Source organism: Acinonyx jubatus, chromosome A1, assembly GCF_027475565.1.
Source record: "Acinonyx jubatus isolate Ajub_Pintada_27869175 chromosome A1, VMU_Ajub_asm_v1.0, whole genome shotgun sequence".
NCBI lineage: Eukaryota > Metazoa > Chordata > Mammalia > Carnivora > Felidae > Acinonyx > Acinonyx jubatus.
Window position 1 is genome coordinate 143,980,641 of NC_069380.1, and position 528,035 is coordinate 144,508,675.

The 528,035-nt window shown below is 38.1% G+C and overlaps 1 long non-coding RNA gene, 1 other non-coding gene and 1 pseudogene across 2 annotated transcripts; 2 read left to right on the forward strand and 1 right to left on the reverse strand.

Annotated features, from left to right (window-relative positions):
• Positions 1-17,289: 17,289 nt before the first annotated feature.
• On the forward strand, positions 17,290-307,081 carry LOC128316057 (uncharacterized). Its single transcript, XR_008299478.1, has 5 exons — positions 17,290-18,264; positions 59,026-59,076; positions 154,780-154,973; positions 293,049-293,179; positions 306,902-307,081. It is a non-coding gene; the product is annotated as an uncharacterized LOC128316057 (long non-coding RNA).
• A 26,651-nt stretch (positions 307,082-333,732) lies between these two features.
• On the reverse strand, positions 333,733-334,359 carry LOC106977392 (GTP-binding nuclear protein Ran-like; annotated as a pseudogene).
• Positions 334,360-442,307: 107,948 nt separating this feature from the next.
• On the forward strand, positions 442,308-442,414 carry LOC113594976 (U6 spliceosomal RNA). Its single transcript, XR_003415456.2, has one exon. It is a non-coding gene; the product is annotated as a U6 spliceosomal RNA (small nuclear RNA).
• The last annotated feature ends 85,621 nt before the right edge of the window (positions 442,415-528,035 follow it).

Below are 528,035 nucleotides of genomic sequence, written 5' to 3' on the forward strand. Positions count from 1 at the left end.
ATATTTTGGATTCTAAACCTTTATTGGATATATCATTTGCAAATCTATTCTCCCATTCAGTAGGTTGTCTTTTGGTTTTGTTGCTTGTTTCCTTTGCTGTGCAGAGCTTTTTATTTTGATGCAGTCCCAGTAGTTTATTTTTGCTTTTGGTTCCCTTTCCTCAGGAGACATATCTAGAAAGATGTTATGGCCGATGTCAGAGAAATTACTGCTTGTGCTCTCTTACAAAACTTTTATGGTTTCAGGTCTCATATTTAGGTCCTTAATTCATTTTGAGTTTGTTTTTGTGTTTGGTGTAAGATAGTGATCCAGTTTCATTTTTTGCATGTAGCTGTCCAATTTTCTCAGCACCGTTTATTGAAGAGACCTGCCTCTTTCCCATTGCATATTCTTGTCTCCTTTGTTGAAGATTAATTGACCATATAATTGTAGGTTTATTTCTGGGCCTTCTATTCTGCTCCATTGATCTATATGGCTATTTTTGTGCAAGTTTCCGTGCTGTTTTGATTACTATAGCCTTGTAATATAACTTGAATTAATCTGGAATTGTGATGCCTCCAGTTTTGTTTTTTTCTTTTTCAAGATTACTTTGGCTATTCAGAGTCTTTTGTGGTTCCATACAAATTTTAGAATTTTTATTCTAGTTTTGTGAAAAATGCTGTTGGTATTTTGTTGCATTGAATATGTAGATTGCTTTGGATAGTGTAGACATTTTAATAATATTTGTTCTTCCAATCCATGAGCATGGAATATCTTTCCATTTCTTTGTGACATCCTTAATTTCTTTCATCAATGTTTTATAGTGTTTAGAGTACAAAGTCTTTCACCTCTGGTTAAGTTTATTAGTAGGTATTTTATTATTTTTGGTGCAGTTGTAAATGGGATTGTTTTCTTAATTTCTCTTTCCATTGCTTCATTAGTAGTATATAGAATTACAACAGATTTCTGAATATTGATTTTGCATCCTGCTGCCTTACTGAATTCATTTATCAATCCTAGTAGTTTTTTGGTGGAGTCTTTAGGGCTTTCTCTATATAGCATTTAGTATTTAGTTTCAGGTCTTATGTTTGAATTTCTAATCCATTTGACTCGATTTTTGTGTATTTGTGTATGGTGTGAGGTAAAGGTCCAGGTTTCATTCTTTTCCATACAGGTATCCATTTTTCCCACCACCATTTATTGGGTAAGGGCCTGAGATGCATCCACCTGTAGGCAGCTCATATCCTGTAGGATGGTACACCATTGGTCTTCACAGATGATCTTTCACATAGTTTGGACTCATTTGGACCATTTGGCTTGTCAGAAACATTTTTCCTCAGTGTTTTAGCATGTGCCCCGTATGGGAAATTTAATCCAGATGTGTTGAAGATTCATTTACACTTAAATCATTAAAGCATTGTTCACAGTTTTTGATGTCTCACAAGTCTTTTGACTTTTTCCAAATCATCCTAAATGCTTTGCCAAGGGCAAATCTAATGCCCAGCACCAGAAAATTCAGGTTTTTTTCTTGAGTCTAAAACACTTGCTTACATCTCAGGGAATTTATTTTTATTTTTATTTTTTAGCAGTCAGCATCTACCTGCTCCTGTTTCTAAGTGTCTCAGGGGAGTGGAGCTCTGGAAGGGTAAAATATGATTTGGCATGATTTATACATCTGGCCCCAATCTGGGCCTGTTTTCTAAGTTGGCAGGAGATACAGGATGTGTTTTACTTTCATCTACCTCTGCTTCATTGGAGACATTGTGTGATGCAAACCCCGGACGACTGTGAGTTCATCTGGTCAAGGAAATGGAAAGGAAGAAGTCTCTCTTCATTGTAAGGATTTGGGATAAACATATTAAAGACATGAATGTTCAGAGAAGTATTATGCTTCTGTTGTTTCCAAGACAAGAGCTAACCCGCCACTCATTGGGGGTTTCCTCATTGGGGGTTAGTGCTGGCCCTAGGGTAATGTAGTGATGCAGGGAAGGCTGCCACCAAAAGGAACATCTTTTAGCATCTTTCTCCTTCTTGTTGCCCTTTGGCATTTACCTTTAACTGTTTCCCTCTGCTCAGAAACTGGCCCAGGTCTAGGCCAGGTCTAGGAAAACTTGAGATAAATTAAATCCTATGAAGTTCCTACTGAGAACATGCCACTTCCCTAGGCCAGGTGACAACATGAGGTGACAGATGACAAATGTCTCTTTTATTGTTTTTGAGTGGAAGTCTTTCAACTACCCTCCAGTCACCCAGGGAGTATGGGAAATGTAGGAAATGTCCTACACTTGGGACAGAATGAGGCTGACCTTTCTTTGCTGATTGGCTTGCCTTTGTGCTGAAGCAGTGTGTATGGCCCCACTTGTTTCCTGTGTGATTCTGGTCTTTTATCCGTGGGTTGAAGTTCTCACCTCTGTAATGGGAAATTTAGACTAGTTCAGTCATTATATCTACACCTTTCATTTTATGTCACTTTTTCTGAGGATAGTCAGGCCTCAGAAATTATTCAGCTTCAGGTTTTTGGGAGAGGGATACAGTCTTTTTCTGGCCTACTTGCGTGTCTACTACATTTTTGGGAATTCATGTAAGTCAGGTTAGCCAATGACAATGTCAGACTTTTTTGGTGATTACTGGTCGCTTCCAACAGTTATAGGTAATTGGGAACTGGATAGCTCTTTCCCTCACCCTAGTTACCAGGTGTTAGGAATAGTGAAAGCAAGTCTCAGGCAGAATTCTACCATAATTTAACATTTATTAGCAAGCAGTTATGTAATTGGCCTGAGGAAGTCTTTGTCTTTCTAGGCACTCATGCCAAACACTTTGGATAAATATTCATTTCAAGGCAGATGAAACAGTATTCTTGAAAGGGAAAAAAAGCCGCCTAGTTTGAACAGACAAAAATGTCCTTCCTCAAGTGGTGGAACACTGGACCAGATCTAGGGTCTCACATTGAGGGGGAATATGACAAATTTTCACACTTTGTTCATGCAAAGTTTAAGGTGCCTGCATACAATTTCCATCTGACCATTATCTAGAACACCTGTTATTTCACCAATGAAAATATTATTTAACATATTTACATGGGTTATATCTTCTAGTGCAGATTTGGAAAGCCACATTGAAAGCTGCTTACAGTAGGCTTCTCAGAGAATGCCTGATTAAATGAACACCCTTTGAGGAGTTCACGTTAAAGTTCTCATACAAATCTATTGCCCTGTTTTTGTGCAAGGGGTTTAGAATAAATTAGACATTATAACATAGCATTGCAAACTGATAATTTTTAAGATCCTATCAATAAAGATGGGATTAGGCTCCTTCCATACATATGTAAAAGACTAAAATGATAAATTAAAACAGTTTTGAACCCTGGCTGGAAGATTTTTCATAGTTCCTTAACTTAACATCCAATAATATCTGGGGCACCGTGGTGGCTCAGTCGGTTAAGTGTCCAACTTTGGCTCAGATCATAATCTCACAGTTCGTGGGTTCGAGCCCCACATCAGGCTCTGTGCTGACAGCTCAGAGCCTGGAACCTGCTTTGGATTCCATATTTCCCTCTCTCTCTGCTCCTCTCCTGCTCACACTCTGTCTCTCTCTCTCTCAAAAATAAAATAAACATTAAAAAAAATCCAACAATATCACACTGATCTCAGGCATGTGCTGTTTGTTATGTGTTTATTTTATTTTGATTTAATTTTTGAAGTTTATTCATTTATTTTGTAAGAGAGGGAAAGCACACGCAAGCAGGAGAGGGGCAGAGAGAGAGGGAGAGAGAGAATCCCAAGCAGGCCCCACATTCCACATGCAGGGTTTGATCTCACAAACCATGAAATCATGACCTGAGCAGAAATCAAGAGTTGGATGCTTAACCAACTGAGCTACATAGGCACCCTAGATATTTTCAAAGTCTTAAAATGAAATATTTTTGACAAGTTATTTTGATGGTTTTTAAAATGATATAAAATGCCATCTTTGTGAAACCATGTATTTGTGTAAGGCAATGTGTTTTAGTCACAGCAGGGAAATTTCATCTAACTCATTCAAGCATGACTGTTACATTTGTTAAGAGAATGGTAATTCTATTTTCATAGTAGAAGATTCTTTTATTCTGTCATTATGTGATTTTTAGATACAAAACTAATTTCTGTCATATCTTGCCAAAAAAAATTGGCCACATTTCTAAGCAATCGCATTATTATTCATACTCTGAGCATTTTTTTCTATTATAAAAAGGTCTCTCCTTTGTCAGCCATGCGCAAATCCTGACTTCAGATTAGATAGATGTATAATGTGATGGTTAAATGTGGAGGCAGGATGACCTGCCTCATTCCTCTGTAATTCCCCCTGAGTGCCTACTATGTACCCGTTTTCTATGCCGAGCACAGGATTGGATGTGTGAATGTAGCAATAAGCCAACAGATGTGCCCTTAGTCTCCTGGGGTTACAGCCAAGTACCAAAGGAGAGATGTGCATTGGTTTAATGGGCCAGATGACACTGGCCCACTCTGAGTTCCATTGTGAGGTCAGAGGTTATCTTGCTAATTTTGTTGTCAACAGTGTTATGTGTGGGAGTGGGGGGGAAATGTGGCAGCAATTAATTCTGTGTGTAAAATACTGTGTACATATAATCACATATACAAAGACAGAATGAAACAATCTTCTATGTGCCAGGCACACGTAGAAGTCTCCCTGGGGGATTGCACACACACTTTTAAAGCTTTAAATGCTACCCTTATGCTGATGGTTCCAAAATATTAGTCTATAGTTCTCTTTTTTCAGACTTGTGCATGAAAATGCCTTCTGGGCCCTCCATGTAGGTATGGCTCAAGAACCTCAAATTTAAGGTGAACCAAGGTGTTGCCCATCTAGATGTGTGTGCCTCAGTTAATGGTAGACCCTGTCCTGAGGCAGAAACTTGGGAGCCATTCCAGTCTTTTTCCAGTCTTTTCAGGTCTATGTCCAATCCAGTATTAAATTCTACTGATTCTGGTTCCTAACTTGTGATCATTACCTCTTCTTTATCCCTATTATTTCTGTTTTAGTGCCATGCCTTTATTGTAGACCACCTTGAGAAATAAAAGAACCACCTGTCTGATCTGCATCCTTCCATTTATCATTCTCAAAGTCAAACTCCACATAGCCCAGAGGAGATTTATTACAAACACAAATACAACCAGGCTAATTTTTTGTGATGTCTCTTCATTGGCTCTACCCCAATTATGGCAGCAATGTTTATACCATGGGTGAGAACCCATCAGTGGGTTATGAAATCTATTTAGTCATTTGTGATCAGAGCTTTAAAGAAAGTTAAATAGGATACATTAGGATAGAATAGACTAGAAAACAATGATTCTCCCATAGAGAGGGTAAGTGATGCTTGCAAATCTTTTGTTGGAAATGTGTGTGTATATTACTGGATGACTTTGAAAAATGCACTTCATCTTTTCTTTTTAACTGGAAATCCTGATGTAACAAAAATGAAAGTTGTGGAGGCTCCTTTGTGGACAAGCAGAAAGGGAAAAGAGAGACTCTCACAAGGGGATATGGGGAGGGGGCTGGTAAATATGCGCAGGCCCAGGACCAGCAGAAACACCTCAGAGGAGGCTGCATGGTGTGTTGTTTATCACAAGGTCTCCAACCATGGCAAAGTCTGCTGATCCCCAAGAGAGGCCAGGAGGTGGCAGAGCTTCTGGCCTGATGGAATCATTTGGGCTGAGAAATGAAACATCTGAGCAGAATCCAGAGTGCCAGAGCAGGGCAAGTGTGGATGAAGAAGGTCTCCCAGTGTCCTGAAGCTATGTAAGGCTCAGCCCTGAGTGGTAGGGAGTCCAAAAGCAACTGTGTTACATTTACTGGGAGCTTGAGCTGTACTTAAATTGATTGATAGAAAATGGGAGAGGGGTGCCTGGGTGGCTCAGTTGGTTAAGCATCCAACTTCAGCTCAGGTCATGATCTCACAGTCCATGAGTTCAAGCCCCGCATCAGGTTCTGTGCTGACAGCTCAGAGCCTGGACCCTGCTTTGGTTTCTGTGTCTTCATCTCTCTCTGCCCCTCCCCTGCTCATGCTCTGTCTCTCTCTGTCTCAAAAATAAATAAAAACATTTTAAAAAAATTTTAAAATAATAGAAAAAAAGAAAATGGGAGAAGTGTCCCCTCTTACCCACCTAGGTTTGTAGACTGTTCTATGGCTGTCATATTATCTTTTTGTTGTTGTTTTATATTTGATATTTTTTTCTTATCTCATGAATAGCTGACATTTATATAAGTTAGTGCCCTTGTGTACATAAGGTTGACCCCCCAATGCCATTTTTATTTTACAAATGAGAAAATGGCAACCTAAAAAACCTGCCCTAAATTCTCGCTGAAGTGCTGGAATCTGGATTTAAACCCAAGCCAACTAGATTTGGAGCCCATGCACTCACCCCTACACCATCTTGCCTTACCTGTGCTGGGTCGCTTGTGGATGCCATCCCTTTGAGGACCATGCCTTGTGGTCCTGTCTTCTTTCCAGGGCTGACCTCAGTGAGGGCCATCAGAGGTGATCAACAAATATGAGTTGGCACTAATGGATGGCACTTACCTTCCCGTGGAAGGAGACCAGCTTCTCAGTCTTAGCCTCCACCTGACATTGTTTGGCCAGAGGAAAAAGGTGGTTCAAGATGAACTCTTTTCTATCTCAAGCCTCCCACTCTCCTGCCCTTTCTGCTGCCTGCACAGCCATGGGGAGAACGATAGCCAGGTTATCTGCAAGCTTGCTGTGTGTCCTTGTTATGGTTTTGGTCTTTGAGGTTCTGTGAGAGGGTGCCTCATGAAGAGCCAAGGGCATTCCAAAACTGAATCCTGCTCTTACTCTCCTTTCCCTGACACACTCTAGCATTACTCCCAGGAGTGTCCTTAGTGCTTGGGGACAGGAACTCAGCAGATCCCCAGATGAAGAGCAAGGAGGTTTGGGGGTATGATGGTCAAAGAAGGAATCCCTGAGATTCCTTATACTTAGAAGTCTCATACTTAGAAGTCTCTCCCAGTACAGAGAGATAAGGCCCCTCTCAAACAGTACAGAGAGATAAGCCAGATTCCCTCTCAAACTCACACTCTTGTTTCCTGGGGAAGAGGATGCATTCAGCTTTTATGACTTGATTTGAAACCATTGAAACTGAGTGTGCCATCAGGGTGGGAGCACTCTAGGCAGGAGCTGTCTGCATAGGAAGGGCCTTACTGCACACCATACCAGGGCCTAGCCAGGGGTGACAGAGGGGTGATTCAGGCCCATCCAGGGCCACTACTCTTCGCCAATCCAGGAGGAAGATGTGTGACTGAGGGCATTTGTAGCTCCAGGGCCAGAAAATGAAATATGAACCACTTCTGTTTTCTTGCCTTGTTATTGACAAAGCCAAGAAGTGGATTGAGCTGAAGTCTGGGAGATAGTAGAGCAAGCTGTTTCTGGAAGGTCCCCACAGGGCCATGGGACTTTTTCTGCTGACCACTGTCAGGCTCACTCCAACCTGTTCAGTGTCAGAAATGTCAACCTCTTTTCCAAATTAGAGCAACTCATCAAACATGACCACAGGCTGAATCAGCCTCTTCCTGAGGATTCAACCTTAGTTGTTTGGGATATTGAATTGGGTGGTTTCTGAAAAGTGCTCATACAGCTGCAGATGATGCCAGGGGTATCTATCATAGCTATGTGCTGAGCACTCGATTCTACAGCCGGTGTGCTGGCCATACCCTCAAGCAGGTTAAGGAGTATTATTAATATGAGGTTGTTTCTCTCCAAGGGTTGCTGGAGAGAGCTAGTCATGAGCCAGTCTTTTGGCCTTTGTTTTAAATTCCATATTTGTTTAGTTGTGCAAATCTACCCCCTACCTAAATCTGGTAAGAGGGCCCAAGAGAGTCTTTGTTTCTTTATGATAGCACCGCTTTTTTTTTTAAACTTGAGAATAGAGCTGCAAGCCCTCATTCATGTAGCCCCACTCTGTATTTGGAAGCCAGCCTTAAGATAAATTCCTACCTCTCAGGTGGCCTGTAGCAGGAGGATCCCAGGTTTGATGTTGTGTCCATTGGTCATTCCACTGCCCCCTACCTGGATGGATACAGGCTGACAGCCCCCTCCTTGGCTTGGTGCTGGGAAAGCCTTTGGGACCTGTGGATGGAGTGCTGGAGGAGACACACACTTACCTCTTCCCTCTTCTCCAGCATCAGACTCGACTGTGGCTGCTGTACAGCATGCATTTCTGCAGATGTGTCTTTGGCTCTCAAGATGCAGACTGTTGGCTGGACCAGTGCTGGGGGCTGCCAACAGGGGTGTCATGTGTTCTGTGTAGTGTGTGTGTGTGTGTGTGTGTGTGTGTGTGTGTGTGTGTGATTTTAATGTTCCCAGCTGGAGTTTTCATGCTGATTGCAATAAGGACTCTCTTCAGTATATGTTTAGCTTTTTTCTGTCTTGATGAAGGAAATAATTGGTTATAAAAGAACTGAATAAGGAAAGAAAGAAGAGCAGATGCTCTCTCACCTCCTTCCCCCACCAACCAACATGCCTTCTGCTGTGTTTTTCCTGGCAGGAACCAGCTCTGTTCTGAGCAGTCCAAGCCTGGGAAATGGCTGGCCACATCCGGGCTCTGTTTTGGAGTTCAGCTCTGGATACATGGGCAGAAAATCCCCCATAGGAGCATTGTGGTCTCCCATTGAGAACAGAGTAGGGGATAGTCTCTCTGAAGGGCAGAGAATGCCTTCACCAAAAATGATTTTGAACCCTGCCTCCTTCAGGGCATCTGCAGCTGAATTCCTAAATGATGCAATGGGAGAATGATGGGGGAAAAAGGAGACATATATGAGCTTGATTCTTCTGTAGTATGTCTTCTTCATTCCCCAGATGATGCGCTTGAGATGAGAGGTGGAGCTGAGCATCTAGCCCTCACTGCACACCACACCATTTTTATCCTCCTTTGGCGTGTATACATATCCACTTTGCAATCATGCCCTGGGCCACACTTGTAATCTCAAAGTTTTGTGAATTCTAACCACTGATCTGTGCCCTACTTCTGAATGTGATCTTCTTACCAAGGTTGATAGTAGCCACTCTCTTGTATGGATATTTCTTCTTATAGGTAAATCCTAGCTAATCATTTCCTCTTAACTTTTTGCTTAAAGGAGACCTGTAGGTATGATCTTTTGTCAGAGGTGATCTCTCCAGGCCTAAGTCTAAACCATTGACCGTCTCTCAGAGAATGAGGACTGGTTCTTCAGTTTCGGACACTTTGGAGGAGAGTAGGAGAATGGAAGGAGTGAACATCAAAGTGCTGTACTGAATGCGTTGGTGGTCTGACTTACTGAAGCCTGAGATGATTTCCTTCTCCTAGTACTAGGACGATTGGTCCAACTTGCCAAAAACCAATTTGCCAATTGTTGAACACCCAATTTGCTCAGTTTACCAAATTTACTAATTTATCAAATTGTGTTTATGTATTTTAAAGACTTGAACAATTGGCACAGGCTGGGTCTGCTGGGCCTGCAAAAGCTCTGGGGAGTCCAGGGCAATGGTCCCTGGAAACAGGCCTGCAGGTAGCACACAGGAGCCTCTAGGGAGCGCCCCTGGCGAGACTGTGATGTGCATTAGATAAATGGGTGGGGAATTATTCAAGCATTCACTGCTGAAATACAGAGCAGTTCTGACTATTCAACTCTTGTTTTTAAGCCACTTCTTACGTTTTCCCATTCTTGTGTTTAAAGGCTCACCAAGGTGTATTCTACACTGGCTACCTTGACTTAACACAGTTCCTGTCCTCCTACCATGTCATTTGTTTGGTTCTTCATCTCTTTTCCCCTCTCATTTTGGAGAAACACCAGATCTCTCTCATTTTCTCCTGCGGAGCACTAGCACAACAGTCTCTTTAGCTGTCTCTTTTATTGCTTTTGTTTCTGATGATCCTTGTACTTTCAGTCTACCTTCTACCACAAAATACTATCCAAAGGAAAAATTGTTTCTTCCCTAACAGCAATTATGGTACCAGTTCTTCAGGTAATAATAATTATAAATTTTCTACACATAAGCACACTCTTACAATTTGGGGAAAATTTTTTTTTTCAAATTTTTGCAAATCCAATGTGATAGCCTTCATATATTAAGCACTCAAATATGTCAGTAATTAACAAGGGGTTGTGTTTTGTAATGAAATAATGTGATAGTTCTCTACCCTCTTCCTTCTAAAGTCATAGCAGACTGCTTAACCTTGGCTTTACCCTAGCTCTTAGGCGAGGAAGAGAAAACTGAGCTCAGCAGATTGGGAGATAAGATTAGGGGACTGACACAGAAGCTCTTGTTAGTAAATAAGGATTTTTGTCTGGCCTTCCCTGACTTCTCAAAATCCTCAAGTGTGGCAATTGGGACTGGGGGGGCACCAGGCTATAAGTTCTTTGGACAGAAGATGAGAATATTAGATATCAGGGCTTATCTTGCAAATTTAAAATTATCTTGTGATATGTATAATTTATATATATTATTTATATATAAATATAAATAATAGGATTTGAAGGATTTACTTAGGTTTTGAGAGCAAAGACAAAATACCTAATAGTGAGAAAGTGCCTACATGGAGAGGGATCTAGATCAGTGTCTCTGGTCAGTGTCAATCAGGTCTTGGTGGGATTAACTTCTAGACTGGTGGTATGTGCATCGTGTATGCAATTGGCTATCTAGTCTGCTTGGACCATGACAAAATGCCATAGAATGGCTGTCTTAAAAAACAGAAATTAACTTTATCACAGTTCTGGAAGTCTGAGATAGGGTACCAATATGGCCAGTTTTTGGTGAAAACCATCTTTCTGATGATCACCTCCTTGCTGTGCCCTTACATGGAGGGGAGAGAGTGCAAACTGTCTGGTGTCTTTTCTCATATGGGCACTAATCCCTTTATGAGGATTCCATGCTCATGACCTCATCTAAGCTTCGTTATCTCCTAAGAGCTCCATCTTTAAATACCATCATCTTGGAGGGCAGGACTTCAATGCATGAAGTGGAGGAATAAAACACAGTCCATCACAATGGCTGAAAAACTAGCTTGCTTTTACACTAAGATTATCGTCTTGGATTTGAACTACACAATAAAGATATTACTAAGTATTATTCAGTTCTCTCTGCTATTTCCAATTTGGACTGATCTGAGGAAGCAAACCAAAGCAAAAGGCAATATGCTTTTTTACCCCCTCTCCTTGAGCCTTTGATTAAAAAGCTCTCTGATACCATACATACCTAGGACACAACTATCCATTAACTAGCCATTTGTAACTATGCATGTATTTATTTTATGGACCAGCCATTAATTTGATAGGTCTTCTGAGACGTCATATACTTCTATGATTAAGAGCAGATTGCCCAAATGGGGGTCCAAATTAAATAGTTCCTTCTGGACCTGCTGCTTCTATCACTGGCCTGACTCTCAGTTTCACATCTAGGTCACTCAGAATTAAATGGAAAGGGCTTCATCTGAAGTGGGGATTTTTAAAGATGAATTAAAGAAACCTGTTTGTGATCCTGGACTAGAACTTCAAGGTGAAGTGGGAGCTTAGATAAGATTTATAAATGATGTGCTTGCAGCCCTCACCTATTCCTATTGATGTGATTCACCTCTTTCTATGACTGAGGTGTGATTAGTTCAAAGCCGGGAGGAATTATAATATAATGCCAAAGAAATGTCCTAGTACAGTTTGGTGAGCATATATACTTAATATGTGATATATATCTAAGTAATTTTAGTAGTTGCATAAGAAAATTTTCAAGAGGAAAACAATTGCCAACTAAAATGTATAAATAATAAAGGTACATGTTAAAACAGGTACTATACTTATATTGCTTTTACTATAAATATGTGGAAATGATTTTTTTATTATTATTTTTGGGACATTGAGAGACAGAGTATGAGCAGGGGATGGGCAGAGAGAGAGAGGGGGAGATACAGAATCTGAAGCAGGCCCCAGGCTCCAAGCTGTCAGCACAGAACCCGATGTGGGGCTCAAACTCACGAACTGTGAGATCATGACCCAAGCTGAAGTCAGATGCTTAACCAACTCAGCCACCCAGGCACCCCTGTGGAAATGATTTTTTATTTGTTGGGAAGGGTCATCCCTAAATTTCCTGTGAATTTTGGCATTGTTTATTCTACTCTTTTAGAATCTTCCATATATATATGACTGTATTTCCTGAGCTCCACAATGAACAAACAAACTAGAGTAATTTGAATCCAGCCCTTAAAATTTTATCTCCTGGGATAGTCCATTTCAGAATAAGGGTGGAAATCTCAAGCAGCAGTAGCATATTCTTGTACTTACCTGAAAGTGTATGCTGGTATGAGAATCAGCTAACAAAAAACCAGGTGACTATCAGAATGAAACAAGATGTAGGAGACCTTGTAATGCATGGCAGAAATTCAGGCTTGATTGGATCCCTTGAAGGGCAAGGTGATTTTTGTTGTGTGGACAACCCAGGTAAAGTGAGGAAAATGGACGAGGGCCCAACAAGGACTAGTGCCCTCTAAAGCATTTAGGCCAAATGGGATTATAGCATAGAAAAAGAAGAAAAACGAGAAAGAAACAAAAGTATGAAAGTAAATGACTCAAATTTACCAATATTGAAAGTTTCAAATGTTTCTCTAATAAAGATAACCAAGTTATAGGTCTTAATTTTGTCCTGCCGTCTTTCCGTTCATTACAAAGATGAGTACCTGTTCTGACCACTTGGGGTCTCTAGAGAATCACTGATCAGTGTCTGAAGCCTGATAACCTTTTGGTTATCAGTTCCTGGAAGAGGTGGAGGTGTTTAGTTTTTCCAACAGGATTAGCCACAGGTGATCCAATGCCTGAATTGTGTATTCCTGAAGTTAAAAAACTGTATGTAGCTATTTCAGTGGGTAGCTACTTTCTGAATTCCAAGCTGGCACTGTCATCCTTCAAATATATTGATGATCAAGTATATTTGCTGTATTGATGGTAGAAATTGTACGATTTCACTATTATTTCTTGGAGTAACAATACTGCTTCCTATCACAAAGGCAAATACCATGGGGCACTAATTTATACAATCATTATAAGTTATTTATAACTTAGTACGACTTATTCTTTCATTGGAATTTCCCAGGGTGCTTATTAAGGACAGATCAGAGTCAGCTGGGGACAGTTAAGAGGTGAAGACAAATTTCATTCACTTCACACCATTGCAGAAGCCTGGCCGACTCAGGGTCCTCTTCCAACTTCCTGCCCATAGGAAAATACTAACCCTGGGGTCAAGAGAGCAAATTGCCCTCAGTTTCCTTAAGCCCTCCTGTTTGAGAGGATGATTTCCAGACTTTCCAGGGACATTGACAATATCACCTCCAGAGTCCTTATTATGACTCTTCCTGGTCACACAGACTGTAGCTATTTTGGACATGACCGGCATTTTTGATAGTGTTGGTGATGACAGGTATGCATTTTAACATTCTTTTAAATACTCCTGTAATTATTTGGAATGAATCAGTGCCAAAATCTAGGGAATAATGGAGTCCTTTGTCATCATCTTTGGATTATATGCTGTGGGAAATTTTATTTTGATGCTGTCTCATTTTTATCTCAAAATTTTGGATGTTTCCTGATGTATGTCCTCTGGTGCACACTAATTTCTCATACATTTTTCCAACTATTAAACATTTATTGAGAGTCTTTTACTTTCTACCTACCCTGAAAGCTCTATGGATATAAAGATGAATAAGCATGGGACAGGGCTCTTATGAAGTCTATCAACCAGTAGAAGAGACAGATGTGGAAAGGCAGTTAGAAAATGCATGATGAATAGAGAAGTACAAAGTGCTCTGGGACCAAGAAAAAAGAACTTTTAAAAAAGTAAAGTTCTTTTTCTCAGCTTGTTTGAAAGCAACCATCTGTTATTGTTGTTGTTACTATTATTTTTTTTTATCAGAGAACACTAGTCTAATGATAAACTTGATGCCTTTGATACATTTTTAAATTGCTCCAAGCTGTTTTAAAAGGCAGTGATCACAGCATGATAGGGGAGAGCGTATGAGAAGCAATCTAGCCAAGTCCTGCTGGTGTAACTCATTGAGCAGCAGTGACCTCTCATCTATTTTGAGGGGGACCAGTGACCAGTGGGGCTGCCCAGGCTTTCACAATAGATATCCTGCAAATCCTGGGTCAGTATTGCTGGAACACAGACAATCCTTACTGAAGGGAATGTTATAAAGTGCCTATGTTCTGCAATTTTTCAAGGAATGTGGCCATCTCTCAGTAACCTATCCTTTTGGAGACTTGCTTACAAAACAGACAATTAGGTGAGTGTCTGAGATTTGGAAGTGTGAATCTACAGAAGGGGAGAGAATAAACTCTGTCCTTTGAGCAGAGAGATGGGGTGGATGCTTATCACCACTCTGGGACCAGTCTTCTCAGTAGGCCGTCTCTGCTGCTAAAATCGTTTACTGAGATGTGGTGTGGACTTGTTTTATTTCTGAACTAAATAGCATTGTGTTCACCTCTCTTCATGTGAGAGCAAATTTCATGTCTTCTTTTTGATTTTTGTAAAAACACGTAGATACAATGAAGTAGTCCTTTTGACTTTTTACTTTTCGGTGGGCATGGACTTTTATTAATCCCAGACCGCCCTTTTTCCTTGGAGAATCACTTTTGTTCCTTTTAAAATTAAATAGATCCATCATTCTCTATTTTCTTTCCTGTGATTCTTTTCCTGGAAAAAATATATTTCCAAACCTCCAAACCACAAAGTGAAACAACAGGAAACAGCGTTCTTACAACTGGGAAGATTGTGTGTGTGTGTGTGTGTGTGTGTGTGTGTGTGTGTGTGTGTGTGTGTGCATGTGCGTGCGAGCGTGCGCCATGGGTGAGGGGAGAGGTGAGCAGTGGATAAATATAACCCTCATGTTCTGATGACATGTAGACCAGCCTATTAAAGAACTGAATGCATATGGAGACCTGAGTGGGTAACTCACCAACCAAGAATTAAAAAGGATTTCTGAATCTAAGCTTGAACTCATTTTCAACTGTAGGTCAGCTAACATTTACCACATGTACTATGCACTAGGCATTTTGAGACCATATTATGGAGAATGTGGGAATCTGAGATTAATAGTTGCCGAGTTATTGTTTTTATGTGCTGAACAGAGGAAGGGATGAGTTTGTCATGAGACCATTCACAGAAGGCCCGTGCATCATCTTCCCTATCTCGCTTTCATTATTAGCACAAGTTAGAAATTCCAGAGGCCTTTTCTTTGTCTTTCTGCTTCTGTGCTTCAGGGTACCTTGTGTCAGGTAATCATCACATTGATGTCCAATAAAGCTCTGAGTATGTAATTATATCTGCATCCTGTGGACATACATTTACATAAGCTGCTGTGATCATTTTAGTTTTTCCTACCCCAGTGCAACTTGAGAGACACTGGTTCTAAGACCACTCATCATCATCTTGGAGGAACTAATTCCCCTCTTTGATGTCTTTAGATGCTGGGGCCTTAGAACAAATCTGTTGTGTATGGAAATTAGAAAATCTAGAGGCAGGTGGGAGAAGAGAATGAGGCCACTGGGAGCTTGGTAACCAAAGAGCAGAGAAAGTTCTTTCAGGATAGGTTTTTCTTATATTGAATGTCACGTCAGTCCAAGTTTTAGAAAGACGGGCTCAGGGGCCAAATAAGGTCTGCACAGCCCTTGATTCAAGGTCTCTTATCCTGCCTGTCAGTTTCCCATACCTCTGATGTATCCAGGACCCAGAGTAATGGAGTTGAGTGCAGATCAACGTTTAAAGGACAGCCCTCACCCTATTCTTTGCTCAGATTTGCTCAGCTTTGTCACAGGGTTGGGAAGAGGGGATCATTGGACTTTAGCCTCACATTAATGATGGGCCTCAAAATTTGACTTCTGAAGCTCTAAAAGAAGGTGTACATATGGTTATTAAAATTAATCTTGGGTCAAAAACATTTACTTGCTAAATGTAAGTATATGAAACATATCCTAATTTTTGTTAACAGTGTTTTGGCATTTATTCATTTTTAAAAATATGTTAAGTTTCCAATTTTGGAATTGGCTGAGATTCTAAATTTACCAGAGGTTCTGAGTTTACCACCAAACAACAACCAACATTTGAGGTTCCCTGGACTTTTTTTCTGGGCCAAATAACCTAGCTTGTCCCTCTGTTAATAGATCCAAAGAGCAGATTAAATTCACTACACATCTTGATCTTTCTTTCTTTTTTAAAAAATGTTTATTTATTTTTGAGAGAAAGAGAACCCAAGTAGGGGAAGGGCAGAGAGAGAGGGGGAGAGAATCCTAAGCACTGACAGTGCAGAACCTAATGTGGGGCTTGAACTCACGAACCAACTGTGAGATCATGACCTGAGCCGAAATCAAGAGCTGGATGCTTAATCCACAGAGCCATCCAGGCTCCCCTTGATCTTTCTTATATGAGTATTTCAAAATGTTTTATTTTACATCAGCTTTTAAACTTTGCTCTGCATGCTTATAGGACACTAGCACCTTTTTCACTTATGAGAATTAATATTTTACCCAGTGAAACAGTGCCTCAGTTGGGGACATTTCTAACTATTGAAAGTGGCAGGAGGAAGGGGGGGATGAAATTCCCAGAGTGCACAAAAGTGAAATAGGGTCTGCCAATATCCATCTAGTACTCCATATGAACAAAGCAATGAAAATGAAACAGTGTTTGGTCTGTGTGTGAGAAGGAGTATGTGTGTGTATGTGCATCTGTCTGTGTGCTGGTCTGTGTATCTTTGTGCAACAGTTGTGTGGCTGAGGCTTTATTGATCCTCAAATGGAACTAGCTCAAGTGGTAGCCTCCAATTACAACAAATTTTTTGTTTTGCTTTTCTCTGGGCTGAAAGTACTGCCGATATTATCTGAGCAATGTCTGAGGCCCATTTCCATTTGGATTTGGAGATTGAGGTTTCTAAAAATTTCCAAAAGAAATTGGGCCAGTAGGGGAAGTCTGATGCAATCGTCCTATTCTTATTTATTCTTTAATTGCTGTTTCCTGTAGATACCTGTGTTTATATACTGTAAGACATATTTTGCTTCATTTCACTATATATGCATTTTTGTTTTAATTTTTCTGGTTATAAAATAATAATACATGCTTTTTGTAGAAAACTTGGAAAGTATAGAAATGTATAAAGAAGCTAAAAAATCATGCACAATCTCAGCACTGTTATTTTAAGCTGACTTAATTCTGAAATAAGTTTTATTAATTTTCACAGCACAATCATTTCAGTGAAAATGCTAACACACACATTTTTATGACTTTTATGGCTGACCATCTAAACCTATTTTTTGTGACCCTAAAATACTAAAGGGACCTGTTGAGATACCATCTAAAGTCCATGGGGCACCTGGATGGCTCAGTTGATTAAGCGTCAGACTCTTGAATTCGGCTCAGGTCATGACCGAGCCCCACCATGGGCTCTGCCTTGACAGTACGCAGCCTGCTAAGAATTGAATTCTCTTTCTCCCTCTCTCTCTGCCCCTCCCCCTGCTTGCACTCTCTCATTTTCTCTCTCCTCTCTCTCTCAAAATAAGTAAAGAAACAAACTTGAAAAAATAAAGTCCAAAGGTTATGTGACATGTCCTGAATCTTCCCCTTTTCTTTAAAATTGAAAAGTGATAGTTAATACTTATTCCTTACTCTGTACCAGCCACTGTACTAAATTCTTTACGTGGATTAAGTACTTTAATACTTACGACAACCTTATAATGAAAGTACTATTGGTAGATTTCTATTTTACAGGTGGAAAAGTAGAGTTGAGAGATACAGCAGTCCCCTCATCCGCAGTTTCGCTTTCCGCAGTTTCGGTGCCGGCCTTGTATCAACCGTAGTCTGAAAGCGGGTGATTCTCGTGACGAATCTTTGGAAGGTCAATAGTATCCTAACTCTACCTTACGTTGCCTAAGTCATTTACCCCGCCTCGTCTTACCGCGTAGGCTTTTTATCATCTCACATCCTCGCAAGGAGAAAGACAGTATAAGATACTTTGAGAAAGAGAGATACCTCGTTCACGTCACTCTTATTACATGAATTGTTACAATTGTTCTATTTTATTTTGTTTTAAGTTTATTTGAGAGAGAACGAGAGAGCACACGTGGGGGAGGGGCAGAGAGACCGGGAGAGAGAATCTCAAGCAGGCTGCGTGCTGTCAGTGAAGCCCGACACAGGGCTCCAACTGAGGAACCCTGAGATCATGACCTGAGCCGAAATGAAGAACTGGATGCTTAACCGACTGAGCCACCCAGGTGCCCCAATTTTTCTGTTTTATTATTTATTTTTGTTAATCTCTTACTGTGCCTAGTTTATAAAATAAACGTTGTCATAGATATGTATAGGAAAAAAAACACAGTATATACAGGGTTCAGTACTATCTGTCGCTTCAGGCATCCCCCGGAGGTCTCGGACCATCCCCTGCAGGTAAAGGGGGGCGGTCACTATTGTATTAAGTAATTTGACCAAGGTTACACACTAGTAAGTGGTAGGTGGGATTCTGAGCAGCACCTGTGTTCTGAAACCCTCAGCAACCTTCTCCTAAACTTGACAGTGCTTAGTTTCTTAAAGAGATAAGGTCCTAGCCATATCAGTAGGGCATTTTGAACACATGAAAGAGCAGCAAATCACATCCCTTCCCTTTGATTTCCACAGAAACATGTCCCCTGTATCAAGTGGTGACAAGTCACATGTGAGCTTTGCTCAGGCGACAGGCTGGAAATGCATGTGTGTGGCAGGCAGGCTTGTGAGATCACATCCGAAGGCTGGCTGGACTCCTTTCAGTCCTTTGGTGTGTTGATTTAGATGAGAGGGAGAGGACACAAAGCCCTCTTCTTTGGCTTAGAAGATTATGGAGCTGCAACTTCAAAAGCTGTTTGCAATTTTATATTTGCATCTCACTGCCAAGGTGCTTGTCTTATCTTAAGTCAGTTGGCTGAGGCTGCTCTGAGTAAGCTGGGCGGTTTCCTTTCTGCATTTGGAAGGGAGTTTCGGGGGCAGGAGGGGCAGGCTGTGGAGAGGTATTTGTGGCTGAGAGCATGTCAGAGTGGAAGAGAGGGAAATAGACTGAGAGGATGGCAGGAGGAACAGGAATGAGGGAGTTTGGGGGAGGGGAGGGGAGAGAAGAGGAGAGGCCTTCTCTAGTGTGTGCTGGTGTGAGATCCCTACACTGTAAGCAGAAAAAGCACAGAATTTAGAGTAAGACCTGGTTAGAGTTCTGCCTCTCCAGCTTTGTGACCTTGGCCAATTGATTAAATCTCTTGGGCCTTATGTATCCTTTTCTTCACCATTCACCCTATTGTCTCTTTCTTGCTAGGCTCAGGTAGTAATATTGCCCTTAACACCCCATGCCCAGCTTGATCTAGAAAGAAGAATGCTGGCTTGGGAGGCAAGAGATCAGGATTGATTTTTTTTTTTTTTTGTCATTATTCTTCATCAGCTCTGATCCTGGGTAAGAGAAAGCTTTGTGACATCCAGTTTCCTCACCTCTCAAATCTGTAATAGTACATGCCCATCTCACCTCATATGGTTTTTGGGAGGTTCAAAGGAAATCAGGTATTTGCAAAAGATTTTGTAAACCTAAAAGAATTTTCCGATGAGATGTTCTAGATGCTGGGCTAAAAGGTACAACTGAGCACAAAATGTGGGTGGGCTGCTTGACTCTCACTGGGGGATGGCAGACAGATTTCAGTTTGTGAGCCAACTTTCACTGACTGGTGGTAGCTACCTGGAGCTCCACACGGAGAACGATTCTGTGTCTTTGGCTAGGCTCAGTGGGAAGGAGCACTGGTATTGATTATTAATGTCTGCCTTGGATAGAGGAGTAAGATAATTGACTTCTGTGCCATATGTTTGCCTGGTGATTCATAAGTCTGGTTGTTCATTGGATTCATAGGGATAACTTGGTAAAATTTTCTCATGCTACAGATTTCTGACTTAGTAGGCCAAGGGTGAGACCTGGGAATCTTCATTTTTTAAAAAAGTTTTTCTTTCTGTGTTATTCTGATAGTTGTGTCAGTTTGGGCACCATCACTTATATCTCGAGTAGACAAGGGGCAGAGATTGACCTCTGAGACTTAAAAGAACACAGCACAGCATGCCTTTTCTAGGCATGGTCATAAGTTTTAAAAATGTAGATTAGGTCTGTGGTTTTTAGTAGGTTGCCTAACTTCTCCCCCATTATACAAATTGGTCGTATTGTCTTTTATGACAATTCTACCACTGGCTTCAGGCCAGATCCTTTTTCTTTGTGGTTCAGGCACCAGCTCCCAAAGGGCCAAATCCTGAGACCCATTACCCCCACACCTACCCCCTGCTTTGAATCTACATCAGTTTGAGACCAGTTGTTTTCATAAATGGGGGGGGAGGGGAAATATGAAATTAGCTTCTATGTTAACTAGATGTGCTTTGAAATTTCTGCTTTATCTTTAAATATTTTGATTTTAACTTTTATTGTGAAACAGACATTGCGTTTATACCCCCAAACGTGCTGAGGAAGCAGCTGATATTTCACCATATCAAAGCAGTTTGTGGGGTGCCTGGATGGCTCAGTTGGTTGAGTGTCTGACCTTGGCTCAGGTCATGATTTCCTGGTTCATGTGTTCAAGCCCCATGTCGGGCTCTCTGCTGACAGCTCAGAGCCTGGAGCCTGCTTCGGATCTGTGTCTCCCTCTCTCTCTGCCCCTCCCCACTTGTACTCTCTGTCTCTTTCTCTCTCTCTCAAAAATAAATAAACATTAAAAAATTTTTAAAAAAAGGTGGTTTGTGTCTACAAGTGGCAGAGGTGCAGGAGGGGGGCAGTAAGTAAAAGGGTATCTGTGTTCCATCTCTGTTAACCTGTCACCTGAGCCACTAGACAACCAGCATGTGAACTGAGAAAACCTTGGAGAAAGAAGAAAGTGTTAAACTTTAATTACAAACAAACAAACAAAAAAACAACCAAATTCCTTCTCATTCAAGAATCAAAAGAGGGAAGTTGTAACTTTGGAAGTTCTAGTGCTAGTATTAGCCATTTTGTCAGTAGACACAAATCGGACCTCCGAAGAGCCCGCCGTGGGGAGGCCCTTGTCCTAATCTGAGCCCTGCAGAGGAGCCCTGGGAAATGGTCATTGCCTTTGCTAAGAAGGAGTAACTATACCCCTGGCTGCTTAAGGATTAAGTAGGGAGAGCTGTGGTTCTGGCCGCTGGCATTGCTTCAGTGCTCAAAGAGTAGAGATGGGGGCAGAGTTTAAAGTTTTTGCTGCTGTGGGAATCCTGATTAATATTAAGGAATATAGGTGTAGGAGCTTGTTGTTGTTTTTTGTTTTGTTTTTGTTTTTAGCAGAAACTGAGGTTTCTGAGTCATGCCTGCATGAGCAAAATATAAACTGAGAGTCTATTATTTTTTCTGTTCTTTCTCCTTTAATCTAACTTTGTCTGAAAAAAATATCTACACGTGTCCATAGGGGAGAAAAGAGGAGTTTTAGTACTAGATGTGTGTGATGTGTGTGTGTGTATGTGTGTGTGTGTGTGCACCAAGCCAGGGGTTGCAAACTAACGGTCACTGCCGTGATTTGGTCCCTCAGGGGCACTTTGTTTGGTTAATGCATTGTAACTTTGGTCAGTACAGTGTTTCAGAATTTTTTGGAGAAAAACTGAGTGGGGACGCACACTCTGGTTTCCCATAGATCCTTATTTTCCTATAATCTATAATTCTGATCATTGAAGATGTTCAGTTTGGGGATCTGTGAATTAAACCTTTGTTTCTCTTGTACTTTCTGAGATCTTGTATGAGAATGAAAAACACCCCAAGCATTCTGATGTGGACCTTAGAGTGTTCATCTCTGAGTCAGTATAACATTTTAAACTTTGGATTTTCCTAGTAAGGGGTACATTTACTTGTAGCAAATGAATCTTCAAATTCCAGATATGCCGGGATGTGTACTGACTCAAACTTTGAGGGATTTTAGTTTTTTTGCTTTATTTTGTTTTGTTTTAAGGGTAGGAGTGAGAGGAAATTCAGGGGCGCACAAGAAGGCAAAAGGGCAGGAATGATTGATGGTCATAGAAAGTCCTGACAAATTTGTAGTCAATATTGTTTGTCTAGAGCAGCTTGTATGACAAAAGAAGTGTCAGCAGCCGCCTGAAGTCTCATTCTTCAGGCCCAGGCCTCTGAGTTAGAATAGGGGGCCTGAGTGAAATGCCTGTCATGGTTAATTGGAAAAATCACTTCAGATGAGTGAGGAAGGCTGACAGTTATGCATTACAGGGAAAATTTAGTGTGTCTTACAAGGTTGATACAGGCACCAAAAGTGACTGGATTTAGTTTTTTCCTAATTAGGAAGGCTACTGGAAGGATAAAACCAAAGAAAAGGAGCAATGTGTTATTTCAGATTTGTACATACATGTAGAAGACTTCCAGCCCTATTAGTTTCATTGCCACCCCTAATCTTTACCCCAGTTCCTTTCTTAGGCTTCTTTTCCTGTTCTTGCTTTCTCATGACTCCATGAAATAGGGACCAGGAACAATTCCAGTGAGCATATGATGAAGGAGGGGACATGATAGACTGTTGTTCTCCCCATTCCCTAGCTGGCTCTGAGTGTGTTTGCCTGGCGGTGTGGGGCTGGTCGGGGGCATCTCCAGACGTTGCTGTGGAGCGCAACAGGCTTGGTGCACTTGGTCATTTAGTACTTGGTTTATCTGTTGGCAGTTCTTGCCCTCAGACAGTGTGTCTTCTGAAAGAGTCATGGTTTCTCATCCATGTGAAGTATGAGAGCTTATGATTTTATGGACGTTGGATATTTTGGTGGATAACTGGTCCTCTGAGTTCCCGGAGACCTGTCATCTCAGGGCTGTCACCACTGACATTTGGACACATAGGTGCATATCAGTAATGAGGCTCTTCAGCTTAATTTTCCTTGTACATTATGGGTTCCAGCATTCTTCTCTGTAGCCCCATAGATTTTTGAGAAGTGGAGGGCAGCTTTGTGGCTTGAGGCTTCTGAGTCTGTTTCGCCTCCAAGACTGCAACCATCAAGCTGTAAAGTAGTGCCTCATTTGTGTTGCCCCTTGGTAATGGGTAGAGGCCCGTGGCCTTTAATGAAAAGGATGTGGCCCTGAAAACTTCACCTAATTCAAAACCTGCAATATTTAGGCAATAGCCTCAATTCAGTTTTACAATTCATTTGGCCTGCTGGCTTTGAAATGATGTTATCGTGAAAAGAACTTAAATTTGGGGGATTTACCTTACTTCAGATTTTGACCATGAAGAGATTTTATTAATTTTTTTTAGTATTACACCATTTCAAATTTGTGTAAAATGTAACCACATTGAGGTATTCTATTGGGGTTTATGTCTGGCACCCCTTTTAATTTTTTAATGTGTAATCTAATTTGTGAGGCCAAATATCCTAACTCCTGCTTACAGAAATACAAGTCTAAATATTTTGTAAGCAAGAGGGCAAGCTAATAGGACTTGGGAAGTATTTTGAGATTGATGTTGGGCTGTTATTACTACCTTTACATATGGCAGCTTGAAAATGTCTCAAAAAGAAATCAATTGAATTCAGTAAAGGTTTGTTTAGTACCTACCAAGGACCAGGCAGTGTAGCAGACATTGGGATCACGAGGTCAAATAAAGTCAATGAATTGAAACTAAATGATACAAGAATTTAAAACTAAAACTAGCCATGAGTTGCTTAATTTTTTTATTCTCTACCTTTTAATCTATTATTTTATGAAGATGAGTATAACCTTGCCACTTGATGTAAAGAGAAATATAAAAGTGATTAGGACATTTTTGGCAATGCTCAGAGAGGCAATGAAATGTCTGTGATTTTTTGTTTGTTTGAGTTTGGCAGCCTGTGGGTGCTCCTGGCCACTTCCTAGCTGTGTGTCATTGGTCAAGTCACTTAACCTCTCTGTGCCTTTGTTTTCCCTTCTGTTGAAATGAAGAAAATAAAAGTAACCATCATAAAGGGTTGTTGGTGTTATGGGGATTAAATGAGTTAACATTTGTCAAGCTCTCAGAACATGCCTAATATATTCCAAGTGCTATATTATTTTAATAAGTAATATACTTTTTAAACCATCTTCATCCAGTTTTTTGGTTTAAGGTATGTATGGCATGCTTACACAATGGAATCTTTGTCTATGATACAGAAATTTTTCAGTGCCAGGTCAACTTTCACTGTATCCAGAATGACAGTTCTAAAAGTACTAAATGTACTTTTAGTAGTAAGTGTGCTAAATGCAGATTTCAGCTCAAGTAGCGAATTGCTTTGGTGAGATTTCTCTCTCTGGTGGAGGTATGATGCAGAAAATGCTCTAACCCTGTTAAGGCAGTTGTAGTCAAAGTGTGAGTGTGGTTTGGAAATGTAGTATTTAAGTGGTGTTTTCACTCTCACCAGTGCCAAGTTCCATGATGATATTGATGGTCCTGAAAATACATTTTTATCAAGTGCTTTTTTAAAAATGAAACGAAAAATGTAGTTAAAATACTGATTCTTTATAATCTGTTTAAAATTCAGTTTCTTGGAGGAACTTCGTATTTTCTGAAATAAATATCCCACTTGAGCCTATTGGTACATATAAATATGGATTCACTAAATGTGGATTTGCTTAAAAACAAGATATGCCCAACTAACCTCATTTCCTTTTTTGATAGAGAGGAGAGACTGGTGGGGAGGGGAAATGCCACAGACAAAATGTGTCTGGATTTCAGGAAGACATTTGACAGAGTCTCTGTGACGTCCTTGTGGGAAAGATGAAGATATGTGAGCTGAGTGATAGTTAAGCTGGTAGGATTCATGGCTAGTTGATGGTGATATGGAAAGGGCACTCAGGAAGGAGTCTTCAGGCTCCATTTTTTTACCCTGCCTTTTCCACATCTTGATGTGAGGTTTGGATGATCTCAATAGAGAGGAAAATTTGGAAATGGGAACAAATAAGAATATGAAGTTTAAAATCCTCATTTCAGTGAAACACGCGGCATGCATTTATAGTCTGGGGGAGATCTCACTTTGTGTGAAGATTCTTGTTGACTCTGAGCTCTGTCTGATTGTCAATGTGACATAGCTGCTGTGTGAATTAAAGTGATCTTTGGCCGCCTTTAATTAGAAATGTGGTTTGAAAGCAAGTAAATAATAGTCTCACTCTGCTCTGCTATAGTAAGACCACTGAGAGTGGTTCAGCACTAGACAGTGTGTTTTCATTTTGTTGGGAGAGATGATGACAAGCTAGAGCAAACCCCGATAGTGAAAAGTCTGGGAAACTAGAAGGAGTTGGAGGATCTGGGGCTGTTTGGAGAAAAGAGGGCTGGGAGATGGGGCTAGTGACCTGACACCTGGTTTCAAGTATTTAAAGGAATATCAAGCAGAACAGGAATTGGCCTTCTGCATAGTTCTGGTAGAAAAGTGGAATAGGACCAAACGGTGCAAGACGTGGGACAACAGGACTTCTTTAAGCAATGAGAGCTGTTAGAGAATAGAATGATTTGCTCATGATTGGAGAAATTCAACAAGAAGGGACAGGATGGCTGCCTAGGAAGGTTGTACAGGCCGTATGTCAGGATGGCTAAAAATATGGGCTTGGGGGTTGACAAACTGGTTGATATGTGGTTCTGGTTTTGCTAGTGGCTGTGTGAAACTTGGGCAATTTCTTTAATATCTCCATGTCTCATCTGTATAATAGTAGTTCCTTTCTCCTATGTTTACTTGTTAAATAATCCATGTAAAGTCTGTACACTCTAGGTTACTGAGTACCTAGCAAATACTCAACAAGTGACAGTTACTGCTCTTACTAGTCCTGGTGTGAGGGACTGTTGAAAGAGATGCTCTGCTTTCCAAACCCAGCATTTTATAGTTCTGATCTGTATGCAGCTTAACAGGGACAAACGTATCTGGACCCTAGTCCTAGAAAACCTTTAATTGCATTTGAGTCTCTCTTCTTCCCATTTCTCCTACTCAGTGCTCCTTTCAGTTTCTTTAAGGGGTATATCCTGGAGCCCAAGTGTTGGTTTTCTTTTTCTCAAATATGTGTCACGAAAAAGTGGCAGTGGCCTTGAGAAGATGGGCTTCCTTTCTGAGGACCTATGGGTGGGCTTTTGCCCATTTGCTTGGGAAATGGCGATCATATTATACAGTAAACCAGGAAAGGATATGCCTAAATTAAAATTGTGTTAGAGATTTTTATGCCTACCAATTTGTTTCTATGCCTTGTATTAATATAATAGGAGTTGAGTAAGTATTGAAATGATTGTGCAATTAAAGAGAATTATAGTCACTGTTACAGAACAAAAGGCAAATGCAACAGAGGCGTAGCCCTGTATTTCGTTTTCACCCGACTTCCGCCACAGTTTGCTGACAGAACACCCACACCACATTTGTTGCGAGAGAAAACCGTTTCCAGGAGTCCAGCTTCTCTTCCTCCTCTCCCACAACCACCTCCTGTCTCTAAATTGCCTGAACAGGCAGCAGAAAGTCACTAGAGGGCATACTCTGACCATTTATTATCAAGGGACTACAGCTGGGAAGAACCAGACACTTCTCATTTAGGTCTCCTTTAGGATGAAGAGGCAGTTTCTAACTCACTCGGAAACACTCGGAGTCTGAAGACTGCCTTGCTAAATAAACCACTACCCAACCTTGGGGAATCAGCAGAGACATTTAACTGAGTGGCCATGTCTTCAGATCTTTCTGTTCCTGTACTGATACCAATGTTGTTCTCAGAAGCTGGGCAGGCAGAAAGACCCCTGGCCTGGAAACCCAGAGACATGTGGAATTTGGCTCCAGCTTTAACTGATTTCTGGAGTTTCAGCAAACTAAACTTCATGTCCTCAATCTTAGTTTTTGTCATTTGTAAAACAGAAGACTAGACAGATTAAGTTTTACCAGTAAGTGATTGAATTCCTTCCTTTGACCTATCTCCATCTCTCCTTTCCTTTTTTGATTAAACTAAAGGAGAAATGGGGATTTTACCAATACTGTGTTTGGAGTAGGTCTGTTAAGAGCTTGTAGTGCTGAAGAGACAGTGTGCAAAGCACACTACACATTGTAGAGTGGGAAGCTGAGCGCCTGTGGTTTGAGCGTAGACCTCCCCTACTTCTTTGTATAGGATTTCCAGACTGGGGCATGCCTACTCCTAGAGATGGAACAGCCATGGGACCAGTATAGCCCACTGTTTTGGAGCATTGATTCTACTTAAGAATTTAGGGGGAAACAAAGACATTTTTTATGTTAAACACAGATATTATGGTACATAATTTAAATTTTTGCATGCATTTTTTTATTGTGAAATATTTCAAAAATGTGGGGTTTATAGTTGGATGCTCTAAGTTATACTTCTAGATTTTCTGGGATTCACAGTATTTCTTCATTGCACTAGACCCCTAATGGAAGACTCCTTTGGAAGGAAAGTTTGGGGAAATTTAACTCTTGAGGTATGTTTTGAATGTGTCTTAGGTTAAATTCCCTAGAAGCAGAATTGGAGACAAGCATTCAGCTGCATGCAATTTACTGAGGGCGTGCTCTTTAAGGAAAACAAAAATGTTGCTAATAAGTGAGGGGAACTGGGTAGGAAAGGCAATGATGTGGTCTCAAGAAATAAGATGAATAAATTACATTATGTAGTTGACCCTCCTCCTTGGGGTAAGGTGGCTGGGAGTTTGTACCTCTATATCAGTTAGTCATCGTCTGTAGGCCCTTCCTGCACAAAGTCTGGGAGGTGACTCTCTTTAGTGGGAGTGGGAAGGAAAGAGGGGGGCAGTTCTCCAGAGAAAAAACAGTTGTGAATTGTGTGCATCAAGTGATGTGCTGGAGTCACAGCTCCTACAGTTCACAAGAGCTGACTGTGTGTATTGTGTCCCGACTCCCCACTAAGTGACTTCACCCTGATAGCTTTGATGAGAGCATTTGCACCTGGAAAATCAACAAAAGCCACAAATTGGGGGCTCTTATACCCCCACCAAGAGCCAGTTGTTAAACACTGACCAGCATCCCTCTGGGGTAACACTCGTGGCAGCTAAGAGGTGATGCCCTGGCTGGTGAAGGAGATCTGGGCAGGGCACCAATGGCATCTACTACTTTGGGGCTATAGAAGACCTACCCACAGATGATCTCCCATACTAACTTGTCACTTGGCAAGTAGGGTTTGCTTTTCCTAGCCTCTTTTAAAATGCACAATATTGGGAGGCAGAGAACTAATAATTCACAACCCAACAGTCAAAACAGCTGGTTATGTTTTTTAAGTGCAAAAGAAGGTCAGAGCAGAGGTGAGGAAAGAGCATGTAAATGGAACTACCTGCAGTAAGGGACAAGGAAGGACTCTGCTGTATTGCTTAGAAAAACTATGATTCTATAATGTTTTCTGGGAGATACTTTTTAGAACTTATTTAAAATATAGCACTTCACTAAGATGATGGAGGGTTAAACTTTTATTATGGAAAACTTATTAGGTAAAATTTCAAATATATATGTATATGTATATGTATATATACATACATATAAGTTGAGAGAATAGTATAATAAACTCTTGTACTCATCACTCAGAGTCAACAATTATTAAATTATGGCCAACCTTGTTTCATTTGCACCCCCATTCCCTTCCCCCTAGAGGTAGGGGAAGTTTTAAAGACTTAGTTAATTGGGTAAATGTTGAATGTGGCCTAGGAAACAAACAAACAAACAAATTCACCAGGGACTGGGGAAAAGGTTTCTGACATACGAAAGGCACAGCAGCTGTGACCACTTTCCCTAAGATGTTAGGAAATAGTAGGAGTCATTTGAAGACACATGAAATGCATTACATGGGATCTGTATTCTGATTAATCCCAAGATCTTTTTATCTCCAACTCCTAAAATGAAGAGCTGGTGATGGAACAAGAAGATGAGAAGTGTTACAGGTTTCCTATCAAAGGAGCTTAATATTCTTTGCTGCCTAAATACTTCTTATCCCCTGGGCTTTTTCTTTCTGTTCAGAGGTACAGGAACAAAAAATCAGGATAATTGTGGGTACAGATTCTAAATTATCTTCCAGACTAAGAGAAAGGCTTGTCACTACTCCAATAAAATCAGTCTTGACTCTTATTTGATGGGCAAAGAAACTTCCTTAAATAAGCTTAGGCCTTCTTATGATAGTTTTACTGTGTTTACAGTGATGGATTAACGGCCTATGCACTTTTTTTCTTTCTCCTTTTTTTTCCCTTTTACTGTCTTTAGGTATTTGGGATAAGTGATGGCCTCTGACCTTTTTCTGAGAATGGCAGGTTTCCTTCTCTCTACTTTCTAGCCATTGTGTGTTCCTTCTTACTGTTGTAATTCCAAAGATAATACAGATGTGAGGTCTTGACCACCTGGAGCTGAAAGAATAAGTAATGCAGCCCCAGGAAGACCATGTTTGGAAAATTAATAATTCAGGATGAATGAATAAGCCAGGAAAGACTCAGTTCAGTCATTATATATTTATCACTAGAAACTTCTACCAGGGTTAGTTGGAAGTAGACAAATAACTTGAAAAATTAGACCATTGGGAACTTCAGAAAGTCAGTGCTGAGGGAGGAGTAGATATAATAACAGAAGAGAAACAACTCTGTCTGGGTTATTGTCTAGCTATTTTATAATAAATTGGTTGCAGCTACTTTATTGGAACTGCCCATGATAAAGCCTGGTCCTTTATGCCTGTGGAGAGCCTGAGAAAGGAGCTGCTCTGAGGCTGTAGACAAGGGTTGTGAGCTGTTTATCAACAGAGGGTTTTCACTTGCTGGTTGCATGGAAGAGGTTGTTGACAGGTAGTAAGCCTGGGTCCATGTGGATCAAAGGCAGAAAATAAAAGAAAGTGTTCTTTGCTAAAGGATGGTTATAGCTGAAGATTGAAAAAGGCTGTGCAAGTATCAATTCCTACAACTCATCTCTTCAAGCCAGTAAATCTTGAAGATGTATTTGTTAAATTTAAAATTGACCATATGCTGGCTGAATTTGTTTAGGTTTCCCCACTGTTATTGGGAATCAGACTTAATTCTTTTAGTGGATTTCTTGGCTTTTTTTTTTTTGTATTGGAGCAGAATTTTCATTGTTTTCTTTTCATTGAAATGTTATGATGTCAATGTAAAAACAATCTGCAATCAATGTGCGTGAGTATTTCTGACATGTTATTAAAAAACGCAAGTTTTCTAGAACATGTTCCTATGTGTATATATATTAAGAGAAGTTTGATTTAATTTTTAAATGGAGTTTACTTTTTAGAGCAGTTTTAGATGCACAGAAATATTGATTGGAAGGTACAAAAATTTCTCATATAGCCCTTACCCCCCTATATGAACAGACTCCCCAACTGTCAACATCCTGTGTCAGAGTGGTACATTTGTTACAATCAATGAACTTACACTGATACATCATTATCACCCGAAGTCTATAATTTACATTAGGGTTCATTTTTGGCATTGTATATTCCGTGGGTTTTGACAAATGTGTAATGACATGTATTTACAATTATGGTATCATACAGGATAGTTGCAGGATTTCATTTTTAAAAACCTAAATTCTTGCATCAGTTTTATTCTATTAGGCTACCCCGATTTGTCTTCAAACCAAGCAGTGTTCGTGGTGATTGCATGTTACAATATGTACAGGAGTGCATTTTATAAAAAGTGCAGTTAGACTAAAAATTTTTGTTAGAGCATATGCTTAGTGAATAAGGAGGAAAAGAAGTTTGAAATGTAAAGCTGTTTTCCCAAACAATAAAATCCACTGACAGAATGAGGATATTGGTGTGTGTTCAGTCAAAGTAGAGGGCTCCTTAAATTCAAGACCATTATTGGTCTTAATTTTTGGTTATTGGTTATTGATCTGAATAGAGGCCACCAGGCAACAGCTTCAGAAATGCTTTTACAAGAATTTCTTAAGAGCTCCTTTTGAACTTTTGTCGCCCAGGCTCTTTCAAAACATATGTTGGAATGAGTTCCAGTCAATCTGATTCATATTAGTTTATGGTGGAACAAGCACCAGTACCTTTAATTTCTCCAAGTGGTGCTAGGATAATCTTAGGCAGCCTAATTGACCAAATGCTAAAAGTCTACTTGACAGTGGATACATGTTAGTCATCTTAGTTACCCTAAGATTCCAGCTGTGTAATGAATTGATGACCTAAAGGCCAAATTTGGGAAATCTAGACCCATTATGTATTTAATTTGTTGTGACAAAGATAAAGGGGAAATAGAGGATTCAGATTAAATGAAGGATAGAAAAATAATGATTAGGAAAGTGGTAGGACAATACATGCCACAAGTGAAGGGGAGGAAAAATAATTTTATCTCTACTCTTCATTGTTCTTGCTTGAGACTACTCTGCCCCTTGTAAAAATAGATTAGCAGGAGGAAAAAAAGTTAATTACATACATAAAGGAACCCCAAAAGATATAATATTTGAAAGACGGCCAGAAGATTGAGGCTCATATACAAGGAAAGGGATAGGAGTCTGAGCTTCAGAGTGGGGAAGGCAATTCCTGGCAAGGCAAGGAAAATCGTGGTGAGAAGAAGAAATGTTTGGTAAACAAAGGTTTCCCTGAATAGATTTTAAAAGTTCTTATCAGAAGAAAAAAAAAATTGTAACTATGTAAGGTGATGGGTGTTAACTACATAAATCGCTGTGACCATTTCACAATATAGACAAATATTGAATCATTATGTGGTACATGTGCAACTAGTGTCATATTATAAATCAATTATATCTCAGTATAAATAAACAAAAAACAAAAACAAATGTTGCCTTGCCATGCAGATAAATCTCTCAGGTGAAAAAGTGATTTCTGGTAATAGCTCTCTTTCTGGTACATGTCCTCTTTCTAAGGTAAACTTCCCTTATAAAGTGGTAAATTTTATTCTGTTTTAGAGCTTCTGTCCGTAACTCACAATAATCCTTATGCCAAAGACGCATATTTCGGGGTGGCATATTCTGCTACCCTTCAAAAACATATGCTTAAAGAGAAAATGTAACTGCTACTGAATGTATATGTCAGTTCTTCATCCTTGACATGAGTATTAGTGCTGACCACCAAAGGGCAGATGAAAGAAGAGCACTGGTTCTCAGGTACACAAAACTAGGTAGGTGCAGACTCCCCCATCTCCTGGGGTTACTGAGAGGATTGAAGGGATATTATCAGGTGAGAAAAGTACTTTGAAAGCTACAGAACTCTAGTTAGCGTAACATAACGATTGGCACTTGTTCCAAAAGATCTAATGACAAAACTAGCATGAATGAAGCAAAATGGCATGTAATTGAATTCTAAATTGGGTTATGTAGATGTCATTCATGTAGGGGCCCAGGGATGAGAAAAATCCAGGTAAAATGAAGTGTTAACTGAATGCTCTGTGAAAGAGAACAGTTCTGAGTTTGTTATTTAAAGTCAGGTAAAATAAACCATGAGAATGGTGGGTTTGGGGGCAAGTATTCCAGTAAGGGAGGACTTTAAGCTAAAATAGGTAGGAATAGGGAAGCGTATGCTGGGACCTGTGAAGACATCTAGAACAAACAGTATCCGTTCATTTGTTTAATTATCATATATGGAACTCCAGCTCAGTGCCAAGTACTGGAGATGACTAAGACAATAAACTGAGGGTTCTGGCCTCAAGGATTCAAGTCTGGAGCATCTGTGTTGAAAAGTGTTGGACAATACAGCACAGGTGGGGTTAGAGATATGCAGGAAAACTTCATTGATGAACAGTGGACTTGAGCTGAGTGATTATGATTAAGGAGCATGTGAGAAAAATTCGGAGATAGAAATAATATCAAGGTAAGAATTCACATTAGTTTCTTGACTGAGTCCAACTTTCGACTATTAGCAGGTCTTTGGATTTGTTGCGTAACTTCTCTGCTGCCCAGTTTCTTTAAATATAGGTGAGGATGATAGACAGTACGGGAAGTCTGTGTATCTTCACTTGATGTGAGGATTTGGGGTTCCTAGTGTCAAAGGGAAAGTGATTGGAAGGGGGTGGGTAAAGAATCAAGAGTATAAAGAAAGAAGTGTAGAAAACTGAGAAAAAGAGCAAAAACAGAGGCATGAAGCAAGCCACAAAACGATGATCTCAAAACGCATCGGAAGCACATTCAAATGAAAAGTGGAGAAAGGGAGAAAATGGGTCTCCAAATAGTGGGTGGCAACTGCAGTGGAATGGGAAGAACTGGATTTGGAGCTTGAATGCCAGCTCTCCTACTTGAAAATTTAATGACTTAAAGCAAGGCACAATCCTATCTTGTTGTTGGAAAGATTCATGGAGATAATGCAGCAAGAAACACCTGACACAGAGTAGGCACTCAGCAAATATTTAAATACATTTAATCTGGGAAGATATATTTTTGCTGTAAAGATATGCTTTTACTATAAAAAGTACTTAAAGAGATTAAGACTCGATAGTATACAAGTTGGACATAAGGGACTGTAAATAAGGCTGAGCAAATAGGAGACCGGGTGATGTAGCTGTGAGGCTAACAGTCGAGAATTTCAACATACCTTGGCTAAGTGTTATTCTTCTTTCTCCAAGGTAGTGATATTTACTGATGAGGTAAACCTAATGAGCATCTACTAGATTTTTCTGCCAGGAGCGCACTGACATTGCCCACCTGCTGTTTCTCCTCTGAGGTCACCTCATTAAGGAGTATTTTTTATATGACACCTCATTAGGCTCTTGATACCTCTGGGATGCCATATGCAGAAAGCCATTCAGCAGGAACCCTGGTACATCCCAAACCCTCTAGGGCTGCCTGGAATAAATGCTTCTGACCAAATAAGACCCTGCATTTAGCACCCCTTTGAAGGTGAGGTCTGTGTGGCCACAGGCCTGGTCCTTGGTCCAAGTTGCTGATCCTGTGGTTGTGCTTTGGGCTGAGGCATGAGAATCATGAAGAGATGTGGGTTTGAGGGACAGTAGATCATAAAGCACTGTGGCCACAGCAGTGATTTGGTAATGTGTGTCTGTGATGGAGCCAAAGGGGTGACAAAAGGAAGGGATAGCCTAGCACTTGATATCAGAGGGAACTGGAGGTCCATGCACCCTGTGGACTCTGAGAAGCAGGGCATTTTTATTTGTTGGTTTATTTGAATCTGAATTTTAATTAGATCATTTCAGCTGAAACTGGAAGTCAGAAATTGAATAAATATCTCCTAACTTAAGTAATATGAGAACCTATTCAACAGAGCTGTCTAGAAGACTTGGTCTCAAATTTTTTATTTTATTAACAACTTTATTCTCTGCTATTTGCCAAGCTTTGGTTCAGGCATTTTGCTGAGTTGAAAACTGTGGAAATTTGTTGTAATTGGAGGGGAAAGAATCACATGTGGTTTCTTCCAAACCTTTTTCCAATTTTTTTTTTCTGTTCTGAATTCCATGGGAAAATTACCCAGAAGGGTTATTTTCTCCTTTAATGATGCAACAATGCTTGGTTTGCTTTGCCTGTTTTTATTTTCTAGCTGCATTATAATTACATTTTCCCACACAACTTATTTTTTTTCCTTCCAAATTAGTAGATATAAAATTCTGATGGCTCTTTAGGGAGCTAATCTTCAGATATTCTCTCCTTGGGCTGTCCTTTGTGTGGGAATAGATGTTGCTGGACAGCCAGGCCCAGTCTGCAGGCTTTGTGGCAATCCATCACCCCAGGCCCTTTAATTAGCACTTGCAGGTGAATCACTAATTGGCCCCACATTTGCATACATAAGCCACAGGCTTGCAGGTTTACAGTTATAAATCTTAATCAATCAGACAGGGTATAAATGTTAGAATTCATCCCTCATTCCTTACAATTGCCTCATCAGCTGCTTGCAAAGAGTTGTCCTATAGTGGTAATTTTCAATTGGTGAAAATGACTTGCTATATTAATTTGTTAGAAAGGCATGGTATTTTGAATAGGAAAGGACTAAGAAAAAACAAAGCAAAAGCATTTACACAGGCCTCCTTGAGACAGCAGCAGGGGGACATGGTGCTTGAACAATGGCACATGGTTTAATTTTTTATTGCTTTGAGTTCTGTGGTGGCATTAACATGGTGAACACTAGCAAAGAAAAGCCTCAAAAGGATTTTATACTTTCCTAAGACAGGTCAGTGTAAGCAACAACAGTGAAAGTTCTTTACCCTGGGCCCATATTGATTCTGACCTTTCGGAACCTGAAAGAAATTCCGGCTTATCAACATTGGATCTGATCAAAGGGACAGTCTGTTCTCAGAACTCACCGTGACTCCTGATCAGTGAGGATGCTGTGGACCTTTAGGTGGCTACTTTGCTCGTCAAGGTTTCTGATCCTCCGTCTGTGTGGAGGCAGAGATGCTCCCAGCTTCCAGTCATTTCTAAGAACATTCTAATTGGTAATTCAGTTAAATAATAATCACCAACATCCCATACTAGTTATGAAAGGATCTCACGTGTTGAGAACTAGACTGCTTATGGGACAAAACCTATACTAGTCCTTGGCCACACAGCAGAATGGAAGCACAAAGGCAATTGATGTGACAAATGCATTGGCCTAGTTAATAGACAACAATTTCTTAATTATGTATTTAGTTGCATATGAGTTTCATATGAGAGATAATATCAACGTTTCATTTTAAGGCCATGACCATGGGCCACACAGGGTTCTCAGGCTAACACAGACTACAATCAGGTAGGTATGGACAGTAGTCAGAGACACCTCTTGTTTATGTTCCTGCCATCTAATTCCTCATACCAGGCCCTCAATGCCCCTTCTTCCTGAAAAGAAAGTAAGCTGAGGTGGCTTATATTTTTACTTGAGATGATAATAGTACTCCATCTAGACATTAGATGATATTGGCTGTGCCAAGTTTTTGTTGACTGCAGGTCTCACTGATGACCATGTTTGTTGTATCTCTGTCTTAGAGAGTGCCCTTTTAGATGTTGTGTGATGCCATTTTCCAGACTTTACCTAGGTAATACTTTTTCCTTATCCCAAACTAACCTTGTATTGCCCATTCCAATTTCTCTCTCCTATTTCCTCCTGAAAAAACAAAACAAAACAAAACAAAACAAAACAAAAAACAAAACATAGGGTGCTTGCTTACTGGGCATGGAGAAGAAGCAAGGAAAGTAGAAAAGCCACATTATGTATTAGCTTTTGCTGTAATATGTTGTATAACAAACAATACCAAACCTCAGGGTTCTACAAAATCAAACATTAATTTCTCACACACAGGTTTGTGGTCAGCTCTGATGGCTGTGTTCTAGCTTTCGGGTCAAATTCCTGTCTGTTCCATGTGTCTCTCATTTTGAGGCTACTTGGGGCTTTCTCTTCTCATGGCAGAAGGAAAACAGAAGTAAGCACAAGAGACCAAGTCAAACCATACAAGTACATTAAAAAAAAATTTTTTTTTAATGTTTATTTTTGAGAGAGAGACAGAACGCCAGCAGGGGAGGGACAGAGAGAGGAGACACAGAATCCGAAACAGGCTCCAGGCTCTCAGCTGTCAGCACAGAGCCTGGCATGGGCTCAAACTCACGAACCCGAGAGCATGACCTGAGCTGAAGGGAGAAGCCTAATGTACTGAGCTGCAGAGTCACCCCCCATACAAGTACATTCAAAGCTGCTGCTTGGTTGTGGCATGTAGGATACATTGTATCTGCTCTCATTCCATTAGTCAAAGCAAATCATAGGGCCAAGGCCCAATGTGAGTGGGATGGGGAAGTATACTCTTCCCACAGAGTAAGAGTCAGAAAGGAGAAAGTGGATCAAGAATGCAACCTAGCATCATGGCTGTGTTTCAGTAGAGAGTTTTAAAAAATTTAGTGATGCCTACTCTGGGAGTAGTTCTAGGCCCTAGAGAATTGGAAAAGAGGAGAAATAAAATGTAAAATTTGTTGGTGCCGTGTGCCTGGACGGCTCAGTCAGTTGAGAGTCCAACTCTTGATTTTGGCTCAGGTCATGATCTCACGGTTTGGGGGATTGAGCCCTGCCTACAGCTGTATACTCGCAGTGTGGAGCCTGCTTGGGATTCTCTCTCTTCCTCTTTCTCTCTACCCCTGCCCTGCTCATGCTCTCTATCTCTCTCAAAAATAAATGAATAACCTTTAAAATAAAATAAAATGTATCATTGCATATTATGAATGGAAATGCAAATAAATTATTTGAGTTACTTTTAAAATTACTTTTGGTATTTGGGTTTTATTTCCTTGAATATAATGTTACTCTAAGCTTGGACCACATAGGATTTCTGGATTTTTATGGATTACATATATATTCATTAAAATTTGGTGGCAGACCTGTGAAGGGTTTGAAGTGAATTAGTAGTAGTGTCATTAACCTGTTTGTCAGTCTTGTGATCTTGTCTGTCTGTTACAGTCTACTCTTCTGATATTGTGTATTCTTGGTAAATTACTTCATCTTGTCAGTTTCCCCTTCTGCAAAATGTTGGTAATAGTAGTAACTCTCTGACAAGGTTATTGTTTGTATTAAGTGAGGTTATAATCACAAATTAGTACAATGCCTTGCTCATAGTACATGCTCAAATGTTAGCTGCTAATGTTATTAGTAATAGTGTTATTGGTGCCATGGATATGTGAACCTGATAGACTGACATTTGAATCACTTAGAGGGGAGCTTTTGGTGGGGTTTTAAATCTTCCTTTTTCTTTGAATAAAAAAAAGATTGTTTTTGAAAAGCTTACACTTGATTTATATAATGTATAAGTGATAAAAGAGAAATGACAGTTATAACCTATTGAACATCATGCAATTTTTTTTTCTTTTGGTTGTACAAAATTTTAACAAGTACATTTTCTTTCTTTGTTGAAGTTATTGGGAAACCCAATCTGGGACTTATTAAGCATATAGAAATTGCAAATTTATGTCCTTTCCTTCTTCTTCTATTCTTATCCCTACCATTTAGACCAGCAGTTTTCAACTCTGGATGCACTTTAGTATCACCTGGGAGAAAATATTTGCAAATCATATGTATGATAAGGGGTTAATATCCAAACTATATGAGGAATTCATACAACTTAGTAGCAAAAGAAATCTGATTAAAAATGGAAGAGCTGAGTAGACATTTTTCCAAAAAAGACATACAGATGGCCAATAGGTGCCTGAAAACATTCTCATCATTACTAATCATTGGGGAAATGCAACTCAAAACCACAATGAGATATCATTTCACACCTTTTAGAATGGTTGTTATCAAAAAGACAATAAATAACAAGTATTGGTGAAGATGTAGAGAAAAGGGAACCCTTGTGCACTATTGGTGAGAATGTAAATTGGTGCAGCCACTATAGAAAACAGTATGGAGGATCCTCAAAAAATTAAAAATAGAACTATGATATAATCCAGCAATTTCAGTTTTGGGTATATATGTGAAGAGAACAAAAGCACTAACTTGAAAAGATATATGCACCCACATGTTCATAGCAACATTATGTACAACAGCCAAGATATGGAAAAAGCCTAAATGTCCATCAATGGATGCATGAATAAAGAAGATGTGGTATATATATATAGTGGAATATTATTCATCCATAAAAAGGATAAAACTTATCATTTGTGACAGCACAGATGGACCTTGAAGGCATTATGCTAAGTGAAATAAGTCAGAGAAAGACAAATATATGATCATACTTATATGTGGAATACGAAAAACAGGAGACAACTCCCACAACCATAACAAAACATGCTTATAGATAACAGAGAACAGGTTTGTGGTTGCCAGAAGTGAGGGGGAGAGGGATGAAATGGGTAAAGGGAGTCAAAAGATACAAACTTCCACTTATAAAATAAATAAGTCATGGGGATATCATGTACAGCATGGTGACTAAAGTTAATATTATAGTATTGCATATTTGAATATTGCTAAGAGAGTAAATCTTAAAAGTTCTTATTACAAGAAAAAAACTCTATAACTTTGTATGGTGACAGATGTTAACCAGACTTGCAGCAATCATTTCCCAATATATATAGATATTGAATCATTAAGGTGTACACCTGAAACTAATGTAATGTTATACATCAACTGTACTTCAATTTAAACATAAAATAATAAAGGGGTGCCTGGGTGGCTCAGTTGGTTGTGCGCCCGACTTCGGCTCAGATCATGATCTCACTGTTCATGAGTTTGAGCCCCGTGTTGGGCTCTGTGCTGACAGGTCAGAGCCTGGAACCTGCTTCAGATTCTGTGTCTCCCCTCTCCACCCCTCCCCCACTCACACTGTCACTCTCTCTCTCTCAAAAAATAAACATTAAAAAAATAGAAGTAAAATAATAAACATTCTAAAATAATAAAATCTGTGATACCTGAGCCCTACCCCCTGGATATTCATATTTATTTGATTTGTTGAGAATCTCTGGACTAAATCTCCTTTCTAGAAACCTCAACCCCTTTGTTCTCTCTTGTTTCTACTCCATAACCAATTAATCAATTCTTACCTCTCCTACCAAACTATCCCTGATTTCTCAGTTAGGAGAGCTGGAGTTCTACAGCGCCCAAGTCTCAGTGGCTGAAAAGAACAAAGGTTTATTTCTTTTGGCACTGTGTGTCATCCCACAGTATGCAGGGGACCCGCTCTCTGGCTTCTTCACTCCAGGATCTAGGTTGGCAGCTGTTCATCTCTCTGGAATGTGGCTGGTCATGGTGTTGGAGGAAGAGGGCACAAGGACAGCAAACACTGGCAATGACGTGCTGTAGCCCAGAAGTAACATAAGTCACATTTGCCTAAGACATTTTGCTTAAAACTGGCCACCTGGCTACACCTAACTTCAGGAAGAGGGAATATGCAAGCCTGTCTTCTGCCAGAAGGAAAAACAAAATATATGTGGGCAGCCCCAACATCTACCACATTTGGCAACACTTTGCCATACTTTTCTTCCCTTTCCTGAATTCCCATTGCACCCATCAATACCGAATAGAGATTTATCATTTGACTGCATGTTACTCTGAATTTGATATCTGGAAGAGACCTTAGAAATAATGTGGTTTAGCTTCCTTACAGATTTTGGTTCTTAAAACTAAGGGATTCTAATTTGTTTATTTTTAAACAAAATGATCAAAACAGCAAATGTTTTCAATTTTTCTTTTCAACGAAGGACAAAATAACCTATCGTTGGAATGGAGAGCTACTGGGAGGAAATGCATTTCTGCATCTAGCTGCTATTGAGTGCATTCCTCATTTAGAGGGGGCCCTGTGTTGTAGAATGGTTACTTCTTGTTTCCTATTGGCCTTGTGCCTACTGGAATTTTAGTGATATTAACAGTTACTAAGGAAATAAGACTTTTGGAGAAAGCTACATAATCTTGGTCATTCCAAAGTTTTATTAAATACATTTTTACCATGAAGTAGCCTCAAGAGATAGGCAGACTAATAAACTAGACACGGTAATCATATCACGTGTAGAGCAGAAATTATGCTTATTCCCCAGTGAAATAAGACTTCTCAGTCCTCAGTGGAGACAGATGAATTTATCATTCTGTAGCAGGAGGGTGGGTCATAGCCTGGATGGCAAATTATGTAAATACTAAGGGAGATTCCAAACTCTTCTGTGTATGCACTAATTTTGATGCCGTGTTAGCAGCTGAAGGTCAAGGCAAAAAAAAAAAAGAGAGAGAGAGAGAGAGAAAATGGTGCGGGTGGGACTTGGCTATCTTCTACTGTAAGGAATATCCCTCTATTTTTTTAAATTCTTTTTGTCTCTTTAGCATCTGTGGCCATCTTAAAACCTCTACATGATCCTAGAGCACACTTTATTCTGGAAATCCACTGATACTTTTGCCATAAGGTTATTTGACCTCTTTCTTTCTAATTTCACGTGTCAGTCTTGAACTGAATAATTTCAAACAGATTTCCCTCCCAAGAACCCTTTTCTTTGTGGAGCAAACCATGAAGAAATACTTGACTAGTGGGTGAAGTGACGAATACCCTCGACCTCACAAACTATTAGGAATCAATTTCTCAGCATCATATCTAATTATTCTCCCTCTCCCCATTTCAATCCAGGAATCTCAAGGTTAAGGGAAAGCAGCTGAAAAAACAGTATTCTTGGTTGATGTTCATGTAATGCCCATTTTTTGTTTTCTGTAACTTTAGGATAGGAAAGGGAGAGAACTTCCAAAATCTGACCCTATAAATGCCCAAAACGTCACGGAAAAACACACACACACACACAAAAACCTGTCCTATTTTGTAGAGATAATACTGTTTCGAGGAATATTAGAAGTTTTAGTGTCTAATGGTTCTCAAAATGTGGTCCTTATTGTGACACCAGGTATTCTGAGTTGGGAGGAACCTATGAAGGAATGGTTGGAGGTCCAGCTATGGGGATGCCCAGCTGGGCCAGGAGGGAAGAGGGGTTTGACTTGGTTGCTTTGAAAAAGTTAAACGTGGGGGCGCCTGGGTGGCTCAGTCTGTTAAGCGTCCGACTTCGGCTCAGGTCATGATCTCACGGTTCGTGGGTTCCAGCCCTGTGTCGGGCTCTGTGCTGACAGCTCAGAGCCTGGAGCCTGCTTCGAATTCTGTGTCTCCCTCTCTCTCTGCCCCTCCCCTGCTCATGCTGTCTCTCTCTGTCTCTCAAAAATAAATACATACATGTAAAAAAAAAAATTAAAAAAAAAAAGAAAAAGCTAAACGTGGTATGATTATCATGTATATTTGTGGTTGACACTAGAATGTGTTTTATGTGTGAAGGTGTAGAAGTAGCAGGATGACAATAAGTGAAAGGCATTTGGGATGAGAAAGTAGGAAGAGGAATTTTCATTGCTGAAGGGGATAGGTAGCCCTTGTATCATTACAGCAGTTCCAAAATTTGTAGAACAAGTGGGTTGAAAATCACTCATCTCCTGTAGGTGAAACAGGTAACATTCTGTGTCTGGGTGTTAGGTTATATAAGACAGTTGTTCCAGATAATTTAAGATTAGGATGGTTTCCACATTCATACTTTATAGCAAGTTTAGTGTTTGAGCTTCTTTAGAGTCAAAATTTATACATAAAATATTAGTCATATTCATCAGTGTAACTCTTGCTGAAGTCCAAAACCACTTCTGTTGTTAGGTGCTATGGAGATAGAGAACAATTGATAACATAACTAAGATTTGTTTTTGTTCCAAATGACAGAAGGCCAACTCCAACTAGCTTACCAAGAAGAGAATTTACTGGCAAATATAATCCAAGTATGGGAAGGGCAGGAGCATGGCTGATCCCTTTAGTTTCATGTAAACAACATCCAAGGACAGGACTACCATTGGCCCAGTTTGGGTCTGGAAGGAATGGATATTATGATTGGCAGCTCCAGTAGAACCTTATGTTAGAGCCAGGCAGAAGTTCCTCCCTTCAAAATAAGAATGTATTTTGTTACTGTCCATCCAACTAATGAAAATCTTCCTTTTCAATGCAAAGTGATCTGTTACATTTCAGTTTTCTAGAATAGTAATTTTAAGAATTAAATTGGAATAGATAATTTGATTAGAAACTCCTTGAAGGTAGGGATTACATTTTATAAGACTTCTGTATCCTCTGTTCTTGCAAGGAGAGTTTTAAAAATGTGCTATTGACTTGGTTTGATAAGTTGTGATGATAGATTCATAATATAATAATCAAGGATAATGTTGGGGTTACTTACAGGAAACCTTATGGGTTTGGTCTTCTCTAGCAGATTTAGTTTCATAATGTGCTCTGTATAAGAAAATATTAAGCATGGGGTAAGGTTGTGAGTGCGCTTTGTGGCTAGGGGAAAGTTAGTTTGCAGTTTTATTTATATGTTAGGAGTTATTTAATGGTTTGTCTGTTTTGTTTTTGTTTATTTGAGGTGGTGCTTTGAAAAAATTCTCTTAAGGAAACAAGAATCTTAGATTTGGAATAACATATTTTCCTGCATGATATACCTCACTTGAGATTTTCCAAGTAATTTTCAAAGTAATTCTTTATAATTTTTTATATCACATTGTAAGAATGGCCAGTGTCATTTTCAACACGATTAGCCATGCTTGAGACCTCCTCACAACCATAAATTGAGGTTGAATGTTGGTTGAAGCAAAGCTAGACAGAATCAACCTGTCACAAGCACTGATTTATAGTCTTGATACTCAGATTTCTTAACACACTGCTGCTTTCCCTCTTGTTGGCTCATACAACTTTGAGGTACACAGGGAACACTCTGACATGGTAGTTCCTATACCTAACTGATTCTGTCTATAGTATCTCCACTAGAAGTAATTGAGAACAGTATTTATTTTGCCAGTATGATTTATGTAAACATTTGTCCCATTCACAAGTAGCATATTTTAATGCCTAATTCTAGGAGGTGGGGAAGAGGAAAAACCTTCTCTGCCTGTCTAGACAGAGTCTTGTTAGTGTATGTCTGATCATACGTGTACTCATAGCAGTAATATTAATCAGTGGGAAGTGAGCCAAGGAAAGACAACCCTATCTACCAATTAAATTTACTGAGCTTACAGGGTGGTTTATAAAGTCAACATGCTGGGCAAGGTTTACATCTGACCAGGGAAATTGTTGTTTTCTGATCCCCAGTTGGCCGTCGTCCACCCCAAACACAAGACAGATGTTGGCTTTACTAGGGTCAGGGTTATCACAGGCTGGGATGAACAGTCATTGGCTCTGGAGTTTGCTACTTTTCCTTTGCTGGTGGATGAGAGCAAATAAAATAATTTCTGAATGCCTTGGGGGATGGGGGGGGTTAGTTTTGCAAAGCTGGATAGGGCCACCGAAAACCGACATCAGAGAGATGAATCTTCAGTGTCTCAGATGTTTCTTAGTTCAGTTTGTTTGATCTGAGGATGACTGATTCTGCTATCTCAAAGGGCAAAGGTTAATGTCTTCTCATAAAGATAACAATGATAAACACAACAAGGTATTCACCCTGATATATTGGTTTCTTATCCGAGGATCAAGGCAAAAATGTGGGAGAACCGAAAAAATAGAATTTGAAATAGCATCAAAGTAATTTGTTGGTTTTTGAAGTAGGACATTTTTTATTAATATGTTTCCTGCACATAGAATTGAGGTATGTGATAGCATGAAACTCAACAAAAATTATGAAACTGGGAGATATTTTCTATGTTTGATACGGTATCAAGTGTGTAAATCCTGCACATGTGAGTTCTACCCATTTGTATTTGTCTTTTGGGATGGTTTAGTTGCCATTAGTTGCCAAGAAAACTGGTCATGCAACTTTGACTTCCCAGGAAGAGTGTCAGACTGGAAAGAATCCTATCTGTGGGAAGGCACACTTGCAGTGGGGAGCAGAGTGATGAGCCCCTATGCTGGAGCTTTGGGATTCATTTTGGGGACTGCCCATCTAACACCGGACACCAAGGGAGAAGCAGGAGGCTGAAAGTTAGTAAAAAATTTGGTGTACTTCTGGAGGGATAAATACATATAGCCTTTCCTAAGGCTGCAAAAATATAGCTAGGTCAACATAATTTATTCTGGGAATTGCATGCCGAATTGTATTCCAGATACCAGGTTATATTTGGTGGTTGACTAGAAACTAGTATACTGTTTGTCTATTTAAGGCTAAAAATCTCCAACATTTCCTTTTAAGCCTACAATTGCCCATGAAAATAAATAGATTATTTCCCTACTTATTCAAACTGCTTTTCTCATCTGCTCATTCTGGAATGCTCTTATAAAAGTTATCTGCCTCTCTGACCACATTTATCTTTCAAATTCTTTTCTCATTCAATGGTATCTCTCTCTTTACCTCATCCACGTGATATTCCAGACTTTGACTCACTTTGGCTTCATACAAGACTTCTGTGCCAGGTCTTATTACCTCCTCCTGGCTCTGAGTGTGTGGTCACCCCCAAGCCAGCCTCCTTCCCTGAACTCCTTCTCGGTCTCCCTGAGAGTTTCTTCAAAGCTCCTGTGGTCTACCAAGCTGAGTACCGACCCCCTTCTCTTAGAAGATCACTTTGCTCCCACACACCCGGTGTTACCAAATCGAGAGCTCTTAACCTCTGACATTTTCCAGCTGGAGCCTTTCAACCTAACTGATGCCATCTAATGTACTTGCATGCCTATTGGGTGTTTTCTTATTATCTCCTCCTTTTATCAGTCATGTTTTGGGATCATTTTGGCTGTTTTTCTTGCTTTTTCTCAGCCTGCATTATGACTTCAGCATAAACATATTTACGAGATGCTGCCTGCACCAGATCTGAGGACCCAACATAGTAGCCTTCTGTAGATCATCCTTCTCATCCCAGGGCAGTGTGGACAAGCTCATCTGTTTGCATTGAAAATACTGGTTATGTTCTGGTGAAGCTATTTGGGAAATCATCATTTCAGGCAAGGCTCTGCCCTTCATGTGCTCCTTCAACAAAGTGCTTAAAACACTAGATCTGACAGTAAAATGATGAGTCATCAGGTTCATAGAGATGTTAGGCAGAAAAAATGGAGTTATGGAACCCCAAGGCACAACTTTTTCTTATTACTTTTTGCTTGTTCATTTTTTGATTCTGTGGCATTACTGCTATCTTATGGAAACATTTCTTTCAGGAAGTTGTTCAGCTGTGAGTCAGTTTCTTTGCCTGAGAACATTGTCTGGGACAGTAACACAGCTATCATTTTTTCTTTTGCCTCCTTTATTTATTTTTTTATTCCCAAAGGAAAAATGTGGCCAAACTATCTGACCTATGGATTAGATTTTGGGTTTATAGTTGGCTGAAGCTCTCCTGCCTGGGCGTGGAAAGCATAGGGGGAAAGGAGAGGGGGTGGATTGTGGTTGGGAAGCAGAGCCCCCCTACTGACCAGAGGGGCTATGGGTAGCTGTTCACCTCTCAGTGTTGCTGGGTTGGTGGTCAGCTTCATATACATGGGCTCTGAGCATTCTCTGTCTTGTTTCTTGGTGCTTGATGTAATAGTGAATATAGACTGTGAAGGGGCTGTTACCTGTTAAGAAAACCTCTATTTCTGTAGCATAATTAGACAACATGTGTTTGTAAAAAAAATAGTGCATTTTAATTTTAGCTCATAATTTTTTTTTTTTATTTTAGAGACAGCATGCAAGTTGGGGAGAGGGGACAGAGGGAGAAGAGAGAGAGAGAGAGAGAGAAAGAGAGAGTGAGTGAGTCCTAAGCAGGCTCCAAGCTGAGCATGGAGTGATGTGGGGCTCATCTCAAGCTCATGACCATGAGATCATGCATGGCCTGGGTGGAAATCAGGAGTCCCACGCTCAACCGACTGAGCCATCCACACATCCCTAGCTCTTAGTTTTTTCTAATAGGAATCCCAAATTCAGAGACATCAAGCATCCTGTCTTCAGGGAATGGTCTCTCACATTCTCCCTGTGGAGATAAGTCAAAGAGTTATATACACTCCAGAGTAAAAAAGAAGTGAAAGTAAGATATCGTAAATCTCATAAAGTCCAGAGATTTCCCATACTGTGCACTTCTGCCCGCCATTCATTTACACTTGACTTGTTTGAAATGACCTTGTTGTTAACCTTCAAAACCAAATTCTTTTTGGGACTTTTTTTCTTACATGATGCCATCTTTCTCTTAGGACTCACTCTGTGAAAAACTAATACTTCTGTGAAAAACTTGTATCATGTGATGAAAACTACATGACCCACAATTTTCCTTTCTGGCCATTGAGAGCTTCCTCTGGGGTCTAATAGTAACATCCTTACTGTAGGTTCTCTAGTACATTTATTTTCTACAAAGCTGTCTCCCTACTGTGTGACTTTTTTTTGTCTTTGTATTAATAATCCATTTGTATATTTATATTTTATTATAAGATAGTTCAAGTAATTTTAAAGAGGATTTCTGACTTACACAATATGATAGGATGATATAAAAGAAAGATAATTAAGATAGGGTAGAAATACATTTGTAAAATAGAAGTAAAATTCTGGAAAATAAACAAGCAAGAATAAGTAGCTTGTTTTTGATGAGGTGACAAGAATCTTGAGTATACTGAAAAGTATATAGCAACATATGTTGATTTTGTTGTGAGTTTTGTTCCTATGTATGAAATCTTTCTGTTAGAGTGAATTCAAATCAGCTATAAAATTATTTCCAGAAAAAATTATAGAAATATATTGAGAAGAGATTTCTCTATGATTTATTTTACAAACAAGCTTTAATTATTTGATAGACTAGTGACTGGAGGCTGATAATAACTTACATGGATCTAGAATTAATTATGGCATATATGCAAAACACATACATAGTATCAAAATGATGACATGTAATGTAACCTATTTAAAAGACTTATTTAAATACATTAAAATAATCAGCATATATATTAGTATATTGTTCTTCATTAATATAGCTTATGCTAATATAGCTGAAAATACTACATCATACTTTAAAATTATGTAATTAACATTGTTGGATATATTAGAATTCTAGTATTACTGATTATTTTGAATGAATGATAAATTTTCAATAAATCAAATATTTCTTAAGCTTTGTCATGTGCAAATAAAAAGGGGAGGTATTTAATAATTATTAAATTTAAGTAACAAGAAAAAAATTACAGTTGATGGGAACATTGCCAAAATCAGCAGATGGAAAGAGCATTGTAGGTTGAATGGTGTCATTTGGGTTTATAGGGAAACACTTGAACTGATTCATAAAGATCAGTGTGGTAGAGGGGAGGGTCACAGCATGCTTACCAGCTTGGCAGTCTGTGAATAGAATCTTTTGGCTTGAGGGGTGCCTGGGAGGCTCAGTCGGTAAGCATCCGACTTTGACTCAGGTCATGATCTCGCAGTTCGTGAGTTCGAGCCCTGCGTTGGGCGCTGTGCTGACAGCTCGGAGGCTGGAGCCTGCTTCGGATTCTGTGTCTCCCTCTCTTTATGCTCCTCCCCCACTCATACTCTGTCTCTCTCTCAAAAATAAATAAACATTAAAAAACAAAATGAAATAAAAGAATCTTTTGGCTTGAATCAAGATTCCTGTAGGAGGAGAGCAGGAAGCTAAGTTGGAGATACACTGTGGAGAACTTTGAATATTAGAGTAATGAACTGGAGCAGTGAAAATTTATCAAGGGTAACAATGGCCATTTCTCATCAGAAGGTTTATTACAAAGTACATTTATTGAGCATCAGCTATTTGTAAGAGGTGCTGTGCTAAGTGTTTTTAAGAAAGTAAGAAATGAACAATTATGAATTCTGCCCTCAAGCAGTTTATAGTCTATTATAGAGGAGAAAATACATGTACACAAATGGCTATTGACTAAGTCAGAATATGACAGAAGTTACAAGTAAGAGAAGTGTATATGAGTATAAAGATAAAACAGGGGAAGAGAAATTATTTCCAGCTGGGAGGATTAAGGAATATTTCAGGAGAGAGACCAATATTTCAATTGGTCCTTGAAAGATGGAGGAAATTTTGACAACACCTTCCCTCCATGAGGGGGAAATGCTTTTCAAATAGGAAAACCAAGGGCATAGGAGTAGGAAATTGCAGAACAAATTAAAGCCTAAAAAGTAGTTTAACTTGGCTAGAATCCAAAGAGCATAAGGAGGAGGAGTGAGAGGTAAGGGCAGAAATGTGGAATGAGGCCTGGACACGGAAGGGCTTTAATGCAAAGTTAAGAAGCTTGCTCTTTATTCTTTCCAGGGATTCCCTATGTTGCTTGGTTTGTTGTGTTGTTTTTTTTTTTTCATGCTTCCATACCATTTACATATGCAGCAACTTCATTGATAGCCTCTTATTTCTCCACCAGGAATGGTTGGGGAGAGGGTGGAGCTTAAAAAAGACCTCATCCCCCAGTTAAGTTTTCAGAAGTACCTCCAGGGGTTCATGTCCTGGTAGTTGATACATATGGTGAATGATAAGAACTGAACCTTGGGGGTAGGGGGGCATGCCTGGGTGGCTCAGTTACTTAAGCATCTGACTCTTGATTTCTGCTCAGGTCATGATCTCACAGTTCCTGGGATCGAGCCCTGCCTTGGGCTCTGTGCTGACTGTGCAGAGCCTGCTTGGGATTCTCTCTCTCTGTCTGTCTCTGTCTCTGTCTATCTCTTTCAAAAATAAATGAATAAACTTTTAAATGAGGGAAAGAAAAAAAGAACTGTACCTTGGGGAATTACTAGGTCAGGAGAAGGTTGGGTGGGTGAATTAGAAAGAGGAAGTTACAGAAGAGAAGAACACTTAGGAGCTGTCATGGTAGTGTAAGGGGGTGGTCTATGAGGGTCAGAACTAGTAAGTTCTTTTCTCCCCTCAGCTTTATTGAGATATAATTGAAGATAGCATTGTGTAAGTTTAAGATGATTTGATATATGTACATATTGCAAAATGATTGTTACAATAAGATTAGTTACCACATCCTTACCTTGCATAGTTCCTACTAAGTTCTTAATTAGCCTCTTATCAGTCTACAGTTCTTGCATGGGCAATGGGAATGTTTAATAGGAGATAGGTTTTAGACTTCTCACCAAGTGTAAGGATAGTCAGTTCAAGAACTGACCAGATATGGGGATCAAAGTTCAGGAGGAAGTAAGGATAATTTCACGATATAAGTCGTTGTTAACTAAAGGATAAGATCTTTCTTAAAACAAAGCAAAACATGGAGAAAGCAAAATAGGAAGAGTTATTCTGGTTGCTTGAAGTCTAGTATATTTGGGTCTGAGATTTCAAGAGAGCAAACCACACATGTTTACTTACCTGCCCCCTATCTCTAATTCCTCTGAGATCACAGCAAAGCATTTGGGCTAGAAATTCATAACAACCAGGAGAAAGGGATGCAGAGGTCATAAAAAGATAAGAGTTTAACAAATTTCTGGAAGATAGAACACAGAGAAGTGGGAAGAAGGAGATGGAATGGAGGAAATAGCTGACTGGTAGCCATGTGGGACATGAAAAGGAAGGAGTCTGGGCTCAGGCTGGCCTTCATGGACTGCAGAAAACTGAAGTGATGGTTCGAACGTTGGTCAATGCAATGCCAGAGGTCCAACCTCCCCTACCTCCACATGTAAAGCAGCTAGGAGGCCTAAGGGGTTACAGAGCAGCTAGACAGGCTGGTGCTCTCCAGCTGAGAGCAGTCCAAATACCCCAATAAAATTTTTTCCTCATATATTTGATGATGTGAGAGTTTAGCAAGTAGTGCTCTGCAGAACTGAAACTGTCTGGAGATAACTAAGGCTTCTAACACTGTCCTCACTCTGGTTCCCTTCCTGTCTACTCAACATTCAAAAACGTCACAGCCCTTGAACACATAGTTTGTGATCATTCTTCCCACTCAGGGGAAGAGCCATATGTGGAAATGGTGCAGAGGCAACCTCAGTCACTTATCTAGAATAATATACCCAGGTCTTCATTCTTAAATATGAATGGACATCCAAGATACCAGGCAGTAGAGGAAAAGGAGTGGTTTTGAAAAAAAAAATCAAGATAGCAAATATTTATAAAAATACATGTTAAATATATATAAAATATATAACAATATGTATTGGCCCTGGAGGAAATAAAGGTCATTTAGGGAACAGAAGAAAGCTTTTTTTTAAAAAAAATTGAAGTCTATTTACATACAATATTATATGAGTTTCAGGTGTGCAACATAGTGATTCAACATTTATGTAAATTACAAAGTGATCATCATAATCTAGTTAGTATCTGTCACCATACATGATTGTTACAATATTAACTACATTCCCTATGCTGTACTTTGCATTCCTGTGTCTTATTTATTTTATAAATGGAAGTGTACACCTTTTTTTTAATGTTTATTTATTTATTTTGAAGGAGGGGCAAAGAGAGAGGGAGAAAGAGAATCCTACGCAGGCTCCCTGCTCAGCGCAGAGCCCAATGCGGGCCTTGATCTTATGACAATAGAAAACAACTTAAAAATTAAAACTTAAAAATTAGAACTTAAAAACTTTAATATTAGATATTACATATTATGTATGTATATTACATATATCTAATTAGATATTATATTATATTATATTTTATATTATGGATGTAATATAGATATTACATCCATAAAACAAGCAGGATTCCATGAAAAAAAGAATAAGCAAAATGAGAAATGAGTCTTACAAATTATAAATGATTGGTGAAAAGTAAAACTCCAAGAACATCAGACAAAATCAGACAGAGCCACCAAAATATGAAAGAAAAGATATGATGAATCTGAAAGATCCCAAATCAGGTTAGTAGGAATACCAGAAATGGAAGGCAGAGGAAAGACAGAGGAAGAAATTAAGAGGAGCCAAAGAAAAATTCCCAAAGCTGAATATCAGATTAAGAGAATTCATCAAGTGCTTCAAAAGATGACTAAAAATATCCACATAGGTACATTCTTATGAAATTTCAGAACATTTGGGATTCAGACAAGATCCTAAGAAGTTTTAAAAAAGAAAAAAAAGCTCCCTGAAAAAGAATGGCAAATCACACTGGTATCAGACATCTGCTCAGTCACACGGGGTGTTTGAATATAATAGAGTTATGCTTTCAAAATTCTGAGGAAAAGTTATTGGCTATGACACCAAAGTTTCATAGCCAATCTATGAATCAAGTATTAAGGTAGAATAAAGACAATTTTAGACATGTAAGGATTCAGAAAATTTGGCTACCAGGTATATCTTTTTTGAAGGCATTTTTCTCAGTGAAAGCAAAATGAGGGAGAGAACCAAGAAAGAGGAGATGTTCTCAGCCACACGTTTAGTAAAGGAGAGTGAAGGGTGAGAGGCCTCCAAGTCATCAGGTCTATAGGAGAAGTGTCTCTTGGGAAAAGCAGATTTTGTTATACGGTTGAGAGTAAATTTCAGGATATGGTAGAGACATATATATCTTCTATTTACAAGGTGAAAATAAGACAATTAAAAATCTCCTCCTCTGTGTCCTCCAAACCAAATCAAATGCAAAAAAAGTACAAGAGAGTCATGTTCCAAATATGAAACAAACAGAAATGTGACAGGATTTAGGGCAGTCAAGGCCACATGATAAGGGAGTCCATTTGACAGTGATGCTGTCTTTGGAGTCACCCAACATAAGTGACAGAGGACTTGCTGAGAACTAAAGACAAGCTAGCATGTTTCTTGGCTTTGCAGTAAATAATATTTAGATAGTTACAATGAAATAAATACGGATTTTAATTTTTAGCATCTATACCCAAAACATTAAAGACAAGGATGGTCATATGGAATATAAATGACAAAATTAAAGGTTTAGATAACAGGATTTAGAAGAGAGCAGGAGGAGGGAAAAGTGAAGTAAATAGTAGGGGGCTAATATCTTCACCACTTGCTACAGTGAGAAGTTACTAGACCATGTCAGAAGTTGGCAGAATAAGAAACAGATTTAAAACTCTTTAACATTTCCAATGTGACCAGTAGAGTAATTAATAAATGGTAATAACAACAGCAACAACATGTAGGGAGGATGAGGGAATGGATGAAAGAAGTGAGCTCAATGCTCATTTTTCATAAGCTTATCTTTGATGAGTTAAAAAAGGAGGTAAACAACAGAGGGAATCAGACTGGTCAGAAGTGCTTACCTCTGGGGAAGAGATGATGTGGGACAGTTTAGTTAAAATAAGTATAGTTTAGTAAAACTAAACACCTAAAAATCAAAAGAGAGAAAATACCAGGAATATCCCCTGGTAGCTAAGTCTGAAAAATTTCTTATGAAAAAAAAATTGGTACATTTATTTATAAGACTGAAATCTGCCTGGTTACTAGGCAAGGAGTGAAGAAAAAAATAGTGCACAAAAATTTCTAGTAAATAAAATCCAGAGGTAAATTTCAAGAATCAGAAAATCGAGTTAGAATGTATATAAAAACTAAACTTCAAGGGAAGGACATTTTCAGGTAGTTTCCTGATTTGGGAAGTATTAAATTCTGTGGTAGTTTCTTAAGAATGTTGTAGGTCCCCGTTTAAAGACTTTAATTCTCTTTTCTTTTCCTGATTATAAAAGTAATAGATGTTCTCGTAGAAAATTAGAAAATTATAGAAAAGTATAAAGAAACTCCAACCTAATTAGTATGTGGCACCTTACCACCCCCACTAAATTTACTTCCTTCCTTAAGGTACCAAATAAAATAAACTCCCATCTTTACTACCACCACCAGGTAAAAGTCACTTACTAGCAGCTGGATAAAGATTGGTAGTCAAGAGGGGTAAAGCAGATTAACTTAGCTTGTTGATGGTATTCCTGAGCCGCCATCCAAACTTCCTGGATATGGAATATACCTCCTCCATCCCACCGTTGCTACTCTGGCTTTGGCAGGCGGCTGTCACCAGAGTTAACTGGTGTAGACTCAGGTGTTATTTTCCCAGTGGTGGCAGCGAGCAGGCAGGGGGTGAGAGTGAACCACTTCTCAAAATTTAGAGTACAAGTATCATCAGAGGTATTCAAAAAGTACTGATTTCCATAGCCTCCATTGTTCAGAGTGGAGCCTAGAGATCTGAATTTTTAAACAAGGACTTTAAGAACTTGCTACTCCAGTGTAGCCCATGGACCAGCAACATAGACACCACCTGAGAGCTTACTAGAAATGAAGACTCTCGGGCCCACCTCAGACCTCCTGAGTCTGAATACACATAGAGATGAGATCTCCAGGTGATTCAAGAATCACTGGGTTAGGTGATCTTATAATTGTTTCTGGGACCATTTTTTTTGGTAACACACCATCTAGCTGCTCTTAATTACAGCAATCCACTCAGAGCCAGTGGCGGTAGCTTCCCACTACCATCTCTTGTCCTTTCTTCTCTTCCTCCTTGGGGCTTTAATATTTTCACTGACATTCAGGAGGGTGTTCACCACTTTTTCAAGTTTAACTTGAGTTAGAATCTGAGGAAGGAGAGGGGTGCCTGGGTGGCTCAGTTGGTTAAACTTAAACTTCTGACTTCGGCTCAGGTCATGATCTCACAGTCTGGGAGTTTGAGTCCAGCATCAGGCTCTGTGCTGACAGCTGAGTCTGGAGCCTACTTTGGATTCTGTCTGTCTGTCTGTCTGTCTCTCTCTCTCTCTGCTCCTCCCTCACTCGTGCTCTGTATTCCTCCATCTCTCAAAAATAAATGAATGTTAAAAAATTAAAAAAAAATAGAATCAAAGGAAGGACGTCTTGCAGGATGATGGGTAAGCTGGGAGGAGTGAAGATGGATATTCATGGTGAGAGCAGCTGGCAGGGACCTGAGGGATCCTTTCTAGCTGGGTCCTCCCTAGTTCATTGCTGAGGAATACGTTAGATACTGGTCATAGTCAGATTTGTGAGTGTTTAGCAAGATCTGTGGCATTTTGTGGTGTTTCTATGCGTTGCATACAGCAAGCAAACCAATTAGGTAAATTAGCACTTATTTTTAAGTCTCAGTCCCATGAGAAAACAACCTGGAAACAAACACCATTCGAATTCACAGCTGAGGGATTTTTGGTAGCTGATATACCCTGAGACATCAAAGGCTTGACCTCTAGGACATTGATTATTATGGAATAGGTTCATTCAGGCCAGAAAATGTTTAAGTGGGACTAACATTTTTAAAACTATACAATAGAAACCCTTTGATCTAGTTATTTTGGGGGGGGGTGTGAAAATTTAAAATTGTGTTTTCTTTACATATTTTACTTCCTTTGAAATTTTATTGAAAACAGTCTGGGGTGTGTGTGTCAAAGCTGTATTCATTGTTGTCTTGTCTCTTGCCTCTGGGCAAGTGTATATGGGGTTCATCTACCCAACAGTATGAGATTTCTTCTTATTCTTGAAGGATTCTTCCTCAGAATGTAGACGTTATTGTAACATGCGATGATTCAGTTGCTTAGGACACAGTTCATTCCCTGACTGCTCTCGATATGGGTGCATTGTGCTTGCTTTGGGTCCCAGCCAAGTCTGAGCCACGTCTGTCTGCATGGGCTGGCCGGCTGTGCTCCGACTCTGGTCAGCACTAGCTGTTATTCTCCTAGTCATCTTTTTATCTTCCTGGGTAATCTTGGGCTTAATTTGGTTCCTGCCTTTAATACTCCCATCTGGCTTCTTTCTCTCTCTGTCCTTTTAAAACATCTGTCTGAAACTTATATAGTCATCCTCATGACGAGTTGGTTTTTTAGAGTAAGGTTTCTCTTCTTGTGTGGAACTGGAGTCTGTGATAACTACTTATATAGAACTACTTATATAGAAACTTATATACAAGTTTCTGTGACTTGTAGATGCTGCGAGAATGTTCAGGTCATTTTCTTCTTTGGTCTCTCTGGTTGGTACCGGTTCAAAGAAGTTACTCAGGGAACAGTTTGTCATTAGACCACTCCCCCACCTCAAAAAAATCTCTGTCTCCAAAGAGAATATCACTGTGTAGGCACTGATCAAACTGATACGGATAAAATTAAGATGTATTATATAAGTGAACTGTTCTATTACTTTTCTGGAGAAAGTTTATCTTTTTGAATCTGTGATTTTGTTGTTAAGCATCACCTCTTGATTTTTTTATCATTCATCTTGGGTACATTTATTGAAAGATTAATTTAAGAGATCACAACTCCAGGTAACAGCATTTGCCTTTAGCTTACTTGGTTTTAATACCAGTGGCTAAATTGATCAGTCTTAATGCTATCAACCTCAATACTTGCTTTAAAACATAATGGTAAATAAAAGGGACTTGTGGAACTTTGTGATGTGGGGAATGTGTTCTTTATTTTTTTGATTTTCTGGTGTTTTTTTTTAAATTTTATTTTTAATTTTTTAAAATTTACATCCAAATTAGCATATAGTGCAACAATGATTTCAGGAGTAGATTCCTTGGTGCCCCTTACCCATTTAGCCCATCCCCCCTTCCACAACCCCTCCCATAACCCTCAGTTTGTTCTCCATATTTATGAGTCTCTTCTCTTTTGTCTCTCTCCCTGTTTTTATATTATTTTTATTTCCCTTCTGTTCATCTGTTTTGTCTCTTAAAGTCCTCCTATGAGTGAAGTCATGTGTTTTTTGTCTTTCTCTGACTTACTAATTTCACTTAGCATAATACCCTCCAGTTCCATCTACGTAGTTGCAAATGGCAAGATTTCATTCTTTTTGATTGTCAAGTAATACTCCATTGTATATATCTATACCACATCTCCTTTATCCATTCATCAGTCTATGGACATTTGGGCTCTTTCCATACTTTGGCTATGGTTGATAGTGCTGCTATAAACATGGATGTGCATGCGTCCCTTCGAAACAGCACACCTGTATCCCGTGGATAAATGACTAGTAGTGCAATTGCTGGGTCGTAGGGTAGTTCTCTTTTTAGTTTTTTGAGGAACCTCCATACTGTTTTCCAGAGTGGCTGCACCAGCTTTCATTGCCACCAACAATGCAAAAGAGATCCTCTTTCTCCGCATCCTCGCCAACATCTGTTGTTGCCTGAGTTGTTAATGTTAGTCATTCTGAGAGGTGTAAGGTGGTATCTCATGGTAGTTTTGATTTGTATTTCCCTGATGATGAGTGATGTTGAGCCTTTTTTCATGTGTTGGTTGGCCATCTGGATGTCTTCTTTGGAGAAGTGTCTATTCATATCTTTTGCCCATTTCTTCACTGGATTATTTGTTTTTTGGGTGTGGAGTTTGATAAGTTCTTTGTAGATTTTGGATACTAACCCTTTATCTGACATGTCATTTGCAAATATCTTCTCCCATTCTGTCGGTTGCCTTTTAGTTTTGCTGATTGTTTCCTTCGCTGTGCAGAGGCTTTTTATTTTGATGAGGTCCCAGTAGTTCATTTTTGCTTTTGTTGAATAAGAAAGACATGTTGAATAAGAAGTATCTGCGACCAAGATCAAAGAGGGTTTTGCCTGCTTTCTCCTCGAGGATTTTGATGGTTTCCTATGTTACGTTGAGGTCTTTCATCCATTTTGAGTTTCTTATTGTGAATGGTGTAAGAAAGTAGTCCAGGTTCATTCTTCTGCATGTCGCTGTACAGTTTTCCCAGCACCACTTGCTGAAGAGACTGTCGTTATTCCACTGGATATTCTTTCCTGCTTTGTCAAAGATTAATTGGCCATACGTTTGTGCGTCCATTTATGGGTTCTGTATTCTGTTCCATGGATCTGAGTGTCTGTTCTGGTGCCAGTACCAAGCTGTCTTGATGGTTACAACTTTGTAGTATAGCTTGAAGTCTGGGATTGTGATGCCTCCTGCTTTGGTTTTCTTTTTCAGGATTGCTTTGGCTATTCGGGGTCTTTTCTGGTTCCATACAAATTTTAGGATTATTTGTTCTAGCTCTGTGAAGAATGCTGGTGCTATTTTGATAGGGATTGCATTGAATATGTATATTGCTTTGGGTAGTATTGACATTTTAACAATAATTGTTCTTCCTATCTAGGAGCATGGAATCTTTTTCCATTTTTTTGTGTCGTCTTCAATTTCTTTCATAAGCTTTCTATAGTTTTCAGCGTATAGATTTTTTACCTCTTTGGTTAGATTTATTCTAGGTATTTTATGTTTTTTTGTGCAACTATAAATGGGATTGATTCCTTGATTTCTGTTTCTGTTACTTCATTGTTGGTTTATAGGGGGAATGTGTACTTTATATTGATTGTGTTGTTGGTTACTCTACTATATGCATTCATCAAAACTCATCACATTGTACACCTAAAAACTGGTGAAACTTGTTGTATATAAATACCTCAATAAAAGTTATTAAAGAGAAGTGCAGTGTAAGTAAACATTATTCAAATCTGAGATTTTCCTACAGCATATTAACATTGTTTTCCTTTAGGTCACCCCAAATTGTCTTCTTCCTTTTGTTCCTTAGATATTGTCTTAGTTTAGGCTGCCAAAACAGAGTATCACAGACTAAGAGGCTTATAAAAAAGACAAAAATTGGTGCCAAGAAGTTGGGGCACTGCTGTAACAAATATCTAAAGATGTGGAAGCAGCTTTGGAGCTGGATGCTGGGTGGAGTTTGAGGCACATGCTGAAAAGGGCTAACATGGACACAGACTGACCTTTAAAAATGATTCTGCTGAGGGTTCAAAAAGAAAGGGGACAGCTGTAGAGAAAGGCCTCAGTCTTCTTAGACAATCCCTAAGTAATCCTGACTGGCATGGTGGCAGGAATGTGGAGGGTAAAGATCTGCTGAGGTGTTAGATGGAAGTGAGGAACAGGGTATTAGACAGTCGAGGAAAGGCCATCCTTATTATTGAGTGGCAAAGAATTTGGCTGAATTGTGTTAATCTTCTGGTGTTTTGTGTAAGGTAGAATTTGCAAGTGGTGAAAGTGGGTAATTTCTAAGCAAAGTGTTGAAGGGATGGCTTGACTCCTGACTTCTTCTAGTAAAATTCTAGAAGAGAGAAATGACTTAAAGATGAAAAAATTAAGCAAGAAGAAAACAGAACTTAAAAGATTTGAAAATTATCAGCTTATCCATATTGCAAAAAATGAGAACACTAAGGGTGTGACCAAGTGACCATTTGATAAGGAAGTTTTTTTTTTTTTTACGTTTATTTATTTTTGAGACAGAGAGAAACAGGGCATGAACGGGGGGAGGGTCAGAGAGAGAGGGAGACACAGAATCTGAAACAGGCTCCAGGCTCTGAGCTGTCAGCACAGAGCCCGATGTGGGGCTCGAACTCACGGACCGCGAGATCACGACCTGAGGTGAAGTCGGACACTTAACTGACTGAGCCACCCAGGTGCCCCTGATAAGGAAGTTAGTATGGATCAGTCATCTCAGCAGAAGCCAGGAGCTGTTCTCCAAGTCAGTGGAAAAATGACCCTGAAGTCACTGGGAGATAATCAGGACTGCCACTCCCATCACAGGCCCAGAGTGCAAAGACAAGGGATTGGGGCTGGGGAGGGGAGCAGGGCTGGGCAGCATAATTTTAAAGGAGGGGCTCCTGGCACATGCAAGAACTCATTGTGTGCTGAGATTTACATGGAGGCAGTCTGATCTGTGCCAAGGCTCTGCCCCACCACCCATACTGCATCCAGGGTCAGGTCTGCATCTGGCTGACAGGACAGTGAGCATGACCTTCATGAATGGACACTTAGGGAGGGGTGGCTGGTGTCCAATTCTGCACACTGACTGTTATTTATTAGTATTGTTGAAGTTGTATAAGATTATTTAAAATTTTGAACAGTATAACATAATTAGAAATACTTATTATTTTATTCCACATTTTGCAGGAAACCTCAACTTCTCTGCATCAATTCAGCATCAGAGAATTCAATTTAAAGGTAAAACTAACATCATGATAGATGATATTTGTGTATTCTTAGTTCTTTATTGAGTTTGAATAATCCATAGACATTTCATTGAAAACCTGCTCATGCTGGTGGTTGGAATCCAATTTGCAGTAAGTTGTTTGTTTATTGCCAAGGTTAACAGTTTCTAAGCTACTGAGAGATAAGGAAAGAATTTGTAGTCAATAAATTACTATTCTCCCCATTTTGAATACCATAATTCTGGCTTTCTACATTTCATTTATTAGCTCTGTGGGTGCTGTTGCCTGCTATCCTATAACTAGATTACTGTTCACTGTGGCCAACACCAAATATACTTACCATAGCATAGCACAGAAGTTTTTAGGGTTTTCTTTTTAATACTGAAATTTGGAGTGTTGAGCACTCATTTACTGCCCAGAGATGAGGAAAAGTAGAAACCATAGTGGTCAAGTGCATTTTTGGTATCAGATCATATTTCAGTTTCTGGCTGTGTAACCCAGGCCACATTATTTAACATATATGAGCTCAATTTGTTAATCTTTAAAGTGGTGGTAATAATACTTTCTATCTCATAGAATTGTGGTAATAATTCAATAAGATAGGAGATAAAGGTGTTTAATAGAGCATCTGGTAGGTGGTAAGCACTCAAAAAGCTAGCTCCTGTTTTTGTCATTGATGGCGATATTTGTTGCATTGTAGCCATCAGCATCCATTCTTTCTCTTTTGGTAGCACTACCCCAATTTCCATTTTATGAAAGACCTGTCTGCTATTGTGGGCAGTCTTGCTGGGATTGTAATTTAAGGTAATTTAACCTTCCCTAGCTAAGAGGTTAGTGTGTGTCCTAAAATAGTTTACTCTCTCTCTTCTGAAATCTTGATGCCTGAAGATTCAGGAACAGAGATTAAACTAACCAATGCCTGTAACAGATTCATTCTGTGGCAGCTTTGATGAGGTGGGAAAAGTCAGGCTCTGTTCTCTACCAGTCTTGAGCCTGGTTCTTTAGGCCTTTGGTTCTCTGAGGCACACCACATTTTTGCATTGAATTATCATTTGTTAAAATTACTCAGAGTAGGGTTTTTTTTTTTACAATCAAATAATGCAAAATAATATGAATATATATGAATAATATAAATATGATTAGGACCAATTTTTCAAGGCTAGAAAACTGTGGTGGGGTGTGGTATGCATTATTTTTTGGACCTGCTATCCTACCTACTATCAGGATCAGTGAGCAGCAACTATTTAGAGAACTTCCATTGTGGTAAGATCCTCACTCTTCTTCACTACTGTAACGTAGTAGAAGACCCCAGGCTCTATAAACATTTGCCAAATTAATGGCAGAGTATTCTCAGCCTGCCTTCTCTGTTTACATCATTTTGGAGTTACAATGGTGTTTTAATTCTTTTATGGGAAGTAGACCTTTATCATATACAGCTTCTTCAGAGTATAGAGTTAAGTGTTATGCTAGTACTTTAAGAGTATTGTTCAACTAATCCTTACAGTGATTTTCATTTGCATTTTAGATTAGTAAACTGTCAGAGAATTTAGGAAAACTGCCTAAGGTCACACACTTAGTAAGAGACAGAGCCAGTATTTGAACCCAGCTCTACCTGATTTCCAAAGGATGTATTTTTCAGTAGACTTTGGAAACCTCTAAAATATCGCCTGTATTTCATACCCTTTTTGATAGGAAAGGATAGAATAAAATAGAGAAGACATATTTTGGAACGATGCTGGGAGTGTCTGACCACACCAATCCCCCCCACCCCCCAGGTGTAAAGTTCCTCTTAAAAATGTAACAGACACCACCTACTCCCCCTCAGGTATCCCCGAGGAATTGGACAAAAGGCCTAACTAAAAATAAGTAGTAGACCATAAAACCTATGACCCACAAGGAACAGTTTGGCCATAGGCCACCCCTCATACAATGGAAACGAGCCAATCAGGAATGGACAATCCAGCACCTAAAGTTGTCCAGCCATTAAGGGTAGAACCTGAGAAGGAACAAGGAGGAAGGGAAGAGGGGGGGTGATCAGAACCTTATAAAACAAGGACCCCTTGTCTGTAGTCCTCTGGCATTTACTTTCAAGTGTCCCCCCTCTGTAAAGAGAGATTCCCTACTATTCTTTCTAATCTTATACTCTTAACAAACTTTTGCCTGCTGCTTATTTAGTGTCCATCTCTTCATTCTTTGAAGTGGTGAGACAACGAATCTTGGGTATTGTGGTAAAAAATCCTGCAACACTTTTGTTTCTTGTTCTTTTCATTCACAGAATAGTCAGGCATCCTATTTTTGTGCATTTCCCCTAGAGTGATACAAAGAATGATGTTATGGTTATTAAGTAATGAAACTGACATCTAAACAAGCATGTTCAAGCTTGCACGTCTACACTAGTGTTGTCCCTTTCAAAGTGTTGATCTTGTAAAGATGTGCTTTCTGTTACTCAGCATATTGTCTACAGGGCTGAGTCCCATTCTCTTGAATGCCTGTAATGCAGAAACTTTTTTGTTTTTTGAGAAAGTATTTGACTTTAAAGCAGCCAAAGGCATTTGTAGGCCAATTCAGTTAAGAAGATGGATAATCATGTTACGAAGGGCCATTGTCAATGAAAAATGAGATATGAGTGTAAGTGTTGAGACTGGTACATTGTGGCTTTTTAACTGTTCTGAAGACTGCTCTCCAGGTGGCATCCCTAGACACTTTTGTTTCATCCAACAAATGTTAGGACATGTGTCAATCACTGAATGTATGGTGACCAGAAAGACAGGCATGAGCTTGGTTCTTATGGAACTCTCAACCTTGCAGTGAACACAGATAGAACAAACAGGGTTTTTATTACATTTGTGAGACATGCAGTAGTGTGTAGGAGGCATCCAGGCTGGGATAAGTGCTGTGTCTTAGAGGAATCAGAAGTCTTTCCTGAGTAAATTGCCAAGTGGTAGGTGAAGAGAGCATGACGGTAGAGCAGGATTTCTCAGCCTCTGCACTACTGACATTTGAACCGGGTAATTCTTTGGTTTGGAGCTGTCCTGTGCATTAGAGGATATTTAGTACCATCTGAGATTTCTACCAGCTAAGTGCCAATGGTACCTTCTCTAGCTGTGACAACCATCATTGTCTTCAGATATTGCTAAATGTTCCCTGGGAGGCAAAATCACCTGAGTTAGAGCCACTGGTGAAGGTGAAAAAGGAATGGTATGTGCAAGGCCTCAAGATGGGAAGGAGGGAGGGAAGCATTCTGAAAGCATTGATAGAATGCTAGTGAATTACTGGGGAGACAGGCATAATGTTAGAATAGTTAGAATAGTCTCCCATAACGAAGTCAGTCATCCCTGGCCTAGTTTAAAAATAGTTTTGTTTCCTACTAGTTGTATCTATACTTAGTCTCTGCCCTCATCTTCCTTCTCTTCTTTCTTTCCTACTCCCGAATTCCTTCTGCGCACTGCCCTCCCCCCCTCCCCCCCCACCAGGTTTTGTAGAAGCTACTAGGCTTTTTGTCACCTAAGCCAGGTCAGTCACCTAATGCTTGGTCATTCTGAACTCATACACTGAATATCCAGGTAAATTTCTCTGTAGTAGCCTCCTCCTCAACTGGTTGGTGATCTTCTCATATTAAACTGAGCATGATTTGGATTAATTACAATTAAAACAAGGGCATAGTAATAACCTGCCAAAAATTCCTTTAGTGAGGGGAAGGGATATAAGCCAGAGGTCATAACAAGAAGCAAGGACTGTCCTATGCCTTGCAAGATGTTTATTTTAGCAGCATCCTTGGTCTCTACCATCTAGATGCCAAATGGGACTAGGGTATATGCAAATTTAACACAAACGAAACAACTTGTTGTTGTTGTGGAGTGGGGAAAATGGCCACCTTTGCAAGACTTTCTGGTTACAGTGAGGGAAACAGAAGGAAGCAGGCAACCAGGGTGTGGTGGGAAGCATGTAAATTATAGGTTGGAGCTGTTCCTCAGGGCACATAGGAGGGGCTGGGTAGTCAGAGCCTTCAGGCATTGCTTTTATTGGCAGTTTTGTCAGCTGACCTAAGTGAGCAGTATATAAATATGGTCATTATCACTATGTCCATGTGGTGAAAAAAGTTAGAAAACAGTGCTAGATAACCATACTTGCTAGAATAGTGTATAAAGCAGTATCAATCTATCATGAGTAAGTGGTCTGTTTGTAAAAGGTTTGCAATACAGGGCCATAATTTAGCAGCTCTTCTCAAATACAGTTATTCATATTTGAAGTACTGTCCATATTGGTGACAATTTCGTTGGTTGCTGTCATGGCCATAGCAGTGCTTTTGGCAAACTGCCTTTGATGTGGTCCATTGGTCTTCGTTGTTGGAAACCACTTTAGCACTCTCAGCTGCATGGCATCATTCCTTTCCATGGAAAAATCATCTACTGTAGCTTTCTTTCTTCCTACAGGGGCTGAATATAAGCCTCTGTCACTTCATTTTTGTTCTGTGAGCCCAACAGGCTGTGAATGTCCCTGTTTGAAGCCTGTTGTCCTCACCAGACTGTAAAGTGGGAACACTGCACCTGTTTTGTTCACATAACATCCCCCACTGCCCAAGAGGCATCTACTAGGCTCTTTGTAAGTATTTGTTATGATAGTAATTGATTTGGGAAAGAGGAGGAACCTAAGGGGAAAAGACTCCATAAAGGGTAAGCAGGGGGATGAGAGGAATTTGTTTGTTTGTTTGTTTATTTGTTTATTTTTGCTGGTCATAGGATAGATTTGGGGTCCTTTTTACTTACCCCTTAAAAGTTTGGCTGACTTCAGCTCATATCTGGCTTAAAATTTTCTTCTTAATTAATTCATTAATTACTGAAGAAGTACTCTACCACATTGTGAGAACATGAAATTCATGGCCTGATATCTCACATCAATATATTCATACCTGGCTCGCTTTAAGAAAGGCTGGGTCACCTCAGAAAAGGTAAGGAACTTTCTTTGCTTCAGTCAGCCTGAGCTGTTAAGGAGCTGAACTTCTTAGGGTGAAAGTTGTCCCCCACCCTGCATGAGGTGGGACTGGGGATAGGGAGCTGGAGGGTTCTTTCTGCTCTGCCCAAGTCACCTTAATCCCTTAACTGGTTTTCTTCTCATCATCTCTCACTGTCTTTCCACTCTCCACTTCAAAACATGCCCGAGTCAACAGAAAATCTTGGGGTGGCATTCTGAAAACAATACTAAAAAATCAGGCCAGGCCAATACTGAAAACAAGTTACCTTTAGCAGTAGCAATTTCGCATTTTGTGGACGTGAAAGGTTAACTTAGAAGTCATGGCTGTGAACTCAGAAGCTTTCCCACTGGAATGAATGTAGGTTGTATTGAGGAGAATGTTTTTCTAAATCATAAAAGCACATGCCACTGGTGGTTAGTGAATCATTCCCAGTTAAGATGCATGAACAAAACCCTCTACGTTGAGTGTAGCAGGATTTCAATTTAATTCAACAACCACTTGTTGAGTAAGACCTGCATTTCTTTTTGCCCTGCCCTGTATGTAGGAATTGCTCTTTATTATGTGTTGAGGTAGTGTGAGGAGTAAAGAAATTGTTTTTGACAAACATCACTGTTTGGAAATTGAACCTACTTGACCTAAGTATGTTTGGCTATTTTCTGAGAGTTCAGTGAGGTTGGAATATGAAGCAAATATAACTCAAAATATTTTGCCAACTCTTGCATCCATGTATATTTTCTGTACCTTTTTAATTTCCCCTAAATAAGATTTTAAACCATTTGTAGGGAGGAGACTGGGTTTAACAAGTGTTCCCAAGCACATATTATAGTCTAAGTACCTTAAAGACTCAGTAAATATTGACTGACTGAGGGGATGTGTATACTCCGGGGGTTGCATCCTCAGTGGTTGAGATTTTCCATAGAAACAAAACCAGTGTTGAAGCATAGTTCCTTTAGGTTGGGATGGTTTACTGAAAAGTTACAGCCAAATGACACTGATTAGCCGCCAGACTAATTGCTCTCTACCACCAACCTTGTTTCGTAGGCAAACTGTGCCCCAGGGTAAAATAACAGGCATGCTGAGGCAAAGTTTCCAACATGTGCTCCTAAACCTTCCCCCCTTGAATTGGGAAAGTGACCTTTTGGCAAACAAATGTTCTTTCACCTTCACTGTTTAGAAGTTGTTAACACTGGGCGGGCTGCATGATTGATGCAGGAACTTTCCTCTCTTCTGCAAGTAGGCTCTACTTTTTACCCCTCAGAGCTGTGAGGTTTTTATATTGTTTTCCCTTGATAAGGTGGCTGGGCTACCCATAAATTTGTGTTTTTTAATGACCTGGTGGCTGCTGAAAGAGTGTTATTCTGCTTTGTAGGCTTTTTGGCTTTTCTTCTACAGCTTACATTGCTGAAAAAGTTCACCTTTTGTGAATGTGTCCTTTTATTTGTAATCTGCTTGAAATAATTTTTTTTTTAAAGCTGGATTTCTTGCTTCTGCTTTAGTTTGATTATCTCAGGCAAATGAGAATATCTTTTTTGAGTCTTTTAAGGAGAACAGATCTTTTAAAGTCACTACTTTCAATAACCTTCAGTTTTCCAAGTGGAGGATGGAGAAGATGGAAAAGATGGAAAGCTGAGTGCCGATTTTCTTTAGTATTTTTTGATTTGGGGGCATGACGGTGGAGTGAGGATGGATACTTCCTCAAGGCCCATATTGCACATACTGACAAAGGGAGAGGTTGAGGGTATTCTAGGAGAGTGATGAAGAGTAAAGATTCCAGGAGGAAGTATATGACCTTGGGCAAATTACCTACCCCATCTGTGCCTCAGTTTCCTTGCCATTAAAATGGAAATAATAGTAACACTTACTTTGTAACATTGTTGTGAAGAGTAAATGGGTTGATAACACAAAGTGCTTAGGCTAGAGTGCATGGTACTTTGTTGGTGCTACCTGAATGTTAGCTGTTAGAGGGTTCCCAACAATTATACAATCCTAACAGCTTTTTAAAATTTTTTATTTTTAAACAAATTTATTTGATGTCAGAACTGAACCTAAGCTGGGGCGCCTGGGTGGCTCAGTCAGTTAAGCATCAGACTTCGACTCAGGTCATGATCTCATGATTCGTGAGTTCTAGCCTCGCGATGGGCTCTGAGCTGACAGCTCAGAGCCTAGAGCCTGCTTTGGATTCTGCGTCTCTGTCTTTCTCTGTCCCTCCCCTACTCATACTCTGATTCTCTCTCTCTGTCTCTCTGTCTCTCGAAAATAAACATTAAAAAAACAAAACAAACAAACACTGAACCTAAACTGATATGAGACTAGTTTTATCTTCATTTATGCCATTTAATGTGAATATTTGTAAGTTTTCCTGTGGAAGTATTAATATGTTTGATGTGGAGTGCTGCCCAGTCTATAGGATAGGTGACATACATATGGTGTAGGCACCATTACGTTTACAAAATCAGAAAATTTCTGAATTCTGAAACACATCTCATCCCAAGGATTTCAGATAAAGTACTGGGATGTATGCTGAGATAAGACAGTATATTGGCAAAAATACTGCTGTTTGATCTGTCCTGCTGCTTCTTGGTTTTATCTCTTGGCATTTTCTTATAGGAATTAAAATAGAAATTTCTCAGGCTACTCACTCATTTATTAAATATTTATTGAATACCTACTATGTGTCACACAGTCATGGTTCCTTCCTTTCAGGAGCTGATTGGCCAGTGGCAGTTGTACCTTATCAATGGCCTACTATGTGCAAAGTCCCAATCTAGGCATGTTATTAACATGGTGTTTGATTTTGCAGAATAGTTCTTATAAATGAAGGAATGGAGATTCAGAGATGCTAACTAGCCTGCTCAAATCTACAGAATGCTTGAGCTGGGACTTAAACCCTGGTCTGAATGGCTCCAGGGCCTCTGTTCTCATTGTGGGGCCTAATGGCTCTTAAAGAGGGTCTTTAGATTTTAATTTGTTTGTCACAGGCCCTGTGTTGTATTGGCCTTGCAAACAGGAAAGGCCCTGCCCTGGAGTGGGCTCACTGGTGCCGTTCCCTTTTACCTCCCTAGAAGGGTTGTATCACTGTGTGCAGGAGACATATGAGCAGCCATTGGGCAAGTCCTATAAGTTGCAAATGAAATTAGTGCAATGGGGTGTACATGAAATGTTGGAAAAGTGCAAAGTGACTTTTGTTTAAAAAATCTTTTTTAACATTTTTTTAATGCTTATTTATTTTTGAGAGAGCAGGGGAGCATGACCTGGGAAGGGGCAGAGAGAGAGGGAGAGATAGAATCCCAAGCAGGCTTTGTGCTATCAGCATAGAGCCTGATGTTGGGCTTGAGTCCAAGAACCTTGAGATCCTGACCTGAGCCAAAATGGCCAGTCAGATGCCTAACCTACTGAGCAACCCAGGGGCCCTTAAAAAGCTCTTTGTAACATTTAAATAGAAATAAAATTTGTATACAATAAAAATCAAAGATCTTAAATGCCTGATTCGATGAATTTTGACAAGAATTATGCACTACATACTTACCACCCTTACCACCTTCCTGTCAAACCTCATCCCATAGGCACCATTTTTCTCAGTTCTCTCTCCATAGTTTATTTAGTTTTGCTGGTTCTTGAGTGTCATAAAAATGGAATCAAACAGGATGCACTGTTGTCTGGCTTTTTTTGTACAGTGCACTGTTTTTGAGATGTATCTTTGCTGTTATGTTTATTAGTAATTCATTCTTTATTCTGTGTAGTATTACATTATCAGAATGCACCACAATTTATTATTCCATTCCTTTATTGTTGGACTTTGGGGATGCTTCCAGTTTGGAGTTATTGAATAGAGCTGCTCTAAACATTATTGCACAAGTCTTTTGTGGACAAAATTTTTCATGTCTCTCAAGTAAATACCTAGGATTGGAATTGCTAAGTCATGAGCTATGTTTAGTTTAAAAAGAAACTGCCAAATAGTTTTTTAAAATTGTTGTATATATTTCACATCGTGAATATCTGAGAGTTCTAGTTGTTCCGCATCCTTGCCATCAGCTGTTGGTTTTAGCTATTCCAGTGGGTGTGAATTGGTAGATCGCTGTGGTTTTAATTTGTACTTATTTGATAATTACTGGTGTTAGGTATATTAGTATGGGCTTATTGGCCTTAGTATATTTTCTTTTGTAAACTGACCATTGAAAGCTTTGTTAATTTTTTTAAATTGGGTTGTCTATTATTGATTGTAGAAGTTCTTCATATGTGAATCTTGCTCAACTTACAAGGAGGTTACATACCAATAAACCATTGAAAATGCATTTAATACACCTGACCTACTGAACATCATAGTTTAGCCCAGCCTGCTTTAAATGTGCTCAGAACACTTACTTAGCCTACAGTTGGGCAAAATCATCTAACACAAGCCTATTTTATAATAGAGTATTGGCTATCTTATGTAATTTATTGAATATTGTACTGAAAGTAAAAAACAGAATGGTTGTGTGGGTACGGAATGGTTGTAAGCAGATGAGTTGTTTACCCTCGTGATGGAATGGCTGACCAGAGTTGTGGCTTGTTGCTGTTGTCCAGCATCATGAAAGAGTATCGTATCACATATTGCTAGCCTGGGAAAAGATCAAAATTCAAAATTAGGAGTATGGTTTCTACTGAATGGATATTGCTTTTGCACCATGGTAAGGTCAGAAAAATCTTTACGTCAAACCATCATAAATTGGGAACTATCTGTGTTGAGACACAAGGATCTTCTTTCTCAGATGTATAGCATGTATAGCAGATATTTTTTTCCCCACTGTGTGGAAAACTACAAAGTCAGTTCATTAAAAGTAAAATTTCTTCAGGAGAGGAGTTCTGGTATCTGCCTCGTGCTAATTATAGTATTTGTTATAATGTCTTCCTCTTTCAAAAATGGCTATGTTTGCAATTGACAAGAGGAGGGACATTTACAGAATGAAGTTTACATTGCTTGTGGCCCCCAAATTATTCCCCTTATAGACACTCCTCTGAAGTTATAATTGGAACATGTGATTCACTCACCAAAAATTTATTTTACCCAGTTTAGGATCATACTTATTTAATTAGGAGAAGTAAAAATTACTGAGCAAATTAAAACAACAAAAACTGAAGACTATTTTTTTCCCCAGAAAGGAACTTTTAGAATGATGTAATTGTTTAAAAGTTTTCTTTCTAATTTTAAAAGTAAAACACATTTCATGCAAAGTAAGTTGGCAAATATTTTAAAGAGCACTGAAAGTTAAAATGGATAGTTAATTTAAAAAGCAAATAAAAAACCCCACAGATTTCTGACTTTTAGGATTAATGCCTATTTTACTTTAGTTAGACAAGCCATGCTGTATTTGTTTCTGAAGAGAAATGTGTTAACAATGCCAGAGATATCACTAGAATTGGCTCCTACCTATATAGCCAAACAATATCCTTTGAAAGCCTGAGAAGTAGAACTGGGCTTGTTAATATCCACCATCAGCACGGCTGGATGGACCTTCCTGTCTGAATTCTCAGCTAATTCAAGAGGATCAAATAACTTAAGGCCACAATTAGGGGAGGGAAACAGGAGTTTCAGCCAGTTTTATCCTCTCAAGTATAAACTACCTGTAACCATCAAGTATTTTTTTTCCCATTCAGAAGGTAGTAAAGTTGGACAGCTATTCTGAGCTTTCTCTTCCATCCTTTGGGTTTAGTCTCTTCAGGGACAGGGCACATAATGGTGGGTTTCTGCCCAGGTTGGTCTCACAGCTTCTTAGCCCTATTCCTATATGTATTTGAGTGGCTTCTTCTTAATTCATGCATCATTACTTCTTGTCTGGACTGAGCTATATCACCTCAGAATTCATTTGTTGAACCCTAACCACTTGCACCTCAGAATATGACTGTCCTTGGAAATAGGGTTTTTCGAGAAGTAATTAAGTTAAAATGAGATCATTAAGGTGGGCCCTCATAACTGGAGTTCTTACTAGAAGAGGAGTTTTGAACACACATAGGTGCAGAGAGAGAAAGAGAGAACTATGTGAAGACACAAGGAGAAGATGTCACATATAAGCCAAAGAGAGAGGCCTAAGATGAGACCAACTCTGCTAACACCTAGATCTCAAACTTCTAGCTACCAGGACTGTGAGGAAATACATTTCTGTTGTTTAAACCATTACATCTGTGGTTCTTTGTTATGGCAGCCCTAACCAACAAAATCAAGCCTTTAATGGATCATCACTCCAGCACTGTAAATATTAAGTTTATTAGGTTGTGGCAGAGACTGGGCTAAATGGTAGCGCATATATTACTCAAAGGCTCAGAACAGTTGTAACAGTCACTTCTCTTTTTTATCTTATTTAGTATTTTTTGAATAAAATAATTGTAGTTTATTTGATAGCTTTAAAATATGACATAAATTTGAACTAATATATATCTCTTGAATTCTACCTGATTTTTTGATTTTTAATGTTTATTTATTTTTGAGAGTGAGTGAGGGAGGGAGGGGCAGAAAGAGAGGGGGACGGAGGATCCAAGGGAGGCTCTGTGCTGACAGCAGACGGCTCACTATGGGGCTCAAACCCATGAACTGTGAGATTAGGACTAAGCTGAGGTCAGATGCTTAACGAAGTGAGCCACCCAGGTACTCCTACCTGATTTTCTCCAAAATAGGCTGTCATATAAAATGTATCAAATATATATATTGTTGAACTTTTAGAATGAAAGGAAAAATGTCTTCCTTTAGATATTTAGCAGAGAGAGGGAGACACAGAATCTGAAGCAGGCTCCAGGCTCTGAGCTGTCAGCACAGAACCTGACATGGGGCTCAAACTCACGGACTCTGAGATCATGACCTGAGCCGAAGTCGGATGTTCAACCGACTGAGCCACCCAGGTGCCCCATTACTTACAATAATCTTTACACATGAGTTTTATTTGATAAAATTTTTTGAGAAAATTATTGATTTTCTAAACATTTAGCAACTCACAAAAAATGTACACAACCCCCCCCCCCCACACACACACACACTCACACATGCATACTTTTTTCTTATATATTAGTGTCAATACCAGGGCAAAAGGAAATCTTTCAAGATATGAGTACCTACTCTCAGAAGTGGTGGTATATTTTTCATTCCTTGTTAGCATTCTGAATGGCTTGCTTTCAAGAGAGAACTTCTGATCCTTCAAAAAGATACAGGCCTTTCCACTGCTCTCCATCTGGACTCCATCACTGTAGGGAGAGGCAGGGACCACTCCTGGGGACTGACACTTGGTCCCTTTTTTTTTCTTTTTTGCCCCTTGTTTCCTGAAGTCTCCAGTTTATTAATGTGAAATTGAAGGAGGTCATTTTCCAAAGGGCAATAAAAGCTTGCTGGTCCCGGTTCTTCAAACATACATGGAAGCTTCCTCTACTCAGAAAATGAGTCCTCCTTCAGGAAATCCATTAGAGTTAGTAAGCTGTAAGGGAAAAATACCTCTTACCCACTGATACCTCTAAGCTTATTGGTAATCACATTTCTCCTCCTGATACTAAGCAGGAGGTATGTGGTATGTGAACTCAGGTACTTGAGGTAGGAAGGGCAGGCCTGAGCAGCAGGAAGATGCTAGAGACTACAGAAGGCTGTGGGGAAAGAGAAAGAGCCCTGAGAACTGGAAGGGAGTATTAAAAAAGGAACAGCAGGCTAGACTTATGCTGCATCAAGTATCATTCTGGGCTCTTGTTGCCGAAATGGGGACAGAGTTTCTCCATTCCCTGCCTCAGCCCTCCTTTCAACACACACATTACTTAGTTATGCGTGCAGGGCTAGCCTGAGTTACAGCACTAAGATAGATGAACGTTGCCCTCCTCAAGCCTCATATTTTATCCTTCACCCCTATTTCTTGCCCAGGCCTATAATCTCCTCAGTCCAGAATCTATTGCTTATTCTTTAACTGGCCAAGGTCAGGGCTTCCACTGATACCCCACATCAGGCATGTGTTCCCTCTTCTAGAAATGCTTAGCACATCTTCTTCACCCCTTCATCTATTTCTCCTTCAGCATCAACACAAATGTCTCTCACAAGGGAGGCCTGTCTCAGCCCTTGAATGTGGTTAGGCTTATGTATTAACATATCTCCTGGCAGTATAAACCTATACTTCCCAGTGCTTACCTCAGTTGGCAGTGGTCCATTTATTTGAACGAATGTTGACTAACGTCTGCATCCTATGCTGCACTGCAAACTGCTTGAGGGGGTTTGCATCTGTCTTTCTCGCCACTGTGTCCTCAGGCCAAGTACGATGTCTAGCATGAAGTAAACTCTTGATAAATATGAGGAGTTAACTAATGAATAAATGAGGGCCACTTGAAGCTTCCTGTGCTACCTGTGCTTCCTCTGCTTGATATCCAAAGAATAAAGCCATCTTTTCACCTTCTCATGAGACCAGGAGGTGAACATGAACTGGAGTAATTCAGAGGATGAGTCTAGGCAGTGTCAGAGCTCTGGCCCGGGTGGCTCCTATTCCCGTGCATCTTGGGAACATTTGATATGGACAGGTGTAGCATGGGTGGTGGGGTGCACTGGGGCTGGTTCTCTATAGGAGGTGCTTGCTGGTGGTTATGGAGAACAGAGTCATGATCTATGGGTTTATAAGATCCTCCTAGGGGAACAGAATTCATTAGAGGCAATTTGGTTCTTTCCCTTGTAATTTCAACTGTTGCTTTCTCTCACAGGGGAAGACTATAATAACAAAAGCCTTATTAGGGCTGGGTTTTGCAGTTGTTGACAAATAGTACAAATTTGCATTTCCTCTGGATTTTGCACAGTGCTGGTGTATTCATTGTATGGATGTAGCTCAAAGCCTTTAATAGAATGACTTAGTTCTCATTTTGGTGGTTAGTAAAAATAGAAAAACAAAGTCTCACTTAGTTTTGTAGTCTATTGTGGAATTTTGATGATTTGTTTGAAATAAAGCTCATTTTTTTTCACAACCATAAAACAATTGCCAAACCTCACTATGATGTATCAGATACATGAATTACAATGATGAGAACTGCTTACATCTCTGTTATCTACAAAACTTCTGTCTGTGAGCATTAAAAGGTACCAGTGAGTTTTAGAAACACTTGCAGTTATTTGGAATGTCTTTTCCATTTTCTGAGATTGGAAGCTAGACTGTTGAGTGTTGAGTGACAGTTTGTAAAGATGTGAACTGAATGGTGCACAGTCTGCTTATCTAATGTGCAGGGAGCAAAAATATAATTACATAACTGAGAACTAGAGACCTTATCTCCTGTTTGAATTGGATCTCATTCCACCAAAGATGTGAGCTTCATAGTCAATCTTACTACTTCATATTTAAAGAGGCCCTCTAGGTCAGTGGAAATGCACTGGGAAAGGCATTAGAAGACCAGTTCCAGGGGCACCTGGGTGGCTCAGTCACTTGAGTATCTGACTTCGGCTCAGTTCATAATCTTATGGTTCCTGAGTTCGGACCCCGCATCAGGCTTGCTGTTGTCAGCCTGTCAGCACAGAGCCTGCTTCAGATCCTCTGCCCTGCTCTCACTATCCCCTCCCCCACTTGCACTCTCTCTAAAATAAATAAATATTAAAAAAAAAAGGACCATTTGCTACTCTGCCACTTCCTACTTATGTGACACTGGCCAAGACATTTAATCCCTGATGTCTCACTTCCATCTGTAAAATGGAAATTGTAATAGCTGTCCTAACCTACCTCATAGGGCTTATGGTTATGACCAAATAAGACAATGTAGGTCAATTGCAAAGGATTGTACAAATGTAAGATATAATTTCATGACATCGTGTTATTTTCTGTTTTCATTTTTACATATGTAGTCCTATTTCCCCAACCTATTCTAAGGTTTAAAAAATTTGCCATACTAGGGGCATCTGGGTGGCTCAGTTGGTTAAGTGACCGACTTCAGCTCAGGCATGATCTCACAGTTCGTGGGTTTGAGCCCCATGTTGGGCTCTGTGCTGACAGCTCAGAGCCTGGATGGAGTCTGCCTCAGATTCTATGTCTCCCTCTCTCTCTGCCCCTCTCCCACTAGCACTCTGTCTCTCTCCCCCTCTCTCTGTCAAAAATAAATAAACATGAAATTTTTTTTTTAATTTGCTGTACTTACTAGTCACAGTTCAGTTAGACAAGCAGGACCACTAGGAGATATAATATGTGAGACTTGTCATTACAGGCATTTAACTTTTCACAGTTATAGTAGCTGGTTAAGCAGTAGTCTTTGTGTTGGATGCTGGAGCCCAAAGTCTCCAAGGTGGGCAGTCTAGGAGGGAAGATGGATATAGAGTGGAGAAAAGCAAGGACAAACAGGAAGCTTTAAGCGTATACTGGGGCTCATGTCAGTTCTTCATGTCTCCAGCTATGATGTGTATGTCATGTAGGAAAAGTGGTGTCTCTCATCATGGAGTCCAGAAAGTGGATATGATGAACGATAATTTAGGGGGAGGTGGAGCAGTAGGAAGCCCACCTGCTGCCACATGCTAATGTGTTGATGCCAGCTGGTCGAAGATAATGTACAAGAGCTACAAAAGCATCTGCTTCTATCTTTCAAAAGTGAAAATCATTGTGGCTGCTGCTTCTGTTCCATGCTCTGAATCTTGTGCCGCTATGTCTCTCATGGGGGTGGGGGACGATATGTCTCTCATGGTACATCCTTTTTATCATGTACATGAAATATACAGGCAGGGTCAGCTATAACATTTGTGGGGCAGTACAAACTGAAAATGTGCAGCCCCCTGTTCAAAAGAGCAAGAAAACTGATTTTTCCTTTCTTTCAAAGTCTTTTTTTGGTTATGTCATGGTGTTCATTATTTGCAATTTAATGCTGCATTCCCTAACTTATGGGATGCTCACTGGGTGTATACAGACTTCACAGGCACCCTGGGCCCTGTCCCATGACTTGGCATTCAGAGAGTGTATGCCTGCTTCCAAGCCTCCTTGTCCCATGCCCTGGACCCCACCAGGGGTAGCAGTAGTCTATATGGGAAGGTATTCCCAGGGAGGCAGAGAGGCAGTAAGAGGTGATAACACGTGTGAACCAAGGCTCCAAGGCTCTAGAACATGTTTCACTATCCCAGTGGACTTCACTTATAAAACACAAATTCAAAGATAAAACTAGTAAGAATTTCAACATGAAGCCTTAAACCCCAGCATCATTTCTCCTTCTGAACACATGTCTCTGTGTATTTGCACTGTTTGCATGTTCATCAAGCTTGTCCTGCTTACAGGAAAGGCAGTTCTGGGGAGTGTAGTTTAGCCTAGCCAAGGAGATATATTACAAATCCACTGCACCATTTACTCTGCCTACTTCCAGTACTTTTTTCCCAAAGAGCTATCATTATGTATTGAAACAAGATAGAAGGCTATAAACCTAGCCTTGTTATTTTTCTGACAGTCTGCCAGACACATGCACATACCTCACTATGGCACTGCCACCAGTATTTCTCAACTCCTATTTCCCCAAGGACCACAGCTTTTGATGTAACATTTTTGAAGACATACAACTGCTCACCTATGGCAGTCTTTTAGGATTGAGAGATCTAAAGTTTATAGTTGGGTTCCATAGGCTAATGAGGATATTTATATAATTCAATTTTCTAGCTCAACAATGTAGTCTTTGAGATTTTTCAGATGAGATGTTGGAAGGTGCATGCTCACTACCTTGTTGGGAGTCCTATATGAGCCCCTCCATTCTGAACCTACTTCAAGCCCCTGAGTGCTTTCTACCTGGGCTATTTCTCAAGGTTATATTTGCAGAGAGCAACTTGAAGAGAAGAGGCAATGTCTCCCTCTGGGGCGAATAGTAGGCATGCTATAAGTAGTGGATTCCTCCTTAGTGTTTGTCTTCATTTTCTAGGGCTGCCACAACAAGGTACCACAGCCTGGATGGGTTAAACAGAAATTTATTTTATCACAGTCCTGGAAGCTAGACGTTCAAGATCCAGCTTTCAGAAGGGTTGTTCTCCTTAGAAGCCTCTCTTTTTGGCTTGTAGATGGCCATCTTTTTCTGGTATCTTCACATCGTGTTCCCTGTGTCCAAAAGCATGCATATCTGTGTCCTAATCTCCTTTTCTTCTCTAAAGGCTCTAGTCAGATTAGCTCACCAACAACCCATGGGCCTCAGTTTAATTTACGTATCTCTTTAAAGATCTTATCTTCAAATACAGTCACAGTAACAATCTGAAATGACAAGCGAACTTAGAATTCATAACCTAGTCCAGGTGCCCTGTTCTGAGTATTAGATGAATGCAGTATTTGTCATCAGTCAGTCCTCTGTGGGCCCTTCATGTCAAAGGAAGGATGACTCTTGCTGTGACAGAGGCTGTCTAAGCAGACTGTTGGCAACATTTTCTTACAAGGTCCTATGTCAACATCACTAAGGTGACTATGTATCTCCAAGGGCATGCATGGCTACTCCTGGAGGACATCTGGGTTGTGAGCTAGATGGAACTACTTTGCTGAGAGGCCTCTGCCCTTCATAGTTAGGGGGTGGTGTAAAACCTTTTGCCAGGAAGGCTTGTAGAGAAGGCATTCTGAGCTCACAATTTAATCCTGTCCCTCACCCCCTCTTAAGGGCTGAATTGCATCCCCACTTAGTGTTGTGTGTTGAATTCCTAACTCCCAGTACCTCAGAATGTAACTGAATTTAGAGACAGGGTCTTCAAAGAGGTCATTATGTTAAAATAAAGTCACTGGGGTAAGCTCTAATTCCATATGATTTGTGTTCTTTTAAGAAGAAGAAATATGAACACAGACAGGTACAGAGGGAAGACCACACGAAGACACAGGGAAAAGATAGCATGTACAAGCCAAAGAGAGAAGCCTCAGAAGAACACTCTGTTAGGGGTGCTTGAGTGGCTGAGTCGGTTAAACACCCGACTTTGTTTCAGGTCAGAATCTCACAGTTTGTGGGTTTGAGCCCCATATTGGGCTCTGCTGACAGCTTGGAGCCTGGAGCCTGCTTCAGATTCTGTGTTTCCCTCACTCTGTGCCCCTCCCCAGTCACGCTCTTTCTCTCTCAACAATAAACAAACATTACAAAAAAATTAAAAAAAAAATTGTAACCCCCACATAACCTTCTCAGCATCTTCTCACCCTTTCATTTCTACCTTTTAATAAATAAATAAATAAATAAATAAATTTTTTAAAAAAGAGAGTGTCCTGCTAACACCTTGATCTTGAATTTCTAGCCCCTAATATTGTGAGAAAATAAATTTTTGTTGTTGAAGCCATTCATTCTGTGGTACTTTGTTATAGCAGCACTAGCTGACTAATACATCCCCCATTCACATATATATATCCAAACACATAAAATGACAAATAAAAATAGAACAGGGATAAACTGAAAATATTTAGCCATGTCTTAAAATTAGCCATCTCTTTAACATCCCAGTGGATGAGATTTGCAAAATAGTCTGAGGGACTAAAGCCATGTGTCTGCTGAACGTCAAGTTGGGTAGCAGGGAAGCCATGAATATATTTAAAGTGGTAACAGAATAAAAGTGCCTCTTACAACTTGCCCAGGCAGGACCAGAGCCACCTCAGTGCTTGAAACCAGGGTGAAAGTCATTCACCCACTCGTGAATGGAGACTGCTAATGGAAGCTGTTCCCAGGTATTGATTTGTGCTAATTACTGCATGTGCAGTGAGTGGGCGATGTAAGGATGTGGACACCATCTTGTGATTAGCAATTAAGCGAAAATGTTCTGATTAAATCTGTGAGATCTCTAATGTCTTTGAGGGACAAGAACTTCATTCAAAGCCTTAAGTCCTCAAGTTTCCTAGTTGTAGACTACGAGGTCTGAGGAGCTAGGTGGAGGCCAATGCAAGAGACGGGGGAGGAGGAAGAGACGGGAGAGAGAGAGAGAGACAGAGAGAGAGTTTTTATTTTTTAAAACATTTTATTTATTTTTGAGAGACAGAGACAGCGTGAGTGGGGAAGGAGTAGAGAGAGACACACACAGAGTCTGAAGCAGGCTCCAGGCTCTGAGCTGTTAGCATGGAGCCCAATGCAGGAGTCGAACCCATGAACCACGAGATCATGACCTGAGCCCAAGTTAGACTTCGGCTTAACCAAAGCCACCCAGGAGCTCCAAGAGAGAGTTTTTACCTTTCACTGAAGGTGAGTCTACAAACCAAAATTCCAAAGCATATAAAGAAAGCTAATCCTAAGCTAACAGCCTCCACATTCAAGAACTGAAAGAAAGATTCACTTAGGTCGTTTGCTGCCTCACAGTGGGTTTTTTTGCACACTAGTCTACCACTCACAATATCAACCTTGTATTCTGATAGCAAGGTGAGACCTGAAGGGGACTGCTTAAAGAGTGTCTCCCATTAGCCATCAGCTACTTACTGTTCTTGCAGGGAAAAGCATCTTATAAGACCTTATTTACAACTTATCTGTAGCATGCCTTTCAGGATGTTACTGTAGATACACAAAGAATCATTTCCTTGAAGGTACATTTGATGAGAGAAACCTTCTGACTCTGATTCTGTGGTTTTACTGCCTGAACATTAACCAGATGTATAAGATAACAGAAATAGACTGCACTAATTAGTAGAAGTGCTATACTGGTGTTAACAGCTTTGTCTGGGCCAACTGATATAGGGAAACAACTTCCTGTAGCTGACCAACTACTGCGTAGCTTAACTAAGGTGGCAGTGGTAGGAGTGTTATCCATGCTATTGGATTGAAAGGAATGATGTGACTTCTCAGTTGTTGTGATTGGCCACAAGACTGACAAAGTGGGAAGCAGTCCCGACCACCTCAATAAAGAGCTGGTTGTTGAATGTGTGCTTACCACCATTGCCTGCTTTAATGCTACCCACCTGTTAACTGAGTCTCTGAAGGAAGATATTTGACCAAGATTCTAAATCACCATTCCATCACCAGTCATTGTTTCTTTTTCCTAGGAGGCATGTACACAAAATGCTTTCCAGGTGCAATTTCTATACAGTGAGTTTTGTTCCAAGAGAGCTTTGTTCCCAGAAAATTCTAGGACCTGTTACACTGGGGTTCTAGGCAGGACCACATGTGGGTTGAGAGGATTCTTTTTGCCTCTGTTTAAAAAAAAATTTTTTTATTAGTTTTCTTTTATTTTTGAGAGGCAGAGAGAGACAGAGCATGAGTGGGGGAGGGGCAGAGAGAGAGGGAGACACAGATTCCGAAGCAGGCTCCAGGCTCTGAGCTGTCAGCACAGAGCCCGATGTGGGGCCTGAACTCAGGAACTCAGGAACAGTGAGATCATGACCTGAGCTGAAGTCAGACACTCAACCTACTGAGCCACCCAGGTGTCCCTCTTTTTGCCTCTCTTGACTAAGGTCTCTCCTTGGCCCATCTCATCTAGGTTCACTACTTATCTTAGCCCTGTGGACCTTACCTTTTTCAGGAAGAGGAAGTGTAGAAAGTGAGTTCACATAGAAAATTTCCCCATAAGGCCTAAAATAGAGGTGGATTAAGTGCTCTACTATATGATAATGAAGGGGTTTTTTTTTGTTAAGTTTTTAATTTTAATTCCAGTATTGTTAGCATACAGTGTTATATAGTTTCAGGAGTACAGTACAGTGATTCAGCAATTCCATACATTACCTGGTGCTCATCATGAGGTAAGTGCCCTCCTTAATCTCCATCACCTATTTTACCCATTGGCCCACCCACCTCCCCTCTGATAACCATCAGTTTGTTCTCGATAGGTAAGAGTCTGTTTCTTGATTTGTCTTTCTCTTTTTATAATAAAAATTTTAATGAAAAATTGACGTCAAAATTTTTACCTTCGCAAGATAGAAAAATATCATCTAAAAATTTATGAACATGTATGTCTCTTCAAGTACAGACTATAATTTATTTTCAAAGCAGCCTGACCTTTTGGTTTGGGCAAAGCAACTTGAGTTAGCCCTTTTATTCAGGCAAATACCTTTTTTCCTAATTTTTGGTCAAAACTCAAATGCCTTCATATAACCGAAAACAGATACTTCAGCCCTTATATGCTATGTTTATCATTTGGAAGAATTTCACTTCTGTAAAATTAGATATTTTTCCTCCTATATTTGGATTAAGACTACCCTATATTTGAAATTATAATTTGTATTGTGTGTGTGTGAGTTTGTATTACATTGTATATATACATTATTCAGCCACTTGCTTAAAAGAAATTGGAAGTAGGAAACTGATTATTACAAAGGTTACATAGAAACTTGATTTTCTTACCTCCTATTAAAGGTAAGATCAAGAGATTCACTAAGTGGTATGAGATGTACTGCACTAGATTGTCCCACATGGTCTTATCTTAGTTTGATTAAGCCACACTTTAAAAAATATGTTCTCCAACTTAAAGATTCTTGTTGAGTTTCTGGCCTAGTTTTTGGTGTCAGACCAAACACTTGGATTGATATACAACCCCAAGGGAATGTCTACTCCCAAAGCCAAACGCTCTAGGAAAACGTTACTTCTGGAATAAAAATGAGACAGCCTTAGATTGAGTGGGAAAGGATGCTGTTTTCTTTGTAAGGCCAGTGACAGGTTGGGCCCTAACTCTGAGGCATGGAGACTGATGTGTGTGGAGACAGGGCAGGAGCCAGATAGGGAACTGGCTTAGTAAGAGCGTCTGAGGTCCATACTCCTGGAGAAGCTAGTTTGAGCAAGAATTGTGAATCATCCTCTGTTATTCTTCTGTTATCTCCTAACCTTCAGTAAAGTATTATTAAAAGTTACAAGCTAATTTCTGGGACTGAGGATTCCTGATCCATTTTTCAAAAGGACTAACAAAAGGGAGAGCACTGTTTCCTCCACAAGGCCAGAATAGGACTTCTGGCTAAGGACACCGGCAAAGAACAGCTGAATCCAGTAGAGGAGCCTCTGAGGGTGATTAGGAAAGGCAGCAACTTTGCAAGCTGACCAGGAGTCTCCAGTGCAGGAAGCTGAGGACTTTTGCTAGGTCAGAAATTAGTGAGCATTCTTGGACACTGTTAAGTAGATCTAGGCCTAGGTTCCAGGAACTGGAATCATGGGAACTTATAGCATAGTGATTTGGGAATTAAAAGGCAGTGCAATCTCATTTCCTAGTCATGGGCTGGTAACCAATTATTAGGTTGCATCTATCTCTCGATTTGGAGTTTCCTCCTGGATTTCTTAGGTCTTCCAAGGGATGAGGGGCTCTCTTTTGTGGAAGGTGGCCTGGCCTAACCCTTCTTTTGGCTCTACCTGCATAGACAGGAGGAAAAATAACAGATTTCAAAAGGGAGGGAATGCACAGAGGAGAAAACACGTTAATATCTTATTTGCCTTCCACTGAAGTCTCTGTCTTCTAGCTCTGTGGAGCTATGATCACTGAGGATTCCACTAATTCTTAGACCCATTCCAGAACTCTTTCTCCATGGGTGTCATAATTTGGCTACTGTCAGACTTCATGGCTGCCACCAGCCACGTCTCCACTGTAGCTGCTCCCTGCCCCTCCAGCCCATCACCCACTTCTGCCTCATGGCCTATCTCATGCCACCTTCTTCCAGCCAGGGCTGTGAACCCATTGGGCACCTTGGGCACAGTATCAAGGACCTGGAGATTTTCACAGGCTTACAAGGAAATTAAGTGCTGAAAAAATTTTATTGTTTATAAAATATAACATATAAATAAATACCTTCAAAATTAAAATTAATAAATCTTGAATTGAATAATACATTCTTGAATAAATCTTGAATAAGACCTCTTTCATAGTTACATACAATGTGAAACATTAATGTGAAACATGGCTGAATTCTAAAACATTTGTTGTTATGTAGGTTGGGTGTGGTTTCCAAAGTTGAAAGTTCCTGGGGCCCATGAGGGTCATAAAGTAGAAGCTAGCTTTCACTGTCTACTCTCAACTATCCCCTGCCTCAAATCTTTCTCATATTATCCTGTCACCTACCCAGATTTCTTTAGTTATAGTTAATACCTGGGATATCATCCAGCAGGAAAAAAATATATAATAAAAGCCCAGTGAAGAAAGAAATGCATTTCCTTCCCAAGGCCAAGGTCCCTGGTGTTTAGACCACTCTACTACAGGATGCTGACTTGGAGAACTTGCCATCTGGCTTGAAGTGACACAGGTGTTCTGTTGAAAAGGAAATAACTCAGGCTAGAGAAAGAAGTGAGATGCTACATGGCTGATTTCTTCTCAGCCAGTCCCCAGTGAACAGGCTCCTTTTTCAGCCTGCATATGCACCTTCCATCCACCCAGAGCTGGGGTTGTCTGGGATTTGGAGCAACTGGTTGCCATTTTGTTTGGACCTTAGGGGTTGGATCTTGCCTGATGCCAAGAAGATTTTCCTTTTCCTGATCATGGAGGGGCTAATGCTAAATATGTCACTGGAGAAGGAGTTTTCTAGTTAGAAATAATGAACCTTTATCATTCTTTAAAGTTATGGTCACTATTTTAGATGTGTATGATACATGAAACAGATCCTGGAAATCTGTACTTCCTAATTAATGTGTCACTCTGCCCAGCTCCCAGGTTCAAGAAGTAGAATCTCAAAGCCCCTTCTTCCGATCACCATAGCTTTGAAATACTATGAGCTCTTGAATCTACAGAAGAGGAGACAAGGTGGTGTGAAATATGAACCATGGGCCAGGCCTGGCAGGGTGGCAGTTTCCAGCAGTGGAGCTTGAAGGCCAATAAGCTTAATCTGAAGCACAAGAACCATTGGGAATTGAAAAATGCATCCAGCACTGTATTAATACCATTGCTCCAAGTCAAATGTGTTGATGCCAAAGATGGTATCGTGGTCTCTCTGGATTAACTGGCTCCAGCCAGGGCTCGATTTTATTGCCCATTCTATCATGGGGGAGGGGTAATAATTTGATGGCTGTTGTCAGAATGCCCAAAGAACATTGGATTGGCACCTCAGGAGACTTGGATCATGGCCATTAATTAGTTGGAGGATTTCAGGAAAATCCCTTAATCCTTCTGTGCATAAATTTCCCATCTATAAAAAGTAAGCATAATAATAGTGCATGTCTTACAGAGTTGTGTGAGAATGAAAGGGGGTAAAATGTGTGAGGAGCATTGGAAGTAAATTTAGCAACTTCCTGGGTGAGGGAGCTGAGATCAAGTGGAGAAATAATGACTGACAAGCTCAAAAACTGGGGTTGTAGTCTGTTTTGCCACGTACTAACTGTTCGATCTTGGGCCTTTAGTCTAGCTGGGGATCTGATGCCTCAGGAGTGCATAATGATCGTTAAAGCCTCAGAAGTGTTGAACAGTTTAGGTGAGATACTGTATGAGGTTATCCACTATACGGTGCTATACAAATGTTATTTAAAATAGTGATTCATCTGGTGCCTTGCTATTCTCAAGCTGATTAACTGGCTTAGTTTTTGTTAATTAAAAAGTGTGGTTATTATCATCCTGATAAATCTCATATTTATTGGACATTAGACTCTCAAGACTCACCTCTAGCATTTTTCATCCACATTGGGCAGAGGAGAAAGCAGGTGGGACACCCCTGCAAGTCCCGTCTGCTCTTCGGCTCTCTGTATCAGAGCTGGGTAGGCCAGCACATTCCAAAACTGCCCCATTTCAGCAACTTGTACAACCAGAGGTTTGGAGTTGGGTTCTGAGAGGGTTGCCCAGCTGACAGTTAGAAACGATGCGATATTTGGCATCAACTGCTTGAGTTGAAGCTCTTCTGCTAGAGTAATTGGCCAAAGCCCCTTGGACCTTGCCTGATATCTGGATGGATGCAAAATAGAGAATCAGATTCAAAATGTCTGGAGAAACCTCAGAAAGTTGCATACGTGTGGGCTTCCATGTTTTTCCATCACCCCTGTGGAACACTTAACTTGGGAGTTCTGTGTGTGCCCTGAGAAGATACTGAGGCCTGCATGAGCAGTGAAGCACTGAGCAGGATCTTCTTGTTCCTCTGTTCCATGCCTCTTCTTCCCAGAATCACCCGAGGCTTCACTATTGATATCGTCAGTGAGCTGGGCAGAAAGCTCAAGATTGCTGCTCTTGCTGATTTTCCCTTTCACCTGTCTTGGCTGTTTTGGGATTTGAAGTATGCCGAATAGCAGTTCTAGCTTGTTAGGGCTGCAAATGGATAACCTTGCTTTCAGATATGAGAGGCAAAGTGCTGCAAGAAAACTGCCTGTTCCATCTTTCCATCTGTTTAGCCCCATAGAATTCCCAGAGGACGCAGCTCCAGCCAGTTAAAAAAACAAACCATTATTTGTCTACATGTTAAAATCTGAGAAGCTGCAGCAGTTTCAGGGGAGATATTCCCATTGCAGGGCCTCAAGACAACTGTTCATAAGCCAGTCATCATATTAATTGATTCATGGGCCATGCCCAAGTAAAAGAAAGTCAGAAATGCAGAAGCAGAAATGGACATTTCCCAAAGATAGATGGGAATAGAATACATTTATATGATTTCAAGTAGGAGAAAAATGAAAGTAGGTTCTCTTGTTCTCATATCATAGTGAAGGCTGGGATAAAAAATATCAGAATGATTGAGACTGAATTGGCTTTTGTGCTTACAGACTGTGCTATGAATTGTGCAGCCAGAATGAATAGTGTTTACAGGAAGCTGATCAATTGCCTGTAGTTGGTTATGTCTCTGGTATGATTTGCTTTCTAGTCAACTAAGTAAATACCTTGAATAATAAATGAAGAAAACAAACAAACAACAAAAAGTAATGGGAAGAAAGGCAGGAAGCAGGAGCTAAAAAATTTCAGGTTTATTGCAAATCCACAAAGGAACTTGAGGTAGTCACACCAAGATAGATTCTTCTTCCTCCTACGGAATGAATGTTCTTTCTTGATACATTTAGAAATGATTCTGTTGAAGAAATTTATTTGATCTTCTCTTTTAGCAGGAGACTTGGTCTTTGTTCTTCCCCTTGGCCTCCCTGCACTAAAGACTCTTCAGAGGGAATTTAAGTTTGAGGGTACTCAAGGCATGGGGAAGCTTGACTTATTGCCTCTGTCAACAGACTGCATATGTCACAGGGAGCTGTAATCACAGGCCCTGGGGTACTGTAGAGGAAAACTGATTTCCTCCATCCCTACTAGAGGGCTATTCTTGGAGCACAGAAAGGGAGTGGCAAGGGATTTAGATACTGAGAAGTATCTGCAGACTTTATGGCATGTCCCTATCTTCTTGTATTGACTGTGTTTCCTTCACAGAAGGCTGTGAATCAGAATAAGAGTTGGTGTCCATGCAGTTGTGACTCAAAGAGCCAACTTTCTCTGCTGACAAGAGATAGACACAGGAAAAGCTGACCAGAACCAGGAGCATTTCCCAAGGACAGCTTGTTCTTCCTAGATCTTCCTGCAAAAGAGAGAGAAATGGAAGATCATTTTTTTCTTCTTATAGAATGACCTAAATATAGGGATAAAAGCAGAGAAGTTTCAGGCACTGCTATTGGCAAAGGGACAGCATAGTACTCAGGACTGCTTGGTTTCTGTAGGGCAGAAGCTGTTAGCTGGCAAAGGGGCACAGTGGCAACTTCTGCTATCATAATATGACCTTCCTTCTCTTCAGTCAGGGGCAGAAGGCAGTGCCAAGTGCTGAACGGAGAAAGCATGAGAACGGGAGAACGAGTGGATTTGGTATAAAACACTCACACTAGTTGTATGTAAAGGAGGATGGTGTTGTTAGAAAGTATATTCCCAGCTTGTGTAGGACTACAGAATTCCATCTGGCTCCGAATAATTGGAAAGGAGTATGTTGGTGAGACTGAGACTACTTGTCAAATTATCATCATTAGCATTGTCATCATCATTACAATCAATCTTTGCAAAAATAACTATGATTGTTCTGTGACAAATACTGTCCTAAGTATTTTATAAGTATTACTTCACTTTTGAAAAATGTAGAAACTGAGGCATGGAAAATTTCAGTACAAAGTTATAGTTATATAGCTCATTTGTTGCAGTTAGAATTTGAACCCATGACCACTTGATGGCCAGGCTTGGGCTTTTAGCCACCATGATATTCTACCTCAAAAGCAAGACCGTATAATCTTAACTGAGGGAAGGAACTAAGAAGCTTCGTTTGGAATGGATCTTGGCCTTTTTCAAATCATTTGATTATATTTTATCTTAAGAAGTACTGAAGCATTGTTTAGTTCTATCTTTTGGATACTAACCCTTTATTGGATATTTCATTTGCAAATATCTTCTCCCATTCTGTAGGTTGGTTTTTAGTTTTGTTGGTTGTTTCCTTCACTGTGCAGAAGCTTTTGCTTTTTATGTAGTCCTAATTGTTTATTCTTGCTTTTGTTTTCCTTGCCTCAGGGGGACCTATCTAGAAACAATTTGCTATGGCTGATGTTAGAGAAGTTACTGACTCTGTTCTCTCCTAGGATTTTTATGGTTTCAAGTCTCACATTTAGGTTTTTAATCCATTTTGAATTTATTTTTGTGTATGGTGTAAGGAAGTGGTACAGTTTCATTCTTTTGCATGTAGCTTTCCGGTTTTTCCCAACATCATTTGTTGAAGAGACTGTCTTTTGCCCATTGGATATTCTTTCCTACTTTGTTGAAGAGTAATTGACCATGTAATTGTGGGTTTATTTCTGGATTTTCTATTCTGTTCCATTGATCTATGTGTCTACTTTTGGGCCTATACCATACTGTTTTGATCACTACAGCTTTGTAACATAACTTGAAGTTTGGAATTGTGATGCCTCCAACTTTGCTTTTCATTTTCTAAATTGCTTTGGCTATGTGAGGTCTTTTGTGGTTCCATACAAAGTTTAGGATTGTTTATTCTGGGTCTTTGGAAAATGATGTTGAAATTTTGATAGGGATTGCACTGAATGTGTAGTAGTACATTGGGTAGAAAAGACATTTTAACAATAATTGTTCTTCCAATCCATGAGCATGGAATGTCTTTCAGTTTCTGCGATGATTTTCTTTCATCGCAGAGGGGAAAAAAGAGAGAGAGACAAACTAAGAAACAGACTCTTAACTATAGAGAACAAATTTGTGGTTACCAGAGGGAAGGTGGGTGGGCTGATGGGTAAAATAGGTGATGGGGATTAAGGAGGGCACTTTTCGCGATGAGCACCAGGTAATGTATGGAATTGTGGAATTCACAAAATTCATACCACATATATTGCATACTATATATTAACTAACTGGAATTAAAACAAAGACTTAAGGGATACCTGAGTGGCTCAGTCAGTTAAGCATCTGACTCTTGATTTTGGCTCAGGTCATGATCCCAGGGTCATGAGATTGAGTCCCATGTCAAACTCCGCACTGAGCGTGGAGCCTACTTAAGATTCTCTCTCTGTCTCAGAGGTTAGAGTGGAGAGAGCCAAAGCATAAGAGACTCTTAAAAACTGAGAACAAACTGAGGGTTGATGGGGGGTGGGAGGGAGGGGAGGGTGGGTGATGGGTATTGAGGAGGGCACCTTTTGGGATGAGCACTGGGTGTTGTATTGAAACCAATTTGACAATAAATTTCATATATTGAAAAAACAGAGATTCTCTCTCTGTCTCTTTGTCTCTGTCTCTCTCTCTCTGCGCCCCTCCCCCATCATGCACACTCTTTCTCTTTCTAAAGTAAATAGATAGATAGATAGATAGATAGATAAAAGTTAAAACTGAAAAAAAAAAAAGAAAGAAGTACTGAAGCAGAGTCCCCCTGAGTGGAGACTACATCCCATAAATGAATCAGGTGCCTCATGGGACTATCTTGAGCTGCTGAAGGAATGTAATACCTACATTTGTGTCTGATTTATTGCCAGGGAGGAAGTGTGACACTGGGGAGATGGGAGACCTTTGTGTTCCAAGTTTCTTACTCCTGCCTCAGAACGCTAATAAAAAGAAAGGTTTGCTTTTTCACAGAGCCAGTGGAAGCTTGTCTTCGTGTGGTTCTTGGGTCGATACAGATGGATCTACATGATTCCCATGTTAAACTGTTTGGTTCTACACATTTGTATTCAGTCTTCTTGTGGTTAGACTAACCACTTTCCCTCAAGAATCTCAATGTTAGAATGTTTCAAACTCTATTATTAGCTGTGTGGCTATAACATCTGTATGAGTCTCACTGCTTTCTATAGTCTGAGACTATGTCACTGTGCATGTATGCTTAGAATTGTTATATCTGTTTGGTGTATGTTTCTTTTGTCATAATGTAAGAACCATCTTTACCGTGAACAGTAATTTTTTTTTTTAACTCAAACTCCGATTAGTTCAATATTACTGTAGCTATATCAGTTTTCTTTTGATTTGTATTTGCCTAGTACATTTTTCTTTAGCCTTTAATTTCAACATTTCTTTCTTCTAATGTTTTACATGTGTCTATTCTAAAGAGTATAAGGAACAATTTCACTCCTTCTCATTTTTAAATCTAGCCTAGAAATCCATTTTAATTGGCAAGTTTAGTCCACTTATTACAGATATATTTATGTATTTATTTTTGCCATTTTTGTTTTTGCTTTTTCCTGTATTTTCTGTGTTTTTTCTTCCTGTCATCCTTTATACCGATCAACTTATTATTTCTCTTAGCTTAGAAGTTACACATTATAGTCCTATTCTTTTTAATGGTTGAAAAAAAATCTAACTTGCATTCATGCAACAAAATCAAAAGTTGTTCAGTGTATCTACATTTCTGATGAATGTTACGCCACTGTATAACAATTTACCCCCAGTCTGGCCCTTCCTTATTGTAAGTTATTATTTTTTAGTAGTGTACTATAGTTTTCATATTAGTTGCTATAGTATTAGTTAGGGTTCTCCAGAGATATAGAGCCAACTGTGTGTGTGTGTGTGTGTGTGTGTGTGTGTGTGTGTGTGTGTGTGTGTGTATGTACGTACGTACGTATATAAATGAATATATACATGCATATACATATGGAATCTGCAGGTGGACTATTGGCAGAATTCCCTGTTCTGTAGAGGGGGGGGTCACTTTCTTCCTGTAAGGCCTTTAAGTGATTGGATAAGTCCCATTCACATTATGGAGGGCAGTTTGCTTTACTCACAGTGTACTGATTTAAATATTAATCACATCCAAAAAATACCTTAATCTCACCCAAAAAATACCATGTCTTCTGAGTGTATACAGGCTTCTGTGTGGTTTCCTGCCTTTGAAGCTAGGTGGCCTGAGACTCATTCCTCACTAAGACAATGTGGAAAAAGTGATACTGTATGATTTCCAAGGTTAAGGTTGTAAGAAGCCCCTCACGTGCCATTTCAGTTTCTTGGACTATGTGTTCTGGGAAAGAAGGCCACCAGTGAAAAAGTCTAACTGTCCTAAAACATCCATGCTACAGGAAGCTCAAGCTAGCCATGTAGAGAGAAAGAGATGTTCTCCCAGTCTCACCTGTTCCAGCCATTTGAATTAAGTTGTCATACATGTGATTGAAAACATCATCTTGGATGTGTAGTCCAGTTGAGACTTCAGGTGATTCTAGTCTCAGATTGTTACTTAAAATCACTACATTTGTGGGGCGCCAGTTAAGCGTCCGACTCTTGGTTTCGGCTCATGTCGTGATCTCATGGTTCATGAGTTCAGGCCCCATGTAGGGCTCTGTGCTGACAGTTTGGAGCCTCCTTGGGATTCTTTCTCTCCCTCTGTCTCTGCCCCTCTCCCTCTTGCTCTCTCTCTCAAAATAAATAAACTTAAAAAAATTTAAAAAAAATATGTGTTTTGGTGTTCTACAGTTTCATTATAATAAATCTACATAGGGACATTTCATTTATCAGTGTTTTAAACTCGTTATACTTGCTATATCCAAGGATTATATTTTTTTTATCAATTCTCAAAAATTCCGAAAACTTTCAGATGTTATTTCAATTGCTGTCTTTCCGCTGATTCTCTTCTGATGTGATTATTGGTTATGTTTAAACTTCTCTCTCTTCCCTTCATGATTCTTAGCCTCTCTTTCATGTTTTTTATCTCTCTATCCTTCTGTGCTGCAATTGGGATTAAGTCCTCACATCTTATTTTAGTTCACAAATTCTTTTTCTGGATACAGTTTGAACCAACAATTGGGCTTTTAATTTCAATGCCTTTACTTTTAAATTCTGTACATTTTAATTTTTTTTTCAAACCTACCCATTCCTTTTAGATATTGTTTTATATGTTTTTCTTGATTTTAATTTTTCTTTTATATTTCTATTTTTATATATCCTTTCAAAGGCATACTGATTCTGGGGTCACCTGGGTGGCTCAGTTGGTTGATTGTCTGATTTCAGCTCAGGTCACGATCTCACAGTTTGTGAGTTCAACCCCACATTGGGCTCTCTGCGGTTAGCACAGAGCCCTCTTTGGATCCTTTGTCCCCTTCTTTCTCTCTGACCATCCCCTGCTTGTGCGTGCTGATGTGCTCTCTCTCTCTCTCTTTCAAAAAAAAAATAAAAAAACATTAAAAAAATATTTAAAAACACACTGATTCTGTAGTTTCTTTCTAATAGTTCTGTGATCTGGAGTTTTTCATGTTTAGTAGTGATATTTCTTGTATCTGCTTCTCTAGTTCATTCTGAATAGTTTCTTGAGTGTGTCGTAATTTTGGATTGTAGTAAATCTTAAGCGGGGCTTCACTTAAAGACTTTTGTCTTCTCTGTGTTGGAAGTATGTCCCTCAGGAGTGGTTCTGTGTCTGTTTCTAGCCAGTTACCTCAGGGGTATCATTAACCTTGGGTCTAGGTTGTTTCTGACTTAGGGGATTCTGAACCCAACAGAAAGTATAAATTTGAACCCCAAATCCATGTGTGGCATGCTATGGTTACGCATTTCAGGGAAGACTGTTTCAACCACCCAGATCCTAGGCCCAAATAGACAAGCTTGCTTGTCATTTCCCTAGCTAGTAGAAGGGTTTTTTTTTTCTCTTGCAATGCAGGTGTAGATCTTTAAAGATTCTAACTTTATGTGAAGGTCTTAATTCTGTCTCCCTCCTGTTCCTGCATAGCTGTCAGAACATAAGCCCTTTGGGTTCCTGAGGCCAGCAAATCATTCCAAGGATTACCACTCTGATTTTTTACTTTCTCCTTCACTTTTGGCCCCTAGAGATTTCTGTTACATGTCTGTGAAATCAGATACACATTTAAAAGGGGAATGTGTGTGTGTGTGTGTGTGTGTGTGTGTGTGTGTGTTCTAAAGCAGGAAGTTTCTGTGGGTATTTAATTCATGATATTGCTAGAAACAAAATTATAAATTATTTTGTAAAGCTACTACCAAGACTTTTTATTGGGGGGCGCCTGGGTGGGTCAGCCGTTTAAGCATCCAACTTCGGCTCAGGTCATGATCTCACAGTCCGTGGGTTCGAGCCCCGTGCCTGGCTCAGTGCTTTGTGCCAATACCATGCTGTCTTGATGATGACAGCTTTGTAGTAGAGGCTAAAGTCTGGGATTGTGATGCCTCCTGCTTTGGTCTTCTTCTTCAAAATCACTTTGGCTATTCGGGGCCTTTTGTAATACAGGGATTTCAACCAGGAGATCAGAGTCTCCTAGTAGATCTTAAAGTTGATTTCTGCCATAGCAGCCTTTCTCCTGTTCTTAGTCTTTTCTGTGATTCCTAAAGGTAAGTCAAGTATAGTCCCTAGTAATGATCTGCCTCTAATTCCTAGAGGATAGTGACTACGCCCAATTTGGAGCCAGGTCAGTAAACAGCACATAGGGTACAAAGGAAATGCTTTCTGACATGGTTGTGATATTCAACAGTAAGAGAAAAAAAATGCGTATGTACTTTAGAAATCAAAGTTTAGGGTAGTTATTGCAAAATGTATTTTTCTGTGAAACTCAAGGTTTATTTTTAGGTAGTAAGTTGTTTCTTTTAGGATCATGCTGGTCAGAAACTGAGCAAGTACAGAAGCCATTGGGGAAATTAGTGAATTCCCTAGGTTTTGGCAGCATATGTAGTCTTGTTACGATCTTTACTTTTACTAAGTTAAGCCTCAGGAAACTACTTTGTATATGCTGAGCTCTTCTTCTGTCTGCCAACAGAAAAGTTTCACAAGCAGGGTAGATGCATATCTACTAAATTATAGCCCAGAGGTTAAAAAGTTCAGAGACTGTTATGTCTAAAGCTCATGTTTTACATTTGAGAGATAAGTTATCAGTTCCTATAAAATAAGGAGTATATTCAACATAGTCAAGTTCTGATTCTATTTTCTTCCTCCATTTCTCCATGAATTCTACAGTCACTTCTTCCTGTAATAGGTGATGGGAAACTTTGTTCAAAATATTTCTGGAATTAAGTGTTTGTAAACTTCTGTATTTGCTCCCTTAGTTTTTCTCACTATTTAAGTTACTCACTAGATATCCTCCAGCATATATTTTTTCTTCCTCCCCTCCTCCCTACTCTTTCTCCCCTTATTCTTGCTCTTCTTATTCTTCTTTATCTTCATCTTTTTTAATCTTCATCTTCTTCTTTTGGAATGAGAACCCCTGAGTTTACCTTGGCCTGTGGCCATAGAACTGGAGACTCCATTTCTCCCCTCTGCAGCTAGGTGTGGCTAATGGGATGTGAGCAACGGTGATGCAGGTACCTTCTGGTTCAGGATCTTGGGGTGGGAATAGGGGCTAGACAGCCACCTTGGTCTCTGTTTCATAAATCTGATCAGCCAAAGGTTACCCAAAGGTCTTGCAAGAAACCACAGGGAAAAAGAAGAAAGACTCATGGGCTATTGGAGAAAGAAAAGGGCTTTACAGTCTTTTATGTTTTATACTTTTAAATATTTTTATATACTTTAGATCGGATTTTCTTTTATATAATTCTATGTGAAAGAAGTTCTGTATAATTTTCATTTTCCATAAGTAGATGATTATAGTGTGATAAGGTCTATAATACAAGTATGAACAAGATTGTCCCCTATTCCTCCAAGGATAGGTCAATTATCTTACTTTGGTTTGAAAATAAATGAAGTCACGGTCTGCACATAATGTGATAATTTGCTGAATATGTTTTCTTTAAACAAGAAAGACTTTGAGGGTGTGAAAGGTGGACACTTTTTAGAATATTAGTTGGTGTTTCATGAGCAGTGATATTACTCTTATTTATTGAATGTCAGAATTTTATAAGGGAGCCGAGAACTCTGTTAGACAGATATAACCTGGGCCTGTTGCCAAATTGCTCTCTACAGTTAATATGAAAATCAATGAACAGGAATGTAGGATGTGCAGCATTAAGCAACAGAAATGTGTCCAGTGGTCATGCAAGTCTGCAAGTCTGGTCACTGGTCATGCAAGTCTATTGAGAGTATATTCAGGGAAAACTCTTTTTGTGATATGTCTGTGGTAGGAGTACAAGGTGAGTCAACAACATTTTTGGTGCATATTAGCTGTCATTAGTAAGGGAACACAAGTAAGGGAACACAATTGGATTTTTTTTTTTTCAGAAAAGGAAGTCCCTAGACTCAATTTTTAGCATGGCTTTGGTTGTTTTCTGAACATCTGCACTCAGGAGAAAGTTGAGTTGAATGATCACCCCTCTGTTTTTCACATAGCAAATCACAGACTGTTTTTATACACATGGACAACCTAAGAATGCCTACTCCCACCCCAGTATTATTCTGTAGTCAGCAGAGGAGAAGGGACCTTATAACTTAGGGATTTAGGTATGGCAAACTTAGGGCATTCAACAGGGGTGTGTAAGCTAGGCCTAGAGTCACAAATTGGCGATTTTAAAGGCCATTAGAAAGGGGAAAGTGGGGGCATCTGGATGGCTCAGTCAGTTAAGCGCCTGGCTTCATGATCTCACAGTTTGTGAGTTGAAGCCCCATGTCGGGCTCTGTGCTGGCAGCTTGGAGCCTGGAACCTGCTTCAGATTCTGTGTCTTCCTCTCTCTCTTCCCCTCCCCCACTTGCACTCTGTCTCTCACTCTCTCAAAAATAAATAAACATTAAAAAATTTTTTTTAAAAAAGGGAAAAGTGAGGGTACCTGGGTGGCTCAGTCAGTTAAGCATCTCACTCTTGATTTTGGCTCAGGTCATTATTTCAGAGTCATGGGATTGAGCCCTGCATTAGGTTCTGCACTGAACATGGAGCCTGCTTAAGATTCTGTCTCCCTCTGCCTCCCTCCCTCCCTCTCCCTCTTTCTCTCCCTCTGCTCCTCTCCCCTTCTAGTGTCCCCCATTTCAAATAAAAAAAAAGAAGGGGGAAAGTGATAACATATATTTGCAAAATGTCATAGTATTTATTGAGTAAAATAAAAGGACCCTATTTGTTCTCCATCAAACAGAAGAGGTGAATGCAGAATTGAAGACTGCAGAAGGGTCACAATATTTGTTCAAGAGAGTAAAATATTAGGGGTCCTTTTTTTTCTAGTTGAGGTATTAACTGAATATATGCTATGTAGTTCCATTGATTATAACTTGTGACAACTGTTTTTCTCTTTTGGGGGGCTTCCAAGTCATCAAATATTCCTGGAAGAGCTCCATGCTAATTTCTGGGGAAGTGCAACCCCAGATGCTTCATTTAGCACTGTGGCAACCCTCTTTAACCTGCTGGGTTCCAATAGATGTGGCCTCCAGATGTCTTAGGTATAACTTTTAGCTGTGAGTCCTTCCTATCAGTAATTTTCCTGGTAAATGGTATAGAGTTGGGAGAGCAGGAGGGGGTAGAGAAAGAAAACAGCTTTTCTTCAGGTTTATGTTCTTTTTGATACTTCTGTATGACCATCTTGAAAGAGAAGGTTGATTTGCTCATTTGTTTCAGGAGAACATTAGCTGTGTCCTCATTCAGGGCACAGAGGAAAGGAAATTTTCCTCCTACCACCTAGAGCTCATGGCTAATGTCCCTCCTCCAAGCAATGATTTTGGGTAAAACTAGATTTGTGAAATTTTTATTTTTGGAAGGGATTATTGATCAAATGGTACTTGGTGGCCACCCCATCACCACCACTCTCCTTGTCCCCATCATGATAATGATGGTCTTGCCATCATGAGGGCTTTGTCGCAGAGTTTTGTAGTGGTAACTGATTGGAGAGAGGATAGAGATAGACAGACATACAATATGCAAATATGTATGAATATATATCATTGAATAATGAAAACATATAAATGTGCCAGTAGTTGAACTGGTGGATGGGTGTACGCTGGAAAGTGAGTGACTTATGACAAGTTGGGAATTTGGAACAAGATTGGGGCTAGTCAAGCCCTGTGCCTCAGTGGCCCTAGACTTTGCATGGACTTTCTCCAGCTTTTCTGAGCACCTCTCTGGTGCTTGGAACAGCTAGAAATGTCAGTGCACCAAGGATGGGATCATCCCAAGAGGATCACTCTATTGCCTCTTTCCTTTTCCAGATTGTAACTGGGCCACCAGAGTGGTGCTGACAGCATGACTTTGGGTGACTCAAATTGTTTATAGAGACAGAGATTGGCAAAAAACATTTGCCCAGGTCCCAAATGCCCTAGGGGTGGCCCTTGCTAGAGACACAAATTTGGAAATAGTTTGTTATTAAAAGTCATGAAACTAGATGTGGTCATCTAGGAGTGAGTGTAGATAGAAAAGGAGCTCACACCAAAAGTCCTTGGGGGTTATGGAGTTGGCATGTTGACATTCTTGATTCTCTGTGTTGCATGCTTTCCAATAGAGATTTTCTCCAGCCATGATGGCAGACACCCCCCCCCCCTCCTTGTCTGATAGGGGTTTCCTTACCCAGATGGGCTGCAGTACAAAAACAAGGTCTTCATAACAAATACAGGCAGGCACAGAATGTCACCTTCATGTAGTTCCCTAGACAGATGGCTTTGAAGTTTAATTATTTTTCCTCTTCATTTAGCGTGGGTAGATAAAACCAATGTAAAAATGACTTATAGAAATAATTATTTAGGTAATCGCACTAAGATATTACTGTTGGGGTAAAGGAGAGAGGTTTTCTAGGGGAAAGAATAGACTGATGACTGCATGTACTTGGGAGGTAGGGTGTGGGTAGGGTGAGGCTGATTTTTTCAGCTTTTCCATTCACTTCTACTTATTTTGGTCCATTCTACTTGTATGGTTTCCTGGAGCCTGGATTTATTATCTGCATGAGCCAAAACAATTGAATAACTAACACTTTAGTTTTGGCTTTGTAGATATAGAACTGGCGTCTTTATCTGAATATTTTTTTTAACATTAAGCAGTTCCTCACTCTTCCTTCAATTGTCTGGAAGTTTTAGTTTTGGATCAGAATTATCAACACTTGTCTGAATTCTTTCCTTGACTATTTACATTAAATAAACACCTTCCCATCTTCCTGCAAGTATAGAGACTTGCACCAAGGGAGTCCTCAGGATTTACTGATGTTCCTTGAGACCATGGTTTGGTATAGATTAAACACATATTAGGAATTGAAGAATGGCAATTTTCTCAAATATATATATATATATATATATATATATATATATATATATATATATATTTATATATAAAAGCCAAAATCATTAAAATAATCACACACACCCCCTTCCATGAAGGCAGAGCCCCTTGAATTAAATAGGTAAAAAATATCTTCCTTGTAGTCAGTAGTTTTCTACAAGACACAGTTAATTGGAACAGTTTTGGCTTTAAACCCAGTGAATTTGGTGCTCTGGAACAATGCTTGAGGAGTTTCCATGTCAAATAAGCATTGGCTTCTCATGAACTTACCCTTGGCTTTCTGTGTCTGCTATATTCTAAGCTTTCCAAGATGACAACTTAGCACTTCGGTCAGGGAGATTTACTGTATGTGAATGAGTCCATGCAGAGTGTTGGGAAACATTAATCACTCCAGGACTTCCCTCACTGTCCATTGGCTGGCTCACACACACAAAGGATCTCATGGGCCACTCTGAGAAGAAAGATAGGCAGTAGAAGAGGAGTTTAATAACGCAGGGCCCTCTTCTGAGACAGGAGAGCAGCGGCTACTATTGATAGTATTTGGGGCATGATCACAGGCCACGGGGAGAGTTTGCTGCTCATTTATCTCCAAAGTCCAGAGGATCATGTTCCTGGACAAAAGGAACATGCTTGAAGATGGGAGGGTACAGGAGGGAGTAAACTTGGAGGAAGAAAAGGTTGCTGGGAGGATGGGATGATGGGGGACTGGGTCACAGTCACTGTCAGATTCCTTATATATTTTGGCTGTAGATTTGCGGCTTCTTTGATAGGTAAGCTGAACTCACCACTGTAGATGGCTAGAGGCTGAGCTAGTTATTGGCTTCCTGTGAGATGTGGTCTTTGCAGGGCTGATCTTTGCAGGGTGTAAATGGGTAACTCAGTGATCAGGAGCCCATCAGCTAGGCAGTGTATATCATATGATCTCATATAATTAAAAGTACATTCCTCACTCATCTGTCTGGTGCTGCTTTGTTGATGTGTGTGTGTGCACATGCGCATGCTTATAGGGGTATCTGGGTTTCCAGTCTATGAAGAGCCTGTAGGAGTTGCAAGCAGCATGAAGATACCCAGTATCTGAGGATAATAGAAGGAGGCTGTGGGTATTGGAAATGGGAGGTAGGGAAGGGAAGGGTACAATATAAGGGCAGAAAGAGTTTTTCTAATTTATAGTTTTGTCTGGGCTAGCTCTGACCATTGGGGGTCAGAGCTTCCTGAATGAGAAAGTAAAGTCCCAAGGCAAATAAGCCTGTATTGTTAAAGACATTTTTTCCCAAGTGGGCCTTTATTCATTTCTGGATTTTACTCTTGTCATTCTCCAACTAAATTCTTCTGAGTTGAGATATAAGGAAAGATGAGGTAGGAAATATCCAAGAGTGAGCTTGGGGAACAGTAGTTTTGCAACATATTAAAAAGGGGACTTCTGGGAATGTTGTTCTGTTGAAATAAATCCAACCATGTTTGCCTTTATGGAAAACAGAATCTTTTCTTCAACAGATTTTTCTCCCCAGCTGCTTAGAAGCCCTTAACTTCCCTTTCTTAGCCCTTTTAAGAGGGGGGAGTTTGTCAATTTGTCTTTGATTCCTGATTAGTCCTGGGAATCCTGATAGACATTCCACATGGAAAAAGTGTAATTTTTGAGCAGGGATTTGGGAACGTAGACACCTTTTTTCAGCCAAAGGATCACATCAAACCTGGCTCTGAAAAGCCCGAGACATAAAAACCTAAGAATGATCCCATTTCCTTTATGAGATCGCTAGTTCTGGAAAGGACACTTCTTCCCCGGCAGGTGATGTGGAGGAAAGCAAGTTTGTGGGCTGTGGATTACCATAGGCCTCATCTGAATCGTGGTCTGAGGAGCCCACTTGAGTGCCTCTCAGCCTCAGTTTGCTCATCTGTAAAATAAAGGTTATGATACCCTCTTAGCCATGTCATTGTGAGGGTTAAATAAGATAATGAGAGCAAGAGAGAGACTGGATAGTAAAGGGTTGGGGACAGGGACTCTGTCCTGACCCTATTACCTGCAAGCTGGGGAACCTCAGCCAAATCACCTATTCCTTTCCTGCCTCCCCTTTGCATCTGTAAAGTGCTGACAATAGTTCCTACTGCACAGACTTGTTACTAATAAATGAGATAATAGAAGCAGAGTACTTAGAAAACTGACTCATCGTAAGATGGGATTGTTATTAAAATGATTTTCACATAGGAGTGTTCAATACAGGATAGCTACTAGAATTATTTGTAGGCAGATATGTTGGGTAACTCTCTTTTTTCTCATTGGGGTCACAATGGACTTTTCACAAAGGCTTCCTTTTGCTCAGAATTTCCACCAGTTCAGTCATGGATTTTCCCTGTTCTTTGCTCCAGATCACTGCGTCTTGTGTTTGAATGACCTCATTCCCTCCTGCAGATGATTGGCAGTGGTCTCTGCCTTCCTTTCCAGGATCATAGAGCAATTGTCCTTGCAGTGTCCCACCTCTAAGCTTATAGGCAATAAACTCCATTCACCTATGAAGCCACACATTGTTGACTTGTATTCCTCCCCATCCTGTCCTTCCCCCTACTCTCCCTTTTTGTCCTCTTACCATTTTTACAATGCCCCAGCCTAATAAATGAGTTCAGAAGGCAGCCCTGCCAGTATTTCCAGAGCTCTATTTTGTAGGTAAAAGACAAAGATTATTTCCTATAGCACAATTAGAGTTAGGCTGGCAGATAAAATCCTCCACTCACTGATTGTGACTGATTAGTGGTCCTTAAGTGCCAACCATGTATTTTGGCACTTTTAACTGTTACTTCTTAAAACACTCTATTCTTTTGGGCGTATTGACTTTAGTGTATTAAGAATTACTTAGGCGGTTAGTGAGAGGCAACGGAGCCTTTCTTCCTGGAGTCAAAACCACCCAGAAGTATAATGGACCATTTTACCAAGGAAGGGTGATAGTCTGTGCCTCCCTCTCTTCCAGACAGATTCTAGAAATTCTAGTTCTTCAGAAGGAAAACCTGGGATGCAAAGGAGTTAATGTAGTAGATAACACTGGGTAAAGTGCATTTTTGAAAATGTGAGGTAGGGGATCTTCCCATTTCCTCACTTTGCTTTGGAAAACAATGAGAATGTCCAGAAAGGAAAATGTTCACATGTGAAAAATGAAAACACCTTACGTTTGTGAAGCATAGGTTACTCAGTGGGGGCTTAGGCAAATTACTCAATTCCTTTGAACTTTATTTTCCATTTGATAAAATGAGAATAATAATATCTACCCAGCTTATGTTTTGAGAATCAATATATACATATTACTTTATAGATATATAGACATTACATATCTATTTATCTATCTCTCCATCTACTTTAGATACTGTAAAGTCCCATTTAAGGAATTACATTTCTCAAAGTGTTCTCCCATACCTGACATGTTTTATTTTCTCTCATTTATTTATTCAACAAATACCTACTGGGAGATGGTCATGTACCAGGGACTGTGCATGGTATTTGGGACACTGACATGACCCTCTAAGAGCTCATGGCTTGGAGTTTTTAGGTGTGCATGTGTGAGGGGAGGGATACAGATGTGTAAAAGAACGCTGAAATACTAGGGAAATACAGAGTATTGGGTTTTTCTCAATTATCCCAATCTATAGGTTGAGAAAACTTGAGGCACTAGAGTTAAATTTGAGCAGATTCCATGGCTATTAGTATGTTTTATTATATTAGCTTGTGTTTCCTCATGAGTTTGAGACCTGCTGAAGACTCAGAAGGACAGTGGCTGGCTGCTATAGGTCTGTATTGGGTGAGGGCTGGGGGATGGAGTGTTTCTTTCATAAATATATTCAGGAGAGTTCTCCAGTGAGTCCCACAAAGAAAACAGCTGGGAAGTACTGAGCAACTTGATCTCCAGAGGGCACTTCCAGCCTGACCAGTATATGAAAACATTGTAAAATCTCTCCTTGTCTCCAGGTATAGTGACTCTCTACTAAGGTTGTTCTGAAGGGCCTAGGGGAAATGCCTCTCCAAGTGTCTTGAAGCAGATCCTCTGGGGATGCAGAGTTGGACTTTAAGCTATTTTTTGTTATAATTGTGTGTGTGTGTGTGTGTGTGTGTGTGTGTGTGTGTGTGTGTTACAGCTTTCTTCACCTGTAAAGTTGGCTCAGTAATTATTTGCCTCAAATTCTCATTATCTCATCCCAAAAACTGATTTTAAAACTAAGCCATTTATTTATATATCTATAATTGCATCATGATAGCATTCTTAAAACATTTATCACCATAGTAGACATTAGAAATATTGAGGCCAATCTAAACTACTCCCTTCCATTTATTGTTTAATAAACAAAACAAAGCATGTAATAAACTCACAGTTTAATTCCTGCAGTAAATTTCTTTGGCTTGACATCCATAGTGGCTTCCATTTTTCTGACTGTACTTTGAACTAAAACAGATCTTCAGACCCACAATAATGAAGTTTATACTCCTCTCCACCCCCCCCCCCGCCCCCGCCCCCGCCCAGCACCTTTTGCTTTCACTTATTGGAATTTCCCACCCAAGTCTTTTCAAGTCATTTGCTTGTCTATCCTTGGACCCTGTCCTCTGAACCTTGCTGTTAGTGGTAACATTTTACTGCTTATGGGACCCTAGCTTGGAGAGACGTTTGTTACATAGTTTGGCTAAGAATTCTCCTATGTTGTTTTTTCTTTTCTTTTTTTAAATTTTATTTTAGAGAGAGACAGAGAGAGAGAGAGAGTCGGGTGGGGGCAGAGAGAGAGAATTCCAAGCAGCCTCCACGCTCAGCATGGAGCCTGACATGGGACTTGATCCCATGACCCTGGGATCCTGACCTGAGCAGAAATAGAGTCAGATGCTCAACTGACTGAGCCACCCAAGTGCCCCTCTTTTCTCTTTTATTTTTCTCTCTTTTTTCCTCCCTCCTTTCCTTGCTTCCTTCCTTCCTCTTCTTCATAGATTCCTAATACTTGTGTCATTGTTCTGTCTCATATGCTTACATGCTTTACTTAGAATAAAGAATTTTCAGGCATTTTACCTGATTCCATGTGTCAGCTTGGACTAGAGGACTAAGTATACCTTAGTCTGCCCTTCCTAATCACTGATAGGGTAGGTAGAGAATAGCAGATTAAGTTCCCAAGTGGGACAGAAAACACAAATAATTTTAGGGAAAAAAAATCACCAGAAAATTAAAAAATAAAGTTTATCACATTTCCATTATGAAAGTATATATTATATATATATATATATATATATATGTATATATATATATATATATATATTAATAGGAGACAGGAAATGTAGAGAAATTTTTAAAAATCACTTAGAGACAGTAAATATTTCACATTTCTCATTATTTTTATGGTTTTGTATACATGTGTATTTTATATAATTATAATAAACTTTGTATATTGCTGTTTTCACTTAACATGACAACAGAATTGTTTATGTTTTTATGCATTAAGCATAATTTTATTTTTTTATTGTTATTAAATTTTTTTTAAGTTTATTTTTATTTTTATTATTATTATTTTTTTTTAGCGTTTATTTATTTTTGAGACAGAGAGAGACAAAGCATGAATGGGGGAGGGCCAGAGAGAGGGAGACACAGAATCTGAAACAGGCTCCAGGCTCTGAGCTGTCAGCACAGAGCCCGACACGGGGCTTGAACTCACGGACCACGAGATCATGACCTGTGCCGAAGTTGGCCGCTTAACCGACTGAGCCACCCAGGCGCCCCTAAAGTTTATTTTGAGAGAGAGAGAGACAGTGCAAGTGGGGCAGAGGCAGAGAGAGAAGGAGAGAGAGAATCCCAAGCAGGCTCCGTGCTGGCAGTGCACAGCCTGTTGTGGGGCTCAAATCCATGAAACCCCAAGATCTTGATCCAAGTTGAAACCGAGAGTCAGACACTTAACTGACTGAGCCACCCAGGCATCCCTAAACATAATTTTAAATGAATATAACTGGCCATTGAGATTTTGTGAGTGGCACTTTTTTTTAATTACCCCTTTTTATTAAACATTTAGTTTTTATAAAGTATCCACCATTATTATTAATATTATAATGAACATCTTAGGCTATAAAGAAGTTTTTATGTTTTGGATTATGTCTTTAGTTGTGGCTTCTGAGATGTGAATTACTGGCTTAAAGCATAGAACATTATGATCCAAGAAATGAAACTTGGAAAACAGAATGTGATTCATTCCTTTACATTTGCCCAACATGAGCCTATGTTAAAACATGTTGAATAGTGCTGAAGCCAGGCTGCCTGTGTCCTCATCCTGGCTCCATCCCTCTCTGTGTAACTTTGAGTAAGTTACTAACCTCCATGTCCCTCCGTTTCCTTATCTGTGAAACGCTTGTAAAATTATTATGACGTTTAAATGAGCTAATTTCTGTAATGTGCTTAGAATGTTGTCTGACACATAGTAAACACTATATAAATATTAGCCATTACTGTTATTAATAACATCAAATGGGAACTGTAAACAAGTTGTGAATTTCTCAGAGTGCCTGGTTCTGATAGATAAATCCAGGAAAGGACTACTAGAGCCATGGGAAGTGCAGAGGAAAACCTCTCAAATAACAAGATATGGGGATAGACTGATGGAGACAGAATCATAATATTTTGTATTTGTGAAGGGCTTCACAGTTTACAAAGTCCTTTGATATTGGTACTCAACCCCTTCCCACCGCCACACATTATGTCTGTGAGGCATAGGTCATGTTAGTTCTATCTGACAGATAAGAAAACTGAGGCTTAGAGTTAGGAAGTGGCTGAACAAGAATCCATAGTCACTAAGTGGAAGAGCTAGGTCTTGACTTAAGTCTTCTTTTTTTATTATAACAGTTGATTACAAGGGTGTCTGGGTGGCTCAGTCGATTAAGTATCTGACTTCGGCTCAGGTCATGATCTCACAGTTCATGAGTTTGAGCCCCGCATTGGGCTCTGTGCTGACAGCTCAGAGGCTGGAGCCTGTGTCAGATTCTGTGTCTCCCTCTCTCTCTGCCCCTTCCCTGCTCACGCTCAGTCGCTCACTCTCTCTCAAAAATAAATAAACATTAAAAAAATTTATAACAGTTGATTACAATACAGAATCAGAGTCTAGGTAAGCTGAATATGAGTGGATTTATACAAATTCTGGAATAATTGAATAAAAGGGAGAGGTAATTTTAGGATAAATAATAGGGAGTTTTACTATTTGCTTACCTATAAAAGTGGAAGGTGCTGAATTTATAAATAATTTCCTCAAAGGATAAATTCTGGAGTAAATACCACAAATGACATCAAAAACTTTGAGAGCAAAATTAATTCTCTTAAAATTTTTTGTTTGACAGCCATATCATGAGGTTAGATCCATAATAATTTCTTACCGCAAAAGTTGTTTCTCCTAACCCTTACACAAGTGTGAAGGATCATTCACATCTGAGGTGTCTTTTGTTAAATTAGATACAGACCAAAGAGCTCATATTAATTACTAAAACTTTGAAACTAAGCTTCTTTACATCTTTTTGGGAGGTTCAGCAAGAAGGAAAAGCATAATAGTAGTTTAATTCATTAGTTTGCTTCATCAACACTCAGCACTTTCTTGAGGGTGAGACACAGTGTCTAATGAAAGAACTAAAGGTGCTTAGTGATGAAATTTTCTGGGCAGTTAACCAGTTGCATCCTTCCAGATTATGAATAAGGAGCCTGTGGTAAGTAACACTATAGCAACTCTATACTTCCCTGTGCCTTTATGGAAGAACTTAAAAAACTGAGTTTTGGAGGTGAACACAAAGTTTTCATTTGGTTTCATTTTACTGAAACCAACATAATTCTAATGTGACCTTTCCAGTGCTGAAATGCTGCTCCCCTGCATGGCCTCAGAGTGGCACATTGTCCATCTGTGTTGTATTAGAAGGAAAGACCAACATTTTTTGGCTTCACATTCATGGTGGCTTAATTTTCAACAGAAAGGGAAGATTTAAACAAAAGATTTCTTGTAAGGAGAGCCTTTTTCTCCTTTATTGTTAAATATTGTAAAAATATAAGCTTTTCCTCAAGTTGGTATCATTGTACTACCACCCTTAATAAAAAGAAAACAGAATAGAAAACTAAATAGCCCTATGTCTATTAAAGAAATTGAATTTGTAATGAAAAACCTTCCCATAAAGAAAAGGAAACAGGACGCGACTTGATGAATTAACATTTTGCTTTCAGAAACTGGTTTGTGTATTTTGGCAGTTAAATCAAATTCTCCTCAACTCTGGAACAAAATGAAGGTCCATTTAATGGCAGCTATGGCAGCTAAATGGAGGTGTGGACACATAACTGGTGAGAGACACTGTGGCACCTTCGTAGAGGGTTCTCTTTCAGCCTTAGCTTTCAGATGGCTAGATGGTCACCTAAAGGTGTTTTCCTCTTTTTTGCCTTTTAAAAAAAATTACTGAATTGAATGGTCACTTTAGTGTGTGAAAATGCAGTTCACGTATCCCAAAAAAAAAAATGCATAACACAAAGACAAACAGTGAATGCAAAACTGACATCTTGAACTGTGTGTGACTAAGCCTGTGAATTCTGACCGTCAATGCACATGACCTTCATGAAGAGCTGAGTTCGCATGCACTGTCTTAGGGAAAGCCATTTTCAACACTTTTCACCCCAATTTCAACCTTTGTCACTGTCCTGAAGACGTCCAGATTTATAGTTACAGTCATTTCTTTAGTCTTTTTTATAGTTATAGTCATCTTTTAGTCTTTTTCTGAAGATTCATCTTCCTAGTGCATGTCTTTTATCTAGGTGTCACAACAGACTTTAAAATCAAGATGTCTGTATCAGATAAAGGGCTAGTACACAAAATCTATAAAGTAGTCACCAAACTCCACACCCAAAAACCAAATAATCCAGTGAAGAAATGGGCAGAAAACATGAATAGACACTTCTCTAAAGAAGACATCCAGATGGCCAGCAGGCACATGAAAAGATGCTCAGCGTCGCTCCTCATCAGGGAAATACAAATCAAACCCACACTGAGATACGATCTCACACCGGTCAGAGTGGCTAAAATGAACAAATCAGGAGACTATAGATGCTGGAGAGGATGTGGAGAAATGGACTGTTGGTGGGAATGCAAACTGGGGCAGCTGCTCTGGAAAACAGTGTGGAGGTTCCTCAAAAAATTAAAAATAGATCTATCCTATGACCCAGCAATAGCACTGCTAGGAATTTACCCAAGGGATACAAGAGTGCTGATGCATAGGGGCACTTATACCCCGGTGTTTATAGCAGCACTTTCAACAATAGCCAAATTATGGAAAGAGCCTAAATGTCCATCAACTGACGAATGGATAAAGAAGATGTGGTTTATATATATAACGGAATAGTACTTGGCAATGAGAAAGAATGAAATCTGGCCATTTGTAGCAATGTGGATGGAACTAGAGGGTACTATGCTAAGTGAAATAAGTCAGGCAGAGAAAGACAGATGTTTTCACTCTAATGTGGATGCTGAGAAACTTAACAGAAGACCATGGGGGAGGGGAAGTGGGGGAAGTTACAGAGAGGGAAGGAGGCAAACCATAAGAGACTCTTAAATACTGAGAACAAACTGAGGGTTGATGGGGGGTGGGGGAGAGGGGAAAGTGGGTGATGGGCATTGAGGAGGGCACCTGTTGGGATGAGCACTGCGTGTTGTATGGAAACAAACTTGACAATAAATTCTATTTAATATAAAAATAAAAAAAAATAAAGTTTTGAAACTTCCTATCGTTAAAAAAAAGGTCAAGATGTCTAAAACTGAAATTTCAATTTCCACCTACAAGTTTACGTCTTATTGGTAATTGCATCTTAATTATTCCAATAGCTCAGTTTGGAAATCTAGGCATTCGCCCAGCCATCTCCTTTTTGTCCAACTTCCAGCCAGTTGTTAGGAGAGTATGATGTACTGCACCTGCAGATAATTGACCTGTTTGGGATAGATTCCTTAGACTTCCATAACCTGTAAGTTTTCAAATACTCTTCAACTACAAATATTATTGTCCCATAAAATATAGACAAATTTAACTTTATGCTACTAAAGATGAGAAAATAAAAAGCTGCATCAGAGGGGAAAACATGGGCAGTCAGCTGGTCTCACTCACTGGCTAAACTACTCCTTCCAACAAAATGTGCATGTGTTAAGTTACCAACTCAGCAAGATGGTACATTACAGGGAACCCTTACAGATTTAACTTTCTGGGCTTGGCTAAGTACTATGGCCCTGAAGGTCCATGAAATTTATTAATTTTGCTAGGCCAGCAAGACAAAAACATTTCATGAAATGACTCCAGCCAGTACTCCAGCCAGCATACGAACTGGTCAACAAGGGAAGGATTAAACTTCAGTGCAAGTGGAAAAGACAGTTAACTTGTGGTGCAAGGATATGCATAGGAAACATAAATGGAAATGGGATGTGGAAAAATCCAGGAGTGCATACAGATATTTCTTTGAAGGGCTAATGGAGTCACTCCAGTTTTTTCATTTGTATCATAGTGCTTTTAGGGGAGAAATTCTATGCAAGAGGTGCATTGGTAAATATGGGATTCTTGAATGTCCAGGGATATATTCCTTGTGAATGGTAAGGGTCTATAGAACCCTGTCATGAATTTTTAAGGTTGCTTACAAATATTAAGATCTTTGATATTTCAAAATATGCATGTATATATCCATGCATACATTATATATGTATATACTTAACGTATATATGTATATATACAAACACACATGGATATACATATATACACGTAAATAAATGCATGTGAATTTCCTTGATTTTTTTTTTTGTACTCTTGTGTATTGTTGATGAAAAATCTCAGTCCGGCAATTTCTGTTATGTACCAATCCTGACAGGAAACAACTAAATTAATCCCTGGCCCCTGTCTAAGGCTCCCAACAATTGTAGTTGTTTATTTTTCCTGTTAGAAATTGAATTTAGCCCACCAGTATATTTCATAAAGATCTGCAGATTGTAATTGCTTTCTGGGTGAGTTGGGTTGGGTTTGAACCAATGACTTATGTGGTAAAAAGCTCTTTTTTCAGTCTCTTGATCTATCCATTTGCCTGGTTACAATCTCAAAGTTGAAAAAATGTCTTAAAAATAATTCTGTGGGTTGTCTTGATCATCACATTGGTATGTCCAAATACAAAATTAATTTATAAAACAATTCTGCTTGAAAGTGTCTTTTTACCCTTCATGTTTTAGAACATTTTTTAAACGCAAGTTTTAGGGTAGGAGTCAAGAAATTGGCAAGTATAACTTTCCAAATGTTATGTAAAGTGCCTTTTATTTGGTAGGAGGGATAGATTCTTTCGGTCTAGATATTTTATCCAAGTGCTGTTCTCCATAAACAATCACAAGTTTATTTTGCAGGGAACTAAGGTTCCCAAATGCAGCATGGAGTAGCTCTAAACAATAAAATTTACTGAGAATTTCAGGCCACTGTGAAATCTCAATGTCCTTTAAAAATTGAAATAAGGGAAAAATAGTATGATGGTGGTCTTTAAGCATTTACCCTTTGGTCTGAGCATTTCCCATAGGAATAAAGAAAAAACAAACACAGGAAGACTTATTTTCTATGGCTTGTCAATATGGATATCTGAAGCTTGATTGATTTTTGTGGGGATCAATGAGGTCATGCGTAAAAAGCTGATGGATTCCTAGACCTTGTTGCTTTAAGCATTATGTAAACTAGACCATATTCTTCCCCAGGAGCTGTAGTCTGGTTACAATTCAAGGTCTCTGTAATTAATTCATGACCCAACAGTCTTTCTGGTGGAAAATTGAGCTCTTCCTTTTTTTAGTGAGAAAGCATTCAGGAATTATTAACTTGGGTAGATACACTGAACAATAACTCTCCCCAATCTGGTCTGTCCTTCATGTGCTGCTACCACTGCTTGCTCACAGCTTCAATTGTGGCAGGGTTTCCTTTATGGCAGTGTTCCATCCAATTAGATTCATCCTTGAGTCTATTTTCTCTACTTCTCCCACTCTCAAGGACTCATCTCCCTCCAGTGGCCCTGCTATCCGATCCATCTGAAGTTCTATAGACTCTATCTCCAGTATGGATCCTGACTGGTTAATTATCTCTGTTTCCATTATCATCAGCCTTGTTCAGGCCACGATTTTCCCTCCCCTGAATCATTGCTAAGCTCCCTCACTGGAATTTCTGCTTCCATTCTTATCCTTTGCAATCTTTTCTTCATTTGGCGGTAGTCAACTTTTTAAAGAGTGTACATCAAATTGTGGCTCTCTTTTTTTTCCCCATCCCACTAAGGTTAAAATTCAAATTTCTTAATCCTGCATGATTTACATCTTATATCAACCTGTGCCCCTTTCCTCCTAGACCACTGTGCTGTAGGCACTCTGGTTTTTTGTTTTTGTTTTTGTTTTTGACTCCTCAAAAGCACTAAACTTAAGTCTAGACCTGTGTACTCAGCTTTCTCTGTGCCAAGGAATATCCCTTTACTTCCACCCCACTCCCCACCAGATATTGCATAGCTAGCCCCTTCTTGCCATTCAGATCTGTGTCAAATGATACATCTCAAATGTCTTCCTCTCTGACCATCCAATCTAAAGTAACCATCAGGTCACTCTCAGACAAATCATTCTATCCTAATCTTTTGAGTAGCAGTTAATACCACAATTTATTCTCTCTCTCTAATCTATCAGGAATCTACTTTTTGCCTTTCTTCCTCCACTGGAATGGATTGTAAGCTCCATGGTATCATGAATCTGTCTTTAAGTTTTAGTGCCTAGTACTATGAGCTTGGCACACAGTATGTGCTCAAGAAATGTTCGTTGAATAAATGAATAAACTTATAGCATCTAGGCTAGTTATTAGTCATCAAGGCTAGAAAAGATGAGTTTCCTCATTTTTCTGCCAGAACCACACAACCCTGTTATTGCTTAAAACAAAACAAGACAAAATAAAACTCCATTATCATCCTTTATTTTCTGTTCTCACTCTGTACTCTGATCCACCTCCTTGCCCCTTCCAGTCTAGGGCATGTCACCAGCCTCCTGCTTGGACTATATGACATTAAACTCTTAATCCTTCAATCAACCTTGCTTTCATTATATGTATTCCCTATGTAAAAAACTTTTAACATTCCCCAAGTCTTTAAGAAAAGAGAATTAAAATACTATTAAAAATGTTAAAACAACATTTTAAAAGAACTAAGAAAAGAAATCACACTTAACCAGGATCCTAATAGGGATTGTTTTTCCTTTCTCAACATTCATGTTCCTATCTAGTCACACATGGAATATTCTTACATGGCCATAATAAGTGTGCACACTTCTCTGTGTTATGCATTTTTATTTCATATTTCATAAACAGTTTCATGTTATTCCATAGTTTTCCTATTTTGTTTCTAATGGTCACATAATGTTCCATTGATTATGTGTTGTAATTAACTGTCCAATAACAGAAGAGTGGCTGGACTAGTTCCAGTTTTTTGTTAATGTAACAGCCACTAATATTATTGCAAAAATGACTTTTTTCAGTTATTTCTTTTGGAGAAATTTCAAATAATAGAATTAATGGGCCAAAGGTTATGATCAGTGTGTGTGTGTGTGTGTGCGTGTGTGTGTCTATGTGTGTTACTAAGTCCTAAATCCTCCTCTAAAAAGCTTATACAAATTTTCAATGCCATAAGCCATGTGTAAATATTATTTTTTTCTGAAATTTGCATGGATTAGGTTTCTTCTTTTGTAAATTTTTCATTAATTTAACCGTTTTCTTAGTGTTTTCATTTGAAGTTTTATTTCTTATTACAAGTTATAAGGTTTAATGTGTTTCCATATATTTGCTTCTTATTTGTATTTTCCCTTGTGTGAATTCAGTGTTCACACCTTTTGGGTATTTATTAATAAAGGTCTTGGTGTTTATATTTATATTAACCCCTTCTTGAACTCAGTTTTTGCCATATTTGTCTGCTTCTGTCTTTCCCCCATTGTGCCCCCACCTCACCTCTCAGCCCCATTGACAAAGACCCCTTACAACCACTCATCAGCTCAGCTTTGTTGACTCACTTTTATCAGGTGATGTGATGGACAGGTTGATGTTTATTCATACTGCTGTGACTTTTGCAATCTTGTTTCTTTTTTTAAAAATTTTTAATGCTTGTTTGTTTGTTTAGAGAGAGTGAGAGTGAGAGAAAGAGAGAAACAGAGCATGAATGGAGGAAGGGAAGAGAGAGATGGAGACACAGAATCTAAAGCAGGCTCCAGGCTCTGAGCTGTCAGCACAGAGCCTGACAAAGGGATGGAATTCACAAGACGTGAGATCATGACCTGTGCCGAAGTCGAATGCTTAACTGACTAAGCCACCCAGGCACCCCTGCAGTCTTATTTCAGTTATTTTTTTTAAAGTTTATTTATTTTTGACAAAGAGAGAGAAAAAGAGAGCACGAATGGGGGGTAGGAGCAGACAGAGAAAGAGGGACAGAGACAAGCCCAAGCAGGTTCCACACTGTCATCACAGAGTCCAAAGAGGGGCTCAGTGCCACCAACTGTGAGATCATGACCTGAGCCCAAATCAAGAGTCAGACACTTCACTGACTAAGCCATCCAGGCACTCCTTGTTTCACTTGATTTAAGTGAAGTAAATTCCTTCCTTTCTTTTCCAAGTCCTTTTATATCCATAAAGTCCTAGATAATGATGACTTACCCTGACTTCACTTTCCTGACTTCTCTCATCTCTTGCAATCACCTGGAGCAACATAGCACTTCCAGTGATAAAATGTTAGATTTGGGACTTAGAGAGGATCTCTAAAAAAGAGATGAATATTCTTAATTGATAACATTCTCACTTTCCACTTTAACACTCTAATGTTGGCTCACTCAAAACTTCTCTCCCAGAGCCTTGGGTTAACTAAAATGGGTAAGAGTGTGTGGAGGGGGTGACAGGTCATATGTGATCTATGCAGTAGTGTGTTTAGGTTTTATTGTTTTAAATTGTTATCTTTATGGCAAGTGTTATACACCCACTATGAGAGAACAAATAGGTTTGTCATCTGTGTTTCACAATTTATATAGCACATTTAACATAGTAACTATATTTCTAATAGATAAAAGAAAATTTTCTTCTCTGGAAAATGAATATTTTTCACTAGGATCTTATGGGAGCCAGTGTTGACATGTTGGTCTCATGTGTTACTTGTATCTCACACATTGGATTACACGCACTTTGATGATATTAAAACAGTGATGATGTTTCTCACATCCTCCTTCCTATTGTCCACAGGGTTGAGCACATATAAGGTGCTTGGTAAATACATCCTGATCACTTGCTAATTCCTTTGAAGCTGGTGGGAGATCTTTAAGAAACTGTTCTGAAAGGAGTGACCTAAGATGGCATGTTGCTCCCCCAATGTATGTGGTAACTTGAAAAAACATGGTCCTTGTTTTCCCAAGAGTAGAACAAGAAAGGAAGGAGAGTTAGAATGGAATTGAGGAGAAAGTCAAGTGAATGAAAATGAAACATTTTAAACATAGCCTTTGACTTTTGAATTTCAATTTTTTTTAATGTTTATTTTTGAGAGAGACAGAGACAGAATGCAAGTGGGCTAGGGGCAGAGAGAGAGGGAGGGAGACACAGGATCCGAATCAGGCTCCAGGCCCTAAGCTGTCAGCACAGAGACCGACATGGGCCTCGAACTCATGAGCTGTGATGTGAGATCATGACCTGAGCCGAAGTCGGACACTCAACCGACTGAGCCACCCAGGTGCCCCTGACTTTTGAATTTCAAAAACCAATCTATAAAAAATGACTAGGTGCATCTTAAAAAATAAAAATTGCCTGAAAGTGACCGACATCAACTTTACCCATGTAAAAGCCTCCTTTCTCCCAGTACATCCTATCATTTATAGCATAGCATGCCATTTATAGTTCTTTTACAAAGAGCACAGAGGAGAAAACATACAAAGATCTTTCCTGGAGCATTTTAGCAAAGGGAAAAAGTCAAATTATGAGATGCAAGTGGAAGATTTTTAGGTTAGTAAAACCTGAGGTCCTCTGGTCTAGCCCTGTCATTTAACAGTTGAGGAGTATGACACCCAGAGAAGTGCCTTGACATAGATCATAGAATTAGTGAGAAGAGCAGAAATAACATGGAATAAAAGGGTACTGATTTCCATGTAAGTGTTTTTATATTTAACACTACATTTTACTGTTTTTAATTTTTTAAACAAATTCTTATTTTACAAGAAGGAATGTATAGTTAATGGAAAACAATTTGAAATCCATTAATATCTCTTTGTTAATAATGTTCCAGCTATGAGTGCCAGGAAGACCTCAAGGCCATTTATCAGACCAAATTATTACTGTGTGTTGAGGGTCCCTAGGGTCACTTGACCTTCATCATTGTACCTCATGGGGTAGATAAAGCTGATACTAATGGTTTGTAAATACAGCGGCCATGCACGATTGCTAAATAATTTATTACCTTAATTATAAAGTGAATCTTCAATAAACTTTAATTGTAAATAGTGAATTGCTAGCTTTTTACAAGCTGGAGAGCACTCAGGTACAACTGGGTGAACCTTTAGAGAATAGTCATTTTATTTCATAGGGGTGTAGAAGTTGAAGCAAATGATTGTCATTTAGCCTGAGTTACTGGGTTTTCTTTTTCAGAACTTGATGACAGGCCTTTTCATCTTTCTATGGAATTGGCTTCCTCTTAGCTTTCAAAATACATTTCAGAATATAGATTAATCAGGTAAATTCTGGATGAATCCAGTAGAAGAAACCAAAAAAATATGACAGTGTTTGGCTCTTTGAGAGACTTTTCAGTCAGATGTGGTCGCTGTATATATATTATTTTCTCTATTTAGTTTCCAATGCCAATGCTGGGGATTTTCATTTTTTTCAATTAAAATTAAATTCATGAAGAACAAAAGAACTTCTTTTTAATAGATTTATTAATGGCTTTCAGCCTCTCTTTCTGGGTATCAGTTAGTGATTGAGGTGGTCTGACATTACTAGGAAGGGAGTAGTAGACTGGGCACAGTTTCTCATTCTGCTTACTGCCTAACCTTGTACTAGTTTCTAATCAATTAAATAGGGCAACAATACTGACATTCCAGGGTTCTCTGACTCATTGAAAGACCCAGCTCATTCCAGGAAGGCATGTAGGCAGGGTCTAGACCCCAAACATCTGGATGCTGTGATTCTGAGTCCTGGAGTATAGTAACCTGTGAATAGCTGGCATCCACATTTCCTGGGCCTTCCTGGGAAGGAGGATATTCTGATTCCATTGGTTCTTTGGAGAATGGCTTTCTCTGATATCTCAATTTCTTAGTCCTTAAGATGCCAAATAGTAGAAGTTGTCGTTGTCTTTTTACCCTTATATCCCCAAAAAGTAAATACATTTTCTTTTTTAGTTTAATCGTTGAGTTACATGATAGAGGTAGAAATATAAGTTGAACATGTTTTCCTATTCCCCAGGGTTATGATTAGGATTTTACATTATCCTCAAAAGTAAATTTTAAAGCTAAATTTAAGGGAAGAACAAGTTATTTTTTAACTGTGCATTTGTATTTTTCTCTCATTGTTTTTCCCATACCTAATGTCTCTTGTTGTTTTGGCTTCTTCTTTTCTCCAGGTGTAGTTTAGCAGACAGACAAACTTGGTGTCATAGCCCCCTGGTTTATACATTTCGTATTGTTAGAACTTAAATAACTATCACTGATAGTTGGAGAAAGAAGAGTGTTTTCAGGCATATTGTTAGCACTTAATTAGAACAGGTTTTGTTTTTAGTCTAAGAAAGGCCCTGGAAAGGTATTCTATAATTTTGATTTGAAGTTATGTATGTAGAAACTGCAACATTGCTCTAAAGCAGATGTTATTGGATGAAAACAGCTTTGCACAGCTTTTGAGTACATTCTGTCATTTCAGTTTCACTTCTAGGATGGCATTAAAAAGAATTCTATTTAAGCTATTTGTGCCTCCCTTTCCGAAGCTGGCATCTATTTCCTAACAGTAGCAGTCCAAATAAAGTCAGATATGCCTTGGGCAAGAGAGATATGGCGAGGTGATGGGGTAAATGTTAGAGTCCCAGGCCCAGAATGGATGGGTATGGCTTAAACAAGAGACATTGATTTTCTCGACGTTCTGCAGACTGGAAGTCCAAGATCATGGTCCTGGCATAGTGGTTTCTGGTGAGGCCTTTATTCCTGGCTTGCCTACAGATCCCTACTTGCTGTGTCCTCAGGTGGCCTTTTCTCTGTATATACACATTCCTGGTATGTCTCTCTCTTCATATATGGACATTAATCATATTGGATTGGAGCCCCACCTTTATGACCTCATTTAACTTTAATTACCTCCTTATAGGGTCTGTCTCCAAATAGAGTCATTCTGTGGATTAGGGTTTCCATCATATGGATTTGGGGGTGGGGCATAGTTCAGTCCCTAATGGAGATCTACACAGGCAACATTTCTTCACAGTTGCCATGGCTTTGTCAATCAATTGTAACCTGATTCAGGAGTAACAACTAGACTTTCTTATTGTGTTGAAAAACCAAGCCTTGGAGTATAATCTTACTTATCTGGGGGACTGAGGTCAGTCAGCCCCTGGAAGGTTCAGGGAAATCTTCAGGGCTGAAGAAATCCTGTTTGAATTAGAAATCCTTACTCATTTCCTGATACCTATAAGTCAGAGGGAAGACAGGGAATCTTACCAAGTAGCCATCTTGGTGGAGGTGAACATTCCACAGTGTGATAAACCATTCCTCCAGTTCATCATGGCTTCTCTCCTATTTGTCCTCAGCCAGGACATTTGTTAATATCAAATGAAGTCTTTCATTGACATCAAGTTTTGTGGGTGACTGATCACCTCATTGAGGATGAATTTAGGATTCAGTAGTTCATTTTAAAATAGGTGGTGGGAAATTAATGTCGTCTTTACAATTTGTGGCAGCTAATTTATTTGAATCATTATAGCCCACTGAGCATATACGTCAAGGTCTCCTACAGTCAAGATGTTAGATGCTGCTAATCAGTCTTTTGACATTTGAGAGATGAAGGCAGTAAATTTATATTTGATGATGATTACTTCAGGTTTAAGGCAGGGCTTTCGTGTTTTCATTTAGATTTTTAAAATATTCCTGAAATTAGGCTGTAAAATTGCCTCCTTTTGAAATAATAAAGCCCTGTGTATATGATATATACAGCATATTCCTTCAATGGCCTTCTGAAGCAAACCTAATTCTGGAGGTTCAACTTTTTTTTTTTTTTTAGGAAAAACACTATTTGAAATAAAATTTTGGTTAAGAATTCATTCTTTGATTTAACAAATATTTATTGAGTGCTTGCTCTTTGTCAGGCACTGTGCTTTTGAGAATTAGATAAATTGCTTACACTTGGAGCTTACATTCTCATGTAGGAATAAACATTGAACAAACAAATAGACAAAAGAAAGGTCCAATAACAGTGCTATGCAGATAATCAAAATAGGGTAATGTGAAAGGTGGCAAAGGGATGTCTATTCAATGAGGAAATGCTTAAGGTGCCAGCCAGGCACCCACCAGAGCAAAGGCATGGCAAACAAAGAGGCCAGCAGGTCAAAAGTTTCCACAGCTGAACAACAAGCTTAGTGTGCTGTAAGAACTGAAAGAAGGCCTTTATTGCTGGAGCACAGAGGGTGGAAGAGAGAGTGGTCTAAAATGAGAAGTTAAGTGGTATAGCTGGAATAAGATTTTCTAGGACTTTGGAGAAGTGAAGAGTTCAGCTCTGATGTAAGTGCTGTGGGAAATCTTCTCGAAGATTTTGAAATACCATTTTGGTTGCTCTATGGAGAATGGTTTGCAGGGAGCAAAAGCAGAAGCTAGAGACATGTAGAAGGTTTTTGTAATAGTCTAGTGGGGAGATGAGAATGAATTAGACTAGGGTAGTGCCACTGAAGTCTGAAAGGTCATGGATTTGGGTTACACTGGATTATGTTTGGGTGGCCAGTAGTATCTTTAAGCTGCAGAAGTCAAAGTGGGTAGGTTGAGGGAAAGAGGAGGAAGGAAGTGGAAATACGGGTTTATGTTTTTTGTTTGTTTTTACAGAAGATATTCTCCATATCCTGCCTTAAAGTTGAACATTTTTAAACATCGTGAACTTTCATTTTTAGAATTGTTCCTTATCAATTATTTTTAAAATAATTTAAGGGACACCTGGGTAGCTCACTCGGTTAAGCATCTGACTCTTTTGGGTTTGGCTTAGGTCATGATCTCGTGGTTCATGAGTTGAAGTCCTGCACCTAGCCCTGCACTGTCAGCACAGAGCCTGCTTGGGATTCTCTCTTTCTCCCTCTCTCTGTCCCTCCCCAGTCATGCTGTCTCTGTCTCTCTCAAAAATAAGTAAATAAACTTAAAAAATATTTTAAATGTATTGACTATTGTCAGATGTTTTATTCTTCCTATAAACTTTAAGATCATTTTATCCAACTACCTCTTGCTCCCTGCCCAACAACATGAAATGGCAACCTCCATTGAAAATCCAATTAGAGTGACAGTGAAGTTATTTTATTAATTGTGGAATGTTTAATCTTTTTAATATGTTGTCTTCTAATTCATGAATATGGTGTAACTTTCCATATGTTCTTAAAATTTTATAATTTACTTCATATAGGTCTTGAGCTTTTCTTGTTAAATTTATTGTTAAGTACTTTTATTATTTGATGCTATTTTAAGTGTCTTTCTGAATACCATTTCCTTTCTTTAGGTGACTTATAGCTAGAGTAGAGAAAAACTAGTGCTTTATTTGTATTTATATTGTATTCTACACCCTACCAAATTCTCTTATTAATGCTATTATATTTTTCCAAGAGCATCTTAGATTTTCTAGTCATTCAATTATTTCAACAAGAGACATTTTTATTTCTTCTGTTCTAATGCTTATATATTTATTTAATTTTCTTATATTAATAGAGGTTATGAAATAATTTTAAATAATAATTTGGTTATTTTAATGAAGGTTATTTTAGTGGCTTACCATTATGGATAATATTCTTGATTTTCAGTAAATATCTTGATTCTCATAAATTTTATTTTACTGAGTATTTTTTATCAAGAATGGTTGTTGAATTTTATCAAATATAGTTTCAACATTTATTGATATGACATTTTTTGTTTTGTTGGTATAATAGATTATGTTGATAACATTTCTGATTATGTTGATAATATAGATTATGTTGATAAAACATCTTGCTTTCCTAAAATCAGAATTTCTTAGTTGCAGTTTATTAATCTTTCAATATATTGCTGAATGCTACTTGCTAATACTGTATTAAGCATTTATATATAGTAGGACAAGGAAAATGGGACAAATATACATAAAGGCATATATGGAAATTAAAAATGAATAAGTATGTAAAGAACTTTTATATTTAAAAATTTTGAATATATCCTATAAGCTGTATGTAGAAAGAAACTTACAACCCTCAAACATAATACAAATTTTCATAAATACAACATGTGAACATTTATAAAAACTGATTGAAAATCTGGCTACAAATTCCAAAAGTCTACACTTTATAGGCAACTGTTTTACTTCATTAGATAATGAAATTAAAATAAATAATTAAGCATGACAAAAAGTTATCTATTTGGAAGATAAGAGTCACACTCCCAGACAACCCTTGATTGAATTGTCAAATCAAAACTTTCTGTGAAGCAAAGAAAAGGAGCAGTGCCTGGGTTGAGTGTCCGACCCTTGATTTCAGCTCAGGTCATGATCCTTAGGTGGTGATCCATGCCAGGCTCTGTGCCGAGCGTAGAGCCTGCTTAAGATTCATTCTCTCTCTCATTCTCAAGCTGCCCCTCTCCCCAGCTCACACATTCTCTCTTTCTCTATAAAAAAAAAAGGAAAGAAAAGGAAAACACTTTACACAAAAAAATCTGTGGGACACAGTGATAAATGGACTTGAGAAACATTTTAAGCTTTTATGTGCTTTCATCTTTAAAGAGATAAAAAATTTTAAAAACCCACAATGTACACCATAAGAAATTAGAAAAAGAGTACAGATTTCCAGGAGTTATGCTTTGTTTCCTCTTATTCTTTCCAGTTTCATCTTTTTGTATTTTTGTGCCATGCTTTAAAATCTGTCTTCCATATGCTCTTCCAGATCACTAATACGGGTCTCAAAAGTGACTAACTTCTCTTTCAATTCATCCACTGAGTAATTTTCATGATAGTTTTCTTTATTTCCAGAAAATGTTTGTGCTGTATTTAAGCTTGTTTAAGTCCTCATAAGGAGCTCTCTCAATTACTGTTTTCCTTTGCTGTACTTCAGCTACTTCCATGAATGGGAGTTCCATCCATTCTGACTGGCTCTTATTGCTTGTGGAGCCACCAAACAATCCTCTGACTCAGAAGAGATAGACAGATCACACTGGGTAGTGGGAATATATGAGTTGTGTTTGGGATGCCATTTTTTGAGAATCCTCTGATCTGATTTGACTTAAATTCATGTCATGTTAAGCATTCCAGCCTGTGATAACTATGGTAATAGTTACCAGCTAATTTTTACCTGTGGTGGAGGCCACAATGTTAAGGACGTATTAGAAAATAATTACGAATGGTGAAGAATGAGGATTGTGGTATACACAAAAAGTATTTGGAAAAGTTGGAAGACTAGTGCGTGTTGGATAGGAGGTGAAGCATCAGGGAAAATATGGAACTCAAGAGGGCAGGTTATGAATAAGGAAAGGAATAAAATTGATAGAGACAAATAGTATTATGCACAGTCTTTAGTTCTAGGATGAAGATGTTTTCTTGATCCTTTTCTTGATCCTGAATGCCAGAAAAAAATTTTTTTAAAGTTTTGATTACTCATTTGGTTAGACGTGAAATTGATAATTAACAGTATTGGTACTATGGACTGGAGTGAAGTGAGACTAAGATCAGCCCTTCTTTGGAGATGTGGAGAACTAACTCCAAGCTGACTCTGAGGATTGAAAGCCTGATATTTCATGGATCATGCTATTTATATCTTTTTCTCTATTGATAAATATCACATTTAATCTAATTAAATATTTTATATTATTAAAAATAGTTTTAGAACACAAGATGGCACAGAGGAGGACCCATAGCAAGCCACTGCTAACTGTTAACAGTGGTGGCCAGAACTGGGAGCCAGTGAATGGGCCTGGATCTTACTTTGTATGGGTAAGAAAACAGGTGTTTCTGAAGAGGGATTAAAAGGAGCCAAAGGGAGGGAATTCAAGAGCAGCCATTACAAATTCTAGAGATTTGAATTATTATTTTCCCAGCCTTAGGCCTGGTGTTGAGTTGATTCCTTGGCTGCAAACTCCTTTCTGAGTTCAGAAGATTTTTGTGAGAGGAGATGCTCTCTTTTGGAAAGAAATGCCCTTTCACATGTTCACTTCACAGAAAGAAGAGTAAAGTTTCCAAGTCGTAAGACATCCAAGAATCATCTTAATATTTTTCTTGCTCTATATTTTCCTTCATTTGAGAGGAAACAATGATAGTCTTCTAATATACCTATCAAAAAACATGATGAATTATTTTCTTGAAAGATTTTAATATAGTTAAAAAATTGGGTTGGATATTTTATTTTAAGTGGGTAATTTTGCAGACTTGGATACTGATTCGGACAAATTTATAACACATTTTTTCCCTAAATCCTTTGTGCTTTTTGGTGTTCAGAAATCATTTTTCTACTCCAAAATCAAAAAGATATTCTTACACACATTTTTACAGTATTGTTTTTCACATTTAGATTTTCAAAACACTTGAATTTTTTTTATTTTACATGTAGTATCATGTAGAAGTTTAATTTCACTTTTCTCCTGACACCATTTATTATAGGGCCCATCATTTTCCCCAGCGATTCAGATATGTCAACCATATACTACATGGAATGCATGGACCCATTTTCTGAGCTCTGTATTCTGTTCCACTGACTCATTTCCCATCACTCTGTCAATTCTACTTCATCCAAATTATTATAGTTTTATACTATCTTGTTATTTGGCAGGATAAGACCCTCATTTTGTTCTTTGTCTTCAAAATTGTGTTGTCTGTTTCATTTTTAAATTATATCTTCTAGTTTTTTCATGTAAATTAAAGGTTAATCATCCTGTCGTTATTGAAGCAAGCTGACTAAAATTGTTTGAAACTACTACTCATCACTTTTTTTAAACCTCTTTTTCTTTCTTTCTTTCTTTCTTTCTTTCTTTCTTTCTCTCTCTCTCTCTCTCTCTCTCTCTCTCTCTCTCTCTCTCTTTACTGACCTCTTTAAAATTTCTTATCTGTAAATGGGAAAAGTAAAAGTACCATCCCATATGATGGATACCAATGCAGTTAAAGTTTCTTGGAGCCCCTGGGTGGCTCACTCTGTTGAGCCTCTGACTCTTTGATTTCCGCTTGGGTTGTGATCCCATGACCCATCCCAGAGTCATGGGATCAAGCCCCATGTAGGGCTCTGCACTAAGCATGGATCTTGTTTGAGATTCTCTTTCTCCCTCTCTCTCTCTGCCTCTCACCTGCGTGCATGCACCCTCTCTCACTCTCTCAAATAAAAATAAATAAAGGGCTGAATTTAAAAATAAGTTTAAGTTTCTCAACCTTTTGAAACTTTTTCCTCATCTATAATGATACATTATTTATCAAGATTAAAGGAGCTAATATATCCGCTTAATACAGTACTAGCACATGAATAAATGTTAGTTTTTTTTTTTCAAGTCATGAACCAAAGCATGAAAGTTGGAAAACAAAAAGCACTTGTAGAGACTGTGTGTCGGTGACATAATATGGCAAAGAGTGTTGGTGCAGATAAATGGAAAGAGATAAATTAAGAAGATAGGGTCACATAGCAAAGCCAGTCTGAAGCCAGTCAATTTAGAGAAGTGTTTGGTATTTGCTCAGGGCTTTGCATCCTGTATTTACTGATTCCTTTTCCCACCCTGGTGAGGTAATCATGATCATACCCATTTTACACATGACATCAAGCAACTTACTCAAGTCATTCACATACGTATCCAAACAGATGTATGAACCTGGGTCTGATTCTAAAACCAATGCTTTCCCCTTCTATGTAAGGCTGAGGAGTTGGGAGTTTAGCTTAAACATTTTTAGGGAGAAGAAAAGGTAATGAAAAAAAATATTTCAGGAAGATTGGTTTGGCAGTATATGCAGATTGCCACATGCGGTGTAGCTGGAAGGTGACAGCGGGAGCTGGGGGAAGAAGGATCAGACTATGTCAGTCCTGCAGAGGTAAAGGGGTAAAGGGTTAGACAGGCAGTGGCAGTGGGGATGGCCAGTGGGGATGGCCTGTCAGACACCTGTCCTTTTGTGCCTGATATTACTTAACACTGGACTAATGTCACGTTGTGTACTTAGCAAATGCCTCTTCATTGATGAAGCGTTTTGTTTCAAACAAGATTTCTTTCAAACTGGACTTTGTTTAAAGTGTCTTTAAAAAATCTTCTTTTAACATACTAGAATCTAGTTGATACTACAAAAAGGAAAACTAATTAATGAAACGGTACTAAATATTAAAATATTACTAAAAATTGACAGTACTAAATTCTAAAAAAAATTTATTTCATGGAGTATGAGTCATTAAAAAATGCAAATTTGATTACTGAAATATCTTTTTTTTTTCTGAAATATCTTTAAAGTATTTTTAGATCCTTAGAGTATTTAGGGCCTTTTGTTGGTTCAGATATTCTAATATTTACTATTTGAATGAAAGAAACATACATTAAAAAAATTTTTTTAGCGTTTACTTATTATTGAGAGACAGAGACAGAGCATGAGTATGGGAGGGACAGAGAGAGAGAGGGCGACCTAGAATCCGAAGCAGGCTCCAGGCTCCGAGCTGTCAGCGCAGAGCCCAATGCAGGGCTCGAACTCACAAACTGCGAGATCGTGACCGAGCTGAAGTCAGGCGCTTAACCGACTGAGCCACCCTGGCACTCCAAAATAAAAATACATTTTAATGGAGAAATGAGTACTTCTGTGGTTTGTACCTCATTTTGCTGCGTATGGATTTGCAGAAACTTTGCACATGAAAAAAGAAAAGAAAACATAAGTTGTTGTGACTACATTCCTTATTGCCATAGACTAAAGCAAGGCAAATCTTACCAAACTAATTTTGGTTTTAAATAATAAACCTCATGCCTAATTGCAGATAATCAAAACTAAATCAAAATCAAAACCCAACACCTAAACTACATTAAATTTAAACAAAGATGCTAATGAAAGCATTTAAACTCTCAAACACTAGTTTAGTAGATTTTACACCACTTTTATTATTAGCCAATGAGTTGAATCACTTTCTGAAGTATTTATAGTGTTCAAACTTCTTAATGATTTTCATAGAGGCTAAAAGAAACCCTCAGCTTCAAAGGAGACCGGAAAAGGTTATAGGAACGAGAAGGCAAAGTAAGAATAAGAACTGCATTTCACTTCCTTTTAAAGAATATTATTGTCAAAGAAAAAAATGAAGAGTAGAGACCAGAGTTGAAGCTCTAAATAGGATATTCTTCTGCCAAATGGGGAGCCTGATGCAGCCCAGTTAGAGGCTGGCCCCTGGGAGGAGGCTGGGGAGCCTAATGCAGCCCAAGTACAGGCTGACCCCTGGGATAAGGCTGACGTAGGGAAATGGCAACAGGCCCTTCAAAGCCAAAAGACCACCCTTTCTCTCCCACAGTGGGACAGCAAGGCCTGAGAGTTTTGGTGACTGGTTGGAGCTACCTGGGCTTAGAGCCTGGCCAGCTTGAGTCAGCTGGAGGTGCTGCTGTGGAAGTGAGGAATACATCAGCATTACGGATTCCAGCTGCCTCTGCCAAGTATGTTAGGTGCTCAAGTTAGGCTAATGGCACCCAGTCTGGTCTGCTAGGTTGTCAGCAGGCTAGGCTGGTGGAAATTTGTCATTATCTTGATGTCTCATTCTAGACTTCTTTGTGGAGGAATAGTGAACTTTGGATAGTTTTCATTTTTTCTAATTTTTTTTAAGTTTATTTATATCTGAGAGAGATAAAGACAGAGTGCAAGCTGGGGGAGAGACAGGAAGGGGGAGACACAGAATCTGAAGTAGGCTCCAGGCTCCACAGAGCTGGATGTGGGGCTTGAACTCACAAACTGCGAGATCATGACCTGAGCCGAAGTCTGATGCTCAACCGACTGAGCCACCAGGTGCCCCTGCAAAGTTTTCAAATTTCAGTTTGTATCGGAGTACTACATATTCTCTCTGCCTTCATTTTTTTTTTTAAGTCAGGTAAATGATATCTTCATTAGCAATGTAAAAATCTATTGCTTCTACTATCTGTGGAATTCCCAAAACAATTTCACTTTCGTCAGATCATTTCAACCCAGATTCTTTCCCCTGCCCTTCCCCTCTCTGCCCGCCCCCCCCCCCCCCCCCCCCGCAATCCCTTCTCAGGGTATTTTATTGAAGCTGTCCTGGTTAACACTCTACCTTTCTATGTCACCATTTCCTGTACCTTCTTCTTTTGTTTTTCCAAACTCAACATCTCTTAAAATCTTTTCTCTGCCTTGTTCATTCAACCAAAAATATTTCCTCTGAGGATCAAAATCTAAGGACTAGATATATATAATGGGGAGCAAACTTTTTTCCACTTTCACTGAGATTCTGGGCTAACACACAACAAACAGGTAAACAGAGAGACAAATTCATAATTATAAGTTGTGGTAACTATTACAAAGGGAAAGAACTGAGGGCGTGGATCCTAAAGAAGGACAGTCTGAACAGAGAATCTGATGCAGGAAAATCTTGTGTCCTTGAGGAACTAAAAGAGAGTTTGAAGCAAGTAACTGAGACACAAAGTGCTATAAGGCAGGGCTAGAGGTTGATCACTCAAGGCCTTGCAGGTCAGATGATGAAGCCTGGAGATATGTGTGTATGTATATATGTATATGTGTGTGTGTGTGTGTGTGTGTGTGTATGTGTATATATATATACATATATATATTATTTATTAATTTTGAGAGAGAGAGAGAGGGAGAAAATCCCAAGCAGGCTCTGTGCTTTCAGTGCAGAGCCCGACGTGGGGGGCGAACACATAAACCATGAGATCATGACCTGAGCCAAAACCGAGACTTGGATGCTGAACTGACTGAGCCACTCAGAAGCCCCATGGATATGCCCGCACTGGGCTCTGTGCTGACAGCTCAGAGCCTGGGGCCTGCTTTGGATTTTGTGTCTCCCCTTCTCTCTGCCCCTCCTTTGCTTGTGCTCTCTCTCTCTGTCTCTCAAAAAAAATGAATAAATGTTAAAAAAAAAAAAAAAGAGATGGCTGCCTTATACCTAAGTGGCACTTCAAAAGGAAAACAGAGAAAACTACTAAGAGAAAATATGCAGAGATGCACCTGGTAATCTTTTTAAAATTGATGAAAGATGTGAGCCTACTAATTCAAGAAATGTAAAATGTCATATTCATCTAGACATTATTTAGTAAAGCTGAATAATAGACAAAGATCTCAAAAAATATGAAAGACGAATGACCTACATTGAGTATATAAAACAGTAATTTTAAGATTTAATTTGTGTAATTAAAAAATACTAGAAGCTGGAGGGAGGGATGGGCAAATGTCCCTCAAAATGAGAAGGTAATTTGAGACCAGAGAATGAAGCAGACTACTCCATAAAGTTTCCACGAAGGTTTATTCGGGGTAACTTACTGATAAAGGAATCAGGCAATAATGATACAGCTGCACAATTATTCTCTTTAAAGTCTGGACCTTGTTCCAGATTTTACTGAGTGAGGGGATGTGTAGGAGGGCCCTGTAGTAAGGTCGAAGGATTCCATGCAGCTAATTGGCAGCTAACCTTTAATTAGGTCTTGTGGTACGACCTGTACATCAGGAAGGGGTAAGGCTAGGTTATCTTTAACAGATACATGGGAGGCCAAAACAAGTCTCCTGCATCCCAGCCTTGGTAGGCATTTCTAAGGTAAGTATATTAATCTCCAAGGGGCCAAGAAGACATAGATCCAAGAGACATCATAGAAATAAAATGAATAAAGTGGAGTGCCAGAGATACAGTCAGTATTGTCAGCACCCCTACAACAAATGAGAGAGAAAATAGTAAAGAAAATAAGTCATGTAAACTAGGAGGAGGGAGTAGGTTTAAAACATACTAAATTTCTTGTATTATTTGGGAGAAAGGAAAAGTAATTTACTGCATTTAGATTATATTAAGTATGTATATTAAAATTTGCATGAATGTCAACTAAATGAATATAAATGATATATATTTTCTAAACAACAGGAAGAAAATATTTTTTTTTTAAAAAAGGCAAGAAACCAAGGCAGAAAGCCAAGAGAGAAGAGAAAAATGAATGTAGAAACATCACAACAATGGAACAAAAAACAACTAAATTGGTAGAAATAACTCTGAATATATCAACAACAACAACAACAATAATAGTGAATTACTGATCTCTCCAGTAAAAAGTATATGTCATTAAGACAGGATTAAAAAAATCCAACCATGTGCTGTTTACAAGATCACATCTAAAATATAAGGACCAGAAATGTTTTAAGTAAAACAATAGAGATGATGTACCAAGCAAATATAAACCAAAAGAAAGTTGGTATTTTTATAGTAGATAAAATAGACTTAAATTTAAGGGAAAAACATTACTAGAGTTATAGGGTCATTACATAATGAAGGAAGTTTTAAATCACTGGGAGGAAGATTGTGATGTGCTACATAGAGTCCTTTTCAGGATTTAAGGATTTATCACTTCGTCTGCTGAGAATGTCATCTGCATGTAACTCTCAGCCATCAGTGCACAAGGGAGATTGGAACCTCCTTAATCAAGTTCACACTTTCTTCCCCCAGCACCTCAAAACAAATGACCAACAAATGATAGACCAACAGGGGACACCCTGAAGGGTCAGTCCATCTTTGGAACTCCTCACATGGTCAGTTTAGACATTCCATTGAGACCACATCACATTTTGACTCCTCTCTCTGGCCAGTCCTGTTTCCTTCCCTTCCACAGGTGTTGAATGCAAAAGCACTTCCTAATAAATCTCCTACATACTCATTTCTGTCTCAGCATTGGTTCCTGGAAAACCCAGACTGCAACAAATGGTACCAGAAAGACCCAAGAAAAGCAAGTTCGGGGATGAGATTTGGGAGCAGTCTCACCCACCCTCAGTTTGTCCTGGAGATTCCAAACCTGATGGTAGGTGAAACAAAGATAGTCCTTGGCATACGATAGAAAGCAGTGCAATTGCTAGAACTTTCCCTGGAGGTGAATTGGAATGGCATACCACTGGAAGGAAATGTATTAGTCTGTGTGCTATTTCCAGCATTTGAAAACTATGGAAAAAATAGTAAGTGTAAGAACAATGGAATTGGATGGCCATTGTTAACCTCAAGTGATGCTCTGGAAAAACATGAGAAGCTATAAACATTTAACTGACAATTAAAAGCTAAATGTGAAAGCCAGAGGATGTCCTTGATAGCCTATGAAACAAAGCTCACCTCTTATAATGGAGGAGCAGGGAAAGCACAACACAGCCACAGAAGTGGTAGCACGCCAAAGTGGGTTAAGTGCACTGCTGAAGCTGATTTCCTTTGACAGGACCTCAAAACAACAGAGGCAGGGTGATAGTATATATTTTTGTGGGCTCATATTGTAATGAGTGGCACAGTTAGAGAGGCAGCTACAGGAGACCCATAGAAGACCTACAGAGAGTCCTTTAGACTCTCATGGTTAATAGAACATGGTGTCCCTAAAGGCTAAATCAAAGGGCAACCAAAAGGACATTACTGAATCTGTACCATCAAAGGAAACTAAGGATGGACAATCAGGAGTCTGATGTCAGTCACCCAAAAAAAAAATCATGATCCGTTGCCCAGCTTCTGCACATGAGCCAATTTTTGCACTCAAAACCCATTGGAAATTAATTTTGAAAAAGGCAAGAAAAGGTTTCTCCATGTTCAGTAGACTATAAAACTACTAGTTGAGGAACATGCCTTTCACTCTGATCAGAGCAGAAAAACCGTGTTCTTCATTTTTCTTCAATAGAGCAGTCAGCACATTCGGCATCATTTTTTTGCCCTTTGGGCAGCCCTAAAAGAATGTTTCTTTAGAAAACTGTTTCTGAGGCACAGTCTGTAGGTTTATTTTAGATGTGACCACCTGTGTGAGGTGTGAGGGTTATTTTAAAAGGAGCTCTTTATTTGTCTTTGTGGGAGAGAGGTTGCCCCAATCAAAATGACATCACATTTGTGGGGCACCTGTAAAACTATGCAGAAGTTGGCTCAAGTACAAAAGACTTTGTTTTCTTTCTTCTTTCCTATGGTAGTTAACTTGATTTCTTGTCTCCATAAATTCTCTAATTGGTTTACTAAAATACACAACAATCTGGGTGCCCTTTTCTATTAGTTACATTGTGAACACTTATGTGGTGAAGTTTAACCAAAGCAGAACAGCTAGAAAATAATTAAAAGAAGAGAAAAATTTTAAAGCAGTAGGGCTTTCTTTGATAATAATTCTCACAATCACATTAGTTGCTCTTAAATAGAATCTGCCCTGGCATTGTGTTGGCAATAAAGAAGGCATAATCCCTCGCTGTTTTTATTTCTGCAGCATGTGGAGTTTTACTAGTGGGGGTGTTAAGCTAATTTTTTAAAAGAGAAACAGGAGAAAAGATTTAGTATTAACTAATCACTCTGCCTTAAGGCTAATCAGACAGATGGGAATTGTCTCAAATTTATATAAAGTTGTAGCATTTTCCAGGAAAGGCTTAATTTTTTTTTTTTTTTTTTTTTTTTTTGTTTGAGAGAGGATTTCATGTGATGATAGAAGTAAGTCAGGAGTTTAGAATTTCAGATCGCCTGCATGGTCAGATTTGTCACTGAAATAAGTTTCAATTATTGTTCCTAGGTAAAATTTATCCCTTTCCTCTTTCCCTCCCTCTCTTCCATCCTTCCCTTCTTTCTCTCTCCTTTCCTCCCCATTCCTCCTCTCTCTCAATCTCTCCCCTTCCATTCCTCCCTCCCTTCTTTCACCTCCATCTGCACCTTTTCACTTTTTCAGAGTGTGATTTTTTGTATTTGATGCAAACTTTAAGACATTTCTATCTCTCAAAACCATTTCCTGAGCTAAGTCTCTTGGTCTCTAACTGTAGAGAAGAAAAAGGAATGGAATATAAGTATTCTGCTTGGAGAACGACAGTGAAGTCAGAAAGTAAACCTTGTCTTTATTTAAAGTTTGATTTGCAATTGCCTGCTACTTCATGACCTGAATCTGAGATTCCTAGAACAGCAGCCTTCTTTGAGATGGAAAATTGTTCCCACAAGCAATTAAATAGTCAAATCTAGGACACTGTTGACAAGAGACATATTTAACAGAAGCAGAAGTAAATTCTGATTTTTGGAATCTAAAGCTTTTATAATGTGGAACACATCTTTAAGAAAAAACAATTCAAAATTATAAATTCAAAATTAGATAAGAAAATTAATATTCATTTACAATGAAAAATAATAAAAGGCAGATTTTAAAAAGCTGAGAAGAAACCAAACATCAGATCCAATCTAGAAAAATAACATTTGGGGCGCCTGGGTGGCTCAGTGGGTTGGGCGTCTGACTTCGGCCCAGGTCATGTTCTCACCGTCTGTGAGTTAGAGCCCCGCATCGGGTTCTGTGCTGGAGCTTACTTCGGATTCTGTGTCTCCCCTTCTCTCTGCCCCCGCCCCCACCCCCCATGCTCATGCTCTGTCTCTCTCTGTCTCTCAATAATAAATAAATGTTAAAAAAATTAAAAAAAGAAAAAAAATAACATAGTTAACTGCCTATTATACTTGTATAAGAATTTTTTAATCTACATTTTTTTAACTCTATACACTTTGATCACATGTTCATATGACAAAATTTTGTATATAGAGAAGAGAAAGCTATCTCAGGTTCTAACATGGTTAGGTGAAATTTGTTTTTACTATTTATAGTTTAGGAAATTTTGTTCTGCCTTACAAATTGTGACTGGTAATGTCATGTAAATATTTTTAAATTAAGTAGTTTATGTACAGTGAAACATGCATATTATATATATATTTATATTAATGTTGAGAAATGTGTAAACTAATCAAATCAATATATCATCAAGATATAGAACATTTCCAACATTCCAGAAAGTTCCTTGTGCTCTTTCTCAGTCAATCATTAAGACCCTCCTTACTCCTCCCACAAAAGTAAAAGTCACCATTATTTGATGTCTTTCACCACAGACTATTTTTACCTGTTCTAGAAATTCCTGTAAGTGGAATCATAGGATATATATTCTGATGTGTCTGAATTCTTTTACTCAGCAGAATATTTAGAGATATTGTCCATATTACTGTGAGCAGCCGTAATTCATTTCCTTTTATTGTCGTGTATTATTCCATTGCATCAATATAGCACCATTTGTTTATTTGTTTTCCTGCTGACGGAGATTTGGGTTGTTTCTAGTTTGGAGTGTTGTTATAGGTACTGTGTGTGGCTGGACACACAACTTAATGGTTTGAAATAACAGCATTTGTTTTGCTCGTAAATCTGCAATTTGGGCAGAACTCAGTGGGGATGGCCCATCTGGCTCTACTCAGCATCGGCTGGAATGGCTCACCCTGGCACCTGAAGTCATCTGTATGCTTACGCACTCATGTGCCTGGGCCCTGACACTTGTCGGTTGAGTCCTTAGCCATCGTTGTCAACCAGGCAACCTATAGAGCCTCATGTAGCTTGGGATCTTTTCAACCTGGTGACTGGATTTCAAGTGCTGGTGTCCCAAGAAATAAAGCCAGGGACAAATCACTTTGCCTTTTGTGATCTATCCTTGAAAATCAAATAGCAGCACTTCCTAGAATATTTCAGTCACAAAGTGCTGCCTAGGGTCATGAAAGGGGAAATACTTTATTTTTTGGTGGGAGTGGCGAGGTTCTAGTAAGCACGTGAGTCCAGAAATCCTGTCGTAGCCATTTATGGAATAGATAATCTATTGCATCTGTGATGAGTGAAGATGCTCTGGCATTCTTCATGAGTCACTGACAGTAGGAAACTGGCTCCCATTATCCTTAAAACAATGAATTATTTGGTAAGTAATTCATTTCTTTGTATGTAACCTATCTCCCATTGTTATTGCTGCCCCCTGCCCTCTGTGTCACCCTCCTCTCCCTGCTGGCGCTCTAACACCTCATAATTGGCAGTCCTCCTGTATAGATCCCCTTCACCTTGCTCAGGCTCTGATTTTCTGCCTAGACACCTCTTACATAGATGCTCTTCTTTTTTAAAATATTTTTTTAAATGTTTATTTTTCAGAGACAGTGAGTGAATGGGAGAGGGGCAAGGGGGGGGATCCCAAGCAGACTTTGTGCTAACATGGGACTTACTCTCTCGAAACTGTGAGATCATGACCTGAGCTGAAATCAAGAGTTGGACACTCCACCGACTGAGCCACTCAGGCACCCCATGTGCATAGATGCCCTTCTACCCTGCTTGTGCTCTGACACCCTTACCAGGCTGTTCCTGCTCTGGGGAGCCCTTGCTTGGGTTTTGGCACTCCACACTGGGCTACAGTTAAAATAAGACAATGGTCTTAACTGGCTGCAGTTAAGATATCTTACTTTTGTGAATTACAGGGCACATGTAACCATTTGAATAAATTTGTAGGTTCCTTCCAGAACCCAGCAAGAGGTTGTACAAATAAAAGGTCCTTTCATCATAGAATTGTCTTTAGTATTATTCATATTACTGCTCAGTGCGAACACCAGTAGAGCAGAAGTGGCTGTGACCCATGCCTTCTGCTACTTCCATTATTCATTCATTTGTGGTACTTGATTCTGCATATAGTTAGGCCATTTATATACATGGCTACTGCTTCCAAATGTTCTGCTATCATAGATAGAAAACAAATAGCCCTGTGTCTAAGGTGTTTTCCAGTTTATCATTCGAATGTTTTATTTGACTTTTAATCCTATTATTAATTAATTCACATTTCACTGTGGATGAGCGCTGCTGTTAGGAACTATTGTCTTCATGGGGTACAGCCACTGCAAAGATCATGGTACTGAAGTAGAAAGAAAGTAGGGGAAGAAATATCCTGACATCTTTTTTCACTCACTGTCTGATATCCCAGAAGCCAGAAGACATGGGAACCTGCATGATTTAGTCATGGTGGTCAGCTCCTCATAGTACATAACAGTGTAGAGAATGTGGTATATGGCTCTTGGGGGTAGGTGGGCATATTTCCTTATTTCTATTCACCTTTTTTCTTATTTAGTTTCGGTAAACTAAAACACAGGTGCTGTAGCAAATTACTATAAACTTGGTGGCTTAGAGCAACATAACTTTATTACAGTTCTTGAGTTCAAAAATCTGAAATGAGTTTCACAGGACTAAATTCATGATGAGTCTGCTTTCCTTCTGCAGGCTCAAGGGGAGAAGCCATTTCCATGTCTTTTCCAACTTCTGGAGGCTGTCTGCATTCCCTGACTCATGACCTCTTCCCCCCTATCTTCAAAGCCAGCAATATCAGACTAAGTCCTTCTTACATGACCATATCCCTGGTTCTCACTCTTTTGTCTCCCTCTTCTACTTCTAAGGACTCTTGAGATTACATGGGATCCACCCAGATAGTCCAGGATAATTTGCCCACTGGAATGTCATTGGATTAACAGCTTTAATTCCCATTTACCATGTAGCCTAACACAGTCACGGATTCCTGGGGTTAAGTTGTGGACATCTTTGGGGAACCATTATTCTGTCTATCACATATTAGTTAGTTCAAAGAAATTTCTTAGGAATATTATGACTCTTGTTTTGCCTCAGAGTATAGGGGATGAAATAATGACCAAAAGTCCAACTAACTATACTTATAGGATTCTCGTGCATTCCCTCTCTTGGTATTTGTTACTGAATAAATCATGAAGATGTCACTAGTAGGGTATAAATTGTCACAGATATACAAGGATTCCATTTGAACACAGTTTTGAATTCAAATTTATCAACTGTTCCCTCATTGGAACTCCTTGTGATGTTTCAGGATGTCTCAGGTTCTGGCCTTGAGAAAAAAATCACGTAAGACAATTCTTTTCAATAGGTGTTTCAGTAAAAAGAAGACCAACCTATGTAGTGGGTCATGCATCTCTTTCTCAGTGAGGGAGGGAAATCATATTAGTGTTTTGTTCATTTGAGGACCAAAGAAAATGTCCATTTTCTCCCATTATCTGTATTACAGCTGACCTAAACTGATTTGGTTATGTTCAGTTCTTAACCTTTTTTGGATAGGTTATGGTAGCCAGTCACAGGTTTCTCTAAAACCTTGCTACCAGGTTATAATCAAAACAAGACTCTAAGTTTTGTTATAATGGATATTTATTATGTATAAATATCAATTATAAATATCCATGTATAAATTATATTTTGTGTAATGGATATTTATTATGTCAACATTCATTAATAAACTAGCATGATAAAATGGTAGGCCTGTGTTCTTCTAAGTGAAACACAGTGTAAGGACTGTTCGCTTAAGGTGGCTACAACAGCATTCTAGAGGCAAAATTCTTATCAGTCAGCGAGCCTGTTAAAATATCAAGCCCCAGGGTTCATTCTGAAGGGTGGAGACCATAAACTGGTGCTAGGTTCTTATATCTTGCTTTAAATTGTTTTAGTCAATTGACATATCTTGAATAACTTTAATTTCATCAAGGAAAAACTATTTCCAACATTTATTATGCTATCTGCCCCCCCCCCCCAAAAGGCCCTTTTTCATCAGGAGAAATTTTTTTCTTATATTCACTATGTTAATTATCAATGACAGAGGTATTGCTGAAGGTTGGATTGGCTGAAGCCCTTGTAGTAGCTACCTCTGAAGTCTAGCCTTTCCATATCTTCCTAGCTCACCATTTCTAGACTGTTTGTTCTCCTTCAGGGGAGCTGACTGCTTCAGAATGAAGCTCAACTAACTGGTACATGAATAGTATCATATTGTATATGTTGAAGTTTTTGACACTTCATGGCAGGCATCATAAAAGCCAGCAGTGAAAAAATTTTTTTTTAATTTTTTTAAGTGTATTTATTTATTTTTGAGAGAGGGAGAGAGAGAGAGGAAGAGAGAGGGAGAGAGAAGAAGAGAGAGAATGAGCGGGGGAGGGGCAGAGAGCGAGGGAAAGAGAGAATCTCAAGCAGGCTCCCCACTGTCAGCATGGAGCCTGATATGGGGTTTGAACTCACAAAATGTGAGATCATGACCTGAGCCAAAACCAAGAGCTGGATGCTTAACCGACTGAGCCACCAGGCGCCCAGTAGTGAAAATTTTAAAGCCCACTAAAGAAAATTGCAGAGTTTGCTTTTTTGTTGATCAAGAGAAAAGAATTTGTGGCCTGTGAAGTTTAATTTTTCTAGCTAGTGTAGGTATACTATACTATAATTATGGCATATATTAAATGGAAGCTGACCAGTATTTGCTGAATTTTAATTTGAGGCATAGTTCTTTTTTTATGTATGGCTTCATTGTAGGGACCATCCAAATCAGTGTTGAGAATTTTTAAAGTTTGTTTATTTAAAGTTTGTTTATTTATTTTTGAGGGAGAGGGAGAGGAAAAATCTCAAGCAAGCTCTGTGCTGTCAGTGCAGAGCCTGATTCAGGACTCAAACCCACAAATTATGAGATCATGACCTGAACCCAAATCAAGAGTCAAAAGCTTAACCAACTGAGCCACCTAGGCACCCCAGTGTCGGAAATTTTAAGAGACCCTGTAAAGAGTATACTTTGAACAAATTGAGAGTTAAGACAAAAAGGAAGGCAAATAGAAGACAAAAGAGTGTGACAAATGTGTCTCCTTTAGTACATATGATATATGGGATAGTGTTTATATCAAGGACTCCAGACACATGGACTGCATTTGAGTTCCAGGTCTGCCACTTCCTAGTGGTATAACCTAGGGAAAGTTGTTTATACTATCTCTGTTTCTTATTCTTAAATGTATATGATTTAAGAAAGTACTGAGGTAAAAAAAAGTACCTGAGACATAGTAATCATTGTCTAAGTATTAGCTATTATCATTGTTATTATTTCAAAGTGCCGATTGGAGGACATGGTTACCTTGGTAGAGGAGTGGGCCTACTGTTACTGAACTCTAGAATTAAGGATATTTTACACTTTCCCCCATGAGTCATGGTAGGTCTGGATCAGGTAGGTCTTACCAGTAGAGGCCTATTCAAGTAACACAGGCAGTAGAGAGGCTTGGAGGAGAATTTCCTCACTGCAGGTAGCTTGCCTCAAAGAAGACAAAAAAAGGTAGCTAAGCTCAGCTTGCCCCATTCACTCTTATCAGATTTACAAATGCAATGAGTTGATTTACATCCTCTGAGATGAAGTGAATAAAAGGCAGAGCTAGGAGCCAGGAGTATTTAGGGAAAACCCTCCCTCGTAGAAAACAAGGAGTATAGAGGTGTTCTTCACAATGGACTTTCTCATAGGACACTGTGACGGTTCTCCAATTGACAGTGACATCCGATGTTAGCATAAATATAAAACAGAATCTCAAACTCCTATAACTGAAATGAATTGAATGGAGCAGTCCTCAGGTGTGAAAGGTGTAGATATTTTTAAAACAACAATTATCTGCCTCTGTTTCTCATCCCTGATTGATTCTGTTCTGATTCAGATTCTTCTACTGCCCACAAATTCTCTCCATGTGGCAAAAAAAGCCACAAGCAGGCCTTGCTTCATACTGTGATGTCCCAATCCCCTCTCTTTTACCTTTCAACTGAAAACCATGAGGAGATGCTCTGATTGGTCATCTTGTCACATGCCTACCTCCCAACCAGTTCTTTGGCCGGAGGAATGGTCAGGCTGTGTCACCTACTGTCCCCTGCGGTTAGATATAGGGCTTTATAATAGGCAGCTCCATGTCATGGAGGTCCCTTATCTTTTTCCTGAGTTCCTAGGAGGATCCTAGGTTCTCTCTCATTTGCTTGCATAGCGGCTGGCACAATGTTGAATGAATAAATGAATGAATGATGAATGAATGAATGAATGAATGATTGAATTGGGCCATCTGTGACTTTCCCAGTAGTTTTGATATTTTAGGTAGCCTTTAAAATGTGTTTTAAGGGGCACCTGGGTGGCTCAGTTGGTTAAGCATATGACTTTGGCTCAGGTCATGATCTTCTGTGGTTCGGGTTGTGCAGATTGTTGTGTTAATCTTCCAATCGGTTTTCTAGGTGTGTAGGATGGTTTAGTGTTGGTCTGGCTGTATTTCATTGACGCGAGCCCCACAAAAAGCTTCCATGCTGTTCCGCCATCTTGGCTCCTCCTCAGAAATTCCAGGTCATGATCTTAAAGTTTGTGGGTTCAAGCCCTGAGTCAGGCTCTGTGCTGACAGCCTGAAACCTGCTTTGGATTGTGTTTCCCTCTCTCTGCCCCTCTCCCACTTGCACTGTTTCTCTCTCTCTCTCTCAAAAATAAATAAACATTAAAAAATTTTTAAATGTGTTTTAAATTCTATTTTTTCTGGGTCCTTAATAAATTATCATAATTGTATCTTTGGGGGCATTTGTAGAAAAAAACACAACAAGCTGCTTCTGATATGGCTTGTAGTAAATGATTAATAATTAGGAGCATCATTGGGTTCCTGGAAATCTCCTAAATCAGGGAGCAATTTGGCCAGATAAAAAGCCAGGAGAAACCAGTGTAATTTAGGAATAATGGAAAGAGTGTAGCAGTATAAGCATTAGTAATTAAGTGGAGACGATTAAAACAGTTACTCAGACTAGGAGGACTAAGAGACTTATAAAATGGAATGTGTTTTTGTTTTTCATGGACTTTTGAAATTGTTCATGTTTCAGTTCTGCCAGCTTCTCTATGTACTTCTTGTTCAATTATATTTTTTGTGGCATGGGATAAAATAGTGTTCAAACTATTATTTAGTAATCAATAGACTATAATATTTTATTGAATTCCTCCCTTACAAATGCAGAGGAAAGTTGTTCACCCTGATTTTAATACAAGAATAGAGCCTGAGATTAAGAATTGCAGAGCAGGTGGTTCATTTGGGAATGCAATCCTGGGGAACAGGAGTGTGGGGAAGGGGAAGTTAAATAGCAAATGAGGCAATTTTTTTATGAAGTTGGCCACTGCTACGAGTGGATCTCCCTTCTAGGGACCCTCATGAAATATGTCTGGAAGCCCATTTCCCACTGACCAAGGCTGGCCCGAGGGACATTAATTTTCTGTCACTTAAAAAAAAAGAATTTTAATGTTTGTTTATTTTTGAGGGGGGGGAGGGGCAGAGAGAAGGAGACACAATTCAAAGTAGGCCCCAGACACTGAGCACAGCATAGAGCCCGACACAGGGCTCGAACATAACCTGACTGAAGTTGGACACTTAACCCACTGAACCACCCAGGCGCCCCATAATTTTCTCTCACTTTTGACGTGGACATGCATGAGTTCTCAGTTGGTTTTCGATCTAAGCCCAATCTTAGATGTCCACTTTTAGAAACTGCAGGCAAGAAGGAGAGGTGTACTCTATGGGCGCAGGAAGTCTCTGTGCAGTTGTCCTGGTCGAAGCTGTCCAAAGGCTGTGCTGCCTTGTTCTTTATAGCAGCAGCTGGAGTAGGAAGTAAGGTGGATCAGGAAGACTTTGAAGTGGTGCTCAAGAGTGTGTGACATACCAGCTGTCTACTACTGTACATTTTTCTAATGAATTAACGTAAAGCCAACAACCTGCCTCCTGACATCGTTAGCAATCTCCCTCACTCTTTCACCTACAGTTGGTGTATTTGCCAGGAAGCATAGTCTGAGGGAGGGGTTATGCCTGGATCAGGTTCTCAGAACTTCTTTGCAGGCCCTTCCCTGGGATTCCCAGAATCTACTTAAGGTTATTAATTTGGTCTTGTCTCTTCCAGTCTATAATAGCTGTGATGATTAATTTTATGTGTCAACTTGTGTGGGCCATGGTACCCAGATATTTAGTCAAATATTATTTTGGATGTGTCTATGAGGGTGTTTTGGAAGAGATTTACATTTAAATCAGTGAACTTTGAGTAAATCAGGTTGCCCCCCATAATGTGGGTGTGCCTCATCTAATCATCTGAACATCTGAGTAGAACAAAAGGCTAACCTCTTTAATGAGCAAGAGGAAACTTTCCAGCAGATTGTTTACAGACTTCATCTGTGACATCTGCTCTTCCTGGTTCTATAGCAGACTGCTTTTGGACTCAGCCCTCCAGCCTCCCGCGTCAGATATTGGAGTTGCCAAGCCTCCACAGTTGCAATGAGCCAATTTCTTAAAATACATTTCTTCCTTTATAGATACACATCCTATTGGTTCTGTATCTCTGGAGAACCTGGTGGGTAGGGATCTCAAAGTGACTAGATAGGCTGTTGCCTAGAGGTCTTTGTTAGTACCTCATAATTATTGGTGGTAAAATGCCACTTAAACTGATCTATTTCATACAGAACCGGAGCTTCATAGAAGAGGTTAAAAAAAAAAAAAGTTTGGTTGACATTTACCCTAAAGAGAACTCATCTAAAATTATGAAAAATCAATTTTAATTATATGAAATAAAAATGAAATACAATTGCAACTGTGCGCTATTAGGACAAAGGACATATTGTGTTGAATTTTTTGCATAATACATCTGACTAAACTTGTAACAGAAATATGACAGACTTTATGTTGATTTTGGCAGCATGAAGATTAGTATAGACATTTTGGCAAAAACAACAACAACACAATCAACAAAAAAACTTTGACACTGTCATCAATTTTCTCAAAGAGCTTTTCAGTCTTTTAACATTCAAACCATTTTCTTTTGAAAACTTACATTGTTTTAACCCTTACTGATTTCCTGTGCTTCAATTGCTAACCAGTTTAATTGCCAGATCCTCATTTGTCAAGGTCTTGTGTAATATTTGAATGTTTCCCCAAGATCATGTTCAATGGCTTCATCCAACTTGTCTTTTAAAAGCTTTGCAGTTTTCTCTTAAAAACTGAGAACTGAGGGTTGATGGGGGGGGGGAGGGAGGAGAGGGTGGGTGATGGGTATTGAGGAGGGCACCTTTTGGGATGAGCACTGGGTATTGTATGGAAACCAATTTGGCAATAAATTTCATATATTGAAAAAAAAAATAAAAGCTTTGCAGTTTTACTTGGAGAATAATTTGCCATACTTGCATTGTGCACTAGGCTTTTGCACATATCCGCAATTAAAGACTGTCCAAGAAGGACTTTGGCATGATGGGCTGAGATCAGAACTGATGTCAGACAGGGGTGATGAAGGTAGGAAGATATGGATGGCACTGGTTCATCATTGGTCAGTTCCTTAGTGCTTTGACTACTTTTGCTCACCTCTAGAATGAGTTATAACTGTAGTGACTCAGAGAGTGACTGTAGTGACTCAGATAGAAAGATTAACAAGGACCCCTTCCAACCCAAGACCACTAGAGGACCTCAAATGTGGGTCTGTCCCTCTAGAGCTCTCCAAGACTGGCAGAGGTCTAATTCTAAATCATATGCTCTGCAGGTTGCTGACCCCTGCTTCATTTGTTAGCTTCCTAGAGACTTTTTATGGCTGTAGCTCCTATTCTGCATTAGCTTGCAATGAGTTGACTATATTTCAGATTTTAAAAGCTTGTCAAAAAAGTATGGGTCATGTTTCTTTTGGAACAGTTTACCAAGTTCTTCTATTTTATCTGGGATTTCCATAGAAATTCCTTCAGAGAGGGGCCTGTGTACTTGGTAATGTCTGTTGAGCAAGTTGATAGAGCTGATGAACTCAAGCTGCCACTTCAGACAGTCTTTGATTTTCTTTGTTTGGATACACGGTCACTTTCATCTAGAGCACACACACAGTTTTCAGGAGCTTAAGAGACTCCAATTTTAGCAAAATGGTATTTCAGCAAATAACTTTGAGAACCTGAGCTAATGTCCTATGACAAGATCTGAGGAAAAAATGCTGGTTGTTCTTTGTTGGGATTCAGCTCTCTTAGGAAGTAGCCATCTTTGCCCAAAGGTCTGTCTGGACAAAATTATCTGTGTATTTGGCCTTAGGGTTTGATACAGTGATTAAGTGTGGTAGCTTCAGAGCATAAGACTGGGTTTAAACCCTGGATCTAGCATTTAGACATTTTATAATCTCAGTGTAGTCCTGTTATTGCTCAAGTCCTCAGTTCCATATTTGTAAATTGGGAACATTAATAGTGTTTGACTCCTTAGGTTACTGTAAAGATTATAAAAGATAAAATATGTAAAGGGATAATACTAGATGTTCCCAAACTTTCTCAGTTTATAGGGTCCTCAGAGTTTCAGTAATTTTTCATGCTATCCACAGCCAAAAGAAACACCCAGTGGCACAGTAAGGATACACAAGGGTATCTCAGGTATGTCTTATTATGGAAGTACATGAGGAGAACCTTCCATTTATTAAGTAGTTAGGTCCAAATACCTTAATACATGTTTCTGTCCCAACAACTTAGTGGCTGCTTGAAAAGGTAATACACATACATTGAAATAAAAAGTGTTTTCATTCTTTACCAGAGTTTCCTACCAATGTGATGTATGTTCCTGTTGGGAACTGCTCAACTTCACACACTTTGAAATCAGATTAGACACTGCACTTTCATTTCCTGTTCTACTTTGTTTTTCCTGTGGTACTTGCTTTTTATCACAGTGCTTACAGAAAACCCAGCTTCACAAAGATTTAATGCCACTGAAAGGAATATATTGTGATTTCTTGTTGAGAGTATGAACCACTTCGAGTTAGTAGGTCTTGTGGTATTCTATACATGGAGAGTATCATGGTTTCCCTCATAATGCAAAATACGTCTTCCCCTACCGCCCAGCTCCTCTGAGTTTGCTGTGGTGCCCTGAAGCAGGACACCATTTGACAGCTTTCCTACCTTGGTTGCATGTGTCCTAAAAAGCTCTTCTGGTTGGTTTACACATATAACAGACCTTGCTGGGGAGGATGACACTTGAGTAAACACAATAACAGGAGTATGTTATCTGTCAAATCATCATCACTTAGAATTATCTCTGGGAGAACAGCTGGTGGCTGCTTTACACAACACCATTCTGAATTCCTATTTTGTATGTATGGCACTCCTGAGAACACAATGTGTGAATGATGTCCCTTTGAGTTTTCAAAGTAGAGACCCTGGGTAATGAGGTTACAGACATTGCTAAATACTTCATGTGGATTGTCTCATTAAATCCTTTAGTAAACCTGCAGTAGGTTTAGGAGATGTAGTAGGGCTGAATAATAAAGTTATTTTTGGAGGTGTAAAGTTTGTGTCAAAATCTTGGCTCTGTTACTTAACCAATAGTGTAATCTTTATAAAGTTGCTTAAACTCTAAGTGCCTCAGTTTCTTCATCTAAAAAAAATTGGGCTCGGGGTGCCTGGTTGGCTCAGTAGGTTAAGTGTCCGACTTTGGCTCGGGTCATGATCTCATGGTTCGTGGGTTTGAGCCCCGCATTGGGCTCTGTGCTGACCAGCTTAAAGCCTAAAGCCTGCTTTGGATTTTGTGTTTCCCTCCCTCTCTGCCCCTTCCATACTCATCTGTCTCTCAAAAATAAATAAACATTGAAAAAAATTAAAATAAAAATAAGATAAAAAAATAAAAATAATTGGGCTAATAATAGTCATCTACCTCACTGAATTATTATGAGGATAAATTACTCAATTCATATAAATTCCTTTGAACCATGCCTGATACCTCATAAATATTAACTTTTATTGTAACTGCCATTATTATCTTTATTTTATATAAATGCTACTACTTGAAATAGAATTGAGGCTTTAGAGATATTAAAAAGTTTGCATAAGTTTATAAGCCTAGTAAGCAGTGATGAAAGGAGTTGTCTTTCTCCAGTTACAGTACTCTGGGGAAAAATTTTATCTCCAATTTGAGAGGGCCAACTGTTACCTAATCTGGAAGAAAAGTTAAAAATCTCTGGACACTGATATACCCTTATAATTTAAACTCTTATGATTTATGAAATGTATGACCCATTTCCAACTTTGTTATCAGCTCTTTTTACACATAGCTCTCTAATTTTGTCAATCTGTGGCTCGATAGTAAATCAGTAGGACAGATTATATTGTAACATTTTGCCATGATCAGTTTGTTCATTATTTAAGGGAAGTCCAATGTCTACTCTTTCTTGTACTTTCCTCTCATGCAGCGAGACTACCAAGGCCAGAAAGGAAATTGTGGTGTATGGGTGTCCAAATTCTCTTGCGTGAACCCATGCCTTCATGTATTGGCGAATATCAAGGAATGGTTTCATCTTTCACAATATCTTTTAAGCACAGAGCTTAGTGAAGAAATGGTAACAAAATTTCAGACTTTTGAATGAGAGAAGGGAGATAGGAATATGCAAAGCCTGGGCCTTTTGGGGAATATCATGGAAAGGATGCCCTGCTGAAAGGTGGGACAGTAGGGAGTGAAGGAGGAAGGACAGGAGAAAAGGGAACATTTACATTTTCTTTCATGATTAGCTTGGTCTGGCATTGATGACAGTCATTTGAAGGGGAAAAAACAGAAGGAAAAGGTCACCTATATTTACTAATTTCCTGTGTCAGATATTGTGATACATATTTTCATATACTTAACCTTTTTTTTATTCTACAAAATAATACTGCAGTGTAAATACTATTAAACAGAAAATACTGTTGTGGAAATCTTGAAAGGTTAAGTAGGTTGCTAAGGGCACTCAAGTACTGAATCTGGGGTTGCACAGAATCTGCCTCCTCATGTATTATGGGATACTTGAGAGGACTATTAAAATTGTTCATATTCATAGCACTATAGTGCGCTAAGTTGCAGGGTTAATTATGATCATCTATTCCCAACTCTGAGTCAAGCCACCATGTTGATGGCTTGAAATTGTGAGAGTATTTATATTTCAGAAATTACCAAACATTGTTTGGTTTTCTGGAGTAATTTACCACCTTTCCTTGGAGGTGATGCATAATAGTAAAGCTTGGGATGGAGAGAGAGGTTTACCGTTATGTGGTAAAGAGAGAAAAAGGCATCTGTGAAAGGCAAAATGGAAAAGAAAAACACAGGTGAGCCCTCAGGCAAATCAATTTTAGAGAAAACATAAATGGAAGCTGAAGACCTGGAAATTGATTCCCATGAAATTATGGTCCAGATGCCTATATTTTTCTTGGACAATCTTTGTGTACTCTCAGTGGTATGTATAATCTAATTTGAAGAGCACGAATGGAAAGATACAGTATTAAACAGAATAATAACACTAGTCCCTTTAAGTGACCCACAGTGTAATAAGAGAAGATAGATAAGAAAGTCGAAAACTAGAATATGGTGTAAATCATGGTGTAGAGCCCAGTCAGTTTCCTTTGATGTGGGGTGAGAAGTTTGCAAGTCCAAGGGGGTATATTCATCCAAAGCATATGGCCCTCTCCCAGTAGACCACATGACCTTTCAGGATCACTGGGATTTAGAAATCCAGGGCTGCACAGCCTCTTCCCTGGGTTTGATACCCTGAGGACACTTGTGTGCATCTGCTAGGCCTGAGGGGTTGGTAAGGGGTAGCTATGTAAGAGAAATGTGGGCAGAAGTTGAGATTGTGGGGTGGAGTGTCTATGAGACACCTGCTATGCTAGCAGGAGCTAGGGATGAGACAAGAAGGGAGGTGGAAACTGGGTAGGGGGAAGGATCTTCCTGTGCAGGTTAAGTGCTGGCAGAGAAGTACAGATCTGAACCAGGCATTCCAAATTATGAAAGTATGTTTGTCAAGAAGAAAATAGAATATATTTAATAATTTGTTAGCTTGATTTATAGATTTCAAATAGTTAAGTATACAGTTTTCTTTGTTTAAAAATTTTTAATGTTTATTTTGGAGAAAGAGAGAGAGAGCGCAAACAGGGGAAGGGCAAAGAGAGAGACACAGAATCTGAAGTAACTTCAGGCTCTGAGTTCTCAGCACAGAGCCTGATGGAGGGCTTGAACTCACGGACCACGAGATTATGACCTGAGCTGAAATTGGATGCTTAACCTACTGAGTCACCCAGGCCCCCCAGTATGTAGTTTTCTACTCCTACAGGTCCTGAAAATGTTTGGATGGAAAGGTTAAGGGCTTGAAGATCAGATAGCAATGAGATTATCAAAGGGTAAGGTTGTAGGAAGGGAAGCAACAACAGGGAATCCAGATAAGAAATGCAAAGTCATTGATAATTCAATGATAATTGATTATCAGTGGGAATAAAAGGAAGGGTGGGTTAGAGAAATATTTAAAATGTGCAATCCACAGGGCTTATTTGTGACATTCAGATACATTAAGGAAGACATACAATTAACCAGTTTCATATTTGGGCCAGGATCTCAAGAAGGAAGTTGGGGCTGTCTATGAATTTGGAGGTTGTAGTTGTGTATAGGGATAGCTGAAGTCATGGTGGGGGATGAGGTCACTTGAGAGGTAAGTAGCATAATGTGAAAAGAGTCCTGACACTAAATGCCCAGGGAGCAGCATTTAAAATACAGGTAGAGAGCGGCACTTGGATGGCACAATTAGTTAAGTGACCCACTTCAGCTTAGGTCATGATCTCATGGTTTGTGAGTCCGAGCCCTGTGTTGGGCTCTGTGCTGACAACTCAGAGCCTGAAGCTACTTTGGTTTTTGTGTCTTCCTCTCTCTCTCTCTTCCCTTCCCTTCCCCTGCTCACACTTGCACTCTCTCTCTCTTTCTCTTTCTCAAAATTAAATAAGCATTGTTATTATTATTTTTAAATACAGGTAGAGAAAGGAGCTCTTGAAGGAGCCTGAGAATGAATGCTAGAGAGTGGGGGAGAAATCCTGAGCATATGGTGTCAAGGAAACCAAAAGGAAAGTATCTTTAGGGAAGAAAGGTCAACAGTGTCAAATGTTGCAGAATTATCAAATAAAATACTTACGGGATAGTGTCCATTGGATTTGGCAGTATTCCACATTGGTTTAAGCTGGTCAGTAAATATCCTTGAGTGACTATGTGTTGAACCTCAGGGATAAAGAAAATGTGTAAGGAAAGAAGTGACACAAAACTTATAGGATGTTACTCCAGCCATGCTTCTCTAAAATGTGAACTTAAATTGTGGTTATATTGTCAGGTATTTGTCACCAGCCAGCAGCCTGGCACAACTCTAGGTATGGTAGAGATGTTAATATCTGGTAGCTTACTGATTTCTAAAGAAAGGAGAACATGAAATCAAAACAGGCAAAATAAATTTCTGTCAAAATTTCAGGCAGAATTTTCTAAAATGTCAGTCAGTGTCATCTGCCCCCACATTTTTTTCCCGAGCTTCAGTTCTCCAGGAGATCCTGCCCTTCCTTCACAAGCAGTATAAACCCTATTTCTCCGGAATTTCTCCTTCAGGTTTGCCCACTGCTCATTTGGCCTTTTTCTCATATACTACTTTTGATGCCTTGTGAACCATTATCCCACGCTAGTAATATAGTTGCATTATCTAATTTCACCAGTAACATTTTAAGGGCCTTGTCATCTTATCTATTTCCCACAGTACCTAGTATTGTGGTTAGTAATATAAAATATATTTATATTTTTGAAGGATATATATAAAATATAAAATACATTTTGGAAAGATATTTTATTAGCACAGGGCAGTAAACATGCCAAAAGGGGCTACTTCTTTGTCTTAGAAACAAACAACCATAGAATTTTAGAGCTGGGAGGAGCCTAGTCAAACTCCAGGGCCCATTTATGACTTGAGTTAAATGTTCAGAGTGAACATGTGAGCAGGGATTCGCAGCATTATATGTTATGTGGAGTAAGTAGGTGGTAGCTTAGGAATGGTGACAGTCAGTCATTGGCTTTTGCCTTCACATTCATTCCTTGTCGTCTGTGAATGGTCAGGAGGCTGACCCAGTAGATTGTGTTTCCCAGGCTTCCAGCTAAGTTCAGCCAAGGAGAGGTCAATGAGGGATTGGAGAATGGGAGAAAAGAACCACAATATTTTGCCCTGGCTCTGCTTTGGCTAATGTTCTTAGCTGTGGCTCTATCTCCTCCATGCCCCCCTATCCTACTGGAAAGCCTGCTGTGGTTCCAGCTTTACTGATTTCTAAGCTTTTCCGTATCTACTTGTGGTGGTAGTGGTTTTCTGTGTTACTAATCTCTGGGTTGCCTCACCCATCTCTAGTTGGCTTTTAAACTATTTCATCACTGAATAAACCAGTTTCTTTTGTTACATTCCCCTTGTTTGAAATATGTGACATAAGGACAACCACAGAAATAAAGATATAAAGAAGGGGGGTTGCCGTTTGAAGAAGAAACGAAAAACAGAGAAAAATTAATATTCTAAGAAAGAAATACAGGAATGGGCTACTAAAAACAACACGTGCAAAAACACTGAAAATAAATGTGAGACCTCACCAGAATTACTAGCAGCAAAAAGATTTTATCATTGGAGTAATTTGAGAATCGATTTCTCTGACTGAACTCAGTGGAGCCAGAAAAGAGACAAAGGACAGCTTGTGGTCTGGTGGAGATGAGCTGGGAAAATTGACTTTGGCACTCTGGCCCATGGAAGGAAATGAACTGTACCTAAGTACAGGAGTAGTAAAAAGAGGAATAAGCCGCCACTTGGATGAGCCTCGATTTTAACCTGGTGTCACTGAAGGGTCTTTAACATCATGGCACAGTTTCTACCTACACCACATTGGCAAGCAGCAGAGCAGATAACTGTGGACAGTTACTAATGACAGAACAGAATTTCTAGATTAGCACCTCTTTGCTTTATTTGGGTATAAATCACCAGTGGATTCATTTCCCACCTAGAAAACCTCTTTCATCCAAAAATGGTCTTTAAACTCTGTAATTTTCCTGCTGTGGCCAATCTGAGTGTCGGTATTTATTTATTTTTAATGGTAGTAGGGGTTCATGTTCCTTGAACTAGAAAGATGAGACTGTCCCAAGGGCCCTAAGGACCATATTCCTGGAGGAAAGATAAAAATATTCTTATTTGAAAAACTCTAATTAATTGCTTTTTCTCACCAAATCCAGTTCAAGACTGCAGAAAATTAAAGCAAACTCCTGACCTGAAGAAGGATACATACATGGTAATTTTAAAAATGTAGCCAAAGATCAAACTATAAATAAATAAATAAATAAATAAATAAATAAATAAGAGATGAATGGGAAGTTAAGCAGGGAGAGAAAAGAATCACAGTAAGGTATAGAGAGAGAAGTAAAAGGTAGATCAGAGGAGTGAAAAGTAATAGAGGAAAGAACTTTCTATCAAATTCAGCTTTTATGTAACATGGCCAAGGCAATATGGAGAAATGGGTTTTTACTCTGTTACCTCCAGACTGGAGTGATCGAAGGTGGTTGGGACAGGTTCTGAGGTAGTGTCCTCTGATCTGGATTTTTATGAGATTGATGAGGTCATATAACAGCAATTATGTGTGAGTGCTATTTACTTATTTATTTATAATTATTTAAAAAGTAGCTTAAAACCAGAAGTTGAAATGTAGCTTTCTTGAAAATGTTCTAATTTTAATACAGTAATACTTTTAAATGTTTTAAAAAATTTTAAAAGTTTATTTTGTGTGTGTGTGTGTGTGTGTGTGTGAGAGAGAGAGAGAGAGAGAGAGAGAGAGAGAGAGAGAATGCACATGGGGGAGGGGCAGAGAGAGAGGGAGGGAGAGAATCCCAATCAGGTTCTTCACTCATAGCACAGAAACCCACGCAGGACTGGAACTCATGAACAGTAAGATCATGATAGAGCTGAAATCAAGAGTTGGTCGCTTAGCAAACTGAGCTACCCAGGATCTCTTAGTAATGCTTTTTTAATCTGGTAGTCAGGATATGTACTATTCTACAAAAATGAATTTTCCAGATAACCAAAGCTTATATCACCATCAAATGAAAAAATATAATTTTACTAAATTTGATGTACATTTCTGATAAATGTATGTATACCCTTAAATAAAAATACTGATCTTCATTTCACCTTTCCTTTATGACTCTGGATCATTATTATATAAGCAACATAGATTATGTTTTGCTGTAATGTAGTAATGTCTTCAGAAACCTGTTGAGGTTTATTATGTTATTTAACTCTAAACCAAGATGAAATATTCTAGATTTCTCTATTTTGAGCAAGCTCTCTGGTGTCTCTTCTCATGAGGCACTAATCCCATCATGAGAGCTTGACCCTTATAAACTCATCTAACCCTAATTACCTCCCCAAGGCTCCAGCTCTAAATACGACACACTGGGGTTAGGGACTTCCACATAGGACTTCTGGGGAGATACAGTTCAATCCATAGCACATACACATACATGTATTTTTATATAAATGGAACCATGCTACATTTATTCTTCTGCATCATGCCTTTTAATTTAAAAATATTTCTTTGAAGAAACATATTTGTGTGCTTCATTCTTTTTAGTAATGATGTGCTAATCTGTGTCTTAAATTGATTAAATTTTGTTCAACCATTTCCCTGGTGATGAACATTTCATCTTTTCCAGATTTTGCTTTATAAACAGTATTGCAACAAATGTCTTCATACGGACAAATTTTGTGCACACTGCATTTTAGTAAGACACATTTTTAGATGGCCAAATAATATTCTAATTTGAAGTTTGAGAAACAATTCCAAGTTGATCTGTGAAAAATTTATGCCAGTTTTGTCACATTAGCAGTGTATGTGTTTCTATTGTTATTTTTTTTACAATATTGAGCATACTGGATATTATCCTTTTTTATACTTGCCAATTTTAGAATATGAAAAAATAAATTTACTATTTATTTAATCTGTAGATATTTAGTTGTGGTTCAGGTTATAAATATTTTCATATGCTTATTAATCATCTAAATTTTTCCTTGATGAACTTCCAACTGTGTTCTTTGTCCATTTTTATAACAGGTTATCTTTTTTTGCTAACAGGGCTTTTGCTTGTAATTTGCACTGCGAATATTTCTGTACAGTTTGACTTTTGCTCTTTAACTTCCAATAAATTTAAATTTTCATAGAGTTGGATTATTTAATATTTTCTTTTGCATATTTTGGGTTTCATGTATTGCTTTAAAAGGCTGACAATAAAAAAAAAATGTAGCCAAAGAGATGAAATCTGGGAACAGGCTAGCTTTCAAAGTATTGAAAGCTTTTAATCTTTGCAGTTTTCCTAGGAAATGATGCCTAGACATTCATTGGCTTTTTCAAATGCTTTTGTTTTCTGGCTTTCCTGGGGTTGAAAGTAGTTTGCTTTGTAGGATTGGGATTATGCTGTGGCTTTTTGTGATATAAATGGAATGTTAATATTCTGCCAAGGGCAGCCTTTGCATTATTTGGTGACATTTCCACAGGATTCCTCAAAGAAGCCTGGGACCTGCAGGCTTCTACATTGTGTCAGAGTGGGACTGTTTTTTCAAATTTTGGAAAAATCACAGTCATTGCCTGTTAAGCCAGGGTTGTTCCGGTTTTGTGGATACTGATTAGTTAGGAATTTCTCAGAGATCAAATCTTATTTTGGTATTCTACTCCTGTCTTTTACTTTTAAAAAGAAAAAGAAAAGCACCATTCAAGTACTTTACAAACCTTACCTATGAACTGTTTTGACTTAACTTTTATATGAAAAAAAATATATAGCTATAGAATTTTTCTATATATGCCATAAATTCCTTTTTCTAGTTAATTTTCAACTTACAATATGATTTCAAGTATCAAAACAAGGCTCAAGACTTGAGTAGAGCACCAGATCTCGAATTTACTGGTTAGATTTTTCTTTATAACCTCTGAGATAGATTTCAGGAAAACAATTTTATAAATCCTAAAAGACCAGAGAACCTACAGCTACATATTAGTCAATACAAGTGGAAGTGCTGAGAACAGTTGTGGTTGTATTCTTTATTCTCTTAGTAGCTACTCGAAGACAGAGGGATTGTGCTAGACATTGGGATTCAGAGCTGAAGGTCTGAGTTCTCAAGAAGTTCATAAAGGAGACAAAATCTAAGAGATAAAATTTCATTTGTTTCTCTTCTTAATGTCTGAGTTTCCTCATTGGTCAAGTGGATCCTTGTGAGAACACAATAATATTAATAGCTAATATTGTGTGTTCGTCTGTACAGCGTTTTAAGCACATATCATGTGTTAATATATTAAATAATCCAAATAATCCTATGACACAGATCCTTTGGTCTTCCCACCCTCCCAAATTGCTTGAGTGCTTACTACCTCTCTGCAAAGTAACTCCATGTTCTCTTGGTTCTTGTGGAACCATTTTTTATTGTGGGCAGTGGCTTCTCGAATGCATGTAATTTTCTGAACCTTGCCACTAAGCTTGAGAAGAACCTCCACGTACTGGCAGAAAGCCCTCAAACATTATTTTTAAGGGACTTGGTGTCAAGAGAGGTAATGAAAATACTCGTGGATTTATCTGTATGGAAGTGTCTTGAGTACTACATCTGACAATAAATGGATATGAATTTTCAGCTCTATATCTTAGAAACCTACTCAAATTTAGTCTCTTTTCATATATTTCAGGAAGCTATTCCTTGAAAACTTAACACCCTATCCATGGCTAGCAAAATCTTGTAGCCCTCAAACTGGGTCTCTGCTGAACAGTAGGTTGAGTATAAGCTGACTCAGCACAAAGCCCTGCTTTCCACACTAACAGTGACTATTAGCCAGGCTCTCAATTACAGTATCAACTTTTTGGAGGAAGGCTAGGAAAGAATCACACTTCCCTTATTCCCAGATATATCTGAAACAAGACACAGTGGTAGTCATTAACAATAAAGATGAGGTTAATTTGCTTTCACTCTAAATCTGAATGCTAAAGTAACCATTTAAATAGTGCCAAACAGTGGAAATAAGCAGAAAACTGAATTTAACCTTAAATGTACAGACCTGTGTCACTTGGCAAAACTTAACAGTCAGCAGTATTGAAATAACAGCAATTAATGCTTATATGTAAAATGAACCACAGTATGGTATGGGGCCAACAGAGCAATTTATCAAATTGAACCAATGTGACCCTAGAGATAGGAATATGTCCTATTTGAAATGAGGGAATGTAATTCCATAACATTTCTTAGAAACTGTCTGAGTTCTTAAAACTCTTATAGCCTAAATCTCCTTCCTTGTTCCCCACATGCTGTCAGTCCTTGGAGTACTGATTGGTTGAGGAAACCCCCAGGGTGAACATGAACTGCCCAGTGGGGAAGAGTGGGAGAGGAAATGGTGAGGAGCCCTTTGGCTGTCCCGTGCTACTGCTGAGGAACAATGGGGCCATTCTTCTGGCTTGTGTGGTTTCTACACATTTTGTTAACCCTGAATTATACACTACTCCTCTTAATCCTATAAGGTAGAAATGGACAATGGTTTCTAGAGCATCTCTTTGGAAATAAATGAACTCTGTGCGAGTAAAACACAGCATTCTCATTAAGCTTCACTCATCTTATAGTGAGCAGGCACTATCGTTTTTGCCTCAGTCATGTGTTTGTGCAGCACACCATGTGCTCAGCCCTTAGCACTGGTGTGTCGTGCGGTGGGGTAAGTGTAGCTTGTAAGAGCCGTGGTGATGACATTTGGGCCAGTCCCTTGTAGGTTGTATATCCCCATGCGAATCATTTCATTGCAACTCAGTTTCATCATTTGTAAGATGGGTGTGGTGATCCTTACCTTGTAGGATTATTATGAGAAATAAGATTGTGTGTGTGTTTTTGTATTTTACCCTAAAATGGCTCTGCTATTAATTGTCTCTCAACAAATAATTACCCCACTATTCTTACTAAAGACCCCCTTACTAAAGTCTGTTGCCCCACAGACTTAAAGTCTGAGTAAGGAAATAGGATATTTATTCATGAAATAGTGCTTAAGCAGGCCTTCCTTTCCACTTTTTCAAGGTGGAAGTCATTTTTCTCTTCTCCATATCCCTGTGCCAGTTTTTTGTCATCGAAATGGATCGCTGGGGAGCCCACACAGGGCTCTTGTAGGCATAGGACTAGGAGTGGGAGATGGGGTTCTATTCCACACCTTCCCACTTCTCTGTTGGCTGCCTTTGATCAAGTTCCTTAACTCTTGGGAGTCTCCATTTCCTCATTTATAAAATGGGAATAGTACCATAATCCTCTCCCAGGACTTTTGTGAGGATCAAGGAGGTCATGAAAACCAGAGTCCTGAAATGTCTTATAAAACACAAAGCATTATTAATATTCTATTGTGGTTACTCATGAATATTCCTTATGCCTCAGACTAGGTAGATTCATAGCACAGTGATTTGAACAACCAGCTTTCAAAAGCTATGATCTAGGGAGGAAAACTTAATGTGAGAAATATGGTAAAGTAGCGATTAGATAAGAATTTCTAATACATCACTTCTTCTATTGAGACTTACTGCCTTTTTCTATATGAATTATTTTAATTTTTTTCCCAAGGAATAACCAATGAAGGGTAAAATGAACAGTTGGTATTATCAGGGAAGATTTTCAAGATCCAAGATCAGGGAAGGGAGATAATAATGGATAGTCAATCAGTAATAATGATTACTAATAATGATTAATAATAATAACAATAATAAGATACCTTTTGTTGTGGTGAGTTTGTGCTATTATGGTATATGTGGTGTATTTATCATCCATTTTCAGGACAGCCCCCCACCCTGCCCCTAACACACACACACACACACACACACACACACACACACACACACACACACACTCAAACCAAACTAAATAAATGGTGGGGAAAAAAACAACCAATCACCAAGAATCAGCCCACCAAGAATCAAGGCTCATCATCGTAAGAGCCAAAACAAATCACAAGTAGGTTTAAGTTGTGGCTCTCTAGATGGCACAGAATTAAAAAGATCTCTGTGATGCCTAGGTCAAAAGCCTTCAATTATGGACAGACACAGTCTGCGACTCTGACTGCATGTGTGTCCAGTGCTCTCATACTGGGCACCTGAAAGGAACCAGCAGTGCTTGATGAGGAACTACTGTATATTCCTTCAAAGGCTAGGGAGGAATGGGTCATTCTTTCTTATTATTACCTCTTTTGACTCTAACAGGGTCTTGATTTGGGGTAACCTCAATCCCAAAGTTGACTGGTTCTTTAAAGTGATGTTTTGATAGAATAGAATATGTTTGCCTCTAGCCACATCACTAAGGGAAGTTATTGTTAACCATTGTTAAACATACAGTTTGCCCATGTGCGAAGGCTCTTGATTACCAATTCTGAGAGACTGCTGCTTTTGACTTTCAATTGTGGCTTATATTTGAAACCACAGTCTTAAGATGTCTTCCAGTTAATAGACCTGCTGGACTCTGGTGGCCCAGTTTCAGCTGTTCTGGAAAACACGGAGTCACTCTTCTAAGCTCCCATCCTCAGGCCCTCCAAAGTGGATTTCTTAAATATTACGTAGCGTATAAGTCAGACCATCAGACATACTATTCACCTAGTAGTTTTCACATTATGTAATGACTCCATATTTATTTATGTAGCTTTCATGAGCAATATGAAACATAACAGTTGTGAAAGAGAATATCTGAAAGTTCAGTTGCAATATAAATGACATGATTGATTAATATGCAATAATGGGTAACTGAATGTTTACTATGTGCCCCAAAGCAGTGGTGGAGAATTTCACATTATTTTTAATTTTTTTTTAACGTTTATTTATTTTTGAGACAGAGAGAGATAGAGCATGAACGGGGTGGGTCAGAGAGAGAGGGAGACACAGAATCTGAAACAGGCTCCAGGCTCTGAGCTGTCAGCACAGAGCCCGACGCGGGGCTCAAACCCACGAACTGCGAGATCGTGACCTGAGCTGAAGTCGGACACTTAGCCGACTGAGCCACCCAGGCACCCCGAGAATTTCACATTTATACTTCATCTGTAATAATCCTGTAAGGGACCTATTATTATTTTTGCTTTATTAATAAGAAATATGAGGATCAAAGAAGTCAATTAATTTTTCCAGGGTCACATAGCTGCTCAGTAAAGCAGCCAAATTATTAAATCTAATCATGAATCTACTTTTTCTAGAGAGAACAATTTTTTTTGTTCTTTGTTTTTGTTTTGGCCTTTATATCTGTTTTCAGGAAACTAAAAAATTCTGTCCTGGCCTTTAAGCAATGTTTGAGGGACTTGCATTGTTCCAGGACACTGTAACCAGTGAAAGGCACATACAGAACTCTTTATACTACAGTGTGTTTTTTTCAATGGAACATAAACTTTGTGGCTACTTTTAATCTGTATTTTAGGGAACCATTTTTTTTCTATTTATTTGCCTTCCCTAGATCTCTGTATAATTCTGCAACAGAGCATATTTCTGTCAGAAAGGCAATCATAGATTAGTTTTTTAACTAATAAACTAAAAAAATGTATCTCCAGAAAAGGCTATCATAATTTAATTTTAGGTATAATCCAGTATTCCTAAATATAGGTGATTTGAAACTGTAATAAAAAAATACATATATATATTTGAGCACCTGTTTTTGGCTAACTGATTTTTCTGGATCAAATTTATCATTGTATAATGAAGGATTTACTTCAAAAAGATTATTTTCTTTAACAATTCTTTAACTTATACAGTGTTTAGCAAAAGTAGCATCATAGAATGGGATATTTAAAAAAATTAAAAGGTTCTTGAGGTATTTCCTGGAATACTTAATAAAATTTTGATTTGAAAACTAAGCCAGTACACTGTTTAGTTAAGGGTGTTTCCCTATGTTTTCATAATTTGAGACACTGCAAGAAAAATAGAATCTTTAAGTCTGGGAAGTAAATTATTTTCTCTTGAGCCAGGTCTTATATTGGTCAAAGTGCCGTCCTCATTTTCCTAGTGATTGATAGTAAGAGGTATGCCCCAGTGTCGCCACTCTGTGTCAGATAGTAAGGGTCAAATGTACGTGGATATAGAGTCAAAAGCCTCTGTCAATGTTTTAGCAAACTTCAGAGCCTTCCTATGGGCTAATTTATCATCATGTCTAGCAGTTGTTACCAAATGTGAGAACATGATGAATGGGGATGAGAATCAGACTGAAGTGTTGGACTGGTCTGCCCCAAATCGTGAATTTGGCCAAGTTTGTCCTGAATTCCTCTCCTCTTTTCTGCATTCCCTGCTCACTGTGACTAGTCTCTCGCTTCCTCAGTGTTGACCCGGTATTCCTCCACGTCATGTCTTGCCCCGGTAAACTAGTTAAAGCTCAACTCTTCCTTGTCTCCTTCTATACAAGATGGAAAGGATCTTACATCCTTCTCTGAGCCAGAAGCTTGACACGATTTGATTCTTTAAACAAACTGCAAGCAATATTAGACGATATTGTTTCCAGGTTACACACGAGGCTCACATATATCAGGCAAAACACCCAACTCACAGCACTAGTAATTAGTGGGAACTAGTGATATGAACCTGGGTCTGTTTAATTGACAGTCATGTGCTTACTACCATGACATGCTGCTTCCCAATCTAACTTAACTATTTCATTTTTTTACTTCTTCAGAGGCCAGCAGAGTGTCTGGTAAGATCAACAAATGAACCAGCTCCAAACAAGGCGTTAATGGCTGATGTCAAGTCAGTGAGAGCATGGAGAAGGGCTACCATTTGTCTGCCAGTGTTTCTTCTTTCTGAGATCTGCTGTCTTGGCTCTTGTGTGATCAGGGCCAGTGTCCAGAGCATAAGCCTTGATCTCAGAAGGTGAGCCTGTGACTCCTCATCCAGGGAGAAATTTCATTATTAACTCTAAAAGTTCTTATTTGGTAAGCATCCTACCTGAAAGTATTTTCCTCTTTGATGATATTTGTGTTTAAAAGCAGTCTCAGGGGCGCCTGGGTGGCTCAGTCGGTTAGGCGGCCGACTTCGGCTTAGGTCATGATCTCATGGTCTGTGAGTTGGAGCCCCGGGTCGGGCTCTGTGCTGACAGCTCAGAGCCTGGAGCCTGTTTCGGATTCTGTGTCTCCCTCTCTCTGACCCTCCCCCATTCATGCTCTGTCTCTCTCTGTCTCAAAAATAAATAAACGTTAAAAAAAAATTAAAAAAAAAAATAAAAGCTGTCTCAAGTGATGTCAGTGAGGTGACAGAATAGGAGTTTCCAGCCCTCATCCCTTCACAGAAACACTTATTTCACAATCATTCTTGTACAAAAATACATTTATGAGAGCTCTAGAATCCGGATGAGAGGTTGCAACACTAGTGGAACACAGAAATGAGAAAAGATACATTACAAAAATTGTATACATTAAGCATGTACAACTTTTTCCGTGTCAGTCATACCTTGATACAGTGGTTTTAACACATAAATGCAACCATAATGTAATAAATGCAACCCAAAGTATGGAGGTGACCATCTCCATCTCATAGAGGTGACCTCCTATGCCACCTACACCATACAGAGGGCCCTTGCATTATCCTTGAAGTTCCATCAAGCCTAATTTCACTCAGCATCAGTGAATAACCGTAGGAATGTGAATGTGGCAAAGACAGTTAGTACAAACTAAATATTTTCTGTGCTTTTCTAAATCTCTTCTCTTCCCTGGATTTAGGGCTATGTGAAAATTTAGGCCAATGAACTGTGAGTAGGAGTTAAAAGTCAGTGTTCTTCCTCTGTCTCTTGTTCTCTGCTTAAGGAAAGGGAGAGGAGACCTGGATCCCTGAGTTACTGAATGAAGGGATGCTGTCCTGGAAAACTTGTCCCATTCACATCAGACTTTACCTGAGAGACAAAAGAATTGTGGTTTTGTTAAGCCACTGAAATTTTAGTGTTTATTCATTATATAGCATAGTCTATTATATTCTGAAGAACATGGAGATTTTGTGCAAAATGCCCTCCTCATTCTCAGGATATATGCTCTTTGGACTTACCTTTTAGAAACAGGCTTGTTATTTGGAGTAAACTCCTGCCCAAGCCTCTGGAATTTATTTCAGCTTTATAATGACAGTCTTTGAGAACCTTCAAACAGAGGTCAAGTTTATATGAATACTTAGATGGTTGAGTATTGAGGATATTGAGTAATGAAGAACAAAGTTAGTTGTAGTTGTAGCTTATAGGTAATAACTGTGACTGTGTTATAAATGCTGTGATTTTCCCCATCCCTCCAAATCAACCAGTAAAGGCTGATGTTTTACATAGAAGCCAACTTTGCAAACATCGCTTCCCCACATTGAAATGGCTTGGATGACAGAGCTGCTATTTAACAAGAGATGCTACGATGGTCTATATTGGGTAGTTCTGGCTTTGGCACTGGCTTCTCTTCTTAGTAATTTTCAGGGTTAAAGGAAATGCTATTTTCAGTATTATTCTTACAAAAGGAAGAATAAAAAATTAGATCACAATAAAGGAAGGTTACACCTTTGATCCCAACTCTCCCTGGGCTACTTGGCCATGAAATTCCTATGTGTTTGACAGAAGGCGGTCTGCCTTGCAGCCTCCAAACTTCATGTCATGCTCCAAGGAATATGCAAATGGCAAGGATGCCAGTTGCAGTAACCACAGTTTTTCTGGGCTGAAGATTTGGGGTAAAATGCAAACGACATATCATGTGTTTTTTTTTCTTTCTCTCACTGAAGTTCTTCCTTAATACTTTCTGAGGCTTTCTCCTCCTTTCAAACTGAAACTTTTTACCCCTAGAATTTTTTCGTTAGGCATTTTGGGCTTTGTCTATAATAGTTTTTAGCCTCATCTCCCAAGAGATTTCTTTTCTGCCATGGTAAAGGTCTGTGCAGTCTGATCAGGCTAAGCTTTTGAATTCATTGCCTTGTTTGTGTTGAAACTTATTGTACCAACAACATTTACTGTCTCTCCTTCTCTTTTTAAATTTCTTGACGTTTCGGTTATGTCCACAAGGATCCAGATAAAGCTCCTCACACATGACTGTCCTGGCTGAATTGTAGAATCCATCCTGCTCACGTTCTCCTGAACTAAGTGAATTCTCAGGTTCCATCTGTTGTGTTTTTGGAGGGAGACAACAAAAGCAAATCCTAAGCAGACATGGTAGGGTCACTTCAGGATCCAGGTTCAGGAGAAGAGCCAGAAAATGGTTTTACTGCCTTTTGGAACCACCTAAATCCTTTCTCTTTTGAAGGCTATTTAGAAATGGCACTGATATGTTTTGAAAGCAGGGAATTCACAATACCTATGAAATGTTATAAAGCTACTCAGAGGGCTGAGTGGACTTGATACATTTCTTTCAATGAGGAGAAATTATGTCACCTCTAAATGTTTACTCATTGTCCTTTACCCACACTTCTGGACTTCTGTGGGGGCGGTGCTTAGACCCCAGAGTCACTAGGATTTTACAGGGTGATTCTGAGAAGGGAGAAGTGGTAGCTTGTCTGTTGTGATTGTTTTTATGTATTGCTTCATGACAACAGACTGTCATGGATGTCATGACAGGTCATGGACTACAATGATTTATCAAACCCTGGTCAAGAATGGACTGCAGTGGAGTCACACATTAGAGGGAGGATTACATTCCAAAGGTGGTGAGTCAGTGAGAATCACAGAGAGGCAGAGTAATTCTTGGAAAGCTTTAAGGAAGATGCTCCATTGGAAACTAAGATAGAGCCAGTTTTCCTTCTGGTTTTCAAGCAGATGAGCACCAGATGAAGAGGTTGGCTTATTTGGGGTGGGGGCATGCTCTTCCAAAAATATGTATTTTTAAATACTCCAATCATACTTAGGGGAAAGCAGATTTGCCTCAAACATCTCTGGGGCATTTTCTTATTGAAGGAAAGGCAAGCAGATTGCCCTCAATTGCAGTCTCCATTGCAAACTCAATTCCCACGTTCGTATGCCTAGATTTGTGTAATTACATGGACATGTGGTGTGGCTTCAAGACAGTTCCTAGAAGAAAGGTGGCCATTCCCCAGTTTTGAGAGATAGGAAGACGTCTGGAGTCTGCCCTGCTGGATGTCAGTATTGAGGACAGCACAAGTGTTGTAAACAAGGGATTAGGAAGTATATCTTCACTGAGGAATCAAAATCCCCATCTTCTGAATGAGCCTTTGTACAGAGGCTACTGAGATGTGCAGGGGCAATGAGGTTTCTGTGGAGAAAATCTCTAGTTAACTATATTGGAGCTGAAGGTCTAAGTGGATGCGCTGTTAATAATTGCCAGTTCAGGAGACACACTCAAGGGAACATTCTCCTAAAATGTAGAGAGGTTAGGTAGGGCTATGGGTGCCCTGAAACACTAAGACTCTTGATCCTTCAGTATCAGAGTTCTGAGCATATTATGTAGAAAAGCAACAATGGCAGGGAGAAGTATCTGCATTACGGTCCTTGGCGAGGAATACTCTCTTTCTTGGAATTTTAAAAGTTGTTTGGGAAAGCTACACTGAAAGGGCCCATTATTTTGTTACTGTAAGTAACTTTGATGATTTCCAATGCAACCAGTAGAATCTCTTTCTAATACTTTTCCTGTGCCAGAGTAGTTGCAGGTGGCATCATTGAGCTGCTAAGAAGAGACATTTCTACAGGTTTCTGGGTAGAATTTGAATGAAAGAAGTTTGGTTCTCTTGTCCAGGGACATCATGCTATAATCGGGGCTGGGGGACAGGATGTCTAGTGAATCATGTCCTCCAGACTTCATCCCCTAGAAGGTATACCTGTGAAGCTGCCTCACCAGCCACATTGGTGATGCTATTTTTTTGTGAGAAGGAAAATTTGAGACAGCCTAATAGTTTTGATTCTTTGACATATCAGTGGCATGGCTGCTATGTGGCCTCTGGCTCACACTTAACTAGTAATGCCAACGAGCAAGTTTGTATGTAATAATCCCATATTTTCATTTGTATTAAATCAAACATCATCAATTTAAATGAGAAACAAAAAAATTTTACTCATGTGTTGAGAGACCCCAGATTTGGTTCTGAATCGCTTCTAAACTTAGATGAATGAAGGAGGGAGAATCATAACAATTCAGAGGTTTTTTGTTTTTGTTTTTGTTTTTCCTTTATAAAATAAGGTAGTAGAGGGTGAGGTGATAGGTGGTGGGGTTTGGCTTGCCTAAGTTCTCTTCCTGGGCTAGCATTCTGCGGGTCTTTGATGAGCAGCTCTCCTTGCATAGAATACAGACGAAATGTGTTCTGAAGCATGTTTTTTACCAAATGGCTCTTGCTGGAAGATTTCTCTGTCGATAGCTATGGTTTTATATTTTAGACTTTAGTAAATGAAAAGATCCATGTACTCCTTAATAATTCCTATGCTAATAGGTTTCTGATGAGCAGTGTGGCTCCAGAGCCAGAGTTTGTGAACAACTCAGGGCAAATAGGTCTATTAGTTGGCTGATGCCAAGTTGTAAAAGAAGGTGAGTGATAATAACTGAGTACTGACTATGTGCCAGGCATTCTACTTCCTGCTCTACCTGCCTTGTTTTGTTAATGTTCACAATAATTTTATGAGTTCAGAATTATTTTGATCTCATTTCATAGATGGTTGTAATGAGGCTTAGAGAGTAACTTGCCCAAGCTCGCAGAGCAAGTAGGTGGCCGAGGCAGGATTTGAATGCAGGTTGCTTGTTGCCGGGAAGACTTTTAAACATAGTGTGATGGTCTGTTGACTTCTTATGTTTATTGCATTAAACTGTTTTCTGCAGTGCTTTGGGAAAATTGAAAATATCTTAAGAAGCTACATGTGATAAATGTTTTAAAATTCCCATCTAAAAACAAGCATGTAACTTAACCAACCTCTAAAAAATTTATATAAACTTACCGTACAATAAAATGTTGTACCAGTTTTAAATTAAACAGATTAAAATAAACATTCAGTTTAATTCCCAGAACTGTCAGCTACTCACTGTTCTGTCAGTTAGACACTATTAGCTATTTGTGTGTTCAGGAGTTTTATTAAGTTAACTACCAGCCCCTTCGTGTTTTGAATGTTACTATGGATGCTGCTACTTTGCTCTGCTTTGAGAAATGCTGTCAGAAAGAGACAAGCACACACAGCTGAACCGATGGTTTTTCCAATGAAATGCTGTTAAATGGAAGGTCAGCTTAGTGTTAATTACTGTTGATGAAGACTCTGCCCACAGTGAAACTGCCTCTAACAGTTTCACAAGTCACCCTTTCTTGCATGTGTATTTAAAAACGCCAAAGAAAAGCCAATGTCAACAACAGTATTTTCATGTAGGCTATTTCTTCTACAGACTGTCCAGATGCCTCTAATAGCTCAACGTTTTTCACAAATGAGTGCATCCATTTCCTAAGAATGCTGAGAAGCATTTAAGGGGGCAGATCGAGAAAAAGTATAAGTGAGGCTGTGAGGGAGAATGGCAATATCCTACATTTTTCTTTTCTTTCCCTCCCAAACAGATTTTGTTTATGGGGACCTCTTCTTTGGGCAATCATGGAATTTTTCTTAATTTTCATGGTATGGCAAGATACTTACCTTTTCTTACTACAGAGGAGGGAGAGTTGGCATAAAACACATGAAGGACATTTTTGTCTTTTGGCTGCACTAGAGTGATGCTCTCTCTTCCACATATCACAAAAGCTAAACCTTACCTCCGTGGATTTCAGAATATTACTTCTGTATCAGATGAAAGAGAGAGAGCACCTCTCACCATGAACATACTTCCTTATGGATCCACGAAAAGGTGGGCTTCTAGGAAGATAAGCTTTATGTTCTCAAACTTTATAAATGTTTTCCCCAGTCCTATTCTGTCTTTCTCATTGTTTCTGCTGGCATGGGGCCTCTGCTGTCTTTTTCTGGCTGCTCCTGCAGTTTTTTTTTTTTCTCACTGCACTGGATAGTTAGCCTGTTAAATATCGTGAGAATAAGCTGCTCCCTGTCCTGGCATTGCTTTTTGAAGGAAACATTTCCTTTCCTTGTGCAAAGCCAAGGAGTTACTTCCATGGGGAGAAAGTTGGAGGACTGATTGGAAACATGCATGATTGCTGGTTTAAATTTGGCTTATTTGCAACAGACAGAGGTTGCGAGAGATAGGAGAGAGGGGTTCTCCTGGTACTGAGGTGGTTCCCACATCTGCTTCTAATTAGGAACACTGTGGAGAAAAGATTTTGAAATTAACTTAGTTGTGGAATAATAAAGTAGGCCCCTTAATATGGGGGATTATAAATGATTACCCTAGAAAATGAAGGGACAACTTTTCATTCCCTAGGTCGTTTACTTTTTCCGAGGTGGTTTGGCACCAAATAGAAACTAGAGAGGTATTTTGTACCCTCTCTATCTTCAGTGGACAATGGTGCTGTTTTACTCCCTCTTCCTGAGAGTCTAGATTCAGGCTTTTAGAGCACAAAGTGTGCAGCCAGCCAAGAGCCATTTGTTCACATGTCCCTACTCCTCTGGGATCTACAGCAGCCAGGGGCATCTTAGTGACATATACAGATTTGTGTCTGTGGGGAAGAGGCTGGTCTGCTGGTCTTACCTGCCCTGGAGCTCTCAGGTGATGCTCTAGAAATAGGCACTGGGGCACAGGTCCTCAAACACAACACCACATCACACACACACACACACACACACACACACACACACACACACCCACGGCATATTTTAAAACTTTCTTGTCTGCCTTTCTCTTATTTCAGCCCCTGACCTCTTAAAAGGTCAACATCATAATCTGAAGAAGACATCCAGCCCTCATAAGTGTTATTCTCTACATATTTTCATGTATTCATTTGTTTGTTTTTTCTTTTTTTATCCACATGTTGAATGTAAGAGCTGTAATAGCAGAGATCTTACTATCTTACACCCGCTGTGCTCCGAGCAATGTTTGGAAAATTGTAAGAACTTCACAATCAACTGTTGACTGAGTGAATCAAGGAAGCAATGGAGGAAATTCTCTGCCCATAAAGGGTAATTCTGGATTCTGCCTTGAACCCTTGAGTTCTTAACTGATGAACTCTGCATTGGGACCAAAGCCCCAGAGTTGTCATAGATGAGTCTCACCCCTCTGAGGTCAACTTGACCTACATTTTGGGATTAGGCAGGAGGAAGCCTGAGCTATGGAAATGAGAAGGCAGATGACCTTCCGGACCACTTCCCAGACCACTTCAATTACCATGATTTGGGAAGCTTTTACACTCACTGGGAATACTCTCACCAGAGTGTTCTCAGAATAGGAACAACAGTCGTCCATTTTATATGGTGTAAGTTTGCAGGCAAAGGAAACAATTAGTTCTTTAATGACCATCTAAGTCCATGATTTTTCAATTTTCCCTCATTAAAGTACCCCTAGATTATTGATTTTAGAGTTACTTTAACTTGTCTCTTTTGGTTTTAAGTGTCTGATCAGAAAATCACTGATTGCCTCAGAAAATGGGAGTTTATAGTAAAGACAGTTTTTACATCTTGTCATGAAAATTTTTATATTGTTACTTTATAATTTCTCCTTGGAAGGTCACCTCTTCATGCTTCAAATGGGAGAGGAGAAGATAATGATTGAAATAATTTCTGTTGGTCATCTTGGGTCTGAAAGAGGAAGGCAGGTCATTCCAAATAAGAGAACCCATTTTAGGCCATGTCTAAGCTTGACTCTCCTAAGGTAGGGATGTGTTCAGTCTGTACTTAAACTTCTGAAATAGCCATTGAGGGAACTCTCACCACAAAGGACTGTGACTAATCACAAGCCTTGTGATGAATAACTCATTATTTTTCAATATTATCTTGAGTAAAAAAAACGTGGTGGGGGGCTTTTGAATTAATCTTCTAAAAATGTCTGTCTCAGAATTCCAAACCTTTTATTTGATAGCTAATTCCAAGAAGTCTAAGGTAGTACAAGTAAGGAAGAAAGACTTCCCTAATCTTTGGATAAAATTGTTTTAAATTTCTTGAGCTTCTTGTAATGAGTATACATCTCTAAATTAAATGAATACTTGAAATATTTTCTCCATATGCTTCAAATTTTCCAAGTATTCAGACATTCTTACCGGTCATGCTCTTTTAGCTGCAACAGGTCATAACCAGTGTCTGGATTCCTACCTGTGGACCAAGTGACCATTCAGTTACTGTCCACGTTGGGTTCCATGAGGCTGTGCCTGGAAAGCTCTAAACAGAGAATTTTCCCTCAGAAGGAGCCATGTATCTGGCAGTGATAAAAAACTTTGGCATGTTTGGGATAGAGTAGGATCAGAAACCTGGCTTGCTTAGGTCTGTCAGTTCTTTGAATGTCAACTCATTAAAGAACAACATAGACAAATTTAGCTTCCATTGAAGCTGAAAGCAGATAGTACATTGATGAATCCCATCATCATACAGATCGGAATTTCATGAACAAATAACCTGGCCAAAATCACAGAGGTAGTTAAAGGCAGAACAGAGAATTTAGAGAAATTCACTCAAGGAGTGATGAAATGATTCTGGCAGATTATCTCTAAAAGCTTTACTCCCCCACATCCTCCCTTCCTTCTATGTTCCTTGGTAAAGAACAGAGTTTAATTTCCAAACAAATATATTAAAATCAAAATTAAAAAATCAAGTCTGAGGGCAATAAATGATTCAATGTTCTGGTAGGTTTTAAAGTGTTTACCTCATCTAGCTTGTGAAATAGAAATAACTTTACCCAAATTTTGGTGATATTATTGACATTGTTTAGGCTGTTTGACTTTTCTTTATGGAAATTGATAATATACTTCTGACTACATCAATGGAAAAAAAGTGCATAAGTGTGTAGAAAATATTAATGTTAGTATTGCACCTAAAACTCTCATTTATTGAGAAAGAAACCCAAATTGGTAAAAAGAAACAATTTATAGAACAAGGAAGAACATTTATGGACTTCAAGTACATAAAACAAATATGCTGGGCCAACAATATATTTATCTAATAGTGTTCCTAAGGAGATGTACTATGATGATTACTTAGTATATTAACTTTTGTGTTCATAAATTGTGCTTTTTGAATGTATAAATTGTCCAGAAAGGGATATTACAAAACTAAACTTCATTCCAGACCTTCTAATGAATACTAATTCTTATTTAGAAGAGCTGAACTTAAAGGTTTACATAGTTTTGAATATTTTGGCTTTAAAAACATTTATTTCTGTCAGAGGTCTCAACATGCTTTGCCACAAATAGGTGAGCACAAATATTATCCATGGACTATATTTTGCTGATGGGCATTGGAATGTCAGGACTAATAGGGAATGGATAGGGTGGTTTCACTAAAAACTAATTCTTAGACTAATAATGTCTGCCTTAGGCAAGAGACCACACTCTACTGTTTCCATTTATTTTTTGTTTAATTCTTTAGGAGTTTAATATAGAAAAGTGAGAAATAAAATAGGGTAATGACCGTTTATCACTTGGATATAAATATGTTAAAGGGAAAAGAGCCCTTTATGTTCTTTGACCATATGACATGTTAAAAAGCAGGAAGAACGGTGCCCTTATAGATTGGTGTTAGGACCTGTATGATTTGTTTCTCTCCAGTTTACGATCAACTTAGTCTCTGCTGGTTTGGGTAAAGCTCTGGAAGACAACATGGCCAACTCAGTCACTTTTGTCCTGCTTGGGGATTGCTGACTTTTCATCTTTAGTCAGTCTTTTAGGAAAATTTAGCTTGGTTGGATTTGTTTTGGCAGGTTAGCATGATATAAGTGTATTTAAAAAAAAAAATCACAAGCAATTTAATTACAAGAAATGGAAGATAATTCCCTAAAGGCTGCTGCTGTTATAGAGGTAGTCATAACAGCTTTTTTTCACATTTTCAATTTTGTACCATTTCAAGCAGTCCAAAGAAGAAAGAATGAGAGGGCCTGCTGAGTGTACTGCCAGTGAGCTAGACACGGAGACAAAGAGTGTCAGGGACATGTCAGCTCTCCTGGGGAAATCCAGGCTGTTTTTTAAAAAAAAAAAAGTGAGCTTGAGAAACCTTGGTGAAACACTTGAGACAAAATCTTATCAATATTAAAGGACATTTTGAAATTCATTGGAGATATTTGTTTTACCCTGTTTCAAAAGACGTTATTGGTTTGGTTGTATTTTACGTGTAGAGTCAGTAAGACCTCTTTCATCCTCCCCTCCCCTGCCTCCTCCAAAAAACCCTCAGGACTGCCTACACATCAAATCACTACAGGACATAGCTACAGAATCTCAAAAAGAATAAAAGCACTACTATTGAATCATGCTGTAAGGTATATCACACCCTTCTCCACCCCCCCCACCCCCAGCTAACACATGCTCTTAACAAAGCATTCAGGGTCCTTTCTCAAACCATCTTTAGGACAAAGGGAAATAACATAACAGGTGATACTCCAAGAGCAGGTGTGGTTGCCAAAGAATTACTACTTCCTTCACTTTGTGGCTCTGTTGAGTCATTCGAAAGTACAAGTGAACAATAAAAGCCAGATAACTTTGTTCTATAGGAAATGACTCGTAAGTTTCTAATATGGTTAATAGGATGAAGGCTTTTGTAGACAAACGTCACTTATTTGTTCATTTATTCAAAAATATTACTAAGCACCAGTTTGTGCTAGCCATTATGATAAGTGGTACAATGGTGAGCAAAGCAATAGTAAGCTCTGTCTCACCCTCCCTCCCTTCAATTCTTTACCTACATGTATTATACTAAGTCCTATGCAAGCCACTCTATCTGTAATTACTCCCTCACACACATGCTTCTTACAACCCTTTTCTGCTTTTATTATCCTTGATACTTATTACTGTCTAATGTATGATATATATTATTTATTGCCTGTCTCTCCCACTATAATGTGGGGAAGTTTAAAGCCAGAAATTTCTTTTTTATGTGTTCATAGCTATATATACCTAGCACTTGACATAGCGCCTAGATTTGTGCTGACAATATGGAGCCTGCTTGGGATTCTCTCTTTCCCCGCTCTCTCTGCCCCTACCCTGCTCATCTGCGTGTGCTCTCTCTCTCTCTCTCTCTCTCAAAATGAATAAATAAACTTAAAAAATTATTTAAAAAACCACAGTGCCTAGAAATAGGCACTCAATAAATATTTGTTTAAGTAATCAACCAATTAATGAACAAAGCGAGGACATACCCACAGAATGGCCCTAGAGACCCCCTTCTGTTTTTCATTTATATCCATTCATCAGCACTTATTGCATTTGGTTTTTTAACTTCTTAGCCATTTAAGTGTTTGTTCTCTAAAAATGTCAGGAGTGAGTGTGTGAAAACTTGATGAAAACACAGTTAATTATATCTGTAATATTCCTCTGATCTCTACATCAAAAATACCTAGCAATAAAGGAGATCAGATTTGCCTGGAAAAAAGACTTGTTCTTGGTAAATTGATAACCATATGCTTGCAAAAGGGCTCAAAATTATCTGCTAACATTCATTAACTGGGTTGATAAAACTTAGTTTGTTGGGTTATCATTAAAAGTACGTGAGATAAAATAGTGAAAAACCTCGGAATCTGTATATTGTCTTTGGCTTATGGTAGAAGTAATGAAATTAATGTTTTATAATTTGATTAAGGATCAACACCCAAATCTCTGTTTTACAATGCCTACCACCAGAGGTCAGGGAGATGCAGAAGAATCATCAAAGGAGACTGTCTCTCAGCAGAGAGCTAGAAAAAACCAGGTCACAGTAGTATCCAAGACTAAGGGATAAACTCTGTTAGTCAGTTGATAGGTCAATGAAAATAGTGCATTAACAAGGTGGAGATTATGCATGATTTTCATAAAAGCAACTTCCGTGGAAGAGTGAGGGGAAAAGTTCATTATATTATAATAGATTTAAGATGTAATGTGAACAAATAAGTTGAGAACAACAGGTATAAATAATGCTTTCACAGACTTTTGCTATAAAGGAAAGGAGAGAAATGGGGTATGAGGTCCCAAGAGGTTTTTTGTATGCGTGTGTGTGTGTGTGTGTGTGTGTGTGTGTGTGTGTGTTTAATGATGCCCAGAATAATAGCCTCTTGATCTGTTGTGGGAATTATTCAGTAGAAAAGAAAGTAATTACTGATGTGATTTATATAAAGGCTAATTTGGGTGTCTAATGGGCATCTAGTGATAATTAGCCATGACCGAAACAGAAGTGTCAATGTTTTTGTCCATGCTTTGGAGGACGACATTAATAAATATTACAAATTTGATACAGATGATTGATATGCTAAGTAATTAAATTATAATTTAAAGTGTCTTTCACATGACAAAAATGTAATAGACTGTACCTTCAGTGAAACAATAAACTTAAAATTTTACTTTATGGAGGGAGATGTCAAGACAACCAGGGCAGTAGGGAAAGTGTTACCTCTGATGATTCATATCTAATGGCTTACCTCACCTGAGTTTAAAGTTTAAAGCCAGATAATACGTGCTATCAGAAAAAAAAAAAACTCCATTCTGAGGAACTATATTAACATAACCACAAATTAGTAGAACCTCCAGGCACCAGTCAGAAGGAAATGAACATTTTCTCTGGAGGAATCTGCTCTTTCCTCAACTCTCATAGAACTTCCATAGGTAAATTCTCATTGCATGAGTAATCACAATCAGAAATAACAAGCAATGTAATTACTATGAGGGAGAATCAGCAGAAATAACAAACAGCAGAACCAGACCCATAAAGCTTTGGTAGTAAAGTTGGTATTTGAACCTGAACAGTCTAACAGCAGAGCCCTGCTTCCAACCATTATGTTATACTTTTTGGTATTCTAGATACATATTTGGTATGTTTAAAGAAATGAAAGGTAGAATTTAATATGAAAAGAATAAAAAAGGAAGGAAGTGGAACCTCTAGAAGCTAACTAAATTAAAAAAAATAAGTGAATAAAATACTCATTGAAAGTGTAAATGGCAGATTAGGTATAGGGAGATTAGTAAATTGCAAAACAGAGATGAAAAAATTTCTCAGAATGTAACAGAAAAGCAAAGTGAGAGAAGACATGAAAAAAGGGTTAAAACAAAAGGGGAAAACCAAAATGTTTAATATATATCTAATTTGGAATATCAGAAAGACCTATTAAATAAGGTGAGGGAGATTAAATATGTGAAGATACAATGGCTGAGGACTTTCCAGAATTGAAAAAGGCATCAGTCAATAGCTTTAGGAATCCCCAAAAAAAGCCAAGCAAGATAAATAAAAGGAAATTTATACCCATACACATCACAGTCAAACTACAGAATATCAGAGACAAGAGAAGTTTTTAAAAAAGATTCTAAGTGGGCTGACAGCAGTCATTTTAAGTGCAACAGTAGAAGACAGAAGATGGTGGAATACTGTCTTCAAAATACTGACAGCAAATGCTCATTGTTTGTTAAAGTTATCTTTTAAGAACATATTCAGAAAAACAGAAACAGAGAGATTACACTATCGATAGAACACCACTAAAGGCATCTCTGAAGGTTGTATTTCCAGAAAGGAAATGTCATGGAAAGGGTGTCTGACATGCAAAATGAATGGGGAGAACAGAAAACTCCATGAAACACTGACTGTTTAAATCAACAATAATAATGCCTAATGGGGCGCCTGGGTGGCTCAGTCCGTTGGGTGTCTGACTTTGGCTCAGGTCATGATCTCACAGTTCATGAGTTCGAGCCCTGCGTCGGGCTCTGTGCTGACAGCTCAGAGCCTGGAGCCTGCTTCAGATTCTGTGTCTCCCTCTCTCTCTGTTCTTCCCTTGCTTGCACTCTGTCTCTCTCTCTGTCAAAAATAAATAAAGGTTAAAACAAAATTTTTTTAAAATAATAATGCCTAATATGTGGGCTTAAGAAAATATAGAACTGAAATACAGATAAAAGCATGATGCTTTGAAGGGAGATAGAGTTAAAATATTCCAACTTGTGTGGGTTTTTCAAGGTGGATAACACAGACTTCATTAATTATGAAAATCAAAAATTTTTAAGTGCAGTCACTAAAAGAAAGAAGAAAATGTTTAATCAGTCACTGTATTACAGAGAAGATACTATAATTACAAAAATAAAATACTTTGTCAACTAGAATACATCCAAAGAAGAACAACCAGGATGTCCAAAGGTCTTGAAACAGTGGCATAAAAATATTTAGTTTTACTAAGAAAAGACTTTCTCATTAGGGCAGTTAATGCTCTAATAATTTCTCCAATTTGATAGTCTTCAAATATTTTAAGAATTATCATAAAGGGAAGGGATTAAGTATATTATTTATTTAATGTTAGAGGACTGAATTAGGGTTATGGATATGAGTTACAGGGAGGTAGTTTGGAGGGTTATTATAAGGGAAATACTTCTATAAATGGAATGGCTACATTTGAGACACTGAGTTCTCCTTCACTGGAGGTTATAAGATCATCTGTCAGGAAATTTTTATGTGGGTAATTCCTGCCTTGGGTCAAAAGTTGGACTAAAAGAACTAAATGAGCTCTCTGCCAACTCTAAGAGTAATAGTAGTAATTTATTTAAAATGAGCTAACCACCATAAAGGCATTAATGTATTCCATTTTTGCAACACCACCATCAGTTAAGTTTTATCTCTGTTTTGCAGTTGAAGGTACTAAAGTTCAGAGAGCTTAAGTAACTTGATGAGAATGTGTAGTTTGTATGAAGTATAACAGATTTCACTCCAAAACTGCCTTATTAGAAAGTGGAAAACTTTAGATTATGCCTCACTGAATCCCAAGAATAGGACCATCAACTTAGCTCTGATTTTGCCAAATTCTCACAGAAAAAGCCTTCTCTGCCTCATAGTATTTTTGTCGGATATCATAAGCCAAAATTGGCAAAAGCAGACAGATACACACATGTGGGCATACATGAACACACATACACACACAGGTTAAATTCCTCATATAGGCATTAATGTCTTCTTCCTTTCTGAAATCTAATGTATTATAAGCAACAAAGAAAGCCTTCTTCATCCACGCAATAAAACATTTATCAAGGTGAATTTTGAGGGTACTTTTGTTGTAGAATTAATTTTCCCCAGTACATGAAATAAACCTTTGTTAGTTTTTATATAATTGTTTTCCTTTTGCACTTTATCTATAGACAGTTGCTTTTTGTATTCTTTTTTGTTTTTGATCCATTCAGGGATTTTTAATGAGGTTTGGTGGTGTTGGGTATTCTTGTACCGATTCTGATAGTAAATTTTAATTTTGAATTGTGTACTAATAGTAGAGGCATAGCTACAGATTCGCTACACTAGTACTGAATGAGAAGTTTAATTTGAAAAATTCCTCTCAAAAAATAAGCTGGCGTGTAGTGACATTTAAGAGGGAAATTGGGTAGAACATAAATGGATAGAAATTATTTTAGACAAAATAGAATAAAAATTGAGCATATCTCAAAACTGAATTTGCACTAACCTAAAACTCTACTAACTGCTGAGTATTGAAAATATCCATTATGGTCCTGAACTAGGATACACAGAAGGATATGTTCTGTTATCCTGATTAGAGATGCACTATTTCCAGGGTATTTTCCACAGATAGTTGAGCTAGACAAATCTTTCCTGGAAGCAGATTTTCTAGCTAGCCAGATTCGATGGCATTTGGTTGGATTAGATGGACTCAAAGTAAATATTCCAAATCTAAATCCTTCTCTGAACTGGCTGGTAAACCTGTTGGGATCATAGGTCATTGGTAAAAAATGTCTTTGTTTGAATGCATAGGTTTGCTAAAGCTTCTACTAGCTGTCTGTGGGCTAGGAAAAGGCATGGAAGAATCTGGCCCCAAAGGAAACTGAAAATGTGGAGTAGCAGTGTTGGGACCTTGCCATCTAAAGTTCTTCATGTGGAATGTGGGTCCACTGTGCCCTTCAGTTTCATAGAGGTTGAATTTCAAATTCCACAATTGACCGCTAGGTATAACATTTTCACTTTTCTCTTTAATCACCAATAGACCAAAATTAGTCTTACTGTTGAATTTTAGAATTCTACATTTCCCTGTAAGTACAGATATTATTGTGAGGAAAATAGGTATGGTTGCAGGGCTGCTTGTCACCTCTTCTCACTTGTTGAAGTAGGAAGGTGGAGTAGGAGGGAAGGGTAATCTTGTTGAGAATCACAGTTCACTGTGGCCTGCCCAGTTGTACAAGGGATTTCCTACTCATGTGCATGTGCACATGTGTGTCCGTGTGTGTGTGTGTGTGTGTGTGTGTGTGTGTGTGTGTGTAGGTGCGTGTGTTAGGGGCATTGATTTGCCACTCTCTTCTGAAGAGATATTGACGTAATCATGCTGAGCCTGTGCTTGATATTAGTTCCCTGAAGAGGTGTCCTGAAAGTGGCTTAGGTCCATTTGACTTACTCTAGTGGACCTATTGTTTTCAACTGGCAGCACTCCTTTCTTGGAAGAGGTATATTTTTCTTGCTTTGTGCAGTTGTGGAGGTGAAGCTAGGCTAAATTAAAGGAAGTTAAAACTGAATTATACCTCTCTCATTATATTCAGGTGGGCAGGGGAAGCTGATGCTAAGTTAGAAAATTTGGGGACTACATCTATCAGCAATCACCTTGCCTTCCCAAAGGAGAGAACCCACATGCAGAACAAAATTAAGCAAAGAGAACTGGATTTGAGATACCAAGAAATCTCTGTGTACAGTTTTGCCTAAATCCAGTTCTACTTGAGATCCCAGTTATATGAGCTGATAAATATTTTTGCCTAAGCTTGGTTTTACTTGCATTTTGTCGCTTGCAACAAAAAATGTGCTAACTGCCCCCAACCTCCCAAGATTTAGAGTAAGACAGAAACTGAGGTAATTATTTCATTTGAATGCTTGTGATGGCCGGAAATTATATTCATCCAGAGCTCTAAAATTGGCCCCACCAAACTGTCACTTAGCATTTTCAAGAAACCTCATCTTTGCATTCTTCACAGCAGATGGCAACTGACCTGAAGCTTTGCGAAACAGCAGATGCCCAGATATCCTCAAAGGTGCTGTCCTTGATAGCCCCTCAAAACGAACGCATGAACATCATATATTAATGAGGGTTATTGTTTGCCTTTGGCTGTTTTCCAGTCATTTTGCTTGAATGGGACATTTATTTACTTTTTCTTGACCTATTATTTCATGGCTCCTATGTATGATCAGATATTATACTTTATATATTGGTGAGTTTTTCCTGAATGCATTAATGCTTTTTCTGTAAAACTTTCCACCAGTCTACTTCTCCCACCCATTAGTTAGGATTTCTTAAGGAAAGATGCCCTTTAAATTTTCTATATTCTTAGAATATTATAAACATGGAATGCTAAGTTAAACTTGACATTCTTCCCCTTAGCTCACTGAGCTGTGCCCTTTTTATTACGGGTACATAAGTATGTCCTGTTATCTTTAATTGAATCTTCTGAGTTTTGTTTATGATTTAACCCTATTCCACGTTTGGAATTTTCACAAGATGAGTCCCATAGTTATCTTTACTAGATACGTGTTTATGCCCATGTTCATTCTCACCAACTTCTCTGCCAACATGGCAGGTTTTCATTTTGAGTACCATAAAAATGCATTTGTTTTAGTGGACAGAATTATAGAATTATTGTATGTTAATGATACTGTTTCCTTTGTTCAGTGTCCAGGCCATTGCTCTAATTTTCCAGTCCAGTCATGGCTAGACAAATTAAAATGTTTTAAGCAATATTTAGGATGGCTTGACTCCACTATGCAAAAAACATCCTGGTAATATCATAAATCCTTGTAATTCTGGAGATTTTTCTCAATGTGTAAATACAGAAGTATGGGATAAATTTTGCTTTGGGTGGTTTTGGAGGGGTGGCCATGCAAGAAATTGTTTTCAAAACAATCACTCCTACCATCTGTGCACCAGAAAACAGATTCATAGAGCTGATAGCAACACTTGGAGATAGCTAGCAGAAAAGAGCTCAGGAAACTACTGAGATCACCTACTCTTTGTGAGAAAATAATTGGGAAAAATTGCTTTATAGAACTGACTTTGCCTGGTGGAGGATATCTTAAGTTCCTGGGGATAGAAGTTATAACGTGATTTACTGGCAAAGTACTATCTTCCCTTCTGTTTTTAATGAAAGTTTCATATCTACACTATTAAGGGATTCTATAAAAGGTCCAACATGTTAAAAGAATACAGAAAAAAGATGAGTAAAGAGCATGGAAATGTTGAATTTCCAAAGATACACTGCTTTTCTTAGGCAAAAAATATCTGCCTAATTTCAAATCCTCTCCAGGGGCTAAGGAAAGCTTTAAATATCCATTCAAAATTCTTCACAGCCAGACATGTCTTTTAAAGGAATTAGGTTACATTAGTTGATGTAATGAACTCAGATAGTTTGGGTGATTCAAATCCCAAAGACAGCAGTACACCTGTGCAGCATACACATTTCTTCTCTGTGCGAAGGCGCCAGTGGTTTCGATTTGGGGTGTGTTTTGAGGGGGTTGAGGGAATGGGGGCAAGAGAATGAGCTGGTGAAAGGTAATATAGAGGAGAATCATTTGCTAAAAATCAGGAAATGCTACCTGATTTCCTTTTAAATCATTCTTTGAAAAAGAATTATCAGTTTGGAATCTGTTAGTGGTCACATATATTAAAATAGAACATCTCTTGTTTCGCTAGCTCAGTTATTCTTTACTCCCCTTTGAGCATCTGACAAGCAGTGTAGAGCTGGAGGGAGATGAATCTTTTAGGCAATCAGTGAACTGGAGAATGTACCATTTATTCACCCCCTTGCAGGAAGGAGCCCTAGAATCTGCTTTCAGAGCAAATCCAAATTATTTTATATTTCAATTCCATCTAACATAGAATCTTTAAGCCATAAAGATATAGTCGTGCTTAAATACTTCCATCTTCAGATGGCATTGCACCTGACCCAGTACATAGTTTTCTAATTGTTTTTTTATTGATAAAGAAATTTTTAAAATTTTATTAAGTTTTTAAGTTTTAATTCCAGTATAGTTAGCATAGTGTTACATTAGTTTCAGGTGTACGATATAGTGATTCAACGATTTTATACATTACTCGGTGCTCATCATGATAAATGTACTCTTAATCCCCTTCACCTATTTTACCCATCCCCCCACCCACCTCCTCTCTGGTAGCCATCAGGTTGTTCTCTGTAGTTAGGAGTCTGTTTCTCAGTCTCTCTCTCTCTCCTTCCTTTGTTCATTTGTTTTGTTTCTTAAATTCCACATATGAATGAAATCATAGGGTATTTGTCTTTCTCTGACTGACTTATAGCATTATACTCTAAGCTCCATCCACATCACTGCAAATAACATAGTTTTCTAATTCTTAAAGATATTCAGAGCAACAGATCATACCCTTTTGCATGATAATTACTAAAGCGTCATCTCCACAATAACTCACTCTCTTTCTTGACCAGATTCTTACTTACTACTTACTCTTAGTATCACATTAGCAACTGTGGAAAATAATCATTGCTGTCTTTCTAGATTAAATTCTTTTTTCTATTTCAAAACAATATTTCTTCCTGTGGTGAGAAGAGTTATAACAAGAGATGGAATATAATGTGCTCAGTTAATTAAGAACATGGTATATATATTTACAGATTTCTATTAACTATGACTAGATCACCAAAGTTTAAGTACATAATTTTTTCAAAAGAAAATCTTCTGTTCATATTTTATATAGCTTACCTCAGTGTAATATATTCATTTGTGGTAGAAAGACATATTAAGCAGAATAAACCATTCTGCATATATTTTTGTCTTTAAAATCAAGATTTTTTTTTTTTTTTTTTTTTGGTTTGGATACATTCTTCTGGAGCGAAAGGGTTTTGAAGTCACATTTTGTCGATATCCCTAAAAATGTTTGGTAAAAAAGATATCTGAGTCTTAGTCAAAGAATATAAAACTTAATAATTTCAATTATACTTGTAAGAAAAACTCCAGCCTGAGACTGACCATAGTATTGGAGGGGCTTAGGTGTTTTCAAATAAATGTCAGGACTTTGGCCCATTTGTCTAGAAATCACAAAGAAGCGTGCTTTTTCCTTCAACTTTAAGGCCAACCTGTATAATTCTGGTCAGCTTTTTTTCTGTCTTTTTTTCTCTAGTTTATATCCCTCCAGGGAATTTTCCTGATTGGTAATAGTACAAAAAATTTACTCTTATTCCTGGAGTTGTTCAATGTTAGAGTCACAAGGATCCTTAGGAATGATTGGCCAACTTCCTTTTTAGATAAAGATTCTGATCTCCAAAGAGGTGAAGCAACTTTCCCTATGCCATACCATGCATGAATCTTTGTCAGAACTGGACCTAAGACTCACTGCCCATGAGATTCTATATTCAGTCCCTGGAATCATCATTCTACAGATTGGTGGGCTTCCTTTCCACATATGGACCATTATGTATCTGTGTAAGATTTGGGACATTTGAAATATAGGAACTGAATCCTCTATGTGGTGGTAGCATGAAGGACACAGCTGATTCTGAGCTAGGAGACACAGTACTTAAATGTGACCAATCTTTAGTAACTGAGTGTTACTGTTTGTTAATTACTACAACTTCATGGAAATGATTCCAGTTGGACAAATTCAGTTATTTCATTTGGAATGTAGGAAATAAGAATTTCTACACAATGTATCTCTTTTTCTATATAAAGGCTTGAATCAATGACCATTTTACTTTGTTAACAGATGAATCAAATGTTTTCACCAGCAAAGTTCTTGGTCAAAGTGTTTCATTTAGTCTATATCATACATGTCATGTTTCATACATGTCTATCAGTGTGTTGACTTTTCTAGACCATCACTTAAAATGGAAGCTAGAACCATATGAACCATGATAGAAGGAATTCTCAGTAATTATCCTTTCTGTGTGTTAGTATCAGGAGTGTAGGGTGGGTTGAAGGATTGATTTTCCATGGTTTGAAATTGCTTCTCATAGGAAAGGGAGCAAGATTCTCTTGAAATACGTAGAAAGGGAATCTTATAATGAGCAAAATGTAGACTATACTTGTATGTACAGCATGCTGTGAATTTTTATAAAAGGTTATTCAAGTTTAACAATGTACTACAATTCTCTAAAAATTATCTTTGCAGGTTGCAGGTACTCATGACAAATACTTCCTGAATATTATTTTAGCAAATCACAACCCAATTTAGGTAATGACAATTAGTTAGACAAAGTGAATATAATATCAGTAAATGTTATTTTTAGTATATTCCTAATGGACTACATTTCTTCCCCCCCACATTTCTGTTTTCATCTAAGCCTCTTGATCAACAAATGCTGAAGGAGTTTAATCATCAAAACTACATTGTTCTCACTCTTCTAACAACTCTTCTACAGAGAAATTCCACATTTTATTTTTTAACAATCTTAAAAACGTGATAGCCATTCACATGGAATGTCACTCTAGCTCAAACAATGTTTTGCTGTTTGGTACACACAAATAGCCACCTGAAACCAGGTGATGAATGTCCTAATCAAGTATGATGTCTGCATTTCACCTACACTTTCTCCCTTAGTAATAACCCTAGAGGGGCCAAAGAAGTCTACTGAGCACAAGAGGAACTGTAGGGCAGTGAAGAAGCCAGCCAGCCTCCTCCCTCCACTGCAAGCTTCTGAGCTGTGGAGGGGGAAAAGTTTAAATTAGATAAGAGATTAAAGCTTTGAAATCAACTGGGTGGGGTCTTCTTAACAATGCAATGGTATTTCCTTTTTTTTTTTTTTAAAGTTTATTTATTTTGAGAGAGAGAGAGTGCAAGTACGGCATGTGGGGGAGGGGCAGAGAGAGAGAGGGAGAGAGAGAATCCCAAGTAGGTACTGTACTGACAGCGCAGAGCCCCTTGCTGGGCTCGAACCCACAAACTGTGAGATCAAGACCTGAGCTGAAACCAAGAGTTGGACGCTCAACCACCTGAGCCACCCAGGTGCCCCAGCAATGCAAAGGTATTTTCATGAGGCTTTATCCAGGAGTGGGAATAAAACAGTTGACAAAGCAGGTCAAAGGAGGAGATTTATGAGAAAGAATAAAATTACTGTGTTTGTATCCTATTCAAAGTAATCAACAATCTAATAATATTTAGAACATTTTCTCAGATAGGTAACTTACTAATTATTAAGGTATATCATTTTTACAGAATTTTGACATTTAAGAAGTCATTTTTTTATAACAGTCCCAAACTAAGCCTCCTATAGACTTTATAACTTTAGGGAAAGTTCATCTCTTTGAGTCCATCCAGAGTGAGATTAATATATGCAGTAACTCTTCTTTACCCTCCCCTTTCAATTCTAATATTTCTCTTATTTTAGGTAAAAAATATCTCTATTTTTTTTACCCTCCTGGGCTCTCAATATGTCCTATTAATGCATTAAGTGGTAGTGCTAGAATTCAGTGTAATGTCGCTGGGAAACCTTTGTTAATTGAATTTAAAAAGTCAAGAGCTTTAGGTCAAGATTTAACTTTTACAGTGAATTGTTGGTCTTTAGAGCCTATGATTTGGGAATAGCTCTGTTCCCTCACACCAGAAAGTAATCCTGCACAGGATGGGGGCTAAATTCTTGCAGAAACCCTCCCCCCGCTTTTTTCCCCACATATAATTCATTTCAGGGGTAGCAAAACAGGCAGTGTCATCCTTACTCCCTCAGTTTCATAGCCACTGCCATGTCACCGAATCCCCACTGCTCAGCAGTTGTGAACGATGAACCTATTATGAATTGGGCAGGCTAGCTGAGAAAAGTGAAAAATGCAATCCAGGCAGATGTGTATCTCACTTCAATTCTTTTCTTATTTCTCCAGGTTGCCATTTTACCCCTGACTTTCAACGAGTACTTAGCTTTAGCAGATGAACAGTATTTTGGCAGTGCCGCTTATTGAATGAAAATAGAGTAAGGATTAATTTTGGGGGTGTTTCCAAACCATAGAACTGTTGGCAGAATGCCGGCCCCCTGAATGCCTTTCTCAGCAGCTCAAATCAGCAAATCTTGGCTGTTACAGTCAAATGAACGTTGGAGTTTTCAGTGGTACCTGTTACATTAAATCACATATTGATGGGGAAAGAAAGCAGAAACATCATGCTATTATGTAGAAAAAAATGAGGTCCAGAAGTTTTTCTGCCAATAGAAGGCTTTTTTAATAAGTGACAAACAGTTTTGGGGGTTTTATGATACTCCTATTTATTTGGATAGAAACCAACAGAATTTTTCACATGTTAATGTGAGTTTCTGTGTTAGCTCTGAGGCCGTTTCCTCTCTGGCAGGAGACAGCCCTAGAAGTTGTGCTTTCTCCACTCCCTACGTGTAGAAAGCAAATAGGGGCATAAAGCAAAGCCCAGAATCCTAGTTAATGAATCAGTGAGCTGGCAGACAGATTATTAACAATAATGTTACCTTCAAATAAATCAGGAGGTTATCACCACCTCTTCAGAGATGTCTGAGACATAATGACACAGCCCAGACTTAACTTAGGTTGGGCGGTATGGACTCAGAGACCCACTTCACATTCCATTCTTTGAAACCATCTCCTAAGTAGTCAGTGTTCTCTGTTGGCCATTTTTTTATGGCCCCAATCACACTATTCTTATTTCTTCCAAAACATGGCTAGTGTTCCTGCAACCTGGAGAACACCAGTCCTTCTCCCCATTTCTCTTTGGTCTTTTTGGAACACTTGTCTTCACTTCATCATTTAGTCTCCTCCCATTCATTCCTCAGTCAACTCCAGTAGACTTGTTATTTCCACCACTTTATCACAACCACTCCTGCCCAGGACTCCAAACCTCAGTGGTCGTTTCCGAGGAACGGTGTTCATTTCCTTAGGTTTCCTCTCCCATCAGGCTACTGTTCTCCTTCTCACCATTACCTTCTCTATTTGGACTTTAGATATTTGAGTTCCTCAGGGATCCTCATTTTAACCATTTAAAAATATATATTGTGCAACCATTACTATTATCTGGTTCTAGAACATTTCATCACTGAAAAAGAACCCCATATTTACTAAGCAGTCACTCTGCATTCTCCCATCCCCTAGTCTGTGGCAGCCATTAATCTGCTCTCTGACTATATACATCTGCCTGTTCCGGGTATTTCATGTAAATAGAATCATGTAATATATGGCTTTTATGTTTGGCTTCTTTCACTTAGCATAGATTTTTGAGATTCATCCATGTTGTAGTATGTTCACATTTGTTACAACGACATTTAATGTTGTTCTTTTCCATGTTCTCCATGTCCCTATCATAATGGACTGCATTCAGTTTGTCCAACAGGCTGTGGGCACTCTCTCCTCCAAAATCCCCTGTTGCTGTTCCTCTTGCCTGAGGCACTCTTCCATACCTCTTCTCCTTCACCCAGTTAATGCCTACAATAACTTTATGGTCTCAGTTTAGAAATAATTTCCCCAGTAAAATCTTTCCTGACTCCCAGTAGGAGAAAATCCAGGTGTGTGAGGCTGCAGCTTGTATTTTGAAGGGCTCCTTTTAAGAAAAAGAAAAATCCAATTGCAAAAGTAGACACAAAATACAAGATTTTAAAGTAAGAACAGAAATTGAAACGCATAACTTCTATAAAAAGCTAATGTTTAACAAACATTACATAATCTGGAAAAATAATATATTTTCATTAGTGTACCGCCTGACACATTTACTTAATTTTCTCAAACATTTTTTGGCTTAATAGTTTTTTGTTTTTTTTGTTTTGTTTTGTTGAGGGGGAGTGCTGGAAAGAGGCAGAGAGAGAGAGAGAGAGAGAGGGAGAGAATTCTAGGCAGGCTCCACACTGCCAGTGCAAAGCCCGTCATGGGGCTGGAACCCATGAACCATGGGATCATGACCTGAGCCAAAATCAAGAGTCGGACTTAATCCACTGAGCCACCCAGATGTCCCTTGGCTTAATAGCTTTTAATCACTCTTTGATCATGATGAAATTTGTAGTATCACTGACCATAAGGAGAATAAAAATAAAATTCGGCCTTTCCTCTAGTGTATTTGATTCAAAAAGTTTGCTTTATAATTTACTCTTAATGTCATAAGATACTAATTTTAGAATTCTCATCCAATTTGGGAAAATCTGTATCCAATTTCTTTCATATTCTTTCATATACTATAAGACTTCTTGTGCAGTGGCTAATCTTAGACACTCTTTAAATTGGCAGTGTATACATTAACCTGTTTTTTTTTTAAATGTCCTGACTGTAGTAGCATGTTAGGAGTTTTATATTAAATATATTGGCATCAAATTTTGAGTCAAATCAGCACCAAATTTAAATACTTTTCCATGGGTGCCTGGGTGGCTCAGTTGGTTAAGTGTCCAACTTTTGGTTTCAGCTCAGGTCATGGCCTCACAGTTTTGTGGGTTCGAGTCCCACATCGAGCTCTGTGCTGACAGTGCAGAGCTTGTCTGGGATTCTTTCTCTTCTCTCTCTGCCCCTCACCTGCTCATGCTGTCTCTGTCTCTCTCAAAATAAATAAATAAATATTTAAAAGTAAATAAATAAATATTTTTTTCCAATGTGTTCATATGATACCCTTCTCTGTATTATTAATCTAAGAACCTACTCTTACTTTATTTGAAATTTTTATCTCCCTCTTAATGAATTGCTTTTAGTATGATTTGAATTTTTTAATTAGTATTTGCTTCTTGATAATTTATATTGATTTTTTTTGCTCATCTCTATCATTTTAGTTTCATATTCCATTATTTGTTTCAATATTCTTTCAATTATTTTTTTTAATGTTTATTTTTGAGAGGAAAGAGAGAGCATTTGCATGGATGCACTATTAGGGGGAGGAGAAGAGAGAGAGGGAGACAGAGGATCCTAAGTGGTCTTGAGCCCGATGTGGGGCAGAACCCATGAACTGGGAGATCATGACCTCAGCTGAAGTCAGATACGTAACTGACTGAGCCACCCAGGTTCCCCTCTTTTAACTCTTTTTTTAAAAAAAAAAATTGTTAATGTTTATTTGTTATTGAGAGACAGAGAGACACAGAGCATGAGCAGGGAAGGGGCCGAGAGATGGAGAGACACAGAATCTGAAGCAGGCTCCATGTTCAGATCTGGCACAGAGCCCGATGCAGGGCTCGAACTCACAAACTGCGAGATCATGACCTGAGCCGAAGTCGGGCACGCAACCGACTGAGCCACCCAGGCGCCCCATTAACTCTTTAATAAATGAAATTAAAGATTAAAAAATATAGTTCCCTTCACAAATATCTAAATCAGGAGTCTGGGATACATTGATTTCTTTCCAAGGCATTTTTTTTAACTACTATCTTATAGCACTCTGATGTGGAACTTAAGGGACGAGTTCACAAGTGAGGAAACTGAGTTTAAGAAACATTTCAGATCATATGTTTTGTCAGTGTAACTGAGAAAAGAGGTTGTATACTCAAGCTATTCTCTATTTTCATCCTTTCAAGGACAGACTGTCAGCGTGTTAACCACTGTCACTGTCTAGAAATTTTAAAATTAAAGCGCCTATCTTATGTCCTATGAGGCTGATCTAAGATCTGAGATGTTAACCAAAAAGTGTAAACTCTCACAGGTCATGACACAAGATGGTAAATGGGTCTAGAACAAGGTCTAGTTTTATAGTCTTCTTGTTTCATAGAAATGTATAACATGAAGATACTGCCTGAAAAAAGCCCCAATATATTACCCAGGACTAGGGAGAACCCTTCGAGATGGAACGAGACTTTTGAATATGTATTAACTAGGGGCACTTGGGTGGCTCAGTCAATTTAGCTTCCGACTTCAGCTCAGGTCATGATCTCATGGTTTGTGGGTTTGAGCCCCAAGTCAGGCTCTGTGCTGACAACTTGGAGCCAGGAGCCTGCTTCAGATTCTGTGTCTCACTCTCTCTCTGCTTCCCCCACCCCCCCCCCCCCCCGTTGCACTCTGTCTGTCTCTCTCTCTCAAAAATAAAGAAACATTAAAAAAATTAAAGAATATGTTTTAAGTAAAAAAAAATTTTGAAGTGGAAATCTGGAATTTTTTTTCATGATTTAGGTTTTTAATCTGCATTCAAAAATATCTTTAGGGCTAAATGAAAATTTGAGTTCTTTGATTTTTCTCAGTTAAAAGAATAATAAATTTTAGAAGAGAAAATCTTATTGAATAAAAACTAAAGAATAGTGAAAGTAAATATTACATGTGAATTTTTATTAAATATTATACATTTGTTATAATGTGGTTGGTTGATCAATGTAAAAATAGAATGAAACAGCAAAGGAGGAGAGAGAGAGAGAGAGACGAAATACCTTTATTCAACATGCACAGGTTTCTACTCAGACTGATACTATTGATCCTTGATGGATCCTTATGGGTTTAAAATAAATACTTTCAATTATTAAATTGTCTACTGGTATTTGGAGTAGATTTCCATAGAAAGTGTAGAAAGAGAAAGCATCATTGAAATCCTTAGTGTGTATTTTCTTTTCTTTTTCTTTTCTTTTTTTTAAGTTTATTTATTTTGAGAGAGACAGAGTGCAAGTGAGGGAGGGGCAGAGAGAGAGAATCTCAAGCAGCTTCACACTTCCAGAACAGAGCTCCTTGCAGGGCTTGAATTCACGAAGAAGCCGTGAGATCATGACCTGAGCCGAAACCAAGAGTCAGACACTCAACTGACTGAGCCACCCAGACTCCCCTCTTCATGTATATTTTCTGAGGGACTCTTTCAGCTCAAAGGAGCTCACTGGCAATTCCTCCAGGCAGCAAGTGGCTCATAGCAAGTTCCCCAATAAAGCTCAACGAATGGAAAAATACTGTATCTGTTCTGTGTTGACCCCAAGTGTTATTTTCAGGTATACCGGAACACACACACACACTCTCAGAGATACTTTGTGTGTACAACTCACTCTCCTTTTGATCAGATCGGTCTCCTTATCACATTTGCCAGTTGACCTTTGTTTGAAGCCTCTGGGATCAGAAATAGAAAATCTGATCTTTTTTACCCAATCAAATGTGAGAAGATAAATATTGTGGCCTCTTGGACACTTCTGTTCCTTTAACTGTATGATAATGACACTTCTGATGGTCTAAAGTTTAAAATCTTCACACACAAGAGTATCTTAATTATGTCAGAATAGGATAGATTTTTTTTCTGCTTCTTGAAAATAGCCAGAGGCAAACATACATACTGAAGGCTCTAAATCGTATGGAAACTCATTTTTCCTAATTTGCCATGGGAAGCCGAAGTACTATCACCACAATTTAAGGGCTTTTGTGGCTGTGGGAAATTATATCTTACTAACAACAGGAATTCTACATTCCTTCAATAAGGTCACATAATATTTTAATTGAAGACTGTGCACAGGTAGCTTATTTGAAGGCCATATGCCTCTGCTTAGTGTTTGTATTATTGTGAAACGATTTTGAGGTTCTCAGTCTGAAGAGATTTGGTCTGCATTGTAGAATGTTCTCAGACTTTAGAAAAGATTTGCATAAGTGTTCTGAACATTCGAAAGGACCCTGATGTAAATTGCCAATGAATTTATTTAGGTTACCATGAATGGCCAGTGAATAAAAGGGAGGCTGAGTTCCAATTCAGTTAAACTCATTAAGTCAAGAAATCATGCTGTCAGGTAATCACTAATTGTTTAGCAGTGGCCATTAGGTTAAAATAGAGCAATGTGTTTTTGTATGCTCATATGTGAACAGAATATTAGTCTCATGGAAGTGATCAGTCTGGTGAGGTATGTGCAAGAGGTGTCCCGGAAATGCCAGAAGTGTTGTGGACACGGACTAATATGTCTTTGAAGGATTGGTGGAAACTTCACAACGCTTGCCACTCTCCCGTAGGTAGAGTTACCTGTCACAAACATGCAAAAAGACCTCTCTTGCATGCTTACTTAGGGAAGTTCCTTCCTCTTTTCTAACCCTCGTTTAGGTGTGTAGCTTTACACACCTCCTGGCAATGTGGGACTTGGGTGAAAACATTTGGCCTGGGGGAGCCGGCTTTGTTCCCATCTGATGCCCTCAGTGAGTGCAGCAGAGGAAAGAAAGCCCTGTGTGCCATCTGTGGAAGAAGGTAGCCCCCTTTTCTGGTAGCTGTTCAACTTGAATAAAGCCTGACTTTTCTGTCCACAAATTGGCCAGAGTATTGAGGAGTTTATTTTTCCTTCACATCTGGGGGATGCTATGCTTCGTCTCTCACCTCCTTGCCCCCATAAAATCTAGCACTTTCCAACAGGAACCAGGATAAAATCCTCTCCCTAAGTCATTGTCATTCCAGGGTCATCAATGAATATGCATCCCCAGGAGCCTGTGGTCTAGGAGCTGCCCTTGTGGCTCTGGGGGCAAGTTACCCATGATTATGTTGGAAGATGATGGGTGGAGTGGATTGACCACAGGTAGTGTTTTGTGTTAATTCAGCAAGGAGACTCTGAGAGGCTTTACATGTATCTCACAATTACCCCAAAATGCTGCTCAATGTAATGATGTGTTGGGAAATGGAAAATGCTGAGGGGGGTGATTTAGCAATCATATCCTGATAGTGTTCTTTCAGCAGATTATAGGTTTCTCCCCCCCCCCCCCGCCCTTATAGTAATATATAGAAGTAAATATAACAACTTTTCACAGCAACAACAAATTCATATTCAGATGAAAACAGGCCTTTATCAACTTTTAAACAGCTAGGGAAATTATCTGAGAAGAGACCTCTTTGAAGTGTCTTGGATGTTTTTATGGATAGACTTCCCCAGGGGGGTGTAGATTCTGGCTATCTTCTTCTCACATACAGGTTTTGATCTTGTAAATTCACACAGGCATATATGCCTGAACCCATACTTGCTTCCATTATTTCATAATTACTTTGGAGAAGAGAAAAAGGATATAAACATGTGAATTTAATACATTTAATTTACTTTCAAGGCTGTGCATTTATATGAGAACTTACTTATCTGTTAAAGACTATCTCCATATCTGAATATCTGTAATGCTTAAGGAGGCCAAGCTGAAATCTTCACTTGTTTGAAAGTGAATGTCTTCCAAATTTTTTCTCAGCTTTTTTAAAAACAGAGGTTAATGTCAGAAAACTTTTTAAATGTTACATTTAAATTGCTGTACAGCTCCATTTTGTTATATATAAATTAATGATGCTTTTGAATTAACTTTTGCCTAAAAAATAAGTGTTATTACTATTGGACAAATAATTTTCTTATTTTTAATCACCAATATGAGATTAAATGTGTGGTCAGTTGCCTGTCTGGAATCTCTAATTCAATTTTCCTCTTACTTTGTTTAAATCTGTTTTTAAAACCTTAAGTCATGCCAAGTAGTTTTACTTTCTTTAAATATCATTTAAAAATGTTTTTCCATTTTTTGAAACTTGATCAAGTATACAGTAAAGGACTTTTAAATCTCTCTCTTCCTTGAAAGTTAGATAAAAGCTCTAGAGATTTCCTTCTACATTTGCTGTTGTAATTTTGTACTGAAATCCCACAAACCACAGTATTTACTAAATCACGTTCTCAGAATAATTCATTGTTTACCAAGGCATGTAAATATGGTTTCCACAGTTAATAAGTACTATTTACTGAAGGGAACCACCATTTATACAGTACAGCAGAGTTACAAGGGATACTTTACATCAAATGAAGAAAAGTTTCTCACTGGATTATTAGGTTTTTGTGATTTTTTTTTTTTTTTTCTGGATAGTGGATGGGGAGAATTAGTGGGCTGGAGAAAGATTATAAGTTCAATAGCTTAAATTGTGTGTAAATAGCCAAAACATACTGTTTGAGTTGCCAAACACCCATGGGAGATTGTATTAATTAAACTAAAAATTTGTCAGCTTTCTAAATGTAAAGTGACAACATTTCCAAATACATAGGTCATATTTAAACTTACTGATGTAAAGCTACATGGTAGAATGTTCAATTTGCTCATTTTTCCTTCTCTTCCTATTAGATGAGGATGATGATGATGACTGTCTACATTTATTAAACGGTTACTCTATGTCAGGTACTTGTCAAGGGCTCTAGTTGAATTATCAATTTAGTTATTCCTCTCCAACCTATTTTTAGTCCAATAGACAGGAGTTCTGACTTGGTTGCAATCTGCATAGAAAAGAAAAAAGTCTTCACATTCTCCCTGAATGTCTAGTATCTGTGTCCCTTACCTTTTATTTTCTCTGCCCATACATAGAGCATGTCCTAGAGTTTTGTTTGAAATATTCCCTGGTTTGCTATTTTTATTCCCTCCCAAAGTCTACTGACCAAGTAAATTGGATCACACAGGCCTGATTGCTGTTCTGCTCCTTTCCCTTCTCTCCCACCTCCCAAACCCAGCTTCACAGCAGTGCTGGCCCTTTTAACTGAACAAAACAGTTTTTTAATAGACTCAGCCATTAGTCAGCTTAACTTGATTGTTGTCCTAGGATAATGTTTTTCTAGTATTGTCACAGTTTGGATTTTTAAATAAGAGACTAGAAATCTCAGTTTTTTATGCAAAATCTGACATTGAAAGAATCATTCAAGAATTGAGAAAAAAAGTGAAAACCAAAAAAAAAAAAAAAAAAAAAATGCCCTTGAGCATATCTGGGCTATAAGTATAAAGTCTCCATTTCAAATCCAATCAGAGCTTAGTTCATTGCTTATGCTTGTAGGTGTTAAAACGTAACGGCTACTTTTATAATTAGAAAAACCTTCAATCCCATAAATTACAAACCTCAAAAATTTAAAGAAAAGCCACAAGGGATTACAAAAGCCACTTATTCCAATAATTAAAAAATTAATTTAAGAACAATATAGGTCTCTATTATAAGATTTTTTTGTTTTCTTACTCTGCTTCCTTAGCCATATTTCTTATTCTTTTAGTTCATTTAGGAATGGAGATTCTTTGGGAACAGCAAAGGGTTAGTTAAGAATGCAAGAGCACTAATTTTAAAGGAAAATGCAAAAAGAATTGCAGGTTCAGTAATTTTGATTCCATTTGCTATCTGGTCCACTCAGAGAAAAGATTAGAAGTAAAACTTAGCAATGCTCATAGGCATGACAGTTTGCCCCTGTGGCCTTCAGTGCCCCTTCTCTCAAATGAAGCTCTCCCCCAATCTTAGTGTCCTCTAATCTTTCTTTTGGTCAGAAGGCCTCAAAATAACAGGATGAAGTATATGTAGAAGGAGGCATTATTGATCTTTGTCAAGACTCTTACTAAGAGCCTGTTCTCTTGGAGCCTGTCATTCTTTCAGTGCCCATCTCTGACTGCAAAGACTAATGAGTGTTGAGGTTTACCTTCTGTCTTAGTCAGTTTGGGCTGCTATACCAGAATATCATACACTGGGTGGCTTGAACAGTAAACATTTATTTCTCACAGTTCTGTAAGCTTGAAGTCTGAGATCAGGATGCCAGCATGGCTGGGTTCTTGGCGAGAGTCCTCTTCCAGGTTTATAGACTGCTGCCTTCTTGCTATATATGTACATGTCAGAGAGAGCTATGGTCCCCTCATCCCCTTATAAGGGCATCAGTTCCATCATGTGGGCTCTACTCTCATGACCTTATCCGAACCTAATTACCTCCCAAAGACCCCACCTCCGAATACCATCACATTACTGGTTGGGGCTTCAGCGTATGGATTATGGTGGAAGACTCAAGGACTCCATCCATAGCACCTTCCATTGGAAAGGATTAGAGGGATGCCAGGGTGGCTCAGTCAGTTGAGAATCCGACTCTTCATGTTGGCTCAGGTCATGAGCTCACTGTTGTGGGATAAGGCCTCATTCAGGCTCTACACGCTGGGTGTGGAGCCTGCTAAAGATTCTCTCTCTCCCTCTGCCCCTCCCATAATCTCTCTCCCTCGCTCTCAAGAAAATAAAATATTAGAGACTTTAATTGTGTCGTGAATTTGGGGAAGTTTTTCAACTTCTCTGTATCTGTTTTCTCATCTTTAGAATGGGGGTAATGATATTACCTACCTTTATAGGGTTGTCTTGAGCACTGAAGAACTTAGTCCATTTAAGATGCCCTTAGAATAATAGGTGACACAGGTTAGTATTTAATAAGTGTTGGCTATTACCCACAAACCATAGGGAGAGAATACATTCATGCAACCAGGTATCACACATCAGAGATGGCATCTCTCTTCATCTTTTGTGTGTAGCCACGAGAGCCAGATAATTTAGGTCATGGCAAAATAATTTCTTTTGGTAGAAACCTCTAAATCACTGTTTGCAATCTGGGTGGGACTGAGAAAGTGTTGTGTGTTTCACTGGCCCATTTAAGTTTATATTCACATTTATAAGCCATTAGCTCTTTCTCACAGGCTCTTGTCCAAGTCTCTATGCAGAATAATTAGGCAGGTCTTCATTAAGAGTGGCTCACTCAGAGAGCATGCATTCCAGGGCAATCATGAGAGGAGGGTGGCATAACTCTCTGGGTTGCAAGGTGGATGGGTATCCAGGCTGCAACTTCAAGGCCTCAGTGCAAACAGACCTTCTTTGCATACCTAAGGAGAGGGAGGAAGAGGGAATGAGAGAAAGAGCTGGATGTTGGAGAACACATGCTTAGTATTTGTCACCAGAAGATTTTTCCCCAGTGAAAGAACCAACAAGGCAGCTATTCATAAGTTATTTAGACGGTCTCATTAGTACCTAGAAAAAAAATGGTACTACTGATCTTCAATATCTTTGATTTCTTTGGCAATTGGTTTTTGCCACTTATTATAACAGTTCTTTAATAAGTAAAGATTTCTTCTTTAAAGCTATAACACAAATGAAGTATATTTGAAGGGACATGGATATCACTCTTCTAAAAATTTCCTGAAGAGACTCTGAAAAATAATGACTTTCAGAAAAAGTGTTCCCTAAAACCTTAAACTTTTCAAGGACTATGCTAAATGATGCCATTCCTAATGAGGTCCAGTAAGTTCACAGATCCCATGCAATATGCTCATTATTTTTTATCTCTGGGATACTAAAGAATAGGATTGAGGAGTTTTTTGTTTTATTTCTCTCACTTTCAAATAGATGACATTGAGGAAAGTATAATCTATAATTGAAATCACATGTCTGACACAGTTTGAAATGACTGATTAAATTGTCTTAGGTTTGGAGAAAGGTTGAGGAGGGGAGACTTTGTTCTCCAATACATAGTCTGAGTTTATGAGGCCTGTAATGGAATAAGAATGCACTGCTATCAAAATGAAGGCTTAGGGGCTGTGGAAATGTTCCAGATTAAAGAAGTCTAGAGAGATAGAGCAGCTAAGGCAATGCTAGACTAGATCCTGTCGTGGAAGGAAAAGAATGCTATAAAGGACACGATCAGGTCAATTTTGAAACATGGAAAAAGGATAGTAGATTAGATAAAAGTTGTATCAATAATATATATTTATAGTTCAGTTTAAAGTGTACTATGATTATATAAGAACATACCCTTGTTCTTAGGAAATATACACCCAAGTGTTTAGAGGTAAGATTCATGGTGTATGTAATTTACATTCAAATGCTATTATAAAAATATTGTACTGTTTTTATACATAAATGTATATATACACATCATAAATAAATACACATACACGCATATAAATACAAACATACACACATATAGTCTTAGTTCATTCAGGTTACTATAACAAAAATACTATAAGCTGGGTGACTTATAAACAATAGAAATGTATTTTTCACAGCTCTGAAGGCTGAGCAGTCCAAGGTCATGACACCAGCAGATTTGGTGTCCAAGGAGAGCTGTCTTCTCACTCTAACTTCACATGGTGGAAAGGGCAGGAGAACTCTCTCAGACCTATTTTTTTAATGTTTATTTAATATTATTAATATTTTAAATGTTTATTATTTTGAGAGAGAGACAGAGCATGAGCAGGGGAGAAGCAGAGAGAGGAGACACAGAATCTGTGGCAGGCTTCAGGCTCTGAGCTGTCAGCACAGAGCCTGATGCGGGGCTCGAACTCACAGACCGCGAGATCATGACCTGAGCCGAAGTCAGAGGCTCAACCTTCTGAGCCACCCAGGTGCCCCTTAATGTTTATTTTTGAGAGAGCATAAGCCGAGAAAGGGTAGTTGGGGGGAGGGGGGGAAGAGCATCCGAAGTGAGCTCTGTGCTGATAGCAGGGAGTTTTCTTGGGCCCGTTTTTTAAGTGCACTAATCCTAATCACCTCCCAAAGGCCCACTTCCTAATACCTTTACTTTTGGGATTTGGGTTTCAACATATGAATTTTATGTAAACACAAATATTCAGAGTATAGGATGTATATACACACATCATATGTTCATATCTATATCTATATCTATATCTATATCTATATCTATATCTGAAAAGAATAAATGATAAAGCAAATGGTACAAAATTTTACCAATAAGTGAATTTGGCTAAAGGGTATGCAAGGGTTCTATGTACTCTTTTTATTCTTAGATCTTTTATGTAAGTATTAAAGTATTTCCAAACAAAAAGTAAAAAGAAATAATTAAAAATCCAGCATAAACCAAAAAAAAAAAAAAATTAAGGCTTTCTGTTATTCAGTATCCTATTACTTGGATGACCGTGGGGGTAGCACAATGCACTTCACTGTAAGCAAATTGTTTAAGAAATGCTACAGGTAGAAAGCAAACTTCAGTTAAGAGTGTAAAAGAGGGCCCTTTAAACAAGCAAATGCGCTTGGGGGGTGTTTACAAGTTGGCAAAAGCATCCTGTGGTGGAGAAGCTGATAGTCTTGAATGAGAACTGGTGTCTCCAGGCAGCAAGGCTGCCTGTGCAGTGACAGTGGTTCTTCTTAGATGTGTCTGGCAAGCCTGAGGCAAAGGCCAGGGAGACATGTAAAGGGACAGAAAGGAGAAGGGAAAGAAATCTGGAGAACACTTGGAAAAGAGGAGGGAATTGTAACATTAGCTAGTATCACTGAGCACTTACTATATCCTGGCTTTGTGCTTCGGTTCTTTTACCTCATTTTATCCCTTCCTCCTCTGAGTAAGCCTACAAAGTTAATATTACTATTTCTCTTTTATAGGTAAAAAGTCTGGGACTTAGAGAAGCTTCTGTATAAATTAGACAGTGGTAGAGCTGATATTTAAACTGAAGTCTCTATGACCTCAAAGTTATTAACGACTACATTATAGGGTCCCCCCAGTGGCTCTTGTGGGGAAGGAGAATCAGGGTGCCCCAACAGTTCAATAGGCAGCTCCTGTTGGCAGCTCCAGGGCTGGGCCCTTGGTGTCAAGATGTTAAGAACATCCATTGCGCCTTTGGCTGTTCCAGCAGTAAGATCGCTTGAAGTCAATAAACTGTTGGTGTGTCCCAGGGAGTAGTTTTAGATTGACTAGCACCTAATGCCAAGAGAAGCAATTCCATTTCTCATGTGGCCTCATGTCGTTCCAACTCCCTTTCCTTCCTTGCTATGCAGACACGCACTGTGGAGTGTAAAAAGTGATTTGGGGGCCAAACACTACAGTACAGATGGAAAACCCTTGCCTCATGTAGAAGAGCTGTGGAGTTCTTCATATTATTTTTTCTTCTCTGACTGTCTGTTACAGAAGCCAAGTGAAAATGTACTCTCCAGGATAATAGGCTGTTTGTTTAAAGAACTGCACACATCACGGAGGTATTGAGTTGTTCACTAGGTTTTTGGTAGGTGGGTAGTAGGTTTCCAGATACAGCTAATGACTTTCATTTATGAGTGGGGATCTTCAGCATTCAGGTTGTTTTTCTTACTCCTCATCACAAAACCAAATTATAGTTCAACTCTGCTTGAGAGTTCATTTCTCTTTTTCAAAGACCAGGGATGCTCAAGTTTATGTGCGTAATTACTTTTTAAAAACTGATGAGTCTGCCTTATTTCAAGTTTAAAGCAAAGCTCATCATGCCCAAAGTGCAGGCTGAAAAAGAGAATTGGCCAAACCGGCTATTATAGGGTACATAACGATTAAAACATTGTCTTGCTTACAAGAAGCAGTTAGAACTTCCTCAGTCTTTGGTTTTTCGTGCTTCTTTTCCATTGCTGGATTTTAGAAGCTTGTGTGTACATAATATATCTCGTGTATCTAAATGAAAAATTTCCCAGAGGACCCAAATGTTCATTATTCTTAATCCCCAGTATAGACAGATAAACTGCAATTAGTTTGTCTTTGGGCTTTTTGTCTGTTGGGTTTCTTTCCTTCCTCCCTTCCTTCCTTCCTTCCTTCCTTCCTTCCTTCCTTCCTTCCTTCCTTCCTTCCTTCCTTCCTTCCTTCCTCTTTCTTTCTGTATATATACATGTATGTTTATTGCTGTTAGTGGCAAGATTAAACAGTACTATGATTAATTAAGTAAGTAATGTATTGGGTATTTATTCTGGGTCAAATATAGTGACACCAAGACATTGTTCCTGCCCTCAAGATCCTCATAATACAAAGGGAGAAACAGGGACATAAACAGACAAACACCACACAGTAAAATAAGTAGTTATGGTCCCTGCCCTTGATGTTGGCTACTCTTTCTGTTTCATTTCAGTGAAACTGTCTACTTCACACAAAATGACATACCCAAAGGCAGCATCTCCCTGGGAAAGCATGCTTCTCATGGGAAAGGCAATTGAGAGGGGGTTTGGGGTTAAGAAGAGGAAACTGACCTGATGTGCAAGATGTTCTTCATGCTCCCAGTAAGCCATGGGCACAGGAGCCTGTGGTTAGAGGATGTCTTCCCCAGGACAGTCTTTCTGTCTGGAGTGGGAAAGTCGCTGGAGTGGTTGCAGTTAAAAGTGGCATGCAGGTGGAGTACTGTAACATCCATTTTAAGCCGATTAAGTAGGATGAGAAGGGTAAGGAACACCTCTGGGAGCTTTGTGATTGCGATTGTTCCTGTGTTTCTTAAGTGCAGAAAAAAAATGAGTGATGAAAGGAGAAATCGTTCTCAGGGCATAATTTTCATTTTCGGAGCAAAAGTAACTAATACAGAGAGGAGTGAAATATAGCCAATTGTGTCTCAAAAAAAATGCCTAACTAATTCAACCAAGGAAAGAATGATTTTCTACATGTTTAGTCCATGTGGGGAAGTATTATTTGGAGCACTTGCTAGAAGTTCTTTACATAGGTCTCTATTTTATACATATGCAGAAATGTGGTTTTCGATGTATGGTTCATAAGCCAAAAATAAGGTTGTATTTGGCTTTCCTAAAAGGTGGTCATGTGTGGAGCTGAGTGGAGGAAATTATAAGTCATATTTTTGGTTATTTTAAGTTTAATTGATAGAATCATGAGCTGAATTCAAAGACTGTGTAGGCCAACGTTTTCTCAGAAATCCACCAGATGTTATGTGGTTATATGTGAGCACACCTGAAAAGGATTTTGAACATTAAAGTCTGAATCCAGAGCTATTCTTCAACATTTTTAATTTTTGTTAAAAAAAAAAAAAACAACTCTTAAGACTGGGGCACCTGGATGGCTCAGTCGGTTGAGCGTTCGACTTGGGCTTGGGTCATGATCTCACAGCTCGTGAGTTCGAACCCTATGTCGGCTTCTGTGGTGAGAGCTCAGAGCCTGGAGCCTCTGTCAGATATTTTGTCTCCCTCTCTTTCTGCCCCTCCCCAACTCACGCTCTGTCTCTCTCTCTCTCTCTCAAAAATAAACAAACATTAAAAAAATTTTTTTTAAACTCTTATCACTGATGAATAAAAGTGTCTAGGAGGTGAGTTTACCAAGGCCCAATCAGTGATGCCAGATCTACATGAAGCCCCCAAATCAACTTCTGCCTCATGGGGTCTTAGAATTGTCTTAAATGAAAGGGAAAATTGCTCATAACTGCAAGTGTAAGTAGTCATTAAGACAGGCACAATCATCACCAAAATAGACCACTTTTTAATTTAAATTTGTTTCATCATTGGGCACTGTAATAAACCCAAACTCAACAATGAGGTCACTTAAATTTACCAGATAGTTCTCTCCTTGAGAAACTCCTTGTCTTCTTCTCCATTCTATCATACTTCCTTCCTAATGTGGGGGACATTGCAGAAAACAACGAAGGAAAACTCATCACTTCAGATTTGACCATATGTGGTTGCCAAAGCTTGCAGGTTTGTGATTACCATGAATATGCTTGTGCTGTCAGCTAGAGCCACCAGAATATCTTTGACTCTATGAGGGTGTAGGAGAGGAGAGACTTTTGCTTTTCAGCTGAGAGTATTTAACAAAAAGATTAATAGGAGAAAAAACAGTTTATTAATGCATGAAGTGCACATCACGTGGGAGAAACCTAAACCAAAAGTAACTAAAACTAGCAACTTTGAATTCTGGCTTATATTTATATAGCATATTCAATAAAGAACAATGTTAGTAGAGAAATGACAGATCAAAAGAAACAGTTTTTGGCTTTTCCAAGGGCAGCAAACTGTGGGAAGGTAAATATATGGGAGGAAACTAATGAAGTAAAGTGTGTTTGCAGATTCATCTGGAGGCATCTCTGGGCTGATAAGAGTCTTTCTCCATTCAAAGAATTTATATCCTGCCTTTAAGCAGAAGTGAGGTAGCTTTTTTCTGCATTTGTTGCCTCTTACTTGCCTATCATTTGAAATAATTTTTATGTCAAAGAGGGATATTTTAGGGTGACATATTCAGATTTCCTTCAAGGGCCACATAAGAAGAGCTGACTGGTGATCCTGTGACCAGGGTCTTCCCTGGCCAAAGTTTGTCTTTAGCACTCCTAAAAATGTCCTCTTTCTTCTGATGCCCTCCCTACTAGTAACCACTATCCTTTGCTACTGGAGTGTCAAGAATGGAAAATCATCCCATGCCTTTTTTGGGTCACTTTTTATTTTGAAATCATGTAATACTTACAGAAGATTTGCAAAGATAGCCATTGAGTCGGTTTGCCCCTAACCCCCTTCCCCTCATGTTAACCAGTGTCTGTATTGGTATCTTATTGTGGTTTGAATTTATGTTTCCGTAATGACTCCTGACGTTGTGCATCCTCTCATCTGCTTATTTACCATCCTTATGTCTGCTTTGGTGAGAAATCTGTTGAGAAATGTGTCTCATTTTAGAAATTGGGTTGTGTGTTTTCTTATTGTTGGGTTTTGAGAATTCTTTATAGAAGTTAATTATCAGATGGATGGCCTGCAGATATTTTCTCCCAGTCTTTAGTGCTCTTTATTTGCTTTTTCATGTCCAAGTTTCAGTCTGATATCCTTCTGCCTGATGAAATTCTTTTAAGATTTCTTGTCAAATAGATTTGTGGGCAGTGAATTCTGTTCATTTTTATGTATTCGAGAAAAACTTCCTTTTTTCATTTTCAGTTTTGAAAGTTATTTTCATAGACTGTAGAATTCTGGGTTGATGGCTTCCCCACAACCTCCACACAAGCCCATTGAAGATCTCTCTCATCATCTTCTGGTTTATATGGCTTCTGATAAGAAATCTGTTGTAATACTTAAACTTTCTTCTGCTGTATGTAATATTTGTTTTTCTGCTGGTTGTTTCAAAATTGTGTTTTTTTGTTTTCGGTAGTTTGAATACAGCATTTGAAGATGCATGTGTCTGTCTCAGTGTGTGTGTGTGTGTGTGTTAGTATTTATCCTGCTTACTTTCCTCTGAACATTCTGGCATCTGATATTAATTTGGGGGACTTCTTGGCCATTTTTTCTTCCAGTATTTCTTCTACATTATTCTCTCTCTCTGTTCTCTTGTTGGGATTCCTATGAATGTGTAAGTTATAAATGTTTGACATTGTCCCACAGGTATTTGTTTAGTTTTTGCCACGCTCACCTTTCCCCCCTCCCCCCACTATGTTTCAGTTTGGGTAATTTCTATTGCCTTATCTCCAGGTTCACTGATAATTTCAGTGGTAGAGTTCCTTGAGCTTGGCAGTGCCATCTCCTGGCTTTGTTACTGTGCTTTTTCACTTTCAGCATTTGTATTCGATTCATATTTCCCTGATCAGACTCTTCATCTGATCTTGCATGTTGCCTACTTTTTCGTTTGTAGCCTTTCACTGTTATTTTAAAATCTCCTGTCAGATAGTTCTGTATCTGGGTCATAACTAAGTCTGGTTCTAATGATTGCTCTTCTTTGTCTTTCTTTCGTTTTCACATACCTCATAATATTTTGTGAAAGCTGGATGCCTTATGTATGATAGAAGAGACTGCAGTAAATCGTTTTTAATGCCTGGAAGTGGACACACCTTTCCTTCTATTAGGTCTTCAGTGTGGGGATTGGAGGTAATGCTGTGAGCAGTTGGGCTGGGTTTCAGGTTTTTTGTTGCTATGGTTACCCTCAATGTTCCAAGGGCTTCATATTTCTTAGGGGGGCCTGGTGTTTAAGATGTGAGTTTGTTTGGAGAACAATGTCTATTTGGTCTTCTCTTTCTACTTTGCTTCAGAGAGTTTCTTTTTTGTCCGTTCTTGCTCCTCTGTTGTCCCTTTCTCCACAGTATTCTTGTTACTTGTTGGAACATTTTTCTTAGTTATAGAGGACAGTGGAATGGAATAGTCTCTAGTGTTATGATTAAATCTCAGTCTTATGTAGGATCTTGGGAGTATGGCTTTCTGAACTCTCCACTTGTTTCCCTGGCTGTAATTTTGGGCCCAGTGTGTATTCATGCCCCAACACAGGATGAAGCTTTCTTATTTTCTATTTTCCTTCTCCAGCTTCACAGAGTTTTCACTTGTGCCCTAAGGATGGTGTCATTGTCAGTCCTGCCACTTTCCCCAAAGATTAAGGCTTTTGTTCAGTAGGGGAGATGCGGGAAACAGATGAGGTGTGGTGCTTCCCCCACATGACTGCTATCCCCTCACCAGGTTTGCATCAACACTGATAGTTCTTAAGACCTTGCCTTTTGTGTGGGTGAGAGCATCTGGTGGTTTTTGTAGAGAAAAGGGAGCTGAAGGTGTGCACGTTCCCAATTTCTGTGTCTCTAAGGTTCTCTTACCTTGGAAAGATCTTACACAAAATTTTGGCTAAGGCAGAGAAGGAGGACTTCATTCTGTCTTCCCTGCCCTGCTTTGGCCTTCACCGATTCACCACTTATTCTGGCTGAATCTCACTTTTGTTGCTTTTAACCCAGGTAAGTGAATGCTTCCATCTCCTCTCTCCCAGTAGGTGCCTGTTTCCCCTCAAATTCTGAGCCAGTTATTTGTTCCACAACTTCAGTTCAGCCGTCATGTATTTGAAGCTACTTCAGCTTTTTTTCATTGGAAAGTTGGGAGTGACATTCCCTCCAGCTTTGCCAGATAAAATACAAGACATCTTGTGAAATTGGAACTTCAGATAAACAGTAATTTTTTAGTATATCTCATACAAAATTTAAATTTTAATGGGTGTTCGATACTTTTCTTTGCTAAAGGTAGCAACCCTACTTTGGCCTCCCTGATTCATGGTGCAGAAGTAGAAATTCCATCGTGTGTGTGTGTGTGTGTGTGTGTGTGTGTGTGTATGATGTTCTATCACAAGCGAGTTCCAAATATAAAGAACATTTTAAAACAAAAGATGTTTTAAAAATGGAGTTGAAGCAAAATGTAATCCTGAACACAAAGGAATCAAGTCATGGTGACATTTGAGGTTTCACTGGAGAGGACATTATTTACTTGGATTTTATTTTATTTTTTTACCTCCTTGCTGTCCTTCCAGTCATACCCTATAAACTGGACTAAAATTTAGGTTTAGTGAACAGTTTCATTTTTTTTTCATTTACTCATAAACAATGTGATTTTTCTTACTTGGGGATCACGGAGTTCTGTGAGAAGTTGTTGATAGTTATGGATACTCTCCTGAGAAAAATTTGTATAACATTCCTGAGAAACTTTGTATACACTTTTCACTTACGATTTTTGAGGTTCTCCTACATTGTAAAGATCTTACACAAAATTTTGGATAAGGCAGAGAGGGAGGAATTTTTGAATGTTACCTCAGCTTATTAATGTCATGTCAGACATACTGAACTGTGCTCTGTATTATGGAATGTATGATAGCACACTGATTACTGTGAGATGGGGACATTTTGGTCAAGGAGAGACTTATTTTAGAAATAGCCTTATTTAGCCATTGTCTGCATGAGTCAATGACCTATTTGCATTTTTATTTATTTCTGCATTTGGCACAACTATCCATTACACAGAATAGCATTTTTCTTGCACTTTCAAAGTACAGCAGACATACTGTGAAGCTGAACTTGGATCATCCATCAGTGTAGACAGCCCTTTATTATTTTCAGTTGTATTTCCTGTTCTGGAAGTTTTTCAAAATTATGTTCCAACTTCCATATGTACCAAAATATATCTCTCCTCTTTCCATATATTCTAATAAGCTAAAATATAGTGGTGAAATGGGACAAGAAGATGGCATAGAAACAGAAAGATATAACCTCACTCCATAGTTCTTTAAATTTCCTTTCCTAGACTATGGGTTGGAAAAAATATAGCTGGCAAGCTGGCCATGTTTTTATAATAAAGTTTTATTAGAACACAGCCATGCTCATTTCTTTATGTATTGTCTTTGGCTATTTTCACTCTACAAGGGGAGAGTTGAGCAGTTGTGACTGAGACTTTGTGGCCTATAAGCCATATTTAGTGTCTGGCCCTTTAAGAAAGAGTTGGCTGTTTTAGACAAAGGACAAAGATAAGAGAAGAACAAATTTATACATGACCACAAGCTGTTGTGTAACTCCTTTAGTTTCCACAGCAAGGTTGTTGCTATGTGAAAATTGCTTATTTATACTTAGATTCTTTAGAAGGCCCCAAGTTGCCCTGAAAGGCTCAGAGGTAATTTCAATAGCCTCTTTAGGCTACGTTGGAAAATCTCCCCAGTTCTCCCTTTTGCTTTCATCCCTCATTAGTCTTGGGATAAAAACCAAGTAGAGTTGAGAACCAATCAATTGGGTTTTGGGGATAAAAGAGTTATCCCAAAAGAGTTATCTTCCAGAGTTGAGAGAGAGAATTAGAAGTTTTATCTCAGCATGAGATCAGGAAGGGAAAGAGAGTGCTATGTAATCCAAAAATAAATGCATTTTATTTAGGAATCTCTTTTATCATTCTTAGAAATTTTGCCAATGATGTTAAATGAAAACTAATTTTCTTTCTAAATTAGGAAATGCTGAAGGAGACACTACGTTTTTCCCCTTAAAGAATAGATCTGTGGAATTTCTTGAAAGGGCATTTGTAAAATGCTCTCTCTCACACACACAGACACAGACAGCTTTTGCAAAAAAACATTATCTGGATTCTGGGGCAAAGACCATGGGGTTAGGATCTAGGATTTGACCTTCTTTCTGCAGAAAGCTGTCAGACATTATACAAGCTCTGTAGGAACCAGTGTTGTTTGGGATGTTATCTGAAATGGGCTGGAGATCTTGGAGTTTAGTTGCAGTGTGTGCTGGTATCTGATTCTAGCAGTAATCAGAGGTGTTCTTTTACTCACATTTCTGTAAAAATGACAGAAGAATTAACTGGGATCCAAATCCATACTGTGAAATTAGCTTTAAAAAAGTAGTTCCTGGGGGTTTCAGTGTACATGATAGGCTGATGCACTGCAAACATTTCAAGTCAGACGAATATATCTTGATCCAAGTGTACAGTGTATTTGAACTGGGACTGAGTATACATGCTGTTACGGCCATGTCTGTCAGAGAGAGTATTTGGCTAAACAGGTTTTGTGTCTGTGATGTGAGAAATGGTATGAATAAGAGGTAAGAGACAATGTGTAATAGTAGCCCAAGGAAAGAGTACGTATTTACTGGAATATGCTAGAAATTTGCTTCAATATATAAGAAACATAGAACATAAATATCTTAGTAATTGCTTGACCTGGTAACACTATGATAAAAGGAGACAAAGTAACTTAGCTTGGGTTCCAAGTCCCCAGCCAAAAGCAGAGCCCGGGATAAGGGCTTGAGTGCAGCGAGTTTATTGTGCAAAATAAATTTTCTCTGGAGAGACATTAACAGGTTGGAGGGCAAGCAAAGAAGGATGCATAACTGAGTTGGTCATTATTGCAAGCAACTGGTGCTTGATCATATCGGGGCCTTCTGAGGATCTGTGTAGACTATTAGCAGTGTCCATAGAGGAAAGATATTTCTACTGGCTCTTGTCTGTCCTTCACTGATCAACAAGTACCCCGCAAGGAGTAACTTCCTTGCACTTCCAAGAGAAGGGTAGCAGAATTTACCACCCAAAATATGCCTCTTTGGCATAAGGAATATGAAGTGATTACTTTGAGAAACTGCACACAGAAGAGAAACTCTGAAAATAGGAGTAGTAATTACCATTTTGTAAGAGAAATTTACATGAGAAAGGGGGGCATATCCCTGGAAGAGAGCTATTACCAGAGATAACTTTTTTACCTGAGAGACTTATCTGCATGGCTGGGCAACCTTTGTTTACCAAACGTTTCCTCTTTTCGCTTCCCCCACCTGAAGCCCCAGACTTATCCCTTTCCTTAGCTTAAGATGGTATATAAGCCTCAATCATCTGGCCACTTTTAGAATCTCATATCTTTGTGGGGTGTACATAATTACAATTATCTTTTTCTCCTGTTAATCTGTCTTTTACTACAAGGGAGTCTCAGCCACAGAACCTAGAAAGGTAGAGGAAAAATTATTTTTTCCTTCCCTATACAGATTTGCTTATGTGAAATTCTGAGTAACTTCTCAACAGGAGTCTTACACCTTACACAGTAGTGTCAGAAGATTCAAGGCACAAAGTAAGAAACAAACAGTACAGCTAAGGTAAGCTGCTATCAGTTCACACCTGTGAAAAGCTGGTTGCCATAGCAATAGCTGGAATGACAATGTACTATGAGAATATTGTGCAGGAAATAGAAGGATGTATTAGAGTTATATATTGTTTGTTACAAGTTACTCCAAAACTTAATGACTTGAAACAACAGTATTTATTATTGCCATGTGTGTAGATGAGGAAACAGGTAGGGTTTAGCTCACTCTTCTGCTTCTCTCACAAGCTGCAGTCAAGATCTAAGATATGGTCATCTAAAGGCTCAACTTGGGAGATACCCAGGTGCCTCATTTGGTTAGGCATCTGACTCTTGATCTGAGCTCAGATCTTGATCTCAGGGTTGTCAGTTCAAGCCCCACATTGGACTCAGTGCTAGGCATGAAGCCTACCTAGAAAGAGAGAGAGAGAGAGAGAGAGAGAAGAAAGAAAGATTCAACTATGAAAGATCTGCTTCCAAGCTCATCCACTTGGTAGAATTCAGTTCCTCCCAGGCTGCTGCTAGTCTATGGTATATGATATGGTATGGTGGAGCATTGGAAGGCACATCCTTATAAGAACAGAGTCTCTCATTTCATGTCCACTTTCTTAATCTCTTAATTTTTCAGTTCAGCTGTTGCTAAAAAGTAGTCTCAAAGACATTTCTATAATAAGTCATGATGAGGAAAAATGAGATCTAATCTCACTCTCTAAAAATAATATTATACCATTAATCTAAATATTGTCTCTTATATTGGAACTATAATGGATTTCTTTTCTCCATACTTACTTCTAATGCTTATTTATACTTCATTATTTACAATAAGTCCAGCCAGAGAATATTCTTTTTATTTTTATTTTATTAAGTAGAGTTGAAACATAATGTTACATTAGTTTCAGGTTTACAACTTAGCGATTTGACAAGTTTGTGCATTATGCTATGCTCACCACAAGTGTAACTACCATCTGTCCCATTACATTGCTATTACAATATCACTGACTGTATTCCTTACTCTGTCCCTTTTATTCCCATGACTTATTCATTCCATCATAACTGGAAGCTGATAACTTCCTTTCTCCTTCAGCCATTTTGTTCAGCCCTGCATCCCACTCCCCTCTGGCAAACCATCAGTTTGTTCTCTGTTTTTATAGGTCTGATTCTGCTTTTTGTTTGTGTATTCTTTTTTCTTTTTTAGATTCCACTTATGAATGGAATCATATGGCATTTGTCTTTCTTTCTGATTCATTTCACTTAGCATAATAACCTTTAGGTTCATCCGTCTCCCAAATGGCACTCTCTCATCCTCTTTATGGCCGTATGATATCCCATTATGTATATATATCACATGTTCTTTATCCATTCATTTATTGATAGACACTTAGGTTGCTTCCATATCTTGGCTATTATAAATAATGCAATAGAAGTACATGTATCTTTTTGAATTAGTATTTTCATTTTCTTTGGGTAAATATCTAATAGTGGAATTATTGGATCATATCACATTTTTATTTTTAATTTTTTGAGAAACCTCCACACTCTTTTCCACAGTGGCTGTACCAATTTATGTTCCACCAACAGCGAACGAGGGTTTCTTTTTCTCATGTCCTTGCTGACACTGGTTATTTCTTGTCATTTGGATTTTAGTCATTCTTACTGGTGTAAGATGTCCATTTGTGGTTTTGATTTGCATTTCCCTGATGATTAGCATTGTTGAGCATCTTTACATGTGTCCGTTGGCCATCTGTATGTCTTCTTTGAAAATATGTCTATTCAGGTCCTTAACCCATTTTTTTAACTGGATTGTTTATTTTCTTGGTGTTGAGTTATCTAAGTCCTTTAAATATTTTGGATTATTAACCTGTTTATTGGCTATATTGTTTGCAAATATCTTCTCATATTCAGTAGGTTGTCTTTGTGTTTTGTGATTATTTCCTGTGCTGTACAAAAGTTTCTATTTTGATGTAGTTCCAATAGTTTACTTTTGCTTCTTTCCCTTGCCTTAGGAGACATATCTAGAAAAATGATGCTATGACTGATATCAGAAAAATTACTGCCTATGTTCTCTTCTAGAATTTTTATGATTTCAGTTCTCATATTTAGGTCTTTAATCCATTTTGACTTTATTTTTGTGTGTGGTATAAGATAGTGGTCCAGTTTTATTCTTTTATGTGTAGGTGCACAGTTGTCCCAGTACCATTTTTTAAAAAGACTGTCTTTTCCACATTGTATAGTCTTGCCTCCTTTGTCATAGATTAATTGACCAGATAATTATGGGTTTATTTGGGGTCTCTCTTTTGTTTCATTGATCAATGTGTTTCTTTTTGTGCCAGCCAGTCCCATACGGTTTTGATTACTACAACTTTGTAAGGTATCTTGAAATCTGGGACTGTGATACTTCCAGCTTTGCCCTTCTTTCTTGTTCAGGATTTGTTTGGCTCTTCAGGGTTTTTTGTGGTTCCATACAAATTTTAGTATTACTGGTTCTAGTTTTGTGGAAAATGCTGTTGATATTTTGATAAGAATTGCATTGATTCTGTAGGTTGTTTTGGACATTTTAACAATATTAATTCTTCCAGTCTAGGAGCATGAAATATTTTTTCACTTATTTGTGTCCTCTTTAATTTCTCTCATCAGTGTTTTGTAGTTTTCGGAGTACAGGTCTTTCATTCTTGGGTTAAGTTTATTTCTATGTTTTTTGTTTTGTTTTGTTTTGGTTTTGGTGCAATAGTAAATGGTGTTGTTTTTAAATTTCACTTTCTGCTACTTTGTTATTAGTGTACAGAACACTAACAATTTCTGAATATTAATTTTGTATCCTGCCACTTTACTGAATTTGTTTATTACTTAAAGTAGTTTTGTGGTGGAGTCTTTAGGATTGTCTACGTATAGTATTATGTCATCTGCAAATAGTGACTGTTTACTTCTTTACCAATATGAACGTCCCCTTTCTTTTTCTTGTCTGACTGTTGTGGCTAGGACTTCCTGTACTACATTGCATAAAAGTGGCAAGAGCAGACATCCTTGTCTTGTTCCTGACCTTAGAGGGAAAGCTGTCAGTTTTCATGATTGAGTGTGGTGTTAACTATGGGTTTTTTATATATGGCCTTTATTATATTGAGATATATTCCCTGTAACTCTACTTTGTTGAGAGGTTTTTGTTTTTTTTTATCATGAATGGATGTTTATCATGAATCTTGTCAAATGCTTTTACTACATTTATTGAGATGATCATAAGATTTTTATCCTTTGTTTGTTGATATGGTATATTACATTGATTGGTTTGTGAATTTTGAACTATTCCGTATCCCTGGAATAAATCCTGTCTGATCATGGTGGATGTATTGGTGCAAGCAGATTGCTATTATATTGTTGAGAATTTTTGCATCTGTGTTCATCAGAGATGTTGGCCTGTAGGTTTTTTTTTGTTTTTTGTTTTTTGTTTTTTTGTTTTTTTGTTTTTTTGTGGTGTCTGTCTAGTTTGGTTATCAGGATAATGCTGATCTCATAAATGCATTTGGAAGTTTGCCTTCCACTTCTATTTTTGGAGTAGTTTGCTGAGGATACATATTAACCCTTGTTTAAATGTTTGGTGAAATTTGCCTGTGACTCCATCTGGTCCTGGACTTTTATTTTTTGGTAGTTTTTTGATTGCCAATTCAAATTCGTTACTTATATTTAGGCTGTTCAGATTTTCTGTTTTTTTTCCAGTTCAGTTTTGAAAGATTATGTTTCTAGGAATTTATCCATGTCTTCTAAGTTTTCCAGTTTGTTGGCATATAATTTTCTGTAGTATTCTCTTGTAATCATTTGTATTTCTATATTGTCAGTTTTTCCTTCTTCTCTCTCATTTCTGATTTTATTTATTTGGGTCCTCTTTTTCTTGATGAACCTAGCTAAAAGTTTGCCAATTTTGCCTATCATTTTAAAGAACCAGCTTTTGGTTTCATCTATTTTTTTCTACTTATTTATTTTTTAAATCTCTCTGTCATTTATTTCTTCTCTGATATTTATTACCTCCTTTCTTCTACTAACCTTGGGCTTTGTTTTTCGGGTTTTTTTTTTGTTTTCATTTTCTAGTTCCTTTAGGTGTAAAGTTTATATTGTTTATTTGATCATTTTCTTGTATTTTGAGGTAGGCCTGTATTACTGTCTACTTCCCTCTTAGAACTGCTTTCACTATGTCCCAAAGACTTTAGATCATTGTGTTTTCATTTTCATTTGTCTCCATGTATTTTTTTTATTTCTTTTTTTGATTGCTTCATTGAACCATTGGTTATTTAGTGTCATGTTCAATCTCCATGTGTTTGTGCTTTTTCCAGTTTTTTATTCTTGTGATTTATTGCTGGTTTCATATCACTGTGACCAGAAAAGATGTATGGTATGATTTCTGTCTTCTTAATTTTTTTGAGGCTTGTGTTATGGCCTAATATATGATCTGTTCTTAGCCAGAGATTGTTTGTGATATACCCAGCTTCTCTTTGGTTCTTGAGACAATGCCCATGGGTAAACAAAGACGCTAATCCAGATTGTCTCCAGGTATGTTTCTAGCAACAGGAACCCTATGCTGGCATTTGGTTCTACAAAAAGAATATCAGTCATTAGGGGTATAGAATATAGAGAGCTTAAAAACCACTGATAAGGCCAGATAGCTGAACAATATGCATTTGCTTGAATCCTTGCCTCCTACACCATCCATAATTTTACCTTTCCAAAGCATATGTGAGTATGCCACCTCCTTTCTAAGCAATTATTTTGAATGGAATTATATGGGCATTAAATTGAATATGTTTGATCTATATGTGCTCACATGGAAATATCTTCAAGATACAATGTTAGAGGGAGTACAAAAGGTGATCTTATTCATATTAAAATAAGCATTGAAAAACTCTGGATGTAAGCAGTGGAGGTTGTAGTAAGTGAATTTTCACCTTTTCCCTCAACTATTCTGAAACTTGAAATTTTTGCAGGTTCTTAATTGCTTATATAATCCGAATGAAGATATAATTGAAAAACATCACAGTTACCTAAACATTGTTTAACAGATAAGTCTCAACTTCTTCGGTCAGGCACAAAACACGCTTGTTGATCTGATTTCCACTGAACCCTGATCTTATCTCTCATAATAACCTCTCTGCAAAGGCCACATTCTAGGTAGCAGAACTATTTCTTGAAGATTACATTCCCTGTGTCTGGAATCCCTTTTCTCTCCTGTTTACTAAATGATCTCCTATTTATCCTTTAAAGCCCATCCCAAAGGGCATTACCTCTCTGAAGCCAACTTCTGATTCCCCAGACTTAATCCTCAAAACTCCTTGGAAATGTGGGGTTTTTTTATAGCCCTTACCCCCTGGTATTTTAACTCTTCAATTTCTCTTCTTCTGGCTTGTAAACATAGAAATTCTTATTTATCCTGACTGTCCTCTCTACAATTGGAGAACACAAAGTTTCATACGCTTGTATGTTTGTTTATATGTTTGTATGTGTTTCTGTGGTACTATATTAAAAGCCAGTTAGCTGTAGTGATACAAATAAGACTAAGGGAAAAAACTATAAATTAAAAAGTAAATATTTTTCTACACTTCTCAATTGTCTTTGTTGTTCAATTTGTTATCTGGAATTGGAATACATTTCTAGAAGTAAGTTTACACGAGAAGAGAGTAAAGGAAGGGAAAGATGGTAAAACAGGTCTAGTGTATGATCCAAAGGCAATGTTAAAGTCTTACTGTGCTCTGAAAATTCTTTTCATTTAACAATTCTGATACATATATGTAAATATATATAGTTTAAAGTTTAGTTAATTTTCTCATAAGAAACTGAAGGCATGGAAGAGAGAGCTGGATTCTGTTTCACTAAATCAAGCTGACAGGTTTGGTCTGATCCCAGAATCTTAAGGGCTGCAATGAGATAGAAAACAGCCCAACTTGCAGCTCAGACCATGAGTGACTTTGCCAAGCTGCATGTTAACAGCATGCTCCATTGGGTTTATAAACTGCCCAGACTTGGCACACACTGGGCTCAGTTTTATTCTCAGTCTGTTAACACTTCAATGTCATGTTTTAGAATAATCCAAAATATCATGCTTAATAAGAGCTATACAGTCTATATAGTGGTTCACTGGGTATGAGCATCTCACAAATGACATGGGTATGTCCATGTTTTAATTATCATTCTCCCATGGCATTATAAATGCTCCAGAGACTGCAAACAGAAATTCAGAACTAGTATCCACCCTAAATATTAAGTAGTTGTTCTCTTAGGCTAAATTCACTGTTGCTTCAACAACCTAAAAATCAGAATTGCTAACTTGTAGAACTTTGCAAAATGTGAGGATAGGGAGCAGTCTGCAGTTTCATATGCTAAGCTTTAACAGAGTGAAGAGAAGTGTCTAATTTGGCCAGTGGCTGCCATACCTACAGATACATCAATCAAGACAAAGCAAGAATTAGAGGGAAATGGAGCAATTCCTCATTAGCAGCTAAGTGCCAATAAAAATGAAAAATCAAAATGAAAATGAATCAAAAGGAAATTATCTGCCTATAAAAATTACTAGGGAAATACAGACTATCTGCTAAATCATAGTGTCATTTCTTTATACTCAGCTCTCCATTAGGAATGAAAAATAGTCCAATTATACTAAAAGTTGGCTTGGAAAATCTAAGTACCTATGTTGGTTATTTTTTGGATACCAGCCCCCTGCCTAAGTTAGATTCATTTTCTGCTGTTCTCTACTCTACTTTGGGCTACAAAACAATGACCCCTAAGCACTCTTGTTTCCTTGATAAATGGCCTTGACCAATGACAGGCACCAACAAGAGATAAGGCAACAAGAGAAAGGGTAGGGCATTTTTTCCTGGATTCTGCCTACTTTGGGCTTTTTTTTTTTCCTCCTGGTATTGGGAGCACTCCTCTACCACTAGAGGTCCTGCTAGATGGCCCTCCCTCTCTGGCTCTTTCTCTCACTGGACTTCTCAATGCTAATGTTTCTCCTGCCCCTTCAGGTCTATGCATGATAGTGGCTTCCTGTGTTGCTAGTTCCTGGGGGATTCCAACATCATTTGGGGCTTCTTAGTCCTGCCTGCATCTCTGTGAATGGATTTTATATGTATATAACATTATTCATTTTTTTGAGAGACAGAGGCAGAGTGTGAGTGGGGGAAGGCCAGAGAGAGAGAGGGAGACACAGAATTCAAAGCAGACTCCAAGCTCTGAGCTGTCAGCACAGAGCCCAATGTGGGGCTCGAACCTACAAACAGAGAGATAATGACCTGAGCTGAAGTTGGACGCTCAACTGACTGAGCCACCCAGGTGCCCCTGTGAATGTTTTTTTATTAAAGTCTATTCTATCATGTGAGTTGGATTTTATTTCCCCATAGGAATTCAGTGATATAATTCCTTTCTGAGCCCTGAGAAGTAGTTAAACTTACTACTGAATCATGAAGACACCTGATTTTATATCCTTAGCCCCCCTTTCTCATGTTCCTGCAAATTGGCATCAATTGTGGAAGAAAATGTGCTGTGGAAATACTCCATTGAAGTTCTGATAAGTTCTAGTTGGAGTGCTGCTTTGATCAGCAAACCACATGCCGGTTTTGCTCGGGGCTGATCTTATACACGGGATAGTTGGGCAATGGTCATCTCAGGGGCTTGGAAAGGGCACTGTTGGATATGTAGATAGAGCTTGTGTCAGGAGGTAGTATTAGGAGGGATGGTGACACACTGTCCAAGGTGAGAAAAGTGTGTGATGAAATTTTTCTCTAACTCACACTGATACTTGGAAATTTAAGTGACACCTCAGAGAGAGTACACAATCTTACTGCTGGAGGGAGTAGAATTCACGGATTTCACTTTATAGATAAGAAAACTGAAAGTCAGAGAAATTAAGTTACTTTCCTAAGGCTAAATAACTACTGAGTACAGAAGCAGGGCTAGAACTTCAACTCCAAGTCTGGACAGATCTCCTTGTGCTCACTATACTGTTCAGTTAGACCGTACTGTGATCTTATACACTTATGGGCTATGGAGCAGACAAAATAATGTGCCAAAGTTCGTAGAAAAATAATTTATATTGATCAAGAGAAAAATAATTAGGAATTGGTTTTTGTTTAAATCAGTCCTTGGATGCCAGAATTATTGGAGGATAGGAGATACAACCTCAGTTTTATAGTCTCACTGTATTTTAAGATGGCTTCTGTTGAGGAAAAGAGGGACAGAAGATAGGAAGGAAGATGATGGGGAGGGAGGGAAGGTACTAGTTTATTTAAGAGAAAACTTCCTAAGAAATAAAAAAATGCCTACATCTTACATATTAAATTATTTCCTCTGCCAAGTAGACATTATCTTTCATCCATGATGAAACGTACTGAGTTTCTTCATGAAACCAGAAAGCCCTGCCTCATTCAATATGGCCTCAGAATACAAACTAATTGTTTAGTCATCCTTTAGTTGGAAGTGTGTACACCCAGCCATAAGTTCTCCTTTTCATTTATTTAAGGTTTCCTGTCCGTTTGTGGAAGTATTAAACCTTCTTTCCATTATAACACACATTTCCTTAAAGTGTAAGCTGTATCATGTGGTGATTATTTCATGGTTTGGTGTCAGACAGCTGGGACTTAGGCACTTAGTGCCCCTCTGGCACTTCTAATCATGTGACTTTGGGAAAATGCCAAGCTTGTCTGAGCCTCAGGTGCCTGCCTCGTTAGTCATCTGGGGATGATCATAATAGTAACTCCTTTTTAAGGATGTTGATACTAGATTTTTTTAAAAGTATAGTTCTTAATACAGTGCCTGGGACATAGTGCATGTGCAATATAGGATAAATATTGTTAGCGAGAACAATGACTTATAACTATAATCTTCCCTCGTCTCACTTTTTTTCTAATGTTTGTTTTTGAGAGAGAGAGAAAGAGAAAGAGAGAGAGAGAGAGAAAATGAAAGAGAGAGAATGTGCTGGAGGGGCAGAGAGAGACGGGGGACAGAGGATCTGAAGCAGGCTCCCATGCTGACAGCAAAGAGGCTGATGTGGGGCTTGAACTCATGAACCATGAGATGATGACCTGAGCCAAAGTTGGATGCTAAAATGACTGAGCCACCCAGGTGCCCCATCTCCCTCTACTTCTTAATTTCCCAATTAATAGGAAAAAAATGTGAAATCCTTGTTGTAGAAAATATTTCATTATAGATGTGGTATCTAGCTCAGAGAATTAATTGCTGATAATTTAACCTGAACTTCATACGTCTACACAAGTAATAATAGTAGTTAAAGGAAAAAGTTGCCTGTTTAGATTAACATTTTTTTATTATATCAAAAAACAAAGAGTCCATTGAAAATGTTATCCAGAGGAAATTACCTCCTGTGGCTATGGAGCCCTTTGTGGCAGTTTTTGTTTGTTTGTTTGTTTGTTTGTTTCTGAAATTAATTCTGTGGTTTAATTTATTTTCATCTTGCATTGAGAGTTTTAAAGGCTAATAAGAAAACTGTCTAAAAATGAAAATATTGGCCCAGAAGATTGAAGTGCATATTTGTGTAATTCAAACTATATTCTTTCTCTCTTCCCACCATATCTGCTAATTGAATAAGAGTTTTACCTTTTTTCTTTTGGTAAATGTTCAACATAATTAATTCATTTTTTTTCACTTCCAACAGACTAGATAAAACCAAAACAAGACCTAACTAACATAACTAAAGCCATTTCAGAGATAATTTCCAATTGTTACCAGTTATTAAGGAAGTTTAAAAAATCACCTTTGAGCTCCCCTTTTTAAAATTGTCGATAATATCCTCATTTGTTAATCATAATAATCAATAAGGCTATTTCATAAATGCTGTCAGTAACATAACATACTCATTTCACTTTGGTCATGTTGATTTAATCATGAACAATTTTAGTTTGGGCTCCTGGAACAGAAGTTCCATGTGTAATCTCTATCACCAAGTGAGTCCATCATTCCCAAGACCTCTCATGAGTCTCCCACCGTGTTTTTTTCAGTTCTAACTTCACCCTTATTCTTATTTCTAAATGTGTATGTGTCAGCATCTAGCATCTCTATTATATCTTTACATATTAGTGAGAAATACTCTTCTCCACTGAAGGTAAGTATGGAATTATTATCGATTGCTTTTATAGAAGAAAGAGCTAAACTTTGTCCTCCGATTCAGCCAACGGGGTTTGATTCCTGTGAAACATCAATAGTTTCAGCAGAGATTAGGTTCCATTACGAATAACAAAATATTCAAACAAAAGCGACTCATCACACACAAGTAATAAGATGTCCAGGAAGGCATTTGCTGGCTTAGTTCAGTACCTCTTGGATGTTCTGGCCAAGATTTCTAATATCTCTTTCATTTCTCCTCATGAGCCCAAGATGAATGCTGGAGATCCTGTTACAATTTTCATTTCCTGGCAAAAATGTTTTATCTGAAATGCCATGCAATACTTTCTGCTTATATCTCATTTGTCATCTTATCTATAAGGGAGTCAGAAAAATAAACTATTTGAAAGAAAAAAAGAAGAAAAGAATAAATAGGTATTAGTTTGGAAACTAGTATTTCTGCCATCTCATTCAATCTTAGATGATGTTAATTGTTCTATTTATACCCTCCGTGGATATTAGAATTCTACAAGAGCCCTTACTCAAAGTAGTCTCCATATTTTATATTATTCTTACGTGTTTGTTTTCTTACTGAAGTCTATCACCCATGTTTATAAGCTTATGTAATCCTCAAAACCTTCAAAAACAAAACAAAATTAGAACTTTGAGAGCCAAATGCATCCACTGTATTAGATACTATGTGTGCAGTGGGAAATGGGTGATTAATATGGTTACACAACAGATTGCTCTACCAGAGCCCTTAAAAATCTCCTTACGGTTGGAGGGGACAGTCACAACTGCTTGCATCTCTTGTTGCTTCTGCCTCTTCTGATTTGACACTGCATGTGTTTTGGGTTAGCCTGGCTTTTGCGTGTCTGGTAAAGCAGACTGCAATTCCTGAGCTCTATGAAGGGATTTGATCTCTCTCAAGTTGTTAAGTTCAGGCCAATGAGTATATATCCACGAAAAAGCCAAAACTAATTCTAAAATAACAAGAAAAATATTTAAATAATTTCCAAGTGTCAGAAAACAACATCACATACTTAAAAATTCACTATTAAGATGCTATTTGGGAAACTCCAGGTAAAATGAGAACTAGGTCATTAACATCAGGAAAACTGAACTGCCTGGTGCAATTAGATGCAGCATTTGCTGTACTGGCTTTATATGCACAGAGAGCTATGTGCGATGCTGACCGAGGCTGTGGTAGGACAAACATTCTCCTTATACAATCATTTTTAGCTTTTAAAAACTGTAGCAGTTGAAGCCCCTGTTTCACTGGCAATATCCTGATACATGTAACAGTAAACTATATCACAATGCTGTATACAGTTCTATAATTTATTGGGGATTTTAGGGACCTTTCATTGGCTTGCCTTTCGATGTCTATTACTTCCATGAAATAAGAGAGTGATAAACTTTCCTATCTAGAGTTCTGTTGCCAATCCCTGAGTCATCTATTCCACAGATCAATGAAGTTCAGTGAACATCATTGTGCTCACTGGAAAAGATACCAGTCGCCTAGTTTCTTTAGGTAAAACCTTTTTGAGAATTCAGTTATTCTTTTGAGTTAGGAATTAAGTTCCTTGTATACTTTGGATAAAAATTTTTATCCAAGAATTTTGAGTTTACTAAAAGTTAACATGATTTAAACTGGTTTTAGCACATGAAAACGTGTTCAACATTATTAGCTATTAGGGAAAAGCAAATTAAAACCTGAAGACACTAAAATATCAGCAGCTTCTGTGAAAAAGATTTTTTAATGTTTATTTTTGAGAGAGAGAGAGAGAGAGAGAGAGAGAAAGAGAATATGGGGGAGGGGCAGAAAGAGCGTGAGACACAGAATCCAAAGCAGGCTCCAGGCTTCCAGCTGTCAGCACAGAGCCCGACGTGGGGCTCGAACTCATGAACTGCGAGATCATGACCAGAGCTGAAGTCGAATGCTTAACTGAATGAGCCACCCAGGCACCCCAACAGCTTCTTTTAGATCCATCAAAGAAGTAAGATAGTAGGAAAAACTGCTGCCCTCCAGTATTGGAGAAACAGACAGACAGATACAGATAATTACAACTTACTGGAGCAGATATCCACAATCAGAAACCTCCCAGGGACTGGATGCCTGGGTAAAAATACCTGAACTAATTGACTAATTGCTGGAGGTTCAGTGTGAGAAAGTCTGAGAGTTAAAAAGTCTTACGCAACTCATTGGAAGGATGCCCCAACACTTTTGTGAGTTTTACTTCCATTTTCTCATACTGCCTATCTCCTGCACTTCTGACAGGACAAAGTAAAAAATAACCATTTTGAAATATGCATAAAATTCTGTTCTTAACAAGGCTTGTCCAGAGGAGAAACTATATTTTCAATGCCTAACCTGCTGGGATTTTATTAGAGGCTATAAAATGTGTAGAAATATATATATATAGTAGAATATATATATATAGTAGAATATAGTAGAATATAGTAGAATACTAGTATACTAGAGTGTAGTAGTATACTAGAATATAGTAGAATAAATATATATAGTAGAAAACCTAGATGACTTTGGGTATGCAATGACTCTTGAGACACAGTACCAAAAACATGATCCATGAAAGAAATAATTGATGAACTAGACTTCAATCAGTTAAAAACTTTGCTCTGTGAAAGCCAATGTCAAGGAAATATTCAAAGAAGCCACAGACTAGGAAAAGATTATTTGCAACAGACACATCTGATAAAGAATTTTTATCCAAAATATACAAAGAACTCTTAAAACTCAATGAGATAACAAAAAACTCAAAAAGAGGGCAGGGGTGCTTGGGTGGCTCAGTTGGTGAAGCATCTATGAGGTCATGAGGTCATGATCTCAAGGGTCATGAGTTGGAACTCCGAGTTTGGCTCTGTGTTGATAGCATGGAGGCTGCTTGGAATTCTTGGTCTCTCTCTGTGTCTCTGTCCCTTTCTCCCCTTTCCAAAAAAAAAAAAAAAAAATATATATATATATATATATATATATATATATATATATATATATAAACATTTAAGAAAGGGGGATCAAAAAATCCTTAACAGAAACCTCACCAAAGATATGTAGATGATAAATAAGCGTGTGAAAAGATGGTCTACATCATAGGTCATCAGGGAAATATGCAAATTAAAACAACAATGAGATGCCACCACATACCTATTAGAATGCCCTAATCCAAAGCACTGCCAAATAAATGCTAGTGAGGATATGGAGCAACAGGAACTAATTTGTTTTGAATGGAATACCAAATGGTACAGCCACTTTGGAAGAAAGTTTGCCAGTTTTTTTTTTTTAGATTTTTTTTTTATGTTTATTTATTTTTGAGAGAGAGAGAGAGACAGAGTGCAAGCAGAGGAGGGGCAGATAGGGAGGAAGACACAGAATCTGAAACAGGCTCCAGGCTCTGAGCTGTCAGCACAGAGCCCGACGTGGGGCTCAAACCCATGAGCTGTGAGATCATGACCTGAGCTGAAGTCAGATGCCCAACCGACTGAGGTGCCCCAAGTTTGCCAGTTTCTTGCCTTACGATCTAGCAATCTTACTCAGTGGTATTTACCAAAGTGAATCAAACAGTTATGTCTACACAAAAACCTGCACATGGATATTTATAGAAAATGTATCCAAAATTGCCAAAATTTGGAAGCAATCAAACTGTCCTTCTATAGGTGAATGGATAAATAAACTGTGGTACATCCAGAAAAATGAAATATTATTCATTGCAAAAAGAGATAGGAAGGAAGGAAGAAAGGAAGGAAGGAAGGAAGGAAGGAAGGAAGGAAGGAAGGAAGGCAGGCCATGAAAGGACATGAAGGTAAATTAAAATGCATATTTCTGAGTAAAAGAAGCCAAACTGAAAAGTGTAAATACTATATGATTCCAACTATATGACATTGTGGAAAAGGTAAAACTATAGAGGCAGTAAAAGTTTAGTGGTTGCCAGGGGAGTTAGGGAGAGGAGGGGATGAATAGACAAAACACAGATGAACCTTAGGGCACTGAAACTATTCTGCACGATACTACAGTGGTGGTTACATGTCATTGTACATATGCCAGAACCATTGAGTGTGCAACACCAAGAGTGAGCTGTAATGTAATCTATGGACTTTAGGTGATAACAACATGCCAATATAGGTTCATCATTTGTAACAAATGTACCACTATGATACAGTGGGGGACATTGTGTACATGTAGGGACAAAGGGTATGTGGGAACTGTACTTTCCATTCAATTTTTCTGTGAGCCTAAAACTGCTCTAAAAAATAAAGTTTACTAATTAAGACAACCCCACAGTGAAATATCACTACATGCCTATCAGAATGGCTAAAATAAAAAATGACAGCACTACATGCTGTCAAGAATGTGAAAAAATTGGATCACTTATCCATTGCTGATGGTAATGTAAAATGACATAGCTATTCTGGAAAACAATTTGGCAGTTTCTCATTAAACTAAATATGCAATTACCATATAATCCAATAGTTGCACTTTGCTCTCTTATCTGTGTATCCCAAAGAAGTGAGACTTAAATTTGCACAAGAACCTGTATACAATGCTTGCAGCAGCTTTATTCATAACAGCCCCAAATTGGAAACAACTCAGATGTTTTATAATAGGTGAATGGTTAAATGTACTCTAGTAGATCCATACCATGGAATATTACTCAGTGAGAGTACTGAGAACAAGATGCTAATACAAGAAGTAATCTGAGTGAATATCCAGAGAATTATGCCAAATGGAAAAGCCTATCCCAAAAGGTTACATATTGTATAATTCCATTTACAGAACATTCACGAAAGGACAAAAGCTAGAATTGGAGAGCAAATTAGTGGCTGTCAGGATTTAAGGTGAGAGTAAGGTGTGAGGGAAGGATGCAGCTATAAAAGTGCAACAGGAAAGACTGATGGAAATGTCCTGTATCTGACTGTATCAATGTCAAGATCCTAGTCATGATATTGTACCATAGTTCTGTAAGATGTTGTTATTGGAGAGAGTGCTAGAGAAATGGTACACAGGCTCTCTCTGTGCAGGTGAATCTATAGTTATGTTAAAATAAAAAGGCTTAGGGGCTCAGTTGGTTGAGTGTCTGACCTCAGGTCATGATCTCATGGTTGGTGAGTTCAAACCCTGCATCAGGCTTGCTGCTATCAGCTCAGAGCTTGCTTTGGATCCTCTGTCCACGCCCCCCTTGCCCCCACCCTCTGCCCCTTTCCCACTCATGCTCTCTCTCTCAAAAATGAATAAACATTTATAAAAAAATAAAATAAAAGGCTTAAACAAATAAATAACATAAAACAAAAAGGTTGATTAGAATACAGTTTGTCTCTTAAAAAACAGCAAGGGGCACCTGGGTGGCTCAGTTGGTTGAACATCTGACTTCAGTCCAGGTCATGATCTCATGGTTCATGAGTTCGAGCTCCACATCAGGCTCACTGCTGTCAGCATGGGAGCCTGGTTCTGATCCTCTGTCTCCCTCTCTCTCTGCCCCTCCCCTGCTCCTTGTTCAGTTCTCTCTCTCAAAAATGAGTAAACATTTAAAAAGAATAACAACAGAAAACCCACCCTTGTCCTCAGAAGCTATTTGGCTTTTTTTTCTAGTCAAAAGGCTACAGGCTTTCCTTGGTGAATTTTTAGAGTCCGGTTATCATAAGAAAGGAAAGAGAAAGCAAGATGAGGGAGATGAAAAAATAAATAAAAAGGAAAGCATTTACATGTCTAGCATGTTGATTAAATAGATCACTATCCATTCATGAGGTAAATGCAACTGTTAAAAAGTCAGCTTTTTATAAAAGAATACTTCCTAATTGGAAAAATGTGTCATATGTATTAGTACATTAAAACAGAACTAAAAATACACAGTATTATAAGATACATATTAACATCCCTGAGTTCATTCAACAAATCCTGCATATTCAATTAAAAAAAATGTACTAAGGTACTTGTGCCATGCACTGGGGATAAAACCATGAGCAGAGAATTTTCCTAATGGAACTCACAGTATATTGATACATGGATTTCTTTCCTTTAACATCATTATATTCAGTTTTTCAGTAAGTATTTATTGAGTACTGATTCTGTGCTCAGTACTCTGAAAAGTTTCCTGTGGGATCCAAAGGGTATATTTTATGTAGTTTGTGACCTTAAAGTGATTATAATTTGGGTGGAGGGACAAGATTCATGAACACATAATAAAAATCAGAGAACAGTACAGTGTAGAGTATATGTCTGCCTTGTTATAAGTTTTCGCATCTGAGACCTCATTCTGGATGGGCGTGGGGAATGGTTAACCCTGCTGAGTGTGCCCAGACACCTCACGGGTCAGTAGTGGCAGAGGGAAACAGAATCTCCCACGGTTGACTCTTGGCCTGAGTCTCTCTCTGTGGCCAATGCCTCACTGATTCTTCAAAGTCAGTTTTGTTTGAGCCATATTTGCCGTGACTGTGCCCCTCCTCGCTGACACTAGTATTTCGTTTCAATGTGGTCTGTGCACTTTCTGAATTTGAATTGGCTGAGCCTGAGCCCAACTTCCCTGCAACATTCTTTACTCCCTTTCCAAAAGAATTGGTGAAAGCGTTTGACCCCTTTTATATGTTGGTGACACCACTGAGCACATTAAAACCCTCTCTGTAAGTAAACCCAAGGACAGCCTTGGAATTCTTTTTCCAGCACCGATTCTCTAGTGGCTGATCAAGATATTCCCTGAAGCAGTTATGACAGCCTGGAGAGGCACAAGCTGCAGCGAATGATGTGTTTCCACAGTGGCATATGAAAGGGAAGTCTTTCATTTAAGGGTGTGGAAAATGGCACATGTAGGCGAGACTCTAGGACACTCAGCTGACAATGCCATTAAAAACTCTTGGTATATACTTTCAGAAATAGAGCATTACTGCTTGGCACAGCTATCACTATACATTGGAGAGAAAAAGATGACATAGTTCATTATGTAGTTTCTATGTATGCTTTCTATTTAAGGGATTAAGAGACATTTGCCTCCATGTCTGTTAAGCACCGCGTGAACCAAGACTTTGTCATTAGCAGAAAAAGACATGGCTGCTATTGGCTCTCAGGAACCTAAGCACTTTCACATACTTCCACAACTCCCCGTTCCATGAAGACCATAATTTTTTGGACATTGTTCAGTGAATGGGTGGAAATTGTTTGCAATGAGTCTCACTCAGCAACTCAGAGTGAACTGCTCTGTGTTCTGTTTTGTCCTAGTGTATGGAATAAGCCTTAATAAAATTCACATGCCTAAGAACTGTGGTTGCCTGTGAAACGATTTCATCCAACAATGAAATATTTGGATTGGCTGCCGTGCACTACCAGCTGGCTAAACATTGGTAAAGCTGGGCGTATTGAAATGGCGTCATTAGTAGAAGTTGGCGTACAGTTCACCAAGATACAGCACTATAACAGGACTGTGTCTAGCAAATAATGGGAAATAGTGTAAGAGGGAAGGTAAAGCCTCAAGCCTACAATATTCATAACGTGCTTTGCAGTTGCAAGTGGACTTTCTAAAGAGCCACTTTTCTTCCTTTTGAAAAGTTTACTTGTATATCAAACATCATGATACCCTGATAAAAAAGGAAAATGTTCCTTTAAGGAAACAATGGTGGTTTGTTAGGAGCCCCAGACCAAATTTCCCAAGAGACCATCTTACTGTTATTGTTTAAGTCATACTGACCTGGGGTTCAGAAAATGCAATCTCAGCAGCAGGCTTTATTCTCTTTACATGTTCGCTGTCTCCCATGACAAGCCTTCAGGGTTGCAAAAAAATGTACACTGAAAACTCTCATTGTTTGTTTTTCCTGAAGTTCCCTATAAAATGTCAGTATCTTTGAAGGGGTTCTCCTTGAATTGAACTCCTGAGGTTGGAGATTTACCAGGTTGATTTAGGAGTTTGAAATCCTGCCTTGTTTCCATAAAATGAGGATTTACAGTTCATAAATATAATGACAAAAGTGTGAAGATACATTTTTGTTCTTGAAAAACTATTGGAACAAAGTTACCTTTCATTAAAAAAAAAGCCCAAGCACTGCCATTTTCTTCAGACTGAAATCTATTCTGGCTTTGTGAAGTGGCTTTTTATTGCCACTTGTTCAAGATGGTCTCCCCTCACCACCCCCACCCCGCCTGCCTCACCATCCCCCACTACATGAGGAGCCTCTTCCTCCCTAAGGTACACAGATGGAGAGAGGAATTGAACTCTAGGACATTTAACCAGAGACAAGCATAAAGAAATGAAAGGAAAATGTGTGGTAAGGTAAAGAATATTCCTTCTGTTTACCTCTTCCTGCATGGGTTCAACTTCCAGATCATTATAGTCTGGTTCTAATATTTACTCTCAAATTGTTAGCTTCATTCTTTTTCACATATGGCAGCAAATAACTGGGTTATTAATTGACATTAAACTGTCTATTCTGACTAACTTTTTGGGGAAAGAAAAATATGCCATGCTCTGGACTTATACAGTGTTACAGAGAACAGTAAGGAAATTGTGTCACTAATGGATCTTCTCAATAGATGATAGAAGTGGTGTGAGACTACTCCTTGCATATTTCTGAAGGAAAAAAGCCTGAGTTGAATAATAGCAATGTGTTCGTGAGCCTGGGGGAAATCTCTGGACTTTCTTTCAATTTAGTTGTAAATTGAATTGACATGATTTCCAAACTGAGGATAAATGTTGTAGCTTACCTTGAGGTTAAAGAAAGGACAGCCTTTTTCTTTACCCTAATTTGATTACTTTATCCCAGTTCTTAGAAAGGGAGACTCATGGCTCCATTCTGATGTGAGTAAACATTTTGCTCCATAATTTTCTAGTAACCCAGCAGGATGGAGGAGGGGTTGTTCCCCCCACCCTCTTGATATTCATATTCATAAGTGAGAAACTGTGTTCTAGTCCTGGATTCACTACTGGCAATAATTTATTGTTCAAGTTATGACACCTTGAGGGTGAAAGGTATGTAATACTTACACCGGGACAATAGGCATAAACCAAGACTGTCTTTGGAAAACTGGGATACATGGTCATTCTACCACTTACTGTGTGTTTGGACAAACGAATCCACCTCCTAAAGGTTCTAGTTCCTCTTTTATAAGAGGTAAATCACAATAAGTTCTATATATTATAGGATTATTGTAAAAATATAATGAAATAATATATGTACAAGAACTTTGTGAGCTGTGAACTATGAAACCATACACAATGCAAGTGAAATCATGATAATAAATCCTATCAGCGGTAGCTGGAGAAAACTCTCAGAGAAACATCTCTGTATGTCTTCTGGAACTAGAGCAGAGATTTGAAAGCAACAATTGTGGATATAAACCCAGATAAGATTAGGGTTTCTAAGGGAATTTTTTTTAATGCTTATTTATCTTGAGAGAGAGAGAGAGAGAGAGAGAGAGAGAGAGACCAGGAGAGGGGCAGAGAGAGAGGGAGACCCAGAATCTGAAGCAGGTTCCAAGCTCTGAGCTGTCAGCACAAAACCCAACGCTAGGCTCAAACCCACAAACCATGAGATCATAACCTGAACCAAAGTTGGATGTTCAACTGACTGAGCGACTGAGGTGCCCCTCTGAGGAAATATTGAAGGAACTAAATTAAGTGGACTGTTTTTTATAGTCTTTTCTGTTAAACCAATATAATTTTTAGTAAGAAGTAGGCCATAATGTGAGAAGAAGATTGTTTGGGAAAGTATTAATAGGAAATGTTGAGGATCCTGATGGCACAGTTAGACAAGCTGTATCTTTGTATATTTAGAATCTGAGCTGAAATATAAAAGTCTGACATTTTAAAGAATTAACTTTGGTGTATATTAAAACTCAAGGACTCTTAGTCCTTCTCATGTTGTAATTTGATGGTTTTTTGGCCTAATTTTGCTGATCAGCCTCAGGCCCTCTACCTCATTGTGGGTTTTTTGCAGGATGAGAAGGAATCAGGATGACTTCTATAGAGCTCCTACCCCCAAGCCTACAACTGTGTTCATGGTCCATGTAGCCCAAACCCTCTCAACCATCTGCTCAGCCTACTGGCCATAGTTCTCTATTAAGCAACTGGAAGTCGGTCATTAACAAATACCTTCTGTTGGCTTACATGACCATGACCAAGAAACTTCAACTGGCAGTTTGAGGTCATACAAGACATTTGATTTTTTTATGTTGTAACAAATTCAACTCATAGACACTATCATATAAGCACTATATATGGGTTGATTAAATCATGCTAATGCAAGGTCATGGATGGCTATACACAAATAAGGAGGTTATTTTATTTTTAGCCCAATAAGGTTCTAGCTCTGTAAGCATCCCTTTAAATCATCCAACAGATATCTTGTAACATCTGTTAAGTAGGAAACGGGGCTAGTTAAGTGATCAACAAAAATGTGTGTGTCTTCTCCATAGAAAGAGCTGAGTCCTAAGAAGCTGCTGCCCACCTAGGATCTTGATTTTCTGCCACACCTGGCATAGGGAGAGACTAGTTTCTAGTTCTTGACCATGAAACATGAGTGGATGTGAAGTATTCTCCTCCAGTCTCATCCCCATATACTGGTTGAATCAGAATGTCTGTAAGATCCTGGAAGAGGGAGAGTCCATAAGGTAAAAAGAGCCAAGCCTGAATAACCATATGGATGGCTACTAGCCAAGGAAATTAATGGGATTGAGAAATATAGCTCTGTTGTGTTAAGGTATGAGGGGTTATCTATTAGAGAAACTGATGTGATGTTAAGTAATACAACTAGGCACTGGGATTTTATTTGTAATCTATGTGTTTCATATCAAGATACTTGATATAACCTACTAAGAATACACACATTTAAATAACAAGGAAATAGAAATAGGAAAACATAAATTAGAATATAAGCCAAGATCAGTGGCAATTTAGAGCAGAAATATTCAGGCTATACGTGAATATTGAATTGAGCCACAAATTTGGCTCTTGACTCCTGGAAACCAAAGCAATTCTAAAAATAAATTAAAAAAAATTTTAATGTTTATTTTTCAGAGAGAGACAGAGACAGAGTGTGAGTGGGGGGAGGGGCAGAGAGCAGGGGAGACACAGAATCCAAAGCAGCTCCAGACTCTGAGCTGTCAGCACAGAGCCCAACATGGGCCTCAAATCCATGAACCGTGAGATCATAACCTGAGTTGAAGTTGGACACTTCACTGACTGAGCCATTCAGATGCCCCTAAAAATAAATTTTAAAGGTGTATTACTCATATTGTCTATAAGGTGAAAACATACTAATTTTTAAGGCAAAGGAAAAAATGTCCTGACACTTCAATTTGAAAAAAAAATCATTTGATGAGTGTCATATACTCAGAATACTGAGTTAATAGTGAATAGCGTCCTCAACCACATGTTTTACTAAACATAAATAGTGACATTTGTAGAGAAATTTCTTGTAGGTTATCGGTATCCATCACAGGGCAGCTTGCCAATGTGATTCTGGTAGTGGTAGCCAGGTACAGAGATAAATAAGACGTATATCTTGAACTGGAGAAATTCATTTTCTAGTGGGAAAGATAGATATGTTACACAGCAAATTAAATACAGAGTGATAACTACTGAAAGAGAAGTATTAATCAGCATATTCTAGACAGCTCTATAAAGCTTTCTTTCTTTCCAAAAAGCTGCAAAGACTAACAGCCACATTTTTGTTGGTTTTATTTATTTTGTTTTCCAAGATAAGAATATAGGACTTTCTAGATACAGAGTTACTTCTAAGGTGGCAACTCAAAAGTTTCTGATTGTTGTCTCTGCAAACAGCCCTGAGGGAACATGAGGAGGGGTAAGCAGATGCTGCAGAAAGGTATGGGCTTTAGATCACGTTTCGGGGCTGAATTCCAGACCTCACATTTATTAGTTGCATAACCTTGTACAAGGTCCTTCAATCCCTAGCCATATTTTGCCACAAAATGACATAATGATTTCTAACTCAAAGATAATGTATGTGGAGAGTTTGATAGTTCATCTAATCATACATATCTCCAGTCACTTATCTCTGGATAAAAGACGATAAATAGCTTTTCTTCCATGTTTTCCCAAATCCTGATTTTGACTTCTTTTTAGAGGAAAGAAGTGAATGACAAAAAACCCTTGCATTCCTTGAATCTCTGCATGTATCCTTTGGTCAGTTCAAAGCCAACAGTGTTTCTCCAACCATGCTGTTACGATCACCTGCATAAAAAGTTCTAGAAATATTCCTGTTGGCACTTGCTCTTGGGCTTCACTCTATCATACTGAATCAGAATGACTGGGGAAGGGCAGGGAACCTGTATCTTAAACAAATTCTCCAGGTAATTTTATGAACACTGAAGTTTGAGAACCATTGCCTTAACCATCTAGACTTGAAATACTTCAGTGAGAATGGCTACTGGCATTATGAACATTGAGAAATCATAGTATCTGAAGCCACAAAAGAAGGATCTTTATATATTCACTATATTTTCTTTTTTTTTTTTTTTTTTTGCATGTGTTTTAGGGCATTTTAGGCAGAACTTTATTTTAAATTCCTGACTTACCTATTTTTTTAAATTTTTATTCTTTAAATTTAGTAGATATAAATGTTCTGTTAGTTTCAGGTGCACAACATAGTGATTCAACAATTCTGTACGTTACCCAGAGCTCACCTGGATAAGTATAGTTAAAATCTATCACCCTACAATGGTATTACAATATTATTGACTATATTCCCTATGCTTTACTTCTCATCTCTGTGACTTATTTTTTTGATGTTCGGAATGTTGTACTTCTTAATTCTCTTCACCTATTTTGCCCATTCCCCACACCCCTGGCAACTACCAGTTTGTTCTCTATTTTTATATTTTACTTATAAATCTGTTTCTGTTTTCATTTGTTTATTCATTTGTTTTGTTTTTCAAGTTCCACATATAAGTGAAATCATGTGGTATTTGTCTTTCTCTGACTGACTCATATCATTTAGCATAATACACCCTAGGTCCATCCATGTTATTGCAAATGGTGAGATCTCATTATTTCTTAAAGCTGAGTAATAATCCATTATATATACCACATTTTCTTTATACCTATTCATCTATTGAGTATGTTGCTTCCATATCTTGACTGTTGTGAATAATGCTGAGTAAACAAAGGGGTACATATATCTTTTCGAATTAATGTTTTCATTTTCTTTGGGAAAATTCCCAGTAGATATTCACCATACTTTTGTTTTAAAGCAGGAAAGTTCTCTTCCCATATTATTTTAATATTGGTATTAAATATGAGATACTAGAATATGAACAATGATATGATAAGCAGTCATGAGAGGAGTTGATGATTGCAAACAACTGAATTTTCAAAAATATTAACCTGACACATAGGAAGCATGGAGATTACATAAATAATCTTTATAACATGATGTTATTAATTTTTTATAGCTACATTTTTAGCCTTTCTTCTTTCTTCGATAAGTCTCTAGTGCCTACTAGAAGCATCAACATGGGCTCTGTTACTTGATACCATGTGTAATTAATTCTTATCATATACACTGGTGATTATATTCAGTTACTAGATGAAAGGACCTGTCTTTAGGAGGAGAATTTTTAAGACTTGAAGCTGCAGATGAAAGAAATCATTGTATGTCTCAACGACTCTACTGCCCTTGGCTTCATAAACCAATTCTGATCACTCCTATATTTACTAACAGAGTTACTTCTGAACTCTTCTTCACCATGATTCTACTACATGGAGACCAACTCTGATAAACCTAGTGCTGAGTTATATTGAATTACAGAACTTCTTGTCACAAAACATACAAACAGGAAAACAGTGAGAGAGCATTTGTAAAGTGCTAAGACAAAATATTTCAACCTAGAATTCCTATTTTTAATGTTTATTTATTTTGAGAGACAGAGACAGAGAGCATGAGCATGATCAGGGGAGGGGCAGAAACAGAGGGAGGCGCAGAATCTGAAGCAGGCTCCAGGCTCCGAGCTGTCAGCACAGCGCCCAACACGTGGCTGGAACTCACGAAACGTGAGATCATTACCTGAGTTGAAGTCGGCCATTTAACTGACTGAGCCACCCAGGTTCCCCAACAACCTAGAATTCTATACCTACTAAAAGTATCCTTCAAAAATGAAGGCAAAATAAAGACTTTTCCATCCAACCAAATCTGAAAAAATTCATAGCAAGCAGATTTACTCTAATAAAATATGTTAAAGGAAATTTTTTTCAGGTGAAAAGGAAATGATGTCAGGTGGAAACTCGGGTCTTCACAAAAAAGTAAAGAACAGAAAAATAGTGATTATGTATGTTTTAAGATATTTTACTTCTCATTTTAAATCTTGTTAAAAGGTAATTGGCTATATAAAGCAAAAATAATAAACAGTGTTTTGTAAGTTTCATTAACATGTAGAACTGAAATATGTACCAACAATAGCATAAAAGAGAAAGGGGGACATAATATTATTGGAAGGTAGGCTGTGATATGTTAAAGATGTATACTAAGAAGCTTGAAGAAACTACTAAAATAACGCAATGAAAGTTATAGCTAAGACAGTCAACAAAAGAAATGAAATAATATAAAATGCTCACCACAAAGGAAGACAGAAAAAAAGAAAGAGCTTATGGGATAAATATCAAAAACAAAGATGGTAGATTAAAACTCAATTATATTGATAGTTGTATTAAATGAAGTTGGTCCATATACCCCTGGTAGATGGCAGAGACTGTCATTTTGGGTTATAAAAAGCAAGATCCAGTGATAACTGACATTTACGAAGTATTCTACTCAACAAAAGAAAAATACACATTATTTTCCAAAACACATGGAACATTCATCAAAGTAGACTATATGCTGATTTATAAACCGAGTCAACAAATTTAAGAGTATTAAATTGTACAGAGTATGTTGTCTGAGTACAGTGGAATTAAATAAAATTGCTAGCAGAAAGATGTATGAAAAAAATCCCCAAATATTTGGAAATTAAATGACGTATTTCTAAATAACTGATGGGCCAAAAATCAGAGAGACCTTAAAACAGAACAATAATAAAAATCCAACATACCAAATTTGTGCACTTAGAAAGAACTCTGTGGGATTACATAAAATTGAAAAGAAAAAAAATTTAAATCAATGACTCAAGATTTCACTTCCAGAAACTATGAATAAAAGAATAAATTAAATGTAAAGTAAGCAGGAGAATATAAAAAAATAAAGAATGGAATAAATAAAATAGAAACAATAAAAAGCTGATTCTTTGAAAAGTCAATAAAATCAATAAAGCTGATAAACTTACATCCAGATTGATGAAGAAAAGCAGAAGACACAGTTTACCAATATCAGGAATGAAAGATAGGACCTCACCACAGATGCTATTGAATTTAATTAAAAGGAATATTTGAAAAGAACACGTCAATAAATGTGACAGCTTAAAGGAAATGAACAATTTCTTGAAATATACTAGCTACCAGTGCTTACTTAAAAATGATAACCTAGGGGCGCGTGGGTGGCTCAGTCGGTTAAGCGTCCGACTTCAGCTCAGGTCACGATCTCGCGTTCCGTGGGTTCGAGCCCCGCGTCGGGCTCTGGGCTGATGGCTCAGAGCCTGGGGCCTGCTTCCGATTCTGTGTCTCCCTCTCTCTCTGCCCCTCCGCCATTCATGCTCTGTCTCTCTCTGTCACAAAAAGAAATAAAACATTAAAAAAAAAATAAAAAAAAATAACCTAAATAGTTCTATAGTCATATAATTTTTTAAAAAATGGTTTCATAGTTAAAAACTTCCCATGAAAAGAATCCCAATTCTCAAATGACTTTTACTGTTAAATTTTACTAAAGAGTTAATGAAGAAATGATACAATTTTTATTGTTTTTACACAAAATTTTCCAGAAAATACGAAGAGTGTTTTCTAACTCATTTTATGAGGTTCAAATTACTCTAATACTAAAACCAGACAAAAACAATACAAGCAAAGAAAACTATAAACCAATATTGATTTGATGTTAAAAAAAAAAAAGCAACAGAAACAACAACAAATCCTCACCAGGATTTTAGCAAATGAAATCTTGAAATATATAAAATGGATAATAGATCATGATTAAGAGATTTTTAAACCAGGAATGTAAGGTGGGTATTTACATTAATAAATTAATCAATTTAATTTATTATATATAAATGTGTGTGTGTAATCTCAAGAGATGCAGAATGAGAATTTGACAAATTTCAACATTTAGTCATGATAAAAATATTCTTAGCAAATTAGGATTAGATTGAAATTTACTTAACCTAACAAAAAGCATCTACAAAAAAACTTTAGCTACTTAATATTCAGTTGTGAATGACTAAACACTTTTCCACTAAGATCAGAACCAAAGCTGGAATATCTACTGTCACCACTTTATATCAGGTTCTTGTGAAATTAATTGAAAAACAGATAATCTTTATGTATGAACAGTTGAAAAAGAAATAAAAGTTTTTATTCACAAACAGTAAGTAAATAATCTATTATTTGAAGTTACTTGAAATAATAATCCTTGAGTTTAGCAAAATCAAAGGGCACTAAGTCAATATATAAAATTCAGTTTAGTTTGGGGTGACTGGCTCAGTTGGTAGAGCGTGTGACTTCTTGGGCATGGAGCCTACTTAATTAATTAGTTTTTAAAAATTCAATTTAATTTTTATATATAAATCAGAAACAACAGGAAAATGAAAATTTTAAATACCATGTAAATGTCATCAAACTTTAGAATACTTAGTGATAAATTTGGGGGCACCTGGGTGGCTCAGTCGGTTAATTTTCCAACTTTGGCTCAGGTCCTGACCTTGTGGTTTGTGAGTTGGAGCCCCATATCAGTCTCTGTGCTGACAGCTCAAAGCCTGCAGCCTGCTTCCCATTCTGTGTCTCCCTCTCTTTCCGCCCCTCCCCTGGTCACACTCTGTCTCTGTCTCTCTCAAAAATAAATAAACATTAAAAAAAATTAAAAAGTTATGTAGAAACCTGTAACACTGAAAAGTAAAACTCAATGAAGAAGAAATATTTTTTAAAAATACTTAAAAATAGGGGCTCCTGGGTGGCTCAGTTGGTTGAACGTCTGACTTCGGCTCAGGTCATGATCTTGCACTCCGGGAGTTCAAGCCCCGCATCCGGCTCTGTGCAGACAGCTCGGAGCCTGGAGCCTGTTTCCAATTCTGTGTCTCCCTCTCTCTCTGCCCCTCCCTTGCTCATGCTCTGTCTCTGTCACTCTCAAAAATGAATAAATGTTAAAAAAAATTTTTTTTAATATTTAAAAATAAAATTTAAATATTTTATATTGATAGAGGGAGAACATGCGTGAGCAAGGGAGGTGCAAAGAGAGGGAGAGAGAGAATCCAGCAGGCTCCACCATCAGTGCAGAGGCCAAGGCAGGGCTCGATCTCATGTCCCTGAGATCATGACCTGAACCAAAATCAAGACTGGGACGCTTAACCAGCTGATTCACCCAGGTACCCCAAGGAAGAAATATTTTCAAAATGCATACATAAATGAAGAGGCATGCCATATTCATGAATCAGAAGAAAATAAATTTCAGTTATCAGTTCTCCTCAAATTGATACATAAACTCAAGGTATTCCAATAAAAACTTCAGCACCTTTCTTTGCATGTGAAGTTGACAAGCTGTTTCTAAAATGGAGTTGGAGGGGCTCCTGGGTGGCTCAGTCAGTTGAGCATCCGACTTCAGCTGAGGTCATGATCTTGAGGTTCGTGTGTTCAAGCCCCACGTCGGGCTCTGTACTGATATCTCAGAACCTGGAGCCTGCTTTGGATTCTATGTCTCCCTCTCTCTCTGCCCCTCCCCCACTCATGTTTTCTCTCTCTCTCTCTCTCTCTCTCTCTCTCTCCCCACCCACCTTCTCTGTCTCAAAAAAAATATCAAGGTCAAAACCAAGATAGGCCGAGGAAATGGAAGTCTGGGTTAAAGAAGACAAAGAAGAAATGATAGTAAAATACAAGTTTTGATCTTGGATTGGACTTTGGGTCAGAAAAAAATAGCTATAAAAGACATTATTGGCAAAATAGTAGCTATTAAGTACCTATAAACAAATGGCATTATAGGCACAATTTGTAAATAGACTATGACTTACATAATAGAATTATATCGGTGTTAAATTAACTGATTTTGATAACTTCATTGTGGTTAATTAAGAGAACAGCCTTGCTCTTAGAAAATACACACTGAAGTATCAAGAAAAAGGAGCATGATGTTTTCAACTTACTACCAAATGATTTAGAAACAGCATAAACATACACAGAATCATAAAGCTGTATAAATACACAGCTTTAGTGTGTCTGGATAAGGGATACATTGAATTCTTTGTAATAGTCATATAACTACTGTATGCTTTAAATTATATCAACATAAACTAAATAATAATAATAATAATAATAATAATAATAACCTGGTTTGAAAAGGTCTGGGTTTCTTTTTAGTTTCATCTTTCATTCTCTTAGTAATCTGACAGCCATTCATTGAAAATTTGCCATGTGTCAGGAATGGTTCTAAGCTCAGTCAGCTCTATAGAAATAGAGCTTAATATATGGTTTCTGATATTAGGAAATTCACTACCTAATAAATAATGGATCTGGGATAAATGATGTAGCAGAGTTGGTTCAGGATACCATGTAAGACCTGAGAGGCCCTGCATATGCAGATTTTGGATGCTCCAAGGGGATGACCTTTGAGCTGTGCTTGGAAGGTGGAGTGGGAGTTAACCAGATACAGAGGCTTCCAGGCAGAAGATGTACCAGATAAAAGGAATGAGGGCATATAAGGACACCTCATGTTCAGAAAATGCAGGTTGGTTTGTTAAGAATGGTCAGGTAGAGGTCAGCAAAAGGGAGGTGAGATAGGAGCCTAGAGAGTGGCCAGGGTCAATTTATGAGAATTTTCACTGCCAAGTTAAAGATCTTTTCTCTGTATCCTGAATGTGGCATTTTGGAAAAGTATTCAAGTGGAGATGTTCTTTAACACAAAAGAGTATGTGTCTCAGGAGGGCAATGTTGGGTTGGAAACAGGCATTTGAAAGATGTCAAAGTACAGTGGTTGTTGAAGCCATGGATGTGGGAGGCTCACCAAGAAAGGGGAAGGTGGGACACAAGGAGGATAGTATAGAGACACATCCCTAGGATCATCTATCTTTATAAGACACCAAGAAGGAAAGGATACAAACTTAGAAAAGGGGGCCAAAAGTTGGAGGAAAACCAGGAGAAAATGAGGTGGCAGGCACCAATAAAAAAGGGGCTTTGAAAAACAAAATCCTACAAAGTTTAATATTAACACTTTCATCCTGAGATGAAAAATCTCATATATAATATCTAAATTGAAAATTCAGTTTCTCAGTCATCTGCATATTCCTTGCACTGGCATTTGCTGAACTATCGGATAAACAGCTTAACTACCATACTCCTCTGTTTATAGATCTTCATCAGGAAAAATAAGGAACTGTACTAGCTGATTTCTGAAGACTCTTCTGCTTTGACTCCCTTTGATTTTATAGATGCTTGCTCAGGATTCAGAGCTCGGATTTGTCTGTGTTTATAGACAACAAAGTTAAATGTGTTTCATCTATACTACGACGTGGCAGGAACTGCAGCTGGTTATGACTTATTTCCAAAGAGAGCAGAGGCAAGACTTTGGAAACATATTTCAAATAATTCTAACAGCCTGCAGTCATGTGAAACTTTTAAGAGTTTAAAGCAACAGAAGAAATAGGACTGCTATTTGTTAGGCCTGCTCAACCACATGGCTTCATTTACATCGTTACATTGGGCTGTGATGTGGGACTGAGGTTAAAAGTTTAGTCTTCAGACAAAACAGGTGATTCAAATGTCGTCATAGTAGAGGTCTTGGCCAGATACTTGCACATGGACCATTTCTGGTTTTGACAAGAAAACTGGTTGTTCATCGACTTGAAAATGTTTGTACACACATGTCATTTGTGTGTTTTTCCTGAATCAGTTTTGTTCAGCGAAGAACTAGAGAACATGTACTTTGTGTAAACACAGTGCTGAACACTGCTGAGGAATAGAACGATGGAAATGACACAGCCCCAGGCTGCAAGGAGCTTACCATCTAACAAGGGTGGACAGACATGTCTGTGGGTGTGCTCTTTATAGAAAAGTGGAATCGATGCTATGGTCTGTCCCATTACAGACACAAACGACACACCAGATCTCTAGACTTGAGTTGTAACAGCAGAGGCCCTTTGACAGTACGAGATAGTATGCATTTGAGCCTGGATATCCAGTAAAATATTAATTAGATGTGATACAAATTTACATGAAGTCTGAGACTTAAGGCAGAATAATATTTCATCTCCCTGTGCCCTCCTTCCCAAGGGAAGGAAGAAGAAGCTTCCAGAAGAATAAGGTAATTGCGTTGTACATTGTGACTCTAATATTTTGATAAACATTGTTTGGAACCTTCTTTATAAACTGCTGTTTATGTTGTTTATATGTAAAGGAGGGCTCTGTAAAAGCAAGACGTGTATTTAACAACTACTTAAATAGCACTTACTTTGTGAAAGGCACTGTTCTAAGTTATTTACAAATACTAACTCAATGCTTTTTAAACATTTTTAAGTTTATTTATTTATTTTGAGAGAGAGAGAAGGGCAGAGAGACAGGGAGGGAGAGAATCTCAAGCAGGCTCTACACCACCAGTGTGGAGTCCTATGTGGGGCTTGAGCTCATGAACTGTAAGTCAATAAAGAGGTGCTTAACCGACTGAGCCACCCAGGCACCCCTCAATGCTTCTAGTAAACATGTAAAGCCTTATTATTCCCATTTTGTAGATACAAATTTGAGGCACAGAAAGGTTAAGTAATTTTGCTGCAGTTGCATTTATGTTATTTTGTTGAAAGTTCTCAGAGGTAAAAATGGCCTAAAATACTGTTATAAAGGAAAGTGCAGCTCCTGACAAAGGACATCACAGATAAGTTCAGTCTCCAGGCTCAGAACGTTGATGCCATCATCCATGCTTCTCTCTCTCAACTTTCTGTGTACTCTTTAGAACCCATTGCTTATTCCTTAGAACATCCCTCATAGTTACTGCTCTTAGAGCAGGGCTCTGGGACGCACATCTCAGGGACTTTATGCTTTGGACTGACTTCCTCTAAGCATGTCTAAGTCCATCTCTGGTTCCTGGAGTTGGCTGGGTCTATTAGTATCATTTTGGAAGGTGTCTCATACCCAGGATAGGTATGGTGTGGCCCGTTTCCCCCTCCAGGGCACTCTCCATTGTTCACTGATGAAGGACAGACCAGGCCACTCTTGCACTCTCTCCAGTCTAATTACAGATCACCTTTCCAACTGTGTCTCGCAGCTTGTCGTGTTACCACAAATTACATCTATAACAAAACTGAACTTTGGGCTGTTCTTCAACATGGCTGTCCTTTTCTCATCTCACATTTGCTTTTAATATTCCTGCCCCACTTCTGTCTCACCCATTTCTCTCCACCAGAGTTATACCCAATCTCGATGGTTTCACGTGTCTCCATTTCCCCAAGCCTTAAGTCAGATGTCATATCTCCTTTTCATTTCCTATCCTTATTTATAAGGCTGTACCTCTTTTGTCAGCAACTCCCAGCTCCGTCCCTTAGAAGCTGACTTAAATGGCATGGAGACTGAGAGACTTGGCCAGGGTTAGGGTTCATATTAGTCAAATACTTGATTGTATTGGCAAAAACATATTTTTACTGCTGCCAACCATTGGCACTTAGATGATTACTTTTATTAAAGATAATCATAGACATTAAGAAGAATATGAAGCTATGCTCTTAGTAAAAGCTGATAACAGGGATAAGCTTGCAATTCTCAAGATGAAAAGCCCAAATGTTATTGTGAATCAAAACTAAGAACAAAAACAGTCTAAACCAAGACAGTCTAGAAATCTTATTAAATGACATGCATCTACAAAGACATTTTTTTCTTTTGGAAAAGAATAGAGTCAGAGGAAAGCAGATTTCTATTTATTGCCTTTGTTGTCTTAAAAAAGCAGATTCTGCCAAAACTACAGCAGTCATGCAGATCTTGGCATCTGCGATCTCTAACAGGTTTCAGATTTCAGAAAATGACTTGAAAATCACATGTCAGCAAACTAAGGGGGTAAAGGGAAATGCTGATAGGGAACAAGTGAGTTTTATATGCCCTTAAAATTCTCAGAAAAAAATATGCAAAATGCTAATCAGAAAGCCTTCAATCCTTCATCTTCTTTTTATGACAGTGATTAAGCTCCTAGTATCTTTCAGAGACTTAGGCAAAGAAAACCAGCAGGAAAATCAGCACAGCGAATGGCAAACATGTCCTGGGTATGGATTAGACTGAGAACCAGTGTCACCGCGAACATGGTATTTGGGTAACATTGTCTCTTGATTGGTAAACTTAGATTTGTTATATTTTTAGTCTAAAACACATTGCAACACAGATGTGCATATGAAGGCATAGATGTAATCAGAACAGGCAGTTTGGTGATGAAAGATTAAATACCTCTGATTTCATCTAAGTCTAGCCCAAACCTATTACAGATGAGCAAAAGAAGTCTCCATAATAGTAAAGTGACGTGTTCAAGTTAACAGTCTAGCTGGTGACAGGATCACAATTAGAATCAGGTCTCTTATTTCCTAGTGTTCTGTCCACTACTTCACATTTGCTCTCCATTCAGCTTAAAACATGTTTTTAGAGCCTACATGTCTGTGGTTATCTTACTGTCAGGGATGAACAATTTGAAAATAGATCAAAGATCAAAGTTGTATTTACACTTCCATTGTGAAGGAACCCAAATTTATGGCTTAAGGAAGCCCTTACAGCACCAATGAATCACGGAGTCTGTGATAGAGGACTCAGGGGCTGGAATGCCATTTGGTTCATTGTTAGCCTAACTGAACTGCTAACTATGACAACAGAAATATAAATAGGAGGATATTTTTGTGTTTTGTAGGTTTAGAATGTTTCTGTGTGTGTATAATTTATATGTAAAAAGAATATTTGCTTTATTTTTTTTATCTGTGAAGGTCAGGACCGGTATTTCCTGAAATTGGTACTGATTAAGGGTGCCTAGAAACAAACTGTTACTACTTAGCTAAATATCTCTGGGGCATGAACTAAGGGGCTGTGGAAAGAGCAAGGACGTACAGGCCAGATTGTAATTAATCAGGAAATTTGAGTTTTTCAGGTAAATATGTACATGGTGGCTTGAATTATTTTTAAGAAAGCAATTCAACATTGCAGTTATTTGTTTGAAATAATTTTGAAATTGATGTGTAACAAAGCTTTCAAACCTACGCAAGTCCACCAATTCCAAGAATTAGACTTTCTCTTAAAAAACAAAGGAGTGTTTATGTGGTTGAGTATAAACTGCAGATTTTTTAAAAACTATCCCCTAAAGCACTTTAGTTTCTAACTCTAAAGCAGAATTCGAGGAAATAGACAAAACAGGGAACACAGAGATGTTTCTTTACTGCAAACATGGACCTTGGAGTCCAGCATAGGATCTATACCTCTGCAAACTCACTTTCAGAAGGGCCAGCCCATGACAAAGTGTTTTGTTATATAGATAGCCCAGGTTGTCCCTCAGGGATTAGCTCACACTAGTAACAGTTCTCAGACCAAATATCTCCATTTCAGAAGCTTCTCCTAATACACTCATTTCTGAAGTCAGAGAGCTGCCTTTTTATTTATTTGCATCCCGGTTCTCCTGAAATAGTAGCAAATGGCACAAACCATGGTCAAGGCTGTCCATTGACTTAAAGCAGGTATAGGTTGAAGAAGGTGGGGCTTTGTATGTATTTCTCTTGAAAACTAGGTTAGAAATGTGACCTAATGCTAGAAGAATCCATAGCTCCCAAAGAGGAGAGCTGTGAAAATCTGGTGCTGGCGACTGGCAAGTTGCCATGCTGACAGAATTGCACAATTGGCTTCCAAGATGCGTCTCTCTAGTTTATTTTAGGAACCAGTAAGCAACACTAGAGGGCAGACTAACCTAGACTTTTTTTTCTCTTCCAGTGAGCTTTTAATCCTTTGTGTTTGACATGATGCATTATACAAATGGGGTTGCACAAGTGATTAAAATTGTGGCAGTATTTCATTATCATTCATGGAGATTGCGCCTCAGATGGAATTGCCTTATTTAACTTTGGACTTAGGGTGTTTAATATCTTAAATGTTTAATTTAGATAAAATTTAAGGACAATAAAAACAACAAAAAGCTTGTGAAAATACTGGATGGCATATGATTATTGCAATCTGTGTTCATGGAAAACATGTATCACTGTGAGAAGGTGGTAATGTCCAGGTACATACAGAAACCTTTTCCAAAGGAGCAGAAAATTTTGAGACATCATCACAATAAGATACATTGGATTCATAATGCCAGTTCATGCCTAATACAGTGTTCTGTAAATTCTCATTTCTTAAACTATGAAATCTCATTCCTTCTTCCTTTGGGCAAGTATGAAACACTCTAAAGACCAAGAGGATAAACTACATGGTGTGGATTGTCCCTGAAATAGACTCAGCATTATTCTGGCTGAAATGGTCCTATACCACCTCAGAATCTTCAGCCCTTTTAGTAATTTTAAGATGTGGTGGAGACAGATGCAGAATTTTCGGACTAGTCATTGAGTGTGGCTGTAATGACAAAACTGGTTGATTGACACAACTGTTCACTAGTCAATCCATTATTTTGCCCAGCTAATAGGTGTAAGGAATGAATATTTTTCATAGCTAGAGTGTCAGGGTTGTCCAGAGAAGCAGAACCAATAGGATATATATACGATTTATTATAAGGAGAAATGACTCCACTGATTATATGGGCTAAGAAGTCCCAAGGTCTGCAGTCAGCAAGCTGGAGACCTAGGAGAGCCGATGATACAGTTCTAGCTTAAGTCTGAAGGCTTGAGAAACAAGAAAGCCAATGATACAAGTTTCAGTCCAATCCTAAGTCTGAAGGCAGGAGAAAACCCATGTCCCAACTTACAGACAGTTAAGGGAGAGGGAAAGAAAACTCTCCCTTATTCAGTGTTTTTGTCCCATTCAGCCTTCAATGGAATGGGTGAGGTGAGGCACACCTGTATTGAGAAGGTGATCTACTTTATTCAGTCTACTCATCCAAATGTTACTCTCATCCAGAAACATTCTCAACAGATGTACACAGAATAATGTCTAGCCAAATATCTGGGCACCTTTTGCCCAGTCAAGTTAATACATAAAATGAACCATCACAGCTAGTCTCCTGTGTTGTATTTATCTCACTCTTCAGAGACATAAAGTGCCTTCATAAACATTCTTTTTTTTTGTTCCTTACTACCAACCTGTGATCTAGGTAGGGCATGCTGTCATTAACACATGGTTATTTATCACAGGCGGTTACTGTGATTGTAAGTAATTAAGACTCTGATCTTCATGTCTCTTGCAGATTATGAAAATGAGGCTTAGAGAGATTTCGTAACTTAACAAACATACGGTTTGTATCAGGTCTTCCAACTCTTAGTCCTTGACTCTTTTCACTACATTTCACATTTATTTCAAAGTCAAAACAACAGCTACAACAACAACCAATCTCTAAAAGATGCATACTCTGACAAAGAAAATCTCCTTGGCTACATTTGTCCGTTATAATGTGTGTTGAGTCCCTATAATAGGCTTGGCACATTAGAGTAAATGTAACGTGAACTCAGTGGTGGTAGAGATTAAAATGGTCAAGAAATAAATGGAATAAGTATGTCAGCATAATTAAGAATCATGGATCTACAGGAACTGCTCCTGCCTGAGGACTTCTTCTCCACTAAAGACTCAGATTTGTCAGATTCCCTTTTGTTACTTTTCCCAGACAGCATTTCCTTCCCCAAATAAAACATTCTTGGGACACATAGCACATTTTGTTTATCAGATGCTTCCATTTGGTGACCAGAGCCAGGAGGGCACTGTAAGGGTTTAGCCTCCCAATGATAGCAGAGATCTAAAAGGGGGCAAAGAGCACAGAGAGGAGAAAGGATTACTGAACCAAATTTTCATTATCTTGATTTTCATGATTATAGAGCAGCCATCAAGACAAGATCTTAACTTATCAAATGATGAAACTTCTTTCTATACTTGTGAGAGTTCAGTAGAGTTATAGTGTACTTAGAGATAAAACCTAAAGTTACAATGTATGGCTAAAATCACACACAGACAAAATCACTGTTGAAAATCTTAAATCACCCTTGAAATATGGTGTACAGGGTTTTGCAATCCTGTTGAAAATAATTTGTATGCATACATGACTAATCCATAGTATATAATAAAAATGCATATGCAAAAATTTTTGAAGGCTGTTTTACACAAAAATACATATATTAAAACACTAGAACCACACTCAGCATGGCATGATGCTCATACTTTGGGGGTCCTGTCAACTGAGGCTAGCTCAGGGTCTCATGTACCACTTTCTCTCATTCTGTGGCTTACGCTTATTAAATGGAATAGCAAATTTGAGTTGCATGGTAATTTTTTTCTTTTAATTTTTAATTTCGGCTTAATTTCAGACTTAATGAAAAATTGCAAGAATAGTACAGAGAATTCCCTATGGTTAACATTTTAAACACATTCGCTTCATTTTTTTCTCTTTCATGTATTTTTACAGTAGGTTTTCAAAAATTGTTCTCCCTCCTTTGTGTGTATATTATTAAATCAACTGTATTGTAAGTGTGCTGGTGATGCACATTCACTCGAATTGCATCTCAGACACATTATGACAGTGATTTAATCAGTGTTGCTGGTGTGCATTAGGAGCTGATAAAAATGGATAAATGAGAGATGAGTGAAATACAGATGCCCAAAATGTTGACCTGGCCAAGCAATCTAAGTCCTAGTAGTATAGTAAAGAATACAAAGAGAGACAGTTAGCTCTTGGTAAGAATGCTGTTTGGACTGAATTACGAAAATCATCACTAAGCCAGAATAAAGTCTGCCTTTTTGTAATTTGCATTACTAATGAGCTATTACACGTTCCTGTTTTTTTTTTTTAACATACAGATGCGAGTGACATGTATGAGCTCATAAATAATTCAAAGATCCACTGTGAGTTCTCACCTCTGATTTCTATTGTTCCTTAGCAAAGGAGGATGGCTTTCTATTACTGTGGGAGCTGGAAGAATTGTCACCCTGCAATATTATTGTTATTAACATTATTGCAGGTGATTATTGTGATTACAAGTGATTATTCTTACAAGTAATTATTAAGATTCTGAATTATCTGGTCTTCAGACATCAAGACACAACTCATGCATTTGAAAACATAACTCACTGCCTCTTAATGTCTGTTAGCCCATGAGGCTGGTCAGTAAATTACTACCTGATGGTGCTATCTTTGACTATCTTTGTGTGCTTTTACAAGCTTAACAATTAAATGATACTTTCCTAAACAATTCGCTTCAGATAATAAAAAATGTTAAAATACAGTAAGTAATACCCAAAGAAGACAGACCCCAATGAATAAGTAAATTAAAGTTTATTGCTCCTTTAGATATAATACTTTGTCAGCTGGTTGCCTTATGGTTTTAATGATATATTTGCAGTATGGTTTTCAAATCTGTGTACATGCAACTAATCTCCATGACTTCCTTTGTTTGTAGAACACTTTGTTTTATTTTAGTTAGCACATCTTACCCCTTACCCCCAAACAATGAGAAAAAAAAAATGAAATGCTCATTGATTGTTCTGAAGCTTAGAGAGAAACCAGCATTTCAAATGAGAGCCTAGGGAATGTTGAGGAACACCAGCTGCTTGCTCTTACCTATTATGTAACATGGACTTTCGACATGTAAGTAATGGAACTGCACTACCACTTATGAATAGAATAAAATGCCTGCTGTGGATATAGTACAGTGCTGGCCATTTTGGAAGGAGGTTTAAGGCAGTCTGAGAGCAGGGAGACAGAGGACATGGGTCTGAGCCATAGATTGGCCATTCACTAGTTGTGTGACCTTGGGCAAATACTCTAGGAGTAAGGTGATAAAGAATCCCACCTTTAATGCAACACGTACTGGAGGCAAGAATTTATCAAAAGTCATGCCATTTAATCCATACAATAGCCCAGAGACAGATGTTATTAGCCATATACTATCCTTGGAGAAACTGAGTCTCAGAGATGTTGAGTAACCAGTCAAATTCAAAGACCTAGGCAAATGGAGGAGGGTGGGCTGATGTAATGGTTAAGGCTATGGGTTCTGAATCAGTCAGGTGGAGGTTCAAATCCTCTATCTTGGCTCTCTCTCACTTACTGGCTATGTGTCATCGGGAAATTTATTTAATAATCTTTATTTTTCCTGTTTCTAAATTGGACATATCATTATACTCCTGTCTCATAGGATTGTTGTAAGGTGTGATTAAGATATTTCTGGCAGCTGCTTATATCAGTACCTGAAGTATTTAATATAATAAAGTGTTTAATTCTTTAGTTATATTATTATTTTATGACAGAACTGGAGTTTTTTAACCTCAAAAGCCCACAGATAACAATAATGACTCTTCTCTTGTATCATAAAATTATTGTGGAGCTGGTCAAATAATGTGAGGAAAGCATCTTGTAAATGGATGTGTGTGTACATCTTTGTGATTACTCTCTTTCTTCTGAGTATGTTGGGTCTCCAAATGTTAGCTTCTGAAAAGCAGGAGTGATGTTTTCGTTTTTTCTGGACCCCGTGTTTCTAATTCTGATCTCTGAAAACATAAAGTGCGCAATAAACCCTAAATCAGTAACTCTCATAGTCATATATCTTGAATTAGAAATTATTTTTATTTTGTATTTATTATTTTTGATGGAAAAGTGTATAATCCTATTTGTCTAATATAGAAGAAGGGTATTATTGAGACCCAAGAATGCTATTCGAGTCCAGCAATCACACTTTTATTATATTATAAATCTCCCTCTTCCACATGTCTTAAATATTGTTCACAGCAACAGAAATCATTGTAAAGGGGCATGTTACTATTTTTAATACCCACAGGTGTTTCATTCTTAAACTCCTTTTTTGCCCATATTAATTGCTACCCTTACCCAGTACTGAAATAAATGCATATTAATTTTTAGTGTTGTTTATTTTATTTCTGCAGGTGTGTATTAATTTTGAAGTCCAGTTAAGCCTGTCTAGACCTTAAATGCCACCAGATCTCTTAAACACACATTTATTTTTTATTGTTTTTGTTACATTCTTTATGATCAGAATTAATGAATGTAGTTTTTATAAAGCTTTATTACTTACCCTGAAGACTGGATTTGAACGTGCTGTTCTGGTCTGGTGAGTAAATGGAGATTTAATTACAGATATTTAATTGCTTATTATGAACTTGATGGACTGGAACTGAATAAGCCCTTCTTCTCCGTTTTGCATCTTTAAATGCACTACACAAACTCATCCTGTCTAGCTGCCGTTCTATATAACTTTACCAACTTATGAGTCCTCACTAGCTGGGATTTGACGTAAATGTGTGTATGTTGGACAGTAATACAGGGACAGTCTCTGGTTTTTTTAAAAATATGTGAAGGAGGAATATTTTATTTTAAAACAGAAATCAAGGTTGACCTTGAAAGAAATGAATTCATGAGTTTAAGAGGAAGATGGATAATCATTTTGGAGAAAATATAATAGGAATTTTGAAATTAGAAAGCACACTCAAAGACTCAAGTAAAATGAAATTCTAATATCTAACTGTATTTATTTTTGTGACAAGTCAAAAAACAAAATGGGATACCATGGAATAGAGGTATTTTAGTGTCAGCAGAACATAGTGATGAACTGTAACAGTGATTGATTAAAATTCCATTACAGTTCCCTTTTACATTATTATTTTTTGGTGCAGTGTAATAGAAAAACCATATTTAATACAGATTTAATAAACTCAATTTTAGTCAAAAAAATTTTTTTTGCACTACAAACATATTTATCCTGCATTTTAAAATAAGCCTAGGGGCACCGAGGTGGCTCATTCGGTTAAGCGTCTGACTCTATCTCAGCTCAGGTCTTGATCTCAGGGTAGTGAGTTCAAGCCCTGAACTGGGCTCCACGCTGGGTGTGGCACCTGGGTCACTCAATTGGTTAAGTGTCCCAGTCTTGATTTTAGCTCAGGTTATGATCTTAGAGTTACTGAGATTCTGACAGCATGGAGCCTGCTTGGAAATCTCTCTGTCCCTCTTCTCTGCCCCTCCCTCACTTGTGCTCTATCAAAGTAAATAAATAAACTTAAAAAAAATCTTAAAATGTTTATGTAATCTTGCTGGTTGATCAGTGTTTTAATCTCAAGAAGTTTATGATTAAATTTTCATTTCAAGTGAGAACATGTATTTATATTTGGACCGAGAATCTGAATACTGTTTATGTTGGCTTGAGGGCAGGAAGTTAAAAAAAAATTAAAAACAAAAACAAAAAAACTAGTTTCGTGGGTGCCTCGGTGGCTTGGTCAGTTAAGTGTCTGACTTCAGTTCAGGTTATGATCTCATGGTTTGTGAGTTTGAGCCTTGTCTCAGCCTCTCTTCTATCAGCACAGAGCCAGCTTCAGATCCTCTCTCTCTCTCTCTCTCTCTCTCTCTTTCTCCCCCTCTCCTGCTCATGCTTCTCTAAACTAAATAAACATTTTTGGGGCGCCAGGGTGGCTCAGTCGGTTAAGCGGCCGACTTCGGCTCAGGTCATGATCTTGTGGTCCGTGAGTTCAAGCCCCGCGTCGGGCTCTGTGCTGACAGCTCAGAGCCTGGAGCCTGTTTCAGATTCTGTGTCTCCCTCTCTCTGACCCTCCCCCATTCATGCTCTGTCTCTCTCTGTCTCAAAAGTAAATAAATGTTAAAAAAACAATAAAAAAAACCTAAATAAACATTTTTTAAAAACCTAGTTTCAACAAAACTGTCTCACTTAATATGACTCCCAGTGTGATGCCAAATATGTTGTAAATTCACCAATAGTTTTTACTTTAAGTATTCTTTTAGTGTTATGTAACATTGTGGTCCCTTTTCCCTGTGTGGGAGGTGAACAGGCCTTATAGAGGTTTCCTCTCAAACCCTGTCCCTGGGTGTCCAAATATCTATCAGAATGCTAAGTCATGTCTTTTAAAGAATCCCCCTTGCCTTGGTACTGGGTCCAACTTCAGTTAAGTCAGTGAATCTCTGAGGTTGATGAACTTTGCCTCTAAAGATGGATGCTTCAGAAGGAGCTATTAAAGCAGAAGACCTCAGGTCAAACCCTGAAACCCAAGATGGTTATGGAGTTATCCACCACTAAGACTGCCCTTTTTTTTTTCAAATTGAAATATAGTTGACACACAATGTTACATAGTTTCAGATGTACAACATAGCGATTCCGCAAGTCTATACATTGTGCTGTGCTCATCACAAGTGTAATTACCATCTGTCACCATAAAATGCACTTAAGACTTCTTTTAACACTAAAAAGCACCACTGCCTCCTGTTGAGCCCTATGTACTGAATACTAAATAGTGAGTACTTAGCCTAAGGGTGAGCTTTCTGTTCCAGTGGTTGACATTGAGACTGTGTAAATTCTTTCCTCAGTGCTGGTGGTTCAAGGAGATGATACTGACAGGACAGTGATGTAGCTCTTTCTTGGAGCATAAAATCACGTTCTCAGGGTATAAGCTGGCTCCCTCTTGGGTGTTGGAATATGTTCTAGGGGCCAGTAGTTCACAACTGTGGGATTTCCATCCCACTTTGACCTTCCTACTGGGTGCAAGGTCAGCCTTTTCTCATGGGGATTTTATTTTGGGGCTCTCATTGTCTTTGCCTGTCCCTTGTCCTTTGATGGGATTGTTCCATTTCACCCTATTAGGCTTCACTATGAATCTTTTGAATTTTTACAAGGATCTACCGACCTCCTGCCTAACAACCTTCAATATCTCTGTCCAACACCAAAAAATATCAGTAGCGCCTCCCTGGATTAGCCTGTACAAATGTTTTCACTGAAGCAGTTGTTTTCATAGAATATATTGTATTTCATAAGAATTTCCATTTATGAAATTACAGTATTTTTGGTTTTGGATAATGATCAAGATTCAATTTAAAGTTACCTGGAAGAATAGTGATTTAGTAAAAATGATTGATCTTCACTTAAAAATTACTTTTTACCATTTAAAAAATTCTTTGTTTTTGAAGAAAACTTTGTAATATACTCTAGAAAAATCATAAGACACATAAATACTCATGAAAATGCACTTTATTATATTTTCTGGAATATCTTTATCACTATTTCTTTTCTTTTTCACTTGTTATGAGGGTAACAAAAGAATATACACGGTATTCACAAAATTTGACACATTCAATGTTTTGACTTTCAAAAAAAATCAGATATACATGATAATTTTTAAAAAATAGTTCTGTATTATATGTGGCCTACTGAGCATCAGCCCCAAATCAGTTAATGCTCTTCATAGATCTAGTTTGGCCTGTAAAGGAACTGCAGACATAGGATATGGTAAGAGGCTTTCTGTGTGTTGTTGGATGGAGGGGATGGGTCGGAGGTGGATAACATCAGGGTGACTAAAGAAAAGATATAAACACTTTTTCCTTCCTGTTCTACCCTAAAAGGTAGATGGAAAACTATCCAAATAGAGCCTAGCTTTGGATGATTTAAGACCTAAGATACCCATAACTGTCACAAAAATATTCAACAGTATTTTCAGAGTAGGGAACAGAAAAATATCTCCAGTTTAATCTATGAGCTGCCCTTAAAGAGTATCATGGTAATGACTACAGGGTATTATGGGCAGTCAGTGGCTGAAAGGGTCTGGGACATCCAGTACAATGGGGTTAAGGTGAGTCACCAGCAAATATAAGCCAAGTCAATATTCAGACCATACTTTTAATAAACTAAAGCAAATTAAAATATATATGCTTGCTTTTTCTTGAGTGATATATTTGTAAAGAATTATTTGGCAGACCCTTTGTGTGAAGGGAACACCAAACATTCTGTTTTCTCAGAGATTTTTTTGAAAGATTAGTTCAGGGGCACCTGGATGGCTCAGTCGGTTAAGCATCTGACTTCAGCTCAGGTCATGATCTCGCAGTCCGTGAGTTCGAGCCCCACGTCGGGCTGTGTGCTGACAGCTCGGAGCCTGGAGCCTGCTTCAGATTCTGTGTCCCCCTCTCTCTCTCTGCCCCTCCCTCACCTGCACTCTGTCTCTCTCTGTCTCTCAAAACTAAATAAACTTAATAAAAGAGAGAAAGATTAGTTCAGTCAGTTTGTTGGAGGTCGTGGAGGTATCAGCATGGAAGGACGTCAACTTTAACCATCTCTGGTTCTTCTTGGTGGCTATGTCATCATGGACTCAGAATCATGCGAGTGATTTCCACCTCATATTTCCTCAACCCCTTGCACTTCAACACAGTTTTACTGATCACACTTGGCTCCCTGGAAGTCCAAGGAAGTTTAACACATTGAAGTCACAGCCATAGGAATGGAATCCTGTCATTTTTTTTAATTGGAAGGGGCCCTAGTCATTATTGAGTACATTGCCTTTCTTTTAGAGCTAAGACTCATAATACTAACTAGTAACAAGGATAATAATGACAGCCAACATTTATGGACACTATGCTGAGCAACTAGCATGGATTATTTCATTTAATCCTTATGACAATCCTGTGAGGTAGGGACTACAATCCCCACTTTACAGTGAGAAATTGAGGCACCAGCAGGTTAAGAATCCTGCCCAGAGTCACACAAATCTGTGAATGTGGAAGTGGAATTTGATCTCAGAAATCCATGTGCAAAGGCAAAAGCTTAACTACTATACCATACTACCTTTTTATTTTTTAAATTCGATTACTGGCAAAATATCACATGGTGATCTAGTAAACTGCAACCCAGATTTTCTCCTTCCCAGACTTTGGCTGATGATTAATGATTATGACTAATGATTCGATTGAGCAATAGTAATTAACTGCTGACTTTATATTTATGCACACACACATGCACACACACACATATACTCAGTACTTCTTCATTGTTGTGACCCTTTCTCATTTCTTGAATGCCTCTTTCTTTTCTCAGCTTTGTTGAGATAGAATTCACAAATGTTTGCACATTTAAAATGTACACCATGGTGATTTGATCTATGTATGCAGTGTGAAATATTTACCACAATTTGGTTAACTGACACATCGTTCACCTCACATAGTTGCCGTGTGTGTGCGCATGTGCGTGCACGGTGAGAACACTTAAGATTGGTACTATCTTAGCAAATTTCAGGTATGCAATACAATATTATTAATTATAGTCATCATGCTGTATGTACATCTTGTATCATTCTTAAAGACCTTTGCCAGGAGTTTAATTTACTCAATCTTAAGAATTTTGTACAATTTTGCTACCTATATAAGTGTTTGCAAACTAGGAGCATCTCTCTGTCCTTCCCAGCCCCAATTCCCACATGTGAATTCTTTTTCCATTTTTTCCCTTTAAATAAAAGGCTGTTTCTCCTTTGTATACTACCCTGTTGAACAATTATTCTCCATTAGCCCAAACACAAACATACTCTTCCAAGTAGCTCTGACAATTGGTTAAATTTTGTCTCATTAATTTATCCTACAGAAAGGTACATAAACATAAGCTTCTTTACAGATTATTTACCATGCCAGTGAAGCCTCTCAGGTCAAGAAATCAAACACTGCCAGCACTTAAAACCCTTTGTGGGATTCTCCTTTATTATAAGCTCCTACCTCCCAATAGGTAACCTCTCTGTCAATATTGTGTTAATTATTCCCTGGATTTCTTTTTAATATATGGTTTTACCATCCATGAGTGCATACATTAAATTTAATTTGGCCAATATGATCCTTATATTTTTTCATCTCCCCCACGATGTCTTGTCTTATATTCTTATCTTTTCACTTTCACATTTCCAGTATAGAAACTCTGTTTAATCTTTGCATGGTGAATATTTATTCATCATTTTAATCCAGGTTTGTCATCATATTTACATAGCAGCATACATGCAATTCTTGTGAATTCTCAGATTGCTCTTTTATTTATTGCTTCACTTTGTCATTACATGCCAGTATTCCATAACATCCTAAAAAGAAAGTAGAAATTCAGAAACTTATTAGAGGAGGAGAAATGACGAGGCCTGGCATTTACTATTTCTTACTTTAGGGTACAGTGACTTGCGTATGGATTCCACAGTTGGTGAGCTCAGATCTATAATCTCCAGAAGGCTACACATCTGCTTCTCTTGCTTCTCCAGGAACCAGCTGAACCAGCCCTTGTACTAACACCCCACTGCATGAAAAATCCTAATGGAAAATGGAAAATGTAATACATAAAACAAAATCTGAGAACTACTTGTGCCTATTAGAAAAGGCCTATGATCTTGTCTAGCCAAAAACATTTCAACATTGGTCCATTAGAGAAAATGACTATGCTGCCATCCTAAATCATGTTTTGAAGACCATTTAATGATTTGGGGGAAATGCTCCTATTGAATGCGTAAGTGAAAAAGCAGGTTTCCAAACTCTATATAGAGCATAATGCCAGTTTGGTCAAATAAATGCATGGAAAAGAAAGGGTGGAGGAAAATACTCCAAAAAATTACCGTGTTTGTCTCTATCAGTGAGATTAGGAGTTATTTTTAATTCATTCTTTACATCTTACATCTATATGTACAGGCTTTTCTATAACAAGCATGGTACTTTAATAACTGAAAAAAAAAGTTATCTTAAAAAAAAGAAGGGGAACCTGGGTTGTTCGTAGGTTAGCTGTCTGACTGCGGCTCAGGTGATGATCTCACAGTTCGTGGGTTTGAGCCCCGCGTGGGGCTCTACACTGACAGCTCAGAACCTGGAGCCCTCTTCTGATTCTGTGTCTCCGTCTCTCTCTGCCCCTCCCATTCTCATGCTCTGTCTCTCTCTCCATCTCAAAAACAAACAAACAAACATACAAACAAAAAACTGATGACCTTGTGAGGTAGTTTTCTGCCTATTCTTTGACAAAAAGGGCTCGGAGAGGGATTCATGTGTCTTGTTTTTTGTCTTAAAGTCAGAGCCCTGCTGCATATCCCCACAGCTCAACTTGGAGGGCATTGTTGTTTTGATTGCAGACCTTTGGATTGGCGCTCCTTGTCCTTCCTGTTCCCATTCCCCAGGTGCTTCCATCTAGGCACTTTTGAGCTCAGCTCACCTCTCCAACTTCACCTTATGCTCTCGTGAGTGTTCTCTATGGTTTGGGAGCCTTGTTTTCCCTGATGAGTAAGGAAGCCCAGACAAGAAATGTTCTGCCTAATTCTTATTATCCTTGCTGCACCAGACCTATGTCCTTGTGACTTGGAGACCTCTGAGACACAAGGACACTTAGGATGTCACTGAATGAGGACATCCACTGGGTGGGTTCCTTTCTTCCCCTTCTGAGCTTGGGCCTCCTGCTTCACCAGGGACTGCAAAGCATTGGGTACCACCAGAAAGCACATAGGCACACTGGGTCTCTGTGAAAGTGGGAGTTTGGGTTAGAAAGTTAATTGTAGTTTTCATCAGGATAAAGATATCCAGATGTTAGAGAGAATTAAGTTCCTTCCCATGCCATGGAACAGATGACTGAACTAAAAGAAACATTTATTCTGTGAAGAAAGAAAATGAATACACCTGCACTATCTTCTATCTACTCTCATGTTCCTTAAATTAAATTAAACTACCAAACAGGTCCTACTGGCTAAAGGAACAAATGCAATACTGCACTCCAGAGCATTTGATGTTAATTTCTTAATGAAGAAAGAATAAACAGAAATTTACATGATATTTATGGAGGCTGTAGCCTTGCAAGAGATTTATATAAAACTTCTTATTCCCAAACCTATCTTGTAAGTGTATTGAAGCCATTCTGTACATTTTATCTATAGAAAAATTTTGAAGTGTTATACGTGAGAGCAATTTTCAAATGTGGCTTATGTGTCATTACTTTATATAAATACCTTAGAATATTTTTGACTGAATCAGAGGATTTTAAGTTTGTATTTCAAAAAGTAGGATCGTGTAGTTATTTTTTATATGGAAAAAATTAGAGGTCCAGGGATAAATATACTTCTGTCATGTGTGTGTGTATGCAAGTTGAAAACACTGTTGAATTTAGTAGATTTTTCTTTACTATTAAAAATATCCTACAAGTTTAATACTTTGTTATATTCATATTTGTTAATTAACTAGTTGATAGCTTTAACCATGATGAAAATATAGTATTAAGCAAGAGAAGTAAAAGAACTTCAAAGAACAATGATCTATCATGAAAGTGGAAACCATGGATTGGCATATGAAGGAAATAACATGTTTTTATTGCTACTAGTTACACAGTATATTTTTAGCAGTGTTCTCATCCCTGATGACAGAAATCACCATCACACGGTAAATAACTAAAAGCATGGTTTGTGGGCTAGAAAAAAGAAAGGGATGAAGTTTGGGCCAAGTCTACAGTGAAGAAGTTTAAATATCCCATAAAATATCAGACCAAACTGGTCTTTCAGAATGGGGAGGCAGTTCACTCTTGGCAAAGTCCAGCTTCCTGTTCATAAGAGCAATGCCTTCAGATTATTTTTTGAACATCAAACGGGCTTTTTTCAGGGCCTCATTTTGATGAGTTCTGATGGATAATCAGAAATACATGGATTAAGTCTGCTTTCAAATAAACATGGGTTTAGCAATTAAAGAGAAGAAAGCTTGGCTCAGTGTGCTCTGAGTCCAGCCAAACTCTAAACATGGGACGAGGCAGTTGAGAGTGTTGGATGAAAACATGCAGTTGCACTAGGCCTCCTCCAACATTATATTAATAAGCTTTGCTCAGCTTCTTCCTGAGGGATGAGAAAAACCTTAGTACCAGTATGTTAGAGACTGTTCACTGGCCCCAATCAATACCTGCGTGGCAGAGATTCAGGAAATGGAGACTGTGCTAGAAGCTGTCTACATTTAGATGTATTCCTACAAATCTCATTAGCTTTTCCTTCGCACAACAGTCCAGTGCGGTGAGCAAGAGCACAGTCTCTGGAACCAGATTCAAACCTCAGCTTAGTCACTTCCTACTTGTGTGTTACTTAGGCTCTCTCAGTTTGCTTACTTATAAAATGGGAGCAGTAATACTGTTTATTTCATCGGGTTGCTGTGATCATTTGATAAAGTAATGAACAAAATGTCCGATAGATGTTCGTAATTATCGGTATCTAATTACTTAAATTCTGAGGGTTTGACTGAAATCTTTCACAAATTATGACTGAGAATTGTGTCTATTCAGAATAGACAGCTCTGTTAACACTCTAATGATGTGATATTTCCAGGGAGAACCGGATTAGAAAAGGATTAGCACCTTTAAAGGCCACATTTGATAAGAGACAGATATGGGAAACCTGCTATTGACAGCACTCTGGGGTATGGATTTATAGTCTTCAGGAAGAAATCAAATTAACTAGATTGTGGATTTTCAGCAAAAATATTGATAAAATAATAAGAGTTTACTAGGTGAATGGTGCAAATTTTTCTTAAGGACTGGTCTACATTAGTAAGGTAGATGCATAATATACATTTGATAAGCCTTTTCCAAAGTTTGTCCTAGGGAACACTAGTCCTATGAGTTGCACCTTAAAAAAGGGTTCTATGGTACAATACTTTTGGGAAATGGTGATTTCCATTATGCCACTATTATCCCACCTTAGAAATTCATAATGTGTCTTAGCTTATTAAATAGTCTGATTAGTTCTGCTGTAAAGAAACCTGTTTAACTTTAACCCAATATTTCTCAGAGTTATCTGGCTATAGATCCCAGGGGAATTTTCCATGAAATGTACTTTGGAACATGCTAATATGTATCACCTAAGGAAAGAATCATGGTTTCATTGTGCAAAAAACCCAAATATTCTAGAAGCTTGGAATTCTGGGAATAACTGACAATGGGAGAAATGGGGGCCTGAAACAGCAGCAAGAGGGAAGGAGATTGGAGCGCTGACCTGACAGTTAAGAAGACAAGAATGTCAGAATTTACTTATCCATTCGTGCCCTGGGTTGGGCACCTCTCTGATCAAAAGTAATTTCTTCCAGGAGGATACCCTTAGCCGTCCTTTCTATTAAAAAAAGTGTCTTCCACCTTTGCCAAGTCAATTTCTGCCCCTTGCTGTATTTTCTTCATAGACCTCCTTACTCCCTGAGAGAACATTTGTGTGTTTGCTTATTTATTACCTACGAGAGCAGGGACTTTGCCTTCATCTCTCTATCCGCAGCAAAGAGATCAGTGCCTGGTTAGAAAGCAGACACCTAATAAATATTTGTTGAAAGAATGAATAAATGATAATTATGTCATTCATAGACATTCCCACTAGTAGAGGAGGAGTAAATTTTTTGGAGGAAATGTAACAAGTTCAGTGTTTAACATATTGAGTTTGAGAGGAATCATCAGATGCAAATATTTGTAGGAGAAGTGGAAGTGAGACCTTCCTATATGAGCTATGGGGTGGGAAAAGTGCCAAGTACATCATCACAATAAGCACAACAACAATAGCTGGCATTTATTGAGTGCTTGCTATTTGCCAGAAGCTATTGTAAGCACATTCTGTGTGCTAATTAACTTAACCTTCGAAATAATCCTTGGAGGTAGGTACTATTATTCTCATTTTACAGCAGAGCAAATCAAGGCTTGGGGTGGTTTAAGAAATCCCTTCAAGGTCACACAGCCAGGAAGTGATGGAATTGGATCCTTGCTGGTTCATTAGGGAAAAAAAAATCATTTAAGAGTTGGACAGCAAAAGAGGAACTGGTAAAGAATACTGGAAGAAGGAGCCAGAGACATTAGTGGACAAGAGGGTCTAAGAAGAAGGAAAAGCTGATGTTATCAAATGCTGCAAAGTGAAATGTAAAGGTTTTACTTATTTTTTTCAGAGCTCTTTCAGTGGTATCATGTGGGCAGGTCAGATGACAGTGGCTTGAAGAGTGACTGGCATGCGAATAAGTTGATATATTTCACTATTCTGTTGAGGATCTTGGCTATAAAGGGTAGGAGAGAGATGAGGGAAATAACTAGAGGCTGACATACAGTGGGAAGAACATTTTAAAAATATAAAATATAGCGAAAAATCTGCTTATGGACTATGGGGAAGAAAATAGTGAAGATGGAAAGTCCTGGTTTTGAAAAGGATGAGAAGAGATGGGACAAAGAACGTGGATAGCAGAGAGATGACGGCTAGGGGCTAGAAAACATGGTTATGATTGGGATAGCAACTTCAAGAAATGGTAGAGGAAGCTGGCCAGGACCCTGTAGAAGGACTGCAGCCTGCTGGACTGAAGTTAATTCAGACAGTGCCTTTCTCATGAATTCATTCTGTATTTGTGTATGTTTGTGAGTGTGTGTGTGTGTGTGTGTACTTATACAATAATACTTAGCATTCTGTGTATAGAAACTAAGAGGTAAATAAGGAGATTGAGCCAAAATGGAGGGCAGGTCGTAGAAGGACCCTGAGGATTCTAGTTGCATAACCAACTGAGCCATCCAGGCACCCCCTCCCCACCCCTCCTCAGTGAGGATTTAGTTGGAGTAATGCTATGAGGCCTCTGAGAGTAGAGAAGGAGACAAATCTGTGAGGAGGGTTATGGTCTAGGAGAAGGGAGAGTAAGAGGCTTTGAAGGCCTCAAATGGAAGAGCTGTTACATGGGAATCAGGAGGGTGAGATTGCTAGGGCCTCAGGCTTTGCTCAGGCATTTCTGGATGAAGGAATCCTCAGTGATGAAGACAGCCTGGGAAGTGCTCATGAGAATGGGAAGTTGGGGTGGAGTAGAGGTGAAGATTGTTGGTTTGAGGAAGTAAGAAGCTCTGTGGGTGGGGTTGATGGAGGTGCCCCCTGTCCAACATATGATTGTGGAAGTCATCCAGGATGACAGAAGGGCTTGGAGTGGAGAAGAGAACCATGACTCTGGGACAGTGTATTCCATAACTGGAGACTTGAGGCTGGGAGCTGAGTAGATGACAGCCACAAGATGACACAGACTGTAAGAAGGAGAGGTCATTCTATGAAGGTGAAAGGTTAATGGTCTAGTCCCCCATTCTAGCTCTTGCTTCAAATCAACTTTGACTTCTTTTGATTCTGCTAGTATAGGACACTCTAAATATACCTATCAGAACCAGTCTTATGCTGATATTCTGCCCCTTCCCCCCCACCTCCCAACGTTCACCAGGGGTCACTTTCTTTGAAAAGGGTAATAAGTAAAGGTTTTCTAGTACAAGTGTCTCTGAAGAAGACTAATATTCTAAGCTATTGTCAGCTATGAACTAAGGGTCTGATCAGCTTGTCTACTTGGTTAGACAAACAGGGACCTGAGAGATGAGAAAAATGAATGACATTTGCCAGAGAGGCACCAAAAAGGAAAAGACAGGTGCAAAACATCTATTTCTGGCATGCTCCAGTGATGCAATGTGTAAATATGAATTCTGACCATGAAGCATGCTGACAGCGAACCATGAGGGTTGTATAGGTGCCCAGGGAACAGTCAGGGGCACTTGACAAGCCAGTGACAAGTGGTGCCCCAGAGAGCCCTGAGCCATTCACTGCATTGTCTAAGCCCCAGTTGGTTGCTCAAGGTCTCCTAGTTGCAGGACAAAACAAAGACTTAGTTTCCTCATGAATTGAATATTCATCTTGTTTCTACCCTTTCTCACACCTATATCTAACTTTTTAAGTATAGAATTGAAGAGCTGTCTCTGCAGATGAGGTAGCACAGATAAAGTGGATTGAGAGGAATTTGTGAGTTCCTCTTTCTTGTGTGTTTGTTTGGTAAGAGATATGAGGCTCTGGGTCAGTCTCAGTTCTCCACCTGCTGCCTTTTATGCACAGGGATTTCTGACCCTGAGTTCAGGGTCAATGGCACTTTGACAGTGCCATTTGCAATAAGCCCAGAACAGCAGTGTGCCAGTCTAGAACTCCACCGGGTCTCTAGTGAACAAACTGCTCTCCTCCATTGGGCCCTGCTCCCAGACAGAGGTAGGGAGAATCAAAGCCAATGCTAGTGTTGGCACAGGTGCTGTGGTGAGAGACAGCTTAATTGTAGTGAATTTTAGAAACACACAAAGATACTGAAACACAGAGGCCCGTGAAAAAATAGTCTACGCAGAGACAGGAGAGAAAACCTCAGGTCTCCAAATGTTTCATCATTATCCCTATTATTTTAGTGGATTATTACAAATCAGGAGTAGGTAAACTAAGAGGTGGCAAAGCAAATATGTAACTTCCGAGTACCTGATTTTATTAGGTGGCAAAATATGCTAGCCAGTGAAAAGTGCCTTGGGTGGTTTGAACACTGTAGACACGTACGTTCATAGTTTGGTCCAAGTTTTTTCCCAGGTGTGAAGACTGTTAGTTCTTAGGGGGAGAACTGTAAATACCCAATATTCAAGCACTTCTTGCTCTTTTGACTCTTGGAGATTCATCAGTTGATTTTGACTAGGGTCTCCTTCATCATCTTAGCTTATAAAACCTTCACATTTTAGAGAGTGCTGTCTTTCCAACAGACAGATCCACATTTCCACAGGTCACTCCATTGCAGACAAAACAGTTCCAATTTCAGCTTTCAAGCCAGAAGAGGCCATATTCATTGCTCTTACTGTAAAGGAGTGGGAAAGAGAAATCAAAGGCCAAGCAGAGTTGTGGGGGTGGGCTGGCTTCAGTCTCTTCTTTAAGACTCCTCCTGGTCATACTAGAATTTGCTCGATGTTTGTCCATTCAGAAGGCTTCAAATTTTGTTCCTATATGCGTTCAGTCACAATGAAGACATTTTTCTCTTTCATATAATGTGGAACATTAAAAAATAATAGTCTGGTGATGCATTGGGGAGGTTTGCTTTTCCTAGTGTGTGGTTCTTGGCCCAAAGTGTATGATGGTTGGAAAAAAATCAACACAAGGCTGCTCTGTATAATATTATGTCTCTGGTAGAGAGTGATTGGAGGGTTTTATGGAGCACAGATTCTAAAGGCAAAAACCTTTAACAACTCTGAGAGGCTGATGAAACTTTACATTCAAACCTTAGATAAATAAACTAAAATATCTCCAAAGGAGAGCAGTCACCAAATGTTCACGTTTGATTTGAATATTGCATTTAAATATTTTCCAAGTTAATATCTCCCCCTTCTTTTTTTTTTTTTTTTTTTGGTAAGGAACCAATCAAACAGACAAACACACATGTTGGAAATTCATATATCTTATTTATGTCATATCTTACTATTTGTAATTTATTATGGACCTTCTAAAATTACTTACCACTCTTTAGTTTTTCTGAAAGAGAACTGGGGAAGGCTTTCAAGTAGAGTATGCTAAGGACACTTTGAGCAACCCTGTTCATTAAACTTCTCTGCCATTTATATTTAATGGTCTTCATTCACCCCATATCTTGGGATTCTTTTCCCTTACACGACATCAGATATATTCAGAAAATTCCATAAATCCCATAAATCCCAGCTGTAGAAAGGAAGTCTTAGCATGCACATATGGTTTTACACTTACCCTCATGTTTGAAAAAAGGATTGAGGCAGAAGTAACAGATTCCAGGGATACTGATGGCCCTTTGTAATGCATCATCTTTGTGTAAAGGCAGGGATGTGGTACAGAGGCTGAAACACTTGATTCTGAGGCCAGATTGGTTCAGTATGTGATTATGTTTGACTTCCTAAAGTGCTATCTGTGCACGACAGGGATTTATTTAGAGAAACTTAGTAGTCACCCTGACTCTGTCATCATGCACTAACATCCATTCATTTCCAAATACTAATTCATCTAAAATGTTCCTTGAGCCCATGCCCTTTTATCCCCTACATTGCCAGTGCCCCAGTTCAGGTTGTCATTCAGAGCTGACTACTTCTAAACTTGGTTGGCTGCTTTGGGTTGCCCTCCCTTTCCAGTTTATTCTCTGACCTGTCACAATGAAATCTAAGTCTGATCATGCACCCTCCCTGATGAAACATGTCATTGACCTTCCATTGCCTAGTGAGTGAAGAACAGATCCTTACATGGCCCATAAGGCCCCAAGCAATCTGTACTTCTCCCACGTACCTCATTGTTCACCTGCCTGTCTCCTACCTCCATTTCCAATCCAGTCTTTCCTATCTCAGCCGTACCAAACTAGATGTAGTCTCTGATCAGAAACAGTGCTGCTGTTATCCCTAAGTCTCTGCTCAAACAGGGATTTCTGCTCTCTTGCCCATTTTCCCTAAGTGTCCAGGCTCATTGCTTGTGTTCCCTTTCTTCTCTAACTCTTTATTACTGAAGCTCAGCTATGGGGACTGATCCTTTAGGGAGGCTTCTCTGAGCTCCTCCCCAACCACTGTGCCAGGCAGAACCAATGCCTGTGTTTTATGCTCCCAACTGCCGCTCTAAATCCCTCACCAGTACTCTTCTCCTTCTTTACATCCCCAGTACTTAGCACAGAGTAGGTACTCAAACCTACTCAAATTTGTTTGTTACATGAATAGATAAATGAATGAATGCATGATTGAGAAATTGGTGAATACTTCTGATTTAGCTAAACAGAAGTTAGGAATAGCTTGTCCCTATTTAGCCAATTGTATCACATTTGTCCCCCCCCCCGAAGGAAATAAAACATTACATATAAAGTGAAAGTTCTTTATGTCTTTTCCTGATGGAGAGGTCTCTTTAGAGGTAAGAATTATTCTGAATTTGTTATCTCATATATGTGTGTGTGTGTGTATATATACATATATGTGTGTGTGTGTATGTGTGTGTGTGTATATATATATATGTATCAGATACATACTAGACATATATCAGTAAATATATTATCTTCAAACCTTATATAAATGGTATTGCATGTAAGTGTCAGTCTCCAACTGTTTTCTTCAATCACAACTATATTGAGGAGATATATAAATATTAATACATGAAATCTCAGTTAATTATTTTAATTGCTATATCATGTTCCATTACATAATATACTACATTTTTATACTGATTAGAGTACTGCAAATACTGCTGTATAAACATTCTTCTCCATGTGTCCAGGGTAAATATTTCAGAAGAGGAGTTGCTAGCTTGAAGTGTATTCACGATGATACACTATATATTGTGGATTATCCTACTATGTTGTACCAATGTATGTGTCTACCAGCAGTTCATGACATTATCCATAGCTGTATGTCCTTGCTCACATTTACTGTTATCAGCCTTTAAATAACTTTAATTTGATGAATTTGAAATGCATCTCATTTTGTCTTAAATATCTCTCACTATTTCTGCTCTTAAGCATCTTGTCATATGTTTATTAATAATTCATATTTTCTCCTCTGTGAATAGATACCTTAGACAAATGAATACTGAAAAGTAAACAGCCCAGTAGGTTAAATACCTGACCCAAACTCGGTACTGCTGTAAGGAGGTATGGAAATTGTTAGGTAACTCCCAGTGTCTGCCATAGTCATCAGGACCTGTCAGTTTCTGAAGCTCACTTTGTGCTCGTGGCCCCTGTGGGTCTTCCATGATTTGCTAGTTTCCTTGCTCTGGAATTATATAAGAGGAAGAGATGAAGACCTACTCCTGTCTATAAATCACGATATCTTGAGTTCAAAAAGAAAAAAAGGAAATCTAATAAGAGAGAGAAAATGTTTGGAAAATAACAAAAATGACAAACCTATAGTTCTGGGCACAGTGCTAAATTCTTTACCTTCCAGTCTGACTCCCTCTTTCCTCTACTCCCAGCTCTACCCTACAATCTTAGTCTTGGGTTCTTGGCTACGCACTGAAAAACAGAAATCTTTCAGGGTTCATAAAAGTTCAGCACAATCTCTGAACCAGCAATGTCCATCAGAAATACAGTTGGAACCACATATACAATCTTGTGTTTTCTAATAAGCACATTTTAAAAAGGAAAAAGTAGAATTAATATAAAATATTTTATCCAAAATATAATCACTTCAACATGTAATTAACATAAAATCATTTAGATATTTTACATTGATCTTTTAATAATAAGTGTTCAAATATCAGTGTGCATTCACACTTAAAGATCATGTCAATTTGTACTGGCCTATTTCAAATGCTCACTAGTCACATGGCTAGTGCCCACAATATTAGACAGAATAGGTCTAAATCATTTGTAGAGGACTACAAGTTGACCCCATACAAATTCCCATCCTTAACTTCTATTTTCTCCCCTCCCCATAACATATTGATATTCTGTGTTGTGCATTCTGTTATCTTTTCAAATCAACTGGAATGAGGAGATTAAAGAATCAGGATTTTTTTGAGATGACTGTGGAGCTGTATTTTTTTTCCTTTTCTCTAACTAAATGGGTTCTAAATTCATTGCCCATCAGCCATTTTAACAATTCAGAGGTTCCTAATACGGAATGTGGGGTAATCACACTAATTTCAGTTGCCCTCAGAGCATATATGTATTCCAAAATGTCCAAGTATTAACACTCACTCAGTGAGAGACTTAAAAATGATTTATCTACAAAATATATTCATGGTTTCTTGCAAGAATTCTAAAATATGGATTACTTTAAGGGAACATGATTATTATTTAGTCTAACTCTGAATGGTTAGGTGGCTTGCCAAAGGAACCACAGCCCAACAGTAGGCAGATATATATGTCCAGAACTTAGGTTTCTGGACTCCTGGACCAGTGTTTATTCTGTTACTCACCATAAATTTTGATGATCCACAATCAAACCTCTGAGACCTAAGGAAAAAAAAAATAAAAAAAAAAGGGGGCGCCTGGGCGGCTCAGTCGGTTGAGTGTCTGACTTCGGCTCAGGTCATGATCTCGCGGTCCGTGGGTTCTAGTGCCGCGTCGGGCTCTGTGCTGACAGCCCAAAGCCTGGAGCATGTTTCGGATTCTGTGTCTCCCTTTCTCTGACCCTCCCCCCGTTCATGCTCTGTGTCTCTCTGTCTCAAAAATAAATAAACGTTAAAAAAAAAAAATTAAAACTCTGAGACCTAGGGAAAAGTGTTCCCCTTACCTCTCTAATTTCCATCAAGGGCCATACAGCATGATTTTCTCTCAGCAAATGATTGAATGCCAATGTCACCCAGATTAAATAGAGAGGCCATGGATGGCATAGTATTAAGCAGCTATGCCCAAAGCAGTGTGTTTTTTGGAATGGCTGAGTTAGGTGTGTAGTCAGTCTCTAAGGATTACAAATTTTTGCTTTTCTCAAGATAAATATGCTCTTTTCTCCTGTACTCTACTACAATCTCTTTCTCTCATTTAGTTATCAGTAAAGAATTTCTATACGCAACTTGGTAAGACAAGCAACTGCTCAACCCATGAGCCCCACCCAGTGTCTTGGTCGGAGAGGGAGACCCATACAGCTACTTACCTTCAATTTTTTGTTTTTGTTACAAGTTGCTTTTCTCTTGAGAGAAGTACCAGATCCCTTATTTGTTTACTTTGTAGCAATGTGTGAAAAATGCCTTTATTGGGGCGCCTGGGTGGCTCAGTCAGTTGAGCATCCGACTTCAGCTCAGGTCACCATCTTGCAGCTCGTGAGTTCGAGCCCCACGTCAGGCTCTGTGCTGACAGCTCAGAGCCTGGAGCCTGTTTCACATTCTGTGTCTCCCTCTCTCTCTGTCCCAACCCACTTGCATTCTGTCTCTGTCTCTCTCAAAAATAAATAAACATTAAAAAAAAATTTAAAAAAAAAAGAAAAATGCCTTTATTATTAATAGTAGCTTTCTGGGAGTTTTTCTTATCCTGGTTCAGCAGTTGAATGTTAACTTATCTGAAAATTACTTCCATGGTAAGTTCTTTCCTTTACATTAAAAATAATAAGCAATTAAGCACCCCTAGAAGCTATTTACTTATTTTTAACCAAGCTTAGTGGACAAAGAATCTTGAAAAGATGCAAATAATGCTCAGTCTATGCCTGATTTATTCTAAATCATGAAGTGGGGTAAGTGTACTTGAAGACTTCAGACCTGAGCTGTGAGACAGACATGTATTTCCCATACATACATGAAATGTACAGTCTGAAAGGTATGAAACATTTTTATGGAAATACCTTGGAGAGTCACTGGGGAGGTTTCTGTGGCATTAGTCTTCTCTGCAGTGTAGAAAATGGAAAAGGAGACCTGGTACATTAAAACATAAAAGAGTCATTAACACTGTCCTCTAGGCCAGATGTTTTTCAAAGATTTCTATGAAGATTTCTCCCCAAAGAAGATTATCTGGTGATTGACTATTTGGCCATTTGAATAATTGGAAACACCTTTCTTTGTGGGTATGGTTTCCTTTGGATTGGCCCTAGAATCCTAGGATGTTAGAATCTTCCAATTGTTGGTGGTGAGCGGAGGGACACAGAGGTTTGGTGACTTGAAAAAGGTCACTCAGTGACAGAGGGCAGAGCTGGGACTAAAATCTAAATATTTTAATAGCAGTCCGTCAAAACCAGAGGACCTGCAGTTTGTTACACTTTGTTTTATTAACTCATCAAGAGAGATGCTTTATGATGAAAATGTCAAAGAGAATGTACCAGATACTTCTCACTTAGAATTCCATTAATATAAATTCTCACTTAGAATTTAAGCCCTCCCATCTTAGAACATGGATAAGACATTGGAACTACTGATGAGAAACCAGTTTGGTCCCAGTCCAGCCCACTAACCTGAGGAAAACTAGATCTGAATGCAGTGAAAGGGTAGTATTTTCTGACTCGGTTCCTATATTGAAAAAAGTGGGGCCTTAGCGCTCTTAAATTTCTCCCAGTTAGTTCAAGAAGTCCTTTGGGCCTATATGTGGTCATGTGAACAATACCCAGGCCACTAGGTGGAGTCTTCCATTTTCTCCAGCACACACTTGGGTATGCTGTTCAGCTATCTCCTAAGTACTCTTGCTTTCTCACTTTTTGTCCTCTCCCATTTGTCTCTTATAGCGATGTTGAACTCTTTGGACCCCATCTGATTCTCCATGATGCAGTGGGTCCTCTAGGACTTCTAATCAACTCCAGATGTAGACCAGACAGACTAGACAAGCCATTGTGAACTTTCCTGCTTTGTATCTTGTGTTGGGTTGACTAAATCTTGGTTTAGCGTCTTGCAGAAGTGAAGAAGAATTCTCTACCCTAGCTCATGCTACACTATTACATGGCCACAAAGCTGGTCTGCCTCATGCTGCCAGTATCATATAGTGATCTTAGTGAAATGGCATATTTTCTCGTGATGTTGCTTTCTGTCTTTAAGAGGCATCGTTGCACAGAACTTTGGCACAAAACCTCAGGTGGAGGAAAGAGCTGGAGGCCAGTATACATTCCACCTGTGCTCATACAACTGCCGCTGGTCCCTACTTGCATGAATCACATTTTTCTCTCCTTAGGATATGTTAGTTCATATGGGGTTCTTAATTTTCTCATGCCAACATTGTCTTTGAAGCCTCACCCACTGTGCTCAGACAGGTGTGGATTTGTATGATGCACATGGCTCAAGTCCCTAAGTGGAGGTCTTTTTCTTCTACTACAAAAGAATGCATTTAATTTAAATATGGTTCTGATTTCTTCCAGAGTTCAAGACACAGAGAGGCTTTTTGTCATGCAGGTAATTTATTTTGGTGAACAGTTATCCACAAAACTTGCAGTCAATAAAGTATTTTTTCATAGTACAACATATAAACCATGGAAAAGTGTAGTTGGTGTGTTGGTAAATTATTAACAACCACCTCTCTGCAAGGCAAAACCCCTGATTTGTAGCATTTGTTGATTTCCATAGTGTAAATACTCCCACCAGTGCTGGTTTCAGGTTACCATCATCACATCACAGTAAGTGGAACTGGTGGTTGATGCTCAGTCGCACACCATTCAAGAGTATTTTTACCACACAGACACAATAACCATAAACAACCTCAGGGGCACAGATACTAGTAAAGTAACTAGGAAGTGATGAATTTGAGGAGTATTTGTTAGCTTTGCTTTAAATACAATGTATTTATTTGTAAGTTTGTTTAATATAAGTATTAATAATGGCTGTATTGAATAAGTGCTCACAAAATTCCGGAAAATTTAACCATCAGTTCTTACAAGCCAGCACACCCCGGCTCTAGTAGTCCACTGGGTGTAATATAATGAGGCAAGTCTAAAACTAATCTTCCGGAGCTGCATAAGTTAGCATTGCAGATTGCCATGAGGGTAAGATGAACCTCTATGAAATGAAAACGTCTAGCATAATGCCTGGCACATTGGTGTTCAGTGAATTCTGGGTGAATCTAGAAGGATGGTCCTGAATGGTAGAAGAGACGGGAATTAGTTTGGTGCTCTGAAGCAAGTCAAAGCTTTCATCTTAATAATTCTGAGACTGTGTGCATATTACATCCCACTCAGGGTGGATCAAGTCCTGTAGTTAGAGAGGGGAAAGGAAAGAGAGAGAGAGAGAGACCAAATGACATCATTTCGCTTATGCTCCTCAAATGGTCCTCATTAAGTTGACTGCACAGACTATAAAGAGGGATTTTAAGAGCCCTGGAAAAGTTGAAGGCAGACAATCCCTTGTTCAGAGGATGAAATGGGGGTAAACCATAACATATGTACCAAATAATGAAGTCTTTGTTTTATGTAATAATTTATTTTCCTCCCTCCCCTTCCTCTACGTGGAAGAGACCTAACTCGAGGTCAATTCTCAGTACCCCTGAAAGCTGAAGAAAGAGCGGGACTGATTTGATGGCTTCTCTGGCAGGAACACGGCTGGAGCCCACTGCACGGTGGCAGCCTCACCAGTTAAATTATGATGGCTGCTTTGATGAGAGGAGGTTTCATGCTTTATGAGGCCGATAGCATTCAGCGTTTAAACCATTAAATTTGCATCTGGAAAAGCCCTGGTCAGGAAAAGGTAAAAAGGTCAAATTTTCATAATGGCTTTCAGAGCCAAAATGGTATCTTTCCTGAGGGGCTGACTGGAAAACATTCAGCTTTTTGTTGTAATAGAGGTCTTGCTTAATTGAAAATCCGTGAGATAAAAAGATCTTTTAACAAGAGTACTAAATTCATTGACAGATATTTTCCTACTAACCATTGGGACTAGTGGCTAAACATTGTGTGCTGTTGTGAACCGAATGAATCTCCACATTTAAACTTGTGGAGATCTATTCCCCTGAGTTAAGCAGTATTGTTGAATTAAGGCGATAATTGCCATATCTCTGGTGAACTTAGTGCAACGCAAAACCAGACCTAAAGTCGGATTTTCCAAATTGTTTTAGTTGGAACCCCAGAATTTAATTGGGCTTTCAGAATTTCATTGAACCAACAGCAGCTTATTTTAAGATGAAAAGTGTGCTACCCTAATATTTTTTATTCTGTTTCTCCAAAGTACAGTCAGTTCTGCTATAATGTGACATGTGCATGTCTAAAAACCACACACTATGAAGAATTGTTTTAACAGAAACCATAGGGCCTTGACACCAAAGCATGAGCCTTGAAAGCAAAATTAATGAATTAAACCTCATCAAAGTAAAAACTTTTGATCCTGTTTAGAACATGGAAAAATAAGCTATAGACTGGGTGGTGGGGAAATTCTCTATCCATATAGCTTACAAAGGATTAGTATCTAGAATATGCAAAGAACTCTAAAATCATAACGGTAAAAAAGGAAACAAGTCAATCCAATTAGGAAATAAGCAAAAAGCATGAGGAGACATTTTACTGAAGGGGGTACACAGATGGTAAAAAAGCACATAAAAAGATATTCAACAACATTAGTCATTAGAAAAATGCAAATTAAAATCACAATAAGTTATCACCACATACCTGTAAGAATGGCTAAAATAAAAAATAACGACAATATCAAATGCCAGTGAGGATGTGGAGAAATGGGGTCATTCATACAGTGCTGGTGGGAATGTAAAATAGTACAGCCAGTCTGACAATTTCTTAAACTAAGCATGCAACTTCCAAAATGTCCAGAATTTGCACTCCTGGGAATTTATCCCAGAGAAACCAAAACTTATGTTCACACAAATACTTATACATGGGTGTCATGGCAGTTTTATTTGTCATAGCCCCAAACTGGGAACAACCTAGATGCTCTTCAACCCTGAATAGATGAACTGTGGTATACCATACCACAGAATGCTCTCAGCAATAAAAAGTAACAAACTATTGATACATGCAATAACTCTAATGGCTCTCCAGGCAATTATGCTGAGTGAAAATGCCAATCCCTAGAAGGTTACACACCATACATTCCATTATATAAAATCCTTGAAGTGTCGAAACTGTAGAAATGAAAAACAGATTAGCAGTTGCCAGGGGTTAAAGATGGAGAAGAGGAACCAAGAGGCAGATGGGAATAGCTTAAAAACAATAACAGGAAGGATCCCGGTGGTGTTAGAATCATTCTATATCTTGAGTATCTCAATGACAATATCTTAGTTGTGATATTGTACTATAGTTTTACAAGGTGTTATGGGCTAGGGTGATGTTTGGGCAAAGTATACATTGGATAAGTCAGTATTATTTCTTACAACAGCATGTTGTAAGAATCTACAATTATCTCAAAACAAAAAAGTTTAATTTACAAAATACCTACAATTATCTCAAAACAAAAAGTTTAATTTACAAAATACTACAATTATCTCAAAACCAAAAAAGTTTAATTTACAAAATACCTATAGGGGTTAAGTGAAAAATGGGCTGGGGGTCCTATCACTCTAAATTTTACTCAGTGACGTATTAAAAAAAATAAGAACTTTATAAAGCTAGTAGCACAGTTTACACTGTTAAATGGTTAAAGAACCCATAAATACCATGCTAAATATGACTCTTTGTCCTGATAAAGACCCGAAGTTAGTTAGTGGAAGTGGGCTTTGCAAGGGATGCAACTTGTGAGTTACCGTGAAGTGGAGGAAGGAATGTTAATTGACATGAGAGGAAAAGTTGTAACACATGATGTATGGGTGTGGCTCATAATACATGCAAGGAAGGGAGGAAGCTGGTAGATGTTTAAAAACTGAGATGTGTACATGTCTGTATTTTGTTTTGTATATTGCTACCTATCTGGTTGTTGAGCTTAGGAGCAGTTTTATTTCTTTACCTACTGTTTCTTGCAGTCAAAATTACACATAAAGAAACATAAAGTCTGTGTTATTCTCAAATTATTTCCCAATACATTGCTTGCTTTGAAACAAATTTTCATTTTTCAGAACAAGCACTAGAGTGGAACTGATTGTATATTCAGTGTACAAAAGTGACATAATGTCCAGATAATTATCTGGACATTATCTACAAAGGGAAGAAAATTCTACTTCCAACAATAGATAATGCCATTAGAGATTTCAGAAACTTTGAATCATGGTAACCCTACAAGCTACTTTCTACACTTGGAAAGTATGTTAGTTTGGCAAGATTTGTTTCTTTTCCCAAAGTAGATTGGTTACACTTAAAAATAAATAAAATCTTCTAGATTTTGACTTAAAGATAGTATTAAAGTAATATCTGATGTAGGCTAAAATAAAGTAAAAAGAACATAGATTTATCACACTTTTAGAAGAGATGCTGGGAGCAAAATATTTATGCTTCTTTTTTTTCATTTTGTTGGTTATCTTATTTATACTCTAACAGATATAAGAGAGAAAAAAACTATACATGGTGGAAAACAATCACACACTGCTTTTTTAAAACTTAAAATATTTTATATATGTTTTGTTATTGGAAGCATTATACTTACTGAAGTATATGCGAACATAAATAGAGTGTTAGAGCACATTATTATGGAATAGGAACTTGAGCCCATTGTTGACTGGCTCATTTAGGTAGAAACAGAATCTTAATAAAACAAAGATCATAAGTTTGATACTTAGGGCCTAATTAACTAGTTTCCATTGAAACTAGTTTACATTGACACCAAAGCATGAGCCATGAAAGCAAAATTGATGAATTAGATCTCATCAAAGTAAAACAAATTTGATCCTGTTTAGAACATGGAAACATAAACTATAGATCTGCCATGTTATAGTACATTCTTTTTGGAATGTATTAGAATGGAATGGAATGGAAATTTATGAAATTATGTATTATTTAAATCTGTCACCACTTGGAAACTCTATTGCATATAAATCAATAATATAAAGGAATTCAACTTCGATATCTAGGCAATTAGGCTGCCCATTAGGCATTACTATAATCATGGATTCATTTTTGTATAATTTTTCCCAGACCTCAATCACTGAAATATTATGTGTTGATGCACAAATTATGGGGAGAAAAGCAGCAGATGATCTTCTTGTTCCTAACTTAAAGTTAATAACGACTTCACTCATATGAGGAATTTAAGAGACAAAACAGATGAACATAAGGGAAGGGAAGCAAAAATAATATAAAAACAGGGAGGGGGACAAATCAGAAGAGACTCATAAATATGGAGAACAAACTGAGGATTACTGGAGGGGTTGTGGGCGGGGGGATGGGCTAAATGGGTAAGGGGCATTAAGGAATCTACTCCTGAAATCATTGTCTCACTATATGCTAACTAATTTGGATGTAAATTTTAAAAAAGAAAATAAAAAAAAAAACCCTTAAGATAGCAGGATGAGATGTGGTTATGGAGAAAAGTCTCAGCTGAATGTTGAAAAATATGCAGTGTTTTCTGGCAGTGAAAATATGATGTTAACAATGACAAAAAGAGAGGGACATACATGGGTAAATTGAACTTCAAAAGAAGAGAACTCCATGGGTTAACACTCCCATGCTTTCTCAAACTCAGTTGTGAATAATAAATTAGTGAAAACCGGAGGGAAAAGTGTTCCATGTTTAATAAAACAAGGAAATAGACACAACCTGAAACCCCAAATTATAAAGCAAACCTTCCAAATACTAAGAACTCTACACCAATGAAAAAAAAATGGAGCTGAGTGCCCAAGCAAGCTTCTTTAGACATCAAGCAGGATAAAAATTTCTTTACAAATAAGTGTTACAGTCCTGAAAAGCCTCACCAATGATTCTTTAAATAAAGACAAAAGAGCTCAGTTGTGGGCAAACCTAGAAGTAAGAGACTGTTCCTTGACAGCTAGCTCAAAAAGCTCAGAATGTTCAGGGATATAATTATCTCTGCTGTAGCCTCCTAGCCTACATAAATGATAAGGCGAAGAAGAAACAATCTACATACCAGGAATTTTATATGAAGAAGCCTGGATGTTTGAATGCCATACTTAAAGGAAAAAAAAATATGCACCCAGATAAGAAGAAAAAACAGGCACAGAGAGTAAGTGTCCAAGATAAACTTTGGTTGTAGAGTTATCCATCTATTCCTTCAAAAAGTGCTTATGGACACAGTAATCAGACAACAAAAAGAAACAAAAGGCATCCAAGTCAGTAAGGAAGAAGTAAAACTTTTACTATTTGCATATGATGTGTCACTATATATAGAAAACTCAAAAGAATGCATCCCAAAACTGCTAGAAATGGTAAATGAATTCAGTAAAGTCACAAGATACAAAATCAATGTTCAAAAATCTGTTGCATTTCTATACACCAATAATGAAGCAGCAAAAAGAGAAATTAAGAAAATAATCCCATTTGCAATTGCACCAAAAATAAGATACCTAGGAATAAACCTAACCAGAGAGGTAAAAGACCTGTACTCTGAAAACTATAAAACACTGATGAAAGAAATTGAAGAAAACACAAAGAAATGGAAAGACATTCCATGCTCATGGATTAGAAGAATGAATATTGTTAAAATGTCTATAGTACCCAGAGGAATCTACACATTTAATGCAATCCCTATCAAAATACCAACAGCATTTTTTTTTCCAACAGCATTTTTCACAGAAATAGAACAAAAAATTCTAAAATTTGTGTAGAACCACCAAAGAATCACAAAGCAACCTGGAAGAAGAAAAGCAAAGCTGGAGGCATCACCATTCTGGACTGCAAGTTATATTCCAAAGCTGTAGTAATCAAAACAGCATGGTATTGGCACAAAAATAGACACAAAGATCAATAGAACAAAATAGAAAATTCAGAAAAATGAATCCAAATTTATATGGTTAATTAGTATTAGATAAAACAGGGAATAATACCCAGTGGTAAAAAGACAATTTCTTCAACAAATGGTTTTGGGAAAACTGGACAGCAACATGTAAAAGAATGAAACTAGACCACTTTCTTACATCCTACACAAAAATAAATTCAAAATGGATTAAAGACCTGAAAGTGATACTTGAAACCATAAAAGCTCTAGAAGAGTACACAAGCAGTAACTTCTCTGACATTGGCCATAGCAACTTCTTTCTGGATATGTCTCCTGAGGCAAGGGAAACAAAAACAGAAAACAAACTGTTTTGGTGATATCAAAGTAAAAAGCTTCTGCACAGTGAAGGAAATAATTAACAAAACTAAAACGCAACCCACAGAGTGGGAGAAGATATTTTCAAATGACATATCTAATAAAGGGTTAGTATCCAAAATATATAAAGAACTTCCAAAACTCAATACCCAAAAACAAATAATCCGTTTAAAAAATATACAGATATGATTAGACATTTTTCCAAAGAAGACATGCAGATGGCCAAGAGACACATGAGAAGATGCTCAACATCACTTATCATCAGGGAAATGCAAATCAGAACTACCATGAGATATCACCTCACACCTGTCAAGATGACTAAAATCAACAACACCAGAAATAACAGGTGTTGGTGAGGATGTGGAGAAAGGGGAACACTTATGCACTGTTGCTGGGAAGGCATACTGGTGCAGCCAAAGTGGAAAACAGAATGGAGTTTCCTCAGGAAGTTAAAAATAGAACTACACTATGACCCAACACTTGCAGTACTGAGTATTTATTTAAAAAATAAAAAAAAACCCTAATTCAAATGGATACATGCACCCTGATGTTTAAAGCAGCATTATTTACAATATCCAAATTATGGAAACAGCCCAAGTGTCCACTGATTGATGAATACATAAAGAAGATTTTATATATATACATAAAGAAGATATATATATATATGAGGGGGGGAATATTGCTCAGCCATAAAAAGAATAAAATACTGCCATTTAGAACTATGTGGATGGAGCTATAGCATATAATGCTAAGTGAAATAAGTCAGAGAAAGACAAACACCATTTGATTTCAGTCATGTGTGGAATTTAAGAAACAAAACAAATGAGCAAAAAGAAAAATGAGAGAGAAAGAGACAAACCAAGAAGCAGACTCTTAACTATAGAGAACAAATTGGTGGTTACCAAAGGGAAGGTGGGTGGGGGATGGGTTAAATAAGTGATGGGGATTAAGGAGTGCACTTGTCATGATGAGCACCAGGTGATGTATGGAAGTGTTGAATCACTATATTGTACACCTGAAACTAATATAATATGCTAACTAACTGGAATTAAAATAAAAACTTTAAAAAGTATTTATTGAGGACTTATTTTGCACCAGAGCCACTGCTGTCTATTACTGATAGGGCAGTGAAGAGCAGAAACATCTCAATCTTTAGTTACTTTCCAGGGATGCAGATGCATTTGTATTCCCAAGTCAGGAACACTGCTCCTGACACCATTCTTCAGCAAAAAGCTGACTCCATTCAAAGATGAGTAATCATTAGAAAAAAAATGAAAATGGATCATATGCATGAAAAGCAAATAAAAATGAAACAGAAAAGGAATCTCAAGAAGTCAAATGAAGAATATAGTTTCTTCTATCAGTGTAAATATTAATTTCATGTCAGTAAAATAAGGCTATATTTTAATTCCCAGGGACCAAAAATGAAAATGGAACCGAAAACCTGTCCCAATGCTAGAGAGTTTGTCAGCACCAGAAACATAGGGTCAAGGATTTAACAGCTACATACCAGACAGAAACATGTAGTCATCTGTGCAAGGTGAGGATTGTATCAAGAATGCTGCAGAGTAGGCAATAAAAATTTATGCCATTTTGAAAAGGGAGACAACAAATTAATTTGTCTTTACAGCAGAAAAAAGAATTTGTAACCTAGGCTAACCATTACATGAGTATGGAGTTTAAAATTTGGGCTACCTGTGCAGTTGAGGAAACTCATAATAGGAAATTAATTTAAAGTGACCCTAAATGCTTCAGAGTCTGTGCAAGAAACAAATACAAAACTTCTCTGAAGGAATGCCTCTTCAATTTAGGATTATCACCAACCTAAGAGCACACAACCCAAAATATAAGCAACAGAACAAACTCAAAGATAGCAGAAATAAGCACAGGAATTAAACCTCTTTGGACTTCAAATTTTGGAAATATGGAAGAAGCATAAAGTGATTACCTTCAAACATATAAAGAAATAAGAGTAAAACTAAAAGACTATAAAATCAGGCCAAAGAAGAACTTCCAGAAATGAAAATAAAAGTTTAATGGACAGGTTAAATAATAAACTAAATACAACTGAAGAAAAAATTAAGAAACTGGAAGATAGATCTGAGAAAATCGTCCAGCACATACATCAGAGAGAGAGACATTGAGGGAAAATATGAAAATGAGTTAAACATAGGAAGTGTGATAGAATGAGAATGTCTAAAGATATCTAATTACAATTATGAAAAGAGAAAACAATGGGAGCCAATATTAGAGATAAATGGCTAAGGTTTCATAGCCCAAGAGAAACATCAATCCAAAAATCAGGATTCTCAACAAATCCCAAGGAGGATAAATTTCTTAAAAAATCCATGTCTACACTCATTGTTGTGAAACTGGAGAACACTTAAACCAAACTAAAGATTTTGAAAGCAGTCGGAGAGAAAAGAAAAAATGATCTATAAAGGAAAGATAGTGATAATGTTATGGGGTACCAAAGGTTGTATATGACTTAAAATAGTAAAAGAGGAAAAATGAAAGTAAAATAGCAGAAACAATCCAAAAAGGGTAGAAAAATTGGCAAGAAAAATAGGACAAAGTATAAATACAACATGAGATAGTAGAAATAATAACAAACAGGTCAGCATTCAAATTATATACAAACAGGCCAAACACTGTGCTTAAAAGATTGATATTATCATATTGGCTTCAAAAATAGTCTGCCTACAATGTTTGAAAGAGATATACTTAAAGGGTAAGAACACAAAAAGGCTAAAATTAAGGTATGGAAAAGAATACACCAGACAAACACTAATCAAAAGAAATCTAATGTAAAATTAATGCCAAACAAAAGCATTTTTAAGACACTAAAACATGAATAATAAAAAGTTACTGTATAATGACAAAAGATTCATTTCACCAAGAAAGTAATACAGTTACAATTTTGTATGCATAGAGATATGTGACTTGGTTACCTGCTATGTGCAAAGAATTTGCTGTATTAACTTTATATTTCTCTTCTTTCTTAATTCACCACTCATAAAAGTCCTGATATGAATAGTTCAGACCTGCAAGCATTATCTGCTAGATTTAGAGAGAATTATTAGCATTTCTTCAAATCAGATATTTCAAGATTTGAAATATTGGCAGGGCGCCTTAGTGGCTCAGTTAAACATCCCACTCTTGGTTTCATCTCAGGTCATGATCTTGCCGTTTCATGAGTTCAAACCCCACGTTGGGCTCTGTGGGGGCAGCAGGAAGCCTGCCTGGGATTCTCTCTGTCTCCATCTCTCTCTGCCCCTCCCCACTCACACTGTCTCTGTACCTCTCAGGATAAATAACTAAACTTAAAAAAAATAAAAGAAATGCTGGCACTCTGACATATCCTACCATGTATCTCTAGTAATTATGCTATGAATTGCTAATTAATTGTAGGTTGACTACAATAGCTCTTCCATGTGTCTTAGTTTTTAAATTTTCAGAGGCTTACTCTGAACGTAGGTAACAAAAACAGATTGCTGGGGAAAGAGAATTATTCCCTGGGCTATACCAGCACTTACCTGAGTGTTATTGTACTGATGGGATAGAAAAAGTCAAGGTTAAGAGTGGATGTAACTGCTACACCAATACTGATCTGAGTTGTAAAATATCCACACCTGATAGTGTAAAATTTTAGTTTCTTATATGAAAAATTTAGTATCAATTAGATACAACAAATGATGCAGAAGTAGTAAACTGCTGGGGAAATAATTTATTCCTGGAGTCATTCTACAAATATTTATTGAGATATACCATATATCCTCCCATACTGTTGTCACTACAAAAAGCTAATATCTAGCAGTAGGGGGTTGGTGCTATAAATAAACAGTGAAGTGTTTATCCTGTGCAGCCAGGATGGACACGTGTACAGTTGCAATGAGGGCACAAAGGAGGAAGTGGTTGTCATTACCTAAGAGAGTCCAAAAGCGTTTGTACAAAAGGTTGCCTTAAGATGAGTATATATAATTAGTATTGTTATTAATATTATCATCATCATTAAAGAATACAATTCAGAAATTTATAAACGTGGAAGCACTTACAAATCAATAGCAATAAAACTTGTATTTTTTATTTTTGTATTTAAGAAAATTTAATGTTTATTTTTGAGAGAGAGAGACAGATATAGCCTGAGCAGGGTAGGGACAGAGAGAGAGGGAGACACAGAATCTGAAGCAGGCTCCAGGCTCTGAGGTGTCAGCACAGAGCCCAATGCGGGGCTTGAGCCTGCGAACCATGAGATGATGACCTGAGCCAAAGTCAGCTGCTTAACTGACTGAGCCACCCAGGCGCCCCAAAACCTATATTTTTTAAATGTTTACTTATTTATTTTGAGAGAGAGAGAAGACAGTATGAGCAGGGGAGGGGCAGAGAGAGGGAGAAAGAGAGATTCCCAAGCAGGTTTCACACTGTTAGCACAGAGCTGGACACAGGACTCAGTCCCACGAACCATGAGATTGTGACCTGAACCAAAATCAAGAGTTGGACGTTTAACTGACTGAGTCACCCAGGTACCCCAGTATTTTTTACTTATAAAGCAACCTCATAAAATGGTGAAGATCAAGGAAGCAAGCTAAGGAGAAAAAAAAAGTGATGGATCATTTTTTGGCCAGAATCTTTTAATCATTGCTTTTTAGCCTTGAGTTTGTGTTTGTTTACTGTGGTTCCACAATTCTGACTAGGCATTAAACCTGATAGTTTTTCAGGATCCCCCCCTTACCCCTCTCCCCACCTCTTTGTCAAAGCTTGAGTAGACCCAGTGTGCACACCTGTGAGATCAACTTTCCAGTCTAAATATCTTATATAAAGTCTTTTGAAGGCAACAGGGTGCACTCACTTAAAGCTTTAAGAATGGAAGCCAATTTTTAATTTGTTCCTCCTGTTTGCTGAAAATATAGTATTGCTCTTTCAAAGACTTTGTTAGAAACCTGGTTTTCTCTGGGAACAGAGACAGGCAATTTATGGTGATGAATTAGTGTTGAAGGTTAGAGTCAAGAGGTTCTTCAGTTATTAGAGGTTTGTACTATTTTAAAAAGGCATTCAATTTGCATAAATATTTCAAGTTTTAAAGGAGCCAGTTCCAAAAGGAAAAGTTATAGCAGTTAATAATGACAATCATGATGACAATCAGGACAATAAGGACTACTACTATATCTGACCATATCCCAGGCACTGTACACATATTTCACATATAGTTTCTCCTTTATTTTTTATTTTTTTTTCAACGTTTTTATTTATTTTTGGGACAGAGAGAGACAGAGCACGAACGGGGGAGGGGCAGAGAGAGAGGGAGACACAGAATCGGAAACAGGCTCCAGGCTCCGAGCCATCAGCCCAGAGCCTGACGCGGGGCTCGAACTCACGGACCGCGAGATCGTGACCTGGCTGAAGTCGGACGCTTAACCGACTGCGCCACCCAGGCGCCCCATATAGTTTCTCCTTTAAAGGCAAGTGCAAATGAGTGGCGTAGTCTTATTAGAATTATGTCAGGGAATCTTTTGTAAAAATGTTGATGGAATAAAAGAAAGAAAACAAACTTGCATTAGATTACGTTTTGAAGCTATAAAAGCAAAGGAAAAACATGCCTGCTGCCCAAGGGCAATGGTGCAATTTTGGAGATACAAAAAGCTGAATTCTACATTCTGTTTTGCTTTTCCATCAAGGAGAATCATCTTGAGATGGAAAATGGTGAGATGAATATGGATAAGGGGAAATAAGCCAGTATATATACAAAATAACAGCTGTAAAGAAGTCTACCTACAGTCTTGAATGAATTCAATCACAAGGTACAAAGAGAACGTTCAAAGAAAAGTGGCAGCAATCTTAGAATCTTGGAATACAGAGAAGTGCTAGAAGACTAAGGATTTGTGTGTGTAAATCTGCTGTTTTACAACAAGAGAAAAATATATTCCGCAAACTACTTTGAGTGACAAGATTCTAAGAGATATTATTGTATTTCCTTGATTCTAAGTCACCCTTTTCTTTTTAGCACATTAACATTTTGGAAAATGGGAAGTGTCTAACACACCAAAGACAAAGTACACCCTCTAGCCACCCACTAGACCCAATATAGATTACACCTACAAATGCATTAATGATGATTAGCTACCACATAATCTTCCACTAAGTTCTTTGCATTTGACACTTGTGGTTGGATATGAAACCAAATTTTTCCTTTTTTTTCCTGTTACACAAATTATCTTAAAAACAAGTATGATCTAGCACTGGAATGAAAAGAATACGTATTGTAAAAGAATGCAGTTGTGAGTGGTAAGAATGGTCACGTTTTCTGGAATAGACTATAGAATTTTCAAGGCTCAAAGTGTTTGGTGTGACCAATATATCTCATATCCTCTACTTGTCAAAAAACTTCAGGATACATATTGAAATTTTATTAACAGCCAAGCCTAAAAGTAACAAGAGGACATGATCATGAGTGTGGGTTGTGAAAAGAATATATGGTAAGGCCATAACGATTCAAAAGAATCCTTAGACTCTAAATGTAAATAAGACGGAGACATTTGGAAGTGGTATGTAATTATAGGGTAACTATGTGCTATTTTCAATAAAAAGACAAAAAAATGCAATTCCCCCCAAATATATGATGAAATTGATATAGTTTCTTATCATTCTATTATATTAGAATTAGATAAAAAGGGCATTAAAATAAATTCTTACATTTGTGGTCCAATTGTTTTAGACAGAGGGGTCTAGACAATTCATTGAGGAATAAATCTTTTCAACAAATGATGCTGACACAATGAGATCTCTATATGCAAAACAAAACAAAACAAAACAAAAAATGTACTCATCACACCATACACAAAAGTTAACTCCAAGTGGATCATGAATGTAAAGGTTAAAAATACAAAACTGTTAGAAGAAAACACAGGAGTAAATCTTCATGATCTTGAGTTAGTCAATGGTTCCTTAGGATAGAAAACCAAAACCACAAGTGATAAAAGATTAATAAACTGGACTTCATCAAAATTAAAAGTTTTTGTGCTCCAAAAGATACCACCAAGAAAGTGAAAAGACCGTCCACAGGATGGGGGAAGATGTTTACAAATCCTAGCTCTGTTAGAGACTTGTAGTTAGAATACGTAAAGGACTCTTAAAACTTAACAGTAATAAGACAATCAGTTTTTTTAAATGTGCACAGGATTTGAACAGGCATTAATCCAAAGGAGGTGGCTAATTAGCACATGAAAAGATGCTGAACATCATTAGTCATTAAGGAAATGCCAACCAAAACCATGGGATGATACGTCACACCCGCTAGAGTGGCTATAATAAAAAAGACAGTAACGAATGTTGGTGAGGATGTTGAGAAACTGAAATTCATTTATTGGTTGTGGGAATGTAAAATGGTTCAGCCACTTTGGAAAACAGTTTGGCATTTCCTCAAAATGTAAAATACAGAATTAAGATATGACACAGCAATTTCACTTTTAAGTATTTTGGCAAAAGAGATGAAAACGCGTCCTCTCACAAACTTGTACACAGAAGTTCATAGTAGCTAAGAGTGGAAATAATCAAGATGTCCATCATCTGATAAATGGATGAATTAAATGTGGTGTTTACATACAATGAATATTATTTAGCAATATAAATGAATGAAATACTGATACATGCTACCACATGGAACATCCTCAAAATATTATATAAAATGAAAGAAGTCAGTCACAAGAGAACACATTGTATAAACCACATAGGAAATGTCCAGAATAGGCAAATACATAAAAAGGAAAGTAGTTGCCTGGGACTACAGGGAAGGGGGTAGGAATTGGGTAGGAGGGATGGGAAGTAACTGCTAATGGGTACAAGATTTCTTTCTGGGGTGATGAAAATGTTCTACAGTTAGATTGCAATGATGGTTGTAAAACTCTATAAATACACTAATAACCTTTGACTTGTATGCTTTAAGAAAGGTGAACTTTGTAGTATGTAAAGTATTTCTCAACAAAGCTGTTTTTTTTTTTAAAGGCATTAGGATAAGTTCTAGAACAGATGGAAGAGAAACCAGAGATCATAAGAACCCAGACTGAGTTTACTAAAAATACATCAAATTGGACTAGCTTCCTCTCACAGAGTTATTGTCTACCAGATTCAGAAATGCTATAACCCTGTGTATCAGGATTTCATTAAGATGTACTTTAAAGATCTCTCAAAACGTCCCATTGGATAATTGGACAATGTGGGGAAATATGGCCTGAAATGGAGAGTTGTACAAAAACAGGCTGATTAATGAATGTATATTATTGTTAGAGGGATACTTCATTGTGAAATACAGTTTTATATATAAAATTTTATTGTCACTTTTATCAGTAATTTGGTATAGGATAGATCATTGGGAGTAATCATTTATTGAATCTTAGCAGCAAAATGCTAAATATCATTGACAAAAGATCTCGATACATTTGCTAATTTTTATCTGCACACACCTAGTAAAAGAAACAAGGGGAAAATGAAACAAAAGTCAAGTAATATTTTCTGGGATTATGTTTTTACAGATGATTGTGTACTCGTATGCTCTAAATAATCTTATAAATATTAAAATTTAGAAAAATGGTGGTCTCAAGTAGCCTAGTTCTATTTTTTCTCCAAAGTGCCTTCAAGTTTCAATTGTGTGTTGAGTAAAGCCCCTGGAAGGTACACGCATACTGAAAACACTGCTAGTCTTGGCCAGCACAGGCCCCCCTGGGCTAGAGCTGTGCACTGGCTATAAAAAATGCTGGGTTTTGTTTCCAGACAGCATTCACTTCCTAAGCAAGGAAAGGCTAAGAGACTCTTGGGGAATTAACCTACTAAAAGAACCTATCAAGTCAAACTTCTTCTCTTCTAGCCAGTTTGAAACAAAATTGATGGTTCTGTGCACATGTTGTCCTTCACCTGGAATGCATGCTGGCTGCTCCGTGATTTTTATTAAAGGTACATGCCAGTACAGCATGTTTTGGAAACAAAATACCTGGTGTTCTGACACACTTTCTGGATGAGCCACAAGTCAGTGAGTTCCTCGCAAACACTGGTCTGTTCATTCAGTGTTTACTTGGAGAGATGTTTTCTCCTCTTTTTTTTTTTTTTTAATTGTTTGGTTAGGATATATTTTTTCTCTGGGGCTTTGAATGAAGCTGGAAGTTACAGTTCTGCCAAAACACAGGTTGCAAAACACCTCTAAGTGACCTAAGCTACCATGCCAAGCATGAATCACTAGAGTCCATGCTTTCAACACTTTAGCAGAGGTCTTTCAAATACAGTGTTTAGCCTATTCTCCAATGAAACAGATACTCTACGCATTTCTCCCTGAGCTTCTCTCAGCAACCTACTTTTACAAACAATGCAGTGTAAAAGTGGTAACATGTAACAGAATAAATGCTGAAGATTACATTTCCTCTCTAAAGAACATACACTAGGTGAAAGCTTTAATAATTAATTTAAGCTATTTCATAACATTGTAATTTCTACTTAGAATTCTCTGATAACATATCTTTTCTTTAGTCATAATATAATTTAGGCCAAACCATATGATTGCTTTGGATTTGGTATGTGATTACTTTGCCTTGATTCTACAGTTTTCAATGACTCCAGTAATCCTAACAATACATACCATTTATTGAGAAAACTGCTAAGCAATTGTGTCAAACATATGCCATGTAGCATTTCCAGATCTTTTAGCATTCCTGTAAGATAGATATTACCGATCCCATTTTCCATATGAAGACACTGGCACTCAGTAATCAAGTAGCTAACTCAGTCTTACAAGCTATAAGCAGCACAGTCAAGATTTGAACCCATGTTGGTCTGGCTCCACTTAGTCACCCCCTCCTTTGAATTGGATAAGCCAGTCCCATATTCTTTTTCTTTCAGGTTTGCAAAGATTTGTTATTGTTTAAGTGAGAATATGTAGATATCCCTACAAGGCTACGCTGCATATTTTAGAAAATAACACATTTTAGGTGAGAAAAAAAAATATTGCACTCAGGAATGTTTATTATATGTGATTTTAAGCCTTCATTTTATAAAAGTTATGGTTAATCCACCTGTTTCTTCATAACATTGATTATTTTCTTAGTCTAAAACCTCACCATTGTTCTACCTACATTGTTTTACCTACCTGGGTCTTAAGGCTTACTTTTTTATTTGATTCCTTGTTACCTTTCCTTCTTATTTATTCTAAATTACATGTTTCTTTCTTCTATATTAATTACATTATATTATAGTATAGTATAGTATATTAATTTATTATTTCATTTATTACTATCTTATCTGAAACTTCACAGTTTTCTTAGATAATGTGCCCAGGAAGAATATTGTGGACCAAGAATATCATAAAAGATGAAGCTACCAAAAAAAAAAAAAAAAACTTATCCTTTACATTCCCAAGCCTTTGTCCTGTCCTTTTTTTATTGAGTAGTAAAACCATAGCAGAGATGTTAGGTTTTACCTGTGTCATATAATCAAAGAATTAAGAAGTGCTAGAGTTGTAGTATTTTCTAATTGAAACAAAATGAAACAAAACAAAACCTGATAGAGAGGAAGGAAAGCAATAAAACCACAAGGAAGCACACTTTGTAGGTATGGAGCATGTTTAGGAGATTACTGTAATAGTTTAGGCAAGAGCCAATAAGGTTTGAATGAAGATAGAGGGGATGGGGATACAAAGAGGATCAGATGTGGAGGCTGCTAAGGAGATAATAATTCATTGAACTAGAACAATCAGATGAGGAGGATGAGAAAAAAAGAAAGTTTCTTGAGTCTCTCCCAAAATGAAGAGAAGTCTGGGCGGAAAGATAACAGTTACAGATAGATTTCTTTTTAATCTATTTGCCTATTACTTTGCCATAGGACACAAACTCAGTGTTTTGTTTTAGTTTTTGTTTTTTAACATAATGCCTGACATTTAATCAGAACTCCTTATGGACTAAGTTCAATTTTGGTTATGCTGAGTTTTAGGTGCTCTCATGAGTCATATAGTTAGACGAGTAAAGTCCAAAAAAAATAACTAAAATACTAATTGTGATTATCTTTGGTTGTTAGAATTATACTAATTTTTGTTTTTTTATTCTGAAAACCCCAGGTTTATCTTAATATTTTATCTTAAATATCCCAGATTGCCTCTTTTTTACTTCAAAAAAGAATAAGGCTGGGCAGGCAAATATGAAATTATCATGGCAGACTATGGGGATGTATAATATGAATAATAATAATATAGGGTAACAAATAATAATTTGAACAGAAGTTTTGTACTTATTTTATACTCCTGTCCACATTTTGATAGTTCTGTTGTCACCATGCAATTGAGCATGAGTGTCCTATCTCATTTTCAAATTTCATATACACCCTTATTATTTGTTAGAGGAATCAGTGTTCTGGGCTAAAGCACTCAGTCCTTCAGGCTACAAAAGCACATCACTGGTAATACCTCTTAGCCATTAGCTCCCCTCTTACGGTTGCCATCTTTTCCTTTCATTTTGAGTTATTGAAAAGTCTTTTATGTTAAGGCAAAAGAGGTCACTATCTGTCTGTAACATTTCCTATAGCAGGGAGACCATTTTACAACAAAACTAAATATGAGGAAAATTAAACAAAGGCCAAACATAGAAATTAGATACACACAAAATGATTTTTGTTTCCATTTTTCTAGCCCAGAGTGAAACTTTCACTTAAATTTCTCTGAAACAGAGAGGGTTAGACCTAACCTTATATAAGCCAATATGTCTGCTTTCCATTACAGCCTGAAAAATGAAAGGAAAGAAAGAAAAAAAAAAACGGCCAAAGAGTTCTTTCAAGAGCATAGGAAACTAAGAATTGGAGTGTATAGTACAGTGGAGGAGTGGAGGAACCAGAACCTATGTGAGGAAACAGAAACAAAAACAGTTTCACAAGGAGGAGAGTGGGTACAAACCTCTGACATGCTTTCTCCTGGCAGTGATACATAAAATACTAATGACTCACTGGGGACGGTAGTGAGAGCAAAGCAGAAGAGATGGAGAAGGGAAAAAAGAACAAAGGCTATCCAAGGTCATATTTTGTTTCTTGTCCTTAGTTTGTATCATTTTAAATTAAACCAGTGTCTGACACTCCACTTTTTACTATAGGTCTGTAATGTGAGTGTATACATTTGATATTTCTGGAAAACTTGTCTTTTACTATCACCATTCTTACTCTGCAGGATGTTTCTTGGAGGCAGACAAACATATATTTAGTGAGATCTGACAGGCTAATGATATACCACAGACTAAGAATAAAAGATAGAAATGATTTCTACTGTCCCAAGAAAAGAGGAAAAAAAAGATTATTGGCGGGAGAAGGAACCAATCTCAAAACTAGCCTCATATTTCAATATCAGGAAGAATTTATCAAGTGCCTCCTTCAGGGTTTTCCTGTAGTCATCTTCATTAGAAAGTCACTAGGAATGTCATAAATGCCAAGTATGAAAGAACATGATGTAAGGTTCACAGAATGGGGGAAAGTCTTGACCCACTTTTGAAAATCCATGTCGACGGAAAGTGCTGCCGTGAAGACAAGGATTTTTATCGTTCATATATTATTTACAAGTGAAGGTGTTGCTAGCCAGGCCATTACGCATGAGAGACATGGTGAAGTCAGCTGTGGTACTAGGCAGATCTGAAGAATTTATAGCAGAATATAAATATGAGAGACAATCGTGACTAAGAGAGACTATTATAAACCATCAATCATGAGTTTTTCATCCTAGTAAAAACCAACAGAAAATGTATTTGCCTTTAGATACTCATCATAAATCTGGGTTTTAGATGCACTGAAATTTGATGTGCAAAGTTTAAATGTTTCAGTTGCAGTCAACATAGTCACGCTATAATATAAAGAAAAGTGTATATATTTTTTATTTGGCAAGTTTATTCTAGAAGAAGAGGAGAAATAGAAACAGTAATTTGGGTGAGACAATGTGTGAGAGAAATTGATAAATTCAGGCAAGGGAGAAGGTGGTACAAGGGGGCATTCAAAGGGCAAGCATGCATACATTAATAGATTATGATGCATGAAAGTTAGTGATCTGAGTTGTCAGTTATATTAACCTAGGAGACTCTGTAGCAATGATATACATGAACATGGGTGTGGTAGACTGATAGCAGTAATGGTCTCAGCTCTTCACCCTTCCCTAAGTCCATGTCCTTTGCCTTGTGACTTTTCAGCTGTTGTCATCTGGTGGTGTAATATAATTCCTGGCCTCTTGATACAGAGATCAGCCGTGTGGCTCACTTTGGCTGGTAGGATTTAGAATATATAACCAGGCAGAGATTTGGAAAGATGTTCATGCATTTCTGTTCATGCTCCTGTCCTTTGCCATCGATACCATGACAATGACACATGTGAGCTAACCTGAATAAGATCCATGTGGAGTAGAACTGAATCATCCCAGACATCTTAGCCACAGCCATTTCCCAGATCAGCAATTAGCTAGCCAACCCCTAGACGTGCAAATGAACCTTGCCTAGATCACAGACATGCTTAGCCACAGACCCCAGTTGTGGGGTGATTATTGTCGATGATTATTGTTATATGCTGCTGAGTATTTGTGGTTGGTCATGATAGGACATTTTTGTGGCCATAGAAGAACATTTCAATGGGAAAGGTGATTATACTTATGATATCCAAGATGACCAAATGATTTCTTACATATAGACAGAATGGATCATATATTTTTGTTATTTGTCCCTTTAAGATTTATGTTGAATAGTGGGAAATGATCAAGTTTTCAAAGACATGTAAATGTGTCTTCCCTTGTAGAAATCACATATTTTAGGTATTTCATTCAGTGCGTTAAGAACCTAATGTTAATATTAACCAGCTGGATCTTTGTTTAGAAGTATGAATTCCAAAAAAAATATATAAAAAGACCCCTTATAAAATTTCACTTTCTATGTGGAACCAAAATCAATTTTTATTTGCATCTATTTTTTAAAAATTTGAGTGGTTAACAATAATTAACAATGTCGAGTGTTTACTATGCCCGATGTTGTAAGACAGAAGTACTAATGTTATCTTTAATTAAAATGAGAGGGCATTAAGAGCATACTTATCTTGATGAGCACTGAGTAATGTGTGGAATTGTTAAATCAGTATAGTGTACACCTGAAACTAATATAACACTGTATGTTAACTACACTGGAATTTAACTTTAAAAAGAGGGGTGCCTGCGTTGCTCAGTCGGTTAAGTATCTGACTTCGGCTCAGGTCATGATCTCATGCTTTGTGAGTTGGAGCCCTATGTAGAGCTCTGCACTGACAGCTTGGGGTCTGGAGCCTGCTTCAGATTCTGTGTCTCCCTTTTTCTCTGTCCCTCCCCTGCTCGTGCATACTCTCATGCTCTTGCTCTCTCTCTCTCTCTCTCTCTCAAAAATAAACATTAAAAAACTCTAAAAAATAAATAGATTTTAAAAATAAATAAATAAATAAATAGATAGATAAATTTAAAAATAATCTATAAGAAAAATGAGACCCAGAGAGGTTAGGAAACTTGTTCCGTTTCACATAGCTAGATATACATGAGCTAAAATTTAGTAAGGCTTCAAACTCTACACTTTCAACCACCACAGTTAACTGACATGAGAAATAAAATAATTAAATGCTAGATTTGAAAATACACTTGTGAAATACACTTGAAATACACTTTTTATTTTTAAGGCAGTATTTCAGTGTAAATGCATTTTAATCATTTAAAAGTGCTCAAAACTTGTAATTGCTTATTCAATAAAGTAGAGAGAAAGAAATGAAATGTGCAATTAGGCAGTTGGGCACCTGCTGCTGGTTCTATTATCTTTATTTTCAGGGGTTTTTAGGCATTTTTCTTCAAACAAATTAACCAGTTTTGTTTTCATTTCCATCATATACATAATTGGAGTAATAGCATTTGATTCATTTAAAAAATAGAGCTGTGCCTTCCTTACGTTAAAAGACACAACATAATTACAGTATTATTATTATTTGTTAAACTAATACTTAAGAATTGGTAAGGGGTGACACATGTTCTTATCACATGCTTCTGCAGTGTGCTGCTAAAACACTGATCTGTGATGGTATCATCAGTATAGATTCCAAGACTCTTTGTACACAGTGTTCATAGTCCTAGGCTAATAAATAAACTACTGCTTTGACATTTCTAGAAAGAAGCAGCACAGGACTAATAACACCATTTAGCTTGCAAAGGAACTAGTTTGAATGAAGGCATAGCACCCCACTTTTGTTTAGTTACCTTCACTAACATTAGAAACTTAGACACATAAAATTTAGACAAGTTAATGGTTACACCTCCAATTACTGTGGAGGGAACTTGCAATATGGAATATGCTTGGCTTGAGTGGATCCTTACATTGCAGGGATCTAGAAGAAAAAAGTTGAAACAGTTCACCTAGTTTTTAAGCAATAGCTGGGAAAAATGAGTGATATAGATGATGAGTTTTTACTTCTTTTTAAGCATAGTTTTCCTAAATTTGTTTTTGTTATTCTTAAACATTATAAAGTGATCACATAATGGAAAAAGTACAAGCCTGAAGCAGAGATTCTTAATGGCAGACTAGAGAAACCTATGGATACCTTCTGAGAAAAGTGTTTTTAATTCATAAAATAAAATTCATATTACTACAAAGGAAAACTAGTTATAAGGAATATAGCTATCAGAATGTTTTTAAATATAATACTATATTGTATATATTCCTTTATTAATGCACTACATAATTAGACAATATATTTAAAATATATGAGTTAAAGTTAAAATCTTTTTCTTTTTTAATGTTTATTTATTTTTTGAAGGAGAGAAGAAAGACAGAGTGTGAGTGGGAGAGGGGCAGAGAGAGAGGGAGACACAGAATGTGAAACAGGCTCCAGGCTCTGAGCTGTCAGTGCAGAGCCCAATGTGGGGCTCAAACTCATGAGCTGTGAGATCATGACCTGAGCAGAAGTCAGATGCTTAACCGACTGAGCCACCCAGGCGTCCCAAATATATGAGAGTTAAAGTTAAATGTTATATTTTAAAAGCACAGTGTGTAGTCTAGAATAAGAACATCATGTATGGGGTGGTCTTTAATTCACCTCCTTTCAACTGTTGACCACCAACAATTAGAGGTATGAAGTACTGGAAAATAACCAAGATGTCTGGGTCACCAGAGTGGGAACCCTCAAATTCATCATGATGACTAAATCACAAAGTAGTTCCTAGATAGTGCCTATGAGCATCTATAGGCAAGAAGGCTTCAATCACGTGTAATCTAGCAGGGATTATAAAATAGTTATGTATGTAAATGAGCACTCAAGATACCTTTTTCAACTGTAAGGTGATATGAAAGTATTTGTTATTTCTATCAGTGACTCTTATGAACTATTGTATCCTTCCCCCATTCAAATACTGAATCCCTGTTCTCTAATGTGATGGTATTTGGAGGAGGTAGGTAATTAAGGAGGTAGGTAGATGAGGTCAGGAGGGAGGAGTCCCCATGTTGGGATTAGTGGCCTTATAAGAAAAGGAAGAGAGACTGGAGCTCTCTCTCTTCTCTTTCTCTGCCATGTGAAGACACAGAAAGAAGGCAACTATCTGTGAGTCAAAAAATGGCGCTTACCAGATACTGAATCTGCAAGTACCTTGATCTTGGACTTTCTAGCCCCCAGAACTGGGAGAAATAAACGTCTATTGTTTAAACCATCCAGTCTATAGTATTTTGTTATGACAGACCAAGCCGACTAAGACAGTAATAGTCACAGGTATCATGAATACTACTGAGGTTTGTTGCATACATTTAAAATGGAAAGAAATTCTTAGTTAGAAGTTATAAAATGGAGATATAAATTGGTTTTCTTGTCCAAGTTCATGGATCTCTTGAATTAGAGTCATAAATCTATTTTAAATAAAGGTTCTACCACTTACTGACTGTGAGCTTTGTCAAGCCATTTTAATTTTCTGAGTTTGGCTTTTTTTAATTTATAAAATGAAAGCCTGAGTATGTATTTTATAGTGTTTCATGATCAAATGAGATAATGAATATGGGAAGGCTTTGTAAACTATGAAGTGATAAACAAATGTTAGCTAATTTTATTATGTAAACTTTTATTCTTTTTTTTTTAATGTTTACTTATTTTTGAGAGACAGAGAGAGACAGAGACAGAGAATGAGCAGGGGAGGGAAGAGAGAGTGGGAGACACAGAATCCGAAGCAGGCTCCAGGCTCCTAGCTGTCAGCACAGAGCCTGACGTGGGGCCTGAACTCATGAACCCCGAGATCATGACCTGAGCCAAAGTCTGATGCTTAACCGACTGAGCCACCCAGGCACCCCCTAAACTTTTACTCTCAAGGATATTTTGAATTTGGTTTGGGTTCAAATTCAATAACGTTTGAATCCAATTTGTTTTCTCACAAACTCAAATGATTCTTCAATCTCCCAACACCTCTTTAAGATACAAAGAAAAAGAGATGAGACAAAAAGAGCTGAGGGAAGCTAAATCAAAGAAAATAGAACAGGAACTACACAGAGGAGAGTAAGTGAAGCTAGCTCTCTTGTGGTCTTCATTTTTTAATTGAAGTTAAACATACGTACGGTAGAGTGTATAAAATAGACGAATTTTAGAATTATATAGCTTGATGACTTTATCATGTACAGACCTGGAAAACTACCTCAGTCAAATTATAGAACATTTCCATACCCCAGAAGTTTCCTTCATGCTCTTTCCCACACATGTCCAGACCTTATCCCTGAGATAACCACTGTTCTGACTTCAACAGCATTGATTAGCTTTCCCTGTTCTTGAACTATATATAATGGTATGTAGGCTACTATGTCTAGCTTCTTTGCTGAATGTATGTCTCTGAGATTTGTCCATTTTGTTGCATGTTATTGTTAGCAGTTTATTGTTTTTACTGCCTATGTAGAGCTCCTTCACTTTTTATTGTCAGTTTCATGTTGCTCAGAATCCTACTAATTTAACTAATAATCTGTATCTCACTTTAGAGATGGTACAAACATGATGACCAGAAAGTAGAGTTCTCAAAGACAGCTTATAATTCCCCTTTCTTTCCAAGTCAAAAAAAAATGTTTCTGGGGCACCTTGGTGGCTCAGCCAGTTAAGCATCTGACTCTTGATTTCCACTCAGGTCATGAGGTCACAGTCGTGAGTTCAAACCCCCTATCTGGCTCTGTGCTGACAGTGGGGAGCCTGTTTGGGATTCTCTCTCTCTGCCCTTTTCCCTCATGCTCTCCTGCTCACTCTCTCTCTCTCTCTCTCTCTCTCTCTCAAAATAAATAAATAAACATATTTTTAAAAGAAAATGTTTCCATTTCTTTTAGGTATCCTTTCTTTCTCTGGATCTGGAACGCATGAAAATGTAAATAATCTATAGTGTGAAATGTGATAATATGAGCATTTTTGTGGTCTTTTCTGCCACCATCCTTGAGCAATTTCCCAATAGACCAAATCAGCATTGAATCAATAATGACTATTGTTGTAAATTAAAGAAAAAAAATCCAGATCTAACATTAACAATAGAAGAGCGGAAAAATCATCTGAGAATCTAATATGAACCTCTTTGGGAATTTGTGAGCATAACTCTGGTTCCATCATATTAAAGATTGTCATGCTTATACAAAAGCTGAGAGACTAGGGTCTGTTTGCAATTACGAAATCGAAATGCAATTAACTAGTCACCGGGAACAAACAATGATGTATTTAAATGCCCTTTTGGAAATGTAGAATTGGTAACGGAGATCAGGTTCCCAAGGTTCGGATGTTTTCACTTATGGGCCTTCCTATGAAATATAGGTCTGAGGATCACTGCAATAGTTTGTCAGAGGAGAGAGAAAAATGAAAAATACAAAGCAAATGGCACTTCCATCTGGGCACTGGGGCTTCTCTTATTCTCAAAATACTTCAAAGGAAACTTTCCCTCCATTCTCTGAATCATTCTGTTCTGACCTCACTTATAATGCATAAATACATTTCATACCAAGGATTGAATTTTGCTGGCACATGATCTTTTTTCCTTACAAAATTATTGCATGAAGTGTCTCTGATATGGCTGAGATGTGTAATTCGGGTTGAAAAGAAAAAAAAAAAAACAAATGTAGCTTATGAAAGTAAGGCTATTTCATTTCTCTTTCAATAATAGCATAGCTGACAAGATAGAAGTGTTCATTTTCCCCCTTCTCCTTTGCAAAAGCATTTCTCTAGTGTATGATTTCCTAAATATTCATTTTGATGTGTGTTAGCTCTTTGTTGTTTCTCTTAAAATCAGTCTTTAGTCAACTTTTGGCTATAGCTTTAACAGAGAGCAAAACCAGTGAAATACATCCTTAATAGTGGCAATTAAAAAAACCAAAATAACATTTTTTATATTTCCAATACATATGTTCATTACAAGGGATATTAACTCAGTGAAATTAGTAGCCATTTTCTTTTTATTTCTCCCGATACTATACCAGTGGAGGTGGGAAAGGGTAATAGAATGTTTTAAAGTTGAACAAAAGGAGAAGCAGTGAGGGGCCTGGATAATCCGTGAACTGTTTCTCAGACTGAAGCTTGATCCACTTATGGCCCCATAATGAGAGTCTTGGAGAGGAACATAGGAGCTGTGAAGGATTCCCATGAATTTGGTTGACTTCTGAGGCTCATGCTCCACTCACTCAGAACTGTGGGCTCTAGAGGTTAGTTGATTTTAAGGACTTGTAGAAAAAAATAAACAATGATAAAGGAACACTTCCGTTAGCAAGAAGTAGCTACAGGCTCACCCCCAGTGATTGTAAACCTGGGGCAAGAGTACACTTGAAGGCCCTAGTCCACTTGTTTAAATACTTAAACATTACACACTAAGAGAAAATACTGTTAAGTAAGATGTTCCTGACTCGTACCTTGAAAAATACCCCTTGATAACAATCTGGAAGGCCAGGTTAGAACTCAGCACTCTTAGACTCCTCAAAGTTTCCAGACAGAATGTGGCAGTCTGAGGAAAGCTGGTCTAGGCCCTGCTCTCCCCTTCCTACTCCCTGCAGACAGTCCTACCTTTCTTTCAACCTCAGCTCCATCCCAAATCTCAAGGCATCTCCTGAGTTCACATGTGGACACCTTAACCCTCTGGTGCAAACTCCATTTACAACTCCTGCAAATAGTAATCCCATGACCAGCCCCCAGGCCTAGGGTTGCATATTACTCTAGGATTAAGCAGAGCCCCCAGAAATTCAGACCTGCAGAAAGGTCAACTCAGACCCTTCGAAAAGCATTTGGAGCCCTTTGCACAGTGAATTCCAGGGTTCATGTATATTTAGCCTAATCTAGAAATGGCGGTGGGGCCCTGGATGGGCATGCCCCTTAGCCCCAGCCATGCCTCACCCTGCTAGAAAGGCATGACTGAAAGAGCCCAGAGAAGAGCATTTACAAAGGGTTTTTCTTGCTTATGCCAGTTCTGAATAGTCACACTTGTTATATGTTAGGGATGTCAAACAAGTCCCAAAGTCTGGCCCCTAACTGTACCAAGGACTGTTCAAATACTGCAGATTCAGAGATGTGTATGTTACCACTCTTGAATGAATTACCCCCTTGTGAAATGGCCACTATAAAATGCAAACATTAACACAGGGAGTTCGTTCCTTTCCCAGGATCACTGCAATATGACTGTCACCCAGATGGGCTAATTGTTCCGTTTAAAGGATAGTGCTAAAAGCCAAACCCTGGTCAGCACAAACACTGATGCATGTTTTCTAAGAGATGCTCTAATAAACGGCTCTCCACCTAGTTTCTGCTTCAGACCTGGCCCACTGCTAGCTCCGCACCCCCTTTCTGCTGATTGCAATCCTAATCACAAAATCACAGGAGGAGATTCTCCTCTGACAGTTAGCGCCCAGAACAACCCATCCGGGATTTAGAATTTTATGCAGTTCCACCCGCTAGAGCCTTTCTAACCAATGGGAGACAGCATCCCCCCAACCCCCTACCCTCCACAGGACTACTGGCTCTGGCCCTTCACCAAACTGAAGTCATAATAAAAAGATTCTGCTTGACTGAAAGAGACCTTAATAACCAGGTGTAATGAATCTTCCTGGATCTGGCTTTGGACCAACCAAGTATAAAGCTATTTTAGGGACAATTGATTATTTGGTCTTAGTAGTAGATAAGATAAAAATTTATTGGAAGGGGAAGGTTGAGACTGGTGATTGGGACAAAAAAAAAAAGGCTGAAAAAAAAATACTAATACTTGCAGAAACATCTGGAAAGATATGCCTAAGGATTTATAGTGGTGATCACTGGACTGTGACAATGTGAAGTTCTTATTTTTTTTTAATAACCTATGATGGTTGCACACTTCTATAATAAAAGTAATTGGAAGATGTAATATTATGTTTAGAAAATTACTACATACTTCTCAGTTTATCCTTCCAGATTAGCTCAGGCCTGGTGAAGACCCCACAGCAAGTTGTGATATAAAAATCAGGAGTTCCCAAAGGTGTTTACAGACAGAACCACATTAATCTTTCACCCTCATAAGTTTAGTGAATTAAAGTTTAACTTTATTCCTTCAGCTTTCATAGAAAGACAAAATAGAAATCTCTATTTGAAGAATTATTTGTAAAACTATAATAGAAGTTATTTTCAGTTATTCCATATGATATTTCATAAGTAAACACCTAATTTATGAATTCTTTCTAGAGTTCAGTGCCTGAAAATAATTCTTCCCTTTTATCACTTCTTTTTCTGGACAGGAGAACTCTATAATCTATCATATTTCTGTATTATCTTGTTGCTAGGGAACTCACATGTAAATTTGGCATATAATTCTATTAACTAATTGCCTAGGAGCTTAAAAGTGTAATCTCTTTTCTCTTTACATTTCATCATTATTTCATAAAAATCTCTTATAAAAACAATCCTAATTGCCCTTTTCTGCTCATATGATCATTTTCTGCACCATTTAAAATTCTTCCTGAAAGAAGATAGAGTATAAATCAATACTAGGTCTGCCCTACAGATCCCTGTAGAGCCTGCAGAAAATTTAACAAGTAGGAGGTAGTGTTTTGGGGTGTCTACCCACCCTGCACCTCTTGTCACTTTCTCTGAGTAGTGAAGCCCACAGGGCTGAACCTCTCCCCTTTCAACTGCAATTGTACAATTGGATCAGAATGGATACATGACCAAATCCAAGTGTGAGAGTCTCTTCTGGGCATTTGGAACTGATAAAGCAATTCTCTCTGGTCTTAACTGCTTACTTAGGATACAGTGAGGCATAAATAAGCCAACAATGAAAACAACCAGTGGGTAGCAGTTTCTTTTTACCTTTGAAAAAGAAATACAACTTAAACAAACCATGGTGAATCATCTTATTCTGCTTTTTTCTAAAAGAGAGATATTGGAAAGAGAATACTCTACGTCCTGATACTAAAAAGAGCCAAGCACGATAGTGTAGATACTCTGCAGTGCTCAATGAAACAGTCTCAGGGAGGTGGGTAGGACAGGAGTAAAGTTACCATTATCATCACTTGGGGAGTGATTACCAAAAGCACATTTCATTCCTACATCCCCCACTTCCCTGGAGAGAAGACAGACTTCAGGAAGTTTTGCTTTTGAAGGCCACAGATGATTCTGATGCCTACCTACTTTACCACCTCCTCCAAGAAGGAATACAGAAAGGATATGTATCCTTTTAGGTGATGACTATTCCACTGAACATCATTGCAAAAACTATAATTGTATAACAAAGTCCCTGCCATGGAAATACACTTATTTTCTACATGTTATTAGCATTGTCAATTGACTCTACCTTTATAGATGGATACAGCAATTGTTGTTGCTGGTGGATTGTGTGGCATCTAATGTGCTGTTTCCCCATTCTAGGTTTGTTCTGACTGCTGGAGCTGTTCTCCAGAAACTATGCATTACACCAAATCTATGTTTTGCCTGTTCAGTTCAGCCTCACTAACTAAATGGGCTGGAATAAGAATTCTCTCTTCTCCCAAGCAGAACTAATAAAGAAAACTTTGAATAAAGTTTTAATTGATTTTAATTGAATAGACTTATTATCACCCTATTTTAGTGGCATGAGGTAGCAACTTGTTAAATAAGTTCCTTCTGGTGTGCAAGAGTCAGTGAGTTTTTCAGGTGAGATAGCCCCAGTTGCTCTTACGATAAAAAATGCCCTGAATGGGGCAGTGAAAGGTGGCTGGAATTGGTTAAACCTCTACCAGAGGAAGAACCTACTGTAAATCCACTGAGCTCCCAGCCTGCCCCCTTCTCCCAACCAGAGACTCAAATTCTCTACACAGATTTCTGATCCCTTCATGTTCTGATTTTCAAGTCTGTTAAAAAAAAAAAAAAGTGATGTATTCTCAAAACAGAAACAGATGTGAGATCTAATTTCCTATTGGAAGTGACAAAACATATAAAGATTTGGCAAGATACATATTTCACATATTTCAAGATTTCAAAAATAGTCATCAAACAAATAAAGGAAGAGCTAGATAGCAGGGTGGTCTTTCTTTGGTTTCTGTGTTCCTTTGCCTTTGCCTTCCCATGATAGTCTACTGTCAATAAGATATAGAAAAATAGAAATATCATATACAATAGAAAATATACAAATATATATTATAAAAATAATGATTTAAGAGAAAAAGCAGTAAATGTTCTCCTTGTTTTAAAGGTATGATAATTTCTACATTTTAATCTGACTGTAAATTTTCACCCTTACCTTTGATCAAATTGAGCTTGTCCTAACAAAAAAAAAAAAAGAAAGCTGAGAAATGAATAATTTTACCCATTAAATTCTAAAGGGAGTTGCTATACAGAGCAAAGAAGTAGATGTGATAGCTTTTAAGAAAGAAAGATGTGGGGAGGCATATACTGATGAGTATGTGTGATTGTGGGAAGTAAATTTGCATTTATATAGCACCATTTTTCAGGTGAGACAATTGGTAATATATTTGCTACAGTGCAGTGCTATGATGTAAAATCCATACTAAAGAGAAATGATGTGGCTTTTTTTTTTTAAATAAAGGCATTTGGATCCGATGAGCATTTATCTGATGCCTATCACGTACCGAGCATTGGGCTAGGTGGGGACTCCTTACTGTTATTTATCTTTTACAAAAACCCTATTTCCTATTACTACCTCCATTTTTTGAAAATGAGGAAACTAAGAGTCTAGGAGAATGAAATGACTCAGTCAAAGTCACATATATGGTAAACTGCAGAACCAAGATTGAAATACAGACCTTTCTGGATCTAAAGTTGTTTGCATTGTGCCCCAGATAAATCAAGGGAAAATTCTACAGATTTTCAGAACCCTTTATATTTGAATGGTGCTTATTGCAAATTAATTTTTCAAGGTTTTTTTTTAAAAGTGTTAAAACAATTTTTATGGACATCATGGTAGAGGTGAGAAACGATTCATAATGTTTCAGTGACATGCCAAAGTCTGTGCCTGGTTTGTGACAGAACAAAAGCTCGGCAGATTTAGGGAATTTGGATTCGTGCCTGAAACTCCACTCCAGTCAAGTTCAACCAAAAAGACATGACTGCATGTGTTGCTTGAAATATCTGTTCTCCTTAGAAGAGTAGTCTGCCAGCTGTGCCTTGAGGAACCTGAGGGCTTCTGAGGTAGGAGCTGGGGAGGGAGAGGAAACAGCAGCTGGAGAACAGAGAACTGGGGAGGAATCCACACATGGAGCTTTAAGCTACCTCTTGCCTTTAAATCTGCAGTCTTGCTTTAATCTGCTTTGTATATTTATCTCCCTCATAAGATTTTGCTTAAAGAAAGAAGTTCTGTGGCTTTAAAGTGTTTGAAAACTACATCTTTACCCTAGATAGATACTGAATCGTTTTGAAGTTTTTGTCCTTTTTGTAGTCAGACATCTGAGGAACCTGGTTAAAACCAGTGATTAAGAACTAGACATTAGAGAAAGGTGGGGCAGAGTGTTTTGAGAATATATAAGGTCATGCACTGTTATGTATGTGTGTTATCATCGAGATATGTTTACCAGTAGACAGAAAATTAATCAGTAATGTCTATGTTGAGACTTCTAACATCAGACCTAATAGATGTTCATAACAGGAGATTGTTAGCACGTCCCAGTAGCTGTCTGTGGAGCCTGACGAAGTGAGCATAAAGCTGGTGGTTAGACTTCCAATTTTCAGGGCAACTTGTAGGTCTTAAAACAAAAGTAAGATTTGCTAAGATTTCTTATGGAATAAGAAAAATAAATAGATCTCATTGCAAGCATTCTCTCCCAATTTCTTAATCACTTGGGTATATTCTCTCTCTCTCTTGCTCTCTCTCTCTCTCTCTGTCTCTCTCTCTCTTTCACACACACACACACACACACACACACACACACACACCCCTGTTTTCTTCTTATGTCACTTCCGAGTCTTGAGTTTGCACACGCTTTCAGTTATGCCTACTACATAGCTAGTGGTGTCTGTCAGTTTCTCCCACTGGTCTGTTTCTCGTAAGAATCAAATATTACTCATCATTGTAATCCCTGGAGTTAGTACTGTTTTTGACACACAGATGCTTGATAATAATTTGTTGTGTATTAAATGGCTATATTAGAAAAAAAAAAGAAATAAGCATATCAATTCTCATTTTATGCTTGTTAATGCAAAGAGAGATAAGAGTTTCTTTTCAGGCCTTGAAAAACAGCATGCTGGCTTACAACTTGACTATTATTCATAATTATGCTAATTTCAGAAGAATTTAGTTAGGAACATCAGTTATGGAATTAGAAAAATGCCAACTTCTGGGTTTTTTTTTTGCAAGATCTTTTGCATTAGAGTATTTTGGTTTCGGAAGACTAGTGGTAGAAGGAATGTGTATAATCCACATCTACCATCCAAAGTCAGTTTGCCATATGGATACTTTTATAACTAGGATGTTGGTTATTGAGGCTTTGAGGGAAGAAGAGTATTGGAAGAACTTCCAAGCTTCCATAATATCAATTTCAAAAAGCATCCTGTTTTACCTGAGGTTTTCTGTCACCTTTCTTTCACTTTTTCTGTTTTAATTCAGGTGAACTAAAATGGCGTGATATCTTCTTGTGGGATTCAGAGAGTCTAATCTTAGGCATGGGCCAGTCTAATCTTAGGCATGGGCCTTATTCCAGAAAACAGCTTTCCCTCCATTGCACCCAGGGAAGCCAGGTGAGTCCACCAAGAGCAAGAGCTCTGGGATATGATCCTGGACATTCCAAGGTTCTTACTGCTGAGGGGGTTTCTCAGGTGCTACAGGGGCTGTTATGATCATGGTTCCTTCCTGCACCAGCTGCCCCTGGTACCTGAAGCTGAGGTACAGAAGGACATGAATACATCTACCTCCAGAGGAAGCTGAATGGAAAGATGAGAGACACTGTGTTTCAAGATATTTCTATCTCTTTGTGCCTTAACTAATCTTTCTTCTCTCTTTCTAATGTGGGAGTTCAATTTCACTTCTTTATCAAGTGTGTGTGTGTGTGTGTGTGTGTGTGTGTGTGAGAAAGAGAGAGAGAGAGAGAAAGAGAGAGAGAGAGGAAAGAAAGAAAGAAAAAAAAAAGAAAGAAAGAGGAGTAATGAATTAAGAATTTAGGTTGGCTGTTAATATTTAGAGTTGCATAAACTTGGCTCTGTGAATTTCTGGCTTTAAAGTTCAGAGTTCATCTCCCACACTGTTCCCAAGAATGCATCTATTCTTTCAGGTAATTGAGACAAATACAGTGGCTTGAATCATGAAATACCTTAAAACTTCCCAGTTGAGTGGCTTGAACATGATGAGGAGGTTTTAACAGCCTATTCTGGAGGAGAGGTTCTCAGCCTCAGTGGCACATGAGAGTGCCACCAGAACATCAGCTCAATTACTTAAAAATCTCTAAGATTATTGAACCAAGGCATTTGGGTTTCTTAAAAGTTCCCTGGGGCGCCTGGGTGGCTCAGTCGGTTAAGCGTCCGACTTCAGCTCAGGTCACGATCTCACGGTCCGTGAGTCCGTGAGTTCGAGCCCTGCGTCGGGCTCTGGGCTGATGGCTTAGAGCCTGGAGCCTGCTTCCAATTCTGTGTCTCCCTCTCTCTCTGCCCCTCCCCCGTTCATGCTCTGTCTCTCTCTGTCTCAAAAATAAATAAAACGTTAAAAAAAAAAAGTTCCCCAAGTGATTCAAAAGCATAGCCAAGCAACCACCATTCTACAGAGAGCTATGATCTTCTAAAAATGGTGATTGGGAATGATCTATTAAACACATTTTATGGTTTGTTTCTTGTTGCCACAACAGGAGTCTTTCCATATCCTAGATGCAAAATCCATCCTTTCCAAATCTAAGTCACCACAAGAAAATTTGACCAAAACAGATTGTTTTCTTTCAAAATTAGGTACATCATGTAAACATTGCAAAATTGAACTACTACTCTTTCAGATGAGCTCAGAAGATAATAAGTCTTTATGAGAAGAGAATACATTTCACATTTATAATTCATTTTTACTACCATTAAAAATAAATTGCTCAATCACTGATGATTCTAAGTTTCTTGACTCATATTGGATGATAGAAAACAAACATGGGTGTCTGGTTCCCAAAAGCTATTTCTTATAACCCACCTCCTTCATTTGTTTTCCCTTGCTGTGAAAATTTGACGTTAGAATTAAAGGTTTATAAAGAAGTGAATGTAGAGAATCTAATGTCAGACCAAGAACCATAGAAGTTTTGAAATAGTGTCTTCTATTGTGATTTTCAGTTTTAAACTCTCAATGTTTTAAAAAGCATGACTCACTTAAATGGCTGAATATTTCTCTTTTCATCCAAGGCTAGAAATACTTGTTTTACTTTTGGGAAACTCACTGGGTAGGGGTGTTATTTAGAACACTTCTTGCTGGTAAGAAGGTAAGGCCTCCATGTTTAGAATGGGGTAAAGAAAGATCTTGGAGAGATGATGTCATAGAGCTGTGGATTAGGGAAAAAAAAGAAAATTATTTTCAGATATTGTGAAAAAAGATTAGCTAACTTTGCTTATGCAAAAGCATAAATGTGCCATAGGTAGAAAACCAGATTAGTCTTCCTAGAGAATGAGAATTAGTCTCTGGTTGCATACCTAGTGTATGCACCTCATTTTATATTTGATGAACTCGTGCATAATTTGCAATCCAGTAATTCGTAAGAATATCATGGTATCGCTGGATTGGTCATGGCTTTATGTGTGTGGGAGATGGAAGGAAATATGTGGTGGGTGATGGGAAAAAAGGAGAAAGATCTTCACAGTTAAAGGTTATTGTATCTACTTAGGTGATAAAAACAAGTTCAAACAGACATTTAATTATATCTAAGTGGAGTGACAGAAATGAGAAATCCCAATAAAAGGACACACACACACACACACACACACACACACAAATATTTATACGATACACACAGATTTCAGATAATGCTTATGTCTAAGACATGAGGAGGAGGCCTGCAATTTGGGGTCTTCTGTTGTATCTGCTTTCTTTTCTTGTCAAAAAAAATGTGACGCATAATGTTAACATTTGTCAAACATGAGTATTATAGCAGTCAGTAGTAGGACAGTGGTACATAGCATTATATTATTTTCTGTACTTTCCTGAATGTTTAAACATTTTTGAAAAATGTGTCATATCTTAAAAGTTTAATGAAAGAATTGAGCCAGATTATCTGTAAATTGCTTTACATCTCAAAACAATAGTTTTTAATAATTTTTGGAGCGTAAGGCCATATATACTTGAGTCTTACGGAAAATGGCTGCCCTGTAATTGTTGGAGTGACAAAGTGGGGTAATGGAACTGCAGCTGAAAGCGGTGCACACTCAATCTATATACGATTTTTAATCTGAGAATAGGGCAAGAGGAGAGACGGAAAATGAAACAGAAAAGCAACTCTAGAAAAATGCGTTCTTGTCCAGAAATTACATTTATCCCAAAGTGCCTCCTTCTCAAAAATATCCCACTCTTTCTTATTCCTATGGCTAGTACTAGTGATAACCTGATGAAGAAATCAAGTTTAAAAATCTACTTTTTTCTAAGTTGGTATAAGCTATATTAAATTTTTCCATAAGAAAAGTAATACATGCTTATTTCAAAATGAGAGAAAATAACATAATGCACTGAAAAATGAACAATATAAAATACAAAGTATCATTATTACTAAGAAAAGATAAACATGGCTAACTAACATTTAGGCAACTAGTTTTCCTTTGCATACATATATATATGTATGCAAAATGTATATACATTCCATATATATTTATATATATACATTTCATATATATATACATTCCATACATATTTATATATATATATAAATATATATATATATATTTATATAACCATTGGAATATCATTTAAAAAAAATAGGCGCACCTGGGAGGCTCAGTCGGTTGTGTCCAATTCTTGGTTTCAGCTCAGGTCATAATCTCCTGTTTCATTATATCGAGCCCTGTGTCAGGCTGTGTACTGACAGATTGGATGCTTGGGATTTTCTCTCTCCATCTGTGCCCCTCTCCCATGCACTCTCTCTCTCCCTGTCTCTCTATCTCTATATCTTTCTCTCCCTGTCTCAAAAAAAAAAGCATCTTTTTTTAAACAAAAAGTAATTGAATGTACAACAATTTACTAACCAATCAAGATTTACTATTAGAAACAATGTTGAAATAAATATATTTTGTTTGCTTCTCCAATTACGTTCTTGGTGTAATTCCTAGAGGAGCATAGTTTGACTTTTGAGAAAGAGGGGAGAAAAGCTTCATTCTGGATGGCTTATTGTAGTAGAGACTAGGAATTCACAACCTCATATCTGTTCTCCTTTTATTAGGACCTATCTTTTTCTGGAGGGAGGGGAAGAAGTAGCAAAATTACATTTTCTAGCTCTCTTGTTGCTAGGGATGCACACATGACACATCTCTAGCCAGTGAAATTTGAATTCTCTGTACCAGGCTGACTCCGCTGGCACACTTGGTCAGTGCCTTGTTCTTCTTCCTTCTTCCTATTTCCTGCCCACAATGTAGTCTTAATGGCTGATAGAGTGGGGACTAAGGTACTGAATAGAGTGGTGGAAATGGAGCCATCTTATAACCCTAAGGAGAAGAGAACAGGAAATATGGCTGAATAAAAAAAGAAGGATCCTGAGTTCCTACCGACAGCGTGAAGCTGCCCTACTTACAATAGACTTTCTACCTTCAGATTCTTTGTTATCCCCGTGACTAAATGAAATTTCTGAAATTATTTATACAATAATCATATCACTTCCAATTAATAGATATTCTGAAAAACTGGCATTCTCTTTACATTCTTTCTGGAACAGCAATAAAGAATATGATGCCTGTTATGGGATTCTACAATAGGTAACAAATAGGCATTGGCTGACCTTTGGCCAGTCGCAAGACCATTTAGAAGAAGGTATAACTTGGAAGCCACATTCCCAGGAAGCATGAAATCTCCCTCTGCACTACCTCATTGTGGCTACTACTACTTCCTTCTTTGATTCAGAAAAGTAAATCATCCAGAAAATTCTTTCAGGAGTGAAAAAGCCTGAAAATCCCTGAAGATCCTGACTATTCTCCAAAGCTACTAAGGAAAGAAGATAGATATTATACATTTAATATTTTATTTTCCAGAAGTATATAATATATAATCTCTCACTGTCCTAAAGAGAGAGATCCATATGCTACCTCATTGGAATTACATTAAAGATTATTCTATTATTGCTGAGAAGTAGTTTTGGATATACAGAACAATCTATGAGACTGTATGACTCCAAAATAGATTTTTTACTAAATTAGATAAACCCTTACCATATTTAAAGCAAATCTTATTGCAAATATAAATATACATAATATAAACATAACATATGTATCTTAGTGCTCTCCTACAGGTACTTAATTAGGCTCTGAAAAGATGTTTGTTGTTTGGTTGATAATAGGTTACCAGTTAAAATAAGAAAAAGGATGATTCTCTTAAAATAATAAATGAGATATTTTGAGCCTGTCTGAATAGCATACATACAAAAGAAAAGAGGAATGAGCCAGAATAAGTTGTGCATCTGGGCTAAATTCCAAGAACTATAATCCATTCCTGGACCTTAGCTGGATTGATGCTGAGAAACAGGCCTTGAATAGGGAGTTGGAGAAATTCAAGTTCAAGGGCTAGAGAAGATAGTGGGTGACCTAATCAGAGGTCATTGTTAGAGGTTCAGCCTAGGATTTGAAATAACCTTCCTCACAGGTATCACACCCCAGCCGATTAACTAGGTGCAGAGAGCATGGGAATAGTCACATATGCTGTTTTCTTTCCTTCCTCTCTTGAAAGAATAAAATGGCAGCAAAATTATTGTTCATTTTCTGAAGTTAGTTTGTAGACTCTGGGGAGAATGGAAAAACGTGTAAAAATAATGCATGCTCCCCATTTCTCACTCAGTAAGGTAAGGGAGTGTAGGAAGCATGTAAGTTCTCAAAATCTTTATCTCTACTAAAGGCCTTCTCAAAAGTGTGTGTGTGTGTGTGTGTGTGTGTGTGAGAGAGAAACATGTCTGCCTTGCCCTGGGGAGTTATGGGTGAACTATAGCCCTTCTTATGTCACCCAGCATTCAGTCAGAGAGGTAGAACCACTAAGGTATATTGATAGGTAGATGACATAGATAGACAAACAGATATAGTATATATAATTAGATAATAGAAAATAGTATTATAGAATCTATAGTTAGAAATTGAGATAGACTGGGGTGCCTGGGTGGCTTAGTCGGTTGAGCATCCATCTCTTGATTTCAGCTCAGATCATGATCCCAGAGTCATGGGATCAAGCCCCATGTCGGGCTGCGTGCTGAGTGTGGAGCCTGCTTAAGACTATCTCTGTCCCTCTACGCCTTTCCCAGACTCGTGCTCTCTCTCTCTCTCTCTCTCTCTCTCTTAAATTAAAAAAAAAATAGAGATAAAGATTGATTTTTATAGCAATCTGACCTTGCACTATTATAGCAATTTGACCTTGCACTATTTTGAGAGCTGGTTAGGCAATCTCTATATCACCATTGTCCTTGCTTTTGATGCTAGATCCTGAAGTGTTCAGGGCACGTAGCAAGGAAGGAAAGATAGATGTAAAATTGGGAAGAGAAAGAACAAGGTGGAAGTCACAAGCACAAGCTTGAGTATATGAGAACACACTGGAACCCATGTTATTTCTCATTGTCTGTGACCTTGATGGTTTGGGCCATCAGAAGCCAAGGGCCTTTTGTCATGGAACTAAGCCTAGACACCTGGCTTGAGAAGCAGAGAAGCTGAAGGAGGATCCAGGGAAGGGGGAGCAGTTGTAGTCTACAAATCCCATAGAAAAAATTTCTCATGTGGTCCATCCTAATGAGAAATGTACAGGAAAGGCAATTCTGGGGAATGTAGTTCATCCTGGCCAAGTCAACACTTTAAAAGCCACCATAGTTATAATGCAAAAAACTATAATAGCCATCCAAGCTGCCCTTGGTATTCCAGCAATGTTCTCATTTGGTTATGTAGCTAGCACTCAAGAAATTTTCAAATGATCTAGAAAAAACAGTATTCCCAGGAAGGTGAGATTGTTGTTGTGACACAAATTTGAACACACACACACGCACACACACACATTCATTAATTATAGATACTACTATTATTCCTGTTTCCAGCTTCTAATTCATCTGAGTTTTTACTTTAACCAGATACCCTGATTTTTCTTTTTGCATACCAATAAACTCTTAAATAATATAATTTCTATGCCATGTGCAAGTTTAAATAAGGTCACATTTTATTTTAATTTTTAAAATACGGTACAAAGGGCTTGAGGGAAATTTTTTGGTTTTTGTCCAAAATGTACTTGAAGTAACTGAGTGCTCTTTGTGTTGTGTTGTAGTATATTCATACCCTAATGGACAAACTATGTCTCCAGTCTGTTGACATTTTGGATAGAAGAGGATCAATCTTGGTCAAACAATGTCTTTTTGATGGAGATATTCTTTTACTTGTGTTAGTCTTGATTCAAAGCATACTTCTGTCTTTTATGATTAATGTTACATTTAGCCAAAGATATCTTTGTTTTTGGATCACTAATATAGAATATCTACAAGTGGTTTTGAAGATGCAAGATGTTAAAATCTTAGAAATTCTTAGGTATTCCTTTTGGACATTAGTACAAGTATTATTGAATCAAAACCAAGTATGGTTGTCTTTATGAATCTCAGAGGGATTTTCTTTTGGATTGAATTGAATGGTCTTTTTGGCTTCCTATTCTCTCACCCATTGTTCACATTATACATTTCAGCTGAGATTGCTTAAAACCATGCATAAACTCTTTCCCACCCTGGGTTCTGAGACTGGTACTTTTCTAAGTCCTACTAGATCAGTCCTACTAGATCAGGTGAGGCAGTTTCTAGTCAACCTTACGTAGTGCTGTTCTGCATTATGCTCTGTTGTTGTTGTTTTCTTTTTACATAATATACAGGTATTATTAAAAATTTTAAGATAAAAAGAGTGTAAATGTACATTGAAAGGATTTGGCAAATATCTCAGAGACCAGCTATGTAGGGAAGACAGTTACAGAACAAGATATTAAAGCAAAAAGTAGACCTTCTGTTCCCAGAGCTCCCACTATGAGGGCATGTGTGGGAGAAGTTTCCTTTTTACCAAGACAGCTGGTAGAAGAAAAAGGTCCCCAAACACAGCGTCTGAATCATCCAGGAAGATTTATTAATATTCATCTCTCCATCCCCATTATAAAAAAATTTAACAAGGCTGAGATAGGACCCAGGAAACTGACTTAGTAAAAAAAAAAAATCAGATAATTTGAATGCATAGCTGGGTATGCATTTGAATGCATAGAAACAAGTGACATGTTCTCTCCACAAAGCTCCATTTCTGAACCCTGTTTTCTTTGGAGAATTATTTTCCAAATAGAGATTTTATCATTCCGGAGCAGCACACTGTTGCTTTCTCCTGTGGAGGTAGCTATTTTGACCTAAGTAGTTGCTCACAGAAAATTAGGACTGAAAGCCCACAAGGTAGGAGTACATAGCACAATCTCTACTTCGTGCTGGAGGGGGCATTCCTGGATAAGGTTTGTCATCATCTGATCAGGACTGTATTTTTCCCAACTTAAAATGTATATGCCACTTTCTCCTAACTACTGGGCATCCATTTCTTCTGAAGTCCTTCCTCCAGAAGCCACTGACTTCAGAAGTGAACTCAAGATGATGCCACACAGCTAATTTTTCTGATTCTTCAAAACCTATTTCTGTCCCTTTCATCTACTACCGATTTTGTCTGCCATTCCTCTTTACCTCATTAAGGAGGAAGTGTTCCTAGATGAAATTTGTCAAAATTCAACCAATATTGTATTGTAACAAGAAAGAGACTACCTTTTCTTTTTATAACTGGGAGGTAAATGTGAGGAAGGGATTCCATCTGCTACCAAATGGGTAATTCTCCTATTGATGCTGGATTCTTCTGTTTCAATGTGGTTGTTGATATCCCCAGCCACATCCCTTGTGGGTGTAGTGATGAGTATCCGCTGAGGGAAGTAGATATTCACAACTGTCAGTTATGCTAAGAAGTGGATGCAGGAACAGCAAATAAAGAAATGGTAGGCAGACCAACTTTAGTCTTGAGGAAAGCCTAGGATAAGAAGGTTCTCTGAGTCTTAGACTGGAACAGATGATCTCAGGAGTTCCTTGATGAGAGAAAAAGGACATCAGCTGAAGAGACACACCAAGAACTAAGATGAGAGGAAAGCTTATAGCTGGCCAGGGAAGGGCCTATGGCCTGGCATGGAAGCATCATGCAGGGTTTTCCTCAGGAGGAGTCGGGACTGTGCAGGGTCAATCCTATAGGTAGGCAGCCATTTCTGTGTCTCTGTGTTATAATTCTTTTCTATTAACTTGCAACCTTTACTAAAGTCTTGATAAACTTTACAGACTAATCTTGGATATACAGGGGGTGAGGGAGCAGGAAAGGAATAAGGCTTGCATTGTCCAGGACTTTCTGGGTTGCAAATGACAGGAAATAACTCATATTCACTTAAGGTCACTTATAAATTCACCTAAAGGTCATTTCTTGGCTCCCGAAAGTATAAAGTCAAGAAGGCAGCTGGATTAATTCTTTGCTGGATCTAGAAATGAGGATGGTGTTGCCAGGGTCCTCCCTCTGTCTCTGGGCTCTGCTTTTTTCCATGATGCTGCATTGTCCCCCTCCTGCTATAGCCTTTCCCATGGTGGCAGAGGTGGCAGCCCAGTGGCACCCAGTGGCAGCCCTGAGTCCTTGTTTGTTTTTTGTTTTGTTTTTGTTTTTGTTTTTGTTTTTGTATGGACAACCAAACATTTGAATCCCACTTCCAAAAAAAAGAAAAAAAATCTTCCATAGTCTGGGTTCTTAATGCTTCATATGGGAAAGACAACAAAAGGAAACGGAGCTCCTAAATTTAAAAAGAACATCATGAATATGACAAACTGCCTTCCTTGTGAGTTAGAGGAGATCTAGGTATAGAGATTGCAAATGTTATCAAACATATTACCACTGTAAACTGCAATGTCAAATTCTGAAAATAAAACTCAAGAAACTTTTTATGAATTTTAAGGTAATCGCAGCAAGAAAAGGAATATGGTCAGGACCTAACACAAGAATGCAAAAATGGTCAATTATTAGAAAAAAAATTAGTGAGTTGAAAAAAGGGCCTTGAAAATAAGTAACTCTGTTTTATGTACATAAAGTGCCATTTCTGTTTTCCTCTCAAAAGTCAGGCTTTTTTAGCTGCTATGACCTTCCCTCTACAAATGGTGATAATCAATAGGAATATGAAATTACTATAGAAATAGGATTATTATTCCTGTTGTGAGGCCTCCTTTCCTTCAGGCATCATAATTTCATGTGGAGGAATTTAGGATGAACACTTCTGGCCTCTCTCTGCCCGTCCCTTACTGCTGCCCAGGGAAGGAGAGACTAGACCCAGGGGCCTCAGAGCCCTTCTGGATCGGCTCATCACATTACCTGGTCTGTGCTCCACTAGGCTTCTGGGGCTTGCCACTTCTGGGCAGCCCGGCAGATGCCCAGTTTTCTCAGGAAATGATGGGCATGTCTGGTTAATTCTGGAATATACTATTACAAGCCCTTTTAGCTGTAGATCTAAACTCACATTGTCCAGTTTATCAGTAGCAAAAGCGGTAATTTGACCTCTGTAAAACTCTTGGATTTATCTCCCAATCCTGGTCGAGAATTCAGGTAGGAAGGAGATGGAAGCTAGGTATCAATCCCCCTAAGACCCCAACATTATTATTACAGTAAACCATAATAAAATTCATAAAATGAAGGACTGTGTCTTCTAAAGTTGTTTTTCACAGTAGCAAGTACATGAACACATAAAAATGGTGTTTGAAAGTGTTGTTTCCAACACTGAATTGGAACAGATGCCAAATAGTTTTCCTCCCTGTGGACCAAAAAGAGGAGAGTAAATCAGGCTAAAATCCAATGTACATTTCCAGCTCTCATGGGACCTTAGAGCAGCCCCAAGACAATCAACAACTTTACTACCAACGTTCCGCTTTACTAATAACTTGTCTTTTGTCTTTATTTTTCTGAAGAGTTTACACTTTGACCAATCCAAAAAAAATATTGCACAAATATTTTTCCTTTTGTTTTATTCTAAATCCCACTTCGATCTGTGGATGCCAGTTTTGTGCTTATAAGGAGAAAGAATATATTCTATTTCACAAATTGGCCCACTCTCTTGAGTCCCTTATGTACCACTTTTCTCAGTTCCTTGTAATGTGGTTTGCTTTGCAGTTGAAACGAAAATGCCACATCCTCTAGATTTTTGGGTGTGATCCAAAATTGCTTTCAAGGATCCCTCTGGTCTTTTGGCAAAGGGAAATCTCAGCAGACTAGATGATTGAAATAGCATGACCCCAAGAGAACTGGACACTAAGCAGTGTGCTTAGCTGCTGAAGTGAACTTGTTTAGTTACTTAGGAAACAATGCAGAATTAAAAAGTAATAATTACGTATAAGAGCCACTCCTCCCATTTGTTTTAGATTGGTTTTCTTTGTTTTTCCCAGTTGCTTAGACTTGTTCCACTTCTAAGTCAATTAAGAATTCTAGACTCTGGTAATGGGAAAAGCCTTTTAATTTATCACCTCCATCCTTTAGCTGGTCTCCTTGCGTGTGGACATAGACATGTACCACCAGCACAGCATCACGTACAAAATAGACCAGGGAACAAACCCACTCCCACATGTCGTTTTTATTATCGAGTATTAATTTTCTCACCCACACATGGCTACGAGGATTCACAGAAGATCTTTGAGGAGTTAGAGGTTTCTGTTTGTTTGTTCATCAGCTTCATCCAGAAAGAAGAGTGTAGAAAAAGCAGCAGAGTCTGAGTAAATTTCCTCCCTCCCATTGTCCTGATTCAAAGTGCATACGACACGTTTACTTCTAGAAAGAACTTAGCTACCACAATTAAGTTTACTAAAGAAAGCAGCTTCAATATGTAAGGTATCCTTCTAGCATTTTACACTCTCCATGGCTTCCTTCCTACTAATTCTCTGCCTCTGGATGTTTTTTCTCCTCTGAAAAGAGTTTGTGGCGGCTGATGAGTGGACAGCAGGGATACTTCTCTCATCCAGTCTTGGGAATTGAAGAGCTACTGGTTGAGTCTTGAGTGCCTTTTGAACTTAATGGCCTCACTTAGCCAGCTGTTTATAGTTGACATGTTGATCAACTATATGTTGTATATAGTTGGTATAGTTATCTATTCCTACCTGCTTCATGTACTTGCTTCACCATCTTTTTAGTGTCTTCTCTTCTGCTCTTGTTAACACCTTGCGTAGCGTGAACATGGATATAAATTTACTAGATGGACCACAGCCCACGCTGATGGTAGTGGAAAAGCAGCACCATCTCAATTCTGAGTCCCAGATCTGTCTCCACAATCCAGTAGTAGGGTTGACTTTCTTTTGTGTTTCTGCTACTTTAAGTTGATTATAGAAAGGGGCTTGACCAAAAAGCCATTGTTCCTCAAGAAAAGTGGTTTTTAAACATAGCGTGAATCATTTTGAAAATCCTAGATTTCTGAAACTCAGGTTTTGGATTGCAACCTCTGTGATCACAGAGGCTCTAGTTGTCCTTTCAGATTGCACAAACCTCCTCCAGTGTCTCAAATGTAAATTCCTGGCCAGAGGTAAAAACAGCAAGCAAATACAGTCCTTACCCTCTGATACTAGCTAGTTTGCCTCCAGTTTTCCTATCCTGTGAATACTTCTGGTTTTCTCCCACTTCTTGTGGCTAACAACACACACACACACACACACACACACACACACACACACTTCCCTGGAAATACAGTTGTGCCATTTTCTTTTCTCTCAGGCTAGTCAATGATAAGAACCATATTTGAAAGCCAAATAGAACAAAGCTAACCTCCTTTATGGCTAACACACAAGATGCTATTTAGAAAAACGTTGATCCAATCACCACTGGCTCTGTTAAATAAGGGATCCCTAATGTGGCCCATGATCAAATTCACTTCCTCGTTAAGAGCATGAGGATAAGTTAAGACAGAGCCTCCTTTGTTTAAAAGAGGCTGTGTGAACTCCGCCACGAGTCCCCAGACACCCCTAAGTCCTCTGTTCTGAACATGTAATTAATTCGTAAGAAACCAGGTACCACAGCAGCCGCGGTTTGACAGTAGATTCATTCAGCACCCGCCAGATGTGAAAGGCTTTCAAAGTGAGCAAACGGCGCGCCTATTGCCCGGAGAAGCAGGAGCCAGTAACCTCTGGTTTGCAGCCTTACCGTCACCCGGTAATGCCATTTCTAATGTATTTCAATTCACTCTTAACAGTCACAGATGTTTTTGCAAAACCAAAGGTTATTGATTAACCCATAGCAGGTAGGAGGTCCCTATTTGAGTTCTTACATTTTTTAGCCTAAGATAACTTAAAAACCACCCGCTAGCAAATCCTCATGTCACTTGTATTTCACTATTTTTCATGCTCTTTTTCAAAGACAAGTAAAGAGCTATTTTCAAGGATTAAAGGAAAAACATTTTATTTAAACATTGTATGCTATGTTCAGAGAATTTGCTTTATGGAGAGGAGTGATTCAAATTTCCTATGGGAAGACTCCATTAGAATGTCACTAGATTCACTTCTATTAAACCTCTATTACCAATCTGGAAGATGCAGAAAATGTCTTTTTTTTATATTTTGCAATGACACAAAGCTGCAAGAAATACTGAACATAATAAGATAATTGAAGGTGAAAAACCATCTTGACATCAAAATCAATAATACAAAATTCGTCAGCAATAAATATGAAAACTTACATTCAGAATTTAAAAGTCACTTATGCAAAAACAAGATAAAAGAGACTAAGCTTCTAAGTTTACTAAGAATTGGCAATATGGTTTGTCTATTTAAAAATCTAACATAATTTTAGACTATGTTAATAAAAGGTCATTTGTACATCAGACATTTTGTATTCTACCCTAGCTAGAACATGTCTGCAATATTAGATTTATCTCTGGACACTGCATTTTAAGAGTGACATGGATTGTGCAGAAAGTGCAAATGGCAAGGAATTTGGAAACTTCGTCAGCTAGTGTTAAATAAAATGAGTAGGCACTTAACCAGTGTGTAAATATACTGTGTAGCATCCATGCCTGATGGTCATTTGTTTTTGACTAGAATATGTTTAATTATAAGGATCTCTTTACTCTGCATTATTGCGCAGTTCACATTTTTAAAGTATTTTCTAACTCTGCCTTCTGTTAGTGCACTTTTCAATCCTACATTATTAGTAACCTATTTCTCTTGACAAACCATTATAGATTTTTAAGCCTATTATAACTATTTCAGAGTATTTCAAAAAATAATTTTTTTCCCTCAGAAAAATCACCTTATGAGAAAAATGTATCAATACAGTAATGAATGAAGATGTTCCTGAGCTATTTAAAATGCCATGGTAAGTACAGATTGTAATTCTCAGAGGTTACTATAATTTTGGGTGGATAATCAAAAAATTGTTTTAAACTTCATCAGTTCTTATGTTTTGTCATTTGAGAACCTGGGCTGAGCTTTAAACATAGCACATTTATCTGATGGGACAAACCTTAATGACTACGAGATTCTCCTCAGAGTTCATCTTCTCTCTGGTCAATTTCATGACTCAAGAGAGCTGGAGCTGGTAGTTGGGAATGAGCTGATTTTTGTCTTTAAGGATATATAAAATATAAATCATATCCTGACTATGAAGGTCATAAGTTACCATTTAAGTTGGCTCTGTTTACTCTTTACTTCCCTAAAGACCTACCACAAAACGATGAAGAAAAATCTATGGAAGAGAATGGATTTTCATGTTGCACCATGTTCTTAATTATTTAAAGTCTACTGAGAGAGAGAGAGTGAGAGAAAGAGAGAGAAAGAAAAAGAGATACTTGGACAGACTGAGATCAAGTCACAGAAAAAGGAAGAATGGACAGGAGTCAGGAGCTAAAGGAGTCAGAATTTGAAGCAGTGCTAATACCCCTAAGTATCATTACTAAGCTTGTTACAAAATTCACACATCAACCCTTATCTGTTAAATTTTAAATTTGCCTCTGACAAAGACAGTGACCTGAAAGGCAGTCCAGAGTCCTTAGACTTAACTCCCAGAAGGTAATTTGTTACCCGACACTCCACGTAGTTCACACAGCATCTGACGGTTCCAAGGAGGATCTTCAGTGTATTTCTAGCAAGAGCAGAAAATATTTCTTTGGCTTCCAAATTCAAAGAGACTAGTATATATAAATTTTGTTGCCCTTGAATTTTGCTGAATCTTATTGGCACTAGGCAAATTTTAAGCTCCCTGGAGGTCCATTTGAGGACTGAAGATGTCCCCATGTATGAAAGGGGTTCTGGGTCATAAAGAGGAAAGAAAAGAAAAGAGAAAGGGAACCACATGGAGACCTCATACCACTTGGGTGGGAGCGCTGACAGGCAGTAGCTGAAGGGGAGTTTGTGGTTATTGCCCTGTTAACAGGTCCCTCTGGAAATCCATCATTGGAGGGGGAGTCCCGAAGCAAGGTGTGGGAATTGAAAAAATGGAAAACAGGAAATGCACACCAACAATAAAAAGTAGATTTTTTAATGAAAAACATATCTACAACGTCCAGTGTTTCAGCCATAAGAGATGTAAAATTCTTGGAAACACTTATTAGTGAGAAGAGCGAGCCACACTTTAGGTTCCTTATAATGATCTCATCTTCAAAGGGAAGGATAAGGAGAAAATGCATAGAATGAAAAATTTTACCCATAAATATATAATATCATATGAAATCTATTTCAAAGCATTGTACAGAATTCATATCCTTGATACTTACAATTCTGCAGTTAATTAGCTAGGCTACATGAAAAAAAATGAAAAATGAGAGAACAATGAAATGAAACAGATGCCAAAGGATCCTGGAATGAGAACAAAGACAAGGAAATGAAGCAATTGGCAGCTACAGAGCAGTAATCCATCCATAGGCAAATTTCAGATGATAACTCAGAAATATTTACTCAACATTTCTTTTGTTTAGGACTATCCTAAATAAGTAAAGAAAACCATCTAAAAATTCATCCAAATAGGTAAGAAGCTAAAGAACAAATAAAGCTATTTGTCTTCACTCATGAATGCGTACCTGAATAAAAAATAACCGTGGGTGAATTCGGTTTCGGCATAGAGGATTTAGAAATGACATAACCTTTTAGGGTTTTGAATTGCATTTCTGAGAATATGATCATGCAGGAATTAAAGATACTCTTCCTTTCTTTCTCTTTCAATCTGTGTCTTAAGAACAGGGGACCTTTGTTACATACTCTCGCATACTCAGCACATACATGGGGAACATCCTGTGTGACTTAGATGAAATAACCTCCTGGTGTCACTAGCCACTCCCCTACAAAATGACACTGAGAATACTGAGTCACCCTAAGCATGGCCTTTGGGATCAATTGGTTATTAAAATGGTTTTAAGAAAGCTCAAGTGTTATATGTTATTTAGTAATTATTGAACAACCTTAATTTCAGGTTCTTTTTTTCCCATTTATATCTCACAAGTTTAAAGAAAAGTGGCAGAAAGTTTCCCCATATTGGAAGTGCTAGAGTGGCTGGAGGAAATGAGTCATCAAGATAATTTATGATCTTTCCCATAACTTGCAGTGCACAGAACATAGTAATCCTTTGTTATCCGGGCCACTCAATGACCAAACTCCAGGACCTTGATGGAATATAATTAAAATAGGATTTCTGTAGACTCAAGTCTCTGCTGCATATCCCAAAATGGCTTTACCTCATCGCAATATGCACACTTAATAATATTTACTGTTTTTTTCTTTCCTACTACATGATCACATGAAGCTAGTCTCAGTAAGAAATTACTTTTTAAATGTTTCTTAGTTTCTAAGAACTTATTGGTAGGAGAGAAAGAGAAGCCCCAAAGAGCTGAAATACTCAGGAAATATGCTAAGAGTCACTGGAGAGACTGAAACTATTAGAAGAGAGAGAGAGAGAGAGAGAGAGAGAGTTAATTTGCATTCAAACCAGGGATTTTTACTTAGTTGTTTAGTTTTTTGTTTTGTTTTAAAATCAGAAGATTCTGGATCAATATGGAAAAAATTCTAATGAGTTGTGGTCTTTAAAACTCTTGATATTCAGGAAGCCAAAAGGATATTCTTCAACTTATTTCTGGGGGGGCTGGGGGGATGTTCGATGATCTAAGGAATCTAAGAATTGGGTAGAGCCTTATATTTTTTAAAGAAGTTTTATTTTTCCTACAGATTTGTAAAATTTCACTTTGTGAATGCATTTCTAGGTCCAATACATATTACCTTAAATATTTTCTCACCACTGAAATGTGATTCAGCCTGATTGGGTATTAAGGGGTGTCCTCCAGGCCCAGAGCAATGATAGCTTTTCACATCCTGTCTTCTTGTAATCACCCCATCATAAAGCACTTATCCTTAACACCTCAGAAAATTGGGCAAGCCCTGTCCTTTTGTCTGCCACATTATTTATCACAGAGATGCAGCACATTGACAATTCCAGACACCACGCATGGGAAAAGGAATTTCTAAAGTAACACATCAACCTCCCTTTGAGCAACAGGAAACTCCATTCTGTGTGAGAATATTTGCTGAGTCAAACTCTGGTTTGGTAAAATATTTTGTTGGGTGGATCTAATTCAACCCTTTAAAAAGTCCTCTGACTCACTCCATGGAAAACACATTTTGGACATTGTTAAGCCTTGGCTGTGCTAGCCCATTACCTGCCCTTCTGGAGACCTTAGACCACATATCTGTACCTGTGTATGTGCATATGTGTACCACACACAGTTCTGTGTTACCTGAGGTCATCTCTCAGTTGCTCAGTGGAACACTAAATGCATTTTCCTAAAAGTTGGGTATTCGCCAAAGTATGAAAATCATAAAAATTTAAAATATTTTCTTCCATTTCTAGACAGTGAGCCCCAGTTTTTAGTTTAGTTTAGCTACTGACCTGCCATCAGTACAGCATATGCTCTTGGCAATCTAGTGCTAATCAATCCAACTTACTCATCTGTGAATAATAAATGGAATTTTAAGATGCCCTGCTTAGATTTTGTGGGGTGACCCAATCAGGTAGAGGCTGGAAGCATAGGAGGTGAAAGAATTTATGCAAAGTAGAACAAAGGAGATGCGAGTTTATTGAATACATTGCAAACGAGCAGCAGGCAGGATAGCAAAGGAGAGACTGCAAGGAGACAGTGGTGGGAGGCTGTAATTAAGTGGGGGAGTGAGGAGGTATGGGAGTGTATGAAATTGTCCTTTTATGGTACCTGTGCCTGGTTGTAAGTAGCCCACTGGTCACCTAGGGCTTACAGATATTTTGAGGTGGTGGCCTAATAAGCCTATTTGCGTTCAACCCAGTGGTCACTGTGGGCCCTTTTGCCTCACTCAGGTTTCCATTGCTCAAGCCTGTTGCCTAAAAGTGGCTTCTACAGATCTTGCGAAATTTATCTACTGCAATGGGTTGGAACCAAGTTATGACCACTACAGGGAATAATAAGGGGCAAAGAGGGATATGTGGTTTCCTAAAATTATGTGCTGAATAATTGGGAAAGAGTAAGATACACATAAATCTCATATAGGACAGAGATTCCAAAAGAATCACTGTAATCACAATACTGGACCTCTGCGTCTCCATCTCTGAGATGTTTATAATCTCTTTTGTATAAAAGCTTTTCCAAAGTCTGATTCTTTTAAGGCATCTAATTTGTGCTCCTATGTGCTGCTTCCCACACTTAGCACTCCTTTTTGGAAAGATTTCTACAGCATGTAGGCCTGATTTTTAAGTGGAATGTAAGTAAGAATTGTTAATTAGCCACGGTGGTTATTAAACATAGAAACACTTAGACCTGCTAATTCAGGTCTTAATTCTAATGGTGCATTCGTCAAATTAACAATTAATCAATAATTATTTCCTTACTTAAAGGGTGAAGTGAGGTGGAGGAAGCAGAATTAATCTTCTTTAAATAGTCTACTATGGGTTATGCATTTTACACACAGTATCTTACTCCCAATTCATGACAAATGCTATTCTTAGCCCCGTTTTGCTAATGAGAAGGAAATGGAGACTCAAAAGAAATTAATAACCAGCCTGAGGTCACAGGGCTAATAGTCAGCAGAGCTGGAACTTGAATTTTGGTGGGTCACAAAATCCAGGCTCTTTTTAAAACACTAAGCTGCCTCCTTATTATCCCAGTTGAGTTGCTATTGCCCAAATGAAGAACGGTAAACCCAAAACATAAAACCAAGGAAAGGTGGGGGGTGAGAATGTCCCTGTATGATCCACATTTATTTTGTTCCTTCCTGGCAGCTCAAATAACCATAGAATCCCTGGTGATCCTAAGCATTTGAAGATGAATGCATGAGGTATGGAAAGTACTTGCACTGAAGAGCCAACTGATCAGCTAATCATTCCAACATGTAGTACATAGCAGCCTCCACCGTACTGCATGCCCAGAGAAAATGAAATAGAGAAGAAAGTACCACAGCTCCTTTTATTGGAGCAGAAACATGAAAGAGAAGGTTAAGCAATAACACATATGAACATTCATTTGCAATTACTTCTCTTCTAACTTAATGTAGGGCCTTGGGTTATACAATAAACTAGCAGTTTGGGCACTTCAAGGCATAATAACTTCCTCTCTTTTCATAGATCAGAGTCAGAGAATAACTCTCCCAAGTCGCACGTCCCCATAAGCCTCTACAATAAGCCTTTTGGTGCTGAATGGTCTGTATTTTTTAGCCTTCTAAGTGACCTTCTAACACTTTCCTTCAAAACCTCATGCCTGTGGTTTCCTAAATCTTCCAGAGATCTTTTTCTTAGGAACTGCTTTCCTTTTTTTTTAAATTTTGCACCACTCCCTCTAATTAATGACAGTACGAAATTTACCAGTTGGGAATCTTCTTAAAGATGACATACAAATCAATTATTTGGGATTAAAATGAATTTCCTAAATGGTTATGTATCCAGATGAATGTATAGTTAATAAATGATCTCTCTGAGCTATGGAACTGAAATACCATCCAACCTATCTCTAGACATCATTTATAGCATTGTTTTTATCAGGAAAAATGTATTCCCAGTTCTGTATGTATTTATTTATGCAAGAAATATTAATGAATGTCCACTAAAGGCCAGGTAGCATGGCCAAAATGCTAAGTAAATACCATGAGCTTTTGGGGCATTCAACCTAGTGATTCACTCAGTCAATTCAATACATTAACACACACACACCAAAAACAAGTGTGAATGGGGAAAGTGCAAATGTTGGTGAACATAATGCAGGGGCGACTAACATAAATAATGAGGATAAACAAGAGTAAGCAGGTAAAGATAGTGTTAAAGAAGAGACAGGTCCCAGGCAAAGAGAATATGTGTAAAAGATGAAGCTAGAGAAAGCAAGCAGTTAACTGAAAACACTCAAAAATTAGAGCAAACTGGAACTTGGGTGCAAAGAGGGTTAGTGACAGGGTGACACTGGGCAGATGAATAGGCGGATTGCGCCTCAGTGGGTTTAGGAGCCATGTGAAAGAGTTTAAACTTTGTCTTAGGAAGAGGGAAGAGTTAAAACAAGTCAATCACATATATTCTTTTTAAGATGTGCCTGTTAAACTTAGGAAGGCATAAGAATCATCCCGAGAGCTTTGTAAAGTACAGTTTCTTAGGGTCTACTACAGAGAGTATGAACAGTAGGCCTGCAATCGGGCTTGAGAATTTGCATTTCTCATAAGCTCCTAGGTGATGTGGATGCTCCTGGTCTGGAGACCACACCCTAAGCAGTACTGTCTTTTTTTTTTTTTAATTTAATTTTTTAATTTCTTAAAATTTACATCCAAATTAGCATATAGTGCAACAATAATTTCAGGAGTAGATTCCTTAGTGCTCCTTACCCATTTAGCCCACCCCCCTCCCACAACCCCTCCAGTAACCCTCAGTTTGTTCTCCATATTTGTGAGTCTCTTCTGTTTTGTCCCTCTCCCTGTTTCTATATTATTTTTGTTTCCCTTCCTTTATGTTCATCTGTTTTGTCTCTTAAAGTCCTCACATGAGTGAAGTCACATGATTTTTGTCTTTCTCTGACTGACTAATTTCACTTAGCATAATACCCTCCAGTTCCATCTACATTGTTGCAAATGGCAAGATTTCATTCTTTTTGATTGCCAAGTAATATTCCATTATATATATATATATATATATATATATATATATATATATATATATACATACACACCACATCTTCTTTATCCATTCATCCGTTGATGGATGTTTGGGCTCTTTCCATACTTTGGCTATTGTTGATAGTGCTGCTATAAACATGGGGGTGCATGTGTCCCTTCAAAACAGCACACCTGTATCCCTTGGATAAATGCCTAGTAGTGCAATTGCTGGGTCGTAGGGTAGTTCTATTTTTAGTTTTTTGAAGAACCTTTGTACTGTTTTCCAGAGTGGCTGCACCAGCTTGCATTGCCACCAACACTGCAAAGGAGATCCTCTTTCTCCACATCCTCGCCAACATCTGTTGTTGCCTGAATTGTTAATGTTAGCCATTCTGACAGGTGTAAGGTGGTATCTCATTGTGGTTTTGATTTGTATTTCCCTGATGATGAGTGATGTGGAGCATTTTTTCATGTCGGTTGGCCATCTGAATGTCTTCTTTGGAGAAGTGTCTCTATTCATGTCTTTTGCCCATTTCTTCACTGGATTATTTGGGGGGGGGCGTTGAGTTTGATAAGTTCTTTATAGATTTTGGATACTAACACTTTATCTGATAATGTAATTTGCAGATATCTTCTCCCATTCTGTTCGTTACCTTTTAGTTTTGCTGATTGTTTCCTTCACTGTGCAGAAGCTTTTTCTTTTGATGAGGTCCCAGTAGCTCATTTTTGCTCTTGTTTCCCTTGCCTCTGGAGACGTGTTGAGTAAGAAATTCCTGCGGCCAAGATGAAAGATTTTTGCCTCCTTTCTCCTCGAGGATTTTGATGGCTTCCTGTCTTACATTGAGGTCTTTCATCCATTTTGAGTTTCTTTTTGTGTATGGTGTAAGAAAGTGGTCCAGGTTCATTCTTCTACATGTCACTGTCCAGGTTTCCCAGCACCGCTTACTGAAGAGACTGTCTTTATTCCATTGGATATTCTTTCCTGCTTTGTCAAAGATTAGTTGGCCATACGTTTGTGGGTCCATTTATGGGTTCTCTATTCTGTTCCATTGATCTGAGTGTCTGTTCTTGTGCCAGTACCATACTGTCTTGATGGTTACAGCTTTGTAGTATAGCTTGAAGTCCAGGATTGTGATGCCTCCTGATTTGGTTTTCTTTTGAAGATTGCTTTGGCTATTCGGAGTCTTTTCTGGTTCCATACAAATTTTAGGATTATTTGTTCTAGCTCTGTGAAGAATGCTAGTGTTATTTTTATAGGGTTCGTGTTGAATATGTAGATTGCTTTGGGTAGTATCAACATTTTAACAATATTTCTTCTTCCTATCCAGGAGCATGGAATCTTTTTCCATTTTTTTGTGTCTTCTTCAATTCCTTTCATAAGCTTTCTATAATTTTCAGCATATAGATTTTTCACCTCTTTGGTTAGATTTATTCCTAGGTATTTTATGGTTTTAAGTGCAACTGTAAATGGGATCGATTCCTTGATTTGTCTTTCTGTCGCTTCTTCATTGTTGGTGTATAGGAATGCAACCGATTTCTGTGTGTTGATTTTATATCCTGCAACTGCTGAATTCATGAATCAGTTCTAGCAGTCTTTTGGTAGAATCTTTGGGTTTTCCATATAGAGTATCATGTCATCTACAAAGAATGAACGTTTGACTTCCTCCTGGACGATTTGGATACCTTTTATTTCTCTGTGTTGTCTGATTGCAGAGGTTAAGACTTCCAATGCTATGTTGAATAACTGTGGCGAGAGTGGACATCCTGTCTTGTTCCTGACGTTAGGGGGAAAGCTGTCAGTTTTTCCCCATTAAGGATGATATTAGTGTTGGGTCACTCATATATGGCTTTTATCATCTCGAGGTATGATCCTTCTATCCTCACTATCTTGAGTGTTTTTATCAAGAAAGGATGGATGCTATATTTTCTCAAATGCTTTCTCTCCATCTATTGAGAGGATCATGTGGTTCTTGTCCTTTCTTTTATTGATGTAATGAATCACATTAATTGTGTTGCAGATATTGAACCAGCCCTGCATCCCAGGTATAAATCCCATTTAGTCGTGGTGAATAATTTTTTTAATGTGTTGTTGGATCTGGTTGGCTAATATCTTGTTGAGGATTTTTGCATCCATGTTCATCAGGGAAATTGGTCTATAGTTCTTCATTTTAGTGGGGTCTCTGTTTGGTTTGGAATCAAGGTAATGCTGGCTTCATAGAAAGAGTTTGGAAGTTTTCCTATCATTTCTTTTTTTTTTCAACGTTTTTTATTTATTTTTGGGACAGAGAGAGACAGAGCATGAACGGGGGAGGGGCAGAGAGAGAGGGAGACACAGAAACGGAAACAGGCTCCAGGCTCCGAGCCATCAGCCCAGAGCCCGACGCGGGGCTCGAACTCACGGACCGCGAGATCGTGACCTGGCTGAAGTCGGACGTTTAACCGACTGCGCCACCCAGGCGCCCCTATCATTTCTATTTTTTGGAACAGTTTCAAGAGAGTAGGGGTTAGCTCTTCCTTAAATGTTTGGTAGAATTCCCCTGGAAGGCCATCTGGCCCTGGACTCTTGTTTTGTGGCAGATTGTTGATTACTAATTTGATTTCCTTACTGGTTATGGGTCTGTTCAAATTTTCTATTCCTTCCTGTTTCCGTTTTGGTAGTGTATATGTTTCTAGGAAATTGTCCATTTCTTCCAGATTGCCCATTTTATTGGCATAAAATTGCTCATAATATTCTCTTATTATTTTTATTTCTGTTGTGTTGGTTGTGATTTCTCCTCTTTCATTCTTGATTTTACTTATTTGGGTCCTTTCCTTTTCCTTCTTGATCAAACTGGCCAATGGTTTATCAATTTTGTTCATTCTTTCCAAGAACCAGCTTCTGGTTTCATTGATCTGTTCTACTGTTTTTTTGGTTTTGATAGCATTAATTTCTGCTCTAATCTTTGTTATTTCCTGCCTTCTGCTGGTTTGGAGTTTTATTTGCTGTTCTTTTTCCAGCTCCTTAAGGCATAGGTTAGGTTGTGTGTATGAGATCTTTCTTCCTTCTTTAGGAAGGCCTGGATTGCTATATACTTTCCTCTTATGACTGCCTTTGCTGTGTCCCAGAAGTTTTGGGTTGTGGTGCTATCATTTTCATTGACTTCCATATACTTTTTAATTTTTTCTTTAACTTCTTGGTTAGCCCATTCATTCTTTAGTAGGATGTTCTTCAGTCTCCAAGTTTTTGTTACCTTTCCAAATTTTTTTCTTGGGGTTGAATTCGAGTTTCATAGCATTGTGGTCTGAAAATATGCACGGTATGATTTTGATCTTTTTGTACTTACTTAGGGCTGATTTGTGTCCCAGTATATGGTCTATTCTGGAGAACTTTCCGTGTGCACTGGAGAAGAATGTATATTCTATTGCTTTAGGATGAAATGTACTGAATATATCTGTTAAGTCCATCTGGTCCAATGTGTCATTCAAAGCCATTGTTTCCTTGTTGATTTTTTGATTAGATGATCTGTCCATTGCTGTGAGTGGGGTGTTGAAGTCTCCTACTATTATGGTATTACTATCAATGATTTTCTTTATATTTGTGATTAATTGATTTATATATTTGGGTGCTATCACATTTGGTGCATAAATGTTTACAATTGTTAGGTCTTCTTGGTGGATAAACCCCTTGATTATGATATAATGCCCTTCCGCGTCTCTTGATACAGTCTTTATTTTAAAGTCTAGATTGTCTGATAATTATGGCTAGTCAGGCTTTCTTTTGTTGGCCATTAGCATGATAGATGGTTCTCCATCCCCTTATTTTCAATCTGTAGGTGTCTTTAGGTCTAAAGTAGGTCTCTTGTAAACAGCATATAGATGGGTCTTGTTTTCTTATCCATTCTGTTACCCTATGTCTTTTGATTGGAGCATTGAGTACTTGGACGTTTTGAGTGAGTACTGAAAGATATGAATTTATTGCCATTATGATGCTTGTAGAGTTGGAGTTTCTGGTGGTGTTCTCTGGTCCTTTCCAATCTTTGTTGCTTTTGGTATCTATCTATCTATCTATCTATCTATATTTTTTTCATCTTTTCTTCCCTCAGAGAGTCCCCCCTTAAAATTTCTTGCGGGGCTGGTTTAGTGGTCACAAACTCCTTTAATTTTTGTTTGTCTGGGAAACTTTTTATCTCTCCTTCTATTTTGAATGACAGCCTTGCTGGATAAAGAATTCTTGGCTGCATATTTTTCTGATTCAGCACACTGAATATATCCCACCACTCCTTTCTGGCCTGCCAAGTTTCTGTGGATACATCTGCTGCAAACCTGATCTGTCTTCCCTTGTTGGTTAGGGACTTTTTTTCCCTTGCTGCTTTCATGATTCTCTCCTTGCCTGAGTATTTTGTGAATTTGACTATGATATGCCTTGTTGATGGTTGGTTTTTGTGGAATCTAATGGCAGTCCTCTGTGTTTCCTGAATTTTGATGTCTGTGTCTTTCCCCAGGTTAGGAAAGTTTTCCTCTATGATTTGCTCACATAACCCTTCTACCCCTATTTCTCTCTCTTCCTCCTCTGGGACCCCTATGATCCTGATGTTGTTCCTTTTTAATGAGTCACTGATTTGTCTAATTCTTAAATTGTGCTCTTTTGCCTTAATCTCCCTTTTTTTTCTGCTTCATTATTCTCCATAAGTTTGTCCTCTCTATCGCTGATTCTCTGTTCTGCCTCATCCATCCTGGCTGCCACTGCATCCATCCATGATTGCAGCTCAGTTATAGCATTTTTAATTTCATTCTGGCTATTTTTTACTTCTTTTATCTCTACAGAAAGGGATTCTAATCTGTTTTCCACCCCAGCTAGTATTCTTATTATCGTGATTCTAAATTCTGGTTCAGACATCTTTCTTCTATCTGTATTGGTTAAATCCCTGGCTGTCATTTCTTCCTGCTGTTTCTTTTGGGGTGAATTCCTTCGTTTTGTCATTTTGAAGGGAGAAAAGGAATTAATGAGGTAGAAAAATTGAAATTAAAAAATATTAAAATTAAAAATTAAAAATATACACACAATAATCAAATAGATGATGCTAGATCCTACGTGTGTTTTGGTCTGAGTGTCGAAAGTTGTTTGACAGATTAGAGAAACAAACCAAAAAAAAAAAAAAAAAAAAGGAGGGAGAGAAAAAAAGGAAATCGTTTGAGAATTTGGAAAAATGAATACACTAAAGTACACTAAAATACACAAAAGTAGAGAATATAGTAGAAAAAAATTATAGAAAAATATTTTAATAAAAATTAAAAAGAAATATGAATTTTTTTGTTTTCTGTATTTAACAAAAAAGAAATGAAAAAGAGAAAAAAGAAAAGACCAAAAAAAGAAATCATTTGAAAATTTGAAAAAGTGAATACACTGTAGTAGACTGAAATAAAATGATGGGAGTAAGATAGAATTTGAAAAAATTTACATAAAAGCAAAAAATATAGTAATAAAAATTAAATAAAAATATTTTTAAAAGAAATTGAAAGTAAAAATGAAGTTTTTCTCTTTCTGCATTCAAGCAAAAGGAAAGAAATGAAAAAGAGAAAAAAAGAAAAAGAAAGGAAATTGTTTGAAAATTTGAAAAGGTGAGTACACTGAAGTAGACTAAAATAAAATTATGAAAGTAAAGTAGAATTTGAAAAAATTTACTCAAAAGTAAAAAATATAATAATAAAAATTAAAGACAGATATTTTTAATAAAAATTGAAAATAAAAATGAGTTTTTTCTCTTTCTGTATTCAAGAAAAAGAAAAGAATTGTAAAAGAGAAAAAGGAAAAATAGAGAAAAAAAATTGAGTAGATGAACCTGCTAACAGATTTAAGTAGGATTGAAATTGCTTTGTTTTCCCCTAGAGGTCAGTCCATGTAGCTCTTTATAGTCCATAAATTTAGCGGGCAGTGAGGTTTGTGTTCTCAAAGAGCCAAATTGGCCCAGTTGTGCAGGGCTCGGTGTAACAGCTCCTCTCTCCCCTAGCTGGCGCTGCTAGCCCACTGGGGTGGATTGTTGCAGTGCTCGTAGGTGCGCGTGCGCATGCACATGCGCGGGACTGGTGAAAAAACGGTGCCACCCAGCCACCCAGACTGTTCTCCTGGATCAGCAGTCGCCCACCGGTCCTCCGTCTTCAGCTCTCGTCCACTCCCAGCTTTTCCACTCTCTGTGACCAGGCCCCAGGCAGTACCTCTCTCCCAAGTTTTGTCTCAGATGAGGCTGTTTTCCCCTGGCCCCTTACTTCCGAAGGACTGCAGCTTTGACCCGCTCCGCCCCTCTGCAGGAGGGTCTCACCGAGCAATGGCCGAATGTCGGCTGCACCCAGGAACGCCCTGCTGTTGCCCCAAGATTGCGTCCAGGTGCCAGCCTGCCCCCCAAAAAATTCGCGAGACAGTAGCCTCAGCGTTTCAGAGACCATGGAAAATCGCAACACACATGTGGCACCAGCCTTCACCCTCAACAACCTTGACCCAGCACCAGTGAATGTGGCTGCCTTCCGGGGTCTGCTGGGACCAGGTGGCTTCAACAGTCTCTACCAAATGTCCTTCCAGCAATGGAACCACTTTTCCCCCTGTGGCCCGAGAACCTCTTGGACCCCACTCTGTTCCTGGGGATTCACCTTTGCTACCAGAGCACCGCCAGGTATGGAGCTGCGGAGTTGGAGATTTTGCGCTCCCCTTGTTTACAGTCTTAATGGAGTTTAAACCCTCTCCTTTCTCCCTTTTTAGTTTAGTGCCTGCGGCTGTTTCCAATTTTCCAGTTTCTCTCCAGCTGCTTTTGGGGTAGGGTGCTTTTCCCGCATGCTCCTCCCCCTCCCCAGTCTGCCTCCTCTCTCTGTTTGCAAAAGTACCTCCCTTCCTGCACCTTCTCACTCCCCAAGTTCACCTCTCTGTGCCACGTACCTGCTGAATTCTGTGGTTCAGGTTGTGTAGATTGTTGTGTTAATCCTCCAATCCGTTTTCTAGGTGTGTAGGATGGTTTAGTGTTGGTCTGGCTGTACTCATGGACGCGAGACACACAAAAAACTTCCATGCTGTTCTGCCGTCTTGGCTCTTTCCCTGAGCTGTACTGTCTTACAACATTCACTCTTGCATTCTGCAGAACATGTTGGAAAGGACTGAGACTGAGAACAAAGAGCAGTTGTGAAAATTCGGCTTTTCATTCATTCATTCGTTCATTCACTTACTCAGCAAATATTTAAGCAGCATATGCAAAATTCCTTTGTAAACACAGGTGACATAGAAGTAAACAAAACAAAATCTTTTTTCATAGAGCTGATATTCTAATCAAAGAAACTGACCCAAAGCATCTAATAAATAAATAAATTATATTAATTGGTGGTGAATGCTATGAAGAAAACTGAAACAGGATAAAGGGAATAGAGACTCGTGGTGGGAGTGGGGGATGCTATTTTAAATGGGGTAGTCAAAGAAGGTCTCCCAGAAAATGTGATATGTGAGTGGAGGAGTAAGTGAAGTGAGGAAACAAGTCATAGAGGCATCAAAGGAAATGTTTTTCAGGCAGAGGATTAGCATGTGCAAAGGTCCTAAACTGGAAGCATACTTAGTGTTTTGTGGGGGAGAAATAGTAAGAATGTCGGCAAGAGTCAAGAAGGGTGAGGTGGGCATAAGAGAACATCAGCCAAGTATGAGAAGGAGGACACTTTGGTAAAGATTTTGGATTTTAGTTTGAGAGAATTTAGAGGTGATTAAAGGGATATAGGTGTACAGAAGTGGTTGTTTGATGTTTGAACAGAAGGAGAATTGTTTGAAGTGGTCACTGTGAAGAACGGGGAGAAGCTGAGACAAGTGATACACTGGGGATGCTGGGCATGTAAAGGACAGGGTGGTACATTTAGAAGTGCCGATCTATCTGGTATGATTTTCTCCAGCTGTGCTGGCACAGGTGAAGACATAGTGGCAGGGAAGGATCTAGCATTTTGCAAGACAGTTGATGTAACGTAAAAATAAGAAGCTACAGTGATAAGTAAACTGAGCTGATCTCACCATGGAATATGACTTAATTTGTGAACTATGTGTATTATAGATATACGTTTCTAGATGAGCCTGTTATTCAATGACCCCAATCTTCTAATCCATTAAGTGCTACAATGAGCGCTTAAAGGTTTTTCCTCAATGACACATTATCCAAAAGTAATTTATTTTGGGATATCACTAGAGTTTGTATTCTTGTTGAAATTTGAGTATGAGGTTTCAATATATTAAGCCCACCCATCAAGCAAAATAATGAACACATCCCTTTAGGGTTGGACTGCACAGAAGATGGAAAGAATGCAGTGCCCTCACTCTGTTCTCCAGCTTGACTAAACCTTAGTTTCCACTCCATTGAAAAACTGTAAACACCCCCAAAGCTAAAGATCTCTAAGCTTGCTTTTAAACAGCATCCAAACAGCAGTAAGATAATGGTTTGGGTTTAAACGAAAGCAGTATCCAATTCCAAAAGAGCTGGAGAAAACAATGATCTCAACCTCACAATGCTGAGAGACCTGTGCTAAGTAGCAGGGTGCTGGGATGCGGTGGTTGGTGGCTGGAGAGCAGGCTCTAGAATCACACAGTCACATTGTGGCTTCGCTATGGAGAAGCCACACGGGCTTCTCCAGATCTTGATTTTTCTCATCTGTTAAAATAAAGGTAGAAATATATAGATTATAGTGTGGTTACAAATAACAATATGTAAAAATCTGAAGCTCACAGAGTGCCTAATTCATTTTATAGTTGCATACATGTTAGCCATTATTCTTTCTGTTGTTCTGATTAACAAAGAAAAACTGATGAAAAAAATGAACAGGAATTTGAATGACAGAAGGCAATTGGGAGATGGATGAATGAGGACATATATAATATCAAATTGTGAAAAAAATATTCAAAATTTATTTAACACTGTAGAACTTTAATGTAACTAATGAATATTGATTTTACTGAGAAATAGGCATTTGATATAATTTTAAGCAAAAAAATAAAAAAAATATACAATTAATGAATACTTATAGTAGAAATTTTGGATAGCTTTACAATAAATTCAATAAAAGAAATCACTCATAAGCCTAGCATCTAGAGGTGATCAAAAGTTCAGTGTATATCCTTTAAGCCCCTTATAAAACAAATTAAATTACATCAGTGTTTTTTTAAAATGTTTATTCATTTTTGAGAGAGAGAGACAGACAGACAGAGCATGAGCGGGGGAAGGGCAGAGAGAGAGGGAAACACAGAATATGATATAGGCTCCAGGCTCTGAGCTGTCAGCACAATACCCGACACCGTGCTTGAACCCATGAACTGTGAGATCATGACCTGAGCTAAAGTCGGACGCTTAACCTACTGAAACCACCCAGGCACCCCAATATGCTTTTTTAAAGTAGCATTATTTTAAATTTGAAATTAATCATGATATAAAATCATGATAATGATTTTATAATAAGAGATTGGATATTGTATCCACACGTCTCCCAGTGATGGATAATCCACTTGTATATACAATTGGTTTCTTTTCTTGTTTATTCCTACTGAATTAGAAATACCTAACTCATAATGATAGGTTATTAAGTATGGCACTACTTTGTTTGTGTTTGAGGTTTTTTTCCAGAGGATTCTGGATATTCAGATGAAACAATGACCCAGAAACTATGGAGCCAAGAGGACAGTCCATTATTAAAGTGATGAGAGCTTGTGAGATGAGAAGGGCTCAGAGTTCACCAACCATAGGAGAAGGTAGGTCCCCAAGAAGAAGGACCATGCAACATCATGATAAATATAGGGAAATAAATTATTTCCCCAGATTTTTCCCAAAGGAGGTGATTTATTCATATAATTATATTCTAGGCAAAGGAGAATAGTCAGATATTTTGAGGTCTGCTGTCACAGTATCCAAGTTGACATTGATACCAACAGGCATAAAGCATCAAGATGGTAAGTTGTTAACATTGAATCACTTCTACCATGGAGGGCAATGGTTCATCTTGGCTGGAATTGACACATCTTTTGAGTCAGAGTTTGTCTGTCCTATTCACAGGGCCTGACACCACTGTTCAAGGGTTTATGGAGTGTTTAATCTACTGACATGGCATCCTATTATCCCATGAGACCAAGGAACCCACTTTAAAATAGAAAAGAGGAAAGAGTGGGCATATGCCTATGGAATTCACTGATCCTATCACATACTGTAGCACCCAGAAGTTGCCAGCTTGACTAAACAATGGAATGTCTTTGTATTGCTATAGCTATGGTACTAGTCTGGAGCAGTATTCTTCACTGCAGAGTATACCATGAGTCAATGAATATTGTATGATGCATTGTCACAATGGAACCAATTTATGGTTCTGGGAATCAAGAGCAGAAGCAGGAGTATACTCACTTACCATTATGCCCAGAAACTTCCTGTATGGCTTAAGGTTTCTAAGTGTATAAAAAGAGAAGTTACAAAACTTTATGAAGACAAGTCCAGTGGTGATACAGTGTTGTTGCTGCTATATTTTATTGGTTAAAGTGAGTCACAGGGCTAGTCCATATTCAACAAGCATACATTGCCTTTCTAGGCTTAATGTAAATAACTTGCCATCTTGATTCATCAGGCCCCTTGAAATCAATGAAACTTTGGACCGTGTCCAACAGCCCTCAAAATATTCATGTGTTCTCCTTTCTGCAGAATACAGTCACATGGGGAAATTGCCATTGGACCCACTGGGGAAGGAATTATCACTATAGAGTGATATACTTAACATGATGCTGAAGGTTCTTCCTCCTGGGGACATGGCTTGAAAACATTCTATTTAGGGGCCCAGCAAAGGGGATAAATTCCAAGAGGAATAACTCATTGAGAGCCACCATGGTCACAGACCAAAATACTCCAAAACTGAGCCCATCATTTCTTTCAGATTATTGGTGGGAACTCAGGTTCTATCCAATTCCAAAGGCCGTGCTTTAAGTCACCTTCCTACACTGTGCAGGAAAGCACCTCTAGTATGAATCATGGCCCTCCATTCTAGGCACAAACTTATCTCAGAGGTAGGGTTGCAAATTTGAGGTTAATTAGTACAAATATCCTTGGTCTCTTCTTGTGTGACCCTGTATTTCTGATTTAGGATTTTATTTGTGTTTTTGCCAGATAAGCTTTTCCCTGGTATCTACAGATGTGTAAATAGTTCTAATGTCTAGCTCCTATGTTACTTTACTTCTGTCTCCCATTTTTCTATAATATTTTATAGGCTGATAGAAAAGGGAAAAACAGGAGTAAACAGTTTTCTGTTTTCATAATTAAAAATGAGGGTTTAGTTCAGCCCTTTGAGGCAGAAGTTGGTGAGGGGAGCCAGTGTGGAGAGGAGATAATGAGCTGCATAATTAGGAGACTTTTCAAATTATACACTTAGGTCTCTGATGAGTTGATAGAGAAGAGAAAGGGAAAAGTTTGAGGACCATCATTAGTACTGTTCAATGGAGAACATATGGCCAATATAATGCTTATTTTCCCCAAATTTATTGGAAAATAGGGAGTACTTATCCTTAGTTTTTATCTAAACCCTAATCATTTAATATTTTAAAATGTTTTTTACTCACAAAGCATTTTGCAGAATCTGACCCTTAGTAGTTAGCATTAGCTATCATTGCTTTTTATTGATTTTGTCTTGTGTCGGTACCTACCTGATAGTTAAGAAAAGCTAAGAAATACAATTTCTGGAAGTTTTTAATACAGAAAGTTGTTTTAGCAGAAATGTGAAATTTGAGGAAAAGCAAAAATATTTTCAGCACTCTGTTCATATCCCTCTGTAGATCTCTAAAATCACTTTGCAAGTTTTGGATCAGGGAGTTTCCTCTTGAATTTAATTTGCAAAATGACCTTAAGGCCAAGTGATTCTCTGGGTCAAATAAGCACTTAGTGAACTAGAAGTCCCTGGGTTTCCTGCATACTACCAAAGTAGCTTGAGGTTGTGTTCATGCTGAAAATCCACTGTCCTAAGTCTATTAGCATATCCCTGCCAGACTCAGAGTGAGAAGGTTCTCCTTGGTAGCTCAAAGTCCAATTCTAAATGGAACTCAAAATAAAAACAAATATATGATAATAGCTGATAAATGCTTGATAAAATATGAAAATATGCCTAATCCCTGTCATAATAAAATAAATGGAAATTAAAATAACACCAAGACACTTTTTTTTTACTATTAGATAGGAAAAAACTTAAATATTCCTAATAAACAATGTTGAATACCCTATAAAGAAGTAGGCATTGTCATATATTGTTGCTAGGGGTATAAATTGAGTATTTTGAGATCCAACCGTTACTGTTTTTTAGAAGCTTTGTTTTCTAGAAAAACTTGAGAAGGATTACTGCTCTATTACATAGAGCATTTCTACAATGCTATAATAATACTGTTTTATAATTTTATTCTGTAAGCAAGTTTTTCATAAAAACATTTCTATTGCCCTGTCAGTATAGAGTAGGCAAGTATTCTAAAATAAAATCTTGAGAATGAATTTGGAAAGGTTTAGATAATCATGCTAAATATGATCTCCCTTGCTTGTTTCCTTCCACCAAAAAAAAAATGTTACTTTTTCTTTCCACCTCTATGTATCCATATCTATGGCCCTGTCCGTCACTATAGACCTCTGCAGCAGATCCATGAAAATGACTAGATATCTTAGAATTGAATAAGCATGTTAATTTACTTATTGATGACCAGCCCAAGAAATTCAATAAATATTTACAAACCTTGCCAATATTTCAAAATTGGGAGTGCTCATATAAAAATCCATATTTCTTTGCATTCTCAAACCAAGTCTGTATTTCCATATAGAATCAATATAGTAGAGCTGAGGAGCAGCTGAAGACTTTAGAAAGGACTTGTACTGTCTAAACTGACACAGTCCTACCTACTCCTCCTTAGTCTTTCATTTTTTACCTACATAGCCCAGGACCTTTCAGTTTACCTCTCTCGCCTAGCCGTTTCCTCATAAAGTTGAGCCTAGCACATTTCAGTTTATATACCTAGATCTTGGGTGAATTGGAAGAGATGGGAAAGAGGGAAGTTTGAAAAATTACTATTGTTGTCTTTTTAATAAAGAACATACATATTATGCTTACTTTTTTAAAAACTGATCCCTGGAGAATGCTTATTCTTACTTCTTATTTCCAGCACATAGTATAGGTTCAATAAATGTTTATTTAATGAATAAAGGAAGATCAGTTGGTCAAAATACCTTAGTAAATAAACTGCTGAGTTCCTAGTCCTTCTAAGTCCACATTTGCTCTTTATTGCAACTGAAAACCACTTCCACCAACACCAGCGTTGATTAAAATCAGTATTAGAAAATTATAGCATGTGTATCAGGTAGGGTCAAGTGTAAGTTGCTATAACAAAGAGGCACCAATATATAGTGGCTCAAAGAACATACACATATTTTTCTTGCACATAATAGGTACTTGGATAAGAAGGTCATTCTCTTCCACTCAGTCATTTAGGTAATCAGCGCAATTCTTTTTGCTGTACTAGATCATATTCGGGCACTTCCATATCCTCGCATGCAAGTAAGGGAAGAGAGAACACAGACGCAGTATTTTAAGGTCAAGACTTGCCATTAGAGTCCCATAGGAGCTGAGGAAATACGTGACCTGGCTCTGCAGCCAGGTGCCCAGCAATAACCCATTCTATCCTGATGCAAGAAGGGGAGAATGGAGTCTGATTCCATTAGATAAATATTCAAAGCAAAGACTAAACGCAGACAGTATTCAGTATTTATCAAGATGAACTTCTGACTCATTAGAGGAAGTTCTTCAAGAATGCAGGCTCAGTGTTTGTGCAAGAGCGTGATGAAAAACAAAAGAAGGTTACTTATGACAAAAACACTCAACACGTTCAGCCTGATACCACTCAAAGGGCTTGTGTTTCTTGGTGAGTGTCTATTTATGGTGCACTTTCAGATTCCTTTTGTAGTTTATTGAGAATTTCTCAATTTTGACACTGTTGGCATGTGGAGCTGGATAATTCTTTGTTGTAGGAGCTGTCCTGTGCATTGCACCCTTAGTCTCTACTTGCTAGATGACAGTAATGCCTTCTGACCCCAACCTCCATTGTAGCAATCCAAGATGTCTCCAGACATCGCCAAATTGTCACAAGTTGAGAACCTTGGTTTAACTATGATCAGAACTGCTGGAAATATGGCAATTTTGATAAAACATACTTTACAGCCTCTTTCTGTGGATGCATGCTTAATATCTACACATCTGTCCAGCTCATATTTGAGCAGTGTCACCACTACAATTGTCTTTTGAAAGTTATTTCTGTTATATTCTGTTAGCATTAATAGTTTTTTTTCCATACTTTATATTAGATCATGCTGCTTCAAATGGTTTTAGACCTGGTTTATGAATCATGCTTGATAGCAAGGTTTAGATTATTAGGTTAAGTAAAAAAGAATTTGCAAATGGTTCAATGGTGGCAAAAATAAGATGTTTATGCAGGAATGTAAATTATGTAGGATCATAAGGTTGTAAAGAGTTGGCAGCAGCTGTGTGGAGAGAAAGTTTGATTGCATATCAGTTGGGTTCATTGAATGGATTTCTACCTCAAGAGTGGAATTTGCCTAATCCTGTTCAAATCACTATTCATCTCTGACAAAATAAAACATTTACTAAAGAAAGGTTAAAAGTTTTTTTTTCTACTTAATCTTTCTGCCTTTGAATTTAGACAAGTATTTGATTGTCAAAACACTAACCTTGGTACAGCTAGGTATTCTGGCCATAGGGGAGCAGGAAGTTAGTAAGAAGCCTTAGCTCTGAGATTGTGCTCCTCCCCTCCCAATTCTGAAGGAATTTAAGGTAAAAAGAAATCTCCCCCTGGTATTGAATAATATTTCTTTGTGGCTTTATCCTTTTAGATTCAGGCTGACTATAGGGCCTACTTTACCTAGAGAAATTTTACATACCCACAGCTTTTTATGCCTGATTAGCCCTGTTTTACATCTCTTGAAAAATTTCCCTAGTTGCCACAGCTTATTGGATCAGCAGTGGACATGTGACCCCAAAACATCGAATTTCTGACAGTAACTTATGACCTTGTCTGATCCTAAAAGTGAGCTAGACCAATCATACTTCCTTTTGAGGATTTAATCTAGGAAATCTCTAGTGAATGTTCAAGTTAATAAACTGCATAGAGGAATGGGCCATGAGACAGTCAAGATCTTAAGACAGACTCAGAACTATAAGGCATGATGCCAAACTAGCACCATGAATAAGAAAATCATCTATGAGTATACAGAAAGTAAATTTTAGAACAGATTTATTCAGGATAGAGGAAAAGAATTGGATTCCTCTCCTTTCACTAAAATTATTGTAAGGGCTCCAGCAGAAGGTAATATTGTTTAATGGTTAACTATGTCAGGCTATGGAATCAGGCAGCCTAGGTTCAAATCACAGTGTTACTATTCAAGAGTTGAGTATGCAAATTACAAAACTCTCTGTGCTGTAGTTTTCTTCTACCTCAGAACTTGGAAAGAATAAAACTGAAAGGAATTCTTTTAAAAATAATTGTTCTCTTTGTGGGCGGGTCTCTGGATATGCTCACCTTCTTTTGTTCTAAGCCCTCAACATTGTCTGGGGCCTGCTGTTTCCCCCTATTACTTTTCCGGTTCCTAGGTATGTTAAAAAACAAAAACTAAACAAAGGGCCCCCACCCATTATAAGTTACTAGCTGAGGATATTACACCCTTCTGGAAGGCTTTGGGGCAAGATGTCACTTTTTGGTATACTAACTGCTCAAAAATTCCCAGGTCCCTATGCAATACAGCTCCACTTTTTCCAGCCTTACCTCTTTTTTCCTAGAGAGGCAGTCCAGTCCTGAGAGATTTGTTGATTTCAAACATGTCTCTCTCACAAAAGTTTCACAGTTCTGCTCACTATGTATCCCTTACCAGAATCCTCCATATGTCCTTCGTGTTGGCCTCTCCTGAACCATTTCCTCCCACAAGGTCTTCCATGAACCCTTCCCTGATCATCCTGCCCCTAACAAAGACTCCTTGGTCATGGGCTTCTGTCTCCATCTTTGTAGAGTCCAGTTTTAACCAAAATCTTGCTAGGGGCGCCTGGGTGGCTCAGTCAGTTGAGCGTCCGACTTCAGCTCAGGTCATGATCTCACAGTCTGTGAGTTTGAGCCCCGCGTCAGGCTCTGTGCCGACAGCTCAGAGCCTGGAGCCTGCTTTGGATTCTGTGTCTCCCTCTCTCTCTGCCCCTCCCTCACTCATGCTCTGTCTCTCTCTCTCTGTCAAAAATAAATAAACATTAAAAAAAAAAAAATTAAAGAAAGGTTCTTGCTAAGCCAGTCTAGCCAAAATCCCTTACCACAGTTTCTGATCCCCCTCCACATCTGAACAATTTCCTCATCCCCCACCATCCCCTAGGTATTATCTGATCACCTTGGCCTGCCTTCAGCAAGAATTCTCAGGTCAGTTTAGCAAAAAAAAAAAAAAAAAAAAAAAAAGAAAGAAAAGAAAAAAATTATCCCACCCTCTTAATAATTTCCCCTCTAGCGACTCTCTCATTCTGCTCCTTGGCTATAAATCCCCACTTTTCCTTTTTGTATTTCGAATTAAGCCTGGTGTCTCTGTCTCTGTCTCTCTCTCTCTCTCTCCCCCCTACTGTAAAACCCCATTGCGGTAATCCCTATGGCTGTAATAGTCTTGAATAAAGTCTGCCTTATAATTTTAACAGGTGTCATGAATAACTTTTTCTTTAACACCCACATTGGCCTTGACTTTCTCTAGTCTCACTGTGTATATACTCATTTCAACCATTATAAGCAATTTGTGGTGTTATTTTTGGTCCTTAGGGTCTGTGCCAAATCGTTCCACATTGTCCAGTATGGTGCCTCGGAACACTAGAAGTGTTAATAAATACCTGTTAGTTTTTCTGGGCATAAATGTAACTGTCAATTTGCCACAAGACTGGGCAGTGTGGTGGCTGAAAACTTCCCCAGAAACCTACTCAGAAGCTTTGTCAGTGACTTGTGGGAGCAGGGGAAGATCACCTTGTTGTAGGTTGAGTTGTCTGGAAAGCAGATTCTAGGATGGAAATGAATATGCAGGAGGGTTGTCAGGCAGTCTTCTTGGGATCAATGACTGGAGAATGGGAGGGAAGGAAATAAGATTGAGCAAAGAGAGGAATGGGGCTGGAGAGAAGTTACAAGGCCTGGGCAAGACCCCATGGGGGACACTAATGCCAGGATAATTCTTCAGACACTTCCCAAATGGGAGCAAGAGATTGAGATCTTTATACTCACTCTCACTTCATTAGTTGTGGGCTTTTTAGATGTGGGCTGCCCTTAGAAGGGGCCACTCTCTTTAGCTGAAGGTCAGAGAGGGCTGACAAATGAGCTCTGGTTGCTGACAGCATGCCCAACAGGTGGGGTAATGTCTTTTAGTCCTGAAAGGTGATTTGGGAAGCATAGCATAGGGTCCCAAACAGACCTCTGCAAAGACATGAGGATGTAGAGGCTAGAAAGATCTCATCTACACTGGATCAGATAAGATCCCTATCTGTGTCAGCCACTGGCTTTAGAACCTTCAGTAGGTTCTCTCTTGCCCGTGTAGTAAAGTACAAACTCTTCTGCTGGCGTCTGAGACCCACATGGACCTTTCTTTTGTTCTTCACAACCTCCAGTATCCAGAATTACTCACCTTTGGCATATGTTTTTACCTCTGTATTGAATACCGTTTGACAATCCAAGCTATGTCCATCCTAGAAGTCAAATGTTCTTCTCATCTTGTGCTTCGCTGACCCCTCACCCCAGCCTTGTCTACCAGTTCTTTCTGTGGTACACATAGATTGTTCATCTGCTCCGTTCATTTGGGCCCTTGAATATAACCTACTCTGTGCAACCATGTATCTGGGAGATGTATGTACCTTGCTCTGCCTGTGAGATCTTAAGCTCCCTGAGGGTGGAAATTGTGCTTATAAACCCAACATAGGGCCTGGTGCATCATGGTCATCCAAAATACACTGACTCCTCAAACTCTGATGCACTTAGGTCAACTGTGTCGGAAAAAAACAACAACGCTTTGCTTCTTAAAAATGCCCATGAATGGGCCCCACTTAGCTCTCCTTATATATGGGTGCTCCTTCTTCAATGAGAATTTATAATGCACAGCTCAGTAGACAGAAGAAAAAAGAAAAAAAACAAAGGATGAGGCCTTTGCTCAGATGTTCTCATTTACAGTATACTTCAGGACAGGAAATAAAGACTTCCTGCCAATTCAAATGACATTATTTTTGTGGAAGCTTATTCACAGGCATGTAAAAAGACATGTGTACAAAATAAGTTAATCACATATAGCATAATTTGGTTAAAATTGAGTTCAAGTAAATCAGAAATTTTTGAAGAGTCAACAAAATTTCAAAATTCACAGTCATTTCCTGAAAGTACCGTCTGGCAAAATTGGCTTATCACCTCACTTTTAATGCACATATGCGATTTCCTGCTTACAGCATTTCCCAAAGGGATGAGAAAAAAAATTTTACAACTAGGGAAGTTTTATAAGAGGGATTATCTATAGTTCCTGAATAAGAAGACTTCTCCCTCTCCAGGCACACCTGCAGCTCCTAATAACCGACTTACGCAATTTTCCTCTCTACTTGAATCAAAATTGGCAATAAATGTTGTATATGTCTCACAGAGTGAATGTTTAAGCCTTGTATTTACTGGTTCATGAAACTGGTTCCCTCTAGTTTACCAGCATGGAGGGGAGGGTTTGCAGGGAGCAATTAGGGATAAGATAGCCAAAGAAACACAAAGTCAGTTGAAAAAAGAAATCTGTGTGTCTGGCCCTCTCTATGAATTATGACTATTCAAGGGGGAAAAAAAATCTGAACCTTTGCCAAAAGGCTGGCGTGTAAAGGGACAGCTGGAGTTTTCTGTTAAGGGTTACAATGCATTACTTGTTCCATAAGGGAAACAGGGGATCACTTACCACAGCAGCTCACACATTGCATGAGACACTGGCACATCTCTACCTCATGAAGCATTTTCTTCAAAGGAAAAGAACTAGATATTTCAGGAAGGTCATTGAAGACCTTTGGGTACAGACATGCTGACCTTCCTGGTTGAGATTTGTAGCCTTTGTGGTGTGTGGACTGTGTCTCTATAGATGCCTTCATTGTGCTATAACTTTTATACAGGATGTATTGTTTAAACTGCCAACCCTAATTCGAATTCCCTTAGAGGCTCAGGAAATTCTAACTAAATAATATAAAACCCCATTGTGTTTTTCTTTGGTTGAGATGCAAATAACATTTTGAACAAGAACGTCAACAACTGCATAAATGTGGCGAAAGTTGGAACTTGCACTGGAACTCTAAAATTGGAATGTTTTCAACATTTAAATACAAATGAAAAATAATGAAAAAAGAATGATAACCACATTTAAAACTCTTAGGAATCAGGGACTGCCACCACTGTCCTTGAATCTGTGCTCATAGTAGGTCTTTTTGTTTGCTTATCAGCCCTGAGAACAATGCTAGCCAGTATGGATTAAATTCAGAACAACCCTCTCCACCAGGGTCAAGGCAGACACATGAAAAGAGTCACATCTTTTCCTGATGCTAGATTTGTTTGTTTGTTTATTTATTTATTTTTAAGGTATTTGAAATACACCTTTCTTCTGATTCTAAATGAAAAGGAATGGGAAGGACAGTGACAAACGGGATTTCACCACTGGATGTTGTGATACTACTATAACAGTCTTTTATTTGAAACTCAGGAAGGAAACAGCTTTGTACCAAAACAGCTAAATATGCAGGTCCATAAAATGAAGGTACTTTTGAAACTGCCACGTTCACTCTGAAGCCCATTCATCTCCTTCAGCATCCCAAAGATGAAGCACATGTTCCACTTAGCTATGTAGCTAAAGTGGCACTGTGCCCCTGACATCACAGGACAGTTCAATGTAAAACCAGACTTCTGATGCTGGGCTCCAGCTGCACTTTCTCACTTTCTCACAGGTTGTCATCCTTGCCCGGGAGAGCAGTTGTCTGAACAACCTCTAGATCATGCATACTGTGCTGCCAAAACTGGGTCCATGACAGCCTCTGGCTGGGTGAGAGCAAACACCAAGTTAGGGTCTCCAATTAGTCTTCTAGCAAGCCACAGGAAGGGCTGTTCAAAGTTGTAGTTACTTTTGGCAGAAATGTCATAGTACTAAAGGTTCTTCTTTCAGTGAAAGATAATAAACGTTGCTTTAACTTTCCTGTTCATAATGCCCACTCTGTTGCACATAGCACAATGGGGATTGTACATACTCGTACCAGATCTCTCTGCCAGTTGGTCACGTTCTTGTAGGTAACCCTTGGTGTTGTCAAACATTATAATGGCACACTGGGCTTGTATGTCATAGCCATCTCTCAGCCCACCACATTACTCTTGACTAGCTGTATCCCATACTTTGAACTTAGTAGGTCCTCTGTTGGTAAGGCACACAAGAGGATGGACCTCAACACCCAAGGTGGCTACACTCTTCTCAAACTCACCAGTCAGATGATGTTTCACGAATGTAGTTTCCCAGTACCACCATCACCAACTAATACAAGTTTGAAGAGAACTTGGGGTTCTCCTTGGGCAGCCATCATGCTATTCCTTCTAGAAGTGTTTCTGGCCTGTCTGACTGAGGCTCCCTAGATTTAAACAAACAAACAAACAAAAAACTTTTTAAAGGCTGATTGGGCTATCACATTCAGCGATCTGTGATCTGTTTATTATATGCAATTGGAGTCAATGTCCTACATTTCTAACATTAGTGGCAAAGTCTGACTCCATCTTGCTGGTTGAGCACATCAAAGGATATTAAATTATCTCATAATTAATTTTCCTTAGAAAATTGTATATTTAGTTGCTTATAACACCTATGGAGAAGAAAAATAGGAATTGGTACCTTTAAACCAACTTTGAAATATTGGGGTGTCTGGAGCAAAGGGGGTCAGGTTGTAGGATTTATAGTAACAGCCTTCTGGAAGGCAGGTAGCTAGAGATTCTACTTGGTTTTCTGCAGGGTGAGGCATATACCAGTGCTTGAGTCTTCTTGGGCCAGGGCCTCAGCAATAAAGCTGTACTAATGGCTCAGATGTTGTTCAAAATCAAGGGCAACTCTGAACCATAGTAGTGGAGAACAGGCCACTCACTTGCTGTTAGAAATTTCCTCACATATATTTTAGTCCTCTAGCATTTGTGCTAAGATTTCAACAGAAAGAATGTGGATAGTATTTTCTAAAAGAGTTTTAGTTGCCTGAAAGATTTCTTATCATTTAAAATGTCTATTGGCAGATAAACTGAATAAAAAGAATTTCTTCTCACCAGTATTTTACAAAATTGCTGAATGCTTATATTAAATGATAAAAGACCTTAAAGAAAACAAGAGGAGCCCACATTGTATTTTATGCTCTGTTTGCTCAGATCACATATTAGTGTTCCAGAAAGTGGCTCATTACCATTTCTATTGAAGAAGTTTCTTTCCACTTCATTCACTAAATTTGCTTTCTTTATTATCCTACTGACTACGGAAGTCTGTTCAGCACTTTTGTCATTGACCTTTTATTTTTGTTCATATCTTACTCTATAATATCATATGGGAGCTTACTTGTCTTTAGAATGGTTAATATTTATATTTTTATTGAAGTGTAATTAACATATGGTATTGTATTAATTTCAGGTGTCCAACATAAATGATTCAACAATTGTACATGTTACTCAGTGCTCGTCATGGTAGGTGTACCTTTAATCCCCTTTATTTATTTTATCTGTCTCCCACATCCTTTCTGGCAGCCACCAGTTTCTTTTCTGTATTTAAGAGTCTGGCTTTTTGTCTCTTTTTTTCTTTGTTTTTCATTTGTTTCTTAAGTTTTACATATGAGTAAAATCATATGGTATTTGTCTTTCTCTGTCCAACTTATTTCACTTAGCATCATACCTTCTAGATCTATCCATGTCATTGCAAATGACAAGATCTTATTATTTTTTATGGCTGAATAATATTCCATTGTATGTATATACCACTCTTCTTTATTCATTCATCTATGGATGGAGACTTGGATTGCTTTTATACCTTGACTGTTGTAAATAATGCTGCAGTAAACACAGGGGTGCATATATTTTATTGAATTCGTGTTTTTGTATCCTTTGGGTAGATACCAGTAGTAAAATTACTGGATCATATGGTATTCTATTGTTAATTTTTTGTAGGACCTTCATACTGCTTTCCACAGTGGCCGCACCAGTTTGCATTCCCAACAGTGCACAAGGGTTCCTATTTCTCAAAATCCATACCAACCCTTGTAATGTCTTATCTTTTTGATTCTAGCCATTCCGACAGGTGTAAGGTGATAGCTCATTGTGGTTTTGATTTGCAGTTCTGTGATGATTAGTGATGTTGAGCATCTTTTCATGTATCTGTTGGCCATCTGTTTGTCTTTGGAAAAATGTCTGTTCAGATCTTCTGCCCATTTTGAATTGGATTATTTGTGTGTGTGTGTGTGTGTGTGTGTGTGTGTGTGTGTGTGTGTGTTGAGTTGTATAAGTTCTTTATATATTTTGGGTATTAACACCTTATAAGATATATCATCTGTAAATAAATTCTCCCATTCAGTCAGTTGCCTTATTGTTTTGTTGATGGTTTCCTTCACTATGTAAAAGGTTTTAATTTTGGTGTAGTCCCAATAGTTATTTTTGCTTTTGTTTCCTTTGCCTGAGGAAACAAATGTCTCCTGGACGTTTATCCAGAAGTGGGATTGCTGGATTATCTGGTGACTTTATTTTTACCTTTTTGAGAAAACACTGTACTGTTTTTCATAGCAGCTGCACAATTTTACATTCCTACCAACAGTGTACAAAAGTTCTAATTTTTCATATCCTTATCCACGCAGTTCCCGTTTTGTTTTATTTTCCTGATAGTAGCTATCCTGATGGGGTAGAGATGATATTTCATTGTGGTTTTCATTTGCATTTCCCTAGTGATTAATAATGTCATGATAAACTTTCGTCACCTTTTTCAGAAGAGCATCTAGTTGGATAGTGCCTCTATGGTTCTTCCCGTGAATATTTTGCTATCTATGGTAGGGCAAATTAGACTTATTACACTCAAGGGAATATATCTTTTCTCTCTCTTTTTTGTTACTTTAATATTAATAATTGCTTTTACTTTTTTATGGGGAGGTGAGAAAATTTAGAAATAAAACAGAAGGAAGAAATAGAAACAAAAGAAATGATGGATAATAAGGAGAAATAAGAGAGAATGATTAGAAGGGTGAATAGGGAAGTTAAGAAAAAGTGAGAATAAAGCAGAACATTTTGTCTGACCTCTGCTAATTTCTTGCAGCCTTGGGATCTATACCGTAATTACTATTCAAATGACACATCGGGGTGGTAAAATGAGAAGAGTTGATTAGCTGGGAATTCAAGATGAAGGGAGCCTTTGAAAGAATTTAATCTAGCTTAGTTCCACAACTTGCAGAGAAAGAAACCACACTGTGAAATGATTTCCCCAAAGTTCTTCCTGGTAGTTAATAGGAGAACTGGAATTACAACTAATGACCAAGTCAGTATTATTAAGTGACAAGTAGGGGGTAATCAAAGTTCTGATATTAAGCCCGCTCAAAATTTAATGAAGCCCACTCCCCATCCATTATACATTCTAAGTCATGTCATTGCAGTGTATTTGAATCATGCATTGGTACTATGCAACACAACAGACTTGGCTCATAGGCCCTGGAAAAGGAGCTGAGAAACCTTGTTCTGGCCCTGCTTGCTTTTCTGAGCTTAAGTTTCCCCATTTATAAAATATGAGTGTTGGACAGATGACTTCAAAAGTCTTTTTCAGGTATGAAAATAAATTTCTAGGAATATATCCTCATTCAAGCTCATATATGGCTCCCCACATGCTTAGTTCTGAAGCACTTTTCCCAGAGCAATATCTGCCTAGTAGATCTCATCAGCACACAGCCTTGCATGTCAACACAGCAACCTGGTCAGCCAGTCATGTTTGAATAAGCTTTCTGCTTTGTTCAGTTTGAAGCAGTCATAGCCACACTCCTTCTCTGCATCCACACCACCCAGGTATGCCTTCCTAATTGGCCAAAGTCATCAAGTGGCTCAGGAGGGGAAGTTTTTTTGTTTTGCTCTTTAAATTCTCAACAGAGAACAAAGCAAAATGTATAAGAAGGCCACATATCCTGCAGCTCCTGTGCTCTGTACACATCATCCTAGAGAGAATAGGCTTCTTTTCTCCACCCCTAAAAGTCTCAAAAGCAAACCTTAAATTTGTATAGTATGAAGTTAACCCCATTTCACTGTGGAAAGACCTAAAAAATGGACTAAATTTCTTGAAGAACAAAAGAATGAAAACATATGTAAGACTTGTGTAAACAGTAGAAAATGATCTACAGACGGATAGATGGATTGCCGTAAGAACTGATGTACTTGTAACTAAGTAGGATGAACATACATCCTGTTTTTTCTGAGGCAGTCCTGATTACTTCTATTATCTCAGTGTAATTATGAATACCACGTCTTTCGTTCCAAAAGCATCCCAGTTGGGAAACTAAATAGCAGGGTTATCCCTCAAATAAACCACACTAAATGAAAGGAAGTGTTCCCCATCCCAGGAGTGGAGGGGACAGCTCTCTTCAAGGCTTCCTTTCAAGATCTTCACCTTGAATTCCAAATTCAAGAATATTGGCCACATCAGTGTCGATTATAATAAAGTTTATTGTCCCACCTCAGTTGCCTGTCAACCTAACCATAAGAAACCTCTCTTCATTTAAAAAACTTTCTGGTTTATCAAGAAAACCTAAGAGTGAGAGAGGATGAGGAGAGAGGAAAACAACTGAGTTGAAGTCAAAAGAAAATCTTTGAGGAATACAAGATCATACCCACACCTGGATTCCCATCCTCTAGGCTCCCACAGTCCCAAAAGCATTGCCACTGTTGTAATCACTCCTTTACATGACTATTCCCCTCAACTGTTAATGTTCAATTGTTAATGGTTCAAAAGATCAAAAAGATCTTCCCTGAGAATATAAGTGGAAGTTGGGGCACCGGGATGGCTTAGTCAGGTTAAGTGACCTACTCTTGATTTCACCTCTGGTCATGCATGATCTCATGCTTCATGAGATCGAGCCCCAAGTCTGGCTGTGTGCTGACAGTGCAGAGCCTGCCTGGGATTCTCTCTCTCCGCCCTTTCCCCACGTGCGCACACAATCACACACACTTTCTCTCTCTCAAAATAAATAAACATTTTTTTAAAGGAATGTAAATGGAATAATCTTGAATCCCACTCCTTGAAATGTAATTACTTACTAGAACTTATAACAGTTTTTCAAAAATCAAATAAAATGTGCAGAGTCAGTCTGAAGCATTCATTGTCTCTTTTGTTAACAAGAGGGACTAGAAAGATTTGATGCTTAATTCCTATTAAGAAATCATAGTATTATACAAATTCTTTTCAGTTATAACAACATCAGTAAAATAGATGTTTTCTTTGCCTTTTAGGCCAAAATATCCCTCTTACTTTTCACTTCTATTCTGGGTTTAGTCTTGCTTAAAATGAAATAAAAATCCTGTGCAGTTTTCTCATACATCAGGTTTTTTCATATGTGAGGACATTTGCTTCCTTACTTCAGAGCAATGATCCTATTATTGTCCATTAGGAAATAATATCTTGGAGAGTGAGGGTTCACCAGTATATACATTGTGTTTATTTGGATTCTATCCCTTTGAGAAAATGGCAAATCCTTTCAGTATGCCAGTAAGAGAAGGGGTTTGCTTATACACAAAAGCAAAACAACTTTGTTTTTAACAAATAATGTTTTAATATGGTTCAAACAAGGATTTCTGTGCAATCCATTGGTTTATTTTACCACACAATAAATCTGATTCAGTTGTTTAATTGACAGGAAACTAGTTTGAATGGATTTATATTTTATTATTATTTTAAAGAAAAGAGCTCAGCCTCTAGGAATACTATCTTAAAAATCAGAGCTTAATTTCTTTTCAGAATTACACTTGCTCACTTCTCTCTCATGCCTTATTCTTTCTAAAAAGTTTTCTAAATTGTTTGTTAACCATTTCACAGCTATTACACAATATCATGAAATAATGTGTCAATCTCAAAATATAACAGTGAAGAGATATTTATAAATAATACTAACAATGAAATAACCTCTGGGGCACCTGGGTGGCTCAGTCAGTTAAGCATCTGACTTCAGCGCACATCATGATCTCACAGTTCATGAGTTCAAGCCTCACATCAGGCTCTGTGCTGACAGCTCAGAGCCTAGAGCCTGCTTCACATTCTATGTCTCCCTCTCTCTGCCCCTCTCCCACTTGCACTCTCTAAATAAACAAACAAACAAACATTTTTTTAAAAAATTAAAAAGAAATGAAATAACCTCCACTTCTGCATTCTCCTGCAGACCTGCCCCCTCTTGTATGCCTTTAGCCACAGCCAGTCCAAAGCAGTGCCATAAGCCTGGAAGTGTGCAAGCAGCCCCTACATGGGCCAGACACATGCCAAAGTGACTCCTGCCTTGGGGAGAGGGGAGGATAAGCACACACACCAGTCCAGCTGTGGCCCCAGCAGTGGGCTGAGGGCAGACATCAATTCTGACTGCAGGCATCATCCACTGATGAAAGCTTCTCAGGGGAAAACACAGGGAGAGCACCCTGCAGATCAGTGTCACTGCAGCTCTGGCAAAAGCCTAGTCTGACTCAACTCAATACCAACATGGCTGCAGACTGGTTCTCTAACACCACAGGGAATAAAACCTGCCCACAACAGGCAAAGAGAGCCATTGCAGGTGATGGGGCTGAAAGCAAAGGCAACAACAGGGTGCACACAACACACATAGGAGACATCCCTGAAGTGCCAGGTTCTGGTGAACAGAGGACATTGCACTGCAGGGCACTACAGGACCTCTTCTTTGTAAGGCCACTACATAGGAGACTTTCCTAACACATAGAGACAGAAACAGAGAGTTAGACAAAATGAAGAGACAGAAGGCTATGGCACAAATGAAAGAAAAAGACAAAAATCACAAGAGAGCTAAATGAAATGGAGATGAGTAGTATGCTTGATAGAGAATTTAAAGTAGTGGTCATAAAGATACTCACTGGGCTGGAGAAAAGAGTGCGGTACCTCAGTGTGACCCTCAACAAAGATATAGATTACATAAAAAAGAACGATTCAGATATTAAGAACTCAAAAAACTAAAATTAAAAATACACTCAAGGAAAAGAAAAAACAGTAGGGGGAGTGGAAATGGAAAGTGGAAGAACAGATCGGTGACCTGGAGGGCAGAGTTCAACAATCAAGCTGAACGGAAAAGAGAAAAAATAATAATAAAATAGGAAAATAGCCTTAGGGAACTTAGCAACACCATGAAGCATAATAACATTTGCATCATAGGGATCCCAGAAGGAAAAGACAGAGAAAAGAGAGCAGAAAATTTATTTGAAGAAATACTAGTTGAAAACTTCCTGTATATGGGAAAGAAAACAGAAATCCACAACCAGGAGTCACAGAGAGCCCCCAACAAAATCAATGAAAAGAGGTCCACACCAAGACACAGTAATTAAAATGGCAAAAAAACAATGATAGAGAATTTTGAAGGCAGTAAGAGAAAAGAAAACAGTTACATACAAGAGAAACCCAGTAAGGCTATCAGCTGATTGTTCAGCAGAACCTTTGTAGGACAGAAGGGAATGGCATGATATATTCAAAGTGCTGGGGGGAAAAAAGCAACTGCAACCAAGATCACTCTAACCAGAAAAGGTTTCATTCAGAATACAAGACATAAAGAGTTTTCCAGACAAACAAAATTAAAGGAATGCATCACCATTAAACCTGCCTTATAAGAAATGTTAAAGGGCACTCTCTAAGGAAGGAAAGACCATAAGCAGGAGTGACAAAAGTAGGAAGCAAAAAGTAGTAAAATTAAGTACATCTATAAAAATCAGTCAAGGGCTACACAAATAAAAGGATGTAAATATGATATCATATACCTAAAATGAGGGAGGAGGGGAGAGGAATAAAAACTTAGTGCTCATAGAATGTGTTCAAACTTAAGAAACCATCAACTCAATATAGACTGTTTTAGGCATAAGACATTACATATAAACCTAATAGTAACCACAAATCAAAAGCCAGTAATAGATATGCAAAAAAAGAAAGAGAGAGGAATCCAAATATATCACTAAAGAAGGCCAGCAAACAATGAGATAAGAGAGCAAGAGAACAAAAGAACAGAGAAGAACTTAAAACAACCACAAAACAAGTAAGAAATGGCCATAAGTACATATTTATCAACAATTACTTTGAATGTAAATGGACTAAATGCTCTAATCAAAAGCTATAGGGTGACAGAATGGATAAAAAAAGCAAGATTCCTCTATATGCTGCCTACAAGAGACTCATTTCACACCTAAACACACATGCAGATTTATAGGGAAGGGATGGAAAAGCATTTATCATGTAAATGGAAATTAAAAGAAAGCCAAGGAAGTAATAATTATATCAGACAAAATACACTTTATTATTATTTTTTTAATGTTTATCTATTTTGAGAGAGAGAGACAGAGCCTAAGCAGGGGAGGGGCAGAGAGAGAGACACACACACACAGATTCGAAGCAGGCTCCAGGCTCTGAGCTGTCAGCACAGTGCCCAATGCAGGGCTCGAATTCATGAATGGTGAGACCATGACCTGAGCTGAAGTTGGATGCTTAACTGACTGAGCCACGCAGGTGCCCCAGGACAAAATACACTTTAAAACAAAGACTGTAATAAGACACAAAGAAGGACACTACATAATTATGAAGGGAACAAACAAGACAGAATAATATTTATGCATCCAACATGAAGTACCCAAATACTTAGAACAACTAATAACAGAAATAAAGGAAGTAATTGATAGTAATACAATAAAAGTAACCTTAACACCCACTTACATCAATAGATAGATCACCCAAACAGAAAACAAACAAGGAAACAGTGGCTTTGAATGACACATTGAACCAGATGGCTCTAACAGATATATTCAGAACATTCCATCCTAAAACAGCAGAATACACATTCTGTTTAAGTGTACATGGAACATTCTCCAGAATAGATCACATGTTAGACCACAAAAAAAAAGTCTCAACAAATACAATAGGATTGAAGTCATACCATCCATCTTCTCAAACCACACATTATGAAACTAGAAACCAACCACAAGAAAAAATCTGGAAAGAACACAAATACATGGAATTTTAATAACATGCTAGTAAACAATGAATGGTCAACCAAGAAATCAAAGAAGAAAAAAAGGAGACAAATGAAAATGAAAACACAAGGGTCCAAAGTCTATGGGATGGAGCAAAAGTGGTCCTAAGAAGGAAGTTTATAGCAATACAGGTCTACCTCAAAAAGGAAGAAAAATCTCAAATAAACAACCTGACTTTACAGCTAACAGAACTGTAAAAAGAACAAACAAAACCCCAAAACAGTAGAAGGAAGAAAGTAAAATAAATTTTAAAAATAAAATAAAATAATAAAATAAAATAATAAAATAAAAACAAAGCAGAAATAAATGAAATAGAAACTGAAAAAATAATAGAACAGATCAATGAAATGGGGAGCTGATGTTTTGAAGACATCAACAAAATTGATAATCATTTAGCCAGACTCATTAAAAAAAAAGAAACAAAACAAAAAGACTCAAATAAAATCAAAAATTAAAGAGGAGCAATGATAAATGACACCACAGAAATACAAAGGATTATAAAAGAATATTATGAAAAATTATATGCCAACAAATTGGACAACCTAGAAGAGATTGATAAATTCCTAGAAACATAACCTCTCAAAACTGAATCTGGAAGAACTAGGGAATTTGAACAGACCAATTATCAGCAATGAAATTGAATCACTAGTCGAAATACTACCAGCAAACAAAAGTCCAGGATCAGATGGTTTCACAGATGAATTCTACAAAACATTTAAAGAAGAGTTCAATACCTATTCTCAAACTATTCCAAAAAACAGAAGAGGAAGGAAAACTTGCAAATCAATTCTGTGATTCCAGCATTACCCTAATACCAAATCCACAAAAGTCACTACAAAAAAAGAGACTAATATCTCTGATGAACATAGATGCGAAAATCCTCAACAAAATATTAGCAAACCAGATCTAACAATACATTTAAAAAAATCATTCACTGTGATCAAGTGGGATTTATTCCTGGGATGCAAGGTTGGTTTAATAGTCACAAATCAATCAACATGATACATAACATCAGTGAGAGAAAGGATAAAAACCATACAGTCATTTCAATAGACAGAAAAAGCCTTTAACAAAGTGTAACACCCATTCATGATAAAAAAAAATCTCAACAAGTAGGTTTAGAGGGAACATATCTCAACATATTAAAGGCCATGTATGAAAAACTCACAGTTAACATCATACTCAATGATGAAAAATAGAATTTTTCCCAAAGATCAACAAGACAGGGATGCCTACTCTCACCACTTTAATTCAACCTAGCACTAGAATTCCTAGCCACAGCAATCAGACAAGAAAAAGAAATAAAAGGCATCCAAATGGGTAAGGAAGAAGTAAAACTTGCACTATTTACAGATGAGAGAATACTCTATAAAGAGAGCCCTAAGACCCCTCCAAAAAATTGCTAGAACTGAAGTTTACTGAAGTGAACTGAAGTTTACTGAATTCACTTAAGTGAATTCAGTAAGGTTACAGGATACAAAATCAATATACAGAAATCCATTGTATCTGTATATATTAATAATGAAGCAGAAGAAATCGAAATTAAGAAAACAGTCCTATTTACAATTGCACCAAAAATGATAAAATGCCTAGGAATCAACTTAACTAAGGAGGTGAAAGTCCTATAAACTGAAAACTATAAAGTATTGGTGAAAGAAATTGAAAACCATACAAGCAATTGAAAGATATTCCATGCTTATGGATTGGAAGAGAAAATTTGTTAAAATGTCCTTACTACCCAAAGCAATCTACGGATTTAATGCAACCCGTATCAAAATACCAACAGCATTTTTCACGTAAGTGGAACAAATAATCTTAAAATGCTTATGAAACCAAGAAGACCCAAATACTCAAAGCAATCTTGAAAAAGAAGAACAAAACTGGAGATACTACAATCCCAGATTTCAAGATATACTACAAAGCTTTAGTAACCAAAACAGTATGGCACCTGCACAAAAATAGAGCTATAGATCAATGGAACAGAATACAGACCCAGAAAAAAACTCACGATTATATAGTTAATTAATTTTCAACAAAGGAGACCCAGATATAAACTCATGATTATATAGTTAATTAATTTTCAACAAAGGAGGCAAAATTATGCAATAGGAAAAGGATAGTCTCCGCAACAGTGGTTTTGGGAAAACTGAACAGCTACGTGCACAAGAGTGAAACTAAACTACTTTCTTACACCATATACACATATAAACTCAAAGTGGTTTAAAGAACTAAATGTGAAACCTGAAACCAAAAAGATCCTAGAAAGGAAAACAAGCAATCATTTCTCTTATTGCAGTAGTAACATTTTTTTAGATGTGTGTCTTGAAGTAAGAAAAACAAAAGCAAAAATGAACTTTTGGGACTTCATCAAAATAAAAACCTTCTGCACAGCAAAGGAAATAATGAACAAATCTAAAAGACAACCTACTGAATGGGAGAAGATATTGCAAATGACATATCTGATAAAAGATTAGTATCCAAAGTATATTAAGAACTTATACAACTCAACACCCAAAAAACAATCCAAATAAATGGGCAAAATACAAGAACAGACATTTCTCTGAAGATGTACAAATGGCCAACAGATATATGAAAAGATGCTCAACATCATTGATTATCAGAGAAATGCAAATCAAAATTACAATGAGATATTGCTTCACACCTGTCACAAAGGCTAAAATCAAAAACGCAAGAAACAAAAAAGTGTGGTAAGGATGTGGAGAAAAAGGAGCCCTCTTCTACAGTTGGTGGAAATGCAAACTGGTGCAGCCCCTGGGGAAAACAGTACTGAGGTTCCTCAAAAAATTAAAAATAGTATTACCACATGTTCTAGTAATTCCACTACTGGGTATTTACCTAAAAAATATAAAAGCAATAATTTATATTGTTATAAATTATTTTCAGTAGCTAAGATATGGAAGCAACCAAGTGTCCATCAATAGACAAATGGGTAAGTGGTATATACCTATAATGGAACATTACTCGGCCATCAAATTAATGAGAGCTTGTGATTTGCAATAACATGAATGGATCTAGAGAGTACAATGGTAAGTGAAATAAGTCAGTCAGAGAGAGATAAGTACCATATGATTTCATTCATATGTAGAATTTAAGAAGCAAAACAAACCAACAAATTAAAAAAAGAGATAAGTCAAAAAATAGACGCTGAACTATACAAAACAAACTGATGGTTACCAGAGGAGAGGTAGATGGTTGTATGGGTGAAATATGTGAAGGGTATTAAGAGTACACTGATTGTAATGAACACTGAGTAATGTATGGAATTTTCGAATCACTATATTGTATACCTGCAACAAATATAAAGCTGTATGTTAATTATACTGGAATTAAATAAATAAACAAATAAATAAATAAAACTTTAATACATGTCTAGAGTTTTATTTACCAAACAAATGATAATCATCTGGTTTGCCTCGTCTACCATCTTGTGTATTAAATGGACAATACTCTCCTCTTTCTCCAATTTAATTTTGTATAAAATTTTAAATATTTTATTTATTTATTTATTTATTTATTTATTCATTTATTTTTGAGAGAGAGCGCGGGGGAGGGGCAGAGAGAGAGGGAGACACAGAATCTGAAGCATGCTCCAAGGTCTGAGCTGTCAGCACAGAGACCAACATGGGGCTCAAACCCACAAACCCCAAGATCATGACATGGGCCAAAGTTGGCTTAACTGACTGAACCACTCAGGCGCCCCTCTCCAACTTAATTTTGCACTCATTTACTGTGTTTAAAGATATTATTAATTAATAAATAAATCCTAGTAGAAAATGGGAGATGCTGAGCAGACTGGAAAGACATTTTTCTAGCAATTGTAATTTTTGTGGTTCATATATTCTGTATTGGTAGAAAAGGGAAGCTTTCTGTCTTCTGGATCTGAAGCAAAACTTACTTGTTTTTATTTTTGGCAAAAATTTCTAAAACCGTAGTTCCTTGTAATATCAGAAAAATTAGTGAAGTTTTAAAATCAGATTTACAAAGAGAAGAATAAAAATGTTGACCATTTTTGCCTTTTTTTTGGATGTTTATGTTATTTTGTGTGAGAGAGAAAAAGAGAGCATGAGTAGGGGAGGAGCAGAGAGAGAGGGGAACAGAGAATCCCAAGCAGGTTCTGCACTGACAGCAGTGAGCATGATGCAGGGCTTGAACTCATGAATCATGAGATCATGAGTTCATGACCTGAGTGAAAGTCAGATGCTCAACTGATTGAGACACCCAGGTGCCCCCATTTTTACCTTTTTTATGGAACTTTTTGCAGAACTTTTCTCCTTCTCTATTTGATTATGATGCACCTTGGGGTAGTTTTCACCATGTTTATTGTGCTTGAGATTTATTGAATATCTTCGATATGTGGGTTTATAGTTTCATTAACTTAAAAAAATTACCTTAACTGTTTCTTAAAATATGTTTATGTCTCAGGGCACCTGGCTGGCTCATTCAGTGGAGTGTGCAGTCTTGATCTTGAGGTCATGAGTTCAAGCTCCATATTGAGTACAGAGATTACTTAAACATATATATATATATATATATATATATATATATATATATATATATATGTCTCACCCCCATCTATCCTGCTTTTCAGGAATTCTGGTATGTATATTTGATGATTTGAAGTCATCCCAGAGATCACTGACCCTCTGTTCTTTCTTGTTTTTTAGACTTTTTCTCTGCCTTTTTTAAAAATTTTGGGTGATTTCTATTGCTATATCTTCTAGCTTTGTAATCTTTTCTACTGCAAGGTCTAATATGCTGTTAATCCCAGCAAATTTTTATTTTTTTATTAAAAAACTTTTTTTAATGTTTATTTTTGAAAGAGACAGAGACAGATGCGAGTGGGTTAGGGGCAGAGAGAGAGAAGCACAGAATCCAAAGCAGGCTCCAGGCTCCAAGCTGTCAGCACAGAGCCCAACGTGGGGCTCAAACCCATGAGCTGTGAGATCATGACCTGAGTCGAAGTCGGACGCTCAACCGACTGAGCCACCCAGTGGCTTAAAGTTCTGTTGTTTTTGTATTTCCCATGTCTTTACTTGTTCAGTCTTATTTCTAGCTTCGTTATTATTGGAATACAATTATAGTAATAGTTACTTAAATATCCTAATCTATCTTCAGTGTCAACTATAGGTCAGTTCCAAATGACTGATTTATCCTGTAATTATTTTCTTTCTGCTTTGCATACCTTCAGATGCCAGACATTGTGAACTGTACTTTGTTGCATCCTGGATATTTTTGTTTACCTATAAATATTCTTGAATTCTATTCTGGCACTAAGATAGTTTATTCCTGTTGGATCTTATTTTTAAGCTTGGCTAGCAGAATCACAGCAACATTTAGTGTAGGGTTAATTTTCCCCCACAGTTCTTGCAAGACTCTTCTTAGTACTCTAATCAGTACTCTAATCAGTGCCCTCTGAATTATGAGGTTCTTCTCTCTGAATGTTCAAAATAGGCCCTATTCCTGGCCCTGTGTGAACTCTGAGTACTATTTCCTCTCATTCTTTCAGAAGGTGTTTTTTCCCCCCAGCTTCAGATAATTTCTTCACACCCATGCTCTGATCAGTACTCAATTGAATGCCCCTTTGCAGATCCCTGGAGTTCTCTGTACAGCTTTCTCCTCTCTGTGCTCTGTCATCTTGAAACACCTTGCCTTCCCCAGATGCACAACTGTCCCCTCAACTCATGAGATCAGTGGGCCCTACCTGGCTTCCCCTCCTTTGCTGTGGCCTGGAAACTTTCTTTAGGCAGTAAGCCAGGCAGTTGTAAGATCCACCTGATTTGTTTTCTGTCTCTTAGAGATCCTTCTCTGCATGATGTTCAGTGTTTTGAAAGTTGTTGTTTATATATTTTGTCTGGTTTTCTAATGGTTTCGGGCAGGAGGGTAAATTCAATACTTATTACTCCACTGGAAGCAGATTTTCCAGGATGGCATTTAAAATATAAATAATCTTATGTCAGTCCTTTGCTCCAAATCTCCAAATGGTTTCCCTTCACATACTCCTTACCAAAGTCCTCAAGACTCTACGTGTTTTGGGCCCCACTTACATCTCAGATTTCATCTACCATTCTCTCACCCCACATTACTGTCTTCCAACTCTCTTCTGGTTGTCTTACCGTTCTTCCAATATGCTGAGATTGTTCTTGCCTCAGGGCCTTTACTCTAGTAGATGTCACCACCTGAAACATCTTTTCTCCAGATTTGCCAATAGCTGACTCATTTTCTTTCATTCAGGACTCTACTTAAATATCCCCTTCTCAGCAGGGCATCCTATCTAAAATAGCTCTGTATTTCCCCTTCACTTTATTTCCTTTTACTAAATATTCTAGAAAATGGGGGTTAAAACTTGTCGTCTCCTTGCTTCTTCCGAACTTAAAGGAAATCCACATTCCCAGCAGTCAGAAGATGCACGTGTGAAGATTTGCTCTGATGACCTCCCACCCCTGATTTTTGTTGCTTTTTTGTTGTTGTTGCTTCAGCTGTTGTTTCTCTTTCCTTTGTCTGACAGAATTCTGTATGTGGCTTGAAAGGCAAGTTCTCTACCCCATAGCTGGCTGGCTGCATTCATGGTTCTTTCATCTTACATCCTGTAGGGCTACTTACTTTTGCTCTGTATGGCCAGCAATCCCTTTCCTTTGTAGAGTCTGATACAACTTTGCTACTTTATAAGACATAAAGATAAATCTTTAGCTACAGAGAACACATCCTCTCAAAACTCCTATGCCATCTTTCAAAGTCATCATTAGGAACACATTTCTCTCCACTAATAAATCTGCCACATCTCCTATGGCTTGGCTGAAGTCCCTCTGTCACTTGTGTTTGCTACTGAAATGTCAAGCATCTTCAAACATAGCATGTTCTACACCATAGTTTCAAGATACAAAATTTGGAAATTAGTATTGGGTATTATTAGACCTGATGCAGTGGATATTCTCCACTGAATTTTTAAGTGTGAAAATACAATTATTTTTTCTAGATGAAAGCACATCTGCTAGGAAGTAAATATGTAGATGTTACCTATGTCCCCTTATTTATAAATTTATGCATCTGTAAAATATATATTCCTTTTTGGAGGAAAGGTTCTCTCACTTCCCTCACCAAACTTTTCACAGTAAACTTACATTTAGTGACTTACCGCATTATGCATTGATACAAAGAATATTTACTTTGATATCTTTTCCCTAAAGTGTTATTATAGTAGGACTGATGGGGAGATAAGTTATTTGAGGAGAGAAGTCAAGATTTCTTGACTTGATAAACTCCTGTTTCCATAATGGTTATAGAAGATCACATCACCTCAGGAATATTTGATTGAAGTTGTTCATGAATTGATCTGGGAAGCTAATGGCCATATATAACATTGGTTTCTCTAAGAAAGTGTATTCTGAATTATAGATAACCACCTTCCATTTAAGCTTTTGGAACACAGTCCCTCTATAAGTTGGGAGCTCTCTGTATTCAGGGAATGAAAAAACATAATTGATAGTAAGAGCCTCTGGGGAGAAGAGATAAATCCACTCCCATATAAAAAGTAAATCCGGGGCGCCTGGGTGGCTCAGTCGGTTAAGCGTCCGACTTCGGCTCAGGTCATGATCTCACGGTCTGTGAGTTCGAGCCCCGCGTCGGGCTCTGTGCTGACAGCTCAGAGCCTGGAGCCCATTTCAGATTCTGTGTCTCCCTCTCTCTCTGCCCCTCCCCTGTTCATGCTCTGCCTCTCTCTGTCTCAAAAATAAACATTAAAAAAAAAAAAAAAGTAAATCCAAGGAAGGGAGAAGTTGGCCTTCTTGTGAAAGAGAACGTTTTGGCAGAATGGAAAGTGTGAATTAAGTTAGGGAATCTGAGTCATAGTCCCATCTCTGTTACTCTCAACCAGTTTTCTCATCTATCAATTCATGCCATTGGCCTTGATCAGTTCTCTGATTCTCAAAGATTGGAGGACCAGAAGAATGGCCATTTGGAGGTGACCACTGAACCTCGAGTTTTCCAGTTTCTTTCCCTTCAAGTTCTCAGCCTGCACGTCTCCCAGGCCGCAAGTTTTCTGAAGCCAGCAGTCTACAGAGGTCGTCCTCTGGAACTAGCTCTCAGCAAAACTGAAGAGGTGGCTAGTTTAGTCTTTAGTCCCCCTTTTTCACTCTAATCCTAGTGCTGCCCTTCCTGGTGCCCTAAAATTCCCTTTGACTTTTTGGTCATTCCTTCCCCTGTTAAAACACCCATTAATAATGGTTTAAATGACTTTAAAGGCTCCATACACTTCTTTCTGGAGTGTGTGCTTTATAATAGAAGAGAAAATCTCTCACTGAGTCAAAGGAATTAATCTCTAATTGTTGAATCTTAGGCATTAGTGTGTTAGGCAGGTAGGAACTCAAAGAAGGGGAAGAGGATTCTTTCAGCACCTAAGAAATCATGCTATGTATATAACCAATTTATTTTACTAGCCCTTTGAGAGGCTGATAGCATAATAGTGGTTCTCAACTCGGGCTGCACATTAGAATCTCTGAGTTTTAAATAAATATCTGATGCCACAAGCCCTTCCTACAGATTCTTACTTAATTGGTCCAGGGTGGAATATGAGCACCAGAATATTTTTAAAGCTTTGCATATAGTTCTAATGGGAAGCCAAAATTTAAAGGCATTCTTATTCAGGTACAAAGCCCCTGTGCCCTCTCCTCCAGAAATCCCTTCTTTCTGTCTCCACCCCTGCCTTTAGGCCTCTAGCAGTCCTTACGGTTTACCCCTTTCTCACCTCTGCCACCCTGCTCCATAGGACTGTGGGCCATTGTGTCTTTATGTACAGCCTCAGGATGGAAGAGGAGTGCTTCTGTGCCTAGAAAGGGAGTTTCTCCAAGAGAGAAGGATGAGCCAGTGGGCAGCTGACTTGTCTCTTGTATGGGCCTAAGCAGGTGGATTCAGGTCCATTGGGTAGAATAACATACTCCTTATTCTCTAATAATATTTTTCTAGTAGATGGACTTAACAGGGGAATTTTCTGAGCAATTTGATTCAAATTACAATCTATTCCTTCAAGTACTTGTAAATACCACAAATCAATAACAGTGGTTTCTGTTGTAAGTCAGTGATATTGAGCACTTGCATTAATGTTTTATGTGCTTAGAATCCATACATTTACTCGGAGCCTTTTTCTAAAAACCTTGATCATAGCCTTTTTTCGCAAGTTTCTGAGAAAGTCATGTACACCTGATGGGCATTGGAATAAATCAGGTACAATTAAGTCTCCTGATTTCATAGCGCCTGATTAATTAATTGTTCCTGCAGAGAACCAGATGGTTCTCAATTCTAACTGCACATGAATCCCCTAGAACTCTTTTTAGAGAAATAGTAATATCTGGGCTCCCTAGAGAGGAAAAAACATCTCTGAAGATGAGGCACAGACATAGTACTTCTGAACCCACGTCCTGAACCAGGAGATTTTAATGTGGAGCTAGGGGTAAAACTGCCACTGCCTCACAAACCTTGGCAGGTTGTGTTGGGGGCAAGTCTGCCACTCCAGCAAATTCACCCAAACCTGTTCCACAAACAGCAGAGTTCCTTGCTGAGTTGCCATGTTTGGTTTGGTGTCGTTTTGTTGTTAAATCCCATCATGCTGAGTTTTGAGGAGTGTTGTTGGCCAGAAGCAAATGTAAGCAAATGTAAGCAGCCCTTTGGGATTCATCCATTTTGGGGGGGAGTTGTTTTATATTTAATGTCATAAAAGTTACCAGCCTTTTTCGCTTCTCCTGCCCAACAACTTATTTTGGAGCTTGGCAAGAAAGAAGCTGGTCCATTGTGAAGATGGGACACATTGTTAACACTTCTGAAAGGTAAGAATATTGAAGCCACACAATAATCTCCTTTCCTGTGACTAGCAGAAGGCAGGGACTTCAGCCGTGTCTTGACATGAGAAGTGAATATCAGAGGAGACTTTCTGATATCAGAGAATATTTCCGTGAGAAAGTTTTGTTTGTTTGTTTTGTTTCTGTCAAGACAAACACCAGTGTTTTCCTTGCCTCTGGCACTTAGGAGAGCCCTTTCAATTTCTATCCTAAAACTTTGGATAGTAGGATCTGAATGTTGTGTTTTCCAGCCTTGCTGTAAATGTCCTGTAGTATTAAATAGGGATTTTTCTTAAAGTGAAGAAGAGCGCATAATCCTGATCACTCCTGATTCCAGTTAGGCAGCCAAACAACATGTCAGGTTCATGATAGGTTTTATTGACTTGAATGAGCTGTGCAAAGATGCAAGTGAAATTTAATTTTCTATGTGGACATTAAACAAGGACATTTAGCAACCACAACTCGTTGGAATTTCATTCCAACTAGGCAACTGTAAAACACACACACACACACACACACACACACACACACACGCATATGTATATATGCCATGTTTAAATAAAGAACATCAAGAATTATGCTTAAAATATGTCAAGAAAATATTATGGATTGTAAAAGAAGGAAAGAAGGAAGGGAGAAAGGAAGGAAGGAAGGAGATAAGGAGGGAGGAGGGAGGAAAGAAGGGCAGAAGAAAGGAAGTCTCAAATTTTGAGAGACTGTCTGTCTAGGCTGGCCATATCCATCCAAGCCCTATGAGAACATGGTGAGTGCCAGGAGAATGCACCTTGATACAGGAGAACAAAAGTCTGGGAGATGTCACTTTTGTTCCTAATCATCCTTATGACTCAGGGCAGGTCTTTCTTCACTTCTCAGGGTGTCATCTTTTGAAAAAGAACAAAATTTCCTTGAATTCTGAGATTACCCAAAAAGAATAATGAGAAAAGGAGTGTCACCTGAAAGCAAAAGAGGAAACTTGCTGACAAAAAGTTAAAAAAATGCTGGTCACATTCCAAATAAGTAAGGCAATAGCATACTCTTAGCAAAAGGTGTACTTGAGCTTTCCCCCCATCCCTGATGTGTTGACTTGAGCAATATTGAGGTATCTTAGGTTTATTTAAACAGAAGATCTCTGCTTTGTGCAACTGCACTGCTAATCAGCAACCCACAGAACCCCAAGAGAGGAATGTTTTGAATATACGGAAAAGAAATTGCAGGAACATAATCCAGCTTTTTTGGCCCTGAAACTAGATTCTCCTATGCTCTCTGGCAATTTTCAAGAATCTGTTTTAGCAGATGGAGACCACAGAATAATTTTAAGGAAGCTGAGAATGTGTACATTTTCCTTGTCCATCTACACCAGACTTTCTAGGTGAGGTTCTAGAATACTTAGGACTTTTCTCAGTATTAGTAGAATAGCTATAAAATCTAATCATTATTTAAAACCTGCCGTACTGATTAGGTCTGTGCTCTGGGAAAACACATCCCATACATAGCTGGACACATCCTGCCCCACTGAGGGGAAGCTGTGATTGGAGATGAAGTGCTAAGTGTTCAGTCTTTAGCACGGATGAAAAACTGTATGCAACCCAATCTTTTCATTGGAGATTTAGAAGGCTCTTGCAGTAATTAACAAGAGAGCCACTTGACTTAGTGAGACCTAGCCTCTTGGGAATTTGGGAAGCTGCCCACAAAAAGCTGGAGCTTTCTGCCCAAGCAGGGGATTACATCCTGATCCTTTGGAGAGACCCTCCCATTTGTCCTTTGAAGTGACAGTTTCTCTGCAGGTGTCAAGTAGCTCTCTTCTTGCGGCTGGCTTTCAGATTTGGAACGTTCTGCTAAACACTCTCAGCGACCTTTCTCCATGGGTGTTTGGGAAGTTTACATGGTAATCCCTTAAAAGCATTACAGATATCAGAAACAGTTCTTAAGGTAAAATTGAAGAAGGCTACCCAGCACTCTCATCCCTGACTTCAATTTTTCTTCAGTCCTGGTGAGGCCTGTTAGGCATTCTCCTTGTCCTATTCAGACATTTAATGCCCTGCCTACCAATTCCCAGCCAAGCACATGGATCATGATTGAAGTATTTTCCGGATTTGGTCATTCTTTGCTAAATGTCCTGTGTTGGAATCTACTGCACCAAGGAGGAGGTCCTACGAGGTGAGTCCCATGGCTGTCGCCATCTTGGGTAGCTTCTCTAGCTCAGCCTGTGACTCTAAGACCAGCTACTCCTCCAGAACCAGCCACAGGTGTTCACATTTTCTGGCCCACTGCTCCCTTCCCAGCAGCCATTCCAAGCCCCTCTCAGTTAGGAAAGGAAAATGATAGTCGTATTTAGGATATTAGTGAGTGTTTTCTGTACTTGCTCATGATGCCCATCAGTGCTTTGGCAGGTAGGGTAGGACAGAGGGTCAAGGAAGGCCACATTGGGGACAGGATATTTTGCTTTTTATCCCTGGCTGTCACATTTTTGAAGTTAATTTTGTTGGTTGTGCCCCTTTGATAGGTTGTTTCTTTCATATTTTTTAAATCTTGGTCTTAGCACTTTTTAAATTAAAAAAAATCTATATATCCCTAATTAATTAATTAATTTTATTTATTTCATTTCAAAGAAGGGAAGGTAGATTTTTGATGGTTCTTCATGTCACCATTTTTAGAGTAATTGTGAAATAGTCTAAAAATGTGTTTTGTTTTTGTTTTTGCTAAAAGACAATTTTATTTAAAATTAAGACTAGTTTGGGTTCAAGTCCTTACTATGTGACTTTGATCACACTACTTTACCTCCTGAAGAGTCACTTTCCTCAACTTTAAGAACTGTGGGTATAAGAATACCCCAAACCCATCAATGTTGTCATGATTGCATGAAGCAATGGTGTCTAGCTTTTAGCAGGATGCCCGCATATAGTAAGGAATCCCTAAATAATAGTCACCATGAGAAGGATAATTGAGTGCACTTTGTGTGGAGGAGAGGACGAAGTTGATGATAGAGAAAGAAGTTCGTGTGTTGGGAATTTGCAAGTTTGGAGCAGACATGAAAGCAACCAAAGGAAACACTTAAAGATTAGAATGATTTACAACAGGAAAGAGCTCAAATAGTATCTATAACCAGTACTGGGATAGACCCTGCTCATATGTTCATGCATATCCACACACATACACACACCCTCATTCCCTCTGATCCATACACAGTCAACCTGCCTTAGTCTTAGTCTTCAGGAGTGTCACTGGCTGTTTCTGGCCCAGTGAGTTCCATTCCAAATACAGGTCATTCACTTGGCTACACTTTGAACTGACCTTGTAAACAAGCTTTTTTCCCTTCTGTGGTCCTTGTGGTTTTTGTGGTCTTCTATTTTTTAATCTGTTAAAACACTTTGAAGTTCAGCTTTGTGGATTTGACATCCAACTCCCACTGGAACCTGATGGTGGTTTCCTATTTCTGGTTTATTGCTAAAGAATGATCAGAAAGAGAAAGCATTAGAGCAAGGTCACTACAATACATTAAATAAGAAATATATCATTGGTGAAAATTTCCAAGGCAAAGTAAAGAAAGCTTCCTCTCAGGATGATTTTCTGTCGTAATCCTGTGTTAGAAAATGAGCTGTAATTCTTTGAATTATTTGCCACATTACTTACTTTATCAACCATGATATTTCAATCCTCACATCTGCTTGTAATTAAAGAAGAGAGTATCTGAATGTCACAAGGACACTGGAATATGTGCAATGGTACTTGTAAACTGCTACAAGAAGATTTTGGTAAAATTTCCCTGCTACTTTAAAATCCTGATACTCACTCATAGATATAGGAAACAAACTAATGGTTACCAGAGAGAGGGGAGAGGTTGGGGGGATGGGAAAAATAGGTGAAGGGGATTAAAAGGAACAAACTTTCAATTAAAAAAAGAAGTCATGGGGATGTAATGTACAGCATGGAGAATATAATCAGTAATATTATAATAACTTTTGTGTGGTGACAGGTGTAACTGGACTTATTGTGGGGATCATTTGGTAATGTATAAAAATATCAAATCACTGTTACATACACCTGAAACTAATCAGATATTTAGTGTGTCTAGTATACTTCAGTTTTTAAAAAGTGGCATACATACATACATACATATATATACATACATACAAACATACATAAAACACTCATACTCAGAACACAAAAACAAAATCAAACATCTACTAACACTTTATCTCCCTGAGTGCTGCTAGACCTGCCGGTCTGTTCTGAGCTGCTAACATGAGTTTCTGTTTGGCTAGATGATGTTTGTTCAAATTGTTGAGAATAGAGCCTACCTCCAGAGATTCCAAGTGTAATATGGGAGAAGATGAGGAGGTAGAGTTGATTAATGTGCTCAAAACTGTTTAGAAATCTAGGATAAGAATAAGTAAAACATACCCAAATATAGGATGATAGTGTTACCAACAGAAAGCTCATTTGAAAAGTGCTTCTGCTCACAAATGTCCAATGTAAACTATAGAAGTTTTCATGAAAAATGTTGCTGTGGCACATAGTTGAGTCCTTGGGGGCCTGCTGTGGGCCAGCACGGCTTCTGAACAGAGTAGGTATGGACAAGATCTCTGAAGGCCAAGTGGAAGCAGGCGAAGATGAATATAAGGTAGAATGTAGTGAAAACCAACCTGGTGCCTTAGCAGGTTGTTTGCAGAACTATGCAGTCCTCCCCAAAATTATCCCTGGAAACAAAGTTTCTGGGCTCTGTGGCCTGTAGATAGATGCATATTCAGCCCTCACAGCACCAAATGATTCCTGGGTTATGGTTGAGCAAGCAAAAACTTCAGTGCAGAAGTACTTTGTAAGCACATCAAGGGAAGACAATAAAGGGACTTATAAGAAACAGTTTTCTCTATACATTGAGAACAGTGTAACTCCAGACCTGGTAAGGAAGATGTACAGGAAAGTGCATGCTGCCATATGAGATGCAGTCTAAGAGAAAAAAAAAATCTAATCAAAAAGTTATTTTAAAAAGATAACCTAATAGTTAAAGACCATCCTAATAGTCTCTTGTCCAGAAGTAAAATAGGGTAGCTCAAAAGACAAGCATCCTTCGAGCGCAGAAGCATGTTGCAAACAGCTAAGCCAAACCATCCCAATCTGTAATTTTCTAAGAAGATTTTCCAGATTAAGATAATAAACATATCAATCAAGAAACAAAGGTTCCACTAACATGCCAACTACATTCTCCACCTTATGACACAATACAACACATGAAGGAACTTCTGCTACATGGCATAATAGGAAATATTTTCAAACCCACAGAATAACTAGCTAAAACCTAAAAGCAGAAGGAAATAATATTGAGAATTAGGCCTATGGAGTCATACTGTTGCTGTTCTAATCTAGTCGTCTTCCTCTAAGCAGGCAGGGCTCCTAAACCATGTAATTATGTGGTGAACAGATGGCATAACACCCTTCAATATAGCTTGTTTGTATTTGGTATAAAATGCCTGTAAATACATTTAATGCCTCCTCTTCTGTTTTTTGTTGCCTTTAATCCTAGAGCATCACCAAGTTTTATCTTTAAGACCCTGGGCTTTATTCTTTTTATAGATACCACCTTCATGCATTCATGCATTCATTCATTCATGCATGCATGCATGTATTCATTCATTCAACAAACATTCAACATTTGCTAGTGGCAGGCCTTGCTACCCTGCAAAACCATGTTCTCTGCTGAGTGACCCCATACCCTCTCCTTGACCACAGTTAATTGAACCAGGTATGACAGTTGACTCAAAGGTAGTCAGTTCCTTCATATTCTTCCAGAACTTTTGACTTGTGAGGTTTGACTAAAAAGTGTAAGTGGGGGCAATCTTGCCTGGAAATTTAGATATCAAAACACTTAGCTAGATAGCAAATGGGGGTCAGAAATGTAAGTATCATGAGTTCCCATGATAGGAGCTGAATCAGTCTCTCTGAATTATGTACAAGCTGAAGAAGAGGCAGGCAGAGTTGATGATGGGTCATATACACAAAGTAGCTGAGATCCCATAACCCTGCACCCCTGTCTCCCCTACTCCAAAGAGACAAAGTAGCCTTCATTCCTAACAGCTTTATAACTTTGGGTTCCCAGGCCCTGTTACATAGTGGATCCTGTTCCTGGATTTCAGTGAGCCTCACTGTGTCTTTTTCATAACCCAAATTCTTGAGCCAATTTAGCTGGGTTCCTACCTCTTTCACCTAAGTCCCCTGACTTGAACACTGCATGATTACATGATGTTCTGAAAAAAAAAAAATGATTGGGTCCATGAATATCCAAAAGAGACATCTTAGTGCAGGTTAATTGAATGACTCTTATCAGCTAGCTATTGTCATATTTATAAAGATTGACTCTAACAGAAGCAAATAGAGTTATCAGTTTATATGTAAAAATTAAATGTTAGCCCATCATACTGGAACAGTTTTGAATACATTGAATATATAATATATAGCAATTTCTAGGTGAAGCATTTCTCACTGGTATCTCTAAAGTGTTATGAGTTAGATAAGAAACCAAAATCTCTGTGATTATTTCTATGAATATGGAACTATATATTTAAAACCTCTTCTACACTATTTCCTTTCCAAAACATAAATTTACAACTTCTACTAGGTATCTGTGAGGTTATTCTCTTAAACTTTTGTTTCACCCCTCTATTGAGACATACTTGAAATACTGAAATGTAATCTTTTATATTTTGAAACTGTCATTATTATGTCTATTTTGAAGTAATTTTGGGTCCAAAAATATCCAGAATAATATAACTCTGTAGTATTCTAGTATCATTTTTCAACTCAAAGAGAGGTGTATCTACAGTCCAGAAATGTCTGGAAGATTCTTCTTTTAAAGAATTAAGTTGTTTAGTATACAAAATCTATAAAAAACTTACCAAACTCAACACCTGAAAAACAAATAATCCAGTGAAGAAATGGGCAGAAGACGTGAATAGACACTTTTCTAAAGAAGACATCCAGATGGCCAAGAGGCACATGAAAAGATGTTCATCGTCACTCCTCATCACGGAAATACAAATCACAACCACACTGAGATACCACCTCATGCCAGTCAGAGTGGCTAAAATTAGCAAATCAGGAGACTACAGATGCTGGAGAGGATGTGGAGAAACGGGAACCCTCTTGCACTGTTGGTGGGAATGCAAACTGGTGCAGCTGCTCTGGAAAACAGTGTGGAGGTTCCTCAAAAAATTAAAAATAGAATTACCCTATGACCCAACAATAGCACTACTAGGTGCTGTTTATCCAAAGAATACAGGAGTGCTGATTCTTAGGGGCACATGTACCCCAATGTTTATCTCAGCGCTTTCAATAGTAGCCAAATTATGGAAAGATCCTAAATGTCCATCAGCTGATGAATGGATAAGAAGATGTGGTTTTATACAATGGAATACTACCTGGCAGTGAGAAAGAATGAAATCCTGCCGTTTGCTGCAATTTGGATGGAACCGGAGGGTATTATGCTAAGTGAAATAAGTCAGTCAGACAGAGACAGATATCATGTATTTTCACTCATATGTGGACTTTGAGAAACTTAACAGAAGACCATGGGGGAGGGGAAGGGGAAAAATAGTTTCAAACAGAGAGGGAGGCAAACCATAAGCGACTCTTACATACAGAGAACAACTGAGGGTTGATGGGGGGTGGGGGAGAGGGGAAAATGGATGATGGGCATTGAAGAGGGCACTTGTTGGGATGAGCCCTGGGTATTGTAGGTAAGTGATGAATCATGGGAATCTATTCCCAAAGCTGAGAGCACACTGTATGTCAATTTTACTCTTATGGTGTGTACATTTTGTCTTCAAAGAAATGTTTGTCCATGTCATTGTCATGAGTACTTTTTCCTAGCCTTACTTTTAAGTTTTATGGTTCTAATTTTTCATGTTTATGTGTATTTTCCATTTTAAGTTAATTTTTACATAATAACGTAAAGTAAGAATTAAGGTTCATTTTTTTCCCCATATGGATATCCAAATGCTCCAGTAGCATCTCTTGAAAAGACTATTCTTTTCCTATTTAATTACTTTAGCTCCTCATTTATTTAAAAAAACCAATTAATCAAATATTTATAGACCTATTTCAGAATTCTCTGTATTATTCCATTGAACCTTAAACCAGCACTATACCATCTTGGTTATAATCTATAGTAAATCTTGAAAACAAGTGTTATTAAGTCTTCCAACTTTGTTCAGTTTTTTCAAGATTTGTTTGGTCATTCTGTTTTCTTCACACTTCCATTTATATATTACAGTAATCAGTGAGACCATCAATTTATTTTGCTTTCTCTGACTCAACATTTTATTAACACTTTTTCTTAAGTATTTGGTTTTCTTGACTACAAAGACTTCTTCCTATTTTTCAAATATTTAATTGTTTGCATTTTCCAATTAAATGTTTTAACTATTTTGTTTTATATTACAGAAGATGCTTCCTTTTATAGTTTTGTATAAATAAGTATCTCAGGAGCTGTAATTAACTCATAATTCCACACGAATTCCATTTTTACCAGGAGGGGCCATAGGTAAACATTGGCATAGTAAGTAATTTTTTTATTCCATTAAAACACAAACTCTACTGATACGTCCATGCAGTTAAAGGACTGTCACTTATTTTATGTAAAGAGGAAAAACACAATTTAATTCTTTTTTTCTTTTTTCTTTTTTAAATTTATTTTTTCTTTTATTTTTTTATTATTTTTAAATATGATTTATTGTCAAGTTAGCTGACATACAGTGTATTCATTTATATATGTCTGATTTTTAAATATTTGGCTTATAAAAAATAATCAGCAATACCAAAATTTTAGTTGTGTAAGCTGTTCCAGGAAATTTAATTGATCAGATTTTTGATTAATGACTCAATTCTGGGGAAAAAATAGTTTTTGGAATCTTTTTATTTGATAAAGGAGTTTAATAAGTTTTGCACCCAACAGTGTCAGATACTTAAACGTACCTTTACATGTTCACAAAATGTAAACACAATTTTAGTATATGTGCTGCTGAAGCAAATACCCCCATATTGCCACAATTTAAGAACTATTATACTCATGGCTCCTTGTGAAGCATCTAAGAATCTGAGATTTCCAGTATTTTCCTAGAAAAGATCTTGTCATTTGCATTAGTTAGGCTCATTCCAATTTCAAGGAACAGCAAAAGTTCAGGTAAACAAGGAAATGAGGAATTCCAGGCAACTTCTGGGCAACTTCTTAGTGCTCCGGGAGCTGAAATATACAGCTATAATCTGACAAGGAATGTGGCCACTCTGTCGTCATAGTTTGGATTTACCCTGAACACAGATCTGAGCACAGGTACAGATGAAAGTGATTTATTTAGAAAGAGCTCTTAGGAGAGACCAGTAAGGGAGTGGGAGAAGCAGGATAAGGAAGGCAAAGCAGCTAAGTAGCAGCATGATTTCAGCCTGATTTCAGAGCATCTCTGGGACATAAATCACTCTTCAGAGCTTGTACCTCCCTGAGATGAAGGAACTGGGCTTTTAGACCTCACTTCAGATAGCACTGGCTAAAAGACAAGAATGGGAAAGAAAAGAACAGAAAATGTAAGATCCTTCTGTTCAGTCAGGGCAGCCTCTGTGGCTCCAATGTCCACGGGCAGTCATGGGTACCAGTTTTTAGGAGCACAGCACAGAAGATGGGGGCTGAGCTCATGGGTTAGTGAAAGAAAATGAAGGGGATCTGGGTGGGATGCAACAGTGTCCACTACGCTTATGCAGTCTAATAATGTATCACCCCTTCAATCCAGTATTCTCTAGTATTAGGAGAGCTGCTAAGAATTACTTGGAGAAAAAGTAGAGAGGATGGGCTTCAGTGGCAGGCCTTACCCTCTACTATTTTCCTAAGAAATTCAAATCTGACCCCAAAATGCAAAATTCACTTGGGAAAGAGAAACATGCCCCCAAATAAAAGCCTACAGCAAATGGAACTTACCCTTTTTAGAAGGCAGTTTAGGAATCATGCATTCTATGTCTCTTGAGGTGGATTTCCTCTCTGCCTCAAACATCTCTTTCAAAATTTCCTTCCAACCACAGTATAATATTCTTTCTGAGAGACGTTCTGGTAATCACTACATTACATTTCCAGTGTTGTTTTAGCAGCTCTTGTAGATTGGGGCTATTGGTGACTTCTCAGTGGGTCTCCCTTAATCTAACTCAATATAGAAGCCCCAAAGTGAACTAGAACAATAGGTCCTCATCTATTGGACATTAGCATCTATGCCCCAGAGGTAGCTCTTTCATCTCCTTCAAGTGTTTGCTCAAATATCTTCTTTTTTTTTATTTTTAATTTTTTTAATGTTTTTTTAAATTTATTTTTGAGACAGGGAGAGACAGAGCATGAACAGGGGAGGGGCAGAGAGAGAGGGAGACACAGAATCCGAAGCAGGCTCCAGGCTTTGAGCTGTCAGCATAGAGCCCGACGCGGGGCTTGAACTCACGAACTGAGGGATCATGACCTGAGCGGAGGTCAGACGCTTAACCGACTGAGCCACGCAGGCGCCCCTCAAATATCTTCTTAATGAGACCTGCTCTAAATATTCTGTTTTAAAATTTGTTATACGTTTTTTGTCACAAGAAAAAAAATAATTTGAGAAAGAAAAAAAATTGAATAACAAGCCTTCATCTACCACCACTACCAACTCTCTTGATGCCCCTTACCAAGCTTTACCATTTTTGTTCATAGTGCACTTAATCACTTTCTAACCTACTATTATCTATTGCATCAACATCTCATTGTCCATTCCACTCTCTCCCCAAAATGAGGCTATATGAAGTTAAGGCTTCATTTATTTTATACACTACTGTGTCCCTGGCACCTAGAACAGTGCCGAACACATAGTAGGTGTTTAACAAATCTTTACTTCTTCATCAATTCTGCAGTTTAAGTGATCCAGGTAAACTATTGTTCTCTAAAGATCATGAGCCCTTTCTTTCTTCCCTGCCTTGGAATCAGCCATTCTCACAATTTAGCACCAGCTTCTACCCCTGACTCTATTATCTCTCTCTCTTTTGCTCTCTCTCTCTCTCTTTCTTTCATTCCTAAAACAAAAAATAATCTGATTAGGTCTGATCAGTTACCATCTGGTCGAGAACATCTCTTTGGGGCTTCCTAGGCTATCCATCCATGATCCAGTCAACTGTTGCTGCCATAGCAGAATCACAAGACATGAAACATGACAACTTCTGAATTTTAGGAACAATTCATCTTCTCCTCATTCTAAATGAGGTCAGTGGGAAAAGCTGATACGTGGGCTGTGCCTCAAACACGCATTTCAATAAAAAAGTATATGTAACTGTATATGAATGCGAGTTGACGACCTCAGGATTCTGGCCCTCTGTCAGTTGGCTCACAGAATCACCTCTTTTGGGAACACTTGAGAGAAATCCTATCTATGACCGACTTGCTGGCAAGGACAAAACAACACCAAAGAGAGACCTGGAGTTTAATAGCAAACTGTGATCATATTTAACTAAATGTGTTTATAGGTTATAGTCTGGATGTGGGAATAAAAGATGTGGATATAGTGATTCCTTTGGCTTCCATAGTCCATAAAATTTATAAAGAAAAAATAATTTGATATAGTAAAAAGAGGTGGATACTAACATTCTCATCTAGCTTCTACTTCTAAGAAATAAATTGGCGTTGGCTAACTAACGTAACCTTTCCGGAACCCCATCTTCACACCTATAAAACAGTGGAGTTGGCTGGGAGGACCGGCAGGCTTTGCCAGCTGTCAGGGAAAGCGACAGTCACTTAGAGTCCTGCATTGAAAGTGTGTGGATGAACATTCTACTCTGTACATTTTCCACAGAGAACATTTTGAAACTACTATTGGCATTTTAAGGTTAAAAGTTCCCTATTCAGGCAAAAACTAAATAGTAAAGAAATATTTACAAAATTCATCTTTTTTGTTCATCATCTGGGATTGTCTTATGCAGTGTGGACTGTTTTAGCTACTTAAGAATGATACCTTTCTATTCCACAAGATATTAAATATATGACTAATCTATTGTAATGCTAAATTCCAAGGGTCACAGATAACCATGCTAATACAAGCTTCCTGCGTTATGGTGAGAGAAACAGACTACATACAGAGCACAATGCACCAGGGATTGGATGTGGACATAGAACTAATAAGAGTGTTTGTGCCACTTTATAACAGCTTCCAAGTCTTTTAACAAGGATCTTGTCACATGAGCCCTTCAGTGCTGACAGAGTTTGTTCAGTGGTTATTATTGAACGGCATTTTGCCAAACATATCAGTAAAACATCCAAAAGTATATCTAATTTTTCCTTCGTAAAATTACCCATCCTTTTGGGTTTCTCTCTAGGGTTGGACTGAATGTACACTTTGAAAACTCACAATAACCCTAGTGTTGTGAAAATGCAATGGTGTGTCTCCAACCCTAAATAAATTGTAGCTTGGTGCCCATCTTGTCTAAACCATCATTTCACATGTAGACAACTTTTAAATGAAGTGACAAGTTATAATTTTACTTTTTTAAAGAATACAGCAATGATAATAATACTGATACAGTCTCTATATGTACCTGACACTGTTTTAAGCATTTTACATGTATTGATACATTTAATCCTTCCCACAATCTGACCTTTGACAATCCTCTGATGTGCCTCCTATTTATACACTCACTTTAACATATGGAAACAGAAGAAAAAGAAGCTAAGTAACTTTGTCAGTTCAGACAAGTAGTAAGTGAGAGGACCAGTATTTGAACCCAAGTTATCTGGCTTCGTGTGTAAATATATACATGTGTATCAAAATGGAAATAGAATCCCAACAGAAAAAGGCTTTTGACTAACATTTAAACACATAAATACACATATTTAGTCAGTTTGCACTTCTGTAACAAAGGTAATGATCTGTTGTCATGGGTAAATTTTGTTGTTGGATCATGAAAGTCATACTGGGAGATCATATAGTGGGTCTGGATGTAATATTAGCATGGCTTACTAGGAGCTCAGTATAGATTTGCAATATGCTCATTTTTTGCCCCATTAAATAGAGGTATAGATAGCTAATCTCGTGGGTTTTAGTAAGACTGATCATATAAGGTTTACTATGTTCTAGAATTTACTAAGTGAATTTAACATAAGGAATATGTTATTTGGGGCAAAGTGAAAGGATGTAAGCTTCCAGTGTGATTCAAAGGAAGAAGAAGAAAGAAAATCCTGAAGCTACTTATAAGAATTGCAAGAAAGAATAATCAGGAAGCCATAATCAAGCACATAAAACCTCTTTTATATGAGCTGACATGCAGAATAAAGTCAGTTCAAATTCTTTCACCTTCTAACAGAAAAGAGTTTCCCTTCAATTTTTCGCCCTTTCAACATCATCACATTGATGGTTGCCATTATTCTTACAGCTTTTATCAAGTTCCTACTTCTTCTGGGCTCTTACCGAATATTATTTCTAATCCTTAACACATCCTGGCAAATTAAGTATTGTTGTCTTCAGTTTAGGAAGCTGAAGTTCTGAGACACAATATAGCTTGTCCAAGGTTATACCATCACTCATTAGGATGGTAGAGATGAGTTTTTCCCACTAAGTTTATCATTACTAATACTAAACACTAACTCTGCTCAATGCATGCCGTGCACCGTCTTATTTATTTCTTACAATAACCCTACAAAGTATACAAAGTACATACACTATATAGGTGTTATTATTTCTACTCTACTGATGAAGGATGGTAGGCTGAATAATTACACCCCTCCCCCAAAGATGTCAATGTTTGAATCCCCAGAACCTGTGAATTGAATTGAACCAATGTTTGAATCCCCAGAACCTATATATTATCTTGTATTTTAAAGATGTGATTAATTAAGGATTTTAAGATGGGAAGATTATAGTGGATTATCCAGGGAGGCCCAATGTAATCAGAAGCATCTTTGTAAGAGGGAAGTACAGAGAGACCTGACAATAGAAGAGGATTGTCTGAGTGATGCAGCATGAGAAACATTTAATCAGACATTGCTGACTTTGAAGAAAGCAGAAGGGACCAACTCGCTAAGGAATTCAGGTGGCCAGTAAGAACTAGAAACGGCAAGCAAATGGATTCTCCCCTAGATCATCCAAGAAGGAGCGTAGCCCTTTGGCTTCTGGTCTCCAGAGCTATAATTTAGTAAATTTGTGTTGTTTTAAATTATTGACTTTGTTGCACTTTATTGTAGCAGCAATAGGAAACTAATACAACAGGGGTTATATAATGTGCCTAATGTCACACAGTTACTAAATGGCAGACTTAAAATTGCCATGCAGACTTCCAACACTATAAAACCTCAGTTGTCAGCCACTGAACTTCCGGCAAGGTCAAGCAAATGAGTTGCCTGCCTCAACAAACAGGAATGTGTTTATACCAATCATGATTATGGCAATACCCTCATGACACTCATATATACATTCCTCTTCTTAAGAAATCTCAGAATATTTGATTTCTGTTTTTCAATTATTTGAAATTTATGCTGTTCAAACAGCACCCATTGGGTACAAGACGAGAATACAAGAAATGATAATATTTTTGCCAAATCTCATCCATACAAAAACCAAACTGAAAATAGATTATGTGCTCATGTAACTGGTTTTCTGAAAATAACTGCTTGAAGAGAGAAGAAAATATCTGGGCAAGAAAAGTTGCAAACATAATCTAATATTGCACAAATATGTTGTCATCTGGCCCTGAGAAAGTTTTACTTACCTATAGCTTTAATTAAGCTGAAAAAGCTGAAACTGACAAGTCAAAAATCCAAGAATAATTCAACATTGAGTGGTGTATAGGTGGAAGGAAGAGAAATGAAAAATGACATATGCATGAAAATAGTCAAATATATCCAAATCCATGAGGACAAAGTGTTTCAAATGCTTAGAAGTTGCTGTGATAATGGGAATGCTCCACATGAACACCATCCAGTACAGCAGTTTCCAGCTCTGTGTGGCTACTGAGTACTTGACTAGTGCAATGGAGAAACTGACTTTTAAATACCATTTAGTTATAAAATTTTAAGTTCTAAAAAACAAAACATCATAATTGTTATGATTTTATAGCAATATTCCTTGTTTTATAATTTTTTCATTGAGGTATTATTATGCATAGGAACAGATCCTAAATGTACAACCTGATGAATTTTGACTTGTGTCAAAATTCATAAAACCAGTATCCCATTCAAGATAGAACATTTCCATTACCTTACAAAGTTTCCTTTTGTCACTTAGAGTTTTCAACTTGAAAATGTCTAAGATTAAATTGTAAGCAATTTATTTCTTACTCCCTAGGTCACAATCTGCACTGTCCTTATTTAATAATGCATGTATTTGGAATTGGAATTAGGGTACATCTAAAGAATACTTGCTCACCACTCATCTCATTTAATAGTCTCCAAAATCTGTCCCCTACCTGCCTCCAAAATTCCTTTTGACACTCTTCTCCTCTTTGATCATATGTTCCCTATTCCAAGCTTTCCCTTCTTTCTCACCCCATACTCCTAGGCAGTCTATATGTCTTTTAATATCAATTCATGGGTCACCTGTTTATAGAAACCCTTCCTAATCTCTCCCCTAATCTGAAGAATTATTTATTCCTTTGTGACTACCTTAGTCCATTCAGGGTGTTCTAACAGAACACCATAGACTGGTGGCCGGTAAACAACAGAAATTTATTTCTCATAGTTCCGGATACCAGATAGTCCAAGATCAAGACACTGTCAGATTCGCTGGCTGATGGGGGCTGCTTCCTGGTTCACAGGTAGCCATCTTCTAGCTATGCCCTCACATGGTAGAATGGGGCAAGAGAGCTCTCTGGGGTTTCTTTTATAAGGATACTAATCCCATTCATGACCTAATCACCTCCTCGAAACTCCACCTTCTAATACCATCACATTAAGAATTAGGATTTAACATATGAATTTGGGGGGGACACAAACATTCATTCCATTACAGTGTTCCCACTGTGTCACAATCATGCTACTCACATATAACCTATTATTGTATTTTTTTTTTACATATGAATCATTCTCCATTAGGTCATAAAATAGGGTTGCAAATGTCTTAATGTACAGGACAAAGTGAATGAGTGAAGCAGCTAGGATTAATTAATAGGGAATTATGGGGAGTACAGCAGACTAGAAAGTGTATACCACTACCTAGAGAATGCAAATGAACTTTTAAAAATAAAATAAAACAAATCCTCCAAAAAACTATAGGGCCAAAACCTTTTGACACTATTCCTTTCACGCATAAGGCACTAAAGTAGATGTGGACTCTTCAAGATGGAGGGGAGCAAATACTGATGAGTGGCCAAGGTTTAAAAGAGTTTGCATGTCAGGGAGTTTCCAGTTCAGTCCCTGTCTACCAATCTGCCCTGCTGCCTGGGAGAGTAAACCACAACTAATTGCCCGTACCTAAATTTCTAAGTATTATTTGAGGAAACAGGAAACAATTTTCATCCCAATACCTAATTGCTCACAGATTAATTTTACTTCCATAAAGTCAAGTGAAGATATGATTTCTCATAAATGCTATATTACTCTGGCTTCATACAACAGCTCTTTCTCATTAAGCAACATGCTTAAACTTGGGATGTTAAAATATATACAACGTGTTTACATTTTATAGACAACTATTGCACATCATGTGTTTAAATGAGGTCTAAATTTGTGGCACATTGTCAGATAACCTCCTCACTAATGCTTATAAAGTCTTTTATAAGATATATTCACCTTGACGTTACTTTCTTGGGCGTTTTCACTTTCTTTGTTAGGAGTCTCACTTCAAGCTACATATGATGGAGTATGTGCTAAGAAAGAAACACAAGCCAGAATTTTGAGCAATGCCACTCGGCAGATGTGGCTTTGAGGAAATCAAGTCTCAGAACTTTCACAGGAAATGTGGAGTGAAGAACAAACAATTCTGGTCAACTCTTTAATCCCCTAGAAGACGATGATGAGTGATCTTTGTTAGAATTTTAGATGATGTTAATGTAATTTGAAGCATCTGCTTAGGTAGGCAGTGTAGTGCAGAGAATAATAGTATAGGCTCTGAAGTCAGAGGTCTTGGGTCAAATCTAAGGTCACTCTTAATCATATAATCCTCAGGTTCCTCATCTGTAAAACTAGCTGGCTCATAGACTTGTTAAAAAGATCAAGTGAGAGAATTTGCAAAGTACTTATCATCAATTCTGATACATAGTAAGACTCAATAAATGATAACATGTATTATTTTCAGATGACATCTAATTATTTTTTGGTCATAAAGAAACTTACTTTCTACTATTCCTTATACTTATTGTTTAAAAGCTTCAACATCTCGGTTTTATACACACACACACACACACACACACACACACGCGTGCACGCACAATACATATATAACAGTTTTTGTAACAAGATTATCACTTAAAAAATGATAATATTACTTAGAGCTACAATGATGAGGGAATTATCTCTATGCAAACCCCATCAGCAGTGTTGGAAACTATAGCAAGAAACTACAGTGAAATTATTACACATATAAGGCCCTGCATACTTAATTACTGACTTCACTGATGTTTCAAATTCTTATTCTTATTTAAATTTAATTTAAATAATTAAATTTAATTAAACCCTAATTATGCATACAGAAAAGCCTAGTATTTCTGTGGGCCTTGAGATGTTCCTGCAGTCTCATGACTAGATCGGCTGACTGTACGCAAAAGTTGAGAATTGATAAGAAACCTAAAAAATCAGCAGATGACACTAAAGCAATATGTGTCCTTGAACAAGTCACTCAACTTTCCTCACACGTAACCTCCTCACCGACATAGCCCGGGGTGGGACCAGATTTCAAAGTCTGTGCCTCATCTGATCATCGCCCCACCTTTTCCCTATCCCAACATAGTTTAAAGAAAGCAGCACTTCCCTATCAATAGCTGTGGCAAACATCCTCAGTTAGAATGACAGATGCCGCCTACTGGAGACCATCAGAATTGCTGGTGGGGTGAGAAGGAAAGCTGTGAATGGAAGAAATCCCTCCATCCCAAGGTAATCTTTTAGTGTCCTACAAATGGGCTCCACTTTCCTCTTCTCCACTAACTGAACTACCCCAACCATCCAAATATCAGATTTTAAAACATATTATTTAGAAAACCTCTAATCCAGGTGTCAAAACACGTGGCTCTCAGACCATCACCAGCCTATAAATTTTATATTTTATACAGCGTTCTTAAAATTTCTGGAAGCGTACACTTCAGGAGGAAACTCTAAATTTCTAATTTCCTCTGACAATTCATACAATCAGGCTATCATAGACTCACATTCCTACAGAGCTAGGAATTTGAACTCTGATTGGTTATGTAATGGTACTAAGAAATTATTGTTAACTTCTAGATATGATGATGATTTTGTAGTGATTTTCAAAGAATCCTCATATTTTAGAGACATAGACTGAAATGGTTAGAGATGACATAATATGTTGTCAGTGATGTGCTTCAAAACATTCAATGATGATAATGGGGTAGGTGTGTAGGGGGTGGATGTATGCCTGAAACAAGGTTGACCATAAGTTGATAATTGTTGAAACTGTAAGGTACATCAAGACTTCTTATATTATTTCTACTTTCATAATGCTTAAATTTTCACATTATAAAAATGTTAAAAAAAAAGAAAACTTGAGGGACACCTGGATGGCGGTCAGTTAAGTGTCCAGACATCAGCTCAGGTCATGATCTTGCAGTTTGTGAGTTTGAGTCCCGCGTTGGGCTCTGTGCTGATAGCACAGAGCCTGGAGCCTGCTTCTGATTCCTTGTCTCCCTCTCTCTCTCTGCCCCTCCCCCTCCTCAAAATAAATAAATGTTTAAAAAAATAGAAAACTTGAAAAATTAAAGTTTGACTATATCCACTTTTGCAGGGATATAGTATACTGGGAGAATAAATTGGTCCATTTGCTTTAGAGAACAATTTATCAGTATCTTGCAAGTCTAAAGGTGGGATACTCCATGACACAACAATTCCACATCCAGTTATGTCTCAGAAAAAATTTTTTCATATCTACATGAGAACACACATACAAGATGCTCTTATTCCCTGCCAACAAAGGGAAATAACCTACCTGTTCATTAACAGAAAAGAGGATAAATTAATCCATACAAACATATAAATGTTTGTTTAAATCCATATAAACATCACTAACTCTGCATGGTGGCTACTTTATGTTTTGTTATATTATTTGCCATAGATGCCAGCATGTTTAAATAGTTCATTCTAAAATAAAAGTGGTGGCATGTTCTGTGTCAATCATGCAATAATGGGATGTTGTGGCTGTTTCAAAATTGCCTATAAGTAAGTTAATAATTTAAGCTGATGTGAAGACAATAATCAGTCAAGGGAATTGAGAGTTGAAATCTCTGTGGTGTTAAATGGGTGTTAGGATACTCAACTGGCCTCTTAGCAAAGGCTTAGTTTTAACTGCTGCTGTTAAAGAGGGAAAACATACATCATTATGCTAGCTTCTATTTTTAGTGCACACAATGAAAATTAGCTGTTTGTTCCTTCTCTTGACTCTTGAAAATCATAGTTTCCACTTGTAATGTAAAACTTTTTTTGTGTGAGCCTGACTTTGTAGGGTTACTACATTATTAGATGCCTCATATACACAAATGCATACTTGTAGTACATTTTAAAGAGCCCAAATGAGACATTTGCTTCTTTTTTTACATTACATTTGAAATTAGACTGTAGAAAACAGACACTTTAGTGATGACTATATCCAAATCTGAAGGCAATAAGGAGCTGCAGAACAACCGACTCTTTGTTAGTTACAATGGTTTCTTTCCAAATGAAAAAGATATTTTAAATGCTCAGAGGTTGTTTTTTTTCCTTTTCCTCCCAACCTTATTTTCTGTCTTTTTTTTGTTGTTGTTGTTCTTAGTATTGTCCTAGAAGGGATGACCCATGACATCTCTTCTATTCCAAGAAAGTGTATTTTTATACTGCAGCCATATTTTAATGTCAGCAGTTGGCACTCAGTGTGTTATTCTCACAATGTGTGAAATGTGCTATACAACTGTCCCATGTGCATGACTCCACAAAGATGCCTTCTGCTGCACAGCCAAAGCCTGTCAGCAGTATCTTTGGGGTGCGGCAACAACAAGCCTCTGAGCACTGCAAACTCTCAGCCTCTGAGCGGGCTATTATTTGTTTTTTGTTGAACAAGGAAACAATAGGAAGACTCCAAATATGCATACTAGAATCTCTGAAAGAAAGCTTAGTTGAAAATCTCTAGAATCCTTGCTCCTTCATTTCAGGCTCTTAAAACAAGAAAGACCTAGCTCTCTATTGGTGTGAGTGATGAGATGGCATAATCACCCAAGGGTGACAGGCTTGGAGTAATCATCACTTTTATAGTGTTGGAAAATGTAGATAGATGGTCTTCAGAAGCAGGATCTTGTGTAGATGTGTGTATGTGTGTGTGTGTGTGTGTGTGCGTGTGTGTGTGTGTGTGTGTGTGTGTGTGTGTGTTTGCGTGTGTGTGTGATATGCTGCAGACATTAGCCTAGTGCTCTCCTGTTCAGACATATGATCCAAAACAAAAGCAAAACCGAAAATCCCTCAGGTTTGGAATGAATCATGGGATTCTATCCTTCCTTTTCCTAAACTGGAACTCACGAGGAAAATGGCCTCAATTATATAGGGAGGCAGAGTGTGTAAGACTATGGCTGTGCTTAAGCCAAAGCAAAGGCAATCTTTGCCCACTCTCGTCATTTGATTTTTCATCAGATTTCCTTTCCATCAAGGGAGTGGAATGGAATGGATACATGAACTCTTTTAATATCTTTTTCTTAACATAATATATTTTTGCCTTTCATTTTATCTTTCTTGTTATGTTCCCATTCCTTTCCTAATTTTCTTTCTCCTGCTTCTAGCTTGACATTCATAATAACCTTTTCATCTGGTTCCTACCCTAAACCACATGTTTGCATATTTGTTCTTATGACTTCTGGTTATTGCAATTGTCATAGCTCTTTGCTAGCTGTTTTCTCATCTCGTAACAACTTCATCATAACTTGGATGTCTTTAAGAAAATAAAACAACAAAAACCTACTGTCATACTAAACTATGATTTCTGAAATTAATCCAAAAATCATAATTTCTTATAAAATCCTGAAAGTTAATGGGTCAGTATATAGTTACAGAGTTTTCTCAAAAAAAAAAGAAGACAAAAACCAAAAAGGATTTTTACCAAAGTGAAGAGAAAATGTGTTATTTTTATCTCCTGAGACTCCAACAATTATGTGAATAATTAATTCCTACAAACAAAATTCTCATGCCATGGTTGTAATCAATTTGACTGAAATCTTAGATTCATCCCTGAATTTTTCTTGCGTCTACAGAGTTTACAATCTAGTCTAGGGGTCACAGTTTATAACAGTTCTTGGAATAACAAGAAAATCACTGCTTATGTTCAGCTACTCTTTGTTTCTGTCTATGAACTTTCATTAGACTAATATTTTGTCAACAGTTCATCAAGGTAGTTAATGAGCAGCCTGACGGTTTTATCTCATGAGGCCACCGTCTCCACCCATGAGGTCTTCCAGTAGTCTCTCCATGGAAGAGTGAATGCATAGGACTATTTTAGAGGCTGGGTGGATGAACACCATTCTTTTATCTTTACAAGCTAATCCAGGCCTGGTAACAAACACAAGTCATTTATTCTTTCTCAAAATGTATTTTTACAGAAAAGTTTTTGTTCAAATTCTGTTATTCATGTAATGTGATGGTGCATTCAGTACAAATTTTTTGTTTTTGCAGAACTGACCAAGTAAGCTGTCCAAGTCTAAAACCACATTGTTTTCATTGTTATACTTCAGTTGCCAGCACAGGGTTTATCTAGTTTAACAATATGGAGTAGCACTTTATAGACATTAACTCATTTAATCTTGGTAATAGCCCTGTGAAACAAGTTTGACTTGAATCCCCATTTTTAGGATGAGGAAGCTAAGGCACAGGGATGTTTAGTGACCCTGCTGAAGGTCACCAGACAGCAAGTCATAGAGCCTGGCTCCAAGTCTCCATCCAGTGTTACTCTGCTAGTTTATTCATCTCTGCTGTACTGCTTCTGATGCTACCTAGGTATTCAGTGTAAGTCTGTGGGTGTCAGAACAAGTGAAAAAGAGAAGGAGAGGAAAACAGGAAGGAAGAGAAGGAAGCAATTTAAAAAATATATGAACCTAAAAATGTCATTGATGATTCAGAGATAAAATTTCGATTTGAATTTTCTTATTGTTATGTAGCACCATTTGATATAAACTTTCATTATCTTTTGAACATACCATGATAACTATAAAATATAGGGACTATTTATTCCAATTTCAAAACGAAATAATATAACAAATGCCCACAAAACTACCACACATTCAAAAACCAGAATGTGAGTCTACCTGTGTGTTACTAATCTATGTCACCTTCCTGTTGTCCCCTGGAAAGAAGTAAGGGCTATACTGAATTTTGTGTTCCTTTCTTTATATAGTTTTGTCACATACATAGGTAACCTAAATAATAAACTGTTTAGTTTTGCTTGATTTTGAGTTTTATCAAAATGGTATTATATTGTGTAAAGTGTTCTGTCACTTGTGGTTTTCACTTCACATTATACTTCTAAGATTTATCTGTATTGAGTAAACTCTTTTCTATAAAATGTCCTATAGTTTTCAGATAACTGTTATGTAACTTATGTCATTTGATTCACATAAAAATCCATTGGAAATTGGTAGATTAATGTAATTTTTCTGTTTCCTTCTACAACAATAGTATCAAAGACTATGCTGGCAACCACTAACAAATCCAGACTTTTAGCCAGGTCACCATATGCATCAAGACCAGCAGGTCGATATGGGCTCTGAGTCTTAACAAAAGAGTAATGCTACAAACTTTACATATCAGGGAATATCTGAATGGTTGTAACTGTGAATTTACTTCCCATGTGGTATGGCTGTTACCATGTTATATTATAAGAGGACAAAAAGTAAAATAGAAATGAGTCAATGCACTTTTCTTAGGACTTCATGGAAATTCATCTTATTTCCATATGTATGGCACATAAATAAAGCTTTGTGTTCATTCCAAATATGACTGTCATGTCTATTTCACCATATCCTATAGGATATGGTAAATAATAGCATATGTAAATTCCCCAAGAAATATATCTGAGGGAAAGTTCTGTCTTTCATTACCTTCCGGATATCTTTTTCAGACATTCTTTCAGCTGCCTGGCAAGCATGTGAGGCAAGAAGAAACCTGATGTTCCTATGGTTGTCATGGGTTTTGAGTTATTTATTACTCAGTGATGTGCTAATATCTACTTTACAACAGAGCACCGGTTAGCAGAGAAATTAGAGTTCTGCTTTCCAACATGAAATGTTCAAAACAAATACACCAGTGACCCATGCTACCTGTGAGAAGATTAAAAATGCAGAAAGCTTCTGTTGCCTAATCCAAATGAGTGCTGGTTTCCTGCCTGAAATTGACTTTTTACTGAAGTTATGCCCATTTGTATAGGAGGCTTCATTAATGCACAGAAGAAACTTAACAGGGCATCAGCGTGCCCTTCCCTGAGTGTTGGGAAAGGGCTGAGAAGTAAATTTTCTCCAACAACTTTTCAAGTTGATTCTTGCTTGTAGATTAACTAATTTAACTGCCTAGCCATGAAAAGATTAGCCATTACTATCCAAGGAGTAAAACATAGGCATATACCAGCATCATTGCATTCTGTAAGAACAGTGAGAATTGGCTTGTGCTAAGCAGTCAGACTAAAGCATTTACCATCCTGAAGACAAGAACAAGTTATTCAACATCCTTTAAGCAGCCAAAGGAACGGATCTCCTTTGAGGGCATAAGAAAAATAATGCAGGACAAATGTTTCCTTTTGCCTCATTAGCCTGCAGTGCAGGAAAGTTGAGAGCACAAAATTTGGAGTCAACCAGACTTGGGTTCAAATCTCACCTTTGCCACTTGCCAAATCTGGAGCTTAAAGTTACATAACATCTTTGAACCTCAGTCTCCAACTTTATAAAATAGGGTTTTTTAAGGTCTGTATTCATACTCAGCTATGAGTATAAAATGAGGTGAAGCATGTAGATCACCTGACAGTGTCTGACATGTAGCAAGAGCTCCTTATATTAGAGTATCCCATTGGGGGATCAAGTCATCTTGCTGATTTAAAGAGCTCTATCATACTTGCCATTCTAGGACCATATTTTTCTGCAGACAGAGTTGGTGGTTGCATTCTTAGACATCCTTGTGCATTTGGCTTCCATGTGGCCCCCAGCTGGAGCAGAGGGATAGAAGTCAGTGCTCCGTAGCACATGGGTAGCAGCCAGTTTGCACTAGGATTGCACTTTATTCGCTCAGCCATCTGACAGGGCGGAAGAGGCCCAGCAGCCTCCTCTCCCCAGTGTAATCCCTATGGAGAGTCAGTATACACAACCCACATTCATTTTGCCTCCACATGGCAACTGTTGTTCTTTTCTAGGGCTTCATGTTTTCTTTCTTACCAGATCCTTTTCATGTTAAAATTGGGCAAGACCTACCTGCACAGCAGGCATGCTCTCCCCTCCTGATGAGTATCTTATTTCTTGTTTCCAATCCCACATGGTTAAAGCTGGTTGTTTTGGGAAACAAACAGGCTAGGACAAAGTTAGGGCAAACAGGATGTGTTCCCACTCAGGGGGTGGCATCCATAAAGGAGAGTCCCATGTGAGGTATGCTTTCTTACCTAGTTACTCTGTTTGAAATGGTCAAGAAGAGAGCAAAACAAAACAAAAAATCTGGATAAATGAATAAAGTTCATAAAAGTGAGATTTGCTTCTTTTAATCAGAGCCCATTTTGCTCAAACACAAAACTGGACACGATATTTTAAAGATAGAATTCACTTGGAAACTATAATCAAGCAGCATAAATGTACTTACGATATGAAACTGAAATTAGGAGTTTCATTCTCAAAACTGAATGATTCCAAAAGGCTTCCAATGACTGGTATTTAACTAAAACATGATGATTTTAGCTCACCACTGAATAATATGTATCTCAGAGAAGCAGAAGAGGGGACCTTCTGGTTCACTTCAGGAATGGAAGTTGAGAAGTACAAGGGTAGAGAAAGGAAAAACTGAGGGAGATGGATCAAAAGTACTGTATTTCCAATGAGAAATGGCCGTGCCCTGAGTGAAGAGTTTGGGGTGGGGAGGGGCTTCTTGCCCAGGATTTCTCAGAAATTCTTACAGGAATTGTCAAGATGATTTCTTGCTGCTGCTTTCTCTCCCTTTAGTTGTTTATGCATAGGCAGTCAGTTAGAAGTGAAAGTCCCAGCTGGTTATTTCTTCAGCTACATGTTCCTCTCTTGGTACAGCTTCATCTTTGACTGTTTGGCTCGTCGTTTCTTTTTCCCAGTATAATTCTTGTACCCATTGTCATTCTTGAAGTCTGTATACAGTCAGCTGCATTGATCAAGACTGACTAAGATTCTTTTCTTAAGCAGATTTTAAACTCATTTGAACATATTTCTATTGAAATTATTTGAATGCATTCTAGCACACATTTTTAAAAACTTTTAAATTTAACATTTTAAGAAATAAATGGAACTGCTGATTGTGGTGGTGATTTTTCAAAACTCATAGAGAACTAGACACTAAGAGGGTGAAGTTTGCTTAAAGTCAATTGCATCTCAACTTTTAAAAAGCTTTTTAAAAAGAGAAGTAAATATTGCAAAATTATCTGCTGAATTGAGGCACTGTAGATAAACAGAACAGGTTGGGTATAGTATACTGAAGCTTAGAACGTCATGAGCTCTAGACTTTAGGGCCAGATAAGCCACTGATGAACTGTGGGAACGTGAGTGTGTAGTTTAATCTCCAAGGACTCAGTTCATCATCTGTAAAATGAAGAACTTGTCCAGACTAGCATTTCTCAAAGTTATGTTTGCCAAAATTTTGACTCTTCAGAATGTTTTTAGTTTTTAGGTGAAAAAAAGGGGAAGGGGGTTCCCTTTGGCTGCATCAAGCAAAATCAAATAGGTTTATTTAGTGCAAGACTTATCATAGCCTTTTTGCCTATATACAAATGTATCCATTCTACCTCATTCTACCCCAATGCCCAGCATCTGTAGGCCTAGTGTATAAACTTTGGGAGATGCTTAGCCAATCCTATTGTCTTCCTGACAATTGTTCTGATCATTTTGTCAGCCAGCAATTTTATTTGGATACTTAAATTCAGACACATAAGCGAAATGAAGTTATTGATCAGTTATCATAACACAGTGATTTGCCATCAGGAGTCTGAATGAGTGGGACAGTACTTCATACTGCTTGTGCAGACACAGATATGGTCACTGTTTTCACTGTACAAATACATTTCAGGTTCGCCCCAGCATCTTTTGAGTGAGGTATATGTAGGAAGCAGGTGGAGGCCAGCAGAAATAAAAGGTAGCAGTAGAAGTATGGGCAGAGTCAAACCAAATTCTATTGGAAAATAACAACAATGGTAAGCCTAAAAATGTTTGAACCCTGTTACAAACTGGAACCAACTATTTGCTCTTTCCTTCCCAACATCTGTAAGAGCCAACTTATAGTACAAAAAAAGGCCTTCTTTTTAGCCCCATTCTGGGAGCCCATGTATTTACTGTTGGGGTGCAAAGCTGAGACTGGTGGGATCTTTTTTAACTGCAGGAACTAGAAGAAAGCAGTAGACTGTTTTTCCACATTATAATCAGCAACCCAGCTTTATATAGTTATGTCTCTAAGGAAAGTTTCATCTTAACTTTTCCAAAGTTCTTTTGGTACATATCAAATTATTTATATGCTGTCAAAAATTGGCTGAAACCCAGTTATCTACAGCTATCCACAATTCCTAGAAAATTTAGCATATAATGTTGCTGTGGCCTTCTCTGTCTTTCTACAAGGAACTTATCTCGCTATATTAATGGTTATTGGCCTCCTTTACCATTCTTTCGCAACAAAATTCTTTTGGGCAACACAAATAGAGAAATGTAAATATGATCACATGTAATAAATGATTGCTTTTATAAGAGCTTAACTGTATGCTGTATATGATGAATCCCAGCACACTTCTCCTAGCTACATTTATTAGCAACAGTGGTTGTTTCTCTTATGAATAGAGAGAAATAATACACCATTTAAGCAGTTCCCAACATATATATATTTTTTTTCATAAGTTAAATACAAATAAAAATCTTAGTAATTAAATTAACGGCGTAATTTCCTTAGAAGTCCTGACTGGAGTCCTCAGTCAGAGTTGCAGAAAATAAAATTATAGTATACACCATTGGAAACAGAAGGATAATTGAAATTTGTGGCCTCTCCAGGGGCACAATTTCAAGAATGGTCTTACTAGCTTGTTACTTGAAAGTAAACCAATTTAAGTGTCTTTTCCTTTACAACATTGGAGATACTTAGGTTTCATTTAACCCTAAGAAGAAAGGAGGAAAACACAAGAAAATAATGTTTTCTCTTATATATTAGAGCAGTGGTTAGCTATCAGCAAGGTGACTAACAGTAGAATGCCTCCTTCAGGCATCAATTCTTGACTTAAAAGTTAATAGTAAAAATCTCATGGGGCACCTGGGTGGCTTAATCGGTTGAGTGTCCAATTTCAGCTCAGGTCATAGTCTCACAGATTCCAAGTTTGAGGCCCTTATCGGGCTCACTGATGTCAGTGCAGAGCCTGTTTCAGATCCTCTGTCCCCCTCTCTCTGCCCCTCCCCTGCTTGTGCACTCTCTCTTTCTCAAAAATAAATCAGCATTTAAAAATAATAGTAATAGAGGCAGCACCTGGGTGGCTCAGTCGGTTAAGCATCTGAACTCTTGGTTTCAGATCCGGTTATGATCTCATGGTTTTGTGAGTTTCAGACCCGCTTTCGGCTCTGAGGTGGCAATATGGCATCTGCTTGGGATTCTCTCTCCCTCTGTCCCTTCCCTGCTTGTGCTGTCTCTGTCTCTCTCTAATAAATAAGCTATTACTATTAAAAAAATAGTAATAATAAAAATATTAATGTCATTATTTATAAACATATATTTATGAATATTATATAAACATTATAAATAATTTGTTATTTATAATTATAAATGACATTTATAATTTATTATTTATAAATAATAAAAATCTCATGATAAAATTATTTTGGTCAGTATAGATTTTTTTGTAATTTCCTTCAGCTCAGATATTACAAAACAGCTTAAAAATTATGTTTGATTTGGTTGTACAAGATGAATAAGATCCTACAGATCTACTGTATATAATCGTATCCATAGTTAAAAAGGCTATATTGTATATTTAAAAATTTGTCAAGGGTAGATCTTATCACAAATCATAATAATAATAATAAAAAGAGAGGAGGAAATTTTTGGAAGTGATGGATAGGTTTATGGCATAGATTGTGGTTATGGTTTCACGGATATATAGTTATCTCTAAACTCATCAAGTTGTATACATTGTATAGTTATGCACAACTATAAAGTTATGTATAACTATAGAAGTTATGTGCAACTTTTTGTATGTCAATAAATAAAACTAACAAATAAGTAGAAGAAATTAATTTTTTTTAAATAACAATACATTTGAACTTCAAGGAGAAAAGAATTGCCAGCTGTGTATATCTTGTTTCTATTCCACAAAGACTAAATAGGACACTGGAAATATTATTTCAAAGTTCCCAGCAATACATTCACAGTGTATAATAAAGGATTTAGAATGCTTCTTGAATTGAAAGAATGTCAGCTACGAAGTAAGGATTTGATCAATAGTACCTACAAATCCCATCACTCAAAGATTGCCAAGACTACACTGTGGTCTGAAGAGGTTCAAAAGGCTCTAGAAGAAAATAGGATACTGGGCCTTCTTTCCTGGTGCAGCAGAATAACAGAGTGAATGTGCCCGAGAAGCAGAAGGGATTTTACTGTCCCATGACTTTCCTATCTGCTATTCCTTTTCAATGCCAGCAAACTCTTCCTAGAGGGGAAATCACCTGACATTTTTATATATTCCTGGGGCAGAGCAAGAAGAGTCTATGCTTCTCATGCCCCCGTCTACATGACTCTACCATGTGCTGGGACAGGGCAGCTGCACTGGGCTTCTGGCACAAGGTGATGACCAAGAGTTGGGGAGAAGGGCTGTCTGCCACAGCACATGTCTAACCCTGATGTTCCTGCTTTCTTCTACAGAAAGGTATCTCATTTGATTTAATGTACTCTGAAAATATATTCACTTTCGTGTTTGTTGTTTTTCCCCTAACCATTTATTTTCCATCGAAGTGTGATCTTTTCTATCTATGACATTTTGGAAGAAGTTAGTCCACACTTAGTCAAAGAGGTGTCATATTTTGTTTTACATAAGGCAATTTTTAATTTTTTTAATGTTTTATTTATTTTTGAGAAAGAAAGAGAGCATGAGCAGGGGTGGGGCAGAGAGAGAGACAGACACACAGAATCGGAAGCAGGCTCCAGGCTCTGACCTGTCAACACAGAGCCCGATGCAGGGCTCAAAACTCAAGAATGGTGAGACCGTGACCTGAGTGAAGTCTGCAGATTAACTGACTGAGCCACCCAGGCGCCTCTACAGAAGGCAATTTTTCAGGCTTTCTTAATAGAGCTTGCTCCTGCGATTGATCCATGCTCTCTAAATGTTTCAAGTTTCTATCTATTGCCCTGTTTATTTCCTCCACACCACTTATCTCAATCTGTTTTCTGCTCTCCTGTTCTTTGTCTATACCAGACAAGGTGTATGAGGGCAGGGACCTGTGTCTGTCTTGCTCACTGTGTGTCTCCAACACCAAGCAGAATGCCTGGCACAAAAACTATGTGTGAAAAGGACGGTAAATGAATGAATGAAGCTGATGGTGGTAGAACAGAGTGGAGGTGCTCCTCCTTGGCCAGCAGCTTTGTTCGTCAATTCATGCAAGATCATAAATGGAAAGCTCCTATGTAGAGGAGCTCCTGCAACTTTGTCCTGCTTCCCCTGAGTGTGGCTCGATACCCATCTCATGTAGATTTCTAGGCTGCCATTTCTGCTGGATCTCTGCTCTTCCTGAGTTGAGGCATTGTGAACCTAAAGCAGGCTTTTATGGCTCTGTTGGCCCTGACCCTCCCTGGTGCCTTTATTCAGCAAAGCAAGCCAAATTTTCTTCTCATTATCTTACCATTCAAGTTTACCCAAAAGCTTGGACCTTTCAGTGCTCTGCCAAGAAACACTCTTTACACCGTTCATAACATCTGGCCTACAGCTTCTAATAACCCACAGGATGCCTTGACATAAACAACAGCTAATTTTGTATTGTGCAAGATTTCGGTTATATAAAAAATGAGATAATGTACATGAAAGTACTTTCTAAACTATAAAATCCTATATAAATGAAATAGATAATGATCATGATTACTACTATCATTGCTGTTGCTTTAGCTAAGACAGAAACTTCTTTGAAAAGCCTTTTCACATTCTGTTCTTTTGGCTTTTAAGAAATATTGAGCTACATGTTTCCAGGGAATAAATTGTTTCCTGGCATTAAAATAGAAATTTTAAGAAAATCACATTAACACTTCCAAACTCTATGTTACAGAATAGAGGAGAAAAAAACAAAAACAAAAACAAAAACAAACAAACAAAAAAACATGCTCTATCGACCCAGATCCACCATTTATCCAAAATGTGAGAGATAGGCATTTCTTAGTAGTTTATATTATCAGGTAAGGCATACAGCATAAGCTTTGAGATATACTTTTATTCCCTATCGTGGAAGGATGAGCTTGATTTCCCCTTTATACAAATTATCTCCTTATCGCCCTTCTCAGAAACTCCTTAGGGAGGAGACCCTACTATGCCAATCAACCCAGCGATATCTCAGATCACATCAGACTCATCATAAGAGCAGTTGCCCAAGCAGTGTAATTTGAACCACATCAGAAAGTCCCTACATGGCTCTACCTAGAGGTCTAGCCCTAGGGATTGAATAATTGAATAATAGTCCCAGTCTCCTTGAGTACTTTCAACCAACAAGAAAAAGTCATGCTAAATAAATAGGTGTACAAAAATGGGTGGGCCCATACAAACATGTCTCTTTAACATGGGAGTGTCCCTAGAAGGTGTTGAGTTGCATGCTAGCAAGAGAGGTAACTGAAGAAAAGGACATCTCAGAAGGGTACTATAAGCAAACATCTGTTTCACAATTTTGACCTTTGCTATTGAAGAACAGCCTACTCTCCTCCACTTCCTTGAGCAATATTCCCATTTAATATTAATTCATATAAAAGAAAAATGTATACCAAGAGTCCCTGAAAGCCCATAACTTACTAAATGGTACCACAGGATTCTTAGTTAATATAGAGTTCAAATGTATAATGTATTTTCATGAGGGACTGTACTCCCTGAAAGAATCTAGCTCATTAATTTTCAGAAGAGTCAAAGCACTTTTCAGGTTTTATTTTTGCAACATCAGACGATCCTTTAGCTTCCCTCTGGTAATGAGGAATCAGAGGGGGACATGATGAAACTATCCCAGGTAAAAGACATCTAACTGAAGAACCTCAATATTATTTACATGCATGTGACACTGACTTGAAGTTTCATTGACAATTGGACTGGAAATTGGCATTTGTAAAGAAGACTTTGTATAGCATTCAGCAGGCTCTTAAAAAATGTATAATTTAGTCTTGTTAGTTTGCATAAAGTAGAGGTTAGATTCTGCCAATGACCTTTCATGAACTTCTAGGAGTGGATAGTCTCTTGCTGAAAAGGTAAAAAATAAAGACTCTCTTTTCCTTACCAAGGTGGTAATTACATTTAAGTTTATGTAGCTCTGATGTTCGTGGGAGAGCTTTATAATTTACTCCTGGGTAGGCTCTCTCTGCAAAGCCCTTTTTCCCCCTTGGGAGAAAAAAAATTTTTTTAACTAACATCCTTGCAAATTGGATAAGTGTTGTATTACGGTGGTTTGCAACCCATTGATAGAGCCTTACATGCTTTGAACTTTAGTAACAGCATTTGAAAGAGAGATTAAAATCCCTTTAACTGGCAAGCATTCACTTTCTAAAAATTCCTATTTCTAAGGCATGAAAGCATTGCATTTTGAAAGCCATGTAAGCCCAAGCAAAGCAAAATGTACCTCTACTCAAATGAGTTCATTGGTGGTCAGACCTTTCAGAAAATGACTTTTTTTGAGGCTGTCTGCAAATACCCAAAGAAGCTGATCCTTCACTCAACATCACAGGGTTCCTCTGCCATCATGGTAATTATACATGTTGCCAACCCAATTAAGATGGCATGGGGAAGGATGAGTATTCATTGTAGCCATTTCACTTTACAGTCCGTGGTAAATTCTGTGAGAAAACTTTATCCCACAACTTTCCCATCCTCCTGGAAGGGGGGCCCTTGGTGGTCAGCCAGAAACATACACACCTATCAATATAATTCATGCTCCTTAGGGTTCAAAACCAGATATTTCCCAAGCCAGGGCAAATTAGCCTTTGGCATTGAAACTCTAGATTATTTATCCACTCAGACACATCTATACAATGAGAAACAATTGCCTTGAAAGGCAATAAAATGTTGCATACAGTTCCCAGGGGCTGGTCTGCCTGATGAAGCATTTAATCAACTAGGCCACAGAGCCATTTGCCTTCTGTGTATGTAGGGGAGGCAGTTAGTGAAACGGGTTGGGGATCAGGCCTGGATTTTCTCCACAGGCTCTTCAGGCAGAGTCCCAAAAGTTCATCCTCAGGCTGTTGATGGGTGTTTCCAAGCTCAAGAAGTCAGCTTTGCTCTCTCAGAAAACTCAGGCCAGGAAGTTGTTCTCCAGTATTCCTCCTGAGCTTTTAGACTCATGGTTAGCACTTCTTGACAATTATTTTAAGTGCTTTAGTTTTCTTTCCCCAATAATAATGGAGGTTACACGGACGCAGGAGGATGGCATTTTTCCTCCACAGCATCTAAAGCAGTGCTTGGATGGATAATTGGTTCTTGGAAAAATACATCTTTATTGGTCTACTTCCTCATGGCTCCTCACCTAAACATTTCATTTACTAAGCACTTACTTAGTAAATGCTGCCTTCCCTTTCTTTTGATCTAGGCCTTTCCCTCAGCCCTTTCCATTTGATGCTCCCTGACTCTGAAGTCTCCTAGGTCAGTAAATTGCTATTAAGATTTTTTCAATGTATACACTTTCATAGATGCAAAGTAACTGCATCAGAGCAACTCATTTATCTAATGGTACTTTGCATGTAAGAATAAAAGGGAAAAGATCTTTTGGAACCCTAATTGTTCATTTATCTCTAGAGATGTATCTGTACAAATTATCTGGCCACCTTATTCAGGAAGCACAAGAACCTTCCTTTATGTATGTGAGTATGACAGATGCATTTATTTGAATAACATTGGCAGGCTCTACAATGAGTTCTAATACCAATCCCTGGTTCATCTTCACTGCCGAACTGTTTATAACTCATTTGGGGCCTGGGTATGCTCAGATACACTGTAGGATAATCCCATCTCTGCTGCATATTAGTTGTATGACTTTGGTCACATTATTTAACCTTGCTGCCTCAGTTTACCAGTCTATAAAATGGAAATAGCAATAATAGTAGCTTATAAGGCTGTTGTGAAGATTAAATGGGTTCATACAGGTAAAGCATCATTTTTTTTCTTCCAGATTTAGGGATGTTCTCATTTGTTCTAGTAAATTTTGTCCCATATAAGCTGAATGTAGCTGGGAGATGATACTACTTAATTTAGGATTCTTAGCACGAGTCCCTGGCTTTTTATTACATACTTATTCAAAATACAGGCTTCAAGTAATGACTCTGTATCTCTCTCTCCAGATAATACCTTAGATTGAGAGATTCCCAGGGACGAGAACTTTATCCTAAGCTTCTTAGGTGTATTACCCACCACATGTAACATAGTATGTCACTCAGAGTAAGAGCCCCATGTTTATATTTTTGATAATTTTTTCTGTTCCTTCCTCTCCAGTTGACCAAGGCTGATTATGACATCATTGCACTCTTCCTTCTCTTCCATACCATGTAGGTTTTGCTATGCTAGAGGTTACAGAGGCTGTGAAGCATAAAGCAATGGGGGACTTAACACATCACTAAACCAAATGTGTGTTCCTTGCCAGAACTCTTGATTTTTAGATGGAAGAAAGGACAGAGATAATTTTGGACAGGTTTGTGCCCTGGGTCATTTGTGGGTTGTTTGTAGATTACTTATGGGTTGGCATGCTGATAAAATTGAAAGGCAGTGAAAAATTCTCACAAACATTCAGTTGAAGCCAATATAAGAATCATCGATTTTGGGCAACTCTGGCTGCATCACTGGGGCAAATGGCCCATAAAGGTGTGCTTAATGGGACGTACTGCACTTATGCGTGAAAATATGGATGAAAAACTCGAATTCACTGGGCCAGACTCCTTCCTGCACGTTCTTATGTGGCCTTACTGTAAAATGCTTTTTTTCCCCAGCTGTTCATCTCACCTTTGAATGCAAATTCAATAGTGAACTGGCTGCATTCTCTCCAGAAGGAACTATTTTCAATGCTAGAAAACGTAGCCACAAAAGAAAACCCTTGCAGAGGAATTTCCCTCCATTGGAAAGAATCCACTCCCACTCTTTTAGGTAGTTTTTTTTACTAACTCTGGAAAGTCCCTTCTCTTATTTAGTCCCTTTGGCATGGTCCCCCTATAGTTGTTTCTAGAGTTATCTTGTGATTTATTATTAACGTTATTAACTGGTTATTTCAGACAGCCTAGGCTGCAGTCCACAAGAATGAAACTTACCCTTTCTTATCCATCTACCTGCAAAAAAAATCTCTCCTGGGTTTTTTTCCCCATAAGCTGTGACTTTCCTCAGCACTTTTGTTTAGTTTGATGTGTTCTGTGACCCGTGTACAAAGCATGTCTTTTTAGTTGGAAATGAGCTGGTGTTTTGGTGATCACTTACACATGTTACTGCTTTCCCTTTGTTTCTCTGCCTACTCCATTCTAAAACCCTACAAAGGAAAAGGTGAATTCTGTTTGAACCAGGTGAGAATTCAACTTTGGACTAATTTTTTAAAAATGGGTAGGTTTTTCTAGTGAAGGGTTTTGATGTTGTTTCCTTTTGAATTTAGCTCTTTTGAATGTTTTTCTAACACCCAGATATTGTTTAAAATTAGTAGAGGGCAATTGAACTGTATGACTATAAAAACAAACTATTATCATCCAGTGAGTTCTATATATTCTTAAACACATAAAATAAAATCATAACTAGTTGCAATTAGTTGGTGACTTTTACATTTGCACTGTAATGAGAAGAATATCGTGCTATTGCCCAGCATAAATTCCTGAGGAAATCTGAGGTAAGGAAATCTTTCATTTAAATTGGTCTGGGGGTACCTCGGTGGCTCAGTTGGTTAACAGACCAACTTCAACTCAGATGACGATCGCACATTCGTGGGTTCGAGCCCCACGTTGGGCTCTGTGCTGACAGCTCAGAGCCTGGAGCCTGGAGCCTGCTTCAGATTCTGTGTCTCCCTCTATTTTTGTTCCTCCCTCATGTTCCCTCTCTCTTCTCTCTCTCTCTCCCCCAAAAATTTTTAAAAAAAAATTTCAATTGGTCTGAACACTAGAGAAGGGACAGTCATATTTCAGGTCAGTCTTTGTGGTAGCTGCTGAAGAGGGCAGGAGGTTCCTTCATGATTTGGGACTGGGGCAGAGATGATTGCAGAAAGCATTGGCTCCTTAATTTCCTGAGCCTAAGAGAACCCAGGAGGGGAGGTTCCTAAAGATCTTTCATACTCATCCTAGAAGCCCTTTCTTTCCCACCAGAATTGACAAGACAGGAATGGAATTTAATTAGCATTAAATGGCAAACTGATTTTTTTTAAACATTTATTTATTATTGAGAGACAGAGAGAGCATGAGCAGAGGAGAGGCAGAGAGAGGAGGAGACACAGAATCAGAAGCAGGCTCCAGGCTCCGAGCTGTCAGCACAGAGCCAGATGCGGGGCTCAAACTCACAAGCTGTGAGATCATGACCTGAGCTGAAGTCAGACGCTTAACCGACTGAGCCACCCAGGTGCCCCAAACTGAATTTTTAGTTTTGGTAAGGCTGAAAGCCTTTCAGATCTCCTGGAGGTAATCACTAGGCAATTGCTCCCTCCTCGCCATAGCAAGTTACTTCATCTCTCCATGCCTCAGTTTCTTCATCTTTAAAAAGCTGTAGAGCTTGCCTCTCCCACTATCTCCCGCATACACAAACCAAAACTCTACCAGTCCTGCTTGTTACTCAAGGTATACAGCTTTGTATCTTCGTTGTGGGCTGCTTCTATACAACTACAGTGAAATAGAGAATTGAAAGTACTATGGAGAGTTGAAGTTATGTTCAAGTTTACCTTTGGAAATATTCAGAGAGTGACTATCTTTTGAGTATCTATTTAAGTGCCCTACAACTAGACCCTGTGACAAAGAAATAGATGAAATATAGGTGACTCCCTGGAGCTCATTTGTTTCAAACTTCACCTGCCCCAAGTCCACTAGAGTGACTCATGCTAAAACCATTGTATCATCCTAGTTGTCAGATCCGATGGAAAGCCACGTTGATCCCATTCATATCTTAAGTGACTTCTCTGGAGCATGTGGCATTGTGAAAATTTGAGCCACTCTCTACATCCTGATTGCCTTTTTTTTTTTCTTTTTACATTGGACAGATATTATAGAAGAGATAGGATACCAAGTTTGGAATCAGATGAGTCTAATCTTAATCCTCACTACCTGCCAGCTGGTACTCTTAGACAAGCTACTTGGCCTCTCTGTGCCTCATATTAAAAACTGAGATAATAAAACTTACTTTATACGGTTGTTGTATTAGTTGAATTAACTGACACCCAGAGGTTAAAAAAAAGCTGTCTCACATAGGTGGCATTCAGTAAATATTAGCTTAATTATTCATAATACCACTTTCCTTTGTTTTCCTCTAATTCGGATCACTGACTCATAATTTTTTTCATGGGTACCAGTTTCTTCACTTTTCCCATAAAACCTATGTCCTCGTCTCTTCTTACTCTACACACTCACCTTACATGATCTCATTCACCCTATACTTTCACATACAATCAAGAGCTGCAACCTCCCCAAGCTGAGTCTCCAGCCAGACCTCTCTCTGGAGCTCCAAGCTCTCTCTCCAACTCCTTGCTGCAAAATTCCCCTTAGTTGTACCTTGAGTACCTCAATTGAATGTGTTTACAGAGGAAGTCATCAGCCCCTTTACTAGACCTTCAACCACCAGAGGTGAGGGCATTCCGTTCAAGGCAACATGGCATGGTTACCACAATAGAGGTGCCTACTGGATGGTGACTGTCCTCCAGCTCACTTCCAGTATAGGGTGGCCACAGGTGGGCAAGGAGACTTCATCTAAGAAGGTACGTTTAGCTAAGATTTTTACCCACCTTGCTTATAATTTTGGTTTCCATTCTATTGGGAATGGGAAACCACTGAAAATTTCTCATTAGAGCGGCTCCTAAAAAAAATAGTATCATATGTTTCTGCCTCTCACGTCAGTTAGCTATTAGGCATTAATGATATCATGGATGACCTCAGTCTCTCCCTTTTATACATGTCTGTCAAGACCAATGAAAGCGCCTGCTGCTATCAGATTTTCTACGAATGGGCTGTAAAGGCCCAAGGTGTGGGCATGAATCCTTTCCACCATGGAAACCTGAAGACCAGCCAGTCTTGCTCCCTGCCTCTTTCTGAAACCTCTGCTGAAATGAGACAATGCAGTTCCAATTGCAGGACATCAGGGCAGTCCAACAGCTGCTGTTTTATGGCCAGTTATACCGCACTATCCAAAGCTGTACCTAGGAAGGTATGTTTCACAGATTTCCTGAGTTATGGTAGCAGTTTAACAGGAGTCGTCTCAATAGATAATAAGGTCTGATTGCACCTGTGATCTGTGTATTAATGAAGCAAAAGTCCCAAGGCTAGGGCCCAGGCTGGACACTCCTGTGGGAAAACTTGACACTCCTGTGTGATTCTAGAGAGTTGGCAGCACAGGCAGATGCAGGTCGGAGAAAGCATCCCCATCCAAGACCATCATCTATCACAGTGTATTTTAACGCAGGGCAACAGAGGATCACAGCCACTATGGGGATGGAGAGCATGAACATCCGCAGCCAGCAAGAGTAATTTCTGACTGGTACATGCTGAACACACAAAAAGTACTCAGGAAGAACCCTGTTATTCACACTTCGTCATTCAACAACTATTTAGCACCTACCTATATACCAAACACTCTTCTAGATTCCAGCATATACCAGTGAACACATACAGAAGTCCCACGCTCATGGAATTTATATCCCATTGCACTAAGAAGGGATTTGAGACCTGAGAGAAAGTTAGGTTGGAAATTTTTATTTAGCTGTCTTACTGACATCAAATTTCATAATTATATATCTATGCTCTGGTATTAAAACTAACAAAAAAGTACACACACACATATACACACACACCTATATATGTATATATAATTAACAACACCACTCCCCTCATGCCACATGTATTTCTACGAGTGAGAAGGTATTCTCTCAGATGGTGTCACAGTTGAAAAGAAAAGCAGATGGTGCTTCTAGAGGAGGCAGCTTGCTTGCTGAAATGTCATGGATATACAGAAATAAAAGCGAAAATGAAAGGCAAAAAAATATTCTCATTTGAATAATGAACTGTCTCATGTTTCCTCAGAGCCACACAGCTCAGATAATGAAAAGAAACACTCTCAGACCCTTTGTTCTGTGTTTATAACAAAATTCAAACCACATGTCTGTCATGTAACAAGCCACTCTGGATAATTTCTTGAAGAATAATAATCATTGTGTGATGGAACCACTTGTAAAATCCAGAAGGTACCCCAGAGAAGCTGGCACTCATAGTAAACCATCCAAGGGGTAATTTGTGGAAACAATGATACCCTGAGCATTGCAATGAACTTTAAAACAATTGCTCACACACAAAAGGAAACTAATGGCTGAGCCCGCTCTCCACCCCAGCTTCCTGTCACTATTCATTTTTTAGTGTTCCCCATAGTGGAAGGAAGCCCTCAGGACTCATGGCAGCAGATAGTTCAAAATGATGCCTAGGAAGCTTTTATAATTATTATTATGTTAAATACATAATTTGGTTGCTTTGTTCTGTGACTATATGTGCTTATTTCAGCCTCATAATAGTCGCCAGATTCTGCTGCATGATTTGTATCCTGCAGTGAAATGCACAGACCACAAGTTTTCTTTTCTTTGCTGGCTGTTAAACCAGCACTGTGCACGCCAACAACACCTGCCATTGTCTCTTGAGGGCTTTGTGCAGCCTAAAGTGACAAAAGGGAATTACTTTAGACGAATCAATAGAACGTAATTACAGGTAAGGAGTTTGGTTTCTCATTCTCTCAAAGTCTTTGAGGTCTGGGATGCATTTTGACTCAACAACCAATTGTACTGGTTTTAAGATCAGTTGTGTACTTAAAGCTATTACATTCAGATTTCACATGATCCCAGAGACCCACCTGCAAAGCTTGCCCAAAGTTTAGTGTCTTCCCAACTACCTTCTGGAACAGGGAAAATCGGTCAAGAAAGATTAGGTGAGAAATATTGGAGCTGTGACCTTTAGCACTTTCGGGGTTGACTAGAACCAAATTGTCAAGGCTCCCAGGACCCCAGCAATGCGGAAGAGGACCAACCATTGCATAAACCCCTCTGAGGACCTTCCCACCCTGAGCTCCCTCCTCCCAAAGCTGCTTCTGGGAACAAAGTAATTTACCCGCTGCTCAGAAACAAATCACCCTACATCTGAACAGACAGAGCAGACACTTCTTTTAGGGAGAAGGTAAGATACCTTAAAAGCAACGTGGGCCTGCAAGAAAAGAGGTTTGGAAAATCGATTGTTTTCCCTTAACAGTTATTTAATTGAATAGCCAGAGGCCAATTGTTAGGATTTGAAAACAATTCAGAAGCTGTAGAAATCCTTTGATTGTAACCTCCCTTGCCCAGACTTTGGTCTTAAGAGAAAGAAAACTCACTTCAATTAGAGTCAGCAAATAATGGTTCTATTAAGGTTCTCAACAAGGGCAGATGAATCAAAGTCATCAGGAAGCAGCCAGTAGCAGAGCACTGCAGTCTGACAAATCCTAATTGTAAAAATCAGGCCTCTGTCCTAGATAGTGGAAAAATCAGACAACACATTGACCAGGTGGTCACAATTAAAGTGATCAAGGAAAGGTGGATGGTCTGTGGGTGCCTCTGGGTGCAATATCCTGAGGAGCACACAACCTCACCCAGGTAGTCCTCTGACAGGATACGCATAAACTGAATCCAATCATGGAGAAACAGCAGGAAAAAAAAAAAAAGGAGCATTATATTTAAAAGGGAGGAATGAGGCAGGAAGCTCCAAAATGGAATTGTGGTTAAAGTCAATAAAAGGCTGAGGCACTTTTCCAAACTCAAATAAATTAAAGAGACATGAAGGAGTGCCTGGGTGGCTGGTCGGTTGAGCGTCCGACTTCGGCTCAGGTAATGATCTGGAGGTTCATGGGTTCAAGCCTCATGTTGGCTGTGTGCTGACAGCTCGGAGCCTGGAGCCTGGTTCCTATTCTGTGTCTCCCTCTCTCTCTGTCCCTCCCCTGCTTGTGCGCACTCTCTCTCAAAAATAAATAAACATTAAAAAAAACTTTAATTGGACATGAAAACCAAATACAACATGTGATCTTAGACTGGATCCTGTATGGAGGGGGAAATGCTATAAAGATCATTATTGGGTTAATTGGAAAAATTGAAATATTAGAGATTGACGTATTCAATGTTAAATGCCTTGAAGTTGATAACTGCATTGTGGTTACATAAGAGAATGTCCTTGTTCTCAGGAGATATGCACGAAAGTATTTAGAAGTAAAAAGATATATATACAGATATGGGGCATATATACACATACACAGAGGGGGGTTGGTGGGAGGGAGGAAAAGAGAAAGGAAAAGTAACTGGGGCAAATATGACCCATAGGGGAATCTTGGTAAAGCATATAAGGATATATTTTGTACTATTCATGCAGCTCCATTGTAAGTTTCAAATGATTTCTAAAAAAATAGCTGTTTTTTTTTAAAGCTTTTAGGATGTATCCCAAGGTGTTCTTTAATAGGAGGCAAATTATGATTTCTCTATATATTCTATTTTAGAATCTTCACAGATTAGGGGCGATTAAATGATAAAGGAGAATATATATGGCATCCAGCACCAACTGAAACCTATATAAAAGGTTAAATGAGCCTATTTTATGATCATGATCTTTGGCTAAGAAAGTATTTGAAAGACATTTACTAAATTTTAAAAAGTGAAATCAATAATTCTAAAATAGAGTGTTTAGTAAACGTAAATCAGTTTCTAAACTTAAAAAAATCAGGCTTCCTTCAACATCTTGTCCAAGATAGGCAATCTCTCTGGGCCCTCGTTCCATTGAAGTAAAATGGAAATAATACTCCTTGAGCTTTTTCTAAGGCTACTTATATGGGATTTTATATATATATATATATATATATATATATATATATATATATATATATATATATATATATATACCTCAGCAGGACACTTTTCACTGGAACTGAAAACAAACTCAAGCTGGTTTAGATAGTAAAGGGATGTACTGTCTCAGAAAAGAAGGTATTCCAGGACAGGACGTTGTCTCAGAATAAATATGCTGACCTTACTCTTCTCCCTCCTTTCTGTGTCCTGCTGATGTTCCCCCATTAGTTAGAGCCAACTGGAAGCCAGAGGGAAGAGCGGCCACTTACACATTCATACAAATCAGCCTTTCAGAGCAGAGAGCAGGTCAAGAAAGGTAGATGATAGATATGGGAATCTGCCACAGAGTAGTTCAGGTCTGATTGATTGGTTTAATGGCTCAATGACTTCAAGGATCTAGATCCTTACATTAATTGGCTGTGCACAGCTTTGCTTCCTTCCCCCAAAATGGAAAAACAAAAACAAAAACACTTTCCTTTCAATCTGATGGTCCACTTTATGTCTTATGCCTAGCCTTAATCTAATGACCCCTTGGGTGAGTGCAGTGCTCTGATTAGCTTACACCTGTGCTCCAGAATCCTTCCAAGACAAGGGAATGAGATTAGGTGATGGGATTACACTGTTTAAAAACCATTCCTTTGTTGCTGCACAAAGGAAGGGTTTACAATGCAAGTTGTAAAGTTAACTTAAGTGTCCTCTGTAAATGTGAAGCATTTGCCACAATTCCTGGCACTGAGTGGGTGCTGACTAATTTTTTCCCCCTCCATTTAGCATGGCTCTCTGCAAAGCTGTGTTCTTGCCACTGAACATCCTGGGTATGAAAATGTAATATATGATTTCTCTTTTCAGAGAGTTTACAATCCACATGTACGAGATGAGGGATACTAACGTACTAACCAAAAAATACATAACCTAAAAATATCAGTACAAGGTGGTATGTTAAGTACCCAACTAGGGACACTGATTTGGGGCATTTAGAATAGTGATTTCCAAGACATGGTCTCTTGTTGATGGGTGGAGTAAATAATTATAAGGGTTTGGGAATCTAAATGTTCATCAAGCATTAACCATAGGCTTTAGTCTGTAAAGGCAATGAATAACACAGAGTATAATAAATATACACCCTGAGCGCATGCACATTTGTTGTGGTAAAACAGCCTCCAGCAAAGAGACTTCCTTTGCAGATGGACTGGGTGGTCCAGCACCCCTTAGTCCCTGCCATGTATAATCATAAGCCAAAATTTCCATCAATCAGCCCAGAAGCAAGAGCGTGGCAGCTGTCCCCTCCAGCTATTTGCTCTGGGCCATCCATGAGTAGTCGTGTTACATCCTGGGCTCCACGTCCAGGAATAAGTTCCTACAGAAGTGCTAAGTACTCTTGGGGAGCCATCCCCCACTACCTCAATCTCCCCAAGGCAGGTTCTGAGTCACTGGTGAGCAAGCCTGTCTTGGGAAGTCCAGTCTCCCACTTATGGCCACACTGTTGGCATCCCCAGATAACTCACAATCTCCTCAAGCCTCTAGCAGCATGATTACCTGTGTGACCTGGCTGGGGAAGTCACAGGAAGCAGCCTGGCAGTCAGTGGGGCAAAGGGAACAGCTGGGGGTCTGCTCCTGAGCCACAGCCACCAGCCACCATCCTCGTGTGGCATTAGACACATCAGAGTCTTTGATTAAGCAGGCTGCAGTGAGCAGAGAAGTAGTCAGGTTCTTTTTTTATTGAAACACCAAAAAGGAAGCCAAGGGTACCCCACTGTTACTATTCAAGTCACCCTGGAGCTTTTCTGATACAACCACCAAAAGTAAAGTAGTAAAATTAAAGATAAATTAATAAACTAAAACTATATCACTGGTATTTGTAAAATGTTAGGTACAAATTGAAGTATTACTAAATTCATTGTTGCTTTTGCTATTATGTATTTCACTCAAAACTAATATTAAACGGACGGCCATTGTTACAATACATCACTGAAATGCTTTTTATGTTTTTAAGATATCAAACTAGAAAAAGTTAAGAACCTCTGATTTTGGAGTTTTTAAACTGGAAATGATCACTACTCCTTTAACCCTCCCCACCCCGGCAGGTGTTCCTTATGTTTTTTTGAGATTCATTTAGGCAACAATAGTCCCCACCTAGCCTGGGGGGATTTGTTCTGAGGCCCCTAGTGAATGGCTGCAAACCACAGATAGTACTAAAGCTTATATATACTCTGTTTTATCCTATACCTACATGATAAAGTTTGATTTATAAATTAGACACAATAAGAGATGAACAACAAAAACTAATGATAAAATAGAACAATTATATCAATATACTGTAATAAAAGTGATGTGAATGTGGTCTCTCAGTCTCAAAATAACTTATTGTACTGGGGACACCTGTGTGGCTCAGTCGGTTAAGCATCTGACTCTTGATTTTGGCTCAGGTCATGATTTCATGGTTTGTGAGATTGAGCCCTGTGTCAGGCTCTGGGATAACAGTGTGGAACCTGCTAGGAATTCTGTCTCTCCTGCTCTCTCGAGATGCCTCTCCCCTGCCTGCTCTGTCTCTCTCAAAATAAATAAACTTAAAAATAACTTATTGTGCTGTACTCACCCTTCTTCTTGTGATGATGGGAGATGATGAAATGCCTGAATGGTGATGAGATGAAGTAAGGTTAATGACGTAGGCATCATGATGTAGCATTAGGCTATTATTGACCTTCTGAGAACATGTTAGAAGGAGGATCATGTGTTTCAGAACCACAGTTGTGCATGGATAATTTAAACCATGGCTAAGGGAATACTGTGGCACTTCATTCTCATGCTGCTGCTCTACGTACTGTGCACCTTCTACTGGAACTTATATTTTAAAAAGTACTCAGGAAAGGGAAAGATGACCCCTGGAACAGAGTCTTTCTCAGAAGCTTGTGCTGCCAGATCCTCCCTGCTCAGCTTCCAGTGAGAATACTGGCCTGAGCCTCAGAGCATCCACTCTTCTCTCTGGAACACAAAAACACTATATCAAAACTCTTGGGTTAAAGACACATCTTACCAAGGTGCAAGTTTCCACTAACAAATCAAGAACTGTATGTGTGAATTTTCTGAGGAAGAACATCTATTTTCCCTCATTTTCCACTCTCAAGAGAGCAAGGTGATGTTTTTCCTATAAAGACAATATTCTCTTTCTTTTATTCTCTTGAGGGGATTTGGAATTTGACTTTTTCCAAATTCTAACTCTTGTCACTTAATAATCACATGACCTCAAGCCATATTTTACCCATCTGTAAAAATGGCGCACACACACACACACACACACACACATATGTAAAATGAAGGATAGATATTTATCTTTATACCATCAAATACGCATATTTGGTATTCAGTAAACTACTGAATGAGCAAAAGAAGAATAAATAAATAAATTCCTAAATATCTATGTTCCAATCAATCTAGACCATTATCTTCTTTAAAGCTATAGAAATAAAACCTTGAGCTGCAAATATAGTTGGAGTGGTCTTGGATGATGTGGAGAAGACACTCTCTTAGACTGGAAACCTCCAGTTATTCCATTGTTGATACATGTTTCAAAGAATTTATCACACAGACCCAAGAGGATATGTACAAGGATGTCCATTGCAGCATTATATACGGTGGCAGAGAGACCAAGCAGCCTGGGTATCTCGCACTGTGACAATGTGGTATATATACATCAGGGGTGTAACTGTTAGCAGGGGTGGATCCAATATATGCATAGCAATATTAATATATCTTAAGGCTATGGTGCTTAAGGGCAAAAGGCAAAACATACACAAATTTATATACAGGCGCACAAAACAACAATACTCATCTTGCAAGAAAACTGCCAACAAAAGAGTCACAATAAAAGCATTAGAGAGATTGACTATGGGATGGAAAGAAATGACTAACAGGAAAGACGATAAAGGGGAATGGAGAAAGAAGGAAGAGAGGAAAGAGGAAAGAAGATACATTGCTTGCAACAATGATTATTATGTTTCATGAAGTGAACTTAAAGGTATAAGTAATTGTCCATTCTGCAATGAGGTCAGAAAAGAAGAAATAAAGAAATAGGAAGTAAGCCTGTGTGAAGTAGTTCTCAAACTTTTTTCTGCCCCCACAGAGTTCCAGTATACTTCTGTCAGGATGCTGATTCTCCAGAGACTACAGGGGAGGAGTAGAGGAAGATGGCAGATCACCCATGTCTGAAGGTACATATTTAATCTATTTAAACAGAGCTAAGTCTTTCCTTGTGTTGAGTTCAGATGCTTTTTTAAATAAACTGATTGTTGTTGCCTAAGTTTAAGGCTGTGAACCATCCAAGTAAGCAGTCATGGAAGCCGTTGCCTTTCATTTTTTTACTTCCTTTTATAGAAGGCAAGGTGAAAAGGGGTGAAAATAAGGTTTATTATGGAGATGTTACAAAAACAATTTACCATTCCTTTTCACACAAAAGTAAAAAGTGATTGCAAGACATTAGTTTGTGCTGATACTTCTTGGGTATTTCAAACCACCTGACACTGGCAATAAACATTAGTTGAACTGGTACCTGTTATAATTACACATATTGCTATATGTCATTTCTTCTTCCATAGAACAGATGGCAACTCTCCAGAAACTTTTGGTCTGTTAATACGCTAATATTCTTCACTAGAGAGGAGGATGAATTGTTGGGGTTTTTGTCCCCTCCCTTTCCTTTGAAATTATTTTCCATGTTTTTCATGGAACTTGGTAATATTCCAAAATTTTTCTAATCTAACATTGCAAGTCATCAGAACAAATTTTCTTACCCAGAATTTTTTTGACACTACACCTTTAATATCTGTTCTACATAAATCCTTCTTTTCTTTTTGTATTATTTCTTTTGTTTCTTGAGAGTCTTTTTTGTCATTTTCAGATCTATTGAGTTATCTCCAATTTTATAGACTTTCTTAAAGTAGCTTCAAAATCCTACTTCCAGAAAAATTAAATCAGCGAAATCTTTTTGATAATTTCTGTCAAGTTATTTGCTTGGGGTTTGTGACTCACTAATTTGAAAAACTCCTAAAAAGATGGGTATTAGGACTTTGAGAAGGATTAACTTTTCTGCCTGAACTGGTTAGTAAATTCAAGTCAATGCAACCACTGAACTGAGTGGCTGTCTTACCAAATTTACCAAAATACAGGGGTTTTATTTGTTTTGTTATGATTTCACTTCATTCTTGTCCATAATCATGTAACAACGACATGAAACTTAAAAGGGAAGCTTAAAATTAAACAATAATAGCAACTCAATAGGTGAAGGAGTCCCTTCTTCATGTAAACAGCTTATAAACTTTCCGTGCTCACAAGGTGGCCTCATTGTCTTCTTTGTCTATTAGCGTCACCTACACAAATATGCCACCCTGCATGTGCTCCATAATCTGTCTACATCATAGTGGCCTCCATATCTGAAGACCACCCTCCATATGGTTTCTGTGGAGTGTCGGATTTGAGGATGTGAATAGAAACATACTTGTCTGAAAAGATGGAGAGTAAGGGCTGCTTACGGTATATTACAATAATAGGTCAATTCATTGTTCTTATTTTGTTCTGTGGTTTTTTGGTTGGTAGTTAGTCTTCACGTGCAGTATAGTGTGCTCTAGGTATCTCTGGCTATTGGCTCTGGGAGGGTGATTTACAGCCCTGCTACCCAGTGTGGTGTGGGGACCGGCAACACGGGCATGTGTGGTTGTTTGTCAAACATGTGGATCTCAGGCTCTAGTCGGCTCTTGAGCAGGATCTCCAGATAATTTGTGCACACATGAAAGCTGGAGAAGTGCTCTTCTTAGTGATGATCTGACTGGCTTCGTCTGGCACTCCTGTTTCTAACATGACTTTAGTTTCCGGGACGAATTTTCTTTTTGTTTGTTTGTTTAAAATGATTATAACCCCACTGACAATATTTTTTTTATTTCTGTAGACTTTCTCACTATAGGTGGTAACACAAAACCAAAAATATTTACAATCCTTGAATTGACTTTCTCCATCAAGTTAATTAGATCAGTGCAGTCTCATGTAAATGCAGGCACCTGAAGTCTGTCGTTAGAAACTGGCCGTCTCTAAGATGAAGCCTCATTATCGCCTCAGAGCTCATCCCAAACATGTCTGTTAATAGCTGTTAAGGTTATAAAAGCCAAAGGTTAAAAGTGAGTCAAGGAAAGAATGTCTTCAGGAAGGAGGAGCACTTTAGAATATGCTACCAATTCCCCTTTTGGTCCATGGAGACTTCATAGGTATTTTCAAGGCAGATGGATCTGTCTGTTGAAATCTTTGCACAATAACTCTCCTTTCTTCCTTCCTTGAGTCTAGTTCAGCAGTTCACAAACTAGTGTGCTGAACAGTTGCTGTATAGCAATGGTTTGCAGCCAAATGCACCCTGCCCTCAATGGCCTAATGAGGGTATTTAAGGGTAGTTTTGGCTGCTTGAAATTTTTATCGTCTATGGTCATTTAAAACTGAATCTCTCTATATAATTGGACTTTTTTTCCTAACATAAATAGCTGAAGCTCCTGAGTGTTTGTATCTCGTAATTAAATATTTAGGATTACTAGCTTATTTTGGCATCAATTTTGCCAATTTTTAAAACTGCACATGTTATATAGGTAAAATCACTGATAATGCAGGAAAAAAAACCACTCCAATATTAATACTCGATTATTTAGGTGGGATATAAAAAGAACATAACAAATTAAAAATGGGAAAACTGAGTCTGATATTCACCAGATAAAGTGCTATCCTTCTTTATATAATGTCACCATAGCTATACAATGACAATTATGATTTAATTGCTGCATACTGTATTTTAGCATTATATTAACTTTGTGTGTTCCTAATTATTCTTTCAAGAATATGCATCGAAGAATATATGCAGAATTCCATGTATACTATTTGCATTTATTAAAGACCCACCGCCTCATGGGGAGATGTGGGGATAGGTAGGAGTTTACCTTTGTGCTATTCCTGGATTGTACTATGTAAGGAGTAGAGAGCTGAACATCAAAGAGTGTGTGATTGTCTCAGAATAGTAGAGACAAGCCAAGTCGGTGCTCATGAGTTTGTAGAAATGTTAGCTATTTTGCAATATGAACCTTTTTGTTAATTTGGGTTTAAGGCTAACTAAGCATTGTGTAAATACATTGACGTGAGATTGCTGACAGAGTAGAAATGTTTTGTTTTCTGAAAATACCACAGACTGTTTCTGAAACATTGAGACCTTGGCATGGACCAAGTGTATTTTCCAAGCACCTTTCCCCTATTTAAATATGAATACATATAGTCCACATGTTTCTGATTCATTTGCAACTAATTTATCAAAATTGGCAAGACCTATTTGCTAACCACAAGGTCTAAGGAGCCAGTTTTTTTAAAAAAGGGAAAAAAAGAAAGAAAGCCTTTTTTAAGTCTTCCTTTTGGGTCACTCAATTAATCAAGAGGGGATTCAGACTCTGATTATGAGAGTTTATTAAAAACTGAGGAGCCATTCAGTGTTTCCTTTCACTTGATTTTTTTCTATTGATCTCCTTTGCCATTCGGAGAGGCTCCCTCTCCGCCTTTGTTTGCCTTGCTCCCAAGATAGGTGGGACACGATCCTCAATAATATTAGAAATGAGAAATTCCAAAAATATGTATTATGAATATTAATGCTTCCATTCCCCATGGTTCTTATTTTCAAAAAGAAAAAAGTTATTAGAAGTCAACGGTATAATAAATTTAAATTCACATTTACTTTGAGTTTCTTTCATATTTAACTGATGGTGTATTTCAGTGCAAATGTTCTCTGCTTAAACTTTCTCTACCCCATGTAGAGGTTGAGTGTGCATATTAGCAATCAATTAAGTAGTTGAATTTCTCCACATCAATCTATTAGTTAACAAATATTTCTCATATTATTCAGTCTTTCAAATGTGCCAAATCATAGGATTTGCCTGGGCACTTACTTAACCTACAGAATCCCAGGTCCTGGCTTTGGAATTGTATGTTTAACCAATGCCCCCCAATGAGGGTCAAAAACTATGGGGATGCCAAGGGGCACATAATGGAAGAGGAAAATGCATAGGAAATTACAACACATGATCAGGGAGGCGAAGAGGAGGAAGTGGAGTCAAAGAAACAAAAGAGAATTCCAAGGATGAGGGAAAGGCTATTAAGGAAGCACTGAGAGGATGATGTGCCCCTCCCTACTCCCTCCTAATGGCTGGCCACTTTGGCTAAATTTTATCAACTGATCATGTCAAATGCTGGCAGTCTGGTGGTGGAAAGATGCAAGAGCATGTTGCCTCAGCCTAGTCTCAGATCAGGCTTCTACTTATTATGAAACGATCAGCAAGTCATTTAGCCTCTCAGAACCATAGTGTTGCCATCTACAAGAGCAGGATAGTTATTTCTAGCCACATCTTCTCCTTCACAGGGTTGTTGTGAGTTTTGGGGGAAATCATGTGGTTACTAAAATGCTGTATATGCAAAGTAGGAATGTTTTAAAACTATCCTGCTAAGCTGCAGACCTTAACTGAGAAGAGTTTGTTATCATCCGTAATCACATTTATGAATGATTAATTCTTATCAGCTTCCTCCCAGAGGGGAGACATATGCTTGAATGATCACAGGAAATGTCCATGGCAAGAAATACAAAGGTGGGCATCAGAAAGATACCAAGAAGAGGGATGACAACAAAGGACAAGAGATGTTGAAGAGGACACTTGTGCTGGGCCAGATTTACTGGGAATAGAATGGGCCTTGAATTCACACCATTCCAAAGTGTCTGCAATCTGGTGAAAGGAGAGGTGGTCCTTTGAACTCAAGTTTTAAAGAAATTACATTTAAAAGACCTGTGCAACAAAATAGGCCCTTTAAAGAAGAAATAATAGCTTAACTGTTGGCACAATTACAAGCAGGTTTCTTAGTATTAAATATACATTCTGGAAATAAAAAGGACATTTCATAAAAACTTCCTCTCTAGCCAAATAACGGAGAAGCAAGTGACACAGCTCTCAGCCCTTTGGGTGACAGAATTAGTGAACCCAGGGAGGAGAAATATTTCTTACTCTGGGACCTCTAAAGTTACTGGTAACATGACTATGAAAAATGTGTCAAATAAACAAAAGCACCAACATCAGAGACCACATGTTGCTGGTTTCCCCATGAAAATATCAAATATTTTACACTTAGTTAGCCAAATGCTCAAATTATGTAAGGAGAGTGTGTTTTAATATTTTTTCATTTCTCTTGCTCTGCGTTTATTATTAATCGATTACAAAGAAAACAAAGGGGATAGGTAGGACAAAATACAGACAAGATGTCTTGGTGGTCAAACTGGTTCTGATTAAGGCAGCTGCTACTAAGGAATTTCCCAGAAAGGGATTTAAGTCTTCCAGCCCTGGTTATAAGGAGCAGAATGAATTACTGATGTAGAAATAAGGGAAATACAGAAAAGAAGAATAGGGAGATGCTCTGCCAAGTGAAGGATTCTAAAGAAAGCCAAGTTTTCTTCAATTAATTTATTCATTCATAAAATGAATCCACACAATTATTAATTGTGTCAGTGCTGAGGAGAAAGCAGGAAGGCATTGGACAGGGCCCTTGCTCTTATGAAGTTCACAGTCTAGTTGGGAAGACTTACATCAAACAAGTAATTAAACAAAGTACCACATGACTATTTGGATAGACAATGGGGTGTTGGAAAGAGATAAATGGAAACTCAGTTGAGGTTATGGATGCTACGATAGTATCTTCAGGCTGTCTTTTCCCTCAGATTGCTATTTGCCTCAAACAGTGTGATTCTGTTCCAGCCTTCTTTTGATTTTAACAAAAAAATTTGGAAGGTATGGGTTGCATGCCAGAAGTTGAAGAAAATCCTTGTCTCAGCATAGAATCAAGGGCTAGTTTTGATGACAGCCAAAGTTAATCTGTCAAACTAATGACACCCGTAAGCTATACTGTACTTCGTTGTAATTAACCTTAAATGGTTCAGGTAAGTCACTTTAATTTACATTATGTTCACTGAACCAAGCTACCTTATTTGTTGTTGTTTTTTGTTTTTTGTTTTTTTTTTGCTTTTGCTTTTCCTTTTAGTTTAATCTGGTCTATTATTGACATCATAGTTTATCCTAGGAAGCCATCAGTGTTTCTCTTATTTGCTACTGTCTGAAATTCTTTCAATAATGGCAAGAAAAAGGAGTGGTGTCTTGTATCCCACCATGAAAGGTGGAATGAATGTAGCTAAAGAATCAGAGCTCTGTTTGCATGGGCTCTTTCCAAGCACTGTTTTGTATTTCTTATTTTGTATTCTTTTTTCTTGAAGAGGGCCCCCAATTTCTGGATGTACCTTCAAATGAGATTCAAATTAAAAAATGTATATACCCTGGAAAATAAAAAAAATGCTAACTGAAATATATTCTTATCGTATCAGCTGTACCTCACAGTGAAAGACATATTTGCAGGATTGTCCAGGGAGGGAGGAACAGGTACAAAAATAAATATAACTGGCTTTTTCTAGGCTTGCTTGGGATACTGTCCAAATATTCAATAATAACCCAACAAAATTAGGGTGCCTGGTGGCTCAGTCAATTGAGTGGTCAACTCTTGATTTCAGCTCAGTTCATGATCCCAGGGTTGTGGGATCAAGCCCCACGTGGGGCTCTGTGCCGAGCATGGAGCCTGCTTAAGGTTTTCTCTTTCTCTCTCTCTCTCACTCTGTCCCTCTCCTCTCTCATGTGTGCTCTCTCTCTCTTTCTCTAATTTTTTTTTAAATTGTAAAAAAAATAATTATAATCTAACAAATGTTTATTGTGTGCTCACTATGTGCCAAGACAGTATTCTAGAAAAGTAAGATATATCAAGAAACAAACAACCAAAAATGCCCAACTTGTGGAGCTTCCTTTCTAGCAAAGGAAGGCGGACAAACACAATAAGTAAATACTTATTACATTAGAAGGTGATAAATACAATAGGGAGGAAAGGTAAAGCAGGATAAGGGTAATTGAGTGTGGGGTGAGAATAAAAGGTACACACTGCTAGAACAAGACTGCTTTGTTCTGTAGCTCTGGTAAAAAGACAATTTTCCTTTTTTTTAATTTTTAAAAAAATTTTTATTTACCTTTGAGAGACAGAGAGAGAGCGTGAGCAGGGAAGGGGCAGAGAGAGAGGGAGACACGGTATCTGAAGCTCTCAGCACAGAACCCAGTGCTGGGCTCGAACCTAGGAACGTGTCGACCTGGGCTGAAGTCGATACTTAACCAACTGAGCCACCCAGGCGCCCCCTGAAAAGACAATTTTCAATGAATCAGGACAACTCGCCTCTGTGAACATGCTTTTTTACAAGCCAACCATAGAGTCAATCCCTTGCTTTTTAAAAGTCAGCCAATCAGGAAGGATCTCATTTAAAAATAAAAGCAAACATACCTCTGAGTGCCAGCCCACCAATCAACAGCAGTCTCATGGAGCAACTTTACTTCTCCTGATGAAATTTGTGCCTATGAATCTTGCCAATCCCTGAACTTCATGCTTCTCAAAACTTTGTATAAGACTAATGTGACAGTCAGCCCTCTGCTCTGTTTGGAAAGAGTATGTGAGGTGCACAGCTCTCTCTTACCACAATAAGCAAAACCATTGAGCTCTGTCTTTTTATTTCTCAGATGCTAAAGAATTGAGTGGTGGATAATTGGATAAAACAGATTCCTTTAAGAGGATGACATTTGAGCAGATATGAGGAAAACTGGAGACAGCCAAGCAAATATCTGGTGAGAGAAAGTTCTAAGAAGAGACAACAGTTAATGAGAGGGCCCTTATGTGGGAACATGTCTCATATGCTCAGGAACAGAAAAGAAGACAGTGGAGTTGGACAAGAGTGAACAAGAAGTAGAGCAGAGGGATGAGAGCAGGGAAACCAAAGAGGACACATCACCTATGGCCCAGAAGCCACCAAAAAGACTATGGATTTCCAGTTCAGACAAGATGCCATAGACTGGCCTCTCCCTGCTCCTCTTCACTAGGTACAACTTTGAGCTTTAGAAGTGATGCAAAAGACAAAATCAAAGAAGTCCAAAAGGTGAGAAGAGGAAGGCAAACTGGGGTGGGATCTTGGGACTAGAGGAGCAACAAAACAGGTATCTTACAACCCTCCCCCCAAAAGAAGAAAGTGGCCCAGGTCTACTATTTTCTGACTCCCAATCTAGTGACCAAGAGCATCCAAGTAGACTCATCTCCCATCTGGATTAAACAGAGGTCTCACAAGCAAAGTCAGGTATGCATGGTCTAACTGACAAGAGGGATGCATCAGAAGTCTTGCAGAGATTAAATGGCCAAGGCAGGCATTCTCCTTCCCTGCCAGACCTGAGACTCTTTGCTCTCACCCACAGAAACCTTGTAGCCTGGGGCACCAATAAGAGGGACCATGTCACAGGTAGCCCCCGCTTTGGAAGGTTTTGTTTTGACTCTAAAGTTCTCTTCACCTGCCTGGAGATACCACTTGCCTGGGGGTGTCAGCAAGAGAGATCATGCCACAAAAATACCTCTGGTCAAAGGAGTTCTCTCCTTCCCTGTAGGACTTGAGACACCAGCAAGAGAGATCCCACACAACAAGCACCTGGCCCAGGAAGTTGTCTTCGTCCTACCTGACAAAGATCTCTTCCCTACCTAGAGGTGCCAGGAAGACCAGCAGAGGTGACCTCTCAAGCAGCATTTGCAGGGACCAGTAGGAGCCCCAGTGTCACAAGATAAACAAAGCAGACCAAAATAGTGCTGTGATTGCCATTGAAACCATAGCCCATGAAAGTATATGGGAACCTGGATACTAAACCTAAACAGGATGACTGCCTGCAAAAATAAAACAATGTAAATAGGACCTGGAGTCTCCTAACATAATAGCCAAAATGTTCAGAACATGTTCAAAAATTACCAAGAACCATGAAAATCACACTTGAATGAGAAGACAGTTAACTGACACCAATACCAAGATGAACCAGATGTCAGAATTATCTGACAATGATTTTAAAGCAACTAAGATAAAAATGATTCAACAAACAATTACAAATTATCTTAAAACAAATGAAAAAAATAGAAAATTTCAGCAAAGAGATAGAGGTCATAAAACAAGCAAAATGGAAATTACTTAACTGAAAAATACCACAGCAAACAGGGAACAAATAATATAGTAGTAGAAACAAAATGACAGTAATCTGAACACTTTATCTGAATTTATCTGAAATATAAATATTCTAAATTCAAAAGGAATCGATCTAGCAGGAAGACATAACCATCCTAAATGTGTATGGACCAAACAACATGAAGCAAAAGCTGAAGCGAAAAGAGCAACAGGCAGATCCACAATTGTAGTTGGGACCTCAACACCTCTTCTCAGCAAATGAACTACTAGACAGGAACTCAGCAAGAACATAGAAGATCAGAGCAATACAACCAGCCCACAGGATATACAGAGTGCTCTGTATATGAATACTCCATCCAATAGTAGCAGAGCAAATAATTTTTTCACATACCCATGGATATTTAACAAGATAAACCATCTCCTGGACATAACACAAAGCTCAACAAATCTTAAAAAAAAAAAAAAAAAAAGACATTTAGCTTTTTCTGTGAATGAAGTGGGACTCCTTGCAGGTTGTTAAACTAGAGGGCCCTGTAAGACAGTTCTGGCTACTGTTTCCTCTTGAGGCCAAAGGCAGAGGCTGTCATACAAGTTGGGAGGCTGTTGCCATATTCTGGGCAGGAGATGGTGGTGGGTTTGGATCAGGGTATTGTTAGCTTTGAAGGCAGTAAGCGTAGTCCAATTCTGGGCACACTCAAGAAAGTATAAAAATACTTTAATATTGCTATCATTTGAAATAATATTCATGGCAAATAATAACAGAATACTTATCTCAAAAGAACAACATTATTATCTCTTATGTGACACAACTTGCCTTACTTTTTCCTAAATATTAATTAACAAGCTTTGCACCTCAAGATGTTTGTAAAGAGTAATTGCTTCACATTTAATTTCTGTGAATTCAATTGTCTTGTCTTGGCAAAAAGAGACAAGGAGAAGTTGGTGAAAGAGGAGGAAACAAATACATTGGGTTACAGTTCTTGCCCGCCTTTTCACTGACCAACCCCGGGATGAGGAAGGAGTCCGTTTTGGCCTAGATCAGTTCCTAAGTGCTTCTAAGATGAGGCAAATGTTTAACAACATGGACTTTTGATATAACACAATCCCTATATGCAGACCTGCTACACTACTTGATGTTCAATCAGAGAAACAGCAATCTATTCCAAAACTGGTAGAAAAAATGACAGCACTAGACATATTGACAGGTGGGCTCTGGGTCTCCAAAAAGGTAACTTCCTAAGGATTTTCAAGAAAATTTTTATTATATTTAAATGTAACTTTACTTACTGATTTTCAAAACTAATCACCAAGTAATATGCAATTCCATTCATATTGGACATAGTACTACTTAACACTATATTCCAGGTAATATTAAATACATTAATTTATTTAATCCCCATAATAACTTTATAAAGTTATATACAAATAAATTCATACATGCATACATATATATCCTGTGTAGTTTTCATTTTACTCATGAGGAACTGAGGAACAGAGAGTTTAGGAACTTTTCAGTATTACGCATTTGTTACTCAGTAGAACTTGGGTTTCAGTCGAACCCAGGTGATCCGGCTCTAAAGTTTGAACTTCCACATGACTAGGATATGCTACACTATGAATGCTTTTATGACTAAGTGTCGACTTTTGCAATATCAAAAAAATGCTTGCTTTCTTCAAAGCAAAGGAAAAGTGTCTTAATCTTCTATGAGTCAATACGAACTCACTGAATTCACCATATTGCCGGAAAATTGGTTAAGTGTTATGAGATTCAAAACAACTGTTAAATGTACAGACCTCTGATGTTGAGAAAAATATAGCAGTCTTGAGGACAGTAGACACACTTTCTGTGGCCTCTACAGGTATACAAAGGTAGCACTTCTGGGAATTAATGGTCTGCTGAGTCACCATCCTCCATGGGCCTCCCCCACCTGCCCCATCCATCTTGCACCTCCAGAATGTGAGCATCTGAATGGGTGGAATTCTTCTGTCTTACTCAGGATAAGATCCTAGGTGCCAAGTACAGTGCCTGACACCTAATAGATTCTAAAAAATTTGTTGAATGAAGTAATTAAATAAATGAAAAAAACCAATAAAATTGTGATTTAGATGGCAATTGACTTTTTGTTTATATATGAGTCAAATATGCAGCCACACATTATTCAGTAACCTTGAAGCTGCTGTTTTTCATGTTTACAGAACCCCAGGTAATTCTCCTCTCCTGAAAATACCCATTAGGGGCCTTACACAAAATCTTGAAATGTTTGTCCCTAAGGGTAGTCAGTTAGGTGACCTATGGCAATTTTGGGAAGCAGTAGAAGTGCTATTAAAACTAGTAGAAAGTGGTCACTCACTTTTATGCATATGGTAAATTTGCTATCTTTATTGTTGCCTTCATACTAAGAGAAAGTCTGCATTTCTAGACTAAAGAGTGGAGATAATGACATGGTAACAGAGAGGCCAAATGCTTTGCGGACTTCTAATGATTAGCAGTAAAGACAGTTAAAGTTCAAGGGTGCTCCCTCTGAGGCAGAGTTTTCCCCTCAGGGTGATCTTTGCTTTTTTGTGAAACCAAACTAGCTAATTGGTATCCTCCTCTGAAAATGCCCATACTGGGTCCCTGGAGCCCAATAAGTATCTAGGGCCCCAAGCCATCTAGCAATAATGGGGACAAGAAAAGAATAAATTATCATTAAAGAATCATTGTCCTCCAAAGCTGGCAGTTTTGGCAATTGAAAACATCAAAATGTGCTAGGTCATTTAATAATTCACTTCCTGAAGTGCAATCAAATTCTAATTGAAATGTATGTTCTAATTAGCCCTATGCGGGAAACTTAAAATAGAACCACACTTCTAAAGGTATCTCGTTGAGAACTGCTAGCTTTAGTTTTATTGAACAGCTTTTCCTTCATCTCCATAACTTTGTAGTTCATATAGATTTTATAAAGATAACTATTCTTGTAAATCTGGTATAGGTTTTTTGTTTTTTCTCCCCCTAGGCTTTGTTCACTCTCAGAATTCAGACTCCTGACTCTGGAACAGAAAGTGAACGTGCGTGCTTTGCAGATGATTCTTACTTATACATATGGCTGTTATGTTGTACATTTAAACATTATATTTAATGCAGTGAATTCAAGTGCTTTCCATATGGGATTTTTTGTCTTCAACTCCTTGTGGGTTAGTTCCTCCTCTAGTATTCTATAACCTTGAAAGGTACACTAATGGGCCAAAGAATCATCACCTATCTGCTTCAAGTTGAATATAGTTAGGACTCTTTTGGCTATAAGCAACACAACCCAGCTTAAACTATTAGGGCAAATATTGCCTCATTATATGGAAAGTCCAGAGTCAGAGCAAATTCCAAGTTTGATCAGCAGCCCAATAATGTCACCAAAGCGCTAGGTTCTTTCTTTCTCTTCTCTCTGCCAAATTCAGTGTCAGCTTCATCTAAAGCTGGTTCCTCATGTAGTACCAAGCAGGTTGACAGTGTTAAGCATACTTTATCCTCCCTACTCTTGTCCAGTAGGAGAGGAAAAGAGAGAAAGCTTGCCTACAGGCAAGGTTTTTGCTCTCAGCCTGGATGGGCCATCTTAGCCCCTGGACTAATTATAGTTGTCAAGTGAATGTGGTTGGCTTCAGTGACTACTATGGTGGCCACTAGCCACATATGGCTACTGAGCACTTGAAATGTGACTGGTCCTAGATGATATGTGCTATGAGTAAAAAAATATACTGGATTTTATTTTATTTTATTTTATTTTATTTTTTTCAATATATGAAATTTATTGTCAAATTGGTTTCCATACAACACCCAGTGCTCATCCCAAAAGGTGCCCTCCTCAATATGGATTTTAAAGACTTAATATGAAATATATGAGATATATATGTATATGTATATATACATGTATACATGTATATATATATATATAATTTCTACATTGATTATATATTTATAATATAACATTTTATATATATTGGACAAATAAAATATATAATTAAAATATATATTAAATTTTACCTGTTTCTTTTTACTTTTTTAAAAATATGACTGCCAAAAAATTTAAAATTACATGTATGGTCTTTGTATTTCTGTTGAACAGTGCTAGCTAACTAAATAGGATTTCCTCTGGAGTGGGGAGTCAGGTACATACTTAAACAAAATTCAGTGTTTTCTTAGAAGTGGGAGAATTGGTGTTAGGTAGACAAAAATATGGTCTACTACATCTAGAGAACTATTTCTTTCATTACTCTCTTGTTATTTTTATTCCAATTTCCAATGGCTGGCTAGACAATGTAGAAAAGTTGGTATCTATACGTGGGTTTCAGGACCGGACAGTTTTCTCTAAGCATTCCAAATTTATAGCCACCGTACTGTCCAGGAACTTCGAGATAGCAGAGATTTTAACTTTTTTTTCTAATGTTTATTTTATTTTTGAGAGAGAGAGAGAGAGTCAGAGCATGAGCGGGGGAGGGATAGAGGGAGAGGGAGACACAGAATCTGAAGCAGGTTCCAGGCTCTGAGCTGTCAGCACAGAGCCCAACGCAGGGCTCAAATCCACCAACCGCGAGATCATGACCTGAGCTGAAGTCGGACACTTAACTGATTGAGCCACCCAGGCATGCCAAGAGAGCAGAGATTTTAAATGGTGTTCCTGATTTCCCTGGAAATGCACTTACAACTGGGGGAAAAGCTGGATTGATCTCCCAGGCTTGAGTTCTTTCTCTTCCATTACTTAGCCCCACACAATTTTTTTCACATCAGTACTTTATTCTGTGAGTAAAGCTATATCTAACAGCAGCACCAAATGCCCGAAGTTGGTTAATATGCTGTGGGGGACAGGAGAATCTTCAAGGGATGTTGCTTGTGGCTTTTCTACTCAGTGCCACTTCTCTTTTTTCCCCTTTTGTTTTCTGTCTTGCACACATAGGTATAAGGGTTCTTTTTTACACTTACCATATTGTGAGGTTATTCCTCTCTGTTTCACAGCTAATCTTGCAACTGTTCTAAGAATAAGGATTCAAAAGGATTTGTAGAGTGATCAGGAAGACTTAGAAATCAGTAAAGAAAAATCAGCGTGAATTCTCAACAAATTATATGTTATGGTCAAGATGCCCAGTTGTAAAGTGAAGGGTCTTCCTTTAAGACAAGTTTCCCCCCTCTCTTTTCAAGGTGTGTATGCAGGGCAACAGTGCATTCTATTTTAGAGTCACTTATACCCGGAAATGATATTCTGCTGGGGCACAGCAGCACAGACTGGACCAGGAGTTACGATACTGCAGTTCTTCTGTAATAATCACTAAGGAGCCACGGCCTCAAGCCCCCAAATGTCCTTCTTGCCACCCTCCCTCTCCTGGCCTCTGTTCTGCAACCCTTCAGGGCAGTGCAGCAACTCTGAGGGGGCCTTGCACAACCCCATCTGGTGTGTTTTGAACCTGCCTTACACAATTGATAAGTTTTCCTCAAAGAGACAGAGAGGAAAACAAAATGTTTGGCAAACAAAATGAAGGCAACTCAATCCTTTCTCTTTGATGACGAATGATGAAACCAAAACTATTATTATTTTTTATTAGTATGTGCCATTTAAAGACCTCTCTTGAAGTGTCCTGGTGGTACAATGAGAAGACCACTGAACTTCATGACACAATAGCTGTACTCCAGTCCCTACCCTGCCACCTGCCACCTAGGTGAGCTTGGGAAGGTGCTTAATTTCTCAAAGCCTCCATTTCCTCATTGATAGAAGCAATAATGGTTCCTACTTCAGAGTTATGAAAATAAAATGAAATAACAAAAAGCATCCAACTCTTTGCCTGGCACTTCATTAATGCTCAATAAATTCTCATTGAATAAGAATTTGAGAAGCTAGAGAAAAACTGCTTGAAAAGACTTTTTGTAACTTTTTACTGAGGTAAATGCATGCAGAAAAGATGCGTGAATTGTTGGTGTTTACTTTGGTGCATTCTCACAGAGGGAATGTATGTAAATAGCACCCACATCTCAAAACAGAACATCTTCCACACCCCAGGAGCACCCCCACCTCCTTCCAGTCACCCAGCCCCATGGGCCTCTCAATGCCAAACAGGGTATGATTCAGCGTGGAAACAGAACACTGCTCACACCCTGATGGGATTTAATGGTGAAAAACAAACCAAAAGGGTTATGTGAGTTGCTCTCCAGGTTGAATGAGAGCTGGTAATAGACTAAGTAGAGGCGAGTTAAAGATTAGTACAAAATCACCCCTTTGCTCTGCCAATCTGTGTTGATTTGCTAGTCTGCGAACAGTGCAGATTTAGAGATTATGGTCCCTGTCCTCTTGGACTTTTACAAAAGAATCAGTGTTACAAAATGGGAAAACTCACTGTCTGGGGATCAGTGAGCACTCTGGTTTCTCCTACTCTACTGGTGAGAGCTTGAACTGGAAGGGGTAGACTGGAGAAGATCATGAATGCCACAAGCTAAGGATATTGTCGGGCAGTGTGGAACAAAGGTAACAAGGTAAAAATATTTTTATCATGGAGGATTAATTGAAGAACAGAGAGACTAGTCATAGGAAATCAATTAGAGGGCTTTGGGAAATAGGCTAAGCCATGGCACCTTAGAATCACTCAGAGAGCTTGTTAAACCACAGATTACTGGCTCATCCCTAGGGTTTCTGATTTAGTGGTTATCTAGGGCAGGATCAGAGAATCTAGATTTCTAACAAGTTCCATGGTGCTGCTGTTGCGGCTGCTCTTGGTACCACACTTTGAGAATCACAGGTCTGAGCCAAAGGTTTTCAGCCTTCTTGACAATTAGATTCCTTTGGAGAGATTTTTTAAATTCCTGTGTCCACACTCCACCTTCAGGTGTAGAATGTCGTGATTGGACACTTCCATACAGCACCCAGTGCTCATCACAACAAATGCACTCCTTAATCCCCATCGCCCATTTAATCCATCCCCCCACCCACTTCCCCTCTGATAACCATCAATTTGTTCTCTACATTTAAGAGTCTTTCTTGGTTTGCCCCTCTTTCTTCTTTCCTATGTTCCTTTGTTTTGTTTCTTAAACTCAACATGAGTGAAATCATATGGTATTTGTCTTTCTCGAATTATACTGCCGAACATAATATTCTCTAGCACCATCCATGTTGTAAATGGCAAGATTTCATCCTTTTGATGGCTGAGTAATATTCCATTTTATACAAAAACCACATCTTCTTTATCCATTTATCAAGTCAATGAACATTTGGGCTCTTCTCATAATTTGGCTCTTGTTAGCAATGCTTCTATAAACACAGGGGTGCATGTATCCCTTCGAATCTGTATTTTTGTATCCTTTGGGTAAATACCTAGTAGTGCAGTTGCTGAATTGTGGGGTAGTTCTATTTGTAACTTTTTGAGGAACCTCCATACTGTTTTCCAGGCTGGCTATACCAGTTCACATTCCTACCAACAGTGTAAGAGGGTTCCCCTTCTCTCCATCCTAGCCAACACCTATTGTTTCCTGTGTTGTTAATTTTAACCATTCTATCTGGCCACACTCCCTGTCTAAAAAAGACTCTAGGGAAAAGCCTGGATATTGATATTTTCTGAGAGCAACTCTATTTTGTTAACCAAGTTTGAGAACCACTCATCTAGATAGTGATCCTGAAATGTGGCTGTTTATCAGAATTACCCAAGGAGCTTATAATTCCTGGGCACCACCAGAGCACATTTCGATGAGGAGATCTCAAGTGGGGTCCTGGCATTCGTATGTTTACTCATCACAGATTGGTCATTCTGATGCAGCAGGTTTCCGCACTGGCTTTTGGAAACCGCTGGCTTAGAAAGAGAAGTGAAGACACAAATCCTGGAAACAAAGTAGGCAGTAGCAGAGTGGTCCTAGGATTTGCTGACTCATTAGAGGGGCAGGCCAAGGGAAAGGGATGAAGCCTCAAGGGCAAAAATCTACTAAAAAGTCACAAGAAAGCCTCGTGTGGTAGTCAAGGTATTGCCATGGATAATTGCTGGTGACACATAGAGCTATAATGTGAGTGGATTATTTTCTTGCTGCCAACCTGCCGTGTGCAGACACCCCATCTTGTCAGACCCTGACAGTTAGTGGAGACTAATTAATGCAGATGAAACCCCAGGAGTCTGTAACATAAGATAACAATTGTTAATTTCCAATAAGAAGTAATAAAGACCAAGGCAGCCAAGCACTTAAATCTCACTCCTGAGAAAATTACATGGGAAGTCAAATGATCATCAGAAAGTTGCTCGGTAGTCATGAAATCAAGAGCAAAGGGGTTAATTGTATGATTTAATGTACATATGTTAAATATAGACTTTCCTATGTGTCATTTGAACGTATTATTCCAATGTTTAGAGGCATCAGGTTGTGATAAGTGGGTACATCCTTCTCTAGAAGTAAATATTGACTGAGACTGAAAAGCCACACTCCTTGACAGACAGTTCCAAATGGGCACAGCCAGTATTGGCCCTGGTGACTGCCATGTTTATGCTCCATTATCAACAGAATAATTAACCCATTATTTCTTTAGATATGTGAATACCCTCAATCAGATGAGTCTCGTCTTGCTTACCCAAGGAACACTGTGTTTCTTGAGGTGATTTTATACATCTTTTGCCTGAACAACTATGTATTTAATAGTTTAGCTCTCAGAGGACAATTCTGTTTTCCTTAATTATTCATTTCTGGGGAGGTTCCTCAATTTTACTATTGCCACATACAATTCATTTTTATTCTTTTGACAATGGTTGGGCTCTTTTTATATATTAGAATTAGAGGCTAACATTTTAATTAAGAATTCTATTATGTTTTTAAAAAACCATAATTTACTTCCAGGATTAAAAGAGACCTAGTTAACCAAGAGCCTATGAAGCCTTTATACTCAAATCATGACATCACAATGGTTGGGTCACTCTTCACCTACTAAAAACTCCCTCAAAGAGCAGGCAGGCAACTGGAATTAGAAGGAAAAGAATCAAGCTTTCCAAGTACGCTTGCCAACCTAAACCTGTAAAAGGATGGCAAGTGAATGTCCTGATGGTATTTTTGCTTCACAGTTACGTTGAAATGAAGTAGCTCTTTGTGAGAACAAAGCATTTTTATCATGCTTGATATAGAAAACAAAAGAAATAAATCCAAACTACAGCATTTGGTTGACTTATCCGGGATGGGGGCAGAGGTAAGGGTGGTTGAATGAGTGTCACGCAGTAACATAAGGAGCAGCTTTTTACTGGAGAGGGGAGAAGGTGCAGGTGGGAATGGCCTGAATCTGCTTCCAATAGGAACAGACAGGATGTGTCTTCTCTGACCTCTTGCTACTCTCCTCTTTATGTCAGGCCTCCTGGGTGATTGTGCTCAGAATCTGATTTAAATCCAATTAAATCTGAGACTAGAGTAAATACACATGTATATCATCCAGAAGATAGTATTAAAGGATTCTGCATTTAGGCCAGAGCAGCTGTATCTTTTCTATTTAAGACTTATTCTTTTCCTTAGTATCTTTGGGGGGGAAATTTTGGCAGTAAATATTGGAGGTTTTCATTTCTTAAGAAAGCCAAGTGTCCCTCTTTTCTGGTCCTTCCCCCTTTTTGGTCTAGGCCAGACTTACTGTCTTAAAATACAATCTGATCAGGTCTCTCTCCTTCCAGGGGCTCCCTGTCACCCACACAATGTCCAAGGGGAGCTCACATTCCCTGTATGGTCTGGTCCCAGATATTCTATCAAATCCTTACTCTTGCAGTTTCGTAACTCAGAGCAAAGCACCTGCATGCTTTATGGGCCAAATGCCTGCACAAGCATGGGCCTTGTTTATTTTGCCAAAGATTGGAAATTATACAGATTCTGGAGTAAAACTGCCCAATCCACATTTTGGCTCTGATACTTTGTTAGTGGAATGACCTTAGGCAAATTACTTCACCTTTCTGTGCCTCAGTTTTCTGTGCTCTAGAGCAGATTGATATCTATCTCAAATGATTATTGTGAAGATTAAATAAATTAACATGTGTAAAATACCCAGTACAGTGCCTAGCACATAGGAAGTGCTCACTATTGACTTCTACCTACCCTACACAGCTAAGCCTAAACATCGTTTCCTGTGGAAAGTCTTGCCTGAAAAGCCTCCCCTCCCCTGTGCAGGAGAGTTGATTTATTTAATTTCCCATTGTGCCTTATATATCTCCTGTCATTGCATTCATCCCCCCTCAACCCTCAATCCACATTGTCCTACACCACAGTGTGCATTCTCATTATGTGTATTTGTGTGTGACTGATCCTCAACTAGCCTGTGAGTTTGTAAGCTGCTGTCTTCTACTCCCCAGTGGGCAGCACAATAACCAGTATGTGGTAGATGTTTTGTGAATGTTCATTGAAAGCATAAAGAACCGTGTTTCTGAGATATAGGAACCTATAAACATTCTTTCATTATCATTCAGCACTTCCTAGGAAGGAGATGGTTGAGGGCTACTCCATTAAGGGCAAGACTTTACAATACTGGCATCCCCCTTGGAAAGTAAATTATAAAGTTAATCAGGTATTACAAGACTTTAGTTAGTTTATTACAACATTTTCATACTTCATAGACATAGATGAGAAATGTATTGATCAATCGAGGACTCAACTTGGAGTGTAACCAACCTGAGAGCTAGCGAGGTGACCTTGGGGAAGCCACTAACCTGAATATCATCTAATTAGTAAGCTGGAGCAGTGATGGACTATCTGCACTGCCTACCTCAGGGGAGTGTTAGGAAATGACAGAGTATGTTTGTGGACGCTGTGTAAATTGACGAATATAGGGCAGTTCTCAACAAGAGGTAATTTTGTTCTACTTTCCCTCCCACCCCACCCCAGGGGATATTTGACAATGTGTGGAGACATTTCTGGTTGTTAGAGCTGAGGGGATATTACTGGTAGAGGCCAAGGAGGCTGGTAAAAAATCTACAGTGCACAGGACAGTGCTCAGCTCCCACAGCAAAGAATTATCAGGCCCAAAATGTCACGAGAGCTAAAGTTGAGAAATCCCAATAAGATGTACCGTGACATTTCTTAACATTCAGTTCTGTTAATATTTATTCTTGCAATCTTACTGAACAAAACAAAGGATGGCAATAATACTTATGTTTTACGAAGTATAATTTGGAAACTCATGTGGATGTATTGAATATTAGCTTTTCAACATACCATTTCCTGCCACCTTAGCAAACCAGTTGCTATTATTGAGCCAGGTGCTATTCCAAGCCCTTTTCCTGTATTAGTCCATTTAATCCTCACAACAACCCTATGAGGTAAGTACTTTATTCACCCTAGTTTACAGATGAGGAAACTGAGGTAAAATAACAAAGCTGGGTTTGAACTCAGTCTTGCTCTAGACATTGTGCAAAGAGCTGGGTAAGACTAAGTCTCTTCATGTTCAGTCCTCCACTAGGAGTTAACTGACTTCCTGCTTTCAATATTGCTTTTAAGCTTGTTTGACTTCCTTTCATTGCTACCTTTGGCAGAGAAATGACTGGTTCGTTGGGTCTTCTTAACAGAGGACCTACTGAGTCTAAGGTATTGGGTTGGCTGGAGAGGAAAACAGCAACAGCTCAGAGAAGGGCGTAAGAAAATAAACCTCTCAAGAATCTGGGGTTTAAGCCTGGTAATCTATGTAAAAGTGCTTTGCAAATTGCAAGGCAGTGGCTTTAAAACGATAATATATTCAAAATTACCGGGGGAGCTTGTTAACAATGCTGATTTCCCAGCATTACTCTAAGAGCTTCTGATTCAGCAAGTCTGGGAGGTTCCCAGGGAGCTGCCTTTTTAACAAGCTCCCAGGTGAGCTTGATGCAGGTGGTCCAAGCATACACCTTGAGAAACACTCTTGTACACCGGCTGGTGGGGCGGGGGTGGGGGGGAGTTGGTACAGGGACAAGAGCTAGCTAATCCCAGAAGAAGATTTGGGTTTGCCTGCACATTAATTCAAACCACCTGGGTGAGAGGTTAGTTGTGCTATTCTTGTTCCGTTTACTTGCTAGTCTTAGGTCCAGGAGCTTGATTGAGAGGGCAGGGATGGGGAGGATGGAAAGGAGCAGGGCAATGATGCACATTTCCAGGGAAGTGAAGGTTTCTCTGTGCAAGGTGAAGGAGCTGTCACTGGAGCCCCTTCTTCCTGCAGCGTCCCCCTAATTGCCTGTTGTAGCTATCGTTCTGCCCCAAGGGAGTTTAGTAGAAACAAGGAGAAAGAAGAAAAGGCATAACTTGGAGCAGGAACAAAAGGGAAGTGGGGCTCATTTCCACCCTCAAGGAGAGAAGCCCTGATTGGTCCCATTCCCCAGGGCCCTCCCTCACACCATTTCTACGACCTTTCCCCTCCTTTTTCTTTTCTCCCTCCCAGGGCCCAATAAACACAGGTTGTCTGGACAAACAGAGCTTTGTAATTATCTGGGGGAAATTCTGATGGCCCAGAATTCTGCCTTAAAGTAATGCTGTGCTGTTGCAAAGTGCTGATGTCCGTAACCTTCTTGCTGAATCTCATTGTCTTGGTGGTGAACACCAGGCAGAGGCTCTTTTACTCTGAGCATCTTTCCAAGAGATCAATTGAATTATTTTGATTTAAATATCTGAGCATTATATGACATGCATTAACAATATAGGCAACTTACCTTTCCCTGAACTAAGTAATTTAAAGTCATTTGAGCAATATAGTGTAGCATGGTGATTAAGACTGCCTGGCTTCAGTCCTAGCCCTGCAAATCACTAGCTGTGTGACCTTGAGGGTTATTTTACCTCTCTGTAAGCTGCAGTTACTAATCTATTAAATTGAGATAATAATAGGACCTTGCTCCCAGCACACACACAAAAACACATACACACAACTCTTTAGTGTATTGCTGTGACCACCAGATAAGGCGATTTATGTAAAATATTTTGCCTCATTTACAACAAACCAGCAATAATGTTTGACTCTATTGTTTTAAACCTTTTATTTTTCTTCTGGTCTTAATATTTGATTTTTTAAGTTTATTTATTTATTTTGAGAGAGAGAGAGACTCACAGACAGAGAGAGAGACAGAGAGTGAGCGAGAGCAGGGGAGGGGCAGAGAGAGGGAGAGAGAGAACTCCAAGCGGCCTCCGAACTGTCAGTGCACGCCCCAACATGGGACTCAAACTCACAAACTGTGAGATCATGACCTGAACTGAAATCAAGAGTTGCAAGCTTAACCGACTGAACCACCCAGGTGCTCCATTGTTTGATATTTTAAACTTAGTATCTGGACAAAAATTACCAGAAAAATACAAGGAAAAGAGAAACAATGAAAAAAGTATTTCCGCTCTATTTGCATTGCATTTCAAATACTGATAACACACTGTGAGCAGAACAGATGAATTCCATCCAGAGGGAAGTACACATAACTTAAGAGGCAGACGTAGAACAAGATTAATCACTCAGTTGCTTACCACACACACTGTGAGATATTGAATGTGGATTCGAAGTTTCTTACCAATAGCTTGTCCTCCATTTCTTGAGTGGTCTTATATTTCCAGACTGCAAACAAATGATTATATATGTGAAAAAAAAATATGTAATAGGCTAGAGCACAATTTCAACTGAGCCAGAACACCAGGGGCTCTGGAGTTCTGGTCTGTTCGCTTAGAGCCCTCCGCACAGGGAAATCTGAGTGTAGTGTTGCTGACAGCCATCTCATTCACATGCAGGTTCCTCCTGGGTATAGCTCTGAGAGCAACAGCCCCCAGTCAGTGCAGGTTACTAAGCAACTCATCTCCCACTGAGGTATGCAAGGGAAGAAAGTCTTGATTTTAAAAACAAAAGAAAACCAAAAAGCCCTGCAGAGCAGAGCTAATAATACAACCTGCTCTTTAAGTAAATTAACCCTCAAGCTAGTTTACCTTTACCAGAGGCACACCCTCCTGGAAATTGTGTTAGAAAGCATGCTACAATTGTATAAATTAACTTCAAGCAATGTTTTTAATTAATGCTAATAAATTTTATGTTACACTGGAACTTCATATAGTGAATCTTATTGTGGGTCTCATCTCATTTGGGTGCCGGAATGGAAGCTATTTGCCATTTGAATAACAGTTTTAGCAATAAGCCACTTTTTAGTTTTGGATTTACGATGACTTTATTATTTTTCATATTATCTAAGTCACACATACATATGACAAAAATTAATTTTGAAGTAGTTAATGCAGAGATGATAACAAAGAATAGTTGACCGGATCATTAGACCTTATTTTAAGAATTCCAATACAGGGGCACCTGGGTGGCTCAGTTGGTTAAGTATCCGACTTTAGTCAGGTCATGATCTCAGAGTTCATGGGTTCGAGCCCCACATTGGGCTCTGTGCTGACAGCTCAGAGCCTGGAGCCTGCTTTGCATTTTGTGTCTCCCTCTCCCGCTCATGCTTTCTCTCTCTCTCTCTCTCTCTCTCTCTCTCTCTCTCTCTCTCTCAAAAATAGATAAATAAAATATTTTTATTTATAAATAAATAAATAAAATAAATAAATATATAAATAAAAGAAAAAGAAAAAAGAATTAATTCCAAATAGATTTGTATGTGCTTGGGTGTTGCCTACATATCCCCTTAGGATGACGCAATGAAACATTTTCTTGTTCTAATTCTTACTTTGATTAGCATTTATGAAGTATTGATTTGTGCAGAGCACTGCACTAGACACCAGAGGGAGGGAGGTGAGGGGGGGAAGTGAAGATGATGTACCGAGAAATGACACAAGGCCCAACCACTCAAGAAGTATCCTTTTTTTATGGAAGAGATAGACTTGCACATAGATAATGCAAGAGGTGATGGCAAGAGGAACAAAGAAGTTTTCCATTATGTCATAGTTCTGAAAATCACTAACTCCAATTGCCAAGTTAGAGCATCACTATTGTAACCTTTACTGGGATAGGGCAGGAGAGCAGTCAGAGGGAGTGTTAGAGAATTAGAACTCCCAAATAGAAACAAACATGGGTCTGACAGCACACTGTATCTTTTTAACCTTTTTCACACCACCGTATACATATAAAGAAAACCATTTCCTTTTTATGATACATTGAAATAAAAGCACTTCTGCTGGAGGGGAGTGAAGTTCCAATGACCCGGCTTTTGTCTAGCTGTTTCCAAGCACACCTGTAGCCCAACATACTTACTTGGAGGCCCTGCTTATCTGAGACCTGCTGTTTACATGGTTTAGTCCACTGGGGAGCCAAAATCTTTGGTAAAATATAAAGCAATGTTGCCCCTACACCACTAACTGTGGTATGTGTGATGTGGCATGCTTAGCGAGGCAAACTGAGCTGGGATGGAACCCCAGCCTGAACACTCACTAGTTTATATGACCTTGAGCAAGTTAGCTCCCTTCTCGAAATGTAGGAAAATAACAGGCAGTGGCCTCACAAGTCATGCTGGGGCTTGAAACAAAAGGAAAGACGTATAGTCGTATATACACTCATCAAAATACTCTCCCCTATTTTGAATCAAGTGGGAAAAATGAATGGAAGGTCTCCAGTGGAAAAAAAAATGGCCATTTATAAAGCTCTGTATTGCCCAATCTGTTCACACACCATTATCAATCTTAATAAACTGGCTGCTGGGGGATGTGCTGATTGGAAATGACTGTTTCTGTTGCACAATAATGCAGGGTTGTAAAACACAGAGCCCATTTTTTATTTAAAATTATGTTTTATTCTTCTGGGATTTTTCCATTAATTTTGATTTAAAAAATATTATGTTAAAATATTGCTTTTGTTGAGTACGGAGTTTTTTGATGCCCCTTTCAATTTTGCTCCTGTGGTGAGGGTATCACTTGCCTCACCCTAGTGTTGTTCCTGAAAATACAGACTCTGAAGGACTATTATAATAAGGAATAAAGTTTGTAAAATGCCTTCATTAAAGCTATGCTTAAAAATGGTAGCCATTACCATTACCATCACAATACCTACAGAGATGCTGTAGCTCTTACAGAGCAGGAATCCCTGAAACAGCAGTGTGAGAACAGCATGCGGTTTAGCAAACATGTTTGAAAGGATAGACAGTGAACGAACGATCAGCCTCCAGGTCCTGCTCACCAAGGAAATGCTGATGATTCTTAACCAGAGGTACAAGGGCGGGGTGCTGCTCTTCTTAAGTGCTGGGCACGCTCTCCGTACCCCAAGATGTATGCCCACTTGGCACTTCAGACCCTGATTATTGTTCTCAGGGGGTTTTCAGTCTTTGCCTGCACCACACACAGTCTGTAAATACTGATTTTACCAACAGGCCTTCACGAAAAGCTCTGATTCAGTCCTTTACGTTCAGCAAAATGCCAACAGCCTGCCTAACTGCACTGTAGACCTCTGTCTCTCCAGCCAGGTAACTCTTCTCTCTGGCCCAATATTGATTCTCAGGGGACAGACCTGGGGATTCTAAATGCCCCTTTGGTGGGAGGAACAACTTCCTGGTGGGAGTCTGACCTAATGTGTTCCCTGTGGGCAGTACTTTGGGGGGTACCTGAGCCCCTTCCTCTAGCGACAGCAGTAAGGCAACAGTTTTCCTGTTGAATCACTTCACACGCAATACTGTGAGGGCTACGGAAAATAACCCAGTGTGACACATCACCTGTTTCTGTCTCCGAAAATGATATTCGGGGGGAATTTAATGGCAAATATAATAAAAGCACCAGTATATAGTTAAATTCAAACACTGAAAAATTAGCACATTGACTGCTTCTAACTACCTCCATTTATTCTGGAACTCGGTGTTTAGCAGAACAATTCCATGGTAATTTTGCAATATGTTGCTTTCAGCATGGGAAAGCAAATAAAAAGTTCATTCCCTGACTGCAGAGAATGGGTGGCTGGTGGTGGTTGGGGGGGGGGGGGAGGGGACACAACAACTTGTTAAATATTGAAAAAAAATTTAGTCATCAAAAGTGAAAGTGCTTACAAGAGGAAAGACTTGACAGAAAATAATATCTAGACACAGCACAGGGCTTCTCACTTGTGATGAGTTTGCAGCCTAAATAGTAAAATGTGCTCTTTCCTAGTCCACCTTGTTTCCACAGAGACCACTGCTGACAAACAGCCTGTCACCAACAGTTAGCGCCCTTTGTCTGCCCTGGATGCTGAAGGCTCTGTTAGCAAAGAATGAGCAAATGTGGAATAAATGTTAGCTGCTGATTTCATTTGCACTTGGAACCTTATCTCTCTCTCCTCTGAGTCACTAAGGAGCTCTCAGACTTGCCTCAATCTGATTCACTTTACAGTTCTACTTTGCTTCTGTCTACTTTTTCCTCTTTATGCAATAGAAAGAATGCACTACAGGATGCTGCTGTGTTCTTTATTTGTTTGCTTGGGTCTTAGTTCAAACTTCTCTATTATTTATTCTCTTTACAAAAACCATATATGTGCCACAAGCTATTCCAACAATATAGAAAGATGGAAGGGAAAACATTACAAATCACTGATAATCTCATCTTTTAAAAAATGACCACAAGTCACATCTTGATGTAACTTTGTCCAGATTTTTCTCTGCTTCCCCCTCCTTATTTATTTATTCTCTGTTTGTTTCACCCACTTATTTGAAATGCCTCTTGCACAGCAAATTCCAAAATATTCACAGGCATGTTTCCAGGCTCATTTCTAGTGATTTATTTCGTATTGACTCAGAGTTCGGAGGGCTCTTTAGATCCTTCACAATGTAAGATGGAGGGTGTGCACTGGATAGGAAGAGAACCCATCCATCTGTTATGAGAGCTCTCAGTCCTTCTTTTACTAGACCAGCTTTTATCTTGGCCCAGGAATTTGGGCTTGTGTGCAAGATTTTGTTTGAATAAAGAATTACGTGGCAAAAACAAAATAAAAGAAAACTTCACCTTCTCTGTTTCATTTTTCTGCCAAGATATGAGATGTTGCTATTGTGCTTTTGTGGCAATTTGATGTGACTGCATTGATATGATTGTTGTGAAGTGAGGATGCTTTTCTATGGCCTCAAAAGCAATTGCTGCACGTATGATTCATATGTGAGTGCAGTATGAAATGGATGTCCTCACCTAATTCCTGAGCCGCCCTGGGACACAACAGACCTTTTTCTGATGTGACCTGTTGATGTTTGACTCCATCCCAGGAAGAGAACAGGGTTCTTTCTCTCAAGGTCTGTGTTCATTCCTTGCTGTTCTTACCATCCACTGGTGCTGTAAAATTGAGACCTAGCCCCTAAGGCCAGAGGACTCCACAATGGCTGACCCTGACTTGCTACTTAGAGCATCTCAGCTAATACATCATCTTTCTTGCTGTAGCAACTGTCGCCATGTAAAATATGGAACTGAGATGCCCCTGTTGCTCTTTGTCTGTTTTTATGGGCCAGAGATAGATGACCACCCTCATTGTTATATCCTCCTCCCTCACATTCCCACATTCACTAATGAAACCCATTAGGCTCCATGACTCATTTCTGCTCCAAGAGTAGTCATATCCCAGGATTACTGACAGTAGGACTATTTTATCTAGGTAGGGAAAAACCCCACTCTTCCTATTACCCATGACATGCCCTTGCCTCATGACCCAAGAAGGAAAATAACAAAAAAGTTTTACATTGGTACATCTTCTATATTTTCCCCATGAATACTTTGGCACATAGCAAAGTAAGCAAAAAGCCTGTGTATTTTTTTGAGAATTCATTTGTATATGAAATGGTCTACTTCTCAATATTTTTATTTCTGTCCTGACTTTACTAAGATCTTATTCATTTACATTCAATTAATAGTTATTTGACTTACTAATGGCACATATTTGAAGATCTAAAATACATACACCTCTGTCTTTGTAGACTTCCTCATAATTCTAAATGTATTTGAATGGATGTAAAGTAGATACTATGGGACAGTAGATGTGGGAAAAGTGACTTTTCAGACGTCAAATAAATCACTAATATTTACTCAATACTTTCAATTATATATGTGGATTATATGACATTTATAATCATGGGTAGAAAGGATAGGATAAATGTATTCTTGGAGGCTAACTTACAACAGGTTTTTGAAATATTTTATTGAATTGTTATGACTGTAAAATTAATGCATATGCAATTTCTAAAATTCCAACAGTATAGTGTTGAATAAAGTGAAAGTTCTTCATCATTGGTATAAGGATTAGAGATAGAAGAAGGGTCAAGAATACCTTTGGTACACATTCCTTGGTAACTAAAATTATTTTATACTTTTGTAGGATGATTTCAGTGTAACTATGCAAAAGTATCTCCGATTGGAGGTCTACATCAAAACCACACAGTTTTAATTACTATAGCTTTATCATAGGATTGCATATCTACCAGGCCAAGGGCCCACTAATTGCTCTTTTATTCCCCCCTCAGGTTTTTACTGATGAATCTTACTTGTTTATTCTTCACTATAGAATCATTCAGTCAAGAACTGAATTAAACTTTACAGAAACAGTATGTTTGGCAGCAAAGCAAAATGACAATATCGAAAGGCATGATCTTTAAATGCAACTCTATTAAATGCTACAGGCATTTTGCTTCAGCAAGAATCACCTGAAAGTATTTTGACCTTTAGTGTCTAACATTTGTCCTTATGGTAAATTAGAATTTGCAGACAGAGTTGGTGGTTCATTCTATTTTTACACTTTGTTTTACCCAGGGGAATATCTGAAAGGCGTGAGCATGCTGTCTTGATCCTTCAGCACCTCATGAAGGTGAAGTGTTATTGGATCATAAGATGACTGCTGCTCTCCTAATAGGAATCGTATGGTGTAAGCTGTCATGAGGGAAAAGAGTAACCGAGATGTAAGAAAGGGGAAGAAACTTTAAATTACAAATGGGGAGGTGGGCTGTTAAAGACTAATTTTGTGTTTCCCACAGATTACTCTTCATTATTTCAGAAAATTTATTCAAATATATCTATACACATAGTTTCTAGGTCACAATCCAAACTTATCACCCATTCCTATTCCTCTTCTCCTTTACCTTATGTTCTTTTAGGTTGCAAGGAACAGAGCCACCTTCATATTACTCTGGTTTGGGCTTTTGTTTTAAAGATACCTGGTGAAATAAGGAATCTTTCAGCTCATTTGGGTTACAAGGAACAGAGAAACTTATGATAAAACATAAGGATGTCCACTGAAATAAGAATGACAGTAAAAATAACAAAAGAGCTTTACATTGGTATATATGACACATTTTGAAGTGTGGGTTTTCTGTCCCGCCTATGAGTATTTTGCTGCATAAGGAAAGCTAGGAAGCAAACAAAGGTGTGCATTTTCTGTGAATTCATTTGCATGTTGAATAATCTACCTTTCAAATACTTTGATTTCTCTCTTGACTTTACCATTGTTTTACTCATTTATATTCAACTAATAAATTATTTCATTTTTACAAATATCAGGTGCCCATTCAGGCCTCAAGAAACTAGAACAAGATCTAAAATGGCATTCAGAATACAATGCTTTCGAATCTCCTGTGTCCTCCTAGTAGGACTCAAGTTAGCATTGCTTTCACTTTTTCTGAGACCATTTAACTACTTCTAACCTCTCTGCTACTACTCTCTCTGCTTCTGGGCATCTTCTTTCTCTTGGCACATGGCATCTCTCCATTGCCTTCTTTCTCTGTCTCCCTCATCCCATGCCACTTTCCTTTGCCAAAGCTCTCTGGATATCTGGCATTCAAACTCACCAAGAGAATCTGATTAGTTCAGCCTGTCACTATCTTTACTGAAAAGCTTTTGTAGTATTCTTTGTATCAGGCATCAGGCCCTGGCCCAGTTAACTGTGACCAGGGCAGGGTCACCTGGCAGAAAGCATGTGTCTCTGTGCCCAGGGAATCCCCTTGCAGCTGCTTTTCTCAGAAGGGCGTCACGCATATGGCAGGCCTTCAGACTGGAATGGCTTGTTTAGTATGGGAAAGTTTTAGATTTTTATTCATGCTTACTAAAGAGGTCAGTCCTTGTACTGTCACAAATACTGGGCTTGACATTGGTCATTGAAATAACAGAGTGTCACATAATGCAGCTCAAAGTAGCACATGTTGGCAGTGAAGATTTCTTGGCCTTTACCACTCACACATGTGAGTGAGTGATTCTAGCCAAGAAGGTGTAGGTGCTGGTGAGTATGGTATGTATGTGACCTTTGCTTCCCAAATCATTCCAGCCAAGGGATAGGACATCAACATCGGTAGCTGAATAGAATTTTAAAGGTTCATCCTTTTGTGTTCAGAAGGAACGGGTTCCTTCCTCAGATTTTTCACCAATAGAGTTTGGAGTTCCCAGAGGGATTCTCCCATGTGCTCTGAGAAGTAAGCCTCTCAATTGCCATGGCATGCCTGAATTCCATCCCTCTTTTGTCTTGAATGCTGTGGTAAAGACCCTGGCTGTAGCTGATGCCAAGAGTGGCAGCTGTGCCTCCCGCCAAAAACACCACTGTAGCTGCTTCTGCTGCTGACACCGCCTACCAGAATGAAATTCCCCCTGCAGAGAAAGACATTGCTAGATCTACATCAAGTGTAACTCTGCTCAATATCCAGGGCATGCCATCCAGTGACAGCTGCAGCAAACTCTGCTTTCCTGGTGCTGCTACTTTCATCACCAGTGATGATGTCCCTGCCATCAGTACCATTCCTGGTGCTCATGAGCCTGGTTCTTTGCACTCTTCACACCCCAGGGAGATCTAAGGGAAAACAGCTTTTTTTTTTTTTTTTTTACTTTTACTTGTTCTTTCATTAAACTTGTATCATCCACAAACTCAATCATGAGTCTCTAGGAAATAGGCCAGGGCATAACCTCGGTGACAAATTGTGTTCAGACTCATCTCTCCCTTCCAATATCAGTTCATTAGTTTCTCTACATTATTTTCATTTTCTTGGTGATGAGTTCTTTCCCAGAAACTTCTTGGTCCCTGTATGTAGAAATAAGATAGGCCTCATAATCTCTTTTATCTATTTCCAAATTTGGGATAATTTTTTCTTAAAGTAATCATGTAATAAGAGAACTCAAAGTGTTCGTTGCATGTAACAGTATTGAGGGAGCTAGTGACTGTAGCAAGAATAACTGTGGTTGAATGGGGATGGGAATGAAAGGCAAACTGGGTAAGTTGAAGAATAAATAAAAAATAGGCTAAAAGACACATGAGTGCAGGTGATTCTTACAAGGCTGTGGAAGGGAAATAGGGCAGTAGTTGGAAAGCATGGAGGATGGGGAATCAGGAATTTTTCTTCTTTTTTTAAAGATTGGAACGACTAGACCTGTGAGTGTTGCCCTTCCCTAGCTATTGTAGCTTTTTACACTTTCTTCTTTTACTTCCTTTCTGAGACTTCAGATGCTATGAAATTCCTGTGTGTTTTTACATAATTCCCATAGCAGCTGTGGTGGAGGGATTGACAACGCAGTATGAGCTTATATGGCTCCAAGTGACCCTATGCCACAAATCCCTTAAGAAAATTGACCACATTGGGGTGCCTGGGTGGCTCAGTTCGTTGAGTGTCCCATTCTTGGTTTCAACTCAGGTCCTGACCTTAGTGTCATGGGATCGAGCCCTGTGTCAGGTTCCATGCTGAGTACGGAGCCTACTTAAGATTCTTGCTCTCTCCCTTTGCCCCTCTCCCTCACTCGTGTGTATTTTCTCTTTCTCAAAAAAAAAAAAAAAAGGAAAGGAAAGAAGGAAGGAAGAGAAGAAAGAACAAACAAAAGAAAGAAAGAAAGAAAGAAAAAGAAAATTGACAACATGACCCTGCCACCCAAGGCATCACTACTTAGACCAAGAGTGTTTCTAAATCAGAAAGAGATGATCTGTACTTGGCAGATAACCAGTGAGGTGGGCTAGTGTAAAAGCCCTCCCCACTAAGGTTAATACCAATTAGCTGAACCAGAAGATCTCTCTTAAAAAGACTGAAAATGAGGTACATTTGCAGAGGGAATGAGCAGTTGGAAATGGGAAAAGAAGCTAAAAGACACAAAGAAGGGAGAAAAGGAGCAACCATAAGGACATGGAAGACTAAAGGGAGAAAGAAGAACTTGAGGGGTGGGGGAAGGAATGGCAGACAGTAGTGGCAAAGAAAGAGCTAAAGCACATTACAAGTACAGTGAAGTTGCTGGGGTGGGTAATGCTGGCCAGAAGCCATGAGTTTCTGAGAGGCACACTGCCAGAATTTCCGTCGTCTGAGTCTCCAGAGCTGCTGTTCCAAGTACTGCTGTTAGAAATGCCAGAGATTACTAGTCTCTAACAGGAAAGTCACTACTTTTGACTGACCATCTTTCTGAACCAAGAATTGCCACCATAGTGTCTGATGAATGAAAATATGCTTTATGGGCTTGAATAAATGAAAAGAGAACTCTGCAGGCAAACCTACCTGCCAGATTAGTGTTGGACACAGCTTTCTTTATATCAACACGCTGTTGATACTGATTGCTTCCTACCTTAAAGCTTTAGAAAGTTACACAGACTAAGCTCTTTACTGGGAATTATGGACACTCTTGATTCATAAACATCTTTAGCCCCCTAAATCCATGCTCTTGTTTACGATACTTACTTTAAATGGGAAATAAGAGAAACATCACTTAGTTTCTTTAAAAATAATAATTTTTCTGAAACTATAGAGAATGTGTCTTTTGTAAAAACAACAAAACAAAACAAAACAAAACAAAACATATTTATGCTGTCTTTTTATTTCCCTGTAGGGGTATTAAACACTGTGTGGTAGTCCTTTATCAACAGTGTTTATACTGCATGATTTCGTGTATTTAGATGCTTGTAGAGTGTAAAATTATGGGTTTGGTGGTTTGTAGCCAGAATTTGCTTCCCCACTTCATCCTTGCTCGTACTTGAATTTTGAAGGGTTTCGAGAGTATGTTTTTGTTTTCCTCTGCAAAGCAGATAAAGAGTATGTAAACTCCCCCAAGGAACTCTCCTCAGATTGATAATTGGAGAAAATTCCTCTCCATTTTGGAGCTGCACATTTTTCAAGTCAAGTCATATAAAAAGAGGATAACTTGGGTCAGGCAGAAGGTTGGACTCATAATGTCTGTAGCTTTTCCACACTGGACTAGTTCATCTGCTTGCCCTTCACCTCTTCCAGTAGAGATTTTATTCTCTTTTTAGTTTTTTTTTTTTAATTTTTTTTTCAACGTTTATTTATTTTTGGGACAGAGAGAGACAGAGCATGAACGGGGGAGGGGCAGAGAGAGAGGGAGACACAGAATCGGAAACAGGCTCCAGGCTCTGAGCCATCAGCCCAGAGCCTGACGCGGGGCTCGAACGCGGGGCTCGAACTCACGGACCGCGAGATCGTGACCTGGCTGAAGTCGGACGCTTAACCGACTGCGCCACCCAGGCGCCCCATATTCTCTTTTTAGTTTAAGGAGCAACCTAGAAGGCTGATTGGTTCAGAGCGTAGAGAATATCAATTTTAGTTCATTTATTCTCTGCATGAGCCAAATATAAACTTACTTTGAAAGAAGAGTCTACAGCTGAATTGTTCACCTCTGTTCCTCTACATGGGTGTGTTACTGTGTACCCTTGAACAGGAGAACACCAGCTTTTGTCGACTTTTTGGGTTGCTCTAAGCTCATCCTGATTTTGTGACTTCTATACTTAAATCTCAGGGACTCCTGGGAGCTGAAGTCAATTTGCCTTTCAGAAGTCTTGCGTAGAGTTATAATTACTGAATCTAAATCATGCACAGCTATACGTAAATTATGGTAGTTTTAATTGTTGTTTTTATTTATTTATTTATTTATTTATTTATTTATTTATTTATTTATTTGGAGGGCTGGGAAGGTCTTTTTTTGTTTGTTTGGTTTTTTTTTTTTTTTTTTTTTTTTGGTGGCAACTAACAGAAAATCCACTTCAACCAACTCAGGCAACCGAGGCAGGGAAGGCAATTTATTGATTTATGAAAACTAAAGATTGAAGAAGCAGAAAAGTTATGAATGCATCTGGGCCTTAAGTCAGCAGGAAACCTTGATCTCTCTCTCTCTCTCTCTCTCTCTCTCTCTCTCTCTCTCTCCCCCTCCCTCCCTCCCTCCCTCTCTCTCTCTCTCTCCTTTCCTCTTCTCCTACCCATGACTCACCTTTGCTCTTCTCAGGGAGTTGGCTTCATTCTCTTTCACTATAGACTTACCACTGATACCATTTCCCATTTTGTGGTTTCTATGTACCAGAGAGGTACTGAATCTCTTCTTTATGTGGTGGTTAAAGCTGCTTATGGAAAAGCTTTGCATGGCTTAGCTGGGGGAGGTGCCCACCCCTGGACTAATCTATAGTAATGCCTTGCAAGAACTCGATGGTTTCCATGGGAACCACAGGTAGGATTGGGGAGAGAAAGAGGGGAGGAGGAAGAAGTCCCAAAGGAAGGGGAGGAACAAGGATGCTTGGCATCCACAGAAAGGAACCAGTACATGTCCATTAGAGAAATGTGGTATAGCTGTATGGGTACAAGGATATTCCTTATCTGTATTTGAGTGAGTGAACTGATCTACGTTTATTTGTCACTGCCCCACTTCCCAAGATTGGATTTTTCCCCTTTCAAGCATGTGTAAAAATAGGCTTATTTGTGTGTACTTAATGATAATTAAGATTTTTTTGGTATTATGGGATAAGTTATACCATAAAATTCAACTTTTTCCTTCATGTACTTGATTGTTGATTGGCTGATCCTGGATCCACAAAGAAGTTTGAAGTGGCTTAAAAAGAAACACATTCAAACTCCTTTGATTATGTGTCATATGCCAAAAATAAAACAAATCTTCCACAGAGTCAGTGCCGAAAATAAACTGTAATTTCAGTCATGGAATTGAAGCATCCTGAGACTCACACAGCAGATCTCGTAAAACTGCCATTTGACTTCATTTGTATTTTTATTTTTTGACTTCAAAGGTTATGTAAGCATTGTGTAGCCCATGGCTCATCCCATTACTGGATAAAGGAAAACTTTAAAAATCTCCCAGAAGTTTCCTCTGATTATAAATGAATAGAAAGAGTGGAATTTTTGACAGTCAATGGATACATTTAACAAATGATTAGTCATTAAAAACATAAATAAAAAGAAGCCAAAGTCACCTTGGCCTTGACTGAGACTATTTTTTTTCTTCCCCTTTTAACCTTATTTGGATGGACTTAAAGCAAAATGCACTACTAAAAATTGAACAAACCACTTATCTCTGCACACTGTTCTTGTTTTCCTTTTTCCAACATCCATCTTTTAATGCATACTGCATAGAGAGTCTGTCTTGATAGACAGAGGAACGTTTCCCACCAGAGGGCAATTTGGCAATACTTTATCTATGTAGTCTCCACTATGGATTTGCCTTAGATTAGAGAGATAATTAATAAGGACAACTCCAAATCACATAAACTGGCTACAAAAATTTCAGTAAAGAGATAAATGAATAAATTAAATTGTCTTTTATTTACTTATTATTACTTTTTTTTTTTTTTTTTTTTGGTTCATTCAACTTGCACCAACAAAGGGCAGCTAAATTCTGGATATTTCCCAAGGATTTATTGTTTGTGCTTGTCAGCACACCTGAGCAAAATCAAACTCTTAAGAATTATCTAATCTAACTTTACAGGTGGCTTCAGGGAGAAATAAATATCTAAATGCTTACGGGCAAGTCAAGTGTAAAATATGCTTTGTGAAAATGCCTGCTAAATTTGACATGACATGCTTTATTATAACAATGGATGATCTGATAGTAAGGGCCCTCGGGCTTTTGAGGCTCAGTGGTGTCAATTTTGGGAACAAGGGTAAAAGATTTTTATCTTCAAACTTCTCTGCTATGCTTTCTTTTGGGGATCTTTTAGGAATGTTCATAATTGTTGCTCAATAAAAATAACACCCAAAAAATAGAATATCTGCCATAGCATTTTTATATGAAGGATCCAAGATTATCATCAAGCTATCAGTTTATCCTGGGATACTTAGTTTGTGTGAACTCAATTATTGGCATAAATTTTTAAAACTTAGAAGTTCGTTTCTTGACTGCTCCTATCAACTTGCCATTTGTATTTGTAACAGATTTCTCAAATTTGATATTTCTTACACTGAACCCTTGATCTTCCTCCACCAATCTGGTGTACCTAAAGACATATCCATCTCAGTAAATGGCAACTCCATATTTTCAGTTGTTCAGGCCATGATCTTGTAGTCACCCTGACTCCTATCTTTCTCTTATTTCCTAACATTCAAATGATCTGTGTATTTTATTGGTTTCATCTTGAAAATATATTTAGAATCCAATCAATTCTCACTTCTTTCATTACCACCTTTCTCGTCCAAGCAACCATCATCTATGGCGTGGCTTGTTGCAGTAGCCTTACTGTGGCCTTCCCGTTGCACTCTTTCTCCAAATAGTCTATCTTCAAAAGAGCAGCCAGAGTGATACTGTAAAAACCTGATATTCTTCTGCTTAAACTTTCCAATAACATTCCATTTCTTCCAAAGTAAAGGCCCTTCAAAGCCTTCCCAGCCCTACAAAATCCACCCTCTACCTCACCATCTCATTCACCTCTCTGATCTCGCTTCTGGGGACTCTCTACCCTGTTGAACTTCAGCCACATTGTCTTCTTTGCTATTCTTTCATTCTGAAGTTGCTAGTGGCAGCCCCTGTGACTATTTCCTCCGTCCTGAGTTCTCAGCTCCTCACCCCCAGCATAAAAACTACCAGCCTTGATTCTGGTAGTGAACAGTCATCAGGAGAAAATAGTTCCTACTATACTCCTTTAAAGTCTTCTATTGACATCACATGTATCCTCTAAGCATGAAGATCAGCTAAATCACATGTGATAGAAGGAAAGGAAAGGGAAGATGGAGGAGAGCTAATGTAACTGTAAAATTATGAAGTTGGAGCCATAAGCCACTGATGAGATTACTTATAAAAATACCTATTATTTTATATTCTTAGCTTTCATTAAATCTAGACATTTCATATGAAACTTTCTGTACCATTTTGAAGAATGGGATTTTCACAGGCAACACCTAACCAACCTCTTGAAATATGTGTATCTGTGTGTATATGAAGAAAAGTTTCCTAGGCATCCAGCTAAGGCTGACAGGGTAGAGTTTTCTTCCAGTTTTGGCAGATAGAAGTGGTCAGCTTCTGGTCAGCTTTGGCAGATAGAAGAAACTCTGGTCAGCTTTGGCAGATAGAAGTGTTGTCATCATTGATACCTCTAATCTAGACAAACAACTGAATAAGACGGTGAATTTTAAGGTCCTAGATCCTGACCAAAGAATAAAAGAAATCAAATAGCCAAAAAAATTCATGCTCCGCAAGGTTCAGATTAAGAAGCACTGATGAAATTCACCAAAGCAAGCATTGCTATTTCATGTATTACAGTTCTCTTAATAAAATAAGGTATCAACATAATCCATCTCTGGGGGCTTCTGAGCAGAGATTCAGGATAAAGATGAGGTTTCCAGGACTGACTACAAATGTGCTCATCCTTTGGGAACACAGGAAAGGAAATCTAATGGTGTAGAAATCTTCACAGGGCAGCCTGGGGAAAAAAAAAAAAAAGACTAGCAGAAAGAAGAGCAGACTACCTGGGAAAAAAAGAGACCAGCAGAGAGGAGAAGAACAGACTAGACAGCAAACTGTCCCAAAGAGCTTGAAGTCAGTAGCTCCCCAAACTATGCTTGATGCTTTCAAGGGGTGGAGAAGTAAATGAGTGATTGACATTAAGCCTTACTTGTTCAGATATACTGTGATTTTTGTTTGACTTTATTAATGAAATTAAACATTATTCTTATCTCTTATGGCCAATTAGTAGATTATTTTTAAGTGATCAGACTTTGTCTAGAAATTGGCATTCTTTTCCTATGATTTTCATATTTTCTAAATTCTCGGAGTTTCCTGAAATTCCTAGCAAGAATTCTGGATATCCTAGCACTAATCTTATTTTATTTTTTTAAATCTGCAGTTCCCACCATCAACTGTGAACCCCTCCTTACCATCATTTTTTTTTTTTTTAGTTTTACTGAGGTAAAACTGACAAGGAAAATTATAAGACAATTAAAGGTAAAGCTATTTACTTTCCATGATTCTTAAAGAAAACACTTTTATTTCTTTTTGTTCTTCTGTTTCCTCCTCTGTTATAAGCTTACATGCTAGCTTTATAATTAATTATAGTCATAATCTATTATTAGTTTCTCGTTATGATGGATTATGACTTAACCCACTTACACAGTGATCTTGCTAAGTTTTGTTTTTTGTTGTCTTCGTTATTTATTTTTGTTTCTATCAACTATAAACAGCATCTCGATTCCACTTCTCTCTTCTTCCTCATGTTCAACTGTCTGTACTTACACATTTATATTGTCAAATTTCATAACATTCCTTTTTTTTCTGTCAGTAAATACTTCTACTTTTTATATGTTGTTTGTTGTTTTAACTACCTCCTAAAGAGGACTTACTATGTGTCAAAAGCACTAAGTACTAAGTTACTTTGTGTAAAGTAACTTAAGCCTCTCAATAAGACTATAAAATAGATAACTATTGTTTGTCTTTTTTAACTTAATATTTATTTATTTTTGACACAGAATGAGAGAGAGAGCAAGAGCAGGGGAGGGGCAGAGAAAGAGGGAGACAGAGAATCCCAACCAGGCTTCTCGTTGCCAGCACAAAGCTCTATGTGGGGCTCAAACCCACAAACCCTGAGATCATGACCCGAACCAAAGTCAGACACTCAATCAGCTGAGCCACCCAGGTGTTCAACTATTATTTCTATCTTACAGAAAGGAAATTGAGTAACATAGAAATTAAGTAAATTTCTGGATTCATATGGCCAGTAAGAATTTTAGAGTCTGTTTTCTAAAATATTGGATAATACTATCTCTTTAGGTTGTCTCTTAAAGTTGAAAGTCATTAACCATTATTTATATTCTAATGACAACATAAACAGTATCCATTGCAGTGTCAAGTAATGAGTATTATGATTACACTTAGTTTTTTATCTGGTTTATTTGTTTTCTAATTGCTTTTCTTTTTTTTCTTACATTGCCTGCCTTTTCTGTCTTATAAAATCTTTTAATATCTCAAGAGTAGTATTGAATCTCCTTTTTTCTTTGACACCTTTCCCCAAGTCTTTCATTATCCTCCACTGATGGATCACTGCACAATCAATCCTCTCTTGGGCTGAATCATTTGTTTGCAAATTTCACATTTTCCTCCTTAATTTACTGTCTTGCTGTGCCATAATGTATCCTCAAATAATATCCTAAGAGATGGTGGCAGAAAGTAACTTTCAGGGAAATAACATTGTTGATGGTCTTAGAAGTGTGTCCTTCTTGGGACAGTTGGTTTAACTGATTTTAGGATTCTAAGTTGTCAGTAATTTCTACTCAAAGCTTTGAAGGCATTGTTCCATTACCTTCTAGTATTCAAAACTGTGGATTGGATGACCAGTGCCAAACTACACTTGTCATTCATTGATGTCCTGGTTCTTCTTCTTGGAACCTAATAGGATAATCTTTCTCCATGGTATTCTGAAATGATATGAAAATATGACAATTAGAGTGGGCTCTAATATTTCATGAACTGGTCTTTTTTAGTCTGGGGACTTTTGTCTTCCATTCTAGGAATGAACTCTCTCTTTCTTTTTCATTTCCTTCTCTCTGTCTTCTCTGGTCTATTTCTAAAATTCCTATGAATAGGATATTGGACTTCTGAATTATTATATCTGTTAATATATGTCTTACAACATTTCTCTCACTTTTAAAATCTTTTTAACTTTGATTTTTATTCTGGATTTACTCAACAGTCTCAACTCTTGCAATTTTTTTCCTTTTCTTATTTTAATTTCAAAAAACATATTTTTGTAAGCATCTAGAGCTTTTTGTTCTCTAACTTTTCTTTCCTCATTGTATCTTTTTTTGTTTCTTTGTTTTATGGATGCAGGATCTTCTCTGATCTTTCTAACATTAATTAGAAAGATTTGTTTTTCTCTAGGGGTGCCTGGATGGCTCAGTCGGTTGAATATCTAACTCTTCATTTTGACTCAGGTCATGATCTCAGGATTATAGGATTGAGCCCCAAGTTGGGCTTTGCATTGGACATGGAACCTGGTTGAGATTTTTCTCTCTCTCCCTATCTCTCTCTTTCTACCTCCCTCCCTCTCCCCCATCCCTCTCTCCTGCTTACATTCTCTCTCTAAAATAAAAAAAATAATAAAAAAATTAAGAAAGATTTTTTTCTACATTCTGAATTAACTCTCTTTCCTTCAGGATCACTTTTTTTCTGTTGTTAATTTTGATTTTGATTTGTGTGTTGTTGTTGCAGTATTTTCTCATGTTTGGTGTCCCTTGTTTTTCATGTATATTTAAGCACAGGCCACTGAAGTCAGTTTGTAAGCTTTCTGAGGGTAGGCAGGGCTTGTCAATCAGCCAGCTGCACTGTAGGGTGAGTGGTCAGGGAGCCAGCTCTCACACTAGGGGACTCTACCCTGACAGAACAGATGCATTTGTTCCAGTGCCTTTCTTGGCTGTCCTGGTTCTTCTTAGATTGCTCATTCAATACCATGAGAAAAGATCCTCCTCCTTTTTCCATTTGTTGGTTTGTTCAAAGAGTATATGTCTGACTGCCAGGAGTGCTGTGTTTAGGGGGAGGGAAGGAAGTGGCCAGGTAGTCCATATTTTGTACTTCCATTAGTCCTTCATTCCATGCCCCCTGTTTTACTCTGACTCTTCATTGTCCCTGTGATTCTGAGAGCCACACCTCTCCAGTGCTGTGCACAGCCAATGGGTTTCATTCTCTAAGGCTTTCCCCTCACATTTCAGGCTTCAGCTTCCTCTATTCCACATCAACAAACACCAGTCATCCTCGTTCAGGAAAATGTTAAAATCTCTGTTCTGATGACGGCTCCCTTCAGTTTCTTCAGCCTTCCAGGACTGAAGATCTTCCTTTCCAGTTCTCATTGTTATTCCACCACAGTTTAATTAAATCTGAAGTTCCTGGGTGAGGCTTAGTTATAGATGTGAATGTTTATATAAAAAAAAAAAAGATCTATGAATGATCATAACATGGAACTGGGGAGAGAACGATAGCTTTTGCTGTGAGCACAGAGGAGCAGGTTGTAATCTCTCTCAGTGCTGATATTTGTCTCTTTGTACGACCTGTTTTACCTTTCCTGCCTTGGTAGACATTTTTGAAAGACACTTGATTACATATTAAGTCATTAACCAAAGTTTGGAGAGTGCCATATCAAGCTACTGAAGTGTTATTATCAAGTTCTGTTAGTTGTCACATATGAGTGACTGTTTTTAATGGTCATAGGATCAGGGCATTGCTGAGTCCTGTGTTTCCATGGCACAGTGGCACAGAAAAGTCTCCTGTGATGCCCATTTACAGGAATACAGGTCTTTGTGGCCACTCACGCAATGATGTAATATTATGTCACTCTTAAACTTCCCATAAGGAAAATGATGCATTCCTATGTTAAGCACATACCTGAATATATATGTATCCCAGTTCAAATTATCCTGTTGAAAATTCCTAGTATGATAATTTCCCTTGAAATACGATTGGAAATATGTATTTTTAGTATGTAAGTTTGCAAAACTTTTACCTGAAGCATGACTGTATTCATTTGGCTAGAAATCTCTGAGTTGTTTTCCATGTCCCACTTTCAAGTTAAAGCTGCCACTCCCTGGAAGGTAAGTTTTCCCCGCTATAACAGAGTTCGGAAATTCTAGTGTGCATCACCTGGTGAATTTATTAAAAATACAAAATGCTGGGCCTTGAACCCAGAAAGTCTGATTCAGGACACCTGGACCAAGGCCCAGGAATCTGCTTTGAAATTAAATTGTACAGGTTATTCCAATGCAGTTAGTACATTTGAGAATCCCACTCTGAGGCATAGAGGAAAAAGAGGGAGATTAACTAACAAGCCAGTGTATCTTGATAAATACTTTAAGAGGAAATAGATCAGAGAAAATCAGCATGTAAAGGTCTCTAATGTACCTGGGTCCCACTAGAGTTAAATAGATGGTGATTCACATTATACACGTAAATGAACCAAAGAGATATGGATGTCATTATTAGATTTCTTTCTTTCTCTCTTCTTTCCTTCCTTCCTTCCTTCCTTCCTTCCTTCCTTCCTTCCTTCCTCTCTCTTTCTTTTTTTCTTTCTCTCTTTCTTAAGAAAAACTCATTTACTTAAAGAAGTTTTAATTACCAAAATGCTAAACTTTGAAATGATGATATTTTCATTTGCTTTGTGAATAGTAATCCTAAAGAATAATGTTTCTTCTGCATATTGAATTGATGGGCCTCTCTCAAATACACAAGATACATAACCTCCACCTGCCCTTTTAAAATAAATAGCACTTTTCATACTTGTCTTTTCCCAAGAATATCTCTTATTCTCTGAACCCCTTTGTTTGTTCATTGCATCAGGGCAAACCACAGGCTCTAACACAAAAGTGAGCAGGTAAACATGTTGGAACTGGAAGACTTTCTTTGCTGTCAAGTATTTTACTTGGAAGAAAGATCACCAAAGGGAGCTATTTAGTTGAGAATAAATATTCAAATAAAGTTAGCATTGCATTCAAGCTATCTCGCTCACTTTTTAAGAACTTGAGCTATTTTCCTCTGCCTTATTATACATGTAGACAGGTAGAAACCTGCAAACTCAAACTGTGAAGGAAGAAAGGTGACAGAGTCTTTGTTAGATTCTTAAAGTAGATTGGCCTGTCTTCCTCTAGTGTATATCCAGCAGACAAGTAGTTGTGATTGTTTTACAGGTATTCAATTCTACAGGGAAGTTACTCACTCTGATTGAAAAGTCTAGCACGATTGGGCCCAAAATAACAATGGCCACCTGCCAAGTGAAATTCCCCCTAAGCATGAATATCTTCCCCATTTCCACAATCCCAGACAAAGGTTGCTTCAAATCTGTTCACCACCACCCCCCACTCTGTCTGTCTACTAGGGCAAAAGCCCTTCACTTACCTTCACTTAAATTGTTTCTACTAGCCTCCATTTCTCACTTGGCTGTAAGTTTGTGGCCAACATTTAATGGCTTACATGTGGCCTGATTTAGCAAAACTTAGATCTGCTAAACCCGCAGTTTTACAGATATGTTAATCCATAAATGATTAACTTCCTTTTACACATAGAAATTTCCTCAATTTGGGCGCTAGTCACACAGGAGAGAAGAAAGAAAGGGAAAAATAAGGAGGATGTCTGTCTTTGAACCCATCATCCTCCTATAACCTAATAGTTCCTTCACTCGGGGCTTGGAAATGGACTTCAATCTTCTCTTTCCATTATTTTTCTTGTGACAGTTTTTTTTTTAAGGATCAGCTTACCTATAACATCTTGTAACCAAAATTAAAAATAAAATCAAGAGAAGGAAAATTTGCTAATTCACATATTATAAGGTTGATGAGAATATGCTTAAGAAAAGTAAATATATCAACCATTTTTATTCATTAAAAATGCATTTACTGATGGCTCATTCTTCAAAATTTTTTGAAGTTAATTTATTTTTGCAGAGAGAGAGAGAGAGCGCGCGCATGAGTAGGGGAGGGGCAGAGAGAGAAGGAGACACAGACTCTGAAACAGGCTCCAGGCTCTAAGCTGTCAGCACAGAGCCTGACGCGGGGCTTGAACTCATGGACAGCAAGATCATGACCTGAGCCGAAGTTGGATGCTCAACCGACTGAGCCACCCAGGCACCCCCACTGATGGCTCATTCTATGCCAGGCACTGAGTTTAAATAATGGTCCTACTGTGTCTGCTTTGGCAACACATATACTAAAATTAGAACAATACAAAGAAGATTAGCATGACTCCTGTGCATGGATGAAATGTAAATTCGTAAAGTATTCTGTATTTTTTATCTTAATTTTTTTAATGTCTTACTTATTCTTAAGAGAGAGAGAGACAGAGCAGGAGCAGGTGAGCACAGAGCGAGAGAGGGACACAGAATCTGAAGTAGGCTCCAGGCTCTGAGCTGTCAGCACAGAGCCCGATGCGGGGCTTGAACTCATAGAGTGCGAGATCATGACCTGAGCCGAAGTCGGACGCTCAACCAACTGAGCCACCCAGGCACCCCTCTGTATTTTTTTAAAAGAGGAAGAAATAGACTCTCACTGATTGTTACATTCATATCACCCAAACTTAGAAAAAATGTAGTCTTCATTTCTACCTGCCACTTGTGTTTATTGATTTTTATTTTAGAAAAACAGTTTTTTATTTCTTGCCCTTTTCTATCACAGAAGAATATTTTCTGGTGTTTTTGAAATCTTCTATGATGGTTCATTATCATCAATCCTCAAACTGTGGTTGCTATATGCTGGGATGGGACTGCCATCTGAGGGCTTAATGGCGAGATATATGAGTCAAAATACAATGATCTGACATGGCATCATGTTTGTGATCTCAAGTTGAGTTCTTTACCTAGTAAGTAACAGCAACTATTTCCTAATTTTTTCTTGGGTACTACCAGCCAAGATTAAAGAAATATAATATTAATACAGTAACATCAGACACTAATCATCAAAATATTTCCATTAGATTTTTTTCTCTTAATTACAATAGAATATGAGTTCAGCTTTCTTCATTTTATAGTACTTTAAATTGTAATACAAGACACGAATGAAAACAGGTGGTTCTGCCTGGCCCTGTGGTTCAGTTTTCTGGACCCAGGAGTAGGACCAGGCTGCCTTGTCATAGATGACTAAAAGCCCCATGGCAAACCAAGCTGAGGAGAGGAATTGATGAGGTAATTAGATCTATGTGAGCAGACCAATTCGTATCAAATAAATAATTTAATTCTAGCCTTTTTCATTAATATTTTAAAAACTGGAAGATGGGAGATTTTTGGCTGTCTCCTTCTCGTACCCATAAATGACACTCACAGCATTCAAAATGCCTATTGCTAGTGTAAGCTTAAAAAGTATCTCAAGCACTAGATTAGCATTAAAAGGTTTGAGACTAACACCTAGATTTTGACTCCTAATCAAATGCTTTTCCCAGTATAATACGATATCTTGGTCTTCAGCAGGAGATATTTTTGCTGAAAGGGAATTTCTTATAGGACATAAAGGCTAATAGGATCTATTCTGGAATGCCCAACAGAATCCTTTAACCTTAGTCTTCAAGGTCCAAGTGTGAGCAACTGTCACAAGCTGCAAGTTCTCAGCAGAAGCAAGTATGTGGACACAGGGATGAGACAGAGATGGAAGGAATAAGAAGTATTGTTTCTCTCCTGTCTCCTGTCCTGCCCCCAACCAAAATGTACCCATGACTCTCACTTCTGAATCAGTTTTGAAGGCAGAGAGAGCACTTGCAGAATGGATGGATATTCGCAGAAGTACTGCTCTTCGTTTTAGTGCCCCTTATATCTGAAATCCAGAACAATTGCAATCCTTGATTCCTGGGTTAAACCACAACGTTGAGAAGCTGTTCTATGTGAAGAGAGAGGGTGATGTGCCTGGTGGCTGAATCGGTTGGACATACAGCTTTGGATTTCGACTCAGGTCATGATCCCAGGATCATGGTATCAGGCTCCACACTGAGTGTGTAGCCTGCTTAAGATTCTCGTTCTTTCTCCTCCCCTCCCTTTTCTCTCCCCCCCCCACTTGCTCTCTCTCTCTCTCTCTCTCTCAAATAAAAATTAAAAACAATAAAAATAACTTAAAAATAAAAAATAATTTTAAAAAGAGAGAGGGTAAGTGGATCAATCACTTTCCGAAGTCATTTCCTAACAGTCAAATGAAAAATCTCATGACAAAACCTGACACAATTTATTATTTTTTTCAATTTTTTTATTCAATTAAATTTTAATGTAGTAGTAGCATATTAGAAAGTAGTAACATCAAACTATTTGGTTGCATAGGACAGATTTCTTTTTTTTTTAATTTTTTTTTAACATTTATTCACCTTTGAGAGACAGACAGAGGACAGTGGGGGAGGGGCAGAGAGAGAGGGGACACAGAATCGGAAGCAGGCTCCAGGCTCTGAGCTGTCAGCACAGAGCCCAATGCAGGGCTTGAACCCATGTGAGATCATGACCTGAGCTGAAGTGGATCACTTAACCAATTGAGCCACCCAGGCACCCCATGGGACAGATTTCTAAAAAATACTTTGAACTTCCTAATTCCAGTGTAATTTCCCAAATTGTCACCATGGTATAGTACAGACAAAGGCATATTTAAAGAATAGTAGTCTATTGCAAAGGAAACATAAAATACCAGGCATAAAGCAAAATAACATTTGAACAACACAAACATAATTTAAAAATGAGGGGAACCTGGGTAGCTCAGTTGGTTAAGGATCTGACTTTTGATTTCGAGATCAATTCCCAAGTTGGACTCCTTGCTGGGCATAGATCCTGCTTAAGATTCTCTCTTTCCCAGTTGTTGAGCCTGGGAAGACAGAGCTCAGTTCGGTGGGGGAACAAAAGCACTGTCAAGTGCCATTTCCCTCACCCATCCCCCAGCCAAAATTCCAAAGGGAACCAGTTCCCATCACCAAACTTGCCTGCACCCCGCAAATGCCAGCGTTGTGTTTCTGTGTATCCATCACTCCGATGGGCCTGCCTCCCTCCCAGTGCTGCAGGCCCCCTCCCGCAGGGGACCACCGACAGCAATGTAGCTAAGCCTGCCCCTCCCGCCCCTGTGCACCTTGTGGATCTGCCCCGGCTAATATGCCCTTGGCCAGATCCCATCAAAGCAGCACCACAAGCCTGGCAGTGTGCAAGTAGCACAGACAGGGGCCACACCACTCCACAGTGAGTCCTGACCCTGGGAGAGGGGAGGGGAAGGTACACACCAGTCTGACTGTGGCCCCAGCAGTGGGCTGGGGCAGACATCAGGTCTGACTGTGGCCCTGCCCACCAACACAAGTTACTCCAGACAGCACAGGGGAAGTGCCCTGCAGTTTGGAGCCACCACAGGGACTAACCAACAGACAAAACGGAATAATTCTCAAAAGAAACTCCAGAAAGTAGCGACAGCTAATGAATTGATCGAAAACGATTTAAGCAATATAATGGAACAAGAATTTAGAATAATAGTCATAAAATTAATTGCTGGGATTGAAAAAGCAGAGAGGAGAGCAGAGAATCTATTGCTACAGAGATCAAGGGGCTAAGAAATAGTCATGAGGAGCTAAAAAATGCTACAAATGAGGTGCAAAATAAAATGGAGGCAGCCATAGCACAGATTGAAGAGGCAGAGTAGAGAATAGATGAATTAGAAGAAAAAATTATAGAATTAATAATTATTAATTATAATTAATATTAATTATAATTAATAATCATAAAATTATGGTATGATACTATACATGGGAAACCCGACAGACTCCACCAAAAGTCTGCTAGAACTGATACATGAATTCAGGAAAGTTGCAGGATACAAAATCAATGTACAGAAATCAGTTGCATTCTTATACACTAATAATGAAGCAACAGAAAGACAAAGAAACTGATCCCATTCACATTTGCACCAAGAAGCATAAAATACCTAGGAATAAACCTACCCAAAGATGTAAAAGATCTGTATGCTGAAAACTATAAAAGCTTAAGAAGGAAATTGAAGAAGATACAAAGAAATGGAAAGACATTCCGTGCTCATGGATTGGAAGAATAAATATTGTTAAAATGTCAATACTACCCAAAGCAATCTACACATTCAATGCAATCCCAATCAAAATTGCACCAGCATTATTCTTGAACCTAGAACAAGCAATCCTAAAATTTGTGTGGAACCACAAAAGACCCTGAATAGCCAAAGTAATATTGAAGGAGAAAACCAAAGCAGGAGGCATCACAATCCCAGACTTTAGCCTCTACTACAAAACTGTAATCATCAAGACAGCATGGTATTGGCACAAAAACAGACACATGGGCCAACGGAATAGAATAGAGAGTTCAGAATTGGACCCACAAAAGTATGGCCAACTAGTCTTTGACAAAACAGGAAAGAATATCCAGTGGAAAAAAGACAGTCTGTTTAACAAATGGTGCTGGGAGAACTGGACAGCAACATTCAGAAGAATGAAACTAGACCACTTTCTTATACCATTCACAAAAATAAACTCAAAATGGATGAAGGACCTGAATGTGAGACAGGAAACCATCAAAACCCTAGAGGAGAAAGCAGGAAAAAACCTCTCTGACCTCAGCCGTAACAATTTCTTACTTGACACATTTCCAAAGGCAAGGAAATTAAAAGCAAAAATGAACTATTGGGACCTCATGAAGATAAAAAGCTTCTGCATTGCAAAGGAAACAATCAAAAAACTAAAAGCAACCGACAGAATAGGAAAAGATATTTGCAAATGACATATCAGACAAAGGGCTAGTATCCAAAATCTATACAGAACTCACCAAACTCCACACCCGAAAAACAAATAATCCAGTGAAGAAATGGGCAGAAGACATGAGTAACACTTCTCTAAAGAAGACATCCAGATGGCCAGCAGGCACATGAAAAGATGCTCAGCGTCGCTCCTCATCAGTGAAATACAAATCAAAACCACGCTGAGATATCACCTCATGCCAGTCAGAGTGGCTAAAATGAACAAATCAGGAGACTATTGATGCTGGCGAGGATGTGGAGAAACAGGAACCCTCTTGCACTGTTGGTGGGAATGCAAACTGATGCAGCCGCTCTGAAAAATAGTGTGGAGGTTCCTCAAAAAACTAAAAATAGATCTACCCTGTGACCCAGCAATAGCACTGCTAGGAATTTACCCAAGGGATACAGGAGTGCTGATGCATAGGGGCACCTGTACCCCAATGTTTATAGCAGCACTTTCAACAATAGCCAAATTATGGAAAAAGCCTAAATGTCCATCAACTGACGAATGGATAAAGAAATTGTGGTTTCTATATACAATGGAATACTACGTGGCAATGAGAAAGAATGAAATATGGCCTTTTGTAGCAAAGTGGATGGAACTGGAGAGTGTTATTCTAAGTGAAATAAGTGATACAGAGAAAGACAGATACCATATGTTTTCACTCTTATGTGTATCCTGAGAAACTTAACAGAAGACCATGGGGGAGGGAAAGGGAAAAAAAAGAGAGGGGGAGGGAGCCAAACCATAAGAGACTCTTAAAAACTGAGAACAAACTGAGGGTTGATGGGGGTGGGAGGGAGGGGAAAGTGGGTGATGGGCATTGAGGAAGACACCTGTTGTGATGAGCACTGGGTATTGTATGGAAATCAATTTGACAATAAATTTCATATTAAAAAAAAGATTCTCTCTCTCCCTCTCTCTGCACCGCTACCCCACTTGCTCATGCTCTCGGTCTCTCTCTCTCTCAAAAAAAACAAAAAACAAAAAACACCTATTGTGATTTATTGACTTTATGTACTTTAATAAGTTGATGTCTCCAGAATTAAAAACTAATTATTACTAGAGTCAATATGGCCATTACTTGCTAAAGGAGATTAGAAAACAGTCAAATCAGAGAGAGTCACTTGTTTCTACTCCCAAAGCATGTATACGCATCCCTCTCTTTCCTCACAACTTCTGATTTTATGGTAACAAATGATCTTTCACTCTATGTGAGAGAAGTATCCAGTGTAAAAAATGGCATTCTATTTCTTTTGTGATATTTTTTGCATTTTTGAAAACAAATTGCGTGATTTCTTAATGCATTTCTGACAACTTCATTATAGTCTCTAGCTGCTCAGTGACTTTACCAAGAGAAAGTTCTCAGAGGAGTTATTCCTTTTTGTGTCTTCTAGCATGGAAAAGGAAGAGACATGACAGAAATTACTAGAAAAAGGTGTTTCGAGATGTCTGGAACTATTACCTAAAATATAGAACTCTATTCTCTGCCTGGAGAGGTAGCTTTATCTGGAATGAGTGCTATTCCTGTCAAATCCAGGAGAAAAGTTAAATATATCTGAGATCAGATAGATAGCCAGTTCTAGTCTAAACTTCAGTTCAAAACTGACGCAGTTAAACACAACTTTAACTCTTGTTTTCAGATATTATTTTTAAAATATATCAACAATTAGTTGGTGAAACTAATAACATAACAGGGAGATCAGAAATTCCGTTTTTATAATTAATAATAGAAATCACAGAAAACACCCCATTTAATGAAAGTAAATTCTATTTAACACATTTTTCTTCTTTTCTGAAAATGATGGATGACAGTATCAGAACTTCAAGAAGTAGAGGTAATTCTGTGAAAATCAGTGAAAGGAGTCAAATTATGCTATCAATCATTTATATCTTCTTTTTTTTTTTCAACGTTTATTTATTTATTTGGGACAGAGAGAGACAGAGCATGAACGGGGGAGGGGCAGAGAGAGAGGGAGACACAGAATCGGAAACAGGCTCCAGGCTCTGAGCCATCAGCCCAGAGCCTGATGCGGGGCTCGAACTCACGGACCGCGAGATCATGACCTGGCTGAAGTCGGACGCTTAACCGACTGCGCCACCCAGGCGCCCCAATCATTTATATCTTCTAAGTATTCCCATTAACATTTACAATCTGATCAAAGTTTTGGCCTTCCATCTGGTCCCCATAAATTATATTCACAACATCCAAAATTTGTATAGTGTTTAGTCTCAATTTAAAATAATTTGAAATTAAACTGGTTGGTTGGTAAAGATTGAAATGCAAAGCAATGCAGGCCAGGGTAAAGTTAAATTTGAACCAGAGCTATAGCATCTTATTATAAATAGGCTTAAAATAAAGTCTTTGTCTTTGCTGACTGATATAGGAAACTGAGGAAATTCTATGGGGGTAATTAAAATAAAGAGAAATCCAAAAATACCCTTGGATTTGAGGTATCCAGAAAATGTATGTAAAGGTTTTGGGTTTTGCTTTGGTTTGTGTCCTAAATATAGTTGCTATAAATTCATCACTTTACTTACTCTGTTTCCATGGGGTTTTTAGAATAAGAGATAAAAGGATACTATCCAGAAGCATATTTGTTGAACATATAATTCAGCTAGAGTGAATTATAACTATAGTCTATACTAAACATACAAAAATCCACTACACTTCGTTCCTTTCTTGGGAATATCTAGACTTTTTTTAAAGTTTATTTATTTATTTTTGAGAGAGAGTGAGCACAAGCTGAGGGCGGGGCAGAGAGAAAGGGAGAGAGAGGGAGAGGGAGGGAGAGGGAGAGGGGGAGAGAGAGAGAGAGAGAGAGTCAGTCCCCCAAGCAGGCTCTGTGGTGTGAGTGCAGGACTATCTAGACTTTTTAATTGCCAGTTACTTTTTAAGTCATTAAACTCTGTTTAGACTTAACTATAAGTTTTATAGTTTTCCTTGCTCAATTATTATTTTTTAAATTCACAGCTTTTTGTTATACTCATTTTTTTTTTATTTTGCTGGAACTTATACACTAGTAAGTCTTTCTGAGAAATTCTGTGGGTGGTAAACTTCATGAAACTTTACAGGTCTTAGTATTAGTTTGCATGTTTGTTTCAAAATTATTTTCCTACAGAAATTTTGAAAAGTTGTTTCACTATTTTGTTTTTGCATTCATAGTTACTGATGGAAAGTCAATAGAATATATTAACGTAGGACAAAGTAGGTAGATTAAGTGTATTTATTTGTTTTTCTGAATGTTTATTTTTGAGAGAGAGGGAGAGAGAGAGAGAGACAGATTGCAAGCAGGGGAGGGGCAGAGAGACAGAGAAGGAGACACAATATCCGAAGCAGGTTCCAGGCTCCAAGCTATCACCACAGAGCCTGACATGGGGCTCAAATTCACAGACTGTGAGATCATGACCTGAGCCAAAGTCAGACACTCAACCTACTGAGCCACCCAGGTGCCCGAGATTCTTGATTTTAAAGAGTGAAAGTGGTAAGGGAGTTCAGGGTGTTTGTGGTGAGTGATTAATTTGAATGAGGAGAGGAGTTCCCCGGGTGGCTCAGTTGGTTGAGTGTCTGACTTTTGATTTCAACTCAGATCATGAACTCACAGTTCAGTTCATGGGTACAAGTCCTGCATTGGGCTCTGCACAGTCAGTGTGGTGCCTACTTGGAATTCTGTCTCCCTCTCTCTTTGTCCCTTCCTCACTCATGCTATCTCTCTCTCAAAATATAAATAAATAAATAAAACTTTTGCACTAGGAGAGAAGAGTGAACCAAAGGGATATGTTAAGATTTTGAAAGCAGTAAGATCAATGGATTGGATATTCCAACAAGGTCAAAACATAGTAGGAATAGGCATACAGAGTAGGTGTGATGGTTAATTTTATGTGCAATTTGACTGGCTCATGGTGCCCAGATATTTGGTCAGACATTATTCTGGTTGTTTCAGTGAGGGTGTTATGAGATAGCATTTAGATCAGTACACTTTGAGTAAAGCAGATTGCTCTCCATAACGTAGGTGGGCCTTATCCAATATATATGTAACTAATATATGTAATTTCTGATACATTGAAAACATCATTGATCATTTTTTTTAAGTGCTTCACCCATCCAAGGGTGTAATAAAGCATGGGAAGTATATACCTATGCATAGTATCTCAGTTCCCTAAGGATATACTTAAGGTTAAGCTGTATTCTTAAGGTTATACTTCAGATGATAAAAATAAATAACAGTAATAGGAACAATGATAATGATGGTGACATTAGTATCAATAGTGATTTTAAAAGCTAATGACAATACCTTTGTGTAGTGCTCTATGTTATGCACTTCATGTACATTACCTCATTTAAGCCTTACAATAACTATGGAATACGTATACTAATTAGCTTTATTTTAGAGATACAGAAACTGAAACTTTTAAAGGTTAAACAAATTGTCCAAGCCCATACAATGACTAAGTAGCAGCACAGTGCTGGAGAACAGATCTGCTTTATTACTTCACTTATCTCTTTGTATTTTTAACTTAGACACAAATATATAATAATCCAGAATCACTACCTTATTCTTCTTTTCCTCCTTCTGACATTATCTTTTTATGTTATTCTGCCCCTCAGTCTTCTTCCTGGACTCTAGTGACTTTGTGACCCTAAGTAGAATTTCCATCCCTGGGCAATTCATATCAGCCCCATAGAGCTTGCCATCTTCTACAATGTGAGGGAGTTGGCCAAGATGACCTCTGTGCTCTTCCTGCCCCTCATTTTGTGAGAGTGTGCATTTGCCTAACATATACTTTGGTAGTTGTATTTGTTTTTTTTTTGCTGCATAACAAATTATCACAAATTCAGAGTCTTAATGCAACACAATGTTATGATCTCAATACAAAATTCTTGTGGGTCAAGTATTAGGGCAAAATGTGTCTGAATTCTTTAGTACTTGGGTCTATGAGCTTATCTGAGGCTCAGGGTCCTCTTCCAAGCTTAGCAGCTGTTGGTAGAATTCAGTTCTTTGTGGCTGTAGCCTAAGGTCCCTGTTTTCTTGCTGGGTTGTGGAAGGGGATCACTCTCAACTTTTAAAAGTCACCTGCACATGCCTGACGCATGCCCTCTCCACAATAGCAGTTTGTGTTTTCAAGGCCCCCAGAAGAAACTCTGACTTTTGTGTCTTCTAGAACCCATATTAATAGTATTTATTTGATTACATCAGACCTACCCACATTGAAGGAAAGGAGATTTTTGCCTAAACAATAGGATTTAGAAGTCCATCCATTCTGATATATGTTGTTCTTATTCACATTTTTTTATATTTTGAAAAAAAACTTTTTTTTAACTTTATTTTCTGTATTTTAAAATTTACATCCAAATTAGCAGATAGTGAAGCAATGATTTCAGGAGTAGATTCCTTAGTGCCCCTTACCCATTTAGCCCATCCCCCCTCCCACAACCCCTCCAGTAACCCTCTGTTTGTTCTCCATATTTATGAGTCTCTTCTATTTTGTCCCCCTCCCTGTTTTTATATTATTTTTCCCCTTCCCTTCTGTTCATCTGTTTTGTCTCTTAAAGTCCTCATATGAGTGAAGTCATATGATTTTTGTCTTTCTCTGACTGACTAATTTCACTTAGCATAATACCCTCCAGTTCCATCCACGTAGTTGCAAATGACAAGATTTCATTCTTTTTGATTGCCAAGTAATACTCCATTGTATATATATGCCACATCTTCTTTATCCATTCATCTGCTGATGGACTTTGGGGTTCTTTCCATAGTTTGGATATTGTTGATAGTGCTGCTATAAACATGGGGGTGCATGTGTCCCTTCAAAACAGCACACCTGTATCCCTTGGATAAATGCCTAGTAGTGCAATTGCTGGCTCATAGGGTAGTTCTCTTTTTAGTTTTTTGAGGAACCTCCATACTGTTTTCCAGAGTGGCTGCACCAGCTTGCATTGCCACCAACAATACAAAAGAGATCCTCTTTCTCTGCATCCTCGCCAACATCTGTTGTTGCCTGAGTTGTTAATGTTACCCATTCTGACAGGTGTAAGGTGGTATCTCATTGTGGTTTTGATTTGTATTTCCCTGATGATGAGTGATGTTGAGCATTTTTTCATGTGTCGGTTGATCATCTGGCTGTCTTCTTTGGAGAAGTGTCTCTATTCATAACTTTTGCTCATTTCTTCGCTGGATTATTTGTTTTTTGGGTGTGGAGTTTGATAAGTTCTTTGTAGATTTTGGATACTAACTCTTTATCTGACATGTCATTTGCAAATATCTTCTCCCATTCTGTCGGTTGCCTTTTAGTTTTGCTGATTGTTTCCTTCACTGTGCAGAAGCTTTTTCTTTTGATGAGGTCCCAGTAGTTCATTTTTGCTTCTGTTTCCCTTGCCTCCGGAGACGTGTTGAGTAAGAAGTTGCTGCAGGCAAGATCAAAGAGGTTTTTGCCTGCTTTCTCCTTGAGGATTTTGATGGCTTCCTGTCATACATTGAGATCTTTCATCCATTTTGAGTTTATTTTTGTGTATGGTGTAAGAAAGTGGTCCAGGTTCATTCTTCTACATGTCACTGTCCAGTTTTCCCAGCACCACTTGCTCAAGAGACTGTCTTTATTCCATTGGATATTCTTTCCTGCTTTGTCAAAGATTAGTTGGCCATATGTTTGTGGGTCCATTTCTGGATTCTCTATTCTGTTCCATTGATATGAGTGTCTGTTTTTGTGCCAGTACCATACTGTCTTGATGATTACAACTTTGTAATATAGCATGAAGTCTGGGATTGTGATGCCTCCTGTTTTGGTTTTCTTTTTCAAGATTGCTTTGGCTATTCGGGGTCTTTTCTGATTCCATACAAATTTTAGGATTATTTGTTCTAGCTCTGTGAAGAATGCTGGTGTTACTTTGATAGGGATTGCGTTGAATATGTAGATTGCTTTGGGACTCATTCACTTTTTTTCAAGGTTTGTTTATTTATTTGTTTATTTATTTAGAAAATCAGTACAGAGCTAGATGTGGGGCTTGATCCCAAGAACCATGATATCAGGACATGAGCCAAAATCAAGAATTGGATGCTTAACTGACTGAGCCACTCAGGCATCCATGCTCATTCACTTATAATTGCTATATTAATTCCTATTGTATGAACATACCAATTATCTTTCAGATCTTAGTTCCGAAATTTCTTCAGAAAGGACTTTTCTAATTTGACAAACTCCCCCAGTACCTCCTTGCCCTATAAGTAATTAATTAATTAAGTAAATGAATAAATAAATAAATCCCTTAATGGAACACTGTGATAGCACTCAGCATTTTTCTTTGTAATGCTTCTTCATTATTTGTAATTATTTTAATTATTTAGTTAATTTCTCTCTCCCACACCAGATTATAAACCCCATGAAGGAAGTTGCCTTGTTTATTTTGCTCACTTTTGTGTCCTCAGAGCCTAACACAGAGGAGATCAAAACATATTTGTTGAATGAAGAATATTCCTATGCAAACATTTCTAACAGCGTAATGTTAATTGAACTGTATGGCTGTGTGCATTGGTGAAATGCGGAAGGCAGAATTTGAAAGTCAAAACCCCTGTCAATAAAAGCAGGAAACAAGAGGTTGGTGAACACAGGGCATCTGACTTTGGAGCTGCAATAATATGGGGGTCCCTGATGTGAAGGGCAACCATTACTTCTCTTTTCTCTGTTAATAGAGAATAAACTGTGTGATTTGTTGGGGGCTGAAGGTTATTTTCCTTTGAGACAGTTAATTGAAGGAAGGTTAAGTAAAGCTACACGTTTTTACTTAAATGAAACAGAAGAAATGAATTACTTTATGAGCAATGTGTCAAAAGAATATTTCACAAATTTTTTCTGGGAGTGAAACAAATTTTCCTATAATTCATTTTAACTCTTCTTTTAAAAAGGAGGAGGGGGCGCCTGGGTGGCTCAGTCGGTTAAGTGTCCGACTTCGGCTCAAGCCATGATCTCGCGGTCCATGAGTTTGAGCCCTGCGTCGGGCTCTGTGCTGACCACTGAGAGCCTGTAGCCTGTTTCAGATTCTGTTCTCCCTCTCTCTCTGACCCTCCCCCGTTCATGGTCTGTCTCTCTCTGTCTCAAAAATAAGTAAACGTTAAAAAAAAATTTTTTTTAAAAAGTAGGGTAGGTTCTCTTACACACACACACACACACACACACACACACACACACAGATAATATTCAGTCGTCTCCCACTTAGATTACAATAAACAACATGAATTCATTATAGGCACTAAAGTTTTTCTTCTCAAGGTGTTTGCTTTCCAAAGATTAGTTTTCCTATGTCAGCTGTGAGAGAAGTACTCCTTTATGGTTAAAGAGGCTCATTCTGGAAAGTGACTGTAAAAGCCTTAGTACTCCCCACCAAAATACCCCATATCCCAGAGGCCAGGAGTCAGAAATGTTACATATCCAATTGTGTCTTTTAAAGGCAGCTCAACTTAAAATAACTCCTGGAGAAAGAAAGCAGAGCATTGTTGGAATGGCTTGACTGTTAACATTTGTTCTTAATCTATCAGAATTCTCCTACTCATGTTCACTGAGTTTCTGAGTATTCTCTGAAGCCTTTTCAGAGTTGGAAATAAGTTGAATCCCAGTAGTAGTGTAGGATTTAACAAGGGTAGAGAAGACATCCTGTTGATTTCTTTTTTCCTTCAATGTCAACAAGTCAGAAATCTCCACAACCTTCTCTCATAGAGGTCAGTGTTTGGGATTCTTTCTCCTCTTGGTATCCCTAAGGGGAAAATGTTGGGGATGGAGGTGAAGAAAAATAAGAAGGGAAGTGTGGGAAGAGAAGGCATGGATCTAAGACTGAGGATGGTAAATGGACGGTGAAATTCTTAGGATTTAAGTAGCTTCCTCTAACTAACGTGTTGTAAGCAATGTGTGGTGACATTATAATGGTCCTGCAATGTGAAACCCCAGGAAAGGCAAGGAAAAACAGTTGGTGGGGAAATTTGAGGTTTTCCATACACTAAACTCTGGCCAAGAGCTAGAATCTTCTAGGGTTTTGTAGTCATTTTCAAACTGGTCATGTTTTTGTTTGGGTGTTTTAACTTTACATATTCAAGCAGTTTTCTGGAAGTTCAAGAAGAGAGCTCACAATGTGCTGACCTTGCCTGGTACGATTTAGGATCAACAGTAACCCTCTGCAGTGTTTAACAACAATTGGACAAAACACACTCATAAGAATACAAGAAAACTTCATATAGTACTAAAGAGAAATCAGCATAAAAGTCCAAAAAATGTTAGATCTATGAGCAATGCTAGAGCAGAGTAGCAGAGAAACAAGTCACTGATGATAAGGGGCTAAACCTAAAGCTGGGTATATGGCAGGCAGCGGGGAATAACATGTCAAAAGAAACAGGTCATTTATCTCTATTCCTGTCTCATCTGAGGACGTCAACCAGATGTGTAAAAACAACCGACTAAGGGTCTGGAAAGAGAATATTGGGTCTTCTTCTCCCCACATGCAAAAGCAATGGCCATAGTCTTTAGAATAAGTGAGGAATAATATTCCCAGCTCAGCACATACTACCCCATAGTATAGAAACTGATGATTTTCTCAAGGTCAGATTAATACCTTTAGAGGCTCTTAGTATTTAAAATATTAGGAGGTCCTGCCTATTGGTAATTCAGAATAATACCTAAAGAGTGAAACACAACTTGCAGGAATGCTAGAATTAATTTTTAAAAAAAATTTTAACTTAACTTATTTTTGAGAGACAGATCATGAGTGGGAGAGGGGCAGAGAAAGAGGGAGACACAGAATCGGAAGCAGGCTCCAGGCTCTGAGCTGTCAGCACAAAGCCTGACACAGGGCTTGAACCCACAAACTGTGAGATCATGACCTGATCCAAAGTTGGACGCTTAACCAACTGAGCTGCCCAGGTGCCTCTGGAATGCTAGAATTAAAACAGCTTCTTTCTAGGTATTTTGGTTGCAGAATTCTGGATGAGTTCATTGGAGCTTGGCTTCTCCTATTGGTTGCATTTGGTGGCTCAGCTTGGCTGGTGTCTTCTGCCCATACTGAGTATGCCTATTCATTTACCCACCACTGAACTCTTTCCAGATCAAAACTGGGGCTTGAGAAGACAGGCGAGGGGCCAGGGCACAGGGACAGAGCTTACACTGGACCACTATGGAACACCTTTCAGAATCATCTTTCCTCCCAAGTGGCCACCTGTCAAGGCCTTAGTGCTCCTGAGCGGTGAGGAGAGCATGGAGCACCCTCTCCCTCACCACAGGATGCCACCTGCATCTGAGGTCAGGTGGGTGAAGGTAGGGCCCTGACGGTGCCATGGCGGTCATGTTGCAGTTTCATTCCCAGGCGGTACAGTAATGCCACTGAAGGGAAAATGTCTGCGCTTGAAGTAATCATAGGCTTTCTCCTCTAATACCAGCCTGCCCTGCCAAAGTGTCAGCAGCACAAAGGGCCCCAGTCTTCTTCCTCCATCACAGAGTAAGCAGCGCATCCCCCTGCCGTTTGGCTCCCAGCTCCCTGTCTGGACAGGAACACAGCTGGGCTTTCATCTAAGGAGGGGTGGATTCAAGCTGATTACTTTTGTTTGGTCTTCAATGAAGAGAACAGAGCAGGAGGTATTTTACATTTGCCTTGTGTTCAAAGCCCCAATGTGGGATGACTCAAGAACATTTTCTTCTCAGAGCAAAGGCTGCAAATGAAAAATCACATAATTTTTTTTCTTAAAAAAAAAAAAAGAACTTTAGGAAAACACTCAGAATTTTATGTAGAAAGCATGTGCAACTGGCATTATCAGAAAAACAAAACAGGATTAATTTACAAGAGGGAAAAAGAGGAGATTATCTGAACATTTTAAGTAATTGTCTTAAAGATAAATTGCTTTCTTTGCCTTACTTCCTCCTTGACGTCCTTAATCTTCCCTACCCCTGTGCCCCCAAATTTCACTTATTCCCAGAATCTATATCCTCAGCATAGTTTTTCATATGAGCCCCAAACTCATATGTATCCAACTGACTACTTGCCACCTCACTTCGTGTATGTCAGTTTCCTCAGACTTACACCCAAAACACCGAATTTTTTTCTTTTTCATGTCCTTTCCTCAATCTTTACCTCCATATAGATTATTTCCTCATTCATTTCACAATCATTTTTCTCCCTGCTGTTCAAGTTATCCTTATGTCTCCCCTCTTATTCATTTCCCTTTATCCTGTCATTTGCCATATCCTATCAGTTTCCTCTTCCCAGGATCATCATACTTTCCAGTGTAATAATATTAACATGTATTGAGCACTTACATCATGCCAGACTGCTCTGATTGCTTTATATGTATTATTTTATTTAATCCTCACATCAACTGTAAGAAGCAAGTACTATTATAATTCTCATTTTATGGATAAGGAAACTGAGGTACAAAGATGTTATATAAGTTGCCATATAACATCATACAACAGGTAGGTACAGGATTAAGATTTCATACCCAGGCTGATTAATGCCAAAGCCTAAGCTTTCAATCCCAGTGCTATATACTGCCTTCTAAAATTATGTAAAATTATGTGTTTATACATATATTTATGTATTCACACTGCCCTCAATCCTCATTTACTTAGTAGATAAAGCTCTAACCAAAATGTATTGACATGGTGTCTCCTCTAGAACCAAGTTCTTGAAGTATAAATGTGTTTTCATCATCCTCCTGCCTCATTTCAATGGATCCCTCAAAATGATTGTCACGTGACCTTTTCCTCAACTGGTCCTTTTGACAGATGTGTTGCCAGAAGTCGAGTCCTTATTCTGGTCATCATTGTGCATCATTTCTGAGTACAGTGAATAACACATCATAGGTGACCTATAAATATTGGAATGAAGGAAGAAGTACTGTTTCGAAACTATTCTGTTGAGCAGGGGTCACAAATGTGATATTGTTTTGGATGAATTGCCTAGATAGCATATTCTCTTTTTTGTTGTTGTTTTTATAATTTCTGTGCCACAAAGAAGAAGATACCAGAAAGCTTTGTTTCAGCTAGTTGGCCCTCTTCCTCAAATAACACGGAAATACCTATTGTAAAAACTTCCAGTAAAGGACCAGAGATCCTTTAATGGAATCTCAGGGTAAAGGAAAGGAGTTTCTGTATGCCAGCAACTTAGTATTTTCCTGTTTAAGCCGTCCTGCCAGGGACTGTAATTCAGGAACCAATCTCAAGCTAAGCAGAGGAAAAAATGAGATACTTAATGAAAATGGCCAAATGTCATCACCAGCCATTTGAGAGTAGTTCTGTCAGGAGCCATCCACATTTAAAATGGACTTTCACAAAATTCTGGCCATCTGCAGGGTCATGAAGACTCAGAACACTTATGTTTCCTGAGGGAACCTTTTTGGTTCTGTGCTTTTTCTGATGCAAGAAATACAGACACTTGTGATTTACTACTGGGCACTCATAAGCGTGGAGCCAGTTATTTCCTAAGGAACTCAAAGACCAAAATTAAACATTCAGAAAATAAAAATATGTTCTATAGTATAAAACATATATGTCTGAAAGCTTGTGGAGTAAGATAGAAACCAAGTAACTCTGGTTAATAAAATGTTGTATATTCCTTGGATTGCAACTTGTTCTGTGAGTATTGTGCAACATGAGCAAACATTTCTAATAAATTTTAACTTGATAAACAGCAAAAAAAAATGTTGTATATTAATGAGAGCCTGAAAATCCTTTTGTTTACAGTGTATTTTTGCACTTTCTAAATTACATTAGTTCTTTTTATTTTTTTTTTTTTGCCTTAGGAATTACAATATAGGGTGTGAGAGAGCATACTTCTAAAAAAAACATTATTAATTTCATTGAATATACCTTTGAAGTTAGAGCATTTTGATGTTTGAGGTCATGGTAGCATATTACAGAGAAGGAAAGTATCACAGAAGGAGAAATAGGCTCAAAGTTAGAAATGCTAGAATCTAGCTTTATCATTTATAAATTAGGTAATGAGGAGCAATTCATTTAGCCTCCCAAAATTTCATGTACTTCATCTATAAGATAATTGGAAAAGGATATCTCTTTCCTTTGCTTGTTGTGTTCCTATCTCAGCTCGTAAAATGGGAACTTGCTAATACTTCTCACTCGCAGGCAATTCTTTGGAGCCAAGCACAGCTATTTTTGCTGCATTTTACTTCTCTTTCCCCCCAAAAGGAGTGAATTAATTGATGCAATTAGAGAGAGTCTAACGTCTATTAGTCTTGGTTCCTTTTTCACAAGGGGTAATGCATTAATTTTCTGATTCTGTGTGGCCATTGTGTTTTTGAGGTGGAAGACTATTATCTTTGTTTTCAACTGTTTTGGAATAAAAAAGAGAGGATGAATGATTAACTGGTAATCTCCACTGATTCCAACAATAATACTTATGATATTCATTCCAGATCAAGAGGGCAGAAGGTGCAACAAACTTCCTATCGATCCAGACTGTATGGAAGTCCCAGTGACTTTGGGATGTCGTATAGAAATACTAAAAAACAAATTCATTAACAAAAAAAAATAATGGGGAGATGGAACAGGGGTTCTAACAAAATTTTGAAAGACAGAAAAGGGGTAAAACGCTATTGACATATGGAATAGAATAGAGCAAAATACAGGTCCAAATTCACTGATTGCAGACTGTAGTAGAGATGGAGGTTGGAATTGGTCTTTCCATTGGAGGCACCAATTTTAAGTTTGTAAATAAGGCAGAGTGTGGAAATGAGAAATTAAGTAAACAGGAAGATTATCTGGATGCTTATGAACCAAATAGCCACCCAATGTACCTCTCATTTCTCCTACTTATACCAGAAAGTATAGAGCCAAGGAGCCTGAGGTCTCTTTGATCAATAAATTCATTAAGTTGCTAAAACTTCTGTTGGGGTACAGAAGTTTAAAATATGTTTGTTCTGCCATTTAGAGAAACTGCACCTGTCAGATGATGTCTGTATCACTTACCATGAAACAAATCAGGTTATGTGACATGCCCTTGCTCACATACATAAAACTGTACTAAGTCATTTTTTTAATGCAGTGGAGGGTACTTTTGGGAAAAGACCTATTCACACAACAGCCAGGGAAACTTACACCAATCATTTAGAATAAAGAGTTTCATTATTCTTAAAAGTGGTTGGATAACAAAAAATATATAGAAAAAGTAGAAGCACAAAAGACCCGAATAATAAATCAGAGAAACTAATTCTGCAGAAAACAAAAGAGATCTTAATGACAGTTAGCATTTATATAGCCCTTGATTGGTATAAGGCATTGTTCTAACAATTTATGTATTCTTCACAAACACCTTACCAAGTATGTATCACCACTATCCTCATTTTACAGAAAAATAAACTAAGGCACAGAGAGGTGCAGTGAGTTACCCAGTAGCATACAGCTGTTAACTGGTGGAGCTATGATTCTAACAGAGTCAGCCTGGCCAGAGTCGGCTCCATTAATCAGTCTGCCAGTTCTAATTGATACCCTGGGCATGCTATGAGAACATTACATTACATTACTTCACATTCATGTAATAAGAATAGAATGCCATGAAAAAGGAACAATGCAGCTATGTGGGAAAATAAGTTCTACTTACATAAATGGGTTAGAAAAAAAGCTTAGAGTGGAAAGATGTCACCACAAGGCGAAAGCACCTGAGGTTAGCTAGCAAGATGTTGTAATGGAATCACGAGTAACTTGTTATATCACCTGCAGGAAATTACTTTCCATCTGGTGCCAATGTGCCTTGATCACAAACACCACTTGCCCCCCAGACCCTTTGCTTATACACACAAGTCAGTGATTACTGTCTGATTGTTTTCCCCATGTTTACATGTGTAAGATCTTGTTTTCTTTACATTCACCATGTGGATAATATCTTATGAGCTCAATAAATATGGAGACAAAACGCCCACGTGGGGCTCTTGTCTTCTCACAGATGCTACCTTTCCTCTTATTTCGATTCTGTGTCCGCTCTCTCGCTGGACAAGAGAGAACTGCAGACTTAAAGTCTGTGACATGGCTGCAAGGAAGAGATTTTAGAGATTAAAATTATAACAGCTAAAATAGAATAAACACAGCGACTTGCTATGGAGTGGCCAACAGGGATAGTTGAGCACCAGCCCTCTTCCATAAAGTTAATAATGATCCCTTGGGAGCATAGAGGCGAGAACCTCCTCCTCTCCACCACCGCAAACCACACTGTTTATCACCCAACACAGATTCAGCCTTCTATGCTCAGGGGAAGAGGGAATTGCTTCTTGGATGAGGGTAAGTGTTTAAGGTCTCAAATAGAGGATATCTGCTTTGTGCATGTAGATGTGCTATAACAAAGCTTCTCTGAGGCATAGCAACCCAGAAAGTCCCTGTGAGGAAGGCAGAGATTTCTGTATGCCACCTCTGTTTTGCCCATTTCAAAAGCATGTCAAGGTATCACAGCCTAAAGGAAAAAGTCACCCTTGCTCTATCTCCTGCCTGGCCCTCCTGGGTCCACTTCACTTCACCTAAGGAAGGAATATAGGGAGACAGTTTCCTCTGCATTGGTCAAGGTTCTTAAAAGCAGACGTCAGAATGGATTCTAGCTAGGTGGGAAGAGATTTCCTAGAGCATATTGAAAGAATCACAGGAAGACCAAAGAAACAGAATCTGAAAAGAGTTTCCGGGAATAACTCCCAGCTCCTTGTCACACCAGAGGACTAGCCTGGAAGAAGACATGCTTCACCCCAATGCCATAAATAGTCTCCACAGTGAGGAAGCTGCCCCCCCCCCCCCACTGACCAGAGAGCTATGCTACACCAAACCAAGATGGAAAGCTGCAGGTATCGTCACATACCATCCCACCCTGACCCAACCAAATGGATGCCACTAGCCTGCCAGCTTCCCATGTTGCTTATTTATGGAACCAAGACTCACGTGGGCATGGCTGCAGCAAAACAGGTCCCGTGTCTTCACCTGTCTGGCAAAAAGGGCTGGGACAGGCAGGACTTTAGGGTCTTTGCTGGGAAAATGGAGTTCACTCTGTAGAACAGCCATCAAAGTGTGGAAGGAGCTTGAATCCATAGAGACAGAAAGGAGACTAGTGGTTAGCAGGGGCTGAGGAGAAAGGGTAATGCAGAATTATTGTTTGATGGGTACAGAGTTTCAGTTTAGGATGATGACAAAGTTTTGGAAATGGATAGCAGTGCAGGTTGGACAACACTGTGAATGTGCTTAGTGCCACTGAATTGATCATTTAACAGTGGTTAAAATGTTAAATTTTTTGGTACGTACATTTTACCACAGTTAGAAAAAAAAAAGAACTTCCCCAATAGTTATTTAACAATATTGAGTCAATTGTGAGTGAAAGATATTCACTACAGCTCCACTCCATTTGCCTAATTGCCAAAGTGAATGTGGAGACATTTGAGAAATATTGTGAAGTACCACTTTATTTAAATCATTCTATGCAAGTGGAATTCATTCTAACATGGAAAGATTGCCACAAAAGGAAATTCCACAAATTTCCTTTGTAAACCCTTGCAATATTTAACAACCTACATTATTAAGAAATTCTTCTTTATATCTAATTTAAATCCCTCTTGCTACCTTTTAAAACATTTCCTTGTTTCCTTCTTTGGTAAACATGGAGAACAGCTGGCCTGCATTTTGCATGCTTTGCCTTTAGGCCAAAGTAATTCCAGTTGTTTTAACGCTTCCTGGAAGACTATGCGCTCTATCCCCTGACTTCGTTTTCTTTTATCTCTTCTGAATCCTTCTTCCACTTCTCTGCCACATCATTTCACGATCAGGGCCTGTCTGGGGACTGAGCAGTGTGAAAAAATGGACTCGATCCTCTTCAACGTTGTCAACACCAATTCCTAACTTGTAAACAACGTTGTTAGAAGTACTGGAATTCACACTGAGTCACAGTGAGTAAATTACATCCTGAGAATCCTGATAATGGAAGGGAAATTACACTGCCGCCTCCAGGACACGGGAACGTTACGAAGGGGCAGCTTGGAAAAGGGGGCAACAGGAAAGAGCAAACCGTGGGTGTGGTGGAAGGACAGTGAGGTACTGGTGTGCTCTGTGGAAGGGGGAGCACAGCTACTCCTGTGTCCTGGGCGTGTGTGCTCTGGGAGGAAAGCTGTGTGTGGTGAGGCAGCTGGGTTACATCCCTAGGGTGGTGGCAATTGAACACAGCTCATGGGAGATGGAGGAGGTGGGGTGAATGAGCTATTTGAATGAAAAACCCTAGTTCTGAGGATGACTCTTCTGGCTGCCAAGGAGGGGCTCTGCTGCCCTATGGGGGAAGAGGGGTGGTAAGATACCAGGTGCTGACATTGGCAGTGTAGAGAGACTCAGATCAGTCAGAGCAGGGCCTCGATGCAATCAAATACCAGTAACACCTCATATTTGCCTAGCACACTATGGCCTACAAAGCACTCCTACATTCTTGATCTGATTTACATCACGCATCACCCTGTGCTGGTATAGGGCCATTTGTGTTATCACCACACTACTGGGAAAGAGATGAACGTGGGTATACATGACCAGGAAAGGGGCTAGGGCAAGCACCTCACCCTTGACTTCTTTGGTGCTCTTTGCTCTAGACCACACTGCCTTTCTTATGAGAATTGTCAGCGCTGGGTTCAGTGAGCACTTCACTGAGATTCTTCTTTAAGGAACAGAATACTACTTACTTAGCTAAAGATTTCCATCACCCGAACCCAAGCCATGCACAAAGCATACTCCCTAAACACTAAACGAAGGTGGTAGTTAATAAGATGAAATGGTGAGGAGGAAGAACTTGTTTTCACTGGCACATTGATTTCGCAAATAATTGACTATCCTCAGAAAACATTGTTTACAACATGTTTAGGATTGGATGAGTTTCCCTTTAAACACTGTTATATTCTTTGGTAAATAAACACTGAACATAAAGAAGACAATTTTTTAAAATATATGTCTTCTTTAATAATATAAAAGAATATATTCAATGAGTTATTAATGTTATTTCTTATTCATAATACCCTAAAACCAAATAGTATTTCAAACTGAATAAAGTGTATACTTTGAATTGTTCATGAGTCAAATAAGAAATGAATACTGTATTGAAACCAAAGCAAAATTAGTTATTTTTTTCCTAGTAAGAAAGGACTCCTCCTTCCCACCCCCAGAATTTCCACACAGATTAGAGAATGGTCTATTTTATTTTAACAAAGCTTTTGGCAAAATGTTAACCAACCACAAATGTAGCCTCTGAGCACAGGCACCAAAGAAACTAATACTGTTCTTTTGAGAAATACATAGTTTGTCCAACAGATGAGAGAAATCGAAAACTGTAGTTGTGTTGAACCTGGTAAGTTAGTACATTCAACTCTCCCAATTATAGTGTGAAATTTCTCATAAATGAGCAGCCATCAAGTTACATTGTACAATACTGATATATTCCTTATTTTGTAGTGGTCCCCAATATAAATTAATGGTTAGCTTGGTGTGTTCAGTTGTTTATTCATTCAGTACTCTTAAGGGAACATGGAAATATTCAGCCTGTACAATTCAGTCAGACCACATGAAACTGCCAGCAAAGAATGAGACATATACATCTGGTGCCTGCTCCACAGGGCAATCAGATAGGTACCTAGAGCCAAATCTTCCTGGCCAATCAAAGAACAGCAATTAGATGTCTTGGATCCAACCATGGATGTAGAACTATGTGCAATAGAGAAGAAAACACATTATAAATCCTATGAGGTTTTCAGTGGAAAAGTACAGAAAATGTATGTTGTATTTGAGTTCATGATTCTGTCTTTTTAACTAAAAAGTTATTCTTGGTCCTAAGAAGATAACTTTTCTTAATTATATTTCTTATTCTATATGAATTTTCTGTATGTATCCTGATTACTAGAAGCTTACCAATTTAGTCAAGGGATCACAGTATTTATGGCACTTTGTGGGCTTACATCCTCTATCTCACGTATGTCTGAGGTATATTCAGTTTTATTTGCTCAATACCTCAGAAATTATAATCTGTCTACATAGCGTATCTATCCACTTAGTTCTTGGTGAAAATAAGGCCAGGTAGTATGTTCAGTCCCTCTAAAAGTCATGCATTTTATACAATGACAGACTGCTGCTTGGCCACCCTGGCACAGACCACAAAGGACATTGGGCATCTGTGGACGGTTCATCGCAGACCTAGTGCCTGCTGATGAAAAACAAGCTATTGTGATCTACTAAATGTGGGCTCTGTACCATTATCTCCATCTGAAACCTCCTAATCTGGTTGTGTAGCCTCTGAAATAATAGCCCATTTCACACAGCCAGTGAACCCACAATGAAAGCCCTTGAAGCACCAGGAAATCAGTGTGTGTCCAGAGCTTCCACCACAAGCCATCTTCATGATCGCACCATTTATTTGTCTGCTCCCAGACTGGGTATCGTTGTTTGGATTTAGCCTGGGATGGCAGAATCCCTCACCCCTTGTGACCATGATTCTACATGGCTTTTATTAACTGAGCAGAGAATGAAGCTTCCTTTGGAGCCAAACTAGCATGTGGTAGAAACTCCCTGAGGGTATTAAAGTGAACATCATGTCCCCTCCCTAGGGGAGATAATGTCAGGAGGGTGACCAATCTGAATTCTACTTCATTAGATAAAATATACAATCCTTTATCTGAAAGGAATCTAAGGACTAATGAAATACCATAGAAGTTCCACCCTATAAATGGAGAAACTGATAAACCAAGAAGTTACTGAAGTTATAAATTCAAATCAGTAACAGAATGATATATTAGTTTCTTAGAGCTGCATTAAGAAATTGTTGCAAGCCTAAAACAGAACAAATCCATTGTCTTTGGGTTCTGGAAGTCAGAAGTCTAAATGGCTAGCAGGGTTGTTTCTTCTGGAGGCTCTACAGAAAATCTGTTTCCTAACCTTTTCTAGCTTCCAGTGGCTCCTGGGCATCCTTGGCTTATGGCTCCATTGTCTATCTTCAAAGCAGCAGCATAGCATTATCAAATATCTCCCTTCTCTGCTCTCTACATTTGTGGTCACATCTCCTTTTCTGAGTCTGACCCTTCTGCCTTCTTTTTACAAAGACCCTTATGATTACATTGGGCTCACCTGGATAATCCTGGAAAATCTCTCCAACTCAAGATCATTAACTTAATCACAAATGCAAACTTTCTTTAGGTAATATAATCACAAATCTGTGGTGTATAATGGGGAGAGGGAGAGAGAACAGAATATTATTCTGCCTACCACAAATAATCAAAAAGTCTAAACATCGTCAATGCATGTGTTGATTTCATTCAAAACATATTTAAGAATCAGGGTGCCTGGCAGTCTCAGTCAGAAGAGCATGTGATTCTTGATCTTAGGGTCATGAGTTTGAACCCCATGTCAGGTGTAAAAATTATACTTAATAAATAAATAAAGTTAAGAATTACTTACTAGGTACCAGATACTGTGATTGGCAAACATGGTAAAGCAAATAGGCCTGAAATGCTCTTTAATCTGCAAAGATATATTTTGAATGAAATTCATAAGTAAAGAAGACTTCTTAAAGATCATTTAGAAAGGAAAAAAGTTAAGAATGAAACTGTGCTCATACTCAGTCATGAGACAAAGAGCTCATACTCCCCAATATTTAAAAAAAAAAAAAGATCTTAGAAATAAAAAAGAATTGGATGAACAATCCCATAGAAAGCATGGGCAAAATGGGCAGTTTACATAATAAAATATACAAATGGATAATGCATACATAATAAGAAATTCTTTTTTAATGCTCAGATCAACAGTAAAAAGATTAAAAAGATTGGTGATATAAGTCTTTACAACGGCCTGCATGGCCTGCATGATCTAGCTCTTCTGTCCCTCTCTGATCCTTTTCTGTTCTTCCCTGATCTAATCTCCTTCTGACATACACCTCACTTGTTTGTTTCAGCCAAACAAAAAGTACCTTTCACACATTGTGATAGGACAATCTTGCAATATTGACTAAATTTCAATATTGGCTAAAACTCAAATATATATAATATACCATTTGCTCTAGCAATGCACTTTTAGGAATTTAACATTCATAAATATTTACACAAATGAGAAAGGTTATATTACAAAGATATAATTTAAAAACTTGGAAATAACCTAGATGTTCCTAAATAGAGATTTGGTTAGGTACGTCAGGGTACTGGCATGGTAGGGTAAGGGCCCCTTTCTGAGTGGCTGTCTTCTCATTGCATTCTTACATGCCAGAAAGGGCTAGAGATTTTCTGAACCCTTTTATAAGAGTACTAATCCCATTCATGAGAATTCCAACCTCATGATTTAAGCACTACCCAAAGGCCCCATCTACTAACACCATCACACCACTTTGGGGAGTTAGAATTTCAACGTATGAATTTAAGAGGGACACAAACATTCACATCATAGCATACACCCAGAAGAAACATTTCTTCAAATCATCTTTTTATTTTTCCTTGAGATCAGAAAGAAAATACCTTTTCTCTCTAGATTCTCTTCATCTTCCACCTCCTTAGGACCATCCTAGCAAAAAAAAACAACAACAACAACAACAAAAAACTGGCTTTTTTAAGACATTGGAAAATCTCAAACCTTGTAGTCTATGTTTCACTATTCAAAGTCAACACTGTCTGTTATATACATTATACTCAAAGCCCTCTGGATATTTTCATAATATTGTATATTACACAGAGAAGACTTGGGCATCCTTCAAACTTTTATAAGCATATGTTCTCCCTTCCTCATGAGACTCACTCAAGTAAAATTTTCTAAAATGAAATACTTGAATGTATAGGCTTGGTGAGATGGTATCTGAAAGCCACAAACTTTTGCTACAGTCTTCAATGTGGCCAAAGTAATCCATAGCAAATTTTATTAAAGAAGCAGTAATAACAACCTTGTCTATCCTTTCAGAAAACTCAGAATGATCTCATAGGCATATATATGTTTTTTTGGTTTCTACATGTAAATTATACTCTTCACCTTACTAAAATGGTTTCTAATCATATAGTGTCATTAGATAAAATTATTTTGGATAACCAAGTTGTCTATTTTTATGTTTAATGCAATCATTTCTGAACAATAATTTCCAAGATTGTTTTTAATGTGACTTTTTTTTCTCTCTATATCCGTACATGCTATGCTATAGACAATTTCCCTTTGGACAACAACCTCTCTAGTCAACCAAACCTATTTGGTTTTAATTTAAAAAAATCGCTGTATAAGGTCAAGTTAAAGCAAATTAAATTTGAATTAGAGGCACTTTTGGTATTTACAGGGATGTGTTCTTATTTTCCCTCTTCTGCTCTTGGAAATCAAACAAAAGAGGCAAGAAATACAAAAAGAACCCACAAACTCCATTTTTGGCACAACTAGGTAGCAGATTCAAACTACAGTTTCCAAAATAAGTGTAAGGGCTACCCAAAGCAGCCAAGACCAGGCAGAAGCCACACATAAAATATGAGGAGAGAAGCAAAGACAGTTACAAGATGATTAGCAGATGTCAGACAAATACACTTCCTACAAGTGAGAGGTTCACTGAGAAGTAGAGAAGCTGTGTCCATGCTAGCGGCAATGGATGTAGGTTCTGTGTGAGCGAGGCTGGCAGCAGAGGTCTTCGTGGACCCAGTTAATCTGAGAGAAGCAGAGATGGCAGGGCTGCATGTGGAACCCCCAGCTAAGCCATATTGGAAGAGAAAAATCGGTCTCTGAGGAAGTGGAATAGGAGAGAGCTCTGCATTAGGAAGCCTCAAGGACCTCCACTACATTTTTTCTCCTGCAGAAACTTCCTGCAAAAAGTTGCTTAGGAAAATCCACACTGTAAATTAATAAAAGGATTTGACACGTTATTGATACAAAGATTATGTAAGAGAAAATATGGGAAATAGCAATAAAACCTCCAAGCATGAGGAACTCTCACCAGAAGAAAGTTGCTGCAAAGCAGATGAAAATTGTAGCCAAGTGTTTCATTGTGAATTTAAAAATTTAACAAGTCAATATTCTCTCTGATGGAAAATAACAAAATAGAAGCATAAAAAGAAAAAATAATGGAAGAACACAGGCGAAAGGGAGAATAGATGATGCCAAAAGCAAGTACAGAACTTAGTGAATGGCAATGAGGAAAGTGGGGGCAAAGGTATAGCTTTAAAACACGGAAAGGAAATCCAACAGAGTCGTGGAAGCTATCAAGAGAAAAACAACCTGATGGAACAGAACAAATAGCTCTTCAAGAAAACCTTCGTAATGTGAAAGATGACTGAAAACTAGAACCTGAAGAAATACATGTGTGCTAGGGAATATTAACACAAAATGGTCAACACCCATGCATACTCAGTACACAGATTAGATTTTAAAGATCCGGAGACAGTAGTAAGCAAAATAATCAGGTAATTTGTAAGGGGAAAAAGTGTTAGACGGTCCTCAGATGTCTCCACACCTTTATCCAATGTCAGAGGTAGTAAATCAATACCTGCAAGATTCTCAGAGGGAGAAAATGTGAGTGAAGGATTTTATAGACAGCCAAGCTGCCCTTTTGTATAAACGATACAGTTTAACATTAAGGAATCCAGGATTTACTGTTTCCCAAAGTCCTTCTTATAAAACTGCTACAGAACAAAATTCAGCTAACAAGAATTCAGAAATTATGGCAAAGGATTGGTAGTGGTCATAGAGTTTGTTTGTTTGTTTATTTCTCACTTTTATTTATTTTTATAATTTTAAATTTAAATTTTAGTTAATATACAGTGCAATGTTGGTTTCAGAAGTAGAATTCAGTGATTCGTCACTTACATCCAACACCTGGTGCTCATCACAGCAAAAGCCTTCAGTACATATGACCCATCTAACCCATTCCCCACCAACCTCCTTTTATCAAACCTCAGTTTTTTCTCTATCATTTAGAGTCTTTTGTTATTTGTTTCCCAACTTCTCTCACCCACCCATATGTTCATCTGTTTTGTGTCTTAAATTCTACATATGAGTGAAATAATATATTTGTCTTTTTTCTGGTTCACTTATTTCACTTAGCATAATACATTCTAGCTCCATCCACATTGTTGGAAATGGCGAGATTTCACTCTTTTTGACTGCCGAGTCATACTCCATTGTGTGTGTGTATGTATGTATATGTATATACACACACATACCACATGTTCTTTATCCATTCATCCATCAATGGACATTTGGGCTCGCTCCATAGTTTGGCTATTGTTGATAATGCTGATATAAACATTGGGGTGCATGTATCCCTTTGAATCTGTATTTTTGTATCTTTCGGCTAAATACCTAATAGCGCAATTGCTGGGTCATAGGGTTAGTTCTATTTTTAGTTTCTTGAGGATCCTCCATACTCTTCTTGAGAGTGGCTGCACCAGGTTGCATTCCCACCAGCAGTGCAAGAGGGTTCCCCTTTCTCTGCATCCTTGCCAACACCTGTTCTTTTTTCCTGTTGTTAATTTTAGCCATTTTGATGGGTGTGAGACAGTATCATCCTGGTTTTGATTTGTATTTCCCTAATGATGAGTGATGTTGAGTATCTTTTCATGTGTCTGTTAGCCATCTGGATATCTTCTTTGGAAAAGTGTCTATTCATGTCACCTTCCCATTTCTTCACTGGGTTGTTTGTTTTGGGGTATTGAGTTTGATAAGTTTTTTTTCATAGATTTTGGATACTAACCCTTTATTGGATATGTCATTTGCAGCTATCTTCTCCCATTCTGTAGGCTGCCTTTTAGTTTTGTTGATTATTTCCTTCCCTATGCAGAAGCTTTTTATCTTGATGAAGTCCCAATATTTCATGTTTGCCTTGGTTTTCCTTGCCTTCGGTGATGTGTAAGAAGTTGCTGCTGCCGAGGTCAAAGAAATTGCTGCTTGTGTTCTCCTCTAGGATTTTTATGGTTTCCTGTCTCTCATTTAGTCTTTAATCCGTTTGAATTTATTTTCATGTATGGTATGTATGGTGTAAAAAAGTACTCCAGTTTCATTCTTTTGCATGTTGCTTTCCAGTTTCCCCAACACCATTTGTTGAGGAAACTGTCTTTTTTTTCCATTGGATATTCTTTGCTGCTTTGTTGAAGATGAGATGACCATATAGTTGGGGTCTGTTTCTGTGTTTTTCATTCTGCTCCATTGATCTATGTGCCTGTTTTTATGCCAGCACAATACTGTCTTGATGACTACAACATTGTAACATAGCTTAAACTCTGGGATCATGATGCCACCAGTGTTGTTTTTCTTTTTCAGGATTGTTTTGGCTATTTGGGGTCTTTTGTGGTTCCATACAAATTTTAGGATTGTTTGGCTTAGCTCTGTGAGGAATGCTCGTGTTATTTTGATGAGGCTTGCATTAAATGTGTAGATTGCTTTGGGTAGTATAGACACTTAAACAGTGTTTGTTCTTCCAATCCATGAGCATGGAATGCTTTTCCGTTTCTTTGTGTCCTATTCAATTTCTTTCATAAGTCTCCTATAGTTTTCAGAGTACAGATCTTTTACTTCTTCAGTTAGGTTTATTCCTAGGTATCTTATTATTTTTGGTGCAATTGTAAATAGGATTGATTCTTTGATTTCTTTTTTTGCTGCTTCATTATTGGTGTATAGAAATGCAACAGATTACTGCATGTTAACTTTATATCCTGTGACTTTGCTCAATTTATGTATTAATTCTAGCAATTTTTTGGTGGAGTCTTTTGGCCTTTCTACAGAGTATCATGTCATCTGCAAATAGTGAAAATTGGACTTCTTCTTTGTAAGTTTGTAGGCCCTTTATTTATTTGTTGCCTGATTACTGAGGCTAAGTCTTCCAGTACTATATTAAATAGTAATGGTGAAAGTGGGCATCCTTGTCTGTTTCTGACTGTGGGGGAAGGATCTCAGTTTTTTCCTGTTGAGGATAATATTAGCAGTGGGTCTTTTGTAGATGGCCCTTATGATGTTGGAGTATGTTCCATCTATCCCTACTTTGTTGAGTGTTTTATTCAAGAATGAATGTTGTATTTTCTCACCTGCTTTTTCTGCATCTATTGACAGGATCACATGGTTCGTATCCTTTCTTTTATTAATGTGGTGTATCATACTGATTGATTTGCAAATATTGAACCAGCCTTGCAGGCCAGGAATAAATCCCACTTGATCATGGTGAATAAGTCTTTTAATGTACTGTTTGATTTGATTTGCTAGTACCCTGTTGAGAATTTTTGCATCCATGTTCATCAGGGATATTGGCCTGTAATTCTCCTTTTTAGTGGGGTCCTTGTCTGGTTTGGGAATCAAGGTAATGCTGGCTTCATATAATAAGTTTGGAAGCTTTCCTTCCATTTCTATTTTTTTGGAACAATTTGAGAAAAATAGGTATTAACTTGTCTTTAAATGTCTGGTAGAATTGCCCTGGGAAGCCATCTAGCCCTAGACTCTTGTTTGTTGGGAGATTTTTGATAACTGATTCAATTTCTATGCTGGTTATGGCTCTGTTCAAATTTCTTATTTCTTTCTGTTTCAGTTTTGGTAGTTTGTGAGTCTCTAAAAATCTGTCCATTTCTCCATATTTCCCAGTTTGTTGGCATATCATTTTTCATAGTATTCTCTTATAATTGTTTGTATTTCTGTGGTGTTGGTTGTGATTTTTATGTGATTTTATCTATTTGGGTCCTTTTTTCTTTTTGATAAGGCTAGCTAGGAGTTTATTAATTTTGTTTATTCTTTCAAAGAACCAGCTCTTGGTTTTATTGATCTGTTCTACTGTTTTTTTTTAAATTTCTATATCATTTATTTCTGTTCTAATATTTATTATTTCCTTTATTCTACTGGCTTTATTTGCTGTTCCTTTTCTAGCTCCTTTAGGTGTAAGGTTAGATTGTGTATTTGGGACTTTTCTTGCTTCTTGAGATAGGCCTGAGTTGCAATGTATTTTCCTTTTAGGACTGCCTTTGCTGCCTGTCAAAGGGTTTTCACTGTCATGTTTTCATTTTTCATTTGCTTCCCTGTATTTTTTTTATTTCTTCTTTAATTTCCTGGTTAACGCATTCATTCTTTAGTAAGATGTTCTTTAACCTCCATGGTTTTGAGAGGCTTTCCAAACGTTTTCTTGTGGCCGACTTCAAGTTTCATAGTGTTGTGAATGTCAGGAAGTGTGAGATTCCCCCTTTGGGGACAAGAGATTGGGGTGGCGGCATTTTTCCCCCCTAACACCAACATGGTGGGATTTCAGAGAGCAACACAGTGGCCCACGGTCAAGGCAGGAACCGCTCAGACCACATGCCACCCCCCTGTGCCCGGCAACTGCTTATTTACTAGAGCAGGACTGACTCTAAGCCAGAACAGTGGCCCTCTCCTCCTGAAAACCAGCACAGACAGCACCTCACATGCACCAAGAGCATTGAAAATTGAGCACTACAAAACAACAGTTGCAATTCTGGTGGAATTAGAACCTTGCTTCCTTTTTTATTTCTTTTCAATTTTCTTTTTTTTTTTTTTCTTTCTTCTTCTTTTAGTTGTTTAATGTTTGTTTATTTTTGAGAGAGACAGAGCCTGAGCAGGGGAGGGGCAGAGAGAGAGGGAGGCACAGAATCAGAAGCAGGCTCCAAACTCCGAGCTGTCAACACAGAGCCTGACACAGGCCTTGAACTTATGAACCACGAGATCATGACCTGGGCGAAGTTGGACACTTAACTGACTGAGCCACCCAGGCACCCCTCTTTTCTTTTATTGATTTGGAATGAGGCTTACTCATAGTTTTTTGTTTGCCTGCTAGTTTGTTTTTTTCATTTCCTATTCTCTTTCTCCTTCTCTCTCTCTCTCTCTGTTGTTGTTTTTGTTGTTGCTTTTGTTTGTTTGTTTGTTTTGGATTAGGCTTCTTTTTTTTTTCTTTTTTCTTTTCTTTCTTTTTGTACCTTTGTTTTCTTTGGAATCAGACTTACAGTTCTTTGATTGTTTGTTTTTCTTTCATTCCTTTTCATTTTCTCTTTTTCTAGAACCACGATTTTTTTTCTTTGTTCAGTTTTATTTTAACAAACAAAGACACCTAGTTAAAGGTCCAAACACACCCCACTGCAAGAAAGGAGGAGTACTGCAGTGGACTGATCAGTGGGAAAGAGCAGCCAAAACGCAACAGAAGAGTGCACACAGCATACATCAGAAACACTTCGACAGTGTATGACCTCTTTTTGACCTCTTTTTAATATAGCATTACTCTCAGGTGCAGGAAACATAACAACCTTTCAGGATACACAAAAGACAGAAACTTAGCCATAATGACAAGAGAGAGGAATTCTCCCCAAAAGAAGGGTCAAGAAGAAATCATAGCCAGAGACTTGCTCATAACAGATATAAGCAATATATCTGAATAAGAATTTAGAACAACAGTCATAAGACTACTAGCTGGGCTTGAAAAAGGCATAAAAGACGCCAGAGAAAACCTTGCTGCAGAGATCAAAGACCTAAAAATTAGTCAGGCTGAAATAAAAAATAAATAAATAAAAGGTATATCTGAGATGCAAAACCAACTGAATACAGTCACAATGAGGATTGAAGAAGCAGAGGAGAGAATAGGTGATACAGAAGATGACATTCTGAACAACTGAAGCTGAAAAGAAGAGGGAATATTAGATCACGAGGCGAGACCTAGGGAACTTAGTGATTCCATAAAGTGAAACAATATCACAGGAGTCCCAGAAGAAGAAGAGTGGGAAAAGGGGGCAAAAGATTTATTTGAACAAATTTAGCTGAGAACTTCCCTACTCTGGGGAAGGAAACAGGCATCCAAGTCCAAGAGGCTCAGTGAACTCACCTCAAAATCAACAAAAACAGGTCAACACAACAATATAGCATAGTGAAACTTGCAAACTACAAAGATAAAGAGAGAACTCTGAAAGAAGTTAAGGACTAGCAGCAGACCTGTCCACTGAAACTTGGCAGGACAGAAGGGGGTGGTGGGAAATATTCAACATGCTGAATGAGAAAAATATGCAGTCAAAAATTCTTTATCCAGCAAGGCTGTCATTCAGAGTAGAAGGAGAGATAAAGAGTTTCCCAGACAAACAAAAGCAAAAGGAGTCCATGACCACTAAACTAGCTCTGCAAGAAATTTTTTTTTAATATATGAAATTTATTGTCACATTGGTTTCCATACAACACCCAGTGCTCATCCCAAAAGATGCCCTCTTCAGTACCCATCACCCACCCTCCCCTCCCTCCCACCCCCCATCAACCTTCAGTTTGTTCTCAGTTTTTAACAGTCTCTTATGCTTTGGCTCTCTCCCACTCTAACCTCTTTTTTTTTCCTTCCCCTCCCCCATGGGTTTCTGTTAAGTTTCTCAGGATCCACATAAGAGTGAAACCATATGATATCTGTCTTTCTCTGTATGGCTTATTTCACTTAGCATCACAATCTCCAGTTCCATCCACGTTGCTACAAAGGGCCATATTTCGTTCTTTCTCATTGCCCTGTAGTACTCCATTGTGTATATAAACCACAATTTCTTTATCCATTCATCAGTTGATGGACATTTAGGCTCTTTCCATAATTTAGCTATTGTTGAAAGTGCTGCTATAAACATTGGGGTACAAGTGCCCCTATGCGTCAGTACTCCTGTATCCCTTGGGTAAATTCCTAGCAGTGCTACTGCTGGGTCATAGGGTAGGTCTATTTTTAATTTTGTGAGGAACCTCCACACTGGTTTCCAGAGTGGCTGCCCCAGTTTGCATTCCCACCAACAGTGCAAGAGGGTTCCCGTTTCTCCACATCCTCTCTAGCATCTATAGTCTCCTGATTTGTTCATTTTGGCCACTCTGACTGGCGTGAGGTGATATCTGAGTGTGGTTTTGATTTGTATTTCCCTGATGAGGAGCGACGTTGAGCATCTTTTCATGTGTCTGTTTGCCATCCGGATGTTTTCTTTAGAGAAGTGTCTATTCGTGTTTTCTGCCCATTTCTTCACTGGATTATTTGTTTTTCGGGTGTGGAGTTTGGTGAGCTCTTTATAGATTTTGGATACTAGCCCTTTGTCTGATATGCCATTTGCACATATCTTTTCCCATTCCATTGGTTGCCTTTTAGTTTTGTTGATTGTTTCCTTTGCTGTGCAGAAGCTTTTTATCGTCATGAGGTCCCAATAGTTCATTTTTGCTTTTAATTCCCTTGCCTTTGGAAATGTGTCAAGTAAGAAATTGCTGCGCCTGAGGTCAGAGAGGGCTTTCTCCTCTAGGGTTTTGATGGTTTCCTGTCTCACATTCAGGTCCTTTATCCATTTTGAATTTATTTTTGTGAATGGTGTAAGAAAGTGGTCTAGTTTCATTCTTCTGCATGTTGCTGTCCAGTTCTCCCAGCACCATTTGTTAAAGAGACTGTCTTTTTTCCATTGGATAGTCTTTCCTGCTATGTCAAATATTAGTTGGCCATACTTTTGTGGGTCCAATTCTGGACTCTCTATTCTATTCCATTGGCCCATGTGTCTGTTTTTGTGCCAATACCATGCTGTCTTGATGATTGCAGCTTTGTGGTAGAGGCTAAAATCTGGGATTGTGATGCCTCCCGCTTTGGTTTTCTCCTTCAATATTACTTTGGCTATCTGGGGTCTTTCGTGGTTCCATACAAATTTTAGGATTGTTTGTTCTAGTTTTGAGAAGAATGCTGGTGCAATTTTGATTGGGATTGCATTGAATGTGTAGATTGCTTTGGGTAGTATTGACATTTTAACAATATTTATTCTTCCAATCCATGAGCATGGAATGTTTTTCCATTTCTTTATATCTTCTTCAATTTCCTTCATAAGCTTTCTATAGTTTTCCGCATGCGGATCTTTTACATCTTTGGTTAGATTTATTCCTAGGTATTTTATGCTCCTTGGTGCAATTGTGAATGGGATCAGTTTCTTTGTTTGTCTTTCTGTTGCTTCATTATTAGTGTATAAGAATGCAACTGATTTCTGTACATTGATTTTGTATCCTGCAACTTTGCTGAATTCATGTATCAGTTCTAGCAGACTTTTGGTGGAGTCTATTGGATTTTCCATGTATAAGATCATGTCATCTGCAAAAAGTGAAAGCTTAACTTCATCTTTGCCAATTTTGATGCCTTTGATTTCCTATTGTTGTCTGCATCAATTGTCAGGATCATATGGTTCTTATCTTTTCTTTTATTACTGTGATGTATCACATTGATTGATTTGCGAATGTTGAACCAGCCCTGCATCCCAGGAATGAATCCCACTTGATCATGGTGAATAATTCTTTTTATATGCTGTTGAATTCGATTTGCTAGTATCTTATTGAGAATTTTTGCATCCATATTCATCAGGGATATTGGCCTATAGTTCTCTTTTTTTTTACTGGGTCTCTGTCTGGTTTAGGAATCAAAGTAATACTGGCTTCATAGAATGAGTCTGGAAGTTTTCCTTCCCTTCTTATTTTTTGGAATAGCTTGAGAAGGATAGGTATTATCTCTGCTTTAAACGTCTGGTAGAACTCCCCTGGGAAGCCATCTGGTCCTGGACTCTTATTTGTTGGGAGATTTTTGATGACTGATTCAATTTCTTCGCTGGTTATGGGTCTGTTCAAGCTTTCTACTTCCTCCTGATTGAGTTTTGGAAGTGTGTGGGTGTTTAGGAATTTGTCCATTTCTTACAGGTTGTCCAGTTTGTTGGCATATAATTTTTCATAGTGTTCCCTGATAATTGCTTGTATCTCTGAGGGATTGGTTGTAATAATTCCATTTTCATTCATGATTTTATCTATTTGGGTCATCTGCCTTTTCTTTTTGAGAAGCCTGGCTAGAGGTTTATCAATTTGTTTATTTTTTCAAAAAAACACCTCTTGGTTTCATTGTTCTGGTCTACAGTTTTTTTAGATTCTATATTGTTTATTTCTGCTCTGATCTTTATTATTTCTCTTCTTCTGCTGGGTTTAGGCTGCCTTTACTGTTCTGCTTCTAGTTCCTTTAGGTGTGCTGTTAGATTTTGTATTTGGGGTTTTTCTTGTTTCTTGAGATAGGCCTGGATTGCAATGCATATTCCTCTCAGGACTGCCTTCTCTGCATCCCAAAGTGTTTGGATTGTTGTATTTTCATTTTCATTTGTTTCCATATATTTCTTAATATCTTCTCTAATTGCCTGGTTGACCCATTCATTCTTTAGTAGGGTGTTCTTTAACCTCCATGCTTTTGGAGGTTTTCCAGACTTTTTCCTGTGGTTGATTTCAAGCTTCATAGCATTGTGGTCTGAAAGTATGCATGGTATGATCTCAATTCTTGTATACTTATGAAGGGCTGTTTTGTGACCCAGTATGTGATCTATTTTGGAGAAGGTTCCATGTGCACTCAAGAGGAAAGTATATTCTGTTGCTTTGGGATGCAGAGTTCTAAATATATGTCAAGTCCATCTGATCCAATGTATCATTCAGCACCCTTGTTTCTTTATTGACCGTGTGTCTAGATGATCTATCCATTGTTGTAAGTGGAGTATTAAAGTCCCCTGCAATTACCACATTCTTGTCAATAAGGTTGCTTATGTTTGTGAGTAATTGTTTTATATATTTGGGGGCTTCTATATTCGGTGCATAGACATTTATAATTGTTAGTTCTTCTTGATGGATAGACCCTTAATTATTATATAATGCCCTTCTTCATCTCTTGTTACAGCCTTTAATTTAAAGTCAGTTTGTCTGATATAAGTATGGCTACTCCAGCTTTCTTTTGACTTCCAGTAGCATGATAAATAGTTCTCCATCCCCTCACTTTCAATCTGAAGGTGTCCCCAGGTCTAAAATGAGTCTCTTGTAGACAGCAAATAGATGGATCTTGTTTTTTTATCCATTCTGATACCCTATGTCTTTTTGTTGGTGCACTTAGTCCATTTACATTCAGTTTTATTATAGAAAGATATGGGTTTAGAGTCATTGTGATGTCTGTAGGTTTCATGCTTGTAGTGATGTCTCTGGTACTTTGTCTCACAGGATTCCCCTTAGGATCTCTTGAAGGGCTGGTTTAGTGGTGATGAATTCCTTCAGTTTTTGTTTGTTTGGGAAAACCTTTATCTCTCCTTCCATTCTAAATGACAGACTTGCTGGATAAAGGATTCTTGGCTGCATATTTTTTCTGTTCATCACATTGAGGATTTCCTGCCATTCCTTTCTGGCCTGCCAAGTTTCAGTAGAGAGATCCATCACGAGTCTTATCGGTCTCCCTTTATGTGTTAGAGCACGTTTATCCCTAGCTGCTTTCAGAATTATCTCTTTATCCTTGTATTTTGCCAGTTTCACTATGATATGTTGTGCAGAAGATCGATTCAAGTTACGTCTGAAGGGAGTTCTCTGTGCCTCTTGGATTTCAATGCCTTTTTCCTTCCCCAGATCAGGGGAGTTCTCAGCTATTATTTCTTCAAGTATACCTTCAGCACCTTTCCCTCTCTCTTCCTTCTCTGGAATACCCATTATGCATAGATTATTTCTCTTTTGCATCACTTAGTTCTCTAATTTTCCCCTCATACTCCTGGATTTTTTTATCTCTCTTTTTCTCAGCTTCCTCTTTTTCCATAATTTTATCTTCTAGTTCACCTATTCTCTCCTCTGCCTCTTCAGTCTGATCTACAGTCGCCTCCATTTTATTTTGCAGCTTGTTTATAGCATTTTTTAACTCCTCCTGGCTGTTCCTTAGTCCCTTGATCTCTGTAGCAATAGATTCTCTGCTGTCCTCTGTACTGTTTTCAAGCCCAGTGATTAATTTTATGACTATTATTCTAAATTCACTTTCTGTTATATTGTTTAAATCGTTTTTGATCAACTCATTAGCTGTCGCTACTTCCTGGAGTTTCTTTTGAGGAGAATTCTTCTGTTTGGTCATTTTGGATAGTCCCTGGAGTGGTGCGGAACTGCGGGGCACTTCCCCTGTGCTGTCTTGAGTAACTTGCATTGGTGGGTGGGGTCGTAGTCAGACCTGATGTCTGCCCCCAGCCCACCGCTGAGGCCACAGTCAGACTGGTGTGTACCTTCTCTTCCCCTCTCCTAGGGGCAAGATTCACTGTGGGGTGGTGTGGCCCCTGTCTGGGGTACTTGCACACTGCCAGGCTTGTGGTGCTGGGGATCTGGCATATTAGCTGGGGTGGATCACCAAGTGAACAGGGGCGGGAGGGGCAAGCTCAGCTCGCTTTTCCTTCCGAGATCCACTTCAGGAGGGGCCCTGTGGCACCAGGAGGGAGTCAGACCTGCTGGAGGGATGGATCTGTAGAAGCACAGCATTGGGTGTTTGCGTGGTGCAAGCAAGTTCCCTGACAGGAACTGATTACCTTTGGGATTTTGGCTGGGGGGTGGGTGAGGGAGATGGCACTGGCCAGCACCTTTGTTTCCCACCAAGGTGAGCTCTGTCTTCCGGGGCTCAACACCTCTCCCTCCCAGTGTCCTCTCGCCCGCCGGCTCTCCCAGCAGAGCTGTTAACTTACAACCTTCCAGATATTAAGTCCCGCTTGCTGTCAGAACATACTCTGTCTGGCCCCTCTGCTTTTGCCAGCCAGACTCAGGGGCTCTGCTTGGCTGGCAGGCTGCCCCTCCGCCCCGGCTCCCTCCCACCAGTCCGTGTAGCGTGCACCGCCTCTCCGCCCTTCCTACCCTCTTCCTTGGCCCCTTGTCTACATATGCTTGGCTCCGGAGAATCCATTCTGCTAGTCTTCTGGCGGTTTTCTGGGTTATTTAGGCAGGTGTGGGTGGAATCTAAGTGATCAGCAGGATGCGGCAAGCCCAGCGTCCCCCTATGCTGCCATCTTCTCCTCACCTGTTGTCTGCAAGAAATTTTAAGGGGAATTGTCTGAGGAGAGAAAAATTAAAAGACCAAATCAACAAAGACTACAAAGGACCATAGAACATTACCAGAAATACCAACTTTCCAGGTAACACAATGGCACTAAATTCATATCTTTCAGTAACCAGTCTGAATGTAAATAGACTAAATGCTCTAATCAAAAGACATAGGGAATCAGAAAAAAAAAAACAATAAGATCCATCTATATGCTCTTTACAAGAGAGTCATTTCAGACCTAAAGATACCTATAGATTGAAAGTGAGGGGATGAAGAAACATCATCATGCTAATGGATGTCAAAAGAAAGCTGGAGTAGCCATACTTATATCAGAAAAACTAGATTTTATTTTTTTTAAGTTTATTTATTTTTGATATATGGAGAGAGAGATAGAGCATGGGCAGGGGAGGAGCAGAGAGAGAGGGAGCCATAGAACTCAAAGCGGGCTCCAGGCTCTACACTGTCAGCATAGAGCCCAACATGGGGCTTAAACTCACAAACTGTGAGGTCATGACCTGAGCTGAAGTTGGGAGCTCAACTGACTGAGCCACCCAGGCGCCCCAGACAAACTAGATTTTAAAACAAAGACTGTGACAAGAGATGAAGGGCCTTATATCATAATTAAGGTGTCTATCCATCAAGAAGAGCTAACACTTCTAAATATTTATGCCCCAACTTAGAAGAACCCAAATATATAAATCAATTAATAACAAACTTAAACTCATTGACAATAATACAATAATAGTAGGGGACATTAATACCCCACCTACAACAATGGACAGATCATCTAAACAGAAAATCAAGGAAACAATGGCTTTGAATGACACACTGGACCAGATGGACTTAACAGATATATTCAGAACATTTCATCCTAAAGCAGCAGAATACACATTCTTCTCAAGTGCACATGGAACATTCTCCAGAATAGATCATATACTGGGTCACAAATCAGCCCTCAACAGGTTCAGAGTATATTTAAATGCAATACAAAATTTAAAACAAATGTGGATCTGAATGTGACCAAATTTAATAGAAATTTTTTAAATGCTGGCAATATGGAAATGATACAGGTAAGAAAAATTATGAGAGAAAAAGAAAAGGAAATAGGAAACCAGAGTAAATTTCCCCTTTGACCCTTTTAAAAAAAGTGAAAGCTAAGTCTATTTAACAGTAACAATGAACATTTAGGAAAGATAATATTAAATTGGGTGGTATAAGTTAGGAAGAGTAAAGAAAGAGAAAAGAAAACATCAGTTCTGCATTGCTTATAGGAGTAACTAACATAGACAGTCTAAAGAAATAAAGAACTAAAAGTGTTATATATAGTAATAATTATAAAAGTAAGTCTCTGATTGAAAATACAAAACTTTCTAAATAATGAAAGGGAACAAAGACCAAGCCAATCTATTCTATCAGTGAAAGTAAACAGACTTAACTTAAATACGTAAAAAAAATTTTTTTAGATTAAATCACATAGCAAAACCTAACCCCATACTATTGAAAAGAAATACAGTTAAAAAGAAACAAAGATTCACAAAGGTTGAAAATAAAAGGTTGGGCAATAATATACCAGGCAACTGGAAACAAACTAAAGCAGTTCTCATGATTTGGAATTTAGATTAAAAAAGCATTAAATGAACCCAGGAAGGACATTTAGTGGTGGAAATGGTAGAAAATGGTAGAAAAGTAAGTGAATATGTAATGAAAATAAAACTGAAAATAGCTATGCCACAATAACCTAGCAGTGACATTAAAAAAGCATAAGTTAAAGGAATTTGTGAAGAAGTAAATAGTAGCACACTAATAATACAACTAATTTCCTTTTTTTAAGTCTATGACATCTCAAGCACATACATAATAAAGATATGAAAGACTCCGGTAACATAAGACAACTCTAATTGATATATGTCAAGCTCTGTATACTACAAAGGGAGAATACATCTTCTTGCCTTGAACATTCATAAATGTTGCCATCATTACACTGCAATAAAGGAATTAACAAATTCTAAAAGATAGAAGTAGTACTTAGAACATTCTTTACTTACAATGCAATTAGATTAGAAATGAATAATAAAACTTGAGTTCATACCTCACACTGACTCCAGGATAAATGCCAAAAAATTAAATATAAAAGTACTAGAAGAAACTCTGAGAGATCCATTTAAATCTTGTAATTTTTCAATTATGACTAAAAACATAGATGTCATAAAACATAAGTAATATATTCAAATGTGTAAAATAGAACAATATTATGCATGTAAAAAAAAGATACAAGCAAAGTCTAATTACAATGATAATTTTGGAGAATGCTACATATTATAAATAAAAGTTAACTTCTCTAATACATAAGAAGCCATTAGAAGTTGATTTTTAAAAGAGCAATACCTTAGTAGAAAAAAAAATGGGTAAAATGTACCAGAACACCATTCATAGAGTAAATACAAACAGTTCTTAAACATATAAAATTCCCTGATAAATGAAATAGTATAGCAGTTTAGAATAAGTTAGGAGTAAATTGGATGGATTAAATTTTGTTGTTCAATCCAATTATTAACAACTATACCAGATTGTTTCATAACATTACATGAATAACATGAATAATAGATGTTAAATAAACAATAAATGAATTGCAGACTTGTTTTTTGTCTCTTTGTTACATAGTTTGTAAGAAATGTAACTTTCTGTATCATTTATCTATTGCTATGTAACAAACCAAGCCAAAACTTAGTGACTTAAGCACTAATGATGTATTATTGCTCACAAGTCTATGGGTTTCATAGGCAGTTCTCATGGTCTGGGCCATGCTAGCTGACCTTCGTTTTAGCTTACCTATGCATCTGCAGTCAGTGGAGGTTGGTTGTTGGTTGGGACAAGAGAAAGTACTGGGCATAGGTCTTCAATCATCTAACAGCAAGCTCACACTTGTTCTTCACATAGTTGTGAGAGAATTTCAAGAGTGTGGGGAAGCACGTAAGACCTGTAGAGGCCTAGATTCAGAACTGGCACCATCACTTTTGTGCATTTTATAAGCCAGAGAAAGTCTTCGGACCAGCTCAGATTCTACTTGAGAGGAAACAGACTCCCAGTCTTGATGGGGAAAGTATCAAATATGTATTCCAAAGGGCATGGACTATATAGGAGGGGTCAGGAATTTAGAATATTTTTGCAATCATTCTGCCATACATTCTAACTGTGCCCTACGACAAACTGAGAAAAATGACAATGTAGCAAGGAGTATAAGAAATAGCAGGAGCACTGAACAGATACTAAAACAACAAACAGGCCCTTTATCTTTTTTTTTTAATCCTCTCTCTCTCTCTCCCTAAAATTCTTTTACTCCATGTAATTAGACTTGCACACTCTCTCCATTCAATTCTCTTTTTTATGTCATCATGTTTATGTATTCCTATCCCAACCCCTTCCTTTTTCCTGGTTTCTTTTCTTCAGCTTCTTTAGAAATGTATTATTCTCCTCACTCACAGTATGCGTTTGGAGCATTTACCTTTAAATAATTAATTTCATGGATTGCTATTATTTTGTTGTTGTTTTTTAATTGCTGATAGCTCCATGGTTTCCTAATTCATGGTAATTTTTTTCTGGTATCATTATCAGATCAGAAGAAATTTCTGACAATGATGCACAAGTGACTGACCTTTCTTTTATAGCATTTAAACATTTTTAAAATGTCTTTTTCATTAGATTATTTCATTTTCCCGAAGAAAGGAATCATAAAATAGTTGATGATTTCTGTTTGGTTTGCCATCATTTTGAGGAATTCCTTTAGTGCATCTAGGTCAGTATTGCTTGAATTTCAGCAACATGGCATTTTAAATGGAAAAAAAATGTCATGAGCCATTAATGTTAACTATAATTTTTCATTATAATATTAATTGTGCACATACCAAAAAATTAATTGCAAGCTGTTTTCTCAAAGTTGTAATACAACTATAAAATCAAAGCAGATTTACAAATCTGTGTACACAGAATTATAGAAACAATAAAATAAAAATTGAAATTAACAGATTATGTGACAAACTATATTTTACAGAAATGAAGTCACCATCCATGAGACAAGTAGAGAGATCACATGCCAACACCTCTGTAGGTCTTTTGAAGATTCAATTTTCTTTCCAAGTTTTTTTCAATTTGAAATTCTGCCTAATGATGTAATTTGTTCTTTACTTAGTAGGAAGCCATCATTTCTAAATTATCTTTTGTTCTTTTTCTAACTAGCACAAAACAAAAACATAGGACTTTTGGCACCATTAAAAAAGTTGACAAAAATACAACTACAGCACCAAAATTAGATGGTGTTGTTCAGCTATAATCTTTCTGAGTAGCAAAATAGGCTTTTATGAATTTTATTTTAGCTCATTGTTGAGTATAAAACACTGAATTTTAAAAAATATTGTTAGTATGCTTTCAGACTCCCATTTGAGAAACATTATTCTGGACTTTTAGAACCCTCAAAATTCCCTATAAGCATCTTCAGGTTATCAGACTTTGTGTTTTCTTTGTGGGCCAAGTCTAATCTTACGATATCCCATGATTCTTGCTGTCTGAGTCTCAGACTGTACACAAGAGTGCCATTCTGTGATTGGTTCTAAGGCTTACTTCGGGGTGGGAGTCTCAGGAATTTAATGCTTCACCTTCTCTGAGAGTAATAAAGAATCTGAAGAGTGAAGCTCAGAGTGGGTTTCTGTGGATTTAAAGGGGAGTCAGCTAAGACTTAGCAAGATCAGGATATGTAATTAGGGATCAGAATCTGAGCCCCGGTAGACAAATGGGAGGACTTTGGAGATGGAAAAGAGTAAAAACACTAAGGAATATAAAGATATGAAGTGTTATTATCAGTACATATTGCATACTATATATGTATGTTGAAGGGGGACTTGCAGATAATCTGTGGAAAGACCCAGTGTCACCACCCCCCCCCAAAAAAAAACAAAACAAAACAAAACTGGGATTCCACTAGTCTCATTCTGAGCATTCAAGCTGTAGAACCTCTGGGCTTTTATCAGATGCCTTACACACAGAAACTCACAACCCACTTGCTGGTCAGTTCCTTTTGTGATAATTGTCATGCCCTCTTCCATATGTGTCTCTTTTCTCTACCCACTTGTTCTAGAAATGCTGTGGAAGTCCCTTCAAGGCACTGTCTTTTCTGAAGGAAAAAAGATAACAGCAGGTGCTTGAGAGGTGTTTTCTCCACAAGAATAAAGATGGAAAATATTTTAGGTGTCTCTTAAAAGATAAAGTTAACATTTAAGCCATGACTAAGATCTGTAAATAGAATCAGCCAGTTCTTGACGACATTCTGCATGATTCTAAAAAAAAAAAAAAATTCAGATTAAAAGCTTCAGGAATTGAATTAGTGGTTGCTTATAATGTTTTGTCATAGAGAGCACTTTTAAGAAATGAGAACTAATAAAAATACTGGCCCAAACCATACTAATTTTATTGTAAAAATATGATTAAAAAAAAAAAACAGAGCCAGTACAGTGTAGTAACTATACAGTTGTTATCACACAGGCCTGGTTTAGTGAAGGGAAACCACAAAAAAATTCTCATGTCTAGACCCAGAATTTAGGTTCCCTAAGAAGAATGCACGATAACTAACAGAAGTGAGGGTTTATCCCTGTTTTTGCTTAAATGTGCTATACTAACTCAGTTTTTTTAAAGATGTGTCAAAGATAGGTTTTCTCTTCTTGCACTTTATTTCTAAATTATGGTATTTAATTCAGTGCAATCCTCACTCCATAATATGCTAGCAGTAACTGGTGATACGCTACTAATACTCTGGGGAGTTTTATTAGCTGTATGTCCTTGAAGCAAGGTGACAACTTAGCACCATGCATCTTAAATAGTTATGGATCACACACAAGAGCAAATATTGTCCCGTTATGTTTTTTCTACTTTAAGTTTTTTCAACTTGATACCCCAAGAAATCTTATGCTGAACTGCAAGTTTTCTTTTTTTCTCATTGTAGATAGAAAGATACTACATGATTTGAGGCCTGCATGTTTTCAATGCCTGACTACACACATACCCTATCTTATCACCGCTAACATTTAAAATGTCTGGATGGCATATTTCCCCTGCACATTGCTCTTAGAAGTGGTCCTTGCTAACCAAGGAAATAGCTTTGATTCGTGTAGTAGACTGGTAGGGCTGCCATAACAAAATACCACACACTGGGTGGCTTAAACAACAGAATTTTATTTTTTCACAGTTTAGGAGACCAGAAGTCCACAATGAAAGTGTCTGAAGGACTGGTTTCTCCCAAGGCCTTTTTCCTTGGCTTGCAGATGGCCATCTTCTTGCTGTGTCCTCACATAGTCTTTTCTCTGTGTGTGAGCATCACTGGCGTCTCTTACTCTTCTTATAAAGACACTAACTCTATTGGCCTGGGGTGCTCCCTGTGACCTCATTTAACTTTAATTATCTCTTTGAAGGTCTTATCTCTGAACATATGAATTTTGGAGGAACACACTTAGTCTACAACAACTTACAACCTTAATGAGATAATGTAGAAGCATCCCAGCAACAGATAAAAACAGCATCACATGTTTCCTCTAGACTCTACAGATCTTCTCATGATTTTTAATGTTTATTTATTTTTGAGAGAGAGAGAGAGAGAGAGAGTGCAAGTGAGGGAGGGGCAGAGAGAGAGGGAGACACAGAATCTGAAGCAGCCTCCAGGCTCCAAGCTGTCAGCACAGAGCTTGACATGGGGCTTGAACTCACAAGCCATGAGATCATGACCTGGTCTGAAGTCGGATGCTTAACCGACTAAGCCACCCAGGAGCCCCTATGATTTGTATAATCTCAACCCCAGGGTACCATGTCATGCCATGTGTCTTTGCAACTGATATTATAATGGACACAAATATTCACAGATGTTCTTTGTGGTCTGTATCAGCCTAGATAGAGCAAGCTTCATCATCCGTTTTCATGACAGAGATTGGAGAAATAATCCTATCATGTATTTCAACTGATTAACGTATAAATGGCTGGAATTCAAGTGGTATCTTTTTACCTGACCACATTACAATATGGCCTCCTAAACCAAACAAAGAAGGTTGAAATTATGCAGGTTAGAGAATATAGACCACTTTGACAGTCCAGTCTGTGATGGAAGGAATGCTCAAGTAAGATCCTGATGGTGCATCAAGCCAACAAAGCATCTCTAATGATAAGGATATTGTCGTATCACTGTCCTAACAAGTGTCCTTTAAGTTAGACTTAGAATGTCTCCCCTTCTTCAAGTGAAAGTTTGCAGGGGCTATTAATTTTTTATTAAAGGCATGATCAATCCATTTTTTCTAGAGGGGAGGAACTGGGTAAAACACAAACACAGAATGTGACTACTTGGTACCCAGATAGAAGTTAGGAGAAGAGACCTGTGCCCTAAGAAAAAGAATCTTCCGTCAGTACCAAAAACTGGAACCTTCATACTCTCCCCTTCCCTTAGCAAAGTACAATGGGAAGATACACAGTGGATAGTCCAGGTCAGGGAAACAGAAAAAAAAACAAATGCAAGACTGCATTTCCTTCTCGTTATCTACCAAAGTTTTATTTTAAAACAACTGAGAAAAGGAAGCTCCCCAAAACAAGTTTGTCATTGGTGATTACTGTCCAGATCTCAGCCTGACTCCCTTCTTAGTGCTCTGAATGAGCAAAGAGCCACACAAGACTGTTAGTGCAAATAAAATCATATACACCAATGGACTAAACATTGATTTGTGTAATTAGCCAGCCCTGAGAGCTTTCAGTAGAAACTACTTTGATTTTTGACTTTTAGAAAGTTGTTCTACCAGAGGATTATTATGGTACTCGAAATTAGGAATGGAATTATGGTTGAACCCTAAATAACATGATATAGATGCTAAAACTGTTATTTAGCTGTTACACTGAACAATTAGGAACAATGGAAGGGACAGGGTGTACTCGTCAGAGCTCTAATTTTAATTTTGGGATTGCCAATTTGTTAGCCTTTCACTCCTTCCTTAAAGGAAATGTAGGGTCTTAAAGAACTTGCCCAAGGCCTATATTCAAGTAGAAAATTATGAGCTTCTCTTCCTAAGGAGAAGATATTTATCTTCTCCCTCCTTTGAGGGTGGTGCAGACTTCACATTCACAGGTCTTAAAATCTCTGCTACAAAATGAGAGGTTCTCTGTGATGGATCAGTTGTAAGAGCTAATTACTTAGGTAACAATCTCTTTCTTTGCAAGTGTTTGTATAGCTCATTATGTTTCTGGGGGAAAAAAGATACGTGGGGTGCTACTACAAAGGTGTGATTTATAGGCGGCATAATGTGTGATAGAAGATGAGGGCCAGAGTTCGATTGTCATAAAACATAATTCTGACAGGTAATTTGCTCAGATTTTATCTTCTAAGACATTAGCAGACATTTGAATGCATGGATATCAATAGCAAAGAGTTGTTATATATCTTCATTAGATGATGAAGAGGATGATTTTGGTAATAGAAATCAGGAGTCAGAAAGAATCAAATTAGAAATTGGAGAGTCACAAGAAGCAAATCAGTGAAAACTAGGAAACATTTATGTTTTGTAAAAAAGAATAGACATGGCCTGTCTTATGTTTCCCCCAAATTGACAGTGTGTTTCATTTTTTGTCCTTACCTTTAAAAATGTATTTTAAGAAAATACATGCATGTCCTGGTATCCATACCACGTGATACCAAGGGATATCATCAGCTTCCAAGAGATAATCACTATTAATAATTTGGTATAGGTGCACGTGGGTGGCACAGTCGGTTAAGCATTTGACTTTGGCTGAAGCTCAAGCCCTGCATCAGGCTCTGCACTGACAGTGTGGTCTGCTTGGGATTCTCGCTCTCTCCCCTCTCTCTCCACCCCTCCCCTCCTCGTGCTTTCTCTCTCCCTCAAAATAAATAAATAAAAACTTAAAAAAAATAGTACGGTATGTTATTTTTTCAAATTTATGTTATGTACATACCAGCATGTTACTATTGTTATAAGAACGGGTATATATCATAGATGTTGTTCTCTAATGTTAAACATGTCATGGGTAACTTCTATTCATTGTATGACAAGGACTGTCTTAATCACACACCTATGCCAATCAATGTTTTACTTTTTTTTTTTGGAAGAAACATAACGAACTGTAGACTGCTTTGCTCTACCAAGCGGAAACAGAGCTGAGGACAATGGTTAGAGGACTTTTAATTCTCAAATTTGTCCTCTTGGGAATGATTTAAGTTGGACCCATTACCGTGTATCATTTTTATAATAGATAGCTACATAAAGCAAGTGAGTAAGAGAGAGAAAAAGATAGAAGCTAAATTTGACGGGATAAATTTGAAAACATAAAGTAGAAAATAACCTAGTTTGCCTGGTTGTAATTTTTATGCGCACACACACACACAATAATGAAAGATTGAATATATTTAATCTATTAAGTTTTTGGCCATTTGTAGAAAAATCCACAAACAGAAGGAATTTTGTACAAATTTCCAAGACTGATCATTAGCTCTGGAACAACCAAATCAACCCTCCTGAAGTCCTCTTGGATGAGCTCCATCCTGAATAGCCCAATCCTGTTTGATTCATGTGCACTCTATTACTGTGAGGGATAATTCTAATCCAAAGATTTTTTTGTGGCCAACCTAATGACTCTAATGAACAGAATGTCCAGTAAGTTCCCTGAGAAGTTTGATTTCTACAGACCACTTTTTAGTTATTTTTTATTCTGAGGTAATACCCAGACCCAGTGGAGGGAAATCTTTATTTACTTTGATCTCACTAAGAGCTCATTTAAAACAAAGGTCCCAGCTGGGGACCTGCATGTGAGAACAAATATACTAAAAAGTATGATTGCTTGGCATTGTGTTTGTTTCCAGTACATTTCACAGAGTCTTCTCTAGGAGGACTCCAGGGAAAATTTTCTTTCTGGTCTCAGGAACAGTTGAAAGCAATTGAGCAATTAATTTGTTTTTACATTATGAACAATGTGGATTTTGCAATAAAGCCTGTTTCTGGTTTTTATATTACTTTAAATGTGTAACCTAGATGTCCCTAGACCCCACCAGCTTAGGAGCACAAATGAGTCACATTAACATTAATTCCCAAATACTCTTGGCTGATGGGCCTCAACCCCCTACAGAAAAGACCCCTTGCTCCAAACATTTCAGCATATCCCTTGGGGTATATCACATGTGCTTATATTTGTTGATTTTTAAGCAGAAGAAACACACTGTATTAGCTTATGCAAAGAAAAGGAAATTTATTGTAAGGAGTAGGAGGTGATGTATAGAACCTGAGGGCAAGGATGCACCCTTAGTATCAGAAAAGACTGAAACCAGATTCAGGAAGTTCTCTCTGTGTCTTATCTCTGCTCCCTCTTGTGCAATTTTTCTCTGTCTCTCTGTCTCTGCATCTGTCTCTCTTTTGCTTGCTCTCTCTTGATCAGCTTCTCCTGCTGATCCAACTCAATAACAGAAAACAAAGGCAACTAAGAACTTCCAAGTTTACATGACACAAGTCCAGCGGCCTGGAGAGGGACTGAAAGTATTTCTTGGTCTCAATTCTGAATTTCTGGAGAAGGAACTGATAGTCATAGCTTGAGCAAAGTGCCCGCTTATTTGCCACCTCACTGTGGCAAATGTGGCAAGAGGCATGTGGCCCCAGCATGGACTGGTGGCAAAGTGGGCAGGAGAGTGCAGTTCCCAGGGAAGAAGATGAGCAGAGCTATGCTGACAGCTGAGAACAGCTTCAGGTAGAAGTGAATATCCCTTGGGTGTGGCTGCACTTTTCCAAGGCCCCCACATTGAGCTTCCAGGCTCCCATGAGACTCTGTTCTGCATCTCTCATCTCATGGGACAGTTATTCTTCCATGTTTCCCAAGTCCTCTCCTCCTGAACAACACACTCCTGCCCTGCCTGTAGTAATCCCCTTACAACAGATCACAGAGCTCATAGTCCTGAAGATGCTGAAACATCATCAGGGCCATCTGTACACCTTCAGAAAGGGGAGAAGAATGTCTCCCCATAGAAGGCGAATCTCATCCCTAAGTTCAGGCAGCGTTTATTTTGCTCAAGTTTACACAACACAGAGTACAAATGATACTTGAGCCCACAAAATATTTGAGTGATTCTGAAGCCTCACATTTTTTCCCAACATAAAAGTAAAGTTTAAAAACTATACAGGGGGTATATTTTGCTTTAGTCAATTCCTACAAGTCCCAGCATTAGAGGAAATAAAAGCTTTGGAAGAACTGGAATAAAGACAAGGCAAGGAGATGCTCATCTCTTGTGCTGCCTGCCTCCTGAGGTCGATGCCAGAGGATTCCTTGGAAGTGTTTGGCTCCACTGCCTCCTAGACTAGGTGGGTAGAAAAGTCACACTGTTTTTAAATTAAAAAAAAAAATTAGTGTTTATTTATTTTTGAGGGGGAGGGGGCACAGAATCTGAAACAGGCTCCAGGCTCTTAGCTGTCAGCACAGAGCCCCACACAGGGCTCGAACCCACAACACATGAGATCATGACCTGAGCTGAAGTCAGACACTTAACCAACTGAGCCACCCAGGCACCCCAGGTTTTAAAATTTTTTAAATGCTTAACTGTTGGCTGCCTAATGTTACTGCTGGTATAAAATTAAGAGTGCACTAATGTTCTGTGGGTGTCTCTGGAAGAAGATTAAAAAGTGAACCCAATTTGGACCTATGTTAGCAAGAAGTACCACCATGAATTTTTTTCCTACCCTTCTAATCGACTCGCAGAAACATCTGGTTCTACATGTTGATTTGAGTTTACTTTGCCTCAAAGTCCTATTGAAATATTTTTACAATAAAAATTAAAAAGACAAAAAACAGTGTATGTCTTACTGATAGAAAAGAAAGAAGAGAACCATTAATAAACTAAATGCTTACAAGGACTTTCTAAAAGATAAGTGCATATGGGACACCATTACAAGTGTAGCAAACTGCCTGCACTTCAGCAAATACAAAGAAGTCTTTATGGCCCAGCTAGCTTTAGAGGTAAATTTCATTCACTTCTTCCTGGAATGACATTCAAATGACAAATACACTCAGCAACTTAAAAAGAGGAACTTCTAAATCAAGAATATAAAATTCAAGAATATAAAATTGTTCAGGCTGTTTGAAGTTTTTGTTGTAGTTATTTAATCAAATATTCTTGTTGTTTATTCTTGAAAATAAGAATGAAAGGTCATATTGGCATATCTAGGTTTTTGTTTAACATACCATGAATGGAAGATTGCTTTATATATTTCTTTTTCTTTTTTTTAACGTTTATTTGTTTTTGACAGAGAGAGAGACAGAGTGTGAGCAGGGGAGGGGCAGAGAGAGAGGGAGATGTGGTATCTCATTGTGATTTTGATTTGCATTTATCTGATGATTAGTGATGTTGAGGATCTTTTCTTGTGTCTGTTGCCTATCTGGATGTCTTCTTTGGAGAATCTGAAGCAGGCTCCAGTCTCTGAGCTGTCAGCACAGAGCCCAACATGGGGCTTGAACCCACGAACAGTGAGACCATGACCTGAGCTGAAGTCAGACCCTTAACTGACTATGCCACCCAGGAGCCCCTATGTATTTCACATAAGGGTCCCGAAGAAGTCATTAATATTACACCTATTACAAGATCCCTCTATTGAGGGGAAAATTGTGATTCTCCTATCTCTAGAGCACAGGTGAGAGTATAGGTAAATAGGCTATTTAGTTCCACTTCCTCATTTTCCTTTTAGTTAAAAAGAAACAAATAAGTTGGTTTCTTTCCTTTTTTTAAGGGTCTGGTTGTAAATATGCTTAATTTAATTAAGATATACAAGAGGGTTTGGTGTTTGAAAAAGCTATTTATAATTACTCAAGGTAACCTAAGAGCTACTGTGTAACTCCAAGCTAGGAGTTGCCTAATGCAGCAAAGAAAACACACAAAACACTAGAGTTTTAGCTCAGTTATTTATAGGTACAAAACTCTGAAATAAATATTAGTAAATCAGAAGCCCTAATGTATACACTGTGTCTAAAATAGCAATTGGTTTTGGAAAATGTCTATAAATATAAAGATGGTTCATCATTTTATTTTTAAAATTATTTTAAAAGTTTAATTCCAGTATAATTAACATGCAGTGTTATGTTAGTTTCAGGTGCACAATATAGTGACCTAACACTTCCCTACATCACTTGCTAATCACAAGTGCACAAATTAATCCCTATCACCTATTTCACCATTGCCCCATCCAACTTCCCTTTGGTAGCCATCAGTTTGCTGTCTATCATTAAGAGTGTTTTTTGGGAGTCGCTTGGGTGGCTCATTTGGTTGAGTGTCCGACTTTGGCTCAGGTCATGACCTCACAGTTTGTGGGTTCGAGCCCCATGTCGGGCTTTGTGCTGATAGTTCAAAGACTACAGCCTGCTTCAGATTCTGTTTCCCTCTCTTGCTTCCATTCCCCTGCTTGCACTCTATCTCTTTCTGTCTCTCAAAAGTAATAAATAAATGTTAAAAAAAAAAAGGTCTGGTTTTTTTTGTCTCTTTTTTCTTTGTATGTTTTCTTTCTTAAATTCTACATATGACTGAAATCATATGGTATTTGTCTTTTTCTAACTTAAGTATTTAACTTAGCATTATACCCTTTAGATCCATCCATATTGTTGCAAGATTTCATTCTTTTTTATAGCTGAATAATATTCCATTGTGTGTATATCTATATCTGTGTCTTTATCATCTATATCTATATCTCACATCTTCTTTATCCATTCATCTATTGATGGACACTTGTGCTGCTTTCATAATTTGGCTATCATAAATAATGATTCAGTAAATATAGGAGTGCATATATCTTTTTGAATTAGTGTTTTTATATTCTTTGGGTAAATACCCAGCAGTGAAATTACTGAATCTAATGGTAATTCTATTTTTAAATTTTTGAGGAATCTTTGTACTGTTTTACACAATGGTGCACCACTCTGCATTCCCATCAAGAGTACATGAGAGTTCCTTTTTCACCACATCCTCACCAACACTTACTGTTTCTTGTGTTTTTAATTTTAGCCATTCTGACAGATGTGATGTGGTATCTCATTGTGATTTTGATTTGCATTTATCTGATGATTATTGATGTTGAGAATCTTTTCATGTGTCTGTTGCCTATCTGGATGTCTTCTTTGGAGAAATGTCTAGTCCTGTTTTCTGCCCATTTTTAATTGGATTATTTTGTTTTGTGGTATTAGGTTGTATAAGTTCTTTATATATTTAGATACCAACCCTTTATTGGATATGTCATTTGTAAATATTTTCTCCCATTCAGTAGGTTGTCTTTTAGTTTTTCTGGTTGTTTCCTTTGCTGCGCAAAACTTTTTACTGTGGTATAATCCCATTATGTTTTTGTTTCCCTTGCCTGAGGAGAAATATCTAGGAAAATGTTGTTATGGCCAATGTCAGAGAAATTACTGCCTCTGTGCTCTTCTATGAGTTTTATAGTTTTATGTCTCACATTTAGGACTTTGATCCATTTTGACTTTATTTTTTTGTGTATTGTAAGAAAGTGGTCCAGTTTCCTTCTTTCACATGAAGCTGTCCAGTTTTCCCAACACCCATTTGTTCAAGAGACTAGCTTTCTCCAATTGCATATTCTTGCCTCCTTTGTCAAAGTTTGACCATATAATCATGGGCTTATTTCTGGACTCTCTGTTCTTTTCTATCAATCAGTGTGTCTCTTTTTGTGTCAATACCATACTGTTTTGATTACTACAGCTTTGTAGCATATCTTCAAATGTGGTATTGTGATACCTCCAGTTTTGTTTTTCTTTTTCAAGATTCCTCTGGCTATTTGGGGTCTTATTGGTTCCATACAAATTTTAGGATTATTTGTTCTAGTTCTGTGGAAAATGCTATTGGTATTTTGATAGAGATTGCATTAAAGCTGTAGATTGCTTTGGGTAGTATAGACATGTTAACAATATTTGTTTTCCTAATCCATGAGCACACAATATCTTTCTGTTTGTGTCATTTTCACTGTCTTTCATCAATGTTTTATAGTTTATAGAGCAAAAGTCTTTCATCTCAATGGTTAAGTTATTAGGCATTTTATTGATTTTGGTGAAATTATAAGTGGAACTATTTTCTTAATTTCTCTTTCTGCTACCTCATGATTAGTGTATAGAAATTCAATGGATTTATGTATATTGATTTTGTATCCTGCAACCTTACAGAACTCATTCATCAGTTTTTTGGCTAGGTCTTTAGGGTTTTCTTTATAGAGTATCATACCATCTATAGTGGTAGTTCTACTTCTGTAGTGGAAGTTCTACTTCTTCCTTATCCACTTGGATCCCTTTTATTTCTTTCTCTTGCATGATTGCTTTGGCTAGGACTTCTTGTAACTATGTTGAATAAAAGTGGTGAGAGTGGATATCCTTTCCTTGTTCCTAATCTTAGGGAAAGTTTCTCAGCTTTTCACCATTGAGTATGATGTCACCTGTGGGTTTTTCACATATGGCCTTTATTACATTGAGGTATGTTCCCTCTAAACCTAGGGTTTTTATCATGAATGGATATTGTACTTTCTGAAATGCTGTTTCTGCATCTATGGAAATAATCATATGATTTTTATCCTTTCTCTTATTGATGTGATGTATCACATTGATTGATTTGTGAACATTGAACCACCACCCTTGTATTCCAAGAATAAATCCCATTTGCTCACGGTGAATGATTTTTTTAATGTATTACTGGATTTATTTTGCTGTGTTTGCTAATGTTTTGTTGAGGATTTTTTCATCTATGTTCCTCAGAAATATTGACCTGTAGCCAATTCTGTTTTTGTTTTTTGTTTGTTTGTTTGTTTTTTAAATAGTGTCTTTATCTGGTTTTGGTATCAGGGTAATGCTGGCCTTCTAGAATGAATTTGGAAGCTTTCCTTCCTCTTCTGTTTTTTGGATTAGTTTGAGAAGAATAGGTATTAACTCTCTTACAAATGTTTGGTAGAATTTACCTGTGAAACCATCTAGTCCTGGCTTTTGTTTTTGGGAGTATTTTGATTACTGATTCAATCTCATTGCTGGTAACTGGTCTGTTCAAATTTCTTACTTCTTCTTGATTCAGTTTTAGAAGGTTATAGGTTTCTAGGAATTTATAAACTTCTTCTTCCAGGTTGCCCAATTTGTTGGCATATATTTTTTTCATAAAATTCTCTTATAATCCTTTGTATTTCTGTGGTGTGGGTTGTTATTTCTCTTCTTCAATTTCTGATTTTGTTCATTTGAGTCTTCTCTCCTTTTATTTATTTATTTTTGGATGAATCTAGCTAAAAGTTGGTCAATTTTGTTGATCTTTTCAAAGTGGCTTCCCCTTTTAAAATCTATTAATAGATCTCCTAAAATCTTACCTTGACAGAAACTAAAAAGGCATTTGGTGAAATATTACTGATTAAAGCAAATTTTTTGGTAAAACAGGAAGAAAAAATATGGTTTCTTTACATACTAAATGTGTCAAAAAAATAGTCACCATTACTTACGAAGAGAGTTACCGTTAAAATTTATAACAAGATAAGGATTATAACCATTATTATTTATTGTTGCTTTAGATGTCCTAGTCAATTCAATTGAGCAAAAAAGAAAAATGTTATAGAAAATAGGCAGAAGGTAGCAAAATTCTAGATAATGAAATTCTTCATCTGAAAATTCCAAGAGACTCAATTTTAAAACTAAAAAATATAATGGAAGGCTTAATAAGCTGGCCAGCTATAAAATAAATAGATACAACACTTTCTTATATACCAAATGCATAAGTTAAAAATTAAACTTAAAAAAACTGGCCACATGAAATATCCCAAAATAGATTCAAGAATTTACACAGGAATTTAATATATGGCTAAGGTAGTGTTTGAAATTAGTAAGACAAAATAAAATATTCAGTAATTGATAGTAGGACAAATGGGCACATTGGGAATGTACAAAGTTAGAGGCATACCCCTAACTTAGAGCAAAATAAATTGCATATTGGTTAAAAGTAGAAATGTAAAACAAGAAATCGTAAATTACTAGAATAAATTTGAATAAATATTTAGATAATCTTTTACTAAATACACACCTCCTAAAGAAAAACAAAAGAAAAAGGGAAAAGTGATAGTGTTAATTGTCTATCAAAAATTTTAGAATGTTTAAACAAGAACCATAAACAATATTGAAAGACAAAAGACAATGCTGACATATAACAAAAACTAAGTAGTTATGTCATTTAAAGAAAAAGACAAAAAATGCCTAAAATAATTCTGAGAAGTGGAAATAAATGATTAATAAATGTATGAAACAGGAAAAACCCAACTCCACAAATAGTCAAATAAATGCATATAATAATGCTATTTGAGTGTCTGGTTATTTTTTGTCTTACTCAATTGCAAGCAGTTTAAAAAAATTAAGGAAAGAAATATCTACCAAGGATATGAACAAACTGGCACACTTAGATATTGGTGAAAAATCTTTCTGGAAGAAAATTTGGAAATATATATTTTAAAGCCTTATAATGTGAAGACCTTTTGTCCCATTTCTGGAAATTCATCTAAGAAAACAATCAGACAGATGTACATAGAGTTTTATCACATAACAAAATTGTTTATAGTAGAAAATTGGTATAATGTTAAAATGTTATGGTGGTTGAAAAATGATAGCACATTCATATCATGGAATATAACAATAATTTAAACATACAATGTGATTATTTATTGACCTGAAAGATAGTTACATATAACAACTGGTTTGAATCATAAAGAATACACAGCCTCTATTAACTGGTCATTCCTGGTTGAATAAATTTGTTTGATTTCTATTTTTCCAAATTAGTTTATTTTTGTTTTCTAATTTGCCCTAGTTTGATCATGTGTCACTTGTATAATACTTTTTTAAGTTTTTGAAAAATCAGTCCAGTGATGCAAATTATTTCTATACATAAATGTTACCCGAGCATTTGAAAGAAATATATTTGTCCATCCTTCTTTAAAAAAATAGAACAGCTCCTATAGTTATTTAGATTATTCTATATGTCTCCATACATTAAGTTCACAGTCAGTATTCAAAAATTAGAGGAAGAGGATGGTAATAAAGAAAAGGTGAACAGGGGATCTAATTACAAAACCGCTCTGTGTAACACCTTTTCTCAGTTCTCCATCTTTCAGAGATTCTTAAGCAGGGATAGTACCACTCCCAGTGGACATTTTGGGTGGAGGGTCATAGAGAGACTAGTGAGCTCCACTGTCATTTAGTGGCTGTAGGGAAGAGAAGCTAAACTATTCTGCAATGCTTGCAAAGTCCAGAACAAGAAAGATTTGTCCTATCCAAAATGTCAATAGCACTCTCCACTGAGAAACTCTGTTAAACTAAACCATAAAAATGTATACTATAAACCCAAAAGCAACCACTAAAATAACAAAGGGATATAGGTAATGCATCGAAAGATATAAATTAAAAACATAAAAAAATATGTTGAAACAATAAAAACATCAGAACACCCTGCTTATCTCTTTGGCCTAATTCTGTACTTCCTTCTTGTTGGCCTGCATTCACACCCCAAAACTGCCAAACTTTAAACAAAGTAGATTTCAGAACAAAAAGGTATTACATGGGATAAATAAGACCATTGAATAATGATAAATGAATCAATTCATCATATGTATATAATGATCCTTAAAGTTCATGCACCTAATAACAGAGTTTCCAAATACATGAAGCAAAACAGATAGAACTTTAAGGAGAAATAGACAATACCTCAATTATAGAAACTCCAATACCAAAGATTTATGTAAAATCCCCAAATTTTTGGAAATTAAATTAGATATTTAAGGTCTGTGGGTTAAAGAAGAAATCAAAACGGAGATAGAAAAATAATTTTGAACTGAATGAAAATGAACAAATAAAATATCAATATATATGGGATACAGCTAAGGGGATATATCTCTAAATGCCTATATTAGAAAAAAGTCCATCTTGAAAAATGAAAAAGCCAATGAAACCAAAATCAGGCAAAAGGAAGAAAATGACAAATATCAGAAAGGAAATAAAACCAAAGTGAAGTGGCTTTTTTTTTAGAAGATCAATAAAATTGATAAATCTCTACCTATATTTATTAGAGATGAGAGAGAGAGAGAGAGAGAGAGAGACAGAGAGAGAGAGAGAGAGAGAGAGAGGGAGGTGGGGGGGGGGAGGGAGATTACTACCATCCTGACAAGATTTGCTCATGTTTTTCAGTGAAACCGTAACTTCTTCATGGGTATTACTTACTAAATGATCTTTGAACAAACTCATTTTCCTACTTGTCTTTCATCTTATTGAAAACAGAAATGTCTTCAGGTTTGTATGTATGGAAAAAAGTCTAAAATGCATAACAGATTGTTTTATCAAAGAAGCCAGAATATCCCACCACCAGAAGATTATGTCTGAAAATGAAACTGCTTATGACCACCATCATTTCAAAAAATAATTGATCTTTGTCAAGTGGAAGCAGTTGAAAACCTATTTTTCTTTGAATGTATATACGCTTTACCTCTAAACCCTATGGCATTTCAGTGTGAATTGAATAGTCTTTCAGTGCCCAAACTTCAAGTGTACAAATCTGTCTGTATTTTCCTTCTGTCTTGGAGACTGACCTGTGTGTCTTCTAACTGTGCTCTAAATTGTATTTCTATCTGTAGAAATATAGATCTCTATCTATATTTTTGCTTCAAAAAAAAACAGGAAATCCTCGGAGATCAGTCAGATAACATTGTGTTTAGTGCTTATTTTCATCTTTTAGGCTTTCTGAGGATGGAAGAAGCTTGTGATATAAATTTCTCAAGTGAACATTTCTTGATTACTAAAACTGGAGTTCTCACCAAGATTTTACATTTAACATCAGAAAGAAAGATGAAGGGAAGAAAGGCAGTGTTTATACAGGGAAGCTGGGCAGTTGTTCAAGAATGAGTTCCAGATGCTGTAACCTTGAAGACCTTGGCTTCCATGGAAGGCCTTGTGTCTTTCATGGGATAAGATGCTCAGGAGGATAAATTTCCTTTCGAACCAGATGAGTCAATGTCATCAGTAGTTGCAACCTGAAAGAAGAGAATTTACTTAGCTGTCAGGTTATGTCAATCCACTTAACAGGGCCATGGTGTGGGCAGGTTTGTCAGAGCAATCAGAACATCTCAGAGGAATCTGGATGTATGTAGTATCAATTTATTGTAGATCCTGCTACTATTTTCATTCTGCTGATCATTTGTCACAGTTCGAAAGAAGAAGTTTTCGCTAGCATCATGTATGGGAAATGGCAAAAATCAGAATTTATTGGATGACTTATTGTCTGAGGCATTTTCTTAAAGAAGAGTTTAATGTCTTTATAACTATAAAGTTATAGTTATATAGCTTGTTGGATATAAGATTTTAATAGACATGAATGCCTGATGAAATGTAAAAGACAGTTCTTCTAGAGGCTTTCTGTGAATTATACCTTTCCTACCATGAGTTTTGTGCGTGTTATTACGTTTAAATGAAACATTCTTTGTGTCACTCTCTGATTCAAAGGGAAAGGGAAGGGACAGAAAGGGAAGGCTTTCTGTCACCAGTTTTACAGACCTATCAAGCGATGAGAAATTTACTGAGCAGCAACTATGTATGGCACTGACGCTCACTTATAGCTCATCCGTCGTTTCTCAGCCAGTGCTTTCTTACAATCTATTCTCCAAACAAAAACAGTCACAATTACTTTTTTTTAATGTACACAAGTCATCTTTCTTCTGCCAAACCCTCCAGTAGGTTTCCATCAAATTCAGAATAAATTCCTAACTCCTTAGAGTTTCTCCCCATTCACGCACTCTGCTCCAGCCACCTCCTACCAGTCAGCCGAGATTTGTAGATTCCATTTATTAAACCTATCAATTGCCACTTTCTACTATTAGCTCCCCTCCAGCACTGAAACAATCCCTAATTCATCTCCCCACCTCTGCACACTGCAGGCAGAGTGATCTCTTGAAAACACTACTCAGATTATATCACTTGCATGCTTAAAATATTTAAATGGCACCTCATTGCCATTCTGATTGCATGCAAACTCCTTAACCTGGTTTATGAGGCATGTCATAATATGGTTACTCTTTAGTTCTCAGGTCAAATTCCACCCTCCATCCTCTTAACCTGTCCTACACTCCCCCACCTCACAACTGCCACACTCCTGCCATAATTTTCCCTTTTTAGTCATGGTCTCAAATCATTTTTACACTGTTCTTTTCTTTCACTGTAATGCCCTTTCCATCTTTCTTTGCCTTAAAAATGTCTTACCCCTGGGGAACCTGGGTGGCTTAGTCAGTTAATCATCCACCTTCAGCTCAGGTCATGATCTCACGGTACCTGAGTTCAAGCCCCATGTCAGCTCTGTGCAGACAGCTCAGAGCCTGGAGCCTGCTTCAGATTCTGTGTCTCCCTCTCTCTCTCTCTGCCTCTCCCCTGCTCACGCTCTGTCTCTCAAAAATAAATAAACGTTAAAAAAAGTCTTACCATGACCAAAAAGCATGTGGACCCCAAATGTTACAGCTTTTTAATAATGCAGCTCTTTTAAAGGACATACATGCAATTTTTCCCTAAGGTATGTTCACAACATCAAAGTATGACATGATGAGAATAGATTCCAGCATCAATAGTAGGCTGGCACTTTCCCCTTGGCAGCTAATTTCTCTTACCACTTCTCACCCCCAACTTAGCAGCACCAGATCAGACCCCTTTACTCTTAGGTGAGCTAAACATGGTCCTCTTGCTCATTCCTGCAAAGCTTACCCCCAACAGAAGAGCCTAACCATTAGACACAGTTTCTATCTTTTGGCTTCCAAGTAAAAGAAAGTAAATACCCTTTCCTTTTTCATTCAGTAGGCTTCTATAGCAGTATCCAAAAGCCAAATGCAAATGGATATGTTGTGAGAAGAGCCTCTATGCCCCAGGGCCTTGACCAGCCAAAAATATCTTGTTAAATACAAGTCAACAATGTTATACATAACTACAACATTAACTTTTTCTTTAAATCATGTAGGTGATTTTATGCTAGCGTGCTGAATGTAAGAAATTATTTTCCAGCAAGACAAGGCACTCAAATAGTTTTTGATTACTCTGGTTACTTAGGACACAGTTTCTCATCCTCTCACCTTCGTGTGTTATTTCCCCCAGATATGTGGACATTGTGCTTTCTGAATGGCCTGGACCTATGTGAGGAACCAGAAAGTTTGAACACATTTGCTTTCTAGGACCTATGGAGATGTAAAAGAGAGCATCTTAGCTCTAATAGTTGCTGTCTTGTTTAATGGTAGTTGCTGCCCAGTTTAAAAAAAAAAAAAAAAGGATGAAAAAGTCTCATATATGTAGTTCCTATCAGCAGTGTAAGCAGAACCACCCATTTTTTTCTACACACATGGAAAGATGGTGCTTATTGTATGTTAACAAATAACATGCGTTCAAAGGAATTATTCCACAGGTAAAGACTAAATTTGCCTGGAGAGAGAATCCCCCCACAGCTTTTCCTTCTACGTGTGCACAAAGTACAGTCTTCCACTAATATCCTCTTTGTACCTCCCTGTTATGATGGATATTCTGATGTAGGAGATTGAGAAAAGAAGGAGATAACTAAGAAGTCCTCCTTAAATTAAAGCAGGTTTAAAAATTAGTTTATTTCTTATTTAATGTTACTTAGACTCCTTCTTATTAGCTTATATCTACATTCACAGCTTCAGAGTCATTTATACTTGAGAAATCCCATAGGTAAATGGAAATAATTATTTGGGGAATTCTGGCTACGTTATCCTAATTTTATTTGCATTCTGACTGCTTTGCATTTGCTTACTTAAGAGACAAAGACTGGAAGGGGCAGCATCAACTTGCCTTTAGGTTTATATCCTACATTTGCAAACAAGGCATACCTGTGTCTGCATTTGTATTTTAATATGATCTGTGTTGTTGTTGTTTTAATTGAAGTATAGTTGACATACAAAGTTATATTAGTTTCAGGTGTACAGCATAGTGATTCCATAAGTCTACATACTATGATCACAAGTGTAGCTGCCATCTGTCACCATACAACACTATTACAATACCATTTACTATATTCTTTATGCTTATATTTCATCCCTGTGACTTACTCATTCTAAAACTGGAATCCTGTACCTTCCCCTTACCTTCACCCATTTTGCCCATCCCTGTACCCCTCTGTCAACCATTATTTCTGCTTTTCTTTTGTGTTTTTAGATTCCATATATAAGTGAAATCATATGGTATTTTCCTTTCTCTGACTTATTTCACTTAGCCTAATACCCTATAGGTCTATCCGTGTTGTTGCACCTAGCACAATCTCCTGCTTTTGTATGGCTGTATAATATTCCACTGTATATATAGACCACTTCTTTTTTATCCATTTATCTGTTGGTGGACACTGGAGTTATTATCATATCTTGGCTATTGTAAATAATGCTGCTAAACATAAGGGTGTATAGAACTTTTTGAATTCATGTTTTCATTTTCTTTGGGTAAATATTATTGGACCATGTGGTAATTCTATCATTAATTTTTTGAGGAACCTTCATACTGTTTGCACAGGGATTCTTTTTTCTTTATACCCTCTCAACACTTGTTACTTCTTGTCTTTCTGATTTAGCCATTCTGACAGGTGTAAGATGATATCTCATTGTGGTTTTGATTTACATTTCTTTGATGATGAGTGATGTTGAACATCTTTTGATGTGTCTTTTGGCCATCTGTATGTTTTCTTTGGAAAATGTTTTAATCAGGTCATCTGGCCATTTTAAAATCAGATTCTTTGGGGCCTTTTTTTTGGTGTTGTGTAAATTCTTCATATATTTTGGATAGTAACCCTTTACTGGATACGTCATTTGCAAGTATCTTTTCCCATTCAGTAGGTTGTCTTTTGCTTTTGTTGATTGCTTCCTTCACTGTGAAAAAGCTTTTTAATTTTATGTAATTCCAATAGTTTATATTTGCATTTGGTTCCCTTGCCTGAGGAGACATATCTAGAAAAATGTTGCTAAGACCAATGTCAAGGAAATTACTGCCTATGTTTTCAGTGCAATCCCTATCAAAATACCACCAGCATTTTGCACAAATAATATTGAAATTTGTATGGACCCAAAACAATCTTGAGAAAGAAGAATAAAACTGTATGTATCATGATCCCATATTTCAAGATATACTACAAAGCTGCAGTAATCAAAACAGTGTGGTACTAGCACAAAAATAGACACATAAATCAGTGGAACAGAATAGAGAGACAAGATATAAATCCATGCTAATGGATATAATCCATTAATTTATGACAAAGAATATATAATAGGGAAAAGACAGTTTCTTCAGTAAATTGTGCTGTGAAAACTGGATAGCTCCATGTAAAAGAATGAAACTGAATCACTTTCTCACAGCATACTCAAAAAATAAATTCAAAATGGATTAAAGACCCACATGTGAGATCTGAAACCATAAAATTCCCAGATCTGTATTGTTATTTTAAGTTTCCTATATATTAAATAGCAATCTCCATCTTTCAGTTCAATCTCTACCATTTTAACTGTCACTTATTGAGCAACTCCTAAGGACTGGAATCTAGTTTACATAGTTTAAATGTAGCAACCCATAGGTACCTTGCAAGGTAGAATCATGGTGTCCGTTTTATGCTTAAGGAAGCAGCGTTTAAGTGGCTTATCTACATTCATGCATCTGATAAAGGCAACTGGGCTGCACAATGAAGGAACTTTCTTTTATCCTAGCCGGGTAAAGTATTTGTGGCAGGTTAGCTTAGCTGGGTAGAGAGTAAAATTCGGTGCTAATGAGGTCAAAGTCATAAATGTGAAGTTTAAGTAAGGGCTTTTCTCTGATTCATAACTGGAAAGTTCAACATTTAACCCTCGTCAGTCAATGTGTGCTGTTCACAAAAATAGAGTGGAAGACTGGGTGGCTCAATATAAATCCATCACTAATATTGGAAGCAGTACTCAGAAAACATGATTCCTAATAAATAGTCAAAATCATTTTTTTCCAACAGTAGTTGTATTTAAACTAGGAAGTCATCTATCATTTTCACTCTAATATCCAGGCATTGGTAAAATAGAGAATAGTTGAGCTGGATGCTACCATCTGATGTCTCTGTTACAATCCCTTCATTTGGAAAATAAGAGAACAAATTAAAATTCATGAGTAAGAGCAGAGGCAGAAGTTATTGGATTGTTTCCCCAGTGTCTCTAAGTCAGAGGTAGAAAGCAGAGAATGGAACTTGATTTTTCTCACTCCTAGTTTATGACTCTTTTTACCAACCTAGGGACAGGATTCACTGTGGCCCTGAGCAAAAGAGAAATGATTTTCTGGCCACCTGGTATTTATTTATATATATACACACACATATAGATACACACACACACACACACACACACACATATATATATATATGTATCTATATGTGTATCTATATGTGTGTGTGTATATATATAAATAAATAAATATATATATATATTTTTTTTCATGTTTTCTCCCCTCAGAGAGTCCCCCTTAAGATTTCTTGCAGGGCTGGTTTAGTGGTCACAAACTCCTTTAATTTTTGTTTGTCTGGGAACCTTTGTATCTCTCCTTCTCTTTTGAATGACAGCCTTGCTGGATAAAGAATTCTTGGCTGCATATTTTTCTGATTCAGCACATTGACTATATCCTGCCACTCCTCTCTGACCTGCCAAGTTTCTGTGGATAGGTCTGCTGCCAACCTGATCTGTCTTCCCTTGTTGGTTAAGGACTTTTTTTTCCCTTGCTGCTTCCATGATTCTCTCCTTGCCTAAGTATTTTGTGAATTTGACTATGATATGCCTTGTTGATGGTCAGTTTTTATTGAATCTAATGGGGGTCCTCTGTGCTTCCTGGATTTTGATGTCTGTGTCTTTCCCCAGTTAGGAAAGTTTTCCGCTATGATTTGCTCACATAACCCTTCAACCCGTATTTCTCTCTCTTCTTCTCCTAGGACCCCTATGATTCTGATGTTGTTCCTTTTTAATGAGTCACTGATTTCTCTAATTCTTAAATCGTGCTCTTTTGCCTTAATCTCCCTCTTTTTTCTGCTTTGTTATTCTCTATAAGTTTGTCCTCTATATCGCTGATTCTCTGTTCTGCCTCATCCATCCTTGCCGCCGCTGCATCCATCCGTGATTGCAGCTCAGTTATAGCATTTTTAATTTCATTCTGGCTATTTTTTACTTCTTTTATCTCTGCAGAAAGGGACTCTAATCTCTTTTCGACTCCAGCTAGAATTCTTATATTTGTGATTCTAAATTCTGGTTCAGACATCTTGCTTGTATCTGTGTTGGTTAAGTCCCTGGCTGTCATTTCTTCCTGCTGTTTCTTTTGGGGTGAGTTCCTTCGTTTTGTCATTTTGAAGGGAGAAAAGGAATTAACGAGGTAGAAAAATTAAAATTAAAAAATTAAAATTAAAAGATATTAAAATTAAACACACACACACACACACACACACACAAATTGAATAAATGATGCTAGATCCTAGGTGTGTTTTGGTCTGGGTATTGAAAGTGATTTGACAGATTAGAAAAAAAGGGGGGGGGAAGGAAAAAAAAAAAGGAAATCATTTGAAACTTTGAAAAAATGAATACACTGAAGTAGACTAAAATAAGATGATGAATGTAAAATAGAATTTGAAATATATATACACAAAAGTAAAGAATATAGTAGAAAAAAATTAAAGAAAAATATTTTTATTAAAAATTAAAAATAAAAATGAAGTTTTTCTTTTTCTATATTCAAGAAAAAAAAATGAAAAAGAGAAAAAAGGGGGGGAAAGGAAATCACTTGAAAATTTGAAAAAGTGAATACACCGTAATAGACTAAAATAAAGTGATGAAAGTAAAATAGAATGAAAAAAATACATAAAAGCAAAAAAATATAGCAATAAAAATTAAAGAAAAATATTTTTAATAGAAATTGAAGGTAAAAATGAAGTTTTTCTCTTTCTGCATTCAATGAAAAGAAAAGAAATGAAAACAAGAAAAAAATAACAAAAAAAGATCATTTGAAAATTTGAAAAGGTGAATACACTGAAGTAGACTAAAATGATGGAAGTAAAATAGAATTTGAAAAAAATTTACACAAAAGTAAAAAATATAGTAATAAAAACTAAAGAAAAATATTTTTAATAAAAATTGAAAATAAAAATGAAATTTTCTCTTTCTGTATTCAAGAAAAAGAAGTGTACAAGAGAAAAAAGAAAAGAAAATTGAATGGATGGACCTGCTAACAGATGGAAGTAAGACTGAAATTAATTTGTTTTCCCCTAGAAGTGAGTCTATGTAGTGCTTTATAGTCCATAAACTAAGCTGGCGGTGAGACTTGTGTTCTTGAAGAGAGAGGGTGTCTGGCCACCTGAAAGTGAGAAGCACATAACTAACCTGCCTCCAGATGTAAGGGAGAGAATGGAGTTTAATGTTTCCCTTAGGAAATGGCCCATTTTGAAGGACACCTTTCTTGATTCTCATTGAAATTCTCTACTTTTCCTTTAAGCTTGTTGAAATTAAAATTTTTGGTTTTTCTTTGCCTTATTGGTTTCCCCTTTTTTCTTCTCAGAATTCTAAACCATACCAATCTCTGTGAACAATAGCCTCAAGGTTGTCTTTCATCAATAAAACACCAACCAGCCTCTCCCAACTTTCGAGTATTACTTTGAGAAAGGTGCCTGTCTTTGTGGATTCCTTTGCTTTCGTCACATAGGAAATTCTAGGAATTTTTTAGAAAGTGACTTTTGTAGAAATACAGATTTCTAGAATACATCTCTCTGTATAGGTGAGGTCTCTTTTCATCTTTAAATTGTAAAATTTGGCAGGCTGTTGGCAATGACGAACAACAAACATAGAAACTAAGCAGTTGTATAGAAAGAAAAACAGAGTAAAACAGGAATCTAAATATTTAGTATCCACCTGACTTAACATTGTTTACAGCTGTTAGAGTCACCTTTTTCACTGAATGAATTGAAAACCAATGAAAAGAAAGGGATGCGATGGTGTTGTTACACCCTTAAAACTCTTTTGTCTAAATCAACATCAGACATTTAAATTTTACTTTCTGTATTTAACTTATCTCCTTGATTTCCGATGAAGACTGTAAAGAAGGTAATTATGTGAGTTTTATTCAGACTTACGACACTGTAGGTTAAGATTACTCATAAGCTTGAAACCACAGTATTGGAATTCTTTTTGATAATATTTATATTAGTGAGCAAGCTTAGGGAGCATCAGGATCACTGAAAGGATTTGTCAAACAATGCTGGGCCCCCAATCCCAGAGTTTCTGATTTGGTAGGTCTGGGTAAGGCCTGAGAATTTGCTTTTCTAATAGGTTCCCAGATTGTGCTGGTCCTGAGACCACATTTTCAAAGCACTGATGTATACCAGTAGAATAAAAGTCTGAATTGTTTCTTTCTGTTAGTGTGAATGTATACCCTAACACAAAAGCAACCTCAGACACTAGCCATTTGACAAGAATCAGATTTGGATTTTATAAAAGTCTGGAGAAAATTATTGTGGCAATTTCACTTTGCCTGTCTTCTACAAAGTTGCTTGGTCCAGGTGAGTCTCAAGTTACTCACTCCCAGCCAGTCTGTCAAATCTAATTCCAAATACTAGGCTATTTGAAAATACAATAAAATGTTTATAAATGCAGTTGATCTTGTGAATATCTAACAACTGTCATTGGAAACTAGTGGTTCATAGTTCAAATTATGTAAATGCTGCATAATGTTCATGATGTGCAAATGGGAAATCCTAAAAAAAAAAGAAGAAACAAACCCTTCAACAGTTTTGTTATTAGGAACTAGCTGGGTGGCACCATTCATTCAGCCTTGTTAGCATCCTGAATGAAGTCAGTCACTTTGCTGAGTAGTCAAAATAAATACGAGCAAGATAAGAAAGAAGGAAATAAGGAGGAAAGACTTGTATAAATAATTGCCTTGTAGCTCCTTGTAACATTACTGCAGTTTTTATGCACAACAGAAACAGTTTCAGCTTTTCTCCCTTGGAAAAAAAATGGTCTGAATTGAAATATATATCATGCTCATTTACTTTCACCGTGACAGAGTCTGCTTAAACAACGCAGCTTGTGGAGATTTATTGTGCTAGACAACTGTTTTAGATCCACAGAAGCTGTTTGGAGAGCAGATAAGCACAGCCTAACTTGAGAAACACTAACTTTACTTCAGTGTGGTCTTTATGGATACTTGTTGTTCCCAGAACTATTTCCTGAATGGAAATAATCTGTTTTGCAGTGTATTTTAGTACCTTTTGTTAGAGACACTTCATGCTCCTGGCCGCAAGCAGGAACTTCAGACTTCATGGCATCAGGCTCCCCTGAAAGGCCAGTATCAGCTATGAAAGGACTTTATAATTTAAGGTGAAAAGCCATGATTATGAGTCTCAAAACCCTAAGTGCCAAAAAGCATTTTAAACAGGAGAAGACTGACAGGGCTGTCAAGCAGTAATGCATCTGTATTTGCATCTGACCTGAAAGCACTTTCAACATCTGCAAGCCTGAAAAAAACAAAGAAAAATCAGGCAAAGAAAAGTTGCCTTGGAATGAAAGATTAACGACACAGCAAACTTCCTACTTCTGTCAGAAGAGCCTGTCACCCTGGCTCTTCAGCTGTCACCCAGGATCGGACATTCTTGGGAATGAGTCCTGTCTTTAGGGTTATGTATTTGTTTTCTTGCAGGCTAAAGTAAGGGCAAGAGGGACAAAAAGAATGCATTTCATGTCTTTTTAACTGCAGTGAAACTGCAGGCGCCGATTCAAAGACGAAGACTGAGCTGTCTGTCAAATGGCATACACATCTCCTTTGTAAACACTTTTGTGATCAGCTTCCTTCTGGTCTGGTCATGGTGTTTATAATCATTTCTTAGAACAAGGGTAAAAGGAAAAAGGTATCAGTTTCATTATACCGACAATAGGCCACAGTCACTGTTGCTGAAGTTTAGACAGTGATGCCAAAAATATTTTAACCTTGGGCTTTTTATTTTGTTCCAGCGTAACAAACTTATATATGTATGAGATTAATGAATGGATCTCGCAAAGGCATATAACAATTAGAAAAAAGTACTAAGGGTTTGTCTTACAGTTATCTGCCCATTACCCCCAACTGGCATTGTGTCTATAACATGATATGTATTCCTGGCTTTGATAGGGAGTTTGAAAAAAAATCTTATTACACTGTATATTGTAAGTGTTCTATATTGTAAATTGATCAAATATATAAGCTTTTCTAAGAAAGAAAGTTTTATAGTAATTTTACACTACTTTCCAGATATGCTTAAGTCCAGTGTCAGTTGTGATTAACATAAGGAGAGCTCTCTTAAAGCTATTTACAGCATGAAATGTCTCTAGGGGTTAGTAAATTGCATGCTTTTGAGGTAATTTCCTAGGGAAGAAGCTTTTATACCTTACTATGAAATCTCTTGGACACCTCCTATGTAGCTACAGTAGACTTTTATAAACAACATAATAACTACATGTCAAAGAAAGAGTGATAAACTGTGGGTCTTCAAAGAAATAAAAGGAGCCCACCAGGTTTCTTTCTTTCTGTTGACATTTGACATTTCAAATGACAAAGACATTTGAAAATATACTTTCTTTTGCAAAGGTGGATAATTATTTTTAACATTATAAAGCAATTGTAGCTTCCTGGTTTAAAATATTGTTTATTGTTGTTTTGTTAGGGAGGAAGACAATTCATCAATAATGCAAGTATTTAAAAATAAAAATTGTATTACATGCTATGGAGGAAACAAGTAAAAAATCTCTTATGCTGGTTTCAAGGGAGCACTCAGCATTCAGGTTATGAGTAAAGAAATAAATATTAAGTGAGGCAATCCACAAACAACATGGAAAGGCAGACAATAGATAAAGCTTCTTCCTTTCATTCCCTGTATAGACAATTCTGAAAAACCTTTTAGAAGGAGCTTTTTTAGGAGCCTTTTGGAAGGCTACTGAGAAGACCAACGTGATAACATGCACTTAAAACAGGTTCTTCTCTTTTCCACTTTTCACTCTTCCTGGTCCCCAATTCCTGTTCCCTGGATCATATCCCAAAATAAACTGTCTTGTCTCTGACTCTATCAAAAAGAGTCTAACTTGTCTTCAGCAAGAAATGAAGAGAAAGAATAGTCAGAGAAGTAAGTTCTGGTGAAGGTAGTCATGGAGGTCAAGAGAGGAGTTTCCATGAGGAGCCGTTTTCCACCTGTGTCACTGCTGTGTTCTAAGACACCAATATGAAAGACCGAAGAAAAGGAGACAAAATAGAGAAAGGGGATATAGTGTACTGTGCTGAACACATATTTGTTTTTTGTTGTACTACAGAGTATACGTGCACATACAGAGAAAATGCACAATCCTGGTGTTTCTTCCTGGCAGCTGATAGATGTGGTTTGTACAAGTTTCTGGTTGTGATCTCCTACAGCCTCAAGCTGAGAGACATAATTCACAGTGATTATCTCTATGTATTTTCCCAAGCATAGTTTATAAAATAAAAGGCCAGATGTCCAGGGAGTTTATCACCTTCTCTGGAAAACAATGAAATTATCTAGAATATCATGCCATGATTATTTTTCAAGATTATTTGTTTTCTTCTTAAAAGTAACTTATAGAAATCTTACATTTATAAGTACATGTGTGTGCGCAGATTTAAAAAGTTTAGAAGGACATATGCCGACATAATAGTTGCTGTAATTGGGTATTGGGTTAACTGGAAATTTTGTGGTTTTAAAAATACCTTTGTGTATTTTTTGAGATTTTTGCAAAGGGCATGTTTTTCTCATAATCAATATAGAAACTGTAGAAAACTTTTAAAGATAAAACTGAAGTTGAATTATGTAAAAATGTTTCTTCCATAAGTTGTTTGCTGCTTAAAACATCTTACTTTCAATATATTGTCACAATTTTACCTGCTTTCTTTTATTAGCCCTGTAGGTGGAGGTTAAGTGGTACAGAAATGTCTCACTGTGGGCTTGGAACAAACAGATTAAGGCAGGAAAACTGCATACTAAGGTGGCTTTTATTGTCCATGGATTAAAATGTATTAGCTCTTATCGTAAATATGTGGGACATCAGCTGTGAATTAATTTCCCCTGGGAAGGAGAGATATGAAGGGAACCTGACAAAACTTAATTCTAAAATTACCAATTTCTGAATCGTAGGTATTCTCCTCAGAAGGAGATGGTTGGATTGGTTTTTGTTTTTCTATAAATATATATTTTTTAATGTTTATTTATTTTTGAGAGACAGAGAGAGAGAGAGTGGGGGAGGGGAAGAGAGAGAGAGAGGGAGACAAAGAATCGGAAGCAGGTTCCAGGCCCTGAGCTATCAGCACAGAGTCCAACATGGGGCTTGAACCCACAAAATGCAAAATCATGACCTGAGCCCAAGTCAGATGCTTGACCGGCTGAGCCACCCAGGCACCCCTGGTTTTTGTGTTTTCGCTTGCATTTGTTTATGTTAGTAAATGTGTCAACTTTTGTGCTGTCATTTGAAATGTTGAACATTGAATGGATTCAGCAGAAGTTAGTTGGTTTTCTCTGATAGGATCTTGAAATGTTTTCTCTTCTGAGGGTTTGAAATGTGTATAGAAAGTTTAGTATAGGGAAGGGAAATTCGTCAGTAAAAGTCTTTAATTTGCAAGTTCTGTCTCCAAAGACATGGCTTTTGAACCCCGCTAGAGTTTTAGTGGTGGATGAACCCTGCAGGCAATAGGAGTCTCTGGTTTACTGTACAGGGCATCAAATCCCTTCCATCAGTGGTTTCCAACTCCTCAAGGCTAAGAACTCACTCTGCCAAAAATTTTAAAGTATCAGAATTCTGTGTATCAGTTATTGATTAAGGTATGACATAATGTCAGAGAGCTATTATAAATTCATTATGTCTTGCAAATAAATGTTTTATTTAAATATACCTATATGCATTTGAATATACAGGTCATTTTTCTGGAAGTGTAAATAATGAAAACATCGAAAATGGAACTTTCTGGGACACCTGAGTGGCTCAGTCGGTTAAGCATCTAACTCTTGATCTGTCTCAGGTCATGATCTCGTGGTTTGTGAGTTTGAGCCCCACATCGGGCTTTGCTTGGCGTGGAGCTTGCTTGGGATTCTGTCTCCTTCTCTTTCTGCCTCTCCCCCACTTGTGTGATATCTCTCTCTCTCTCTCTCAAAAATAAATAAACATTTAAAAAATGTTCTCACTACAAAAATGTATTCTAGTACCCTGTACTTTTTTTAAAAAATGGAACTTCCCAATTTTTCTATATGACCATTCATTTTTTAAAAACACGCCACTATAAAAATTGAAGGATAGTTTGCTCTAATATATAATGTGCATGAAGACCTCATACTGTGGAAGCAAATGAGCAAATATTGAAAAGGTGATATGACTGAACAATTGATATTCTCATACATCAGCCTTGTTGTTTGTATATTTTGACAGGTAAAAAATACTTTAAAGATTCAAACTGCCATTCTTAACATATCTATTTTATTCATCTCCTTTATTAATCTATATAAAAAAATAAAAATACCTCCAGAAATTTGGGGGAATGAATTGAGTTGGTTATTATTATATTATTTACCTAATTAAATTTTGGAAATGTTATCAGCTTGGAACAGGTTATATCCATTTTGTCTGAATAAATACTCTTCTGTGTAGGAAGTATGCAGAAGGGTAATTTTTTGAGTTCTTCACATATGTTTTTTTTTTCTTTTTAATTTTCCCCTCTTTTGCACTATGAGCTTGGAGCACAGTATATCGGTGAAGACTCTATGAGTGAGGACTCTCAATCATAGTGCAAAGTGAAGTCACCACAAAAGCTTGATTGGCTTCCCTGGAAAGTCCAAGATTGACTAGGACCAAAGCTCAAATGATGCTATCTGTCTCTGTCCATCTTGGCTCTACTTTCTTTGGGCTGGTTCCATTCTCTTGCAGGTTTTCTTTCCAGCTCCCAGTAGCTCCAGGCCTATCAAATCTAGCAGAGGGAGAGCCTACCTTTTGTGTACTGTGTGGGTCTTATTAGCCTGACCTGGCTCTTCTGCCCATCTCTTGGGTAATCGCTGTGGTCAAAGAGACAAGAATTAGGTCATGTGTCTATGCTGGCAAAGATTCCTCTCATATAAACAAGCAAACTAGTAATGGGGAAGAAGAGTATTCCCCAAGAAAGCCAAGATGCTGTAACCAAAATAAGGAATAGTTACTGGTCAGACAAAAGCAAAAATATTCAAATTGCCCTGTCTCAGGAATTTTTACAGGAATTTTAAGGCAGAAGTTGCTTGAACACCACATTCTGGCAGGTCCTGATCCCACCGGGACACAGGCGGCCCGGGAACCAGAGAACAGTGGCCCTTACAGAGTGAATGGTGGGAAATGTAGGGGCCTCTTCATGCTTCGATGCTACACAAAACCTTGCTAACCAGGGAGAAGGAAACTTGGTGATGCCTGTGATGGAATGTCCTGTCAGCCTAGTATGTTGGGTACTTGGTATTTGATGACTAAGATTTATGCGATCACTTACATTATTTATTCAGAAATCAGAAAGTATTTAGAGAACATATGGACTCAAGCTATCTTTGAAAAAAAATATGACACTCTAGGAGCCTGTGAGCTCTGACTTGGAAACCACATCCCAGATCCAGTTCAGTAGTGTTAAGTATATACACATTGTCATGAAACTGATCTCCGGAACTTTTTCATTATACTTTGAAACTCTATACCCGCTAAACAACAACTCCTCTTTTCCCCCTCCCAGACACTGGTAACCACCATTCTACTTTCCAGTTTCTTGCCATTGTGATCAGAAAAGACATTTTGTGTGATTTCAACCTTCTTGAATTTGTTAAGGCTTGTTCTGTGGCCTAACACGTGTTCTGTCCTGGAGAATGTTTCATTTGCACTTGAGAAGATTATGTATTCTGTTATTGGATAGAGTGTTCTGTATATTTCTGTTAGGTCTAATTGGTCTATATTGTTATCCAAGTCCTCTGTTCCTTTATTAATCCTGTCTGGTTGTTTTAATTAACCTTTATAAATCTCAGTTCCTCATCTGTAAAATGGCAATATAAGCAGTACCTACCTCATAGGTTGATGTAGGGATTAAAAAATCTACTCTTTATAAAGTGTTGGGGTTCCTGGGTGGCTCAGTCAGTTAAGCATCCAACTCTTGATTTCAGCTCAGGTCACAATCCCACGGTTCTTGAGTTTGAGCCCCACACTGGGCTCTGTATTGACAGTGCAGAGTCTGCTTGGGATTCTTGCTCCCTCCTATTCTCTGTGCCCCTTCTGTGCTCCTCTCTCTTTCTCTCTAGCATGAGAGCAAAAGAAATAAATAAAATAAAATAAATAAATAAATAAATAAATAAATAAATAAATAATTAACACTCTTGATATACAGCAACTGTTTGATAAATGTCAGCTACTAGTATTAATCTCCAAAGAAGTATGAAAGGGTCAGAGTATATCCACCACCATAATTCAAATCTCAATGCAAAATGCTTAGCCTAAGTCTCTAAAGGTACAGTTGGCTGAATTGTTAAAGAACAGTTTTGCCAAGCAGTAGAAAACAGGAATATTACTAATTTTGTTTATTTTTATTGTAACCCCGTTGTCAGCTGGATACCTTCCTATCTCCACCTGCATTTATCAATCAGTTGAAAAGTCTCTCTGCTCTCACTGAGTTGCTCCCATCAAAAGATTTAGGCATACTTAGCATGAACTCCTCATTTGCATGACCCAGGAGGATCCAGACAGAGTCTTCCCCATGCTTTCCACTGATTATTAACGTGTTCTCTGATATTTTCCCTCATTCTATGATGCCTTGTCTCAGCCTCTGCTGACCTTGATCCAAAATTCATTTTTTTTGCTGATTTCCACAAAAGATCAATTTGAACCAACAATTTCATGCATTCTAAAACTTTCCTAAAGTTTCACAAGGTCATGGGAAGAGGTCACATCCCACTCTACCATTTTGCTAGACCTGTTCCACTCACTCTCTTCTGCTTTTGCTCCACCCTCTCCAGAGTAACAAGCATTCCTTATATCCCCTAGAATGAGCTTTTTATTTCCAAGTAAAATCATTGAAACATATTTTCCAAACAAATACAGTTTTCTTATTGAGGAATTTGGTTACAAATATTAGATAAGTAATATTTTTAACCTTGTGACATTTTGTTAGGCTTCATTATACACTCTCCATTCAGGAGTTATGGGATGTGCACCTACTTTGTAAAAGGTACCACACGGGGGAGGATATCTTGAGAAAATAAGTTACTCAATCTACCACACTTGATCTTAGCCAAAAGGCCGAGAAGCGATTCAATCTACCACAAATGAAATAACATTGTATCTCAGCATACAATAATGAATGCCAAGAATATAATCAATTTGCAAGAATTTTAAAGTGAAATGTTACTATGTCCGAAAACCCAAAATACTGTGAATACTTAAGTGTTGACAATTGACAGACTTTTACTTTTGTCTTTATTTTCAATGATGATATATCATGTAATTAGTATTTATTGCATTAAACTCTGGGGATTACACTAAGACAAAGAACTTGATTCTCTGGCCTGTAGGAAATTAAGATTCTCTCAAATTGTCTGTGTTTCCGAGGGAAGAGAATCCTGAGGTAAAAGTATTTACTTAGAAAGTTAATAAGGAATATAAACTTCAGGAATGCAAGAGATTTTATCTCTTTGGTTCATTAAAATATTCCAAGCTCCTAGAACAGCTTCTGACTGATAATCCATACTTGGTAAATTAATTAATGCATAATAACTTATAAAACTTCATTTATCTGACACACATTTATTATGTACCTATTTTATGTCTGGCTGGTTCTAGGTGAATTAGATATTCAACTTATATAATTTTATTTTTAAGGTTCCCAGATATTGAAACTTCTATGACTTTCTTAGCAAGATTAATTGCTCTTATGGTTAGGAAGTTTTCTCTGACAATTAAATGTTTCATTTTGCTTTGTATATTTTCTCACAACTCAATCCTTCAATTTCCTTTTCAGTTGAACTTACTACCTATGTACGATTAACCAGTATCTTTTCTGAACTGTATGACAAATTCTAAACAAAGCATCATGTTCCAGTTGTGAACTCTTGAGTCGTTTTGCAAAGAACTATCAATTCTCTAGATTTAGGCACAATAGCTCTGTAAGTGTAGCTTTTTGTGGGATTGAGTTTTTATATTTTCACTGACATAATTGCTACTGAGAATTGCTTTTCCTTTTTTTACCCTTATTTGAAGATTTTTCAGAATGGCTGATTTTTGCTTTTTCCTCAGGATACAGCTAATTCTGAGGACCATTTTATATACCTTATCTCATGCAGTTCTCACAAAATAAAATCTCCCTGACATAAATATTATTATCATAGCCATAGTATAAATGGAGGAGAAGGGGTCACATGAGCACAATGAAGTGAAATCTGGATCTTTTTTTGTGACTCAAATTCTTAACCATTCTGCAGTTGTTGTCAAGTTTATTTTCACTGTCTTTCCTTTACTTCTTTTGGCAATATTTTTAACTTCTGTGATTTATATCTCAGGGCATAATCTTGGGAAAGAAGGTTCTTAGTTTTCTCCATGTTTGGTGTAGAAATACATGATCAACTTGCAAGTAAATGTTTCTTGATGCCATACCAAGTGTCCATTCCTATCTTTCCCCTTGCTATGAGCAACCAGATTTTCCTCTGGAGAGTGAATCTTCTCCTATTATGAGGCAGGCATGTGGTTTGAACTCCAGTTCCTGACTCCAGTTCCTGCTCTAGGTATGGAATCTTAACAGGTGTCAATCTATGTGTTAATCTAATCTCTGGTGATTGAGGAAGGAACAGTCAGTTAGGACACATTGTTCATCTGACTTCAGTGATTGGTTTGGGTTGGTCCAAAATGATATTTAGGTGTTTATGTCAGGGTGGAGGGAAGAAAAGGTCTCTCTCTGGCTCTGGATAGTATGATGTACACATATGAGACATGGAATTGCTGTAGCTATTTTAACATGATGGAAGCCAGTCTAAGACAAGCCAATATGTAGAGCAAGACAGAGCCATGTGAACTACCAAGAAATGTGGCCAGATTCCCAGTCAAACCATGCCTGAAACCTACTCAGTACAGCTGGATTAATAGTTGTTAGTTGGGAGAAATGGGAAAAAATAGCTCTATTTTGTTTTGTTTTGTTTTAATTTAAATGAAGTCTATCTTTTTAATTAAAAAATAGCTCTATATGTCAATAAATTTCTTCCATTGTTTGACGAGGCTTTTGTTACTTGGAACAGATATCATCCAAACTGACAAAACCACTCTCACTTTTATTTCTAAATTTAACTTTTATTTTCTTTTACTTGACTAAGAAACTTCTCCCAAGTTTCTTTTTTCTTTTTTAAGGCATCTTCTATATTTAATTTTGTCCTTGGAATAACATTAGTTTAAAAAATCAATTTAAATTTGTTTCTAGATTTCTCTAATTTCCTAATCTTTTCTCTCTTGAAATATTTTTCCTGAAGCCCATTCATTAATGTACTGAATTATGAAAGTTCAAGGTCACCAGTTACAAACTCATCTCTTAACCTTACATTGCAGATTAATTAGTTCCTGTCAATAAGTTGTAAATATAATAAAATCCTGCCAATAAACTGCAAATATAATATGGCTTTGCCTCCAGTCAGACCACAAAAACCATAAAATGTTAGTGGTGGGAGAAACCTTAGGGGTCATTGAATACTACTTAATTATTTTACAGATGGGAAAATTGGAGCCAAAAGAAATTAAGTGATCTGTTTAAGGTCATACAGTTAATGGTAGATCTCCTGTGATTCCTGACTCTTTCCATTAAATCATACCTCCTCATGTGCAATGAAGCCTACCAAAATTAAATTAAAAAAAACACAGTATTTCAGGAGACTAGTATGATTCCATCAGATCCACTAGATCTGATACTATTGGTATTGCAACATAAAAAGGGCATTGAATTGAGTTGAATTGATTTTCAAGTCTCAGTGGAAATTAATGTAATTTTCTATAGTTAAAATTCTATTTGAACTTTAACAGTCACTGAAGATTAACTTTTAATACATTTTGGATCATAAAATTATATTAATATTAGAAAAATTTATTGAAGATACATGTAGATTGTTTTTATTAAACAACAGAAATTTTGGTTATGAAAGAAATGACTTTTTGTAGACTTTTCTTTCCCTACTTTAAGACAGTGATATTTAAATATTAATTTTTTTCACGTGCTTCCTATAGAACAGATAGACATTTCTCTTTGTTTTCTTATCCATTAAATAGCTCCTAAAACCTCTGGTCATTGGGATCAGCCTGGGAGCTTTCTAAAATTGCAGCTGAATCCAGAACCAGAGACTCAGAAGGAGATCTCAGACATTTGTGTTGTTTTAAAAGTTCCTCTGGTGATTCTGCTCCTTGGCCAAGTTTAGAAAGCACAGCTCTATAGCATTCTATAAATATTATTTAAAAAATCCACCAAGCACACATGGTGGTTCTGAGAATTATGGTTGATGGCTGGAATAGTTATCAAGATAAATAGTCACATCTTCTGTGTTGGTGAAAACAGACATGCAAAACAAAGTCAAATTTTATTGACTCTAAGATGGTTGAGTGTAAACTGCATCATTATTTATGTACCAGTAAGAAAAAAAAAAAGATTAATAATTAAGCTGACATGCTGTCCATTGTAAGATGCTTTGTGATTTAAGAGATGATAAAAACAAATACCTTAAAACTGATGAAGTACAGTAAGTTCTACTCTTATAATTGGGGTTATAATGATATTTGTCAGGTTGAAAGTGAATAAAAGAGGGAGAGTAACTTCTACAATATAAGAGGAAGAGGAAATCATATAAATAATCCTAGCAATGCTACTAAGACACCTTTGTGAATCTCATATGCATCTACTTCTAAGGCTTTCTGATAATTAGAAATCTGAGTTCCCATAATATTTTGGAGAGCTTTTGATAACATTGATGAGAGGATGGAGTCCTGTAGGTCTACAGGTCTGACTTTGATGCATAGCACACATATACATGCATATGCATACACACATACATGCACCTCTTGGGTCACCACAAAGCAAAAGCAAAAGCAAAAACATGCTAAAAAAAAATGTTTCACGTGGGTGGCATTCAACTGGTGTTGAGTACTGAGGTGGGGAATCTAATTTTAGTTTCATGTCATTGCTTGGACCAAAATTGTAGTTGTTTTCCTGTTGAGCTACTTGACTTGATTCCTGTATCTAACTGCAGAAATGCTTTTAGTTTGTCTTATTTTTTTTTTAAGGACCAAGATTTAAACTGAAAGTTTTGGTTTCAGTAGGTGAGTAGTTATTGAAATATATGGACTAAACTTACATTCTAGCTAAAGCAATTTCTTTTTCATTCTCCTCCCTTGATATTCATGAATAATGATGCAGTTGGATTTATCTCTTTTTTGTTTCAAAACTACCTATAACTAATTTCATCAAAATAATATCCTTATTTATAATATTAATTTTACATATTCTAGCATTCTTTTCTGGCTGCTTTGCTAACTTGCTTTCCTTGGGTATTAAATATACTGCCTTCCTTTATGTAGGTGGTTTTCCATAGTGTATGATACTTTGGATTGTTCATTCATCTTTATCATTTGAGAGTCCTTATTAGATTGTCTGAAGAACCTACATGTAGTCTCTTTGGGAGAGAGTGGTTATTGCTGTTGCAGCTTGCATGCCAGACTGTTTTTAGTGAGAAAGGGGCAGTGGCAAGGTATACCTCTGGGCAGTGGCTGTTCTCATGATCTTGAATGACCCCCCCCTTCAATCAGGGTGCTTATTTTCATTATTCTCAGTTGGAAGCAGACTTGCTGTTCAGGTTTTATAGTCCAAGGTAGGGAGATGAATACAGCTCAATGTGTGTTTTTGCTCCTTACTACTGAACTCCAAATAATGATCCTTTTCAATGCTGAGCCCCCAACTATGCTTGGCTTCCTCTCTTCTTTCTGTTCTCCACCATTAGGACTCCCATACCCATATCCAGACCCACAATTTCTCTGTTCAACTTGATCTTATCGCTTTCTAAATTCACATATTCATCGTAGGTTCTGGTCTTCTGTGTTGTATGTCCTATTTTCAAGTACACTTATATATTTATGCTTGTATGTGTGTACTTTTAGAGATTCAGTGAAGGAGGATTGAATGTCAGTTTGCTCTCTTTTCACCTCTTTGCTCCATATTGCAGGGGACTACAGTTTCTAGATTCCCTTGTCTATTTCTGGGTCACTTTGCTAATAAGAGACACTGGTAAGATATCTGAAATATTAGAGAAGGGGAAAACCCAAGTTATTTCTCTCCCTCCTCTCTGTTTCTTTTGGCATCTCTAGTGATGGCTCTGTTTTCTCTGTGGCTTCAGTACCCACTCACCCCTTTCTTTTAGGATCCCAGACCATGACTAGCCCTGCAGCTGGACGGCCCCACCTTCTGCACTCTGTTACCACAGTCTAGAAATAGCAGCTTCCTGCTGTTATATATGTTTTATTTCTCTCATTGCCTCCTGTTTTCCTTTTCTGCACTTCCATTATGTGGTAACCAATCTCCTATATTAAATTCCACTCATTTAAAATATCTAGAATGGTTTATTTTCTTGATAGTCCCTGAACAATACAGAGTAAAAGACTGAAGCATGTTCTCAATCCACCATCTTGAAATGAACATCTAGAAATGTTAGTATATTTTAAGAACACAGTTTAAATGAAGTTTAAAATCATCTAGGAAACCATGAACCTCCTCTTTGTCCCGAGTCCAGAACGCTTTAGCTAAGTAATGTGGCAGAGCAATTGGGACCATTCTGTCCTTACACAGCTCTCCATTTTCCAGCATACCTACAGTAGTGCTTTAAGTGGTAATGATTATTATTTATCTAATACTGTCTGTTGCAGTTTTTATGTTTGTAACCTAGTCTAAATGAGCAAACCATTTTTAACTTGCACTGCACCCATTTTATGTTTAAAAGAATTTAAAATTAAGAAGTATTAATAAATAAAAGAATTTCAATTACCAGAGTTCAGAGTCACTTCAGTGCCTCCATGCTTGACATGAAAGCCATTGCTTCAGCTTGGCTGAAATCAAATCCTTGTATTTTCTTCATCCAAAAGAGAATTCTTTTCTCACATTTTCCTTGTCTCATGGCAAGTGAGGAAGAGACAGTTACCAAGGAGTCACTGTTATACAAGCCATAATGCTCCAAGGCCATTTTCCTCTTAAGAATCATCTATATACTATATTAATACTTTATATAAAATGACTCAAGATTATTCATTAACAAGTTCAGCATGATGTTTTTCAACAAGAGCCTTTTAAGTGACTTAATTTATTTTTTATTAATGAATATTTACACCTTTGAACTAAACACAAGCTTTAAGTGATGGTTTTGTTCACAGGTTTTGTAATGAAAGCTAATCAATTTTAAAGTGGTATCTTATATACGGACACGTCTTGTACGAAGAAGTGTAAACATTCATTATAATTAAATATGATAACTAAAAATTTTTGGTTTGGATCTTTTTACTCTAAATTCACAAGCAACTTCAGGGGTGCCCGGGTGGCTCAGGCAGTTAATCATCCTACTTCGGCTCATTCAGGATCTCACAGTTCATGAGTTCAAACCCCAGGTCAGGCTCGCTGCTGTCAGTGCAGAGCTCACTTGGCATCTTCTGTCTCCCTCTCTCTTTTCTGCTCCCCCACTCTCACATGCTCACTCCATCTCTCTCTCAAAAATAAACATTTTAAAAAATAAAATAAATTCACAAACTCTGAGAAACTACAGTTTGACAGCCACACAGAAAAGGCTGTTTGAAAAATAGCCTATGACAAAGCAGCTTCCAAACACAGAATTTCCCTAGAGTATTAAGAGGTGCACCAATGCTTTGTCAAATCACCCAGTCACAAAAACCTGTTAGTTTACTAGTCTGATAGATTCTATAGGGCTAAACCCTCCCTTTGAAAATGGCCAAAAAAAGTGCTAAAAGTTAGCAAAAAGTTTAATTGCTGTCCTGGAACTTACAACATATGCTTCTTCACTCTGCACAATCTCACCCGCCAGCAATTTTACCTCCTGGTCTCCATGAAGCAAGAGAAGTCATGTGCTTTATCTCAGATACTTGTTCTGCTGGAAAAAGTCTTACTTTTAGTAACAAGCTGAAGGAAGGCACCATAGGCTATCAATGCCTTTGTGACCAAGATCCTCTACCAAGGAAGTGGACAATGTGTATCACTTCTGAAATTATTTATTTGCTCTTTCCCAGCTTTCCGTCTGGAACTACCATTTTCAAACAATCACCACAAATATATGAAGGGCAAAATTGGCAAGCTGTGTAAGTACTTATGCTTCAGAAAACTCTTTTATTCAAAGCAAGACTGGGCTCCACAGGGACTCCACCATGGGCATATTTAGCATTGGCGTTTAGTCCCAGCTTACTCCTTCCTGCCTGAGTCTCTGAGCCACATATGCTTTAATCATTCCAGCCCACTGATTCATTGAAAAATAAACACTGAGGTGATAATTAATTAGAAAGGCTGCATATTCCTCTCATACAACGAGTTAAGTGTTTCTTCCTGCCAGAAATTGGCTTTCAGAAAAGGAGGTGTGTAATGTCCTTGTGTTTTGTGTTTACATTGGTTCGTTTTTCATCAGATTCTCCAAGCTTTGATACCTGTGGCTTAATATTCATAACATTTTGCTTGGATTTTCAACTTTATTCAAAACCCATATAACTTCCACAACCAGTTGAGACAAACCAGATGAAAGATTTCAACCACATCCACTCACCAAACCAATTTGTTGCTGTTTTCTTAGGTTTCTGATTCCCCATCTGTGTGGCTTGGTTCGTGTGAGGCCTGATTCAGAAATGGGTGGGAAAATATTGCCTAACTGAAGGAGTGTTAATCATTTCCACTTAATAGAGGAAACATTTTTATGGCAACTTTACTGATGGAAGCTTTCCCCCAAGGCAAGAAGCAATAACAAAGTCCCTCCTACCTGCCTGTCTCAAAAGAATTCTAATCTGTCTGGGAAATCACCATCCCCAAGATATGTTTATTGAACACCCTTGGGGGCAGGGTGGGGGAGGATTTGGGCTGGTATTCCTTTGGAAGTAAGCCTCAGGTTAGGAAAGACTAAGCACTGAACTTGAACTCAGAGCTTCTGGGTTCCAGTTCTGGTCTGCCATTTATCAGCTGTGACCTTGGAGAAGAACAGTTATCATTTATTGAATACTCAAACTTGCCAAATGTTTTACATTCATTTCTAAAAATGTCAATAGTGCTACAGCAATTATTAAACTTGCGTTTTCTAGATTAAAGTGAAATAGGTCACCGAGAGGTTCAGCCACCTACTCAAGTACTAACTAACTCAAGTACTCATGTACTAGTAGTAAGCTAGCAACTTGCTGAGCCAGGAACTAGCCCCCCAGGTTTTACTTTTCAGACTCTAAAGCCTCCTGCCATTTCACTACATTGTGACACGTAATTTTCCTTTTCTGGGTTTTAGTTTTGATTTATTTTAATCTGAAAAACAAGATGATTGGGCAAAGCCTTAAAAAACTCCTTTGAACTTGGATACCCTATGATCCTATAATTGAGTCTAAGCCTTAAACTTGTAGAGATTATAGTTTGGTTCAGTTCAGCCCAAACAATACACATATTTATAAAATAAAGTTGAGCAGCATTGGGTAGGAGGTGGTATGAGATTAAGGGTCTGGTATTAATCTGGGAAAGCTTCCGGCCTAAAGGGTTTTCATCTGGTAGAGGCAGGAAGAGACACGATGAGGGCTGGCAGATGGGAGAAGGCCAGCTCCAGCCTCAGAGGGTCTCTGGGAAAACACTGCTGGGGAGGATTCAAAGTGAGAGAGCATTAGCAGGTCTGGCTGGCTGAATGACAGACTCTCTGGATCAAGGCATCCATGCTGAGGAAAATGAAAATGTACCCTTCACTCAGTATTCTTTCCTCCATGGGAATTGAATAAGCGTTATTGACTGGCTGAGGTGAACTGAGCTGCAGAATTGCTTTGAAGCCCACAGTAACAAGCTATAATTGAGAAACTGTCAAGAAATTCAAATTCATGGAAAACCAAGGAAGAATAATGTTTCCATGTTTCAGAGCTTGCCAAAATATAAAGTTTCCTTTCTGCTGTTAATTTCCTCCCTCTTCTAATTCATTTTGTAAAACTTTTCCATCAAGGAGAAGTCAATTTTGTAAATATGCGTAGTTAATATTTAGTATCTTACCTTTCAGAATCTTCAAAATGTTAGCAAATGTTAACAATTGTAACGAGAAAGTATCTTGGAGGGAAAAGGGCACTAGTTGTAAATAATGCTCTATTTCCCCGATACACAGGAGCACTATTAAGAAAGGAATTCTAATATCCACAGGATCACTAACTACAAAATAACCATAAATAATTGCAGGCTGGGAACAATAGCTGAACTCCTTATAGTAGTATTTCTAGTTCTTCCCCTCTAACACCGTATCAATGACCTTTTCCCCAGAGTGGCTTGAAAGATGCGATCTTTAAACCTGTAAAAACAGTCACATAAAGCTATGTGCCTAGTAACTTTTGCTAGTCACTTTACGTGTATTATCTTTCATTATATTTAAAGTTTATTTATTTTGAGAGAGAGAGAGAAAGAGAGAGTGCATGAATGTGAGTATGTGGTGGGCAGAGAGAGAGGGAGAGACAGAATCCCAAGCAGGCTCCCTGCTGTCAGCACAGAGCCCCATAGGGGGCTCAAATCCACATACTATGAGATCATGACCTGAGCAAAGCCAAGAATCAATTTCTTAACCTAGCCACCCAGGTGCTCCTACATGTATTCTCTTTAAACCTCAAAGATTCTTTAAGATAGAGGAAATTTCAAGATGAAGTGGTTCAGTACATGCCCAAGGTGGCAAAGCCGGGATCTTTTTGACCTCAATCCCTTGCTATTTCCACTCTGCACCTCACAAAAGACGTGGATGGCCGAACAGGTGCCTGTATTTGCTCTCTAACAAAAAGTCATCTCACAGTATCTTTAGCCTGGTCCTTTACAGAATTACGTGAAATGTGCCATAAAGCACCACTCCTCTTAAATATTTCCCTCCACTGTTTCCTGGGAGGGAATTTTCCATTTTGAAGTTAATGGCTAAAACTTATTTTTAAATGTTTTATTTATTTTTTAGAGAGAGAAAGAGTGTGAGCGGGGGAAGGGCAGAGAGAGAAGGAGACACAGAATCCAAAGCAGGCTCCAGGCTCTGAGCTGTCAGC